This window comes from Planococcus citri, chromosome 1 (assembly GCF_950023065.1).
Source record: "Planococcus citri chromosome 1, ihPlaCitr1.1, whole genome shotgun sequence".
Lineage (NCBI taxonomy): Eukaryota > Metazoa > Arthropoda > Insecta > Hemiptera > Pseudococcidae > Planococcus > Planococcus citri.
The window spans coordinates 80,768,244-81,278,428 of record NC_088677.1 but is presented as its reverse complement, the minus strand read 5'-3'; the positions used below and the strand labels follow the sequence as shown (position 1 = coordinate 81,278,428).

At 34.8% G+C, this 510,185-nt stretch overlaps 12 protein-coding genes and 3 long non-coding RNA genes across 34 annotated transcripts; 8 read left to right on the top strand and 7 right to left on the bottom strand.

Annotated features, from left to right (window-relative positions):
* Positions 1-33,846: 33,846 nt before the first annotated feature.
* On the top strand, positions 33,847-149,833 carry LOC135837643 (zinc finger protein 37-like). 4 transcript variants are annotated; one of them, XM_065352990.1, is made up of 5 exons: positions 33,847-34,339; positions 67,875-67,931; positions 68,101-69,214; positions 111,375-111,485; positions 141,839-149,833. In XM_065352990.1, coding segments are annotated over exons 2-5 (2,502 nt in total). In that variant the 5' UTR covers positions 33,847-34,339; positions 67,875-67,929; the 3' UTR covers positions 143,114-149,833. The 4 variants fall into 4 exon arrangements, with proteins under 4 accessions (XP_065209062.1, XP_065209084.1, XP_065209078.1 ...); XM_065353012.1 differs by lacking the exon at positions 141,839-149,833 and adding an exon at positions 117,746-134,876 and having other exon boundaries at positions 33,879-34,339; XM_065353006.1 differs by lacking the exon at positions 33,847-34,339 and adding an exon at positions 34,357-34,826.
* Positions 149,834-158,283: 8,450 nt separating this feature from the next.
* Exo70 (exocyst complex component 7) lies at positions 158,284-161,745 on the top strand. The gene is made up of 14 exons (XM_065352804.1): positions 158,284-158,494; positions 158,582-158,747; positions 158,813-159,009; positions 159,077-159,194; positions 159,273-159,508; positions 159,580-159,644; positions 159,716-159,816; positions 159,889-160,076; positions 160,159-160,338; positions 160,436-160,688; positions 160,762-160,978; positions 161,071-161,173; positions 161,266-161,399; positions 161,476-161,745. The coding sequence occupies exons 1-14, from the start codon at positions 158,447-158,449 to the stop codon at positions 161,576-161,578; spliced, it is 2,109 nt and encodes a 702-aa protein (XP_065208876.1). The 5' UTR covers positions 158,284-158,446; the 3' UTR covers positions 161,579-161,745.
* Positions 161,746-161,929: 184 nt separating this feature from the next.
* Positions 161,930-169,683, top strand: LOC135837480 (uncharacterized). Of its 3 annotated transcripts, none has more exons than XM_065352775.1 (9): positions 161,930-162,089; positions 162,466-162,609; positions 163,128-163,343; positions 167,111-167,471; positions 167,558-167,895; positions 167,968-168,260; positions 168,376-168,642; positions 168,737-168,887; positions 168,974-169,683. In XM_065352775.1, exons 3-9 carry the CDS (start codon positions 163,318-163,320, stop codon positions 169,212-169,214), a joined length of 1,677 nt encoding a protein of 558 aa, XP_065208847.1. In that variant the 5' UTR covers positions 161,930-162,089; positions 162,466-162,609; positions 163,128-163,317; the 3' UTR covers positions 169,215-169,683. The 3 variants fall into 3 exon arrangements, with proteins under 3 accessions (XP_065208847.1, XP_065208863.1, XP_065208855.1); XM_065352783.1 differs by having other exon boundaries at positions 161,941-162,089; positions 162,476-162,609; XM_065352791.1 differs by lacking the exon at positions 163,128-163,343.
* Positions 169,684-171,918: 2,235 nt separating this feature from the next.
* LOC135837429 (uncharacterized) lies at positions 171,919-185,994 on the top strand. Of its 9 annotated transcripts, XM_065352735.1 has the most exons (21): positions 173,020-173,461; positions 173,669-173,788; positions 173,885-173,969; positions 174,097-174,245; positions 178,417-178,788; positions 178,882-179,216; positions 179,293-179,637; positions 179,711-180,055; positions 180,129-180,404; positions 180,481-180,648; positions 180,724-180,996; positions 181,071-181,379; positions 181,457-181,624; positions 181,702-181,869; positions 181,947-182,232; positions 182,314-182,435; positions 182,509-182,568; positions 182,639-182,772; positions 182,897-183,142; positions 183,225-183,372; positions 183,460-185,994. In XM_065352735.1, exons 5-21 carry the CDS (start codon positions 178,459-178,461, stop codon positions 183,677-183,679), a joined length of 3,933 nt encoding a protein of 1,310 aa, XP_065208807.1. In that variant the 5' UTR covers positions 173,020-173,461; positions 173,669-173,788; positions 173,885-173,969; positions 174,097-174,245; positions 178,417-178,458; the 3' UTR covers positions 183,680-185,994. The 9 variants fall into 9 exon arrangements, with proteins under 9 accessions (XP_065208786.1, XP_065208778.1, XP_065208800.1 ...); XM_065352714.1 differs by lacking the exon at positions 173,020-173,461 and adding an exon at positions 171,919-171,969 and having other exon boundaries at positions 181,947-182,435; XM_065352706.1 differs by lacking the exon at positions 173,020-173,461 and adding an exon at positions 172,307-172,932 and having other exon boundaries at positions 181,947-182,435.
* Positions 185,995-188,350: 2,356 nt separating this feature from the next.
* LOC135837375 (uncharacterized) lies at positions 188,351-330,160 on the bottom strand. 6 transcript variants are annotated; one of them, XR_010557177.1, is made up of 4 exons: positions 330,120-330,160; positions 303,041-303,101; positions 199,610-199,701; positions 188,351-188,645 (listed from the first exon to the last, which is right to left on the bottom strand). XR_010557177.1 is itself a non-coding variant. In XM_065352636.1 (4 exons), exons 1-3 carry the CDS (start codon positions 256,161-256,163, stop codon positions 199,651-199,653), a joined length of 699 nt encoding a protein of 232 aa, XP_065208708.1. In that variant the 5' UTR covers positions 256,164-256,269; the 3' UTR covers positions 188,351-188,645; positions 199,610-199,650. The 6 variants fall into 6 exon arrangements, 2 of the variants coding, with proteins under 2 accessions (XP_065208708.1, XP_065208699.1); XM_065352636.1 differs by lacking the exons at positions 303,041-303,101; positions 330,120-330,160 and adding exons at positions 254,484-255,047; positions 256,080-256,269; XR_010557181.1 differs by lacking the exons at positions 303,041-303,101; positions 330,120-330,160 and adding an exon at positions 281,174-281,202.
* LOC135837357 (uncharacterized) lies at positions 194,798-483,631 on the top strand. Its single transcript, XM_065352602.1, has 5 exons — positions 194,798-195,162; positions 234,836-235,532; positions 352,740-352,857; positions 393,455-393,579; positions 478,073-483,631. Exons 2-5 carry the CDS (start codon positions 235,298-235,300, stop codon positions 478,924-478,926), a joined length of 1,332 nt encoding a protein of 443 aa, XP_065208674.1. The 5' UTR covers positions 194,798-195,162; positions 234,836-235,297; the 3' UTR covers positions 478,927-483,631.
* On the bottom strand, positions 252,910-254,476 carry LOC135837399 (uncharacterized). The gene is made up of 2 exons (XM_065352662.1): positions 253,905-254,476; positions 252,910-253,799 (listed from the first exon to the last, which is right to left on the bottom strand). The coding sequence occupies exons 1-2, from the start codon at positions 253,974-253,976 to the stop codon at positions 253,014-253,016; spliced, it is 858 nt and encodes a 285-aa protein (XP_065208734.1). The 5' UTR covers positions 253,977-254,476; the 3' UTR covers positions 252,910-253,013.
* On the bottom strand, positions 335,471-338,331 carry LOC135837416 (uncharacterized). Its single transcript, XR_010557186.1, has 3 exons — positions 338,152-338,331; positions 336,561-338,048; positions 335,471-336,477 (listed from the first exon to the last, which is right to left on the bottom strand). It is a non-coding gene; the product is annotated as an uncharacterized LOC135837416 (long non-coding RNA).
* LOC135837271 (uncharacterized) lies at positions 341,160-344,318 on the bottom strand. The gene is made up of 3 exons (XR_010557161.1): positions 343,856-344,318; positions 342,287-343,752; positions 341,160-341,964 (listed from the first exon to the last, which is right to left on the bottom strand). It is a non-coding gene; the product is annotated as an uncharacterized LOC135837271 (long non-coding RNA).
* Positions 348,292-351,414, bottom strand: LOC135837423 (uncharacterized). Its single transcript, XR_010557187.1, has 2 exons — positions 350,383-351,414; positions 348,292-350,067 (listed from the first exon to the last, which is right to left on the bottom strand). It is a non-coding gene; the product is annotated as an uncharacterized LOC135837423 (long non-coding RNA).
* Positions 416,570-423,470, bottom strand: LOC135837327 (uncharacterized). The gene is made up of 6 exons (XM_065352561.1): positions 419,602-423,470; positions 419,003-419,470; positions 418,633-418,826; positions 418,410-418,550; positions 418,219-418,327; positions 416,570-417,663 (listed from the first exon to the last, which is right to left on the bottom strand). Exons 1-6 carry the CDS (start codon positions 423,346-423,348, stop codon positions 417,574-417,576), a joined length of 4,749 nt encoding a protein of 1,582 aa, XP_065208633.1. The 5' UTR covers positions 423,349-423,470; the 3' UTR covers positions 416,570-417,573.
* Positions 456,012-488,205, bottom strand: LOC135837334 (uncharacterized). Its single transcript, XM_065352573.1, has 12 exons — positions 486,455-488,205; positions 486,184-486,391; positions 485,868-486,106; positions 485,646-485,775; positions 485,403-485,576; positions 485,041-485,333; positions 484,749-484,974; positions 484,453-484,674; positions 484,210-484,372; positions 484,033-484,126; positions 483,779-483,934; positions 456,012-457,236 (listed from the first exon to the last, which is right to left on the bottom strand). The coding sequence occupies exons 1-11, from the start codon at positions 486,534-486,536 to the stop codon at positions 483,783-483,785; spliced, it is 1,983 nt and encodes a 660-aa protein (XP_065208645.1). The 5' UTR covers positions 486,537-488,205; the 3' UTR covers positions 456,012-457,236; positions 483,779-483,782.
* LOC135837368 (uncharacterized) lies at positions 465,334-467,181 on the top strand. Its single transcript, XM_065352613.1, has 2 exons — positions 465,334-465,574; positions 465,856-467,181. The coding sequence occupies exons 1-2, from the start codon at positions 465,481-465,483 to the stop codon at positions 466,800-466,802; spliced, it is 1,041 nt and encodes a 346-aa protein (XP_065208685.1). The 5' UTR covers positions 465,334-465,480; the 3' UTR covers positions 466,803-467,181.
* Positions 488,206-490,001: 1,796 nt separating the features above from the next.
* LOC135836452 (uncharacterized protein K02A2.6-like) lies at positions 490,002-491,072 on the top strand. Its single transcript, XM_065351298.1, has one exon. It carries the CDS (start codon positions 490,002-490,004, stop codon positions 491,070-491,072), a length of 1,071 nt encoding a protein of 356 aa, XP_065207370.1.
* A 419-nt stretch (positions 491,073-491,491) lies between these two features.
* LOC135837345 (poly(A)-specific ribonuclease PARN-like) lies at positions 491,492-495,834 on the top strand. Of its 2 annotated transcripts, none has more exons than XM_065352583.1 (15): positions 491,492-492,370; positions 492,489-492,702; positions 492,772-492,914; positions 492,985-493,123; positions 493,192-493,285; positions 493,358-493,546; positions 493,622-493,743; positions 493,819-493,937; positions 494,020-494,130; positions 494,207-494,270; positions 494,344-494,399; positions 494,539-494,625; positions 494,835-495,165; positions 495,259-495,365; positions 495,574-495,834. In XM_065352583.1, the coding sequence occupies exons 1-15, from the start codon at positions 492,352-492,354 to the stop codon at positions 495,660-495,662; spliced, it is 1,884 nt and encodes a 627-aa protein (XP_065208655.1). In that variant the 5' UTR covers positions 491,492-492,351; the 3' UTR covers positions 495,663-495,834. The 2 variants fall into 2 exon arrangements, with proteins under 2 accessions (XP_065208655.1, XP_065208665.1); XM_065352593.1 differs by having other exon boundaries at positions 495,259-495,440.
* The last annotated feature ends 14,351 nt before the right edge of the window (positions 495,835-510,185 follow it).

Sequence of the window (510,185 nt, the reverse complement as noted above, 5' to 3'; positions counted from 1 at the left end):
AATATGAAAATAAGTCTGCTCTCTCAGATCATCTCATTGCCACCAACCACACTACTTCCTTTGAAAACCTGAACCTCATACAAAAAATAGATAAACCATCTCAATTAAACATTAGGGAAGCAATAGCCATGAAGAAAAACAAAACAAATTTACTAAATAATGACTTAAAACCCTTAGAAAATATCCTACTTTCTGTTATTAAAACCAAACTTGAAGACATGACTCCTACCACATCCTCACCTACAACCACACCCTCTTCCACATGACCACACCCTTGTACTGCCACACCCTTGTACTGTTAAACTACCACACCCTTGTACACTAGTATATAAGCTTGTAGACTTGGTTATTTTGTTCAATAGTGATTTAAGCCTGATGATGAACACTTGGTGTTTGAAAAGCTTTGCACTAATAAATAGTAAAAACTGAGAAGCAAGAGTTATTTCTTCCTAATCTAACAAACTTCTCGCTAAAAGGTTCTTTTTACCTTATGCATAAAATTTGAAAAACAACGAGCAAAAAAGCGCAGCCCAAAAAAAACGCCAACAAAAAACCTCAATATTTTTTGCGGGAAATTCGAGTAGGTATGAACCGGTGTGGAAATCTCTTCGTGTACAAACATTTCCAAGTACTGAATTAATGATTATGTAACAAACTCGTAATGAGATATACAAGTATAGGTACTCAGCTGTCGTCGAATTAGATTTGCTACAACTAACTATATCCACAAAGAACTATACAGTATCAATGAACGTGAAAAAATATTCGCTAATTCGATCAATGAGGCTGCGAACAAGAATATTTCCAGCAGTCAGAATTACATTCAGGTTGGGGAGAAGTTTGATTTTACGGGGAAAATCTTCCAAATTTTTGAATTTTAGAAGCCAAAAAATTAAAAAAAAAACATTGTTTCTGATTCTCTCAGAATACAAAGGGTATTCTCGGGTAAAACAGGTGAAATGCTCCAGTCCTCGGATTTTCGAAATTTTGATGAAACATGTTAGATACCTAGACCTACCTCCAAAAAAAAAAGTGCAGGAATCAAAAAAATTCCCCTACACTACCTCACCCTCCTTGCCAACAATGGCGAGAAAACACTTTTTTTTAAGGAGGATTTGAGTTCAGCTCACACTGTAAAATTTTCAAAAATCGTCACCCCGACGCTCAAGTTTTTCCCACGGTGTTGTCGTGGGAAAATTCCAACCCACGCGCTAGCACGAGGGACTTGTTACAAAATTTTCCCACGACGACGCCGTGGGAAAAACCTGAGCATCGGGGTAGCGATTTTTGAAAATTTGAAAATTCAAAATTCTACTGTAAGAGCTAAATTTGAAACTGGCAGCTAAAATTTTAACGGTGTGGTACTTGGGCCAAGAGCTACCACTATACCACTGCCCATCTAAATCTCTGGAGGATACTTCATGATGAGGTTCCCTAGCTAGAATTACCTTCGATCTCAAGCTGAGGATTTCTCTATATTGAGTATTCTATTTAGCAGCAATAAGAACAAGAACTATCAATTCTTTCAGAATTTTCATACACATGCTCCTCAAGTTATCTCACAAACAAGGCAAAATGTCAACGCAAGACACAATTCACGACATAATTTCATTGTTTGAGAGGAAAAGTGGAGGGCATCGAATAAATTCTTATTCGAATTTTAAAAATTTTGGGTTAAAATTTTTCTAGTGGCAAACAGAAATGGAAAAAATTGAAAAAAAAAATCTGAGAAAATGAGAGAATAACTTCAAAATATTTTTGCAATCCTTTTTAACAATTTAGGCAAAAAACAGTCAAATTTTTCAAATATCATGGGGAAGGAAGGAGAGGCTTGTCAGCTTAAAACTTTTCCAAATTCAAAAAAAAAAAAATGAACATTTTGAAAAGAGGAGGGAAATAATATAAACAGAAAACAATTCAAAGTCTGATTTAAAAAATCAAAAAATAAGACTTTTTTGAAATGATGCCAAAAACTTCATGTTTTATAAACTATCAAAAAACAAGATTTTGTGATAATTTTTGCAAAAAAAAGCAATAATAAAATAATAGATATTAAAATGAAAAAATGGAGGTTCAGCAGGAAACGTTCAGAAATACCTATCTAAATGCAAAGAAGGCGGGTGAGATGGTTCACGTGAAAATTTTATCATTTCACATAACTCTTCTACTTTTGAACAGAACTAAAAAAAATTTCAAACTTCAAAATTTGATTGCTAAAATGGAAATAATCTGACAATTTTTGCAATAAAAAGTAATCTTTTTTCAGCAATTCAGACAAAATACAGAGCTTTTGGCTCGAAAAGCAATACTTCTGGTAGGTATAGTACGTAAATAAATTCTTTTAAATTTTTCAATGTCCGGAGAGATGGGAAGTGGAGCTTGTCAGGTTAAAAATTTTCCAATTTCAAAAAAAATGAAAAAAATTCAACACTTGAAAAAATAAAAAATACACCTAAATCAAACTTTTTTGTAATTTTTTTTAAAATGTCTATTAATCATTAACTTTGATAAAAAACAAGATTTTTATGGATATTTTTGCAAAAAAAAAAAAAATATTAAAACAAAAAAATGGGTGTTCAGCAAGAAGCCTTCACAAATATTCAAGTGCAGAGGAAGATTCAACGGGGGGGGGGGGATTTTTCACGTGACAATTTTTTCATTTCAATACTTTTCTACTTTCAAACAGAACTAGAAAAAAAAAACATTCAGAAAAAAAATGAAAATGAATGGAAAATTTCAAAATTTGATTGCAAGAATGGGAAAAATCGGGCTTTTTGGCAATTTTGGCCAAAAACATAATAATTAATGACCCTTTGTTGGAAGATGAGGGTGTCCCTTAGATACTGAGTGGAAACTTCTACGTACTAAAGTGTCAAATTAAGGGAGAGAGAAGGAGGTCTTATCAAAATTTAACCAAGTTGAAATTTTTCCAACTCCAAAAAAATAAAAATTAAGAACAAACGTTGAAAAAACTAAAGTTTAAAAAAAGTAAAAAAAAAACAGTTTTTTTTGTGACATCAGCACAAAATCAGAACGTTCAGGTACCTAAAGTTTTCAAGTGATCTAATGATGGGTGGAGGGGGGTGGGTCTGCCAGCCCAAAATTTGTCTACTTTCAAGAAAAACAAGGGAAAAAAATGAAAGCATCCAAAATTCTGAAAGGCAAAGAAAATGAACAGTATACAAAAGATTGAAGAAATATGAAAAAAGTTACATTTTTTTGGAATTTTGGCACAAAATCAAGACTTTTTGACAATGATAAAGGTTTCCAACAAGAATTATTGCTTGAAAAGCTTCTCGATTTTGCCAAATTTCACCCCCCCTCCCCCCTACAGAAATTCTTTCACTTTTTTCAGTATTTATGACAACTTTTTGTTTCCTTTGAAATTTTTAAAAATATGTTTGAGGAATAGATAACAAATCAAATTCCACTTTCTCATCATATAGAGGGGTGCAAAATATTGAAAAATATTTCTAATGAAAATGTACCAAATTTGAGGATTAGAAGGTAAAAAAAACGCAAAAATTTCAATTTTTTTGATTTCTTACATATGTATTTTGAGTACTGCAGGGTGGGAAAGGAGGGGTACCTGAAACGACTTATTTTCACTAACATGGTTGGAGAAATTTTTTTCTTGAAACCTGACAACTTTGTAGTGTTGACAAATATTTTTTTCACAAGTAGGTATAAAGAGCTGTTCCCTTTGATCCACATTCCACAAGTTAGTCATGGGTAGAGAGAGGGGGCTAAAGTTGGTAAGTATATAAGTTGGCGATCGCAAGGGGCCCCGAGACACCGAAGGGTGCCCGGGGTCATGTTTAATCCAAAAAATATGATATTTTCACTTTCTGTAACAACAATTTTTGCAAGCTTTTGCCCTCAATTCGCTCTGACAAGTTTTCTCTCATTTTATTTAGAAATCTAAATTTTCAATTTTAGTACATTCAAATTCTAAAATCGTGTGGTCAAAAAAATAAACTCATCAGTCACCGTAAAAACATTGTTTTTTACCTCTCAAAATACCAATTTTTGAAAATTTTCTACACTCACTTTACTTGGACCTCTACGGTTTTTTTTTCAAATTGAGATCGAACTTTTATAAAAATCTATTGGGTATTCAAATTTCTAGAAATGTTCTAACCAAAAAACTAGACAGCTAAGCAAAGCTTAGCTGCAAAGTGTGCGTCGTAGCTAGCTGCCTTTTCTACAGCTATAACCGCTATTACATAGCTAAGTAGTGCATGCCTCTAATTTTTCAGAATTCTCATTATCTTCATATAGGTATATTACATACAATAATTGAAGAGCTCTATTCCAAAGTGGGATGGATTTTTCAAAGTAAATTTTTCTACAAGTGATTGTTCTATGTTCAAAGAAAGGAAAGGTGCACCGACCTTTGGAAACAGAACAAATTTCAGTATCAAAAACTTTAAAACGCATTTTTTGGAGGAAAAAATGACTTAACCCACTTTGGAATAGAGCTCTTCAATTATTCATATCATTTTCAAGTTCACATTATCTACAACTTATAGAACTTTTAATCAATTTTTGGAATTCTCAGTGTCTCTAAATGACAAATTTTCATATTTTTTTTAGAATTTCCATTGTCTTCAAATTTATAAAATTTCAAACCAATTTTCAGAATTTGCCTTTGATTCTAAAATTATTAAATCATATAAAATATGTCAAGAATTCGCATTGCCTCTAAATAACACGAAAAAAATATGGGTAGTTTTTACAAAAAATGTTGACTACTCGTACATACAGGGTGATTCGGATAAGACCTGAAAAATTAAAACCACGTATTCTACTCATAAATAGGAGTAAAAAATGTTATACACACCATAGACCAAAACCGCTTCATTTCGGAGTTATTGACCTTTAAAGGGGGCCAGCTGTTTTCTTAAAATTGGGCGTTTCGGCGTCTCTATTGAAAATTTTTGGGGGGTAGGTGGTGGAAAAAGTGAAGTGAGATCTCAGAAATGTAGAGTATCATTCTTTTCTGTTTTGGTCCATAACTTGATGTTTTGAAGTCAGAAATGTGTTTTCTTAGATGAAAAACAATCAAAACTTGAAGTTAAATTAAATTATTTCGATTTTTATTAATGATTGCGGTAGTACTTCTCATTCGACACTCATTAAACTTTAATTTCTCTTTTTTGGTCCATTGGATGCTGAGTAATCAAATTTTTCAATTTTGACAAACTCTCCAATTTGTTAGAAACTAATGTTTTTGAAGGTTTCCTGTACTCAATTATCAATTTTAAATACTTTTATGAAAAAAAAAAATGCTATTCCTCAATAAAACATAATTTATCTCAACCAATATGCTCACTTTGGCAACATCGCAAAATTTGTCACGGTAAATTACGATTTTGTTTCCTAAAAACAATAGAAATTGCTGGTTGGTAAACGATTGCACTTCAAATCAAAGTAGGAAATCGTAACTAAGGAACACTTTTTGATAACACTCTGATTTGAGCTATGTAACAATGCGTAACACATAAGGGAAATGTAAATGCGGTGTTGCCATATTTTACACAACTTTAATTGCAAATATCTCATTAAGGGTTGGTTTTTCAAAATTTTTGCAAAGGAAATTTTTTCTCAATTCGACGAGTAGAATATGTGGTTTTAATTTTTCAGGTCTTATCCGAATCACCCTGTATTTAGCACAATAACCAGATCCCATACAAAAATACATAATATAAGTACAGGGTGACCCAACAAAGGTGCCCACATTTCTTTTTGTAATGGCGTCTGTGGTAAAACTGCTACAGTGTTGAACGCGCGCGCTATTGAAAGTACAGGTTATACGAATTTGTTCTGACATGTTATCGTTCACCGTAGACTGCTTTATTGTTAAAGAATTATGCATTTTGCTTGAAAGTGTATTTTCGCGATATAATAGGGGTGGACAAAAGCTCGAATCGCTCCTGGAGGCGAACGAAGTGTCCTAAAAAAAGTTACACCTGACCAAAATGATAGAGAATTAAATTTCGAATCGTTTGAACATCATTATTTTTTTCTAGGATGCTTCGTTTTTAATTTTTTTTACAAAAAATCAAAAACGTTTTGAAATGAGCTTTTGAAAACTTTTGGAAATTTGCAAACTTTGTTTCATAAAAGTCGGTCTGGAGGCGGAACGAAGCACTCCACGGAAAAATGAGATCGAGGAAAATTGTAGAGAATTAAATTTCCAATCGACATAATGTCGTTAGTTTTTTTCTAGGACGCTTTGTTTCGCCTCCAGATCGATTTTTATGCAATTTTTTCAAAAGTTCATTTCAAAAAGTTTGATTTTTTTCTTAAAAAAATAAAAAACTAAGCATCCTAGAAAAAACTAATGACATCCTAACAATTCGAAATTTAATTCTCTACAATTTTGGTCAGGTGTAATTTTTTTTAGGACGTTTCACTCGACTCCAGGAGCGGTAAACTGCAGACGAATTTGCGATTTTCGAGGAGCAAACTGACTTTTTAGGACTTCCGCAAAATACACTTTTAGCAAAATGCTTGTGCTTCGTCAATAAAGCAATCCATTGTAACTGATACCACACCAAAACAAATTCGTAGGCCATATATTTTTGAAAGAGCGCGCGTTCGCCACCGTAGCAGTGTTACCACTGACGTAATAACCAAAAGAAATGTGGGCACCTTTGTTGGGTCACCCTGTATGATAAAATTTGTTTTGAAAATCAGCAATTTTCAACTGTTCAGTTACAATAATAATTTTTACTGTAATCTTATAGTAAAAATCATCATTTTAATAAATTTTGCTATAACATTAGTAAAAATCATTTTGTTTTAATAATTTTTACTAAAGCATGATAATAAAAATTACATTAACCAAGTTGTGTAAACATTACTCATTTTAAAGTAATTTTTATATCATAAAAAGTAAAAATTACTCATCTCAAGGTAATTTTTGCTGTACTTACGGCGCTATAGGTATAGTAAAAAGTATTTGAATAAGTGAAATGAAAATTCATTTAGCAAAATGATATCATCATATTTCATAACTTTGTTTTTATAAATCAAAATGAGGGAGCTACAGGGTTCAAAATTCGTTTTTTTTTTGCACCAGCATCATGTACTCACTCCACAGCATTTACCTATCCAATATTTCCAACGAAAAATCCGTCACCTATACCTACCTACCTGATGGGGATTCGAACCTGGGACCCTACAATTCCTATTCCTACCTACATGCCCTAACCATTCGACTACGAGTTCACATGGTGGGTTAGGGCATTAAAAGAATATATTTGTTGGGTAAACGCCCCACCAAACCACTCCCACTTGGAACATACAGCTAACAGATGAGGGGTGTAACAGGGTACAATGAGACAGCTGATTTGAAAAGCGGAGATGGAATAGACTGGGGGTATAGCAGGGTACAATGAGCGGCAGGTGTTTTGCAAGTCCCCTTTTCCCTTTTTTAGGATTTAATGCATTAAAATAATGAACTAAAATTGCAATTACTCAGCAATTACCCATCCGAATTGAATGAAAAATAATCTATTCCCTCCGCCTTAATGATTCTCAAATGGTGTCCAATAGGTACAAAAAACGGTTGGATAGTTTAAGAGAACATTCATGTATAATGAAATTTCATTTCTCAAAGCGAAACCAATAGTGTGCTACGCACACTAAAAAACCACTTTTCACTTTAAAAAACGTTGTTTTTCTACTTCTCGAAACTAGCTTTTGCTCTCGCTCCGCTCTAGGCCTGTTTGCTTTTCATTGTCAAATTTAAAATGTTTAAAAAACAGTCATTCAGATTATAAAATTTTGAGCAAAAAAAGTGAACAAATTTTTTAAAAACATCGTTTTTTTACCTCTCAAAATACTAATTTTTAAAAGCTTTTGCCCTCACTTTGCTTGGGTTAATTTCTATCTCTTCTCTAAACCAAAAAAAAAAAATCTATTTTTGAAACTTCCATAAATTCAAAACGGAAAATAAGAATTTTTCATTAGCTCAAATGCAAATTTTATCAATTGACAAAATTGTCATTTCATCTTTTATTTCACTTTAAAAGCTCGTCATTTTATTCGGTGAAATTGGTATTTTTTTCTTATGGCAAATTTTTCGTCCACCCCCCTCCCCCTCAAAAAATCTCCTCTTTTTTGCTATATCGAATAAAAAGACAAAATTAAAAATCAATCGCACAACTTCCTGGGGAAAAACACAACGAGAAGGGAAGGGAAAAAGTTTTGGGGCCCCATTCGGTGCATCCTCCAGGAGCCCCGAACCGACCCAGTCCGCCACTAAGTATACGGATATGATCGTTGCAATTTTTCCAGATTTTGAGGTCCTGGATCCTGAATTTGGCAACTGATTATTTTCAATTTCAAGTCATGTGCGATTTGGTTTCTGTTTTCAGATCAGGTTCTGCGAAAATTTTCAATTTTGGTCCTTTGATTCTATTCAATTGAAATTTAATTCTCCGGTCTTGTATTGTGTGTCTTGATAATGTGGCCATTGTGGAGACTTTTGATCCAATTAGGGCACTAGTTCGCAGAAATTTCTTGAATGGCCTGTATGAAGATGGGAATGGTTATTCTGTTTGGTTTTCTTTCTCTTTTCTTCCCAAAACCCAAATACAAATATCTCATTGCACTTTTTTATCCCCCCCCCCAACCAGTTCTATAAACTGGTGATACATTCATCTATACGATATACCGAACCCAAAACTACCCTGACCCTGCACAGCTTATCACAGAACTTCATTTCAACTCTTCAACTCCACGTTCCGCGTATATGAGAATTTAGAATGTATTTCATCGTTCGACTTTACACGCCAGTAACACGTTCATCAACGAGTCGAATACAAAGTTGAAATAAAGATGTCAAATTTTTTTTCGGCAATGAGTTCATTTTGACGAGGGACCAGCCAAATACGTACTATATTAAGCGGTATCGTGGTACGTGCTGCTGTTACAGAATGCATACATACACATATACTCGTCTCGTCTCCTACATATGTACGAGTGAGAGAGCGACAGAGACAGAGAATTACGCAAGTGACAAAGAGCCAGAGCAGCAGGGGGCCAGGGGCATAGAGACAGAGAGATGGCGCAGATAGCGGTGTTTGTGTTTTCGCGATGAGAGTAGAGTGAGACAGTGTGAGAGTGTGTGGTGACTGGGACTGGTGATAATATGTATACAGTTTTTGCGCCTATAACCTAGCCTACTGCATGCGCGATGGCTTAGGACGGTCGCGTCGCGTCGTCGTCGTCGTGTCGGCGACTTGCACGACCGCGACCGCGACCACGACCACGGCGACTAGTAACAACAGTACGTGTACAGCCGAAAATATTATACGCTACGTACGTACATATAATACGCGTCGACCCTTGAAAATTTTTCGCGTAGGTTCAACGACTCGACGACGCGTTCGCGGTTTCTCAGCTACACTCTCCTTCGTACCCGCTTACCCTACGCTATACACGCGCTTTCCTTCTCTTCCCGTCTCCTCTCTTCGCCGCCGTCTTGCCGACATACGCCGCCTAGCCATAGCCAGACCGCTTTGCTTTGCTTTGGTCACAAACCACACTTTGAACAGTTTCGCCAATTCGCATTTCCAAGGATTAGACACCTTCACTCTATCTTTCTTTGCTTTCTGCTGCTGCTTTGCTTTTCCTCTTCATCTCCACCATCTCCTCCTACTCTTCCTCCTTCTCGACTAGCTTCGAAATTCGCATGTTTTATAGATACTTCTTTCTCGTTCTTTATTTTCTCTCGTTGGTTTCTTTTTTCGCCTGATGCTTGCGATGAACGATGAGTTGGCCAATTTTTTATTTCACTTCTCTTTCTATCTTTGTAATTTTTTTTTTTTTATCTACTCGTTCCACGATGCAACAGATGCATCGAGGCATCATCGTACAATATAATGACGCAACGCAACGGGCCAACGGCGAAAATTATCGCCGCGAGAAGGCATGCAGCTGCAGCGGCGGCAGCGGGTTTAATGTGCAGTGCAGTGCAGCTTATCTCTCGGTTAATTTGTATTATAATTATTTTTGGTAGTTTTCTTCTAACACTTATGCACGTCAAATATGATCTGAAACATGTGCAATATGAAAATTAAGTACATATAATTCGTTATTGCAAGTACGTACATTTTCGCGTAAACATTTTATCGGCGAAAAATTCTCTGCTTGACCTTCGCGTATGCATAGCGCAGAAAAAAAATGCTCGTCTGTGTTTATTTAATAATAAGCTCTGAAAAATGATGAGTTAACGTACAAATTATGTATGTGATGTTTCTTGATATGGCGAGATAGTGGGATAGAAGGAAGGGCTAGTTCAACGTCAAGTATGAAAGGGACTTATTTTGAAAAGTACTTGACTAGAAGTTCTTTGGGCTTATAATTGTATTAAGGTCAAGTCTCCTTAACTCAAGCCAACGTGGAGAGGGATGAAAGAACTCCTTCCTTTATTCCATTTTTCCCTTCCCGTAATTAAAAATTGAAAAATTCGCTGGAGAAGTTGCTCTGGATTCCATTTTGTCATGTTTTCATCGACGTTTGTCGATAGTCCCGAAAAGCCAAGGAGGCAGATAAGCAACCATGAGAGACTAGACAGGTAGGCCAATGACCTTAAGAGGCTAGACATGCAGACAGATGTTCTTGGGAGGCTGTACAGATAGGTCAACGACCTTCAGGGTTCAGGCACATGGGTCAATGACCTCAAGGTGAGGTCAGAAAGACAAATATGCAACTGTGAGATGCTTGACAGGAAGGTCAATGACCTTCAGAGGCTACACATGCAGACATATGATCTTGAGAGGCTAGACAGATCGGTCAGTGACCTTTAGGGTTCAGACACATGGGTCAATGACCTCAAGATAAGGCCATACAGGCAGATAAGGCAACTATGAGAGGCTATACAGGTAGGTCAATGTCCTTGAGAATCTGGACATATAGGTCAACGACCTTCAGCGTTCAGGCACATAGGTCAATGACCTCAATGTGAGGTCAGATGCTACACATGCAGACATATGATCTTGAGAGGCTAGACAGGTAAGTCAGTGACCTTCAGGGTTCAGACACATGGGTCAATGACCTCAAGATAAGGCTAGACAGGCAGATAAGGCAACTATGAGAGGTTAGACAGGTAGGTCAATGACCTTGAGAGGTTAGACAGGTAGGTCAATGACCTTGAGAGGCTAGACATGCAGACAGACAATCTTGGGAGGCTGTACAGATAGGTCAACGACCTTCAGGGTTCAGGCACATTGGTCAATGACCACAAGGTGAGGTCAGACGGACAAACATGCAACTATGAGATGTTGGGTAGGAAGGTCAATGACCTACAGAGGCTACACATGCAGACATATGATCTTGAGAGGCTAGACAGGTAAGTCAGTGACCTTCAGGGTTCAGACACATGGGTCAATGACCTCAAGATAAGGCCAGACAGGCAGATAAGGCAACTATGAGAGACTAGACAGGTAGGCCAATGACCTTAAGAGGCTAGACATGCAGACAGATGATCTGGGGAGGCTAGACAGATAGATCAGTGAACGTCAGGGTTCAGACACCTGGGTCAATGACCTTAATATATGATCACACTGACAGATATCCAACTATGGGTGGCTGGACAGGAAGGTCAATGACCTTACAGGCTAGAAATGCAGACTGATGATCTTGGGAGGCTAGATAGGTAAGTCAGTGACCTTCAGGGCTGAGACACATGGGTCAGTGACCTTAATATAAGGGCAGACCGACAGATATGCAACTGTGAGAGGCTAGACAGCAAGGTCAATGACCATAAGAGGCTAGACATGTAGACAGATGCTCTTGAGAGGCTGGACAGGTAAATCAGTGACCTTCAGGGTTCAGACACCTGGGTCAGTGACCTTAATATAAGGACAGACCGACAGATATGCAACTGTGAGATGTTTGACAGGAAGGTCAATGACCTTACGAGGGTAGACGTGCAGAGAGGTGATCTTGGGAGGTTAGACAGATAGGTCAGTGACATTCTGGGTTCAGACACATGGGTCAATGACCTTAAGAGAAGGACAGACTGACAGATACGCAAGTGTGAGAGGCTTGACAGGAAGGTCAATGACCTTACGATACTAGAAATGCAGACTGATGATCTTGGGAGGCTAGATAGGTAAGTCAGTGACCTGCAGGGTTCAGACACATGGGTCAATGACCTCAAGTTGAGGCCAGACAGAAAGGGATCGAGCATCAAGTCAACTTGACCAAAAAGCATATCCGTGACTAAAAATTTTCTCAAGAGAGAAGACTTTACACCTTTTTTTTACTCTTGAAAAAATAATTTTGAAAATCTCAAATTTGGAAAAAAATTTCAAAATTGTTCGCACTTGCTGGAAACTGTAGATTGGCTCAAAAATGGAATCATCGATTAGGGGGAGGGGCAAACTTTAAAATGGAAGACATTTTTTTGGAGTATCTATTTTATTGCAAAGATTTACGAATCTGGATTTTTTTTAAATTTCAAATTTCAAATTCGTGAGAAAAAAATACATTTTCTCAATCAGTTACCTCAGATTTGCGATCCACCAACCTTAATCGATGAGGAATGTCGAAATTATGACAGGATTTATTTTTCAACTGCCGAAGTTGAGTTCTGGAGCTTTTTGAAATTGCTGGAGGAAAGTCAACTTTCACTGGAGGCTCCAGATCAGCTTGAAAATGATATCAATCGATTTGAAGAGTCAAATTTAGTATATTTATGAACCAATTATCAGATTTCAGCCCAAGTCTGTTTACTTACTCAGTCTTTTTTGCAGCAAATTAATCAATGGACTATTTCTACCGTTTTCAAAAATTCATCAAAAATCGAAAAATCAACTCCGACAGCTTAAAATTTAATTTTGAGGACTGAAATACATGTTCTCTTAATGATGCAAATTTCAGCTTAATCGGGGTCAAAGGGTAGTAAAAGTTTTCTCGCGAAAATCATAACTGATGCAGGTAAATATACCCTCCCTCTTCTGACCTTCCACCGGTGAAATAATTATACCCACTGCAACCAAAAACCACCCATTTTTACTTACCTACTCATCTATAAAGAATTTGCAAACACGTACAAAGTCCGTCGAAAATTTAACTTCGCGAATTTGAATAACTTGCATAAACTAAATTTCAAGTTGCAAATTTAATTAAAATTTAAATTAGAATTAATTAATACCCTTTTTCTATCAAAATTAACTCGACTTTCTCTTCGATAGAATATACGATTAGACAAAAGGAACTTATCGTGTAGTTTAGCATTTAGATAATGCTCTTTTTTTTCAAATTTCTTCTCGTCCTTTACAGAGCATTTGGCTTCCATTCTCGGAGGTTGAAGGGTTCGGATTTTTTATCTCTATAAATATTAAAATAATTTTGAACACCCGCTCGTTTTTCTAATCTAGAATTTAAGGTTTGTTAAAATTGAATCGGTGAGAGGAGTCAGATTTTTCAATTAGAAGAAACTCCCATTTTATTAGGAAGGCTCACTGCTCTAGTTGGAAGATTTTTAAAATCGTAGCCCTGGAAGAGTCAAGCATTAGATTATGAAACAACAACTTCTTGAAATTGAAAACTAAACATACGACGAAGCAAGGGAGCACATTGGTGGGGGAGGGGGGTGTCAGAACACGGTGCATGGAGCACTCCAAAGAACCTCACACAGAATTTCCGGTGCCTCGAAAGAACCTCGTTCTCATACCTCAGTCATACACGATATATGACCACTCGTTAATGATCACCCTATACTTGTATGTACCCGACGCTCAATTATTATCGATACAGCGAGCTTTATTCCAGTTCCAGAGTTCCTTGTTCCGCCTTTACTTCATTGCCAAATAACACGAGGAGAAAGAAAAGAGCAGAGCGCAACCTTTCACTCCAACTATAACTACAAAGTATACCTATCGCATAACTCATAACATTGTACGCGTATTAAAAACCGCAAGCAACAATTTTTCGATAGAAGAGGAGGTCGGTTTGGGCATCAGACAGGTGCATAGTATAATTAGACGGCCGGCGACGACGCGACGTAGGACGTTGCACGCAGAAGATGAAAGATTTTTACAACTGCAATGACCGTGACTGAGATAGTTGGAAATTATTATTGTTGCGAAATGCAACATCGATCAACTCTGAAATCGGTATACCTACTTGTACAATAGGAAGGAATGAAAAAAAATATCGTCATCATCCATAACCTATCACAGGTTCTCTGCCAAAAAAAACCTGAACAGGATGTTCACTATTTTGAAGAATTGATTTATCCTCTGACTTTTCCCAGTTTTCTAGTTTTTCAGATCCTTCAAATATTAATTACATTTGAAAAGCGAGAGGAGACGCAAATTTTTTGAAAATTCGAGAGTGACAAATTTGATCAATCATTAATCAATTTCCGAACTTTTCCACCAGGTATATACGAAACAACAGAAGAGGTGGTGGGAGAATGGGGGAGGGGGATCCACAGGGCTCTAAATGAAGAATTAAGCTGGATAAACTCGAGAGTTTTCCATTAAAAAAAGGTAAAACTTTGGTTACAGGAATTCTCGAAGGCACTGATCTGATTTTTAATGACTCCATTTGGCCCCCAAAGTCCCAAACCCAAAATATCGAAAGGAAAAACGCAAAATTGGCATTTTCAAAATTGGTAGGAATAATATTGTGTCAAAATGTGGGTTTTAAAGGACGCAGAAATCATTTTTGAAAACCATGACCTAAACCTTGAAATTGGTCCAAAAGATTGATACAAAAATTAACAAGCTTCAAAGGGGAGGCGCAAATCACAAAATTCATAATTTTCAAAAAAAAAAAAAACAAGGATACGAAAATCTGGGTTTGTAAAGCCTCACGACTCATTTTTGGAGACCATTTTGATCCCAAACAGCAAAATTGACTCCAAAAAAAATATAAAATTGAAAATTTTCAAAAAATACAATATTTGTACTTATCATTTGGGTTTTTGTGGACGCAGAATTCATTTTTGATAACCATTTGACCTCAAACCTCAAAATGAGCTCCAAACTCCAAAAGAAAGGTACAAAATCGGTAATTTTCAACAAAATACAATATGGGTACTAAAATTTTTGCTTCTAAGGGCACAGAATTCATTTTTGAAGATCATTTGACCTCAAACGCCAAATATAGCTCCGAAGGAGAGGTACAAAATTTACAATTTTCAAAAGAATAAAATACGATTACCAAAAGTTGAGTTTTTATAAATGTCACAGAACTCAATTTTGGATACCATTTGACCCCAAATACCAAAACTGGCCTCCGAAAAAGAAATATAAATTTGAAAAATTTTTAAAAATACAATATTTGCATCAAAATTTGGGTTTTTGAGGATGCAGAATTCATTTTTGATGACTTCATGGTCTTGAACCCCAAAATAGGCTCCAAAAGGGAAGTACAAAATTAACAATTTTCAAAAAAAAAAAAAAAAATGCAACAAGGGTTTCAAAATTTGTGTTTTCAAGGACACAGAATCAATTTTTAAAGCCAATGTGACTCCGAACCCTAAACTGAGCTTCAAAGGGGAGGTACAAATTATAAAATTTATAATTTTCTCATCACCCCAAGTATCAAAATTGGCTCCAAAATTAAGGAAGTATAAAATTGAAAATTTTCAAAAAATACAATATTTATATCAAAATTTGGGGTTTTGTGGGTGCAGAATTCATTTTTGAAGGTCATTTGACCTCAAACATCAAATATAGCTCCGAAGGGGAAGAACAAAATTTACAATTTATTACCAAAATCTGGGTTTTTAAGGACACAGAACTTGTAATTTTTGGATACCATTTGATCCCAAATACTAAAACTGGCCTCTGAAAAGGAAATATAAATTTGAAAATTTTTAAAAATAGGTACAATATTTGTATCAAAATTTGTGTTTTTGAGCATGCAGAATTCATTTTTGATGACTTCATGATCTTGAACCTCAAAATAGGCTCCAAAAGAGAGGTACAAAATTAACAATTTTCAAAAAAAAAAAAAAATGCAATAAGGGTTTCAAAATCTGTGTCTTTAAGGATACAGAATCAATTTTTAAAGTCATTGTGACCCCAACCCTAAACTAAGCTTCGAAGGGGAAGTAAAAATAACAAAATTTATAATTTTCTAAAAAAATACGTACAATACGGTATCAAAATTTAAGGGTGCAGAACTCATTTCTGAAGACCATTTCACCACAAATATCAGAATTGGCTTCAAAATTAAGGAAGTATAAAATTGAAAATTTTCAAAAAATACAACGTTCGCATTCAAATTTGAGTTTTTGAGGATGTGAAATTCATTTTTGACGACTATTTAACTTCAAACATCAAAATTTACACCGAATAGGACTGGAAAGATGTACCCACATCTTGCTGAATTATCACTGGCCATGGTAGAATTATTCTCAACGATAAAATTAGAGCAAAAAGTTTGAAGATTGTTAATTTTGCTCACCTATTGAGTTGTCCGACGAATTGAATAACTTTGCAGCATCCTGTACGCAAAAAAAATTGCTGATTTAGTATTACAGCAAAAATATACAACATAATAAAATAGTAGACGAACAAAGAAAATAATATTGAATAAAAAATAGTCTAAAATTGAAATCTGTTTATCGAATTGGCGATTTCGTTACTACTGCTTCTTCAAATGATACGTAATTTTCACTCAATGAATAGGCATTTCATTCATATCAAATTTACAGATTGAATCGATGATTCATTTTTTTTTACTCATTTGACGACGGAATGTCACTGATTCGTCATCGATGAATAGAAGGTTGGGAACTGGAGGCTTAATAACTAGAAAAAAATAGACGTTACATTGAAAAAGGAGATTGCTAGGACGACTTGATAAGGCGAATCATAAAATAATTCAATATGAATGAAAAAAAGTACTATATCTGCACCTGCTCTTCAAACTTTGATCAATTCATTTTGACTGATCAATCATCAAATTTTTCTCAAACATGAGATGATGAACAAATCTGAGTACGATATGATCAATTGATCAATAAAACCGATCAATTGATGGAATGATTTTCCATGAATTTAATGTGAGTAACTCAATTTTGACTACCTACATACATATTTTGCCACTGTGAATAGTCAGAATCGCTAATTAATTTATAAAAAAGTTCGCTATCACATCCGACTTATTTTCAAAGAAATGAGAAAAAACTGCGGAGGTGTATAAAAAAATTAATTAAAAATATAAAAACACATGTACCTATGTAAAAAAAATAAATAAATGAAGAGATAAAGAAATTTAAATCACGATGAATTTTCACGAAGGAGGATTTTCCCATTTTCATTTTTCCCCGAATAAGTATGACAAATTATTTATGAAACACATATTAGTTATTATGTATTTCGTGGCCATACATTCGAGTTGGCAATTTACGTTTCGCAGAATATTTTGCACCAGGTGATGGTGATAAGGGTACATCGTTTGATAAGCTTATCCGATAAATAGTCAATGCACCGTAGGCGTATTTACGTCAATACTGTAAAATATACATGACCACACTTAAGATAAGCATTGGCGAAAAAAACATTTTTTTTTCCGAAGCCTAGATTTGTCAGTACAGCTCACAGAGTCAAAAAAGTACATAGGTACATACTATTTACACAAAGCAAATAAATTTCGGTGTCTAGGTCAGTGTTGCTACGATTTTTAGGACCATACTAACCCCTCCCCTCTACTTCCCCCGGCAAGATCTCAAAATTCGAAAAATTCGAAAATTATGTCGGTTCGTATCGGAAAAAAAATCAATTTTTTTCACTTCGGTTGATCAATTGATGCCCACTGGCCACTATCATGTTAAAATGTAAATCAGTGGTTCAATTCTAATATTTTATCATATTAAGGAAATGCGTAATTACCTATAAAATTATCATTGAAACATTTTGAGAACTCCTGAACCCAACAAAATTTAACTTAGCTAATGTCTAAAAGCGATAATATGATGCCATCTGACCTAAAAAAAAATTAAATAAAACTCGAAACATTTGAAATTTTTTAAAAATTTTTCAAACTTCAGGTACTAACGGTGGGAGGAGGAGGGGGTTCAACGTGAGCCAACAAAATTTTGAATTTTTTGGAAATCTTGTTGGGGTTTTTTGGCTACGGGTTTCTGCAAAGCTCTATCAAATTTTGAAAAAAAAAAAGACTCATCCTACTGCCCACTTTTGGAGTCTAATTGTACGAAACTCCTGAAATATGAAGAAAGTACGTTCACACCGAGTAGTTGAAAAACAAAAATTTTGAAAATTTTGAAAATTTGAAGTCGAGCTTTATTTAAAAGTTTGATTTTTAAAAACTACACAAATTTAAGAGCAATAAATCAGATATTAAAAAAAATCTCTGAGTACACAATTAGGTATCTGACATTGACAATCGTGGACATTTTGAGATGATATTTGCAGAATGATGGTTGGTAGAGGGGGGGGGGGTGCACAGAGTCCCAAAATTTTGGTCACTACTTTCAAAAAACTGTCAAAGGTCTGATACATCGTTTCATAGGGTTTTTTGGAAAGCTGCTTATTTTTTCGATAACACCTCCTCCCAAAGACTAGTACATGAGAAGGGAAGCTGAATTCCCAAAATTTTGAAAATCAACCCCCCCCCCATCAATTTTGGAACATTTTTTTACACTATACAGCGTTGTTTTTTCTGCTCTCAAACCGGGTGGGAAATTGTGAGACTTGATTCGTCTAATTAAACAAAAGTTGAGTCACGAATTAAAATACTAAATATTCTGATTTGAGACGTGAAAGACTTAAAAATGGGCCGGGGAAGGGGACTTTTCAGTGCTTTCTAATTTTTTCACAATTTTTCCGACCAATTTCCACGGTTTTCATAATTTCTAATGCGTAAGTAATAAGTATCAACTCCCTGCACTGTGCCTCTTAATGCCAAAAAATTGCTCTCTAAAAGTACGTCTTTTTTTTTTACGTATTTTGAGAAAATTGTCAGAATATACCTACGATATTAAAGAAGTCAAGGCCATTTTCTACTCTTAACTTACTTTTTTCACGTGATTTTTGACAATGACCTATCATCTCGATATTATTTTTTACGCCTATTGCGTTAAACGAAACATTTTTTACGCAACTTTATCATGTTTTCAGCGATAATTTTAATAGTTAATAGCCTATTTGTGAAGATTTTTATCTTTTGTTACACACTGTTTCAACAATAAATTATTAGTTCGATGCCTATTACCTACATACTTATTCGATAATTAACTATAATTTCGGGAAGAAAAGGTGTAAGGTCTTACAAGGACAAGAGGAAGAAGAAGAACTGTTCTTAATTTTTTCACGTATTTTAATCGCTTTTGTGCGCGTATTTGGGGAAAGCTGATTATATTATTTTTCGTTAGAAATGTTGGACCTTACTATAATGTAGACATATACGGAAATAAAAACTAGTTTACGTAAATTTTTAATTTTGTGAGAAATTTCGTTCAATTTGCTATTTTTTTAAATTTCGTATGGTGACCGTTCTTGAGATCATTTTCGTATAATTAGACCCTGCTGAGTTCAAAAATGTCATTACGTTCGAGATCCGAAAGAGAGGGGTGCTTCAAATTTGAGCTTTTTTTCTTAAAAATACCCCAAAAATCTGTTTTTCTAGACTTTCATCACTATGGTTTTCGAGGACGCAGGTTTCAAATTTGTTGACCATTTGGAATTGGAGGAAACGGGGAGGAAGGAGATGTAGGATTTTGGACAATATGAGAAATGAGACAAAATTCCCCTCGAAAATCATGATTTTGATTTGTACTTTAAACCAGACCGCTAAAAAAAAGACTGAGTATTTGACCAAATTTGATGCAGACCCTTACTTTGAGTTGAAAGTCACTCCGAAAAATTTTGGCTTTAGAGGTAGCTCAGGAGAGATCAGGGTTCTCAAATAGGGGGAATTTCAGTAGAAATTACCAGACTCTTGATGTCAAATTTTGTTGTTTTTTATTCAAAATTTGATTCAAGAGGTGGGGGGGTGCAAGGGACCTCAAATTAGTCCCATTCAAAAAACGAAGGTTATATTCGTGTTCAGCACCCCGGAAAACATAACAATTGATATACTTACTACACGCTCATATACATTTTTTTTTGGTAATTTGGACCCAAATTCAATGTGTGAGCAAGTCCCCCCCCCCCCGCTGAAAGTGACAATTTTGAAAACAGTATAAATATATTTTGAAACAGCATAAATAGTTACATCTATGTTGATTTTTATGTAATTTTGCACTTGAATGTATAAAAATTTTTGGATCATGAAATGTGTGCTGTGATACATATATTAATCCTCACCAAATTCAAGATCGAGTTAGAATATTCATTTATTTTTTGGGATCTATCTCTCTACCTCTCATTGCCCCCCTGGCTGTGTCATTCCCCCTCCTCCAACTCATCCTCTTCAATTTAAAAAAGTGCAACACTAGGAGGAGGGGAATTTTGTGGAATCTGAATCAAAATAATCTCATTTAAATTCATCTACCTACCTCAAATTAATGAGAATAGATAAATAAGCCATACTACATTTTCAAGACCCATCCCCTCACACCTTGAAGAATTAGATTGAAAGGTACTTGCAAAAAATTAAGCCAAATTAGAAAGAAAACTATCTATTTTTTGTCTCCCTGCTGCATCATCCCCCCTTCATTTGTAAAAGAGCGCCACCAGGGGGAGGGGCATTTTGTGGAATCTGAATCAAAATAATCTCATAAATAGATACTTAGGTATACATATTTAAATTCATCAACCTCAAATTAGTGAGAATAGATCAGTGATGCTACATTTTGAAGACCCATCCCCTCACGCTTTGAAGAATTGGATTAAATATAAAAGAAAACTTAATTTTGGTAGGATATGTGATTTTAATCAATAGTAATTTTCAATATCATGAAAAATGCTGCACAGTGAGATCAAAAAAAGGTCACCCATCCAACAAAACAATGTCCATCACTTTTAAACTTTTTTGAGCACTTTTTTCTAATAAGAATACCCAAAACCATCTCAGAGGGCAGATTGTTTCATTTAATTCTTTCAACCAAGCATATTGAAGAGACCCTGCCCTCTCTACTCTATGTATTACCTACTCATGAAAACGCAATTTGCAGTTCCATTCTAAAAGAGACCAAAGACTTTGGTCTATAGCTCTACTGTACATAAATTTGTTCACTCATCACATCATGCTTTCTCAAATGTTCTTTCTAGATGTGGTTTTGCTTGCTTGCAATTGCTACTCATAGAGAAATATGTACTTTGGAGTGACTAATGAGAAATATTTTCTCATGAAACAAGCTCAATTTTGCTGAGGAAATGTCTATGATTTGATATGACTCTCATAGTTTCATACCTTTGAAGGCAACTCCCTGGCTAATAATTCGTCATCATCTGCCCATCATAATGCAAACTAATGAATTTTTCTATATTAATTCGAATATGAATTGTACGGCAACCCCCTGGCTAATAATTCGTCATCTGCCGATCATAATGCGAACTAATGAATTTTTCTATATTAATTCGAATATGAATCGTACATTTGTCATGCAAAGCATAATCTGTAGAAATCTAATAAATGAACCCTCTCTAGAAATAGGAAAGCTAAAAAACTTGAGGTGCAAATTATTTCAGTTTTTTGAAATTGACTATATAAGTGAATTGGTGAGAACAAAAAGGGGCTATGTCCATTTTCACAGTTTTTAGGAATAACAAAAAACTGATTCATTTGGAAACCTAAAATTTTTGGTAAACATGCTTAAGGTCATTGAAAGAGAACCCCAAGACACAACTTTTAGCACAGTTTCAAAAAAAATATATTCATGTATACCAGCCCTGTTGCTGCCTAAACAAATGGGACTTAGACTCTTTTTGCACACAATTGCCAAAATTTCTCTTGAAATTGCTTGGGCACAAATGGGGTTTCCAAAACCTCTTGAGGTGTAAAACTTCTTGCCGAAGTTGTTAATTTTTTCGTCTTTTTTCAGTACTGTAGATGAACTTGAATTTCAAAAAATGGTCTTCTCGAAAATGTTTGTTATTTTTCAAGGAATTTAAAAAATTTAACAAAAAAGTCATCAATGCAGACCCGCCCTTTTTCTGCGCCAAAATACCACTTTCCTGGCAGTTTTGCGGAAATCTGACATCACCAGTTGATCCGGGGTATTTCAAAACCCACACATCCGTTAAATTTTTTTTTCTGAAATTGTGACTTGGTCCCTTTTTGTTCTCACAGATTCAAGTAAATAGGTAGATAATCATAAGAGACTCTCCTGACAAGTAAATGACCCTAAGGAGCCAGGTAGGAAGACAGACAACCTTCAGAGTTCAGCCACCTGAGTCAACGACCTTGAGAAGCCAGATAGTTTGACACTGATGGGCATTTTGATGACCATAGAATGCAAGACAGGAAACAAGAACACCATGAGAAGCCAGACAGGAGGTGGTTCAGTGACCTCAGGAGGCCAGATAGGAAGCTAGATAGCCATGAGAAGCCAAACAGACAATGTAAATGATGTAAAGAAGCCAGACTGGCAGTCAATGACCCTAGAAGCCCACACAAGAAGCCAGACGACCTTAAGAACCCAGGCAGGTCAGTCAATGACCTTGGGAAGAAGCTAAATGGCCTTGAAAAACCAGATAGGCGAATAAATGACTTCAGGAGGCCATACAGGAAGCCAGACAGCCATGGGATTAATCCAGATAGAAAGGCCAATGACCTAAAGAGGCCAGACAGATAGCCAGACAGCCAGGCCAACGACCTAAAGGGACCAGACAGATAGGTCAATTACCTCAGGAGCCCAGAAAGGAAACCAGCATTCTTGAGAAGCCAGACAGACGGGTCAATGACCTAAATGGACCAGACAGATAGGTCAATGACCTAAGAAGCCCAGACAGGGAACCAGATATCCTTGAGAGGCCAGACAGGCGGGTCAATGACCTCAGGCGGCTAGACTGGAAACAAGACGGCCTTGAGAATAAGCCAGACAAACAGGTCAATGACCTTGAGAGCCCAAAAAAGGTGCCAGACGGTCTTGAAAAACCAGACAGGTACGTCAATGACTTCACGAGGCCAGATATGTAGACACGATTGAAAAGCTGGAGAGGTAAGTTATAGTGACCTGACCTTAAGTGATCAAAGAGATGGTTTGATAACCTTGAAGGGTGGGGCAGAAGATCCAATGACCTTGAGAGGTCTGACGGACAAGATGACTTTGAGTGGCCAGACACGCATCGATGCGAGATCCTTCAACATACGTAATTTTCACAGATTTTGGCTGCATTCGTAAATTACCTCACAAGAACGGTCAAGTGACCAAATTTTCAAAAATTATAATTCTAACTCCTGTGCCCTTCGCATGGGGGGGGGGAGGGTGGGAGATTTGACATAAATGGCTCCCGTGTTTGAAAAATTTATTTTGGGGTCGCTGGTTATCATACAAAATGTTGTGCTCCTATGCATAAAATTCCGTTCACTAAAATAGATAAACCATATGCTTGAAAAGATAGGCAGGTAATTCATAAGCTCTATTGACGCAATTGCTGGTACAAAAAAAAATCAAAAATAGTTCTTTCTTGTTTTCCCTTCTATTCTCCTCGCTAAAATTAGAAATTTGTATTCTCTCACCAATAAAGTTGCAGTTGCTGTAATAAATAATTGATTAGCTGTCACTATTCTTGCGATGAATAGAAACATTTCAAGGTTGATTTTTAGACCGGGTGAAGAGGGCCTTTATGCGTTTGATTTTTTTTTATCCTCGTAACTCGTATCTGACAATTTCCCATGAACTGCATTCCAGCCTTCTGCCTCCCTCTCCCCACCACTATGATTTAAATTCAAATATGACGAACAAAATTGCCCAATTTGGTGAAAATGAAAACGATTTTGTTGTCCCGTTCTCTCTCTTCGACATAATGTACCCCTTTCCTTCTATGACGTTCTACACGTGTGCCTCTGCGTGCGTTCGAAAAGTCGACCTCGAACTTGGGAAGACGACAAAAAAAAAGCGAGCGAGAAAACAAAATAAATATTGGATTGCATTAGGTTGTCGATACTCGTAAGTACGTTCATGGTGCATATGCATAATAGTATGGAAACTCGTAATGAGGATAATTAGATTACAGAGGAGGAAAAAGAATCTGTAGAGTGGGACTTTGGCACGTTCACGCGTTGCCAGTAATCCCGGCTTAAATTTAAGACATCTAGAAACAAAAATTTGCCACCGCTGCTGCACCGCCGCATCCATCAAACGAGTAAAAAAAAACACACCGACTAACTACATTAACGTGAAAATCGTCGAGGAAAAAAGAGAAAGAAAATGAGGTAAAAAAAAACTGGCTAGAAAATTTTTCCAGTTGGCTCGCGTGTTTGTGTGTGCGAATGTGTGTACAGAAAATTTTACGGAGGGACGATGAGGACGTCGAGCGTCGAGAGAGGGACAGGGAGTACTAAAAGAGCAAGAGACGCGGTTATTCGTGTGTTATTAAAGCCTTCGGTACGCGGATACTTCTACGTTGCAAGTAAAATACGCCATTTTGGCATTGAAAATTTTACTACACGTGCCTCTCGTTTAATTTTTTTTTACGAGTTGGTATTTAGTCTACCGGTTGAGCAATTTTTTCTTATATTCACGTATTGCGAATGCGAATACTCGCATATATATCCGTTCCGTTCGTTCGCCGGTCCTATAATATGTACAACACTTTGAAACGTAAACGTCGGCTGCGGCGACGGTGGCGGCGGTGGCGGCGTTGATGCCGATACCGGCCCGCGGCCACTTCTTAGAGCGGAGGGTGCCCATGCCCGTTTGCCTATTTTTATCTTTTTACTTCTCACTCGCACTGTCAGCCGAGTTTACAATCGTGCCCCGCCAGCCCAATGGGGGATTGGGGGATTCTATAGGTAGGTATAGTTCTTCTCACTGTTCTTCTATACGTGTGGTTTATGTATCGGTTATGGGTACACAGACACACAGTGCGTATTGTGTTTGGTTTCAGCTGTTTTTGGAGGCTTTGTGCGATTCGGATGAGTGTTTTGTAAGACAATGGGGTCATTTTACGATTGCTCTATTTGTTTCCTTGTTTCGGAAATTCTTTTCCTGGCAAATAATCTGACATTATGGAATGTTTTTCAGTAATTTTGCCATCGTTTTGAGATAATTGAGACCTCCCTAGAAGTGTCTTGTCAATTTTTTGTTTCAATCACGTTATTTTGATAAAATTCGAACAGAAACGTGGGAAAATTTCATTTCAGAATTCATTCTGCATTCTTGCACCATGCACCTGTAGTGCTCAGTAATAATATATAAAACATGGAAATATCGTCTCTGGTTGAGAGGTGAAGTTGTGCAAAAAAACCTCAAATCCAGAAAAGTCGTAGCAGTCTGCCGCTACGTAAGAGCCAAATTTTTGTGCCAGAAACATTGAGGGCTCCTGAACTACTCGCACCCTCGCTTCAATCCTGTGCTTCGCCTGTGTTTGCGGGGACTTCGTCCCCCTGAACCCCCCCTTCCCCCTGCACCCCCTCGGGCTTCGCCCAACTCTCTTCTTCCTCCTTCACAAAATATGGTAACGAACCTGTCTTGACCCTGAAACGGGTCAAATGGGGTTGGAAAGTTGAAACCAGCAAAAGGCACTTGTGGTACATCCTCCCATTGTACTGTGAAAATTTGAACCCTCCAGGTCAATTTGGAGGGACTGTAGGCGTTCCTAAACGTCAAAAAACACATTTGACCCTGGAAAGGGGTCAAATAGGGTTGGAAGGTTCAAACCTGCAAAAGGCACTTCGGGTACATCCTCCCATTGTACTGTGAAAATTTGGACCCTCTAGGCCAATTTGAAAGGCCTGTAGGCTTTCCTAAACGTCAAAAAACACATTTGACCCTGGAAAGGGGTCAAATAGGGTTGGAAAGTTGAAACCAGCAAAAGGCATTTCTGGTACATCTTCCCATTGTACTGTGAAAATTTGGACTCTCTAGGTCAATTTAGAGGGACTGCTGTAGGCTTTCCTAAACGTCAAAATTTTCAAAAAACGTGTGAAATAGAAGGAAAATCCACTTTTTTGATCCTGGAGAGGGGTCAAATGGGGTTGGAAGGTTGAAACCTGCAAAAGGCACTTCGGGTACATTTTCTCATTATACTGTGAAAATTTGGACTCTCTAGGTCAATTTGGAGGGGCTGTAGGTTTGGCTAAACGTCAAAAAACACGCAATAATCCACTTCTTTGATCCTGGAAAGGGGTCAAATGGAGTTGGAAGGTTTAATCCTGCAAAAAGCACTCAAATGGCACACTTTCATTGTATGCTGAAAATTTCGACCCCCTGGGTCAATTTTAGGGGTGAGGGGGTCAAAAATAAGGGTAAAATGTGGTTTTTCTCGCCTAAAATAGAGTGGGGATGACCTAGGAAGCTGAAATTTGGATATGTTGATCACAATGAAGATATTGACCAATGGTATGATTTCGGACCCTTTTTGTTCATTTAAGGCCATATTATGCCCCTCCGAAGAAATGACCTTTCTGTAATTTTCAACTTTGACCCTCCCCACTGCAGGGGTCAACTCCAGCTCTCAAAAGAACCCCATTTCCCAAGTTTGACCTTGTTTTATCGATTAGAACAGGTTCCAGGTCATAAAATGTAAAAATCACCAACGTGCTGAAACTTATAAACCTATATTATGTATCTATATGAATACACGTACCTAGTACCTTGTGGTGCCCGGGTCTTTTATGGTAATTGCGGTGCCCGCTTACATAGAGGATCACATATATATGTATGATAAAGGTTTTTTGGTGCAGTTTGGATTTTTAATCATAGTTAGTCATAGTGGTGCCCGATACAAATAAACTTGGTACTTGTGGTGCCCGCCTCAAAAAATTTTTTTCACCTTAGAGTGCATTTCACTCGATTCTGCATCGTTTTATTTAAAAAGACCTTGTGGTGCCCAATTTGGGCACCACAAGCCCAAAACTGGGCACCACCATGACTACGTATACTTAAAACGGGCACCACAATGACTAAGTTAAATCTATAAATATATAAAAACTGACACACCGGGAATCGTCTAGTTTGAGGTCAAAACGTTGAGAACTATCAAAATTTTTGACCCCCGACCTTTTTATCCAAAGTTGGGCCTACCGCAATAGCCATCATTTTTTACAAAAATTATGGCTAAAAAATACGAAATGGCCAACTGAAGCTTTGTAATTTTAGACATTTATAAAGGATGCAATAAACATTTTTTCGAAAAATGTAGCCCTTCTATTCCTACTCATGCCGAAATCAGGCTTCACTGTCAGATCTCAAGTACGTAAGTCCCAGCTGATCACGAACGTCTTTCATCATTTTTACAAAGGCAGAATAATCCATAAAGGCATACAAAGGCAGAATAATCCATAAAGGCAGGCAGGTGACCCGTAGACCTCTTCGGTGATAACGCAGAATAGAGATAAAGGCGAGCCTATTGATGTACTTACAATTAGAATCGAATTAGTAGTTTTATCAAACTAGTTGAGAGGTAGTTAATTTGTGCATACGCGTATTTTTATTTTTTAACGTCGTCGTGATATCGAGTAAAAGTGTTACTTCGCGTTTAAATACGCAGTTTCGAAAGACTCGCGGTTTGTTTCTCTAAAAGGATTCTTTCACGAATGAATTAAAGTAAGTAGATACATAATTTAATCATAACTTGACATATAACACTTAATTTCCAACTAAATATCCATAAAATATATACAATCGTTCAAAAAACAAGCAGGTACAGGCAAAGACTTTCATTTTGAGTTGAAATGGGCTCCTAAAGAGGTGGTATTTTCGAAAAAATCGTGTTTTTTTCGCTCCTGTCGCTACCCAACCTGTTGTAGGAAAAATGACCCAAAGCCAATTTCTCAATCATTGCTGCCAATTTCATAAAATCGAAAAAACATCATTATTTGTTCACTCTTCTCCGTACCCCTCCCCCCACCTGGCTCACCACTTATTTTGCAGATGTCATCAGGAACAAAGTCATAGTTGTAAATATAAAAATTATGGTCCTTGGATTTTTTTTTCAAATTTTTGAACTGTAGCTCTCACATTTTTCCAGCTTCAGAAAATGTCAGCTTTTAAAAACAGCTTAACTTTGAACTTTTTAAATTTTTGGCAAATATTTTTGAAGTCACTCAGAATTATTTTATTTATTCATTTATTTTTTGGGTGCCATATACAGCTACTAAGGCTAGGGTCACCACAACATTTAAATTTGGCACAGTTACATTACAAATTATAAATTATAGATTATTTTTAAAATGCTGAAAACCAGTATTTCTCATAATTGCTTCAAATTTAAAAGTCGGTAATATTTTTTTGATGGAGGGGGGGGGGGGGTTACAACGAATGAGCGGTGCAGAGCTCAAATCTAAAAAAATAGGTTGATATTATTTGTATGCATTGCTTCCTAAAACCTAATAATCTATACGTTTTACAATTTTGTTCAATTTTCAGTCCAGATTCAAAGGCCTTATGGTGGGGGTTGAGAGAGTCAAATCGGAAAAATAGGTTTAGATTTGAATTCAGCGCCGTTAAAAACGTATACAACGATATGTCACACGATATTTCACAGTTTTTTGCATTATCTGACCAAAATTTTAAAGCTTCGCTCCCTCCCCCCCCCATAATTTTAAAAATTCCATAACAAATTGTGGTTCATAATTATAAATATCAGAGAAATTTATGAATTCTGGATTTTTTTCAAATTTTCAAATCATATGTAGTTCCAAAATTTTGCAAGCGTTTGGAAATTTTAGATTCCAAAAATTTCAATTGCTGAAGAAAAAATTAGCTCCTCCTCACCTACCCCAAAGGGAGTTTATGATTCAACGACTCTTTCTGCGAGGAATCTACAGAAAAAAGTTGAGCAAAATCGGAAGATCTACCCAAATCCAAAGCCGGATTAATTTGACATGGAATGATCTAGGGATTTGAATGTGATAAAAAAGTTCGAATTTTTTTGTTGCTAATTGTCGAGAATTGAAAATAATTTTCACAAATCTGATATAAATATTATTTTAATTGATAGAATTTCAACGTTCTCGACTCGCTGTCAGTATCACCGGCTCGGCTCGGTTAGAGCTCAAAGTTGAAAAAATTTAAAGAAATTTTCAAATAATTACCTACATGAATTTTTTTCTAGTTCAGTTGGCCTCTAATAATGTCTTAAGTATTTTCATATCATCGGTTTTAGGCCATTAAAAAATTCAAAGTTCATTTTTTGCCAAGTTCAGGAGTTCTCAAATTGTTAATTTTTTCTTTAAAATACGATAATTTGTTGCCGATAACTGCTTCTTCAAGATGGTATGTAAAATTATACCTAATCGAAAAACAGGTTTGAATTTTTATGAGTGCTGAGATAACGTAGGTACATAATAGATCACCCGAATAAAAAAATTGAAACAAATTTCTTCGATAAATACCATACTAAGTACATATAATGAATTTTCAAATAATCCACCCATAATTTTGAAAGTTCAAAATTGAACTTTTTTTGAAAATTCAAGCTTTTGTCTAAAAATCCATCATCTAAAATTCTAAATTCTACTACATATTTTGGAATAAAAAAAACAGTAAATTTTTTTTTAAAAAATGTTTTTTACCTCTCAAAACCAGAATTTTTGAAACCTTTTGCCTTTGCTTCGCTCGATCCAAATTTTGAGGGCTCCATTCGGTGCATCACCCTAGGCCCCTCAACTAACCCAGCCCACGCCTGAGATCATTTGACCCAAACACTAAAATTGACTCCAAGGAAGAAGCATAAAATTGTAAATTTTCAAAAAGTACGGTATTTGCATCAAAAATTGGATTTTTTTAAGGAAGCAAAATTCATTTTTGATGAAAGGAACGAACAAAATATAATATGGGTAGTACTAAAATTTGTGCTTTCAAGGACACAAAATTCATTTTTGAAGGGCGTTTGATCTCAAACACCAAATTAGATTCCGAAGGGGAGGTACAAAAAAATAAAATATGGATACCAAAATCTGGATTTTTCAGGACACAGAACTCATTTTTGGACACCATTTGACCCCAAATACTAAAATTGCCTCCCGATAAGGAAATATAAAATTGAAAAGTTTAAAATAAACTTACAATATTGTTATCTAAATTTGGGTTTTTGAGGGCGCATAATTTATTTTTAATGACTACTCACGACCCAAATCCTCAAAATAGGCTTCAAAAGGGAGGCACAAAATTAACAAATTTTCAAAAAAATGCAACAAGGATTCCAAAATCTGTGTTTTCAAGGGTACAGAATCAATTTTTAAAGTCAACGTGACCCCAAACCCTAAAAACTGAGCTTCGATATTTCCAAGAAAATGCAATATGGTTATCAAAATGTAAGACTGATGGACTCATTTTTTAATACTATTTCATTGCAAATACAAAAATTTGCTCCAAAATTAAGGAAGTATAAAATTGAAAATTTTCAACAAAAAAAAAACGTTCCTATCAAAATTTGAATTTTTGAGGGTGCAGAATTCATCTGTGGAGGCCTTTTGACCTCAAACACCAAATTTAGCTCCGAAGGAGAGGTACAAAATTTGCAATTTTCAAAAACATATATATGGATCCAAAATTTGGGGTTTTCAAGTACCCAGAACTTATTTTTGGAAACCATTTGACCCCAAATACCATAATTGGCTCACAAAAAGGAAAACATACTCGTACGATTGAAAATTTTCAAAAAAGCGCAATATTTGTATCAAAATTTCGGGTTTTGAGGGTGCAGAATGCATATTTGTAGACTATACATAACCTTGAATCCCAAAATTGGCTCCTAAAGGGAAATAAAAATTTTTCAATCCAATACGGGTATCAAAATCTGAGTTTTAGAAGTCTCAGAATTGATTATTGAACACCATTTGACCTCAAACTGCTAAGTGAACTCCAAAGGGACGGTAAAAATTTACAATTTTCAAAAAAATACCATACGGTGATCAGAATTTAAGGGTGAAGATCACATTTTTGAAGACAATTTGACCACAAATACCAAAATTGGCTTTAAAATTAAGGAAGTGTAAAATTGAAAAAAATTGAGTTTTTGAGGGCGCAGAATATGAGGGAAAAATTCAAAATTTACCTAATTGACCTAGAAAGCTGAAATTTGGGATATACCTTATTTTTGACCAGCCAAATCGATTGGAAACGGTTTCAAACCGTTTTGAGTAGTTCTGGAACCACCAGCAGATTTTTGAAACTTGAAATTCCCACAAAATTTCCATTTCAATAAGTATATGGAATTGGAAAGCCGAAATTTATTCTGCAAACTAGAGTCGTTTTGGAGTCTCCAATGACCTTTTAGAAAATACTGAAAACTCCGGTAGATTTTCAAAACTTCAAATGTCTACAAAATTTCATGAAAAGGTGTTTAAAATCCGAAATTTACTCTGCACAGTGCGTGCTCAAGTTAATTCGGACAGATTTTGTAGCATTTTTTAAAAAACTGAAGTTCCCAAAAAGATGTAGGAGGCTCCAAAATAGATTGGAACTGGCTGAAATCCATTTCGATATAATGCCAAAAATAGGGTGTCAACTGAATTTTATGTTTCTACCTCAAACGAAGGCGGAAGCGAGAATTTATTAAATTTTCAAATCAAACTGGAGTACACCGATTTTAAAAAAATAACGGTTTTGCGGAGTAAATTTCGGCTTTCTAACTCCATTTGATGAAATTTCGCGAAAATTTCAAGTTTCAAAAATCTGCTGGAGGCTCCAGGAATTTTCAAAAAGTTGCTGGGGTTCAGAGGGTGTTAAAATTGGAATGTAGAGTGAATTTCAGCTTTAGATCTCCATTTTTGATGAAATTTTGTGAAAATTTAAAGTTTCAAAAATCTGCCGGAGCCTCCGGTAATTTCCAAAAATTCACTGAAGGCTTCAAAACGACTTGGAAATGTCGAGCAGTCAACTACATAGCGTATTGAAATTAGTTTACAGAATGAATTTCGGCTTTTCAGTTCTGCATTAATTGATGAAATTTTGTGAGAATCTCAAGTTTCAAAAATCTGCTGGAGGCTCCAGGATTACTCAAAACGGGATGAAACAGTTTCCAATCGATTTGTCAGGTCACAATCAGGGTATATCCCAAATTTCAGATTTCTAGGTCAATTTGGTAAAATTTTGATTTTTTCCTTATTTTTGGCCTAAATTTGATTTTCAAAAATTCATCAAAAATCGAAAAATTTTCAAAATGTAGCTAGAAGCTCCAAAAAGACTAGAACCTGTGTTGAAATTGGAGTACGGAGTAAATTTTGAATTTCCAGCCCTGTTTAGCAAAATTTTATGGAAATTAGAGCATTGAAAAATCTGCTGGAGGCTCTGGTCATTTCCAAAAAGTCACTGAAAGCTTCAAAATGACTTAGAAACGTCGTACAGTCGACTTCATAGCGTATTGAGATTAGTTTACAGAATGAATTTCGGCTTTTCAACTGCATTTGATGAAATTTTGTGCGGGAATTTCAAGTTTCAAAAATCTGCTGGAGGCTCCAGAACTACTCAAAACGGTTTGAAACAGTTTCCAATCGATTTGGCTGGTCAAAAATGGGGTATATCCCAAATTTCAACTTTCTAGGTCAATTTGGTAAAATTTTGATTTTTTCCCCTAATTTTTGGTCCAAATTTAATTTTTAAAAATTCATCAAAAATCAAAAAAGGCACTTGAGCACTTGAAATTTTGACAGGTGGTGCCTTAGGATTACCTCTTCAAGAAAAAAGTTGCCTCAGAGGATCGGTGGGGGAAGGGATGACCCTGCTGAATCATCAGTCAAAAGTCCGAAGAAAATTGTACATAAATGATGACGTTTGCTCACCAACGCCTCCCAACCGACCCATTCCGCGCCTGTATTATTATTTTTTCTTCAAAAAGTATCTAAGAGCCAAAACTGATTTTTTTTTTTAATTTAAAGAAAGTAAATTTGATTACCAAAGTTTTGAAAAAGTGACCAAGTAACGAGCTCTGAAAGAATCAAGGAGCCAGGAGCCATAGAAATGAAGTTATGATTCGAAAACTTATACTTATTCAATACGTTTTTTTTTTCATTTTCATTCGCCCTAGTTTTCAACTTACTTGCGTCATCTTTCCAACCCAAACCAATTCAGCCTCCATAGTTACCAGGAACTGGAAAATTTTCAATTTCAAAACACAAGCAGAAAATAAACAAAAAACTCAGACGGTTCGACTTCGAGAAACCCTTTCCTTTTTTCGCTATAGAAATTGTTGGCTTTAGAGTTCGAGTAGGGGTGGAAAGTCTAACTATATACCTTTTTATACAGACGCTGCGTACGCAATATTAAGGTAAAATTGAAGAAAAGAAATTTCCTCCTATATAAAAGGGGCAACCAGGCTTGTAACTTTTCACCCCCTCACGATAATCTCATTTTCATCTGTGGTGGGATACTCATCAAGTCATTAGATGAACGAATCGTTTAAATACATTTTACTCTTATCCATTCCCAATTTGAATTTGGTTTATGGGTCCCAGACATCTATTTTTTTTGTTTTATCTTTACATCGAGAATTCGAGATGAGGGCAGAGACCTAGTCTATACACAAACACACTCCTCACTCCGGCTCACACACAGACGTGTTCTCTGCTAGAGACGATGGGCGTCGTAGTGAAAAAAGGCCGGCGTGAACCTTATTAAAAGAGTATAGTACACCGACGATGTCTCCGCGTCTCCGGTCTCCGGTCTGCGCTACCTCTTTGTCTACGTACCGGTACGTCTGACGCAGAGTCTACCCGTCTTCGACGTCGACGTCGCCTTCGCCTTCTCCTCAGTCCTCTGGCTGTGTATCGTCTTCGGTCTACCCATCGAACGGCATCGGGATCGGCATTCGGCAACGCACAGCACAGGCACAAGGCACAACACTCGCGCCTCGCCAAGTCTTCGAGTCCCGAGTCCGGAGTCGCGAACGCAACCAGCAGAACGCCCGTTCAGTAGGCTACACACTCCACGATCAGGCCGCCGAAAACGTCGCGTCGCGTCGCGCTCTCGCCTTCGCCTTCGTCGACGTCGTTCCTCTCTCTCTCTCTCTCTCTGTGCGGTGTGCGGCGGTCTCGGTCTCGCTCTCGCTCATTCTCGCCGCGATATTGGCTACGGCAATCAGCAGTAGTCGACCGGCAACGTCACATCGAGCCGGTGCATTTTTTGCACGCGCTATCCCATGTGCGAATTTCCCTCATACTTGTATCTGATTCGTCGTAATCGTAATAATTTTTGCGTTTGTGTTTTTTTTTTCTCTACTACAATTTTTAATACCTAAACGCCGCCGTCAAATTCGTAAAATTTTTTCAAAATCAATGTAGCCAGGTAAGCGTAAGTAAATTTTACCTGCCTAGCGAGAGAAAATCGCCTCCATGTCGACGAACGCGGCGTCGTGATGCATTGAAAAAAAAATTTCCTACAGAGTGTTCTCGATGCCGGCGAAATTTTTTTTCATAATCGGTTCGCTTCTTCGATAACGCAACAAATTCACGACTACTTATACACAATTTTTATCCGCGGCTATTATTTCGCGAATCGCGCTGGTGTATGTGCGTGTGTGATTTTTTTTGTTTTTCATATTATTATTTAATTTTTTTTCGATTTTTTTTCTCTTTTTTTTACCTATAGTTTTGTTATCGTTTTTTAATTTTTATACATATTCGTTTCGTTATTTTGTTTTTTTGTTTTATCGGTTTCAATTTCGTTTTTGTTTTTTTTTTGCATTTTTCGTCAATTTTTTTTTCGTTTTTTTTTTCAATTTTTTTTGAAGAAATTTGTAAATATTTTTTCATCGAGTTTTTTCATATGAACGGTAATTTGATTTTTTTTGCATTTCATCATCATCGGGACGTGGTCGTCGTCTTCGTCTTCGTTACTTGTACCTATCTACGTTACATAATATGCCTAGAGTTGCCTGCTTACCGTGTATGCCTACTACCTATTTACCTACCTACCCAACTAGCTAGTTGTATCGTTCAGTATGTATGAATTTATTTTGGTTGTTTTTTTAGAGCTTTTATAAGTATATTTTAGAAAATGCTTTTTAGGTTATTTTTTTTTATTCTCGCTGAGAATTTTTTTTTATTCTCACTGAGAATTTTTTTCAATTCTCACTGAGAATTTTTTTCAATTCTCACTGAGAATTTTTTTTATCTCACTGAGAATTTTTTTATTCTCACTGAGAATTTTTTTTATTCTCACTGAGAATTTTTTTCAATTCTCACTGAGAATTTTTTTCAATTCTCACTGAGAATTTTTTTCAATTCTCGCTGAGAATTTTTTTCAATTCTCGCTGAGAATTTTTTTCAATTCTCACTGAAAATTTTTTTTTATTCTCACTGTGAATTTTTTTTTATTCTCGCCGAGAATTTTTTTTTCGCACTCGACTCTCGAGTCGAAGCTATTTCACGACTAAATCGTCCTACGACGCCGGTGATGACGTCGAATAACGTGAAATTTTTCGTGGAACTGCGGATAATGTATTAAAATTATGCACGAGCCGTTCGATTCGAGGCATAATATGGCGATCGATTGTCGATTTCTGTGCTATACAGAGACGACGATAAGGAAATCGAGTAGGTGTTAAAATTGCACACATTGCTGTATATCTAAATTTGTGACCTAACTTCACCGTCTCGTGCAACGTTCGATGTTCTTTGATTGGTTCAACCATTAACACTATCGATAATTCAAATTTAACGGAATTCGATGCATGGCTGTGCGAATTTTGCAAGAGTAGGGCGAACCAAAGTCGTAGGCCTCGATTCTGCCACTAATTAGCAACGTCTAGATGCTTTTTTTCGTCAGTGTAGGGTTCAATATTGGTAATTACCATTACCTCGTACGTCAAAGAAATACAGCTAGAATGCTAGATACTTACTGGAGTTGTTCGTAGGTATAATTTCATTATATAGTGTTTCTCGACAATGGTAGTCTTATGTGCTTGATCCGGAGCCATAATACGAGGACCATCCATAGTATCAATTTACACGCCGGGCAAAATTTCACTTTTACCGCTAGCTATACGCGTATACCTACCTATATTTCTTCATCGATCTACCCACTTATTAGAGACCTATTCGCGAACGTCCTAAAGCTATTAATTTTTTCCCTGTTTGCTCGTTTTGGCCGAAAATTTACCTCTATGACGATGTAAAATGCCCTCCAAGCCCCGAGCATCGTTCTAATGCCCAAAATACTATTTTTTTATAAATCAAAATTGACTCGATGTAGGTACCTATACGCAAGCCTCTCGATATATGTATGTACATGGGGAGTAACCCCTCATCTTCTATGCCCTCTCAGCACTCGAGCTATCAAATTACACGCTCGAGTGGATAAATCCAAATTTCAAACGACTGTCGTCGTCGGCGTCGTCGTCGTCACGATAAGCTAGATTATTTGAGTCGAGCACACACTCACACACACAGTCACACACACATCAATATACTCGTAAATGGTATCGTATTCGCAAACACGAATTGAACATCAGCACACATAACAATGGTAAGAGTGAGAGAGAGAGGAACGTAAAAATATATATAAGTAAGAATACCTAAAGCATGCGACATCATACCTACAACATCGAATAGCAAAGCTCTCGAGCCTATCACTATGCCTATATCGACATTCATATCGAATGCTAAAGTTCGAGTTTAGTATGCCTATATGGTCGTGGTCGTGGTCGTGTATTAATGTATAACGATGAGACTGCATGACATAGTATCTCGCTCTGGCTATAACTTTACACTCGTATAATATAGATAACGAATCTAATTACGCATCCGTATGTCACGACACCGACGACGACGCCGGCTAAAGACGAGGATAATAAATTAATTGTACCGTAGCGTTAGTTTTTTTTTGTGTACTCGAAACGCATCTAGATGTCAAAATTTTGATACGTTGTTTTTTTTTTAATCTTCATTTGACTGAATTTACTCTTCGTGAAAGTTGAAAAATTGATTTTAAAATGCCTTTGAGATGTATTCGAGTTTTGAGAATCATTCGCGAACGACGTATAGGTAAGAGGAAAACCGAAGGAGAGAGACGTTCACTGATTGAAAATTGAGTATTTGGATGAGGCACGAGCTTATTTAAATTTTCTCTCATATTCACTCCTTCGTTCTTTTGAAACTGATTCCCTGTTCGTATGAACGAATCTTTCGCGAACGAAACGATCTTGAAATACAAGGTTCCTTTACATAGAAAGGGTATAGGAGGATAAGGTAGGTACGATTTTGGGCCCAAAAATGGATTTCGACGTGAGTCACCCCAAAGGTTACCCACGATGAGAAGATACGCTGAAAAAATTTTCAGACCCCCAGACCTTTTTTCCAGGGGGGGGGAGAGGCCAAAATGTGTTTTTTAAACTTTATTTTCCAGTTTTATTTCGTCAAATGTATAGATAAAAATTTCGCGTTTTTTTTTTTTATATCGATTCTTACGGGCGAGTGAAAGCCCCTGAAATTTTTTCAAAATTTTTTAGACCATTTTTCACCAAATTGTGGCGTTTTGAAAATTTTGAACGGCCATTTTGTCAAAAAATTGCGGAGGTACAGTCACTATTTTTTTCCCCCTAAAATACGTCATTTAGTCTAGATTATACCGTAAAAGTTTCAACGAGTTTGAGTCTGTGCAACATAGTCAAAAAAAATAAAAACTGACCTCGCGTCATATTTGCCGGGGGTTGGGCATGATAGTCCACGGTGCTATCGTGGGGAGTTACATAGCGTTCGCGCACGTTACTGTCGTTCGTGTGGCTGTCTCGTAGTCCAGTCAAATAGGGGGGGGGGATGGGTGAACCACATACTCGTTATTCCGATCAACGATTTTTTGGTGATTATTGTCAGAAATGTTAACCCCCTCCCTTCATATATACCCCTCAAAATAGGCCCAAAACCGTACCTTATCTTTCTATACACTTTAAGAAATTCGGTGATCGAAAAATATTACATTTTTCACCAATATTCGAATACAGGGTCGTTGAGAGGGAGGGCAAAGAGGGCAGTTTGCTCCGGGGTCTGGTAAAAGAAGGGCCTGAGATGAAAGAAAAGCCTGTTTTTTTACTTCTTAAAACACAAATTTTCGAAAACTTTTGCTCTCGTTTCGCTCGGGCTTGCTTGTTTTTTTTTATTTTTCAAAATTGAAATTTCTACAAAAAAATATTCAACTTTTTTTTCTTTTTCATGAAGAAAGTTAGAGGGGGGCGGGGGGTTGTCACATCTGAGTTCTCGAGGATTTTTGAAATCGTTAAAAAAAAAAAATTGAAAACAATCAGTTTTGAATCAGATTTTAGAAAATCATCTCTGAAACATTTATGGAGATTCTCAAAAAAAACCCTTCATCAACACTATTAGCGAAGGAAATATTAAAATTCAATTTTGAGCTAACAAAAAACCATTTGTTTTTTTTTGCAAACCCAAAAATTTATTTTTTTACAGGAGCTTTCGTGAAGTACAAATATTTTGAACATTCAAAAATCCGAATACATATGTATTTTTTTGGCGCCAAAGCAAAGTTTTAAATTTCGAAATAAATTAGTAGAACTTCTGTAGGACTTCGACAAAACTTTCAGCGAAACGTTTTTTTGGTTCTTTTGATTTTTTTCAAGAAGAAGAGGGGGTGGAGGGAGAGGAAGGATCGAAATTTCAAATAGAATTTTTTGAGGGGGAGGAAAGGAGGGAGGATAGGTGGACATTTCGCAATAAATTTTTCGCTTTTCCAATGTTCAAGATTTCTTTGGTGGAATCACTTCAAGACTAGCAACTAGCAATGTTGCCACTATTTCCACATAAAACTTTTTAATTAGTGAAGAAAAGAGAATAGGAGAAATATCTACCTAATATCCACTCGTCAGTTGAAAATTCAAAATCTGATTGAAAAAAATCAGGAAATTTTGATCAAAAGCAGGATAGCAAGGCACATAAGTAGGCAAAAGGCAGGACAGTTGGACACCCGATAATGAGATCTTATCCATTCAATTGAATTTTAACAACAAGCTGATCATCGAAAAAATTCAAAAATACGAGTAAATTCATCCACTGATTTTTAAACCACCACCTGAGTCCCATTTTTCAAATTCTGAATAAAAAATTGCGAAAAATTTCAGAAACGTGATGAAATATATCTTGATTTTTAGCCCACCGATTTTCGGGGTTTAGATTTTCCAGACACACTGCTTCGTTCCGAATCTCAAAATACCTCACCTCAGCATTGCCTTTGGGAATCAACATGTTTTGCACAGCATTTATACAATTTTACGTTCATTCCTTTCCAAAATATGAGAGGGGGAGGAAAGGACACTACTGCAATATCACATCTCAAAAATAAAATAAAAAATTCGAATTCAGCACCTTCAATCAAATGAGTAAAATTGACTCGTCACATCGTATTTTCCTAATTCTTTGTTTTTCCAAAATTGGCGTGAGGGCAAACGACGAGCTGCTTAACCACTTTAAATCTTTCGAGATTTTAATCAAATTTGGAGAATGTGGGAGGAGGGTTTCAGGGGAATTGGATCAATAAAAAGAATGAATATTTGAAGTCAAAACTCTCGAAAACTAAACGAACAATGAGCTGCATGTTATTTCAATTTTTTTTCTTGGATGGAATTTTGGCCACTTTTTGGATTTAAGGCAGGAGGGGAAGGGGTCAGAAGGGTTGGATCGAAAACATTAACAAATCTTTGAACTCAGCACTCTCAAGAACTAAACAAACGATGAGCTGCATGTTATTTAACATTTTTTTCTTGGAATTTTGGGCATTTTTTGGATTTAAGGCGGAAGGGGTGGGAGTCAGAAGGGTTGGATCAAAAAAATTAATAAATATTTGAAGTCAGAACTCTCAAAAACTAGACGAACAACGATGAGCTGCATGTTATTATATTTTTTTCTTGAAATCATAGCCATTTTTTGGATTTAAGGCGAGAGAGCGGGTGGGGGTGGGGGTCAGAAGGGTTGGATCGAAAAAATTAATAAATTTTCGAACTCAGCACTCTCTAAAACCGAACAAACGATAATCTGAATGTTATTTCATTTTTTTTCTTGGAAAGTTTGACAATTTTTGTTAAATTTGGGGAGGGGGAGAGATCAGAAGAGTTGAATTGGAAAAATGAATAAATATTTGAACTCAGCACCTTCGAATCAGCAACAATCGATATGTTACTTCACTTTCACTGTTTCCTTGAATATATTGTGTACCTTTCCAACCCCCTCCCCCCTTCCCAACAGAGTTTTTAGATTCCATTTGAAAAATTAGTTCGTTAAAAAGAAATTAAAAAAAAGTCTGCTTTGTACTTTTTTTTAAAAACTTTAAATGTTCGTTTCCAACTTTCGCATTCGAAATGAAAAACTGAGCTTTCACAATGAAAGTTCAACTTCGAGTTTTTCAGATTATGAATTTTCATCTATTCTCTTCAAAATACCGCGCAAATAGATGCTTCCAGTTTAATTAGCCTCATAATTTTATCTTATAAACATTTAAAGTTCAGCACTTTCGCAAAAAAAAAATCAATGCGAGAAAATTACAAGCACCTCCTCCCCCTCCCCGACCCATTCTAAATGATTGAGACAGAGATGGTGGCTGAGATTTTACTAGACCATCATAGGGAATTTGACGGAAAGAAATATAATATAGGTACCTATATAAATATGGGCAAAATCAGAAGAACTGACATCATTTATGGAATGCTTAAGCCCAAATAAAGCATTTAATGATTTGAAGAAATTAGTATCATATTCAAGACAGAAAATGAGGAATTGCAATTTTCATGGCACGTGCCTTTGTTTCGTACCTTCGGCTAGCATCGCAAAATTTGCATTTTCCAAACATTTCCTCATTTTGATTTTTTTTGTTTTATAAATGTGATTCGTTTTTCATTCCGCAAGTGCCGGAAATTGACTCTCAGCACTGTGATGGTCCACTTCCGGCCCTGCAAGATGAAAAATCAACTTCCGATGAAATATCTGTGTCAACAATATGCCCAAGTAGGGTATCTAACATGTTCTGAAGCTATGAAAATGCTGAATAAGTCATGCATTTGTCACAACAAAACTATAACAATGAAAAATGCTGAATCTAAAATTTAAAAAAAAATTATGCTGTCGTATTCGAAGTAGTTTCTGAAGGTCTTGCATTTTAAATGAACTACAATATCGAGATTCATTTAGAGGGGGAGGGGGTTCGACCTGAAATTTTCCTGATATACCCAGGGGAAAAAATACCAATTTTTCCAATTGATATCATATTTATTCATAAAATTATGAATTATAAAAATTGTCATTTTCTGTTTTGGATTTTTGGGGCCCCAAATGTGATTTTTTTTTCATTTTAAAGCAAGAAAAAAAAATGGCTCGTGCGAAGCAAAAGCGATAGTTTTTGAAAATTTGTATTTTGAGAGGCCTAAAAACGATGTTTTTGTTGAGCAGTTGATTTTTGAAAAAAAAATAGGACAGGTCAGAATGAAGCGAGGGCGAAAACTTCTGAAAATTTGCATTTTGAGAGAACTAAAAACGATGTTTTTTGTGCAGGAAGTTTATTTTTCGGTTCTTAAGATCCAATTTTTTTTTAGGATGTTAATTTTGAAAAATAAAGTATAAAAAAACAGGCCCAAGTGAGGGAGACCTTAAATAGTTGAATGATATTTTTTAAAGAAATTTCAGTTTTGAAAAATAAAATAAAACAAGCTCGAGCGAAATAAGAGCAAAATTTTTCGAAAATAAAAAAAAGGTTTTCATTTCATCACAGATCCTTCTTTTGCCAGGTCTTCCAGAAAGCGAGGGCTTGGGCGAACTGCCCCCTTTGCCCCCCCCCTTCTCGACGGTTCTGGACCAACCACTTTCCTCTGGACGTTTTTTTTTCAGTTGTCCTTGGGTACTGTAGATGCTTTATTTTAGCCTTCCAAACTTGTATCATGAAAAAAAAAAGCTGTAGACCAAAACATTCAAAATTTTTTCAAGTCTAGGGATGTCTGACGTGAGTGCGAAAGAATCCTTCAGTCTGATCAGAAGTTCTCATATTATCATGCCAATATTTTCATTGATTTACTGACATCTCCGAATAATTCTCTGGGCTTCCATACGATCACAATCCGGAGCCCCGGAGGTTTCCTCAACACATGTAAATTTCGAACTGAATCAACAAATGAGTACTTTCATACTCACTTTCTACTGAACAACGTTTCAAATGCCATCAAACCGAAAGTATAGCGATTCCTGTGGTTGTTAATCACTTTCATATCATATCAATTCAAATTCTTCTCTTCGCGATCCATTGGACCATCTATCAAATCTTTGAAGTGATACGTTTCATCTCATTTATCCACTTTGAGCATTTTACAATTTTTGAATGTCCAGTCCAAGTCCAAGACTAACCACTCCATCATTAAATTTTCACCACAACACGTAGTATGTTTCAAATCGTCAAAAATTGGCACCGAGACAAATGCTGGTTTTCTAATCAATACATCACATTTATGATTGACAGACCTGAAACCCCTCATCACTTTCCACTCCTGCCAGCCAACATTGTCTCGCAATCTGCAGACAGAATCTGCAGCGGAATCCGTCATCCGTCACAGATCCACCATCCATCATCCATCATCCAACAATACCGCGCTTGGTAGTGTAGGAAAACCAAACCAAGAGATTTCCCAAATTCCCTATTCCAATGACCTTTCGCCGTTTCGCGATGCATTCAATGAGACTGCGACTGCGACCAGCCTAGACTCACATAGGACACACGTCTGGCCCCGCACTCATCCGCCAGCCAGGCCTTCTGCATCGAAAAAAAAGCGCGTTTTCGCGGATCGATGACGACGGCGCACAAATTCGTCCGAATGACGACGATGAGGAAAGCCGTAGTCGTAGCCGTCGTACGCACTCCAAGTCGAAGAGCTGGGGGGTCCGGTGGGGGGCACAGGGCACAGGACCCAGCGTCGGGGCCGGGGGACGACGGCGGATTCGCAGACTTCACCGCTGACACCGCCATCCTGCATCGTTGACGTCGTCGTCGCTGCGCCGCCGCCACCGCCGCAGCCGCCGGCGCCGCGCCGCTCTCGCTCCATGCTGCCCTCTCCCTCTCTGACTATTCCGTCTATTCCATTTCTCTCCGGCCTCGCTTCCGCCTATCGGCTCGCGTTATGTAGTTTAGTCGGCGAATTTTATTAAGCCTATACTACAGGCCTACATCCACGAAACGAACGCCTACCCTAACTTCTATGAAGTTGGAGTTCAGCCTAGCCGATGTACGCGCGACGTGTTAAGTCGTTAAGCAACAAAGCTCACGACGAATTTTCTTTCTCCGTCTATTACTTCGCTCTCTCTTCACTTCACTTCGGTCCTCTCTTCTGCAACTATATTCTGTTCTTCGCTATCGTCGTCGTCATCGCCACCACCATAGTCCTCCGTCGCTAAATAAATGGCAACAGTGGCGGTCTCCGGTCTCCGTTGTCCGTATTACCATCGTCGTCGTAGTCGTCGCCGAAGTCGTCTCTCTTCGTCATTATCACCGCGTATAGGCATTGCTGCTGCGGCCGTCGGCGCAGCTGCCACACAGCTGTAGCCAAATTTTCAACGTAGTTCATCGACCTTGAAAGTGTTCGCATTAATTTTTTTTACTCTTTTCCTGCGATATGCATCTTTCTATTATGCCATTTTTTTGGGATAAATTTTTACCATCGCAGCGAGATGAACGAGATGCAATTCTGGTCTCAAACTTCGAGTCCTAGGAGGGAATTCTTCAAAAGGTGGCGAGACCATTCTGCAATGCTATTCGCCGCATTCGTTTTTTAAAACTTGCACCGAAATATTTCTGTTCCTAATCTGATGCAATTAACTCGAGATAAGAGAGAACTATAATGCAGTATGAACCACTTCACGAGGATTCGGTTCAGTTTTTTCATTTGGTATAATTGGCATTGCATTTCATACGTATGTAAGTTGTTGAGTTGAACCAACAAAGTCAAGCATAAGAGAGCCTTGACTAGATAAGGACTGAAGTGCGAAAAGTTTTCGATGGTATAATTTTGGTGATTTTTCAGATAACGAATACTAAAATAAGCCTTTTATACCTCCGAGTAGTGCACATAAAAGTCGGAATTGAAATTGAGTAAACGTGAAATTTTAGACAACGAAGACCCCCTTCGAGGTAAAATTAATCCCATTGGTCATTCCACGTCAATTAGACCAAGAAGTGGTAGGGGGGTTCGGCGATTTTTTTGAAATTTTCCCTATGGAAAGACCTTCTAAAGGGATGACCAATGGCGCAAATCGCAGCCCTCTAGCCCATTTTTAAGGGCAGCCAGGGGGTGTCAAAGTTTTCAGTGAACCTAAAATATGATCCATTTCAGCAGTGGATTACTCGATAACTACGATACCTATCAAAATGGAACTTTTCCCTATAGTTAGGGGGTTTGAAAGGCTTTTTGGTTATATCATAAAAATCAGTGTTGCCACTTTTTTTCGTACAAAAAATTCAAAACGTAGTTTTCATATCGTTCCGACTCTCAAAAATTCTGAAAAAAATATATTACGGACAACTGTCCATGCTGAACAACATATTAAAAAATTGGGATGGTAACTTGTCGCAAAGTCGATTTAAAAAAATTGAAAGTTTGCGAAAAAATGAGATTTTTCGATTTAAAACATGAAACGAAGTTTTGATTGTGAAAGTTGACCCATTTGACCCCTATTTTTACGTATCTGCTGAAAAAGTTGAAAAAACCCCTTCACTCGTTGAAATTAACTCATCACAAAAAATCAAAATTCGAAAAAATTCAAAAAATAATCAAACTTTAATTTTTTTGCTGTGAGTGTGATTTTTATGAACTTTTTCATGAAATACGTCAGAAAGAGGTCAAAATAAGATAACTGAATAAATTTAATTTTTTTTTTATGTTTGGAATTGAAAATTGAATTTTTTCGAATTTTGATTTTTTTGTGAGGAGTTTATTTCATCGAGTGAAATGGTTTTTTCAACTTTCTCAACAGATACGTAAAAATAGGGGTCAAATGGGTCAACTTCACCTATCAAAACTTTTTTTCATGTTTTAAATCAAAAAATCGAATTTTTTCGCAAACTTTGAATTTTTTAAAATTGACTTTGCGACAAGTTACCATCCCAATTTTTTAATATGTTGTTCAGCATGAACAGTTCTCCATAATATTATATTTTTTTCAGAATTTTTGAGAGTCGGAACGATATGAAAACTACGTTTTAAAACTTTTTGAGCTAATTTTTTGTACGAAAAAAAGTGGCAACACTGATTTTGATGATATCACCAAAAAGCCTTTCAAAACCCCTAACCATTGGGAAAAGTTCCATTTTGATAGGTATCGCGGTTATCGAGTAATCCACTGCTGAAATGGATGATATTTTAGGTTCACTGAAAATTTTGACACCCCCTGGCTGTCGTTAAAAATGGACTAGAGGGCTGCGATTTGCGCCATTGGTCATTCCTTTGGAAGGTCTTCGCACAGGAAAAATTTCAAAAAAATCGCCGAACCCCCCTACCATTTCTTGGTCCAATTGACGTGGAATGACCCAGATGCGTAAGATGTTAACCTCGCGATTTTCATCTTCTCTAAAAATGATGGAAAAACTAAAACATTTTTGCTTTACAAATTCAGGAATAAAAAACTTGTATAGGAAATTGTTAAATAAATAAATAAATAAAAAATACTGAAATGTAATGAGTTTTGCTCACCTATCAAGTTGCCCGGCGAATCGTCTTGATTCCAACAATTTTGCAGCATCCTGTAAGCAGAAAAAAATGCTGATTTAGTATTACAGAAAAAATGCAACATAATTATAACAGTATCTAGACAAATAAATAATAATAATATATCTGCACTTCAAGAAATCGCTCCCACGTATGATGGTATTTTGAAAGTACAACCAGTTAGAAGTTGGCCCATGAGGTTTAAAACTGCTGTGAAAAAATTTTCAAATCGCTAGTTCACCCTTAACCCCTCCAAAAGGACTGAAATAAAAGCTCAAAATTGATTATGCCATGTTTGATGGGTACACAAAAGTACCTACATTGCACCTTGAAAGATCTCCCTGAAAAAACAATTTTTGACGGAAAAAAGTTTCAAAAGTTGAAGCTAAAAGCTCTGCAAAAGCTCAAAACTTGATAATATGCAATGTACAATGAAGTACATAAATATTGTACCTGGTAAAAACAAATTTTGGGAATTTTCTCAAAAAGTTCAAAAAAGCTGAACTGAAAGCTCAAAAAAGCTCAATAAAGAGTCGTTTCACAAAGTCGTTTTTTTCGAATTGCTGAACCAATTTCGATGAAAAACATCTCGATAGAAAGAAAAATAACCAAACAAAAGTTTGAAAATTTTCTCTGAAATTTCAAAAAAGCTCAACTGAAAGCTCACAAAAAACTCGAAAAATCGTTTTAAAAGTCGTTTTTTCCCTAACATTGTGTACCTTGAATCAGCTTCACAAAAAGACAAATCTTGGTGAAACAAATTTTGAAAATTTTCTCTGAAAGTTCAAAAAGTTCAAAAAAGCTCAACTGAAAGCTCAAAAAAACTCAAAAAGTCGTTTTTTCCGTAACATCTTGTGCCTTGAATCAGCTTCACAAAAAGACAAATCTTGATGAAAACAAATTTTGACAATTTTCCCTGAAAGTTCAAAAAAGCTCAACTGAAAGCTCAAAAAAATCTCAAAAGAATCCTTTTTAAAGTCGTTTTTTTCGAATTGCTGAACCAATTTCGACGAACAACATCTCGATAGAAAGAAAAATCATCAAACAAAAGTTTGAAAATTTTCTCTGAAATTTCAAAAAAGCTCAACTAAAAGCTCAAAAATCACCAAATAAAGTTTGAAAATTTTCCAACTAATAGCTTAAAAAAACTCAAAAAGTCGTTTTTTTCTAATATATTGTGCCCTGAAATAGCTTCACAAAAAGACAATTCTTGGTGAAAACAATAAATTTTGAAAATTTTCTCTGAAAGTTCAACAACTTCAAAAAAGCTCAACTGAAAGCTCAAAAAAGCTCAAAAGAGTTGTTTTAAAAGTCGTTTTTGAAATTGTCATTTCAGTTAAAAAATTTCATTTTTGGCAGTTTTCAATCAAATTTTTTCAATCTTACAGTGATGCTAGATGTGAATTTTTTTTGAAACTTCCACGAACTTCGGTATATCTTCTAAATGAAATATTTCAGCTTTTCACTGTCACTTCTGGTAGCTTCTTTCAGAGACGTGATCCCAAAAAAATTTATGTAGCGTATTCCTCTTCCATGTAGGTGATAAATTTTGGCAGAATTTTTCTTTCTGAATTTTTATCATGATTTGTGCCTAATTTTGATTCTAAAAAAATTGAATTTTTCCATTTTGGGAACCCCTGAAACCCCTCCGGCCGGATGATCTACACAGCAATTTATTACGATTTTTGATCGTTTCCTGCACATTTTCATTAAAATTTGGAAAAACGTACCCCCAAAAAAGTACCTCACGGTAAAAAAAAAGGGGGTTTGAAAAAGAACGCGCGAGGAAGGTTCATCGCCATTGCAAAAAAAACTTCAAAAAAATCTCCATAATACAACTGAAAAATATCCAAAAAAAATAATTCAAAACAAAAAATTACTGATATCTACATTGCACGGAGTTGGAGAATGATTGGTGGTACCTACTTACCTGCCTACGTACCTACTTCAGAGTTCGCAAATAATGAACAAAAATTTGCCAACTTCCGCTGATCATGGATACTGGAAATGGAAGCTACCTAGTTGTCTAAAGAAGTGGGCGGAAGTTGGCAAATTTTTGTTCATTATTTGCGAACTCTGAAGTAGGTACGTAGGCAGGTAAGTAGGTACCACCAATCATTCTCCAACTCCCTGCAATGTAGATATCAGTAATTTTTTGTTTTGAATTATTTTTTTTGGATATTTTTCAGTTGTATTATGGAGATTTTTTTGAAGTTTTTTTTGCAATGGCGATGAACCTTCCTCGCGCGTTCTTTTTCAAACCCCCTTTTTTTTACCGTGAGGTACTTTTTTGGGGGATATCACCAATTTTTTCTGAAGTCTTTATGAACAAAATATTGGGTTAGATTTGCATTCACTTTTACTCAAACATGGTTTCCTTAAAAAACTTGTGGAGGCGGGGGTTCAATTCTCTTCTGAAGATTTTTTTTCTAGTGCATGTTATTCATTTATTTATTTGTCAAAATTCCAACATTCAAAAACCTGTTGGAGGCTCCAGAACTACTCAAAATGGTATGAAACTATTTCCAATTGATTTGAATTGTCTGAAATGAATTTACACACGAAATTTCAACTTTCTAACATAACATGGTAAAATTTTGATTTTTTTCATTTTTAAATTATTTTCTTTTAGATTAAAAAAAAACAGAACCAATTTTCTAGGTTGAGATTCAAGAATATAAAACGCAGTGATGACAATTTTTCAATTAAAAAATAATAATTACTTGAAAAAAAATCAACTTGAAAAAAATTTTCACCTAGGTACAGGCGGGATTCGAACCGAGGACCTCCTGCATAGTAAGCGGAAGCTTAAGTCACGCAGCCACTGAGGCTGAGTTGAAGACCGCGCATTTCAACTCCATACAACGCCGAATGCAACGTATGTTTCGAATATAACGCCATTCTGATTGATACATACGTATAAAGTTGACGTTGGTTTGAGTTAATTGAACAAAGCTACAGACTTTTAAACTCAATCATTTATAATGAAATTCGGCATATAGATTACTAAAGCTACAGAGAAGTGCCTTTTGTACGTTTTAGCTCACTTGCAAAAATACTTTCTGAATAATGAGCGTTTGAAAATTTCAAATTGGGTAAAAAAGTGGTTAGAATTCGTTTTTCAAAAAATCCCTTCGTAGCGACCTGAATTGTGTATAAATACACCATCATGCAAAATTTCATCGAATTTCACTCAGCAGATTTTCTGAAAAGTGTATTGAAGAAACTTGAGAAAAAAAAACGGTGAAAAAACGACATGTTTGAAGATCTCGTGCACTTTTGGTATTAAACGCACAACGTTCAAATTCTGGTATGTTGATAAGCTCGTCAAGATCTTCAAAATGACGTATTCAACTTGAAAATTGGTGCGATCGTTTTTGAGATCGAAAGGTACTCATTTTCGCGTTTGTTGGTCTCAGAAGAGTAGGCTTTGCGGTAGCGGCGACGTTCTTTTTCCCAACCCCCTCGCCGTGCTACCGCCCGGCCTGACCCAAAAAATCGAAGATTTCTTATTCTGTTGAAATTGTAAATCAGCCCAATTTGAACGAGACCATGATTTTCTGAAAAAATGTGAGTCTGAATTCTGAAAGCCCCCCTCTCCCATCCCCAATAACACAAATTACAAAAGCTCAAATCAATTTTTAGATTTTTGAAGAATTTTTTATAAATTTTAAATTGATTGTTTTTGTAATTCACGCTAAAAAAAAAAAAAAAAAAAAAAAAAAAAACTGTGAAAATAATACGATCCTTCAATTCTTGAATGACCACTTTCGATCATTTTGAAGCATCCAGCGCGATTTTCGATTTCTCCAGAATTTTAAAATTTCTTCTAACCACGTGAAAATTAATTCAGGCAACTAAAAATCGAGTTGTGGCTCATTATTGACCTGTTTAAGGAGCCTATCCTGCTTTAAGTCGACTTCTAGGCGGACGTCTCGAGGGTATTAGGTAAAAATTTCCCGATAAAAAACTCCTCACTCGAGATGCCCGCCTGAAAATCGACACAAAAGTGGATAAACTTGCTGAACAGGTCGAACTCGATTTTTAGCTGGGGTCCAGAATGGCTCGAAATAGTGAAATTCGGATTCGCGATGTTAGTTTTAGACAATGATGCAACCATTCATGTAAATTTTCAAAAATTCCAGCTCCTCGAATGAATTTTTAATGCTTTTTTGAGAAGTTTCAAATTCTGGAGAAATCAAAAATCACACTGGAAGCTCCAGAATGAGTTGATATTACTTACTGGGTTCATTTCCATTATTTTTAGAGAAAACTTTATTTATTTTAGAAAAAAAAAAAAAAAACACGATAGTCGAAAATTCACCAAAAATCTAATTACTATCAAATTCAGAGGAGACGTTAATTTTAAGTTGAAAGTTGGGTACTCTGAAAAAATTTCAACGTCGGAGGTCACCAGAGGAGATAATGGATCCTCAAAAATGTAGATTTAAAAAAAAATTATGGTTTTTCAGCTCCAGCCCCTACTTAATCTGAAATATTCGAGAAGAAAACTTTTCGAAATACAAATTCACCCCAAAACAGACATTTTTTGCCACTTGTTTATTTTCGGAGGGGGTACGCCAATTCTAAAAGTTGTAAGACCATAATTTTTGACCCCCCCCCCAACATCCCTCCAAGCTAACGAAAAGAATTGCTTTTCGGCTTATCTGTTTAAAAAGTCCTTTTTTTGGGGGGGGGGGTGCTAAATTTTCCCAAGTTAAAAAGTGTCGATTTTCAGTAGATAAAGTTATTCAAGAATGCCAGTTTTTGAGGAAGAATCAGAATGTCAAAAAGCGTCAATTTTTTGCGAAATGATCAAAAAGCAAAAAAAGTGCTCACTTTTGGCACAATTTTTAAGAAATACCCATTTTTGGTAAAATTGCAGTCGAAAAGACCAATTTTTGCCAAAATGGTAAAACAGTCCTGTTCTTACCAAGATTGCCTAAAAATCAAGTTTTTGTTAAAATTGTCAAAAAATTCTAGTTTTATTTTGTCAAAATTGTCAGAAAGTGTCAATGTTTGGCGAAAAGTTGTAGGTATAATGTTTTTTCGTCGAAATTCTCAAGAATTGGTTTTTGATGAAGTGGTGAAATGTTCGTAATTTTAGCCGATTGATTTTTGCCTTGCCTGTCAAAAAAGTCTTCTTTCTGTTCCAAAGTTGGCCAAACAAAAGTGCAATTTTTAAAAATACAATTGCTTAAAAGCTTTTTTTTGTCAAGTTTTATTTTTCCCTTCAATTCTTTCATTTTTTCAGTTTTTATGGCATTTTTCAATATTTTTGAAATTTTTTTGGGAGCACTTTCTCACGTGTCTCCACAAGAAAGATAATCGATTCACAAATTTTGAACCCCTCGATAGAACCATAGAAGTCGTCTAGGATTTCGATGGCAAAGGGTCAGGTCGACGCAGAATCTCAAATGCTATTTTCTGGAACTGGGTCATTTTATCCGAAGCAAATTAGGCAGGGGCTGGAACGAAAAAACCACGATTTTTTTTTTAAATGACCCCTTTTTGATGATTCATATCTTCCCTCCAGGGACCCATTGAAAGCTCAAAATTTTTCTGAGTAAATTTCAACTCAAAAAGAAGATCTCCATCTGACTCCAATTCGGAGTAGATTGCCTCAGAGGGATGAGGATGGGTTAGATTCCCTCTACCAAGTCAGGATAAGTGCACATAAAATGTGAATCATTTACTTCTTACAATCAAGGAAGAAAAACCAACCCCTTGACCCACTCCTGAAAACTCATCACTCGAGATGCATACTACAGTATTTATGCACCTAAAACTAGCCGCAAAACATCACTGTCGGGGTAAAATTGCACTTACGCGGCGCATAATCGAACATCTGCTCAGCTCGGCGCTCGCACAATCTATCCGGTGCTCTTAAGTTAAGATGACCTACATCATTACACTCGACATGCATTAAAGTACGTACCAGCACGAACACACGCACTCATATCGTGTACTGTACGTCTACGTATATGTAACTTAGGTTACCATTTATATAGGCCTAAACTCGGACGACTTGCAGCAGCATACACGTTCGATAATATTGTACATACGCGTATATGCTTCACCGTGCACCTCTGCTTCGCCATCGTCGCATGCAAAGGCCTACATACGTATAGCCCTAGCGAGAAAATTGCGCATTTTGTGCTTTTGTTTTTCGTCGTCATCATACACCCCCTCCACAACCCTTTCATCATGCCAAACTGCCGCCACCGCAGTCGTCGTTCATGTGCGCTATACCTATACCGCATTCCTGCCATATGCTGGTCTCCCCCCTCCCCGACCCCTTCCTGTCCTGATACCTCATCACATCGTTGCGTTTCGTTTCACGTTTGAAAAGCTCAACCTAAAGTGCATTTATAAGCTCCAAGTAGACGTATGTTCGTACATAAGTTTTAAGTACTTTTCGAGTACCGACACAATGTGTAAGATACCTACCTACATATATATTACCTAGTAACCACCGACCTACCTAAATACTCTGTATACGTGTACTACACATGCGACCTGCAATAGAGGTTATTTTCACGTTATACTAGAATGAAAGGGTAGGAGGGGTGAAGGGAGATGAGTAGTTGGGTCATACGAAGGAAAAACTAGGGCTACTTTTCATCACACAACACGACTTTTTTTGGTGTTTTCAAAAAAAAGTAAGGGAAGTTCGGTTATTGAAAATGAGAAGAATATTTCAACATTGATCCTCTGTTTCACCTCACCCCTCATCGAGCCCCTCCCCCGTCCACTGTAGACATCTCAATTACAAGTACATTACCTCAAAACAATACGTACATAAGAAGGGTGCACCTTTCAGACCACCCTATGGGGTCCCTCATTTTGCAAAGTTGAAATGTTTCATCTCCCACTCACCAAAGTTGTTACCTTGGATGAGAAAATAATTCCCTATTTTTTATTTCTCCCTTATCTGCATAAAAAGTGGTCTCAGTAGCCCCCTCCCATTGGAAAAAATGAAAAAAATGACACAAAAAAATCAATTAATCAAAATTATTCGTTTTTGCGTCATAATTTTTCTAAATAATCCCTTTTTTAAGGAGAAACTTTCTCTTACCCTTCAAACCATATTGGCCCCTTCCTGGTGAGGGGTCCTTCAAAATTGAAAAAATCACAAGAAAAGAGAATAAATCAAAATCAGGGAACATTTTTTGAAAACATTTCGTTTCCACATTAAAATTGTTCTACGTAACCTCTTTTTCAAGAGAAAAAATCTTCGTCGGGCCCCCAAATGATATTGGATCTCTTGTTTCAAGCCCCCAAATTTGAAAAAAATGAAAAAAAAATGAAAAATTGATGTCTATAGTTTTTTGAAAATTTTTCAAGGCAGAATAATTTTTCTAAATAAGTATGTTTTAAAGAAAAATCCTCCCTTGGACCTCCAAATGATGTTGGTCCCCTTTTATAAAACCCCCAAAGTTGAAAAATATCAAAAAAGATGCCAAATGTGATGTCTGCAGGTACAAATTATTTGGAAATTCTTTATCTCTGAGCAGAATACTTCTAAACGGGCCTTTCTTCGCTTCTTTTTTGGGGGCACGTTCTTAATCCTCGAAAGTTGTCAGTCCATAATTTTTTGTACGCCGACACCACCACACCCCCCCCCCCCCACAAATCACCAAAAATAATTGATTTTTTCTGTCAAATTTGCACAAGTCAAAAAGTGTAAAAAAGTGTCAATTTTTGAGGGTTTTTTAACCTTTTTTTTGGGGGGGGTGAGGGGTAGGGGGACGTTAATTCTCGAAAGTTGTAAGTCCATAATTTTTTGTACACCGACACCACCATCCCACCCTCTCAAACCACCAAAAACAATTGATTTTCGCTTTATTATTTGTTTAAAAAATTCTCCTTTTTGTTCCAGAAGTCCTGTTTTTTTTTTTGCCAAACTTGCTCGAAAGGTTCTGTTTTTTTTTTCAGTCAAATTTGCACAAGTCAAAAAGTGTAAAAAATTGTCAATTTTTGGCAGAATAGTCAAGAGTGTCCAATGTCCATTACTATCAAAATTATTTTTTAAAAAAAGGTCCAAAATTGATGTCTGTAGAAATGTTTTGAAAATTTTTCAATGGGCAGAATCTTCCCAAATAAACATATTTTTAAGAAAATCCCTCATTTGCTCCTCCAAATGATGGTGGTCCTTTAGTGAAAAGCCCCCAAAATTGAAAAAATCCAAAAAATGTAAAATTGAGGTCTACAGGTATCTACAAATTTTTTGAAAATTCTTCACCTCTGAGTAGAATACTTCTAAACAGGCCTTTTTTTCACCTTTTTTTAGGGGGGAGGGGGAGGGGAACGCTAATTCTCGAAAGTCGTAAGTCCATAATTTTTTGTACCCTCTCCTCGCCCCAAACCACCAAAAAGAATTGATTTCTGACTTCATCTGTTCGAAAAATCCTATTTTTGTTCCAGAAGTCCTGATTTTTACCAAACTTGCTCATAAAGATCTGTTTTTTTTCCTGCCTTTTCCCACGTAAGAATGTGCCAATTTTTGGCAAAATAGTCGAAAAGTGTTCATTTTTGGTAAAATTGTCAAAGGGGTCAATTTTTGCCAAAGTCGTCAAACAAAACTGCCTAAAAGGACATGATTGCATTTCCCAAAATTGTCAAAAAATTCCCATTCTCGTCAAAATTGCCAGAGAGAGTCAATTTTTTGGCGAGTTGTCGGAAAATTGTGATTTTTTTTTCGTCAAAATTCCCAGGAAGTATTTTTTTTTAAATAGTCAAAATGGGCGTAATTTTTGCCAAAACTAATCAAAAAATTTTGGTTTTTGGCCAAAACGTCCAAAAAGCATTGATTTTTTGCTTTGCCTGCCTGATAAGTCCTCTTTTTGTTTCAAAAGTGACTAAACAAAAGTCTTATTTTTACAAAATTGATGAAAAGGTTTCTTTATTTTGATAAATTTTATTCCCAACCGCTTCCCCCCAACTCATTCATTTTTTTTCATTTTTTTCAATTTTCTTCAGGGCAGTACCTTCAATTTTTTTTCGAGAAAACCCCCAACAATGTTGGCCATCTCCATAACGATCTCCCAAAGTTGAAAAAAATCAAAAAAATTGGACAAATTGGTATTTTTATTAATTTTTTTTTTGAATTCAATGTCTCAGATTTCTTTTAAATTACTTTTCTTCTAGGAAAAAAAACACATCAAGTACTTGTTCGATTTCAATTTTTCGGATTTGTTATACATGTATATTGAGAACTGGGGGGGGGGGGGGAGAGGGGGCTTCCTGGCACGACTTATTTTTACTAACAACAGTCATTTTTCTCACCAGAGGTAATAACTTTAGGAAGTGGGAGCAAAAAAAAAATTCACTATATATATAGGTAAATAAAGTACACCCTATAGCCCTAGTCCACCCATACCCTTTAGATAATCTCATTAGCAACAAAATCACCCCAAAATAAGACCCGGACAGACACTACCAATTACCATAAATGGTTTAAATACATAAATACACGTGTGTCAAGAGTACCTACATAAATCATACCTTCATAAACACAGTGTATACTATAGAAGATTGCTAAGGCATCGTCATTGGTCAAAGTAAAAACGAATGTGGTTATCGGTGGAAGGGGAGCAGAAGAGAGGTAGCTGACGCGTTGTGCGCTTCGTTACCTGTAATCGCGTTCAATTTCAAGTGCTTGGCCATTGTATGTACTAAGTACACATATACTAACGTATTGGTATTGGTATGGATAAGGCAGGCTAGCATGGTAGGTAGGCTATTTAGATTAGATAATTTTGTAACCACTGGTGCCTATACCTAGCCTACGACCCATGATATACACATTTATGAATATACTACGGAGTTCATAGTCTACGTCTTATTACCAATATGACCTCAGATATCATTGAAACTACCTAATTCGAAAAAAAAAACCTTTTTCATAGGTCAAATGAATTTTTTTTTTTACTTAATCTGTGAAAAATTTCGGTCGCCTATCAGTCGACCTAGCATTGTAATTTTTAAATCGATCGAATCGCAATCTTAGCCCATTTACAAACTGTTAAAAAAAATACCTATATAAAAGGAATAAAGGGACAATATAAAAAGCAATTCCGAGAATTTTTTTTCTCAAAGTCGTTTCCCTTTGATCTCGATGTAATAATTTCTTTTAAAAGGGGAAAAAATGATATTTTATTTCCTCAAATCAAGTGGAAAATCAGCTAAGAATGAAAGATATGAAAATATACAGGCCAGATATGTATTTGCTATAGGTAATAATAACTGTAACCTTTCCTTTTTGTGTCTCAAAATGCTGAAATATGAAAAGAGAGAGAAAAATTCGTAAATCGACAATTAAAATAGAGGAAATGTTTTTTATTTTTTTATTTTTTTTACTAATCAGGTTAATAGGCTAATGAAGTAAAAAAGATAATACCTGAATCATGTACTATGACTCTATGAATTTCGAGGCCTATTAGGCAATTGACCTAATGAAGGCTTTTTCGATAACAACCGAGAAATTAGACGAAAACAAGTAATAAGGAAGGGGAAACTTCGAATATTTTGAGCAGTCATACATTGAAGAATGATTGATAAACAAATTGTCTGAACTAATGTGCGAGATTCGTCGTTTCGAATTATATTGTTCGCGATAAAATAATCATTTCTTTTCTGTTCGCATGTTTTGGGTAAGTTTTTGAAAAATAGTGTAGAATTTTGAAATATTGAGGTCCTTCCTTTTGGAAAAATCTGAAAAATTGGTAAAAGTCAGGAAATTTTGAACTTTTTTCCTCCTCGAGAATTTGGTGAATATTTGAAAACAATAATTTTTTCAAAATTTGGCATCCTCGAGAAATTTTGAATTTTCTTCGTCTTCGAAAATTTTGTGAATACTTGAAAACAATAATTTTTTAAAAATTTGGCACCCTCGAGAAATTTTGAATTTTCTTCCTCTTCGAAAATTTTGTGAATACTTGAAAACAATAATTTTTTAAAAATTTGGCACCCTCGAGAAATTTTGAATTTTCTTCGTCTTAAAAAATTTTGTGAATACTTGAAAACAATAATTTTCTCAAAATTTGGCACCCTCACTAGCTTATTTTTTTCATTTTTTTTTTGAGTGAGATTTTTTTACCAAAATAAGGAAGACGAAGAAACTGAAATATATTGAAGTAGATTGAGCACATTTCTGAGTCCTGTCTGAGCTGTTTGTATTTCATAATGTGTAAATAAAAAACATCCAAGAAAAATATTCACCCCTCCAGGGGCGAAAATAAAATTTCACCAGGACTCGCAGCATCTTCAATGTTCGCCCCCCCACCCCAAAACATCGTTACAATTGAATTTAACGTAAACAAAAATTATACGAAACAAAACATTCCAACCATAATTTGATAATTAAATTCGATTGAAACATTGGCAAAGCAATATTTAACAAAAAGCGAGACCTTTTAGTACCTAACTTGTGGGGGGGGGGCAAAATTTTTTGAACTTTTGGCAAAAAGGCAACGATAATTTTAGGAAAAATGCGAGACTTTATGGCACTTCTGACAAATGACGAAACTTGAAATTTTGAACCTACTCATTTTTGGCTGAACGCGAAACTGTGACAATTTAGCAAAAGGCAAGACTTTTTCAAAACTTTTGGCCAAAAGTCGAACTTTTTGACATTTATTGACAAAAAGTGATATTTTTTGCAACTAAGTATTGTAAAAAAAACACGACATTTTCTCAACTTTTAGTAAAAAAATGAAATTTTTAAAAGTTTTTGGCAAAATAGGTGTAAGTACCTAATTTTAATTTGTTGCTAATAAAAACGACTATTTTTAATCAATGAACGAGACTTTTTGGCAAATTTTACAAAAGGCGAAACTTTTTGCAATTTTTAGCAGAAAACGAGAGGTGGACAGAACAATTTTTTTTTAAATAAAAAAAGTAATTTTACCTACCAAATCCAAAGTTTTTAACGAGAACTATCTGGCCTTGAAATTGACTTTTGGTTAGATTCTTTCCAAAAAAGAGTTGAAAAGACTGTTGAAATCTGTCTTTTTCCAAGGAGTTTGGCGTAGATTCTCTTCAGCTATGTTGAACTTTTTTTTCCTACTTATATTTTAGTATTTCAAGTACTTATAAGTAGTGCCTGCCTACGTATCTGGATATACTTTGAACTTGTTTTCCACTTTATTAAATTTCCGGCATCGGTAAACATTTTTTTTTTAATGAGGGAAACTAGCCGAAATTGTTGAGAAGACTTTGTCCAACTCTGGCTATTGCTTCGCTTGAGTGAAAATTGTTCTCTTCCCTATTAGGTAAAATACAATAATTTTGAAAGAAAAAGTTTTAATTTTTAATTTTTTAATCGAGATGTTTTTTTTAACATGGAAAAAAAGCGAATAAAATTGAAGTGATTCTGTAAATAGTTATTTTAGACCGATTGCTGATTATCATCAGTGTCTTTGGTGCGTTCATGGGGTGGAAAAAGTCAAAGGATTCGGATCAAATTCAGAGGAGGTGTTCATTTTGAGTTGAGAGTTACTCAGAAAAAGTTTTAGCTTCGGAAGTGTCCCTGGAGAGCAGATATATGGATCCTCAAGGAGAAGGTATTATTCAAAAAAATCCCCCCCCCCCCTTTTGAAGGCCCATATCTCCCCTTATGAGACTACTCCGGAACTAAAACTTTTTCTGAGTAACTTTTAACTCAACATGAAGGTCAATTTTTTTCTTGCAAAGCACCCTATTAGAGCATAGTTTTTTTTTGGCCACATCATCAGTAAATTTGATAACAATGACGTCAGCCAAGGGGAGCTCAAGGATTATCACGAGCGAATGAACGCACAATTAATTAAATTCAAAACTGGGCGGAATAATTATTAGAATATTACACAGTTTAAATTTAAAAATGCAAAAATTACCGTTTACTTTAACCGGTTAAAAGAGTAGTCATTTATGCCTAAATTTCAATTCTGCTACGATAAAACACGAAAATGAATAAATAAAAATTCAAACGATGAAATGAGGTTTTTAAAATATGCAAAATGCATTAAAATGTGAGCTTTATACAATCCCGTATACTGTTAAAATTGGTGTGCATCTAAAATTGAAAAAAATCACTGCACTGAAAATAAAAATCAGAAGTATCGCGGGTTTTACCCCAGGCTTTGAAAAAGGTTTTTATGCCAATTTATTCCTCCTCGTCAAGGGTGTTTTCTTGCACATTTTTCAAATTGAGCTACAAGTGAGAAGAACAGTGAATCTTTCGAATTAATCAAAAATTCAATTTTTCAAACTTTTTCAGCCCCCTCCCCCCTTTACAAAATTTCAGCCCATTTCCCTTCCTCACCCCCCCCCCCAGGCTTTGAAATACACAAAATTTTGGTCGAAATGTTTTTAGGAAAATTACCAATTTTCTTTCCAGTGAATTGGCTTTTAAATTTCAACGATAGTCGAAAAATGTTTTTTTTTTTTCATTTTATCATTGCAATTTTCAACTGGCAATGTCACTAAAAAAAGTATCAAGTAGGTAATTGAAAATTTTTTCTGATAGTCAGTTTTCGAACCCTAGAGCTCGCCAGCAATTCAAGGGGCTGAGATAAGAGTACTCAAAGTAGAGAGTCATTTTTGAAAAAAAATCGTTGTTTTTGTCACTTTTGAGTAGTACAAATCAGCGCAATCCTTCGGTCATCCCCCCTCTCAAAAGTTCCGATTGGAGTTTCTTAACATACTTCCCACTTTAAATTCAAAATTCAACGCCAATTTCAGCCTTCTACCAAGGGCTTGAAGATTGGCGGATCGAGAGAATTACAATTTTTTCATCATTTCGAAAGCACTTTTCCACCATTAAAAATTTTTTGGTGAAGGGAGGGGGTTCGACTTGGATTTTCTGACCAATATAGTGAAAAAAAAACAATTTTGCCAATCGATTGTATGACTCATATAAATTTTCATTTTCTGTTTTAGAATTTTGGGGACCCAAATTTGATTTTTTGTACTTTAAAACAAGAAACAACTTGGCCTGAGCAAAGCAAGGGCGAAAGTTTTTGAAAATTTGATTTCGAGAGAATTAAATCAATGTTTTTTAATGCCAAGAGTTTTTTTTTGGCTTTTAAGATTTCAGAATTAAAAATTTTTTTAAAGATGTCAATTTTGAAAAGAAAATAGAACAAGGCCAAGTGAGGGCGGAAGCTTCTGAAAATTTGTAAGTACTTCAAGAAGTAAAAAAAAAAGGCTTTCTTTCATCACATGCCCTTCTTTTTCCGGGACCTTCCAGAAAGCATAGGCCTGGGGCGAACTGCCCCTTTCTCCCTCCTTCTCAACCACCCTGAGATTACCACACTTTTCACAGTCATTTTGATCAAACTGTCCAAATTCACTTTTTTCTCTTGAATTTTTTTTTTTGCACCACTAAAACTAGTAGAAAAATATGAATTTTGAAGATTAAATCGAAATGATCCCGAAAAGTTCGTTCATCGGAGTATTTTGACCTGCTGAACACGAATCCAACGTTAGTTTTTCATAAAATAAATTTTTAATGCTGGAAAAAAAGTGCTTTCAAGTTGATAAAAAATTGTAATTTTCGCGATCCAGAAATCTTTGAATTTTGAATGTAATGAACATAAAGTTCAGAAACTCTGATCGAATTTTTTGGGCAGGGGGAGGGTGGGGGGTTGACTGAGGGATTGCACTGGTTATGCCCAAAAGTTGTAAAAAAAAAAATCATCATTTTCTATTTTGAGGACCCCGAGCTCATGCCCCCTTGAACAGCTAGAAGATTCAAAAAAAACTTTAGGTAGTCTTCCACTCAGAGTAAACTTTTTCTTCAATTTTCGTTCAACTCCAGGAGAGGATACATTTTTTGTTTGATCTACCCCATTAATAATGCAGAAGAAAATTTCGGATTTGAACAAGCACAAAAATACTTTGAAAATATGTGCCCAAATGGGTCAAATGGGTCACAAAGATGTAAAATCCGGTGGAAAATTAAAAAAATAAAAACGGGAAAAAAAGTTGTATCAAATTTAATTAAAAATATTAAATAATTTATTTCTATCAAAGATCCAAATTTTGACCAGATCAAAACTGATAGAAATTATACATATGTATTTGATCAATTTGATCAACTTTATACACAATTTATCCAAAATTTGTTACTAATGAGCTCTCATAAACTCATAAAAATGCTGAAATAGTTATCTTGCATAATTTTTTTGAACAATTGGCGTTGCAAGAAAAATTTTTTTCTAAAAAAAGTGAAAAAAATTGGCAAATTTTGCCCCAGGAAGGGTTCGAACTCGCGTATCTCTACTTCATAGCTACTTTAGTCCATCTGCCTAACCTACTCAGCCAACCTGCTTGTTGAATGAAGAGGTATTAAAAAAACACATATGCCCTTCTCAACGTTCTGGACTTGGAATTTTTCAGGAAGAAAATGTATCAAATTTGATCTGAAAAATTTTTTTTTCAACATTTTCAAAATAATTTGCTCTTGCGTGTAGAAGACGGGGAGGGGGAGGGAAAGGTGAATATTGCCTTGAAAAGCACAGGAGGAGATTGTATCAAATTGATCTGATTGTATAGAATTTCATCAAACAATTTGATATAATATAGAAAAGTTGATCAAACTCTATATGATTAATTTGATCAAATTATTCAAGACCACTTAAAAAACATCTCATAGAATTCTATACAACCTGATACAATCTTAGGTATCAAATTGATCCAATTTTATAAAACAATTTTCATAAAAAGTTGATGAAGTTTGATACAATCTTATCAAATTATGATAAAATTGATCCAATTTTGTAAAATTACTTTCATCAAAATTGATATATGTAGTTTGACACAATTCTATCAAACTATGATGAATTTGATCCAATTTTATAAAATTGTCACTCATCAAAATGGATACTTTGACACAATTCTATCAAATTATGATGAAATTGATACAATTGTATAGAATTACATTGCTCTGCCTTCTCAATGCACCATTCTAACTGCTGAATTGTATGCGATAAAATATGCTATTTTATACACTACAGACTTCTTACAAAACGAAACTGTCATCTTCTCTGACTCACTCTCTGCAATCCTATCTATAAAAAATTATAAATCAAAGAACTCTCATCCCATCTCTCAAGAAATTGTAAATTTTCTTCAGTCTACTCCTCAGCTTCAAAATTTAGTGTTATGTTGGATCCCTTCAAACTCTCAAATAGAAGGTAATGAAATTACTGACAAAACTGCTAAACAGGCTTTCAAAAATCTACCTATAGCAAACATACCAGTTCCCCTTTCTGACTTAAAATTACATGCAAAAAAGATCATGTTTGATGAGTTCCACTCCTACTGGTCCCAAATTCCTAACACAAATAAATTAAAAAGTATTAAAAACTCTGCATCATTCTGGAAAACATCTGAACAACCCAACCGTCGTTCAGAAGTAATACTAACTCGCCTTCGAACTGGACACTCTTTACTCACCCATCAATACTTATCCCTAAAACAACCTCCTCCTATGTGTTCCACTTGCAATGTTCCTCTAAATGTTCCCCACATACTCATACACTGTCCCATTTTCCAACATGCTCGCTCCCTCTTTCTAAATTCCAATCAAATAAATACTATCCTATCAGATGATCCAGTCGCAATAAATAATGTACTGAACTTTGTAAATACCACAGGACTAAGACAAAAACTATAGTTTAATAATTATACGCTTACATTATAAATTTTCTTACTTTGTAATATCTATAATTTATAATTTGCTATGTAGATAACTGTGCCAAATGTAATGATGAGGTGCCCCTAGCCATAGCAGCTGTTTATGGCACCCAATAAAATAAATAAATAAAACTTTCATTAAATTGATACAGTTTGACATAATTTTATCAAACAGTATATAGTTTGATAAAATTATATCAATTTTTTGGATCAAATTTGATACAATTTGTATCAAAGTTTATGAAACTTGATACAACTTTTTTTCCCAGGAATTAATTGTTCTGAAAATTTGGGTAAATTATGATAATTGATGAATTGGACGAATAAAAAAATCTGGATTTTGACGGAAATCGGTGAGGAAGTTCACTTTGAGTGGGGCCACTCAGAAACATTTTGAGACCCCCCTCCCCCCACAGCTCAGGGGGCTGAACCAGGAGTCTTCAAAGAGGGATGATTTTTGAAAAAAATCATAGGTACTGCTAAATTTCATTTTTCAATTTTTGACGAATTTTTGGAAAAATCAAAATTTTACCAAATTGATTTTAGATGGCTGAAATTTTGCTTGTGCATGGCTTGTTTTCAACCTTGATCGAATTGATCGACGATGGTTTCAAGCCGTCCTGAAACTTCCACCACAAAAAAAACTTTACACGAGAAATCCAATGGCAATTTGCACACAATTGAATTGAAAAATTAAAATTTACAAATAAATTCTGCTTCGATGGCATAATCTGAAAATCATTTTTCATCACCTCAATCTCTCAAAAATCCATCCAAAATCCCAATAAAAATTCCCAAACCCATCAAATAAAATTTTTAAAAAATCCAACTTCCTCACCGGTTAATTTTTTCCTTCTTTGTTCAAAATTTTCTAAGCTATCATATTATGTAGTTCGCGAAGCTCGAACACAATCACTTCGCGATAAGATTCCCTCAAATGTGTAAATTTTAACGGCCTTTATGTTTTCACGAAATTTTATGACCTCTCGGTCGCGCAATTTTAGCCTCTAAATTACGTCCTTGTCATAAATTTACACGTCAACGCTTTCTCATCGCTGCCCTCTTATAAGTACCTACTCTTACCAAGAAACAAGTCTTTCTATCGCTTTTCATTTCACTTCAACTCTATGTACATTTCTTTGTAGTTGTATGTAATGGGTTTTTTTTCAAAAAAATTGCAATTCCGGCGAGCTTCATTTGTATATGTAAGTACATACAAGTACACGACGAATGTACTTAGTAGTGTCTTATCAAGGTTTTTTTTTCACTAAACATTTTCTTCAGGTACCTAATTTTTTTTTCACGATAAGAAAATGAATCGTTAAAATATACAGTATGTATATAAGGTGGTAGTTTTAGACACGAAAAAAATTATATCGCACTGTACAATGTATCGAATGACCTTCGGAACAGTCGTACTAATAATGCAGTTTTGTAGCTCGCTATCTTCTCTCGTCGATATGCATGTGTAGTTTTCTTTCTTTCTTTTTAGTGTGCGTAGCACACTATTGGTTTCGTTCCGAAAGTTGAAAAATTCTTTGGCTCGAATGTTCTCTTAGAGGAATGGGCCGATTTTTTTGAATCTTTCGTAGGTAGGTGAGGCATAACTTGAGGGAGGGAATGTCGTAATTATAATTGCAATTACTCAATTAGCTTCTTGAGTAATTGCAATTAATTACGAAAATTTGTACCAAAAAAAGAATAAAAAAGGGAAAAGGGCCATATCAAAAGGGAAGCCGACAAAAGCGAAGCCGACTTTAAATTTTCAAAATTGAACAATGAGAAAGGTATCAAAAGGGAAGCCGACATTGGTTTTAAAATGTAACACTGCAGGGGTCCTAAAATATTCTTATCTACAGTGTTATCTTTCCCATTGTTCAATTTTAGACTAGATGCCGAAAGCAGGTGGTTACCCTTTCGGAATGAAAACCCACCAGTCATTTGTGAAACACCTGCAGGTGTTTCATTTACACACGTAGATGCTGAAAGCAGGTGGTTACCCTTTCAGAATCAAAACCTCCAAGTCATTTGTGATTTTGCTGTGCTCCCAAGAGGTTCTCTCAATCTCTCAGTACTGCAGTGCTTATGCTTTCCTGATATATCGCGTTGTGCTCCGGAGCTTTCAGAATAGCATAGCATAGTGTATTCGGAATCGCGTTGTGCTTTTTTTTTCAAAATCGTGTTGTTCTTTTTTTTTGAAATTGCGTTGTGCTTTTTTTTCAAAATCGAGTTTTTTTTTTAAAATCACGTTGTGCTTTTTTTTCAAAGTTCGCGTTGCGCTTCTTTTTTAAAATTGCGTTGTGCTTTTTTTTCAAAATCGAGTTGTTTTTTTTTAAAAATCACATTGTGCTTTTTTTCAAAGTTCATGTTGCGCTTCTTTTTTAAAATCGCGTTGTGCTTTTTTTTAAAAATTGTGTTGTGCTTTTTTTTCAAAATCTAGTGCTTTTCAATTCCTAAAATTTGCATAGTGTTTTTTTTCAAAGTTCGCGTTGTGCTTCTTTTTCTGAAATTGCGTAGTGCTTTTTTTCGAAAACGCGTTGTGCTTTTTTTCTAAAATTTGCGTTGTTTTTTTATTTTGAAGTTCGCGTTGTGCTTTTTTTTCAAAATCGCGTTGTGCTTTTTTTTCGAAATTGTGTGGTGCTTTTTTTCGAAATTGCGTTGTGATTCTTTTTGAAGTTCACGTTGTGCTTTTTTTTCAAAATCGCGTTGTGCTTTTTTTTTAAATCTCGTGTTTTTTTTCAAAATCGCGTTATGCTTTTTTTCCAAAATGGTGTGGTGCTTTTTTTCAAAATTTTGTTGTGCCTTGATTTTTGAAGTTCGCGTTGTGCTTTTTTTTCAAAGTTCGCGTTGCGCTTTTTTTTAAAAATCGCGTTGCGCTTTTTTTTAAAAATCACGTTGTGCTTTTTTTTCAAAATTCGCGTTGTGCTTTTTTTTAAAATCGCGTTGTGCTTTTTTTTTAAATCTCGTCGTGCTTTTTTTTAAAAATTGGGTTGTGCTTCTTTTTCTGAAATTGCGTGGTGCTTTTTTTTGAAGTTCGCGTTGTGCTTTTTTTTCAAAATCGCGTTGTGCTTTTTTTCGAAATTGTGTGGTGCTTTTTTTCGAAATTGCGTTGTGATTCTTTTTGAAGTTCACGTTGTGCTTTTTTTTCAAAATCGCGTTGTGCTTTTTTTTTAAATCTCGTGTTTTTTTTCAAAATCGCATTATGCTTTTTTTCCAAAATGGTGTGGTGCTTTTTTTCAAAATTTTGTTGTGCCTTGATTTTTGAAGTTCGTGTTGTGCTTTTTTTTTCAAAGTTCGCGTTGTGCTTTTTTTTTAAAATCGCGTTGTGCTTTTTTTTTAAATCGTGCTTTTTTTTAAATTGCGTTATGCTTTTTTTCCAAAATGGTGTGGTGCTTTTTTTCAAAATTTTGTTGTGCCTTTTTTTTCAAAGTTCGCGTTGCGCTTTTTTTTTAAAATCACGTGCTTTTTTTCCAAAATTTGCGTTGTGTTTTTTTTTTTTTAATCGCGTTGTGCTTTTTTTCTAAAATTTGCGCTGTGCTTTTTTTCCTAAAATTCGCGTTGTGTTCTTTTTTTTTGAAGTTCTCGTCGTGCTTTTTTTTAAAAATCGGGTTGTGCTTCTTTTTCTGAAATTGCGTGGTGCTTTTTTTTGAAATCGCGTTGTGCTTTTTTTTCAAAATCGCGTTGTGCGTTTTTTTTTCAAAATTGCGCTGTGCTTTTTTTCCAAAATTTGCTTTGTGCTTTTTTTCAAAGTTCGCGTTGTGCTTTTTAAAATGAAAATCGGTTTTTTTTTGAAATCGCATTGTGTTTTTTTCAACGTTCACATTGTGCTTTTTTTCTGAAATTGTATTGTACTTTTTTTTTCAAAATTGTGTGGTGTTTTTTTTTTCAAAATTGCGTTCAAAATCTCGTTGTGCTTTTTTTTTTGAAGTTTGCGTTGTGCTTTTTTTCGACGTTTGCATTGTGCTTTTTTTTCTGAAATAGCGTTGTGCTTTTTTTCGAAATCGCGGTGTTTTTTTCCAAAATCCGCATTGTGCTTTTTTTTCAAAGTTGGCCTTGTGCTTTTTTCAGAATTCACGTTGAGCTTTTTTTCAAAGTTTGCATTGTGCTTTTTTTTCAAAATCGTGTTGTGCTTTTTTTTCACTAAAATTCGCGTTGTGCCTTTTTTTTCAAAATCGTGTTGTGCTTTTTTTTCAAAATCGCGTTGTGCTTTTTTTTGAAATTGCGTTGTGATTTTTTTCAAAGTTCGCTTTTTTTTCAAAATCGGGTTGTGCTTTTTTCCGAAATTGTGTTGTGCTTTTTTTTCAAAATTGCGTGGTGCTTTTTTTTCAAAATCGCGTTCAAAATCGCGTTGTGCTTTTTTTTTGAATTTCGCGTTCTGTTTTTTTTTCAACATTTGCGTTGTGCTTTTTTTTCCAAAGCGCATGGTGCTTTTTTTCAAAGTTGGCCTTGTGCTTTTTTGAGAATTCGCGTTGATCATTTTTCAAAGTTCGCACTGTGCTTTTTTTCAAAATTGCGTTGTGCTTTTTTTTCAAAATTGTGTTGTGCTTTTTTTTCGAAATCGCGTTGTGCTTTTTTTAAACTAAAATTCGCGTTGTGCCTTTTTTCAAAATCGCGTTGTGCTTTTTTTAAAATCATCATTGCGTTCTGCTTTCAAAATCCCAATTGCTTTTTTCCAAAGTTGCTTTGTGCTTTCTTTTTTTGAAAATCGTATTGTGCTTTTTTTCTCGAAATCACGTTGTGCGTTTTTTTTAAAATCATGATTGCGTTCTGCTTTCAAAATCCCAATCGCTTTTTTTCAAAGTTGCATTGTGCTTTTTTTGAAAATCGTGATGTGCTTTTTTTTCATAATCATATTGTGATTTTTTTTAAAATCATGATTGCGTTCTGCTTTCAAAATTCCAATCTTTTTTTTAAAAAGTTGCGTTATGCTTTTTTTTCAAAATCATATTTTGATTTTTTTCGGAATCTTGTTCTATTTTTGAAATTTGCGTTGTGATTTTTTTCTAAATCGCATTGTGCTTATTATTTTGAAGTCGCATTGTGCTTTTTTCGAAGTTGCGCCTTTTTTTGAAATTTTGTTATGCTTCTTTTCCAAAATTGCGTTGCGCTTTCCAAACTAAAGAAGCTACGCACACTGTTACAGCTGCGCTTGGCGCAGCTGTCTAGTTTTTTTTTTATCCTTTTCAAACGCTTCCAATACGAAATACCTATCGATGGTTTTTTAGTAGCTTTGTTTGAATTGATAGCTAAAGAATCGCGTACCTGTCTAGCTCATATGTTATATAATATTTTATGCTAAAAATATCGTAGAGTGTTTCGCTTCGAGTAGTAGGCTGTCAGATCGAAGAAAGGCAGGCAACCGGGCATCTTAATTTATAGAGGATATCGATAATGATTCGCGATCATTGACAATTTGACAATATTGGAGAAGTGAAAAATATGAATTTTATGTTACAGGTACCACAGCGAGAATCACATAGGAAAACAACATCATGTGCAAGTTGTTTAAAACATGTAAGTAGGCGAGATTATTGTTATCGTATCAAATCAAGACAGGCTGTCTGCATTTACAAGTCGATTAGAGTCATTTGAGAGGGTGAAAGTACTAGCAGCAGCAGCCATCCAGAGCTGTGGTGAAGTGCATATGGGTCAGTAATGCTGGCACGTTCTGATGTGTTCGCAGGGTGATCACAGACATGGGAAGTGACCGTTATTGTTTACGCTGGAATAATCATCAAAATAACCTACTCGGAGTATTTAGTCAATTGTTGCAAGAAGAAAGTCTAGTCGACGTGACCCTCGCTTGTTCGGAGGGACATTCCATACGCGCTCACAAAGTCGTACTGTCCGCCTGCTCTTCCTATTTTCAAAGTTTATTTCTAGACCATCCGAACAGGCATCCGATCATCATCCTCAAGGACGTCTGTTTCGCCGAGCTGAGAACCTTAGTAGAGTTTATGTACCGCGGCGAAGTGAACCTAGATTATTGCCAATTGCCGACGTTCTTGAAGACAGCGAAAAGCCTACAAGTCAAAGGTCTCACCGAAATGACCCACCTACACAAAACGCCGATATCGCCGGATCGCGAACACCTCTGCTCCGATGACGGGCACACGTCTTCGCGAGACGAAATGGACGACATGCCTTCGACGGTGATCGCCACCACCGGAGGACCAAACATGGCCGTCGTCTCGGCGCACGCGCACGCGCACGAACCGTTACCATTAATACGCCGCCGTTCCAGATCTCCCAGCGACGAAGACGTCGTCACTGTCGCCGCTACAGCCAACGACAACACCACCACCAGCATCAGCAGCATCATGAGACACAACAACTCATCATCGTCATCATCAGCCACATCATCAACCGCCACAGTCGTCGTCGATACCGTTCCTCAAACCAATCCAACAGCAACCACTACCACAACCACCACCATCGGCACGCAGCAGCTGTCGCTGTCGTCGTCGTCGACGTCGCCGCCTCCGCCAAGGACATCGGCGTGCCCTTCTGCCTCGGCGTCTTCGCCGACCCGATCCGCCAGCACTGCTGGATTCGATATTTCGCAACCACATTCGCCTTCATCACGACTGCCAATGTCCGTATCGCCGCCCCATCCTGCCGACTCGTCGTCCGTCGGCGACGACCAACGCAGCATGACGCCCGATCCGGACGATGACGACGAGTCCATGCACAGTGGACCCAGCGACATGACCATCGGCAGTCACGCCTTATCGCCGCAATGCCTAAAAGTTGTTCCAGGACCCTCTAACTTTCTACCCGCGCAAGATCGACCTCTGGTGAGTGCTTAGTTTTTTCTTATCATTTGATACGTTTTATGTAGCTTTTTTTTAGTTTTATTTTTATTTTATTTTGGTCGCTTTGTTTTCGTACTTTTTATTTTCCAATGCTCGTTTTCACCATTTTCCATCATTCGTTCGCCAAATTCTCCACTAATTGATTGAAAATCAACTCTAGGGGGGAGGGGGGAGTAAAGGGGTCTGAAAAGAACTAGATTTTCCTTAGAACTCATCTTAATTTACGAAGTTGGAATTTTCCAACTCCCTCTCTCCCCCCAGTTGTTACCTTGGGTGAGGAAATAATTCCCTATGTTTCATTTTTCTCCTCTATTTGCAATAAAAGTGATGCTAGTGACATCCCCTCCTCTTGGTTGAAAAAAATCAAAATCTAAAAAAAATTCTTTGTTTTTTGGGTCACAATTTTTCTAACCAAATCCCCTTTTTGAGAAAAAACTTTCCTCAGCTCTTCAAACCATATTGGCTCCCTAGAAAGAGCTCCCCACAGTAGGAAAAAAAACAAAATAAATAAGAATAAACTAGGGGGCTTCGCCCCCTAGGTCGCTTCGCGACCCAGACCCACAACGGCTCGCGCACTCGCTTCGCTCGTGCTGCTCGCCCTGGCCCTCGCTTCGCTCAGGCCTCTCGCCCCTTCGGGGCTCGCTTTTTTGACGACTCGACTCATGCCCCTCACTTCGCTCGGGCTGCTCCTATATGTCAATAGCGAATTCTACTCTGGTTCTAAAATACAATTTTTAAAAAAAATCAAATTTTTCAAGAAAAAAAATTCAAGTTTGAACAATATTTCTATCAATTTTTAAAATGAATTAACGACATTTTTTTCTCAAAAAACTTCCGACTGTTCACTTCAGATTTATATTTGGGGTATTGAATTACTCTGGTATAACTACCTATACTGACTTGACATCATCATTTTTTAGGAGTAAAATTTCTGAAATTCTGTATACGTAAAAATTGGGTAGAAAAATGATTGAAATTCTTGTTGAGTAGGTAGGGAGTATGCTGGAATAATTCATTCCTATTAAATGAAAATCTGAGGTAAGGTAGTCAAATTTGTATCCCAAGTATAGAAACCCTACCAGTGGTGGCGTAGCTATAGGAGGGATGTGACTTGAGGCATTGCCCCCACCCCCCGCATGTGAAAATTTGAAATAATACATGCAATAATGAACTGTTTTTTTCGTTTTTTGTGGACTCATTTTTTTCAAAAAAATTTTGTTCTCACTTCACTTGAGCTGTAATTGCACCTTCATTTCCATTAAATTACCATACATTACAAAGGGTTTTCATAAAATTACCTCTAATTTCGATTTTTTATGCCTGAAAATCTGGTTTTGCCCCCTCCCTCGAGAGAATTCTGGCTACACTGTACTGAACCCTTCCTCTATCTTCACTTCAACTTTTTTACCAACATTTGTTCCAGTTCCACTAAACATTTCAATTTGTACTGTGGAAATAAAATTCTAAACCAAAAATTATCTCAACTGCAGAACGTCCTCTCCTTTTTATTTTAACAGACACCACATTCCAGTTTTAAAAAAAATGAAATATCAAGTATAGCAATGAATGCCAGTCCTATAGGAGAACCTGCTTTATTGGAACTCGCAACACAACAACAACATTCCCTCCTCAACACCCCTATGCTGTAAACACGCCCACATAGCAACGTTCTGAGTGTATTGTTGTCCGTGCGCATTGTATTCTGTAAAACGTGCATTTTATACACAATAGAGAAAGTGTTTTTTCAAATTTTTCGGCCCTTAATTTGAAAATTTCCGAATTTTTTTTCTTGATGACATATCTACACGTCAAAAGGAACGTTTTAAAAAAAATATTGTCGAAATCGGTTCAATAGAAAAGGCTGGCGGACTCTATCAAGGTTTCTATTCGAAATTCTATTGTTTAAACACAATAGAAAACGTGTTTTTTCAATTTTTTCGGCCCTTAATTTCAAAATTTTCAATTTTTTTTTCTTGATGACATATCTACACGTCAAAAGGAACGTTTTAAAAAAAAATTCGTTGAAATCGGTTCAGTAGAAGAGGCTGGCGGACTCTATCAAGGTTTTTCTACACGATTCTTTTAATATATATAGATTAAAATCAGGGAAATTTTTTTGAAAAAAATATCTCATTTCCACATCAGAATATTGTTCTACAAACCCTCTTTTTCAAGAAAAACCCTTTGATAAAGCTGTATGGAGCCCTCTCAATTTTGGGAAAAATTTAAAAAAAAATGAAAACTTGATGTTTGTGGAATTTTTTTTTAAATTTTCAGTAATGGACAGAACCTTTCCAAATAAGCACAGTTTTAACCCCCCCCCCCAACGCCTCCCAAATGATGTTGGTTTCCTTAAATGAGTAAATAACCATATTTTCAAGAAAATAATAATCACAAGAGAAAAATCGTTTGGGAATTTTGCAAAAAGAAAAAAACATGGATTTTCAACCAATTTTAATTTACAGTTATTTTTACAAAAAAAAGTAGAATTTTTTACAATTTTATAAAAACAGTAAGATTCGTAGGTAATTTTGGTAAAAAACTGATTTTTTTGCTATGTTGACAAAGAAAGCAGATTTTTATGCCACAAAAAGCACAACTTTCTGAAAATTCGGATCAAAAAAAAGTTTTTTCTGCAATTTTGGCAAAAAAACATCACTTAGCGATTTTAGTCAAAAAAATATTTTTTTCTGCAATTTTGGCAAAAAACAACTTTGGCATTTTTTGCAAGAACTGTAAAATTTTTGGGGATTTTGCTAAAAAACTATTTTTTTTAATTTTGTAAAAAAAGCAGATTTTTTTGGAAATTTTAAAACCAGGGACATTTTTTTGAAAATATCTCATTTACACATTAGAATATTTTGTTCTACAAAATCTCATTTTCAAGAAAAAACCTTTGTTGGACCTGTATGGAGCCCTCCTAATTTTTTTGGAAAATGAAAAAAGATGAAAAATTGATGTCTAGTGAAACGTTTAAAAAATGTTCCAAATATGGGCAGAATCTTTCCAAATAAGCACAGTTTTGAACCCCCCCCCCCCGGCACGTCACCCAAATGATGTTGGTTTCCTTAAACGAGTGTAAAGTCCCTCAAAGACGAAAAAAATATACAAAACAAAAAAACAAAAATGAGAAATTGATATCTGTACAAATTTTTTGAATATATATGTTTCATCTCTTTTCAAGAAAAAAAATCAGACTTTTAGACAAATTATTACAAAAGAAAATTTTTTTGAGAATTTTGCAAAAAAAAACAAAACAGATTTTCGACCAATTTTGATTTACTTACAGTTTTTACAAAAAAAGTAGGATTTTTTACAATTTTACAAAAACAGTAAGATTTGTAGGTAATTTTGGTAAAAATCTGATTTTTTTGCTATGTTGACAAAGAAAGCAGGTTTTTATGCCACAAAAAAGCACAACTTTCTGAAAATTCGGATCAAAAAAAAGTTTTTTCTGCAATTTTGGCGAAGAACGTGCATTTTTGACACTTTTTGCGATTATTTTGATGAAATTTTCTTCCCAATTTTGCCTGAAATCAGACTTTCTCTTGAGAAGTTTGGCAAAAAAAAAAAACAATGAAAAATCAGGGTTTTTGACTGTTTTGAGAAAGCGCGAGTTTGGCCAAAAAAAACTTTTTTCTGCAATTTTGGCAAAAAAGAAAACTTGAGCAGTTTATGCAAGGTGATTTTGCTAAAAAAAAAATTTTTTACGATTTTGACAAGACTTGTGATTTTGGCAAAAAACAAAACTTTGTCAAAAATTGTAAAATTTTTTATAGTAAGTACCTAATGTTGCTAAAAAGCCAATTTTTTCTTCAATTTTGAAAGAAAATCAGATTTTTTTTGGAAATTTTGACCAAAAAAAACATGAAAAAACAGGTTTTTTGACTTTTTTGAAAAGCGTGTTCTTTTGTACAATTTTTACAATGAAGTAGAATGTTTTGCAATTTTGGTTACAAGGTAAAATTTTTTTGGCAGTTTTGACAAAAATCGTATTTTTTTTGCAATAGAACAAAAAACTCTGCTTTTGACAAAAAAAAAACAATTTTTGTAAAAAAAAAATGATTTTAGGCAATATTAATGAAAAAACAGAGTTCATGACAATTTTGACAAATCGTTGGTCTTTCATATAATTTTTCCAAAGAAATAGGTACATAGAAATTTTTGAAATTTGTAAAAAATTAGATTTTTTGGCAATTTAAACAGAAAACAGAAAACATTTTTTTTGCGACAAAAAAACAAAACTCTGAAACTTTTAACCAAAAAATTGGGTTTCCTGCAATTTTTCCAAAAAAAAAGTTTTCTGGCAAATTTTGCAAAATACATAAAAGTGAAATTTTTGGAAAAACTGATTTTTGTCAATTTTGACAGAGAAACAGTTTTTTTGGGGAGGGGGGAATTTTTGCAAAAAAAAACATTTTTGGCAATTTTATTAAAAAAACAGGAATTTTGACAAACGTGGGTCATTTTTTAAATTTTTACAACGAAGTGGGATTCTTTGCAATTTTGGCAGAAAACATTTTTTTGCACCCAAAAAAAACAAGACTGGAAATTTTTATCAAAAAAAAATTTTTCTGCAATTTTGGTAAAAAATCGGACTTTTGCGACTTTGATAAAAAAGAAACATTCATTATTCTAACACCGAAACTTTTGACCAAAAAAATGGGTTTTGTACAATTTTTGCAACAAAAAAAGATTTCCTGGAAAATTTCGCAAAAAAAAGTAAAATTTTTGGAATAACTGATTTTTTTCATCAATTCTGACACAAAACAGATTTTTTTTTTGGAAATGTTGGCAAAAAAACCACTTTGGGCAATTTTTTTAAAAAAACAGGAATTTTGAAAAAATGTGGGTCTTTTTTAAAATTTTTACAATGAAGTGGTTTTTTTTTTCAATTTTGGTAAAAAAAAGTGAGATTTTTTTTAGCTATTTTGACAGAAAACATATTTTTTTGGGGACCAAAAAAAAACAAGACTGAAGATTTTTATCAAAAAAAAAGTTTTTTTGCAATTTTGGTAATAAATCAGACTTTTGCAACTTTGATAAAAAAGAAACATTCATTTAAATAATTCTAACACTGAAACTTTTGACCAAAAAAATGGGTTTTGTACAATTTTTGCAACAAAAAAAAAGGCTTCCTGGGAAATTTCGCAAAAAAAAAAGTAACATTTTTGGAAAAACTGATTTTTTTTATCAATTTTGACACAAAACAGTTTTTTTTTGGCAATTTAAAAAAAAAACAGGAATTTTGAAAAAACGTGGGGCTTTTTTATAATTTTTACAAAGAAGTGGGATTTTTTGCAATTTTGGTACAAAAAAGTGAGATTTTTTTTCAGCAATTTTGACAGAAAACATATTTTTTTGGGGACAAAAAAAACAAGACTAAAGATTTTTACCAAAAAAAACGTTCTTTTGCAATTTTGGCAAAAAATCAGACTTTTACAACCTTGATCAAAAAGAACCATTCATTTCAATAATTCTAACAATAAAACAATTTTTCTCATAGCCCAAATTGCAATGTTCAAAAATTTGCCAAAACTCGAAAAATAAATTTCAATACCTAAAATTTGGTTTTCTATTGATTTCTCTTTGTTTGGTTAAAAAAAAAATTGTGCTTTCAAGGATTCTTTCTTTGTTAGCGTGATCGGCTTCAATTTTGATGAAAATTTCAGGAATCGATTTCTCTATTTTCGATAATTTCCACGCGATTAGATACCTACTTCTTTTTTTCTGAAATATGTATACCTACACTTCTCAATTTTTTTTCCAAGTGCCCATCACTGGAAATCAAATTTCACCATTTCTGGTCAATCTGAAGCTCTTTAATTACAAAGATCACGATAGCATTGAAAATTTTCAAGTCTCAGCTAAAATAATTACACTTGTGAAAAATTTTTCTGAGATTTTTCTACTACTGATCCATCAAGTTGTCATTTTTATAATGGGAACAAAAATTCTTTAAATTTGTTAACCCCGCATAAAAATTTAATAATGCCTCCCAAAGTTGAAAAATGCAAAAAATGTAAAAATTAGAGAATTTTTCTTGGCCTAAAAAACTCTATATTTTTCAAAACACCCCCCTCCCCCCTCCCATCTGCTCACAAATTCTGTAGAAAAATCCTTCAAAACTGAGTAGTGAGTATCCCTCAAAACACCCCCTCCCCCACACTCATACACTCTGCAAAAATATCAACCCCACTCAATGAGACAATCGTCAAACCCAAACTCGTGCATAGTTCTAAAAAAATAATTTTCTCAAATTTACTTTCAATTAAAATCGGCATCTTATACCCAAACACGAATTTCTCACAATCTAATTGGTTCATTGGCGAAAAAGGTAACACGAACTTTCGTTATCTTGGCGTAGTTAAAAATTAAAATTATCAGTAGTGAACTAATAATGAATGATTAACACGCTGGCGTTTCAGGCCATACGGGGCAAACTCCAGTTTTAAGCACCAAAACAACCTAATAAACTCCTCCTCCTCCTTTACGATAAATTCTAAAAAGCTATAATGGCTTCTATTGATAGGCTGTATAAGTAAATGGAATAATACATTCAAAAGTGGTTCCTAAACTCGACTCGATAAGTAATTTAATCAAAATTTTAACGGTATAGATCGCACAAACGTAATAAGTACAATAATAAAAATATACAAGAAGGTACAACGAACGTTTTTTAAGGCCAATTTGAATAATACGAGGGACTCGTTCTTTGGTTCGAATGCCTTTAAAAAGTGAGACGAAAATCAAAGAAATATTTCGTCAAATTTTACCTTCCACCCCTTTCTCAAGTTGACGTGGAAAATTCGGTTCTCTCGATCTCGTACAATAAGCTGCTTGGTAGACTTTGAGTTAGACAAGACATTATATAGAGCAATATTATTTTCTCCAATATCTCATTTTATTTGAATTTTATTATCTTTAGTTGCACCGAATTATGATTTCAGTCGATTCGCTGTTGCTTTTTATAATTTGCTTTTGTCAGACGTTTCTACCCTTATACCCCTCCTATGTCCATAATCTGAGATCAGGCCAGCATTAAAATTCTCAAATCTCTAAAAATATCAATTCTGTGACTTAAACTGGATGAAAAACCTGGCAAAGGTGATTTTTTGAACAGTCTGTGTTCTTTCCACATACTTATTTTCCCCACTGAAAAATTTTTCCAACAACTAAACCTCCATAAAAAGACAAAATAGATTTCAAAAAAATCTCGAAAATTCTCCCAGCATATTTCGAAATCCCCCCCCCTCCTCCTGATTAATAAATTCGCCAAAAACCCCCAACTGCACGATGATTAAAAATAAACCACACGATGAAACACGAAGCTAATTTTCTCACATAAATTCACTTTGATCAATGATACGGCGTCTTGGATGGATGCAACATTGGTCGCCTATTCATGTTTAATTTCGGACACGTATTCGGCTACCGAATTTTCAACATTATCACTCGTCTTGAATCTCAAACAGTACATACATATTTTATCTACCTACCTACAAAATACATATAAACCGATACGTATACTTTCGTGTACGTACAAAAAACCATACAGTAAATGGAAATTGAGCACTTATGGTATCTTCGAGGCGAGAAACGTATCGGTAAGGAGAAGGACACGCTCTTGAATCAATCTCGACTGCTGGAAGTATTCAATTTATACCCAGGAGTGAGAAAAAATTGACAATCGAGTCGTTTTGATTGTTTTTTTTAATCAAATATGTCAAATTTACTGAAAAGTAATCGAGAATCCATCAAAGGCAGAGAAAGTGGAATCCTACAGGAGACAATTTTATGTACAAGAGCATGTCACATTCCAAGCATTCCCCTCCCCCCTTTAGCTCTTCGATTGAGCCTTCTATCGTTTCGTTTATATAATTTCGCTATTTTCGTAGATTTTTTTTCGTTCAGCAATTATTATTTTTTATTTACGCGCTTGTTTTGAATCGCTATACTCGTACCTACCCTACCTCCATTTTTAATCGATTTATCTGTTTCCGATGTACAATTTCAACGATAATATTGATTTTTCGAGATAAATTACTGGGAAAAAAACAACCACCTACTATATTACAGTATTATCAATTTTTCATTAAATTTCGTATAAGTATATTGCGATGAAATGTAACGTAACGTAACTGTCACGTCGTCGTCGAACCGAATAAAATAATGATTCGATACTCGTTGCTCGAATATATCGAATTTTCCATACCTAAGGTTACTATTTATTATACGCTCGAATAACGTAAATATTTAAAATTCTCCATTTTCGTGTTTTTTAAATACCTTAACGTAAAATTAATCACGTTTTCGAATAAATAATTCGTTCGAGAAATAATCTCGTTGATAAAGTAACGTCTACGACACTTTGCTCGATGATGATTTTGGCAAAACGGCGAACAAGAGAAGGCATACTATACGTTGCACATGCAATAGAACAAAACCTACTCTACGTAGAAAATCGGTCGATGTTTTGGCAACAACGACAACAACATCATCAACAACAACAACAACAACGTCGACGTCGAAAAATACACACACACGGTGCAGCTCGCGAAGCCCAAGCTCGACGCAGACACGCAATTTGCTCGTCGAGTGCACTCGCAAAGGCTTTGGCTGCGTGTGCGTATAATGCATTTGGCAATTTTATAGATCGACTTTATCGACTCGGCGAATGTGGCGAATTTCGGTCGGGTCTCGGGTCTCTACGTACAATAGAGTAGAATTCGAACTGCAGTCGATGCAGCGGTTCACTCCTACAGTCAGCCAGTCAGCCTTATTCTTTACTTTGTAGATATATTTTTGTTGAAAAAATAAAAATATGTTCGGTATGCGGAGACTTTACGAGTCGTCTCGTTTCACGTATACTCGTGGTTCTAAAAAAAAAAACTAGCACAAAAGAACAAAAAAAAAGAAAAAGGTGAATATTTCGCGTGCATACGTAAGTTCTTTGTATAATACACGAGGTAGTTGGTGCAGTTTTGTTCCTAAGCTACTCGATAGTCCTTAAACGGGCGCCATTCGTTCGACTAAAATGCAGAAATCCGACTCTCGTGAGCAGTGATCGCGACAGGGTGCTCTTTTTTGCGTCATTTTTACACTCCAACTACCTGGATACTGGATAGTGGATATATAGGTACTTGGGGGTTTTCGTGGAAAAAAAAGAACGTACAGAACAAAGAGACTGGATATTTTTCCTCGTTTGGTCGGTCTCGGTTTTTGAAAAAAAAAAAAAAAATACTCTATCGATTGCGAAATAACGCGTGTTTTTACGTAGAATATACTACCTCATTAACTATCTTATATTATGTAGATGATTGTTTAATAATTAATAATAAATAGGTACCTATAATATAATGTAAATGGAAATAAATATCCATGTGGTAGCGGGTAAATTTATTTATTATGTGATATTCTGCGAAAAATGCTCCTATCGCATCACCTGATGTGAACAATGTATTCTTCACTCGTCAGAGAGATCCGATGATTTTTTCTTTCTTTCACGAAAAGGGTGATTGAATCATCAATAATAGAGTAAACTTTCTACACTTCAACATCAAGTATGTGGAAGTAGATGAAATGAAATAAGGTACGCACGTGAACTTCCCACACTTCATTAGGCAGCTCACCCCCCATGGAATCTTGTAGGTGGATTCCTCTATACTGCTTTTATTTCCTCCTTAATTTAGTCCAGCTGTTTTATCTTCAGTATTTGGAATGAACCCGCAGCCTGGATTATTTTTAGCCAAAGTGAAGTTTAAACAGATCGAAAAGTGTTTGAAAAAGTTAACCCTCTTAGCAAATGAATCGCTGAAATTATCTTAAACGAGGTATTTACCAACAAATGTTTCAATTTTTGGGTGTAAAGATGGTGGGGAGGGGGGGGGTCGAAATTTATTGTAGAAAGAGTTGTTTCTCAAGTCAAAACTAAACATTATTATTCTGCATATTTTCAAATCAAACTAAACATTTCGAAAAACGAAGGGAATAAATGGAAAATTTCACAGTTTGTTTTTTTTTAAAACTGAAAAAAAAATGAAGAACACAACTGAAAATTCTGAAAGATAAGAATAATCGATTTTCAAAGTTTCACCAAGAGAAGGATAAAAGTTCTGCTTTCTGACAATTTTGGCAAAAAAGTATGACTTTTTTTGACCACAAAAGCAGGAGTTCTTTACAATTTCGGCCAGAAATGGGAATTGAGGAAAGACATTTTCAAATTATTCGGAAGGGAGGAAAAGGGGAATGATTTAAGTAATTTTTAAAGAGTAGGTACTACACAAAAATGAAGAAGCAAAATCAAGATCTTGAAAAATAAAATAGAAAAATTTCAAACTACTGTGTAGAGAAAATTGAAAAAATCTGTTTTTTTGACAAAATTTTGGCAAAAAACATCGTCTTTTTGCAATTGACTATTTTGACAAAATTCCGGGGCTTTTTTTTACAATTTGGGCAAGAAATACGACCTTGAACAGGAAATATGTCAGATTTTTCAGAAGGACGGGGGGGGAGAGGGGAAGCAGAATGGATCTAAGTCAAGATTTTTCGATGATGAAAAAAAAAAATGAAGAACAAAACTTGAAATTCTGAAAAATTATGAGAATAATAATAGAAAAATTTTAATGTTGAATATTGAGAAAATTGAAAAAAGCATTGACAAATTTCGACAAAAAAAACCAAACCAACATTTTTGGAGTCTTGACGAAAAAAATCAAAGTTTTTTTGCAATCAAACCGAAGAGCCCAAATCTTGAAAAATGTTGACAAAAAGACAGCTGAATTTTTGTCATTTGGTAAGAAACATGACTCAAGAAGAAAAATTTTCAAATTCGTGTGGAAAGAAAAGATTCTTAAATTCATTTTCAAAAAAAAAAAAAAAAAAACGCTCAAAAAGAAGTGACCAAAAAAAAACCAAGAAAAAAATGAAAAAAAATGAAAAAAATGAAAAACAAATTTAAAGTTTTGAAATAAAAAAAGAGGAACAGAAAAAAATAAGAGAAAATACTGAAAATTTGGGCAAAAAACAGGCAGAGGCGTGACGAAGCAATGTGTCGGGAGGAGGGGAGGGGGGTGAGACTAAAAATTTCTTATTTTTCAACTCCAGACCCCCCTTACTCACCTCCCTCCATTAACCAAGCTTTTTCCAACTACATATTTGGCAAGATATGGTTGAAAGGAGAAAGTTTAAGACAACAATGTTGCATACAAAATTTCATTTTTTTCAATATTACTTCGATTATTTTTTTTGGAATTTTTCGAGTTGATTTTTCCATACTTGAAAATAAATATCTACAAGAAATGTAAAATTTTAAACTTTATGCATAAAATGAAAAAAACATGAATTTTCTGGAAAGTTTGGAAAGATTTTTTACAAATTATGCCAAAAAAGTATGATTTTCTTGGAATTTTGTCAAAAAATGCTAAATTTATCGTTATTTTGACGAAAATCAGAAATTTTTTGCATTTGGCAAGAAACAGGACCTTCGAAAAGGAAATTCTTCAAATGATGGAGAGGGGAGGAAGGGGTACGTTATTCAAGTCATTTTTAAAAAGAACTGGCAAAAATGAAAAACAAATTAAAAATTTTGGAAGTTTTTTTTTTGAAATTTTGGGCAAGAAGAAGGGCTTTGGACAAGATATTTTTCAAATGTTTCAGAAGGTGAAGAACTGAAGATGTATAATCAATTCGAGTCGAAATTTTCCCATTTTCAAATTGATAACAGAAATTCCAAATTGAAAAAATCATAATGCAAATTTCAACATTTTTGAAAAAATTTTTTAAGAACTTTTTATTTTGTAAAATTTGGCAAAAACTCGAAACTTTTTTGCAAATTTTGCTAAAAACTATGTTTTTTTGCAATTTTGCCACAAAGAAGTTCAAATCTATCTTTTTTTGTTTTTTTAGAGGGGGGGGGGGGTGTTTATAATGACTTTGACAAAAATCAAGAATTTTTTACATTCGACAATAAAAAGATCTCTGAAATTTTTTTTTCAACTGTTGGGGGGGGGGGGAGGGGAGGATTATTCAAGTTATTTTTAAAAATAGAAAAAAAACTCAGAATTTCATGATGAAAAATGTATAAATTTTATGAAGAATAAAAACAGCATTATTTTTGGCAATTTTGTCCAAAACAGCCAAAATTTTGTGCAATTGTGACTAAAAAGCAGAAATTTTTCACAACATTGATGAAAAAGCTGGACTATTTGGCAACTTTATCAAGAAGTAGATCACTCAAGAAAAAGGTGGGCGAAAAAAAATGAGAAATCAATTTAAAATTGCATTTAAGTCACAAAAATTGATGAAGGATGCGTAACTGATTGATTTTAAAGGTCATTAAAAATTGATCAACTTGACGAAAGCATTGATGGGCTCAGTTTCAGTTTTGAAAACGAATTGTGGCCAGAGTAAAAACTAAAGCCTCTGATGACCAATTTGAACACCTAAATTACACTTCGAACTTCAGTCTCTTTTTCTCTGTGAAGCCCAGTTCAGTTTTGGGGGGGGGGGGGGGGTCAAATTGTTTGTAGAATCAGAATCGAGTAGACAAGTGCAGATTTGGGTTGAGGACACAAGAATTTTATCACAGTTTTCTCACATCGCCCCAAAACTTTTTTTCGAATCCTCTAAAAAAAGTTCAACGAGTCAATCATCTTAAAAACACCTCGAATCATTTAAAATTAATTATATGTAATTTGAAAAAATTATCCCTACATCTCTTTCTCAGATATTTCTTCACGTAAAAAAATCTCAAAAAAATTAATCTCACCTAAACGACAAAAAAAATCAATACCCAAACGAGAAGGCTGACCTCAAAAAAAAAATTTGAATGAATCGATCTTATCGATAATAATTATACAACGATATTGAAATTCAATAGAAAATTTTGACAAAAGCATATAACTCCTTCATTCTGTAGAACCGTTTATCACGTCGCGTCGCAAGCACAATAATCTTTTCAGGTCATTTGGTAAATTATTATCTAATGACAAATTATCGATTACAAGCACCATCTGCTCAGTAGCAGCGGACACTTTTACCAAGAAATTTTACACGCTTCAGTTATTCTTATATTCCACACGTATTTGCGAGATTAAAAAACCTCCTACAGCTGAGCTACCTACCTACAGGTACCAGTTACGTGAATTTTTTCATATACCTCTTCGCTATAGGTCACATAAGAAGGAAAAAATTTCAATTTTGTCAATACTTTTGAACATCCAACTACTGAAGAAAAATATAGAGTTTGAAAGAAAAAAAAAAACTCGAAACAATTCGCGAGGAAAACGAAAAATTAATTAAATCTTTGACAACTCAATACACAAAAATTCCATAAAAAAATCAAGGGAAAAAACGCCACCGTCGAACATCAAGCAAAGACTTTCTAAGTTAAAACTCTCGATTATATCGTGTATAAATAGGCATCCGGTAAGAATTTCTGAAATTCCAAATACCCTAAAAACTCGTTTGCCAACAAAATAAGCTTTTTCAAACCACCACTCTTTCTCTTCTTATCCTCTTAGCTTCCTATATAACATGATGATACACGACAAATTAAAACATATTTTCGACAACGCCAGCATCGCGCAGAACAAGAAGAAAAAACTAATAATAACGAAATGAAAAAAATCCTCATGTTCATTGATAAACACTCATTTCAAAAGAAATTCCTTATGGGGATTACAGGGGGAGAAAAATACCTTTGAAATGTATTTTTCTTTTTCGATAAGGTTGGTATTTTTTGAATTTTGAAGAAAAAAAGAGTCCTACCGAGGCGAAAAAAAAGTCGAATACGTAAAAAAAAAATATTTGCCAAAAGAACAGGAGTTAAAAGGACCGATATAAAAACGTGATAAGAGGGTGATGAGATGATGATGTTTTTCCTCGTCTAAAATATGGCATAGGCAGCAAAAAAAAAAAAAGGAAAAAAAGGAGGAAAATGAAACGATAATTGTGATGAAAGAAACCAATAAAATTTTACAAGGCAACCGATACAAGATTTTAATATTTCAAAGTTCAATACACCAAAATGTACCATTGAACTTAAGCTACTTATACGAAGATTTATTATACAGGATGTCCCAAATTTGTTCAAAAATCAGGCAACTAGCGATAGACATAAGTCGAATTGGACGAAAAAAAGGAGTAAATGTTACAAAAATTATAAATATGTACCTACTTACGTTATTTTTTTCAAGAAACCAAAGTTTTCTTCAACAAAAAAAAAAGAGTTGAAAATTTGGCTATTTGAATTTTCAAGACTTTATGATTGAGAAAAAGTAAAATCGAGACCACCATACACCCCCCCCCCCCCCCCGGGAAACAAATACTTGAAACGTTGACGTCGAAAATAATATTGTAAAAAAAAAATTAATTAACATCAAAAACAAAACACAACGAAAAAACTTGACGTCGACAATAATTTCGTTGAAAAAAATTAAAATTAAAATTAAAATCAACCCCCCCCCCCCACTAAAACAACTATAAATGAATATGAAAACTTGGAAATTAAAAAACCCTAAAAACAAAAACTGAAAAAACCTTATAAAATTTTTGAAAAAACAGAATGAAAAAAAAAAACAAAAACAACTTGTCATCATACCCCCTACCCCCCCCCCCAAAACTGCAGAAAAATTTGATGTCAAAAATAAAATCGTAGAAAAAAATAATTTAAAATAAAAATCAAAAACAAAACAAAAAAAACTAAAAATGAATATGAAAACTTTGAAACCAAAAAAACTGAAAAATCTTATAAAATTTTCGAAAAAACAGAATAAAAAAAATTCAAGACAAAAAATTTGCCATTATTTTCCCCTTCCAAAAAAACTACTACAAAAGTTGACGTCCAAAATAAAATTGTGAAAAAAAAAGAATTGAAAACTAAAAAAACTTGAGCTGGAGAACAAAAAATTTTATTAAATTTTCGAAAATAACAGACTGAAAAAAAATTAAAGATTTAAAAACTTGTCATTTCCCCTCCCAAAAAAAACTACATACTAAAAAACTTGATATCCAAAATAAAATCGTAGAAAAAAAGAGTAAAAATTGAAAAAAAAAACTAAAAGTTCGAACTAAATCCCAAAAAATTTGATAAAATTTTCGAAAAAACAAAATGCAAAGAAACTAAAGACTGAAAAATTTGCCATCACGCCCCCTCTCTCCCTCCCTCCTTACCAAAAAACTACTAAAAAACTTGACGTACAAAATAAAAATCATAGAAAAAACAACAAAAACTTGAACTAAAAAAAAAACAAAAAATCATAAAATTTTTGAAAAAGCAGAATGAAAAAAAAACTAAAGATTTCAAAACTTGTCATTATTTCTCCTCCCAAAAACAATAATTGAACTTGATGTCCAAAATAAAATCGTAGAAAAAAAATTAAAATAAAAACCAAGAACTCTTGAACTAAAAAGAAAAAAATTAAATAAATTTTTGAAAAAACAGAATAGAAAGAAAACTCGCCATCATATCCCCTCCCCCTCCTTCCCCCAAAATATTAGTGAAAAACTTGACGCCCAAAATGAAATCATAGAAAAAAAAACTAAAAATTCGAACTAAAACCCAAAAATTTTTATAAAATTTTCCAAAAAACTAAAGACTGGAAAACTTGTCATCATACCCCCTTTCCCCTCCTCCCCAAAAAAATATTGAAAAACTTGAAGTCCAAAATAAAATCGTAGAAAGAAAACAAAATTTTTTTAAAAAAAAACTAAAAACTTGAACTAAAAACCAAAAAAAACTATAAAATTTTTGAAAAATCAGTATGAAAAAAAAAGTTGAAGACTGAAAAACTTGCCATTAACCCCCTCTCTCTCCCCTTTCTTCTGAAAAGAACTACTGAAAAACTGACTTCCAAAAAATCGTAGAAAAAAATTAAAAACCAAAAGAAAAAAAAGAAAATTTTAAACTAAAAACCAAAAAAAATCTTGTAAAATTTTGAAAAAACAGAATGAAAAAAACTAAAGACTGGAAAACTAGCCATCATACCACCTTTCCCCATCCTCCCCAAAAAAATATTGAAAAACTTGAAGTCCAAAATAAAATCCTAGAAAGAAAACAAAAATTAAAAAAAAAAACACTGAAAACTTGAACTAAAAACCAAAAACCTTATAAAATTTTCGAAAAATCAGTATGAAAAAAAAATTAAGGACTGAAAAATTTGCCATTATCCCCCTCTCTCTCCCCTTCCTTCTCAAAAGAACTACTGAAAAACTGACGTCCAAAAAATCGTAGAAAAAAATTAAAAACCAAAAGAAAAATAATAAAATTTTGAACTAAAAACCAAAAATCCTTATAAAATTTTGAAAAAACAAAATAATGAAAAAAAAACTAAAGACTAGAAAATTTGAAAACGAAAGTCAACTTTTTTTTCACTTCTCAGGTACTGAGCTGGATCGAAAAAATACCTCACCATCCAAAATTTCAGATCCTGAAGTCAACTTTTGAATTTTGGAAAATTAAAAATAATAAAATTTGGCTCAAAGCGAAGTTAAACGAATCAAAATTTCACTCAATTGAGCTAGAAAGCTGAATGTCTCTGACTTTTCAAATCGATTAGAAGTGATTTTAAGTCATTTCGAGCAATTCTGAATCCTTCAGCAAATTTTTATCAACAGAAATTGCCACATAATGAATCTATTAACCTCAAATTCGACATTTACCATAATTTTCAACCACACAAATCGACCTGAGCTGGTTTCCAGTCAAATTTAAACTCTCTGGCACATTGCAAATGCCAATTTATCAATTACGTTCCCACATTAGTCCTAATGAACATCAGGACATCTCGGTTCTTTCCAACTCAAAAGGTAGGTACAATATTCTAAAGAATAAACTTCACTCACCCAACTCGACTTCAAATCCATCACAAGCAATTACGAATGTAAAAGTAAAACTCCATTCACGACTCAATCGATAACAAAATACCAAGATCAAAGCGACAGACAAACAGCTGATCAACGCTAAATCTATCCTCGCAGATACGCAGACACACGATGGAGATAATCGAGATATAAAAAAAATTGAAAGCGTTTAATAGGCAAATTTGTTTATCGAGTTTTACTTCCGGCCAACGCCAACTTCGTAAACGATTAAAAAAAAAACACACAGCCCAATATCACGACAGAGGCCAGAGGCGCAGAAACTTGAAATTGATAAGCAAATATCGACGAGATAAAATTCGCTACTTTGTCGAGAATCGAATATGTTTCTATTTGTGCCATTTATGGTGTACTTCGTCATTCATTTTATTCGTCTTGAATTCAATTCAATATACTGTAGAAAGATACTCGTACTCGTATTATTAAATTTCATAGGCGGAGATGATGAAGAGATACCTCGAAATATATTATTTTTTTCTAGTGTAATAATATTTTGCAAAACGTATTCGTATATGGGCTTGGGTGTGAGCACATACGACTGCGAGTGCCATTTGCTCCTAAAGAATGGGGTAAGAAGAGTGGTACACATCGCATCTACATAGGTACAATGTACGATACGTGCAAATACATACATAGCTAATATAAATGAATGGTAGGTATAAAATGTGCGTTTATACGAGTACAATTTACATAGTCTGTAACGAGATTAGTTAGTGCGTAATACGTATAGGTTATCATTTATTTTTTTTCTGTTGTGATAGGCATAGGCATAGGTGATGGGCCGTATGAAATACGAATACCCAAACCTACACGATATTGCGCATAAAGAAAATGCTTGCTAGGTATATTATAAGGTTGGTTTTCGAGTAGTCGATATTTGACCGACGGGTTATTTTTTTCAAGTTTTATCAAACGACACGTGTTGAAGAGCAGGTCATAATACACCAAGATAGACACCACAAAGACTTACAATTAGGAATAGGCTATATGTAGTATATATCGAACATAAGCCGAACTGCGTTCAATTAGTACACAATTACGCATAATTACTCATTCAAAATACACATCAAATTAGGTTGTAATCGGAATCTAAAGTACAGTACAATCAGAGCGATGATATTGAACCCGGGTTTTTTTATTTTCAAGTATCTGTAATATACCTATGTAGTAATTCGTAGTTTTATTGTAGGCACTGAGGCAAATTGCTCAACTTACGTCGATGAATTTTTTGAGAAACTCTGTGCAAAAGACTGAAGGAAGATCAAGAGACATACAACGAGGAGTAAAAAGAGGAGGGGGAGAGGGGTTAATTTGATTGATCGAAAGTCGATATTCTCAAAACCTCTGAAAATCTCTTGGTCATAATGATCATCATTATGGTCAAAATTATCGAATTTATTCGCAATTTGTTCTTGTATTTGCACCACGACCAAGTCATCATGTAGTCTGTTAATGGAGAAGGAGAGGGGATGGTTCATGCTCAATTGGATGATAATGAACTTCAATGTTTTTGGAAGCTGAAAAACTGAAAAACTAAAGCATCAGCTCGATAGAAAACATTATTCATTTCTTGAAAAAAAATCGAAATTTACAAGCTTTTAATGGCTGGAAGAATTTCAACTTGTAAGTTTCACGAAGATTGAGGTATTTGAGAGAAAAAAATTGAATTAGAGTGATCACTCATTTTAGAAATTGGAGATTTTCTTTAATTTTTTCCGAAAGATTATGTTGATTTCCAAAGTCATAAATTTACAGATGCAGACGAAAACTGAACGCCAAGTTGATGAAAATTAGCTATAAAATTTCATCATCTGAAGATTTTTCGATTTCTTATCTCAATTATTTCATAAAACCAGCAAAGGAAAATTTTAATCCAATAAGATGTAAAATGTTAGTACTTTTTTCAACCATATCGACAGCTTACGAGGAAAAATTTTCGCATTCAACAAAATAGGAACAAAAAAAGATAAAATAACGCCAGTGTTTTCGATTTTGATCGAATTCCATTTGAAATTTTAGAAAAATATCCAAACATTATTGCAAACAAAGGTTTTTTTGGTGATTATTGTCTAGGGTGGTATGCTGAACAACATACTAAAAGTCCCCGCCCAATTTCAGCTTCCTAGGTCATCCCCACTCCTTTTAAGATGACAAAAAACACGAAAATATGGGCAAAATAAGGGGATTTTCACCTTGATTCCGCTTTAAATGGGGTGGGGATGACCCAGGAAGCCGAAATTTGGATATGTTGGTCACAATGGGGGTGCTGTTCGATGGTATGATTTTGGACCCTTTTCATCGATTTGGGGTCATATTATGCCCCTCCAAAAAAATGACCTTTCTGTAATTTTCAACTTTGACCCTCCAGACTCCAGAGGTCAACTCTAGCTTGCAAAAGAATCCCATTCCCCAAGTTTGACTTCATTTTATCAATTAGAACAGATTACAAGTCCCAAGTCATAAAATGTAAAATTATTAAAATCACGTCACTTTTAGGGGTCGTAGCGCCACCCCCCCTTGAGGCTAGGGAGTTGGTCGATAGCTCATTTGATAGGTATTGGAGAGGAGATGAAATGATCACTGAGCTCATTTTACTCAAAATTCAATATTTCAGGAGTTCTTGACTGACGAAAAACTGATTTTGGAGGGCTTTGATCTAATGTTTGGGTCAAATTGCATTTTGACTGGGCTAATATGATGCAGCATCAGAGGAAAAAAATTCATTTCCGAAAACTACTGGACTTATGGATAGAAAAAATATCAATTTGAATTTTTCATCTTATTTATAATTTTTTTACAGAGTTTATTTATTTTCATTTTTTATTTTTTCAAAGTCAGTAACATCTCAATTTTTACATCGAAATGAGAAACTCAGATCTGAATTTCTTCTTCAAAATTCCAAAATGAAATTTCAACTTATTTTTAAACTCTTCACTTACGTTTTTTCTCCTTTTAAATTTTATTCGAAGCAGACATTTTTTTGAATTCAAACACATAAAAATTCTGTAACTTCTCAAAAATTTTCAAAAAATTAGCTCACAATTTTTGGAATTTTTTTTTGTTGAAATAGAACTTCCAAAATAAAGTTTTGTGTTTTGGAGAAACTCCTCAATTTCCCAAATAAGTGAACTAAAATTCATGTTTTTCCTTTCTGAGTCTTCGGTCCAACTTCTCTCATGAAAATTCTTGTAATTCAACAGTTGAACTTTTCTCAGACGTAAAAGGGCTCAAATGAAATCGAGCAACGACTCGACGAGGAACCAAAATAAAACCATCGAATAAAATAAGCAATAATAAACGTGAAAAAAGGAATAATAACCCCCCCCCCCTCTTCTAAAAAATGGAATAAAACTAGAAAAAAATAAACTTTAGGGTTTCGTTTCATTTTTCACTCCTGTCTCCAGCGATTACTTTTCTGTTCAAAAATTTAGGGAAACAAGGTGAAAGAAGGGGAGAGGAAGAGGATTGTATATGAAAAACAGCATCATTTCATCTTATTATGGAATTCACAAGGAAAAAATGTCAATTAATTCATTGTTCTTGGCCTTCAAAACACTATTTTTGTTGAATTTCTCATTACCCATTTTCGATTTTTTTTTCAGATATTATTGAAAAAATGATGATTTTTTTGTTATCATGCCCCCCTCCTTCACAGAGAGGAAACTTGAATCAGGCAAATTTTCTCAACAAATGAAAATATCCCTATAATCCATTTTTAAGTTTTTTCTTTTTGGTCTAAGCTAATTTTTTTTAGAAAAACAAAAAAAAATGATGAATACCTACGTATTGAATTGAAGCAATCAATTTCTACAATTTTTTTCTAAAATTACACCAATTCTTAAAAAAATGAGTTTGGAAATTGACCCTTTCAAATACTCTTTAAAGCGAGAAAGAAATGAGAAAAAATGTCAAAAGATCATAAAATCGTGATAAAAATATTTCAACTCGAAAAATGACTCAAAAAAATTCTTCATCCTTATTCCCTTGTTTTTTAAATTTTTTCTTTTTTTTTCAAATCACAAAATGTCCATTCGAATTGAATTCTCTCGAAAATAATTTCTCTCATTTCTGTAAAGATCGTGAACAAAATTTCAAAATAAGGAGAAGAATAAAAGTGAAAAATTGACGCAGATGATCTTCTCAGGAAAAAATATCCTTGAAATTATTTATATTCTCTTTGAATTTTCTGACGTGTTTTAGGAAATTTTCGAAGTTCTAGAGAGCTTATGTAAAAGCTATAGCAACTCCATTGGAAAATTACCTACCATTTTCATGCTAAAATGATCATCAATTAATTCATGATTTCTTCAAAAAAAGAATTCACGATCAGGAGAGTAAACCTAATTCGAATCAGAAATTCCCAACAGGTTCATAATTTAATAAATTGTCATTTGTCACATAATATTTCGGTTTGGGGGCGGGGGGCGTTGAAAGGTCATTTGCCTTGGACTCTTTGTTAATTTTAGGCAGCTTTGTTCAACTTTAAGAAGGGAATCATGTTACAAAATTGATGGATTTTTTCAAAAATTCCCAAACTGCTACCGTCCTTCAAGTCAGAAATTCTCAAATTTGTAATTTGGTGATTTTTCAGAAAAATTTTGTTTCGGAGAGAAGTTCACTTTGCTTGAGCTCATGTTTGGCTCCCTGTGACTATAGTTTGAATTGAAAAAACGAGAATCACCCAGAGATTAAAAAACCAACCGAATCCAAAAATTCCAGAAAGCTGAAAATAACATTGATTTCTCACCATCCCTTCCCCCTCCCCCCCCGCAATACCAAATTCAAAATCAATGAAGACTGGAACTGGACACACGAGAGGAAATTTTCACATGTTTTTATTTTATCAAATCATTTTTTTCATCTAAATTGCCTCAATTGAAAAAAAATTAATACATCACCGCTGATATTTCTGCGAAAAGCACAGTAATACGTGTTTTTTATTTTTCAATAAACACCTGTTGAATTGAACATCCCTTTCTAGAGTGTTTATCGTCACAGCACAACTAATCATACCCCCCCCCCCCCCAATTACCACGATTTTATTATTCAAATATTCTGGGAAATCCGACAGAAAGTCATACACTATGGTATATTTGAAGAGTGATATTCCAAAACTCGCTTTGTCCATTTTTATCAAAGTTGGGTTTTCAGTTGTACCTGGTAGATGAAGTATTAACTCACATTCCTACATCATCAACCTACCAAAATGAGGTGTTAAACTCGCCTAAATAGCCAATTCACTAAAAATTTAAAAAAAAATAATGTTCCAAAACGCGCTTTGTCCATTGTTATTGAAATTTTTTTCAGCAGTATTTAGTGGATGAAATGTATACCTACACTCCTACATCATAAATCCACCCAAATAAAGTGCTAAACTCGCCTAAAAAGCCAATTTACCCGTTTAAAGAGAAACTGTTTTTCCTCTCTCCTGAAAAGTTGTGAAAATGGACAAAGCGAGTTTTGGAATATCACTCTTCATTTGTAATCCGATTTTGACGCCTGACGGTAACGTCAACTTTTACCGACAATTTTTTAAAGCTAACTATCATCCTACGATTAGCAATCCTTGATTTTTAATTATCAAAAAAAAAAAAATCACTCGTCATTTCGTCAGTCATCATTCGTCAAAAACCATCCGTTCGGCTAAATGTTACATACAATGTAACAGATTGCGTAACTTCATCATCATCACCATTTTTATCAAACCGTTCGTTATACTGCTTATCACTTGTAGGTAATTACCACACAATTTCCATTGAAGTTGCATCGAAATAGGTACAGGTATTATGTACGTACATTTACGGTAAATACCGTAAATTACCACCAAAAATACAACGCCCATTTCTCAAAGTTATAATATTGCCAATGCCATTAATGGAGAAAAAAATCACCATTATTTTTTTTTGACGAACTGGCCAGAAAATTCATCGTACTCGTATTTTATAGAATTAGCCAATAGTCATCCACCCACCAACATCATTACAAGGAAAATGCAGACGCAGAAGTCGAAGAACAAAATCAGTAAAAATTATTAAATTTTTGTATCCAGAAAAAATGGAATCATTATTTTCCGAATTTTAATTTCAAGTGAAGTATGATTTTCCATGAAAGTCTACCCACAAAGGCTTTTTTCCCGATTGAAATATCGCTGATGACGCCAGGACTGTCGAAGAGTCAATAATTTGGCCTCATTTTCTACGAAAAAAAGACAGGATTTTCTTTCATCTCAGGACCTCAGAGCCAAACTGCCCTCTTTGCCCTCTCGCTCGACAGCCCTGAATGACACCAGTTCAACTTTTTCATGAAAAAATACTGCTTTTTTAATATTTTTCATCAAAAATATGTAGGTATTTTTCAACTCGTACACATATTCTCTGATAATTTTCGCAACTTAAAAATCGGAATTTTTAGCTCATTATTTCATAATTATATTAAAATAGACCACGCACGTAAAAATTTTTAATCATCATCGAGCAATAAAAATTATCGAAATGATGAAAATTCCCACTCCAGGAAGCCCATGAAAATGAGAACAAAAGTTGATAAATTTATCATAAAAATTGGTAAAAATGATGAAATTTCGTAATAAAAAAAATTCTAATCGCAATAATTATTTTAAAAGGAAATACGCATTAGCATTTGGTTGGAACAATCTCTTTTCGATAATGTTATTTTGCCCGTTACTGATGAATTTTTAGTCGGCAATAAATAGGCACCTATCTAAAATAATCGACGGTTTTTCGCATACCTAATTTGTGAATTTTCTCTCCTAATTTTTTTTTTTTTTTTTTTTACGATAAGCATTTTATGAGAGATTTTTAACGCAATTTATTCGACCATATAATAATTTTTTTTGATAAGTTACACTTGATTTAATGATTTTAGAAGTTTTTAAACATTTTTGAACGGGGTTCAAAGGTCGAAGGATTTTCTGAGACCCTAATTTTTGAGTTGAAAGTTACTCAGAAAAAATTTGGGCTCCTGAGGTGCCCCTGGATGGAACATGGTGGTCTCTAAAGGAGTCATTTTTGAAAAAATCATGGTTTTTTCACTTTAGCTCTTACTCAACCTGTTTTGGGAAAAATGACCCACTTCCAAAAGATGAATGTGATTCTGTGTCGACCTAGAAGCCACCGTCCTCAAAATCTAAGACCCCATTTAAAGCCCTGCTGAGCAGTTGGGCAAATCGTTTATTTTTTGGAAGTTTTTTCTTCTCAAATATTTCGGATCAATTAAGCCAAAATACTGAAAGATTTAATTTCTGAAACTGGGGAAATATTTTGGAACTCCCTGGTGTCAATTTTTTGGTTATTATTGCCAGTTTCAAAAAATGGAGAAAAGTAGCCAAAAACTTGACCAAATTTTTTCAGTTTTTTAAAATTGGCAATAAAAAATTGAAACCACCAAAATCAATTTTAGACACCACTGAACCAAAATATTCTACCATTTTCAGAAAATATGTTTTCCAGTATTTTGGCTCAATTGGTGCGAAATATTTCATCATCATCATTGAACTTTGACCCGGTGAGCTGTTCAGCCTGTCTGGGAAACTGTAGAAGAATAATTGCTTGCCGATGTATCATCAAGTTTTTTCTTCAGTTTTCCTCTGCTCATCCTGCCAGCTGGAGTGTATTCTTTGACTTTTCAAGGGGATCGTTCATCAGGCATTCTATCAACATGTTTTCGCCATTTCTTTCTGTAATCTTTCACTCGTCTAATGATTGGCTCTGCTCCTAGCTCCTTCAGGATGTCTTCGTTTCTTTTCCTATCTCGTCTTGTATGTGTATCCTGCCATGGCTCGCATGAATCTCATTTCCGCTGCGGTATCTGCTTTTTATATCCTTTCTCATCGCCCATGTTTCACTTCAATACAGCAACATTGGTCTTGCTAGCATATTGTAGATTCTTATTCGAGTTCCGGATCTGACTTTTCTTAGAGGAATTGCTCGGTTTATCGCTCCGCTTACTCTCAGGAATTTGATGATCTTGAGTTGTACATCGACTTCTCCTTTTATACGTGAAAGCTCACATCTGAGATATTCAAAGCTTTTAACTTCTCCCCACTGGCAGTCCATTTACAAAGATTTTACTGCGTATTGGCTCTTTCCCCTCGAAGGCCATCACTTTTGTTTGCAACAATGAGATTCTCATTCCATATTTTTATCAGCTATTTTCTGAAGGTTGTGCATCGCTCTCTGCAAGTCATCTTTGTTGTCAGCAAAGACCACCAGATCATCAGCAAATAGCAGGGTATTGACAGCGGTGTCTTTAATGTCTAGCCCTTTTGGCTTAGTTTTCAGACATTCTTTAATCATATTGTCAAAGTGGATGTTGAACAGACCACATGCCATTGGGCATCCCTGTCTTACTCCTCTTCCTATCTTCTTTGCTTCCCACATGTTTCCAGATCTTACTCTTATTACATTATCCAATATCCATGTATGTACGAGAGTCATTCAATAATTAAGTTTCCCATTTTTTTTTCTCGGAAACTACTAATGGAAAATTCATTCTGTTTGCGGGGGGGGGGGGATGTTTCTGAGGGTGTTTTGGCACTACTCTAAAAATTCCAGCGTGGTAGTGTCGCTAGAATGGACGCTGCAGTACTAAAACCATGAAGCTACCACTAGCACGTGCCATCGATTGTGAAGTTTGACGTACAATTCGTTTTTTGTGTGCTCTCTGAAATGACGCGAGTGATATTCATTGAGACATTGTTATGGTGTATGGGGAAGGTGCCATGAGTGTCCAGATGGTTTGCTGGTGGGTTAAATCCTTCTAGGAGGGGTGAGAAGAGGTTCACGATTTGCAGTGTTCTGGCTGGCTGTCTGACACCATCAACAAGAACTTGATCACCACTGTTCGCGGGATACTGAGGGCATTCTTCTGGAGGAATATAAATGGAAAAAGGTAAAACCATTAATTTGTTATCTTACCAGGAGACTTCAAGAAACCTCCAACGCGTGATTCAGAACAAAGGACGAGGAAAATTGCGTCAAAAAGTGCTGCTGATTCACGATAACGCCTGTCCTCACACGGCAAATGCCACTCAAGAGCTCCTTAAAACATTTAATTGGGAAGTTTTTCCACATCCCCCCATTCCCTAGACTTGGCCCCATCGGATTATCACCTGTTTTGTCACCTGAAAATCGAATTTGGAGGCGATTTCTTTGAAAACGCAGCCGATCTGAAGAGCGCCATGCACACCTACTTTGAGAATTTGGCGGCACCACGCTACCGCGCGGGGATAGAAAAGCTGCTCTACTGGTACAACAAGTGCTTAGGATGTAACGGCGATTACGTAGAGAAATAGAGAATTTCTTCAAATATATTATACTTTTTTTCCTAAATGTTTTGGTTATTTTTTCAATTTTTTCGAGTATAGGGAAACTTAATTATTGAATGACCCTCGTATATTTCTTCAATTAAGTGTACTATTTGTTCATTCACTTCGATTTCCCTCAGGATTTCAAAAACCTTCTTCCTTCTTACTCGATCATACGCCTTCTTCAGATCAACGAAGCACATGTGGGTTTCTAGGTTATATTCTCATCTCTTCTCCATCAGCAGCTTTGTTGCATATACCTCATCTATGCATGATCTTCCCTTTCAAAATCCATTTTGGCATTCCAATATTATTGGCTCTGCATGGTTCTTGATTCTTCTCACTAGCATCTCTGCAAGTATTTTGTAAGCAGCATTTAGTAGGCTAATTCCACAGTAGTTTCCCGGGTCATTTCAGTCTCCTTTTTTGAAAATGGGTATTACAATAATTGCAGTATGGAAGTCTTCTGGTATGGTAGCACCTAATAGTATTTTTTGTAGAAAGCTAGCAGTCTCTTCTCAACGGTTTGTGGCGTTCTTGAATAAGTCTGTTGGTAACTTATCGCTGCCTGGGGCTTTCTCATGTCTATCTAGCTCTTCCCAAGAGAATGGCTCATACTTGTTCTCCTCATGGTTTGCCGCTTCAACTTCATTGTCGGGATCACTCCATAGGTTCGCATAGTATTCAACCATTTTTTCACAGTCTGGTGGGGCAATGTTGGCTCTATGTACCTGATCTTCCAATGCGAAATATTTGAGAAGAAAAAATGTTCAAAACACAAATCAACCCAAAAATAAGCAATTAGCAAATTTTCAACCCCTCAGTACAACCCTAAAAGTGGTCTTGGATTTTGATAGAAATGGTCCAGGTCGATGCCAAATCTGAAATACTATCTTTTGGAAATGAGCTATTTTTCCCAAAACAGGTTGGGTAAAAGATAGAGCAAAAATATCCCAATTTTTTTGAAAATACTTCCTCTTTGAGAGTCCATATCGCACCTCCGGAGTAATAAGGTTATATCTCAAAAAAAAATTATTTTGACATTTTTGCATTTTTGGGGTTTGTACTCCCCCCCCCTCAACTAAAAATAGCACTTTGAGTTGGGTATATTATCAAGATCTTGTAAAAAACGGAAATGGCCTAACTCAAAATCCCAATAACATTGCAAGTTGTTTGGAGTTATAAGGGTACATCTCAAAAAACTCGACCTTTTTTTTTTAGCAAATTTTGTACATACAAAGTGTTAACAAACAGTTTTGATTTTTTTGAATGTTTGTCAGTTAGAAATAGTCACATGGAGTGCATTTTTTATTAGTTTGTACCAAATGCTAAATGAAGGTAGGATACCAGATCTTTAAAATGAGGTGCTAATCATTCCTCACAATTAATTATAAGTTGATGAAAATAATGAAACAAGTTTTTAAAATAAAGAAAATCACATTTCACTTTTTTGAGATGTAACCTTATTACTCCCAAGGTGCGATATTTTTTCTCCTAGGGCAACTCCGGAGCTAAAATTTTTCTGAGCCACTTTCGACTCGAAATGAAAGTATTCGCTGAATTTGGTCAAAATCCTCCAACAGTTTTTTTTCTCGATCCATCTTGATATTCAACTTTTAAACGTCTCTTTGACTGAATTCTAGCAATTTTGTTACCCCCCCCCCCCCCCCCCCGAGACTGAAGAATTGACGAAAAATACACAAAAATAAGAGGTTTTTTTGCATTTTCAATCAAATTCAGATTCAGACGGTTTTCGAATTCATCGTATGGAAATTTTCAAAAAAATTGTGTCAAATTTAATTTCACTTTGTCCTCTCTTCAATAAATACTAACCAGGCTATTGGATTTTTTTCAGGGCTCAACTCACCTTTTCGGTCGATTCATCTGTAATTTAAAATTATTTCAAACTCGCCTAAATTTCGAGACACAATAGGTAAACTTTACACAAATTTGAAACTTAATCGAACGATGGAAAACACAACAGATGCAATACATCTGCAGAAAAAAGTTCCACGAAAAGTTATCAAGTTCTACGTCTAAAAATTAATTTATCTTTCATCTTAGCACAATTTATTTCGGCGTATTAGCTCATCCGATTACAAAGGTTTTTCTGGTTTTATTGCCAAAAAATCACTAGGTAGTTGCGATTTAAAATGCAATCGAATAAGAAAAATATGACCTCTTAGGCTCTTATCCGTAGGTTAATAAGTATTCAGTACAGTTAAGATATCTTACGTCATGAACACGAGCTCTTTGCTGCTCGTGTACATATACTTCTAATGGTAGGTGATAGTTGAAAGAAAATATAATATATGTACATCGGCCTAAGGTAAACTTTAGGTTTCCTGTCGTAAAGTTATGGTAAGGTATAGGGTACGTGTGGGTACTCGAATCGATGTAGAAGCACTTGTATTTTCACATGTTACTTATCTGTTTAACTTTTAATCGAAGCGATGCATTTCTTATATCTGGCCGTTTTTAAAAGCTTCAAAGTTCAAATCTCAACCACTCCTACGTACTTCAAAACAAATAACCGCGCCGTGTACTATGTGTGTACCACCGTGAGCGCAATTCACCATTATTTTAGTACACATGAGCCTCTCTCTCTCTATCTCTCTGCAGCACCTACCTATCTTCTATACGATGATAGAATATACCTACACGATTATCTATTTTTTTTTCTTTATACCTTAGGCCATCGTATTGCGTCGATATTCTTTCTCTCTGTCTTCTTTTTCATTTTTTTTTTTTTAATTATTCGTTTTGTATTTGTAAGATAAAACTGATTAGAGTACAGAATTGATGGTTTTAATGGGTATTTTTAGGCTATATAAATTCATCTACGAATACATTAGTGCGGTTCTATAGTCTCGGATTTATCTGCTAGTTATATGCACACACAGTATTTGCATATTTCGAAGATCATTAGGTTTTTTTTTTTTCATTTTTATCGGACCGATTACTTTGTGTAACGAATTTGAATTTGATATTATCTCGATTCCGAGCGTATGCAGTTTTAAATGCGAGCGAATTTTTCGAAAAAGAGATGATAAAATTTACGAGTCGGTTGAATTATTCATCGAGATTTATTCGGACATTTTTGAAAAATGAAATTTTTAGATCATTTGACCTTGATCTAGTTGCAAAAAACAGCCAGTTATCGTTCCATTATCGATAGAAATGTCGTTCGAATGATGATAGCTACATTGTCGGGAAAGGGCCCACGTCATTCGTTTCATTTTTCGAGGGGCTTTGTCGGGTATCATTTTTCATGACGTGAAACTGGTTTTGCTCTGGATGCATTTTTATCGAACTTGCCACGCGAATGAGAAATATTTATACATCATAAATTCATAAATGCGTCAAGTGAGACTGGACAGTTACGAAGCAACCAGTGGAAGCCTTATTTTTCATCGTAAAATGGCGTATTCAAAATTTTCCCACCTCCTCTTCAATTTTCCAAGAGTTTTCTCACTAAAACGATATTTTCCCACTTTCTTCCAGAGGTACCTCTGAATCTCAAATTTTTTCTGAGCGACTTTCAACTCGAAATGAAGGTCTCTATTTGATCAAACTACTCTCGAAATTTTCTTTTGCAATCCATCATGATGAATGTATTTCTATTTGGGCAGATATCGAAAAAAAAAATGGAAGATTTTGGACAAATATCTTTATTTTGAGTTGAAAATGTTCCAGAAAGAATTTTAGCCCGGAAAATGCATTCCTGGGGGGGGGGGGGTATGAACACTCAAATGTCAAAAGAGGATATAATTTCGAAAACATTGAGGTTTTTTCACTCTAATCGCGGCCCAAACTGTTTTGGAAAAAAAATGCCCAGTTCCAAAAGATGGTAGACATTAAAGATTCTGTGTGGACCAAAAAAAAAACATCAAACAAACAAACAAAGAAGAAACTTGAAAGTGAAATGAAATTGTTGAATAATTAGAATTAAAATTAAAACCAAAGTTGACAAAAAAAAACAAACACACTAAAAATGAATGAAAAACACTAGAAAACCCTTAAAGAAAAAACTAAAACTAAAAATCAAAAACAAAACAAAAACAAAACAAAATTTTGGAAAAATTGAAAAATCCAACAAAAAACACAGCAATTGAAAATCAAAAAAATAATAAGAAAACGAGAAAATGGACTCCTTTGTCACTATAAACAGGGGTGGAGAGGAGTTGAGAAGACGATTCTCTCTCAAAGTACATCTAGAGTACCCTTCGGAAATACATGCCAAATTCTAGCCTCCTAGATCTCTTTTGAAAGGCCCCAGCGATGCCACAAAACCAAAAAAATGTTGAAAAAAGCTGGAAAATCCACTTTTCAGGAGCTGTAAAGAGACAAAAGAGAAAGAGATTGAAAATTTAAACTACCAAAAGGAATTTTCTGAGCACCCTATGGAAATACACACCAAGTTTAAGCCATCTGGATCACTTTGGAGAGGCACCAGCAATTATAAAAAATTAAGAACAGGGAACAAAGGAGATGTTGAAAAGTCAAAACTCTCAAAAGGCACATCTTCCAGGGCACCTTCTGAACATGCTTGCAAAATTTCCAGGCCTCTCCAGAGGATGGAAAGGAGTATTATCCTCCGGGCCCGACCTTTTTCCTAGGGGCTTGCAAATTTCAGCCTCCGAAGTCAATTTGAAAGAATGGAGACGAGACAAGGTTTTTCAAGGTCTAAAAAACAAGAAAAAAACGTTCACGAGGGTGATTTTTTGATAAGTTTTACTCTTACAACTTCAGTTTTCCTGTCGATTGATTTCTAGTTCGACCTTTTTGACATTTTTTATCCCCTCCACCCTCTCCTGAAAATTTAGACATCCGTGAATTATTCTGAGTCAAGGTGATTTTCAACCCCAAATATATGATATAAATTTGAGAAAATTTCCAAATATTTTTTTGTTTCAAACACACCTTCCCCCCCAATTTTTAAATCAAAGGTTTCAAACATTGAATCCTTAATTTTTCCAAAAATTGATGAAAAAAACAAAAAAAAATCTTCTTATTCATCTCATTTATGCAAAAGTGAGAACTGAAATTTTCCCAACTTTTTTTGCCACATTTTTTCAACTTTCTATCCCTGACTCCCTCCCCTACCACCTTCCAGTATTTTCCATGCTGATTGGATTGATGTAATTCAAAAAAAAAAATTTGAATAATTTTAAATGTTAAAAATGATTCTTCTATACTTGATGAAACATTTGAATTGTTCTATTCCAAGATTGGTAAGTACTGAAATTCAAAATCAAAAATTTGCAATTTTTCTGTTTTTTTAGCCTTTTGGCTTTTGAAAATCAAATTCAAAAAGATAACAGAACAATTACGATTTTGCTATTTGGTTATGTTTCTTGAATTTCTAAAATAAAAATATTTTTAAAAATAGAAAATAAAAGTCCAAGCAAAGCTAGAGCAAAAGCTTTTGAAAATTGATGAGTTTTCAAAAGAAAAACATTATTTTCAATATGAGAAGTCAGTTTTTCAACTTTCCTTCATTGGTCAGAGAAAAGAAAAAGAAATTATCTAGTCCAAGCAAAGCGATAGCGAAAGCCGTGAAAAATTGATAATTCGAAACGTAAAACAAAATCATTTTTGAATTTTTGATGATGCAAAAAGTTGGGAGGCCAGTTGGAAGTTAGATGGTTTTCTGCGCATTTCACACATTTAGGAGGTCTTCAACAATAATTCCTAGAATAGCCAAGTTCTTGGCAATTCTTGCATTGCACAATATCAGGATTCCTTCGTGGTTCAACTCGAATCAATACATGGTAAATGCTTTTTAAAGAAAAGATTTGTTTTCCATCATCATCATCTTTGGTTGTAAGAGCACAAATTGGCAGAGGTTCTTTACTTCTGTTGAAGAGGAGGTGTAAACAAATAACAGGTATAGCTTTATCAATCAATTCATTTTTGATATCTTCTATTGACAAACTGGTAGGTATATCTTTGATGACCACAGACAGATGGTTAACTTGGTTTTGAAATGTATGATATTACCAATTATTTGTTGGTATCAAAGAATTTTATTAGTGCTCGATAGTCATTGCAGGGGAAGATAAGCTAATTCTTATTCTCTTGCCAAATAATTTTGCATTGTAATCTTCTAAACCCAGCTCATCTATCTTACTGGTTAGTTCCTTAATGTTTCCATTAGCTAGAAAAATTGGAGGAACTCTAAATTTTATAGTTGTTGGTAATTCATTACTGGTATCTTTTTCTTTGAGAGGTTGTTTATTTGGTATAGATTCTTCTGGCACAGAGATACTCTTGAACTTGTTCCTGACTAGAATTAACAAAGCTGATTGAGATTGTGAAGGTTTTGGTGTTTTTTTTTTTTTTTGGCCAGCACGGGTATTTTCTTGCAGATTCAAGATCATGCTCACTTGGTTAGCATGGATGGTTTTGGCTTCTTCAGTGTCTTGAGAATTCATTACTAGGCATTTTAAATAAAGCTTAAGAGATGTACACTCTACGGTGTCTCAAAAAGAACTTTTCAAAATATGAAGAGAGCCTGAGCGAGGCGAGGGCAAATTTTCAGGACATAATTTTTATACTTTCAAAAACAACCAATTTTTGCAAAAATTAGAAATCATTATTTTGCAATATTTGGTGAAAAATAGGGCATTTTTTGATACTCGTATTTCAGCAGAAGTTGAGACTTTCTATGATTCAGGAAGTAAAAAACAATAGTTTCTGGTAATTCTTTGATTTCCCCTGCTTGCCCAATTTCTTTCCAACATTCCCAAATTTCCCAACTTTTTTCAATTCTCCAATTTATCCCAAAAAATAAAATTTTTCAACTTTTCGCCTAAATCTTTCTGTCTGAGGGGGGGGGGGGGAGACACCCCCGCGCCTCTGTTTGACAGCTTCGACTCTTTTCAAACATTGAATACTCCATTTTGAAAATTCAAAGCACCTGCTCCAAAATGAACTTCTCAATTCGACCCAGGCATTCCCTTACCCCAAAATATCATGAACTATACTAAAATGGACAAGCTGCAATATTTATTTATTATTATTATTTTTTTTTGAAAAATGCCATCAAAAATTCAAGGTACATTTTAAAAGATGAAAATTGAAAAAAAAATTACCAATTTTCAATTATATTTTTATATTTATCTTTTACTCTGTATTTTAGTTTTCAATCAAAAATTTTCAAAAAAAAATTGCAACTAGCCCATTTAAATGTTACCAACCAAATAAAATTTCCAACCCAATCAAATCACACCAGGTACAAAACATCTCAAGAGCCCACACACCTACGTGCACTTCAGCACCAGCCCAATAATCCATTCCCAATACCAACGAAATCGTTTTCCCTCCGATCACCAATTTCATCCACTACTTTTCCCAACTTCCAAACACTAAAAACAACACCATCGAGATTCGAGCTGTACACTACATAAGCCAAGTCAACCCATCGTGAACCCATATTCCATATTTGTAGACCTATTCAACCATACCCCGCCTTCACTCCTCACGCAGCAAAAAAAAGCAACGCCGCGATAGACTGGTAATTCTAGTTTACTGTCACGAACCCACCTTAATGAAAAAAAAATTAGTCTCTGTTATTTTTTTTTGCTTCGCCTTATCAATAGGCTGACCGAGAATGTGAATATATATACCTCAAGAATCTTATAATTGTACTTAAGATAACGAAGGTTTTTAAAACACCGAGAAAAGATAACGAAAAATCGACACGTGCATAATATGATAGTCTAACTACTAAACCAAACCGAATTCAGTATATACAACTACAACACCATATACCATACAGTATACACTCTACACACAGTATATGTGTATTTTAATGAAAATACGCGGCGCGGCGGCCGCGACCGCTGCCTCGTGTATATGCAATAAAAAAAATTTCGCTCATGCGAGTCTCTGTCTCTGTCTCTCTCGCTCTCTCTCTGGCTGTTTTATCGCATCGCTACTGCGCAGACTCTGGCGAGCATCGGTATAAATTATCTTGTTATAAGATTTAGGCATAGTACGCACCATAACCTACACATACATACAGTCACATATGCCAACAGTATGTACTTTTTTTTTTATGTATAGTACTTACACATTAGGTAGGTAGGGTATAAATTGGTACGCATTAAAGCTATACGATAACTTCTCTGAAACACGATACCCTACGCAGGTACATAGATACGTCTATACGTATACTATATGTATTTATAGGCATGTATCAAATCGAGAATACTAAATGAGAGAAAAAAATCCTATCTAAATTGACGCCGAGTGTGAAAAAAAAATTGCGAATTTTGTTGCCATTATCGCATGGAAACTGGACCATCGACCACATTACGCTGCGGATTTATCAGTACCCAGGCCAGATTAGTGCAATTGCACGTTATCTGTTATCATTACCCTCCTATAGTGTTCAAGGTATACGAATATCCTGTATACAGTGGTCCGAATAGCCAACGCAGATAAGCAGTCAACACCAACGGCAACAGCAGGCAACAATGTTGCATACGAGCGTACATTACATACGTATGCACATACAAAGTATATGAACTACTTTGTAACAAATATCTACTATGTACAGATAGACATACGTATAGGGCATCATTAGAGATGAACTTATGTACAGCTTGATAACACCCAGCGGTAGGTCTACATAGAGTTAAAAAAAAACTTAAGAGCCAGTGAGTGAGAACTACATCTGTCTAAATGTAAAGTGAAGTAGGTACTGCATAAGACATCCTGCAACACCAACACCACGTCACAGGTATCAATTTTTCGCACACGTAAACGAAAGTAAACGTGTTTTAAACGTAGCAAAGCTTCGAAGAAGTAATTAATCGAGAATTGGGAGTCGATTGCACATTTTTTCAGTGCACTGTGCGGCTCAGGCGCTTAGCGAGCGACGACGACGACGACAGAGTATTCATTATGTATGCGTAATAGGTTCGCATAATGTAGGAAAAAAAAAGGAGATACACTACAAATACATGTAGAAAAAAAAACTCGTTCGTAACGTGTACTTTTTTACTTTTCGCCCTTCGCCTTCGCTAAATTCGTTAGGTTGGAGGCAAAATATGCCGAGTGTGACGTTGTTGGTAAGTAACACAGCTCTGTGAAATTGCCAATTCACGATGTTTGGTCAAGGGTTATATGTACGAAGAGAGATGGTTTGATATTCTATTTGATACGTAGGTAATTTTAAGGGCAGAATTATTTCATCTGTGGTTTGGGTGTAGGGAAACTTTAGGCTACATGGACTAAAAAAAAAATAATAAAAATAATTGCATACTTTTAGATGAAAAATTTTCGATGGCCAGGGCTGTCGAGTGCCAATACGAGCCCGAGGCAAATATAATTTGGCCCCATTTCTAGGGAGGGAACCATACAGATATTTTTAGGTGATTTAAACCACTGTTAAAAAATGTAACAAAAGGAGGATTAGGTGACTATTGAAGAATTATAAACGGAGCCAAGCAAAAGACAAAGAAACAATGTTGACTATATCTTCTGGAACATTGTAGGAGGAAGTTGATGTTCGGAGAAAAAAATAAAAACCATGGATTTTCTACTATTATTTCGGCATATGGCCAAATGCAACCAGTTGATAAGAAAACTGATGAAAGAATTGAACTCGAAAACTGCACTCATGAACAACGAATGCGAGTACATACAATACATACATACTTAATAACCACAAAAAGATGAGAAGCATCCCTCTTTTTATTGTATTTTTCAACACTATTTCGACTGCGTAGATGTAGGACCACATGATGGATAACCCACAAATAAACGTGATACTTCACAATAATATGAGAAAACAAAAAAAAAAGTTTTACCAGTGCAACAATAGAGATAATTGAATTCTAATATTTTCTTCATACGTTTGTATTTAACCGTTATTTTTGGTGAAAACACAAATTTCATGGTAAGTTTACTCAAATTATAGATGGGGACCTTAGCGAAGAGCTATTTCAGAGGAGGGGGGAGGGGGCAAAATCACAAAATTCTCACCTAACTCTACAAAAAAATTCCCAAGTATATACGATTAGAAATTTTTTCAAAAATTTTCATATCAAATTACAATCAACCTCTGCCACTTGTTCATTTTTGAAATTTTTTTCTCAAGTTTTTCATGAACAAACAAAAAAAATGTTTGATTGACATTTTTTTGGAGTGTTTATAATTTGACTCGAGTCCCGAGTGAAGTGAGGGCAAAATGTTTGGAAATTTTCAACCTAAGAGACAAAAAAAACCTGATCATTCGAGAGGTAAATAATTTTCACTTTTCAGAAAAGGGAGACAATTTGGCCAAAGCAGACTTGGTGTAAAATTTTTGGAAATTTTCTCACAAAAGGTTTAACAATAAAATATCATTTCCAAAATTGATTTTTTCAAAAATTCAATTTTTCTGTAAGTTGCATGAAATTTTGAAAACTTTTGAAAAAAATGAAAATTTTTGATTCAAGAATAGCAAGGTTGCATTTTACTCCTAATTTATCGATCTGGTATTTCGTAAAATTTTCCAATTTGGGCAAAGCCAAGGATCGTAACCTTATTCAGCTCTTTCCAAAAAAAAAAAAAATCTAAAAAGCAACCAAACACGTTACAAAACGATAGCAAAAATATTTTAATGTCGAAAAAGTCACCAAAAAAAAAAGAGCATAATTATTTCAATTTAAATTGACCAGCCTGAAAAAATGATTCAGAACGAAAAAGTCACCAAAAAAACTAATATATTTCAATTTAAATTAACCTGCCTGAAAAAATGATCCAAAAAACATTCCAATTAGTTTGTCATAATATAGAGCCCCTAACCTAAAATACTGTAAATGGCTCTTAATAAATAAGTAAGTAATTGAAAAAAAAAAAAAAAAAAAAAAACATTTCAACAGTGGAGAATTGATCACAATTTTGAGAATTTAGACAAAAAGTAGAACTGCTGAAATTTATGTCAAGGCTGAGGCAATTTCGCCACTCTTCGGTAAACATTAAACTGAAACTTTTTGAGAATTAATTTTTTAGCAAAGAAGCGACAATTTCTATTTTTTATTTTTCGGATGAAACGAGAACTTACATCAATTTTGCCAAAAAGTGAAACTTTTTGCTTCTTTGGCAGCAAACAAGATACTGCCCATTTTGGCGAATGGCAGAGCTTTTTAATAATTTTTGGCAAAAAATGAAACTTTTCAACAGTTTTAGCAAAAAAGTGATTGTTTTCACACTCAAGGCATGTCAAAAAAAACCCGAGACTTTTTGAAAATCAACATTCACTAAAAAAGTGATCAGTATCAAAAAGCTAGACTTTGGACAAACTTTGAAAAAAAAACAGACTTCTTGAACCTTCTGGAGAAAAGCAACCATTTCTGGCAATTCAGAAAGAGATGAGTTTTATCAAACGGCCGAGCTTAGCAATTTTTGGCAAAAAAGTGTTTTTTTTTCACTAAGAGTATCATGTCAAAAAAGTAAGATTCTTTCGCAATTTTTTTGTAAAAAACGAAAATTTTGATCAATTTTTGGCCAAAAAAAATGGTTATTTTTCACTCTTCTTAGTCAAAAAAGTAAAACTTCCACAACTTTTTGAGAATTTCTGGTAAACACCAATATTACAGAGTACATGGAAGGGGGCAGCTATTTCCCAGCTCTCCTCAGAATTGTTCCTTATATTGCAGTGTGGGGTTTGTGATTTGACTTGTGGGTTACATGGTTGTGCATCTATGCAGTCAATACCTCATTACACTAATTGACAATGTACATACATATTACTCTAATGAGCAAAACCGCAACTACACAACAAAGTAACAAAAAACCTAAGCTCACCATTTGTCGGGAAGTGATCTGAAGGAAGGAGAGCTCCATCAATTGGAAACGCAGATATATTCCATGCGGCGCTAAAGCTCACGCATGGGGCACAGCACTACCGAACTACAACCCCCAAGAGAACAACGGTTCTCCTGACGGTATCACTGCCACTACCGAACTACAGCCCCCAAGAGAACAACGGTTCTTCTGACGGTATCACTGCCACTACCGAACTACAACCTCCAAGAGAACAACGGTCCTCCTGACGGTATCACTGCCACTACCGTACTACAACCCCTGAGAGAACAACGGTCCTCCTGACGGCATCACTACCACTACCGAACTACAACCTCCAAGAGAACAACGGTTCTCCTGACGGTATCACTTCCACTACCGAACTACAACCCCTGAGAGAACAACGGTCCTCCCAACGGCATCACTACCACTACCGAACTACAACCTCCGAGAGAACAACGGTCTTCACCCAATGGCACAGAACGCCATTTTAAAAAACGATTGACCTGCACTTCATGGCTAGCTACAGCTTTTGTATGAAGTGCACAACATCGCGACACAACACCATCTTCTGTTTCCAAGATTGAATTTACAGCATGAATTTCTTCTCCATCAGGATTCCAGAGGTGATTGGTTCTTCCACCATGAATTCCCATATAACTCAGATACACAGTATGAACAAAATCACAATACACAGCCACAGATGAACTAAGCAATTTATAATGCTACATAAAACACTGCACTTATACTAAGCAACCAATTCACTAAAATACCGCATATACTAAGCAAGAGCACTAACACTACTGTAAGCAGATGTAGAAGCAACAATACCATTACAATCATGTAAAATTCAAACTCACCAATCACAAAGAATCTCTTGGAAATCCAATGCTCATCAAGGATCTCTGGCACTCCTCTGATTTCTTCAATCTGATCAATAAACAGCTTTGTCCCAGACAAATACTCGCATTAGGTGCGATGATGATTTAGCTCTCTCATGATACATTTCAACACTACCGAACTACAACCTCCGAGAGAACAACGGTTCTCCCGACGGCACCGAACTACAGCCTCCAAGAGAACAACGGTTCTCCTGACGGCATCACTTCCACTACCGAACTACAACCTCCAAGAGAACAACGGTTCTCTCGACGGCATCACAACCACTACAAACTGCATCAAATTGGAAACACTGATATTCCATGCGGCGCTAAAGCTCACGCATAGAACACAAACCCACCAAACTTGTACCATGAGGAGCTACAGCATGTTGCTTTCAGGAACGATTTCTTCAATCAAATCAATGGAACAGCTTCATCCCAGACAAATACTTGCATTAGATGCAATGATGATTTAGCTCTCTTGTGATACATTTCAACACTACCGAACTACAACCTCCGAAAGAACAACGGTTCTTCCGACGGCACCGAACTACAACCTCCAAGAGGAGCACGGTCCTCTCGACGGCATCACTTCCACTACCGAACTACAACCTCCGAGAGAACAACGGTTCTCCCAACGGCATCACAACCACTATAACCTACTTCAATTGGAAACACAGATGTATTCCATGCGGCGCTAAAGCTCACACATAGGACACAACACTACCAAACTACAACCTCCAAGAGAACAATGGTTCTCCTGATGGTATCACTACCATATTATGTATCACAAAGAGCTACAGCACGTTGCTTTCAGGAACTACAGCAAACTGACAGGATATATGCCATGGATCTCCATAGGTACCAGTACCTCCTTCGCTTTTTTGGTGCATCAGATCGTATCCTGGGACCTCTTTTGCAGATTTGGTTATCTCCATCCCATACAAATACAGGTATACTTGGAGACACTGCAGCTCTCACATGAAATACTCGCGCAACATTGAAAACACCACCGAACTACAACCCCTGAGAGAACAACGGTTCTCCCAACGGCACCAAACTACAACCTCCAAGAGAACAACAGTTCTCCTGACGGCATCACTTCCACTACCGAACTACAACCTCCAAGAGAACAACGGTTCTCCTGATGGTATCACTGCCACTACCGAACTACAACCTCCAAGAAGAGCACGGTCTTCTCAGCGGCACACAACACCATAAAACCAACAGACCTTTTATTTCATGAGAAGCTGCAGCATCTCTTTCTTCATGAGCTGAATGACTATTCTTCTTGAAGACAAATTTTCCACGCCATGAAGTTCCTTCAGATGATACATTCTTCTGTGAAAAATTTTCCAGTACCGAAATATTGTGGTGTTGCAAAATCAGAGTGATTAACGTCACACTAAGCAATAAATACACCAAAATGGTGTCAACGACTAAGCCATAAAAATGTCAAAAAATTCTGCTAACTAAGCAATAGATGAGCTGTAACTTTGAATATGTACTAAGCCATAATTATGCTGAGATAATGCCAGTAGTGCACTAAGCAATAAATATACCAACTAAGCAACAATAATATGCCAAAAAAAACCCTGCTAACTAAGCAACAAATGAACAGCAATCCTCAACACTAAGCCATAAATATGCCACTAAAAAAATCTGCAAACTAAGCAAAAAAATTAAGCCCTAAAACTTTGATATTTTAAGCCACAAATACGCTAACACACTACTGATGTACTCAGCCACAATTATGCAGTACTCAGGAGTCAGGATTCACTTTGAATATGGACACAGGTAACAATGGAATCTGAAAAATTTCGGATGTTTCTTTTTTTTAAAAATGAGGAAACTTGGAATTGATTTTTCAGGGCTCTCTGGTAACATTGTATTGTACATAATAATTTGAATACCAAAAAAAATTATAATCTTTGATGGATTTCATTAAAATATTGGGCAAGTACTGTTGAGAATCTCCATGAACTTACAAAACAATTATCTATCTACATATCAAAAAATCCTAACTTTTGAGACATCCTGTAGCAAAATTTGCAAAAAAAAACAGTCATTCGGATTTTCAATGAAATAAAAATTGAAAAGTTTCTCAAACTTAAGATTATTTTGTGCAAGCAAACACAAAATCATGTTAAATTATTGAATGTAGCTATATTTTTCAAATCCTCAATTGATTTTATGCATCAAGTTCCCTCACCCCACCTTCTGCTGCAATAAGGACACAGCTATAGTATCCCTCAGGTGATTTTCATTCGAAGAATTGCAGTCTATTCAAGGGCAAAACTTCTAAACATTAAAAAAGTCGACATTTCCAAACTAGTTTTTCAAAAATTCTGCTATGATGAGACAATTTTCTAACACAACTTACCAAGTTACCGGTATTGAATTTCAACCACATCTTCTCGTCGTGGAACTTGAATATCCACCTGTAACAATAAACAAAAAAAAAATGATGATTAATTAATCGTCAACAATTTCCAAAAACATCCATCGTCAAATATGATAAAAATATATTGTATGCATTTTTCTAAACAATTCATCGAGTCAAAGTGAATCGCTCATCGAACTATCAAGTTCATTTTCAAGTTCTGCGACTTTGAATGACATACGAGTGTAGTAATTAGTACGCATTATATGTACATATTGCAATACACGAGGCCATGATTTTCGGAACGCCGTGTGCAAGCGACGTACCGTACTTGATGACGTATAAACGTTAACCTAACTTTATCTATTAACGCGTAGGCTATAATACTTTTTCAGACCAGATAATGCGAAAATTTTGCCTTAGTTGCGTTTGTTTGTTCGTCAATGTAATCGGGTAACGATAAAATTTACACGTCAATATGCAAACCCCGTCGGTCGGTCGCGGACAGGTGTACCTATCGTATCTAGACATTCGAACTTTACCAATACCTTCGCATTATAAAAAATATTACGCCTTGAACGAAAAAAAGTTTTCAGAAGTCGATATCTGTAGAAAAAAAAGATAAATCTAGGGCTCAACTCATAAAAACCATACAAATCGCTGTAGAAACTACAAAGTATTACTCGATAAAATCTCACCCATTCAAACACCTCTTGACAACCCCACCTCAATCCTATCCTTTCTCCATAATTATATTAGAAAATCACGCTTGAAATTGGTGAAACATAAAACTTAATTATTATCTCAGGGTATGGGGTAGGCTGAGTAATTTCCAGTGCGTTTTTATTAAACAATTTTTTTTATCATTTGCAGTCGTTATCAAAAAAAGAACCAAATGACACGACGAGTTGGATAAAAACCGAAGAAAAAAGCTCCAGCGGCAATAGTGGTTCAGATTTTAGTATAAATAGACATTTAGATCAGGTAAGACATCCCAGTACTTTCAATAATAATTATTTGTATTTTATATATTCGATATGTTTTTTTTTTACCTATTATGCTACAGTATAAATTCGTAGAGTACACGTAGAATTAGAAACACCAAAAAAACTTTAGTTCTGAGGCAGCGTTGAGAACGTGCAAATGGTAATTCTTCATTTCTTACATTTTCTTTGAATGAAATCCAATTCTGAGTTATTGAAGTTGAAAAATATGAACAGAAATGCATTTTTTTCTACCTAATTCCATTCTAATGGAATTCTTTAGTGATATATTCTTCTTCAAAACTGATTTCCTGTTTTTTCCCAATGCATGAATGTCATTTTAAAGTAGTCAATATAGATTTGTCGAAAAAATACCTATGGTTTAAAGCAAATTGGCCAATACTGTGCGAATTTACAGGATATCTGCATTTAAACTAATTCGAGACAAAAGGGATCAATTTTCAATATCAACAATCATGATTCCATCAGTGGGCAAATAGTTGAATTAAAATCAGAACTTCATCAACATGTAAGAGAGTCCAAGTCAGTATTTCAAAAAAAAAAAAAAAAAAAAAAAAACTTCCAAAAAGATTGAGATTGTGAAGTGAGATCTTCATCCAAGCTAAAAGTACCTAGGTAATGCAAAGTTCTCCGATTCAAAATTCTCTAGGGAACATATGAGTACGTACGATGCCACAATACCAGAAAGCTTTGAAGTCTGAAGGCACTTGTTCTTTGTTGGCATCATTTCAGAATATCACTGACACCAGAACTACCTAAATAATTCCTCCTGTACGTATTTGGTTAATTCAAGGTCACACTTGAAATTTTCTCTCCTTCCTACTTTGTTCATTTATTGGCTCAATTAATGCATTCGGTGAATTTAGTGGTGTGATTATGTCGAATTCGAGCCTCATGATTTTGAATTTGAGCTTGGGTATATATCGTTGAATAAATAATATTTTGTGAAATTCGCCTGTACATGACACTGACACAACATGAAATGTATAGTGGCAGGTTATTTTAGAGTGAATAATTTTCATAAGAGAAAGATAAACTTCTTGAATGCTATGCTGAACTTCACATCAGCTTATTGTGCTCGTATTTTCTTTGCACCTCATTTTATTCGAAGCATGAAACTACACAGTCGACAGTAACTTGTAGATGATAATTAATTTTATAGGTAGTATTTAGCATTAGATAATTTATTCTAGCATATAGACCTAGAAAGAAGACACAACATACCATATTGGTTGCCACTTGGAAGAGCTGTCCCTTCAAATTAATACTCTAAATGAGCTCTAATTTTCAAGTAAGTATGTGTATTTGAGAGTACGAACTACTGCTCTATTTGGGAGGAAGTTTGAAATTCAGGGAATATTCCAAGTCGTATCTATCTAGACAGCTTGTAGGTAGAATATCGTTTTTTTTTTTTTTTTAGGAAATTATGATGCAACCTACATTGCACACATGTAAAAAAGGTTGCCACTATCATCATGTGGAGGAGGCAAAAATTCAAATAATTAATTCGAACGATTTTTTTCAATTTTAAAGAATTTTTTCTCCAAATGTTTTCGAGATGGACACAGTTGAGAGTTGATAGGGAAGGAAATGCTTTTAAAATTTGGATTATAATTTCAGATTGAAAATTAGGTTATGCGACGCATCGATTGATGTGTTTTTGGATGCGATGGACTCGAATATGACCTCAAGTTTTTCGATTGGAGTGCTCTAAGGCCCCTCCATGTTCCCTAGATGGTTCTTTGTATCGAAGTTTTGCTTTTTATCGCCTCCATCCCTCTAAGAAAAAAAATCCCAATCATGTCATTTTTTCCAAGTTTGAAAAAATGTGTCGAGAGCCTTCCTCTCTTCTTTCACTTCATTGGAAAAAAAATTATTCAGAAATTTTTCACTTCCATATCAGATTTATTTCAAATGATCCTTTTTTCAACCCCCCCCCCCCCCAGCTTCCTAAGCAATTCTGGTATACCGTTGCATGTAGCATCCAATTTTGAAAAAATTGTTAAAAATAAAATAAAATCAAAGTCTGAAGTCAAAGTCACAATTTTTTTTGAAAATTTTGCACTTCTGAATCAGAATTCTTCAAAAAAAACTTTCTGGTCCAAATCTTTCCACATAAGTAACCCAAATCCCTCTCCTTTTCAAAAAAAATTCACCTTCGGCCTCTTAAATTATATTTTTGAATTTGCATTCTTTACAACTGGAAAGGAGCTCCATACAAGGTTTTCTTGAAAATCGAATTACATATTTCCTCGTCCAACGCAAAAATTGAAAATTTTTAGATGAATTAGATTTTTCTATGTTGCTTAAAAATATTTTTGTAACTAAGGGGGGAGGGAAAAGAGAGGTGTCTGACCACTCAATTTCAAGTTGTAATATCAAAGCGAAAGTGCTTATTTGATTTTCGGCGAATTTTCAAAAATCAATTGATGCAGGTCGGAAATTGAAAAAAAAAATCAAAATTTCATCAAATTGATCTAGAAAACTGAAATTTGGTACAACTCTACTCCTGGAATCGATTGTAAATAGTTTCGAATCGTTTTGAGCAGTTCTGGAGCCTCCAGGACATTTTTGAAAAAATGAAATCTCCGCCAAATTTTCCTCATTTGTATTAGGAAAGCTGGAATCAATAATATGCTGAGTCTATTGGAGGTAGTTTCAATCCGTTTTGTAGTCTTCAGTCATATTTTGTAATTCCAGATTTTCAAAAAGTGCCCTGTCTCAATCAACTTTCAGCACTTATGAACATGATTGATGCTTTTTAGAGACACACTTGATCAATAACACACTATTTTCCCGAAATCTGTTTCTGCCAAATTCTGATCCATCTTACACGCTGAATTTATAATTTGCACATTTATTTTTACAACACTTTATGAAAATCTGGAATTTCCAAAATATGGCTGAAGACCCCAGAACAACTTGAAATAATTTCCAGTCGACTCAGCATGTCGAAATCGAAGTATAAAGTGAATTGTTCATTTTTAACTTAAGCTGGGTAAAATTTGGTGGAAATTATATTTTTCAAAAATCTGCTGGAGGCTCCAGAACCGTTCAAAGTGATTCGAAAATGTTTCCAATCAATTTTAAGGGAATCAAATATTAGGATAAGAACCAAAGTTTAGTTTTCTGGGTCAACCACATTTTGATTTTCAAAAATTCACGAAAATCAAAAAATGCTTTCCAACATAGAAATTTGCATGAAATATTTTGAACTGGACAAAGCTATATCGAAAGAGCTTGCAAAAATTCATCACTAGGCAAAGTTTCAAGTGCTAAAATGCATTTTTCGATTTTTGGCGAATTTTTGAAAATCAAATTCAGGCAAAAAATGAGAAAAAGATCAAAATTTTACCAAATTGGTCTGGAAAGCTGAAATTTGGAATAAATCCCATTTCCAACCTGCCAAATCATAGCGTAAGTATTAAAATTAATTTACAGAATAATTTTCAGCTTTCCAACCACATTTGATGAAATTTTTAAGTTTTAAAAATTTACTGGAGGCTTCAAAAATTTTCAAAAATTAGCTGGAGGCACTAAAAAATTTCAAAAAATCGCTGGAGGCTCCAAAACAACTTGAAACTTACCTGCAGTCGACTTCAAAGAGTATTGAAATTAGTTTACAGAATGAATTTCGGCTTTCCAACTGTATTTGATGAAATTTTAGGTTTCAAGAATTTACTGGAAGCTCCAAGAATTTTCAAAAATTCGCTGGAGGCTCCAAAACGACTTGAAATACACCTGCAGTCGACTTCAAAGAGTATTGAAATTGGTTTACAGAATGAATTTCGGCTTTCCAACTGTATTTGATGAAATTTTAGGTTTCAAGAATTTACTGGAAGCTCCAAGAATTTTCAAAAATTCGCTGGAGGCTCCAAAACGACTTGAAATACACCTGCAGTCGACTTCAAAGAGTATTGAAATTGGTTTACAGAATGAATTTCGGCTTTCCAGCTGCATTTGATGAAATTTTGTGGCAAATTCAAAATTTCAATAATTTACTGGAGGCTCCAAGAATTTTCAAAAATTTGCTGGAGGCTCCAAAACAACTTGAAATTCACCTGCAGTCGACTTCAAAGAGTATTGAACTTGGTTTACAGAATAAATTTCGGCTTTCCAACTGTATTTGATGAAATTTTAGGTTTCAAAAATTTACTGGAGTCTCCAAGAATTTTTAAAAATTTGCTGAAGGTTCCAAAACAATTTGAAATTCACTTGCAGTCGACTTCAAAGAGTATTGAAATTAGTTTACAGAATGAATTTCGGCTTTCCAACTGCAATTGATGTAATTTTGTAGAAACTTCAAATTTCAAAAATTTACTGGAGGCTCCAAGAATTTTCAAAAATTTGCTGAAGGCTCCAAAACAATTTGAAATTTACTTGCAGTCGACTTCAAAGAGTATTGAAATTAGTTCACAGAATGAATTTCGGCTTTCCAACTGCATTCAAGCTTCAAAAACCTGCTGACGCTCCAGAACTGCTCATAATGGTTTAAAACAGTTTCCAATCGACTTGGCAGGTCAAAAATAGGGTGTATCCAAAATTTCAGCGTTCTAGGACAATTTAGTAAAATTTTGACTTTTTTCCCTCATTTTTGACCTAAAGTTGATTTTCAAAAATTCACCAAAAATCGAAAAATTCACTTCAGCACTTGAAATTTTGGTTGGTGATGAATTTTTGCATGCTCTTTCGATCTATTGGAGATAAACCTTTGATTTTGGCTGACCTGTCAATCAAGATGGCTGTCATTTTGTTGGTGGGACCAACTTTTTTTGGCAAGTTGTCTTTAAAATGTTCCTTAGGATGTGCTCTTTAAGAAAAAAGTTGTCCCAGAGGATCCGGGGGGGGGGGCAATTATTCTTTTCGTCACTTTGGAATATCCACCTGGTAAAACCATCATTTAAAGACAATTTTTAGAAAAAAGCTCGACCTCTCAACCTTTATTCGCAGATCTCCAAGTGGCATCCAACAGCTCAGAATACTACATATGTAACTTCGTAGATATACTCGTACAATATTAATTGCCAATTTTCAACATTTTCGTATTTAAGTACTTTACTTTTGATTTGCTTCCGTTGCATATTATTCTATCTTAACCTCCTATATATGAACTTTTAGCTTGGAAATCAGTATTATGGGACGCGGCTCGTATTTAAAGTACCCGTTGTTAGTATATTTGTACGTATGAGTAGTATGTGTAGCCTAGTAATGTGTACAATAGCCTATAAAAATGTAGAAGTGCGACACGACATTACCGCAAATTTTACATACTTCGGTATTGAAATTTTTTTCATTCACTTATTCCTTCTTTTATTCTTTCTACTACATAAACCAATACACCTAATAAAATACAAATAACCAAAAAAACCATATAACCTTTGTAACGTAAAATTAATCGCTTCTAAGTACATACAGGTTTGCGGTTGTGTGTTACATTAATTCTCAGTAGAGCGATAAAACAAATCACTTGCTTTCCTTTACTCTTTATTTATTTTTTGAATTGAACTAAAAAATGTGCTGGATATATTTACTCATAAATACTTCTCTCGTACCTTAATCGTAAAAATGTTTTGGTTTTTTTCTTCGTTTAAAATTTGTGTTCTCTTTCTTACGTATTTTTTACAGTATTTTGTTTGTTCGGTTATTTTATTTATAATTTTTTTCTTTTTTTTTTGCTTTCAAGAAGTTGACTTTCATTTTGGCGATTTTTTACATATTTTTTAATTATTTAGATGATTTTTTTTTCTATAATTTCTTGCTATGAAATTTTCACAGGAGTAAAAAAAAAAGTCGTAAGGCCAAAATAATTTGTATAAAAAAAACGTGAGGATAAACTAACCACTCGGTATAGTAAGCGATTTTCGAGCAAAAGTGGAACAAAAATTAACCCTTCTCATGTTCGTCGTTCTCGCTACCAAACAATAATATGATCGTCAACTTCTTGCGGGCTGCGAATTTTCATTCAAATACCTATATAATTTCATATATTTCGCGTTTAATTACTCAAAACGATGGCAAAAAAATCGTTTTTTTTATTTTTCTGAAATTTATTCAAAATTTACCTTTTTTTTTCATTTTTTTCTTACTTTCACCTTTCCTATTATTTTTTCACATGAATTTGAAACGCGCGCGCGGAAAGCCTATCTAAAGGGGCGGTAATTACGCATTATAAATTGGTGCACAGCCATGCAACAAAAGCCAAGCCAGCGAAGTTGATGATCTTTTTTTGTTTGGTTGCAGGACAGGGAAAGAGGAGATTTTGAAAGGCAGGCGGTGTACACGTGTACGTATTGCGGGGCCGCATTTCCGCATCAGAGTAAACTAACCAGGCATATATTATCGCATAGTTTGGACTCGTTGAAATATCGCGAACAAAGTCAACCTCATTTACAATACGCTCCACATCCGATGGCGGTTAGCGCCTCGTCGGCGGCGGCGCTCGGTCTGGCGGCGGCTGCCGTCGGCGAGAACGCCAGCGACGCCGAATGGAGCGGTCTGCGTACGCCTTTGATGGAGCTGGCGCACGACGCTTCGCAAACGTCCGCCGACGCATCGGCCGAATCGCCCGGAGCCGTTTGCAAATTCTGCGGAAAGGCTTTCCCAGACGTTAGCTCGCTCATCGGCCATTTACCAGCGCACACAGGCGATCGTCCGTTCAAATGCGAATACTGCGGCAAAGCGTTCAAGCTGCGACACCATATGAAAGATCATTGCCGAGTGCATACGGGCGAACGCCCATTCAGGTGTTCGCTGTGCGGCAAGACCTTCTCCAGATCGACCATACTAAAGGCTCACGAGAAAACGCACTATCCCAAATACGTACGTAAATTCCTCTCGTCGCCTAGTCCCGAAGAAGAGCACAGGCCTCCCGATCTGCCTTTACCTTGTGATCTATCCGTATCCATGTCCGAGAATAACGTCGAAGCTTCTACCAGCGCGCCGCCTATGTTTATGCATAGACCGACGCCGTCGCCGTCGCCATGACTTATGCTCTACAGTTACTACTATTACCATCATTATTTCGCCCAACTTTTTAGATGAATTTCTTACATATTTTTTTTTCTTCTCTTTTTATTATTATTATTTTTCTTTTTTGTTCGTTTCGTTTCGTTTATTTCGTTTCGTTTTTTTTTCTTTTTGTTTCGTGGCAATTTTTTTTTTTTTTCTATAAGTATCTACCCATTGTATAGTAAGAGAAAAAAAAATTTACAAATTATTATTTTTTTTTGTTTCATCATTCGATTCCTCTTGTTTTATTTTTATTTTTTATCTCTCGTCTTCTTCATATATATATTTTTTTCTTTTCTTCATTATTTTTTTTCTTTCCTTTCGCATTAAGTAAGCCATAGTGATATAAAAATTATGATTTTTGTCTCGTCTTTCTTCGCGTATGTGTTTTGTTTTGTTATTAAGTACGCTTTGTTATTGTTTACATTACCTTTTCTCTTTTTTTTTCTTTTTTTTTTTTTTTTTGTTTATTACCTATATATAAATTTAGAAAAAAAGTATTACTTATAAATATGATTTTTTTCTTCTTCGTTTTCTGTCCCCGCGTACCCGCGTCCCCGAATCCTCCCAGTTAATCGTCTCGATCAATAGTAAACTACTAGACTACCAGTTATTGTACTTATGTAATGTGCATCTTTACACATATTGATGCGGAATATTGATTTAGTATGTATTTTGATCAATGAAGTGTGCGGGTACGTACATTTTTCTTTTCCTTTTTCGCCTTTTGGAGGAATTTTTAGATGACTGATTTTCTATAATATTATGTAGGATTATTAATTAGAGTTTCTGAAAGATTTTGAGTGAGATTTCCCCTCGCTCACAAAAATATCGAAATCTTGAAAAAATACAACAAAATAAAAATGTAGTACTTTTTTTCAGCACCTTTCAGATAATTATTCTATTGACTTTGAAAAATGAGAAAGACCTTCGCACACTTTTATTACTCTGCTGATGTTGATACGTCAGTCAGGGGAAAAAAGAATCATCATATTATTCGAAGTTGCTCGAGTTTGTTTTTCAGTTTTTGACAAGTTTCATTTGGTACACATTTATGAGAGAATAAAACTTGCTAAAATTAGAAAACCTGCAAGAAAAACTGGAAAAAATAAAAGAATTATTTGAGGAAAAAATTAAATTTGACAAAAAAAAAGAAGTTCTTGAAAAATCGATCGTGCTTGAAAATCGAATAATCGAACCTCAAAAATCGATTCATTTTCGATTTTTGATTTCATTTGATCGATCATGTTGTCGGAAATTTACTTCTCGATCAACTTTAAGAATTGCTTGTGAATGACTAAAAAAATCGATTAATCAAATTGCAAAAATCGATTAATCGAATTCCAAAAATCGATTAATCGAATTCCAAAAATCGATTAATCAAATTGCAAAAATTGATTAATCGAATTCTAAAAATCGATTAATTGGATTCCAAAATGATGATTAGATTGAAAAGTTGAATAATCGAATTCCAAAAATCGATTAATCGAATTTCAAAAATCGAATAATCGAATTCCAAAATCAAAGAGGACTTTTCTGGTGAGCTTGCCAAAAATTGACAATCAATTAATCAAATTCTAAAAATCGATTAATCGGATTCCAAAAATCGAATTCTAAAAATTGATTGATCGGATTCCAAAATTGATGATTAGATTGAAAAATTGATTAATCGATTAATCGAATTCCAAAAATCGATTAATCGAATTCTAAAAATCGATTAATTGGATTCCAAAATTGATGATTAGATTGAAAAGATGATTAATCTAATTCCAAAAATCGATTAATCTAATTCCAAAATTGATTAATCGAATTCCAAAATCAAAGAGGACTTTTCTAGTAAGCTTACCAAAAATTGACAATCAATCAAATTCCAAAAATCGATTAATCGAATTCTAAAAATCGATTATTCGAATTCTAAAAATCGATTGATCGAATTCTAAAAATCAATTAATCGGGTTCCAAAATTGATGAATAGATTGAAAAATCGATTAATCAAATTCTAAAATTGATTAATCGAATTCCAAAATCAAAGAGGACTTTTCTGGTAAGCTTGCCAAAAATTGACGCTTCTGGATATTTTTTTCCTCAAGAATCAATACTTTCGGACTTGAGCAAATTTGGCAACAAAAAACCAACACACAGAACCATGTAAGCAAGTTTGCCGAAAAAAAAAAACAGGACTTTTCAAAGTTAGGCAAGACAAAATCAAAAAAAAGCTCCTCAAAGTTTTTAACAATTTTGGCAAAAATTACGACCGTTTGACTATTTTTTCAAAAAACTACTTCCTGGGAATTTTGACGAAAAAACATTACAACTTTTCGTCACTCGTCGCCAAAAATTGACCTTCTCTGACAATTTTGACAAAAAACGAAATTTTTGAAGAAATTGTTTTTTTTTGACAAGTTTACTTAACAGTGGATATTTTTTGAAACTTTTCATTAAAATGGTCACGAATTGCCAAAAATTGACGTTTTTTGAAATTTTTTTTCTTTAAAAATTGACACTATTCGACTTGGGCAAATTTGACAAAAAAAAAATCCAAACCTTATAAGCAAGTTTGCGAAAAACAGAACTACTGAAACAAAAAGAGGACTTTTCAGGCAGAAAAGGCAAAAATCATTGCTTTTTGAACATTTAGTAGGCCAAAAAAGCTCAAGTCAACAATTTTGGAAAAATGTTAATTTTATCAAAAAACTATACTTCATGAAAATTTTGATGAAAAAAAAAAATCACAACTTTTTGTCAACTCGCCAAAAATTGTCAAGCTCTGAAAATTTTGATATATAGCGGGACTTTTATTAAAATTTTGAAAAAACAGGATTTTTTGGCAATAGAAAGTTTTCAGAAAAAGCAAGCTTTTAATTTGGCAATTTTAGAACAAAAAGAGGACTTTTTGATCAGATAAGGCGAAAATCAATCATCTTTGGATCTTTGGGGTGGGGAGGGCGTACAAGAAATTACGGACTCACAACTTTTGAAAATTAGCGTGCACTCAAAAAAGAAGTGACAAAAAAAAAAAAAAATCCTGGGCCACAACAAATAGTGGAAGTCTACGTTTACAAAATGAAAGTTTTCGTTTTTTTTTCTAACCAGTTTTTTAGTTCTGTAGACCGCCCCCCCTCCTCTACACAGAAAAAACCGATCGTTCCTTTCTAAATTAGAAAAAAAAAAATAATAAGAAATAAAAAGAGAAAACAAGACATCTACTCCTAAAATTTTTTGATTTTTTTTCTTTGCAATTTCGCACCTCTCTAGACTCTCCCCGTCTCAAAAAATGACTGCTCCCCCCCCCCTCTTATAAAATTCAATCGTTCAAATTCTGAAAAATCGAATGACAAAAAATTAATACAGGTGATCTGCAAATTTTCAAAATAGAATATCTTCACCTTCTTCTTCTTCGAGATTCTTCAAATTTGGAAATTTCTCTCTCCCCTCCACCCCTCAATCTTGTCGCGTCGTCATTTCTCGAAAATATTTGATATTTTTAGTTCATTCTCTCACCTCTATAGCCTTTTTTGGGGCTTTGGCAAAAATAAAATTCGGTTTAGAATTCAGATAGTAGAAACAATAGAGGTACTTTTGAAGACCTTGAGTTTTGTCCCCTTCCCCTCGCCCGCTAGTTTGATGACACATAAAATCGCACAAATGAATTACATATTTTTTAGATAGGTTTTTCGATTTTGAGACGGTTTCTTTACTTTTGATCATTTTTGAACTTTTTCAACCTTTTTGCCATTTTTTTTTTTTTTAGCTGAAACTTGATGAAATCAATTGATGTCTGTTTAAATTATTTTGAATAAGGTTTGATGTGTTGATTAATGAACTTTCTGGTACAAATTTTCCTCCATAACACCTCAAAATTAAGCCATTGGAAGCTTCACATTGGTTAGAAAATCTTGGAAATTACGAGTAACTACGCAGACCAAGGTTTTAAAAAACAAACCATTGCTTCAACTTGAAAATTTTTCTAGAATTTGGCTATGAGGAGAGGGAGGCCTTTCGCTCAAATAAAAAGCAACAGGGGTTTTTTCGGTGCGGATTTCTAAAATCAGCCAGCTCTTTTGAGCATTGAAAAAAGATGAATGGCAAATTTCTAAAAGACACAGAAAATCAGCTTTAGATTTAGAAAAATTTTTGCAGGTAGGCTGAAAAAGGAAAAGATCGTACCCTCACATTTGTTAACATATTTTAGGCCAATTAAATATACCGAAATGAAAATAGATCATTCGTGCTGAAATCAATTATAAAATTGATGAAAAATCGGCAATCTTATAGTTCCATAGAGAAGTAGATGCCATGAAAACAATAAAAAATGCGTGTAAAATCACAAAAATAAATTTCGTCATTTTGAAATAAGCAGTCCAATAAAACAACATTCACGAATCGTTCCTTGTTCGAATAATCCCATCTCTCTTGACATGTTGGGATTTCACTTCCCTTCTCACCAGAATAAAAAAAATCAGAGTCTGGTTAAAACAAAAAAAATTCAAAAAAATTTCGAAAACTGAAAACCATCTCCTAATCACCTTTGCATTTTTTTAACCCTCATCAACAGTCATGAATAACAATCTGAACTCTTACAGCCCTCATATTTGGCTTCGATCTTCAGAAAAACTGCTTAGATTTTCTTTCTCAAGAAAAAGCTTAATTTATGTACTTGTAACTTAGAACGCATTCCTTTAATGATGTAGTTTCGCTTGGAAAATAATTTTTTAGGCTTCTTTCACGTGCTTGCTCGCTCGACAACATTGTTTCATATTTCCAATGATCAATACACTTATTTACCCACGAATTTTTAATCATGCAATCGATAGGATGACTGACTGTACGAAAAAACTCAAGGCCCATGACGATCCCAATCAAATAAATGAAAAAAAATGACAACTCGAGAATACATTCCACTCCATTCCATCAATTCTCTCGTGAAAATAACACACGAATGATTTTTTTTTTCTCGAACCGAAGACTTCATTATACGAGTATCATCAAAAAATCTCCGACCCAGTTTCGTGTCTTGGCAATTTTCAAGCTTTTTATTAAATAATTTGTCACAAAAGGAATCAATCTTCGAAAAAAAAGTATCTCAAAACAGGCCTTTGTTTTCTTTCTTTTTTTTTTTTGCAATATTCGGAGTATCTTTCCAAAACGACGTTTCAGCCTTTTGATTTGTGATTCAGAGTAGAAGATACGGTATGGATATTTTCAGTTTCGAGAATTCCATTCATCCCCCCTTCTGGCCTCACTACAACCCAGTCACTCGTAAAATACTTTTAAAAAAACACGTTTTTTTTCAATATTTATCGAATTCTCGACTTCCTGTTTCTTATATGAAAATATGAAAAAGGTCACTGTTTTCTTTTCTTCTTTTTTTTTTTTTAAGGTAATATAAATAACGAAGGCAATTTTTGCTGCTTAAGTTTCATTTCTCCCACGCTTTTCATAAATATTAAAATATTTTTCGCGATAGCTTTCAATAATAAAAATCACCCTAGTATCATTCTTCTCGAAAAAAGAACAACACATTTTTACGAAATTGACATACTTCTACAAAAAGCTACAGTCTTAGGCCTGCTAGGCCCATCATAAACATACATTTATAGTTCATATTGTGTACCTAAATGATTCACGATATTAATTTAAGTAATTAAAGATCGCATTGTAAGCTTTCGCGATGAGCAACCAGCAGCAAAAGCGACCCTAACTTTGAAATCCTTGCTTCGAGCAATAATCAATCCAATAAACCGAATAACTGAGTACATAATAATTCGTTCGTTTGCAAACAAATCTCTTCTTTTTTTTTCAAAGTACAAATTTTCGAGATTACATTCGTTCCTAGATGTTACTGAATTAGTGCCTCATTGGTTCTACTATAATTATACTATATATTATAATAAATATAATACGTTGTATAAAAGATTGTGAATGTTTGTGATATTTGAAATTGTTGTGTTTTATTCGTTGATTTAGTAGCAAAACTATATAATATTACTAATAATACGAAGTAAAATAATAAAATTAAGTAAAACAATGCGCTTTTTTCTTCATTTTCAGTTTCGATTTTTATTTTTATTCATTATTATTAGGTAGTTATTCTATGTAATTTATTATTGTAGTATTTTGTTTCAATTTTTTTTCGCGTTTGTGTGTATCGCCTTCCTAATTTGAATTTTTTTTATATAGAAAGGGCACACCGTGTCAATACGTATATACTTAGGGTGCTAGGCGACGAATAATCATTTGAATTTTTTTAACCCCTTTCTCGAACTTTTCCCACCGATCGTTACAAATATGAATTTATCTTTAAAATGACAATCCAAAGGTGGGCAGTTCTTGAAATATCAACCAAGTGCCTCATCTCTCTCGTGTATTTATAAAATAAAATTTATCATCTGTGTTGCTATATTTTTCGATCAATAAGGTAATTTCGCAATTCGTATTGAAAATATTATTATGCTTGATACAACGAAATTTTTCACGTGAATTGGTGGCTAAAGATGACCATGATTGATACGGTGTATTCGGTAGTATTTTTAAAAAATTAATCGTTGGTACAAAGTACTTTAAAAATATGGCTAGTTATACTTTAATAATTTAATCATAGAGAGGTAAAAACTGCTATGTATTATAAATGTATTCATGATAATCTAAGATTTTTAGCAGGTTTAGGTAACTCGTATATCTTGAAGTTTGCGTACAATCGATCAAAAAGTTGAAAAAGTGTGCCAGGTTTTTATAATCTAATTCAGAAATATGGGCAGAGCAAGCTTAGAGGGGGGATAGACCAACTGGATACATTTTCCTGAATAAAAATTCAATTTTCGACCAAAAAACTTCATTTCATTTCAATTTTTTAAAAAATGAACGATTTTAGCCATGCTATTCTGATGCTCAAAAAACGATCTGATGTGCCACTCTCATTTATATTCAGAATGCCGAAAATACTAGAATCAGCTAGGTCGTATCACTTTTCATACCCGAGTGTTTCTCAAATTAGTTCGCGAACGATTTCTTCACCAAGTGATTCAGTTAGGTAGTTGCTCTTTCAATGAATCACTTTTCATCATTCCACCTAAAAAACATAGATCGTTACTTGTCTCCTAAAAAATTTCTTCCAAAAAAGACCCGAAAATTTTTTTCAAAAAGTGTGCTGTATCTACTCGGTCAAATTGACTCGGTCGTTCGCGAATGATTCATGTTTACAATCATTCGTTCAAAGTTCAAAGATGATTTCAAATTCACATTACATGATGTTTGTAGTGCTCAGAATATTTTATTCGAGCTCTAATTCATTCGTTCACGAACGATTCAGTACTTTTTCAAACGAATCATTTCGAATGAATCCTGCCGGAATCAAATTGATTCAGTCGTTCGCGAATGATTCATGTTGAAAACTATTTTTCCAAAACGGAGAGATCATTTCAATAATATAAATCAGGTGTATAGTTTTTTTGGCATTCCTCTTTGTAAAAAAATGATTCAGTCGTTCGCGAACGATTCGTGTTTCAAACCATTTTTTCACAACATAAAGATCATTTCAAATTCAATTTAATTATTCGCAAACATTTCAATGTATTTTCATCAAAATAAATCATTTACAATTATTCCTTTTGAATTAAATTGATTGTGATTCAGTCGTTCGAGAACGATTCAAGTTTCGAACCGTTTTTTCAAAACCGAAAGATCATTTCAAATTCAATTTAATTCTTTGCAAACAATTCAATGTATTATCAAAATGAATCATTTAGAATGATTCCTTTCTGAATCAAAATGATACAGTCGTTCGCGAACGATTCATGTCCCAATGATTTTTTTCAGAACTACAAAAATCATTACAAATTCAAATGACAATATTATTTTCAATTTGAGAAAAATTTTGTTCAAACTTTAGATCACTCGTTCGCGAACGATTCAATACCCTTTCAAATAAATCATTCCCAATAAACTCTCTCATGATTCAAATGATTCAGTCGTTCGTGAATGATTCACGTTTCCAAACATTTTTTTTCAAAATGCAAAGATTATTTCGCGCGAAGAAAATATTGCATTGCCCAACTTCAATGTCAATCCACTCGTTCGCGAGTGATTCATTCATGTTCGCAGCAATTTTTTCAATTTTATAGATTAAAACAAAAAATTCAATATGACATGTTTCCAGAGCTAAGAAAATTTAGTTCCAGTTTTAAATTATTCGTTCGCAAACGATTTATTTCTTTTTAAAAAAATAATCATGTTGAATGATTCCTATCTGAATCGAATTGATTCGGTCGTTCGCGAACGATTCATGATCCGAAATGGAAAAATCATTTCAAATCCAATTTATTTATTCGCGAATTACCTATTCAATATCTTCTCGAATGAATCATTCAAAATGATTCATCTCAGCATCACATTAATTCGGTCGTTCGCGAACGATTCATGTTTCAAGCCACTTCTCCAAAAAAGAAAGATCATTTCTAATTCGAATTATTCATTTGTAAGCAATTCATTACCTTCTTGGATAAATCACTTGAAATGATTCTTTTCTGAATCAAACAGATTCAGTCGTTCGCGAACGATTCATGTTTCAAACCATTTTTCCAGGGTAGAAAGATGATTTAAAATTCGATTTATTCGTTTGCAAACAATTCATAATCTTTGAAAATAAATCATTTTGAATGATTCATCTCAGAATCAAATTGATTCGGTCGTTCGCGAACGATTCATGTTTCAAGCCACTTCTCCAAAAAAGAAAGCTCATTTGATTTCTAATTCGATTTATTCATTTGTAAACAATTCATTACCTTCTTGGATAAACCACTTTGAATTATTTCTTTCTGAATCAAATTGATTCAGTCGTTCGCGAACGATTCATGTTTCAAACCATTTTTCCAGAAAATAAAGATGATTTAAAATTCGATTTATTCGTTTGCAAACAATTCATAATCTTTGAAAATAAATCATTTTGAATGATTCATCTCAGAATCAAATTGATTCGGTCGTTCGCGAACGATTCATGTTTCAAGCCACTTCTCCAAAAAAGAAAGCTCATTTGATTTCTAATTCGATTTATTCATTTGTAAACAATTCATTACCTTCTTGGATAAACCACTTTGAATTATTTCTTTCTGAATCAAATTGATTCAGTCGTTCGCGAACGATTCATGTTTCAAACCATTTTTCCAGAAAATAAAGATGATTTAAAATTCGATTTATTCGTTCGCAACCAATCCAATATCTTTGAAAATGAACCATTTTGAATGCGATTCCTCTCTGAATCAAATTGATTCGGTCGTTCGCGAACGATTCATGTTTCAAGCCACTTCTCCAAAAAAGAAAGCTCATTTGATTTCTAATTCGATTTATTCATTTGTAAACAATTCGTTACCTTCTTGGATAAACCCCTTTGAATTATTTCTTTCTGAATCAAATTGATTCAGTCGTTCGCGAACGATTCATGTTTCAAACCATTTTTCCAGAAAAGAAGGATGATTTAAAATTCGATTTATTCGTTCGTAAACAATCCAATATCTTTGAAAATGAATCATTTTGAATGCGATTCCTCTCTGAATCAAATTGATTCGGTCGTTCGCGAACGATTCATATTCCAAACCAAATTTTTCAGAAAAGAAAGATAATTTCAAATTCGATTTATTCATTTGTATACAATTCACTACCTTCTCGAATAAATCACTTTGAATGATTCTTTTCTGAATCAAATTGATTCAGTCGTTCGTGAACGATTCATGTTTCAAACCTTTGCTCCAAAAAAGAAGGATGATTTAAAATTCGATTTATTCGTCCGGAAACAATTCAATATCTTTGAAAATGAATCATTTTGAATGCGATTCCTCTCTGAATCAAATTGATTCGGTCGTTCGCGAACGATTCATATTCCAAACCAAATTTTTCAGAAAAGAAAGATAATTTCAAATTCGATTTATTCATTTGTAAACAATCCATTACCTTCTCGAATAAATCACTTTGAATGATTCCTTTCTGAATCAAATTGATTCAGTCGTTCGCGAACGATTCACGTTTCAACCATTTTCCCAGAAAATAAAGGTGATTTAAAATTCGATTTATTCGTTCGCAAACAATTCAATACATTTGAAAATAAATCGTTTTGAATAATTCCTTTCTGAATCAAATTGATTCAGTCGTTCGCGAACGATTCATGTTTCAAATCACTTCTCCAAAAAAAAAAAAAAGATATTTCAAATTCGGTTTATTCATTTTTGTAAACAATTCAATACCTTCTCTGATAAATCACTTAGAATGATTCCTTTCTGAATCAAATTGATTCAGTCGTTCGCGAACGATTCACGTTTCAAACCATTTCTCCAGAAAATAAAGGTGATTTAAAATTCGATTCATTCGTTCGCAAACAATTCAATATCTTTGAAAATAAATCACTTTGAATGATTCTTGTCTGGATCGAATTGATTCAGTCGTTCGCGAACGATTCACGTTTCAACCATTTTCCCAGAAAATAAAGGTGATTTAAAATTCGATTTATTCGTTCGCATACAATTCAATACATTTGAAAATAAATCGTTTTGAATAATTCCTTTCTGAATCAAATTGATTCAGTCGTTCGCGAACGATTCATGTTTCAAATCACTTCTCCAAAAAAAAAAAAGATCATTTCAAATTCGATTTATTCATTTTTGTAAACAATTCAATACCTTCTCTGATAAATCACTTAGAATGATTCCTTTCTGAATCAAATTGATTCAGTCGTTCGCGAACGATTCACGTTTCAAACCATTTCTCCAGAAAATAAAGATGATTTAAAATTCGATTCATTCGTTCGCAAACAATTCAATATCTTTGAAAATAAATCACTTTGAATGATTCTTGTCTGGATCGAATTGATTCAGTCGTTCGCGAACGATTCAGGTTTCAAACCATTTTTTCAGAAAAGAAAGATAATTTTAAATCCGATTTATTCATTTGTGAACGATTCAATATCTTCTCAAATAAATAATTTGGAGTGATTCCTTCTCAATCAAATTGATTCAGTCGTTCGCGAACGATTCATGTTTCAAACCAGTTTTCCAGAAAATAAAGATGATTTAAAATTCGATTTATTCGTTCGCAAACAATTCAATATCTTTGAAAATGAATCATTTCGAATGATTCTCAGTCGTTCGCGAATGATTCATGTTTTCAAAGATTTTTTTTCAAAACTGAGAGATAATTTGTGATCTGTCACGAGAAAACCAGGTTAGTGTCCAAAACGTAAATTTTACAGGACGGGCATTTGAAGTTTTGAATACATGTGTTTGGGGATCTATGATTCGTAGGTCCGTGAAACTTGGACCATTTTTGACCACCAGGGATGCCAACATAACCTGACATTTTTTTTTCAAAATCAGGGTTGCCAAAGGCCGATAATCGAAATTTCCCTAAATCGATTTTTTCGTTTTTTAAAAATTTTGCACCAAAAATTTCGCGAAAACTACTAAGAATGAATTATCAACATAAAATAAGTTATTTAATGAGTTTTTCAATTTTTTCAAAAAACTTGTTCAAGGTGAAAAGAGTTGATTTTTCCAGCTTAAGCCTCATTCAAATTTCAAAAAAACGGCCTAAATCCTACAAATGTGAGCGGATAACCACAAAAATTTGCATGTTGACTCCCCCGGACATACATTTTAAGAAAATGTAAAAAAAAAATTTTTTTCATTTTTTTTGTAGTTGCTCTATTTTTTTAACCTTACATTTAGGGTCAAAAGAATCGTTCGCGAACGTTTTTACCACCACAGGCAGATTCTGCACCCTGAGTACTACCACTATCCATCAAAAAAAATATATCGATTTTTTGGACACTAACCTGGTTTTCTCCTGACAGATCACATTTCAATTTTCAAATTCCAATGACAAGATGTTTCTAATGTTGAGAAAATTTTTTTCGAACTTCAATTCAGTCGTTCGCAAACGATTCCTGATCGAAAAATGAGTAAACATCAATTGAATCAGTCGTTCCTCGTTCGTGAACGATTTTTTCCACTGGATATCTTTCTGAAGCACAAAAATGACAGATCCAAACATTTCTCTGATTAAAATTTCATGTGACCAGATAAACGATGCACAGGTCCCTTTCTCAAACAATTTCATTCCCCCCCTCCTACACCAAAACCATAAAAATATCGAAACTTGTAGCACCCTTGACCGCATAAAAAAGGTTATAAAAGCACAACAGTACCTAATACATTACAAAACAAGGAAAAAGTTGGTTATCCGAGACGATCTCTGAAACACAGTCACTTATTTTAATAAGGCTCTACACAATATTACATCTACGCGAGTAATTAGCGCAGAAGGTTTTTGTTTTCATAACACTCGCAAAACCAGAGACTCCCAAAGTGTTTGCGACTTGACAAGCACATACATATAGCTTCTTTCCAACGCGATCGTGTTAATAAATTATCGCAATCGAGTACGCTACACACTTCTTCTAATTAGATAGGTATAGTTTATATGTAGTTGGCTAAATACATAATATAATAAAATCTACAACGTTTGGCTGTGATTTTTACATATTTCGTAGTTATAGCGATGAGAAACATGGTACTGTACACAATATTATAATTTATGTAATTATAATGTATCAAAGATGTAATTCGTGTAATATACATAGATCGAGTATTACATGTAGATAGGTATTAGAGTATTATTTTACTATACCAACCTTTTATCAACGAGTCATCTTGCGTTTTATTAAGCGAATAGGCACATAAAAATAAAATGAAAAGAAAAACAAATTTTCGACTATTATTTTTCGTTGTATTTATTCTTTTTCGTGTTTTATGTTGTATTACTTGTTCGCATTTTATTCATTCGTAATTGTTTGTTTTTCTTTTTTTTTGTTTGCTTGTTTATTATTTTTTATAACGATTACGAACCGATTATTTTTAGTATTTTTTTTCCTGTGTCCTATTATTAGGTATTTTTTTGTTCTTGGCGAAAAATGAAAAAAAAAACATCAAACTGTTGAATTATTGAAATGAAAATTATTGAACAATTTTTTTCTGTTTTCGCGTTTTTTAGTTTTTTTTTCTCGAATTTTTACCTTTACTTTATATCTACATATTAAAAAGAGTCTTTATTAATTAATTTACCTAGATAGATTTATTGCAGTTTACAACGTTAAAACAAAAACATCAACAAAAGCGTGAAAAAAAAGCAAAAAACAAATCCTCTGTAATTCATTGTGTTTAGGTTTATTTATTGTTTCAGTTTTTAAGTATTACATTTTGTTTCGTTTTACTTTTTTATTTTTGTTGTTTTTTATTTGAACCAACACGTGAATTAAAACTCCAATGGATGCAGTTGGACGAAAAATAAAGAGTAAAATGATTGAACCAGTAACTAATTTTCGAACCAATCGCAAAGAAAAACGTACAAATATTGCAGGAGGTGATGATCATACATTTAGAACTTTAAAATTTGATCAGGAAGATATGTACTACATATATTGCCCAAGGTGTGTGAATTATAACCCAAGCCCAAGCTAATTTCATGCAACTTCTCCACGTTTCCTGATCACTTTCAGTTTCACTAGGTCACTATAAAATGCCTCTGAGGCTCTGATGTTATCATGATTGTTGTTATTGTTATTGATATTAGTCTACTGTTATTTATTGTTGTTATTGTGGTTGTTTGTTACTACTAGTCGAGTACCTGGGATCTGCATACTTAATTAATGCGGGTATATAACTTATCACTTTTCTTTTTCATTCTGATGGAGATTTTTATTTCTTTCAATTTTTTTTTTTTTTTTTTTTTTTTTTTTTTGTGAGTATCATATTGAAATGTTACCAATATTCTGTTACACATTGTATAAATTATATTAGGCAGTAAGATTACATATTTTCTCTATCAAATTTTGAGGAATAATGAAACTTTATAGTCAAAATGGTTGTTCGGTACTTTCCACATTCCCAATTAAGAGTTAATACTCATGTGAAAATATTTCAGCAACAGCTTTTGAAAATATCATCTCAAGTCAACCTAATTCGATCGCAACGTTGCTGGTTGCTCTAATGCCTACTTATGTTGGCAAATCATACAATAGAATATTAACGACTGCAAAGCTTTTTGCATAAGGGTGCTTCAAATTTCACTAGACGCACATTTTCGTCAACGTAGTTCACGTGCAAATTGAGTAGAATTGAGTAGAATTGAGTAGAAGTAGTGTTTTTGCTGGCCTTCTCGTCAAGATTGCTTATTGCTAGATAGATGTACGTTGGGGTGAAGCTGAATAATTTCGCGATTTTTAAATCGATATTGGAAAGAAATATTGCAGATAATTCATAATTTATTGAGCTGGACATGATTGCGATGTATTAGACTTCTAAGGATTTACAGAGACATATCAAAAAATTTCCACATGAGTCAGATGTCACATCACAAGACAAGTGAGTCATTCCATATCAAGAACGGGTCCCTCCCCCCACCCCCTCGATTTTTTATTAATTATTACAGTGCTCAAATTTACAACCCTATGAAGTGAAACTGGTTGAAATTGGAGGGAATTTGTTCACGAATGATGCAGTTCTGAAGAAGAGGTAGAAAAAAAATTCGAGATCATTTTTTTTCAAATTTCTAAAAGTTCAAGCCTGAACTTTTTTTTGAAATTGGTCGATTTTTAAAATGTGTGTCAAAATTTGGAAAAAATGGGTACGTACATTTCACAAATCATGTCCAATTTTGAGTATTTTTGAAAAATTTGAGCATAAAAGAGGCGAGGGGGGGAAAATTTTGTGACATCGATAAAGGAGTGATGGGTATGGAATTTTTTCAAATCGTTGATTTCTATGCTAGGTGGTCAGGAAAGTATATGCCAGACGAAAAGTCTGAAAAAATTCGTTCTAAAGTTGATTATTTTAACCATTTTTCTGGTTTCGAAGAAATAAAAGTGCTTTTTCAAATGAAGCAACCCCCAATCCTCTATCTTGATTGGCTGGAAAAATATAAAATATTTCAAACTTTAAAAAATCACTTTCAAAACATTTTTTTTAAAAAAAAATTCCTGCTTTAGAAAATTGGGTAAAATTCATAAAAGGTGTTGTAGGTAAATGTTTTACTCGTATACTGAGTTGTTTTATGCGTTTTGATCAATTTTTAGGGCACATTGGGGGGGGGGGGACTTTGAGCGATTTTAAAAAAATTTAATTCCTCGTATGTTTTCATTTTTCAAAGACGCTGATTCTGATCCTGAAACTTGAAAGGCCAACTTTCAGAAGGTGTTGCCTTGATTCTTCACAATCACTATTCAATTTTCAAAATTTCGGGTCCCAATTATCTTTTGAGGGTTCAGTTTTGATTTCGAGAGTAAATGGTGATCAAATCGAGGATCTTAGTACCCCTGAAAACTTGAATTTTCACACCTCCGATGCATTTTTTTCAAAATTTTGAGCTAAACCCATTTCCTATAACCTGATCTGAGGAGATCGTTTTTGATTTTAGGAACACGTTGTGGGTTTTGGCTCCAAAAATGAATTGATTCATTTCCATATTTATTTTTTTCATTTTTGCCTTCTGTTGAAAATCTATTTCTTGAGAACACTCGAAAAAAAATTAATCAAACTGCAATAAATGATCCTGAAAACCATATGTTTGAACAAACTTTCCTCTTACAACCTGGTATTTTATTTAGAGGAAACGCCAGAACGTAATTTTCTTTCAAGTTTTTATCTGGCCAGGCCCACTCCCCCCCCCTCATGCCTCAATTTTGATGAAATTTTTGAAGAAAAAATTATGTGGCCCATCATATTTGCAAGACTTAGTAGTTATCTACCGGATTTATTTTTTTTGAAAAAAATCACTACTTTTTCATTAGGTACTTAAAGAAAACTCTCCATTCAACCCCCCTCCCTTATTCACACAAAAAAAAATCAACGAAAACAAATTTTTCACAGGAAAATTTTCAAAAAAAAAAATTGAAAATTAGTATATAAAAGTATTTTTTACTTTTCAAAATAAATTTTTTTTTCAAGTGGTTTTAAGGTTTTTGATGCACTTGTGAATTTCTTCATTTCTTCACTACTAACACTACTTATTAGATACCCTGTAAGATTTTTGATAGCTCAGATCTCGAATTTCAATCAACTTTATCGATACTGGTCCCCTAGATCCCACAAGAAGCTTCAAACATTTCAAAAAATTGAAAAATTAGTGTAACTAATCGTTCGTTGGATTATCAAAATGCGGTGATTTCGAATATTGACTCGGTTTAAACTGATCTGAGCTCCTCAACTTCAACAATAAGCCCCCTCCCTTTCGGAAAAAATTGAAAAATTCCCGTAATTCTTGGTTTATTCGGTTTTTGGGAGCCCTTATTTTCAAGGCTTTTTCGTGGGAGAGTAGGGGGGGGGGGGCAAAAGAAAGTTCAAAATAATAATTATCGAAAAATTGCTGTAAAAAAAAACTATAAGTTGAAAACATTCAAAAAAATAAAAATATAATGAGTCATAGATTCTGGAGGCAAAATTTTTTTAGAATTTGAAAATTCGAAAATCCACTGGAGGCTCCAGAAAGACTCGAATTCACTGCCTATTGATTCTGGAGATCATAATATTAATATAGCTAAACTAATCGAAAAAGTGACGAATTCCATTTTTATCATTTTAAAGGCAATTTTTATCAAAATTGCAAATTCCAGTAATCTGCTGGAGGCTCCAGATGCTTCAAAATGATCACCAATCTATTTTACATGAAGAGATTCGTATTTAGACTGATTGAAAGAGCCTCAAATTCCATTTCAATTGTGTTCATGGCAAATTTTTTACAAAACTGGAAAGCATAAAAATTCGCTGGAGGGTCCAGAATGACTCGAAACCACCACCTGTACATCCTAGAGGCCTAGATTTGTGCCAAAATTGATCAAAAGAATTTTGAATTTCATTATAGCATTTTTTGATAATGGGTTTTCCTGAACTGGAGAAGTTGAATATCCACTGGAGGCTCCAGAAGAACTCTGTATAAATCACCAAAAAGTATTTTTGGATACGAGCTGTTCAAATTCCACCATAAGCTCTCTCTGCTTTGAACAAAAAATCAAAAATTTGTGTGACCTATTGTAAGTTGGCGTTTCAGAGGTGCTGATTTTGAATTCGAACTCATTTTTTTATAAAGGTCTCCAAGTTCCACTATTCGAGTACAATTTTCAAAATGATTGAAAAAAATCACGTGACCTAAAGCTTCCTTTATAGTGGCCGTGGAATTTTTCTACAGAAAAGACAAATGTGTACATTCAAATGGAAGCATTTATACTGGCTGTGGAATTTTATCAATTTTCTATGGAAAAGTCAAAATTTTTTAACTTTTCCATAGAAAAGTGATGAATGAGATGAAGATTGAAAACTTTTTATTAAAGTGAATAATCATCAGAATTTATAAGAAACGTTATTATTTTACAAGTTTAGAGGTTCAAAAGTGCTTAAAATTGAGTTTGAAAAAATTCCATGATTTTCTGTAGAAATTTTCTATTGCCAGCTTATCGCCACTATAAAGGAAGCTTAAGCCTTGCGTTCGCAGTTTTCAGAAACGTTGATTTCGAATTTCGACCAACTTTTCAGATAGGAGTCCTATGAGGCCCTGAGGTCAAAAAATTGAAAAATTCGAGTGACCTATCGTTCGTTAGGGTATTGAAGGTGCTGATTTCAAATCTTGGCTCGATTTTTTGATAGGAGCTCACCGAGTCCCACAATAACCTCTAACATTCTCAAAAATTGAAAAAATGACGTCATTCCGATTCTCCCAATAATCCCACCAGATTCACGAAAATTGGAAAACTTTCATGGTCTAAAAAAATTTTCTCTGTCAATAAAACCTCAAGTTAGATAAAATAACTCACTGGTAAAAAAATTGAAAATCTCCAAAAAAAATCGATTTTCTCTCATTTTGATTTGATCACGAAACGATGACTGATAATTTTCACATCTAAGTTATCTATCCACATTAGACACTTGTCACATTTATCTCAACCTTTCAATATCATCATTAGATCCTAACTCATCACCAGAATTATTCAACCACCCACCCCAAACACCTTCAAACCACCATCTTGCAACTTCACTTCACTTCAACCACAAACACAAACATTTACACCACAGCATCGTATCTAATGCGTAATTTGCTTCTCTCTGCGGCTATGCAATCACTCCTCCTCTATAATTTAACGCACTGTCGCCGATTTTCGCCCAGTAGCATTTGCTTAACAGCGTAGCATAAATCGTAGAATAGAATTTACTCGTATATATTCCCTTTGGAGATTTCGATGGCGCGGGCGAGGGGGCGAGGGCAGATACGTTATACCTACACAAAAGCCGGACGACGAATAGGTACTAGGTACATGCATAATTACCAAAGTCTAGTTGACAATAAGCGCACACTGTGCAAGCTTAGGTGCTAATTTAATACCTCGAATTTATGCCCAAGTAAATTATTTGCTTTATTCTCGAATTCTCGAGTCGAGATAAACACAACACGGGTAAAATTTCGTCCCTTCTTGCTCATCTACATACACGAGTACCATACAAAGGTGCTAGGTACATCTATGTAATATTTATTTGATCGGTGCGCGGCGACGACGAATTGCAGTCCATCAGCAATTAAACCTATATCTACTCTAGGTACTAGCTATTTTACTGTAGAAAATTAATAGCTTTAGTACGAATACAAATAAGTACGCCCCGAATAAGTAATCATTCGTAGCATACAGTACTATACCTATTTCGATCGATATACTAAAATGTGTATTACGTATTTTAATATTTCACCTACAATGTATACTTTGACGCGAATTGAAAATAAAATCGCTGATTTTATAAGTAAGAAAACGATCGACAAGATTTTCATTTGGCAATTTGGCATGATTTTTTTTTCCTTTCCAATTTTATTTGTTTTTTAGTTGACAAATTATATACCGGTAGGACAATCATTAGTAATTCTGATATAACTATACCTTTTAATGTAAACTATATTGTTTCATTCATTTTTTCTCTTTTTCTCTCTCTCTTTTTTCTCATTGTTAGAGTATATAAAATTTGGTGACATTTTGTTTTGTTTCGTTTTTTCCTTTGTGTTTGATCGTTTGTAATATCTTATTAGATATTATGATTTTACGTATGTTTTCTTCTTGTCTCGTTTGTTTTTTTCCCCCCATCATAATCATTTTTTCGTTTTGTTTTTCATTTTAATTCGGTTATTTTACGTTTTTTTTTCTTCTTCTTCTCAAATAAAAATATATAATTTTTAATATGTTGAGTTGTCAAGTTTCATTAATGTATATTTAATAGTCTGAGTTGAGCGGGGAAAAACTTGATTCCATGAACTTATTCTTTGATTTTTTCCAAGTTCGAAAAAAAGTTGTGCGAAGAGTTCCTCCTTCTCCTCCCCCACCCCCAACATACGAAAGTTTTCAATTTCTGCGTCAGAATTCTTTGAATTATTTTCCTTTTTCAAAAAAACCACTCCCAGATTTTCAAGTCAACCCCCTCCCCCCAAAAAAAAATTCAATTCGAATAAGTAAAGTATTTTTTTTTGTTGGAAATTTCATGTTTCTGGGAGTAGAGTTTTTCTAAATAACCCTCTTTTCAAGAAAAACCCGTACTCGGCTTCTCAAACAACGTTGGTTCCTTTAAATAGAACCCCTCAAACCCCCTCTCCTCGAAAAACTATAAAAAATGGATAAATAAAACATTGAATCCTGTAACCAAAATTTGGAAACTGTTTCTATAAAAATAGTCTTACTTTTCAAGACCCCCCCCCCCTCCTTAGCCCTCAAACTATCTTAATTCTCCTCTATAATGCCCCTCAACGTTGAAAAAAATCAAAAAAAGAAAAAAATAATAAGTCATCGATTCTGGAGGGCAACATTTTTTGGGTACTGGAAAATTCTAATAACCACTGGAGGCTCCAGAACGACTCGAATTCACTGCTAATTGATCCTGGAGATCATGATTTATAGCTAACTTATCGAAAAAGTAATGAATTCCATTTTGATCATTTTTGAGGTAATTTTTCAAAATTGCAAATTCCAAAAATCTGCTGGAGGCTCCAGATGCTTCAAAATGATCACCAATCTATTTTAAATGAAGAGATTCGTATTTAGACTGATTGAAAGACCCTCGAATTCCATTTCAATGGTGTTCATGGCAATTTTTTTACAAAACTGGAAAGCATAAAAATTCGCTGGAGGGTCCAGAATGACTCGAAACCACCACCTGTACATCCTAGAAGCCTAGATTTGTACCAAAATTGATCAAAAGAATTTTGAATTTCATTATAGCATTTTTTGATAATGACTTTTCCCGAACTGGAAAAGTTGAATATACGCTGGAGGCTCCAGAAGTACATACTCTAGATCACCAAAGACTGACTGTGATGGTCATGATTTGAACCCATAAATTGATCTAAACTATGCTGGTGCATTTCATTGCAATTTTTTCAAAACTGGAAAATCCGATAATTTACTGGAGGGTCCAAAACGACTCAAAAATTACTTCCATTTGTACCCAAGTTGACAAAAAGGGCCCTGAATTTATTTCAAATCCGTTTGTTAACAATTTTTTTAAACGGGAAAATTTCAAAATCTACACTGGAGGCTCCAGAATAGCTCAAAACTACCACCAATCAATTCTGGACGCCACGATTCGTGCCGAAATTGATGAGAAGAGCGTTGGATTCCATTTTATCGCTTTATTAGTTTTTTTTCTTTTTTGTTAGAAAATTCAGATTCTACTGAAAACTCCATAATCGTTCCAGAAAGTTGTCCCCCCCTTCTCACAGTTCTCAAAATATCAAGAAATCCGAAAAATTAAAATTTTCATGTTTTTTTTTACCTTCCAATCCTTAAATTTGGTCCATTCATTCATTAGAAATATTGTTAAATATTTTTAACTCATCTGTTGGATGAAAAAATGGAACTTGTTTCACGTCCCCTTACTCAAAAAATGAAAAAAAAAGAGAATATTTTTGCCCCCCCCCCTCCACAATTTAGGCGTTAATTGCCAAAAAGAAATCTGGGAGATGAATTCCAAAAAAATGTATTGATTTGTTCAATTTTTGTTGATTTTTTACAACTTAAGAGGTCTTTATGTAGGTGGCCAACATTGTCGAGGATTCTCTCGAAAAAAGAATTGGAGGCACGCAAAGCTCCTAAAGAAAATTTCAATTGCCATAAGAACTGAAAAAAATGAATGAATTTGGGGGGGGGAGGAGGAATAAAATTTGACAAAACAAAGAAACTTTTAAAGAAATTTTATAAAAAACAGGACTTGTTTGGTAAATTTTGTAATAAAAAGAGGAATTTTTATAAGCAAGCAAGGCAAAATAAATCAATGCTTTTTGGGAAGTTCTGGCAAAAAAGCAAAAATTCCTGATCAAGTTTGGCAAAAATGACGACAATTTGAATGTTTCATAAAAAAAAATCACTTACTGAGAATTTTGACGAAAAAACATGTAAACTTTTCCTCAAATCGCTAAAAATTGACTTCTCTGACAATTTTTGGCAAAAGCAGCGTTTGGGGGGGAGGGGGTGCAATCTTGGCAAGAGCAGGATTGTTTGACAATTTTGGCGAAAATTGGCCATCTCTGGACAATTTTCCCAAAAATGGACATATTCTGACAATTTTTACAAAAATGGATACTTCTTGACTATTACGTCAAAAACTGACGCTTTCTGGCAATAATTTTTTTCTTGGGCAAATTTGGCAGAAAAAACAGAACCTTATGAGCAAGTTTGGCAAAAAAGAGGGCTTCTTAGGCAAGCAAGGCAAAAATAAATGCTTTTTGGAAGTTTTGTTCAAAAAGCAAAAATTCCTGATCAATTGTGGCAAAAATTACGACCATTTGAATATTTTATCAAAAAATCACTTGCTGAGAATTTTGACGAAAAAACATGACAACTTTTCCTCAACTCACTAAAAATTGACTTCAAGACAAATTTAACAAATTTTGGCAAAAACAGCGTTTTTTGAGGGGGGGGGGGCAATCTTGGCAAGATTAGGACTGCTTGACAATTTTGGCAAAAACTGACCTTCTTGATTATTACGTCAAAAATTGACGCTTTCTGACCATTTTTTATTTGGGCAAATTTGGCAGAAAAAAAAACAGGGAAGAACCTTATAAGCAAGTTTGGCAAAAAACAAGACTTTTGAAACAAAAAGAGGACTTTTTCAACAGATAAGGCGAAAATAAATTCTTTTTGGTGGTTTGGGGTTGGGAGGGGAATTTACAACTTTTGAGAATTAGCATGACACCAAAAAAGAACTGAATATTAAAAGGACTGTTTAGAAGTACTCTGCTTAGAGATGAAAAATTTTTAAATAATTTGTACCTACCTACAGACATCAATTTTATATTTTTTGATATTTTTCAAGTTTGGGTGGTTCATACGAGGGAATTAACATCATTTAGAGAACCGAGCGAGGGGTTTTCTTGAAAATGTGCTTACTTATTTAGAAAAATTCCGCCCATTGAAAAATTCTCAATTTTTTTTTACAGGCATCAATTTTTTATATTTTTCAATTTTTTCCAAATGGGGGGGGGGGCGGCGAGGTGCACCATTACAAGCGAGCTAATATCATTTGAGGGCCCAACGAAGATTTTTTCAAAGGGGGGGGGGTGCTCCATACAAGAGAGCTAATATCATTTGAGGGTCCAACGAAGATTTTTTTCTTGAAAAGGCGGTTATGTAGGTAAAACAATTCTAATGTTGAAATGAGATATTTTCAAAAAATTTTCCCTGATTTTGATTCACCTATTCTCATTATGTATTTATGATTTTTTTCAACTTCCTTACTGGAGGGCCAATATGGTTTGAAGGGCGGGAGAAAGTTTTTTCTTGAAAAGAGGACTTTATTTAGAAAAATGTTGACGCAGAAACAAAGAATTTTGATAAATTGGATTTTTTTGGCATTTTTTTTCATTTTTCCAACTGGGGGAGGGGGGAGGTGTGCTACAGGCACCTCATTTTTCGCAGATAGGGAGAAAATAAAAAGCAGGGAATTATTTTCTCACCCAAGGTAAGAACTGGAAGGTGTAAAATTCCAACTAAGTATGCAAAATATGGTACATCCAAATGGTCAACAGTTTGTACACGTGATCCAGGTGGATCATTCGAATTGAATTTTCATCATATTAATTTGATATTTGCACGATCTTCAACGTCTGCCTCTCGATACGATGAATAATAAGTAAATATAGCCTACTTCGTAAGCATACTCGTTTTTTTCTGTATTCAAGTACTGGTAACATTGAATTCGCTGCATTTCTGCAGACTTTGATGATCGATCATCGACGACTAATGCAACTTGTTTTCTCTGCCAATTTCAGACGCTGTCTCCTTTAGACTTGTATCGATTACCGCAAGTGCATAATTTTTTATTGCCACCGAGCACGTCGGCTACGCCGAGTCCGACGTCTTTGGACCAGCTAAGCTCGAGCAGTCGTTCGTCGACGCCGTTCATGTTCCCGCCGTACATACTGCCGTCTCCGTTTCTCACGGGTGATAATTTGTCGTTGTATTCTATACTACAAGCCCAGGCGGGCAGCTTGTTCGGGTCTGTCGCGCCCGGCGCCTATTCTAGTCCAAACGATCTATCTCAACGTAGTAGTTTTATCAAATGCGCCATTTGCTTGGCCGGATTCCCGAACGGCTGGCTACTCGAACAACACACGTTGCTGCAGCATAGCGGCGAGCCACTCCGCCGTCCTCACAGTTCGGCGGATAGCGTCGGCGGCGGCAGTAGCAGCGGCAAGGAGGAGAAACCGTTTCAGTGCGACCAATGTGGACAGAGTTACCGATACCGTTCAGCTTATATAAAACATCGCGAACAAAACCACCGAGCTAGACTGCCGGCCGACAAGCTGTTCACTTGCGACATCTGCGGCATGCAGTTCCGATACTTGAAGTCGTTCAAGAAACACCGTCTGAACCACACGCTGGAAATGCTGCAGCCAAACATCGCCGGCATCGGCGGCCGCAGCAAGGAATCCAAACAGCAGCATCATCATCAGCAACAACAGCAACAACAACAGCAACAACAGCAGCAGCAACCAGGGGGGCAACAACAGCAATCGCAACAGCAATCCACATCCCAGCCAGCAGATGCCAGAACGGCTGATGGCAGCCAGCAACCGACGGTGGTATCGGAGAGTCAAGTATCCAGTTCGAACGAGGTCGAACCTCAGTCGAGCGGAGGTGCTTCGACAGCCACCAAAGAAGAACCGGCCGCAGATTCGCTGGCACCTTCGACCAACATCGAGCCAACACTGTTCAATCTGCTACGCTTTCCCACTTCCGAAAGGCAACGCGAACGGCAACTGTTCGCTTGCTCATTCTGCAGCAAAACCGTTCGTTCCAAAGAAAACTTGAAACTTCATGTACGCAAGCATACCGGCGAACGTCCATTCGCCTGTTTGTTCTGCGGTCGCGCCTTCGGCGGCAAGAGTGATCTCACCAGACACGTACGTATTCATACCGGCGAGCGTCCGTATCATTGCGAAATGTGCGGCAAATGCTTCGCTCGAGCTGATTACCTGTCTAAGCATTTAACTACCCATTTACATAACAGTCATAACTCCAGAGCGTCTACTACTTCCGATTAATTAAGACACGAACCTGAGGCTGGCGCTGCTGGTCAAGGTGCAGGATATCCCAGCCATCGTCGTCGGCTGCTGTTGCTGCCGAATCGTCCTTCTTTCATTAGTCTATATATTGAATTGATGTGCAGTTTTTCTTTTCACACAAGTCATCCGGATCCGGCGTGTTTCTTCTTCTTCTTTATTGTCGCTCCTGGGTTAGCAGCCATTTTTTTCTCCTGGTCTTCTTTCTTCTCTCTCTCTCTCTCTCTGTTTTCTTCTCCGTGTGTCTGTCTTGATGATGATTTACCGTACTGCGCCCTCTGATCCCTTCCTTTACATAATTGATTTGTACTATGCTACATTACAACGTGTCGTCGTTGCTTCTCTTACACTGTAGGTACTGGATACTTCTTGTTTATTTGTTAGTTGTTTATTCGTTCGTTCGTTCGTTTTGTTTTTTTTTCTCTCTTTTTACGTTTTCTTTATCAATTCATATTTAATTATTCTTTCAGTCGTTTATTATTTTTTTTACTACCCCGTTTCTTATATTTTTTTCTCTTTAAAAAATATCTTATATACCTATTTATTTTATTTCTTTACCTATTCTTCTTACCCCCAAGCTCCAACACAATGATTTATCGTAATATCTTACTTTTTTCTTTCTTTCTTTCTTATTTTATATTATTTTTTTTTCATGTATGGTATGTGTATTTCGGTGTATTCGTTCATTTTTCCGACTAACATTGAAATCCCCCCCCCATCCCTTTACTCTTCACACCATCACCATCCCTCTCAAGAAGCAAAAATCCGACAAATGGCGTTAGCAGTATCACCCCCCCCCCCCCAAAAAAGAATCATAAATTCATAATTCGCCTGCTTTGAAATTAAATCCACGAAGTAAACAGATAGGATCAGACTTCAGACTATTATATTTTGTACCTGTTGCTCGGAATGGTATCGAAAAAAAAAATGTGTATTAGCTCATTTTGAAAAACAAAAAACATTGTGATGATTTCTCTTATTAATTCGAATGCAATAATAAGTTATATTTCTAATGTACAAATTCGGAACGTGTTTGACGTCCTATTTTTTTAAAAAATCGGTTTAATTTTTTTTTTTTACTTTTTTCCCCCGATATTTTTACTGAAATTTTCGTACTTTATATACGTATTACGATTTGGCATTTACATAAATGTATTTAAGTATAGGTAAGTAATTTTTTTTGTGTGTTTTTTTTAAAGAGTATGATATCGCGTTGTTTTTATGCGTTTAGGATCTAGGTACCTTATTATTCAGAATTGCGCTAGCTCATTTTTAAATCGACGATAGGTGTGTGTGGGTATAGGATGATATTAAAAATTTCTGATTTCAAATGTTAGGGTACGAGAAGAAAGGGCACTAGAAGTATATGCGAATTAAATCATTTCACAGGATTCAGAAAATAAATTAACAGACCCCCCCTCCTCCCCATTCCCTCGAGTACCCATTAAGTACAATCAGTTTTTTTAAAAACAATTCTCATTATAGGATTTGAAAAAGAAAGTGTCCAAATTGAACGAATTCAAAATTCTGGCCAAAGTTTTTGAGACGAACTTCAAGAAAAGAAAGGTTTTTTAGTTGAAGAGAAATTATATTGTGGAGTAAGTTTTGGAGCAAAAAATGTCATCTGCTGAAATTGCTCAAAGGTGGAACCATACTCGAGTTATAGATATTTTGAGGAACCCTGAACAATTTTTAGAATCTGTTGTTTTTTTCCTTCAGAACTTAATTTTAGTTTAACAGTAAAATAACCCAAAAATTTGAATTGAGCGTCCTCAGAAACATAGATTTCGACATGTTGGACGATTTTCTCAGAAATTTTCAACTTGACACCCCCCCCCCGTCATACCCCCTTCCGGAGTCCAAATTTGAGTTTGCAAGTAAAATACCCAAAAATTTGAATTGAGCTTCCTCAGAAACACAAATTTCGACATGTTGGTCAATTTTCTTTGACATTTTGAATTTGAGCACCCCCCCCCCCTCCTACCCCTTTCGGAGTCTAAATTTGAGTTTGAAAGTAAATTACCCAAAAATTTGAATTGCGCTTCCTCAGAAACACAAATTTCAACATGTTGGTCAATTTTCTTTGACATTTTGAATTTGAGCCCCCCCCCTCCTACCCCTTTCGGAGTTCAAATTTGAGTTTAATAGTAAAATGAGCCAAAAATTTGAATTGAGCGTCCTCAGAAACATAGATTTCGACATGTTGGACGATTTTCTCAGAAATTTTCAATTTGAGCCCCCCTCTCCTACCCCTCCTTCTACAGGTCCAAATTTGAGTTTAAAAGTAAAATGATCCAAAAATTTGAATTGAGCATCCTCAGAAACATAGATTTCGACATGTTGGTCGATTTTCTCAGAAATTTTGAATTTGAGCCCCCCCCCCTCCTACCTCTTCTGGAGTCCAAATTTGAGTTCAACAGTAAAATCACCCGAAAATTTGAATTGAGCGTCCTCAGAAACATAGATTTCGACATTTGGGACGATTTTCTCAAAAATTTCGAATTTGAGCCCCCCTGGCCCCCACCTCCCCTCCCGGAGGCCAAATTCGAGTTTGAAAGTAAAGTGACCCAAAAATTGTGAATTGAACAACTTCAGAAACGTCAACTTTTTTTTCATTTTCCAAGCAGAAAAAGTGAACTTTTTTCTCATCTGTCATCATCTCTCAAACTTGAAAAAAAAAACAGAATTTTTATCTCAGTTCTAACTCTTGCGCCCCCCTCCCGTTTCTAAGAAAATTTCTATTACAAAACTATTTATTTAAAACAATTGAATTATTTTTAGAAAATTCCCAGATTTTCAGAGTTGAAATCCAGAATAAAAAAACAACAAAATTACTATCTCAAATTCAACCTTCCCCTCCCTATTTCAAAAAAATGTTCTACAAAAAACTACAAAAGTTGAATTATTTTTAGAAAAATCCCTGATTTTCAGAGTAAAAAATCCAGAATTATTTCTTTTTTTCAATTTTTCTCAAGAATTGAATATTTTGAGCTCAAGGAGGAAAGGGAAAGTGAAAATGAATTCACAGATGAGATTTGAAAGTTTGCTCCAAAAATTAAAAAATGAAGCATATTTTGTTGCTCCTGCCATAAATAACTTTTTATCTAGACAAAAATTTCATTTCATTAGAATTTTGTGAAACTTTTGAAAAATTTCAAATTTTAAGCTCCAGGGAGTGGGAGGGAGGAGGGGTAACCTCGCGACTTTGTTTTCCAGGAATGAGTTTTTTAATATGGATATGTTTTTTACACTAAGAAGAGTCTGTTGGAAATTTCAATTTTCATCAAAGATTGGAAACCGTCGAATTTACAGGAAAGGAGGGAGAGGGAGCAGAAATCATAAAAATTCCCAACAAACTCTCTAAAAATTTCAAGTTCTAAACGATTCAAATTCAATTCAATAATTTATTCAATATTTTTGGTGCAAGAAATTAAAAAAAAAAAAGGCCACAGAATATTTTATTTGCAAACATTTTTGGCTGATTTTTCAACCCCCCTCCCCCTAAAAAAACGACCCACCAAAATTTTAAATTCCAACAAACTATATTTCTTCAAAATTGCTATGTTTTTCTAACTTTTCGTGTATTTTTCAAGATGAAGGGGGGGGGGGGGTTGTCATCGATCGAAAATCTACTCAACCCCTAAACTTTGTGGCTTATTTATATGCCCATTCAAAATATTTTGTTGAAACACTTTCAGTCTCAATTTCTTTCTGGAAATGCCCAATCGTAGAATTACGAGTGCAAATGAGAATCAATCAAATAAAACTGAAAAATTGATCACAAAGAGATGGAAATTTGAGTGTGAATACTGAAAAAAAACAACTATATGGCGAAAATTGTCATTTAAAACGTTAAAAAACAAAGACCATGATGAAAGAACAAAAAATTGCCTCTTTCTCCTCCTATGTACTTCGTGAATGAAAAATATTACAAAAACTATACACTAATTTTTTTTTTAAAGAAACCTCGATACAAATTATTTTATAAGTGAAAATTTACGTACAAATTTTTCGTGATTTTCCACAATTTTGTGGCATTTTTAATTAATGCAACATTTCTCAGTTTTTTATATACCTACATTTAGATTTTAGATAGGCCTACTTTAATTGCTCCACATTCAGGGAAAATTTTTCCTCATTTTTTAAATATCTACGTATTTTTAGTATTCAATTTTTTCAATTTTTTCGCAATTCGAAGTTGATTTTTATAAATTTTTTATACGTTTTGTACTTGAATTTTAAAATCAGAGAAAACTACGTTTCATTTCAATTTTTTTTTTTTTTTTCATATAAGAATCTATGCATCAGTTCTGCAGTAATTTTTACAATTAGAAAATTTATTTAGTAAGAATTTTCAATTCAAACATTTTTTACATAATTATTTAAAATCCACACAGCAATTTTTTTTTACGAATAAATGTAAGTTTTTTTTAATTTCTTTCAAGAAATTAAAACGACGCTCACGATCGTGACCTATTTTTTCACGTATGAATATTTAGATAGGTATACCTTATCTTTCCATCTCTACATGATCGATTCTTTAAAAAAAAATCAAGTTAATCGAAGTATAAACAAATACCAACTAGTGAACCTTTCTTCTTGTCTCTTTTTAGAACATTTGAATTTAAAAAAATGAAAAGTATTCGTCCCTACGAAGTACGAATGACTCAGCATTTTTACCCATGAAATAAAAATTTACCTACGAATTTGAAAGTGCATCATCCACTCACCCGAGAACTCGAGAACGTCTTCTTGAATCCATATCTGAAAGAACAAAAAATAGATAATTAATATTTTTAAAAAAAAAGAAAAACAACAAATCCGATTCATAAGTTCCATTTCAAATTTCATTTTTGCAATCAAAAAAATGCCAAATTAAGCACTTTTGCTCCACTATTTGATAAATTTTATTACTTCCCACACAATTATGGTTAAATTATCACCCCCAGACTAATTCATCCTATACCCACCCCATCTCATACGTACATTGAAAACGAAACGATGGAAAAAAGAAGCCATTCAAAGTCCAACATATGTAATGTAACCTACCAAAAACCACCCACAATGATGAAAAAAAAAAAATTAAAAATAATATCAAGGATCCTACTTAGCTTTTTCATGAAATTTATTTACTCGTAAAACGAATCCCTTTCTATTCAGCTAATACACTTGTGTATGTATCTACGTATAATCTACTTAAAGCATCTTATTTCGTTTCTTTTTCTAAGTAAAAAAAAAATTCCCAAACGTTACGAATAGTCAAACCGTTATCTTTCTTTTCTTCTTTTACCATGTACTATGTGTAATTTTTCCTAAAACATATTGTAGGTAATTTTTCGCAATAGTTTCTTTCGTTCGTTATGTTAATTTATATACCTAATTAATTATTTAATGGAAAATTTGAAAAACAATATTCGTCATTTTTCAAACCCTTTCTATAGATGTTAGTATATGTGTACTATATATTACCTATTATTAATATTTATTATTATATCGTAATTACTTTTACGGTCTCGAGATCATGTGTAACCCTTTCCTTTCGTTTTTATTTCTTCTCGTTTGTTTGCACACTTCTTTCTTATGTAATTCGTATGTGTAGAAAGAGTAAGGTAGGTTTCAGTTATTTTCAGTTTTTATTTTCCTTTTTTTTTTCATTTTTTTTTTTTTTTACCAAGTACAACTGAGACAGTGATTATGGATTGGAACTAGTGCCATTTCAGTATGTGATCTGACAGTGATATTATATTGAATAAGATAAAGTTAGTAAGGAAACGATGTGATATTTAATAAGTATGTGGTGTTTAAAACATCGAATGAAAATTGTAAAGCTGCGTTGTAGTTGCAGAAAATTTTGCTGATTTTGTTTTCTTTTTCCTTCTTATTTCCAACCATCGTTTTGTTATTGTAAAATTTTATCTATTATCGTCGAAAGAATTTTGCATTTTTTTTCCGTTTTCCTCCCTTTCGTTCTATGTATCTATCTATCTAGCTATCTCTCTTTATTATGTATAGGTAACTTTTTTCACCAACGCCTTTTATCCTTAGACGAATAAAAGGTTGGTTGGTTGGTTTTTTTTTTCGTTTTTATTGTTTTTCGTTTACTATCATTTTTTCTTTCTTTCTTTCTTTACTTTTTTTTTTTTTTTTAAATACACTTACGCGAGTACCAAAAAGTGCTTTTGTGGAAGTGTACATAGTTTATTATATAGGACATGATGATATGCAATATGCCTACGTATATTTACCCAAGTTCTACTTTTTTTTTTCTTCTTAATAACTTTTATTTTATACGGACATTTTTAATTTGTGTTTTTTTCGTGTTTTTTTTTCTTTCTTTATTGTTCGAAAAAAATTAATTAGCATTGTTGCGAAACGACGAGGTGTTTTTTGAGACACTTTGTAAATAGGTACCTACTTGATTACATCGGGTATCGTAGTGAGTTTTTTTTCTTCAAATCATGCTTACCGAATAAGTTTTCGAAGGAAGGGAAATCTTCTTCGATACACTTTCGATGGCGAAATGTCGACAACAAGATGTCTTCTCCATAAATCTGTAAAAAAAATAGAACAAAATTAAAAAATTTTGAAACGAACGACAAACATTTTCACCAGCTAATGGTCAAAATCTAAAAAAAAAAAAAGAAAAATCGAAAAATTTTTTAATTACTTAACCAAACGTTAAACCGAGCAGAATTTTGAAAATCCTTCCAGTGCGAGGAGTTCCCTACCCCTTCTTCCCTCCACTTCAAAAAATCATACATTTTTCGATATTCAAAATTTCAAACCGAAAGATCTACAAAAATGAAATTCAATAATGAGAAGAATTGTTTAAAAATAAGCATAAGTCCATGTTTTTGTCTGCTGAAGAGGGTGGAGGGAGGGGTCAAAACATGAAAATTTACAATTTGGCTGAAAATGTCAATTTTTAAGAAGTTTTATTGCGTCCATAAAAATTGAAAAAGATGCAAATTGTCCAAAAACAGGCAAAAGGCCAACTCTTTCAACTGTAGAGTGAGAGGAGGGGGGGGAGGTCAAAACATGAAAATTTACAATTCTGTTGAAAATGTTTCTACACCCAAAAAAATTTAAAAAGATGAAAATCGTTCAAAAATAGGCAAAAGTCCAATTTTTTCTTGAATCGTGATGGAGGGGGAGGGGGAGGGGGGAGGGAGGTAAAATCATGAAAATTTACAATTTTGTTGGAAATTTCAATTTTGAACATTTTTTTACAACTCTAAAAATGGAAAAAGATGCAAATTGTCCAAAAGTAGGCAAAAGTCCAAATTTTTCAACTGTAGGGTGGGGGGAGAGGGTTCAAAACATGAAAATTGACAATTCTGTTGAAAATCTTTCTACACCCAAAAAAATTGAAAAACATGAAAATCGTTCAAAAATAGGCAAAAGTCCAATTTTTCTTGAATCGTGAATTCGTGATGGAGGAGGAGGGAGAGGGGGGAGGGAGGTAAAAACATGAAAATTTACAATTTTGTTGGAAATTTCAATTTTGAACATTTTTTTACAACTCTAAAAATGGAAAAAGATGCAAATTGTCCAAAAATAGGCAAAAGTCCAACTTTTTCAACTGTAGGGAGGGAAAGAGGGGTCAAAACATAAAAATTTACGATTCTGTTGAAAAATTTTCTGCACCCAAAAAAATTGGAAAATATGAAAATAGTTCAAAAATGGGCAAAATTCCAATTCTATCTTGAATCGTGATGGAAGGGGGAGGAGAGGGAGGTAAAAACATGAAAATTTACAATTTTGAACAATTTTTTCACACTTCTAAAAATTGAAAAAGACAAAAATCGTTCAAAAATGGGCATAAGTCCAATTTTTTTAATCAAAAGAGGGGGTGAGAGGGGGTCAAAACATACAAATTTTACAGTTCTGTTGAAAATTTCAATTTTGGATAATTTTTTCACGTCCTTAAAAAGTGAAAAAAATGCAAATCGTTCAAAAATAGTCAAAAGTCTACTTCTTTCAACTTCAAAGTTGAGGTGGAGGGGGGCTCAAAACGTAAAAATGTACAATTATGTTGAATATTTCAATTTTGAAAAATTTTTCTACACTGAAAAAATTGAAAAAAATGCAAACTGTCCAAAAATGATCAATAGTTTACTTTTTTCAACTAAAGAGAGGTGGAGGGGGCGGAGTCAAAACATTAAAATTTACAATTTTGTTGGAAATTAAATTTTGAAAGAATTGTTGACACCCTTAAAATTCAAAAAAGATGAAAATTGTTCAAAAATAGGCAAAAGTCCACCTTTTTCCTGAATCCGGGTGGGAGGGAGGGGGTGTCAAAACATAAAAATCAACAGTTTTGTTGAAAATTTCAATTTTGAAAAATTTCTCTACAGTATAAAAATTCAAAAAGATGCAAAGGGGTGAGAGGGTGTCAAAACATACAAATTTTAAAGTTCTGTTGAAAATTTCAATTTTGGAACATTTTTCCACGTCCTTAAAAATTGAAAAAGATGAAAATCGTTCAAAAATAGGCAAAAGTCTACTTTTTTCAACTTCAAAGTTGAGGGGGGGGGGCTCAAAACGTAAAAATGTACAATTTTGTTGAATATTTCAATTTTGAAAAATTTTTCTACACTGTAAAAATTGAAAAAGATGCAAATTGTCCAAAAATTGTCAATAGTCCACTTTTTTCAACTAAAGAGAGGTGGAAGGGCGGAATCAAAACATTAAAATTTACAATTTTGTTGGAAACTAAATTTTGAAAAAATTGTTGACACCCTTAAAACTTAAAAAATATGAAAATCGTTCAAAAATAGGCAAAAGCTCACCTTTTTCCTGAATTAGGGTGGGAGGGAGGGGGGTGTCAAAACATAAAAATCAACAGTTTTGTTGAAAATTTCAATTTTGAAAAATTTCTCCACATTATAAAAATTCAAAAAGATGCGTCGAATTGACCAACAATTGGCAAAAGTCCACTTTTTTCAACTAAAGAGGGGAGAAGGGGGCCAATACATTAAAATTTACACTTTTGGAAACATTTTCGACACCTTTAAAAATTTAAAAAGATGCAAATTGTTCAAAAATAGGAAAAAGTCCGATATTAACAACTGAAGAGGGGTAGGGGGTCAAAACAGTTGGAAATTTCAATTTCGAAAAATTTCTCTTCACCAATAAAAGTTGAAAAGGATGAAATGTATTTTCACAAATTTAAATACAAACCACAAAATATTAAAATAATGATATTAAAATTTATGAAAAAAATCCACTACGATACCTTCACTGACCATTGTAAAAGAATATTACATCATCAAACGAAAATATTAAAAATTCACTACCCTTCGTATTTGATACATTTTTCATCGAATCATTCGTTTTAAAAAAATAAATAAATTACATACCTAAGTCCATTCTACGTAAAAACATAAAAAATTAAAAAAATACACAAAAAATATTTTCGATGCGACAATGTTATTTTTTTCATCACTGATCTCTTTAAAGCTTTAATACTTCTTTTTGTAATTTTTTTTACCTTTTTTTTCCTTCGTTCGGTTATATAGAGAACCATATTTTCCAAATTTTTATTCGCTTTTATCCCCTTTCCCCTTTCCCTTTTATTTAAATTCGAATTCCAAGATCACTTCATCGGAAGTAGGTATGGTTATATAAGGTTGAAAAGATGAAAATATATACGAATAGGTGTTTTTTTTGTTCTTTGTAGTTTTTATAGCTTTTCGAATTATATATTTTTCTTTGTGGTAGTGAATTGATGAAGGCGTACGCGTTTTTTTTATTTATTAAAACTTTTCATCTCGTTTATATAATTTTTTTTTCTATTTGTTTGAAATAATAACAGTATCAATAATAATTTATTAAATTTTCTAAAAGTTCAAACGACAAGCGTGGCATGAGTTTTGAAAATTTTGAAAGCTTTTTCTCACTTTACTTCCCTGATTTCCTTTTTTTTTACGTTTTAATTTTTGATTTAAGCTGTTTTTTTTACATTTTATACGATTTTTAACGAATTTTTTAAATCTTTTTTTTTTTGAATTTTATTATTTTTACAGCGATCTGTGATGTTTTTATTGGACGAACTTGGTTTTAATTTTTCGTATTTGCAAATGGAAACATGAATAAAATTATTATTGTTACTGATATTATTTTGAGGTGACAACTTTTTTCAATTTTGAACGCCGTAAACAAAGTAGTTGTAATATTTTTTTGTTTTTTTCAAATTATTATATAAATTTATTATTATCTTTCATTCGTTTATAGTAACATAATTATTAAGTAAAAACAAATAGGGTTGTAGTATTTTTTAATCGTTACCTTTAGTTAAATTTTTATGTAAAATTTTTTTGTTAGGTTTTTCTTTTTTTGATTATTTTGAATTTCGTGTTTTGTTTTTGTTATATTTTTTTCGTTTTTATTTTTTTTGCAATTTTTACATTTTTTATTTTTTAATAATACTATACGATGGTTTATATTTTTGTAATATCGTTATATAAATATTACTTATATTCCTCGAAGGTGAATTTAAAATTTCTCTTATCACATCACGTACTTGATTGTAATAATTTGGATGAATTATTTGTTCAACTTGGCATAAGTGTTGATCGCCGATACTGCACGTATAATTATTTAACAATGGAATCAAAATTTATTATGAAATAGGGATGAAAATTTTAATATTCGAGTTCGACGTATAGCGTAATTTTTTTTATAAGTGATGACGAATCGAAGAGATGAACTCGGATGTTGAATTTTCGCTCACCTTGATATATGTACGTACACATTTCATTTATTTTGACAAAAAATACTGCTATGTGTAATAGGAACATTATTTTATCGTTTAATATCTCTTTATTATTTGTATTAAAGAATTTTTTTTTCTAAGAATGAACGTAAAGAAAGTACAATTTATTGGTACGTGGGCTGTGGTTATAAATGGGTGATAATATTATTGAAGTAAGTTATATTATATAGAGGTAGGTTAAGAGTGCTGAGCAGAGATGGAAATGGAGTTAGTGTGATACGATGGAGTTTTTATTTTTTATTGTAAATGGAAGAGAAAAGAGCTCGGAAGATAGGTAGGGAATGTTTGATTTTTATAAATAAATTTCCAATTGTTGGGGCTGAGATTCGAATGGGATCAATTTTAGTTTATTTGTCACTAGGATATACCTATTGTTTGTGTGAATTGAGTTGTAATTCTCGATGTCAACGAAAAACATTAGAGAGATGAGTTATTTTATATACTGTACTACGTTGCATGATTATTTAGGTTATTTATTTTATCGTAATTATTTTTCTTTCTTTTTTTGTTACATATACTACAACCTTGTTTATCATCTAAGTAAGTTTATTTTTGTCATTAATTATTTATAATATTTCTTTATTCACTTACTTCTTTACGCCATCGTTGTTGTGTGTCTTTTTTTACCATTTCTCGTAACGCAATGCATTTATGTCTGGAAATAAAAATAAAACAATTTGAATCAAAATGTTGAATTTTTTTTCATCGTGTTGTATATGTACTGTGAAAAGTGGAAATTGGGCAGGCATGGAAAACTTAACCTAATGAATGAGTATAGACACTGATTTCTTCAAAGTAAATTTCAAAATCTTCATTCTCACAAGGGAACCTCTTGAGGTGTCCGCCTACGATTTGAACGGGACCGCGATTTTTGCAAAGAGCATGTTCTAAAACCTCCACATCCAAATTTTCAGCTGCCCAAGTTCATTTTTCGATTTTTGGCGAATTTTTGAAAATCCAAAATTGACTATTTTGGTGATTTATGCTTTTTTTTAAAAAAAGTACGTACTTGATCAGTAAAAATGTTCAAAATAAGTCCTAAAACTAATATTAACCCCCCAAATCCAAATTTCGCCATTTCCAGTCATTCTGGAGCCTCCAGCGCGATTTTTAAATTTCTCCAGAATTTTGAATTTGCTCCAGAAGGCGTGAATATGAAGTTGGGCAGTTAAAAATCGAGTTGTGTGTTATACTCGATCTGTTTAACGAGTTTATCCACATTTGAGCCGATTTTGGGAGGGACACCTCAAGAGTGGTTTTTTGACCAGTTTTTCTCAAATAAAAAATCAAAAAAAAATCAAAAGTTTCCTGTTTGCGAGGTAATTTTTGAAATTTGCGCGAATCGCTGTATTTCGAACACAACAAATCCCCCGAGGCCAAATTCCGTCATTTCCATCCATTCTGGAAATTCTGGAGAAATTTAAAAATCGCGCTGGAGGCTCCAGATCGGTGGGAAATAACGGAATTCGGTCTCGGGAGGTTAGTTGTGGACGAAATACAGCGATTCGCGCTAATTTCAAAAAGTTCCTCGCAAACGGGAAAGTTTTGATTTTTTTTGAATTTTTTATTTGAAAAAAACTGGTCAAAAAACCACTTTTGAGGTGTCCCTCCCAAAATCGGCTCAAATGTGGGTAAACTCGTTGAACAGATCGAGTATAACACACAACTAGATTTTTAGCTGCCTAATTTCATAATCATGCCTTCTGGAGCGAATTGAAAATTCTGGAGTAATTTAAAATTCGCGCTGGAGGCTTCAGAATGGCTGGAAATGGCGGAACTCGGCCTCAGGGGGTTTGTTGTGTTCAAAATACAGCGATTCGCGCAAATTTCAAAAATTTCCTCGCAAACGTTAAAATTTTGATTTTTTTGGATTTCTTATTATGAAATGAAGTGGGGGCAGAGGCATTGGAGGGGTGTGGATGAGGGTAGAGTTAAATTGGACGTCATATTCGTGTTCGGTGGGTTCGGTTCATATGGAAACGACACTAATATTATGAAAATAGCTCAACTTTTAATACAGTAAAAATTGAGGGGGTAGAGGCACCGGAGGGGTGTGAATGAGGGTAACATAAAATTTGACTTCATATTCGTGTTCGGGGTGTTTGATTCATATGAGAACGACACCAATATTATTATATATAGCTCAACTTTTAATATAATAGTAAAAATTGAGGTGGGGGCAGAGGCACTGGAGGGGTGTGGTTGAGGGTAGCATAAAATTGGACGTCATATTCGTGTTCGGGGGGTTCCATTCATATGAAAACGAAACCTCGTTTACCAAAAACAATAATTTACACCAGAATCCATTTTTACCCCCTCTGTAAGTTTTTTCAATTTTTGACCACGACCCACCAAAAATTTTTTTTTGAAAAAAATATGTTTTTTAGGGGTCAAAAACATACTTGAAAATGCTATTCGCATTTTTGTGCCGAATCATGGTCATCGCTAAAACAGGCAAACAAAGCTAAGAAACGCCATTTTGAGGGGAAAATATGGGGAGAGGGGATGAAAATTTCTGTGGGGATACCTCTTACAGACGTTCACAATATACCAAAAAATTAAAAAAATCGGTTCACATGGGGCTAAGAAAAAAAATTTATATTGTAATTTCAGAAGGAGGGGGGTCTCAAAAACGGGGGGGAGTTGGGGGTCTGAAACTTTTGTGACGGAAGGTGCTCAAGGGTACCCACCTTCCATGCAAATATCAACCGTGAAGTTCCCGGGGGCAAATTCGTCATACTTATTCACCTTTCACCTATAACCTTTCAAAACCTTCATTCTCAGCAACAATAAGCAACAAAAATTTTGATTCTCGATTGAAAATTTCAAAAATTTCCAAAAAAAAATGGCATAAAATCTGTCCAAATGATCTCTTTTAACAAATTTGCATAAAAAGGTGTTCAAAACGTTTCAATACGATGTAAAACACTAAACAAAGCAATAAAAGCTCATAAAAATCAAGCAGATTCTTGTGGATTATAAAACTACCAGAATCCAGATTGGCAGATTCTCGATAATCTACCAAAATCCGTGTAAACAAACAAACAAACTGATTGAAAACGTAATTAAAAGCAAAAATCTGAACTCAAACTGATTTAGTGAATACTGAGCATGATAACTGAAGCATAAGCTAAAAACATAATCTCCTACCTACCTATTGAAAATACATCAACTGAAACTGAAAGCCAATCACTAAGTAAACCTTCGCAATTAATCGGTTTTCCATGCCTGAAGTATGAAGTTTAAGCAACACAAACTGTGTAAAATAGATTATCAATGATCTAAAAGTAAAACTAGAGATCGTAGGTAACTATACGTCTTCGAACACTAAATGATAAGCACTGCACGCTAAAACACAATTGAATTTACACTCCGGCAATTTGCATTACGAATAATAAACCTACATGATAAGCACCGGAAGCAAATGAAGCAATAAACAATCAAAAAGTAGATCTAGATAGATTGTAGATCTTTGAATTTGAATTGAGCAATTGACACGATGAATCTATTCGATACAGAAACTGGAAGCTTCTTTGGTAACACTCGTGGCCCAAGTCATTGATTGCGATCTTCGGAGCTCTTATTTCCGGTCCACCGGAATTTGTAAATCAATTAACATAATATGACAATAACATGGGTACCTATAGCTGGACAATAACATACCGTCGATAATCATCCATAGATTCCATTACAGCAATGCTGAAATCTTTAACTCAATCTCCGGTCTCTCGAAGGAATCCAATCCAAGTAATCCAACACTTTGAGTACTGCAAATAAGAGATTATCATTGTAAGTATTATCGATCAAAGTAAATCTATCAATTCGTCGGCGTCGATATGCAGTAATTTCGTATCGATGTAATAAATTAAGTATCTTCTTGATTAATTAATCAACGTGGAGTTCCTGTGATGAAAACTTCATAGTTCATTACTCACCGGTCATCGATCATCATAGGCATAAGTACATTTCAGCGAATTCCAACACCTCAGATGTCTTCTCAGTTCTCTCAGTTCTCATTTACACCAGGTAATATGATTTCTCCCATTAAAACAAAGCGAAAACTTCTTCTTAAACTTTAGAAATGAACAATCGACGAAAAAAACACCGCGAACTGAAGAGACGCGATCACAAAGGATTCCAAAATCGTCATAGATCGAAAAAGCGCACGGAGCCTATCTTTTCCAAAATTTTGGGGTGTTGAACTTTCGCTATTAAAAATTCACGTCTGTGATTGGCCGAAGCCAATTTTTTTCCTACTTAAAATGGTCCAATGCGATTCGAGTAGGTATCTTTTTTCTGAAGTGCCTTCGTAATGAATACGATGCCTCGACAAAATATTTTTTCTTTCGTGAAATTTTTTATCAAAAAAAAAATATTTTATCAACAACAACAAACTAGATGATTGTCTGAAAAGTGAAAAGTAAAATCATTTTCATTGGAAATATATTTGAATCTATCATGTAATTAAAACGAAATAAAATAATTACTCATCCATCGATCATCACGTTTCCTCTAGTAAGCTTCACATAATCAGAATAATGTCGGAAGTCACTAACTTACAGAACGTGAAACTCATCCTAGAAAAGGTACATAAGCTAATCTGTCACTTTTGAACTCCAAAATGTGATAATTTCAGGCTAATTTCTAATTAAAAACGCTCTGTATATTTTTAGGAGGATGAAAACCTCACCCTATTCAAAGAACGGTTTGAACAGAGTCAGCAAATCACTAGTAATATGATCAACATCCTAGAGATGTTCGAGAATCGGTTATCTAAACTTGAAGAAACCATTCTACCATTATACAGTGAAACTGAAAATCTTCAAAGTTGTCAAAAAAGTAATTGTAACTTGTTTCATGGTATTTTACATAGATTGATGGTTTAACTTGAGTAAATATTTCAGATATTGAGAAAACCATTTCGGCTTTGGATCACGTAATTGCATACTATAGCGTTAGTACAGAGGTAGAAAGTATTATTAGAGCTGGACCGAACGGAGCTGAAGGTTTGGATAATTTCTTGAACGCGTTGGATCGGCTGAAACAAGCTCAAATATATTTTGAAAAGAATAACCCTCAGAGTGTTGAGTTGGAGAATGTTGTAAGTATAGAAACACCTTCGTTATTTGAATCTTGATAGTTACTAATTCGGATTGAATTTGTTTCAGTCATCACTTTTTAACAGTGGTGGCGATGCTTTGAGTCGTGAGTTCAAAGAAATGATTTTAAAACACAGCAGAGCTATAGCACCGATCACTTTACTAGATCTTATTGCCAATGATGAAGGTGAACTGTCTGCTGTACTTGAGATATTATTGTTCGAATGTACTTGATGATCTTTAATTTGTTGTTTGAATTATTCAGAGGTAACGGTTGATGACTCTTCATCGGTTGGATCGTATTCTCATTTTCCTGAAAATGTAGCCGGTGATTTGATTCGTATCGCGAACTGGCTCATGAACGAATCTCGAGACGAATACATGAATGTTTACGCTCGTATTCGAGCTAATGTTCTCATGAAATCATTAAACATGCTGAAAGAGCATCAAAAAAGTGGAAGTGGTGGCAGTATTCAAGGAGTCGCTGCTTCTCCTACAATAGTAAGCTATTTTCTAAACATATCTGTGTACTTTTCCAATAGAATATTAACTAATAATGATGCTTTTTTCAGAGACCAAAGTATCAACGTGCAGACTCGTCCACTAGTCGTAAACCATCGAAACGTTTGCAAAATTTGTAAGTTGAATATTGAGTACTGAATTATTTTTACTCATATTAGAAATGATTCTACGAATAAATACTTACAGATTCGAAAAGAAAGCTAATAAAGTGGTACAAAGAGTATCGCAAACATTAGAATACTCGACCGGATTTAGTTTGGGAGCTCGTCGAAGTACTATTCATTTCGGTTCGTAATGAAATTCCATTCTGTGTATAGATTTTTCTGCCTATGGTTTTAAAATTTATTACTTTTGATTAGGTGAAAATCGTGAAGACGTTATCGACGAACAAGAGATGGAAAATTACTTAACCATCGTTATGGCTGTACAAAAACTAATGCAGAACGAGTTATCTCTGCTTTCAACTATTATACCGGTTCAGCATCAACATCAAGTATTCCAGATCATTATTCAAGATGCTTTGGATGCCGTTGTTCAAGACGGTGAAGTAAGATGCTAAAAAATTGGTTCATAGATTTTAGGCTATGTAGATTTCGCAACATTATTTTACCTTCTGTTATTTTCTATAGAATATTGCAAGTCGAGCTAAAAGATGCGTGAATAGGCACGATTTCTCAACAGCGTTGGTTATTTTTCCTATTTTGAAACATTTGTTGGATATGAAGCCGGATTTCGAGAAGATTATCGAAAGTTGCGATTTCAACGTTAGAACTCAGTTTGGAAATGTATTGAATAAGCTTCAGAACACCGTAAGTGATTTTGTTTTATTCTTTGTGTAAAAGTTGGTTTGTTCCTTCGGCCATCGTTGAACACTTCGTCGATGACGTTGATTTTTTTTGCACGCAGGGATCCAAAGTACTGGAAGATTTCGTCGAACACGTTAAAAGTGATTCGAACATGTCACTTCCTCGAGATGGTACCGTTTACCAGCTCACCAGCGATGTGTTATTCTTCTTAGAGCAGTTATTAGACTACATTGGTATCATTGGAACGGTTCTAGCTCAAGATAACATCTACACTAATGCCTTGGCTACGATCACAATCGATCCTAAACGTGGTCCTTTCGATAAAAATAAAGTTCTTTTGGGAATTTATATCAGTACGTTTGCAATATTCAATATTCTATTTCGTTCGCGTAAGATCAAATCTTTATAATAATTGTGAATTTTTAGAAAAAGTGCTATCTCAACTCAACCTGACTCTCATAAATAAGAGCGATTTGTATTGCGATGTAGCAGTAAAAGCTCTATTCCGATTGAATAATTGTAATCACGTTTTGAAAAGTCTACAAAGATGTTCGTTACTGGAATTGGTTACTTTATCAGAACCAGACTGCGAAGAAACTTATTTCAATTCCATAACTACTCATAAAAAAACTTATCAACAGTGGTGAGTATGAGTAATACTAGCTACAGATGGATATACGACGGACTTGTACTCATATCATCAAATCTAATTACTCGTTTTGTATTTATTATTAGTTGGAGTCGAGTACTGAGTTTCATTTGTGATATGGAAGATATTCAAGTATACTACGGTAAATTGAAAGACAAGGAGAAGACTACGTTGAAAGAACGATTTTCTGTAAGTTCTTGTCTACCTAGACCTACCGGTTTCATATGTATTACATTTTTTGCTAGTGTTCGTATTCTAATCACTGTGTACGTACTTTTTAGGGATTCAATAAAGAAATCGAAGAAATATCCAAACTCCAACGAGGATATTCTGTTCCTGATTTCGAACTAAGGGAAGGTCTAAAAAGAGACAATAAAGAGTACATTTTACCGAAGTATAATCTATTCTACGACAGGTACCTTTATCGAATACATTATGAATTCTGATAGTAAATATTCTAGATATCGAATTATAATGATCTGTGTTTCTAGATACGCTCATCTTCCATTCGCCAAGAATTTAGAGAAATACGTGAAATATACGCCGGAGCAAGTAGCGGCTATGATGGATAGATTTTTCGATATAGCTGCTTGAAACGATGAGTTTTATGTTCGTTGATTATTCGTAATCGTTTTATTATTCATGTTGAACGTTTATATTTTTATTGTTGTTATCGAATATTATTTTATATCATTTTATATATGTACCTTGTATCGTTTTCATTTATATCTAATTTATTAAATAATCGTTCTTCTTTTCAAGTTGTTGATTCATGAAATAATGAAACTGAAAAGTGAAAGGATAACACGAATTCCACTAGCGCTCCAACGCACAAAAATAAAAAGTTTTGAAAAAATGACAAAAATCACAGAAAAAATATTACTAACAGCCAATGAAAAACACGAAACACATCACGTGACCTCGCATTCAACCTCACATCATTTTTCATTCATTTTTGACGTTTTTTGGCGGCCATTAGTCATTTTCCGGCGGTCGTTTACCTTTTTTGTCTGTCAGTCTGTCTGGTCTTTTTAGATTTTTAATTAAAGACGCCTAATTACGTAATTATTTTATTTGAAAGCAGTTTTAAACTTCAATTGTTTTGGTAAGTTGAAGCTTCGTTTATTTATTCAATATTGTGTAGCGAAGCTACAAATCAGAGTTTTCACTCAGTTACCCGTCATGTTATTCATGCCACCATGTGAACGAAGGTTCTCTTTTTCGTTCGTACATGAGTAAATTGCAAATTTTCGATCGTATTTTTGTGAATTGTGTGATCTGAATGTGATCCACGATCTACGTAAATGGTACGTACAGTCGTACAACACGATTTGGTATTAGAGAGTTGGATTGGATGAGAAATTTTCCTAGGGTATCAATATCATAGGTGTCGATGACAATTGATTCATTTCGATTTCTATTGTTTCTGCGAAGGCTTTTTGATGTTTTGAGGTATCAGTTGAATTCTTATTTTGTTTCAGACGTATCCAGCTTGAACTTGACATTATTTCCGGATTGCCGGTGAATCGGATCCCATCGTCCAAGACGCGCTCGCCATACTAAGCTGTACACTTACTCAGCGGAATTGATGTCGAAGTCGAATTTGATATTAACGTGAAACGCGGGTAAGTTCTTGAAGTTATTCATCCTACGATGTTTTTCTATAAATCTTTAAACATGGTTCGTAAATACGACCATATTTCGTTAGGTACATCGGTGTTTGTGTTATGATTATGATTTAAGAAGTGTCTCGTTACATATCAGTATATTGACTGATGAAATGAAGTTTTATAAGATTCTGTTGTAGCTATTGTTTTACTTGTGTTTCCAAGCCTTGTATCTATTACTATGTACATTGTGAATTACGTTTTCGCTCGAAATAGGAGTAATCATCTGCAGGTACTTCAGTTCTCAGTTACTCGAGTTTGATTTCGAAGAGCAATAATGAAAGATTTTCGAAGATCGACTAAGATGAAATTTCTCCATTCACCCTTTGCGTTTATTGAATCGTTCGCTTGGTAACGTGATTGAAAAATCGATTGTTCGTTGGAAATTCTACCTGTTATATGTATTTTGTTTTTCTAAATCTTGTTGTATCTACGAGTAATTGTTGCCTTGTTAATTGCATTTTCGCTCGAAATAGGAGTAATCATTCGCAAGTACCTTACTCAGTTTGCAGCGATCCTCGAGTTGGATTTCGAGGACGAATGATGAAAGTTTTTACGGAGATCGACTGAGATAGAATTTCTCTATTCACCTACGATGTTCGTTGAATTGTTCGCTTGGTAATTTGATTGAAGGATCGATCATTCGTTGGAAATTCTACTCATAATATGCACCTAGCGTTATGTGAATTACGGTAGGTACCATTCTACAGTTTTCAGTGATCCTCGAGTTGTATTTTGAGGAAGGATATTGGAATTGTGTTTCGACGGTCGACTAAGACGAAATTTCTCCATTCACCTACGTTGTTCCTTGAATTGTTCACTTGGGTCACTTGATGGCCGGAAGGATCTATCGTTTGTTGGAAATTCTGCCTATTGTTATAAATTTTGTTGTACCTGTAATTGTTGGTTTTGTGAATAACGTTTTCGCTCGAAGTATGATGTAACCAACCGTAGGCACCTGCTTCAGTTTTCAGTCATCCTGGAGTTGGATTCCGAGGAGGGATAATGAAAGGTTCTCAAGATCGACTGATGTGATTGAATTGAATGTCTCCACTCACCCTTTGCGCTGTTCGTTGAATCGTTGACTTGGTAACGTGATCGAAGAATCGATCGTTCGTTGGAAATTCTACGTATAATATGGACCTATTGTTATTTAGTTTTCTGAATCTTATTTCCTGTTGTAAGTACTTAACCAGATTGTTGCGTTGTGAATTATGTTTTCGCTCGAAATACCTATGAATAATCTACAGCAGCAGGCAGCTTATCTACTGCAGGTTTCAGCGATCCTCCAATTTGTATATTTCAAGGAACGGTGATCCTGTAAATTTTCAAAGTTCGACTGCCTGAGATATCCGATGGCATTGGCGATTTCTCCATTCACCCTTTGCGATGATCGTCGAATCGTACCTATCTATTTAGTAGCAGATCGAAAAATCAATCGTTCGTTGGAAATCACCTATTATGTTACGAGTACGTCGTTCGTGAACGATTCCGTTCGAAGAAGATGATTTGGTTTTATTCGGTGTCATTTTTGAGTATTATGGTGTTTGATCTGATCTTCCTCTCTTTTTATTTATGGATTGAAACTGTATTACGGTAGTGTAGTGTTAGAATACCTTCAGCTGTTTCCCAGCTCATATGTATAGCTGGGGAGGGGCTGATGGAATGCTTGAACAGTTGGATATGTTTCCGATGAGCCAACTTTGAAGTAAGTATAATAACTTGGGTGTTTATTCGAATGATCATGAATTCATGATTTTGGAGTCCGATCGCCAGATGTCATCATTTTAGTTCCCATTGGTTTTCTCTCTGCTTGGGTTTGTGTATGTTTTAAGTTGTTGTGACTTCAGACTTTCTTTGTGTAGGTACCTATTTCGTATTCGAGATTATTATTGTTTCAATAGGTAATTTTAATTGTTTTCGATTGTGAAATTTCTCATATTTCGACGTACTTATACTTATTTGTTTATGCAAGTGTTACTTTTACTTTTCTTCAGTGCCTACTTGACGAGAAATAATTTTTCTAACAAATTGGTATGATTTTTTTACTGAAGTTACTATGTTTTTATTGTAATTTCATGTTCAATAGTCCGGCATATGACAATATGAGTAATTGCACCCCCCCCCCCCGGCCGATCCTTCGGGACAACTTTTTTCTTGAAGGGGACATCCTAAGGTACATTTTAAAGCAAACTGGCCCAAAACAAAGTTGGCCTTACTTACAAAATGGCGGTCATTTTGATTGACAGGTCAGCCGAAATCGAAAGATCGTGCAAAAATTTACCACCTGTCCAAATTTCAAGTGCTAAAATGTGTTTTTCGATTTTTGGTGAATTTTTGAAAATCGGATTTAGGCCAAAAATTAGGGGAAAAGTCAAAATTTTACCAAATTGACCAAGAAACCTGATATTTGCACAAAATTCCATCAAATTGGAGTTGTAAAGCTGAAATTTATTCTAAAAACTTAATTTCAATACCCTACGAAGTACTGCAGGTAAATTTCAAGTCGTTTTGGAGCCTCCGGCGACTTTTTTGAAAATTCCTGGAGCCTCCAGTAGATTTTTGAAACTTGAAATTTTGGGAAAATTTCATCAAACTGAGATAGAGAGTCGAAATTTATCCTGCAAACTAATTTTAACACAATCTGAAGGCGACTTCAGGTGTGTTCAAGTCATTTTAGAGCCTTCAGCGACTTTTTTGGAAATTACTGGAGCCTCCAGCCGGTTTTTGAAACTTAAAGTTTTCACAAAATTTCATCAAACTGAGATGGAGAGCTGAAATTTACTCTAAATTCCAATTTTAACACCCTCTGAAGACGACTTCAGGTGGGCTCAAGCCATTTTAGAGCCTCCAGCGACTTTTTTGAAAATTCCTGGAGCCTCCAGTAGGTTTTTGAAACTTGAAATTTTGAAATTTTCCCAAAATTTCATCAAACTGAGATAGAGAGTCGAAATTTATTCTGCAAACTAATTTTAACACACGCTGAAGACGATTTCAGGTGTGTTCAAGTCATTTTGGAGCCTTCAGCGACTTTTTTTGAAATTACTGGAGCCTCCAGCCGGTTTTTGAAACTTTAAGTTTTCACAAAATTTCATCAAACTGAGATGGAGAGCTGAAATTTACTTTAAACTCCAATTTTAAAACCCTCTGAAGACGACTTCAGGTGGGTTCAAGCCATTTTAGAGCCTCCAGCGACTTTTTTGAAAATGACTGGAACCGAAATTTCCCCAACATTAATTTATCAAATGAAATAGGCAAGCTGAAATTTACTTCGCAGACTACTTGGTGGTTTCAAATGGTTTTGAAGCTTCCAGCTACTTTTAGGAAATTTCAAGTTTCCAAAAAAAAAACGCCATATATAACCTTTCCTAAAGTCGCTGTAGGCTCCAAAACGACTTGAAATCCACCAGCAGTCAACTTCGTAGCGTATTGAAATTAGTTTGCAGAATGAATTTCGACTCTCCATCTCAGTTTCAAGTTTCAAAAATCTACTGGAGGCTCCAGTAATTTTCAAAAAAGTCGCTGGAGGCTCTAAAATGACTTGAACCCACCTGAAGTCGTCTTCAGAGGGTGTTGAAGTTGGGGTGTAGAGTAAATTTCAGCTTTCCATCTCCATTTCATGAAATTTTGGACAAATTTAAAGTTTCAAAAATCTGCTAGAGGCTCCAGGAATTTTCAAAAAGTCGCTGGAGGCTCCAAAACGACTTGGAATTCGCCTGCAGTACTTCGTAGCGTATTAAAATTAGTTTTCAGAATAAATTTCAGATTTACAACTTCAATTTGATGGAATTTTGTGGGAGTTTCGAGTTTCAAAAATCTGCTGGAGGCTCCAGAACTGCTCAAAACGGGTTGAAACCGTTTCCAATCGATTTGGCATGTCGAAAATAGGGTATATCCCAAATTTCAGCTTCCTTGGTCAATTTGGTAAAATTTTGATTTTTTCCCCTCATCTTTGGCCTGAATTCGATTTTCAAAAATTCACCAAAAATCGAAAAAACGCACTTTAGCACTTGAAATTTGGACAGGTGATGAATTTTTGCATGATCTTTCGATCTACCTTTGTAAAGTTTGAAAAATTTCGTGAAAGTCCTATGTTGAAACGCGAAATCTGTGATTTCGGCTGACCTGTCAATCAAAATGGCCGCCATTTTGTAAGTGAGGCCAACTTTTTTTTGGGCAAGTTTGCTTTAAAATGTTTCTTAGGATGTCCCCTTTAAGAAAAAAGTTGTCCCGGAGGATCGGCGGGGGAGGGGTGCAATTACTCATATTGTCATATGCCGGACTTCATAGCTTGTGTAAAAACCTCAACAACCTGAAACCATACCTACCTAATTCGTGTGCAGTTTTCATTGAGGTTCTCTCGTTTTTTATTGAAATTTCATTAATGTTATATGATTTATAATTTATGTATTTGTTGATACATCGAATAATTATTTGATTTCTTGTGTGTGTTCAACAGGTGTGGTGTACAGCAATCAATAATATTAGTGTGCATCATGAAAACTGCGAATAAAATGGCTACCTCGTCAACTAGTGTTGATATCGATATCAAAGTGGCTGAAATTTACACCTTATTGGTAACTAATACGTTGGATCGATTCGATGACAAATTAACTATGTACGACGTTCATAAAGCTGAAATCAATAATTGCAAGAAAATCCCGGTAGTTATCACGTACTACTCGCCTGAAAATTCAAATGTGATTCGAGCGGTTTCTCTGCAGTATCCCGTAATGTTTATATTTCGTATACAAAATACGAACGCATTCGAAACGTTTTCGCTGGATAAGCTTCGTACTTTGAAAACCGCATATAGTTACGTGAGTAACCCTTAAAGTTGAAAAAATATAACCGCATGTGAATTCGATGAATTTTTTAATAATGGCGAACTGTTTTTCATGTGCAGATGAATCTGGTTAGAAAATTACCAGTCGTGACTGAATTTTCTCTGATGGAAATTATGGCGGAGCTACACAATCAACCGTTGGGTCAATTGTGGAAGAAAAGTGCGACAGAGTTGCAATCGTTACGTGCGTTGCACGAATCTCTGGTTCGAGAGAAGGCCAACGGCGGAATTAGCCAAAATTATGTTAATATGGAGCGAGAGTTGCAGGAAACGCTAGCCAATATTCACGATGTCGATTGGGTTTCGGAAATTCCCAAGTTGAAACAAAAATTCATCTGGCAAGGTGAAATAATGCACCACGAGTACGTGATTAAAGTGTTGAAAAATGCGATGGATTCGTAAGTGTCTGAAATGATGCGTTATTCGTGAATAAAAATGTATGTATGTCACTTACAAATGAATTTTTTCAGGATACCTGATGCTTCGGTGAAAGTTGACCATGCTGTTGATCACCTAACATCAATGCAAACGAAATATGAAAACTCCTTGACCGATTTTTTTGCTAAATTTGAAGGAACAGCTCGCAAAAGGGTTCTCGTAAAACCATCAGTATCGAAAGACCTCGACGTATCGAAAGATATCGACGATATATGGTTCGATTTTTTGGCTAAATTTGAAGGAACAGCTCGTAAAAGGGTTCTCGTAAAACCATCAGTTTCAAAAGTCCTCGACGATATATCGTCCAGTAAATTACAATTGAAATGTAAGTCATTTTGTGCCTCCTAACGAGTATTCCTAATTCTTGAATTATTACTGGAATGATTGTATAATGATCATTTAACACCTAGAAGTTTCATTATGTTGTTATAATATTGCAGATGCAGAAGCGATATCGAAACCGTATCCCTGGGGTGATTTTTCATCCACTGATATAATAAGTCCGCCAATATTTAGTAAAGATGGTACTCCTCAAGAACGATACGATTTATTGGTAGGACGATTCGGAACCTCGAAGATGCGAGAAATCAAGTACGAAAATAAGACATATCGAGTAGCAATCGATAGTCGACTAAATGTGTGGAATTGTCGTACCGATCGGAAGCCTGAGCAGTTGATGAATCCTTACGATAAAACATCTTTACGTAGTGAGTATCTCTATAACTTGATGATAATTCGATGAATGATGTGGTCATGATTTACCTAGTGGAAATTTACCCGGTTATGTTTCATGTGGTTTAGATTACATTCGAAATCCTACGACAGTGAAACCTCCACCTTCGTTATCTACCGGAGCTTTTTTGATTCCGTTCAAGTATGGGCTATTGATGAGTTACGTCTGTCGCAGACCCTTATGCGGAAAAGTATGGAGAGGCCGTTCGAAACGAGATGAGTAAGTAGAATCTTCGGATATGTTATTAGATACGCGATACAGAATGAGGTTTTATCGCTTGGTGAATATCTGTTCGTAATATGTAGACATGAGAAAATAATCGAAGAAGTAGTTCGAAATGAACCTACGAGTAAACAGAATCATTATTCACACGCTAGCGTACTACATGATAGGAAAGTATTGGAATTGGGCGTCGTCTTGCCTCCGCGTGCCGATACTGATCACGCACCTGGATTTTATGATTTTGATAATATCACCGATGAAGCGAACATAGACTCTGAAGATGAGAGTAATGATAACCCATCGAAAAAACTAAAAATTCGTTGAATTTTTCTCTGGAATTCGCAGTTTTGTTGTTCGTGCTTTTTCCCCCTCGTTTGTCACACGTTTTGTTATTTTTTCGAAGTGAAGTTTCGTATTATTTTGACGATTTTGGATCGGTTTTGTTTTTTTTTCCTTTACTTTTTATTGTATTTCTCGACATTTGTAAGCCATCGTAACAGTATTGTGTCCGATTCTACTCGATTTTTCATCGCAAATTTTGGATATTTTTTTACTGTATTAACTGATTTTAACGATGTCGATTTTGAAATGTATTTTACTTACTGCCAGTTGATACTGTCGTCAAGTTGTGAGAAGTTTCACCGATTTGTATTCTAATTTCGCAGGTCGAGGTTTTTTATTTGCTTCTAAGAAGTTTTCAATTTTGTTTTTGTTCATTTTTAACTAGTTTTAATATGTTTCATTTCATTTTTACCGAAGTTGATCAAGTAAATGATTTTTTAATTTTTGTTTATTTGATTGGGTTAAAAAATTTGAATTTTTTTCCAGTCATTCCAAATGAGTTTTTTCACTCATCATTTTGATCGAAGTTTTCGCGATGATTTCGAATTGAAAAAAAATGCATTGTTTTACCTACTCTAATTTTGAATTGGTTTTTTAATTTTTCAATTTTAAATGAATTTTTCAATTTTGGCATTGCTTTGAAAATGATTTTTTTGTGGAGGACAATTCTAAATGAATTTTTCAGCGATCATTTCGAATGCATATTTCAAGGTGATTGGGAATGAATTTTTTTGTGGTGCTTTGAATTTTAAATTAGAATTTCGGTTACATTTTCGATTTCGAATGATTTTCTTTCATGGTTAGAATTTCAATTTTGATTTACCTAATTTGAAATTTTTCTGTCGAGATTTTGAATGGATTTTTTCGCGTTGCTGCAAAATGAATGTTTCAGTGATGGTGATTTCGAATGTGATTTTTTTTACGTTGATTACGAATGAGTTTTTGTTTGATTAGGGGGGGGGGGGGGGAGATAGATTTTTATTTTCGAGTTGTTTTAAAATTTTCCTATTGTGAAATCGAATGTTTTTTTTCGTGTTATTGTCGAATGTCTGTTTTGATTTCGATTTTAAATTCTTTTTGATTTTTTTTTTTTGGAGGGGGGATACGAATTTTATTTTTGGTTTGGTGTAAGTGATTTCGAATGTTTGTTTTCAGTCGAGTCGATTTCGAATGAATTGATTGTTTTCTGGTTTGCAAAATCACAATTCTTATTTGACAAAATTTTCGATAATTTTTCCAGTTTTAGGAATTTTTTGCGAGATTTTTCAAGTCTTGGTATTTTGCGATGTTCCATTAAAGCTGTTGATGAATTTCTACTCGATCTGTGCAGTTTCAATTAATTTTTGCAAAACGTATTCAATTATGCTGATTTTTTTTTTCAATTATTTATGTAAATTTTTAAGGACTTATACCTACCCGAATTTCATTAGTTTTTTGATCTATTTTTGGCATATTTCAGCAAGTAGAGTAGGTAATTGTTGGGACCATTGTGCAGTGTTTCCGCTTCTTGATTGTTAATTTTTGCTCAATTCAGATGTATTTTGATGGAGAAAATTTTACTAAAAATCTAGAAATATTTTGGTAACTTTTCGAGTTGTTTTTCAATTGATTTTGTGTCATATCAACGAAATTTACCAAAAATTACGATTTCCTTGCGTAATTTTTGCTGAAATTGTCGAAAAATTTGCGAGGTCAAGGGGGTATCGAATTCCTAGACAGTTTTTTCGAATTGCAATTCGCTGTTCGTCTTTTACGTAATAACTTGGAGTAGGCAACACATTATGCCATCGTGAGGTGGAGCAATGTCATTTGTGTTGCCTACCCGCACTTCCTTTGGTACAATGGCTTACTGGTTGTTAAAATGTAGTTTGATTTATCCAGTCACTTTGTAAGGAAGAAGTTTTAACTGATGAGTCGTTATTTACAGCACCGTTATTTGTCAAAGTCTACCACTTTGCTAAAAATGGGCAAAAAATCTCACCTCTTGTCAAAATTTTCTAATTAGTTTTCGTTTCTTGTTGAAATTTTCGTGAAAAATTTGAAAAATATTCATTTTTTCCTCATAATTGCACAACAGTTCCGCTGTTTTACTTTGAAAAATGCCAGGGAAATATCACTTTTTAATTATGTACTCATTTTCAACAAACATTGCAAAAAAAGAGTGTAATTTTTGCCCAGAATTGTCAAAAATTCCTAAAAGTTCTATTTTTTTGCCACAATGGTGTAGAAGTCTTGCTTATTGCCAAAAGGCAAAAATCATAGCTTTTTTAGCAATCGGAATGTCTCGCTTTTCGAAAAGAAATCACGAAAAAAATGTAATTTCTTTGTCAGTGATGCCCAAAAATTTCTAATTTTTCCTAAAATTGTCAAATTTTTGCGTTTTTTATATTTTTTAAAAAAAATTATCCAAAATTTTTGCTTATGTACAATGTACATATTCGTCAGTAATTTCCTAAAAGTTCTTAGTTCTGTTTTTTGCTAAAATTGTCAAAGTTTTGTTTTTTGTCGAAAAATTGAAAAAAAATCCTCGCTTTTTCACAAAATTTCTAAAAATGGTCATTTTTTGCTAAACATTCTCGAGTTACTCTTTTTTTTAAAAAAAAATTGTCCCAAGTCTCGCTATTTTGCTAGAAATTGCTAGAAAAACATTTCTTTTGTTAAAATTTCTCATCTTGTTTTATTATTATTTTTCCAGGAGTTGGCTTTTGAGTCAGAAATTGCCAAAAGTTATCAATATGTAAGTTATTTTGTTTCCATTGATTGTCTTTTTTTTTTTCAAAAATTGGAGATGGATCCGAAATGAAATGTGTTCCGAAGTAAAAATCCCCAAATTAAATGTTTCGCCCTTGTTTTTATTTCGAAAAAAATTTGGGCTTTTGCAAAAATTGTCGAATTTGGAAATTTCTTGTTGTCTATATCTAGTATTTTTCAATTCGTAGGTATCCTCATCTCGCCCTCCAATTGAAAACAAAAATTATAATCATTTTTTCGTAAACAAATAAGACCGTCAGAATTTTTTCACGGTAAATTGAATTGTAGGTATTATTGTGGTGGGATTTGTGGGAAGGAGTAAGTTGCTTCGGGAATGTTCGGGTACGCTCGGAATACTTCCGCTGTTATGAGACATTTTATTGGAGGAGCCTGCAGTGACGTAACGTCACAAAGGTTGTTGCGCGTGCGCCTGACGAATGAACCGAACCAAACCAAACCAACCTCTGAAATTCGTACAAACAACCTTGACTTGTTCATTTTAGACAGTGGCGTAGCCAAGGGGGGGGGGGCGAAGGGGGCCATGGCCCCCCCCTTGAGAGCAAAAATTTGAAAGAAAACATGCAAAAATGGACGTTTTTTCGTTGTTTGGACCCATTTTTTCCAAAATTTTCGCTCTCGCTTCGCTCGAGCAGTAATTTTGCCTTCATTTTCATAAAATCACCACACATTACAATAGATTTCCAGAAAATTACCCCTCATTTCGATTTTTATGCCTAAAAATCTGGTTTTGCCCCCTCCTTAAGAAAATCCTGGCTACGCCACTGATTTTAGAAAATTGGAATTTCGGACGCCGAGTTCGCTCCTTCAGTTTTACGATGTCTTGCGGTAATTTTTTTCACGTAAATGGTGTAAGTAGTGAATTTTTATTTCGAATTCGCGTTAACTAATGCATTTGATGGTCAAAAAGTGTTTGTTTGCTACGTGAAAGGTATGTAAATGTAATTTACTAATCATTCTCTACGCTACACGGTGTTCAGAAGGGAATGAAAGTCTGAAATTTTCCTTTACGATTGTTCTCTATAACTAAAATGTTGAAATTTGAAAGTTATGTTTATATCTACTTATCGTAAATTCATTCGTTTAATAATGATTTCGTAGCAATTTTGAATAATTAATGTGCGATATTTTCAAAGTAATGTCTCTGGTGACTCAACACTGGAGGTGAGACGGTACGATTTCGTGCACTGTGCAGGTTTTGGCATCGTTCGTTGCTCCGTTGTTGGTGACGCAAAACAAACAATAGGTCCAGCGGTACGATTCCCTTTGATTTTGGTCTTGTCGGTTCGTGATGCGAGCGCAACAATAGGTTATGCGGTAGGAATGGTATGATTTGGTTCATTTTTCGGCGTTGGCTTGTGGATTTCGCTCAGTATTTTGTGTCATCTCATAATGAAGTGAATTTTCATTGGAAAGGGGTGCTTAAGTATATACGACGCGTACTATCGTGATTTCTTACGGTAATTGTTTTTCATTTTTCTTCGAGTGAAGTTAGCAACGTGAGATATTTTGAACTAAACGTAGATGGGCGATTCGAAGTGTTTCAATTTGTGCTTTGTGCTTTCTGCTTGCTCTTGCTGTCTTTCCTCAACACTCGATACATATTCGTATGTTTAGAAAAAATGAATTTAAAGTAATTATGTACTACCTGTTGTGATTATTTACAGATCGCAATGAACGTGTTCCACCATACTCAGTAAAGTACCTTACCGGTTACAGTGAACGGAAGATTATTTTGAAGTATTATACAAACGATTTTGTGATCGAAGACGTCAATTACCTTACCGGTGAGTTACTCTTATTTGAATTTCGAATGAATATAATTACCTTAATCTTAGCTTTACTGAGTATATTTTTGTCTCTATTTCGCTTCTTTCCGGTAGTCGTTAGTCGTTACAGAATTAGTAAATGTTGGTAATAAGGCGAGTTGTGCTAAAGGATCCAAAACGTACTGTGTTGAACTATTGAGTAAGCCTTAGAAGTCAAACTCTATACTCTTTTTGCATTTTTTTCATGTAGTTTGTTCATTTTCTTCTATTTGTAAGTACCTACCTGTATCGAAAATGTTAATTTTAATGACTATTTTTATTTACAGATCGCAGTGAACATGTTCCTACACTAGTTACCTAGAACCTAGAACGGTGCAGCCGCCGGTCGGGCTCTTGGCAGCGAAAGAAACTTGATACGATTACGGAAAACGCAATATTTTATGATCGTAGACGACATTAATCTCATTCTCTTTCGGTAAGTTAATCCAATTCGAATAAGTAATTTTTGCTCGATTTCGTACTTATAATTACGATGATGATGATACCTTATTCGATTGTTTGTAATTTTCATCGTTTTCTTATACCTAGTCGAATTTCAGACATTTTTCTTGGGTTAATTTATTTCGGTACGTTTTTCGTTCGTCATTTTCTGCAAATTTCAAGCAATATTTGTGTAGAATTGTGTCCGATTTTGTGATTTTTCATTGTACTGTGGCTCGCGTAATTTTAAGGAGTTTTCATTCTTCAATTTTATACCTAAATAAGTGTTTTATATCAACGTTTTGTTCGAATTTTTAGGCATATTGTGGTGAATGACGTTGTAATTTGGTTTTGTTTTGAAATGTGTTGTATTGTAGTCAAGTTTTACGTAACTAAATTGAGTGAAATTTCATCAAGTCGTGGACATTGTCATGGGTTTTTATGTCACTTTCTCAGGTTTTATGATGCTTTGGTTAGTCATGTTGAATACTGTACGCTTGTTCAAATTTGTGATCTGTTTTACCAGCTTCCGTTAGTTTTTTATTTATATTTTTTTTTTGCATTTTAACAAGTCTGAACGTGTTCTGTGCAATTTTGTTGCTGGATTTGTTGATTTTACTATTTATCAATTTTTCGTATATTTATAATTATGTGATTTGAGAGTATTTATTTTGAACCAAGTTGAGGTACATACCTATCTATGTATCATTTTGGTTACAATAATTTTTGAGTTCAATTTTCAGTAGTTATTTTTCTTCATTTTTACGCCGGTGTTTCAATTTTCATGTTTTTTTTTTGTTTTTTTTTTTGCTGAATTTTGAATGCTTATTTGATGAGGTTTTTGAAATTTTTCTGATCACGTGAATTGTTTATGACTAAAAAATTTTGTTTTGTTCAAATTTTGCTATCTTCCATCGATAGTATTGAACAATTTGCATCTATTTTGAGGCAAATTTTGCTGATTTCTAACATTTTATGCTAATTTTTGACGATTTGTCCAAATTTTATCGTTTGTTGGAGTACTTTACGTAATTTTCGAGTTATTGCGCTGTTTTGCCGAAATTTTCGTTGGATTTTGTTTTGCTCTGATGAAATTTTATCCAGTTTTGGAAACATTCTGTCATTTTTGTGACAATTTTGTACATTTTTCATACTTTATGTAATTTTAACTCGATTTGGTTGTAGGTATTTTAATTGCGTGTGTTCGATGTCTGATTGATTTTTTTGAAATTCGGAGAAATTTTTCCAACTTTTTTTCATCATTTTCTAATCGCTTATTATGCTAATTAGTTGTACGTAATTGAACGAAAGTTGTAGATTTTATGGACGATTTTCGTCTAATTCGGACTGTGATTCGACTCAGGGTTCTAACACTCCTATTTATCCTACAAAAATCCTTTTTTTTGCCTATGACACCTTTTTGTCCTTTTAGTGTCCTTTTTTTCAACAATTTTATCCAAAAGTCCTTTTTTTTTCTAAATGACTTTTTCAAATTTTCAATTTTCCCCCTTTTTTCCGGAATTTTGAACTTGTAGAAAAGGGCTCATTTGTCGACTTTTTTAGTACTTGAATCACACATTTTTGTGAGCTTCTGCCCTCGCTTCGCTCGGGATGTTTGCTCTTCCTTTTCCACATAAGTGACTTATTGTTCAAATTCAAGAAATGTTCCAAGCTTGAATCAGAAAAATAAACTCCTCCTTCCTTGCAAATTTTTTTTACTTCTCAGCAAAACATGAAATTTTGAAAACTTTTTGCCTTGCTTCACTCGGGTTTGTTTGCTTTTCTTTTTCAAGTTTGAATTTTTTCTTTTCTTTTTTTTTTTTTGAATTGGGGTGTTGAATCATCATTGAAATTTTGAGATTTAGTAGCAAAACGTGTAGGTAATTTATTACACAAAAACATCATTTTCATACCTCTCAAAATACTGGATTGCTGAAGCTTTTGCCCTCGCTTCACTCGGGCCCGTTAGCTTTTCTTTTTTCATTTTCAATTTTTCAAAAAAAAAAAATCATTTGAATTTCAAAATATTGAAGCAAAATAATATATCTATCTACTAACCACTAAGTAACTCATCACACAAGATAACATAATTTTTTATATCTCCTCCCCCTCTTAAAAAATCCCAAGTGTTCAAAAACTGCCCTGTTAAAAGTCCTGCTAAAATTCCCTTGGCTAAAAACTTGAATGAAAATTTTGAACCTCCTACCTGAAAAAAAATTTTGACCCCCCCCCCCTCCTCAAAAAGTTTCACAAGTGATCGAAAAATGACCTGCTGAAAGTCCTTTTTAAGTCCTTTTTTTTTCATTTTGACATTTTATTAGACACCCTGTTCGTGTGTGTTGTGGATTTTCATTTATTTATGGTTCGTTCAAAAATTTTAGAAAACGTGAAACTATCGCACCGAACTGATTAAGACAATTGTGATTGCTTTCGAATGAAATTTTCTGTGTTTTGATTCAAATTATCAAGTGTCGAGTGTCAATTCTTCCTTTATGCCTTACGCCAAATGTTACCATCGTGTTAGAATTGTACGTAAATATTTCGTGTGAAATTTTCTGTTTTTTGTTGAAATTTAATCAATCAGTTTTTTTTTGGTAATATTCCCTGTAATTTTTTCAAAATAGTTTGAGGTTGAGAACGAAGATTATTACAACATGTACATAATATTGTATTATGTATTGACAGATGTCGTATGTGTTGCCTACCTCAAGAACTAGTTGGTAGTTTTGAACAGAATTTTTTTTCAAACTTTTGAATTGTTAGACACTGCGTTTGGTAAATTTATGGAATTTTTTTCAATTTTTCTGGTCTTCATTGTCATTGAGCAAGATTTTATTCAATTTCGGAAAAATACATTCAATGATGGGTGAAAAAATTCGAAGATTTTTTATTTTTTTTTTTGTTGGGTCATTTTGAATCAATTTTTTCGCGTTCATTTTGATGCAATCTTTCGAGGTGATTTCAAATGCATTAGTTTGTTTGTAGTCATTTCGGATGGATTTTTCCACGATGATTTGAAACAAATTTTTCGAGGTGATTTCAAATTACTTGATGTTTTGTGGCGTGCTTCGGAATTTTTTTTTGGGAAAATAATTATTCTAAGTAAATTTTTTGAGGTGATTTCGAATGGATTTTTCCCCTGCTGATTAGGTTTAGTGGTAGGCAGTTTTGAACATTTGAATGTCATGAAATGTGTTTTTTTTTTATACGGATTTTGGCAGATTTTCTAGAATCTGCTCGACTTTGAAAAAAAAAGCTCGAGGTTTTGAAAAATTGGTGAATGTAATCCCAAAAGGTTTTGAAAAAAAGATATTTTTAAAGATCGTCCAAAATCCAGATTTTCGAAAATCTGCCAGATAAAATCCGTGTAAAAAGAACACATCTATTGAATGGTGAGGGAGAGGGTTGATTGAATTTTTTCGTGTTGGTTGCGAGTGATTTTTTCCCCTGGTGGTAGATTAAATTTTATAAAGATAATTTGTGATTTCATTTTTAAATTTGTGAAATTTCAACTGGGTCCATGACTATGAAATTGATTTTGAGACAATTTTGCAGAATGAACTCGGATTTGGATGATATTTTCATTAGTTTATGCGAATTTTTAATGGCTCGAATGGCTCGATGTTCGAATTTCAACATTTGTTAGACAATCTACGTGATTTTCAAGTTTTAATATTGTATTTTTGTTCAGTTTTCGCTGAACTGTGCCGAAATCTTATGTAGTTTTGAGAAATTAGAGTGATTTTTATTTTCGAACCATTGTACACTTTTTATTATTCTCCTGTGAAATTTTTACTCAGCTTAGTTGTAGGTAGGTACATACTTTGATGGTGTGTATTGCACAGGTGAACACGTTCAGACTTGTTAAAATGCAATAAAAAAAAAATTACAACGTGACAATGACCACAATATGCCTCAAAATTTGAGCAAAACGTTGATATAAAACACTTATGTATGTTTTGATTTAAATTATCAAGTGCAAGTCCTCTCTCGTGGCTTAATTATGTTGATTTTTCGATAAGTTGGAACTATACCTATCTAGTTCGTATTTAATTTCCATTGAAGTTTTCTTGCTTTTATTGAAATTTCATTTGTTTTTGTCGATATATGTATTTGTTAGTACATCGAATAATTATTAATTGATTTCGTATGTGTGTGTTCAACAGGTGTGGTGTAGGTACAGCAATCAATAATAATAGTGTGGCGTCATGAACACTGCGGATGAAATGATGGTTACCTCATCAACTAATACTGTCGATATCGATATCGAAGTATCTGAAATTTACACGTTAACGGTACCGATAACTGATACGTTGGATCAATCCGATGACTGCAGCATTCGTAAAACTGGCATCAATAATTACAAGAAAATACCGGTAGTTGTAACTTACTGCTCGCCTGCAGAAAATTCTAATACAATTCGAGCGGTTTCTCTGCAGCATGCTGTAATGTTTGCATTTCGTGTACAAGATTCGAATCCATTCGAAACGTTTGTGCCGGATAAGCATGTTGATGTTTTTAAAACAGCGTTTAATTACGTGAGTAAAAAAATACTTATAAGTTACCTAAAGTTACCATATTGTGAATTCGATGAACTTTTTAAATCTGGATGAACTTTTCTTTATGTGCAGATGAAACTTGTACGAAAATTACCGGTCGTTAATGAGTTTTCATTAATGGAGATTTTGGCGCAATTGCATCGTGTACCGTTAGCTGAATTGTGGAGGAAAACCGAGCCGGAGTTGCAATCTTTACGTGCGTTACACGAATATTTGGTACGAGAAAAGGCCGGCGGCGGAATCACCGAACGTTATCAAAATATCGAACGAGAATTCGAGCAAATGCTAGCAGCCGTTAATGAAGTCGATTGGGTTTCAAATCCGAAGTTGACCCAAGAATTGATTTGGCGAGATGAAATAAGGCACCACGAGTACGCGATTGAAACGTTGAAGACTGCATTAAATTCGTAAGTGTATGAAACAATGCGCCAACTCGTGAATAGATACAAAGCTTGGTATATTATTATACATTGAATTTTTCAGAGTACCTGATACCATGGTAAAAGTTACCCCTGCTGCTCCACAGCCAGAAGCATTGGATACTACCAATGCCTCAGTAAAAGTTAGTCATGCTACACAACCGGCCAAAGCATTGGATACTACTGATGCCTCAGTAAAAGTTACTCATGCTACTCAACAGCCCAAAGCATTGGATACTGATGCCAAAGACGCCAAAGTAGAAAAATCTGTTCATGCTAAGCGACGGCTAAAAGCAATGACTGATGCCAAATTGAAAGATACTCATGCTACCAGACAGCCGAAAGCATTGGATACTGATGCATCAGTAAAAATTACTCATGCTACTCGATTGTCAAAAGCATTAGATAAGTAAGTGTCTAAAACAATGCGTAACTCGTAAATAAAAATGTAAGGTTATATCACTCACAAATGAATTTTTCAGAGTACCTGATACCTTGGTAAAAGTTACCCCTGCTGCTCCACAGCCAGAAGCATTGGATACTACTGATGCCTCAGTAAAACTCACTCATGCTACTCAACCGCCCAAAGGATTGGATACTACTGATGCCTCAGTAAAAGTTACTCATGCTACTCAATGGCCCAAAGCATTGGATACTGATGCCAAAGACACCAAAGTAGAAAAATCTGTTCATGCTAAGCGACGGCTAAAAGCAATGACTGATGCCAAACTGAAAGATACTCATGCTACTCGACAGCCCAAAGCATTGGATACTGATGCATCAGTAAAAATTACTCATGCTACTCAATTGTCAGAAGCATTAGATAAGTAAGTGTCTAAAACAATGCGTAACTCGTAAATGAAAATGTAAGGTTATATCACTCACAAATGAATTTTTCAGAGTACCTGATACCTCGGTAAAAGTTACCCCTGCTACTCAACTGCTGAAAGCATTAGATACTACTGATGCCTCAGTAAAAGTTACTCATGCTACTCAACCGCCCACAGCATTGGATATTAATGCCGAAATAGAACAATTTCATGCTTCGCAACAGCTACTAGCATTGGCTGATGCCAAATTAAAAGCTACTGATGCCACTCGACAGCCCAAAGCATTGGATACTGATGCCTCAGTAAAAATTACTCATGCTACTCGACAGCCAAAAGCATTAGATAAGTAAGTGTCCGAAACAATGCGTAACTCGTCGTCAATAAAAATGTAAGGATATATCACTCACAAATGAATTTTTCAGAGTCCCTCATATCTCGGTAAAAGTTACCCCTGCTACTCAACAGCTAAAAGCATTAAATACCGATGTCCCAATAAGAGATGCTCTTGTTACTCGACAGAGAAAAGAATTGCTCACCGATGCCTCAGTAAAAATTACTCATGCTACTGGACAGCCAACCGTGCTAGATAAGTAAGTGTATCTGAAAAAATGCATAACTCGTAAATAAAAATGTAAGGTTATATCACTCACAAATGAATTTTTCAGAGTCCATGACACCTCAGTGAAAATTACCCCCGCTACTCAACAGCTAAATGCATTAAATACTGATGCCCGGATGAGAGTTGATCTTGCTACTCAACCGCCCAAAGAATTGGATATGAATGCCAAAATAGAAAAATTTCATGTTTTGGGATGGCTACAAGCATTGCCTGATGCCAAAGTAAAAGCTACTCATGCTACTCGACAGCCCAAAGCATCGGATACTGATGCCTCAGTAAAAATTACTCATGCTACTCGACAGCCAAAAGCATTAGATAAGTAAGTGTCCGAAACAATGCGTAACTTGTAAATGAAAATGTAAGATTATATCACTTCACAAATGAATTTTTCAGAGTCCCTGATACCTCGGTAAAAGTTACCCCTGCTACTCAACTGCTGAAAGCATTGGATACTACTGATGCCTCAGTAAAAGTTACTCATGCTACTCAACTGCCCAAAGCGTTGGATATTGATGCCAAAATATTGGATATTGATGCCAAAATAGAAAAATATTATCCTTCGCATTGGCAACAGCTACAAGCATTGCGTGATGCCAAATTAAAAGCTACTCGTGCTACTCAACAGCCCAAAGCATTGGATATGGATACTGATGCTTCAGTAAAAATTACTCATGCTACTCGACAGCCAAAAGCATTAGATAAGTAAGTGTCTGAAACAATGCATAACTCACTCGTAAATAAAAATGCAAGGTTATATCACTCACAAATGAATTTTTCAGATTTCCTGATATCTCGGTAAAAGTTACCCCTGCTACTCAACAGCTAAAAGCATTAAATACCAATGTCCCAATAAGAGATACTCTTGTTACTCGACAGAGAAAAGAATTGCTCACCGATGCCTCAGTAAAAATTACTCATGCTACTCGACAGCCAACAGCATTAGATAAGTAAGTGTCTGGAACAATGCATAACTCACTCGTAAATAAAAATGCAAGGTTATATCACTCACAAATGAATTTTTCAGATTTCCTGATATCTCGGTAAAAGTCACCCCCACTACTCAACAGCTAAAAGCATTAAATACGGATGTCCCAATAAGAGATACTCTTGTTACTCGACAGATGAAAGAATTGCTCACCGATGCCTCAGTAAAAATTACTCATGCTACTCGACAGCCAACAGCGTTAGATAAGTAAGTGTCTGAAACAATGCATAACTCACTCGTAAATAAAAATCTAAGGTTATATCACTCACAAATGAATTTTTCAGAGTCCCTGATATCTCTGTAAAAGTTACCTCCGCTACTCAACAGCTGAAAGCATTAAACACTGATGCTCCGATTAGAGTTAGTCTTGCTATTCAACCGCCCAAAGCATTGGATACTACTGATGCCTCAGTAAAAGTTACTCATGCTACTCAACCACCCAAAGAATTGGATCCTGATGCCACAGTAAAAATGTTCTATGCTATGCGACGGCTACAAGCATTGGCTGATGCCAAAGTAAAAGCTACTCATGTTACTCGACAGCCCAAAGCATTGGATACTGATGCCTCAGTAATAATTACTCATACTACTCAACCGCCCAAAGCAGTGCTTACTGATACCGAAGTAAAATTAATTCATGCTATGCGACAGCTAAAGGCATTGATTGATGCCGAAGAAAAAGCTACTCGTGCTACTAGACAGCCCAAAGCATTGGATACTGATGCCTCAGTAAAAATTACTCATGCTACTCGACAGCCAACAGCATTAGATAAGTAAGTGTCCGAAACCATGCGTAACTCGTAAATAAAAATGTAAGGTTATATCACTCACAAATGAATGTTTCAGAGTCCCCGATACCTCTGTAAAAGTTACTCCCGCTACTCAACAGCCAAAAGCAATAGATTCGTGAGTGTCTGAAGTGATGCATATAACTCGTAAATGAAACTGTTACATCACTTACCTGTAAATTTTTCAGATTACTTGATCCTTTGGTGGAATTTGCCCGTGCTTATTCACTGTCACCAGCATTTAAAACGAAATATATGGAAAGATTTGGCGCATCCGCCGCTAAACAACTCTACGATTTATCCATTGAATTACAATTGAAATGTAAGTGATTTCTTGCCTCCTAAGTAATAGTATGCCTCATTATAAATTGTTACTGGAATGGTTAATCATCATTAAATACAGATGAATACCCAGAAATTTCATTATGAGCTATTGTATTTTGCAGATAAAGAAGCATTATCGAAACCGTATCCCTGGAGTGATCATTCATCTAGTGAACTATTAAGTCCTCCAATATTCTGCGGAGATCGTACTTTACAAGAGCGATACGATTTATTAACACGCCGATCTGGAAGCTCGATAGTTCAGAAAATCACCTACGAAAATAAGACATATCACTTAGCGATCGATGGTGGATTAATTGTGTGGAATTGTCGTACCGATCCGAAGCCTGCGCGGTTCATGAGATGTTGTGAGTAATCCAGTGAGCATACGATGGATGGTGTGAGTGTGATTTAGTTTAAACTTACATTGTGAAAGTTTAATGGTTTCAGTTTCCTTCCGAGATGCTACGATATCTGCACTTACTTCGTTATTTACCGGAGCTTTTTTGATTCCATTCAAATACGGCCTATGGATGAGTTACGTGTGTCGCAAACCCTTATGCGGAAAAGTATGGAGATTTGCATCAGAACGAGATGCGTAAGTGAAATTCTACAATATTGAATCGATACGTGATACAGAATAAGGGTTTAATTGCTTCGTGAATATCACGTTTGTGATTTGTAGCCATGAAATAGAAGTCGAAGAAATAGTAATTCATGGACAGAGAAGGAAAAAGTGTCATTATTCGCACGCTGAAGCGTTACAAGATTGGAAGTTATGGAGAAATGGCGACGCTACACCTCCCCATGCTGATACTTCTCACGCACCTACGTTTTATGATTTTGACGATATTACTGATGATGAAGGTAATGATGATCCACCTTTGAAACGAAGACGTTATTGAATCTTTTTGTAATTTTTGTGAAGTTATGTATCATTTTGATGATGCTGGTCTGTTTTGTTTGTTGTTGGTTTTCTTTTTTTTTTTTTAACATTTTCTTCCATCATGTTATTTTTTGACATCTGTAAGCAATTGTAGCGAAATTGTGTCCTATTTTACTTGATTTGTCATCTTAGTTTTTGAAAACCTTCAGTAACCGGTTCGTCATGTTGACTGTTAATTCAATTTTCGGTGATATTTCTTTATTTTTTGGTAGTTTTCTATAATTTTGGAGATTTTTACGCATTTTTTTCTGCTGTTTTAACCAGTTAAGGAGAAAGGGATGAACAAAGAGAGGGTTCCAAGTTTTCGATAATTTGAAACTAAACATTGAAGGAAAAAGTTTTATGGAATTACAAAATGAAATTCTTGTCAAAAAAATAGTTGATATTGCATTAAAAGTACGAGCCTCAGATTTCTGCAGTTTTTTTTATGCTTATCGAGCATTTTTGAATTTACAGTTTATTCGAATTTCAATTCTTTTTCATGTAGTATAAAAAAATATTAATTTCTCTCAAAATTATGTCAAATATTGAAACATTGTATCGCGTTGTATTGTGTTTTTGAATTTTTTTTAGCTGTATTAACTTACTGATTTTAACTATGTCGAGTTTAAACCGTCGCGTCGTCAAATTGTGAAAAGGTTCGTGGATTTTTATAATAATTTCGCAGTTCCGAGGTTTTTTGTCTGCTTCTAGAAGTTTTTAACTTGTTTTTTTGTTCATTTTATTCATTTTAACTAGTTTAAAGGTGTTTTATATAATTTTACCGATGTCGATCAGAAGTTTGATGATTTTTTATTGATTTTATTGGGTTACCGATTTTTTTTTTTGTTTTTGTTTTTTAGCATCACGATTGTAGGTGTCGCATTTTTTATTTTTTTGCAGTCATTTTAAATGTATTTTTTCACGATCGTTTTCATTTAATTTTTCGTGATGATTTTGAATGCATTTTTTTGTTTTTTTTTTTTCAATTTTAAATGGATTTTTTGAGGCGATTTCGAATTCATTTTTTATGGTGCTTCGAAAGGATTTTACTGTGGAATAAAATTCTAAATGAATTGCTTAGTGATCATTTCAGATAAATACTTAGATATTTAAAGATGATAGGGGGCTTGCTCGGCGCCTCAATATTGGTACGGGCCAGAGGTTGGTGCGTACGGACCTGTCGACCGAGCTCGGACTGCCCTTGTAGCCGTCCTAGGCGAGGTTAGGGTAGAAATCCGTGCGCCGTCTACTTGCTTACTGCTTCCCGGCGGTACACGTGCCGACCGGGGTTTCTACAGGATCGGCTTATCAAAGAGGATGTAGGCTGGCGCCTTTCAGGCGGTCTGTTATCACACTTCGTACGAGTGTAACTTGTATTCCTACGCTGCGCTGACGTCAGCGTGTTGTAAATTTTACCCTCGTACGAAGTTATAATATGACCTGTCTGCGGGGTTAGCTATATACCTTGCCTTGAGGATCAAGTTCAGCCTATCCCGCAGTGTTGGCGATTTGGTCGAATGCCATGACAGAGTCATGAACATTCTACAGCACTGCCGGTGGTGAGTGTAGGGAATTGAGATATGTTCCAGAGAGTCCGGCCCGACAAAGGGTTCGATTCGCTGGACTGTTGAGAGTGCAAGAAGAGCGGGTGTCGATCTGGATTTTTATGCTTTGTTTGAATCTAGTTAAAGGTGTAAGGTTTTTCCGTCATCGTAATGTGGGAGAGTATTTGAAAATTGATCTATTGAAATGATTAGCATCGAACTTTCTAGGAATGTGTTTTAGTCATCATTGTGGTCGGATGGGAGATGACTGGGGTTCGATTTTGGTACTGTGGGCAGAGTCAGTGGTACAAGTGAGTCGTTACTATGTTACTTATGTTTAAGTTAGTTTACACACATCGATCCAGGTGAGTGGTTTTATTTTAATTACTTATTGATTACTTTATTTTTGTCAATTTTGAGATGAAAGATAAGTGAGGAGCAAAATTGTTGATCATTCATGCTGGTTTATGATGAAGTTCGTGGAGAAATTAAAATTAGCCCCCCCTCCCGCCCCTCTTGTTTTTATGTGTATTATGTTTATGTTGTATCATTTCTGTTTTGTTTTTTTTTGTTGAAAATTTGTATCATACCACATGTTATTATTATTCGTGTATTTTTGTAATGGCCAATCATGGTTTTTCACTGTCCAGCGGCCGGCAGTGTTTTTTATTCCAGATTGGTCAACGTGTTGTAGAATTAAGTTTGTATTGATTTCTTTGCCGTTAAAAAATTGAAACGATTTTTGTTTCGTGTTGTTTTTTATTTTATTTCATTTTGCGTTTTGCAACTTGACGAATTCGTAGAAAGTAGACAAACAATGGCCATTTTTCATTTAACCTCCTTCTCAGAAGCCCATTTTTGGGGGTTTTGCCAAAATAATATCAAATTCGTACTCAGGCGTCTCTAAAACCTTAATTTTGATGTGCAATATGATATTTAGGCCCATTTTTGATTTTTAAACCTTTCCCTCTGAAGCCCATTTTGGGGTTAACGCCGAAATAATACCAAATTTGTACTCGAGAGCTTTGAAAAAGTTCATTTTGATGTGCTATGTAATATTCGAGCACTTTTCGAGTTCTGAACCTCCTCTTCAGAAGCCCCTTTTGGGGTTTCCGCCGAAATGATGAAAAATTCGTGTTTGGGAGCATTAAAAACAGACATTTCGATATGTCACGTGTTATTTAGGGCAATTTCGGAATTTGAACCTCCTCTTTGAAATCTTCTCTTAGGGTTTACTCCGAAATGATATCAAATTCGTTCTCCAGAGCCTTGGAAACATACATTTTGATATACCACTTGAAATTTTGGCCAAATTTTGACTTTTGGACCTTCTCATTAAAAGTCCATTTTGGGGCTCACGCTAAAATGATGTCAAATTCGTACTCTGGAGCTTCGAAATCATACATTTTGATGTGCCACTTGAAATTTGGGGTAATTTTTGAGTTTTGAACCTCCCCTTCAGAAGCCCATTTTGGGGTTTTGCTCAAAATGGCATCAAATTAGTATTCAGGAGCTTCAAAACTATACATTTTGATATGCCATTTGAAATTTGGGGTAATTTTTGAATTTTGAACCTCCCCTTCAAAAGCCCATTTCTGGGTTTAGCTCAAAATGGCATCAAATTAGTATTCAGGAGCTTCAAAACTATACATTTTGATATGTCATTTGAAATTTGAGTTAATTTTTGAATTTTGAACCTCCCCTTCAAAAGCCCATTTTAGGGTTTTCGCCAAAGCGGTATCAAATTCGTGTTCAGGAGTCTCAAAAACATATATTTAAATGCGCAACATGATATTTAGGCCCATTTTTGAATTTTGGACCTCTCTCACTTAAGCCCCTTTTGGGTTTAGGGCTGAAATATTATCAAAATCGTGATCAGCGGGTTCGTTAACAGATATTTTGATATCTTACATGACGAGTAAGCTCATTTTGAAATTTTGCACCCCCCCCCTCGACCTCCCTATTGACTTGATCGTCAAAATAATGTCAAATTCGAGTTCGGGAAGTTCAAAAACATACATTTCGACACCTCACACGATGATATTGCACACTAATTTTCAAATTCATTCCCCCCCCCCACCCCCCCTCCCACCCGAAGCATATTTCTTCAAAATATCCACGTAATTTATGACGGTTTTTCAGCCATAATTATTAAGCTCCTGCAGAAAAAAGTTTTAGGCGACTTGCTTCAAATGCCGAAATTTGAACATAGCTGCAAAATCAAAAAAATCATCTTCAAATTAAGTGTATGGTAAGTAACTGGTAAGTAAAAAAATACGAGATTTATAGAGTCGAAAACGGCTTCGAAATACTCGATAGGCAACTTCAATAATTGATCGATGTCGAAACATGGTGATTTTTCACCCATAACGAATGCCCCTGCAAAAATAATCGATAGGCAACTCAAATGACATTGATTTTAGCTATCGAACCAACACACAGCGCTATCTACCGGAATAAAACGAAACCAAAAATCGAGGCAGAAAAAATGACCAAATGAGAGTTAGATATGCGCGTGGCGCTATCTATCGGAATATTAGGGAACTACGTCGAATTCGAGCAATAGAAATGCGTTTTTGAGTGTTCTCTGCGAAGTAGTTCCGTAATATTCCGAGAGATAGCGCCACGCGCATATCTAGCTTTCATTTCGTCATTTTTATAACCTCGTAGTTGAAAACAGAACAAAAGTTTCGTTTTATTCCGATAGATGGCGCTTTTGATTGGTTTCAAAAAATCACGTTTCGCGAGCTGGATATGCGCGTGGCGCTATCTATCGGAATATTACGGAACTACGTCGAATTCGAGCAATAGAAATGGGTTTTCGAGTGTTCTTTGCGAAGTAGTTCCGTAATATTCCGATAGATAGCGCCACGCGCATATCTAGCTCTCATTTCGTCATTTTTCTAACCCTCGTAGTTAAAAACAGAACGAAAGCTCCGTTTTATTTTTATAGATGGCGCTGTGTGTCCGTTGGAGTTATAATTTTTTCAAGTCTGATTCGAAAGAGTTGCCTAGCGAGGTTTTCGCAGGGATATTTCGATTTATAATTTCGAGTTTTCGTCATTTTTTACACAGAATTTCCAAAAATGAAAACACAACTCGAATAAAACATTCAGATCTTATATTTTATTTTTACTTTAATACATATACATCACAGAGAATTTACACAATAAAAAATTTGGTTCTCAATAAAAGAATAAAAAATAATAGAAACTATTTATTTTACATCTCGACTCTTTTTTTTTTTAGACTAAAAAAAATTGACCGCGTGATACATCATGTTCTTGATTTGCAGTTCATCTTCGTGATTCGATTGCCTAATCAGAAAGGTTGCGGAATTCTTGCGTAAGATGGAAACAATGCGATACGAAATCTTCGGCGGTTCAACACATTTCTCACCTGTAAAATTATAAAAAAAAAAAATAAATAAAAATGTGTAAATCGTAGGTTAATAAACTACAAAAATTGACCTCTGGTTTTATAATGAAAATTACGATGAAGGCTGCGAGAGAGGGAGATGAATGGAGGCAAAAATACCTTCAAAATAATATTGAAAATCAAGAGTTCAAATCAGTCATTTTTGGACATTTTTTCTTTTTTAAAATCACCGAATTCGCCTTCAATTCTAAAACCCGAAAGTTGAAAGAAAAAGCAAACATTGCGGAATGATTTCAATCACTTGAGTGCTCGTTTAAAAGGGAGGTAGAGAGGGGGGAGGAGCTGTCACAATTTTTTAGAACGGTGAACTAGAATAAATTTTAAATGGTTTTTTTTCAAAATATTAAAACTGGTAAATTTGTGCGTTTAAGCATGAATTAACCCCTTTGCATTTATTGGACTTTTTTGATTTCCAAAATTACGACTATTTCGCCTAATACGAGTCCGATTACAAAACAAACGTCATTTTTATATTCAGCGTGTTCAAAGTAGTCAGAAAACGTCATTAAAAATGCAAAATTTCACAACTTTTTTTGGGAGTCATTTTTAATGTCAAAAAGGGCTGTTTCCGAGAGAATGGAGCACTCTGGTGAAAATCTGACGCCGGAAATGAATTCGCCATCCCAAAAAACCCCCACAGCCCAAATTTCAGCTTGATTGGCGACAAAAAGTTTTTTTGCCCAAAAAAATGTATGAACGTACCCCTTTGGATTTTTTTGATTTTCAAAAAAATCGTGTAAAGGGTCGTTTTCGACTAATTCGAGGTCGCTGAGTTCGAATCTGGTGTCCATTTTTGTCAAGGGCCTTTTCTTCGGTAAGAAATTGCGACTATTTCGCCGAATACGAGTCCGATCGCAAAACAATGGTCATTTTTGGATTCAGGGTGTTCAAATTAGTCAGAAAACGTCATTAAAAATGCAAAATTTCACAACTTTTTTTGGAGTCATTTTTAATGTCAAAAAAGGCTGTTTCCGAGAGAATGGAGCACTATGGTGAAAATCTGACACCGGAAATAAATTCGCCGTCCCAAAAAACCCCCATAGCCCAAATTTCAGCTTAATTGGCGACAAAAAGTTTTTTTGCCCAAAAAAATGTATGAACTAAACTAACCCCTTTACATTTTTTGGATTTTTTTGAATTTCAAAAAAATCGAGTAAAGGGTCGTTTTCAACTAATTCGAGGTCGCTGAGTTCGAATCTGGTGTCCATTTTTTTCTAGGGCCTTTCCTTCGGTGAGAAACTGCGACTATTTCGCCGAATACGAGGTCGATCGCAAAACAATGGTCATTTTTGGATTCAGGGTGTTCAAATTAGTCAGAAAACGTCATCAAAAATGCAAAATTTAACAACTTTTTTTGGAGTCATTTTTAATGTCAAAAAAGGCTGTTTCCGAGAGAATGGAGCACTATGGTGAAAATCTGACGCCGGAAATGAATTCGCCGTCCCAAAAAACCCCACAGCCCAAATTTCAGCTTAATTGACGACAAAAAGTTTTTTTGCCCAAAAAAATGTATCAACGTACCCCTTTGGATTTTTTTGATTTTCAAAAAAATCGAGTAAAGGGTCGTTTTTGACTAATTTGAGGACGCCGAGTCTGAATCTAGTGTCCATTTGCGTCCAGGAGCGCTACTTCACCGAGAAATTGCGACCATTTCGCCGAATATGAGTCCGATCGCAAAACAAACGTAATTTTTGGATTCAGCGTTTTCAAAGTAGTCAGAAAACGTCATTAAAAATGCAAAATTTGACAATTTTTTTTGGGTCATTTTTGATGTTAAAAAAGGCTGTTTCCGAGAGAATGGAGCACTCTGGTGAAAATCTGACGCCGGAAATGAATTCGCCGTCCCAAAAAACCCCCATACCCTAATTTCAGCTTAATTGGCGACAAAAAGTTTTTTTGCCCAAAAAAATGTATGAACGTACCCCTTTGGATTTTTTTGATTTTCAAAAAAATCGTGTAAAGGGTCGTTTTCGATTAATTTGAGGTCGCTGAGTTCGAATCTGGTGTCCATTTTTTTCTAGGGCCTTTCCTTCGTTGAGAAACTGCGACTATTTCGCCGAATACGAGTTCGATCGCAAAACAATGGTCATTTTTGGATTCAGGGTGTTCAAATTAGTCTGAAAACGTCATTAAAAATGCGAAATTTGACAACTTTTTCTCGAGTCATTTTTGATGTCAAAAAAGGCAGTTTCTGAGAGAATGGAGCACTCTGGTGAAAATCTGACGCTGGAAATGAATTCGCCATCCCAAAAAACCCCCACAGCCCAAATTTCAGCTCGATTGGCGACAAAAAGTTTTTTTGCCCAAAAAAATGTATGAACATACCTAGTACCTACTTACCCCTTTGGATTTTTTAGATTTTCAAAAAAATCGAGTAAGGGGTCGTTTTCAACTAATCCAAGGGCACCGAGTCCGAATCTGCGGTCAGATTTAATCGATCGTCTCGTCTTCGTAAAAAACGGGCGCTTATCTCGCGATTTAAACATCCAGCATCAATTTTGACGTTATATTCGAAATCAGCTGCCTCAAATTAGTCAGAATCCGTCATGAAAAATTCAAAATTCCACGACTATTTTTCACAGTATTTTTGAGCTCAAAAAAGGTGGTTTCCCGGAGAGAATGGTGCACTCATGAGAAGAACTGACACCAGAAATGAATTCGCCGTCCCAAAAAAAACCCCTTACCCAATTTTCAGCTCGATTCAAGACTAAAAGTTTTTTTGCTCAAAAAATGCATGAACTTAACCCCTGGCTAAATTAGTCATTTTTTGCCAAATTTTCAAAAATCCAACATTACGAACTGTTCGGAACACTCGACTCTCCCTTCCCCTTCCATCCGTTTCAAAGATATCAGATTTGGACTCGAAGAATTGTTACTCGATTTTTTTGGAAATCAAAATGATCCAAAAAATGCAAAGAAAAGGGGTTTCGTGCATTTTTTTGGGGCAAAAAAAAAACTTTTTAAAGCAACTTAATTGGGCCAAAACTTTAGCTAGTGAGGTTTTTTGAGACGGTGAATTCATTTCCGGGTTCAGATTTTCACCACAGCGCAGCCTTCGATCAGAAATGGACCATTTTCGAGTTAAGAAACAGAGCCAAGAAATAACGGCATAGAGGAGTCAATGACCTTGACAGACTCGATTAGCCGCCAGATGGCCTTCAGAAGTCAGACAACAACCGTCATGATCCAAAACAAAAGGTCAATGAACTTATGAGGCGTGAAATACCGCTAGACGGCGTTCAGACGCCGGACAATCAGGTCAATGACCTTAGGAGATCACACAGCCTTCAGAAGCCAGACAAACAGGTCAATGACGTTAGGATGTCAGATGATATTCATAAACTAGAAATATAGGTCATTGACCTTAAAATCCAGACAACCATTAGAACCCAGTCAGACAGGTCAATGGACTTAGGAAGCGATACAGGAAGTTAGACAATCTAAGTATGAAAACAGACAGATAGGTCAATGACCTTAAGAGCTCAGACAAAACTACAGACAGCTCTCAAGAGCCAGACAGACAAGTCAATGGCGTTAGTAGGCCAGACAGGAAGCCAGATGACCTTTCGAATCTAGACACACAGGTCAATGACCTTAGGAGCTCAGCCAGGAAGCCAGACGATATTCATAAACTAGACAGATAGGTCAATGACCTTAAGAAGCCAGACAACCATTAGAACTCAGTCAGACAGGTCAATGACCTTAGGAAGCAATACAGAAAGATGAACGATCTATAAAAACCAGACACGTAGGTCAATGACCTTAAGGTGTCTGACATAACTACAGACAGCTCTCAAAAGTCAGACAGGTCAATGACCTTAGTATGCCAGACGACTTTCAGAATCCAGTCACGCAGGTCAATGACCTTGGGTGGTCAGCCAGGAAGTCAGGCGATCTTCATAAACTAGACATATATGTCAATGACCTTAAGAAGCCAGACAACCATTAGAACTCAGTCAGACAAGTCAATGACCTTAGGAAGCAACACAGAAAGATGAATGATCTATAAAAACCAGACATGTAGGTCAATGACATTAAGATGTCTGACATAACTACAGACAGCTCTCAAAAGTCAGACAGGTCAATGACCTTAGTATGCCAGACGACCTTCAAAATCCGGACACACAGGTCAATGACCTTGGGTGGTCAGCCAGAAAGTCAGACGATCTTCATAAAACCAGACAGATAGGTCAATGAGCTCATGAGAGCAGCCAGAACGCCAGAAGGCCTTTGAAAGCCATACACACAGGTCAATGACCTTGAGAGGCCTGACAGATGGGTCAATAACAATAACAATAGTATGTTTTGAGCTGCCACTTGAATCTAAAATTGCAAGTAAAATCATTCTCAAGAAGCCTCAGATAAGAAGTGAAATCCGGAGGGGTCAAATCAAAAAATTGAGTCGATATTTGTACTCAGCACCTCCAATAACCAAACAAACCACATGTCACACGATTTTCTCAATTTTCAGCAAATTTGGGGGCCAATAAGACCGCTGGAGGGGGTCAAATCAAAAAAATGAGTCGATATTTGTATTCAGCACCCCCAAAAACCTAATAAACCACATGTCACACGATTTTTTCAATTTTCGGGGAAATAGGGGTCCAATAGGGGCACCGGAGGGCTCAATAGGGGCGCTGTAGAGGTTGAATCAAAAAAATGAGTCGATATTCGCATTCAGCGCTCTTGAAAACGTAGGAAACGATATGTCACACGATATTTAACATTATTTCACCAGCTGACCAAAATTTTGGGGCTCACCTACCCCCCTTCCCCCACTCCACCGGTTTGCGAATCGCATTAGGGACACAAAGTCCCATAGTTGCGAAAATCACACAAATGTATGCTTCATGGATTTTGGAAGTACTTTCAAAAAAATCCCCAAAAATTTCAAAAGTTCAAATTTGTAAAAAAATGGGAGGGGGGGTGCAGCCCCAAAATTTTGGTCAACATGTAAAAAAATTTCAAATATCGTGTGACATGTCGTTTCCTAGGTTTTCGAGGACGCTGAATACGAATTTCAACTCATTTTTATGATTTGGCCCCTTCAACGCACCTACTGGGCCCCCAAAATCCCCAAAAAATTGAAAAAAACCGTGTGACATATCGTTTTATAGGTTTTAGAGGGTGCTAAATACAAATATCAACTCATTTTTTCGATTCTCGACTCCTGCAACACTACAATGCCACATTCCCATTATCTGACAAAGGCGTTGGAGGCATTGGACCAATAAAACGAAATCTAGCAATTAATTTTGAGCAAAATCGGAGCTCATTATTCATTGGACATGAAACGAACCATTTTCTCACTATTCTCTAATACTAATAATTTTGAGAAATGATGCCCCATGAAATTTTTTTTATACGCCTATCTAAACAGTCATCAACAAACCCTTTAGAAATTAATTCACACAGTAGGAAAATTGGAAAGAACGACAAAAACATTTTGGCTGAAAATGTAGAAGGAGGAAGTGTTCCTGCCTTCCAAAATAAGCGTTGCAAATTTTTCTCTAAAAAACTACCGAAAAGGAAGGAGGCATCGAAAATGAGAAAACAAACAATTACACTGATTTCCATCTCATCATGTACATACGTAGACGTACTCAGTTCAGTAATAAGAAAGAAATTAAAAGGATAAAATACACACAACACGCAACGCAACGTGATGGATGCGTTGACAAAATCGCGCCATAAATTTGCATTTTTCCGCGTTTAAAAATATCCTCGCGTAGGTTCAGTTCATCGCATATTCATACATCTACCTCACTACTTCACTACCCACCTATCCATCGTTTCACATATTCAGTTTGTTTGAAAAGACACCCCCTCCTCACCCTGTACCATACCATACATACGAAAATTGACGAAGTACGGTCGTCGCCGTAGCAGAGAGCAGAGAGCAGAGCGAAAGACAAATACAAAGAGGAAATCTTGAGCAATCTTTCAAATGAATGAAAATGTACTGTGTACGATATAGTGTATATAGTACATTCACCACAGCCACAGCTGCTGGCATTTAATGAAAACATAAATGAAAATTTTTCATCCGGTCGCTTATTAGGTATATTAGGGTGGTAAAAGCGTAACGGAACAGCCAGAGAAATAATGAAAAGTCACATGTTGCGCCGTGTACTCCAGAGTGTCGTCGGCGAACACGAAATATTAGCGGTATCTCGCTATCGCGTCTGTGTATAGAATACCGTGCTTCTTCTCGCTCTATAGTCTGTATCGCAGCCTTTTCGACTTTCGTCAAAACTCAAAAAAGTAGACCTTTTCAGAGACATTTTGTTAGCCGGCTACGTTAAACGTTACGTTATCGGTGCTTCGTTCCGTTTTATTACGTACGAGTATTAAATCTTTCGTCGCGACGACGTGAAAAAAACGATACCTTTTTTGACATTTGCATCGCTTCGTGTTTTTTTTCCTCTAAGTATTTTTTGTTCGAGATTTAAAGTCGACTAGGTCATCGTCTCTAGAGGTGAGTGATTCGATTTTCTGTCAATTTTTTAATTAATTTTTTTTTGAAATTTTTGAGAGATGTAATTTTAATTGACGTAATGTATGAGTTTTGTGATCGAATTATTTCTACGTCAAATGAGGACTAAAATGTGCTGTTTTAAATTACATCAAAGGTAGAAACATCATTTCCCAATGTGCCTGTCCAACTTCGATTTGATTTTCAGGAACAGCATGTTTCAAAAACCTCGTCTAAAAATTTTAATTAAAATACCAACTCGATATTAATTTTTCGATTTTTTAAATAAATTTTTGAAAATGTCAAAATCGCCATTTTGGAACTACGATGGTAATTTTTTCAGCAAAAATATTAATATTTTTGAAGTACCTTGTGAAATTTTTTTTTGAAACACCTCCGGACTAATTAAAGTTTGACACCCCCTGTCTCTCACCCCAGAGTAGTTTCTCATATTTTCAACCATCTGGAGCCATCAGTGAAGTGTTGATTAAATTTCAAAAATTAGATTTCCCCTTAAACTTTTGACCAGCCAACAAAAAAAAAAGCTTTCTGGCAAATTTCTCAACCACGTTAAAAAAAGTCAAGAAGTGAGAAAATCAAAATTTGGTAAAATCGAAGTAAACTCTATTTTTGATCACTCAAATACAGTTTTGTGACCGTTTCCAGTCCTTCCAGAGACTCTAACGGATTTCTGGATATTCAAAATTGCTCTAAAGATGGCTAAAATGGAATCAGAATTCTTCAGATCAATTTCAGTACAAATCTAGCCCGCCAGTATCTACTGGTCGAGGAACTTCGTCGTTCTGGAGCCTCCAGCGAATTATTAGATTTTCCAGCTTTGGAAAATTTGTCATATGAATGTAGATAAAATAGAATTTGGCACTTTTCGACGAACACAGACACAAATCGATGGTCTTTTTGAGCAAACTGGAGCCTCCAGCAGATTTTTAGATTTTCCAATTTTTGAAAACTGCGATGGAAAATGATCAAAATTAGATTCAGCAGACTTTCCAACAATTTATCCACAAATCTTTACCTCCAAAATTGACTGAGGGTGATTTCGAAGCGTTCTGAATCTGGAGCCTCCAGCGAATTATTAGATAGATTTTTCAGTTTTGGAAAAATTGTCATGAAAATTGATAAACAGGAATTCGGGACTTTCCGATGAATCAAGATACAAATCTTAACCTCTGAAATGAATTTATGGTCTTTTTGAGCAAACTGGAGCCTCCAGTAGATTTTTGGATTTTGCAAGTTTTGGAAATTACGATGAAAAATGATTAAACTGGAATTCAGCAGTCTTTCTGACATTTCAGGCATAAACTTCGACCACCAAAATTGATTGATGGTGATTCCGAATTGTTCTGGAGCCTCCAGCGAATCATTAGATTTTTTAGCTTTGGAAAAATTGTCATGAAAATAGACGAAATGGAATTTGGCACTTTCTGATGAATCAAGACACAAATCTTGACCTCTGAAATAGATTGATGGACTTTTAAAGCAAACTGGAGCCTCCAGCAGATTTTTGGATTTCCCAATTTTTGGAAATTACGATGAAAAATGATTAAACTGGAATTCAGCAGTCTTTCCGACATTTCAGGCACAAACTTCGACCACCAAAATTGATTGATGGTGATTCCGAATTGTTCTGGAGCCTCCAGCGAATCAATAGATTTTTTAGCTTTGGAAAAATTGTCATGAAAATAGACGAAATGGGATTTGGCGCTTTCTGATGAATCAAGATACAAATCTTGACCTCTAAAATAGATTGATGGACTTATTGAGCAAACTGGAGCCTCCAGTAGATTTTTGGATTTCCCCATTTTTGGAAATTGCCGCACGACAAAAATGATTAAAATGAGATTTAGCAATCTTTCTAATAATTCAGGCACAAACCTTGACCTCCAAAATTGATCGATGATGATTTCGAATCGTTCTGGAGCCTCCAGCGAATAGCGAATCATTAGATTTTTCAGCTTTGGAAAAATAATTGTCATGAAAACAGAAAGAATGGAATTTGGTACTTTTCGATGAATCCAGACAAAAATCCTGTAGATTGATGGTCTTTTTGATTATCAAAAAAACACCTTTTACGATACGAAACTTTATTGAAAATAAACGCGGGTCTTTTTGAGCAAACTGGAGCCTCCAGTAGATTTTTGGATTTTGCAATTTTGGGAAATTGTGATGAAAAATGATCAAAATGGGATTTTGTAGTATTTCCAATGATACAGGGGCAAACCTTGACCTTCAAAATTAGCTGAGGGTGATTTCGAATCGTTCTGGAGCCTCCAGCGAATTATTAAATTTTTCAGCCGTGGGAGAATTGTCATGAAAACAGATGAAATGGAATTTGGCACATTTCTATGAATGTAGACACAAATCTTGACCTTTGAAATACATTTATGGTCTTTTAAAGCAAACTGGAGCCTCCAGCAGATTTTTGGATTTGGAAATTTTTGGAAATTGCGATGAAAAATGATCAAAATAGAATTCAGCATTGTTTCCAACAATTTAGGTGCAAACCTTGACCTCTAAAATTGGTTAATGGTGATTTCGAATCGTTCTGGAGCCTCCAGCAAATTATTAAATTTTCCAGCTTTGGAAAAATTATCATGCAAATACATAAATGAAATGGAATTTGACACTTTCTGATAAATCAAGACACAAATTTTCACCTCTGAAATAAATTTATGGTCTTTTTGGGCAAACTGGAGCCTCCAGCAGATTTTGGGATTTTCTAATTTTTGGAAATTGTCACGAAGAAAATGATTAAAATGGGATTCAGCAATCTTTCCAATAATTTAGGCACAAACCGTGGCCTCCAAAATCAACTGAGGGTGATTTCGAATCTTTCTTGAGCCTCCAGCGAACTACATATTAAATTTGTCAGCTGTGGGAGAATTGTCATGAAAATAGATAACATAGATTTTGGCACATTTCTATGAATGTAGACACAAATTTTCACCTCTGAAATGAATTCATGGTCTTTTTAAGCAAACTGGAGCCTCCAGCCGATGAAAAATAATCAAAATAAAATTCAGCTGCCTTTCCAACAATTTCGGCACAAACTTTGACCTCCAGAAAATAATCGTTCTGGAGCCTCCAGCAGATCTTTGGTTTTTCCATTTTTGAACAGATCAACATTTTCTATCAATTTTGGAACCAACCCTGACCTCAAAAATCAACCGAGGGTGATATCGAATCATTCTGGAGCCTCCAGCGGAATTCTGGAAGTAACTCGAGCCAAAATGGAATTCAACGCATGTTAGGTTACTGTTGGAACAATTTTTAACCTCCAGAGTCGATTTGATGGTGGTCTTAAGTTATTCTGGAGACTCCAGCAGATTTCTGCATTTTTCAAATACGAGAAAAATTGCATCAATAATGGTCGAAATAGAATTCAGCAGTCCCTTGATCAATTTTTAGGCACACATTTTGACCTCCAGAGTCGATTGGTGGGAATTTTCAGACTTTCTGGAGCCTCCAGTACAAATTTTCAGACTTCCCAGTTGATGAAAAATTGTTACAAAAATGGCTAAATCAAGTCCATACTTTTTTCGACCAATTTAAGCTCAAATCTAGGTCATCAAAATGAACACGGTGGTGATATCGAGTTGTTCTGGAGCCTCCAGCAAATTTTAGAAATTTTCAGTTTCACAAAAGTTGTACTGAAAAGCGTCAGAATAAAATTCCGCACCTTTCCTATTAATTTAGACTCCATTGGTGGTGATTTTGACAAATTCTGGAGCCTCCAGCGAATTTTCCAGTTTTCCAGTTCTATAAAAATTGTTCCGAACAGGGATAAAATGAAATCAAGCCCGTTATCAATTAATTTAAGCACGAATTTTAATCACTGGAAATCAGTTGGTGGCAGTTTAAAAATATTCTGGAGCCTCCAGCGGATTCTTGGATTCCTCAGTGTTGAAAAAATTGCAATGAAACGAGCTAAAATGGAATTAACACTATTTTGATCAATTCAGGCACAAATATTGACACGTTAAAAATCAATTGGTGGTAATTTCGAGCTATTCTGGAGCCTCCAGCAGATTTTCGGATTTTCCAGTTGTGAAAAAATTTCAATAAACAGAGTTAAAATGGAATTTTTCATCACTTCCATCAATTTAACCATAAATGTTCACCTACAGAATCGATTGGTTGTGATTTTGAGCCGTTCTGGAGCCTCCAGCAGATTTTCAGATTCTCCAGCTTCGAAAAAATTGTAATGATATGGGAAAAAAAAGGAATGCAGCACGATTTTGATCAATTTAGGGCACAAATCTTCTTATCTAAAATCGATTGATGATGGTTTCGAGCAATTTGGAGCCTCCAGTGAATTTTCATATTTTTCTGTTTTAGAGAAATTGTTACTCATAAAAAAAAACCTAAACTGGGGACTGAGCACTTCTTCAATCAATCATTGAACGAAAAAAATTGTTTAGTGAATTACCTTACTGGAGTTACTCGATGCTCGAATTCAACTAACAGCGACTACTTTGAACCCAAAATTTGATTGTACTGTACAAGAGAAATAACACATTCCTGAAACAAATACGAAAAATAAAAATTAGTAATTATTGAAATCAAAATCACACACACATAAAATACAGTTCCTGATACAAAAATGAAAAAAAGAAAATCAGTAACAGGTTAAATTATCACATTCCAAAAAAGTAAACATTCTCAACATCTCCTCTCGATAAAAAAAAACAACCTCAAACCTTTGACTATATATACATGGACTACTATCTTCATTGTTGCCGATGAAGCCGAAGTAATAGAGGTACTAGATCGGGAGCATCGGGAATTTTCATGCGCGCGCAGGAATCCCACCCACCCTCGCACCTTCCAATCACGGTGAACCACGGAGCGACGAACACCCTCCTACGTTCCAACAACCGCTACGCTCATTGCTACGAAATCTCGCGCATGCTCAGAGCCCATGTCCCGATCTAGTACCTCTATTGCTTTGGCTTCACGATTCCCATTCAACAACAATAGGAGATAGCAGTCCATGTATATATAGTCAAAGCCTCAAACAACCTCAAACAAGGTAGGTTAAAAGGGTAATAGGTATAACAGCCGAACAAGTAGGTAATGAAAACTGCCAGCTCTGTGCTTTAAAATACCAAACAACTTTATATAACTCGACGAACTCCATATTATACATTAAAAAAAAAAAGAGAAACGTCATCACTTTCGTAAATTTTCCAATTCAACTTTCCATTCATTTTACAAACTCGTAATGCAATTTGTTTTATTTTTTCAACTCGCTAAGAATATTCGTATTCGCGTTCTTCATCGTCAAGCTCACCTTGCCCCTTCATCTTACCCTTCATTTAGGCCCGCTTTGTAATCAATAGCGAGGTGACCAAGCAGCATGGAAGAAGAGAGATAAAAATGGACAGGCTGAATGTTATTAAGACCTTTTTGTTCGCAGATCTCTCTCCCCGACAAATTTTTTATTAGCTCGATGTTGTAGTAAAAGTGCCACGGCAGCGTGATGAAAGACTTTATATTTTTTGATTATTTCGCTGTGACCTTCCCCTTCCCCTCCCTTTCCTTCAACCATTCGCGGATAGCATTTTATTTAAAGCATTTCTGTATTATGTTGTTTATAGTCTTATAGAGAACATGATATTGTCGTTATGATAACGATCGTGTTTTTCTGCGTGAAAAATTTTTTATATAAATTTTTTAAAAGGATGTAATTCTCTTAATCAGCACAAAAATCTTGAGCGTTGGCCGAACGAGAAATTTAATGACGTGTTGCTTGCGCCTTTCAAGTCGTAAAATATTTAAAAAGAAAATTCTGTTTTTCACCAAAAAGCTTCGAAGGTTACAGAGTAGGTATAGTATATTTATGAAGAAAATAGAAAGAAGGACGGGAGAGAGATCAGTGGTGAAAAATTTTCCTCTTTTTGATAATTTTCTCTGACAGTAATTAGTAATGCGTTGCGTTAGGAGGGCTTTGAAGTCAGCGTGTATCTTTTTCATCAGTATCAAGACTGAAAAGCATCTAGGTACTTAAAAATATTCACGAATCGAGTCTACAATTTTAAATGAAATTCACAATTTTTCGCAACATGATTTCGACTCTTCTCAACTTCCAATGGGAATTATTCGACTTTTGAATGTCAAGTCATGATTTTTTAATCAAAACCGTTCAAGTAGATTCCAGCAAACTTGTTGCGGGTTCATTGATTGACTAAATGAGAGTTGGTCAACCCGGATCAACAATCATCCTTCTACTCTGCCTTGCACAACGATTGTCTCCATGGCATGGCATCTGCTCTTGTGACCCGTCCAAACTACATACTTGAGTATTTGGCATAGGACCACCAGAATGGGTCCTTTGGTCACACCTATTTCTCTCAGTATGGTGGCATTAGTTCTTTTTGCTGCCCAAGGGACTCAACTGCTGCCTCCAGCACCATATTTTCATTGCGTCAAATTTTTGCAGTCAACACATCCTTCAAAAATGCATTTTTCGTTTTCTTCCAAAAAAATTGCTAACTTTAATAGATCACAGGGCAATTTTGAAATTCCCAAAAATTATGACCCAATGTTAGGGAAGAATTCTTTAAAACATGCTAAAAGTCCTACTTTTTCATTTTGAAATTTTGTTAGACACCCTGACTTTGAAAAATCCGAAAAATTATGATTCAATTTCAGGTTTTTTAATTTTACAGAAATTCTCAAAAAAGAGTTTTTACATAAGTTTTTGATTTTTTCTCGTCAAATTTTCGCTCATTTTGATAGATTATGTGAAAAGCTCTCAAAAATGTTAAGCTTATTGTTAGGAATGGTTCCATGCAGAATTGGGGCAAAGCGAATAAAGAATTGAGACAGCGAAATCCAAGAACTCATACAACAGAAAAGACAAGCATTTAGAAAATTCATGAGCTCAAAAGATGAAGTTGATGGTGAAGAATATTGAAAACAGTTGGCAAAAGTCAAGAAAAAGGCTAGGAAATTACAGCGAGATAGCTGGAAAAATTGTATAACATTCCTGGAGCATGACACATACAAGTTATGGTCAAAGGTGTATAAGATCATAAGAAGAATTGACACAAATTTTAACAAAAAAAGTGGGTTTGCCAAAAATAAAAATCAATGATGCAAAGGAATATTTTGAAGAACTCTAGAGCGATGAAAATGCACAAGATACAAAAATAGAAGATGAAATCGAAGAAATAGAAGACAGAATACCACTTAAAGAGCTACAAGAAGCTCTGAAAACAGCAAAACATGCAAAAGCTCCAGAAGAAGATGGCTACCAACAGAATTGTACAAATACACAAGTAGTGACTTTAAAAGAAGACTACTGGAATTTCTAAATAGGATGTACCAAGAAGAAAGGGTACCTGAAGAATTCAAAACAGCGATTGTAATACCACTGTTCAAGAAAGGCGATATGTCAAACCTGAAAAACTACAGAGGAATAAGTCTACTCAACACCTGCTACAAGATATAGGCAAAAATACTGGCGAAATGACTGGCAGAACATACAGAAGAAAATATGTCAGAAAGTCAAAACGGATTTAGAAACACTGAAAGAAATAAACAGTAATAGTTACATTGAAACGATGCACTCAGTGCATTAAAACGCGGTGATTTTGGTATAGGAATGAAACGCATTAATCAGTACATATTTAGAGAAGTAACTATTACACAGAAGTGCAGTAACCATTCCATCACTTTTATTCAACAATATTTAAAAAGTGGGGATAGGTGATATCAATTTCACATTTCTCCGCACATCTAAATAATTCTCACTGCAACAAACTTTTCTAGACCTAATTTCCCTAATAAGAAAATTTTCCTACCTGACTGGGATTTGAACCTGCGACCTCTCGTTCCTAACTACCTACACTTAACAACATGGCCGCGATGATGTACTCAGTACATTGTTTACTGTATTCAGTAAATCACTACATGGTTCTCAGTCATGTTTAAGGAATGTAATCATTGCCAATATTTTGACAAAGTTGGATAACTAAAATTAATTTTTAAAAATCAAGTAATTAAAATTGCGGAATGTAATTCAATTTTTAATGCTCTTCTGCTATAGATAGGAATCAGTGAAAATCTGATGAAAGTAATCTCAAAAAGAATTAAATTCTCTACAATTTTGTCAACATAAAATTTTTGTAGGATGCTCTGTTTTTGAACCACACATCCGTACAGTTGAGCCTGGTCTGACTTACCCCAAATTGAGGTAAGTCCGAACACTTTATATTTTATTCCACTGAGCAAAAGCAACTGAGTCAATCACACTCAAATTTTTACCATAAGTAAATAACCTTTATGGGAACCTACACAATAAATTTGAACCATATTGGTTCATTTGTAGGAGAGTAACAGCTGGTCAAAGTTAAAATTGTGAAAACCCCATTTGGACCTTACCCTGGTGCACCTTATAGAAAAGATTGGAGAAATCATGTTGAAAGGAGGGAGGAAACAAGATCACCAAAACAGGTCCTCCAATATACAGATGCAGATGGAGACCAAGGAGGAAACTCATCGATACCTCGAGACTCATCCTCAATAAGTTCCACACTGTAGCAGACAGGCCAACAGGCCACTGTGTATAAGGAAATGACGACGACAATGATGATCCATTTTATAGGTCTCAACATTCAAAAATTCTCAAAAACAGTTTTGATGGAAATGTTTCTGAAATTTTAATTCATTTTGGAAAATCATATGCTAGTTTTAATAAAATTCCAACACAATTTTGGGCTCATAATTCAAAATTATATGTTTTTTTTCCTAAAGAAAAAAACAATCGTAGACTAAAGGTTACTAGAATAAACATATGTATCTAAATATAATTATAGCTTCACCCCAAGTCTAAGCAGGGAGGGGAGAGGAGAGAGCGAGAGAGGGAGGTGAAACTGATTGTCCGCCATGACCCAAGCCCCTAGGCAGTTGCCTAAGGCCCAGTTGTCACTTCTCAGGTTTTGTTTCCATGCATACCTGTTCCAATCACGACTGAGCCCCCAACCCGTCTCAGGGTGAAGTTTGAAGGGGGAGTAATTTTGCCTAGGGGTGATCCCAACAAGTTAGGTCACCTAGTTATTGCCAGGAGGTTTATTTGGACTTTTGTGGGGCAGTCGGTGCACTTGCTTAGGGCTTCTCACCAACTGCCCACAAGAAAAGATTGTTTTCTATATTATAAGTTTAGTATTTACAAGTATAGATAAATATTAGGGTATGATTTATCGTTATGACAAAAAAGGGGGAATGCACGACAAAAATTGAGGGGTTTAAGCGACAGAAAAAATAAATACCACGACCCACAAAAAACACGACAAAAAAATTACTTCAACGACAGGCATTTTATATTGCACGGTAAAAAAATGCATTCAACGACAAATAATTATTTTACAGGACAACTGGATAAGCGCAATTCACGACTCAATAGCATCTAGGAACGACTAATTTTATGATTAAAAAACGACAATTTATACAATTAAAAAGAGACTACACAGACTACACATTTGCAAATCGATAGAAAAAAAGTTTCATTGCATCAATAGTGCCCTTTTGGATTTTGGTGGCCTCCCACGCTTGCGTTTTTAGCCAAAGGAATTGGATTTCGCCTCGGGGGGGGGGGGTCCCAAACCCAATTCTGACAACTTTGGATTCCAAGTACATGTTTACATGTTGTTCTTTTCATGAAATAAGGCCATGAGCAAGTTGATAATTTCAAATTGTTCGATGCAATGCTGATTTTCCAAATTCCATGTTTGAGTTTGAGGAATTTGTCAAAAGTTTTCCAATGTTTGTCTGCAGATTTGAAGGTTTTGATCAATTTGGGAGTAATTGAGTGTTTGGCTGTGCTGGAGATGTTGAAAAAAAGGAAGCAGCGCTGGAATCGCCTGGAATTTGAATCACTTTTTTGTTTTGAGCAGCCCATTGATACCCAGAGATCCACTCCTTTAAAGACACATCTGGAGAAGTGGCAAAATGTAGACAGTTTTGAATTACAACTTCATCATATTCCATTGAACCAATTATGTGCAGTTCAAACACTATACCCAAGTACAGATGTAGTTGTCGCTGAAAATCATACTTTGTCGTTCTAACGCTCATATCTGTTGGGAGAAGTAGTCCGTGATTCATAAACAAAAATAGTTGTGATGACTACCTGTTTAGTCGTTTAAAAGCTTCTGTTTTTAGCACCTAATTTGTCGTTAATACCCCTCTTATTGTCGTAAGACTTGCCTGTCATTTAAACCACCTTTTTTGTCGTTTGATTAAATATTTCCCTAAAAATATTATAGTAAATTTTAGGATTATCTCAAGATCCAGGTAAGTTCGGTCCTGAGTATTTCATGTCTTGAATTTGGCTTCGGGCATAATTTGATTTACAGTTGACAATATTGGTTTTTGACATCTTGTTCACGTAGTCACGCTTTCATGTTTGGTGGGAGGGTGCAAACTCTCAGAGTCACCATAAGGCCCTTGAAGCACTCTAGGAGCGCTTGTTTAACTAGTGGCCATTCAAGTTGGTCCAAGCCACACCCTAATCCTGGTACTGCGATTTTTGATTTTTGTGATGTTAAGCTCAACGCATTTGGCTGCCAGAGCTTTCATTGTTCATACAAAGTCTCCTATTGTCGGCTTGTACTGGTGTCTTTCTTTGGTTACTGCATATAAAACGTAGTTCCCTTTGCTGTATATCTCCACCACATCACCCACTTTGGCACCCCTTGACTTTAGAGTGTCAACATTGCCAAAGGCTCGTCTGAATTTGACCGCTATGCCCTTACTCATCTCTATAGACACTGGACCTGCAGTATAAGACAACCAACTGCAGGCCGAGGGGAACGGAAATGGTAAGGAAAACTTGTGTAACGCAAATTTATCCCGCTGGGTGATCTTGGCAGCGCTGTACTTCAATTTTGCAGGCAAGAGGGAAAAGGGAGGGTTGTATAGTCTGGAAGGAACTCCTGGCTGCGCGCCAAGATCACCCAGCGGGATAAATTGGCGTTACATAGGATATTTTGCCAAGATGGCTGCCAGTTGGTTGTCTTATACGCAGGTCCAGTGTCTATACTCATCTGAAAGTCCCGGCTAACACAATGCGCCGAGGCATACTCTGGGATTTGCAGCATTAGGTCGTCTTCTAGTTCTTCTATCATAAATACTCCATTTGATCTTACTGATATACATGTATGTTCCCTAGTTGTCCCTCTGGATCTTTGCCTCGTGTTTCCTTTAGATATGTTCAAGTATACTCTTCACCTGTGCAAGTCCTATGATTGTTGGAAAGCAAAATCTGAGATGTTGGCCAACCTGTCAATCAAAATGGCCGCCGTTTTGTTGATGAGGTCAACTTTTTTAGCGAAAGTTTGCTTTGAAATGTTCCTTAGGATGTCCCCTTTAAGAAAAAGTTGCAGAGGATCACTGGGGGGGGGGGGGTGCAATAATTCCTTCAACCTTATGACAAACTATTTCTATTCAAGTGAAAATCTCAAATGAGAGACAGTCAAAAAGTAAGGTTCCCATCAGTGGCATTTGTGTGGAAATGAACGAAAATGAAAAGTTGAAAAAATGGTTCGATTCTCTGAACTTTCTAGATCATTTTGATATGTATAATCATCATTAAGATTTGAGCCCTTGCCACTTTGAAAATCAGCTTCGCAAATGATAGTCCTCGATAAAATGTCGTGGTCGTCCAAATTCGTAAATATCGATTGAACTCGTTTTTCAGGTGAGAAATAAAGTGTACCTGGCCACTGGTGCATGATAGGAGCGTTGCAGGGTGATGGAGTAGGTACAAATGACAATTCGAATTTGTCGATCAAAGCTCTGGAGATTTTGAATTTGTTGATTAAACCTCTAATGACATCACCAACGCTTTAATCGACAAATTCGAATTGCCAGTCGGACTCCATCAACCCTCACCGCTCCGAGCATGCACCAGGTGGCCAGGTACACTTTATTTACATTTACATTTATATTTTATTTATTTCATTCATACAGTACAATCTTATTAATAGATACATATTACGACCCCACCAGTACTTTTTGGTGAGCAGGGCATCGGCTCTCTCCACATTACACAGACAGAAACAAAAATAATGAAATAAAGAAACAAATAGATAGATAAGTAGATAAATAGATAATTAACCAACACTCAGCCACTAGAAAATAGAAAAACCAGAGAGCAAACAATACCCTACAATTAATAATTTCAAACAACTTGCTGTAATAGCTCGGTTCTCATCTGAAGAACAAAGTTTCCATCGAAAAATGCCAAGGTGACGAGAATGATGCTGAAAAACGAGTTCAATCGACATTCAAAGAAATTGGACGACATTTTATCGAGGACTATCATTGCGAAGCTGATTTTCAAAGTGACAAGAACTCAAATCTTAAAGACGATTATATCAAAATGATTTAGAAAGTTCAGAGAATCAAACCACTTTTTCAACTTTTCGTTTTCGTTCATTTTTACACAAATTCCAGGGGCGGGAACCTTACTTTTTGACCGTCCCCGTACGTATCAAACTCGTACTCGCGATTTTTCCACATCCTCTTTCCTCTCAGCTTTATTTCCCCATTTCCAAATCCGTATTATTCTCCCTCTCGAGAATTCACGTTAGAAATTTTCAATTTATATCGACTTCGATAAAAATTTTCCAAACATTTTCAATATTATTCTCTTTCCTCTAAATTATTCCATTATCAACATGGCTAATTTGTATGCGGCTAATACAACATTTGGCATAAATCAGAAATTTTTTTCGAATTATTTACCATAAATTATAAGGGAAGCATTTTCTGATATTTACACGAGGTATGCACATTATAAGAGTATAAATGCGAGAATCAATCGTCCTCATTTTTCTTGGTGTAGGTAGCTAGGTACATTTTTCATGCATCGAATCATACTTCCATCCGATTATCAATATTCTTTCAAAGATGGCTTATTTTAAAGATTTTTTCCACGATCATCGATTCCTCAATAATGCTTCCTATACACAAAGACGTGACTTCTGAATCCTTCACGAATCGTCACAAACACCAACACCCATGAAAATTGTACCCATATTTTTCGACACCTTCTGTACGTATTCAGATTCAAGTACTTTTTATTCTGGCCATTTTCACCATCGTCATCCTATATAGTACCTACTAAAATTAACGAATGATATTTTTGACAGCGTGAAATACTACATAAAACCAGCTATATTATATACGCAGACCATACATATACCTTCTAGTATATACAGAAACCATCGGAAACAAACGACTGAATTATTTATCAGATCGAGCCTTCTGGACGAGTCCTTTCGGCCTGTGTGCTTTTATGCCAACAAATTTTGAGGTAAACGAATAAATGAATTAGCAGATTTCACCTACACAAACGCACTTTCTATATACAAAAAAGGTCATACGTATTAAAAATTCAACGAGAGAATATCCCTCGTCTGCTCGAGCACCGTGCTATATACGACGACGACTTATATAGACTAGGAGAGAGAGAAAAAAAAACCGTCGTCCGTTTTGGAGCCAGTTGGTTATGTGACGACGATTCCTACATCAAAGGATTAAACTGTGTAGAAGATTCGCTCGACTGTCTTCGTCATTAAAAATCGACCTGTACCCTTTTTTTAATTCTCGTTTTAAAAATAATCTTAAAAATGAGAAATTCGACATAAATCCTATTCGCGTTGCGCGAGTATACTTTTAAGTACCTTGTTAACAAAAGGAACGACGAACGAGCCAGCGAAATGTACAACATCTTGATAATAACTTTCTCTCTCTGTCTCTCCTTATGTCCCAAGCGGAATGAATTTATCGCGATAAAACAAAGTTAAAATTTTAATTGGCCAAAGAATTGATAATTCTTCGAAGAGCTAAAGGGAAAAAAGATGCTCGATGCCTGCGTCAGCGTCACCATCTTCATCACCAGATTGTTTATTTTTCATTATAAATTTCAGACTGTTTTCTAGACTTTTCTCAAACACACAGAGAGGGAAAGAAAGAAAGAGGAACAGAACTTGTGTATCGGTATCATATTTAAATGGCAACTCATCCGTCTGTCTTAATAATACAGTATAAAATAATCGTGTACTTTATAGTTTCGCGAAACGAACCAACGAACGAACGAACCATCCAACCAACGAATGAAGTAAAAGCTGCAGTAAAAAAAAATATAGTGCCGGGGGCAAGTCGGATTAAAAAAGAAAACTGATAGATAAGTATTTCGGTCTAAAATAAATTCCGTATTGTATTCGAAGCGGCGTTTAATCGTCTTAAAGCGTTTATCCTGCATAAACGAGCTCGTTTTACCTTTTATTAGAAATTTTAAAAGCTATTTTATTGGAAAAGAACAAAAAACTATACTCGGCGACTTGATCCACTCCCATCTTTAACTCTCGTCTCGCTGCGAACCGAGTAAAATTTCGCTTCGCTTTCGCGCCAAACAAGGTTTTATTGGAAAGTGGCCCGAAACGGAGTCAGGGGGGTTCTGCGCCAGGAGCGTTTAAAAAAGGTGGCTAAAATACCGCGCTGTGTAACAGATACATATACCGATGGCAGGTAATTTGTACGCTTAAATTTTTCTTTCTTATATATTCCGCGACGAGGAGTATTTTAACATATTGTTATTTTAATAAATTCATCTTCTTCGTCGTCGTAGCTCGCGCGTATTATAGATTAGACGTCGGCCGGATTTTCATATTATTAACGTACCTACTACCTACCTACCTACCTATCCTGCCTCTTTGGTTTTTTTTTCTCCATTTAATTTGTCTTTCTCCTTTATTATTGTTATTATTATTTTTGTATTTATTAAATTCTTAATTAAATTTTTTCGCGTACCGCTTAAAATTAGATACTACTGACGAAGCGTTGTTTAAAATTCATTTTGTAATTTCGGGCGTTAATTAAAAAAGGAGCAAAAAAAAAAGGCCAGAAAGGAAAAAAGAACGGCACGATTTGCTCTAAGCGAGATTTAACCTAACGTTACGTTTCCAGTAGTGAGTATATAACACAAACAGAACGCCGAAAACCTTGAATAAAAGAAACGCCGGCGAAATTTAAATTTTCAGCCATATTCGTGCTTCTTATATTTGTGTGTATACGGATATATGGACAAAATCAGTCGTGTGTACATTGGACATGTCCATCTCATAAAAAATACATTGATATAACTTACTGCGTATAAATATGTACAGAATACTCGCATATTATAAAAATATATACTGTACATATATTCAGTGTGTTATAACTAACGACTAAAAAAAAAAAAAAAAAAAAAAAAAAAAAACGCCATTTTTAGCTTATGGATATGATATTGCAATACATAGTACAATATACGAAGCGCACTTACGAATGCGGTAGTGAAAATTGAATATTTTTAAATCGGCGATGAAGAGCAAAGGGGCGTAAAAACTTTTTAAATTTATAGCCATTTCTGTTTTCATTTTTTTCCCCTCAAGTAAAAAGCATATCCATATATTTTTAAAATTGTCGGGGAAAAGATCGACTTCGGATTGGAAAAGAAGTATGAAGAAAAAATTTCTAGAACGAGGATGATGGTGGAAAATATCGATGTAAATTTATATATCTTACGCGTGAATTTTAAAATGGAAACTTTTCGTCTTTTAAGATCTATGTAAAGTAGCAGAGTGATTGGGTAATTTCCTCGACGATACGATTTTAATTTTGTATATTTTTAATAATGGTAGGCCCCCTTTAATAACAAAATTATGAAAATTGAAAGTACTAGCTAGGTATTAGCAAGAAACTGGCAAAAGTGAAAAAATTCCATTTGACAAAAATAAAAAATTTAATTAAATTGCCAGAAAGTCATTTCTGAAACTTTAGACGTAATTTTAGTAATTCATTAATTTTTTGGGGGGTTCTTTGAGAAGTCAGCCTACCTGAACAGATGTTGTGAAGAAATTCAAGAATATGCTGACCACGACGAATCAAGCATACTTATAGTATTCAAAAAGATAAGACAGATCACTAGAGATTTTAAACCACAATCACGTGAAATCACAGCCAAGGATGGTACAGTTGCATGGGACTCGAATAAGATTCTACAGAACTGGAGATTGTATCATAGCAAGCTATATTGGAGTGAACCACAGAACTCAAATAACAATGAAGTACCAGAAATCAAAGTGGACAGTGTAGAAGAGCCTGATATCTTACTTGACAAAGTAAGAGATGCAGGGTTGGCAAGTATAAATAGTCTACTTTACACGTTTTGTCTACGTGTAAACAACGTTACTGTAGACAATGATAGTTTACATGTAGACATTGTAGACTATGTAAACTATGTAAACTATGTAAACTACAAGAAAAACTGTTTTCTGTTTTAGAGTAAAGCGTTTTTTACATGGATTTTGGCAGAAGATTTTTAAAATTTGAGGTTAAAATCCAAAAAGGGTTGAAAAAACGAGATTCAAAAAACGTCCAAAAAATTAGATTTTCGAGAATCCGAGTAAAAAAACATAAGTTACTTGGCAAAAAAGCAATACTTTTCATTTTTGGCAATTTTTGGCAAATCTAATTCTTGATTTAAAAAAGTAAACATTTTTAGCAATATTGTCATGCTGAAAAGCGAGAATTTGATGATTTCAGCAAAACACAGCATTTTCCTAATTTTTCTCAAAAAACCAGATTTTTTGCATTTTCTTGGGTAAAAAAAATGAAACTTTTGAACAATTTGTAGAAAAAAGTAGGCTTTTTAATGTTTTTGCAAAAAATGAAAATTTTCAGAAATTTGGCTGAAAAAACAAGAATTTTTATCAATTTTTGAAAAACAAGCAAGTACTTCATTTTTAACAACTTTTGAAAAGGAAAAAACTTGAAAAAAAGCAAAACTGACAATTTTAGCAGAAGTACATAGATATTGTCAATTATTAGTAAGAAAATTATACTTTTTCACAATCTTTGTTCAAAGTTCAAGATTTTTTTTCTTCAATTTTTCAGTTAAAAAGTGAGGGCTGAGGGCAATTTTTTGCAAAAAAAACAACAATTTTTAGCAAGAAGGGAGATTACTTGGGAATACACAACTTCGAAGTTGACATACATTACACATAGTCTACAGGAAGTCTACTTTACATGAAGTTTACATAGATTACACGATAAATCGCACCTCGGGAGTTATAAGGTCACATCTCAAAAAAAATCGATTTTGATGTTTTTGCATTTTTGGGGTTTGCATGACCCCCTGCAACTAAAAATAACACTTTGAGTCGGGTATGCTGCTTAGATCATGTAAAAAATGCGAAGGGCCTAACTCAAAATTTCTACAACATTGCAAGTTGTTTGGAGTTATAAGGTCACATCTCAAAAAACTCCTCTTTCTTTGAGTAAAATTTGCACATACAAAGTGTCAGAAACCAGTTTCGATAGTGTTGAAAGTTTTTAAGATGTAAAATAATCACAAGGAGTGTATTTTTTGTAGGTTTGTTCCAAAACAAAAAATTTTTAAAATAGAACATTTTTCAGAAAAATTAATTTGCATATATATTAAAATTTTGGTTTTTTGGGAAAAACTCAAAAACTAAGCACTCTAGAAAAAAACTAACGACATTATGTCGATTGGAAATTTAATTCTCTACAATTTTGTTGTCATGAAAATTTTTTTGGACGCTTTTTTTCGCCTCCAGATCACTTTTTATGAAAGGTTATAACTCAAAATGTTTTCCAAACATTGAAATATTTCCTCTTTAAGATTTTATTTTTCAAAATATTCTTATGCTAAATGAAGGTAGGATACCCAATCTTCAAAATGACATGCTATTCATTCCTCACAATTGATTATAAGTTGATGAAAATAATGAATCAAGTTTTAAAAAAAAAGAAAATCACTCTCCTGTAAAATTTCACTTTTTTGAGATGTGACCTTATAACTCCCGAGGTGCGAAATGTAGACTATGTAGACAAAGATAGTCTACGCGTAGAGAACAAACCCTGAAGAGGTGCCATCAAGGCGTTATGAAAACGCAAAGCGCCTGAATGTGATGGTATTGAGACTGAGATACTACAGTCCATGGGTAAGAAAGCAGAGAAGGTGATCTGGAAGATATTCAACAACATATCGCACCTGGGGAGTAATAAGGTCACATCTCAAAAAAGTGAAATTTTACAGGAGAGTGATTTTCTTTTTTTTAAAAACTTGATTCATTATTTTTATCAACTTATAATTAATTGTGAATTTGTGAGGAATGAATAGCACCTCATTTTAAAGATCTGGTATTCTACCTTCATTTAGCATAAGAACACTTTGAAAAATAAAATCTTAAAGAGGAATATTTCAATGTTTGGAAAACATTTTGAGTTAGAACCTTTCATTAAAGTTGATGTGGAGGTGAAAGGAAGCGTCCAAAAAATTTCATGTTAACAAAGTTGTAGAGAATTAAATTTCCAATTGACATAATGTCGTTAGTTTTTTTCTAGAGTGCTTAGTTTTTGAGTTTTTCTCAAAAAACTAAAATTTCATGTATGTGCAAATTCATTTTTCTGAAAAGTGATCAATTTAAAAAAATTTTCCATTTAGTACAAACCAATAAAAAATGCACTCTTTGTGACTATTTCTAACTGACAAACATTCAAAACAGTCAAAACTAATTTGTTAACACTTTGTATGTACGAAATTTGCTCAAAAAAGGTGGAGTTTTTTGAGATGTACCCTTATAACTCCAAACAACTTGCAATGTTGTTGAGATTTTGAGTTAGGCCATTTGCGTTTTTTACAAGATCTAGATAATGTACCCAACTCAAAGTGTAATCAAAAACATCAAAATCAATTTTTTTTGAGATGTGACCTTATTACTTACTCCTGAGGTGCGATATGTTGTTGAATATCTTCCAGATCACCTTCTCTGCTTTCTTACCCATGGACTTATCCAATTGACACAGTCAAAGGCCTTTACATAGTCAACGAAGCATAGTACTTCAGGGATGTTGAATTCACAGAATTTTTTGATTATTTGTCTAATGTTCAAAATCTACTCTCTTGTACCTCTTCCAGGCATAAAACCTGCCTGCTCAGGTGGAATCTGCCTATACAAGTATGCCGTGACCCTGTTGTTGATTATTTGGAGCATCACTTTACTGGCATGTGGAATCATAGCTATCCTGTGATAGTTAGCGCAATTTTTGGTATCACCTTTCTTGTGTAGTGGTATCAACACTGATTTGCACCAATCTTCTGGTCATCCTCTTTTGCACCAAAAACTAATGACATTAAGTCTATTGGAAATTTAATTCTCTACAATTTCGTTAACATGCAGTTTTTTTGGACGCTTCCTTTCACCTCCAGATCAATTTTGATGAAAGGTTATAACTCAAAATGTTTTCCAAATATTGAAATATTTCCTCTTTAAGATTTTATTTTTCAATGTGTTCTTATGCGAATGAGGTGCTATTCATTCCTCACAATTAGGTACAGTGGAAATCGCTTACAACAAGATTGAAGGGACCAGACATTTTGCTCATTGTATCCGGTCTCTCATACTAAAAGGTATTGTATTTATAACGAGTATCTTATAATAACCGGATGTAAAGAGCTTCTCGTTATAAATGATACTCATATAACACGTGTAGGAAAAAATTGTCAATTTTACTACTATTTTCGACTTGTCAAATCGATTGGTAACAATTTCAAATCATTTATTGAGCAGTTCTAGAGCCTCCAGCAGCTTTTTAGAAAGTTTTGTTTTTCTAAAAATGCCACAAAATCTGTCTGAATTTCAAAATTTCATCAAATTAATTTACAAAACTTAAATTTGGGATTTAATGAATGTTTTTTGCATGAACACTCGTTATAAGTGGAAGAAAAGACAATAAAATGAACCAAATTTCAAGAATTTTGGCTCGTACTATCCGGATTCCTCGTTATAAATGAGCTCGTTCTAACAGGTACCATATTGTACATGTTTAAATGGTGTTGTGCTCAGGACCGAGCATTTTGCTTGTTGTATCCGAAATCTCGTACTAACCGATCTCATTATAAGCGATTTCCACTGTAATATAAATTAATGAAAATAATGAATCAAGTTTTTTTAAAAAAAGAAAACCACATTCCTGTAAAATTTCACTTTTTTGAAATGTAACCTTATTACTCCTAAGCCGCAAAATGATGTTGTTTCCCCTACATAAGCCCTTCAAAATGGAAAAAATATTAAATTGAAAAAAAAAATGGATGTACAGCTGAATCCATTATGTCCATCAAAAAAAGTACAATTTTACAAATCACTGATAAGGTTCAGATTTCCTCAGAAGGGTTTGTTGAGTCCTGATTGAACATTGGTTGTGGAGATAGATTTTACCTGCACATTATGATATACATTTTATTATGCACATCTCCATGTATAGGATCGTCACATACACTAGCTACCTACTAGAGGCCTAGCAGTACCTAGCTTCTTAGAGCTTCGTGGGTACCTGGCGACTTACTTTCTCATTACCTACTTTTCGGACACTGAGTGTATTTATGTACCACAACACAGACATTCAGCTTAATGATGGCTGCCATGCAATTGCGCCAAAAGTACCCGGAATTGCGCCGAGTAAAAAAATTAGGCATACCCGGAATTGCGCCACATAAAAAAATATGTGTATGGGGAATTGCGCCAGTCAAAAGAACGAATCCTCCCATCACACTTATACTCAGACTTCGGATTGTCAGATTTATAATTTTTCTGGTGTGGTTAAAAAATTCGTTCTTACGATTAGGTACCTATAAGTATTCAGTCCAGCTCCAGCAATAGATACAGATTGTCAAAAAAAAATAATCCACATTTCTAATACACCGAGGGCGCATACGAAAAGGTAGCTTATGGCCAAAAAATTATTTTTTTTTCTTCTTCGCCCAATTTTCCTAGGGATTCTTCAAAAATCGAGTAGAACCCTCCATAGGCAAACATTTTTTTGGCCATAAGGTACCTTTTTGTATGCGCCCTCACATATATCTGGATGAGCATGTGAGAAGTAAGTTTTTAAGGTCGAATGAAAAGCCTCACACACATTCCTTGTCCTTCCCGTATGTCTATTGACGCTCATAGGTGAGGAGGAAAAGCTGAGTCTTCGGATATGTACATACATAGTACTTACTCTACCAGATAATTACAAAATAATATGTGCATACGTAGGTACTTTATGTATGAATATAGTAAAATGCACCTCTATAGGTTGGTGATTCATTATCAATTCAGATAACTGCAACTGAACGATGAACGATTCGTTCATATTTTGTTCATATTACATTTTTCTCAACTCGGCGCAATTGCCAGTATACCTTTTTTAAAACCTGGCGCAATTCTGGGTACATGATTTTAACCATTTGGCGCAATTGCAGGGCTCCCTTAATGATAATTATCTTACAAAATAAGAAATTCCTTCAGTTGTTATTTGTATCGTTTATTTATCAATTACAAAGTAACAACTTACTGAAGCTAATTATTATACTGGCCTGTACAGTATTATGTAAGGAGAGATGACATTTCATGCCTTAGGAAGTGCAAAGCACATCACCACGGGGAATGGGAACAATAAATGGATGTGGGAAGGTCCATCTATGTTACTCTTTAAGAAGAGACTTTCAAGAAGGATCAACAGTCGTTTTACGTAATAACTCCTGGATCCGAGTCCATCTGGTCAACTCAATCAGTGGAACAAATCACTTTCGAAATAGATCACTTGCAAATATCTTCACCAGTTCATATTCCGAAATATGACTGGGCTTACGCAACTTGTTTCACTACAAGATTTACGCAAACATGAAATAGATAAACTATTCATCTCCGGAATACTGATTTACCAGAGCTTACACTATGGGAGTCGCCAAATGACTGGTTTCTCTAGCGTTTCTCTTCCAACACAAAGTTGTGAGAGAATTAATCCGCTAGATGTCGTATTACAGAACTATTTCTAATGTTGACTAGAGGCAGAACGAATTTCTCTCGCTTATGCGACTGAAAATGCTGTACAATCTGTCTCTACATGGTTAGCTTCCCGCATCTTCCATGGTGCACTAGTAGGCCAACCTATTTTTGGAAAGTTTGCTTCAAAATGGTCATCAGGATGTCCCTTCAAGAGAAAAGTTGTCTCAAGTGATTGGGGGGGGGGTGTGAATATTCTTTTGTCATATGCCGGACTATAAAGGATTGTAAAATGTACCTAATTATATTGTATACGTTTGTGATTTTATCAGCGAGGAAATCTGCCAGTTTCTGACATACAGATTCAAAGAATGATGAGATTTCTAAATGAAGTCAGTCCACTTGGGATAAGGTGCACCGGGGCAAGTCAGAATGATTTTTCGCAATTTCAACTTTGACCAGCTGTTACTCCCCTTCTAATAAACCAATATGGATCAAATTTATTATGTAGGTTCCCATAAGGGTTCTTAACCTATGGTAAAAATTTGAGCGTGATTGACACAGTAGCTTTCGCTCAGTGGAATAAAATATAAACTGTCCTGACTTACCGCAATTGGGGGAAGTCAGAACAGGCTAAACTTTGCAGAGGCGTAGATCACAAACCGAGCCTCCTAGAAAAATTGCACAGAAACAAAATTGTAGAGAATTTAATTCTCTTTGAGATTACTCTCATCAGATTTTCACTAGGACGCACGGTTTGTCCGCTATATGCGAAAAACTAAGAAATAGAAAGCCTGTATTTTAGACCAAATTCAAAATAAGTTCAAAACAACAACAAAATACAATTGAACCAAAGACATCTAAAATGAACCTGAATCGCGAAAATTTTTATGCCGTGATGAAGTAGGGGTAGTACCCTCAAGTCACCTTTAGTGGCACTTCGCCAGATATAAACCTCTAGGCGCTAGAGCAAGTTTTCTAACTTACCCCGAATTCCAACTTCCCCCGGTGCACCTTACATAAAACCGGGGGCATCGCGGATCTAAAATTCTTCATCCCCTCGTTTCATAAAAGCATTATTCTTCGAACGCTTACAACAAAGCAAAATTTTGATTTACCATAGCAAAGAGTCGAGAATAGTAAATATCTCAATTTCGGTCGAATATAAAATTACCAGAACTCCTTAAGTGTTTAGAATATGGCTGAAAAGTGAACTACGGTTTATACCTACTTACTCCCACAGTGTATTATTTGATAGGCGTTAAGTGCGGTTAGAAAAGAGCGAGTTGAACGAAAATAGAAAATCTCGGTCCGTTGGCCGTTGGCCGCCGACCCTACGTTCGAGTGGATATTTATCTAGGTACCTTACCGTACCTACCTAGACCTACGTAAAATACTATAAAATCACTTTTCATCGAAGCCACGATGATGGAGGATGCTTATAGGCGACCGATTTAGGTATAGGTATTACCGTTTATCTGTATACATTTATAGATATATACCTTACTCGGCAAATAGCTCAACACCATAATGGCGAACGTGGCTGGCGTGGCGCATCGACCCGCAATAAAACAGGAGGAATTTCGCTAATGACAAAAGAAGTTTATACGCGCCAAACGCCGATATATTTCATAGGCGAGTTACAATTTGCGGTTTTCCAAAGCAAAGAAACGCCAGCTAATCGGGCCGGTCGCCATTAACTATCGGTATACTGAACTATACTAATACTGTATACTATCAGCTTGTATACGAGTATAGGTATGCGTTTAATGTGCAAGCCAAAACTTAACTTTTACCGCGTTAAGCTTTCGTATTTTCTATTAAATCGTTTGGCCGTTTTCTTCTCGGTTCTCGTTGCTCTTAATGCCTTTGCTCGCCCATCTCTCGGCTCTCGCTGCGTGTACGACTAGGTAGGTATGGTCATTCCAAGTAGCCGCGTGGCATGGCGTGGTGGTCACTATACCGGCGAAACCTTTGCCTTCTCTATCTATGTATTCGGTTCGCGCTCGTATACTATAAAATAATACCTACTAAGTGGGTTATATTACCTAGTCGTATTTTGGTCCTGGACTAATTTCGTTTTCGCACATCGCCTTCGGCCATATTAAATGAGTTACGACTTTCGCGAGGCGGTGAAAAATCGATTTTACGAGTTTATATTCGACGATCTCCCCCTCCCCCTCACCCTTGTTCGCCGGACGAGGATTTTCGACGTTTTTTACGATTCTGAATGCAGGTGTGAATTTCATGTTATGATGCTTTGTTTTTATTTTTTACGAATTATATAATCGTATACAGATGTCTTTGGGATTGTATTTAATTAATGAAAAACATGGAGGATGAGGAAGGTGAAAATGCCTTTTGGATCCAGAGAGAATGAGTTCGAAGAAACATCGAGAAATCCAATTTGTGACGCTTTTTCATAATTACCCGATAAATTAACTTCTTCAAAAATGCTCAATACAGATTTTGATGAAAATTTTAGATTTTCACACGAAATTTTAACATATTTTGATAGTTCGCATGAAACTTGTTTCTCTTCAAAAATCTCTAAAATCATGATCCAATTTTGGAATTAGAACTGTTCAAAATGTTCAAAAAGAGTTTCGATGCGAATTTTTGATTTTCTCCCAAGGTTTCTAATGTGACACCTTTTGGATAAGTCCAAAAATCATGCACTCAAAATTTTTCGAGATGACGATTTTTGATTTTCTTCCGAATTTTTAAACGTTTTGATAGGTTGTGTGACATCATTTCAAAAATCCTGAAAATCACGACCCTATTTTAATCTTAAAAGTCATCAGAAATGTTCGTAAAAAGTTTTGATGAAAATGTTCAACTATGACACTTCTTATTACCAGCAATTTCAAAAATCGTGGTCCAATTTTAGGCTGCAAATTCTTTAGAAATGGTCAAAAAAAAGTTTTGACTGGGATTTTTGATTTTTTTCCTGAAATTTTCATCCATTATGGTAGGTCACATGAAATTTTTACAAAAATCCTAATCATCGTGACCTAATTTCGAGCTTAAAAGTCTTCAGAAATGCTCATAAAAAGTAATGATGGGAGTGCTTAATTTTTCTCGAAATTTTGAGTCATTATGACAAATCCCATTCAATTTTGGCCTGAAAATTCTTCAGAAATAATCAAAAAACGTTTTGATGGGGATTTTTGATTTTTTTCCTGAAATTTTTGACCATTTTGTTATGTTAACTATACATGACATATTTTCGAAAATCTTGAAAATCAAGACCCAATTTCGAGTTCAAAAACCATCAGAAATGCTCGTTGTCAAGTTTTAATGGTAATGTTTTTTTTTTAAAATTTTGACCCATTTTGGAAAATTCCGAGACACTTTTTAAATATGTAGAATTTCAAATAATAGTGATCCAATTTTGAGCTGAAAATTACTCAGAAATGGTCAAAAAAATTGTTGATGGAGATTTTTGATTTTTTCCTTGAATTTTCACCCATTTTGATAAGTTTTATAAGTATGTATTTTCAAAAATCCTGAAAATCGTGACCCAATTTTGAGCACAGAAGTCTTCTAAAATGCTCATAAATAGTTTTTATGGGAATGCTTCATTTTTTTTGAAATTTTGAGTCAGTATGGCAAATCTCATGACACTTACCAAAAATCGTGATCCAATTTTGGGCTGGAAATTCTTCAGAATTGGTCAAAAAAAATTGTTGATGGGGATTTTTGATTTTTTCTTGAAATTTTCACCCATTTTCATAAGTTTTATGACATATTTTTAAAAATCCTGAAAATCGTGACCCAATTTCGAGCACAGAAGACTTCAGAAATGCTCATTGATGGAAATGCTTCATTTTTTTCAAAATTTTGAGTCATTGTGGCAAATGCCATGACACTTTTTTAATAACATACTCAAAATCGTGATTCAATTTTGAGCTGAAAATTCTTGAAGAATTGGTCAAAAAAATTGTTGATGAGGATTTTTGATTTTTTCCTGAAGTTTTCACCCATTTTGATATGTAGGTTGCATGACATCATTTCCAAAATACTGAACATCAAGACCCAATTTCGAGCTCTGAGTATTCAGAAATGCTATGAAAGATTTTGATGAGAATTCTTTATTTTTTCAAAATGTTGACTAATTTTTGTAATTTTCCATGACACTTTTAAAATAAAATTCCAAAAATTATAATTCAATTTTGGGCTGAAAATTCTTCAGAAATGGTCAAAAAAATTGTTGATGAGAATTTTTGGTTTTTCCTGTAATTTTTACCCATTTTGATTAGTTACTTGATGGCATGTTTTCAAAATTCTTGAAAATCAAGACCCAATTTCAAACTCAAAAATTTTGAGAAATGTTCATAGAAAATGTTGGAGGGAATGCTCTTTTTTTCGAAATTTCGACTCATTCTAGCAAATTCCATGAAACTTTTTAAATAAAATTCCAAGAATCGTGATTCAATTTTAGGCTGAAAATTCTTCAGAAATGGTCAAAAAAAAGTTTCGATGGGGATTATTAATTTTTTCCTGTAATTTTCACCCATTTCGATAGCTAGGTTACATGGCATGTTTTTAGAAACACTGAAAATCACGAAAATTTCGATATTCTTCCAAAATGATGACCTATTTTGACAAATTACGAGACATTTTTTATAAAATTCTGAATATCATAATGAAATTTTGGGCACAAGTTTTTTCAGAGCATAAAATTGGGACTTCATATTCGTGTTGGGGTTGTTCGAGTCATACGGAAACGACACCAACATTATGAAAATATCTCAACTTTCAATATAGTGAAAATTGAGTTGGGGGCAGAGGCACTGGAGGGGTGTGGATGAGGGTAGCATAAAATTGGACTTGATATTCGTGTTCGAGGTGCCTGAGAGTCATATGAAAATGACACCAACATTATGAAAATAGCTCAACTTTTAAAATAGTAAAAATTGAGGTGGGGGCAGAGGCACTGGAGGGGTGTGGTTGAGGGTAGCATTAAATTGGACGTCACCTTCCATGCAAATATCAACCCTGAAGCTCTCGGGGGCAAATTCGCCATACTTATCCACCTATAGCCTTTCACGGTCAACATCCTTCAAAATGCATTTTTCGTTTTTTTCCAAAAATTTCCAAATTTAATAGGTCGCTGGACAATTTTGAAAATCCCAAAAATTAAGACCCAATTTCAGGAACGAATTCTTTCAGAAATGTTCAAAAATATATTTGATCAGAACTTTTGATTTTTCTCCCAAAATTTTCACTCATTTTGGCAAATCATATGGCACTTTTTATTAAATTCTAAAAATCACAATCAAATTTCGGACTTGAAATTTTTCAGAAATGCTCAAAGAAGGTTTTCATACTTGGAATTTTCAAAAATCTCAGAAATAACGATACAATTTTGTGCTCCAAATGCTCAAAAATTCTCTAAAAAAAACTTTTCGTGTAAATTTTTGATCTTCTTTCAAAAATTTTACCCATTTTGATGAGTCGAAGGCCACTTTTGAAAAATCCGGAAAATTATGATTATGGCCCCAATTTTGAGAGCAACATTTTTCAGAAATACTCAAAAATGCTTGAAATAAGAATTTTTGAATTTTTTTCCCAAATTTTCACCTATTTTGCCAAATTACGAGAAACTTTTTACAAAATTCTGGAAATCGTGATCAAATTTATTCTCAATAAAGAAAGTTTCGATGGAAAGGAGGAGTATCGATAAGGCCATTTTTTGGGCCCGCACAATTATCGACTCGACCACTCTTAAAATGTTGTAATAAATATACCAAATACGAATTCGTGGTTAGTTGACCCAAAATGACCACTTTTTGGGCTCCAGGGGTTCCCAAAGTTGCGAATAAAGAGATAATTTTAGGAACCACTGAGTATTATTTTCAAAAACTTTTTTAGCGTAATATATCTGTTTGAACCTGATAAATGTCATGCGAGATGATTTTTCTATTTTTGACCCTCGGGGGCAGAAATTGGGAGGTTTTGATTTTTTGAAAATTTTGGAACCACAATTTTGGACCTACTCCTTTGAGCCCCTCTAAAAAGCTTTTTACAGTTAATTAGTATCTGAAAGACGTCCATCTTACCAAATTTTGAGCTCAATAAAATTTTGCGCTGGTACTCAAAAATTCAATTTTCCTATTTTTTGTAATTTTGATATTTTGGGAACCCCTGGAAAACTAGAAACCTGTGATTTGCACCAAACGTAACGTTTTGAGGCATATATTTAATTATCCAAATGAAAAAGTTTAATTAAGCTCCCTGCATATTCGTAATTTCGAACCCTTATTTTAGAGCCCCCCACTTTAGGCACCCCTAAAAAAAGCGTTTATGCATATGTTTTCAAATAATTTGAAGAATTTACATTTGAAACACACTAGCAAGTACTCGATAATTTTTTATTTGATTTTTCCTGTAATTTTCAAAATTGAGCTATTTGAGGTCAAATTCTGACATTTTGACCTCGTTGAAATTGTGAAAACGTTATTTTCACGTCTTTTCGAAGAGTTAAATCTCAGAATTTTACCCAAAATAGCTCAATTTTGAATGTTACAGGAAAAATCATATGAAAAACTATCGAGCACTGGCTAGTGTGTTTCAAAAATAAATTCTTCAATTTATTTGAAAAAATGTGCATAAACACATTTTTTAGGGGTGCCTAAAGTGGGGGGCTCTAAAAAGGGGGTTCAAAATTATGAATATACAGGGAGCCTAATTCAACTTTTTCATCGAGATTATCGAATATATACCTTAGAACGTTATGTTTGGCGCAAATCGCAGGTTTCTAGTTTTCCAGGGGTTCCCAAAATATCGAAATGACGAAAATTTGGAAAATTGGATTTTTGAGTACCAGTGCAAAATTTTATTGAGCTCAAAATTTGGTAAGATGGACGTCTTTCGGATACTAATTAACTGTAAAAAGCGTTTTAGCGGGGCTCAAAGGGGTAGGTCCAAAATGGTGGTTCCAAAATTTTCAAAAAATCAAAACTCCCCAATTTTTGCCCCCGTGGGTCGAAAATGGAAAAATCACTTCGTATCACGTTTATCAGGTTCAAACACATATATTACGCTGAAAAAGTTTTTGAAAATAATACTCAGTGGTTCCTAAAATTCTTTATTTATTCACAACTTTGGGAACCCCTGGAGCCCAAAAACTGGTCATTTTGGGTCAACAAACCACGGATTCGTATTTGGAACATTTATTACAACATTTTAAGAGTAGTTGAGTCGATAACTGTCCGGGCGCAAAAATGGCCTTATCGATACTTCTCCTTTCAGAAAAATCTCGAAAGCTTTGGCTAAAATTATGCCCTCGATATTCTTCAGAAACGCTCTAAAATGCTTTAGTTGGAATTTTCGATTTTCTTCCAAAAATTTAACTACATAATTTTAATGAGTCGCAGGGACACTTTTGAAAATCTTTAAAATTATTATAACCCAATTTTGAGGAAGAAATTTTTCAGAAACTTTCAAAAATATACTTGATCGGAATTTTTGATTTTCTCCCAACATTTTCACTCATTTTGGCAGGCCGCACGACATCTTTTGAAAATCTTGACCTATTTTGGCAAATTACGGGACACATTTTTATAAAACTGAAAATCATGATGAAATTTTGGGCATAATTTTTTTAAAAAATACTCTAAAAAAAAGCTTTGATTGGAATTTTTAGCTTTATTCCAAAAATTTAACCTACATACTTCGCTGAATTGCAGGACACGCTTAGAAACCCCGAAAATTATGACCCAATTTCAGGGTCAACATTTTTTAGAAATGCTCAAAAAAAGTCGTGACGAGAAATTTTGGGTTTCTCCAGAAAATTTTCCCCTTTTTGGCAGGTTGCATTACGTATATTTTCAAAACTACTGAAAATCATGACATTCACGACCCAATTTCGGGCTCAAAAGTTTCAGAAATGCTCGCAAAAGTGTCTACATACTTGAATAAATTCACTTACTTAATTCTACGTTCGTTCTCTTACGATCACGACAAAAAATTTACACTCACCTGAAACAGAAAACAAACGAAACACGTTAATTATTAATTAAAGTGAGAAGAAAAAAAATCTAATTTTATTCAAAATACTACACAATTTTCACACAACTCAACGTACGAGTACATTTGTCATAAACTGGAAAAACAACGAGACTCTCCTTTTAGAAAAAAAGTTATCGCAGAAGATCACCCGGGGGGGGGGAGAAGGAGGTACAATGCTTCCTATTGTCACGAGCCGAACTATTTCCTAAAAATAAACCTTTCGTTTCGCAGTAGGATTTTAATTTTTTTTTCGGTGAAAATTCGACCAAAAGTATTCGTGGCAGGCTGAATATTGCTAATAAATTTTATCCCGACGAAATTTGTATCTACTGATGGCGAGTGCGAATGTAATTAATGCAGTGGTATATTGTGCGAATGGCGATGGCGGTGATGATTTAGTCGCGTCCTCATTCGAGCGCCATTATCCTCGTACCCCCAACTCATCCTCTTTTTCTCACCCTGATACCATTTTCAACACATATTTACAGTTTTACGAGTAGGTGTGAGGTACGTATACTCGTATAGCAGCTACGTACGTGTGACACACTACAAAATATAGGTACAATATGGGGGTAAAGGATGCTACAGAGAGTTATACACCTTTACGCATAGGTTCGGTACATACGTGTAGTACGAGTACACTACATACGTATTATAAGGACCTATCACTTGGACTCGACGACGATGACGACGACGTGTACCATATCGACCATGGCGACCAGCTTTTTCATACATTTAGTACACTCGGTTTACTTTTCTCTCACTCTCTCACTCTCACACTCTCACTCGCTATATAAAAGTCTTTATATAACTATATATACGAGCTATAAGGGTTGAAATTTTTGCACCCCCTATTGGCGAGTGAAAAAGTTTTCCAACTGATAAAACTTGGTATAGCATACACTTCTCCTTCTCGTTATAAAATACTAGTAAATTTCAAACGTTACCGAAGGCGGTGGCGCTGGGAGACGGCAGCATTCGAAATAATTTTCTGAATGACATAATGAGCTTTGAAAAAGTTGGCGGGCGAAACTTCGCACTTTTCAAATTCAACTCGGCACGTCGCTCTCTCGCTCCTACAAATACTAAAGAGTACAGACGCATATAGCGGCGGCGGCGAACGCTGAACAGAGAAACGGAAAGAAGCGCGTGTTTCCTCTTCAAAATAGTATACAGTGCTTGGGCTTCCAAGTACATATTCAGCAGCAGTTCCAGCCGTATATAGCCCACCAACACCACCACCACTGCACCGTCTCTTCCTCTCTCTAAAGCTTGAATTTCGTCTGTGAAATTTTAATTTTGTCGCTGATTCGCTGGCGCGCCCGCGTCGCCTCTTTTTCCGGTATTAATTAAAATTCCATTACAAAAATTGTTAACTTGTCAAGCAAATTAGAATTATGGCCTCGTGGCCGTGTACATTGGCTTTTGCGCCTCTCTTTTTGTTTCTTCGTAACGCTTTTTTGATTTCAAACCTCGGCGTTTTCCTAGTACTTGACGCTTGTGAGGTTGGTGGGGAGGGGTGGGGGTTTGCTCTTCTTCTTTTTTTTTTGGTAATGGGTCGTGATTTTTTTTTACGCGCTGGCTCGCTTCAACGAGATATAGATGTTTGGAAAGATTGGAGATTTGGTCGACATGATTGATTTGTTTTGAGAGGGTAGCGTCCTTATATTCCCCTGTACGTTGAAATAAGCCGAGGATGTTTTTCAAATCGTGAGGTTTATCGAATGGGTATAATTTTTAAACGCTAAGTTTTTTTTTTTTTTTAATTCGTCACTCTCTGGCAATTTTCATAAATTTTACTTCTATTGTCGAGTTTTTACTTCTATTGTCGAGTTTTTAAATCATTTCGACATATTTTCAACATTTTTTCAAGCAATTTTTTTGTCAAATTTCAGTGACTTTAATGCTTAAAGTATACTTTCAAGTCATTTTAATAGAGTGTTTCCTGTAATTAATTATCTCAACATTTTGCCAACATTCTTCATTGTTTGGCATTTCAACCCTTTTCCAAGTAATTTAAAATGAAAATTAGTCATTTGAATTTTTTTGAATTTTCAATTTTTGAGTTTGGATTCCTCCATAAATAACCACAAATTCAAATACCTTTAAAAATTTAAGGGAAGGAGGAGAAGAAGGGGAAAATTTTGTTTTCACTGTCAGGAGGAGAGAAAGGGGAGTTGAAAATATTAAATAGTGTTTTTCAGGTAAAAATCGGAAAAATTCAAAAAATATGCACTCATTTTAAAACAAAAATGTAAAAATGGCTGATTTTTTTTCTACATATTTTCCTCATTTCTTTTCCTTGAGGAGGCCAAGATATATTATTTTATGTGTTGGGGGGGGGGGGGGTTTCCTGGGACGATCCAATTTCGAGTAAAGCATGTTTTTCATAAAAATAATAAAAACCCAACAATTACAGGAAATTGGAGTAAAAAACATTGAAAAAAAATTTCCCAAGTTTACCTACTTGGAATTTTTTTTAGCTTTTCATTTCAATACTTGGAATTTAATAATACTGCTGGTATCAGGATCTGGAATAGGAAGAAGAAAGTTAAAATGGTCTGAATGTTAAAAATTATAAATACAAAATATTCCGGAAATTTTTGGGCGTTTTTGCATCGAACTGTGACTATTCTGACCGAAGAACTACTGAGAAGCGAATCTTGAAGAATAATTTTGGACCCATTTGTAAGGATTTATGGACATCAACATTTTTGAAAACAGATAAATAATTCATTTATTCGATAATTCTTTTTGACTGACTCGTTAGACATTAAAATGGATAATCCGAAGACGGCAAAGATATTTAAAAATTTGATTTTCGGGTTTTAAAAGTCCTCTTTTGGTTCCAAAATTGCCAAACAAAGGTCCTGCTTTTTTGCCAAAAATTGCTCAAGTTGAAAATTGTTAATTTTTAGAAAAGTTGCCAAACGGTGTAAATTGTTGGGAAAGTTGTCTAAAAATTGGCAAAAAGTTGACAAATCCGTCAATTTTTTTTGGAAAAGTTGTCAAAAAGTGTCAATTTTTGGAAAAAATTGTCATAGGTGTCAATTTTAGGAAAATTTTACCGAAGGTGTCAATGTTTGGAAATGTTCAAAAATTGCCTAAAAGTTGTCAATCCGTCAATTTTTTTTGGAAAAGTTGTCAAAAAGTGTCAATTCTTGGGAAAAATTGTCAAAAAGTGTCAATTCTTGGGAAAAGTTGTTAAAAAGTGTCAATTCTTGGGAAAAGTTGTCTAAAAGTGTCAATTTTGGAAAAAGTAGTCAAAAAATGTCAATACACATTTGGAAAAGTTGTCAAAAGTGTTAATTTTTGACAAATTTGTCAAAAGTGTCAATTTTTGAAAAACTTGTCAAAAGTGTCAATTTTTGAAAAAAGTTGTCATAAGTGTCAATTTTTGGAAAAAATTGTCATAGATGTCAATTTTAGGAAAATTTTACCGAAGGTGTCAATGTTTGGAAATGTTCAAAAATTGCCTAAAAGTTGTCAATCCGTCAATTTTTTTTGGAAAAGTTGTCAAAAAGTGTCAATTTTTGGGAAAAATTGTCAAAAAGTGTCAATTCTTGGGAAAAGTTGTCAAAAAGTGTCAATTCTTGGGAAAAGTTGTTAAAAAGTGTCAATTCTTGGGAAAAGTTGTCTAAAAGTGTCAATTTTGGAAAAAGTAGTCAAAAAATGTCAATACACATTTGGAAAAGTTGTCAAAAGTGTTAATTTTTGACAAATTTGTCAAAAGTGTCAATTTTTGAAAAACTTGTCAAAAGTGTCAATTTTTGAAAAAAGTTGTCATAAGTGTCAATTTTTGGAAAACGTTTTCATAAGTCTCAATTTTAGGAAACGTTTACCAAAGGTGTCAATGTTTGGAAAAATTGTTCAAAATTGTCCAAAAGTTGTCTAAAAGTGTCAATTTTGGAAAAGTAGTCAAAAAATGCCAATATTTGTAAAAGTTGTCAAGTGTGTTAATTTTTGAAAAAATAGTCAAAAGTGTCAATTTTTGAAAAAAGTTGTCGTAAGTGTCAATTTTTGGAAAAAGTTGTCATTAGTGTCAATTTTAGGGAAAGTAGTCAAAACTGTCAATTTTTTGAACAGTTGTCAAAAAAATCAGTTTTTGGAAAAGATGTCAAACGTCTCAATTTTTGGAACCGTTGCCAAAAAGTATTAATTTTTTTGAAGAAGTTGTCAAAATGTGTCAATTTATGAAAAAAAACTGTCAATTTTTTCAACAGTTGTCTAAAAATTGTCTAAAAGTTGTCAAACCAATCAATTTTTTGGAAAAGTTGTCAAGAAGTGTCAATATTTAAAAAAGTTTCAAATGTGTCAAATTTTTGGAAAAAGTTGTCATAAGTGTCAATTTGAAGAAAAGTAGTCAAAACTGTCAATTTTTTGAACAGTTGTCAAAAAAAATAGTTTTAAAAAACGTTGTCAAAAAGTATTAATTTTTTGAAGAAGTTGTCCAAATGTGTCAATTTATGAAAAAGTTATCAAAAATGTCAATTTTTGGAAAAGTTTTCCAAATGTGTCAATGTTTGGAAAAGTTGTCTAAAAGTTGTCAAACCTATCAATTTTTTGGAAAAGTTGTCAAAAAGTGTCAATTTTGGAAAAGTAGTCCAAAAATGTTATTTTTTTGAAAAGTTGTCAAGAAGTGTCAATATTTGAAAAAGTTGTCAAATGTGTCAATTGTTGAAAAAATTGTCAAAAGTGTCAATTTTTGAAAAAAAGCATTGTCATAAGTGTCAATTTTTGGAAAAAGTTATCATAAGTGTCTATTTGAGGAAAAGTAGTCAAAACTGTAAATTTTTTGAACAGTTGTCAAAAAATATTAATTTTTTGATTAAGTTGTCAAAATGTGTCAATTCATGAAAAAGTTGTCAGAAATGTCAATTTTTGGAAAAGTTTACCAAATGTGTCAATGTTTGGAAAAGTTGTCAAAAGTGTTAATTTTTGGAACATGTTTCAAAAGTGTTAATTTTTGGAACATGTTTCAAAAGTGTCAATTTTTTGAAGGGGGTGGACCGGTGGGGGGTGCAAAAAGCGTCAATTTGGCGAAACAGTCAAGAAGATAAAAATTAGCAAAATTCAAAGATACTTACAATAATCTTAAAACAAAAATGTCAAAAGAGGAGGCCAAGTTCAATTTTTTCATGTATGGGGAGGGGGATTTCATCAAGCGAAAGGGTCCCTGGGACGATCCAATTTCAAGTTGGGCATGAACTTTTCAGGGAATGTTTTTCATAAAAATAATAAAACCCAAACAATAACAAGACTAAGAAGAGGTAAAAAAAAATTGAAAAAAAGGAAGGGGGTTTGAATGAAAATCTGTATACGTATTCTATTTTCATACATTTTGCTGTCACGTTGACCTTTTCAACATTCAAAAAGGCAGTCCCAAAAATATTCTGAAAATTTGAGAACGTTTAAACCCAAAATTTCCAATGCTCCAAATCAGAGTTCCTATTTATTTCAAATTTGGACACAAAACCCTTCCTCTAGATTTACAGCTAAAAAAGTAGAGATTTAAAACACAATTTTTTGAGCCTTTCAACGCGATTTATACATTTTTTTTGGCCATCATTTCAAAGCAATAATCGCCAATTGATTTGAATTTTTTTAATAAACGAAAATAATCGATGGGTGAATTTTGCATTAATCAAATAATCAATTCAAAATGATCAAAAAAAGTCCTTATGGCAACAAAATGGTCAACACCTTACATAATGATCCAGCGATTTAGGATTCAAAATTCAGACCTTTTCTTAAGAACTTCCGAGTTTTTGAAATTAGCTACTCTTTTCACACCAGACCTTAGTGCCCCCAATGCCACATAAAACTATAATTAAAATACTGGAAAGAGATTCTCAAAATATGTACAAAATCGATAAGCATCGAGGGAGATAGAAATACGGAAGAATCCCTAAAAACAGAAAAAAAATCCACCCATATCGAAACCCAAAAATTCGGCTCTCTCGAACAGCATTCCGGCTGCTACAAGTTTTTCCATACTTTTTATCCTCAACCAAACCAAACCGCACATACTGGTATAACGATGATGACACACCGCCCAGCCTCCTAGTCCCAGACGCGCGGTACTCTTGCGGTCTGCTGTATAGCAAAAGTCAAGCTGATATTTTTACGAACCGCGTTGTACGTCGTCGTCGTCGTTTCGGTTGCGGCGCTCGCAAAAGCAGAAAAAAAAGAGAGTAGCGGAAAGCCCTCGCGGATAAACGGCAGGGAAATGGAATTTTGATGACGGAGGAAGTATTTTATTTCGGAAGCCATAAAAATGAAAAAAAAGCGCGCGCTAGACGCCAGCCAAATGTCTTTGTTGCCACTTCGTCAGCAGAAAAACCTATTTATCGTGCCGCCGCAGCTAAAGTGTAGCTATTTTTAATTTTTAATTTTTCTCTGTGTAACCCTTAATGTGGCCGTATATTTTTAACACGCTTCGTAATTTTCGTCCGACCCGGACGAGTTGCTCTTGCTCTAGCTAGAGTCCTCATCCTATAGTCGCGTACACTTATATTATACGCGTACCAACCGACGAATATTACAAACGTCGTACTTAATCATGGCATACGCGTCGTCGAGCCCTCCTCGCTACTCTTCATCGTTGTTTACTCATCCTTGTTTGATGCGATGTGGAGGGGGGGAGGTGAAGGGGTGGAGGTAGAGGCATCTCCGGCTCTTATGTTGGCGTTGATATCGTTGGTTGTCGTGCCAGTTGTTTCATGTATACATTATGTTATCAACATAAATATATGACATGGTAGCAGAGCTATGGTTCACTTTATTATAATGATTGTGAAATTTTCAAGTGTTTTTCGCAAAAAAAAATTATAAACACTGGCGAAGTTTTGGGAGTAGGGGTATCAAATCCATTTTATTGTCCAAAAAATCATTTTGTCCACTTTGAGTCATGAAAAAATGAAAAAGTTGCCAGATGTCATTACTGACAAAAAGATCTCAATCGGACAATTCCAAGGAGTGGTCACATGACATACTTCACAACACTGCCACAAATCACATTCAATTTATTAACATGGTAGCAGAGCTGTGGTTCATTTTACTACGATTTTCCTAATTTTATTTTTTGCCAAAACATGACTAGTAATCACAAAGTTTAGAGGGAGGGGGAAATCAAATTCATTTCATCCCCCCCCCAATCATTTTAGGTACTTGATACTTGAGTCATGCCATTGAAAAAAATTGCCACACATTATAATCAAAGAAAAGTTCTCAATCAGACAACTCCAAGAAGTAGTGTCACATGACATGATTCACAACACTGCCACAAATCACATTCAATTTATCAACATGGTAGCAGAGCTGTGGTTCATTTTACTGCGACTTTGAAATTTTCCATTTTTTTTTTTGTTTTTCACCAAAACATGACCAGCAATCACAAAGTACATTGGGGGGGGGGGGGTCAAATTCATTTTATTACTCAAAAGTCAAAAAACATAATTTTGGCTACTTCCAGTCATGTCATTAAAAATGAATTGCTAGACGTTAAAGTTAACGAAAAGTTCACTGTCAGAAAAATTCCAACGAGTCGTCACATGATATACTTATTTCACAACACCATCACAAATCACACTTATTATTTCACATGGTAGCAGAGCCGTGGTTGATTATACTACAAACTGAATTTTTTTCAATTATTTTTTTCTCAATTAAAAAATGACCAAAAATTACAAAGTTTGAAGAGAGGGGGAAATCAAATTCATATTATCCCCCCTCACTCACCCCCTCCCAGAAAAACATTTTGACTACTTTCAGTCACGCCATTAAAAAGAGGTTGAGGTTGACAGTCATTATAATTATAATCAATGAAAAGCTCTCAATCAGATAATTCCAACGAGTCTTCACATTACATACTTCACAACACCCTCACAAATCACACTTCATTATTTCACATGGTAGCAGAGCCCTGATTCATTTCACCAAAACTCAAAAACTTCCTGTTTTTCAGATCATCATTTTTTTTAAAATTAAAAAACTAACCAACAATTAGGTACAAGTTTAGAGATGGGAATCAAATTGATTTTATCCCCCCCCCCACCACAAAAAAAAACATTTTGGCGACTTTTGGTCATGCCATTAAAAAGAAGTTGACAGACATTAGAATTAACAATGAAAAGCTCTCAAACAGACAATTCCAACGAGTTGTCACATGACATACTTCACAACACCATCACAAATCACACTTCATTATTCCACATGGTAGCAGAGCCGTGGTTCATTTTACTACAAATTAAAAATTTTCTGTTTATTTTTTCAATGATTTTTTTCTCCATTAAAAAATGACCAACAATCACGTTTCATTATTTCACATGGTAGCAGAGCCGTGGTTCATTTTACTACAAATTGAAAAATTTTTGTTTTTTTTTCAATTAAAAAATGAAAATGACCAACAATTACAAAAGTGTAAAGGGAGGGGGAAATCAAATTCATATTATTGCCCACTCCACCTCCCCCCCGAAACATTTTGGCTACTTTCAGTCATGCCATCAAAAAGAAGTTGACAGTCACTATAAACAATGAAAAGTTCTCAATCGGACAATTCCAACGAGTCGTCACATGACATATTTCACACCATCACAAATCACATTCCATTATATCAAATGGTAGCAGAGCTGTGGTTCATTTTACTACAAATTGAAAATTTTCTGTTTTTTTTCAATTATTTTTTTTTCTCAAGTAAAAATGACCAACGATTACAAAGTTAAAAGAGAGGGGGAAGTAAAATTCATATTAACCCTCCCCCCCCCCCACCCACCAAAAAAAAAAAAACGTTTTGGCTACTTTCAGTCATGCCATTACAAAAGAAGTTGACAGACACTATAATCAATGAAAAGCTCTCAATCAGATAATTCCAATGAGTTGTCACATGATATACTTCACAACTCCGTCACAAATCACATTTCATTATTTCACATGGTAGCAGAGCCCTGATTCATTTTACTACAACTCAAAATCTTTCTGTTTTATCTGATGACTATTTTTTTTTAATTAAAAAAATGACCAGCACTTACGAAGTTCAGAGGGGGGAATCAAATTAATTTTATCTCACCCTCCTCCTCACCCCCTCCAAAATGTTGGGTACTTTTGGTCATGCCATTGAAAAGAATTTGACAGACAATAATATGATCAATGAAAAAGCTCTCAATCAGACAATTCCAACGAGTCGTCACATGACATACTTCAAATCACAAAGTCCAAAGGGAGGAGGAAATCAAATTCATTTTAACACCCCCCCCCCTCTGATCATATTAGTTATTTTGAGTCGCCATTTAAAAAATTGTCAGTAATATGAATGAAATGTTTTCAATCAGACAATTCTAACAAGTGGTCACATGGCAATGACATACTTACTTCACAACCCTGCCACAAATCGCATTCAATTTACTCACATGGTAGCAGAGCTGTGGTTAATTTTATTGCAACTGTAAGATTTCAATATTCTCAAGCGAAAAATAACTGGAAATTGCAAAGTTCTGAAGGAAGGAAGGAGGGAGGAAGGGAGGGAGGAAGGGAGAAACAAAATTCATTTCATAACCCGAAAAAATTCATTTAGGCTACGTTCAGTCATTCCATGTGAGCCTAGTTGCCAGACATTATTATCACTAAAAAGCTCTCAACCAAACGATTCCAACGACTGGTCACACGATATACTTCAAAACCCTTCAAAAATCGCCCTCAATTTACTTACATGGTAGCAGAGCTGTGGTTATCACATGCAAAAACCCAATCAACACCTCGCTCATAATAATCAAAAAAAATACGTTTTTATGTTACAGATTGCATATCAATTGGCCAGTTTCACCACGCAGAAGAAATGCCATGAAACTTACACAGACTTCAAAAAAGAAGAAAAAAACCAAGCGCCCAAAAAATGACACTAATTCGAATACCGTAAAAACCTGAGCACTACAAACGATCCGAGCAAGCCAAAAAAAAAAAAACAAACAGCAAAAATGAAACAGAAACAAAAATAAAAATAATTTAGAAACCCTCCCAAAGTATAATACGAAACAAAGAAAAGAACTCGAGTAAAACCCAAACTCGCGAATAAGAATTACAAATCACAATAAAAATATAGGTACACGTAAGAAGAAATATGTATGTAATAAAGTAAAAAAAAAAAAGTAAAAAAGTAAAAAAAAAACTCAAAGCATCGAAAAATAAGAAAGAAAAAAAAACAAATAATATAAAGTAAAAATAACGTAAAATAAAAGGCAGCCGGATTGTAGTAGAAGGTAATGTGCTCAAGGGACAGAGAAGGCACCGCAAACGGTAGTGTAACTCTTTCCAGAGTTAGCATTTTAGTCGGTTTTATCTGCGCTTTAAGTTACTTTGGGGCATTCGTGGGCACCGGATGGGTTTACACAAAGGAGTCTTATAGACTTACCAATTTAAACCTTTATACCAGCGTAACGTTCAAGATTGGCCTGTGGAGAGCTTGCCATTCTTTTAAAAGGATTAACTCGACCATAAGTAAGTACGTTTAGAGGTTTATCGTATTAAGCTTCGAGTTATTTTTTCTCTTTTCTTTCAACGCAAAGTTACTTTGGCTTTTTGCGGTTGTAAGACGTCGTTTTATTTAAATGAAGGTAAATTTTCGACGATTTCTTGCCACAGAGCAAAGAAAGAAAAGGAAAGCAGAGAAAAAGCATTTCACGGCTCAGACGACGATGACTGCTCGTTTTCGTCTGCTCTTTACCTCTCGCCGCCGCGCCGCGCCGCGCCGTGGCAGTTTTTCTTCCACGACTTATGGTACTCGTATTGTAAATCTTTTTACATAAGGATACCAAATACAATAGTCGGTTGTTATAATCGATATATTGGTACCTTTCTTTTTCACCTTTTTCCAGTCTTTTCGTCTTCTCCTCCTCGTATCCCTTTTTTCTCCTTTTTTCAACCCTTCATCTTTTTTTCTTCCATTTGCTGTATTAGAAATGGAAACCTTTTTTTGACAATAAGAGGTATAAATTAGGTTTCGTTGATTTTCAAAATGAGAGCTATGTTCGGTGAATTATTTTCCTTCGAGCTTAACGTATTGTTAAAATTTTTGCCTCATTGTCAGTAAGAAAGGTAGCGAGATTTTTATTTAACTTATTGAATGGTTTCCAAGCACCATCATCTTTTCCCTCCCAGCACATTTACTTCGAATGATTCTATAGACATTGATCTAATCATGTTATAACCAATCACAGATGAATAAACTCAAAATTAGAGTTGAAAGAAGATTGGCATTTAGGTATCCGAAACCGGTTCAGTGGTTACCAATATGTAACTACTTATTATTAGATTTGTTGAAAGGAGAAAAGTATCAAATGGACAGGTTGAGAATACTACAGACCAATCAGACTTCAAAACTAGAATTTTTCAAACCGGTTCAATGGTTTCCAAACCGGTTGCTGAAGAGCCCCTGAAAAATCGGACAAAAAAAACAATTTCTAAGAAAGAGACCGAATTTTTACATTGATTATACTTTCAAGCCTTGATTTTCTGAAACCGGTTCAATGGTTTCTAACTGGTTGCCTACGACTACGAACCGCTAAAATACAAGCCAATTAAAGTAGTTTCAAAGAAAACGACTGCAATACCAGAGTTGACCATACTCCATTTATTGAAGTTTTTGAATTTTTAAACCGGTTCAATGATTTTTGAAATGGTTATCGACGACCCTTTGAATAATAAGGAATGGAAAATGACTTCTAACGAGGGACGCAAAATGCTACAAATTAATCACATTTCAAGTCTTGAATTTTTGAAAGTAGTTCAAGGGTTTCAAACTGGTTCCCAACGAAACACTATAAAAGTCTTAATTTCATGAAACCGGTTGAATGATTCGTACTGGTTGCGAACCAGCCTCTAAAAAAAGGAAACGACAAAAGAGCTTTACACAAAAAAAGCGAAATGATCCAACTGGTTGCTTATAAAACTAGGAAAATGAAAACAATGGTGACCTATTTTCGATTCACTATTCTTCATGTTATGAGATTCTGAAACTGGTTCAATACTTGCAAACTGGTAGCTAATAGACCTCTAGAAAAAAAGTAGAAAAAACGTAAGCAGAAAAAGAGTGAAACCTTTTCGATGGTTTCATATTATGAATTACTGAAACCAGTTCCAACAGTTTCAAACTGGTTGTCGACAAATCTCTAAAAAATAAAAAGTGAAATCTTTTTGATTTATTATTTCAATTTATTGTCATGAATTATTAAAGAAACCAGTTCAATGGTATGATTTTAAACTGGTTTGTTAGAGATTAATCGTACTCATCACACATTCTGAATTATCAGAACCGGTTTCATAACTTCAAACTGATTATCAATTGGCCTCCAAAGAAAAATTGAAAAAAAACAGGAAAAAAATTTCAAACATTGATTAGTCAACAAAGATCTAGAGTAAAATTCTACAGATTGATTGTACCTATTTCGAACCTTGAATTCCTGGAAACCAGTTCAATGGTTTCAAAATGGTTTAATGAACATTTAAAAAATAAGGAACAGCAAAACAATTGACAATTTTTGGCAAAAAGCAAGAATTTTGAACAATTTTTGAAAAAGTGAGAGATTTCGAATTTTTTTTTGTTGCAAAAAACATAATTTTTGACAAATTTTGGTAAATGCAAGACTTACAATTCCAGCAAAAAGTAGAACTGTTGCCAGGTGTCATTACTGACAAAAACATCTCAATTGGACAATTCCAAGGAGTGGTCACATGACATACTTCACAACACTGCTACAAATCACATTCCATTTATCAACATGGTAGCAGAGCTGTGGTTCATTTTACTACGACTTTCATAATTTTTTTTTGCCAAAACATGACTAGTAATCACAAAGTTTAGAGGGAGGGGTAAATAAAATTCATTTTACCCCCCCCCCCCCTCTGAAATCATTTTGGGTACTTGAGTCATCGGATTAAAAAAATTTGCCAGACATTATAATCAATGAAAAGTTCTCAATCAAACAATTCCAAGGAGTAGTCACATGACATAATTCACAACACCGCCACAAATCACATTCAATTTATTAACACGGTAGCAGAGCTGTGGTTCATTTTGCTGCAAGTATGAATTTTTCCATTTTTTTTTTTTTTTTTTTTTTTTTTTTTTTTTTACTAAAACATGACCAGCAACCACAAAGTTTATGGGGGGGGGGGGATCAAATTCATTTTATCTCCCAAAAAAAATCGTTTTGGCTACTTTCAGTCATGTCATTAAAAATAAATTGCTAGACGTTATAATCAACGAAAAGTTCTCAATCAGACAATTCCAACGAGTCGTCACATGACATACTTTACAACACCATCACAAATCACACTTCATCATTTCACATGGTAGCAGAGCCATGGTTCATTTTACTACAAATTGAATTTTTTTCCAATTATTTTTTTCTCAATTAAAAAATGACCAACAGTTACAAAGTTTGATGAGAGGGGGAAATCACAAAGTTCTCAATCAGACAATTCCAACGAGTCGTCACATGACATACTCACAACACCATCACAACACAAATCACACTTCATTATTTCACGTGGTAGCATTAAAAAATGGCCAACAATAATTACAAATTTTGAAGAGAGGGAGAAATCGAATTCATATTTTATTTACCCCTTCCTCCCCCCAGAAACATTTTGGCTACTTGCAGTCATGCCATTAAAAAGGAGTTGACAGTCATTATAAACAACGAAAAGCTCTCAATCAGACAATTCCAACCAGTCGTCGCATGACATACTTCACAACACCATCACAAATCACATTCCATTATATCACATGGTAGCAGAGCTGTGGTTCATTTTACTACAAACATTTTTAATTTTTTGTTTACCAAAACATGACTAGCAATCACAAAGTTCAAAGAGAGGGGGGAATCAAATTCATTTCATCACTCCACCCCCCCACCCCACAAAAAATCATTTTAGTTACTTTGAGTCGCCATTTAAAAAAATTGTCAGTAAAATAAATGAAAAGACATTTTTCAAAAGACTCAAAAAAAGTCAACATAGAAAATTCGTTTTTTTTTCTGAAATCATAGTTAACGTTGATCGGTTACATGACATTTTTTTTAAAACTTCTGAAAATTTTCATTCACTTTTGAGCTCAATTTTCGAAAATCCAGAAAATCATGACACAATGTTCGGCTCAAAATTCTTCAAAGTCGGTCTTAAAAATAAGCCTATTGTCGTCGAAATATTTTGAATATCACGCGAAATTTTAACCTGTTTTGATAAGTTGTACTACATTTTCTCAAAAATTCAGAAAATCATAACAGATGATTTGTGTCGGTTCACTTTTGAACCCAATTTGTGACATTATGCTTCATTTTTCCCAACATTTTTCGCCATATATTCCGAATTTTCGCCCCAGATCCCCCTCCCCTCCACCTATCAGTATTTTTCATAATCATCAGTCAGATGTGGTGTCAGACAAATTTTGGATGGAGGAGTTGGAAACAAAAATTTTGAATGGCAAAAAATTTGAATCGTTCTATTGCAAGGTTAATACTGAGATCGAAATTCAAAAAGAGAGAAGAACATTTTTGATTTTATCTGAGCCAAGCGAAAGCTAAAGCTTCAGAAAATTAAAAAAATCATTTTCAATATAACAAGTTCCAACGCCAAAATTTTGAGCGCTTTGGTATTTTAGAATGAAATTTCGCACCTTTTTTTTTAAATGTTTCATAAATTTCTGAAGTTGATTTATCATTCTAGAAAATTTTTGAAAAATTGCACAAGAGCAGAATTCAAATCTCGAAAATTTACAATTCTTCATCTTTTTTCAGGACATAATTTTCATGTTTTCAAAAACAACCAATTTTTTCAGTATTTTGGCACAAGTTGGGACTTTCAGGCGAAATTTCAAGTGAAACAACATTATTTTTGATTTCAGAAGTCAATTTTTCTACTTTTGGTCGGAGAAAGGAAAAGGAAAATGATCTCAGCCGAGAGAGGCAAGGGCGAAAATGTTTGAAAATTCATAAATTCAGGAAGTAAAAATAGGTAACCCATGATTTTTAATAATTCTTTGATTTTTCCCGCTTACGTAATTTCTTCCCAACTCTCCAAAATTTCCCAACTGTTTCCAACTCGACCAATTTTCCTAAAAAATTCTCAATATTTCGGTCAACTTTTTCTGCCAGGGGGGGGAGGGAGCCTCCAGTTCAATCACACCAGATTGAGACAAAAATACGAGTACTTATCTAGTCCAAATGATGAACTCTGCTATCCCATAAAAATTCCATTTTTTCTCCTTCATAATCGTCATAATGTTCGAACCAAAAAATGACACAAACTCGGGAGAAAAAATTTGAAACCCCCTATGCCCCTATCGTATCTACTACGTTTTAGGAAGTATTTTTCAAACGTAAGTTTTAGCCTGGTTCAACTCTATAGCATAGTACAGGGAAAACTCCACACAAATATCTTGTACAAGGCTCGCAAAAGAGAGTCTAACGCGGTTATTTAATACGTTAATAGAAAAGCCAGCGGATCCGAAAACATTAAGTGGGTAATACTTTAAAACTTTTTACCAAAACAGTGACACGATCCGGAGTAAAAATTACCTAGCTGATGGTAGCAGAAGCTGGCGGGAAAACCGCGTATACGTGCCGTATGCGATGGGAAAGGGTCCCTCTTCTCACCACAATAAACGCCACGTAATCCAATTCTCGCAGCGTCGAAATACAACTATGTACTTTTATGCGCATCGCATCGTCGTCCTTTTCTAATCTGAGCTTGACATTTGACGTTTTTTCCCGCACAACATTGATGCGGTGAAAAGGCTGAAACACGAGATGCCTCTGCAATGGCATGTGTGCTTGTGCCCTGCCCTGGGCCTGGCCTGGCCTGTGTGTGAGTGTGTGTGAGAGAGTGTATATGAGTATGAGAGTCTGCTTACGAGTATACTGTATTTGACTTTTTATTTATGTTTTATCTTACACACGGAGTACTGCGTATTATTGCCTCGACGCGTATTCCGTACGCTACTCGAGAAAAAAATCACCGCCATTTTTTATATTACCTTTTTGAAGAAAACAGTACGAGTATATACCACGCACGTTAGAAACATACCTATATACAAATTAGTCTCCAACCTATACACAAGCGTTTCGGTTTCCATTCACAAAGCACCACCACACCACCGCTACCACCGCGTATACTACGTTTGAAATATTATTAATAGTACCTTTGGAGAAAAAAACAAACACACACGCACACGCACACGCACACTGACTCACCCTCTTTTAGAAATCATTGCCCATTAAGTAGCTTATCTTTTGTAACGTGAATTTTCTGCTGTTTTCACCTTTGATAGCGTTTGTAAATTGGCACGAGAATGGCTGGACGTTGCAAACGTTCGTCCCCTCGGCTACGTTCGCCTGCCTATCTCGCCTTTTTCTTTTTCCTGTGTACCTGGACCGCTGCGCTGTGTGCGCTGCTTTATTTAAAATGCCAGCTGGCAAATCCGACAACGAAAAATTTATCCTTGTTTAAACGCGATAACGTGAGCAATAAAAAAAAAAAAAAACCGCACACGAGCTGGCCGCGTGTAATACACTCTGATGCACGTACATTACTTACATTTGCGTACCTAGAGAGCGTGTAGGACTTTCGAGTAGGTAGTTGGTGATTTGGTTTCAGAATAAAGAAAACATTCGTAAAACGTGAAAAAAAATTGTACGTATGTATATAAAAAATCAACAACTTCGTACATAAGATTTGCTGTAAACACCCAAGTTACTTATTCGCGGTCATGTCGTGATGGAAATGAAAAACAGTTCGCCCACGAAGGGTGTAATTGAGTTAAGGAGATCTGTGAATTTAGGTGCAACGTCAATGGGGATAACCCGATATTATGAAAAAAGCTGAAGCGGGTTTTCTTCAAAAAAAAATCTGATTTCTAGGCGAATCAATCGCGAACGAATTGATCAATAGTTACTGAATCATTTGCGAACGAATTGATTCATATAAGTGACTCGCTCGCGAACGAATCGATTCGTATGAATGACTCGTTCGCAAACGAATCGATTCGTATGAATGACTCGTTCGCGAACGAATCGATTCGTATAAGTGACTCGTTCGCGCACGAATCGATTCATTTACTCAATTTTTGATGGATCATTCGCGAACGAATTGATTCGTACAAGTGACTTGTTCGCGAACGAATTGATTCGTACAAGTGACTTGTTCGCGAACAAATCGATTTGTATAAGTGACTCATTCGCGAACGAATCGATTCGTCTACTTAATTTTTGAGGAATCACTCGCGAACGAATTGATTTGTACAAGCGACTCGTTTGCGAACGAATCGATTCGTATGAGTGACTCGTTCGCGAACGAATCGATTCATTTACTAAATTTTTGATAAATCATTCGCGAACGAATTGATTCGTACAAGTGACTTGTTCGCGAACAAATCTATTCGTATAAGTGACTCGTTCGCGAACGAATCAATTCATTTACTCAATTTTTGATGAATCATTCGCAAACGAATTGATTCGTACAAGTGACTCGTTCGCGATCGAATCGATTCATCTACTTAATTTTCGATGAATCATTCGCGAACGAATTGATTCGTACAGTGACTCGTTCGCGAACAAATCGATTCATTAACGCAATTTTTGATGAATCATTCACGAACGAATTGATTCGTATAAGAGACTCGTTCGCGAACGAATTGTTTCATTTACTCAATTTTTGATGAATCATTCGCAACAAATTGAATAATTTTCAGTGAATCATTCGCGAATGAATTGATTTGTATAAGTGACTCGGTCGCGAACGAATCAATTCATTTACTCAATTTTTTATGAATCATTTGTGAACGAATTGAATGATTTTTAGTGAATCATTCGCGAACGAATTGATTTATATAAGAGACTCGTTCGCAAACGAATTGATTCGTATAAGAGACTCGTTTGCGAACGAATTGATTCGTCAGGATGTCTAACAAAATTTCAAAATCAAAAAAAAGGACTTGAAAAGGATTTTTAGTAGGACTTTCAGCAGGTCATTTTTCGAGCACTTATGGAATTTCTTGATATGTAGGGGAGGGGGTGTCAAAATTTTTTTCAAGGTGGGAGGTTCAAAATTTTTATTCAAGTTTTTAACCAAAGGAATTTTAGCAGGACTTGTTAACAGGACAGTTTTTGAGCACTGCGGATTTTTCAAGAGGGGAAGAGAGTGGGCGAGATTTCTCCTTCACGTTCGGAATTTATTATTAATTAAGGAAAAGAGAAACAAACTGGCCCTGGCAAAGCGAGGGCGAAAGCTCTCAAAAATTAGAAGGTATTTTAGGAGATATAAAAAATTATGTTATGTAGTGTGATGAGTAACTAAGTACTAAGTAAGTATATTATTTTGCTTCAAAATTTTGAAATTCGAATAATTATTTTTTTTGAAAATTTGAAATCCGAAAAAGAAAAGCTAACGGACCCGAGCAAAGCGAGGGCAAAAGCCCTCTAAAATCATCATCTCGAGTTCGAGAGATACAAAATCAATGTTTGTATGTGTGTCGAGTTATTCGTGTTCTGCTTCAAAATTTTAAAATTTGAATTATGACTTTTTTTTGAAAATTGAAAACTGGAAAAAGAAAAGTTATATAATAGGCCCGAGCGAAGCGAGGGCAAAACTTTTAGAAATTCAGTATTTTGAGAGGTATGAAAACGATGTTTTTTGTGTAATAAGCTACCTATATTTTGCTACAAAATCTTGAAATTTAAATGATGATTCAACAACCCAATTCAAAAAAAAAAAGAAAAGAAAAAATTCAAACTTGAAAAATATCGTAATTTATTTTTCTGATTCAAACTTTGAACATTTCTTGAATTTGAACAATAAGTCACCTATTGGGAAAAAGAAGAGCAAATAGCCCGAGCAAAGCGAGGGCAGAAGCTCAAAAAATGTGTGATTCAAGTTCTAAAAAAGTCGACAAATAAGCCCTTTTCTACAAGTTCAAAATTCCAGAAAAAAGAAGGAAAAGTTGAAAATTTGAAAAAGTCATTTTGGAAAAAAAGGACTTTAGGATAAAATTGTTGAAAAAAGGACACTAAAAGGACAAAAAGGTGTCATAGACAAAAAAAATGACTTTTGTAGGATAAGTAGGATAAATAGGAGTATTAGACACGGGGTTCGTATAAGAAACTCGTTCGCGAACGAATTGATTCATTTACTGAATTTTTGATGAATCATTCGCGACCGAATCGATTTGTATAAGTGACTCGTTCGCGAACGAATCGATTTGTATAAGTGACTCGTTCGCGAACAAATCGATTTGTATAAGTGACTCGTTCGCGAACGAATCGATTCGTATAAGTGACTCGTTCGCGAACGAATCGATTCATTTACTCAATTTTTGATGAATCGTTCGCGAACGAACTGCTTCGTATAAGTCACTCGTTCGCGAACGAATCGATTCGTATAAGTGATTCGTTCGCGAACGATTCGATTCGTAGTCGGTAAAAATGTCTATTTGGTCGGATGTAGAAATATGAATGAAAGTTCTCGTTCAAAATAATAGTATGTACTGAAGTATCATGTTGTTGCTTGATTTTATTTCTCGCAAACTTGCATCTTACTATTTGGGCTCAGTAACTCCCACCCCACCCCTTGCCACATTGGCAACAAAAACTTTTTTTTTTCGGGAAACAAATCATACTCTAACGAGTTTTGAACTGAAAATTTTGAATTTTCCTAAAATATATGGAGGAGAGACGAATATTTTCAATTTTGAAACCACCACCATAACTCCAAACCAAATTCAATAACACAAAATTTTTTTTCTTTCGAAAATTTATCTGCATGAGTTCCTACTGTAATTATTGGTATTTTTTTCAAATTTTTCCTCCAGCTTAGGCCGTCTTCAAAAACTCAAAAAAAACTCAAAATTGGGTTTTTTGTATCACGGCACCACCAAAAAATGCGATACTCGCAATGATAGAACCCTTATTGCAATTTTGCATTCGAGCCTTCAAAAACAATGGAAAACCAACTAACTTTTTGTAACCTCAAATTCGGGGCCATGCGCACCTCCCCCCCCCCAATGTTGGGGTGAGCAAGCTCACTTTTGAATAGTTCCACAACAGTTAAACCTAACTCGAAATCGGAATTTCCATAAAAACTTTTATGGCTTAAGCACTCTTCAAGAATTTTTAGACCGAAAAATTCTTGTTCAGAAACTTGAATTTTTTTTGCAAAATTCATTTCGATACAGATCGCACGACTTGTTTATCAAAAATTTGAAAAATTATGACATAATTTTTAGGTTTGAACTACAAAAATATTTTGAAGACATTTTTGTCGAAATTTTCGAATTCAACCCATTTTGATAAGAACATTCAAAAGTTCAATAAATTACTGATTTAGAATTCACCATTTTTTCTCTCGCAAAAACACTGTAAAAAGATTCGTTCCGAGATAGATGAAATACTCAACCTTTGAATTTTGGCAATTAAGAGTCAGAAATAAGTGAAAATTACGAGGTAACCTCCCCTTCCCCTATTCTGAAAAACGCAGGTTCAACTATCAACAAGAGCACCTAATTCATAGAACTTACAAATTATTTTTGAAGTTTCATTCTCTGAGCTAATTTGAACATATTATTTTAACCACTGTCCCATACTAACCTCCCCCCCCCCCCCTCCCTTAAAGAATATTCCAAACCATCTAAAAATGATTAAATTCAAAAGACTAACGTTTTCAAAATTGCCACACAACATACTTACATAGCAACCAACAACGAGAAAACGACGACGAGAATTAGAGCTTTTCTAAATTCGCGTATTCGTATAATTTAATATTTTTACCACCTCTCCTCCTCGTCTCATCTCGACGAAAAAAACTTTCCACCAGCCAAGCGTGACACTTTGGAAAAAAAATCTACGTTAGAGTATCACCGCGTATCGTACAGCGAGGTTTGTTGACCTCGCGTAAGAATAAAAAGAGGTAAAGTTATTTAACATCGTGCGTCATTTTTTTCACTCAGTTACTCCTTTCATACTCATACTACTACTACTACAGATGGACAAATTTGCAATCCATTTGGTAAAAACTCGCTAAAGTTTTATAAAACACATTACGCATTTTTTTAAACCCAAGTTCTTCTCAAAAAGTATAGGGTACGGTAAGTATGAAAGATGCAAACTTCAGGAAACTTTTGGACCTCGCGGCTGCTTTCCACAAGAAAATGTGATAATCAATATAGAGAGAAAAATTAAAATAAACTATGAAATATTTATTAAGCAACGTGGAGGAGAAAAATTGCGGTTAGAAAATATGACGTTTTTCGTGCACATGCTTGAAAGTTGAGCAGGAAAAATTTCCCATAGGCTTTTTTATGATAAAAACTAAAGATACCTACTCTGAATTCTCAGGCAATTTTCCCCAAAACAGGCCAAAATGGGTCAAAATTTTGGGAAAAAAATCAAAAATTTATAATCAAAACTTTTTTTGAATATTTTTGAAAAATTTCCACTCGAAAGTTGGGTCATTATTTTTGAATTAAATATCACGTGACCTCTCAAAATGGGTTAAAATTTTGCAAGAAATTTAAACATTTCAATGAAACCATTTTTCGAGCCTGTTTGAAGAATTTCAAAGGTGAAATTGGGTCCAGATTTTCAGTGTACTTGTTAGAAAATGACCTAAGAACAAAGTGCAAAAAATTTATTCAAGATTCGACAGATAGGTATTCAAATGCTTTGGTAGTAATCGTGTACTTTTTCGAACGCGTCGAACTAGGTTTATATATCGTCGCCATATTGGGTATTTTAAATAGAACCGTAATACACTCCAGCATCTTATCACACGTAATTCCAAACATAGTCATTCCTTTATGGATAAGTTCAGCATTCTGAGCATTCGCATTAATCATCGGATATCGAGCATACCGATCAAACGGACTAATCTTCTGGAAAATATCTCCAATAAATGTGCAAAATACGAGGGCGTCGATCGTATTATTTAACAATGCATCGCGCATTCTGGAAGGCAAAACCTGGTCTGAGAATGCGAGGAAATGCAGCCAAATCAGAGTATGCTCGTTCGTATCATTCGGTAGCTGTTTTATTGATTCCAAACACGCAGGTGTGATTGTTTCTGGGTATTCGGAAGGAGTGTTCTTCAGATCAGCCAATATGTCTTTTGATTCTACCGGAAATATGTGTTGAGCTCTGAAAATGTCTTCCATAAATACTAGTAGGTCATTTCGTATTATGAAAACTACTTCGTACATGAGACATTGTTCTCGAGATTTTTGCAAATTTTTTTCAAGGTCTTTTTCACGCCCTTGGTGTTGTTCTTCACAGTCTTGATGTCGTTTTTCACTGTCTTGATGTCGTTTTTCACTGTCTTGATGTCGTTTTTCACTGTCTTCAAGTTCTTTTTCACGGCCTTGAAGTTGTTTCTCAAGTGATTGAATTCGTTGTTCAAGACTTTTATGTTTTGTTGCCAATACGGAACAGGCTACCATCCAATTTGTCGGATAATCTGGGTTTACGAAATAACCGATACGCCCCAAAACGGAATGGAGCCACTTTACGTTGTCCTCATGCTAAAATCAACATGAAATTTCTTCGACATTTTAGCTTATTCACCCGTATTGTTTAAAGAATGACCGATGACGTGACTTTTTTTTGATATACGACAGGATATTCAAAACAAACGGAAATGATTAACGAGACAAATGACAAATAGAATCATTCGATTAGTGAATCCATTGTCCATGATGACTAAAGGACATGAACTGACAATAAAAATGTTCATATGACGATATGTACTCAACCTCATTTGAACTGATTTCATACCAAAGCTACATAGAATAGAAAAAAACCTCCATGAAATTCAATCCATTACAAGTCGTAATATAAAAAAAAAAAATCACGCCCTGAAAATTGTATGCAAAAAGAAAAAATTACCACTCACATCAGATTTTGGTAGCGTCAAACAGGACATAACATTACAAATAACGAAAAACCAGAAAACAGCAACGTGGCTTTCCATCGAAGATCTTTGACTGAAAAACTTATGACAACAAAAATGTAGGTATCTTTCTCCTACGCCACTTGGAGATGTTCATTTCACGTCAGTACGTATACCTACTTACCAAGCATGCATGTACTTATCTCATTGCTAAGAGCTATTATTTGCCAATCAGTCAATCATCTGATACGTAATCTATGTATTTATAAGTCTGAAAGATTGAATTTCAGTATTCCATATACTTTATGTAGGTACTATACCTTCCTTTTAAAACTCTACAAACAGATATGAACTACATATGTGTAAGCTCAACCAATATTGAGATAAGAGCCTACAACGTTCGACAGTACATACTACAATTTACAAAGTGAAAATAGGTATTAGATTCACCACTTTCCGCTCGAAAGTATTGAGGACAGAAATTTCAGCGAACCATCAACGAGAACTGAAACTTGTAAAAAAACTGAGCAAAATCGGAAGACTTAATTTTACTTTTGTTGCAGTTTTTTATGGAGGTTTTGAGCAGTTCTAGAGCCTCTAGCAAATTTTTGAAACATTCAAATGAAGTTAGAAATCCGAAATTCATTCTGCAAACTAATTTCAATACGCTGTGAAGTTGACTGCAGGTGGATTTCAAGTGGTTTTGGAGCCTCCAGTAAATTTTTTAAACTTGAAATGTATACAAAATTTCATCACATGGAGTTGGAAAGCCAAAATTCACTCTGCACAGTACATGCTAAAGTTAATTTTTTGAAAATCTTGGAATTGATGTCAAAAATAAGGTGTACCCAGGCCTAAACTAGATTTTATCATGGGCCATTTTTCAAATTTTCAAAGAAGTATAATAATATATATTGTGTTTGAAGTCGTAGAATCCAAACCTGGAGTTATTTTTTTTGGCAGGGGCGGGAGGTGAGTACTGAGTGGGGATAGGGAAATTTCAAATTTTGGTGGTATTATCAAGTAATATGTCGATTGATATGTTTTCAAGGTCGTAGAGTTTTCGAATCTGGTGGAGTTGGTTTTTTGGTGAGGGTAGGGTGTAAGACATGGGGGTGGGGAACATTCATAATTTTGCTCATATTAGAGGTAGAAGTTGGCGATAACACAATCCAAGACTTATCCTGGAGCAGATGTAGCATCGGATCACCAATTGCTGGTGACTTTGATTAAATTGTGTCTTCGCAGTGGGAAAAAACGACAAACAAAAATCACAAACGCCTTACCAACCAAGAAAGGAAAAGACTTGCTGCCGGAATAAATATTGATCACGTAGATGAAGAGGACCCAAATATCTTATGGGAAGGTGGAAATCTAAAAGAAACGCGATTCGGCGATGAAGAATAGGCAGGAAGAACTCATAAAATGTAGACCATGGATGTTGGAAGAAACATTGAAGCTCATAGAAGAATGCAGAAAAGTAAAACTGGAAGGAAATGTTAACAAGTTCCAAGCCTTGAATAGGTGCATCCATAGAAATTGTAGGAAAGATGGAGAAGCCTACCTGAACAGATGTTGAGAAAAATTCAAGAATATGCTGACCACAACGAATCAAGCATACTGTTCAAGAATATAAAACAGATCACCAGAAATTTTGAACCACAATTAAGTGAAATCACAGCTAAGGATGGTAGAGTTGCATGGAACTCAAATAAGATTCTGAAGAACTGGAGATTGTATTACAGCAAGCTATATTGGAGTGAACCACAGAGCCCAAACAACAATGAAGTACCAGAAATTGAAGTGGATAGTGTAGAAGAGCTGGATATCAAAAGTAAGAGATTCCAACAAGGCATTAAGAAAATGCAAAGTGCCTGCATGTGACAGTATTAACACTGAGATACATACTACAGTCCATGGGTAAGAAAGCAGAGAAAGTGATCTGGAAGATATGCAACAACATAATAGCGCAAAAGAGAATGGCCAGAAGATTGTTGCAAATCGGTGCTAATTGCGCTACACAAGAAAAGTGATATGAAAAATTATGCTATCACACAATAGCCCTGATTCCACATGCCAGTAAAGTGATGCTCCAAATAATCAACAATAGGATCAAGGCATACTTGCATATGCAGATTCCATCTGAACAGGCAGGTTTTATGCTTGGAAGAGTACAAGAGAGCAGATTTTGAACTTCAGACAAATAATTGTGAAAAATTCTGTGAATTCAACATTCCTGAGGTACTATGCTTCATTGACTATTCAAACACCTTTGACTGTGTCAATTGGACAAAGCTACATGAGATACTATGTGAGATGGGAGTTCCAGAGAACCTAATTGAGCTGATTAAATTGCTGTATGACAAGAATGAGATGATGGTGAGAGTAGGTGGAGAAGAGTTGAATTCGTTTCATCCACAGGGACCAACAAATTGCACGTAAGAAAAATGCACGTGTGAAATTGCATGTATACAATTGAATGTGTGTGATAATTGCACGCATGTGAAAATAGAACGTCTGCAAATTTAACGTCTGAAAATGATTTAATAATGTGAGATTTTCACCAACCCAAAATACAGTTTTGAAACGTTCTGAGCAGTTCTGGAGCCTCCAGCAAATTTTTGAAAGTTGAAATTTTCGCAAAATGTTACTCAAAGAAGGTGAAAAGGTAAAATTTACTTCAACATGCTGACTCAATTGGAGATGGTTTCAAGGCGTTCTGGAACTGGAACCTCCGATTGTATTTTAGAGATTTCAGATTTTCACAAAGTTCCATAAAAACCATCTAAATCAACTTTTGAACGTTCAAAATATGGATACCAGCTCCTGAACAGGTTGAAACTGTCTGAAATTGACTGCTTGTTAAATTTACAGTATTACTTGAATTTTTTTCATTTTTTTTCTGGAATTTATGAGCAGATAAAAAATTTACATTTGAAATCGGACTCATTGAATTTTGCGACAACTCCCTAAAACGGTTGAGAGGGTGCTCAATGTGCACTGACCAAAATTATAGGGACTGAACTTCATTTTTAGCCTTTTCAGAACAATACGGATAGTTGAACATAATAATTGAACGCTGTAAACGTTCTATTATCACACACGTTCAATTGTATATGTACAATTTCACACGTGCAATTTTTCACATGCAATTTTTCACGTGCAATTTGAAACGTTCAATTTTCACCAACCCTCATCCACAATGGGGAGTTAGGCAGGGCTGCATATTCTCACCTCTACTGTTTGACATCAATGGCCAGTACATCATGCAAAAAGCTTTGGAGAACTGGGAAGGTGGTGTCATGATAGGAAGAAGAAGAATCTCCAATCTCCATTATGCTGATGATACTACTTTAATAGCTGCAAATGAAGAGGAACTGGCAGAATTGATCAGGTGGGTCAGGATGGTCAGTGAGGACCTAGGACTCCTCATAAATGTGGGGAAAACCAAAGTCATGGTTGTTAATAGAGCTGGATACTTACCAGAATCCGAAGCCCTGAATGAATTTGAAAAAGTGAACTCATTTATTTATTTGGGTTCACTTGTGGATGCTGATGGAGGATCAGCCAAGGAAATTAGAAGAAGAATAGCTCTTGGAAAAGCAGCGATGTCTCAGTTGAGAAAAGTCACTACCAACCAGAAAATCTCCATAAAAATGAGGAAGAGACTAATCAGGAAGCTAGCTTTTCCAGTTTTCTTATATGGAGCGGAGACCTGGACATTGAAGCAAGATGGTCAAAAAAGAATTGATGCCTTTGAGATGTGGGTATGGCGCAGGATGTTGAAGATATGTGCACTAAACAAATGCATCAATTGTGGAACAACTGCAAGAACCAACCAGGCGAAATAAAATATGTGAAACCAGGATAATGAGTTATTTTGGACATGTAGCCAGAAGAGGACCGTAAACATTGAATAGGGAATTCTCTTTGGCAAGGTGCCCAGAACACGAGGCAGAGGAAGATCTCCGGAAAATAGTTGGCTCAGTTGTGACTGCGGCCACACTAGCTCAAGACAGAGAGGAGTGGTGGTCGTTATTGGGGACACACTAGTCGCTTGCGACTATGACGTTGATGATGATGATGATGATGATGATGATGATGATGATGATCTCGAAATACATAGATTAGATCCGACATTTTTTTCATGAGATTTTGGTCAAACCCCAATTGGGGGGGCAAAGATCCACAATTTGGGGGAAAGCTCACCCGGCACAGAAGGGAACTCCTCGGATTTGTTTTCAGAACATCAAAATGGACCAGTATACCAAAAATTAGCTTGCCACCTCGATTTTTTTTTATGCACCACCTATTGTGGACTACAGGCTTCTTGAAACAAAACTACGAGTACATTAGGGTTGTCCACATTTACACAGCAAAACTTATTTTGTTAAATATTCACTGTCTCACCCGCTCATTTTTTTCCTTTAGGTGTAGGTAGTTCACAAAAAAAATTTCAGCCAAATCCGTGAAGATTAACCCGTGCCCCCGGGCCACTCAATGTCCTTATGGGAATTAACATAGGATTGTACCTGTAAAAAACACAAAACTTCAGTTTTGACCGAATTTCTTTGAAATTGTTGGTTTGGACCATAAAAAGCAATAGTTTAAACAACTTTAAAGTGTTTTGACGAATTTTCAACTCCGAGGGGTCCATTATTGTGGAGCCACAAACCCCCAAATATCGTGAAAACTGCGGGTTTTGGCGTTTTTTGGGGGTTTGTGGCTCCTCAATAATGGACCCCTCGGAGTTGAAAATTTGTCAAAACACTTTCAAGTTGTTTACACTATTGCTTTTTATGGTCCAAACCATCAATTTCAAAGAAATTCGGTCAAAACTGAAGTTTTGTGTTTTTTACAGGTACAATCCTATGTTAATTCCCATAAGGACATTGAGTGGCCCGGGGGCACGGGTTAATCTTCACGGATTTGGCTGAAATTTTTTTTGTGAACTACCTACACCTAAAGGAAAAAAATGAGCGGGTGAGACAGTGAATATTTAACAAAATAAGTTTTGCTGTGTAAATGTGGACAACCCTAGAGTACATATTAGGTTTTCGCTGAATTCTCATCATAATCATCTCCTTGCTCGTCGTTACGTCTATAACTCGTCATCGTCATGCTTTCAATTCTAAACAAAACTTTCACCGACTCCAATCCCCCACCTACCCGAACTCCAAACATCTTCAATCCTTCCAGGACGACTTCAGGTTCGGGATTTGAAAAACCGTCGGCGAAATCAAATCGGCCAATTCGCAAGAAAATCGCGCCCACCATTGTACAAAATTCAAACACATCCACTTTTCTATCCAACAGTTCCTTGCGGAGTCTCGTAGCCAAAATTTTATCAGAGAATGCGAGGTAATGTAGCCATATAACGGCATGCTCATTAACGGTATCACTACATAGATTACCAATTGATGTCTGGCATTCGGGAGTAATTGTATCGGTATATCTGGAGGCATTATTTTTCAACTCTTCCAACATTTTGGTTTTATCGGGTGACACGTATTGCAATCCGAAACAGTATTCGCCCATTTCCAGCTGATATGTACGCACCCACATGACCGATTTAAATTTCAGTAATTCTTTTTTAATTTCCACAGTTTCGTTTTCACATCGTTTCAGGTCGTCTTCTTTGTAATGTCGTGATTTACCCTCGTGAATTTCGTTAATGTCTCCTTCATTCTTGTCAGGTCCGTTTTCATGTCGTTCGAGTTCTTCTTTGTACGTTTTGGCTAGGACGACAAATGCCTGATGCCAATCATCTGGCTGTTTCAAGTATCCTACTGATCTCCATCCAAATTCTTCAATCGTGTCGTTGAGATTTCCAAGCTAAAAGCGAAATTAAATTTTTCAACACTTTTGCTCGCATCATCGTGGGTAATTACTTTAGAATGGGTGTACGATTTTTATTCAATTTTAAAATTGTATACTCACAGAGTCGTTAAGTGGCCCACCATTGGACGAGTGCGTAACGAAAATTAAAACAACTACTATGTTAATTTTCATTACGTAGGTAAATTTATGGTAAAATTTGTTTTAAAAATTTAGAAATGCTAGGTCATACCCAAAACGAATACCGAATAGGTTTATCTTTAACAAATCTAATTGAAATTTCGTTGATCGAATATCCATCCAATGCAATGATAATTCTGAGATAAAACTCTGAAAATCTGTTCTATGAATACCTACTAGTAGGTCAGTTCGTATTACGAGTATAAAAACTACTTCGTACATGAGACACAGTTCTCGACACTTTTGCAATTTTTTTTTCAAGCTCTTTTTCACGGCCTTGATGTCGTTCTTTTTGGTATCACGTGTAGAAAAAAATTGTAATTAACTATTGTCGGGGCCCGAGCTCGGATTCTAAATTGAGGTCATGTCTGGTATTTTAACCAATATTTTTACGTATTGCTTCATTGTCTTAGATACCTTAATCCCATACATTGTCAATCCATCTATGATAGTTTCAGGATCAAGATCCAGAGGATCTGGATCGTGAATTACTGTACTAACTTTGTCATAAATTAATCCTACAAAACGGCAAAATGCTACCACATCAATTTCTTCTTTAAGCAGTTCTAGGCGCAGTCCATTAGCCAGTACACAATCGGAGAATGCTAAAAAATGCAACCACGTCAGAGTATGGATATCTGTACTATTCCCCAGCTCCTTTATCCGGTCCAAATGTTTAGGTGTGAAAATATCTGTGTATTTGGACGATGTGTTCGTCAAATCTTCCAGTATGCCTTCTGATTTAATCGGGAATACGTGATGTGCTTTGAAAAGGTTTTCCGAATCTTCCAACAGTTCAGAACGTACTTTAAAAATTGACCGGTATTTGCGACACTTCTCTTGACATTCAATTATGTCTGCTTTGAGTTCTGCAACGCGGGTTTCATGTTTCTTGCCATCAGCTATCAATTTATTTTCCAGCGTTACGATTTCTCGTTCTTGAGATAGATACCTTATCGACAGCATGCTGCACGCTCGGATCCATTCACAAGTGTCTTTTGGTTCTTTGAAGTCGCCTAAACTCGCCAAAGCTGCGCGAATATTCTTTTTATGTCTTTCGTCGATCTGAAATTAACATGAAATCTTTCAACATTTTTTTTTTATTCACTATTCATGTTTCAAATTATTACGACAGAATTTAGAAAACAAATGCAAAAAATGAACAAGATAGACATCGCCTCGACGATTACACTAGGGACAAAGGATATAGGATAAGTATGGCGAATTTTCCCCCGAGAGCTTCAAGGTTGATATTTGCATGGAAGGTGGGGGTACCCTTGAGCACCTTCCGTCAGGAAAGTTTCAGACCCTCAGACCCCCCAATTTTTGAGAACCCTCCCCCCTTTTCTGAAATTACAATAAAACAATTTTTCTCAGCCCCATGTGAACCGATTTTTTAATTTTTTTAGTGAAAATAGCTCAACAAACTTTCAATATAGTAAATTGAGGTGGTGCCAGAGGCACTGGAGGGGTGTGATTGAGGGTAACATTAAATTGGACGTCATATTCGTGTTCGGGGGTTCGATTCATATGGAAACGACACCTCGTTTACCAAAAACAATAATTTACATCAGAATCCATTTTTTCTCCCCTCTGTGAGTTTTTTCAATTTTTGACCACGGCCCACCTCAATTTTTTTTTGAAAAAAATGTATGTTTTTTAAGGGTCAAAAACACACTTAAAAATGCTATTTTCATTTTTGTGTCGAATCATGGTCATCGCTAAAACGGGTAAACAAAGCTAAAAAACTCCATTTTGAGGGGAAAACATGGGGGGGAGGAGAGTGAAAATTTGTGTGGGGATACCTCCTATGAATGTTCACAACATACTAAAGGATTAAAAAAATCGGTTCACATGGGGCTGAGAAAAATTGTTTTATTGTAATTTCAGAAAAGGGGGGTTTCTCAGAAACGGGGGGGGGGGGGTGGGGGTCTGAAACTCTCCTGACGGAAGGTGCTCGAGGGTACCCACCTTCCATGCAAATATCAACCCTGAAGCTCTAAAATCTCCAATGAAATTCAATCCATGACATGTCGTAATACAAAAAAAAAGTCACATCCCAAGAATTGTACGCAAAAAGAAAAAATCATCACTTACGAGTACATCAGGTTTTGGTAGCGTCAAACAGGACGTAATATTACAAATAACAAAAAACCAGAAAACAGCAACGTGGCTTTCCATTTGAAGATCCCTGATAGGAAAACTTATGGCAACAAAATGTAGGTATCTTTCTTCAACACCACTTGAAGAAGTTAATTTTACATCATTATTTATATTTACCGAATATGTATGTATTTAGTTACTTATCTCTCATGGCTACGAGCTATATTTGCCAATCAGTTAATCATCTGATACGTAATCTATTTTATAATTCTGAAAGTTTGAATTTCAGTATTTCATATGCATTATTTATTTACTAAACCTACCTGTCTTTCGTAACTCCACCAACAAAAATGTTGGCGGATCATCTAAGACGAGAACACGTACAAAAACTGAGCGAAATCAGAGGACCAATTTTACTATTGCTCCAGTTTTTTTTGGTTGGTGGGAGGGAGGGAGGAAGGAAGGAAGGGAGGAGGATAAGTCTTTTTATGATTTGAAATAATTGGAAAACTGAAAACTTGAGCCAAAAACCGAAGGATTTTGAACGAAAACTGAATCTTTTAAACTGAAACCGAAACTTCTATCTGAGGTAAGGTAGAAATTAGTTCTGCAGAGTGAATTTCAGCTTTTTTAACTCCATTTGAGTCATGGTATCTATTAGAATTTTTTTAGAAAAAATCACTACCTTTTTACTACTTTTTCACTATCTTTCATCAACTAAATTTTTAGAAAGTTCTCCACTCAACGCTCTCCCCCTCCTCCACACGCACACACAAACAAATTAACAAAGTCAAATTTTATTTTTCACAGGAAAATTTTGAAAAAAATTGAAATTGGAAGAGAATTTGTACACAAAGTATTTTATAATTTGATATGAGGAAATATGCCTTCATCGCCTAAGCGATGATTAAATTAATCATCACCATAGAGATGATGAATAAAATAACTCCCTTAAACTGCAAGTTCGGTAATGTGTTAACTCCTACTACTGTGCTACTCCTACTACGTAGCTATAACGTAATCGCGCGCAGCAAACGCATAGAACGCATCCGATGCACCCAAAAATAGTATAAATAGAGCAACACGGACGCGAGCTAAACTAGTTGTATTTAAAATGGGCTAAACTTCTAAATAAGTTGAGCTTCCAAATGATCTTGGACTCGGCGATCGCGCGAAGCTGGTTCTTGGTCAGAAAGTGCATTTATGTAGATACGAGTAAGATGAGATCCCTCTACGGGGATGCTCATCTCCTTTTATTCAGTCTTCGCCCACTTTTAGTGGTTAAAATGTTTCTCGTTTCGTGATTTAAATTATCGTATACGTAATTAATCGCGTCCACACCGGATATCATCCGATTATGCTGGCCATCGGAGATAGTCCTAGAAGAATAGGTACCTCGTGTATTACATTGCTGTCGACCGGCCTAGTATTAGTGAGCCACCTTGAAAGAGACAGTAGAAGCGGACATTATGTGAACCTGGGTGAGTATATCTCACCATTTATTCCGAAATTGCATGCAATTTCTAGGGTATCTAATTACCCACCTTCAGTAATCCATTAACGCGCGTCGTAAGGTATAAGCTTGTGCATGTACCTATTATAGAACAACCCTATAGTTATTCTATACTTCTTTATCTTTGTACCCTTTTTAATATGTATTTGATTTCATTATTTCTAATTAACAATAAACATATTATCACTTTAGTGTAATTAATATGAGTTTTATTGGTAATTAGAGATTATTTCTGTGGAGAATGAGCTGCATGACTGAAACCTCTCCGATATATTGAGCTAACCAGGCGAGGCATAAATTCACTACCTTAGGGAATATTTCTTGACTTAAGCACGTAGGTAGGAATTATGATAATAACCATCTATATCAATCTTGTCAGATCTCACTCTATCATATTGGCGCCTAACTTCCGCGTAATTCTTCCGAAAATTGCAAAATTTTCAGTCCGACTTACTAAAATACCCACCCTTAAAAATTCAAATTTTTTCAAAATTTTCAAACTTTTCGATTTTTTTCAAATTCTGTCAAACTCGAATTTCAAATGGTTCTCTTAAAGAACACAATTCGAGTGAAAAAACATGATTTTCCAAGATATGTTGCATGTCAAAATTGACTAAATCACTTAGTCTGGCGCCTGACGTGGATGAACCTCTCTAGAAAAATTCATACATGCCACGCATCTTCGAAAACTCATAATATAAAAATTTAAATTTACTAAAAATTAATTTTTGAACTTTCTTGAATCCAAAAAGCTCGAAAAACGAGCATAATTCAAGATAAAAATTACGTTGCAATAGTAAGCTTTTGACCTTTGAATCTCAAAGGCCAAAATGTCTTAAAAAATTACATTTTTGAACTTTCTTGAATCCAAAAAGCTCGAAAAACGAGCATAATTCAAGCTAAAAATTACGTTTCAATGGTAAGCCTTTGACCTTTGAACTCAAAGGCCTCTATATCTTAAAAAATTAATTTTTAAACCTTCTTGAATTCAAAAAGCTCTCGAAAAATGAGCATTATTCAAGTCAAAAATTACGTTTCGAATTAATCTAAAGTATAACCTTCCAAAATTTTTGATTTTTTTTGATTTTTTTTTTGATTTTTGATTTTTTTTTTAAATTTCTTATACCCCACTAAAATTGCGTTTTTTGCCTCTAAGTCTCGTAGATAGGTCCTTAGAAAAAACGATAGCTCATATTTTAATGAGAAAAGTTTCAGTGCATAATGCTTACTAACACAATGCTAAAATAATGTAGTATATTTTTATGTACATAAAATGAATTTTTCCAAACACTCTTTCGTGCATAAATTGCGAATAGGGGCAGGGAAAAATTCTGAAATACTATTCGATTCATGATTCGTAAAAATACAAGTCCGAGTCATAATAATAAATTCTTTTAAAAAATGAAAGTGGTTATTACTCTGTGACCTACATGGTGGGTAGGTAGCTGCGGCTATATCATACTAATCGAGAAAAAACTCCCTGCTGAGCAAGGTGTAAAACCTGACTAGTCTCGAGGGAGATAATCATCTCAAGGACCATGGTAGAATCGTGATGCCCTGGTCACTGTGTATTTACAGAGAATATCATTCATAAAATAACAACCAAAATTTCATCTACGTAAAACTCTGGCTTCGTAAAAAATTAATCTCTGACTTACATGGTGGATAGGGGATCGCAGCTATATTGTGCCAATTGAGAAAAAACTCCTCATGAGCAAGGTGTAAAACCTGACTAGCCTCAAGGGAGACAATTATCTCAAGAATCACAGTAGAATTGCGGTACCCTGGTTGCTGTGTATTTTCAGAGAACATTAATCTTAAAATAATGAACAAAATTTCATCTAAATAAAATTTTGAGATCATAAAAATAACTAGTCTCTGTCTTACGTAATGGATAAAGGATCGCAGCTATATTGTGCCAATCAAGAGGGCTTCTCCCAATGAGCAAGATGTAAAATCTGACTAGCCTCATGGGCGATAGTCATCTTGAGAATCACAGTAGAATTGTGATACCTCATTCATTGTGTACTTTTGAAAATTTTTAAAATTCAAAAATTCTAAAAATTGCTATTCTCATAAGACTCTCATGAAGGATATTTTACTCACAGAGAATCATGGTACTCCCCATGAGCGATTGGTAAGTTTGTCTCCTAAAGTGAGTACTCTACCATCATGTGAGTCTATCTTTGAGAAAATGGCAACCAAAAATTTTCATAAAATAGTATAAAAACTTGAAAAACGTCTATATAATTAAAATAACAATAGTACAAATTTTTTCAAACACTCTCAAATGCAAAAATTTAGAATAGGGACTAAGAAAAAATTCTAAACAAGACCATTAGACTCGCGATTCGTAACAGTACAAGTCCGAATCGAAATAGTTTAAATATTTTTGAAATCAATATAATCACTTCTTAACCTAACTACTTCATTTGTGGTGTATTTTCGGACATTTCTGTGGAAATTACGAAGACGAAAATCTGGAAATACAACACAAATAAGGAAAAAATTCTTCCGAGGTTAATTTTGTTCCAAATGGAACAGATTAGCCACCTGACGAATTCGGACCTAAAATTAAGGCAAAATTGCTGTTTTCTGACAAGTCCGAAGATGAAAATCTGACAATTTGGCAGAAAAATGCAAAATTACCCACCAAAGGCAAAGCATAAAACTTTGATCTTTTTATGCTCATAACTAAAGTGTTCAAAATTCCGAAAACGTCTGTATAGTTAGGTTAAGAAAAAATTCACTCAAGCTCATTCCTCCCTTATGGAGTGCAATGATAACTTGGGTGAGGCCACCCAGTTTTAAAATCATCAAAATGTCATAATTTTGATGAAAATTTCTTGGCCACTCTAATTTAGTTATTTTCTATGTACCTAGTAATATTTTAACAGCTTGGTGTATGGGTAAAATAAGCAGTTCAGCTCATTTTATTCAAGTAGGTACCTAGAAACGAATTTATTTCTTGCTTTTTACAGACGAAAATCTGTAGAAAAATGGAATAAATTCAGCCTATAAATAGTTCGTTGATTTTCTTTCTGTAAAAATTTTCTCAAGTTACCAGTGAGAAAATGGTCAAATAGCCTGCATGATCTGGGTTATTTGATCGAATTTCACACTGGCTACATTTTCTGGAAAAATGTATCTATCTGCTCACTCTATTTTGACTCTGTGTAAGTTCAAAATTTCGAAAATCTAGCCCAAAAAGATCGTTGCAAAGACTCGAAATCTCCGAGGAAACTTTTTAAAAATACAAGATAAAAAATATCTAAGTTCTCAGTAGAAAAGAGCGCGATCTTTTTCCATATAAAATGCATAGGTACAATACCCATAGAGAATCTTCTTTGTATCCAGCTCATATAGCCGCATACACGTGCCATGGCCTTACAGAGCCTTTACTTTTGAATAGAATTCTTTGTTTAAAATCTCTGAGCCGAAATATTCTCACGAAATCATAGCGCCAGTAGATAGTCATAAAAATTAATAAGCAAGAGACTCGAACATTTTCGTTCAAGGCGTTGACATTTATTGCTTTAGCAATAAAAACTGTCACTATTTGGTCACTTTATTACACCTATTTAACCAAAACATACAGAATCTTCTCGGATACCTGAGAACACCTTTTTGATATAATAAAAATGTCATCATTTGATTACATTTTTTCTTACCTATTTTTTGGATATAATAAAAACGTCTAGATTCAACTACTTTATTACACCTACTTGCTGGAGTATATAGATGCCCGGCAACGAATACATAAACGACTACTGAATACAGCATAGATACACAAAGGCTGCCTTTATTTTCGTCGCATGTAAAAACTAACCATACTAATAGCCATATAATTAATTGATTTAACATTTTAATATTTTTTGCTTTTCTGTGGTGGCCACATGGGAAACCGGAGAATATTAACATGCAATAATTCAAATATTCTGCTTGACATTTTGACAGTTTTTTACAATTTATTACCATTCAATATTTTTCTGACATTTTTATTATTCTTATACCTACAAGTATAAGAAAACAAAAACAGACATAAATACAGTAGCTAAATACTCCGATTCATTTTTCAAAATCTAGTAATTCAATCATTAATCTGTCAGCCTGATTGTTCTATGCATATGTACATACTAACAGTAGTTAAATACTCCGATTAATTTTTTCTAAAATGCAATAAATCTAGCCATTAATCTGTCAGCTTCATTGTTCCATGCTTATACATACACTAACAACCCCTAAGATATTCCAATTAACTTCTCAAATTTATTGATTCTGTCAGTTCTTTCTATACTTAAATAGAAACCATGTACTAACAATAGTTAAATACTCCGATCCATTTTTTGTAATTAATTCATATTTTTTGATTGTTTTCTGACAGATTTATGTTTTTTACAATTCAGCCAACATACACATTTACAATATTTCTGTACCATAAATTGCAGATACCAGACATTAATTGATACAATTTCTGACAAAAATGCTACATCTTGACAGATTTATTGGTCAAAATAGGGATGATTCAATGTAAATCAATGAGTTTAAATGATCAAAGCCATAAATTTCATCCAAAAATGAGAAAAATGAGCTTGAAATAGACTTTTATTACTCAAAGCGGAGAAATTCAGCGTGAGAAAGCACATAGAGCTTAATTCTCACGATCTTTTGTGGGAAAAGGACTACAATGAAGTTCCCACCAAACCTCCAGATTTCCACTTCTCTTTTTTGTCAAAATAGGTATCCAAAATCACTATATAAGCTCAGACTATCCAAACAGTTCGATTATTTCCAGTGTGACTTTTGCTCAAGTTAGACTTTCGCGTTGGATTTTCGTCTATACTTTGTATTTTCGTGATTCTATGAACACTCCTCCAGCTTTGAACACACGCAGTAGGGTGAGTAGAAAACCTTGTAAATTTTTCGAATTTCGTAAACGTAATCGGAAATCGGTTTTAAATAACATCAGTGAAATGGAACAAGAAAATAGCCAAAATTCCACTCACTCTTTCTTCAGTGATCATTCTCAGGCAAATGCTAAAGAGCATGTATACGAGGATATGAGTGACCTACAAACCCCAAGTGATGAAGGGATAGGTACCCAACAGTACTTTCGCCCCTTTGAACCAGAGCTTTTTAAGGATACTACCAACGAACAAGTATTTGCAATTTTTCAAAAAACTTGGGACTGGAATGAAAAAATTGATGCCGAAGTAAAAAAGAATTTTGAAAATCAAAAAGATAAAATTCAAAATGCCACAAAGGTAGCATGCGAGGCAAAGGGAATTGGAATTTATGTCAACTCTAAACTTGCTGACCTCGCAACCCAAGCTCATAACAACCTGAAAGAAGCAGGAACCTGGGTTGATGAGTTGAAAGAAAAATTAAAATCTACTCGCGTTGCTCTGATTGAAACAAATAATGCCATGAAAGGGAACACTTTGGACTTGCAACGAATTTCTGAAACAATTGACAAAATTTGTCAAGAAACTAAAAAGCGTGACGAAGGTTGTGCTCAAATTGTCAAAGAAATTAATAACATCAAAGAAAAAATTCAATATACTCCCTCGGCAAGTGGCTCAAAAGTTAAATCTCTCGCGATTGATGCAGGATCTATAAAAAGTGCAGGTATTACTTTCACAGACGACCAACTGCACTTTCCGCATGAATTCTTAGACGAATTTGATGCGTATTTTTCGGAAACGAGTGTAGCTGAAAGACATAAGATTCTGGCATTTAAAGGGGTGATTAATACAAAAACTCGTAAATCATTTCTTGAGACTGTACGAAACGTACGAAATTACCGCGAATTGAAAAATAAATTTCTGGACTTTTACTGGGATCGCCGAGCTCAAAATGAAGCAATGAAAGCTTGCAGATATGAGTTCACCTCCGCGGAAGACCTCAAAGATATGGCGAATAAAATGGCCAGATGGGCTAAATCACTTCGAAATCACCGCCATAGAAGTGAGGATGAAATTATCGACATCCTGATAGGGAAAGCTCCAGAAAATTACCAGACTAGACTAATGGAAGAAGGACAGTCTATGGATGATTTTCTTGAAAAATTGTCCAATTTGGCTAGAATTCAATACGATCCTGAAAATGAAGTACCTGTTAGGTTTCAACGAAATTATAGACGTAAATTTGATGACCCTCCAGTACCCGCGCCTGTAAATAATTCGCGATACACTAATAAGGGCACACCTTCGAATGAGCAGTTACTGGCAATTTATAATCTTATCTCGCAGAAGGGGATTCCGAAAAATTTTAATGAAAATTTCACCAACAATCGCCAGCCAGTTCAAAATGAAAAACCATTTACGTTCTCACCTCCAACTTCGTCGAATCTTCCTGCAACGACTTATCCTCCGAAGGATAAGCCAGAACAGAAAACGATACTTCAAAACCCTAATCAAGTAAAAAACCCAAATACGACTACGTCAAATCCAACACCCAAGCCATTCGGTATTGATAAAAATGGCAATTTGACAATTAACAGATTTAGACCAAAAACTCAATCCAACGCACCTGCAGCTGCCGTACAAGCAGTAGAATTTGATCAAGATTTGGATGAATATGTTGTAGATCAACCACCCCCAGAAGATTTGAATGATCAGGTGGCGACATGCAACATGTTGAACACAATCTTCGCAGATGCGCCAGAAGAGTTAGATTTACAAACGATTACTGCTGCCTTGCAATTAATGACAACCACTCCCTCCAACGATGATGAAAGCTCTGCTTCGGGAAACGAAAGCCACTAGGTAGCCGAGGGGCAACTCCTAGTGCCTTCACAGCCCCTTCAAATTCAATTTTGGAAAAATATATTTGGGTTGGTGATGGGTTGAGCCATTACATAATGCGCGGCGAAGTAACGTTATCAAATGATTTACCCGACTATTTACGCGACCAATTAGCCCTTGAAGAATTACACCGTAGGTTGCAGAGAGCTCACTTCCCGGAAAAATCTCACTTTATAGTCTCTGCAGGTCAGTTAGAATTCAATTTTTCGCGCAAACCGTATCACATCATTGAAAAACAGCTACACAACATAACCGACTTATTATTCAACAAGGGTGCACAGAGCATAATCCTATTATTCCCTCTGGCAAAACCACGCGCACCAGATGAATTTGATATAAAATTGTCTCGTTATGTCGACTTTAAGAACATATATGTACGTGTAGCTAACAATCCTAAGATAAAATTCTTACGTATACCAGCTATGAGCTTTTTGGAAACAGAAATTATTCATAGTCAGGGTAAACAATACACCAGACCCAGAGTTGGTGCACGCAAAGAATTATTGCCAATAGAACAAAAATTCCACTATGTCTCTTCAATAAAACGATATTTTCCCTCCATCACGGAATACCGTGATGTCCGCAATTTGCTCATCTCAGAGATAGCACGAATCGAAACATTCAAAGAAAGAATGGCGACACTTCCCGCTCAAGCAGAAGTAGAATACTTGGGAAGCGACACCAATGAAAACACAACAGAAGCCCCAATCTATCAAATTTCAACGCTCAAAAACTCAAATTTAGGCAATAGACTCAAACCAGAAAGAAAAATTAAGAACGCGATTCGCAATCTCTATAACGACCATGCAATTCTATCAGATTCACCAACAGCTATGAGCTTGGGTGAACTATTAGTCGCAAAAATCAATGAACAGCGATTCCATAAAATGATAAATAAAAAGAAAAAACAAAATATCGAGTTCGTTGATGCGATAGACAACACTTCATTCAATAACAATGAGCCTGACCCAATAACCTCTTCACAACTTGTGACTCAGAAAACTAATGACCCTGCGTGTGTCATACCAGTCACAATTGGTGCAAGAAAGGTTGCGTTACAACTCGATACAGGGGCACTTCCTAATGTACTCTCTCGTTTAATGGTCAAAACATTCCTTGAAGAGGCTCCGACTTGGGTTAAGTTCATCAAACTCAAAAAACAAGTCCAACTTAGATTGGCCAATAATACGCTAATTCCATCTGCAACGCATATCATTGAACTTCAAATGATACTTGGGAATGAAAAGATAAAGGTGCCATTTTACATCATTGATGCACCAGGTCAGACATTCATTTTGGGCAGAATCTCCATGGATTACTTAAAAATGAAGTTAAATGTACCCGAACAACTCGTAAAATGTAGACCAAAATTTTGTGAAAAATTTACAATACCTTTCATGCACACTGATGAATTTCAAAGTGCATTGACGGTATTCTCATTGGTTGCTAATGAACAAGAATATGAAACATTTTCCGAAGATATGTCTGACACATACTATACAATCACTGAGCAAGAAATTTTTGAAGAGCGTAGATTGGCCCAGCGTACTTTTAAAGAAAATCTACGAGCTGATCTGAATGTGGCTCTTGAGAATGGATCAATTACATTTCAACAAGCGATCCGAGGGTTCGATAGACTACAGCATTTTGCCGATATTTTTGACCTCAACCCTGGCAAATATACTGGAGAGCAGGTTAAATTCACATTTCAAGAAGAAAACATACACCTGCAACCATGGAGAGGAGAAAAATTTCGACCTAGTAAAAAATTGTTGCCAGCCTTACGCAAAGCAATAACTAAAATGCTCGCTCTCGGTATCATCAAATATTCACACTCATGCTACATTAACACCTTCCCAGTTGACCACATGCTAGCAAAAAGCTAGCGTTTTATTCGCGTTTTGATAAGTTGCTAGCAATTTACTCGCTTTTTGTGGCCAGCAATAATTGTCTCGCTAAAAGTAAGCGATTTTCTTGCAGTTTTTCGCTAGCAAATTCAATTCTAGCAATTTTCGAGCTGTTTTCCAGCGACTCTCAGCTAGCTTTTACTTCACTTTAACTTGCTCGCCTTATGCTAGCGTATTACTGGCGGATACTTGCTCGCAATTCTATGCTAGGACAGTTCAAGCAATATTCTCGCATATCTCAGCTAGCTTTTACTTCACTTCATACATGCTCGCCTGATGCTAACGTATCACTGATGGATACTTGCTTGCAATTCTATGCCAAGAAAGTTCAAGCAATATTCTCGCATATCTCAGCTAGCTTTTGCCTCACTCTATACCTGCTCGCTTAATGCCAGCGTATCACTGACTAATATGTACCTGCTCACAGTTTTATGATAGGAAACTTCAGGTAATATTCTTGCATCTCTGACCTAGCATTTACTTAGCCATCTGGCTCTAGAAAAATGTAAGCATATCTCTAGTTTCTGCATCTGGTGACTTGGCGTTTTCTTTGTAGTCAAATGATAGGAATGTGCTACCAGATCTTACGCATTTCTCACCAATAAACCTTTTTCTGCGTTATTTATTGTAGCAAAATGCGAGCAAGTATCTTTTCCATCCCTCAGCGCGCATACAAAAATCATTAAAAATATTCCTGCATATGACAATAGGAGTAATTGCACCCCCCCTCCCCCCGCCGATCTTCCGGGGCAACTTTTTTCTTAAAGGGGACAACAAAATTTCATCAAATGGACATGGAAAGCTGTAATTGACTCTACACTCCAATTTTAACACCTTCTGAAGACGACTTCAGGTGGGTTCAAGTCATTTCAGAGCCTCCAGTAGGCTTTTGAAACTTGAAATTCCCACAACATTAATTTATCAATTGGAGCTGGCAAGCTGAAATTTACTTCGCAGGTTTCAAATGGTTTTGAAGCTTCCAGCTACTTTTAGGAAATTCCAATTTTTCAAAAAACGCCATACAACCTTCGAAAAGTCGCTGGAGGCTCCAAAACGACTTGAAATTCACCTGCAGTACTTCGTAGCGTATTGAAATTAGTTTTCAGAATAAATTTGAGCTTTACAACTTCAATTTGAGTTTCAAAAATCTGCTGGAGGCTCCAGAACTGATCAAAACAAGTTGAAACCGTTTCCCATCGATTTGGCATGTCGAAAATAGGGTATATCCCAAATTTCAGGTTTCTTGGTCAATTTGGTAAAATTTTGATTTTTTCTCTCATTTTGGCCAAAATTTGATTTTTGAAAATTCACCAAAAATCGAAAAAGGTACTTTACCACTTGAAATTTTGACAGGTGATGAATTTTTGTATGATCTTTCGATCTATGTTTGTAAGGTTTGAAAAATTTCGTGCACGTATTATGTTGAAACGCAAAATCTGCGATTTCGGCTGACCTTTCAATCAAAATGGCCGCGATTTTGTAAGTAAGGCCAATTTTTTTTTCAGCAAGTTTGCTTTAAAATGTTCCTTAGGATGTCCCCTTTAAGGAAAAAGTTGTCCCGGAGGATCGGCAGGGGGTGCAATTACTCCCATTGCCGTGGACTAAAATGTTGTTCAAATGTTTTTGAAATTTTTCATTTTCATGGTTTGTTTGATACTTCATTTTCAAATTTTAAATTTTGACAATTTTTCTATTTAAAAAAAAACTTCATTTTTTATTTAATAAAGAGATTTTTCAACCTATGCGCTAGCATAATGCTAGCGAATTGCTAGCGTCGATCTCTCTCATGGTATAGTTTGCTACTCTTAGATAAAGTGTGTCATCAAGTTGAATATAAGCTCAAGGTGGTATCTTGTTGAAAAGTAAGAAGAGTGACATCACTCTTCTTATACTATCCCAAGATCTCAGCGTTATGCTAGCTCTGAGCTGGGACAGTTGCCTAATTTTTGGAATTTCCTGGAAAACTACCACCTGTTAAAGGTAAACACCCAGAATTTTTAAAAAGTTAACTAATAGTAATTACTTTACTGATCAAAGTTTTTCTACGCTAGCAAAAAGCTAGCTTCTTGCTAGCATAATTTGCGCTAGCGTAAATGGTGCTGGAATATGAGACACTTTTTGCAAAAATTGCTAGCAAATCAGTCGCGATTTAGTCGCATGTACGTAGCAGAATGCAGAGCAAAGTGCCAACAAAATGCTAGCTTTTTGCTAGCTTTGTGCCAGCTACGTGCTAGCTATTTGTGCGCAATTCTGCTACTCTAATGCGACCTAATCGCAACTGATTTGCTAGCATTTTTTTAAAAAAGTGTCTCAAATTCCGGCACCATTTACGCTAGCACAAAATTTGCTAGCATTTGGTCAACTGGGTTAGCACCCGTAGTTAAGAAAAACGGAGATATTCGTTTATGTCTCGATGCTGACGAACTCAATAAATTCCTAGTCAATGTCTTAACTGAGCCAAATACAATCGCAAGCATGCTCTATGACAATGCTGGCGACAAGTTCTTTTGCACCCTCGACTTCACCGCGGGATTTTGGCAACTTGAACTTGATTTGGAATCACGTAAATTTACTGCTTTTCAAGTTGAGGGGCAAGTGTACGAATTCACCAGGCTACCATACGGCCTGAAAATTTCATCAGGTGAGTTTGTACACATGATTAATCAAGTCATTGAAAATGAGGACGGAATCACAAAATATGTCGACGACATAAAGATATCTGGAACAACTTTTGAGGAAACTATCAAAAGACTCGAAAAAGTCTTTCACCTCATAAGAGAGCACGGTCTGAAGCTAAATCCAACAAAAACTCAATTTTTCAAAAATTGCGCTGATCATCTTGGTTTCGTAATCTCCGATAAGGGAATTGGAAAGCAAAGTGAAAAAATTAGAAAATTAGAGGAATTTGAAAAGAAACACACTAAACGAGGAAAATTCTCTCTATCCAAAAAGAACGACATTTTGGCTTTAGTTGGCAATACCGGCCTCTACAGGGATTTTATTCCTGAATATTCCCAGATTGTAAACCCTATTTACCATCTTACGAAAGGTGATGTACCTGTAGAATGGACAGAAAAACAACAAGAAGCCTTTGAGACCTTGAAAGCTGAATTCAAGAAGGATTTCAAATTACAGCAAGCTCCAAAGGAAGGTGATCTGTTCTTAGACACTCAACTTTCTGATGACTCGATGAACGGAGTACTATTTTATATGGTCGATAATGACAAACGCATCATCATGTTCATCTCGATAGCATTCAAAGATCATCAGAAAAACTTCACCTTGTTTGACCGAGAAATTATGTGTTTGGTAAAATGTGTTCAAAAATTACAAATGTGGCTACATGGTCGACGAGTCCATGTCAGATCTAACCTTTTACCAATAATCAACCGATTTCGAGAAATTGCTCAAACCCACCGAAAGGCGGCTCACTGGGTAACCGTTCTAAATTGTTACGATATTATTTATGATATGAATTTTTCAAACAAGGCCCTTTACAAAATAAAGGCACCTGAGTTAGAAGTTCACAATGTTGAAATTCCGGATGACTCAGATCCAACAGAGCTGGAACCATTTGAACCCCAAACTGAGCCATCAGAACCTCACTCACAAGAATTTGAGACAGGAATTGCACCCCTGGAAGTCAAATTTCTTGCTGAAAATATTCCTGAACTTCATAAACGTCTCAGAAACATCTCGTCATATCAGCAGACAGACACGACGTGTAAAAAACTCATTGAAATTCTTGAGGAACGTATCCCGGCGAACAATAAAAAGCAAAGAGATGCTCAGAAAAACAAACTTTCGAAATTTGAAATATTCAAAAACGTCAGAGGGGAGAAAATTCTCATGAAAAAATTAGAAAACGGTTCAAAAGTGCCCTGTCTGCCTAATGAGCTGTTCTACGACACTGTCGATTACCTACATTGCATATATGGCCATGTAGGATCTACCAAACTTGACATAATATTTCGCAGAATATTTTATCACAACAACTCATTGGCGTATATTCGCGAAATTTGCAACGTATGTATTGTCTGTAAAGTTAATAAGAACTACGCAAATCACAAGACTATTGAATATGCACACATTGAAGCATACGCACTCGGAGATGTTCTATCAGTTGATTTGCTTGGACCTTTACCTGCAATGAAAAATGACCCAAAATACCTCCTGGTCACAAAAGATGTTTTCACAAATCGAACATGGCTACGAACACTCTACAATATCAAGAAAAAGTCAATCTGTCAACAAATGGCTACGGTGATTTTTGATATTGAAAGCCATAAGGTGAACATCAAGAAAATAATAACAGACAATGGCTCACAGTTCATCTCCAGTTCTTGGTACAATTTACTCGAAGAACACCAAATTCAAGCGGCTCACACCAGTGCATACAATCCACAATCTTCATCTGTGGAAAGGACGATGCGCTGGATTGGAGACAAACTACGAGTAAAAATCAATAAGAACCACAATCCTTACCGTTCACATCTTGGATGGCAAGATATCATCTCTGAAATTGAGGATGAATTGAACAATACACCAACTTCATTTGGATTTAAACCCAATGAAGCCTGGGGCATCGCAGATGTTATTGGATTACAAATACCCCAGACGTGTGTAAAGTTCAACTTCAGAAAAGAACTCATCAAAATTCATGAGAAAATGATCAAACGCGAAATTCCATCTGTCTCGACTGAAAAATGTCTCGAGGAAACGTTAAATCCCGATATTGACTTGATATTTGACACAGATGGTTACGTCCGTGTTACAGCGGATGGAGCCTGCTCAAAAAATGGTGACGCGAACGCAATTGCTGGAATCGGTATTTGTTTTGCGCCAGACTCAATATTAAATATCTCAGAACGCATAACGAGCACTCAATACCCAATTTCGAATAATCTCGCTGAATTAATTGCAATCCGTACGGTTTTGCAAGTGCTTAAAGAAAATGATATAAAAAAAGTGAAACTATTGAGTGACTCGAATTACGCAATAAAAGCGCTCAACAATACCTGCTCGTTATGGCAAACCAACAACTGGAAAAATTCGCGGAATAAACCAGTTCACCATGAACATCTATTCAAGGAAATTCTCGAACTTCGCAAAGAATTTGAAAAAGTTGAATTCATCCATGTTTTTGCAAGAAAACATGAATTTACCAACATTATCGCTGACTCATTGGCTAAAAAGGCTGTCTATACTATCGAGCAAGACACCCAAAAGATAAATGAAATGACCCCCCGTCAATTAGTCGAGACTTTTATTCGAGAGAAAAGAAGGCTGAAGAAAATAGAAGAAGAGTACGCCTTCAATAAAAGTCACCCCGACCCAACATTTTTCAAAAAAGGAGATTGGGTTTTAATGGCCAATCATAAACAATCATCCTTTGCCAAACAGACCTCTGGCAAGTTATATGAAAAGAAAACTGGACCATACATCGTTGTCCAAAGAAATGGCCATAACTGCTATCTTTTGGAACCAACTGACGACAATGAAATCAACAGAGTAGCAAACATTCGCCAATTGACTCTTTTTATTACAAAGGAGAACCTAGAAAAGTTGAGAAGCGAAGTTTGCCTGAAATCTAGCATTGACTCTCGCTCATTAGAGCAAAGAATCAAAGAATTTCTTACTGACTATCGAAATGAATCTGAAATCGACAGTGAAGATGATGAACTATACCTCGATTCAGATCAGGAAGATGACACTGAAATTGTAATCAGTAAGAAAGATTTTCGAAAAGCATCTCAAGTGGTCCTACAAGAAGTAGCAAAATCAGCTCGCGAAAAACGTGCTGAGGCACGGAATAAACGACCTGAAAAGGTGCAAGCTACAACACATGCTTCTCAAAATTCAACCCTCTCACAATCCCAACCTTCTACTTCAGGGGCACAGGATGGACCCCCTTTCATAATAAAAAGGGCAAGGGGTCGTCCACGTAAAAATAGGGCAATTGAATTTTCGTCTCAAGAAACCATCTCGACAATCGATGATAGCCAAGACAGTCAGGATAGCCAAGATTCTGACGATGAAATATTTTTGGATGCTCCTATGACGCTCCAAAATTCACCTGATAATGACCTCTCCAATGCGCAAAACCCATTTGACACCCCACCTGACTCTGTAATTCCAGAATCAAACGTTCCTAGGGCAGGGGCAAGTGCTCAAAGGCCTACCTCATTACCAACTAGGACACGATCTGAACGAGTTCTCACTAGATTACGGACAAAACCAGCGACACACTGGAAAAAGCAGCTCGAGACAAAATTCCTAAATTACGTATCTGATAGCGATCAAGAGCCTATTGCTCGTTTTTATGAGATGGTTCCTGATGAAAAATCAGACGATGAAGGAAACCAACCATGGAAAACCTAATGCTTTGCAAAAAATTCACCACTTTTATCGTTGTGAACTGAAAGATGTACAAAAATTCCCTTTCCATATGTCCTGTTACATCGTTCGACCGCAACAATCACCACGTATTACGACGGAGAAGTGTACAAAAAACCCAAAATCATATGTCCTGTTACACTTTGCAGTCACCATAAAAATTCAATAGATGAAAAATAATCTCACCAATAGTTAATCACCGCAATTAAAAATGCGCAAAATCACAAGATCTATGTCCTATGACATTTCTTAATTACAACATACACCCAACAAGCAAAGCATTCAGGATAAGTCAGTGTAAATATTTTTTTTTTGAGTCTTATAACCCTTTCTACTACCCTATTGTGGTATGTATACTTGTACAGCTATAAAATTACGATCCAAAATTGCTTGGAAGTACACCAAAAAATACTTTATCAGATGTCCTCGTGTATTTCTAAGCGAAAACATTCTCTTTTTCTTTTAATCAAAATTATATTCGATCATTAATTCATTTTTTTTGTCTTCGGTACCTTGTCTATAAGTAAGTATTCTAAGACACTTACCAAGATCTATATTTCGAACTCGTAATTCGGACACTAAGTAAAATACTATCTTACATCGATTGGAGATACGCTAAATACCCTATCCTATGTCCTGATGTACTTTCAAGCTATACTGCTCTTTTAACGTAAATATAAAAACCACTTGATTTTGATATTATAGTTGCATACGATAACCGATTCCTTTTTATGTTAATCGTAGTTCTAGCCCTTGGTAAAATACACCACGGATACGTAGCAGGTAGAAGAACCCGGAACCCAACTGTGTCATTTACGTACACAAACATCAACAACGCATCTTCACACCCCGAATTCGTTACTCCAAAACAGTAAGCGAGTGTGACATTGACCCTACTACATCTCGTCAACACAGAGCGCAGACACCCGCATATGACAGCTGGAGAAGAATACGCAAACGAACCCAAATGAACATGTACACAGATTGGTCTGAGATTTGCTACCCGATGACTTGGGAAAAGAATACGCTTATCAAGTAAATTAAATACGATTCACGAGTATTCCATGAAATAATTATCTTCTCAATAGCCCATATACCTATCTTCTTTTCATAAAATACGAATTCAAATACATGCAAACATACCTAGATCTAGGTCCTGGTATGTTATAGAATACTATTCGTTCTCCTAAACTTATCCATATAGCACACCCTTGTTCAAACACACCTTACAATATACCTACTTCCACTCAACCCAGAAATCATCTTTTTTTCTTTTCCTATTAAAATCTTCGACTCGTAATCGTAGGTATAATATAAGCTGTACATATATGTAACCTTAATTAAAAATCTCTCGAACACAGCATTTACTGCCCAACAACAGTAAAATGCCCTTACGTAATATTCTACACAGTGTGTTTATTGTTTCAGTATACGCCACGATATGTAAATATTATGCCACTATAGGATATTGTACCATGTCCCCTAATAAAATCAAAACGATCTTCTCTAAAAATTGATAACCGCATGGTTCCCAGCGCAGCACAGAAGACAATTTTGGTCAACGGCGCGAGTAAATAGGATTGCTAGCTGCTCATAAAAACGTCAAATAAGTTAGTACCTCGTTAAGATATCAAGTAAGGTACAAAATTCGAACAACACCGGCAGCATTACAGATGAATTAATCGTCTACAGTGCAAGCGATAAGCCTGCATTACTTCGACGATTCATAGCAATCTCTACGAATTCGCTACTTTGAAAAATTGAACTATGTGCAAAATTCCATGCATTTTATTCGTCTGGCGATCTTGATTTTTTTTGTATAGTCAGCTTTTTTCGGAAAATTCAGTTCATAGAAACTTAGAATGAAGTCCAGACGAAGCGCTACCACATCCAGAGAGACCATTCGATAAAATAGTCAAAAGCCATAAAAACTTCAACAGACGGCGATACTTGTCACTCATATTTTTCTCTCTTATATTCGATTATTTTATTTTTTGATAATTACCTCGCCTTCTTATCTACTTCTCACGCACAAGTGTTCCTACAATCATATACGCACCAAAATTTTATGGATTTGGAGGTGGGGACGATTTTTTCATCTATCTGTATCATCCAAAAAGATAGAAAACTGAAATAAAGGTGCTACCTTTTCTCGAATCTCACCTCATTATATGTAGTGCTGGGATCCACACGACACCTCTCGACTTAGCTGTGGTAAGTTTTGACTTTACTTTACCTATTCGATCCGAGTTTGCTTTATATTTCAACTTGATCTAGCTGGCTTATATTTAAGTAAGTTAGTTGGATCTTTTGCATCGAATTCGCGAGTGATTATTTGTACCTTTGCACCAAAATATTCAGTCTTATTATTTTTTACAATTTTTTCCTCAAAAATCCAGATTTTGAACACAATTTCACCTGATCAACTATTCGATCAATATTGTCAACTCCTTATTGACAATCTCTCGTTTCAATCGAATCATTCAGCGTGATTATAATTTTGTATCGGACCACTTCAACTAATCTTTGAATTTTTCGACCAATTTTGATCAGATTTTTTTCGACCATTTTTCCAAAAAATTTATTCGATTATTCGAATAGTTTCCCGAACAATTTTCAATTCTTTCAACATCACAGTTTGATTTTTCCCTAGAAATCATGTCGTATTGCGAGATCATTTGCGACCAGTGCAAGCTATCTCTAGCACTGCCCGGACCATTTGCAAGGGCAATTCATGACGATATCTACATAACAGCATGTAGGCACCTTTTTCATTTTGGATGCCTATATCGCTTGTATATAAATTCCACTACTAGAACAGAACAAGGTGCACAATGTGTCCCCTGTCCTCATCCGTCATGTAAGCAAATGATCTTAGGATCTGATTCTTTCTTTGTGGATCAATCCTTACGAATATTCCAAGTACTCAACACTGACTCTAGAGTCCAGTCTCTCGTAAATCAACTCGCATTACAACGAGATTACATCACACGTATCGAGATGGTGATGATTAACGAGAATATTGAACTAAAAAATCAGCTGGAGGAGTATCGACGAGAACACTTCAATTTAATGACTCGATACAACTTGCTCCTAGATCATCAGATAGGCAATCTATTTTCGAATATACGTCCGAAAATAAATTCCTCAAACAATCCTCAACCTTCTTCTTCTCAAACTGCATCCGTCATGCCACAATCTTCGACTTCAAATTCCGATGTACCGCAGTTTACATCCCCCCCACCACTGTGGCGACAATTTCAAAACTCAGCACAACCTCTCTTCGCAAAACCACAAACTTCTTGTGATTCTGCACTGATTCAAAGACCAGAGCCTGTAGAGACCCCAATTCCAACGATTGTCACCCCTCGACAACAAACTGTCCAAGCTGGTTCATTAACCCAGCCCATAATCTCGCAGCTCAAATATGTAGACGTAGTTGGAACACCTTCCACTTCGTCAGACAGCTCTAGAGCCTCAGGTTCCGGCATTAGTACGACTTCGGATCGCGTAGCTCCTACGACACTACGATCCAAAATTTTCCCCCCAAAGCCAAAAAAGGGCACTTCTGCTGACAAGCGCCTTTTTCATAAAAATTATAGAGCCCGGTTCGGCTCCGATTCAGCTGAAATAGAACCTTTCTATCCCATTAATTCGTACCCGCATGGCTTTACGGCAGCAGGATACGAAATTTTGGACGATGCTTATATCATCGTATTTTTGGCCTATAATATCCTAATTATGGGGGATGGACACGCTGATGGTATCGCAAGATACTTAAGTGTATCTAAACCCTATGAAAACCTGGTTGACATAGAAATGTACCGTAGAGACCTTCTAGCTTCTGAATTACTCTTATATCTCGAAACGTTCTTAAAACTCCCAAAACGAATTATGATGTCAATTGGGAATTTTGACGTACAAAGAGGTACGTCATATGGACAATTCTTCAATATATTCCAAGCTATTATTCTATTATTCAAAAAACTAAAACTGCAAGAACTCATAATCCTTCCACTTATCCCTCACAAGAAAGTCAATCAGGAACAATTTTCAGAAATTAACAGAGCTTTAAATTACGATTGGGAAAGAACTCTTGGAGCTAGAATAACTAGAATTCCACATATTTTCGAAGAATTCCATACAGATAGGGCAGGAATCGACCAATATGGCCCATTCTACCCATCCAACCAATATGCCAACGTGCTTCTAGCCCTCAGAAATGAGCTTATCCCAGACGTACTTCCCAGACACCCTACAAGCCAATCTCCCAGACCCCCTACACCTGATGTTGAAATTCCTCCAAATAATATTCTTCCTTTACTACCACTGGATCTTCGAATTCCCAGAATTTGCTTGACCCCTGTTAAAATAGATCCTCCTCCTACTACGACTTCATCTACTAAATTATCCCAAACTACAACCCTTTCCACCCCCTCTACCTCTTCTTGTTCAAGCAGAACAGATCTAGCGGTGCAAAGTGTACAAATTTCCACCGAAAAGAATGCAAACAATCTCGGAAAGAAAGGTAAACCACGTCGTGTAGAACGTCGTAAACGCGATGAGGAGGAAAGCTTAGTTCGAAATGTAAGACGACGCACCGATCCCATCGTGCGTATGGTAGAAGAAGCTATAGAGCAGGTGGAAAAAACCAGCATGCCACCAGTTAATGTGCCACGCGACCGCGCGGCTCGTATGTTTGCTTCTGATTCCAGGTCATCTTTAAATGATCAACGAACACCATCCCGAGATGATGAGATAGAGAAGGAGGAGGCTGAGAAAGAGATCAATTTGTCAGGCCAAAACCAGTAGAGCTATGGATCACTGGGATTGGATCGCAGTTGTAAAATTGAATTTTCTATATACTTATTAAACAGTTATATTTAACCCTAGATTTAAATATAAAAGTAGAACATTACTAACGTTTCAGACTCTCATCTATAAACAAACTCCAACAAGTAAGTATTTTCGAAAAACATACTAATAGTTTGCTTCCCCACAGAATTATTATGACTCGAAAACAACGCAGTCCAGAGTAATGATCCCATGATAATTGATGACTTCGAGAGATGTTTGACTCGAAGAAACTGAGATTCGTTAATAATGATACTGTTGGTGACCAAACAACTACAACTTCTCATCACACAATACCACCATTTCTTCAACAGATAATTTTCACAAATCACCATTATTCAATAGTTCATATTTTTGCATTCTTTACAATATTTGTCTTTTATATGCATTCATATTCAATTCTTGCATTATGTGTCTACTTTTATACATTTAGTTTTATGCCATATACATATATTATCCCTTTAGAATTAGACGAATATCTTAGAATTACGCAAAACAATAGAATTAAGCAAAATCTTAGAGTTAAGCAAAATTTTTTCTTTTCTCCATGAAACTTTACGCAATTTTTTCATACAACTTTTTACATTCATTCTCTGTTCTCTACAATGTTAGATTCGTGTTTTTACGCATTTATTTTCATGCCATGTACATATAGTATGCCTTTAAAATTAATCTTAGAATTACGCAAAACGGTAGAATTAAGCAAAATTTTTGAAACTGCATGCACTTTCGGAAAGATAGGGCCGCATAATGTACAAATTAGAACACACAGTGACGTTAATCAAATTTTCTTAGCTTTCGAACTTTTTTAACTTTATACTTTTGGTCGTCACATCTGAACAAAAATTAGGGAACAAAAATTTAAAATCTGCAATATGACAATAGTAAAACTCTCCATAAAAGAAGCTAGCTTTTCGTCGTCATCGTCATATATGCAAGAAATAGGAAATCGTCATAAATTTATAGGCCAAATTACCATAATGACACTTAATGACCAAGAACCACTCACGTTAGCAGAGCACATACTTCGCGTATTTATTCTATCCAGTTATAAGGAAAACCTTCAGTTCATACCCATTAAGACATTTAGGATACATTTGGCTACATAACAAAAAAAAAGAAGGGCCATTTCGGAACCCAAAAATTTTAGAATTTTCTGTAAAACACATTACCATTTTTCGATCCTGTTTGATTGGTTATAAATTTGAGCAAACGATCCCTCATTATTGACTTCAAAAATTATAGACACCTTTAGTAGTCAGGAGCATATTAACGACTTTTCCACTTGAAAAATCCCACCCTCCGACCCATCTCTTGAAAACCTGTCACCTCAAAATAGTCTGCAGATCAACGCAGCAAAGTACGGAGGGGCAGGGTGGTGGAGCCTCCCTTGTCTTGGAAGGGAGGGGAAAGCGGGGTTACGGCATATTTTTCCTCTTATTTTTCGTGATCCGTGCTTCCCCCCGTGACCTGCTGTAGGGGTCAACCCCCGGAAGGGCATATGATATGAGGAAATATGCCTTCATCGCCTAAGCGATGATTAAATTAATCATCACCATAGAGATGATGAATAAAATAACTCCCTTAAACTGCAAGTTCGGTAATGTGTTAACTCCTACTACTGTGCTACTCCTACTACGTAGCTATAACGTAATCGCGCGCAGCAAACGCATAGAACGCATCCGATGCACCCAAAAATAGTATAAATAGAGCAACACGGACGCGAGCTAAACTAGTTGTATTTAAAATGGGCTAAACTTCTAAATAAGTTGAGCTTCCAAATGATCTTGGACTCGGCGATCGCGCGAAGCTGGTTCTTGGTCAGAAAGTGCATTTATGTAGATACGAGTAAGATGAGATCCCTCTACGGGGATGCTCATCTCCTTTTATTCAGTCTTCGCCCACTTTTAGTGGTTAAAATGTTTCTCGTTTCGTGATTTAAATTATCGTATACGTAATTAATCGCGTCCACACCGGATATCATCCGATTATGCTGGCCATCGGAGATAGTCCTAGAAGAATAGGTACCTCGTGTATTACATTGCTGTCGACCGGCCTAGTATTAGTGAGCCACCTTGAAAGAGACAGTAGAAGCGGACATTATGTGAACCTGGGTGAGTATATCTCACCATTTATTCCGAAATTGCATGCAATTTCTAGGGTATCTAATTACCCACCTTCAGTAATCCATTAACGCGCGTCGTAAGGTATAAGCTTGTGCATGTACCTATTATAGAACAACCCTATAGTTATTCTATACTTCTTTATCTTTGTACCCTTTTTAATATGTATTTGATTTCATTATTTCTAATTAACAATAAACATATTATCACTTTAGTGTAATTAATATGAGTTTTATTGGTAATTAGAGATTATTTCTGTGGAGAATGAGCTGCATGACTGAAACCTCTCCGATATATTGAGCTAACCAGGCGAGGCATAAATTCACTACCTTAGGGAATATTTCTTGACTTAAGCACGTAGGTAGGAATTATGATAATAACCATCTATATCAATCTTGTCAGATCTCACTCTATCAAATTTCAATGAATTTTTTCAATAATTTGAAGGTTTTTGTTGCCCGTTTGAATTTTTTCATTTTTTCATTACCTTTTCAACTAAATTTACTACTTTTTCACCACTCTCGCTACCCCTTTTTAAAATTACCACTTTCTCATTATTCCTTCACTACCTGTTACCGGGTGACCAAGAATAAAGGATTTCAATGTTACCAAAAATGAGAGAAAATTCCCATCATGAAATTTACAAAATTAAATAATCATGTAAAAAATGGACGTTTGAATGATTGTTTCAATGAAACACGAAATACCTAATCTTTCATTTTACATCGAAACAATAATTCGAAAGCACTTTTTCTCGATTGTTATTTCATTTTCCAATTTTTACTTAGGGAAATTTTTTCCCCGTCTTGGCCAACCAAAATATATCAAAATCCATTATTCTTGGTCGCCCGGTAGATACCTTGTATTTTGATTTAAAAAAAAAAAATGAAGCTAGCTAAAGTTAATTTGGACGGTTTTTTTTTAGCATACCCGAAATTTCCAAAAGATACCCGAAGGCTTCTAGAACAGCCTGAAACCATCTCCAATCGACTCAGCATATTAAAAATGGGGTACTAAGTAAATTTCATTTCAACAACTCAATTGGGTAAAATATTGTGGAACTTTCAATATTCAAAAATCTGCTATAGGGTGCTCCAGAACCACCACTCAAAATGTTTCGAAACCGTTTCCAATCGATTTGGAGGGTCGAAAACAGGCACACACCAAATTTTAGCTCTCTCGGTCTATATGGTAAAATTTTGATTTTTTTCCTATTTTTGCCCCAAGCTTAATTTTTTAAAAATTCCTTAAAAATCAAAATCGTTTGAGAACTCAAAAATTAGATCTACTGTTTCCAAATTAGTATTTGGAAAATCAGATCACCTCGATTCAAAATTAATGGACAATTATGTCAGCTGATTTTCAAATTCAGTGATTTTAGAATTTATTTTTTGATTTGCAATTGAAAATAAAAGGTCACAGGTGTTGAAGTGACTAACATACGTACGTAACTTTTCTCATAAGTCATAAGGATTATAGAATTACTTACTCATTCTCATACGCGAGTTCATATTATTCTATCATTTTTGGAAGGCAATTTGTACTCACCTGAAACAAAGAAAAATTAAGGTGGATTAGTTAGTTATAAAATTATTGATCAATCGACAGATATATGAAATAATAATGGTCGAAGGCCAAAGTGAAAATTCTGACGATCTCGACGTTTAATAAAGAGCCAGAAATGAACATTCACAAATAAAGTATCATAAAAAGTGTAAAATTATTTGTGAAAACACTCAAAAATTTAAAAAATTGATAGACCATCAGAAAACGACAAAAATTTGAGAAAATATCTCATTGGGTAAAATTTTGCACTGCAGACTGTTTAAATTATTTGAAAAATACCAAGAATTCATCGGAAGTTCTAAAAATTGAATGATGATTTGTCAAAACTGCCAAGTTGCCCCCCCCCCCCCAAATTGAAAATTACCAGAACTGATCATGGTTAGAGCTGTGCACTTTTCAGAAAAGTAATTTTGGTGAAATGAGAAGTGAAAAGTTCATTGAAAAGTGTGAAAAGTTGTGAAAAGTAAATCGTGCGAGTCTCAAATTAATAGCTCTCTGTAAAAGCTTCAAATTTATGTATTTTTTGCCTATCTAAAACTCACAAAAAAACAAATCCTATTTTTTCACATACTTGATCGAAAAGTGGTAGTTTTGAGCCTTTCTAGAGTCTCTAAAATTTTTGGGTTTTTCTGTTTTGAAAAAAATGTTGTGAAAAATATCAAAATGCAATTCAGCGCCCATATATGGGTGCTGAATTGCGAAGGTGGGGGAGTGGAGAGAGTGAAACTAGATATTTGACTTCATCAATGAGGTCAGTGTTCTCTGGTGAGTAAATTGATTGGTCACTCGCTTTTTTTTTAGTGAAAACTGAAAAGTGAAATGAAAAGTAGGAACTTTCTTTTCAACTTTTCATTGAAAGAAAAGTACGTTTCACTTTTCACTTTTCAGACTGCACATCTCTAATCATGGTATCTGAGAAAGGATTTTTTTTTTTGTTGAAAAAAATCACTACTTTTTCACTATCTTTTTTCAACCAAAATTTCAGAAAGCTCTCCACTCAACCCCCCCCCCCCTCTACACGCAAAAAATTAACAAAATCACATTTTTTACTGGAAAATTTTCAAAAAAAAAATGTATACATAAAGCATTTTTATCAAAATTATTAAAAAAAATCAAATGATATCATCAATGATTTTTTTCATTTTTTCACTATACCTTAAACAAAATTCACTACTTTTACTACCTGTTAAATATCCTGCCTCTTTTTCTAATTGTTTCTCTTTTCTCCTATCTTAATCTACTTTCTCTATATTAAATTAATTCATCGAGTATTTCTTTCATCCTTCAACATTTTTGAGAAAAAATATAGTCTTTCAAGAAGTGAAAATCGAACATCTAGGTGACACTTTCTTTCGGCTCGTTTCTAAGCAGAGAGTAAATTCGTGCTTTTAAAAAAATCTTGTTTATGTTTCGAAAGGTTAAAGGTTATAAATTTATATCCAGCTATCGTCAATTAGATTGAATACAGTACGCAACCATATATACGTATATAGATTTAGTGGACACTCTAATCGCACACAGCGAACAAAATTGCGACCTATAACGCGTAAAAGACCAAAGAAAGCTGAAGGGAAAAAAAAGCTCAAGCTAGGCTACACAGTCATTTACTCGGAGTAAAAAAAAAAAAAAAAAAAGGTATAAGAAAAGAAAGGAACGACGAAAGAATATAAGGAAGCGTACAGAAGAAAATCAAGGATGGCGAGAGACGAGGAGCGAGTATAGAAAGCGAAGAAGAAAAAGGAGAATTAAATACAGTATACGGGATGAAGTCCGGTACCGGTCGTTTGTTGAAATTTTATTTGCAGCGCGACCACGACCACGACGTGGAGGACAAAGATGGTAGATGGCACATGAGGGGAGACGGGAGACGGTGCAAATTTATGAAATGGTCGTGTACCGTTCAAATATTTTCAACGCAACAAAGTATCATGTGAAAAACGTATAATTTATAGACTATTTTCGGCGTGAAAGGAAATTAATACAGAAAATAGAATAGACAATGTCAGAAACGAGAAAGGTTTCCCGCTGCAATATGATGTATGCGTTTTCGAGGTTAGAAATACGAGCAGCGAACAGAGAAAGAGGCTGCGTTATAACCGAGCCAACTCTCTCTCCTCTACACTCTACACAGTGTACCAAACTAACACACTAGCACATGCTTATGGTGTAGGTAGTAGGTACATATCCACGTGTATTTTTGTGTCTCGTACGCTATAGTACTGTGGCGGTTCTCCCCTCTCTGTGGACCACATCTCGCAGACTTAATATTGTACGAATGTAAATTAGACGATGCTTAATGCTTCTAAATACTGGTATTTATCATTTTTTGAAAATTTAATTCACATCGAGGTATATCATGTCGGTAGTACTATGCATACGAGCTAGGGTAAAAGTTTCCAAAGCACATGACATACTCAGCTGCTAAATTAGCTCTCTGCCTTTCGACTCGCCAGCGCCAACTCGTACAATATATAATTTGCGGTGATCGTGTATGTGGTTAAAGAGGTCTACTCATTCTATTCGTACCTCTAGGTACGTACTATGAAATAATGTGTCCTTCTCGTATACGTATATACGATGATTGCATTTTATATCTATAGTATAATACAGCCTGGCCAATTAAATACACATAAAGTAGGCACACGCAGCATAATAATTAATATGCAATTCGCCAACTTTAATGCATAAAACCCAACCGATGCATAATGCACACAGCACAGTACAGCACAGCCCATAAAGAGACACGTTTCCTGAACTCTAACCAACTCGAGACTATAACATCAAAGAGTGCATTTTTTTTGCAGCCGCATCTCTCTCTATCTCTCTCACTCTGGTAAATTCTTAAAGAAACGCTTTCACGCGATGTAATCGAATGAAAATGACTTTTTACGACGACGAAGACGCGCGAACGACTCGGCTGGTGTAAATTGTTCCTTTGGCATTAGATAGAATATAAACAAGCGAGTGTCAAACATTTTCGCCTGGCGTGGCGCGAGCTCCACAACCCATAACACAAAGAAAAATTTAATAATACTGTCGTAAGTCGCGAAATTACATCACTAACGTTTGCTAAATTGCACAACGTCGTAACGTACTCCGAGCTGGAGCTCGACGACTCGAGCTAACCTAACGTGCCGTTCAACGCACTGCACCGTGTCTGTCTATCGTGAAAATGGGCCCTATATGTTAAGTATTTTAAAAGCTTTAAAAGCTTAAAACATCTCTAATGCAATTTACTATAGGCGCGCGTTTCAAAGAAGAATAATTTCATACTCGTACGTAGGTAGTTGTTTTATCGACGTCATACTCGTATATCGTCGTCAGCAGCTCATCATGGTCTGTGGACATTGACTTGATGCATACGAGTATTACGTGCATTCTGATGCAGTAGAGCGAACACTGAGTGAAACAAATGCAGATGTGTAACTTATTGGTTGGGATTGTCCTCATTTTAAATTTTTTGAAATGTTCAGGTGCCACCCCATTATTTTTTTCATTTAGGGGTAGGTAATTCACAAAAAAAATTTCAGCCAAATTATTAGCCCAGTCAAAATAAAATACTATTTGACCCAAACATAATTGCCATCAAGGGTTTTCTTTCGAGTAGAATGAGCTTAGTGATCGTTTCATCTAATTTCAAATACCTATCAAATGAGCTATCAACCAACTCCCTAGCCCCATGGGGGTGGCGCTACGACCCCTCAAAGTAACGTGATTTTAATAAAAAAAAAAAATAAACGGATTTTTCTTTTTTTTGTTGTGAGTGTAATTTTTATCAACTTTTTCATGAAATACGTCAGAAAGAGGTCAAAATAAAACAACTGAATAAATTTAAACTTTTTTTGATGTTTGAAATTGAAAATTGAATTTTTTCGAATTTTGATTTTTTTTTTGTGAGGAGTTCGTTTCATCGAGTGAAAGGGTTTTTTCAACTTTTTCAACAGATACGTAAAAATAGGGGTCAAATGGGTCAACTTCACCAATCAAAACTTTTTTTACTGTTTTGAAACAAAAAATCGCATTTTTTGCAAACTTTGAATTTTTTTGAATCGACTTTGCAACATGGTACCATCCCAATTTTTTAATATGTTGTTCAGCATGAAAAGTTGTCCGTAATATATTATTTTCAGAATTTTTGAGAGTCAGAACGATATGAAAACTACGTTTCGAAACTTTCTGAGCTAATTTTTTGTACGAAAAAAAGTGGCAACGTTGATTTTTATAATATCACCAAAAAGCCTTTCAAATTTCAAAACCCCCAACTATGGTGAAAAGTTCCATTTTGGTATGTATCGCGGTTATCGAGTAATCCACTGCTGAAATGGATGATATTTCAAATTACCTAAAAACTTTGACACCCCCTGGCTGCCTTTAAAAATGGGCTAGAGGACGGCGATTTGCGCCATTGCTCATCCCGCAAAAGGTCTTTCCACAGGTAGAATTTCAAAAAAAAAAAAAAACCGCCGCCTCATCCTCTCCGTTACCACTTCTTGGTCGAATCGACGTGGAATGACCCAGTAAGATCATTTTTTGGAGGGGCATGATATCGCACCTCGGGAGTAATACGGTCACATCTCAAAAAAAAATTGATTTTGATGTTTTTGCATTTTTGGGGTTTGTATGACCCCCCTCAACCAAACATAACACTTTGAGTTGGGTACATTATCTAGATCTTGTAAAAAACACAAATGGCCTAACTCAAAATCTCAACAACATTGCAAGTTGTTTGGAGTTATAAGGGTACATCTCAAAAAACTCCACCTTTTTTGAGCAAATTTCATACATACAAAGTGTTAACAAACAGTTTTGATTGTTTTGAATGTTTGTCAGTTAGAAATAGTCACAAGGAGTGCATTTTTTATTGGTTTGTACCAAATGGAAATTTTTTTTAAATTGATCGCTTTTCAGAAAAATGAATTTGCACATTTATGATGAAATAGTTTTTTGAGAAAAACTCAAAAACTAAGCACTCTAGAAAAAAACTAATGACATTAAGTCGATTGGAAATTTAATTCTCTACAACTTTGTTTTCATGGAATTTTTTTGGACGCTTCCTTTCGCCTCCACATCAACTTTAATGAAAGGTTATCACTCAAAATGTTTTCCAAACATTGAAATATTTCCTCTTTAAGATTTTATTTTTCAAAGTGTTCTTATGCTAAATGAAGGTAGGATACCAGATCTTTAAAATGAGGTGCTATTCATTCCTCACAATTAATTATAAGTTGATAAAAATAATGTATCAAATTTAAAAAAAAAAAAGAAAAATCGCTCTCCTGTAAAATTTCACTTTTTTGAGATGTGACCTTATTACTCCCGAGGTGCGATATGACCCCAAGGCCCAAATGGATAAAATGAGTCCAAAATCATACGATTGGTCAGTACCACACCCATTATGATCAACATATCCAAATTTCAACTTCCTAGGACCTCGCCTCTCCTCGATCCTATGGGACAACTTTTTTCTTGATGAAGACATCCTGAGGAACATTTTAAAGCAAACTTTCCAAAAAAAGGTCGGCCTTACTGACAAAATGGCGGCCGGTTTGTTTATGGCAGGTCAGCCGAAATCGCAGATTTTGCTTTCCAACATACGACTCGCACGACATTTTTTGAACTGGACAAAGCTAGAGCGAAAGAGTATGAGAAAATTTATCATCAGTCAAAATTTCAAGCGCTAAAGAAAAATATTTTGAAAATGTTTTAGTGAAAAAAAAAAAAAACGCTCACGGATTATGCGTGAGAAGACCGACTTTTCTTTAAATAAAAATCTTTCACGAACGAATGGATTCACTTTTTTTGAAACATATTTTGTACGCACAGTAATTGATCTGTTCAAGTATAATCAAATGGAATCATTTACGAACGATGTGCGATTATATAAATTGATTGATTTCTTGGTGAATCATTCGCAAACGGATCAATTAATTTACGGCTGATTTGTATAGACATTGATCTCTTTTCAAGCGAAGTGAATCTAATCGAATCGAATCGAATCATTCACAACCAATTGGCGATTGAACAAACTGACTGATTTCTAGGTGACTCATTCGCGAACGAGTTGATCAACAGTTACTGAATCATTCGCGCGCGAACGAATCGATTCAATTTTTGATGAATCATTCGCGAACGAATTGATTCGTATAAGTGACTCGTTCACGAACGAATCGATTCATTAACTCACTTTTTTTATGAATCATTCGCGAACGAATCGATTCATTTACTCACTTTTTTTATGAATCATTCGCGAACAAATTGAATTATTTTTAGTGAATCATTCGCGAACGAGTCGATTCATTTACTCAATTTTTAACGAATCATTCGCGAACGAATCGACTAATTTACTCAATTTTTGATGAATCATTCGCGAACGAATCAATTCGTACAAGTGACTCATTCGCGAACGAATCGATTCATTTACTCAATTTTTAACGAATCATTCGCGAAAGAATCGACTAATTTACTCAATTTTTGATGAATCATTCGCGAACGAATCGATTCATTTACTCAATTTTTAATGAATCATTCACAAACGAATCGAATTATTTTTTGTGAATCATTCGCGAACGAATTGATTCGTAAAATTGACTCGTTCGCGAACGAATCGATTCATTTACTCAATGTTTAATGAATCATTCGCGAACGAACTGAATAATCTTTAGTGAATCATTCGCGAACGAATTGATTCGGATAATTGATTCGTTCGTGAACGAATCGATTCATTCACTCAACTTTTAATGAATCATTCACGAACGAATTGCATTATTTTTTGTAAATCATTCGCGAACGAATTGATTCATAAATTAAAGAATTGATCGATTCGTTGATGAATGGTTCTTTTAAAAAATTGATCAATTCGTTCACGAATGATTCACCAAAAATTGAGGGTCGTATTAGTTCTTTGTAGGAATCGTGCAGGCCTAATGAGATTTCAAGTTTCATCGAAATCGGTTCAGCCGTTTTAAAAAATGTTGAACAAAAATGTTGTCGCTCGATAAACTTGGAAGCTTTGAGCTTTTGAAACTTGACGATGATGGCGAAATGTCCGGCAAGTATCCTAGTAGTGAAATTTAAAAAAAATATAATATATGAAAATAACGTGTTGAGCATTGGATGACATACGCGACATATTATGTACATTACGTTACACCTCTGAATGAAATGACCAAAAATGCCATTTGACAGCTAAAAATGTGCATTTTACCGAGAAGATGTGCTTGAAAAAATTCCACAAAATTTCCATACATGTACATACAGCCTCTGGTGGTATCTAACACCTCTGCAAGTTTTAAAAAAAAATCGGTTAAAAACAGCAAAGTAGGAAATTTTTTACTAAAATTGCAATTTCACCCCCTTTCGAAGAGGTTAAAGGAGATTTAGCGATCTAAAAATTCCATCACAGGGGTTTGATTATTGAGCCTTACCCAAGGATACGACCAAATCACCTATTTTACCCAGCTTTTTGCTCTTTTTAAATTAAAAATTTCAATTTTTTCTCAGAAAAAAATGTCTACTCTTTACGTAATTTAGAGACAGAAATAAAATTGATGAATGTGTTACGTCTAATTCCTAAAATTTCTTCCAATACCGAGCCCAGAATTGGCTTCGACTCAAATTTTTTCCACAATTTGTCACGTGATATGATAATCCATCTTAAACGAGAAAATTTTCCAAATTCACCCGTCAAATAGCTCTTAGGCATAAAAGGATTGGGCTACATTACTTCTCTAAAATAGCATTACGTATAAGTGAAGTATGGTACTGGAGCTCGTCCTCGGTAGCAAGCTTTTCCCTTCGCTTCGTTTCCTTTCCATTTTCAAGTTCAATAATCAATACGTTTATGTTCGTTTCGTTTAAGTATCGTTTCACATACACATACACACTCGATTTGTTTAAAAATCCTATGTCTCTTGATACGAGTATAGCATCAATTTTATTCATTTACTCATCTCGTAAAATATACGTACGAGTATAAGGAGGAAATACACGCCTTGAAAAGTGCTTTTTATATAAATGATCTAATTTAAAATAATCCTATACCTTCGAAAATATAAATGAAAACACCTTCTAGAGAACGCTAATAAGCAGCGACGTAGCAGCGAGGTGAGGGAGGGGAGGGGGGCAAGGTATCGTGTTACCTACGTGAACTATAATACGAGAGTATCCGACTAATTCATCGTCGCAGTGTCCCAACTCTGCAGAGTATACCAGCAGGCAGCAACCAGCATAGAAGCGTACCTACTCGTGTATTTATTTATATAGGTATAAAAATTCATTACTCATAGGTTAGATAGGTAGGTAGGTATCTAGTACAGAAGAAAGTATAGTCTACGTGTACGTGTTGTTTATTCTGTTTGTTCGTCATTAGCCTAAAGGGGCGTATGTACAGTGCTGGTGTGTGCAAAAGGCACGTAGCTAGTTACGTGGCTCCATTTAGAACTATGCTAGCCCTTAAAAGGTCGGTCGGCTTGTTGCGAATGCGAGATATGAGAGATGCGACATCGTCGTACTATGATAAGAGCTTGCCGATAATTTAATTGCTGAGCGAATTTGGCCGTCGCCTTGGTGCTTTAATCAAAGATCCTATTACCAGATAATAAATCGAACCTACGCACATGCATGGCGACCAAACCCCTGCCCCGTCGCTGCCGGTTAAACTAATTACTACACTATATACACGTCTACCTACTTGTACCTTACCTACCTATCGCGTATCGTGTGAAATTCTACCCCCTAGAAAAAAAACCACCCCTCGATTCTCGCCTTCTGCGATAGTACAGTGTATTAGAATTTACATCACGCATGCCTATGCCAAAGTGAGCGAAAATGGATGCAAGAAGCTTTGTTTCAAAAAGTTTTCGTTTTGCAATAATTTCCAAAGAGTTTGTCCAGAATTACGAGTAGAACTAGAACAGTCGAGTTTTTAATCAGCCTTCGAACTGCCTAGCGTTAATTTCAAGTAATGGGGCGGACGTTGAAATGTACTGCGAGTATTACGGCTACGAGTATATAAGCCCTCAAACCAAACCAAACCGCTGAGCTGTGCTGGTGCAGCAAACCGTGACGTAATGGCCGGATTTTCGTTCGAATTTTTCCTCTAATTGGAATATACAGTATATACGTAGACATATATACCGCAGCATACATCCTGCGATGTATCAATTTTTAAACTTTTAGTGATTCTTATTCGCGTAGACAAACGTGCGTATGGTTTGATTCATTTTTTTTCTCCTTCAAAGTACGGTATTCGTTGCACGATTTCCAGTTACCAAGTTGAGATGATTTGGAAATTTTTTTTCATAGTGGGTCGTGTGTTCAAGCTCGAGTGAGTCCGCGCTTTCTAAATAGTTCGATGATTCGAGCTGCGAAGGTTTTGATACAAGTGTTGGATTGTTTTGAAATTTCAACGCCTGTAAAATGTTCGAGGAATTAGTTTGAATCTGAATCAGTACGCTATAAAATTGAATTTAAATCAGATTAAAAATTAAAATTATCAGATTTACGAAATTCTGAAAATTTAAAAAAAAATACTTGTCTTGATTCTAAGGGTAAAAAGTTGCCTGGTTGCCAGATTGAAAATCTGCGGATCCGAATCTCAAATTTTGGGCTTCAACCCTCACCAAAGTGTCTAAAAAAATTTCAAAAAATGAAAAAGCAGAACTTTAGCAGGACTTTTGATAGAATATTTTTCAAGCGAAAATCACTACTTTTTCACTACCATTTTAAAAAAATTTCCAGACAATTTTACCCCTCCCCTCACAATGTTTCTCCAATTTACACAAAGTTTTCTCATTAGTCCAGTGGAAAAACAACGAAAATTTTTTTAAATTCCACAAAAAACGAAAATAAATTGAAAATTTGAAATCTAATTGGTGACAAAAGGGCCAAACATTCTTCAGAATCAGTGTCTTCAAAACTTTCAGAAATATTTTATTCTGCACCCATATCACTTTTTTCTGATATGTAGCTTGATATTTCTCTCATTTTTCTCTCTCCTTTCTTCAAAATATACTCACTCAAAAAAAAAATGCCAAAGCTATTGTAATCCACTAGGTTTACCAGAAATCATTTTTCATCAGTTTTTGACGTTGATTTCTCGCAGAATGTTATAACTCTTCAATAAAGGATCGAGATGTTTCAGGGCTTACATTAACGATACCTAATCGGATGGTGTTAATAGAATTGCATACTCAGTTTGCCGTAAATACAGAGATGAGAGTATTTTTTTGTTTTTGATCAAACGAGTATTTTTAGAATTTTCATTTTTTCATGCATGAATTTTTTTTATTTTTCATTTCATTTGCGAAATTGGATTTCAATATTTTTCAGAATTTCAAGTTTTCTGTTCAAATTTCAATTTTTTATTTCATTTTTAGTACTTAGTTACCTGTTTCATTTTAATTTTCGTTTTTCATTTCATTTTAAATTTTCTATTTCGTTTTCAGATTTCAATTTCATTAGTTGAGTTTTTGATTTTTAGATGTATAGTATTTCGGAGACCCCTCTCCCCTCCTTCTCCCCTTTTCATTTTCAGAGTCATAATTTTTACTCTCAGGTTCTGATTTAATTGCTAATGTTTTCGATTTTATTTTTTATTATTTTTTTTTTTTTTCGTTCAATTTTCAGGACGATCCAATACCACCTATAGTAAAAGGCCTGAGCGCTGTTTTGTGACGTCACCACTAGTAGGGACTACTTATGTATCTAACATATTTTAATCTTAATACACTATGGAAATGAATGAAAAATGCACTGAAACAAATTAAATCCTGCAAAAATTTTATTTTTCATATTTTATTTACATGAATAATGAATTTAAGATCACGTAGGAATGATTTAAATGAAAAAAAAAAAAAAATGAAAAAATGAGGTTATAAACAATACTGTTTTTCAACATTAAAGATGAAAGTTATGCATAGACGTGACAAAATTATACCTTCTGGAGGATATTACAACACTCACTGGTGAAATAGAATGAAATAATCGTCAAATGTTTGTTAACTTGTCAAAACCCCACTAAAATAAAATTATATCAACTCTATTCCAATGTAGGTATGTATTCCATTTCCATTTTCAAGATTTCAACTACAGGTAAAAAACCACACATGACAGGTAACTGTTTAGTTTCTTCAGCATCAATGTGATTGATAAAAACAATTTCTCTGATTTTGCTTACCAACTTGAGTGATAAATTAATGACTGGAACACTTTCAGCTAATTGGTTTGAGATGTTGATGGTTTCTTGATTAGATATCCATTGTAGTTGGATGGTTGTATTCACAATGCAGATTTAAAAAGCATTGTAGATTATATGGTTCACTATTCATTTCACTGTGACATTATTCCAGTAAAACACAGGCACTAGTACACACAAGTTTTCATTTTTTAATTCACTTCACAAGGTTATGTAGATCTACACATTCAAATCACATAACAGTCACAACACAAACCGATTTTGAAAAATTCACTTTTGTACAAAAAGAAAATAAACCAACACCGCAAATAGTTGAAAACAACAATATTTCATCACTATACCCCATTTTAGAACGAGTATTAATTAAAATATCATAATTTTAATAACTTTTTTAACGAAAGTTTTACTCAATTTCACGAACTCGCCATTTAAATATACGTTAAAATTCAAATGATAAAAACGATCGGTTCCCTTCTAGGTGTGACTTCAGAAGGTGATAACAATTCTGCGCTCAGGCCTTCTACTATAGGTGGTATTGGACGATCGCAATTTTATTTCCAGTTTTTGATTTTAAGTCTTGGATTTTTGATTTTATAAGCCGATTTCAATTTAATTTTCTGCGTCATTTTCAGAATTTTCAGTTTTCAATTTTAAATGGGAAATATATATCGGCACAACAGAAAAAGTGATTCGAACGACAGGACATTTGAACGACAAAATAGGCTATTTCAACGACGATTATTAACGACAGTTCAGCACGACAAGTTAGATAATACGAACGACAATTTGATTTCATACAAACGACGAAAGAAATGTAATCCACATCCAAATAAATTATTGCCCGCCTAAAAAGTAATTGCCCGGGAAAATAAATTATTGCCCGCCAAAAAAAAAAATTCGAAAAATTTACTCTTTTTGAAAAAAAAACAACTTGTAAACATGAATTTACGAGAGTAGAGAACGTTTGTGAAACTTTCCACTTTGTCGCATCCTTATCAGTAAAACTGATAGTACATTTAGATATATAGGTTGGTAATTCTCAAAAAAAGGTAAAATTCGTGTACGTGGCAAATTTCTCAGAGATTTTAGCATGAATTTTTCTTTTTTTTTTTGGTCCATTGAAGGATCATCCCCCCCCCCACACATTTCACATTTGGTATTGAGATTTTTAGCCCCTCCTTTCATTGGTGTACATTTGGACTTGGCTGTCACACGCCATGTTTTTGAAAATAAATGTTATTAAGTGTCATGAACTTCATTTTTTGGGGAAAAAATTGACACATTCCCATTATCATAGAACACAAAGGTATATTTTGAAAACTGTCACACACTTTTTGCGCCAATTTTAGAGCAATTTTTAATTATTTTTGCTAGCTTCCCAATCTAACATTTTTTTCTGGTAAGTGGCAACACTGGTTGACTGTTCTCATAGAAATGTTACCCCGCATCATATCAAAATTGACCTTTTTTTCTAGAGAATTACCCAGGTACATACACTATACAGTTCTCTACGTGATTGATCTTGTTCTTCTGGAAGGCCAGCGAAATCGAAAAATAAATTTTTGTGACGTGCTGTTTATAATTTTCCATGTCGTTCGTTTTCCCATAAACTTGCATTTTTTTGTCGTTCATTTCTACATTTTTTTGTCGTGCACATTTTGTCGTTGAATATATTATATAGACGTGCAGTAAATTATTCTGTCGGGCAATATCTTACATCGTCGTTCAAATTCATTTACCGTCGTTTGAAAACTTTTTTCGTCGTGAAATGATTATTTTCCCGTGCAATGTCCTTTTTTGTCGTTAAAATGCCCTTTTCTCGTCGTGAAAACGCCTTTTTCTGTCGTGCCGATAAATCACACCCATTTTAAATCAGGGTTTTGTTTCATTTTCAATTTTTGGTTTCATTTTCAGAATTTCAGATTTTATTGACAAATCAGAATCAAAAGTCTCATTTTCTTGCCAGAAAATATCAGCGAGTCTTGCTTTTTCGCCAAAAATTGAAAAAAGTCTAGTTTTCTCAACAAAAATTGCAAGTAAGTATGTTTTTAGAAACATTGGAAAGTATCAAAAATACCAAAAATCATTTTTTGCCAAAAATTTCAAAAAAGGTAACATTTTTCAAATAAAATTGTGAATTTTATTTGCCAAATTATTGCCACAAAATAAAATCTTTTTACCCTGGGAGGGCACAGGTTGTTGTCTCTAGAGGTAATCTCTAGGTAGTAGCTCGGATCATCAAGAGAAGCTAGTCCCCCAGGACAGATGAGAAGGTGAAGACAACAACAGGGGTATTCTGCGCATCCACATTGTGTGGGGTGGTAACATGTTGCTGTTCAATGGACTCGGAATCGATAAACATGGCTAAAGCAGGATTCTCCAGTTGGTGGAACGATGGGGAGGAGTGGCAAGTTGAAGGCCAAGCCTCTACATAAATACAGATTACAAACAAGAATGCATAAGAGTTGCAGAACACCAACAACTCACTCGTTCCAGCCACAGGGAAGCATAAGATCTTCAGAGTGAGAAGGTGAATACCAGTGCCTAAAAACTGGCAAATTTGGCTAAGAGAGTAAACCCCGACCAAAAATCATGGTGGAAGGCAATGGAAAACCAACACCATTACACTTCCCTAGAATTATATGGACATCAATTTAGCAACAGCCTGAAGTCTCAGTCAGGTTGATCCTCATTTGCCAAGGCAGCTGGGTGGGATGCTAAGAATATGTGGAGTCAAAACAAGGTGGAACAACATCAACGTCGCAACCCAGCATGTAAGAACTTTGTATAGAATTGGAAAACTTGCTAATGTAATGGAAGCCCGGAGATTACAAATTGATATATTAGGAATAAGCGAGACCTGATAAGACTGGAAATGGTAGAAACTGGGCAGATATGTAAAGACAATGAAATAATTTACACTGGGAAAGACAAACCCGAACTAGGCATGGGTATATTAATAAATACCAGAATCAGCGATGAAATCAGTGCCATAATTCCAAAATCAGAGAGGATACTACTTGTGAGATTGCAGGTCAAGCTGAAACCAATCGTGATAATTCAAGCTTATGGCCTTATGCGCCAACAGCAGAAAGCAGTACAGGGGAAATCAACAACTTCTACAACAACCTTGAAGAAGTGATGAGCTGCTTGAAATTTGTTAAAATTATAAGAGTCTCGCTGTAATTGTCAAAAAGGCGGGTTTTGGCTAAAATTGTCAAAAAATCTCATATCTCAAAAATTATAGATTCAAATTCTCACTTTTTAAGAAAACTGTTATTTGCCAGTTTATTCGCAAAAAAATTCAGAAAGTCTCACCTTTTCCCAAAATGATCCAAAAATCTCTCTTTTTGCCAGAAATTCCCAAAAATCCCTATGTTTTGCTTTTTGTGATTTTTTCCCTGTATATTGAAATTTAATGTTTTGCTCACTGACATTTTTCCACTTTTTGCTCACTTTTTAGCGATTTTTCGAAGTTCTGCCCACAGAATAGATGAAAATTCGCTCAAAAGTACTAACATTTTCGACATTTTCTCATCTACGTCATTCTAACATCTCCTGTCGCCCTTTTTGATCTTTGCGACGTCCTACGAGCAATTTTATTATTGACTTAGTCTGTTTTATTTCCATTTACGCAGGTCGTAAAATAAAAGACGTATATACGACTTTTGCAACCTACATACCTAAGTATAATCTGCCCCATTTTCTGTATACCTACATGTATTGTATATGGTGGAGAAAACAGGTCTGAAGATTTTCTCAACCCTTAGGATACTTGGAAAAGTACCCATTTCTTCTCTTCAACCCGAAAAAGAAAGCTAAAAAGAAAGGGAAAAAAAGGTGAGAACGCGTGACTAGGTATACGAGAGTTTAAAGGGTGAGCTAGAAAATTTCACGCTGTAATGAAGCGATACGCTGTAAGTGTACGTACAGCGGCGGCAGTTTATTATGCTTTTCTTTAAAAGGCACGACGACCATTCGTATGCTACATGAGTAGGTAGTCCGGATAGGTAGGTAGTATATTCATCAGAAAACGAGTTTTTTAATTATGAAAAAGGCGCATTTTAAAAAGCAAGCGTAACTTTTTGTTTTTCATTAAGTAAAATTAATAAACTTTTTTCATTTATTACAAAACAACAAAATTGTTACTTTGGTTTTTTGTCGTCGTCGACATCGGCGTCCGCGTCCTCGACTCTTCGGCCACGACCCCCGGACCCCAGCCGCGTATCAAGTACCCAAACTTGAGAAAATACCCGCGTAAAACTATTCGTCGTTTCGTACGTTTCGCAACATGCTGCTGCGAACGGGTCAATTTACCTATTTGTATAGCACAGATCGCATAGTACGAGTACATAAAGATGGCAATGCAAACAGTACCTACAAATACGTATAAGGTGAAGTAAGCGACGAAGGGATCAAGTCCAACGTTGACGTTGTCTCGAGTGCTCGCTGCTTAGTGTACTCGACTACCTATTTGTAATTATAATTGCTAAACGAAGCTTCAAAAGTTATCTAATGTATGAAACTAAATTGAAATTTCGTATTGAATTTACGTATACCTACCTACGTATAGTTCCAGTTTCAGTCGAAGCTCAGCTACCTAGTACCTACTACGAGTAGTATGTCTGCGATGAGTTGGATTTTTTACTCTCTTTGAAACAAAATACCTTCGCTGGAGAGTTTCAAATTTTTTTCCAGCTTTTTGGCGTCGAGAGCATATGAAATTTCCCTAGAGAGGAGCGAAACTCGGAATGAAGTGAAAGGGACAAATTTTTTTGGGAAGAGAAGGAAAGGAGAAGAATTAAGTCACGTTTCACATCGAATAACATACCTATAAGGTGAACTATCAAACTGAAAAACCGAAAGTGTACAGGTATCGTATTATACATATACCTACCTATGTACATAGCTTACTCGAGTTGGTTTTAATTTGGAAAATTTTTGGTAAATAAATTGTGAAAAGGGAATTATTGTATAAAATTCGACCTTCATCAAGGCCCAGATGAATTCGAATTTCAAATAAAATATTTATTTAGTTTGGATGTATGCAAATGTGTCTACAATTTGTACGAGTCGAGCGAAGCTTTGAAATTTTCTCTCTGGTTAAAGCCAGATGTTCGAATAAAATTTCTAGTTTTTTTCCTGATCCATAATAATTTAGAAAAAAAATTGGGAAATTGTTATTAAAGCATAAACAATAGAATATTTGTTTGATCCTTTCTCAAAATTTTAACCCATTTCGAGTGATCGCGTGATTTTTTTTTCTAAAAACCTTAAAATCATGCCTCCAATTTTGGCCTTGAATTTCTAATCGAAATTTTTGACTTTTTGTTAAAATTTTGATTCATTTTGACAGGTTTGCGTGATATTTTTTTAAAAATCCGCCAACTCAAAACTCGATTTTGACCTCTTAAATGATAATTTTTGATAATTTTAGCAAAAAGTGAGACTTTTGCAATTTTATCAAGTAAGAAGGACTGTCTTTCAAGAATTGCAATTTTTTTCAAAAAATGGCAACTTTTATTGCAATTTTTGGCAAAAAACAAGTTTTTGGATTTTTTGGTAAAAAATATGTAATGAGCTGATATGCCCTGATCGCCTTAGTAGTTAATAATGTAACTCTCTCATAAGCGTAGGTTATTATACTCATTTTATGGTAGGAGCAATAGGCTACGTATAATATACTTGCAATCCGAGCCTCGTTGCAAGGATCATGAACCTAGAGAAATCACATTACGCGATTATCTGCCTCAAATTAGCAAACGTTGGATTCAAATGAAACTTGCTCTCAGGCTTTCAATCGTGCACTGCAGCTATGACTGAGAACAAATTCTTTTAAATACCAGGAACGTGCCATAAGGCAGTCAAATTGAACTTGACAAGTTGAACATTTTCTAAGCTAGCAATTTCGATCAATCCATGACAAACTGCCAGCAGCTTTGATGTATTGGTTCTTCAGAAATGGCTTGTATGTTTGAAACCATTCTTGATTGGGTGTAATGTGCTTCGTTGCACCATTATCAATCATCAAGATTGATCAAACAAAGGTGTAACCAGATTCAGTTCCTCACAATTAGCAAGTAGAGCACTTCTGAATCAACATCGAATACTTTCAGCAAACAACTAGAAGTAGGTATTAACTTGTGGGGAACAACCAGAAGTATTGTTAAAGCGAGCAGGAAAGGGTGGTTTACCATTGTTGATCCACTGTGAGCACTTTTTGAGCCAGTGCCCTTTCCCAGAACAGTATACACACTTGGTTGTTTCCTCAGTAATTCCTGGAAGCATTCCCAGATGCATTCCCTGATGTTTTAGCAACAAATTTCAAAGCACTCTTCTGACCAGATTTAGCAAACATAGCTTTGGATGAGGACAACAACAAAGGTAAACTATGTACTGGTGGGACATTATGCTTGTGCATGATAAGTGAATTGGACAGATCACTTAGAGACTTATCAGCCTGCGATTTGATAAGAAGGTAGGTAGCTTGATTTAAAAGTTTTGAAACAACTTGAAAGGATGTGTAAAACTTTAGAAACAAATAATATTCCCGACAGCTTATCAACTGTCTTGATTTTGCGATTTTCTAGATCATCTCAAAATTCTCAATGTTGATTTTTAATTCTCACAAGTCGCAACAACAGAGGGTGCATCTTCATAATCATACCACTTGGTACTGAAGAAATTAAGGCATTTGCGGAACAATTGATCTTCAGCCTTATCGTCAAATTCCTTTGTGAGCACTAAACATGCTTCATGCGTGGAGAGCCTACCAGGGATAGGACTGTGTAGCTCTTGGGAAACGGTTTGTGAAATAATTATCTTCGCTTGGTGAGAAGATTTTTGCCATGTTGCAATCAACTTCCAAATTTCAGCTGTGTCTTTGGCTTTATCCAACAATTTTGGTTCTTCTGGACAGGTTGATGTACCCTCGACGATCTCCACGGTATTAACCAAGGCGAGTACGTTGAGCACTTTATCTTTCCAGGATGGCCAATCACTGGAATTGGACAGTGGCTTTATACCCTTGATATAATCCATGATAACAATTAGGCGAATATGGATATCAACAGCTCACAACTGCGATCCACAATCTATATGTCGAATGATAACGCGCGATTAGATATCAACAGTAAACAACTGCAATCTACTTTTCAAATAATATGTACAACCACACATGAACCTTTGAATACAAATTCAGATAAAGTTATAAACGAAATACATCTTGATTAGCATATTATCTCGAAGAGGCACAGTTAAACACGTCTGGTACCCATAACCTAATGAAATATGTATCATCATAACCTGATAAAATATGATGCACAATTCAAAATAAAACGATGTATTTAACATATTTACAAACAAACAAATATGTACATTAAAATAAAATGGTAGAAAATCACCATAATACGAACATTAGCGTGATCAGAACATTAGTTGGAATATTCAAAATTCGGAATCGTGAGTATAAAAAATATTACAAAGTCATCTTTGATGTTTGTTGACTTCTTGAATACAATGTATCACGATAATAGGAAGAATTACCAGTAAAAACGCCGTAATAAATAATTACTGATAAATATGCAATTTTTACATTATTTTTAACATTCCCCCACTGCTTTGTGGTTTCTGGCTTTCTCCACTGCGTTCCTCAGCTCCCACATTTCAATTCGTGGTGCCCTCTCCTGGATGAAACTTCCATTTGAGCAGGACCTGTGTCATCTCCATACAATTCTTGTACAATAGTTGACCCAGACCTCTTCTGTTTCTTGATTGTTAACACAATACTTTCCGTCTTTTTTTGCATACACATTCCACATAGTATCAGAATAATTTTCTCCCACTACTCATGGATAGAGAATTTTTCTCACAAAAAAACTTGTTTTTTTGGCTATTCTGTCCAAGGGAGGTGGGTCGGGGGGGGTCCGCTCAAAAAAATTTTTGGAGGTATCCAACAATAATCCATCATAATTTTCTAAATCTGGGAACAGGGCCATTTCACCCATTTTACCTAGGAATACCCTTTGAATATCCTAAAACACAGCATCTCATTTCTTTATTTTTTTGTCAACTTCGACAGCTCACAAGAGAAAATTTCCACATTCCAAAATAAAACTTCAACTTGTCACATTTTATGCTTTTTTGTGAAAATTCTCAAAAGCTCGTACTCTTGATATGTATTCTAACTGTTCCAATCGCATCTTTTCTTCGTTCATTCTGCCTCTATTCCGAAATCTTTCATCTAACCTTCAACTTCTTTTCCTACAGTTTTAAAATTTACCTTCGATACACTCAAATCACCGTCGACATAACGCAGAATTCGGTTTCCTATAAGCTTATCAAAGTTTCATTCAAATCACTCACCTTCTTACTCGTATAGTACTCCCTCGCGTCATCCTTTTTACGACACCTACCTATACAACAGTTCTACACGTAATAACACTAAACACAAATTACCCACCACGTAATCCAGTACCCCTAAAAAATCCATTGCATATCTTTGTCTCACGAATCACACCCTGTACACGTAAAAATACGCCCGATAATACCGAGCTAAATAAATGCAACATTCGAAACGGCGCTGCAATCGCAGTCGCAGCTCCGAAAGAAAAAAAAAATTGCACGCGACAAGTTTTTCAATTCCACCTCATTCAGCATGGTTTGGTCCATTTAACAGATAACAACTCGAATTTCACACCCGTTTATAACACTATTATAAACTTTCGCTATATCCTGCCCTGCTGGCTGCCTGCTCTTCTTCTTCTTCTTCTTGTTGTTGTTCGTTGCCGTATACTACGTATATACTATAAGGTGACCCTTGCAAGACCCTTATAGTACGCGGTTCGGCCTGGTCTTATCCCTTTTGCGTTCGTATAAACGTGCCTCTGCCCTCCATGCCTGTGCTGTGCTGTGCTATCAGACCAAACGCAGGATTAACTGCAGTTCACAACTTAGCATCGTCTTACTCGCACCCCTACTTCCTCCGGTGGCCGGGCTGGCGGTAAGATTTATAGCTTATTATTGGGTCTGGTTGGGCTATTTGTGACGTGAGCTCAGAGCTGCTGCAGGCCTTCTCATATACGTAGTCAGCTCATATCGTATTACTCGATGTTTATAGAAAATGATGGAAACCTATACACGCGTGTATTAGTTGTAAACCTGCCAAAAATTACCATCGCGAAGCAATAACAACAACAACAATAGTCGAAGAAAAAAAAAACGAAATCGACGATAAAACTGGAGTAAAGAAGAAAAAAAGGGTGTGGAAAAAACAAGAAAATGAAAAAATACCTCCTAATACTTTCGGGTACCTCTACTCAAGGAAAAGAGAGTTCAAGAAGAGGAAAAAGAAACTCGCTTTAATTCGATAAAATAACTGACGAAAAATTCTTTTAAAAAGAGTCAAAAGACAAATCGTATTTGAAAAAAAAAAAAAAATAGAAAAAAAATACTGATATTAAGTTATATGAGTTGGAAGTAATTCGAGTGTTTCAAGTTACCGTTTTAACCCTTCAAGCTATATTAAAGTAACTCAAGAAATTCCACCCTTTCGTGTGCCGATTTGAGTGGGAAAAGAAATGGAGCGGGAATAAATTTGATAGCTACAGTGTTTCCAAAATGTTGCTCGGTTGCGATGAAGCTGCCTCAGCCTGCCTCTTCTTCTTCTTCTGCTTCTTCTTCACTCTCTCAGTTTCGCAAAAAACGTAATTTTCTAAACGTAAAAACGAAATACTTTCGCATTTTTCTTGCCCTTTTGACTCGAATCAGCAATGTGAATTGTGAAACGGTAAGAAAAACGAGGAATTTGTTTGGCGTGTGCCCATTTGCCGAGCTACACAAGGCCTCGTCGTTCTTCTCTTCTTCGTTGCTATTTTTGCTGTTGCTGTTGTTGTTGTTGTTGTTGTTTGGTACGCGGCGCGGAACTTTTCTGTTGTTTTATGTGCCTGCCTTTTTTTTTCGTATTTTACGTGATTTTTTTTTTACCAGCGCTTCCTGTTTTTTAAATACCTACGTTTGAAATATGTATAGGTGTATGTGTTTTTTTTTTAACTAAAGCTGCATATTTTTGTTGTACAGATGTACAAGTTTGAAATTAACGAGTCGTTCGGAAAATATTTTATGCGGGTGGAATATACGAGTATACTATACTGGGAAAACCCCCGTAGATGCGATGCTTAGTGAGCCGAATTTCTCTGTTGTGTAGAAAGATTTGAGATCGCAAGCCCTCTACCCCTTCCTCCCATCCTCATTATTGGGTCAAAATTTGAAAATATTGGCCAAGTCGGGCGATATGATTATCTAATGATACTTTTTGAAGATTAATCACACGAATATTCCCTTAGATTTTTGATCTATCCCTTTCAACCCCCCCCCCCTCCACGAGTATATTGCTCCAACAAAAATAACGAAGCCAAAATTCAAGTCGAGTGAAAAAGCTCAAATTTTTTTTTGAATTTTGGTAAAAATAGAAACAGGGAATTTCAATATTTGAAAATTGAGGGTTTAAAATTTTTTCATGTTCATCTCTTTCCAAGCATCTTTTGCAGACATTTTATCTTGAATGAAATATTTCAGATATTTTGACGTAAAACTTACCCAATAATCTTCTCTCTATTTAGATATTTGTAATTCTAACAATGTAAGATTCGAAAGTTACCTGAAACAAAAAAACAAAATCAAACATCGGTTAGTTGATAAATATTATAGGAGTAGAAATAATTTTGAAATGAATCTCAACGCTCCAAAGTATTTTTCATACATTATAATTAACCCCAAGGACGTCGTGGGGGGCGGAGGGGGCAGTTTGCCCCAGGCCCACGCTTACTCTGGGTGGCCCGACAAAAGAAGGGCATGTGATGAAAGATAAAACTGTTTTTTCTACTTCTCAAAACACAAGTTTTCAAAAACTTTTTCCTTTGCATCGCTCTTTGTTTCAAAATTGAAATTTCTAAAAAAAATATCATTCAATTTTCAAAGTTTTAAACTGAAAAAATTGACTTCTCGCGTAAAAAGTATCGTTTTTATGCATCTCGAAATTCGAATTTTTAAGAGCTTTTGCCCTAACTTGAGCCTGTTCTTTTCTTTTTCAAAATTAAAATTCTGAAAAAACATTGAGAAAATCTCATTTGGGTACCTAAAAATCAAAAACAGAAAGAGAAGATTTTTATAAGTCATATGAATATGATATCAATCTTCAAAATTGGTATTTTTTCCCAATATCAGCTTTTAAAGAAATTTAGTTAAAAAAAGCATGACTTTTTATTTTGGCAAGCTTTGAAACAAAAAGAACAAAAATAGGACTTTTTAGTCAAGCAAAATTATGACTATTTGACTATTTTATCAGAAAATTACTCTCTGAGAATTTTCTCAAAAAACCATCGCAATCTTTCGTCAACTTGCCAAAAATTGACTCTCTGACAATTTTGGCAAAGGCAGAGGTTTTTTGGACAATTTTGGCAAGAACAGGAAAGTTAGACAATTTTGGTAAAAATTTACCCTTTTGATTATTTCACCAAAAATAGACATTTTTTTGAAGGGGGCGAATTTGGCAACAAAAAAACGTTATAAGCAAATTTTGAGAAAAATTCTGACGCAGAAACAATCAAAGAATTTTGATAAATTGATTTTTTTAAAGATTTTTTCAACTCCACTTTTTTTGCAGATGGGGAAAAATAAAAAATAAAGAATTATTTTCTCTTCCGTGGTAAGAACTTTGGCGAGTGTGAGGCGGAAAATTCCAACTCTGGAACGCAGTGGTGCCAATTTTTTCGATCATAAAAAATCGAAAAAAATAGCCAAAAATTTATGAAATTTTTCAAGTACGAGTACCTACCTATTTCAATAAAGATGACGTTTGAGTATTTTCAAGAATTTTGAGCCCAAAATTGGATCAGATACCTATTTTAATGTCGCGCAACCTATCAAAATGGGTTGAAATTTCGCGAGAAATTCAAATATTTGAAAAAAAGTATTTTTGGAAATTTTTGAAAATGTTGAGCTCAAAATTGGGCTATGATTTGAAGAAGTATCTATCAATCTTTCAAAGCAGACGTAACTTTCGTGAAAAATCCAAATAAATTCAGACAAAAATGTTTTTAGAGCGATTTTGAACTTTTTTGAGCCCAAAATTGAGTTGTGAATTCTAGTTTGATTAAAAAATACATATAATCATGCTATACCTATCGAAATGGGTTGAAGTTTTTTTGAGAAACTCGAATATTTCGACGAAAATGTTTCTTTGATTAATTTTGGAAAATTAGGTAATAATTTTTGGAAATTTTCAATAGGTGTCACGCAACCTATCAAAATAGGTTGAAATTTTGCGAGTTATATTGTGACAAAAACGTTTTTCGAGCGATATATTGAAGAATTTTGAGTTCAAAATCGAGTCGAGATTTCCGCTTTGTTGCAGAAATTTCCACGCTTCTCATCAAAATAGGTTGAAATTTCGGCCAAAAATGCAAAACACATTTTGTGTTTGAATTGTTTTGAGCTTTTCTTATTGAGCTCGAAATTGAGTCGATTCATCGAATAAGTAGTTACAATAATTTCTAAAAATCGATCAAATTTCAAGAAAGCATAGCAATGTTATGAAAATTCCTGAGGATTGTTTCAATTTTGTGCACAAAATTCTTGAAAATCGCTGAAAAAACATATTTTTAAAAAAATATTCGAATTTCATTGCTTGGTTTCAATACTTAGATAGTTGACTTAAAAGTGGCATATGAAGGGAGAAGTGCAATGACCGGAAACGTTGTCAACATTTCTTGAACTCTGCAACTATAAAATGTCCAGTTCGTTGGAAGAACGTGTTAAATAGTTCTGGTGCCTCCAGGAATTTTTTGTAAGTTTAATTTTCGCCAAAAAAATACCATAAAATTTAATAATGATGCATTTTTTACGAAAAATTCAATTTTTGGGCATCCTTTCTCCCCCAAAGTGACCCTCAGGAGGGTCCAACTGAAAATTTAACTTCATATTCGTGTTCAGCGAGTTCAATTCATATGATAACGACACCTATATTGCCAACATTTTTTCGGCCCAAAATTGGGGCGAGGGGGTGCCAATGGCCCCAAAAATTGGGGTTTCAAGAAGTTGGTTGGTTTTCTATTGTTTTTGGAGGCTCGCATGCAAAATTGCAGAGTTATATCACAGGCAGTATCGCTTTTCTTGGAGGTCCCGTGACACAAAAAACACAATATTTTGAGTGTTTTTTGGGTTTTTGACGATAACCCACCTGGAGGATTTTTAAAAGAAATACTAATTATATCACTCATGCAGATATATTTTTTGAAGAAAAATTTCATGTGCTTGAATTAGGTTTGGAGATACCTATGGTGGTTTCAAGTATTATTTTCGTCACGAATTAAGAATCATGAACACATTCTACCAACCAGTGTTGTCATAACGTTATTCATAACGTAACGAAAAAACGAAAAAACGGAAAAAACCGGAATTTTTTCCGTTATAATAACGTAACGATAAACGAAAACGAAATTTGTTGCAGAAGAAACCGTAACGAAATTATAATGTTACAAAAAATCTTGATGCTATAACGAAACGGAAAACGAAAAAAATTCCGTTATTTTTTCGTTTTTTTTTCCGTTTTTTTTTTCGCTTTTTTCTTCAATTTTTTGGGAAAAATGATTAAAAAATGATTACTTAATCAATAAAAAATTGAAAAAGTTAGTTTGAAAATTGAAAAATACTGTACTTGAAAATGAAAATTTCGAAATTTTGAAGCTAATGGTAATATGAAATAAGTATTTACAATCAAAATTGAAGAATTTGACTTAAATTTGATTTTAAGCAAACATATGATGTGATATTCATTCATCAATTTTAAAATTGATGGTTAATTACTTAATTTTTAAAAATTCATCGTTAATAACTGCATGTTTTGTTTTTTTTTCTTGTTAAAATTGAAAAATTGGAATAAAATTTCACATTTTTTGCAAATGTTTGGTCAAGAATTTGAAGTTTGAACGTAATTTTCGACACCACTGCCTCCCCCCCAAAATTCCATAAGTGCTTGATAGATGACCTGCTGAAAGTCGTACTGAAGTCCTATTTTGTCATTTTTCAATAATTTTGTTAGACATCCTAAAAAATAGAAGTACTGACAATTGGAAAAATTTCATAAAAATAACTGCATAAAGTGGCTCAATAGTCAATTGACATAAAAGTTCACCTATTAAAAAAATGTTGCAAAAATAGAGAAAAGACTAAAAGTGCTTAAAAGTTGGAATGAAATTGCATAAAGTTACTGAGAAATGAAGGTACACTTTAGGTATACTGACCAACCTTGTACTTTTTTCAGTTTTTTTCAGAGAAACCCCCAATTTGGGCAATTTGTGCTATAACGAAAAACGAAACGAAATAACGAAATAACGGAAAAACAAAATGATGTAATAACGTTAAACGAAAAACATAACGTAACGGAATTATCTGTGCAACGAAATAACGGAAAAATAACGTAACGAAAAATTTCACAAATCTGAAACGAAACGATATAACGTAACGAAAAAAAAAATTCGTTATGACAACACTGCTACCAACACAAGAAAGATCACAAGATGACATGGAGCAATACAAGAGGACAAAGCTCAATGATCGACCATTTCATAGCCAATGAAAATGCCGCAAAGAAATTCTTGGATGTAAGAACATACAGAGGCCTAGAAACAGGCACTGACCATCATTTTGTTCAAGGAGTAATGAGAATGGAAACAACAAGAATACCAGCAAGGAAAAATGAAAAGAAGATCAACACAAGAGCCCTGGATGACCCAACCAACCAATGGCTGTACCAAAGACGGATGAACATCATTAGTCAAGAGATACCAGCAAGCCAGGACATAGAAGAAGAACGGAAAAATATCAAATCCATTGCGACAAAAGCGGCAAAAGAAAGCTTAGGAATGGTTCCTTGCAGAATTGGGGCAAAGCGAATAAAGAATTGGGACAACGAAATCCAAGAACTCATACAAAAGAAAAGACAGGCATTCAGAAAATTCATGAGCACAAAAAACGAGGTTGATGGTGAAGAATATGGAAAACAGTCGGCAAAAGTCAAGAGAAAGTCCAGGAAATTACAGAGAGAGAGCTGAGAAAATTTCATCACATTCCTGGAGCATGACACATACAAGTTATGGCCAAAGGTGTACAAGATCATAAGAAGAATTGACACAAATTTTAACGAAAGAGTGAGTTTGCCAAAGATTAAAATCAATGATGCAAAGGAATATTTTGAAGAACTCTGGAGTGATGAAAATGCACAAGTTAGATACAAAGATAGAAGATGAAATTGGAGAAACAGAAGACAGAATTTCAATTAAAGAGCTTCAAGAAGCTTTGAGAACAGCAAAAAATGCAAAAGCTCCAGGAGAAGATGGCATACCAACAGAATTGTACAAATATGCAAGTGGCAAATTTAAAAGAAGACTTCTGGAATTCCTAAATAGGATGTACCAAGAAGAAAGGGTACCTGAAGATTTCAAAACAGCAATTGTAATACCACTGTTCAAGAAAGGCGATATGTCAAACCTGAAAAACTACCGAGGAATAAGTCTACTCAACACCTGCTACAAGATATATGCGAAAATACTGGCAAAACAACTGGCAGAGCATGCAGAAGAAAAGCTGTCAGAAAGTCAAAACGGATTTAGAAAAGGAAGATCATGCACTGATGCAAGTTATACAGTAAAACTACTGATGGAAAAACGGATCGAATACAACCTAGAAACACACATGTGCTTTATAGACCTGGAAAAAGCATATGTGACGCGACGCGACAAAATCGACCTTCAAGCCGAAAATAAGTTTTTGAGTTATGGGGGGTTAAAGTTTTCAGTCCAGTTCTGCTCGTTTAGCGGAAGCGCTTGCGTTCTAATCAGGTTCTCCGGCTAAACTGAGCTAAACATAGTCTTGGATAACGTTTCTTGCCTGTCTTGTGTGAATATCACTGGGTAAAATGGTTATTTACATTGATACAGGGGGCTCAGTCGTGATTGCGCTCATTTTTTCAATTTTTTATTTCATTTTTTCATTATTTCAATTTTGAAATCGATCTGGAGGCGAAACAAAGCGTTCTACGAGAAAAATACATCGAGCAAAGTTGTAGAGAATTAAATTTCCAAAAACCTATAAGAGGTTTATTTTTCTCCTAAATGCATAGTTTTTCTGTTTTTCTCAAAAAACAAAAATTTTATGGTAATCATCATGAGGTTTTTGTTTTTTGAGAAAAACGGAAAAACTATGCATTTAGGAGAAAAATAAACCTCTTATAGGTTTTTGGAAATTTAATTCTCTACAACTTTGCTCGATGTATTTTTCTCGTAGAACGCTTTGTTTCGCCTCCAGATCGATTTAAAAGTTAAAATAATGAAAAAATCAAAAAAAAATCAAAAAAATCAAAAAAATGAGCACACTTCTGACTGGATTACCATGTATATGGAGCTATGCAAATCATAGGGACTTCTGGGTGGTTTTAAATGATTTTTGAATGTCCGAGTACCAAAAATCCGTCAAAAAGTGAAAAATAATTTTTTAGGTCCGAAGGTCGATTTTGTCACGTCACGTCACATATGATAGGGTTAATAGAAAAAAACTGTTTGAAGTCCTAAAAGATGAAGAGATAACATATAAAATGCGAAAGGTGATAAACAGCATATATAAGAACACTAGAATAAGAGTATGAATTGGAAATAAACTCTCAGAACAAGCAGAAATAAACAGAGGAGTTCGCCAGGGATGCCCACTGTCTTGTGTTTTATTCAACATGTACATGGATCACACGGTAAAAGAATGGCAGAAAATGAAGCCAAATGGAATCAAGACAGACAGAAGACAAGAAATATCAACAGTATTATTCGCAGATGATCAAGCAGTACTAGCCGAAACAGAAGATGACCTACAGAGATCAATGTATAATTTAACAAAGACATCAGAAAAGTATGATATGAGAATATCTTCAGAGAAAACAAAAACAATGGCCTTCAAAGGAAAGGAGCCAGTAAGAAGCAAGATTGTAATAAATGGAAAAATCATTGAACAGGTCAACAATTTCAAATACCTGGGAAACACGATATCATACCAGGGAGAAGTAAATGTTGGTGGAAAGATTGCAAAGTTCCTGAGAGTCACAGGACTGATAAATAGGACACTGAGAAGCAGTAAGGTGCGAAAAGAAACAAGATTGAAGGTGTACAATACCCTAGCAATACCAATGATGACGTATGGAAGCGAGGTATGGGCACTGAAGAAATCCGATAAAAGAAGAATAACGGCAGCAGAGATGAAGTTCATGAGGAGAACGGCAGGGGTGACTCTCAGAGACAGAGTCCCATCCGAGAAAATAACAGCAGATCTCGGAGTGAAGCCAGTCATGAAGAAGATAAAACAGTATAGGAAAGATTGGAGAAATCATGTCAAAAGGATGGAGGAAACAAGATCACCAAAACAGGTCCTCCAATATACACCAACGGGGAAGAGAAGCAGAGGGAGACCTAGGAGAAAACTCACGGATACCTCAGGCTCATCCTCAACAGGTTCCACACCGCAGCAGACAGGCCAATAGGCCTACCGCTTATAAGGAAACGACGACGACGACCTCTCCTCTGGTGGAGGGGGGGGGGGGGGAGGTCAAAAAATTCACGTTGCCAGACTCGTGTTTCCTCCATATATTTTGGATGAATTCAAAATTTTTAATTCAGAACTCCTTGGAGTAAGTACGAATTTTCTCCTGAAAAAAAAAACACATTTTTTTCGACATCGTGGGCCAGGTGGGAGGGACAGGGGAAATTTTCTGGCTAAAACATTTATTTTAAAAGTACCCAACATAGTTTCATCAAAATTTCAAAAATCCAAGAAGAAGGGAATATTTCACCTATTTTACCCGGGAATACCCTTAACGGACTCTGTATACCTACGAAATTGCGAAAGAAACCGTTTTTCTCGAATGTTGAACTTTTTCGTGAATTTTTCACTTCAAGTTTTTCAGTTTCCAAGGATTTCCACGAGTTAACTTCGTAGATCTTGAAAAAAATAGCTGCTTATATGAACTCGATTCGATCGTTAGGTAAATCCTTCATCAAACGAATAAATAATTTTATGCTTCGCAATTTCTCGAGAAAAAAATATCCCTTTACAGACTCCAGCACCTTATAGTAGCACTTCAAAAATCCAAAATGCCTGCCGTTTTCAATAATTAAATTCTCATCCATTGTACCTATCTACTCGTCGTTATTCAATACAGTTTTTTTTATCAACTGTAGCATTTTCTATAAAAGAGACCGTCTGCTTGAAATTTCAGCAGAGGCACACAGCGAGACAGAGAGAAACGACGACCAGATCACTTACAATCAAAAGCTCGAAGGGGCCACAGGGCATTACACCACCGTAAACAAGAACAACACTTTATTAAAAAGTAATTTATACGAGACGCCGGAGCTGGAGCTCCATTTCCCGCCATCTTACCCCTCCCTCCCTTATCCAACAATACGAGCGACGCGTTAATCAAAAGTGTAAAATTAAAAGTCACACCGTCGGGCCCAATTTCATACGCAGATCTCAGACGAATGACAAATAGTTATATTAATTTCGCGATAAAATTCTCAGGCAAATGTACCCGACGTAGCGTCACATTTTACTCGCAGCGTACGCCACAAAGAAAAGAGCTCGTCGTTGCTGCGAACGCGCCGCCGATAACTTTTTATAATAATTCATTATACGCGTACACTCGAGTTATACCATAATACTATACGTACAATAAGAATCGAGTCGAAAAAAGCGAGGCGAAAAAAAATGCTTCTCAGACCGACGACGAATGAAAAACTTATTCGTTTCTTCGTCTGAGCTGCGTCGCGTCTGTTGCTGCAGCTCTTCGCGCGATAAAAGTGAAAACGTTAAATTAACAAAGTTTTCCATTCAAATGACACTTCTCACCCCACTTTTTTTTTTATTAAAAGTCATAATTTTGAAAATGCGCCGCGTCTCGTCTTACGATACGCGCGCAATCGGCTGAAAATTTGCGAATTCAGCGACTAAATCGTACCAATTATAAAAGAATTTGACAACAGATTTTAGTACCAGTGAGAGAGTCGATATTGTTAAACGAACGCAGCGGCTGCCTTACCTGCGTGTTGTAGTACGACTATTGAACATGCACCAATCAAATCTTCGATATTAATACCATTGTAAGAGTTTTTCCTTTTAAAGCTTAACTTTCCCGGAAGCTTTCCAGTTGCCAAGTACTATCTATACTACGCTATATAAATGAAGAGCGTAAACTGGGTGTATTGTTTCTTGTTCTTTTTCTACCAGCGTTATAATGAATTTATCGAGAAGGAATTTCGCTGCAAAATTTTCAAAAAACAATTCTCGAGTTGAGTTTTTTTTTCTTTCTCATCTTACAAAGACATTAATTCTCGCGAATTTCGCCCCTCCTCCTAATCCTCGTGCCTCCTTCACCTTTTCAAAGAAACATTACTTACTCGGACATTACGTATTTCAAATCAATTTGTACGAGTGTAGATTCAGGGTCACTTTACGGTTCAATATGATGTACAACGCGAGTATTTGGGACCGAAATTCCCAAACCTAATATACGTAGGTTAATAAAAATCATCTAAAAAATGTACATTTACTTAGCACGCGCATTCATAAAGTTTGAATCTCGTACGAGTATATATATTTCAAGCCATGCCATAAAATTCGTACTACTATATGAAGGGTTTCAATAAACTATACGTTGTATACATATAAAAGCATGCTGGATGAAGTTACACAAACTATAAATTCATACGACGACGATGGCGTAAGATTTATGTACGTATAGAAGAAGTACGTCTACGAAGTGATTCATTAAGTATATTTTTCCTTCGTCGAGATAATTACGTATACTGCTTATGAGTATGTACTGCATCCGTTCAGAGTTATGAAACACAGTAAAGAAGTTTGAGGTACACACAAAAGGACAGAATAAACTTTACACAGGAGACGCGAAATCGAAAAAGTCGAGTTAGAATTTTGAAGTTTATTTAATTTCGTAACATACCAGATTAGCAAGGACGAATCATTTTCGAGGCTTTTCATTTTTATTCTGATCACCACTTCCAATTTCAGACTTAAAATAAGCTTCACAGGGACATTTCAAATGTAAAAATCTAGCAAAATTACCTATCGTAAACGAGTTGAAAACCTATGTGAAGACCAGAGACGTGACGAACTGATGTGTCGGGGGGAGGGGTTGGAGACTGAAATTTTTTCAACTTTTTTTTACCCCAGAGCCCCCTTCCACCTCTAGTATTTTTCATATTAATTAACCAGATGTAGGTAGAACAAATTTTGGAAGAGGGAGTTGCAAATAAAATTTGAATAATTGCAAATGCTATAAAAAGATGCTCCCATACTTTGACAGAAAATTGTTTTTCAGCCTCTTGACGTGTTGACCTTTGAAAATCAAATTCAAAACCAGGACAGAAAAGTTTCAATTTTTCCTTCAGAAAATTCACAATTTGTGAAGTACATACTCGTAGATGAAATTCTGCACAATTTCCTATTACACTGTTCGAAGCAATTTGTTTCCCCAAAATATGAGAACCTAGAGAACCTCTTAAAATAATATTTTCAAGAAAACCCTTCCCGTGGCCCTTCAAAATACAAATGATGTTGGTCCTTTTGCATGAAGTTCTCTAGGACAGTTGAAAAATATCGAAAAAAAAAGGAAATTGATGTCTGTAAATGCAAAGTATTTAAAATGTTTTCATCTCTAAGCAGAATACTTCTAGATAGTTCTTTATTTGAAAAAAAAGTTGGAAATACATTGTATTTTTTTCCTTGAGAAAGGGGACCATTTCCAATATTTTCATCACGCAGAAGGGTCAAAAATATTCAACAGTACCTCTAATGAGAATGAACAAAATCTACGCATTAAAAAATAACAAAACGAGAAAATGTCAATTTTTTAGATTTTTTATATATTTTGTGAAGGGGGCGGGGGTGCTTCCTGGCACGACTTATTTTTACCAATATGGTTGAAGAAATTTTTCTCATGGAACCTGACAACTTTAGGGATTCAATAAATTTTTTTTTCACAAGTGAGTATAAATAACTCAAATAAGAGCTCTTCATTCAAATCCACAGGTTAGCTATGGGTGATGAAAGGGGCGAGGATGTTCACCAAAATAAAAGAAAAATTGATATAGTGAGATATGCCTTAACCGCCTTGGCAGTTATAAATAGATCTTTTATTATATGTACTGGAAGTGTAGGTAACGTGGGAATGGGAACTATGTAGACCCCTTATGGCAAGCCATGTACCATCGCGATGCTTGCTGCAAGAAAGGATCTTCACTTAGCATTGATATCTCGAGCTCGTTGGTACTTCATCAACTATGAATAAAATTACACAGATCTATACTTATAGGCAGGAGAGTCCCCCTCTTCCTTCACTGAAAGAAATGATTTTCAAAACGCTTTATTCAGTGCCAAAATTGATGTAATGGTTATTGCATAGTACAGTAATTTTCAAATTACCTCATTTTGATGTAATGAGTACATCACCAGGATGGATTTATTGCATCACTAAGTTTCTGATGTATGAGAATGTAGTTAGCGCAGTACTCAATACATCGTTTTTGTAAATCAATTCATCAATAACTGGTAAGCATTCCCATCCCATCCCATTCCATTCCATTCCATTCCATTCCATTCCCAAACAGTGATAAACCTATAAATACTTCAAGGGCCTAAATAAAATATTCTACTTGCGGCCATGTCATTAAGTGCAGGTAGTTAGGAACAAAAGGTCGCGGGTTTGAATCCCACACTGAAAGAAATGATTTTCAAAACGCTTTATTCAGTCCCAAAATTGATGCAATGGTTACTGCACAGTACAGTAATTTTCAAATTACATCATTTTGATGTAATGATTACATAGGTTAAATCAGAGAATGCATCAAGTGATGGAATGAGTACATCACTAGGATGGATTTATTGCATCACTTTTTAAAATTCATTTCTATGTTCTCATTACATTTCTTTGGGGACTCAGTCCTGCAGACATGGTATTCAAAACATTGTTTGGTGGGTAATAAGTACATCGTATAGTAAGCAATGATTACATTCCTTAAACATGACTGAGAACCTTGTAGTGATTTACTGAATACAGTAAACGATGTACTGAGTACATCGACATACTGCAATGAAATCATTTTTTTCAAAAACCTATAAATTCTTCGAGGGCCTGAATCAAATATTCTACTCGCGGCCATGTCGTTAAGTGTAGGTAGTTAGGAACGAGAGGTCGCGGGTTCGAATCCCAGTCAGGTAGGAAAATTTTCTTAGGAAAATTAGGTCTAGAAAAATGTGATGTAGTGAGAATTATTTAGATGTGCGGAGAAACGTGAAATTGATATCACCTATCCCCACTTTTTAAATATTGTTGAATAAAAACGATGGAATGGTTACTGCACTTCTGTGTAATAGTTACTTCTCTAAATATGTACTGATTAATGCGTTTCATTCCTATACCAAAATTACCGCGTTTTAATGCACTGAGTGCATCGTTTCAATGTAACTATTACTGTTTATTTCTTTCAGTGCAGTTAGGTAGGAAAGTTTTTGTAGGGAAATTGAGTCTTGAAAAATTCATTGTAGTGAGAATTATCTAGATGTGCGAAGAAACTTGAAATTGATAGTACTTAACCCCCCCCCCCCCCCACATTTTAAATATTGTTGAATAAAGGCGATGCAATAGTTACCGCACTTCTGTGTAATAGTTACTTCTCTAAATATGTACTGATTAATGCGTTTCATTCCTATACCAAAATTACCGCGTTTTAATGCACTGAGTGCATCGTTTTAATGTAACTATTACTGTTTATTTGTTTCAGTGTGATTGACTCATTATTACAATGGTAAATTCTTGTTTATAATGTGATACTGATATTTATTAATATTTCAAGTATCACGGTAGGTACATTTGGGCATTTTATTCGGTCTTCCCAGGCATCGATAATGCTTCTTGTTGAAAAGGAGCTTCTTGTAATACATTTGTGTCATTCCGCAGGTAAAGGGCCCATTTGGTCGATATTGAGTTAGGGGGTGGGGGGGGGGGTGAAGTAGACCTCCGGAGCAATCATATGAGCTGGATAGAAGCCCAAAAAGTGCAAAAAAAAAACTCAAAAAAATCCAGAACTAAAAATTTGAAAAACTCAACTTTTGAGAAAATTGCCTTCAAAGTTTTTTTTCTGAAAAAAGCTGAAATTTCACGTAATCCGAAAACCTTCATACCTAAAATTGAAGATTATTGTTTCTGATGTCAAATATTACTACCCACCTGCAATAGCGATTATTTTTACTCAATATTTTCATGTTTATGAGTATTTTAAGCCTGAAAAACAATGATTAATAAATTTAAATTTTGCATAAAAATTCATTACTCTGTTCAAAAGCAGAAAAAAAATGATTAAATTACATTTTCTGTCAAAATTCAACTTGTAAAAATAAAAATCATGAAAAAAAATTTTCAAAAAATTTCTTCCCCAGGCGGGAATTGAACCCAGACCTCCTGCTCCGCAGTCTGTTATCAGTGTCACACGGCTAATGCTGCACCAACGTAAAACGCGTTTTTGAATGGTATACATGTTGCCACTGGCAACTAGGTGCAGTATAATTTGTAGGGTATTTTTTTGGAAGCGAATTTACTGCTAAAAAGCAAAAACGACCAAATGGGCCCTTTATAGAACTTTAGTTCCGTTTTTCTCTGCTTGGGGCGCACCTGCGGCCTTGATACTTCGACATGAGATAGTCGGATATGTTCTACATCGAAATCCATCAAAACCTCGATTTTCGATTTTTTCAACTGTTTCACTAAAAACACAATTATCTCAATAAATAGAAACAACCAAATGGGCCCTTTACCTACGGAATGACACATTTCTGTTGTTGTATTTATTATTAGGGACACATGGGAAAGAGATAAGAAAATATGGACAGTATGGGTACCTAAATGGTGAATAACATCACCATTATTAAATTAATCATTGCTCCATCAGATTGATGTAAATGTTTATGGATATTGCTCATAAGCCCTTTATTCACAAATATTATTTAAATAGGTACCAAAATATATCTGTGTGATGACCTTTGATTCACCATCCTCGATTAAAATAATAGTATCTGAATACATTGGATCACTATCATATTTCAAGTTATTAACTCGAGTCGTATAATATTGGCATGAGCCCTTATTTATTGTATAGAATGATCTAGGTTATTTTATACTATTAGCCCCCTCTTAACATGCACTTTCATGTTGAATCTAATAATAATAAATCATATTGACACGATTGAAGGTATTGATTGATTATAATGTGATTTGATATTTTGTGCATAGAGTTATTTGGAATAACTTCCCAGCTCTCCGACTAATACAACTATTCTGTCACTAGGTAATTATTCCCCACCTAGGGAATAATTAATATCTTTCTCCTATCAGATGACTTAAAATAATTTCTCCATTCCCAGTTATTAATAATCTAACTCTATCAAAATTTCGGTTATTTTTTCTTAAATTATTGATCAAGGTTAGGGTTTTGACCAACAAAAAAATAAAGACTACCATTAAAAATGAAGGTTAGAGTTTTTCCTTAATTCCTCCATTAAGAAAATGCAAAAAATTTTTATTTTTATTCATTTATTAAGAGCCATTTACAGCAACTTAGGCTAGGGGCCCTATATTAAGACAAACTTATGATTAGGGTATAATACATATCTAGAAATAAAGTTACAATCAGTAAAAAGAAAAAGAAATGGGCTACCTGAGTTTTTAAATTTTAAATTTTAAATTTTTTTATCTAATTTAGTAGAGTAAAGAAATTTGATGACATTGTCTGTATGAGTGGGATCATCAGAAAGGAGGACTTGAAGTTGGTTGGAATTTAGAAGTCTGGAGCGTTCATTTTGGTAGGAAGGACAGTCTATTAGTAGATGAGCAATGTTTAAAGGGATGTTGCATTCTGGGCATGATGGGGGAGGCTGTTTGAGGAATATGAATTGGTGAGTAAGAAGAGAGTAGCCAGTTCTGAGTCTGATGAGAAGAACTTCAGATCTACGCTGAAGTTGTTCAGAAGTTTTCCACAAAGATGTAGTGTTTTTTATTCTTTTTAGTTTATTTGAGCTTGGGATTAGAGACCATGAAGATTGAAACACTTCATGCATTAAAGTTTTTGAATGGAGCTTTAGGTCTGATAGAGGGATTGGAATGTTGGCAAGGGGGAGGTGCAGGTGTGCTTGCTTAGCTGACAAAAGCTAAAAATGACAAAAGCTATCAAAAAAATGATAAAATATGAGGGAAGCTTGCCATAATAGCATAAAAAAAATGTTGAAAACCTGTTAAATTTCGCACCTCGGGAGTTATAAGGTCACATCTCAAAAAAAATCGATTTTGATGTTTTTGCATTTTTGGGGTTTGCATGACCCCGCAACCAAAAATAACACATTGAGTTGGGTATGCTGCTTAGATCATGTAAAAAATGCAAAGGGCCTAACTCAAAATTTCTACAACATTGCAAGTTGTTTGGAGTAATAAGGTCGCATCTCAAAAAACTCCTCTTTCTTTGAGTAAAATTCGCACATACAAAGTGTCAGAAACCAGTTTCGATAGTGTTGAACGTTTTTAAGATGTAAAATAATCACAAGGAGTGTATTTTTTGTAGGTTTGTTCCAAAACAAAAAATTTTTAAAATAGAACATTTCTCAGAAAAATTAATTTGCATATATATTGAAATTTTAGTTTTTTGAGAAAAACTCAAAAACTAAGCACTCTAGAAAAAAACTAACGACATTATGTCGATTGGAAATTTAATTCTCTACAATTTTGTTATCATGAAAATTTTTTTGGACGCTTTTTTTCGCCTGCAGATCACTTTTTATGAAAGGTTATAACTCAAAATGTTTTCCAAACATTGAAATATTTCCTCTTTAAGATTTTATTTTTCAAAATATTCTTATGCTAAATGAAGGTAGGATACCCAATCTTCAAAATGACATGCTATTCATTCCTCACAATTGATTATAAGTTGATGAAAATAATGAATCAAGTTTTAAAAAAAAAGATAATCACTCTCCTGTAAAATTTCACTTTTTTGAGATGTGACCTTATAACTCCCGAGGTGCGATTTGACCAAAAAAAGAGAATTGAATGATTGATATTTAAAATTACTGAAAATTACTTCAAATTAATGAAATTTTGGTAAAATTTTCTAAAAAACAAAGCTTAGTTATTAAAAGTTTTTCAAGTTCAGTTGAATTTTTGGCTCAAACTTTCTTAGATTCGACCGAAATCAAAAATCATAAATGTTATCGCTCTTCTCAAAAAATTTCAATTTATCTTGACAGGTCAAGAGATGACTTGTTTTCCAGAATTTTGTTGAATTTTTAGTTCAAAAGTTTCAAATAAGTACACAAAGCATTGGTAATTTTGTTCCATTCGCGAAATTCAATCAATTTTGATAGGTCGCAATTGTCACAAGATGGCTTCTTGAACATTTCAAAATCTCTCTTCTGTCAACATGACCTGCGCAATTGTTGAAAATTCTCGCTTTTTTTACCCAAAATTGCGAAAAACTGTCATTTTTTTCCACAATTTGTCGGTCGGAGTCCTACTTTTTTTTACAAAAAATTGCTGATAAGTTTCGTCACTATTTTTCCAAAAATTTACTGAATAGCCTTCCTTGCTTTTTGGTTAAATCAGAAGTGCAATAAAGCAGAGCCATCGAGAGCCAAAACGGGCCAGGGGCAAATATAATTTAGCCCCATTTCTAGGGACGAAACTTTATAGAGGACTTTTAAGAGGTGTAAGGGAGGGGGCGCGGCGGGCCATTGAAAATTTTCCGACTGTTATAGGGAAAGAAATCCAATTTTGCCGATTGATATCATATTATACGACTTATAAAAAATTTTTAATTCCTGTTATGAATTTTTGGGGGCACAAATTCGTGTGATTTTTTGAATTTCAAAACAAGAAACAAATTGGCCCGAGCGAAGCAAGGTCGAAAGTTTTTGAAAATTTGATTTCGGGAGGCTTAAAAACAATGTTTTTTGGGAAGTCGATTTAAAAAAAAAAAAAAAGACGAAACGTTTAAAAATTTATATTCCGAGAGAACTAGAAATGATCTTCTTTTATGCAAAAAATTCATTTTTTAGCTTTTCAAATTTTAGAATTTGAAAAATATTTGTCTCCCCCTTCGACGTCCCTGGGTTTAATTACATAAATAATGTATAAAAACTGCTTTGGAGCATTGAGATTCATTTTGAAAATATTTCTACTCCTATATTATATCAACTAATCGATCTTTGATGTTTTTTTGTTTCAGGTAAGTTTCGAATCTTAGATACATTGTTAGAATTATCTAAACAGAGAGACAATTTTCGGTGAAGTAAGTTTTATGCTAAAATAGAATATTTCAATCCAAGTTTTTGAAAAATTGTTTTTGAGAAGTAAAAAGTACGATTTTTCTTTAATCATGGGCCCTTTTTTGTCGTGCCCTCCAGAAAGAGCGAGCTAGGGGTAAACTGTCTCCTTTGCCTCCCTCTCGACGGCCTTGCCATAAAGCTTTGGTTTTTGCTGAAAATTCGATGAAAATTCTTACTGCTTTGCAAAAAGTTCCACAATGTTTGACCTTTTCCCCAAAATTTGCCAAAAAATCTTACTTTTCTGCCAAAACGTACGTTGCAAAATAATTTCACATTTTTGACAAAAATTGTATAAATGTATCTTTTTTTATCAATAATTTTCAGAAAGCCCTGTAAGTATACTAAAATTACCAACGATTCGATCGAGTTTCATTATCAGATTTCAATTGGAATGTTTTGACTCGTAGTTTTATTTAAGTATTTTTAAGAGTTTGTTTTTTGTGATTTTTTCTGCATGAAAGTGTTCTGTTCATGTTTCCAAATTTTTTTTCTCGTACTTCTCGGTTCCCAAAATTACTTTTTTTTCATTTTGGAAAAAATCGAGTACGAGCCTCGAATTTTACATACCTTTGGTAAAAAAAATAAAGCATTTGAGAAGAAAGGGGGAGCGGGGAGGGACTACACGATATTTTTAATCACGTATATAAATAATGACCTGCACCGCTGTTTTCCTATAAGTCTGAACATGTTTCATTGCCTTTAGCTTTCTGTCAGGTGATTTGGTTCCATTTTTAAGTACATAGTGAAATACTACGTACGCACTCGTCTAGTACTCCCCTCGGACACTGGAAAGCGGGGGCGCGGCGTAGCAGTGGCCGTTTGAGTTTCATTGAAGCGTCACTTTTATTGCGGCCTTTGGAGAGAGAGAGAGTTGGAAAAAAAATGGGCGGACGTGGCAAGTCCAACTTTTTGCCGGCTTTATCTTAGTTTTTCGACGAGACGGTTAAGATTAGTATTAATTTCGTGTTAATGGTGATTAATGGCCGGCTCCCATTTACAGTCCCTTTTCGGTTGTAAAACCACTAAAATTTCAGCTTGATTCTTCAAAATCAAGATAAATAGCGCCCGTGGTCCGTTTCGTTGTTTGTTCATTAGTTGAAAAAAAAAAAAAAGGAGAAGAAAATAAAAGAAAACCTAGCAGTCTATACATGGTGCTGTGTGTAGTTCGTGCGCGAAAAATATACGAACGACGACGACGAAGTGGTTCATCTACCTACACCAACTTACCCCCCATCTTATAGGTATATACCATGTTGGTACCCTGTGTAAGTAGAAAGTACAGTATGCGATAAAATTCAACGGCAGTGTGCACAGGTCAATACGTGTAATACGAATTTTCTGCTTTAGCCCTTTTTTTTTCTGCCCCAGCTCTAAATACAACGAAATCCGATAAAAATTTTTGCAACGTGAATTACGTACTTGGGATTGTGTACGAAGGTATACGTTCTAGTTTTTGGACAAATGATACTACCTTATAGCTTCGTATCTCTACACAGCTACGTGTAATAGAGTAAAGGTTTTATGGGAGTATTTTACAGTTACCTATACCTACCTATAGGACTCGGGGCTGTTTTTAGCGAGTTTTTAATAAATACACCGAGAAAGAGACTGGGCTCACACCCTGCTCCCCTTTCTCGCCAGATATCGTAATAAGGTGGGTAAGTCTGGGCATGTACATCTTATACACTCTTATAGTGGGAGTATAGAGTGCGACTCCGGCAGTGAGGCAACTAAACGAGTAAAACGTTTTCCGTTCAGCGTCTTTGGCGCGTAATGGAAATGTAATGTTACGTCGAAAGTAATAAGTGACACGCAAAAAAACAAAAGAATCTCGTAAATTGAATTTGTAATATTTTTTCCAATTTTACTCGTTCTCTCTCCGACTCGCTGGTTGTTGCGATACTTTTTTTTCTTTTTCGCTCTCTATTCTTATCTGCTATGTCCTTTTTCATTTATTTCGTACTTTTTTTTCTCCTTCTTCTTCTTTTCTCTCTGTTGGTTTAGGTTTTTTTTTTCTTTCTTTTTTTTTCACTTCTGGTCGTCGCGTATCTCTGTATAAACTTTTACGTTTCTAATACACAAGAGACGACAGAGAGAATGAAATAAAAACCAAGAGGTATATACCGTACACACGAAATCATGCTGAAAGCTGAAACTTCATTTTAGCTACGAATTGTGATCGATCAACTGACCAGTTCAGTTCCACTCTCGCTAGAATAAAGAAACACTACATATATACGAAAAGTGAGATGAAAAAAAAATAAAGACAGAGAAAAAAACCAGCGGAGATGAGAAAGAATGTATGCATTATACTCTCTCTCGGCGTGTGTAGTCGTAGGTGGAGGAATAGGGGGACGCGAACAGGGTGAAAAGTTTTTCAAAAATAAATCTCGTCTCGATTCGTATATATATGTAGGCTTTTTCTTCTTCGTCTTCGTCTTCGTCGTCGTCGTCGGTGTTGGACATTTTCTTTATTCGAGTGTTGATCCGTTTGTTTTGGTATTTGACATGTTTTTCTCTATATAGTGTGTAGTGTATTTTTTTTCTCGCGTGTATGTTGATGCCGATGCTGTATTCGTTTTTCAAAGCTTTAGATAAGCGAGTTGCTACTGGGACGAGTTGGAATTTTTTTTCCTGAGACTGACTTGCAATCTATACATATGGATTGTGGGATTTTTAGGTATCTTTTTTTTTTATTGTGTAAAATTTTCTAGTTGCGAGAAAGTATTAAATATTGAGGCGACCAACGACCATACGTACGGACGGATAGAGGGCGATGATTTATACAGTTTTGTACGACGGATGTTTGAGGTAGCTTTGGGTTTGTGTTTAGGTTAAAGTGATACTGCATAGAGTTTCCTGCGAAAGAATATCATGTTTTTAAATGGTTATTCGCGTATTTGATATTTTTCACCTTGATGACTATTGTTCAAAATTGGACATTTTACCTCAAACAAATTAATTTCCTGCAGCAAAAAAATTAAATCTAGTCAAGTATTCGTTCATGAATATTTATTTTTTTGAAATTCAAAAATTAGAACTTTGTTTCCATTTTCAATTGTAAGATTTTCTAATCATTAAAAATATGTAATCAAAAATCACTCCAAAACATCGATATCACAGACATAAACCAACAATAATTGCGAAAAAATTTGGTTAAAATGACGCGTTATTGAATGATTAGTTAATCTAAACCTGAACCAATGTTGTGCAACGCTACTGAAGTTGAACCTGGTTCAAGATTTAAACTAAGTTCAGCTAAACCAAAATTTAAACCTGCATTGTGCTACTGGCTCTAAAAAGGCAAAATGTCGTGACTGCTAAGCAGTAAAATTTGACTGTTTCATTTCAAATTTAGAGAGGAGAATTTTGAATTGCCAAAAATTGGCTCTCACTGACAACTTAACAAAAAACTGTCCAAATTAAGTTCAGCATCATATTTTTTAAAAATTCAGGGTATCTAACAGGTAGTGAAAGTAGTGAAAAAGTAGTGATTTTAAAAATGGGTAGGTAGTGAGAGAAGTGAAAAAGTAGTGAATTTAGTCTAAAAGGTAGTGAAAAAATGAAAAAATTTGAACCTGCAACAAAAACCTTCAAATTATTGAAAAAAGAAAATATTGATTGAAATTAAAAAGTACTTTGTAGGTACCAGATTAAAACTTTTTTGGAAATTTTCCTGTAAAAAATTAGTGATTTTGTCAATTTTTTGCGTGTACATTAGGGGGGGGGGGGGGCAGTTGAGTCGAGAGCTGTCTAAAAATTTGGTTGAAGGAAGGTAGAGAGTACAGTAATGAAAAGTAGTGATTTTGTTGCAAAAAGTTCTATTAGATAATATCATCATCATCATCATCATCATCATCATCAACGTCATAGTCACAAGCGTAATGACCACCAATCCTCTCTGTCTTGAGCTAGTGTGGCTGCAGTCGCAAATGAGGCAACTATTTTCCAGACTGTATCAGTCTACCTTGTTGGAGATGCTCCTCTCCCTTGTGTTCCAAGGACCTTGCCAAAGAGAATTCATTTTTTGATGTTTTCCGGTCCACTTCTAGCTATGTGACCAAAATAACTCATTATCCTAGTTTCACATATTCAATTTAGCCTGGTTGATTCTAGCAGTTGTTCCACAATTGATGCATTTGTTTGGTGCGCAGTGTATGGTATCCTCAACATCCTGCGCCATACCCACATTCCAAATGCATGAATTTTTCTTCTTTGATCATCTTGCTTCAATGTCCAAGTCCAAGTCTCTGCTCCATATAAGAAAACTGGAAAAACTAGCATCCTAACTCTTCCTTGTTTTTATGGAGATTTTCCAGTTGGTGGTGACTTTTCTCAACCGAGACATTGCTGCTTTTTCAAGAGCTATTCCTCTTCTAATTTCCTTGGCTGGTCCTCCATCAGCATCCACAAGTGAACCCAAATGAATAAACGAGTTCACTTTTTCAAATTCATTCAGGGCTTTGGATTCTGGTAAGTATCCAGCGCTATCAACAACCATGACCTTGGTTTTTCCCATATTTATGAGGAGTCTCATGTCCTCACTGACCATCCTGACCCGCCTGATCAGTTCTGCCAGTTCCTCTTCATTTGCGGCTATTAAGATGGTATGTATCATCAGCGTAACAGAGATTGCAGATTCTTCTTCCTCCTATCTTGATGCCACATTCTCAGTTCTCCAGGGCTTTTCGCATGATGTACTCTCCATAGATGTTGAACAGCAGAGGCAAGAGTATGCAGCCCTGCCTTACTCCCCATTCTGGCTGAAACGGGTTTGACTCTTCTCCACCTACTCTCGCCATCATCTTGTTCTTGTCATACAGTGATTTGATCAGGTCAATTAGGTGCTCTGGAACTCTCATCTTGCGTAGTATCTCATATAGCTTTGTCCAATTGACACAGTCAAAAGTCTTTGCATAGTCAACAGAGCATAGTACCACAGGGATGTTGAATTCACAGAATTTTTTGATGATTTGTCTGATGTTCAAAATCTGCTCTCTTGTACCTCTTCCAGGCATAAAACCTACCTGTTTGGTAACATGAAAAAGAACGCTTGAAGAAATGTGCATATTAGAAAGAAAAAGACAGAAGCTGGTGCATTAAAAGTTTCAAATATAAATCAAAATAGTAAGTAGGTATTGGGCTACATTTTTGAAAAAGAAAATAAAAGATTGATTAGTTGCTAATTTTAGACTGATTTTCTTTTTTTAAAAAAACAGGATTCATTATTTTCATCAACTTATAATCAATTGTGAGGAATGAATAGCACCTCATTTTAAAGATCTGGTATCGCCCATGTAGCACTGACAAGATCGTCAGTGGCCTCGACAAAAGTATCAACATGATTTTACATGATTGTTGATTGAAAAAAGTCGGATCATTGTCCACAAAGGAGTTAATTTAACTACATTTAAGATAATTGATTGAAAATTGACACTATTTTCAAAAGCTATAATGAAAATGCTGATGGTCGTCATTTCTGTCTACATTTGTATCTACAGTCATGTGCAAGATTTCGATATATTGTAGATACCTTTGTAGACCCATGATCAATATCAAAATTCAGGTCATCTTGTTGATCCTAAGTTGATGTCGGCTATAAGATCAACAAAAGCATCTACAAAATTTTGATCTTGTATCGTCGTAACTTTTGTCAATCTAGTAATTTGACATTAACTTTAGCATCGGCAAGACAACCTGAATTTCGATATCGATTATAGGGTCTACAAAAGTATCTACAAAATGTCAACATCAATTAGATACTTCTGTAGATCTTGTAATCGAAGTGAACCACCTGGTTAATATTGATGAAAAAGTCTATGTCAATTACAAGATCTAGAAAATATTTTTAGAAATTTCAAAGTATTGCCGACTCATTTGTCGATGTCTGAGTCGACAATACAATAAGAAAAATGTTTCAAGTCCAGAATAAGATGGACTGGATATTCTTTCAAGTCCTCTCTACTCAACAGCGGCAATGGTCTAGTGGTTAGAGAATGTGACAGAAGTGAGTGGCAACCTAGGTTTGATCCCTACCCAGGGCAAATTTTTTTCTTTCGACAAAATTTTTGAGGGTGAAATATTTTTGAGAATAATTTTACTTGAATCAAAAAAGGAGTTTTGGGCACATTTCGCACATTTTCAATCAAAATTTGCTTCTTTTAGACTGAAAGAAATGTCACCAATGTCGAGACCTTGTGGAGGCAAAAAATGAAGGGAGACGACAGTCGATTTTGATATCAACTTCTCACTCATCGTTTATCGACATTGGTGTCAACAAATGTCGTGTCGACAAGTGATGGATTAGAGATCTTGTATTTTCCATTGACATGTACCCAACTCAAAGTGTTATTTTTGGTTGAGGGGGGTCATACTAACCCTAAAAATGCAAAAATGTCAAAATCGATTTTTTTAAGAGGTAACCTTATCACTCCCAATGTGCGATATAAAAATTGATCTGGGAGGGAGGGAGGGAGGGAGGGAGGGAGGGAGGGAGGGTCAGGGGTTAAAAATATTTTGGAAGGTAGTGAAAAAGTGGAGAAAAGGTAGTGTTTTCGATAAACAATTTCTTGTAGACACCTTCTTACTACTGAGTTAATGGCTTTGATGAATCGAATTAAGAACGGTCGTTCAACCGATTACTCGTAACATTTATTAGCAAGATAAGTTGCTAAATCATTTCATCGTAGGAACCAGACCATTAATGAACCACACCATATCACAACCTTCCAAAAGAAGAGAATCTCGTCATTTTTCAAAGAGAATATTCTTCAGTAAAACATCGTCGCGAAGATTCTCAATACTATAGTCTTACATCTTCACACGAACAGTGAAAAAACCTGAAAAGTTTTCGGTTAGCGTGAATAATACGCTGCTACTACGTAAAGCTGGTGTAAATGAGCTAACGTCGCCACGCCATTTACGAAATAGGTAGCTAGAGGTAACTACTCGTACATTTCTACACGAGCGCACATCCAAAAGCATTAGAATATGATCCAAGATGAGACCGAGACTGCACAGAGAAGAAAACTCGACGCTTATCCATGTACGAACAGCTACAGCCGAAAAACGGTTGAAAGCAAAAAAATATTGCACGTTCTCGAGACGCTTTATCATTTAAATTAAAATAACTTTCCAAACTTATCAACCATAAAAACGACGACGGCAAAACTTATAAACTAGACAATTGTTTTACTTTTTGATGGAACATCTTGACTGCGAAATGCGGCGTACGACGGCACGAGTGACAGAAGCAATGGCATCGACGTCGCACCAGACGATGAGTTTCATTTTAATACCAGTGTTTCTCGAATATCATCCTCCTCGTACTCGTATACTATACCATCGTATTCGCGTATATAGAGTATATTCGCGCATAAGAAGTATACACTTTAGTATGCTACGTTTAGTATAGTTTGCCGTTTTTGTTTTATTGCGCTGCGATATTATATTCGCGTCGGAATCGTACGCAAAAATGTTGCAAACAAGGCAATTTATTTTAACGACGTTACCCGCTGTTTAAATGCAAGTCGTGTTTTTCGTTAATGTGCTAAATATAATTAGGTAGCTTTATCCTCTATCCCATAGCATATACATGCACACTACACACACAGTACTATACACATTCACAGTATAGATATGCATTGTATGGTATGCTGTGCTGTGCTGTACATAGTAGACGGCGATATACTTGGAATACTCTGTATACACCCGACATCCCTACCTAAAGCTTTAAACGTGTTGTAAAAGCATCTTCGCCACATTGCTGCTGTACTGCTGGTACACCCTTTTCCTCTTCTTTTCCCGCCCTCATGCATGCAGAGATTATATCCTGAATCCTGCTCCTTACTATATAGGTAAGCTATACGCAGCCTATCCCCCACACGCAGCTTATCTCTTTCATTATAGATTTTTCCAACACTCGGCGGTGGATGCCGGTGCGTATTTTAAATACGTCCGAAGTTTCATACGAGTACATTGGTGAAAAAATTTGTCAATATATCACCCGCATCTACGAATACGACATCAAATAGTCGCCTTTGCCATTAGATGACGTCAGGTCTGGCGTATAGGTACGTGTTAGAGCCGAATTTCCCCACATAAGGTTACGAGTTCGGTGTAATACTGACAAAGGCTTGCATTTTTGGACGGTTTCTAGACCACTTTTTAGAAAATCTGGAATTTTCAAAATATACCCGAAGGATCCAGAACAGCCTGAAACCACCGCCATTCAATCGATTCAGCATATTAAAAATGAGATACCAAAGTGAATTTCATTTCAACAACCCAATTGGGTAAAGTGTTGTGGAAATCTCAATTTTCAAAAATCTGCAAGGGTGCTTCACAACTACCGCGCACTCAAAACGGTTTGAAACCGTTTCGAATCGATTTGGATGGTCGAAAACAAGGCATACACCAAATTTCACTTCTCTTGGTCTATTTGCTAAAATTTTGGTATTTTCCCTTTTGGGTGATTCCACGTCAATTCAACCAAGAAGTGGTTAGAACGGAGGGGGGGGTATCAGCGATTTTTTTTTGTAATTTTTTCTGTGAAAAGACCCTCTGAAGAGATGACCAATGGCGCAAATCGCAGCCGTCTAGACCTTTTTTAAATGCAGCTAGGGGGTGTCAAAGTTTTCAGTGAACTTGAAATATCATCCATTTCAGCAGTGGATTACTCGATACTCGCGATACCTACCAAAATGGAACTTTTTCCAATAGTTAGAGGTTTTGAAAGGCTTTTTGGTGATATCATAAAAATCAGTGTTGCCTGTTGCCACTTTTTTTCGTACGAAAAATTAGCTTGAAAAGTTTCAAAACGTAGTTTTCATATTGTTCCGACTCTCAAAAATTCTGAAAAAAATATATTATGGACAACTTTTTACGCTGAACAACATATTAAAAAATTGGGATGGTATTATGTCGTAAAATCGATTTAAAAAAATCGAAAGTTTTTGAGAAAACGCGATTTCTTGATTTAAAACATGAAAAAAAGTTTTAGATGGTGTAGTTGACCCATTTGACCCCAATTTTCTTTCACGTATCCGTTGAAAAAGCTGAAAACCCCCTTCACTCGATGAAATGAACTCATCACAAAAAAATCAAAATTCAAAAAAATTCTAAAAAAAAAACGAATTTTTATTTTTTTGCTGTGATAGTGTGATTTTTATCAACTTTTTCTTGAAATACGTCAGAAAGAGGTCAAAATAAGACAACAGAATGAATTTGAACTTTTTTTCATGTTTGAAATTGAAAATTGAATCTTTTCGAATGTCTTGGTCGAATTGACGTGGAATGACCCTTTTCTGACCCAAGTTCCAGTTTTTCAAAAAGTCATTAAAAATCAAAATCGTTTCGTAAACTCAGAAATTTATTCTACTGTTTTCAAATTTGTATTCGGAAAACCAGATCACCCCAATTTAAACCTGATGAACAATTGAATCGGTGAGTGCAGAAAGGGAACAAGTCCATTTTCGCAATTTTCAGGAATAACAAAAAACTGATTTATTTGAAAATCAAAAATTTTTGGTAAACATGCTTAAGGTCATTGAAAGAGGACCCCAAGACACAATTTTTAGCACTGTTTAGAAAAAAAAATATTCACGTGCGCCGGCGCTGTTGCTGCCTAAACAAATGGGACTTAGACCCTTTCTGCACCCAATCGACAAAATTTTTTTTGAAATTGCTCGGGCACGAATGGGGCTTGATTCTACATCTAAGTACATCATTTAGACTGCTATCTCGTTTAAATTGACCAAAAACTCCTTGAGTTCTAAGACTTTTTGCCGAAGTTGTTAATTTTTTCATCATTTTTCAGTTCAGAGATCAACTTAAATTTCAAAAAATGGTCTTCTCAAAAATGTTAGTTATGTTTCAAGGAATTTAAAAAATTTTACAAAAAAGTCATAAATGCGGATCCGCCCTTTTTCTGCGCCCAAATACCACTTTCCCGGCAGTTTTGCGGAAATCTGACAAAACCAGTGGATCCGCAGTACTTTGAAACCCCTATATCCGTGAAAAAAAAATTTCCAAAAATGTGACTTGTTCCCTTTCTGCACTCACCGATTCAATTATTTTAGCTGATTTTCAAAATCCGCGTTTAAAATTTTTGTTGATTTGCCATCGAAAATAAAAAGGTCACAGGTGTAGAAATGACTAACGTAACTTTTCTCATAAGGATTATAAAATTACTTACTTCTCATACGCGAATTCATATTCTATCATTTTTCGAAGGAAATTTGTACTCACCTGAAACAAAGAAAAATTAAGGTGGATTAGTTGGTTATAAATTTATTGATCAATCAGCAGATATACAAATAATTATGATAAGGTGCACCGGGGGAAGTCAGAACGTTTTTTCACAATTTCAACTTTGATCAGCTGTTAATCTCGTACTAATGAACCAATATCGCTGAAATTTGGTATGTAGGTTCCCATAAGGGTTCTTAACCTATGGTAAAAATTTCAGCGCGATTGTCACAATAGCTTTCGCACAATCGAATAAAATGTAACTTGTTCTGACTTACCCCCCTTTGGGGTAAGTCAGAAAATCTACAAAATTAATTGGTGATATTAGGATTCGACCCTGATCGATTCGCAATATGTCGAATAATATGTTTTCGAGGTCGTAGAATCCGAATCTGGAGTTATTTTTTTTTGTAGGAGTGGGGGTGAGGCGTGAGGAGAGGGAAAATTTCAAAATTTTCCTACATTATCATGTGATATGTCGAGTAATATGTTTTTGAGGTCGTAGAATCCGAATCTGGAGTCATTTTTTAGTAGGAGTGGAGGGGAGTGAGGCGTGGGGAAAGGGAAAATTTCAAATTTCTCCTACATTATTGTGTAATATGTCGAATAATATATTTTCGAGGTCGTAGAATTCGAATCTGGAGTCATAAAAAAAAATTAACTCCAGATTCGGATTCTACGACCTCGAAAACATATCAATCGACATATTACACAATAATGCAGGAAAAATTTGGAATTGCACCCTCCTCACGCCTCACCCCCCACTCCTACAAAAAAAAACTCCAGATTCGGATTCTACGACCTCGAAAACATATCATTCTACGTATTACATATAGATGAAGTCGAATCCTAATTATCAATGTTCATTTTTCTGACTTACCCCATAGCACTAATTTAGGGGGTAAGTCAGAAAAAGTGATATAAATAATGAGTAATTGAAAATTTAAAAAAATTGAATACTTGGGGTTTTACATTATTGTTTTAGGAATACTTTCACTTATAATATCACTTTTACTGATCATTTCTTCTGAGGTAAAAAGCAGTTTGAAAAACACTAGTTACAATTTGAAATCAAATTCAAAACAGCAACTAAAAAAGAACCAATCAAAAGCCTGTAAAATGAAACTGGGTCGCGAAATTTTTTATGCTGTGATGAAGTAGGGGTAGTACCCTCAAGTTACCCCAGGGTAGCGCTTCGGCAGATATAAGCCTCTAAAAGCTAGAGCAGTTTTTCTGACTTACCCCGAATTCGGACTTCCCCCGGTGCACCTTATAATAATGGCGGAACGCCGAAGTAAAAATTCAGACGATATCGACGTTCAATAAAAAGCCAGAAATGAATATCTATTCACAAATAAAGTAATAAGTACATATAATAAAAATTGTAAAATTAATATGGACCATCAGAAAACAACCAAAATTTGAGAAAATGTCTCATACAAGTTAAATTTTGCACACACTGCTTAGATTATTGAAAAATACCAAGAATTAATCAAAAATTCTCAAAATTGAATGATTTGTCAAAACTGCAGAAAGTTTCATAAAATTTATAGAACCACCCCCCCCCCCCCCCCCCGAGAAAAAGAAATTTCAAAATTACCCAAAGTTAATCGTGGAATCTAGTAACAGATTTTTATTAATCACTACTTTTTCACTACTTTTTTTTGACCAAATTTTCAGAAAACTCTCTACTTGAACCCCCCTCCCCAACACACGCAAAAAAAAATAACCAAGTCAAATTATCCACAAAAAAATTTTCAAAAAAATTTAAATTAGAAGAAAATTTGTATAGAAAATGTTTTAAATTTCAGTCAAAATTATAAAAAAAAAAATAGGCACAAATGAACGCATTAGTGAATTTTTTCACTTTTTATTTAAGTATTTATTTATTCATTCATTTATTTATTTAATGAGCTATATATAGCAACTTATCGGCAAGAGGCTCGTATTTACAAGTGAAAAGCTTAAAATTAGGTTATACACAGGAAATAAAGTTAAGTATGTACATACAATTTTAAATTTTTTAATCTAATTTTGTTGAGATTAGAAATTTAATAACTCCGTCTGTGTGAGAAGGGTTGTCAGAAAGGAGGACCTGCAGTTGGTTAGAACTTAGGTGTGTGGAGCGTTCATTCTGGTAGGAAGGACAGTCTATTAGTAAATGAGCAATGTTTAGGGAGATGTTGCATTCTGGGCATAATGGTGGAGGCTGTTTAAGGAATATGAATTGGTGAGTGAGAAGGGAGTGGCCAGTCCTGAGTCGGGTGAGAAGAACCTCAGATTTACGTTGAAGTTGTTCAGAAGTTTTCCACAAAGATGTGGTGTTTTTGATGCTTTTGAGTTTATTTGAGCTTGGGGACCTGAGACCATGAAGATTGAAATACTTCATGCATTAGTGTTTTGGAATGGAGTTTCAAATCAGATAGAGGGATTGGTATGTTGGCAAGGAGGAGGTAGAGGTGTGCCTGTTTAGTTATTTTATCTGATAGCTCATTTCCTTGAATCTGGGAGTGAGAAGGTATATCCAACATAGTTTGGGTATGCTATTTTGGAAAAGTTGAAGAAGTTCAATGATCTTAAGTGATATAGGATGTGAATACTTTGACTTATAGTTTTTTATTGATGAAAGAGCAGATAGTGAGTCAGTAAAAATTATGACATTATTTAAAGAAAAATCAAGGGAATATGAAATTGCAGATTTAATTGCATATAGTTCAGCAGTAAGGATAGTGCAAAGGGAGGGGAGAGCAATGGGGATAGATACATCGCCATGAATGATTGCACATCCAGGGAATTGTTGAGTTTTTGAACCATCAGTATATGTGACCCGCTCTGACAAAACCGACCGTTTCGACAAAAAAAAGTGTCCAAAATAATGATGTTTAAAATGAGTTTCAAGGGTTGAAAGATCAGATTTTTGAGAAAAAAACATTTTTTGAAATTTTGTCGAAATGGTCGGTTTTGTCAGAGCGGGTCACATATATATGACTGAATTCTTCATACTTGTCAAGAAGGAGAAGAAAATGTCTTTTAAGTATGATGGAGTTGGTGTGATTTTTGTTAAATTCTGTGAAGGATAGGTCAATAACATAGTTAAAAGATTGCCAAGGTGGGATAGGGTTTACTAACAAGTGGTGTACTTTAATGTTGTTTTCTTCAAATTGTTGAAGAAAAGATTGGAATTTTACAGATAGTGAATGTATAGGAATTATATATTCCAACTTTAAGTTGAAGTCAGGGTTTGATTTTATGCTCAAGTATGTTGATGTGGAAATATACTGTCTACATAAATGTCAAGTGGACATTCAGAAGCATCATTAAGAAGGCTTACAGTGGGGGTAGTTCTAAAGGCTCCAGTGGAAATTTGTACAGCTGTATTTTGAATAGTGTTTAGCCTGTGGAGGCGACTATTAGGGGTATAAGTATAGACAGAGCATCCATAATCTAAAACTGGTCTGATGAGTGTCTGGTAAAGTTTGAGTAAGGTATGACGATCAGAACCATAAGAAGTGTGTGATACTTAGTTTCTTGAGTAGATTAATTTTTTTAAAGCATTTGGATCTGATTTCTTCTATATGAGAGGACCCGGAAAGGTTGTTGTCAAAGTTGATACCTAAGTATTTAACAGTGGGAAGGGTTGGAAGTGAAGTATTATTGAAGTGCATGTTTATTTCATGGGCACATTTATTTCGTTTGCAAATATGCAGGGCAACAGATTTAGATTCACTACCTTTTTGACTAATTTCATACTTTGACTACCTGTTAGATACCCTGATAGTGGGATTTTGGCATAATTCAGCGGAAATCCTCATTCTCTGCGTATGAAAGTCCTTCATGAAAAATGTTTACTTTGAAGGTGTCTCTGGTGGAGAGATATGGCTCCACAAAGAGAGGAATTTTTCCAAAAAATTGTGCTTTTTAAGCTCTAGCTCTTAAGTAATTTGTTTTGGAAAAATGGTTCAGTTTCAAACCATAGGTAGTGTTGCGTCTGCATGGACGTAGGCCATTGCAATAAAAAACCACGACCACTTTTAGGGTTCAACTGAGTGTTTGGAAGTTTGCAAATTGCTTACTTTTGTGATAATGGGGTGTAATCGAATTTCAATATCATTTTTCGCCAGTTCAGAAGTGACTTTGTCATCTATTGAAATCAGGGGCGAAGCGTGCATGTAAGCCAGTAAGCCGGGCTTACACGAGAAAAAGAAAAAAAAGAAAAAAGAAAATATTACTTCAGTAGGTACAGAAATTGTACAGAAAATTTAAAATATCAAATTGCGAAATGAAAGAATCAAAATTATCTATCAAAATGTGGGGTTGGAGTAGGCAACTTGTTCTGCTGGAAGCCCTATTCGTTCGGCTTCAGCTGAGGCTGGTTGAGTCGTTCTGACGCATGCGCATATAGTCCTAAGCGGTAGTGAAGGGTGCAGGGAAAGAGTTGTCACTAAACGCATTGGTGAAGCCGGCTTCAAGCTCGCTTCTTTCGCATTTTTAAACACTGTAGAATTGTTCAAATTGTTTTGTACCAAAAACGTTTGGTTAAAACTTTTTTTCCCAGGTTGTTTAAAACTTTTTTTTTAACATCAGCATTTTTGTTCTTTTTTTCTGGCCTTTTCAAGAGAAAAAAACGTAATTAATTTCTCAAAATTCAATGAATTAGCTATGTTTTCTTTGCATTCTTCAAGATGAATTTTGAACATTTTAGTTCCTAGTCTGAATTTTCAACTTTTAAGGTCTGACTCAGCTCAATTTTAAATCAAAATTCAATGTAAAAACAAGCTGTGAAATCAAAAAGTTTTTTTGCAACACTGTTTTTAAATTGTAAAATGTTGTTTGGTTTGGTTTGGTTTGGTTTATAATATTGTTATAAATTGAACTATTATGGGTTATCATATTTTTAGGGGTCATTTTTTTCAAACAAAATAATTGATACTTTTAATACTTTCAATTTTGCAATTATTGATACTTCTGTAGCTTTCTAGCTTACATGACGACTTTTTCACGCTTCGCCACTGATTGAAATGCGTAACAATTTTACAAAAAATTTGCATTACCCAATTTTGCCGCCTAAATTCATTACAAATGTTCAAAAACATTTTTGTCAATATATTACTTAAATATTCATGGCATTTCTTGCGAAATTTCAACTTATTTCAATAAATTGTACTCAAGATCAATTATTTTTCAAAAAAAAAAAAAAAAAAACTACAAGCAATGGTAGAAAAAAGTTATAAAATTGTAGAAAATATTATTAAAATTCAAACCAACATTTTGAAAAAAATTATGCAAAAAGATCAACTAATATGTACTGAGAAAAATAGTATAAAAACTTGAAAATATTACAAAACTAACAAGTAATGAAAAAAATGACTGTTGAATAAAAATACTTAAGCAAGCAACACATACCCGTAGGCCGTAAAACAGAACTACATAAGTATAACAGACAACAGTCCAAAAAAATTTTCAAACGTAATTTAAAAAAAAAACAAACTGAAAACCAGAATCATCTGCTTCATTTATATGTAGGTACCTTCATGAAGCTCCTATAGTATAGGTTTCACAAGTGAAATGCTTCAATCATCAGGAAATATTGACGTCATGTCTCCAATTGCTAGCAAAATCTTCACTACCTCCGATACTGTAGAGCTCGTCATTATTCCAAAATATCCTAATCCTTCGTGAACAATTTCGGGATTGAGAACTCTTACTGAAGGATTCCAGAAATAAAGAGCACCCCCCGTGTATTTGAAAAATCTTCCCGCCCAAAAACATAATTGAAAAGCATCGACATTTGTTTCCAGAAGTTTCTTCCGGAGTCTAGTAGCCAATTTTCCTTTAGAAAATGCGACGAAATGCAGCCATTTAATGGTATGCGCATTAATATCTTCGTATTCTTCCAAATTCTCCATATTCATTGACCAGTTGTGAGAAATTGGAACAGTATATGCAGAGGCGTTACTTTGCAACTCTGCGAACATCTTATCTTCACTGGGAAAGAAGTGTTCTAAGTGGAAATACCATTCTGCATGCTCCAGTGTCAGTGTGCGGAACTTTAGGACCGATAGGCATTTCACATTTTCTCTTTCATTTTTGAGAGATTCGTTTTTATATCGTTCGATATCTTTTTTATATCAATCTTCATTCACACGACTTAGATTTTTACATTGTTCGATGTCTCCTTTATATCGTTCAATGTCTTCTGTATATTTTTTGGCTAGTGCAACAAATGCTTGATGCCAATCTTCAGGCTTTTTCAAGTATCCAATTGATCCCAATGCTAATTTTTCAATCGTGTCAAGATTTTCGTGCTAAAAACGAAATTGAATGTTTCAATACCTTTGCCCACAGAATTGGCGTGATTTCGATTCACATGCTAATTAGAGGTACTTACAGAGTTGTCAAGTGTGCCACTCCCGCTATTGGATGTGGCATACTTAACAAAAATTAAAACAACTAATAGGTTGCTTTTGCTTTTCATTATCCAGATAAAATGGTAAAAAAACAAATCCACTGGTAACTTCGTATGCCTACGCTTTCTACATTAGAAATATCTTGAACATACCCAGAATTAATACCAAATGCCTTTATCGAATCAAATTAAAATTTATTGATTAAATATCTGTCAAATGTAATGATAATTTTGAGATAAAAGTTGAATATTTCGATATCCACCTTATCTGCGATTGATTTATTATTTGATATGTTATCTCGGATCATTCACATAGGTACCTCATTTTTCTAAAATAGGAGTACATAATATATCTTTATATAGGTACATAATATTGATGAAATTATACCGAGATTTTGAATGTTGAAATCACAGCTTTTGAGTCCATAGATGAAACGATTCACTTCTTTGGGAAGATTGTAATAGCATGGTGTGGTTCATTAATGTTATGAGCAATTGGTTGAACGACCATTCTAAATTCTATTTGTTTGAAGCCATACTTCGGTAGTAAGAGGGTATCTATACAGGGAAATTTGTTGATCGAAAATCACCACTTTTTCACTACCATCCAAAATATTGTTGACTCCCCCCCCCCCCCCTTCAGATAGACTTATATTACTAGAAATAAAATAAGCAGATTATTCGAAAAGTCTAAAATTTGATGCTTCAATTATCATGATACAGTGTCGTCATGCTTCCAATTCCTAGCAAAATCTTCACTACCTCCAATACTGAAGAGCTCGCCATTCCAAAATATCCTAACGCTTCTTGAACAATTTCGGGATCGAGTTCTTCTACTGAACTATTCAAGAAATAAAGAGCACCCCCAGCGTTTGAGAAAAATCTTCCCGCCCAAAAACAAAATTCAAAAGCATCGATATTTCTTTCCATAAGTTTCTTCCGGAGTCTAGTAGCCAATTTTCCTTTAGAAAACGCGAGGAAATGCAGCCATTTAATGGTGTGCTCATTAATATGCTCGAAATTACCCAAATTCTTCATATTCATCAACCAGTTGCGAGAAATTGTAACAGTATATGCAGAGGCGTTACTTTGCAAATCTGCGAACATTTTATCTTCATTGGGAAAGACGTGTTCTAAATGGAAATACCATTCTGCATCCTCCAGCAACAGTGTGCGAAATTTTAGGACTGATAGGCATTTCACATTTTCCCTTTTGTTTATGAGAGTTTCATTTTTATATCGTTCGATGTCTTCTTTATATTGAGCTTCATTCACACAACTTTTGTTTTTGCATCGTTCGATGTCTTCTTTATATCGAGCTTCATTTGTGTGACTTTCATTTTTATAACGTTCGATGTCTTCTTTATACTTTTTAGCTAGTACAACAAACGCCTGATGCCAATCTTCAGGCGTTTTCAAGTATCCTATTGATCTCAAAGCTAATTTTTCAATCATGTCGAGATTTTCATGCTAAAAATGAAATTAAATTTTTCAACAACTCTGCTCACATAATCGTAAATTATTTTAGAACTGATGTGATTTCAGTTCAAATGTAAAAATTAGAGGTACTTACAGAGTTGTCAAGTGTCCCACTTCCACCATCGGATGTGGCATACTTAACAAAAATTAAAACAACTAATAGGTTGCTTTTCATTATGCAGGTAAATTTAAGGTAAAAAGCAAATACACAGGTAGCTTCATACACCTATGCTTTTTACATTAGAAATAATCCTGAACATACCCAGAATGAATGCCAAATGTCTTTATCAAATCAAATTAAAATTTATTGATTAAATATCTGTCAAATGTAATGATAATTTTGAGAATCCGCGATTGATTTATTACTTGATATGTTATCTAGGATCATTCACATACCTACTTTTTCCACAATATGAGTATGTAATATATCTATCAATGAAATTACACCAACATTTTGAATGATGAAATCACAGCTTTTGAGTACATAGTTGAGACATATTGAGTATGACTTTAGAATCAAGATTCGATTTTCTGCACCATAGCCAGATATCTTATTGAAAAATTCAGTCAGCTCCCTACAGCTATGGGTTTGAATTATTAGAAAAAACATATGTCTGGTTATCGACTTTTATAGGTAGACAAAGTGAGAAGGATGGTGGTGGTGGTGGTGGTGAAGCCTGATAACATCCAATTGATGATACAACTTTGGTGGCCTCATGTGTGGAGTACACATCCACAATGCCCAAGTGCCTAGAGGAAGCCGGTCTCAGTGCAAGATATGGCTTACTGATCAACAGGACAAAAACAAAAATTATGATAACTGACAGGCTAACCAACAACTCATCAGAGATCTAGGAAGTTTAGAGAATCAAAGTTGGGAAGTGGATCTGCTGCCTTGGATCCATCATTGAGAACACCTGTAAACATGAAGCTGAAATACATCACCACTGCCAGCTCACCACTGTATAGTGACTTGTTTGAAACAAATATAAAGCGATTCAGCGATAAGCTGGGCCCTTAAAATTCAACTGGTTAACATGCTAGTCTTCTCTGTGTTCCTGTGAGACTTGGACCATTTGCAAAATGGATTGGTGATGGATCAACGCAATGGAAAAGTGGAGCTGAAGGTAGCTACTGAGAGTCCCTGGGACAGCAAAAAGAACTACTGCCTCTATACTGATGGAAAATGGTGTGCAGTGGTCCTTCGCCAGATACTCAAGTACTTTGGACGAGTCACCAGAGCAGATGCCTTGAAGACAATCTTTGTGCAAGGCAGAGTACAAAGAACCAGAGCAAGAGGACAATTGTCAACCCAGTGGACTGAGTTCATTCCCAAAGCAATGGGCTACAGCAAGGGATGCCGCAGCCTTCGATATAAAATATCATGATAACAACTCTGCAAGAATTGCTAAAGTTGATGCGACGAATCTATCACTGCGCATGTCAAAACTGTGGGTGGAGCTTACTTCCAAATCACAACAATGTCCCTCCAGCTTTTAGCATGCCACCACAACAATTGTTGACCTCAACAATTTCATTGACCATGTCTTTTTCCAATATAATGATAGAAAAATGATCAATTACAGGGTGCCCAGAAATATCAAGTACCCCTAAGAAAGTTTTTCATTAAAAACATAGGTTGGCAACGTGAAATAGATCCATATGATTGGTGGAATGTCATCTCTCCAGTCCAACAACCAATCATGTGCTATCATTATTATCATTCACTGTGACCAACCAAAGTATTTTAGTAGACAACTTTTTTAGCGGTACTGGATATTTCTGGACACCCTCTAGTTATTTAGTAGGAAGTTTCTGTCTGTAAATAAGCCAAGTTGGTAAACATTTGTGGAATTTTCTCATCATTGCTGATACCTTAACATGCGATGTTGACATGTTGATGTAAAATTTGATGCTCAAAATTTACATCCACACTAATTTTTCAGAATTAAAATTTTGTTTTAGCGTTCAAAAGTTTGGTAAACATTTTAAAATATATCATCTTGTTTGAAGAGAAGAACAAATTTTTGATGGCACGTACAAAATTATTCATTTTTTCATAATTTGGAGTTGTCAATGTGAAAGTTGATGGTCCACAAATACATCAACACTAACCTCAACCAAATTTTCAAAGATTTCTCAAATTTTGAAAATGATGTTGATATTGTGGATGTATTTGTTGATGTCAAATTTCACATTGACATTAACATCAACATGTTGTGAAAATGTATTAGTTCAATACTCTTAGATAGAGTATTGCACCTTCTCAATATAAGGAGTTTATGTTCAACTTCTACTTATTTTGTACAGACTTTCTGTCTGTACCTTTCAGAAGTGGCCTCTGTGTCAATGCTGCTTTCAGCACAAGCAATTGCCACCTTTGAGATTATTTTTGGAAAAAACTTCCTTTTTTGAAATTAATTTTTCAACTTTTTTGTGGCAGGGTATTGACGAACATGTCGATGCAAATGTCGATCCATCCACATCAGTCACATTAGGATCCCACAGGTCGATGCAAATTTTGACCCTATGTCGGACCAATTGTCCGCATGAATGTCGATCAACATTGGTCACCAATTACATCGACAATTGGGTCAAAATAGGGTCAAAATTCACATCGACATGTGGTATCCAGAAGTGACGGATGCGGATGGATCGACATTTACATCAAAATTAGCATGGTCATTGTTGAATGGGTAAATTCCTTGTTGCACACTAACGATCCTTGCAGAAAATATTGCAAGTTGTTGATATTGCGATATTAAGATAATCGCAATATGTAATTGGAAAAATTAATCAATTAGCAATCGATAATATTGATGGCATTGCCAACAGCAGCTTTTCCAAATGTGTGAGAAGTGCATAGGACCGGAAGCAATTGCATGCGCTTACCAGCAGGATTACCTAACTGTAATGGTCATAATGGGGTGATAAGTATGTTTTGATGATGAGAGCATAATTAATTTCAAAGTCCCCGTCCCCTTCCCCATTTCAAACAAAAATTAACTGATGTAGAAATATTTAGCAGTGACCTTGTCATCTACATATCAAAATAGATCACCCCAAAAAAACAACTAAGTGCAATGGTGGGGAAAAATCATATCATTATAGAAAATATTATTAAAATTCAAACAAGTATTCAAAAAAAATTATGGGAAAATATCAGAATACTGAGAAAAATAGTACAAAAATGTGAAAATATTACAAAACTAAAGAGTACCTAATGAAACAATGATTGTTGAATAATAAAACAGAAGTAACTATAATCATTCAAAATTCTTAGGCATAATTTTAAAAAAATAAATGAAATCAGAATCATACATGAAGCTCCTACTTTATGGTTCCTTACTGGAATACTTCAATTATCGCAATGCATAGTTGTCATGTTTCCTTCACGATGCACAGTCGACATGTTTCCAATTTCTACCAAAATCTTCACCGACTCCAATGTTGCATGCTCCTTAATTCCAAAATACTCTAATCCCTCCAGGACAATTTCAGGACAGAGTTTCGGTACTGGACCATAGAAAACAATATTGCTGACATCATTGAAAATCTTTCCCACTAGTGAACAAAATCCAAAAACTTCAACTTTTTTTTCCAAAAGCATATTCCGTAGTCTGTTAGCCAAAGGTCCACTAGAGAATGCGAGGAAATGCAGCCATTTAACGGCATGCACATAAATCGAGTTCGGTGAATTCTTTATCTTGGTCAAACAGTCCTGAGAAATTATTTCAGTATGTGCGGAGGCATTATTTTTCAAATCTTCCAACATTTTGTCTTTATCAGGGAAGGTGTGTTCTAACTCAAAATAATATTCTGTATCCTCCAGAAACTTTGAGCGGACTTTATGTAACGCTTGGTATTTTACACAGATGGGAATCAATTTCTTTTCACTGCTGTCACTCTGAAATCAATGTGCAATTTTTCAAAATATTTTCTCATCTACTTGTAATGTTTCAATTTCTTGTTACCGATGATGAAATATTGAAAACAAATGGGGAAAAAATAAAGTGACAGTGAATTTATCATCAGACAATTACACAAAGATGATACCCCACAAAAATTGGAGAAAAATTCGACTGAGTTCAGCTTCATAACAAACCTATGATAATCACAAAAATCTGAGAAAACCCCAACTCTAAAATTTATTCCATTGCATCTCGTAATGAGAAAAAAATCATACCCTACAAGTTATAGGAATGCAAAAATAAACAATTATCACTTACATGGGGTTCTGATAGTGGCATACAACATGACATGATACCACAAATAACAAAAAATGCAGAGAATACTGCAATGTTGCTATCCATCTTGGATGTCTTTTTAACAGAAAGTTATAGGCAAGAGTATTCTACTCTCAGAGATATCCAACTAGAAGAAAATGTCCGAACCTATCTAACTGGAATCCACTGATCAAATGTTCCTCACAGTGTGGTATGATGAAAATTCATTAAAATTTCACAGTCTCGGTTGCCAATCTGTTAATCATTTTGATACCATGTTATCTAGAAATACCGGAATGTTTAAATTTCAACTTTTCATAAACACCAATTACCTGCTGATTCTAAATCTTCCACAACAAAAATCTCGATAACGATATTCTTAACAAACACGGATTCGATTAAAAGTAGAAAAACTTCTCCGAAAAAATCAGGATAAAAAAATTGCTCACAATTTTCAGGCATTTTGAAAAAAGTACAGTATAGGTATCAAAATCGGCTTAAAATATTTTCATTCCTAATATAAAAATTTTGGCAAGAAATCAAAATTGTTCATCTGAACTTTTTCTTGGGAGTTTCAACTGCTTTTGAGCTCAATCTTGAAAATCAGAATCATCACTGCTTTATTTATATGTACATTATGTACTCGTACCTTCATCATGAACTCCCAGTATAAGTTTCACAAGTGGAATTCTTCAATTATTATCATGATATATTATTGTCATGTTTCCAATTGCTAGCAAAACCTTCACTGCCTCCAATACTGTAGAGCCCTCAATTCCAAAATTTACCAATACTTCTTGAACAATTTCAGGATTGAGATCTTTTATTGGACTATATGAGTAATAAACAACACTCCTCGTGCACGAGAAAATTCTTCCCACCAATAAACAAAATTCAAATGCATCAATACTTCTTTCCAGAAGTTTATTCCGGAGCCCGGTAGCCAATCTTCTTTTAGAAAATGCGAGGAAATGCAGCCATTTAATGGTGTGCTCATTAATACACGTCTTGTAATTAGTCAAATTCTTCATTTTCATTAAACAGTCGCGAGTAATTGTATCAGTATATGTGGAGGCATTATTTTGCAAATCTGTAAACATTTCATCTTCACTGGGAAAGACGTGTTCTAAATTAAAATACCATTCTGCATCTTCCAGCAGTTGTGTACAGAACTTTAGGATCAATTGGTGTTTCATATTTTCCCTTTTATTTATATTATGAGATTCGTTTTTAAATTGTTTGTTGTCTTCTTTATAATATAGAGCTTCATTCACACAACTTTCATTTTTACATCGTTCCATGCTTTCTTTATATTGAGCTTCATTCACGTGACTTTCATTTATATAACGTTTGATGTCTTCTTTGTAGTGTTTGGCTAGTTTGACAAATGCCTGATGCCAATCTTCAGGCGTTTTCAAGTATCCTATTGATCTCCATGCTAATTTTTCAATCATATCAAGATTTTCATACTAAAAGCAGAATTAAATTTTTCAACAACTTTGCTCATTTAATTGCGAATTTTATGTTTAGAATTGGTGATTTAAATTTCAAAAGGGAATTAGAGGTACTTACAGAGTTGTCAAGTGTCCCACTCCCACCATTAGATGTGGCATATTTGACCAAAATTAAAACAACTAATAGGTTGCTTTTCATTATCCAGGTAAATTTATGGTACAAAACAAACACACAGGTAGCTTCATACACCTACACTTTTTACATTGGAAATTATCTTGAACATACCCAGAATGAATACCAAATGCCTTCATTGAATCAAATTACAATTTATTGATTAAATATCTGTCAAAGGTAATGATGATTTTGAGATGAAAACTGAACACTCAAAATTTAAATATCCACCTTATCTGTTTGATTTATTACCTATTTGATATCTTATCTAGGATCACATACTGATGTAATTTTTCCAAAATACTCGTACAAGTATATAATATTTATCTATTCATGAAATTATTTTGAGATTTCTGATGAAGAAATCACAGCCTTTGGGTTGTTGAAACATATTGAGTATGGATTTGGAATGAAGATTTGGTTTTCTTTACCATAGCCACATATCGCACCTCGGGAGTAATAAGGTCACATCTCAAAAAAAATTGATTTTGATGTTTTTGCATTTTTGGGGTTTGTATGACCCCCCTCAACCAAAAATTACACTTTGAGTTGGGTACATTATCTAGATCTTGTAAAAAACGCAAATGGCCTAACTCAAAATCTCAACAACATTGCAAGTTGTTTGGAGTTATAAGGTCACATCTCAAAAAACTCCACCTTTTTTGAGCAAATTTCGTACATACAAAGTGTTAACAAACAGTTTTGTTTGTTTTGAATGTTTGTCAGTTAGAAATAGTCACAAGGAGTGCATTTTTTATTGGTTTGTACCAAATGGAAAATTTTTTTAAATTGATCACTTTTCAGAAAAATGAATTTGCACATATCATGAAATTTTAGTTTTTTGAGAAAAACTCAAAAACTAAGCACTCTAGAAAAAAACTAACGACATTATGTCGATTGGAAATTTAATTCTCTACAACTTTGTTATCATAAAATTTTTTTTGGACGCTTCCTTTCGCCTCCACATCAACTTTAATGAAAGGTTATAACTCAAAACTTTTTCCAAACATTGACATATTTCCTCTTCAAGATTGTATTTTTCAAAGTGTTCTTATGCTAAATGAAAGTAGGATACCAGATCTTTAAAATGAGGTGCTATTCATTCCTCACAATTAAGTATAAGTTGATAAAAATAATGAATCAAGTTTTTAAAAAAAAGAAAATCACTCTCCTGTAAAATTTCACTTTTTTGAGATGTGACCTTATTACTCCCGAGGTGCGATATGTATTAGGTCAAAAAATGCAGTCAGCTTTCTATAGCTTTGGGATTGAATTATCAGAAAAAACATATTTCTGGATATCGACTTTTGTAGCTAGACAAAGGGAGAAGGATGGTTAGTGAAGCCTGAATACATTCAATTGATGACACACCTTTAGTGGCCTCATGTGTGGAGTACACGTCCACACTGCTGAAGTCCCTGGAGAAATGCAGCTCAAGATATGGTTTACTGATCAACAGGACAAAAACAAAGATAATGATATTTGTGATTCCAACAACTTACTAGAGATCTGGGAAAGTTGACAGAATCAAAGTTGAGATGTGATACCAGCACAACAATTACCGACATCGACATTTACATCGACCATGTTTTTTTCCAATATAATGATAGAAAAGGGATCAATTAGTTACTCAGTAGGAATTTTCTGTCTGTAAATAAGCCAGGTTAGAGAACATTTTTGAAATTTTTTCATTGTTTCTGATACCTCGACATGCAATGTTGACATGTTGATGTAAAATTTGATGCTTGAAATTTACATCCACAACTATGTCGACCAATTTTTCAGAATTAAAATTTTGTTTTAGCGTTTAAAAGTTCAGTAAACATTTTAAAATATAATTTTCTTTGAAGAGAAGAACAAGTTTTTGATGGCATTTACAAAATTATTCATTTTTTCATAGTTTGGAGTTGTCAATGATATGTCAGTGTGAAAGTTGATGGTCCACAAATACATCAACACCAACCTAGACCAAATTTTCAAAGATTTCTCAAATTTTGAAAATGACTTTGATATTGTGGGTGTATAATAATGTTGATGTCAAATTTCACATTGACATTAACATCAACATGTTGTTGACATGAAAATGTATTAGTTCAGTACTCTTAGATAAAGTATTGCACCTTCTCAATATAAGGAGTTCATGTTCAACTTCTTATTTTGTACAGACTTTCCATCTATACCTCTCAAAGGTGGCCTCCGCGTTGATGCTGCTTTCAGCACAAACAATGGCTACCTTTGAGAAGATCATTTTTGGAAAAAGTTTCCATTATTGAAATTAATTTTTCAACTTTTTCCTAGCAGGGTATCAATGAACATGTCGATGCAAATGTCGATCCATCCACATCCATCATATTTGGATCTCACATGTTGATGCAAATTTTGACCCTTGTAGAACCAATTGTCAACATGAATGGCAATCAACATTGCTTGACAATTACTCCTACATCGACAATTGGGTTGAAATTGGGTTGAAATTCACATCAACATGTGGTATCCAAAAGTGACGGATATGGATGGATCAACATTTACATTGAAATTAGCATGGTCATTGTTGAACGGGTAATACATCACCACTGCCAGCTCACCAGAACTGTGATGACTTGTTTGAAACGAATATGGGGTGATTCAGCATTAAGCAGGACCCTTAAAATTCAACTAGTGAATGTGTCAGTGTTCTCTGTGTTCTTGTATACATCAGAGACTTGGACCATTTGCGAAATGGATCGGTAATGGATCAACGCAATGAAAAAGTGGAACTGAAGGTAGCTACTGAGAGTCCCTTGGACAGAAAAAAGAACTACTGCCTCAATTCTGAGAGAAATTGGTGTGGCAAAATGATTATCTGCACCCGAGCAGCAATTTTCAACTGATTTACGCGTGTGTTCTGCTCTGCAGAATGCATGCAGTTCTGCAGGCGATCTGCATGCATTCTGCATGCAAAACGCCGCGTAATTCTGGAATAATTTAAGTGTTTTCTGCGTGCGTTTCTGCATGCGTTACGCATGCGTCTCCCTCATATTTACACCTGGTTTTATGCATCCTTGTTCGTAGCGTTTATGCAGGTTACACTTTTTTCACGCAAGGGATACTGAAAATTCTCCACAGAATGCCCTGCATTTACCAGTTCTCAATTATGTGATCAAAAAAAAAGCAATAATAAGGGCAGTTTTTCTATCATTCTTTCACCTCCAATGCAAATCACGTGAAGATGTTCCCTCCTCCCCCCACCTTACGTATACAGGTATCCGGTACTAGTGAATGAATAGAGCATTGTCTACATTAGGATCTTCCCTCTCACCCTTGTCCCAGACTTGAACAGCAACAGAAACCAGTTTTTGCTGTCAGACATACTGTGTATTGTGTATCCATTGTATGTATGCTGGCTGCTATGTGCGTTTAGAATGTAGATGTTGGTTGTTCTTGTTCAGTTGTTTCCTCTAACCCTCCGCTTCTGGTACTATCAGGGGATGCTGGATGACTTGTATTATAGGAGTACGCCACTGGTGCTGGTCTAGAAATGTGAATTAAATGTTGAATATATACCTAATTGATCCTTGTTTGGGAAGGTAATTTTTTTTGTTCAAATTTTGGGTTTTCTGTCTTGAAATAAATATGTGTGCCTGGGACATGGTTTTTCAATTTTTTTGAGACGTTTTCGAGCAGTGTACAACAAGTTTATCAAGGTGAAATAATTTTTTGATGAATTGGTTCATATTTTCATAGTGTGATTATCTGCACAATGTTTTTTTTTTTCATAGGCAGGAGTGTGGTGTAAAAACCAACAAGTATCCAAATTAATTCGTGGATCTTAATAAATTTAAAAACCAGTATTTTCTATTTCATTTCAATACATGACCAATTAACAATTTTGAATGTAATTTGATGGTTTTGTAACAACAACAAAAATATTCAAGTTTGATTTTAGTCCATTTTGTTTTATTTTTTTGACATAAATAATCATCAAAACCATGTAGAATTTGAAGTAATTCCAGTAAAATTTTCCAAAATCCTGTGAAACATCATTGAAACTTCCTCTCAAATCCAGGGAACTCAATAAAAACATTTTTAAATTCCAATAACTATGAAAATGTCAGTAAAATTTGACAAAAATTAGCTTGGAAATTGCTTTTTAAAAATGTTTAATGACTTGAAATGACCAAAAAAAAAAAAAAAACAACAAAATGAAGTGAGCTTGAATGTGTTGACCAAAAACTAAAAAACCAATACCTACTCACATATCGAAATACTGATTAAAAATCCAACCAAAAACCAAAAATGAAAAGTATTTCAGTTACGTCCATTATTTTTTCTTGAAGTGAAGATGATATAAATATGTACATATGATACATAATACATATTATGTTTATTTAGAAATTACTCTCAAAGTAGGTATGGGTATATTTTTTGCGAATTTTTCACTGAATTTGAATTACAAAAGCAAGTAAACACAACTCTTTGAGGGTAAAAAAACCATTACAAGTCTGTTGTACCTATACTTACTTACCTATCAGCTAGAAAGTACTGATGAAAAAATGTAGGTAAATGTTTATATTTTAATTTGACATTATTCTACCCTCTGCAAACACAATGTTATACCCATCAGTCAATCTTATGCAACGAGTTATACAGAATGATTTACAGCAGATTTCACTGGTGTACAGGGTGTAATAAATGAACCGATCATGGCGAGCAAAAAAATTGTAACTTGAAAGCTGAAAAATTGTGAAAATAATCAAAAGAGCAAATTATTTAAGACCCGAAGGCCGAAATTATTATTAAAAGTCGCACTGATTTTTGAACATCAATTACAAAGTTTAAATGCATTTCATTTATCTAATTGAAACATCCAAGTTACGATTTTTTTACTTACCATAATCGATTCATTTATACAACCAGTAGGTAATAAGCTATGCGGAAATACACTGGCAGAAACGCATGTATTTCTGCCACGAATACGCATGCGTAAATACACAGGCAGAAATGCACGCTTAAATGCTTCACATACGCATACAGAAACGCTATGCAGATACGAGGGAGAAGTCCAGATTTACGCATGGTGAGGCAGATCTGCGGGCGATCTGCGGGTGATCTGCCGCGTGAACGCGGGTGTTCACGCATGCAGAAATATTTTCGATTGCTGCTCGGGCAGTGGTCCTTGGCCAGATACTCGAGTACTTTGGATGAGTCACGAGAGCAGATGCCTTGTAGACAATCTTTGTGCAAAGCAGAGTACTAATGGCCAGAGCAAGATGATGATTGTCAACCATGTAGACTGACTCCATTTGCAAAGCAATGGGCTGCAGCAGGGTGATATGTTATGATGATGAACTGATGTAGAAATATTCATATTCAGAAGTGACTTTGTCAATGTATAAAAATAGATTACCAAAAAAAAGGAAAAAAAATATTTTTTCAATGGTAGAAAATACCTATTATTAAAATTCAAACAAGCATTCCAAAAAAAATTGTGTAAAAATATCAGAATACTGAGAAAAATGGTACAAAAACTTGAAAATGTTACAAAACTATGAGTAAAGAATGGTATGCTTTATTTATATTCATACCTACATGAAGCTCCTATATACGAGTAGTACAGTTTTCCCCATTGGAATGCTTCAATATGTTTCCAATGACCTGTTTCTGTCACGATGCACAGTTGTCATGCTTCCAATTTCTATCAAAACCTTTGCAGACTCCAATGATAAATAGTCCTTAATGTCATAACTCTTTAACCCCTCTTGGAGAACTTCAGGATTGAGATCTGGTACTGGACCATAGTAAACAGCACCGCTGATGTCATTGAAAATCTTTCCCACCAGTGCACAAAATCCAAAAACAAAAATTTTTCCTTCCAGAAGTTTATTGCGGAGTCCGTTAGCCAAAGGTCCATTTGAGAATGCGAGGAAATGTAACCATGTCGCCGTATGCACATTAGTAGAAGCTGTAAGGTTCTTTATTTTACTCATACAGTCTGGAGTAATTGTATCGCTGTATACGGAGGCATTGTTTTTCAAATCTTCCAACATTTTGTCTTTATTGGGAAAGGTGTGTTCTAACTTGAAACAATATTCTGCGTCCTCCAGGAACTGTGAGCGGACTTGAAGGACCGCGTGGTATTTTGCGCAGATGGGGATGGATTTATTTGTGCTGTTCTCATTCTGAAATGAATATGCAATTTTTTAATAATGATGTGGCATTTTCTTGTTATGACGGAATATTGAAAACAAATGGGGAAAAAAGTAAAGTGACAGTGAATTCATCATCCAGACAATTATAGTGCAGAGTGGAGACCCCACAAAAAATTTGGTAAAAAAATCAACCAAGTTTAGCCTTTTAACAAACCAGAACCTATGATAATTCCAAAAATCTGAGAAAAAATCAACACTAAAATTTATTCCATTGCATCTCATAATGAGAAAAAAAATCACACCCCACAAGTTATAGGAATGCAAAAAGAAAAAATTATCACTTACATCGGATTCTGGTAGCGCCATACAACATGACATGATACCACTAATAATAAAAAATGAGAAAACTGCAATAACGTTGCTATCCATCGAAGATGGTCTTTTTTTTGAGAAATTTATAGGAAAAAGAATAAAATGTCCGAACCAATCAAACTGAATTCCACTGATCGAAATGTTCCTTACACAAAATAGAAATTTATATTTTGTGTGGTATGATAAAAATTCATTAAAATTTCACAGTCTGAGTTGCCAATCAGTTAATCATTTGATGTGTTATCTAGATATGTCAGAAAAGTTAAATTTTAAATTTTCATAAACACTAATTACTTATCCTATGTAAATCTTCTACAACAAATCATAACGAAAATCTCGATAACAGTTTTTTCAAAAAACACAGAGTAAATCATCAAAGCTCGAATTTTAATAATTTTATTTCATAACCATTAAAGAAAAAAAAAACTAGCGAAAGCTCGAATCTGATCCAAAATCCTTTCAAAAAATTTAACACAAAAATATCAATATGGTGAAAATTTAGAAATTTTGACATGAGTATGTATTCGATGAAAAAAATTATTTAAGTGTTGAGAAAGAATAAACAATAATTGTAAAAAATTTCATAAATAAGAAGAATCATTTTAGAATGGGAAATTTATTAAAATCAAATATAAAGGTGGGGGGGGGGAGATGATCCAAATCCGGGAAAATGGTGATTTATGAAAACTATTTTGAAAATTTGAATACGAAAAATGTACCTTGTTTCAAAAAGAGAACAAAATCCTCAAATTCATGAGAAAAATATATTAAAACCTGGCCAAAAATTGACACAAGTTTTTTTTAAAAAAAAAGAATAGAAAAAATGCAACAAAATTATTGAAATTGAAAGAAAATGACCGAAACAGGAAGCAGAGGAAATATCAGAAAAAAATTAGTTAACGAATAATTTTGAAAACCATCAAAATCATAAGTTCCTAAGAATAAAGCTTAAAAGCAAAATTCAAAATGGTTAAAAAATCTCCAAAAATTAGAAAAAATCTGCTAAAATTTAAAAAGTTGAAAAAAATTACGAGGATTTTGGAATAAGAATCCGATCAAAAGGAGAAAAACTTCTCCGAAAAAATTATAGTAAAAAACACTAAAATTAAGAAAAAAACCATCGCAACAAATTGAAAAAAAAATCAAGAAAATTCAAGATACAAATAAAATTGCGGAAACTTCACAAAAATTCAGCTGAAAAAAATCATCAAAATTCAGAATGAAATCACGGAAAAATTTTTTTTAGAAAAAAATAACCAAAATTCGAGATGTTAAAATCAGTCAAAACAGGAGAAAATCCATAAAAACCATCCAGAAATTCAAAAGAAAAATCATTGTATATATATATATATAGAAAAATAAAATTCGTGACGATGAAAAAGCAGTAAGTCATAATTTTCTGCGTTTTCGAAAAGGTGTCATGCAAGCTATCAAAATGGGTTAAAACAGCAGAAAATCAAAAATTTCTGACAAAACTTTTTTAAAACAGTTTTGAAGAATTTAGAGTACCTACAGAATTGAACGATTTTCAGAAATTTTGAAAAAGGTATCACGTTTATCAAAAGGGTTTAAAATATTATCTATCATTCTCGTTGAGTAAAAATTTGACAAGCAATCAGAGTTTTTCATCAAACCTTTTTTTTTTTTGGGAGTTTCGAATCATTTTGAGTACTATATTGGGTCGTGATTGGTCACGATTTTTGGGATTTTTGAAAAAAGTGCTACGCGACCTTACAAAATGAGTTACATATTCAAGGGGGAAAAAGTAAAATCAAAAATTTCTACTAAACCCAGAAAATTGGCTCAACTTTGGGCCTAATATTCTTCGATTTCTGCACAAATTTTGACCCATTTTTAAGAAGCCACGTGACACTTTTTATCTTCTCCAAAATCGTGATTCAATTTTGATCTCAAAATTCTTCAAAAATATTTGAAAAATGACCTGGAAAATGTTTTAAAAATGGAAATGGATCAACTGTCAAAAAGAAATTACTCGTACAAGAAAAATGATGTGAAATAAGTTGCCTATTCAGTTTGCCGTAAATACGACGTATTTATCTTTTGGCAAGGGATATCCTGAGAAGAGGAGGGGGGAAATAATGCAGTTTCACGTTAATATTATTGAAAATCAGATCTGGGGGATCTTTCTCCCACTTCGTCACACTTCCCACCTGCCTCATCCATTCTTCTTTCTCTTTTTACACCAAATCCACCACCAACTAAGAAGAAGGGGTCGAGTCGAGAGAATATAATTGACTACTTTCATTTTTTGTGAACCTTCCTCCAATAAAAAAAAAACTAATCCATACGCGTATTTGATCTGATTCCAGATATATCACCATCCAGCTGCGTGACAATCAGCTACACAAACTGGAGTCAAATGGCAATTCACCCAGTATTCCTCCGTCCCGATATGGAATCAACGATAAGCGTCATGAGTAGAATAAGGTGAGCATCTCTACCTATACCTAATATCGTATAAGTACCTATAACCTGTACATGGCACACGTAGAAAGCACGTACAATCGCGATACCATTACAGTTAATTCTTCGCTTTGGAAAACGTATCTACTATAATAAGGAACCAGGGGAGTGAGAGAGACAGAGGGAGAGAAAAAAAAGGCGGAAAGAATTTCGATAATGGTGCAAATTGGTCGCATTTAAATACACCCCTCCACGATCCCTCTTTATCTATACACTTTGGGCTAAGCTACATTTTCAACGTGGCTCGTACAATAAAACTAATTCCCTTCGTTTCGCCGAGTTATTTGCGAAAATAAAACGACAAAGCAATATCGGATATCGTCTGCCCCGCTACGTTCCTCCCTCTCCATATAGCATCTTATATAGCAGTGTAATCTTATACATACAATAGGACTCCATAAGTCGATTCTATCGGAATTAATTTCAACGTACAATCTCTTCGCTCGTTTGTTTTCCAAGTCGAGGTAAAGAGGGGCTGACGCTGGGAGGGGGAAGGGGGGTAACACGCGTGGATGTTTTTTTTTCAACTTGTATTCTTTACGGGGGGAAAAAAAGAATATATAAGGGTGTTTTTTCCTCCGTTTAGTTCACGTTTTCTTTGTTTTCGCTCTCGTATATAGTATAGTAGTAGGTACCTACGTAAAACTACGTACTTTGTCCCTCCCCCTACCCCCTCGTCCTCGGTCGTCTGTATATTTGTATCTATGTATTCGTTATATACGCGTATAGCAGTACATTAACAAGAATGAATTTGATTATAACGAACAATTTATCTTCGTTTGTGCTGTACCAACTAAAAAGTATTGAAAATAACAACAACCAAAAAAAAAGAAAAAAAATGCTATTTATCGTTTTCGCCCTTTTAAAGAATTTTCTCATTTTCGTCTAAAACGTTGCTAAATTTCAAGCTGTGTGCCTTCATGGCTTGTCTGCGTCTGCGAAAGAATACAACACGAATAGTTTTCACTCGCTGTTCGCGTTTTCGTCCTACACGAATCTCAGTCTCTGTGTGAGAGATGCTGCGATGTGATTTAATTAAATAAATATTCAATTTTCTGTACTACTATACTGGCTAATGTATAAGGCTTATAATTGAAAAACAAAAGTAGGTTATAACTTCGCAGAAAGCTAAGTCAGTATTCTTGTTGTATAAAGTTGATTCGCAGTGATACTCAACGATGAATAAACCAACCGCGTTAATATCTATCTAAACGGCAGACTTTTGTGTAAATTGCATACCAGTTCTTTCTTTCGTCATTTTTTTGTACCGTTTTGTTGCTTTCGCATTTTGTATCTGCTTTTTTTCCTCGTCGAGCCAGTCTCGTTGCGAAGCGATATTACATTTTATTTGTAATTTTTTGCGAATTCGTTAAATTGCTAAAAAAAAAAAGAGAGAAAAGTGTGTCCCTTTGAAGAAATACATCTGACGTTTTAGTGTTTTACAGGGCTCTCAGAAGGTCGTTTAAATTATAAAAATGACTGAACTTTGAAGCTTTATTTTTTCTTAACTCATCGAAATTAGTTTGGAACTTTAACAGACTGTAATCAGCCCTGTAGTCTAACTGATCTGTCTCGCTTTTAATATGTTGTATTCAATCATTTCGAGATCTTTGAATTTACAAAAAAAAGGGGCATTTCGGACGTGTCGTCATCTGACACTCGAAGGAAATCATTTCAGGGTGTCCACTCATTTCTGGAAATGATTTTACCTTACTTTTCCAGGTTTTCCATACCAATTTCTTCAATTTTCTAGATTCTTGAAAAATGAATTACACATGCGATGAGGTGAGGGGGGGGGGGTGTCAAATTTTTTCGAACATCATGAGCTCCAAATATCGTTAATAGATCTACAGTTGTGCCCTTTTTTCCAAGCATGACTATGTGCTCAATAGGGTGGCCCTTATTCAAACTCAGTGGGAAATTTTTTTTGATTTTTTAGCGGGAAAATCAAGATTTTAACGTGCTGAGCTCAATCGATGGTATCAACATTTTTGAAAAGAGAGGCGTTCTGTTAAAAGAACAAAAATTGTAGGTATTAATAATTCGCATTCAAGCGTAAACACAATGGAAGAACATCATTTTTCAAAAACTTTTCAAAATTTTTATTTGAACCCTCAAACATCTTTCATTGGAACTTGAAACTAATGATGAAGTGGACAGAGTACTGAACTTAATACTGAACTTGACTAAATGCTGAACTAAATACTGAAATTTTATTTTATTTTATGTTTTTATTAATTCATTCTTTCATCCAGTCTTCCTGTCTTTCCACCCTAGTGAAAAAATACCAATGGTTTTTAAAATACCTATGGCAATTAAGTTCCGGGCAGTCATTCTGAGAGGTAGAAGATACAACACTGGTGTGCTCGCAAACACATTGTTGTATAGATTAGACCTTTCTTTAATACTGTTATAAGTTTCAAGTCAATCTGGTGAATTTTACGGGATTTACAGCTGTTTAACAACGTTTAAGGTCGCGCTGTAAAACTCTGAGGAGTGACTTGAGGAGGATCTTTGAGTCAGGGAGATCAGACTTTGAGTTAGGGGAGAGGTAAATGTCTTGAAAGGTTAAAAGTGATGTTTAAAAAAATTACCGAAATGTTTGAGGAAGATCAGGTGATCAAAACGTCACAAAAAGTAGGCCATGAGATTCTTGTTGCCAAGTGGCTGTGAGGAAATGTCCTCTGAGCTAAGTAAAAAATAATTTTCAAAGGAGATTGACCTCATAAGTTGTTAGTGTAGCCTTCCTTCAACTCAGTGCATCATATTTTTACTCAATGCTCCCACTTAGAAAACTGTTTTGCGTCTCTCAGAGGTGAATTCTTCAAAATTTGAGCGGTGGTTTTTGAGTCCTCCTCAAAAATGCAATGGGTGTTGATTCTCAGGTAAAAACCAACTGAGAATGAAGTAAAGGTCCCTAGGAATCAAATCTGGGGTGTAGAAATAGTGAGGAGACACTAAGATGTCTTGACGCTTGAGGAGGTGACCATTCCTCCAAGAAGTAATTTGCAACACTCCTTTTCACGACATCGTACAAAAAGTCACTATTGAAAAACTCGTACCAAAAAAATATGGAACAACCTACAGCATTGAAACTTTTAACAGTATTAAAAGAAGGTTTAATCTACACAACGTGTTTGCGAGTACACCAGTGGTGTATCATTTACCTCTGAGAACAACTTCCCAGAACTTCATTGCCAGACCTTGTAATAGCTGGTTTCTAGCATATGTGATAGTTTCTTTCAGGGTCTTACAGGGAGAGTTCGCCAGCAAGTCTGTTGTTAGCAGCTTCGATCATTTCCTCCCTCTTGCCGTTCTTCCTTGAACTTTCCCCTGTACCACTAGCAAGAAAATACTGTTTTCTCATATTTTATGTACTAAATACTTTAGCTTTCTGTTCTTGATATCTTCTACTACGACTTTCCGCTCAAATCCTCTCCCATTCTTGCTAATACTTCCTTGTTGGTAATGAAGTCCTTCCTTGAGATCTGTAGTAGCCTTTAATAGCACAACATCTCAAACGCAGGCACTTTCTTCTTGCATGCTGCACTCATGGTCCATGTTTCACAGGAATACTTCAGAGCAGTCCATACGTAGCATCTCATAAATCTCTTTCTCAAACCTAGACTCATCGTTCGATTACCCAGCACATTGGCGAGGTTATTGAAAGCACTTTTTGCCACTCCAATCTGTGATTTAATTTCTTTATGATCTTTACCATCGTTGTTAATCAGCCCTCCAAGGTATCTGAATTGGTTTACATTTTCAATTTCTTGAGTTCCAATGTTGATTTTGACCTCTTTATCGTCTCCTTTTGTTAATCTCATAACCTTGGTCTTGCCTGCATTTATTTTCATTCCATATTTTAATCCAGCACTGTTGATTTGGTTGATCATTTTCTGCATCTGCGCTTCTGTTTCAGCAAGGATCACTTTGTCGTCTGCGTAGCTTATTTCATTTATTCTCTTGCCGTTGATCTTGAATCCCATTTGTTTGATTCGCGCTTCTCTCATTATTTCTTCTGCGTACACGTTGAACAGCCTAGGTGAGAGGGGGCATCCTTGCCTCACACCTCTCTTTATTCCACATCCGTTCTCCGAGTACTCAGTTCCAATCTTGATGTTAGCGCTTTGCTCCCAGTACAGGTTCTTGATTATTTGCAGGTCTTTGTTATCGATATTGTATTTTTCCAGGATCTCCAACATCTTCTCATGGTTGACACGATCAAATGCTTTTTCATAATCGATGAAGCAAGCAATGATTTCCCTATTTGCATTCAGTGCTCTTTGAATGATCACTTTCAGCAGGGCAATTGCATCTCTCGTCCCTTTTTTTGCTACAAAGCCATATTGGGTTTCGCTTAGATTTTCATCTATCTTCTTTTCAATTCTGGCATTTATGACGGCGAGTAGCAGCTTCAGTGACTGGCTCATTAATGTGATGGTTCTATATTCAGAGCTGTTCTGCGAGTTGTTCATTTTTAGTATTTGTACAAAATTTACCAAGTTAAAGTCCTTAGGCAGCATACCTTCATCGTATAATATTTCATTTATCATCTTCAACAGCTCCTTTCCATACTCTGGTGTATCTACTCAAATTTAATCAATAGTTTTTTGAAATTCCAGGGATCCTACTTTTTTTTCTAAAAAAAACAGGACTTGTTTTTAAATTAAAATCTAAAAATGAAACTTAATAGAAACTTCATTAATATCAGCCAAAAGGCAGGATATTTTGGCAATTCCTTTTTCCAATTTTTGCTAAAAAAAAGTTGAACTAATGTATAGTGGGGTAATTCCGATGGCAAAATTCAAAATTTTAGCAATTTCTCATTTTTTAGGTTTATTGTACATTTTGGGGCAAAAATGATAAAACAACTTTATTCCTACATCCTTCAGCTACACAATAGGGGTGTTCGAGCGCTCTCCAGCAAGTTACAAAAACCTGCAGCAATTACAGAAAATGTTGACATTTTTTTACAGTTTTTTGTAAAATTGCATTACAGCAGTCTGTAGTCCATTTTGAGTCTATCATGAGCGCACAAAACCCCAAATTTTTTATGTTTTCTGTAAATTCTGCAGCGTTCTGTAGAGCGCTCGAACACCCCTATTGACTATATTGAAGAGTGATTTGTACAGAGGCTTCATACATAGGTATAATTGAAAAAATATTTTGGAAGGTCGAGTTACTGGAAATGAGTTTTATAAGGAAAATAATTCTCCTGGGGTAATTCCGAGCCAGTTATGTTGAAATATACAATTTATCGTACATATACATAGGTTTTTATTTCATGTAAATTGAACAGAGTTGGCGCGATTCCTGGGTTTGTCAGAATCGGATTCCTGAATTACGATTCCCATACATGGGAGAATCGCGATTCTCCAGTCTCGATTCTTTCACAAAGCGAATCCGGTTCTGAATCCGATTCTTTAGCGGTTCTCGATTCCCTCCGATTCCGATTCCCAAATGCTAATTTTTTTCAACTTCAGGACTGACAAATGAATTTGATATAGAATCAGCAATTTCCCCAACTAGGGATATGATCACTTTGCATGTTCTATTGTTTCGTTTGTGGCTGTGAGTAGGGAATCGCAGAGAATCACTAAGGCGCGATTCTCTATTAAAGAGGATCCGATTCTTACATTGCGCGATTCTTTCACTGCATAGAATCACTGATTCACAATATTTTCACACAACAGCTAACCTTTAAATAAATGTCATCAGTCCCAAACTACAAAATGCAAATGTATCACTAAAAGCCATTGAAAACAGTGCATTTTACTATTTTAACACGTGAATAACACCTGCAAGGAATCGCAGGGAATCGAGAAGGTGCGATTCTCTGTAAAAGAGAATCGGATTCCTGCATTTCCCGATTCGTTTGACTTGGAGAACCGCGATTCGAATCCGATTCGAATCGTGAGAATCGGATTCTTTCTCGATTCTTTCACACGATTCGAATCGCGCCAACTCTGAAATTGAATCATTAGAACAAAAATTACAACATTTTTACAAATATGCATTTTTGAGGCATAATTCTTGAAGACTAGACTAACTAGAGAAAAAAGCCCCCTTTTGATGTTTTTCTTTGATAATTTCAACCCCCCCCCCCAAAAATACTACATCAAAGCAGAGAACACAACATTACAGGGCAATTTTGCTAGGGCTATCAAAATTACCCCGCAGCATGAAAAATGATCGACATGTTTAACAATTCATTAGCACCAAAAAAATAATTATAAAAGCAAAATCTAAACCGGTACTGACACCTTAACACCTATCAATCAAATTTCAGCTTCTAAACAGAATTTTTCAACAAGGTTTGAACGATAAAAACAAGTTTCAAAAATGCACTGTTTTTTGCGGCAAAGGTTTTGGGCATTCAGATTTTGATCACTCCACAGACTTGACAAAATGAAGCAGATGGGCCATCTGATCATTAATGGGCGTAGGTCAGCACTAAAACTACCTACTTTCTTCATCAGTTGTGCCAAAATGTGATTTGCAACAAAACTAGGACTTGCTATCGGAATTACCCCACTTTACCTTACAAAATATTTGGCAACTTTTTGATTGAAAAAAATGGTGATTTAAGACCAAAAATTGAGAATACTTGCGATTCTCCTAGCAATGAGTATGAGACTTTTGACAATTTCAGCAAAAGAAAAGTTTTTTTTAAGCAAGTTCTGGCGAAAAAACGACACATTAGAACTATTATTGGAGAAGAGTGGGAGTTTTTGGATGCAAAAAACAAGACAAAGAAAATTCTCGACAATTTTGCTATTTTTGACAGAAAACGACACTTCCACAATAATTTCAGTAAAAGGCAGATCTTCTTAACCATTTTTATCAAAATAGCGAAACGTTTCAGCACTAAAGAGCGAGATTTATTAATGATACTCACAACTCATGAGTTGATGAAATGCAAGACTTCAACAATATTAGCAAAAAACAAGACTTTCTGGAAATTTGCAAATTTATGACAAAACCGACCGGCGAAAAAATTGCCTGAGCAAAGGTAGGTGAATTTTTTCATTATGAGAAATGGAAAAATGTGTTTGAAGTAATTTTTCACAAAATTCCCTGACTTTTCAGTAAAAAATGCTGTAAATTTCCAAAATTCCCTGACCTTTCCAGGTTTTCCAGGCTTGTGGATACCCTATTGATGTTAGATTAGACCACTACAAGCTTGGAAAAAAGTTGACGATTATGGTGGTACCTCTCAACTATCATAAACTCCATCTTCAGATTCGAAAGAAATCAGTTTTGAGCTTCCTGAATGTGAAATCCTACACCTATAGGTAGCCGGGCTACGTGAATTTGATTTTTTCAACGGATATATCGCAAGAAGTACGCAAGTACGACGCGTACAGCACATAATTGCAAATATTCAACAATAATGTCGGCGAACCGGTATTCCACCAAAATAATAGCTCGGTGGCGACTCCAGATAAGGTATGTGGTGCTACGTGGTCTGAAAACTCCAAGAAAACCAAGTGCTGCGTTAACGTCACGTATGCCGCGAATGTAATAAATTAAACCAAGATGTACCATCTTATAGCATTAGTTATACGTACTACGAGTACGATACGCGTATACTCGTGTTGTATGCATGCAGGTACTACAGTACGAGATTTTATTCGCTTAATTAACATTCCGCTGGCTTTTGCGTATTTCGTTCGCGCTCGAATGTCTGCTAAGAATTTAAGCTCGTTCGGTGTGTACTACGCACGTTAGCACTAATGTATACTTTGTATATGTGTTATACATATGATACACTACCCAGATCCCTTGTGAATGTAGTTTCAAATACGATTCTACTATAGAAGATGCTTATATTATACCTTAGCTATAAATGTAAGAGGGCTATTTGTAATGTAAAATAGCGCTTGTAAACGCTAAGAGATGGCTGACTAAGAGGATATGATCTTATTCCTATCTTAAGTTATTTTTAGGCGAGTTGAATTTATTCCAGGGCGGATATCGCGATCGTTTTTCGACTTCGGTTTTGTGATTAGTGATTTTCATTAATCGATTGGAAAAGCCGCGATTTTTTTTTTAGAGAGACAGAAATATTGAGCAACAGAAATGGGATCGGTTGTTCAGCTGCCAAGATTTTGTGCTCAAAAAGCATTTTCGTTTAAATATTCGAATTCCTCGCAAAATTTTAACCCATTTTGATAGGTCATACGATGCATTTTGAAAAATCTCAAAAATCATGACCCAATTTTGGGCTCAAAATTCATCAGAACTGCTCAAAAATCATTTTCCCCCCAAATATTCGAATTTTTAGAAAAATTTAAACTCATTTTGAAAAATATCATAGTTATTTTTAAATTATTGGAGATTTCTATCGAACCCAGAAAATTGGCTCAATTTTGGGGCCAACGGTCTTCGAAAATCTTTGGAAAACATTCTCCTGGAAATACATATTCGGAATTTATGCACAAATTTTGAGCCATTTTCAGGAAGTCACGTGACACCTTTGACCTTTCCCAAAATCTTGATTCAACTTTGAGATCAAATTTCTTCAAAAATATTCGAGAAACATTTTCGTCGAAATATTCGAATTTCTCGCAAAATGTTGACCCATTTTGATAAGTCATAGTCATACGATGCTTTTTCAAAAATTGCAAAAATCATGACTCAATTTTGGATCCAAAATTCTTTAAAATTTTCAAAAAAACATTTGTTACAAGCCTATTTCCTTAACTTCTGTCCCATGTAAATTCTAGAAAAAATGGTTATGAAACGTCTTACTTGGTATATCGATCCTACAAATTCCCTCAGTTCTTTTCAAAGTGGCTTTCGGAAAAAAAGATCTACTCTGGACCATCTCTTCAGTGTTACACAGGAAATCAATACTGCCTTTCAAAATAAAGAATTTGTACTCTCAGTCTTCTTTGATCTTGAAAAAGCTTTTGACAAAGCATGGAGATACAGAATACTTCAAAAAATACATTCTATAGGAATTTGAGGGCATTTAGCTTACTTTACATATTTAAATCTTTTTATCAAATCGTACCTTTAGAGTCACAATTGAAAATACATACTCTGAACTTTTTGATATTGAAAATGGAGTCCCTCAAGGCTCTGTGCTTAGCACCATCCTATTTATACTCCTAATTGATGATATCTGTAGTATTACTCCCCAACCTGTTTCCTTAAGAATTTTTGCAGATGATATAAACATTTCAATACGCTCTAATAACATCAAACTAGCCTCAGAAATTATCCAAAAAACTCTCAATTGTATCGAAAAATGGGCTGAATCAAATGGACTAACATTTTCTGAATCTAAAACTCACTGTATACTATTTATACTAAGAGAAATAAAACTTACCCAAAACCTATCCTTGAATTCAAAGGACATCCTTTAGTTTTTAAACCAACTACCAAATTCCTCGGACTTACTTTTGATAAAAAAAAAACTTACTTGGACTCCTCATTTTCTCAACATAATGCTCAACTTAACAAACGTCTAAATTTACTAAAAATTGTTAAAAATCCTAAGTATAACCCATCACGCCAACTATTACTCCACTTGTACATATATAGTTCTGATACGTAGTAAAATTGAATATGGAAGTCCATGCTTTACAAACCTCTCAAACAAAACTATACTAACATTCTCAAAACTGTTCAAAATTCCTCCTTGTGCATCTGCATTGGTACTCTCTATTCATCTCCAATTAATAGCATTCATTGTGAAGCTGCAGAGCTTCCTCCTGATTTTAGGAAAATTCTCATAACAAACAAATTCTCAACAACTGTTGCAAATAATCCATCTCACCCTCTTCAAAAATCACTCAATGTGTACAGTTCTCAGCATTTCCTCCATACTTCAGGTCCAATCCCAGAATATGAACAACCTACAAATTGACCCAGAAAACCTAATTCATAAACCAATATCTTATCCCCTTTGGTCTCTCAAACCTATACAGATGGAATTCTACTTAAGAAACTACCCAAAACATGATCACTCCCCATTTTTAATCAAGACTCATTACTTAGAACTGTTATCAAACTATACAGAATATAACTTATGCTTCACAGATGGTTCAAAAATTTCTGACATTTATACTGGTTATGCTTACTCAATTAATGGCAAAGTTCTCAGTTTCAAAATTCACAACTGTGCCTCAATTTTTACTGCTGAACTCACTGCCATAAAACATTGCCCAATAGATATAATTTCCATTCAATCAGAAAATAAAAAATTCTTAATCCAAAGCGACTCACTAAGTTCACTGCTATCCATTCAAAACATTTTTTCTGACCATCCCGTAGTCCAAGACATACGTAAGTCCCTTTTTAACCTCCAAAATTATGATTACTCAATTAACTTCATGTATGTTCCCAGCCACATAGGTATCACCGGAAACTAAACTGTTGATAGATTAGCAAAAACAGCCGCTGCCCCCTCCCCTCTTACCTCTCTCACTCCTGATGATATTAAATCTCTAATCACTTACAACACATTTACCAACTGGCAGAACTTTTGGTCACAACAAACTTCAAACAAACTCTTCCAACATAAAAAAACAATCCTCCCCTGGAAAAATCTTGGCCACCTGAACAGAAAAGAAGAAATCCTTATTACTAGACTAAGAATAGGCCACACAAAAATTACTCACCACCTTTTATACCAAAAAGAACCAAAACCCGCATGCCAATTTTGCAGAAACGAACCCACATCCATTCAACACATACTTTTCAACTGTCCCCAACTAAAACAAAACAGACTTACACTACAGATAAAAGAAAACCCACCTATCATTCCTGACGAACCCCCTGAAATACAAAAATTCATCTCCCTAATAAAAAATATCAACCTCACAAACCAAATCTAACCCCCCCCCCCCCCCCCTCCTTTACGGGTGTAATAATCTTGTAATAAAATTAAAAACATCCCCGAAATATTTGAATTTTTAGAAAAATTGTAACTCATTTTGAAAAATCCCACAGTCACTTTTAAAAATCAAACATTTCTGCCAAATCCGAAAAATCGGCTATATTTTGAGCCCAACATTCTTCCAAAATGCTTGGAAAACATTTTCCTGGAAATATTTGGAATTTCTGTATAAATTTTGACCTATTTTTTAAGAAGTCGTGCGACATCTTCGACCTTTCCCATATGATAACTGATAAGTCATATGATGCTTTTTCAAGAATCCCAAAAATCATGACACAATTTCGGGTGCTAAATTCTTTAAAATGCTCGAAAAAACATTTTTCCAAAATATTTGAATTTTTTGAATAATTTCATAGTCACCTTCTGAATGATGAAACCTACAACCAAACTTGGAAAATTGAGTCACTTTGGGCCCATACATTCTTCGAAAATGCTTAGAAAACTTTCTTCTGGAAATATTTGGTATCTCTGCACAAATTTTGACCTATTTTTGAGAAGTCGCACGACACTTCTGATCTTTCTCAAAATTAAAACTCAATTTTGAATTCAAATTTCTACAAAAATATTCAAAAAATTATTTTCGTTTAAATATTTGAGTTAACCGCAGAACTTTGACTCATTTTGATAAATCATACGATGCTTTTTCAAAAATTCCAAAAATTATGGCGCAATTTTGAGCTTGAAATTCTTCAAAAATGCTCAAAAAAAAACCGTTTTCATCAAAATATTCGAATTCCTCGCAAAATTTGAACTCATGGGGGGGGGGAGGAGAGGTAAAAATCTCGAAATTTTGCAAAACTACAGTATTGTTTGCTTCATTTGAATCGAAGCCCAGAATATATTTGCCAGGAAATAAGCCTATAATACACTCAGATTCAAACAGTACTCTAGGAAGTGTTTAAATTTTTCGCATTTGAAAGATCAGGTCAGGTGGTACTATCGTTTTGTCCATTGAATCACTCCCCTGGTGCACCCTCCTCTGGGTCGGGAAGAAAACCAGTGAGCTTCGGTATTTCAAAAACGATGCGTACGCAATCCAATAAACATTTATCGAACACTCCGTACATTTGGAATCCAGCTTGTGCATCCTTCACATCCAGTCCTTTGACTGAAAAATCGGGGATTTTCCCGCAGCTTACAGTGTAAACCGTATCAATAAATCGGCTTAATGTGAAAGCCGAAACCTTCCAGGTGCGCAATAACTTTCTGAGCTTTTTGGCAAAGTTTGTTTCGGCATATGTCATATAATACAACCATCTCATCCTGCGCTTAGTTTCGTAGTCTCCCAAGTTCTTTGCTTCTGACACTGCGGTTTCATCCAACTGACCTTTTTCCTTCTGCAGTTTTTTTTTCATGTCGGCGATCGTGGGAAACGCGAAGCCGCCGTAAGTCAGAGTCAAGTCACCATCATCAATGATTTTGCGGGTAAATTCTACGGATACAACCTTCAAGTATTCGTCTTTCCATTTGCCACATTCACTGCTCGGGTTGTTTTTCATCATGGTGTACTCAGTAGTCAGGTTGTTTTTCATCATGGTGTACTCAGAAGTCAGCTTGTTTTTCATCATGGTGTACTCAGCAGTCAGGTTCTTTTTCATCGTAATGTACTCACTAGATAAGAGAATGAATGCTTTTTCCCATTCTGCGGCATTGTTTGGGAGAGGGTAAAACTCTATAAGGTTTAGGGCATACTGTACGAGCTTTCCAGAAGAACAGGTCTGAAATCGGAAAAACATTTTCTAGGAAATTCCATTTTGTGGCCAATGGTTATAACGATTTAGAAATGATCCAAAATAGCGAAATACTTACAAAAGCGCCAACTTTTCTGCCCCTTAATGTCAAACAAAATATGAAAAACGAATACAGGCAAATTAGCTTGAGCTTCATTGTACTATATATATTATTAAAATGTTTCAAACCGGCAAATCTTGGTAGGTATTACTTGTACCTGCGATGATCATACACCGCAACTGAATCTTATTAAAAACGTTTTATCTCGTTCTCGATATTTCATTATCAAATATTTCACTATCTGTGCTGGTGATGCTACATTTATACATCATATTAGATACACTCAAGATCGAGTAATTCGACCCTAAATATACCTATTAAGAAATCAAGGTAGGTATACACGATCTTAGATCAAATCTTAGTAATTAAACCATTCTTCCGTGTATCTAATGATGGGTCATATCCAGCACTTGAAATAATGACCAAAATTTCGATGAAAATATTTTTGAGCATTTTAAAACAATGCTAGGCCCAAAAGAGGGTCATGATTTTTCAAATTATTTATAAAGGTGTACCAATAAACGGGGCTAACAATCGATAGGAAAATCGTTGTTTTTTCATGTTTTTGTACGTTTCAACCACTGAAATTCGAATTTGATTTTTAAATAGGTATTTTTTTTTCTGAAATCCCCATATTTGCTCTACATTTTGACGACAGAACGAAATAAAAAAGGTCACAAGTGACTTAGGTACGTAACTTTTCTCAAAAGGATTATAAAATTACTTACTCATTCTCATACGCGAGTTCATATTATTCTATAATTTTTCGAAGGAAATTTGTACTCACCTGAAACAAAGAAAAATTAAGGTGGTTTAGTAAGTTATAAAATTATTGGTCAATCAACAGATACAGATATAAAATATTAATGGTCGAAGGCCACAGTAAAAATTCTGACGATCTTTATGCTTAATAAAGATCCAGAAATAAATATTCACAAATAAAGTATCATGAAAATTGTAAAACTGATTGAGAAAATCTCTCAAAAATATCAAAAATTGATGGACCATCTGAAAACGGCCAAAATTTGAGAAAATGTCTTATTTGGATAAAATTTGCACGGACTGTTTAGATTATTGAATAATATGTACCAAGAATTAATCGGAAATTTTCAAAATTGAATTATGATTTGTCAAAACTGCAGAAAGTGTCATAGTTGGGGAGCCCACTTAAAAGTCTATTGCACCCTCTCCCCCGGCGATCCTCCAGGACAACTTTTTTCTTTAAGGGAGAGTCCTAAGGAACATTTCTAGCTCTTGTATTCAAAAAAAAGTGGCCCTACTTACAAAATAGCGGCCATTTTGATTGACAGGTGAGCCGAAATCGCAGATTTTGCGTTCCAACATATAGGATTTGCACAACATTTTTCAAACTGTACAAAGGTTGATCGAAAGATCAAGCAACAATTTATCACCTGTCAAAATTCGATTTTTGGAGAATTTTTGAAAATCAAATTTAGGCCAAAAATGAGGGGAAAAATCAAAATTTTACCAAATTGACCAAGAAAGCTGAAATTTGGGATACACCCTATTTTCGACATGCCAAATCGATTGGAAATTGTTTCAAACCGTTTTGAGCAGTTCTGGAGCCTCCAGCAGATTTTTGAAATTCGAAATTCCCACAAAATTTCATCAAAATGAAGTTGGAAAGCTGAAATTTATTCTGCAAACTAATTTCAATGCGCTACAAAGTACTGCAGGTGAATTTCAAATCATTTTGGAGCCTCCGGTGACTTTTTGAAAAATCGTGGAGCCTCCATCAGATTTTTGAAACTTGAAATTTTCACAAAATTTCATCAAATGGAGATGGAGAGCTTTAATTTACTCTACATTCCAATTTTATCACCCTCTGAAGACGACTTCAGATGGGTTCAAGTCGTTTTAGAGCCTCCAGCAACTTTTTTGAAAATTACTGGAGCCTCCAGTAGATTTTTGAAACTTTAAAATTCCCGCAACATTTTACCAAATGGAATTATCAAGCTGAAATTTACTTCGAAAACTAATTTCAATACGATATGAAGTCGACTACATGGTGGTTTCAAATGTTTTCAAATGATTTTGAAGCTTTCAGCTACCAAAAAAACACCATACGACCTCTCAAAAAGTCGCTGGAGGCTCCAAACCGACTTGAAATCCACCAGCAGACAACTTCGTAGCGTATTGAAATTAGTTTGCAGAACGAATTTTGACTTTCCATCTCCGTTTGATGAAATTTTCAGGAAAAGTCGTCTTCAAAGGGTGTTAGAATTGGAGTGTAGAGTAAATTTCAGCTTTCCATCTCCATTTGATGAGATTTTGTGAAAATTTAAAGTTTCAAAAATCTGCTGGAGGCTCCAGGAATATTGAAAAAGTTGCTGGAGGCTCCAAAACAACTTGAAATCCACCTGCAGTCGACTTCATCACATATTGAAATTAGTTTGCAGAATAAATTTCGGCTTTCCAACTCCATTTGATGAAATTTTGTGAGAATTTCGAGTTTCAAAAATCTGCTGGAGGCTCCAGAACTGCTCAAAACGGTTTGAAACAGTTTCCAGTCGATTTGGCATGTCGAAAATAGGGTGTATCCCAAATTTCAGCTTTCTTGGTCAATTTGGTAAAATTTTGATTTTTTCCCTCATTTTTTGCCTAAAATTTGATTTTCAAAAATTAGGGGGGAAGAATCAAAATTTTACTAAATTGACCTAGAATGCTGGAAGTTGGGACCTACCCTATTTTTGACCTGCCAAATCGATTGGAAACGATTTCAAACCGTTTCGAGAAGCTCTGGAGCATCCAGCAGATTTTTGAAACTGAAATTCCCACAAAGTTTCAACAGATGGAGTTCGATAGCCAAAATTCATTCTGTATAAACTAATTTGAATACGCTACCAAGTCGACTGCGGGTGAATTTCAACTCATTTTGGAGCTTCCAGCGACATTTTGAAAATTACTGGAGCCTCCAGTAGATTTCTGAAACTTCAAATGGAGATGGAAAGCCGAAATTTACTCTGCTTAACACTTTCTGAAGACAATTTCAGATGGGTTCAAGTCATTTTGGAGCCTCCAGCGACTTTGTGGAAATTACTGGAGTTTCCAGCAGATTTTTGAAATTTGAAATTTCCACAAAATTTCAACAAATGCAGTTGAAAAGCGAAAATTTGATATGAGGAAATATGCCTTCATCACGTAAGGGATGATTAATAGAAGCATCGTCATAGTGATGAGTATAAGAAGCATCGCCGTAGCGATGATTAAAATAACAACTCCCAAAGACTGCGCAAGTCTGGTAATGTGAGAACTTCTTCTAATACGTTTTGATGACAATTCAATGTCATCAATAGCCGCGCATCGAACGATGCGCCTACGACTATAAATAGAGCAACACAGCCACGAGCCAAACTAGTTGTAGTTGTGTTTTAAATAAGTTGCATTTTAATCCAGTTGTATTTTCGGATAAAGCTGCACCTACGAGGTAGTCGCAAGACTACCGAGTAGTTGCACTTAAAATGATCTGAATTTATAATCAAGTTGTACCAATTAAATGGTATGCTCGTGTATCTCGAATCCGACCGTCGCGAAGGCAGGTTCTTGGTCACAAAGTGTATTTATGTATGTTAGAAGCGGATGAGTTCCCTCTACGGGGACACTCATCCCCTATTTATTCCGTTCTCGCCCACTTCTATAGTGGTTAATATTATTTTGCTTCGTGATTAAAATTATCGATCGTAATTCTTCACGTTCTCTATTGGGTATGTCTCCGATCCTGCTAGCCATCGGAACATACTTCTCGTCTGGAAAAGCACCCTCAGTAAAAATAACCAAGACCTATCGACTGTGTCTAGTATTAGGGACACCCTGAAGAGACAGGAAAAGCGGACAGTTTGTGAACCTGATGAGTAAGTCATCAACATTAATAGCACATTTTCTAGGAAATGTGTACAGTTTCAATGGGTAAGAAATTACCAACCTCATTATCTATTAACGAATATTAATTATTACTTAATTTACTAACTCGAGTCTAAGGTAGTAAAATCATTTTATGCTCGTTTAACTTTTATAATATGTATTTTTATGTTATTTCCGAGCAACAATAAATCATATTATCTTGTATGTATGCATTTGATTGGTGATTGGGAATTATTTCTGTGAAAAGTGAGTAGTATGACTGAGACCTCTCCAATATATTGAGCTAACCAGGCGAGGCAAATATTCACTACCTTAGGGAATATTTCTTGTTTTAACTAAGTAGGTAGTAATTCTGATAAAAACCATCTATCTCAGTCGTGATTAATCTCACTATATCATATTGGCGCCTAACTTCCGCGTAATTCTCATGAAAATTGCAAAATTTTCAGTCCGACTTACTAAAAAACCCACCCTTAATAAATTCAAATTTTTCAAAATCTTTAAACTTTTCGATTTTTTCAAGTTTTGTCAAACTCGAATTCCAAATGGTTCTCGTAAAGAACACAATTCGAGTGAAAAAATATGATTTTCCAAGATATGTTGCATGTCAAAATTGACTAATCACTTAGTCTGGCGCCTGACGTGGATGAACCTCTCTAGAAAAAATCATACATGCCACAGATCTTCGAAAACTCATAACCTAAAAAATTTAAATTTACCAAAAAATTAATTTTTGAACTTTCTTGAATCCAAAAGCTCGAAAAAACGAGCATAATTCAAGCTAAAAATTACGTTTCAAACCAATCTAAATTATAACCTTCCAAAATTTTTGATTTTTTTTTGATTTTTTTTTCATTTTGATTTTTTTTTAAATTCCTATACCCCACTAAAATTACGTTTTTTACCTCGAAGTCTCGTAGGTAGATATGCAGGCAAAATTATAGCTCAAATTCTAGTGAGGAGAAGTTTCAATAAATATTGCTTACTAACACTATGCTAAAATAATGCAGTATATTTTTTTTTTAATGTACATAAAATGAATTTTTTTCAAACACTCTTTCGTGCATAAATTGCGAATAGGGGCAGGAAAAAATTCTGAAAAACTATTTGATTCATAATTATTAGAAATACAAGTCCGAGTCAAAATAATTTAATTCTGTTAAAATAAATACCTAAATTAAACTTACGTAAAATTTTGGCTTTGTAAAAAATTAATCCCTGACTTACATGGTGGGTAGGGGATCGCAGCTATATTGTGCTAATTGAGAAAAAACTCCTCATGAGCAAGGTGTAAAACCTGACTAGCCTCAAGGGAGATAATTATCTCGAGAATCACGGTAGAATTGTGGTACCCTGGTTACTGTGTATTTTCAGAGAATTTTAATCTCAAAATAATTACCAAAATTTCATCTAAATAAAACCTTGATTTCATAAGAATTGCTAGTCTCTCACTTACGTGGTGAGTAGGGGATCGCAGCTATACTGTGCCAATTGAGAAAAAAACTCCTTAATGAGCAAGGCAAAAGCCTGACTAGCCTCAAAAGGAGATAATTATCTCAAGAATCACAGTAGAATTGCGCTACCTTATTAATCATGTATTTTTGGAAAATTCTAAATTATAAAATTCTGAAATATTTGACTCATGATCTGTACTCTCATGACCTTTCGTGAAAATCATTTTACTCACAGAGAATCATGGGACTCCCCGTGAGCGATTGGTAAGCTTGTCTCCTAAAGTGAGTAATTTATCATCATGAAAGTCCATGCTTAATACAGATCAGAGTTGGATAATTTAATCAATTTTCTTGTGGTATAGTTTGCAATAATATTGACTCTCATGAAAATCATTTAACTCACAGAGAATCATGGGACTCCCTGTGAGCGATTGGTAAGCTTGTCTCCTAAAGTGAGTTCTTTATCATCATGAGAGTCTTTCGTTTTTCCTTCACTGGAAAAACTAGAAAATTGCCCACAAATACCGAATACATGAAATTCTTAAATTTTCATTAAATAATGTAAAAATTTGAAAAACGTCTATAAATTAGAACAAAAATAGAACGAATTTTTTCAGACACTCTCTTGAGCTAAAATAAATAGGGACATGTAAAAATTCAAATAGGGACCATTTTGACTCGCAAATTGTAACAACACAGGTCCGAATCAAAATAGTTTAAATACTTTTAAAATCAGTTCAATTGCTTCTTAACCTAACTAACCTCTTTGTGGTGTATTTTCGGACATTTCTGTGAAAATTACGAAGATGAAAATCTGAAAATACAACACAAACAAGGCAGAAATTCTTCCGAGGTTGATTTTGTTCCAAATGGAACAGATTAGCCATCTGATAAATTCGGACCTAAAATTAGGGTGAAATTACTGTTTTCTGCCAAGTCAGAAGATGAAAATCTGACAACTTGATAGAAAAATGCAAAACTACCCTTAAAAAGCAAAGCATAAAATTTTGATCTTTTTATGCTCATAGCCAAAGTGTTCAAAATTCCGAAAACGAGTGTAGTTAGGTTGAGAAAAAATTCACTCAAACTCATTCCTCCCCTATGGAGTACAATGACAACTTGAGTGAGGCCACCCAGTTTTAAAATCATTAAAATGTCTCATTTCGATGAACATTTTTTGGCCACTTTAATCTAGTTATTTTCTATGTACCTAGTAATATTTTAACAATTTGGTGTATGGGTAAAATAAGCAGTCAAGCTCATTTTATTCAAGTAGGTACCTAGGAACGAATTTGTTTCTTGCTTTTTACAGACGAAAATCTGTAGAATAATAGGACAAGTTCAGCTTGTAAATAGTTCGTTGAATTTTCTCTCTGTAAAAATTTTTCTCAAGTTACCAGTGAGAAAATGGTCAAATGACCTGAATAATTTAGGCCATTTGATCGAATTCCACACTGGTTACATTTCTCTATAAAAATGTACTTATCTAACCACCCTATTTTGCATCTGTATAAGTTCAAAATCTCGAAAATCTAGTCCAAAAGATCGTTGAAAAGACTTGAAATCTCCGATGAAATGTTTTTAAAATTACGAAACGAAAAATATCTAAGTTCTCATTTAGAAAAGAGCGCGATCTTTTTACGTATAGAAATCACCCCTATGAAGAATCTTCTTTGTATCCAGCTCATATAGCTGCACACACGTGCCATAATCAAACAGGATGCCTATAAAAATATCCGAGCCGAAAGATTCCTACAAAATCATAGCGGCAGTAGATAGCTAATTAGTATACAAATGACTCCAGTATTTTGGTTAAACGCATTGACATTTATTGCTTAGCAATAAAAACGCCACTTTCTGGTTACTTTATTACACCTATCTGCCGCATGTACAAAATCGTCTCGGATACCTGAGAACACCTAATTAGCAAAACTGTCTTCATTTTGATCATTATTACACCTATTTGCTGCAGTATAATAAAAATGTCACCATTTAATTTGTACTCGTGACAAAGTAATTGGGTACAAGGCACATAGATACTCAGCAACAAATACGTAAAAGACTACTGTATTAAGCATAGATACATACGGGCTTAGACTTTAATTTCATCAAATGTAAAAACTAACAATAATAATAGCTACTAATTGATTGATGTAATGTGGTAATGTTTTCTGCTCTTCTATGCTATATGGGAAACTGGAGGATACTAACACAGAACATTTCAATACTTTGCTTGACATTTTGACAGTTTTTTGACAATTTATTACCCCTCAATAGTTTTTTTTGACATCTTTATTGCTTGATTTTCTTATACTTTCGAGTATGGGAGAATGAAAACGTAAATATTCACAGCAGCTAAATGCTCCGATTAATTCTCTACAATTTAATTCAAATCATTAATCTGTCAACTTTTATTGTTCTATGTTTACTTAAAAATTAATAGATATGCACCTCTTAAATGTTGCATATTAATGTTTTCTGTTTTTCTATACTGATCACATAGGAAATTAGGGAACATTAATACCAATTATTCAACCATTTTACTTGACATTTTGACAGTTTTTCACAATTTATTACCATTCAATAGTTTTCTGACATTTTTACTGTTTGATTTTCTTGTACTTTCGAGTATGAGAAAACAAAAACGTAAATATTCTCAGCAAATAAATAGTCCGATTCACTTTCTAAAATCTATTAATTCAGGCTATTAATCCGTCAGCTTGATTGTTCTATGCTTATGCACATGCTAACAACCCTTAAAATAATCCAATTAATTTTATAAATTCAGTAATTCTATCGATAAAAACAAATAGAAATGCATATACTAATAATAGCTAAATGCTAAATAGTTCGATTCATTTTTGTGCATTTAATTGACATTTTTCCCATACCTGTTGACAGATTTATCTATCCTGCAGTAAAGCAAACTCACATATTCACAATAGTTTTACACCAATAAATTGCACATGCCAGACACTAATTATGGCAATTTCCGGCGAAAATGTCACATTTTGGCAGTTTTATTGATTGAAAATAGAAAGGACCCAATGTAAAACAATGAGCCATATGAGCAAAAGCTATAAATTTGAACTTAGACTTTTATAACCCAAAGCCGAGAAATCTAGCGTGAGAAAGCACTTAGAGCTCAATTCTCATCAAATTTCATGGGAAAATTACTACAATGGAGTTCCCACCAAACCTCTATAGTTCCACTTCAGGAGCACAGGACGGACCCCCTATTACGATAAAAAGAACGAGAGGCCGTCCACGTAAGAATAGGGCAACTGAATTTTTGTCACAAGAAACTATTTCAACCTTCGACGATAGCCAAGATAGTCAAGATAGCCAAGATTATGACGATGAAATATTTTCGGATGCTCCCATAGCACTCCAAAATTCACCCAATAATGACCTTCCCAATGTTCAAAACCCATTGGATACCCCACCTGACTCTGCAATTCCAGAATCGCAACCTAGCGAAACTTTAAACGCCCCTAGGGCAGGGGCAAGTGCTCAAAGGCCTACCTCATTACCCACTAGAACGCGATCAGAACGAGTTCTCGCTAGATTACGAGCTAAACCCGCTACTCACTGGAAAAAACAGCTCGAGACAAAATTCCTAAATTACGTATCTGACAGCGATCAAGAGCCTATCGCTCGTTTTTTCGAAATGGTTCCTGATGAAAAATCAGATGATGAAGGAAACCCATCATGGAAAACTTAATGCTTTGCAAAAAATTCACTACTCTATTGTTGCGAATTGGAAAATGTGCGAAAAATACCCTATCATATGTCCTGACACATTTCCTGAGTGCAACAATAACCACATATTACTTCTATCACAACCGACATGCGACAAGTAAAGCATTAAGAATCAGAAAGTGTAAATATTTTTCAAACCCCATAACCCCCTTCTATCACTCTACAGTGGTATGTATACTCGTATAGCTACAAAACTACGATCTAAATCGCTTGGAAATACACTGAAAACACCTCATCATATGTCCTGGTGTATTTCCAGGCAATAATGCTCCGAGTAGTATAAATTCAAAAATACACACCCCAAACTGTGTGGGAGTACACAGAAACTACCCCATCATATGTCCTTGCGTACTCCTAAGTAATCAGTAGACAAAATTATCTTATCACATGTCCTCTTATACTCTCCAGCAACTACATATCCCTTTTAATGTAACACTTAAAATTACATTCGATTAATAATTCATTTTTTGTCCCCAGTGCATTTTCTATATGTAAGTATTCTAAGATACAGACGAAGAACGATGTTTTCAACTCGTAATTTTCACCCTGGTAAAAATAGACACATAACAGGTAGACGAAACCGGAACCCCACTGTGCCATGTACGAAGACCGACATCAACAACAAGTATTCACACCCTAAGTTCGTTACTCCAGCGACACAGTAAGCGAGTGTGACATTGACCTTGCTACATCTCGTCAACACAGAGCATAGACACCCGCATATACCAGCTGGAGAAGAATACGTAAACGAACCCAAATAAATACGTACACACATTGGTCCGAGATTCGCCACCAGAAGACGTAGGAAAGGAATGCGCTTAACAAGTAATCTACACACGATTCACAAGTATTCCTTATAGTGATTTTTTCTCTCACTCAGGTAGTTAGTTCCGTTTTATAAAAATACGAATTCGAATACTCGTAAGTATACTGAGATCTAGGTCTTGGCATACTACCTGTAATTTTTTCAAAATTCATACACACATAATATCACCGTTCAACATACTGAAAGATGCACACAGCATACAATAAACCCACTCTAATCCAATTTAAAAACCACCTTTTTTCCCATCAAAAACCCTTACTCGTAATCGTATGCATAATATAACTTTAATCAACACATTACTAGGCGCATTTACAGTTCAACAACAGCAACAGCCCGTACGTAAGAATACATATAACGTGTTTAATTTTTCTGTTATAGACAATAGTAAAACGACGAGATTTAAATATTATGCTACTGTAGGATACAAAGCCACAAACCCCCATAAGAAACCCGAAATAATCATCGATACATTGTGGATAATTAAATGGTTCCCAGCGCAATAGAGAAGACTCAGGGAATGGTGCGAGTTATGTGACAGTTATAGGCAACTAGAAACACTGCCTCATTAAGATACTACGTAAGATACAAAATTCGAGCAAAACCAGCAGCAGTAGAAACAAAATAATTGCTGGCAATGCAAGTAATAAGCCTGCATTACTTCGATGATTAATAGCAATCTCTATGAATTTGCTACTCTGAAAAACTGAACTCTATGCAAATTTTCATTCAACTCGTCTGACGATTCTATTTTTTTAATATAGTCAGCACTTTTTGAAAAATTTCATTCATAAGTCCAGACAAAACGCTACCACTTCTAGAGAGACCATTGGGTAACCAGTTAAAGGCCATAAACACGTCAACGTACGAGGACATAACTGTCATTCAAATTACGTATTTTTTCTCTATCACCTATTTGATTATTTTATTTTATTTTTTTTGATAATTACCTTGTCTTCTTATCGATTCTCACGCACAAGTGCTCATTACGGTCACATACACCCAAAAATTATAAACTTGGAGGTGGGAATGATTTTTTTCATATAATCTGTATCAACTGAAGAGCTGGTAAAATCAAAATAAAAGCGCTACCTTTTTTCGAATCAAACCTTATTATATGTAGTGCTGGGATCCATGCAACACCTCTCGACTTAGCTGTGGTAAGTTTTTGACTTTGCTTTACCTATTCGTTTCCGAGTTTGCTTTTTCCATACAACGTGATCTGGTTGGCCCATATCTAAGTGAGCCAATTGGACCCCTTTTGCATCGAATTCGCGAGTGATCATTTGTGTCTTTGTACCAAACTGCTGTGCTTTTTACCATTTCTCCAAACTCATCTCAAAAATCTCGTTATCCAACCGCAAGACTTCGACAAAAGCTCCAATAGATCATTCTTTGATCGATTTTTTCCAATACCTAGCCAATTTTCAATAGAATCTGCCGGATTTTCAAATGACTTCGACTCATTCCTTTTGAGTACTCTCCAGAACTTCGTTAATTTTTTTTGGAAATAATTCTCAGAACCTTTTTTCGATTTTCTCATCATTTTAATTTTCCCTCACGATTATGTCGTACTGCGAAATAATCTGTGACCAATGCAAGCTATCATTAGCCTTACCAGGACCATTTGCAAGAGCTATTCATGACGATATTTACATAACAGCGTGTAGACACCTTTTTCATCTTGGGTGCCTATACCGACTGTATATACACTCCACTATGAGAACAGAACAAGGTGCACCTTGTGTCCCATGTCCCCATCCGTCATGTAACCAATTGATCCTAGGATCTGATTCTTTCTTTGTCGACCAATCGCTACGAATATTCGAAGTACTCAATACTGACTCTAGAGTCCAGTCCCTAGTGAACCAACTAGCATTACAACGAGATTATATTACGCGTATTGAGATGGTATTGGTTAACGACAATATTACCCTAACAAGCCAGTTAGAAGATTATCGAAAGGAATACGCCAAATTGACGACCCAGTATAATAGGCTCCTAGATCATCAAATAGGAAACTTATTTGCAAATCTACTTCCGAGAATGAATCCATTTACAGATTCCCAACCTTCCTCCTCTCAAAGGGAACCCGTCTTGCCACAACCCTCGATTTCAAACTCAGGTATACCTCAGTGCACTTCTCCCCCACCCTCGTGGCGACGAGTCCAACAATCATCACGATCCGCCTTTGCGAAACCACAAAATCTTTCTTGTGGCTCTGCACCAATTCCAAGACCAAAACCAGCAGAGACCCCGATCCCATTGATCATCAATCCTCAAAATCAAGAGATTCAAAATGATTCAGTGACCCAGCCAATAATCTCGCAACTCAATTGCGTAAATATGAATGGGCCGATTCCGTCAACCTCGTTTGACAGCTCTAGGGCCCCAGATCCCAAACTTAGTAATATTTCAGACCACGTAGATGCTACGAGGTCAAGATCGAAAATTCCCCCACCAAAACCGAAAAAGGGCACGTCTGCGGACAAAAATCTTTTTCGTAAAAATTATAAAGCACGGTTCGGCTCCGATTCAGCCGAGTTGAAACCCTTTTATCCCATTAATTCCTACCCGCACGGCTTTACTGCCGCGGGATATGAAATTTTGGAAGATACATACAACGTCGCATTTTTCGCATACAATATCTTAATCATGGGGGATGGACACGCCAACGGTATTGCAAAATACCTAGGTGTGTCTAAACCCTATGAAAACCTGATCGATAATAAGATGTACTGTAGAGACCTGCTGGCGTCCGAACTGCTCTCATACCTAGGGACGTTTAAAGAACTTCCAAAGAGAATAATGATTTCCATTGGAAATTTTGATGTGAAACGAAACACGTCATATGAACACTTCTTTTATGCATTCCAAGCAATCTGTTTGTTGTTGAAAAAATTACAAGTTCAACAACTCACAATCCTCCCCCTCATACCACATGAAGATATCAACCAAACGACTTTCTCAGAAATCAACCGAGCCCTAAATTTCGATTGGGAACGGACCCTCGGAGGAAGGGTTTTCCACACCTCAGATATATTCGAAGAATTCCATAGAAACAGGACTGGAATGGACCGAAAAGGCCCCTTCTACCCATCTAACTTATATGCCAATATAATTCAGATGATGCGAGATAAATTCATCCCCCAGGTATTAAAAAAGCAAACGATAATCCCAAATCCTAGGCCCCCTACACCTGACATAGATATTTTGTCAGAATACACTCCTCAATTACTACCACTTGATTTAAAAATCCCTAGGATTTGCTTGACCCCTGTAAGAATACCTCCCCGTTTGACCACAACTCCTTCCACACCCTTAACCTCTTCTCACCCAAATACGTCAAAGGCAGTAACAGTACAAAGCACACAAACCTCCTCCAACGAAAACAGTAATCTCGGAAAGATGGGTAAACTGTGTCGCCTAGAACGTCGCAAAAATGACGATGACGACAGCTCAGTTCGACATGTACGCCGACGCACCGACCGAATCGTGCGTATGGTAGAAGCGGCTATAGAACAGGCAGAACGAGTCAGCTTGCCGTCTATTAATTTGTCACGCGAGCGTGCGACACTGCTTTATTCTGATCCTAGGTGTTCCATTAACGATCAACAGGTACCATCGCAAGATGAAGAGATAAGCGACACGGAAGCCGACGAATAAAAACGACTACATTAACCGAAACCAGTAGAGCTCTGGATCACTGGAAGTGCCTAATAAAAGTGAAATTGAATCTTCCCTGTACATAATTAATCATTTATTTTTTTTAATTTAACTCTAGAGTTAAGTATAAAAATGAAGCATGACTAACTTTTCAGACTCCCATCTATACACAAGATACAATAAGTAAGTATTTTTCGAAAAACACACTAATAGTTTGTTTCCCCACAGAATTATTATGACTCAACAAAAACGCAGTCCTGAGTAATGATCCATATTAAATGTTGATGTCGAGAGATTTCATAACTCGAAAATCTGAGATTCGTTAATAATAATACTGTTGGCGACTAAACGACCACATCTTCCCATCACAAAATATCCGTAATTCTTCAACAATTAACTTTTTACAAATCCACATTAAATCGACAGTTCAGATTTTGTATCCTACACTTTTGTATGTTATATGTATCCGTACTCAATTTTTGCATCAATATTTCTACTCTCATGCACGTATTTTTTATGCTATGTATAGATATTACTCACTTAAAATTAAGCAAAATTCTAGAATTAAGCAAAATTTCTTTTTTACGCAATCTTTTCATATCATTTTATACATTCAGCCTCTTTTCTCCATAATGTTAGATCCATATTTTTCTGCATTTATCGTTATGCCATACATTATGATTTTAGAATTAGATAAAAATCTTAGAATTACGCAAAATTTTAGAATTAAGCTAAATTTGTTGAAACTGTATGCATTCTCTAGAGAATAGGAAGGCAGGACTACATAACATTTGCAAACCTTTGAACTTTCTCAATTTTTCTTCCTTTTTGATCGGGGGTACAAATTCAAAAATGGGGAAACAAAAACTTAAAATCTGCGATATGAACACCGCAAAATTCGTCATAAAAGATGCTGGCTTTTTGTAAATATCATATTCGCAAGAAATTTTTTCCAAATTTATAGGCCAAATTGACATAATACTACTTAGTGACCAAGAACCACTCTCGTTGGTAGAGTACATACTCCGCGTATTTATTCCATCCAAATTTATGAGGACTATCTTCGCAACGAACCCATTAGGACACATTTGGCTACAAAAAATAGAAGGGCTACTTTTAGAACTCCAAAATTTTAGAATTTTTCTTACTATTCTCACAAAAAACATTACCATTTTCGATCCTGTTGATTGACACTGCGATCTCTGATTATCAAGTAATTGGTGTCTTTGATTGCGGGGAAAAGTCAATGGCATTTTTATTCAAAATTCCCACCCTCCGACCCATCTTGTGAAAACCTGTCACCTCAAAACAGTCTGTAGATCAACGCAGCAAAGTACGGAGGGGCAGGGGTGGCGCATCCTCCCTTGTCTTGGAAGGGAGGGGAGAGCGGGGTACGGCATATTTTTCCTCTTATTTTGTGATCCGTGCTTCCCCCCGTGACCTGCTGTAAAGGGGTCAACCCCCGGAAGGGCATATGATATGAGGAAATATGCCTTCATCACGTAAGGGATGATTAATAGAAGCATCGTCATAGTGATGAGTATAAGAAGCATCGCCGTAGCGATGATTAAAATAACAACTCCCAAAGACTGCGCAAGTCTGGTAATGTGAGAACTTCTTCTAATACGTTTTGATGACAATTCAATGTCATCAATAGCCGCGCATCGAACGATGCGCCTACGACTATAAATAGAGCAACACAGCCACGAGCCAAACTAGTTGTAGTTGTGTTTTAAATAAGTTGCATTTTAATCCAGTTGTATTTTCGGATAAAGCTGCACCTACGAGGTAGTCGCAAGACTACCGAGTAGTTGCACTTAAAATGATCTGAATTTATAATCAAGTTGTACCAATTAAATGGTATGCTCGTGTATCTCGAATCCGACCGTCGCGAAGGCAGGTTCTTGGTCACAAAGTGTATTTATGTATGTTAGAAGCGGATGAGTTCCCTCTACGGGGACACTCATCCCCTATTTATTCCGTTCTCGCCCACTTCTATAGTGGTTAATATTATTTTGCTTCGTGATTAAAATTATCGATCGTAATTCTTCACGTTCTCTATTGGGTATGTCTCCGATCCTGCTAGCCATCGGAACATACTTCTCGTCTGGAAAAGCACCCTCAGTAAAAATAACCAAGACCTGTCGACTGTGTCTAGTATTAGGGACACCCTGAAGAGACAGGAAAAGCGGACAGTTTGTGAACCTGATGAGTAAGTCATCAACATTAATAGCACATTTTCTAGGAAATGTGTACAGTTTCAATGGGTAAGAAATTACCAACCTCATTATCTATTAACGAATATTAATTATTACTTAATTTACTAACTCGAGTCTAAGGTAGTAAAATCATTTTATGCTCGTTTAACTTTTATAATATGTATTTTTATGTTATTTCCGAGCAACAATAAATCATATTATCTTGTATGTATGCATTTGATTGGTGATTGGGAATTATTTCTGTGAAAAGTGAGTAGTATGACTGAGACCTCTCCAATATATTGAGCTAACCAGGCGAGGCAAATATTCACTACCTTAGGGAATATTTCTTGTTTCAACTAAGTAGGTAGTAATTCTGATAAAAACCATCTATCTCAGTCGTGATTAATCTCACTATATCAAATTCAATTTGTACACTAATCTCAATACGCTGTGAAGTCGACTGCGGGTAGACATCAATTCGTTTCGCAGCCTCCAGCAAATTTTTGGAAGTTACTGGTGCTTCCAGTAAATTAAAACTTAATGGATTTCAAAGGCCAAAATTCACTCTGCGCAGTGCGTGCTAAAGTTAATTCGTACAGATTTTGTGGCATTTTTTGAAAAACAGAAATTTCTAAAAAGTTGCTGGAGGCGCCCGAAGGAATTGAAACTGCCTGCAATCCACCTTGGAATAATGCCAAAAATTGGGTGCAAACTGAATTTCATCTTTCTACCTCTAACGGAGGCGGAAGGGTAATTTTTTAAATTTTCAAAAATGTATGAAATCGATGGACAAAAATATGTTTCAGACTGGAATACACCAATTTTGAAAAAAAAAAAAAACAACGGGTACCTTATCGGCCATGAATTGATTCAAAAAGTACATAGCTGGAAGCTTCAAAACTAGCGTATTGAAATTAGTTTATAGAGTAAATTTCTGCTTTCTAACTCCATTTGATGAAATTTGGTGGAAATTTCAAGTTTCAAAAATCTGCTGGAAGCTCCGGTAATTTCCAAAATGTCACTGGAGACTCCAAAACGATTTGAAATCGACCTGCAGTTGACTTAATGGTGTATTGAAATTAGTTTACAGAATGAATTTCGGCTTTCCCAACTGCATTTGGTGGAAATTTCAAAGGTCAAAAATTTGCTGGAGCCTCCAGTAATTTCCAAAATGTCACTGGAGACTCCAAAACGATTTGAAATCGACCTGCAGTCGACTTCATAGCGTATTTAAATCAGTTTACAGAATAAATTTTGGCTATTTGATGAAATTATGCGGAAATTTCAAGTTTCAAAAATCTGCTGGAGGTTCCAGTGATTTTCAAAATGTCACTAGAGACTTCAAAACGACTTAAAATCGACCTGCAGTCGACTTCGTGAGGCATTGAAATTAGTTTACAGAGTGACTAACGGCTTTCCCAACTGCATTTGGTGGAGATTTCAAGTTTCAAAAATTTGCTGGAGGCTCCAGTAATTTCCAAAATGTTACTGGAGACTCCAAAACGACTTAAAATTGACCTGCAGTCAACTCCATAGCGTATTTAAATCAGTTTACACAATGAATTTTGGCTATTTGATGAAATTATGTGGAAATTTCCAAGTTTCAAAAATCTGCTGGAGGTTCCAGTAATTTCCAAAATGTCACTAGAGACTCCAAAACGACTTAAAATCAACCTGCAGTCGACTCTGTGGCGTATTGAAATTAGTTTACAGAGTGAATTTCGGCTTTCTAACTCCATATTTGAGAAATTTGGTGCAGAAATTTCAAGTTTAAAAAATCTTCTGGAGGCTTCAGAACTACTCTTTCCAAAAAGTTCTGCTTTTTGCTAAAGTTGTCAATTTTTAATTTTTTTAAATACATTTTTAATTGAAATGTTTTGGCTTTTATCTCTATCTTTGTACAGTTTGAAAAATGTTGTGCAAATCCTATTAGTCCGGCATATGACAATAGGAGTAATTGCACCCCACCACCGATCCTCCGGGACAACTTTTTTCTTGAAGGGGACATCCTAAGGAACATTTTAAAGCAAAGTTGCCAAAAAAAAAGTTGGCCTTACTTATAAAATGGCGGCCATTTTGATTGACAGGTCAGCCGAAATCGCAGATTTTGCGTTTTAACATAGGACTTGCACGAACTTTTTCAAACTTTACAAAGATAGATCGAAAGATCATCCAAAAATTTATCACCTGTCAAAATTTCAAGTGCTAAAGTGCGTTTTTCGATTTTTGGTGAATTTTTGAAAATCAAATTTAGGCCAAAAATGAGGGGAAAAATCAAAATTTTACCAAATTGACCAAGAAAGCTGAAATTTGGGATACACCCTATTTTCGACATGCCAAATCGATTGGAAATTGTTTCAAACCGTTTTGAGCAGTTCTGGAGCCTCCAGCAGATTTTTGAAACTCAAAATTCCCACAAATTTCACCAAAATGGCGTTGAAAAGCTGAAATTTATTCTAAAAACTAATTTCAATACGCTACGAAGTACTGCAGGTGAATTTCAAGTCGTTTTGGAGCCTCCAGCGACTTTTGGAAAATTCCTAAAACCTCCAGCAGATTATTGAAACTTTAAATTTTCACAAAATTGAATTTCTAGTCGTTTTGGAGCCTCCAGCGACTCTTCGAAAATTCCTAAAACCTCCAGCAGATTATTGAAACTTTAAATTTTCACAAAATTTCATCAAAAATGGAGATGGAAAGCTGAAATTTACTCTATACTCCATTTTTAACAGCCTCTGAAGACGACTTCAGGTGGATTTCAAGTCATTTCAGACCCTCCAACAACTTTTTTGAAAATTACTGGAGCCTCCAGTAGAGTTTTGAAACTTTAAATTTTCATAAAATTTCATCAAATGGAGATGGAAAGCTGAAATTTAATCTACAACCCAATTTTAACACCCTCTGAAGACGACTTCAGGTGGGTTCAAGTCATTTTAGGGCCTCCAGCGATTTTTTTGAAAATTACTGGAGCCTCCAGCAGATTTTTGAAACTCAAAATTCCCACAAATTTCACCAAAATGGCGTTGAAAAGCTGAAATTTATTCTAAAAACTAATTTCAATACGCTACGAAGTACTGCAGGTGAATTTCAAGTCGTTTTGGAGCCTCCAGCGACTTTTTGAAAATTCCTAAAACCTCCAGCAGATTATTGAAACTTTAAATTTTCACAAAATTGAATTTCAAGTCGTTTTGGAGCCTCCAGCGACTCTTCGAAAATTCCTAAAACCTCCAGCAGATTATTGAAACTTTAAATTTTCACAAAATTTCATCAAAAATGGAGATGGAAAGCTGAAATTTACTCTATACTCCATTTTTAACAGCCTCTGAAGACGACTTCAGGTGGATTTCAAGTCATTTCAGACCCTCCAACAACTTTTTTGAAAATTACTGGAGCCTCCAGTAGAGTTTTGAAACTTTAAATTTTCATAAAATTTCATCAAATGGAGATGGAAAGCTGAAATTTACTCTACAACCCAATTTTAACACCCTCTGAAGACGACTTCAGGTGGGTTCAAGTCATTTTAGGGCCTCCAGCGATTTTTTTGAAAATTACTGGAGCCTCCAGTAGATTTTTTAAACTTGAAAATTCCCCAACATTAATTTATCAAATGGAGTTAGCAAGCTGAAATTTACTTCGCAGACTACATGGCGGTTTCAATAGTTTTGAAGCTTGCAGCTATTTTTGGGAAATTTCAATTTTCCAAAAAAACGTCATACAACCTTTCAAAAAGTTGCTGGAGGCTCCAAAACGACTTGAAATTCACCAGCAGTCAACTTCGTAGCGTAATGAAATTAGTTTGCAGAATTAATTTCGACTCTCCATCTTGGTTTGATAAAATTTTGGGGAAATTTCAAATTTTAAAACTCTACTGGAGGCTCCAGTAATTTTCAAAAAAGTTGTTGGAGGGTCTAAAATGACTTGAAATCCACCTGAAGTCGACTTCAGAGGGTGTTAAAAATGGAGTATAGAGTAAATTTCAGCTTTCCATCTCCATTTTGATGAAATTTTGTGAAAATTTAAAGTTTCAATAATCTGCTGGAGGTTTCAGGAATTTTCAAAAAGTCGCTGGAGGCTCCAAAACGACTTGAAATTCACCTGCAGTACTTCGTAGCGTATTGAAATTAGTTTTTAGAATAAATTTCAGCTTTACAATTCCAATTTGATGGAATTTTGTGGGAATTTCGAGTTTCAAAAATCTGCTGGAGGCTCCAGAACTGCTCAAAACGGGTTGAAACCGTTTTCAATCGATTTGGCATGTCGAAAATAGGGTATATCCCAAACTTCAGCTCTCTTGGTCAATTTGGTGAAATTTTGATTTTTCCCTCATTTTTGGCCTAAATTCGATTTTCAAAAATTCACCAAAAATCGAAAAACGCACTTTAGCACTTGAAATTTTGACAGGTGATAAATTTTTGGATGATCTTTCGATCTATCTTTGTAAAGTTTGAAAAAGTTCGTGCAAGTCCTATATTAAAACGCAAAATCTGCGATTTCGGCTGACCTGTCAATCAAAATGGCCGCCATTTTGTAAGTAAGGCCAACTTTTTTTTTGGCAACTTTGCTTTAAAATGTTCCTTAGGATGTCCCCTTTAAGAAAAAAAGTGTCCCGGAGGATCGGTGGTGGGGTGCAATTACTCCTATTGTCATATGCCGGACTATATATTGAAACGCAAAATCTGCGATTTCGGCTGACCTGTCAATCAAAATGGCCGCCTAAGCGGACTCCCCGACTATTATAAAATTTGTCGTATTGACCCCCCCCCCCAATTGAATGAGATCTGGAAACGAAATTGTTTTGAGAAAATAACTGCTGTTTTCGGCACCCTTTTTTAACCAAATTTTCAGAAAGCTTTCTACTCGACCCCCCCCCTCCCTCCTCCTACACACACAAAAAATTAACTAAATCAAATTTTTTGCAGGAAAATTTTCAAAAAAATTGAAATTTACTACTTTTTTACTACTTTTACTAGTACTTGTCAGATACCCTGATATGGTAACGCAGACAAATACAACTGACAAAAGTCAGGTGCTCGCAACCGTGGAAACGTACGAGTACATATAAAAACTCACATACGCGAATACGTATCTCTACATTGTATTCTAGATTACTAGTACTGTATATGAAAAAGGGACGGAAGTGTTGATGGTGATTGTTTTAGCTTTTTATTCGCCAACACGAACGCAGCGATGACTATATTATTAAAATACTCTCGCTTAAATATCGTTATCATATACGAGACTAAAAGAGAAGAAAAGGATAAGATATAGAATTTCGGCCAACTAGAACTTCACACGGCAAAGGATTCAGGATTGGGATTGAGATCGCGGACAGGGCAGGGCCGCCGGGGGCAAGACGAACAATACACGTACGCGTCGTTAATTCAACACTCATTCCAACCAACGTACGAGTATACGAGTACGGATGGTATAACGTCGCATTCTACCGCCTTCGTGAAGTGATAATGCTATAAAAAGTGCCGCCATGCGCCATTCCGCTCTACACTGTATGGAATGAAATCACGATAATGATTATAATAAAGATAGGAAAAGAAATAATGGCGGGGAAATGGCATAAGATGAAGTAAAAACGTTAAAATGTTAGGTACAAATTGGTTACATTATGTATAGTAAAATGGATCTCGGGGCGTTCACTCGTTGTGATAGATATTTTTGCGAGAAGAAGAAGAAAAAAACTGAACCGAAGAGAAGAGAAAAAAAAATGCGCGCTATGGGAGATGTGTAAGAGACGCTGGCAGACGTCAAGAAGGTGGGACTTTTTAAGTTATTCGTACGTGTACGCGTGTGAGTGCGAATATGTGCTAAGATAAGTGTATTGTACAAGACAGTATATAGAAATAGATAGACACAGACACACATTGCACTGCGAAGAGAGAGAGAAGAACAAGGAATAACGGCGGTGGCGGCGTTTAAATATCTATTACTTTTTGCCGGCTGAATGACGACGGCGAGAGGAATACGAAGAGGGAGACGGAATTACGTGAGAGGAGTCGTTTGTGTTCGCGTCGAGATCACGCTGTTGTATGTATGGTACTCGTAGTACGTACGTACGTACGAGTATTTTGCACGAAATTCTCAGGAGTCAGAAAATTAGAAAATCGTGCCAAAGGGGTTGTACTCGTATGAAGTCCACAGAGGGTCATACTATATATCATCAAACTAAAGGTAATAGCGAACTTTCGCTCCTAGCTTTTCTATCTGTAGTATGTACGCTGCTTTCTCTCGTGTTGCTAGTATCTTAACTGTTTTTACATTACATGGTACACCACCCGCGTACAACACGTTTCGCCCATTTCGTTATTTTCTTTGAAATTTTCACCTTTTCTTTTAGCGCGGCAGCATGGTGGGTAACTATGGGTCTGGGTTTATGAGTGTGTGTGCGTGTGAGAAGCGCGCCAATGAAAGTGAGCGTGTTATGGAAAACTCCTACGTTCATTTTGCGTACCGTCTTTTACCCGTATATTGCCTCGAGGTTATTTGATAATATGAATTTATATGAGGTTAGGCTCTTATCCAATATTACGAGATTATTACGTTACAATCTGGTTCATTCAGATGTAAGAGTACCTACTACCTATGCGATGCGAGATACATTGTGTGACGTGATTTAAGTCTGATCTCGTTAAATCCGGGAGTTTGTAACCAATACAACGAGCAATTGTAGAATTAAAAAAATCACACACAGCTCGCGAGAGAAGACCGACTTTTCGTTTTCAAAAATTCAATGTACGAGTACGCAGTCTTCTAAAATATCTACTGTGCCGAAAAGATAATGAAATTCACATGTCACATGATTTTTTATTGACGACGAATTGATGCAACTTTCAAGTGAATCATTCGCGAACGAATCGATTTATTTTCGATAAATCATTCGCGAACGAATTAAATTTTAGTGAAACATTCGCGAACGAGTTGATTCATTTTCGATGAATCATTCCCGAACGAACTGATTCATTTTTTGATGAATCATTTGCCAACGAATTGATTCATTTTCGATGAATCATTCGCGAACGAATTGAATTTTAGTGAAACATTCGTCGAACGAGTTGATTCATCTTCGATGAATCATTCGCGAACGAATTGATTCATTTTTGGAGGATCATTCGCGAACGAGTTGATTCATTTTCGATGAATCATTCGCGAACGAATTATTTCATTTTCGATGAATCATTCGCAAACGATTTCGGTGAATCATTTGCAAACGAATTGAATTTGATTCATTTTCGATGAATCATTCGCGAACGAATTGATTCATTTTTGGAGAATCATTCGCGAACGCATTGATTCATTTTTGGAGAATCATTCGCGAACGAATTGAATTTTGGTGAATCATTCGCGAACGAGTTGACGCACATTTTGGTGAATCATTCGGGAACGAATTGATTCATTTTTGGAGAATCATTCGCGAACGAATTGAATTTTAGTGAAACATTCGCGAACGAGTTTATTCATTTTCGATGAATCATTCGCGAACGAATTGATTCATTTTCCAAGAAACATTCGCGAACGAATTGATTCATTTTCGGTAAATCATTTGCAAACGAATTGGATTTGATTCATTTTTGGAGAATCATTCGCGAACGAGTTTATTAATTTTCGATGAATCATTCGCGAACAAATTGATTCATTTTTGGAGAATCATTCGCGAACGAATTGAATTTTAGTGAAACATTTGCGAACGAGTTGATTCATTTTCGATGAATCATTCGCGAACGAATTAATTCATTTTCGATGAATCATTCGCGAACGAATTGATTCATTTTCGATGAATCATTTGCAAACGAATTGAATTTGATTCATTTTCGATGAATCGTTCGCGAACAAATTGATTCATTTTTGAAGAATCATTCGCGTACAAATTGATTTATTTTTGGAGAATCATTCGCGAACGAATTCAGAGTGTCTACTAAAATCAAAAAAGCGAATTTCTCGCCTTTTTCTTGCTTTTTTCTTGCTTCCAAAAATAAAATTTCTTTCCCCTCTTCATATTTACGCATAGATAATCTTCGCTAACTCCCCTAACCCCCCCTCTCCCCAACAAAATTTCTCAAAAAGTTATTCTTCAAAGCAGAGAAGTGAATTAATTTCTCAAATGGAAAAATAGTAATAAAAACAAACGTTGAGGAAAGTCTACGTAAGTGAATTCAATTGTACATATTATGATGACAACCGTAACAAAATGAAAAGTAAACTCGAATGCGGATCGAAGTCGTGTTATTTGGGGGAGGGGGAGTATGGTGTCATTTTTCCAACAAAAAATTGTTATTTTTCCGACAAAAATCAAAATTTTAACGTGCTGAATACCAGTGACATACACAATTACAGGATCAACCCATGAAAGAGCTTAGGTATATTTTTACTCGTATTTGTGATAGAGGGGAGAGCAAAATCAGAATTTTAGACACAAAAAATCGACATTTTAGGTTGTTTTCAGAAAATCCTTCACAATGAATGATCATTTTATTGAAATGAAGTCAAAATTACTGCTCGACCGAAGCGAGAGCCAAAATTTGTTGAAAAAATTGTGAAAAACGAAAAAACGACCATTTTGTATGCTTTATTTTACATTTTCATCGGAGCACAATAATATCAACAATTCTGAAAAGTTAGTCGTTCTGTTCAGTGAATGAAAAATTTGCACTTTTAAATGGTTTGGGTATTACCTGGAAATCAAAAATTTCTTATTTAATTTTTGAATTCTCAAAAGTTTTGAAAATAACATCTTGAATGGCCCGAGCGAAGCGAGGGCAAAATTTTTGGAAAATTTTTGATTCGAAAAGTAGAACAACATCAATTTTAACAAAATAAAAACTTGAAATTTTTCTGGGAAAACTTCAATTTTTCAGAGATTTTTGATGTGAATTCTTGGAAATTTTCTTGCTTTTCGAAGGAATTTCTATACTATTTTCTAACTTTCTTGCCACCCAAGCGAATTTCTCGCCTTTTTCTAACTTTCTTGCCTTTTTCTTGCCAGTAGACACCCTGTTTCGAATTTTAGTGAAACATTCGCGAACGAGTTGATTCATTTTCGATGAATCATTCGCGAACGAATTAATTCATTTTCGATGAATCATTCGCGAACGAATTGATTCATTTTTGATGAATCATTCGCAAACGAATCGATTAATCTTTGGAGAATCATTCGCGAACGAATTGATTCATTTTTGGAGAATTATTCGCGAAAAAATTGAATTTTAATGAATCATTCGCGAACGAGTTGATGCACTTTTTAGTGAATCATTCGCGACTGAATTAATTCATTTTCGCTTAATCATTTGCAAACGAATTGAATTTGATTCATTTTCGATGAATCATTCACGAACGAACTTATTCATTCTTCATGAAACATTCGCGAACGAGTTGATTCATTTTTGATGAATCATTCGCAAACGAATTGATTCATCTTTGGAGAATCATACGCGAACGAATTGATTCATTTTTGGAGAATTATTCGCGAAAGAATTGAATTTTAATGAATCATTCGCGGACGAGTTGATGCACTTTTTAGTGAATCATTCTCGACTGAATTAATTCATTTTCAATGAATCATTCGCGAACGAATTGATTTGTATAAGTGACTCCTTCACGAACAAATTCAATCATAAATTAATGAATCAATCAATTCGTTCACGAATGATTTACTAAAAATGAATCTATTCTTTTGCAAATGATTCTTTTGATACATTTCTATTAAAAAAAAATCTTTAAAAAATATCAATTGTCAAAGTGTCCTTATGTTATTCATGTCCAATCTGAATTTTCACTTTTTCAGTGATCCACTCGTTCGCGAATGGTTATTCTCCTCCGAGCAACTCGTTCAGGTATCAAAATCTTTTTCAAATTTTTATTGATGGACTTGAAAAAAATCAAACTTTGTTACGTTCTTAATCACTGGATTTGATTGTCGTTCTCGAACGATTCGTCGATTCTGAGCTAATCGTTCATCAACGATTCGTTCACCATTTCTTAGAAGCAGATGAGATGGATTAGAGAATGTTTCATTTTATCTTGACGAGTGTCTGATTTCATTTTCAAGCGATTCGATTGTTTTCGAACAATTTATCGATTCTGAGCAAATCGTTCGCGAACGAATAAAGTCTATAGTATTTGATGATTAGATTGAGATAAAATACTGTTAAGTGAAGTTTCGTAATATCATTTGTACGTAATTGACTTTTCAAGTGATTCATTCGTTCGCGAACGATTTTTCTTTTCAGAGCAAATCGTTCAGAAATCATACATCGTTTTCTAATGTTTATTGATGGACTTGAAAAAAAAATCAAATTCTGACATGTTCTCGTTAACTGGATCTGATTTAGCAGTGATTCAGTCGTTTTCGAACGATTCATCGATTCTGAGCAAATCGTTCACGAACGAAAATTATACATATGATTGAAATATGGTTAGGTTAAAATTTCGTAATGATTTTTGAATCTACGTAACTTGATTTTTCAGCGATTCATTCGTTCGCGAACGACTTCTCTCCCCTGGGAAAATCGTTCACGACCGATTCGTTCATCATTTTATAGTAATAAATAAAATGGATTAAGTATACAATTTTTCGCATTGTCTTGAGGAATCTGATTTTATTTCCACGTGATTCAGTCGTTCTTCTGGTTTGATTTATAGGCGATTCATTAATTCACGACTGATTTTTCGCCTGAGGCCAAATCGTTCGCGAACGAATCAGGAATCATCTGAACGAGTTCTTATTGAATATTGATGGATTTCAAAAATCCATATTTTTCAATAACTTTTTCCACTGTATCTAATTTAGTAGTGATTCAGTCGTTCTCGGATGAGTTGTTGACTCTGAACAAATCATTCGCGAACGAATTGAATTGAATTTTTGATGATATGGTTGAAAGTGTCATCTCAAGTTTTGTTGTGTCATCTACACCTAAGTATTTTGATTATCAAATGATTCATTCGTTCGCGAACGACTGTTCTCATCAGAACGAGTCGTTCACGACCGAATCATTTACAAGATTCAATCGTGGTTCGTTTTTTCTATGGTTCGGTTCCCCAGTGATTCGGTCTTTTACATATGATTCTTCGTTTTTGAGTAAATCGTTTGCAAACGAATCAAGACCTTATTTTGAAGATATTTCAACAATTTTTACGCCGATTTTGTTCATTTTCTGACTAGTCCATGCTATTTTTTTCACATTGAGAAATCATGCGTAATTTTTGGCAACTTTGAACCATCTTCAGCATCAATCTGCCAATTTTCTGCCATTGTTTCCATTTCATCCAGAATGGCAAATTTCTCGAGTTCAAAAACATTAAAATTTTACCAATTGTCAGAAATTTTCAAAAATTCAATTTTTCCCCCTCGAGCATAAATTTTTCTAAAACCCAAACAGGGTAAAAACCCTATCAAAAAATCAACCTCGTACGCTCCAATCTCTCGCAACAAAATATCTTTCATCTCATCTCGACGTTGAAACGAGCTCGTGTAGTAAAATCAATTCATCACCGTACCTCGTAAGCTTAATTCTACACCTTACTCAGCGCGATGTTGCAATTCAACTTATCCTCATATTTATCTAACCTAACCCGTGAAAGAAAAATCTCGCATCTCGCAGCAAACAACTCCAATTCGCACTATTCCGGCACCTCGATAATAATTACAAATTATCTCGAGTATATACGGTGGACACACTACCTTACCTACCAACCTATCTACACATACATAACCAAAAGCACCAACACAATAACAAATGAGCATCTTATATGACAAGCACTTTCTCAAAAGACGTTTAAAGACGAAGAAGAAGAGAAAAAAGAGAAAAACCTCGTAATTCTGCGACCGTCAGTAGTGCTACATGAAAACAAATTTATCCTTATGTCATTGATTAATGACACAGGATACGTACCGGGTCAATGAATTACATAGCAGATAATTCAGGGCTTCGGCTCACAGACTTCCATTTTGATCTCGTTCCTGAGCAAAAGGAAAAAAAAACCGGCCAGCAACTGGCTGCGATATTTTGTTTCTTTATTTTAATTGATTATTTGTTCGTTATTTTCTTTTTTTTTTTTTTTTTAGATGGTGCGCTGTATTCGTTGGTTCGGGATTTGTGCTCATTTTGGTCGGATTCGTTTGCTCGGTGGCTGGACACTTTTATAAGGATAATAAGACGTTGTTAGCGAGCGCTATGTATACATTGTCGGGTAAGTGTTGGCGTACATTTATGTATGTAGTAAATGCTCGTAAAACGTGGGCAATATTTTTTTTTTACATACATCGAGTCGAATCGGTGGCAGTTTATTATACTTCATTTTATAATGCAGCAATTTAAACTACCCGAATGTAGATAAAATACCCATAAGATGAGATACGAATAGCGAAATTTACGTACCAATGTAACACTTCATTTTCTTTAAACGGGCGAGCAAATATTTCCATATTGCAGATGGATAAAATTCTCAGATATAGACTATACTTTATATATACGTAGTAGGCTTGAAAAGTCGTACCAAGTATGCCGAATGCTAAACTAATAAGTAAGTTACAAAGTTTGCGAAATCGAGTTTTTTCAGCTTTAAAAAAAATCAAATTCAGAAGGAACATTACCCTCACCTCTCGCTATCACAATAACAATTCATCATCATTATTATCTTCAAAGTTTCAAATCAAAACATCACTTGCAATCGAAATTCCCTGAACTCTCCTGATGATTATTATTTTTACGAAGTTCACACCCCCCCCCCCCCCCGCCCCGTCACAATGGGTACATGTGAATAAAAAAAATGAAAGAAAATGCACAACAAATATGAAAAACATGACTTTTTGAGCAATTTTGACATAACTTGGAAAGTTTTCAATATTTTGAAAAAAATGGAATTTTTTAAAAATTTGACGCCAAAATGAAAGTTTTTGAAAATTTTGACGAAAAAAAAAGAAGCATTTTGACAAGAAAAACAGGATTGACAAATACATGTTGATTTTGCCAAAAATTCGACTAACGTGACAATTTTGGTAAAATGGGTCATTCCGACAATTTTACCAAAAAAAACAGAACCTTTTCGAGAGAAACTTTTTGACAATTTTGTCGAAAAATGTAACTTTTTTTGTTTTCATAATTTTGAACCAGAATGAAATTTTTTGAAAATTTTGGCAGAATGCAGAAATAAAATTTTCTGAAAATTTTGGCAGAAATGAAATTTGAGACTAATAATATGGAAGGAATTGAAAATCTGATGGCGTTAGCTATAACTTGAGAGTATTTTTCGATGACATCACTGATATTTTCATCAAAATTTGGAAGAAATTGTTCCACAATTGAGTTGAAAAGAAACCAATCAGCATTTTTGTAGAGGAATTTTTCTTCAGTGGTGGGTTGTTGAGATGAATCAGCAAATTTTGTGATCAGAGGATAATGATCACTGCTATGGAGGTCATTGCAGATATACGTATTGATCAGGTAGCTGATGTTCGAACTTGTGAAGATTAAATCGATGCATGACGATGTTTGAGTTGATACATTGAAGTATGTAGATAATCCATGATTGTTTGACAGATACAATGAACAATTCTGAACAATCTTGTACAGTATATGTTGCCCATTTTATTGTTCCTTGAAGCACCCCAGGCTACGTGATGAGAATTAAAATCACCGGATAAGATGAATGGTTTTGGAAGTTGACCAATAAGATTTTTGAGATCAGAATCAGCCACTTTTGAATTTGGCGGAATATAAATTGAGCAAAATGTAATTTTGTGAGTAGTCTCAATTTGAACTGCAACAACTTGAAGGTCTGTTGCAAGAGGAAATTTTCTAAAAGAATTGGCAGAAATGAAATTTTTTGAAAATTTTGACGGAATAAAACAAAAGCATTTTGAAAATGTGGGCAAAAATTAATCTTCCTAGCAGTACTTTTTTCTGACAATTTGGATTAAACTGAAAACTTTTTAACAATTGATGTAACTTTCTACAATATTCTGAAAAAAATGACATTTTTTTAATAAAATTTGGGTATGAAATTCCTCGTCAGTTTTGACAGAATGAAACGATAGCATTTTAACCATTTCGACCAAAAAAAAACTGGTCTTTATCTGGCAATTTTAGCAAAAGAACAAGATTTTCATTTGACAATTTCGACACAAAACATGCCTTTTTAAGAAATGAAGGGCTAATTGTGAAAGTCGCCTTAGTCATTTTTTTGTTCACACAACTTTAAACATTCTTTTTTCATATTTCATCACTTTTAAAGGGAAAAATGAGTATTGTAATGCATTCTGAGATAGTTGAAGATGTTTTTTGAATACTTGACCATGAAGTTTTTACATTATCACTGAAGCAGGACAACAGCGTTTTCATTGATTTGTACAAAAATCACAGCTGACTAAGGCGACTTTCACAATTAGCCCTTCAAATGTTGACAAAAAATAAGACATTCTAACAATTTTGGCAAAAAACACAACTTTTTTCGCAACTTTGACAAAAATTGGAACAATGACAATTATGGCAAAAAACGTCACATTTTACAATTTCACAAAAAGAAAGGATTTTTTGACTTGGCAAAAATGAAATTTTTGAACAATTTTGACAACTAAAAACAGAGGAATGTTTGACAATTTTGAAAATAAAATAGGTTTTTGGACAATTTTGAAAAAAAAACAGGGGTTTTGACAATTTTAAAAAGAAAACAGGTTTTTTGACAGTTCTGAAAAAACCAGAATTTTTATTTTGCAATTTTGACATAAATTGAAACTTTTTGACAATTTTGACAAAAAGTGTGACTTTTTACAATTTCAAAGATAATTAAATTTTCCAGAATTTTGGCAAAAATGCAACTTTTTAGTTTTTGTGCGTTATTAGGATGGAGGAGGGGGGAGGACTTTTTGGATATTTTTGGCAGAACACGCGATTTTTTTTCAAGCAATTTAAGCAACAAAAAAGAACAGAATTTTTGGCATTTTTGTCAAAAAGATGAGACCTCTTTCGGACAATTTCTACAAAAAAAAAAAAAAAAAAAAAAAAAAAAAAAAAAAAAAAACAGGACCTATTTGGGAATTTAAAAAACCACTAGACTGACCTTCTCGGTGATTAGAATAAAAATCAGTAGGTACTTTCTGGATTTGGAAAGAAAGTAGGACATTCGGCCAATTTAAACAAAAGGGAAAGCAGCAAGGATGAGCAGGACTTTTGGGCACCCAAAAACAAGAAATTTGCTAAAGGATGGTTTGATCAGGTGAAAACAGATCATCATTTTGATTTGAAAATGTTGACTTTGGATGTGCCTCTGAGAGCTAGAGTAAAAAACCCATAAGATTTTTCCAAAATGAATGTCATCTCTTTGGGTGCCTAAGTATCCCCTCCAAGGGCATCTCCAAAGCTAAAATTTTTTCTCAGCGAATTTCAAACCAAAATGACGAAAATCTCTCCAAAATTTGGTCAATTTAACAAAAATATTTTTGTAAATTAAAATTTACTGTTTACCAATTTTTACACTACTTTTTCACTACTTTAGTATGTACCTATGAACAACATAGAATTTTTCAGAATTTTTTTATGTGGTGGAAGACCTTCAAAAATACCAAAAACTGATTTTTGAACGCCCCCCCCCCCCCCACAGAAGCATTACCTACGTAACGTGTAAACCATTGAATGACTACTTCAATTCATTAATTAACAGGTACGTCTTATAAATTATCGTATGAATTGTAAAAATTTACTAAATCGACTCACATCTGGTTCTCTTGGTTTGATGGAAAAATTCGTACTCACCTGAAACATAGAAACAAAATAAAATATTGATTAATGGGCTGATAAGTACCTAATCATTTCAAAAAGAACACAATTAAGAGGTAAATCGTAAGGCAATGGTGGGTTGTGAACAAGGCATAAAGTACTTGTATTCCAAGGTCGAAAAAATAATTAAACTTGAATCAATTCAATTGGCATTGAAATAAATCTTCAGGCAACGGTTCAGACTTTGGAGAATTAACTGGGAACAGTCTAAATCGACCCAATGGTACATGGGTTACCAAGAACTTTTTTTCTAGAAAGGCGAAGGTCGAAAAAAAATGTCTCAAAATTTATAAATGAAAGTTCTGGATTCAATGGAAATGATAAAATTTGATTCGGGGGAAGATAAGAGGAAGAAGAAGAGGAGACGGTGGTAGTGATTGGCAACGTCAGTTGAAAAATAAATTTTACCACGCACAGAAAATGCATACCTATTTGCTCAAAAACAACAAAGATTTTTTATAATCTTTTAAAATTCTTCACAAATAATTATAAGATCGATAAGCATCAAATCAAATCGTTTATTGCAGTGGACAGCTTTAGCTGTATTTACAATGTCAATAAACTAGGTATTATTTACAATATTAACACAGTAGGTACTGCGGGGGGGGGGGAATCGAAAATACAGATAAGTAATTAAATTACACAAAATATTAAGAAATACTCTTTAGTGAGAAAAATAAGTTTGAAATGAGAAAAAAAAAGGGGAAAATTAACACAAAACCAAAAAAAAAAAAAAAAAAGGAAAAAAACATATTATGAGATACAGCTCATGAAAAAACAGTAAAATACTCTTTTGTGAGAACAATAGAAAGTTTAAAATAAAATAGCACACACAAAAAAAAAAAAGATTAAATAACAAGAGATTATAAAAATTACAGTTGACACTTCGAACAAGAGGTAGAAGTGAGTCTCGAAAACGCCGCTTTCGCAATCACTGCGATCAATTTCTTTCAAACAGGTTCCAAGGTTCCTCTTGAAGATCCAAGAAAAAAACCACCATCATTTCCGTCCTCCTCGAATTTTTCGCACATCAATTATTTTTTTTTGCAAAACTGCCAAACTTAGACTGTTTACATCTCGAAACTAATCAAACTTCGAGCAAACATATTATTTCATAACAATGAAACCATTTTTTCGGAACTAAGTAGGTAAAATTCAATATCAAATATCCAAACTATTCGCCAAAATTTAAACTAGATGGGCCACACCACTCGAATCGTACAAATACATAATGAATTTAAAACCAGCACACTCTCATCCCTAAACCCTTCAACTTTACGTTAAAATGAGTATCCCACACTACACAGCTCTTCACAGCAGGCCAAATTGTATCCGAATGATTCTGGATTCTGCATATATAGCACCACCAGCACAGCACAGCACACGCAGTAACGTACCTCGTAACTCTATACACTTGAAATGAGAAACCATATAGCAGTTTATGAATTACATACTTATGACAAGGTACAATAGAGTATAGGGTATTAGATAATTAGGCGTGACTAGCCAGAAACCTACGCTTGGTGCGTTTTGCGAAATGAATGGGCCTACCAAACCCTACCTAACTATATACATATGTACGAGGTAGGTACATAGCATTGTAATAATTTGTGAAATAGGTAAACTATAAAATTCGCTATGCTAGTTGCTGGTACAACTACGTATGGTTAAAGCTTTCGGCTTCGCTGCTGTGTGCGGAAGCATATACACGATGGGTAAAAATACCAACCAACCGGGGGGGGGGGGGTTGGGGGTTGGAAGGCAGGAGGCGTTCGTACCTACGCTACGTGTATCGTAAAATTATAACAACTTGTGTTAGGTTCACGTTGTTTTATGAAAAGTATCGAACTTGATCGCTCCCCGGTGTATTAGAAAGTAATACTAAAGTAGCGAGAGCGAATTTTACGCTAACTCGTTATAAGGTTTTTCAAAAGTGTAAAAGAAAAGCAAAGAAGTGAGAAATGAACCGCGAGAGGAGGAGGGAGGGGGCGAGGAGGAGGGCGATGAACCGCGAAAAACGTTTATTCGTTCGGTGTAACTAGGTACCTACTCGTAGTTGTACGTAGAATTTTCCACTGCCTTGCCTCGGGTTTTCAGGTATTTTTCCCCAAAGCTCAACAGCCATTTTGTGACGTCATTTTGATTTTGATTCGTATACCTACCTACCTACTCGATTACAGTACAGTATGTTATTTTTTTCGGCCTACACTCTCGTACTCTCTGTCTCTTTCTCTCTGCATGTGCTCTTTCGCACGTCTCCTCTAATTATTAAAAAGGTAACGAAATAGGTGTACAAGTGTATAAAATGTCCAAGATGCGTATCGCAAAGTTCCATCAGAGCGGTATAAACGGCCACCTACACCTACGTAAAACGTATATCTGATCTATACTCGTATACGTGTTACGTAATAATATCATGTGTCATAGAAAGGTACACAGAAAGACAGGCAACAAAGAAGAGAGCAATACCAGCAACATAACGCACTTGGTTGCCTTTTCTTCAAATCGAAAAACCAATAAAACCCTTTTTACGTGCAGTTTTTATGCTGCTATCTTGATAGCATTTTCATATCGGTTCTATTCGCGTATATACCTTCTATGTACGTTTAGCTATCCTATCGTACTATAAGAATAGTTGCTTCATTTACACTTTTCGTTTTGAAAGTTTTCTCGTGTTTTTTCTTCGACTGTCGATTCTCGGCGTACTCGATATATCCTGTCCTGTATTCCTGCATATTCTATCCTATATAGTATACTTTCTTATATATCAATAGTGTACATATTTTTCTATTCGATTGCCTATATATTCTGCTGCCTGTGCAGCACACCCGGGCTCATTTTTCTATCCTTATCTGCTCCATATTCAGATTTCGAAAATTCTCTGTGCTGTACGTAGAGTCCTATCGTGGTGGTTTTTTTTTCATTTCAATTAATATACGAATATAAATTAGGAGGAGTGAGTATATAGAGTGTATTCTGTTGTAGACCTGCTCGATTTAAGTAAAATAGACGTAACATTTTTTATGCGAATATAAAATAGATAGTTCTCGACAAACACGTGGTTCTAAGAGTTTTTTTTTTTCTTCAGCGGATTTTCTTCTCAAGTTTAAAAATACATAAGTATAGCACGTATTGGAAAACTTTGTTGCGATTTTGAATTTATGTTCGGTTTTTATTGACAAGCGGAACTAGATTAATGCGATATTTCCCTTTCCCGAGTCAGGAGCTAGTTTCGATTTGCGGTTATTACGAATAGGAATGGTTGAAAATCTAAACCAGCGAAGATACGATGGAAAAAAATGTGATTTTAGGGCTGAAATCTTGGAAAAATAATTTGGAATTTTGACTGCTTGAAAGTTCTATTTGAAATTAATTTTGGTATTTATTTTGACTGTGAACCAGCTCTGAAATAAAACTAGAAAGGCTATAGGTGGATAAGTATGGTGAATTTGCCCCCGAGAGCTTCAGGGTTGATATTTGCATGGAAGGTTGGTACCCTTGAGCACCTTCCGTCACCAAAGTTACAGACCCCCAGACCCCCCCTTTTTTGAGAAACCCCCCCCTTTTCTAAAATTACAATAAAAATTTTTTCCTCAGCCCCATGTGAACCGATTTTTTTAATTTTTTGGTATGTTGTAAACATCCATGAGAGGCATCCCCACAAAAAATTTCAACCTCCTCCCCCCATATTTTCCCCTCAAAATGGCGTATTTTAGTTTTGTTTGCCCGTTTTAGCAATGATCATGATTCGGCACAAAAATGCGAATAGCATTTTTTTATGTATTTTTTACTCCTACAAAACATATATTTTTTTCAAAAAAAAATTTTTGGTGGGCCGTGGTCAAAAATTGAAAAAACCAACAGAGGGGGTTAAAAATGGATTCTGGTGTAAATCATTGTTTTTGGTAAACAAGGTGTCGTTTCCATATGAATCGAACCCCCCGAACACGAATATGACGCCCAATTTTATGCTACCCTCATCCACACCCCTCCAGCGCCTCTGCCCCTTCTCAATTTTTACTATATCAAAAGTTGAGCTATTTTCGTGATATTGGTGTCGTTTCCAAATGAATCGAACCCCCTGAACACGAATATGACGTCCACTTTTACGCTACCCTCATCCACACCCCTCCAGCGCCTCTGCCCCCTTCTCAATTTTTACTATACGAGTATTAAATATTGAGCTATTTTCATAATGTTGGTATCGTTTCCATATGAATCGAACACTCCGAACACGAATATGAATTCCAATTTTTTGATACCCTCATCCACACCCCTCCAGTGCCTTAGCCCCCACCTCAATTCCTACTATATTAAATATTGAGCTATTTTCATAATGTTGGTATCGTTTCCATATGAATCGAACCCTCCGAACACGAATATGAATTCCAATTTTTTGCTACCCTCATCCACACCCCACCACAGTGCGTCTGCCCCAACTCAAATTTCACTACATATATTGAAAGTTCAGATATTGTTGGTGTCGGTTCTATATGAGTCGAACACCCCGAACACGAATATGAATTCCAATTTAGCTCTACTCTCATCCATCGCTTTTCTGGCTACAGCCAGCTCGACAATTTTTATTATTTGAAATGCTAAACCTATTTTCATAATGCTGGGTGTCATTTTGGCACGAATGGAAACCTCGAAACTTGAATGTTAAAGTTTGAACCTTGCGGTGGTCATTGTTTTACGAGTTTTCAACCTTCGCGAAACATACTTTTAAAAGTAATAACAACCCGAGTAATTATTTGTAGAAGATTGATCAGAGTTGGTGAAAACATTTATGCTTTAGGTGAGGGGCGGAGCCACTGTATAGGGTTGTGGTTGAGGTTGGCATAAAATTGGACTTCATATTCGTGTTCGGAGTGTTCGATTCATATGGAAACGATACCAACATTATGAAAATAGCTCAATATTTAATATAGTAGGAATTGAGGTGGGGGCTAAGGCACTGGAGGGGTGTGGATGAGGGTAGCGTAAAAGTGGACGTCATATTCGTGTTCGGGGGGCTCGATCCATATGGAAACAATACCAACATTACGAAAATAGCTCAACTTTTAATACTCGTATAGTAAAAATTGAGAAGGGGGCAGAGGCGCTGGAGGGGTGTGGATGAGGGTAGCATAAAATTGGGCGTCATATTCGTGTTCGGGGGGTTCGATTCATATGGAAACGACACCTTGTTTACCAAAAACAATGATTTACACCAGAATCCATTTTTAACCCCCTCTGTTGGTTTTTTCAATTTTTGACCACGGCTCACCAAAAAATTTTTTTTGAAAAAAATATATGTTTTGTAGGAGTAAAAAATACATTTAAAAATGCTATTCGCATTTTTGTGCCGAATCATGATCATTGCTAAAACGGGCAAACAAAACTAAAATACGCCATTTTGAGGGGAAAATATGGGGGGAGGGGGTTGAAATTTTTTGTGGGGATGCCTCTTATGGATGTTTACAACATACCAAAAAATTAAAAAAATCGGTTCACATGGGGCTGAGGAAAAAATTTTTATTGTAATTTTAGAAAAGGGGGGGTTTCTCAAAAACGGGGGGGTCTGGGGGTCTGTAACTTTGGTGACGGAAGGTGCTCAAGGGTACCAACCTTCCATGCAAATATCAACCCTGAAGCTCTCGGGGGCAAATTCACCATACTTATCCACCTATAGCCTTTACGAGGATAAATAAGAAAGGAATTTGAGATTTCTCAACTTGACAATGAAAATGACAGATTTTTGTTCTGTTTCAAGTCTTCACGTTCTAGGTACATAGTTTAATATTCATTTTATTCCAATTATCACAAGGAAGGCATCCCAACTGGCAGCAGATTTATTCAGCGGGACAGAGCTGAATCAAAAGAGCATGCAACAACAGATTTTTAGCAAAAATTTCAAAAATTGAAGTGCATTTTTCGACTTTTGGTGAAGTTTTAAAAATCAAATTGGTGTCAGGGACGGGAAAACATCCAAATTTCATCAAACTGGCCTAAAAGTTGGTTACGTTACCTTTTTTTAAATCCCTCAAATCGATTGGAAATCGTTTCAAACCATTTTGAACTGATTTAGAACATCCATGCAGATTTATAAAAGTTGAAATTTCCACAAAATTTTACTCGAGAAGTTAGGAAAGTGAAATTTAATTTAGGTATGCACTACCTAATTTCAACATGCTGCGTCGATTGAAGGTCCAGAACCAGGGCTCGTTCTCAATTCTTTCAAAAAAAAAAAAAAAAGGAACTTTGGCAACCAAGAAAGCTTGAAAAAAGTAATAAAAAAAAAAATAACCAAAAAATGTCAAAACGAGAGCAAAACATTAAAACGCTTTAAAAATCACACAAAAAAACAAGAACATTACAAATTGCGAAATTGGGACGAATACAGTTGAATACATTTTTTTTTTTTTGGCAATCAAGGAGCATTTTAGCAATTTCTGGCAAAAAAAGCACACAATTCTTGACAAAAAGCGAGACATTGACACTTTTAGCACGAGAAGGAGGCTTCTTGACAATTTCTGATAACAAAAAATTAGACCTCTGTGCAGATTTTGGAAAAAAGTCAGATCTACTTGCAAAAAATAACCGTAATTTTGAGCATTTTACAAAAACGCAAACATTTTTGTGAATTTTTGAAGAAACGAGAAGTTTTGACAATTTATAGCAAAAAGCAAATTTCAGTGACAATTTTACCAAAAAAATAGGACTTTTTGAAAATTATTGGCAAAAAAGTGATTTTTTTGGTCAATTTTTTCAGACAAAAACGATAGATAGAATTTTGACAATTTTCAGCAAAAAGTAAACCCCTGCCACAATTTTACCAAAAAAAAAACAAGACCAATTTCTCAGACAAAAACACAACATTTTTGAGCAATTAATTTTCGGGGGAAAAAAGTGAAAATCTTCAGCAAATTTGCAAAAATGCTAAAATTCTATGTCAGAAGCAAGAATTTGACAATTTTAGCAAAAAGTGTCTATTTTTGGAGATCACTTGCTTATTGAAAAAAAAAACAACAAACTTTCTGTTGCAATATGCGTAATATTATGAAAAATTAATTTTTTCGCAATTTTTGGCAAAAAGCGAAACTTTTGGGCAAATTTTGGAAAAAAGTACCGTAACTTGCTAACAAAAAAAAACCCAAAATTTTTATCAATTACATACATCTATTCTAAAAGCCAAATATTTTTGCAAATTTTTGCAAAAACGAGAATTTTTGACAATTTTTTGGAAAAAACAAACCACTTTTGAGGTGTCCGCTTCAGAATCGGCTCAAATGTTGATAAATTCGTTAAACAGGTCGAGTATAACACACAACTCGATTTTTAGCTGCCCAACTTCATATTCACGCCTTCTGGAGCAAATTCAAAATTCTGGAAAAATTGAAAAATCGCACTGGAGGCTCCAGAATCGCTGGAAATGGTGGAACTTGGCCTCAGGGGGTTTGTTATGTTCAAAATACAGCGATTCGCGCAAATAATTCAAAAATTTCCTCGCAAACGGTAAAATTTTGATTTTTTTGGATTTCTTACCTATTATGAAAAAAGCTGGTCAAAAAACCACTCTTGAGGTATCCCTCCCAAAATCGACTCAACTGTGGATAAACTCGTTAAACAGATCGAGTATAACTCATAACTCGATTTTTAGCTGCCCAACTTCATATTCACGCCTTCTGGAGCAAATTCAAAATTCTGGAAAAATTGAAAAATAGCGCTGGAGGCTCCAGAATGGCTGGAAATGCCAAAATTTGGATTTGGAGGGGTTATTATCAGTTTTAGGACTTATTTTGAACATTTTTACTGATCAAGTACGTACTTTTAAAAAAAAAGCATAAATCACCAAAATAGTCAATTTTGGATTTTCAAAAATTCGCCAAAAATCGAAAAATGAACTTGGGCAGCTGAAAATTTGGATTTGGGGGTTTTAGAACACACTTTTTCCAAAAATCGCGGCCCCGTTCAAATTGGAGGCGGACACCTCAAGAGGTTCCCATTGTGAGTTATTTTTCCCAAAACAGGTTGTGTAGCAAACAGAAGCGAAAAGACCACGATTTTTTCGAAAATTCCCCCTCATTAAGGGCCCAAATCTCTCTTGTAGGAGCGCCTCTGGAACTAAAAAATTTCACGCATGGGAAGAGGGGAGGAGGGTTGGGTGAAATTTTTTCAGCTCTAAAATTCTTTTTTTTTTTTTGGTCCCCCAAAGATATATATTTGTACCATGTGAATGTTTTTAAAATCAGAGCCAAGGGCTGATTCACCTATCTTAACCGAGGAGATAGCCGATAGGTATAGTAGATACATACTTACCCTTTGTGGTTTTTTTTCACTTTTTCTGGAATTTGTAGCGGGGCCCGCATTACGATCTATTGCACCCCCCCTTCACCGATCCTCTGGGACAACTTTTTTCTTAAAAGAATAGTCCTAAGGAACATTTCTAGCCGTCGTCCTAAAAAAAAAGTTGGCAGGTTAGCCGAAATCACAGATTTTGCGTTCCCGCATAGTACTTGCACGAAATTTTTTAAACCGTACGAACGTAGATCGAAAGAGCAGCCAAAAATTCATCACCTGTCAAAATTTCAAGCGCTGAAGTGCCATATTCGATTTTTGGTGAATTTTTGAAAATCAGTTCAGGCCAAAAATGATGAGGGGGAAAAAATCAAAATTTTACCAAATGGCCTAGAAAGCTAAAATTTAGTATATACCGTTTCGAGCAGTTCTGGAGCCTCCAGCAGATTTTTGAAACTCGAAATTCCCACAAAATTTCATCAAATGGAAATGGAAAGCCGAAATTCATTCCTAAACCTAATTTCGATACGTTAAGAACGCCAAATCGATTGGAAACCGTTTCAAACCGTTTTAAGCAGTTCTGGAGCCTCCGGCAGATTTTTGAAACTCGAAATTCCCACAAAATTTCATCAAAAATGGAGATGGAATGCCGAACTTTATTCCTCAAACTAATTTCGATACGTCACGAAGTCGACTGCAACACACATACTATAGTCAGGTCTCAATTGGTCATCCGCTCGCTAATTCTGTCGAAAGCAATTTTATGATTGATTATTGTTCTATAGGTCAATACGAAAAAATTTAGCCCAGATGCCCTTTTTTTACCCTCCCCCTTTTCCGAGGGTCCACCCCCCTAACTTGAAAATCCGTCTATCTCTTCACCTATTAGTCGTACGAAAAAAAAGTTTGAATGAAAATTGTTCCTTAACATCTCCTCTACAACGTGGTCATCTTCAATTTCTGTTTGGAACAACCGTTGAGCTTAAAAGCTCAAAAAAGCTCTATCAAAATCCGTTTTTTTGATTTTCTGCCGAAATTTACAGATATACATCAAGAAGTATAATAACAAAAAATGTTTAGAATTGAATTTACTTTCAAAAGACCCGTATCACAACTAATTTCCTCACCTCCCCCTCGATTCCATAGGACCCACCCCCCTTCCCAAGATTCCGATATTTGATTTCAGGGACAATTGAAAATAACCTTGATAAAAATTGTTTGTTTTCATTCAATAATGCTGAAATATGCGACATATAAAAATAGTCAAAACTGTTGGCTTGTTCTGTGAAAATGAAAAGTTGATTAGCAAGTTACATGTAACTAGGTAATATTAGGAAAGATGTGGCCAATCTTCCCTATTGCCATATCCACTACTCAATTTTGAATTTTTTTCCCCGCTACAAAATTACATTTTTTTACACGAAAGGTTGAAAATAGGGTATAAACTGAATCTCACCGTTCTCATTTACATGCCTGTTCATTTCTTGATTTTTGATGAATTTTCAAAATTTCAAATTTAGCTCGTTTTCTTTGAAAAAATATCGTAAGTTTCATAAAAAAGAGAAAGTTGAAATAATTTAATTGTACCTACTCTACTCTAGATCTTTCGAGTCGATTAGTCATGATTTCGAACCATTTTTCATCCTCCAGCAATTTTTGGACTCTGGTTTTCTAAAAGATAGGTAAGTAGACCATAAATAGGGACAAAATGTAATTCGATTCAGACACATGTTTTCAAAAGCAATTTTTTTTAAAGACTTTCTTGAATCATTTTTTCATTTTAGATATCAGTGTTTCATACATTTTCATGTTCATTCAAAAGTAATCACTGGAGAAAATTTTGGTCTCAGGTTGTAAATTTGCATAAAAATTTAAAAATTTTCATCAAATTTGATCAAAGTTTTTATCACAAATTAAGAATTGATCTGTACTACTCGAAAGGTTGAAAATGTGGTATAAACCGAAGTTCACCTTTCTCATTTACATACCTGCATTCAGAGAAGCGAAGTCAGAACCATTATGTGAACAGTTTTCCATCTCAATTTTTAATGAAAAAGTCATTCTAATGAAAGGGTTGAAGTGAAAAAGAAAATATGAAACTCCACATAACAAATTACATAAAACCAAAACATATGAATTAATTTAAAAATCATGCAAAGGTCTGATTAATCCATTATGGACGATTGTAAATAATCGGTGATTATTAATCGATTATAATCGTTAGTTGCACCTATCTGTGTTTTTATTCAATAATGCTGAAATGCACTGTTTTTGATTTGTGTAAGGCATAAAAATAGTCGAAACTACACACATACAGGCCTGTTCTGTAAAAATAAAAAGATATTTGATGGAAATTTTGATCGATTTTTATGCAAATTTTTAAAATTTATTTGTACAGATTCATATCTTAAGACTAAAATTTTCTCCAGTGATTTTTTTGAATGATGGAATGATGTAAAAAATGTCTGAAAATGAAATGTTTGTCATCTAGGTGTTGATACGTATCTGCCTATTGTAATTGAACTTTACTCCATGTTTTGAAACCTACCAATTGACAACTTCTTTCCTAATATCACTTATATTATGTAATTTGCTAATCAAATTTTCGTTTTCACAGAAGAAGAGTCAACAGTTTTGACTTTTTTTATGTCTTATATTTATCAGAAACTGCATATTTCAGCATTATTGAATGAAAACAAACAATTTTTATCAAGGTTATTTTCAATTGTCCCTGAAATCAAATATCGGAATCTTGGGAAGGGGGGTGGGTCCTATGGAATCGAGGGGGAGGTGAGGAAATTAGTTGTGATACGGGTCTTTTGAAAGTAAATTCAATTCTAAACATTTTTTGTTATTATACTTCTTGATGTATATCTGTAAATTTCGGCAGAAAATCAAAAAAACGGATTTTGATAGAGCTTTTTTGAGCTTTTAAGCTCAACGGTTGTTCCAAACAGAAATTGAAGATGACCACGTTGTAGAGGAGATGTTAAGGAACAATTTTCATTCAAACTTTTTTTTCGTACGACTAATAGGTGAAGAGATAGACGGATTTTCAAGTTAGGGGGGTGGACCCTCGGAAAAGGGGGAGGGTAAAAAAAGGGCATCTGGGCTAAATTTTTTCGTATTGACCTATAGAACAATAATCAATCATAAAATTGCTTTCGACAGAATACGCGAGCGGACGTCGTTTTTTGTCAAATTGAGACCTGACTACTAACGTAGACTGAATTCATACTTCATTTTTCATCGAATCGCCGACTAATCTAAGACTAGTTTATCGCTTACGGTCGCAGTTTAAATAGATGCCTTTATATTCCCAGACTGTAATATGTACAATGGCCTGAAATAATCTTAAGTACATACGTGAGAAGGCATTGATAAGGTATAAATTAATCCAATTAGTAATTACATCATCGTCGTAGCACTAGCAAACATCTCTTTTCAGTTCCGAAAGCGATATTTCATGTTCACTTTTAAAATTAGGTATTCGTCATTCGTTTCATTTTACCATTGTGTATTAGAAATTGCTGCGATAGTCGGTTTTATGAAGCATAGTTCGTTAGTCTACATTTAGCTGTGTTGATCATCATAATGATCTCGACGTAATAAATCGGTGTTTGAACATAAATTCATCTCGTTTCGTGAGTGTAGTTCGACGACGACGCGATGGAAATTCTGTGTTTCGACGCGAGCGGTTCCACCAAGGAAATTGCCAATTATTGGAATGTGATAGTACGCCTAAGCCAATTGTTTCAATTCTACGCTCTGCTATCTTGGAGTGACAATTGCAAAAGTGTAAGCAATGTTCTGGAGAACAGAGCGTTCGGGGGAACTCACCCAACTTCGTTCATGGATTACATTGTAAGCGACTTCAATAAGGATTTCATCGAAAAAACATTCGGCTCAGATGCTGGATTGAGTTTACAAATAACGACCGATGGACAAATTGATACCGATGACATCAATCGTTGTGCTGAGTATTTACGTAAACCCAATTTTCCTCGTTTGAAAAAGGTAACCATTCATTACATAGGCATCTTAGAAAACATGAATTTCGGACTAAACGCTATTTTCGGATCGGTAACAGATCTAAGCTTTACCATAAACGATATCAATGCGGTAAAACGGGTTCCATCGGTCCAAGAATTGGAAAATTACGACAATATTTTCTCTTCGGAATTCCTCTCGTTTCTTTGTTCACGTGTGCCTGCGTTAAAAACATCGAATTACGAAGCATTTGTTCGTTTACGTGATAATCTGGTCGTTAAACTCGATAATAAATATTCCACCTTGAATAAACTCGTATCACCTAAAGAGTACTTCGACAACAAGGACGCTGCTGGTCTTGAAAACGCCATAAATGATCGACTGGTCGCCCCTAACGATACAGAGTATCGAAATTGGAGGGCAAAGATTCTCAGCTCTTTCGATGGAGTTTCCAAAATCTCGTTGGCTACTGTTCAAGCTCGACCAGAACCTAATGTCGTCGATGATTACCAAATCGAGCGTGTAGTCATTGAAGAAAATATCACTTTCCTGAACATCACCGAAGTTGCAGTCTTCGTGTTGGTGAAAATTGGCCAAACAGCTTTATTCGAACCGGATTCGAAACACGTTAGAAATCCTTTGCTGATACTCCAAGATGAAGATATTCGCTCCAAGCTGATAGAACGATTCGAACTGCATTATTTATCCATCAGCGCCGTCAAACAGCAGGTCAAAGGGAACACTATCGTGTCTCCTTTTACTGGAGATGTCTGTCGAGCGTTCATTTTAAATCCTGCCAATATGGACGAGATCAATTTCAATTCAGCTGCTTTAATTTCGCTATTCAGAAGCGTGGAAGGTGATACGATTTACGGTGACAAATTACTATGGCAATTGGTGATACTGTACTCGATGAAAATCAACCTAGATTCAATGATACAAACAAACCAGAGTGTTACTCGGCCTCAAGTAGAACTTCAACCTTCGATCAACTCCATCCTCAAGAAGTTTATTCTGAACGAGGTATTCCTTTACCATCTCACTCTGCATATTAAAATCCAGCTTCCGGTTAAACGAGTCCCACTCTACGTAGCATTATGGTATATCATCGAAGTAGCACCCAACTTCAGTGCCAATAATACCTCTCGTCGTAATATTCTTCAGTATCCTGGAGCTCCTATCTTGCTGAATTTAATCGAAGATGCCAATTTAATCGATGTAATTTCCCTCGGTAATGAAACCAGGCAAAGGTTACCTTCCAGAGTGAAATCGAGGCAACTATGGAGTGAAATGATCGGACGCAACGACATCGAACTCAAATTAACCATCATAGCAGCCTATCAAAATTACCGCATGGTGCAAGTCCTTCGATCCGGTGCTCAACCTTCAGCTCCTGCAGATATCGTATCTGGCATACCGCCTGCAATTTTGATAATCATGTTGGATTCGTTGACTCGTCAATCTGAACGTTCGAATGAAATTAACGATGAAAATGTCGTCTCGTTTCAACCTCCCGAAACAATAATCCTCACCATTAATGAATGCCAGGCTGAGCAAATCCATCAAGGGCTAATTGATCTGAACACTTTGCGTCTCACTGAGATCTCCGGAGAACTGTCCATTGAGTGGGATGGTAGTGGTACTACTTTTGATACAAGATCTGAATCTTATACCAGCATATTCTTGCTGTTTTGCGAAATATACACGAGGTATCCGGAGAGTCCAGATCAGTTAGCTGTATTGCATAATCGAATAAGTGCTGTCGATAATAATTATATCGTTAATTACATGAAATACGTGTTCGAAATTTATCAACCTGTTATGAAAACTATGAAATGCGAGGAATTTGTCAGAAAATGTAAAAAGTACGGTTTTCAAACATCGAAAGTAAAATTAACTTTCATTTCTTCGTTACGATCTTATACGTGGTTAAATTTCAGTTATTGTTTCTGGGCAATCTCGCTATTAGTTATAATAATTGTTGTTTCCATATTTACATCCAGCCTATATTATTTTTTGAAGAGATAATTTTCACTTATATTTTATTGCGTTGAAAATCTCAATTCTCATATTCCATATTATTTTATAAAACGTTATGTTTCTTACTTTTTACTTTTATACGTAGATATATTTTTTTAATACGTAAACAATACGTTCTACAGAAATATGTCGCTTGAAAAATACATTTCTGTATTAAAAATTTCCGCAAACTTGTTTCTTGTACAGAGCCGATTGGAGTGGGTAGAATATCGACAATCCTTACAGTTACACTTTCCGGGGGCATTTATGCGTTTCAAACTCGTTTACATGTTTAACTAGGGGGCTACGCCCCCTGAGCCGCTTCGCGGCTCCAACCCCCGGCTCGCGCCCTCGCTCCGCTCGGGCTGCTCGCATGATCCTCGCTTCGCTCGGTCTTTGCCCCTTCCTTTCACTCTACAGCTCGCGCCCTCGCTTCGCTCGGGTCGCTCGCCTGATCTTCACATTACTCAAGCCTCTTACTCTTGTTTTCCTACAATCATTGAATGAAAGAACCTTCAAGAAGTGAGTTTTTTGGATTTTTAACCCGGGTCCGTCATTTCAAAAAATTTGAAAAAAAATACTTTGGTTTAAGCGTAACATTTTCCCAAAAAAAATTTACATAGCAGTCATAGCACTACTTTCAGGTTTAAAGTACAAATAGCAGTTTGAAATTATTTTCTTTTGAGCTTTTTGGACAGCATACAGTCCATGAGTTTTTTTAATCTAGGGATTTACCTTCCCAAAAAAATTATAATATTATTTCCCTTGGGTTTTCCATTTTTTTTGAAATTGAAATTACGAAAAAAGTACATAGGTACCTATTAAAAAAACAATTTTTTTATTTTTTTTTTTTTAGAAAAAAGCGAGGAAACAATGAAAATCACAACTGCTGATTTTAAAATGTTGGTAAAGCCACTCAAAATCTTTTCACTTTTTCCTACATTTTTTTCACATTTTGAAAATCTTTCAACTTATGTTTTTTCCTATCTCACAAGTTCCCAGGATACTTAGGTATCCCATCACAGAATTATTCACTTATCATAACAGGGATACCCTTTAATGATTTTTTTTGCATGATAACTGAAAATCTATTTCAACATGAATAAAATTTCAAAAATTGTTTTTCCAAGTTCATCTTAAACGGCAGACAAAATATTGTAAAATCTGATTACCTAATATCTCTATTCTATCCTTTCTGTGTTTCATAACTCACCACCTCCCTCCCTAATGTAAATTCGGATTTACTGAAGCATACAATGTACCTACATATGCATGTAGGCCCATGTGATGTGGTTTTTGTAGAAATTGTGTACAATAAGGCTGTGTTTATTGTCTTATTCATAGATTTACGCACGTGTCTGGTGTTGTGGAGTGTTTTAAAAGGCAAAAAAACTATTGTATTGCAAAGTGATTTAAATGTAGGGTGAAGAGGAAGAGGCGAGTTTCTGTATTGTTGTAAGATACCACTGTCAGGTATATCGCAAAAAACGCCACAAAAGACTCGCCAACCAAACCTGTTTCAGTGCATGATGACGTGTTAAACATCCCTAAACGTACCATAACGTCGCTTCACTGGATTCGGCTACATAAGTTCTCAACTTTCAACTCGCTCTAGAAGCTTTCCTAATTAACTTTTCAAAGTTTTTAGATTTTTCCTGATAACCTGTTATCCACACCTTTCCACATCCCAAGTTTGAGCTTTCTAGCTATCATAGTTTCTCTAATAATTTCTATCACCCAGTAAGTAAGTAACATTCGGCGATATATATATTGATAGATTTTCATCAGCTTCGGTTCATCTTCAGTTTTTGGAAAATTTTAAAAATTCAAAAAAGTTATTTTGAAAACGATTTTTAGAATTAAGCACAAAACAAATCTTTAGTAAAAAGTTTTATGAAAATGTCTTTCTTATCATTTGTTTAAAACGGAGGCAAAATTTTTCCAATATGTATCACTTGCAAAATCATAGCTAGAAAAATAGTATTTCTCGTAAATTCACTGACACATTAGGGGGAGGGGGGATTTTTCACATGTCCGTCTACATATCGGTGAAATATTTCAAAAATGCAACAATATTCATTTTTTAGGCATCTGCTTTTGTTTAAAACAGCGGTGCAATTTTTTCAATATGTTTCACTCTAATTTATAGCACAAAAAATGGCATTTCTCGTCAATTCGTTGAACAATAATTGCGAGAGAGGGAAATTTTTTTCAAATGTTCGTCGTCTACATATTGGTAAAATATCTCAAAAATGTGAAAATTTTCACTTTTTAGATTTCTGATGATATTTTTGCAATAAGTGCCAAACTTGTATTTTTTTTTTAAATGAAAAAAAAATCCAGTCCAATTTTTTGATGTTATTCTACATATGTAAAAAGGACTAAAACTGAGAATTTTTTCGGAATTTTTACTCGCGGAAATCGTGGTTATATTTAAATTATAAGTTTTTAAATCGATTTTTTTTAGGTTTTTGATAGTGGCAACACTGATTTCGACATTATTCGTCGATTACCCGCTCGAAGTACTACAATTTGAAAAAAAGTTCAAAATTATATACCACGTACAACCGGAGTAATTAGCCCCACAGCTCCTTCAAAAAAAAATCAAAAAAATGTCCGGTTTCCGTCATTCGTTGTCTTTTGATGACCTCTAAACATGATCTGATTTTGAAAAGCATCGAAGGCCCCTCGAGCAAAAATCCACCAATTTGGCGTGGAATGGCACACATGTAACTTTTCTCATAAGGTCATAAAGATTATAAAATTACTCACTTATTCTCATACGCGAGTTCTAATCATTCTATCATTTTCGGAAGGAAATTTGTACTCACCTGAAACAAAGAAAAATTAAGGTGGATTAGTTAGTTATAAAATTAAATTATTGATCAATCAATAGATACATTATGAAATAATAATGGTCGAAGGCCAAAGTAAAAATCCTGACGATTTTGGCTTTTAATAAAGAGCCAGAAATGAATATTTACAAATAAAGTAGCATAAAAATTGTAAAATTATTGATTGTAGTAAAAATAACTCAAAAATATCAAAAATTGATGAACCATCAGAGAACGACAAAAATTTGAGAAAATGTCTCATTTGGGTAAACTTTCGCACAGAGTGCTTAGATTATTGAAAAATATCCAGAATTAATAGGAAATTCTCAAAATTGAATGATGATTTGTCAAAACTACAGAAAGTGTCATAAAATGCCAAATTAACACCCCTCTCCTCCACCAATTGAAAATTACCAAAAATTGATCATGGTACTAGTTAATAACGGTTTTTTTTTTATTTTTTTATTTTTTGTTGAAAAAATCACTACTTTTTTCAACCAAATTTTCAGAAATTCCTCCACTCCACCTCCCCCACCCCTTCCCCACACTCAAAAAATTTACAAAATCGAACTTTTCACAGGAAATTTTTGCTAGATACCTTGATAAAAGATAAGTACGTAGATCAGCAAATCAGCCCTTGGCTCAGATTTTGAAAAAAATTCACGAGGTATCTTTGAGGGACCAAAAAAAGAATTTTAGAGCTGACAACCTTCACCCCTCCGGATGCCTCTCCCCATGCATGCGAAAAAGTACAAATTTTCAAGCAAAAAATGCCTATTCTTTACCATGTTGACAAAAAAGTTTGCAATCCTTGTGGTCATGTTGTGTACTACGAGTACAAAGGGACGGGTGCCAATCCTTGGAATTTGTTTCAATTCAACTAACTTGTTCGAAGATTTCCCTTGGTTTTCGAGCGCATAAAATATAGGAAATAATTACAATGACTGATCTTGAGGAGTTTTTTTTTGGGTCTCCACTCCCCCACCCCCTCAACCTACATTTCTGCGTTGGTTTTCTATTCAAAAGTAGAGAACTTTACTATTTCAAATGAATCGAAATTAAAATTCCTCAATTTTGGAATTTTTTCAATTTATGTAGATTAGACAATACTGTAAGGTAGAGTGGGGTAATTGCAAAATTGTGACTTCATGCAAAAAATATCAATTTTCTGGTTGTGCCAACAAGGGGTATCGAAGCAACGACCTTTACCGACATATTCGCATGGTCACAACTCGCGGGGTTCAACTTGTTGCTCAGTAGCAAACACTTTTATCAAAGCATGTTGAAACCACTCATAAGTAAAGTGAGAAGTGTTTTTTAAAAAAATGCATGTGAAATAGAAAAAACTGTCGATTTATCTGAAATTTTCACGATTTACGGTCATGAAGGATTAAAGTTTAAGGCAAGATATCGCAATTTGAATTTTTTTTTCATTTTGGCGGTAAATTGCGTTTTTGCAATTACCCCAGAAAAAATCGACTCGGGGTAATTGCAAAAACGATTTTTTTTTTCATTTTTGCACTTACCACAAATATTTTTTTGCTCCAATTAACTTGAAAATGGTTCGAAATTACAAAAAAAATAAACTTCCACAGTCACACAATGAGTTACACATTAGAGAAGTGATTTCTATGACGAGTTTTTTTTTTACATAAAAAACATCAGAAATGATCAATAGTTGATTTTTTGTTCATTTTAGCGAGTTTAAAAAAAATAATTTTTCAACATTTTTCACTCCCCTGAAATTTTTTTTGAGAAGTAGAAAAGTTATCGAACTTTTTACCGAATCAAGACCACGAATACATCAGAAGTTGACAAATGACACGTAGAATAGAGTGAGTGTGTTGAAAATGCAAAAAAATGAAAAAATAAAAAAATTATAGCCCACTTTTGCATTTGCAAACGTCGATTTTCAAATTTTGAAAATGCAATTTTCTCCACGATTTGTAGACCAAATTGTACCAAAATTTGACCATTGATAGAGAACCCCCTGAAGTATAAGTGGTACAAATTTCAGTTTCATTCGTGCAATAGTCTTCTCACAGCGCCCTCTCAAAGTGTCACTAATCAAACAGTGCTTTGCAATTACCCCACTCTACCTTATATTGATTGTTATTGGTTTATTTAAGACACTACATACCTAAGTTTCAATACTGCCTTTATTTTTCGATGTGATTTCCTTGAAGGCATCATCTCACACGAGTGTCTTCGAAGTTTGGGCCTGATCAAATGACTAAAAACTTGAAAAGGATGACGACATGTTGTTTGTAAAATTATCGAGAGTTCTGACTTCAAACATCTATTTATATGTGAATAGGATGTTATCCAAGTGAATATACATTATGTAGGTAGGTAGGCGTATAATGATTTTGAATATTATTTACAATTATCAATTGAATACAAAATTACAGATACCTAATTCTATACACAATTCTACTGATACATTTAATTATGCGTACTGGAGATGACAAATTATACTCGTATGCACTACCACAGGACATGAATCTATTCTATACATTAGGGTTGATATAGAAAAAGAATGTCCAAAACTGTTGACCAAATTCAGTGGCGATCTTCTTTTTGAGTTGAAAGCCGTTCCCATTCAGAAAAAAATTTTAGATCCGGAAGTGCTACTGGTGGGAAGATATGAGTCTTCAAGGAGATGTATTTATGAAAAATTCATGGGTTTTCAGAAATGACTCAATTCCAAAATAGTACGTATAGTATTTGAAATTCTGCGTCGAATTATACCATTACTGTCAAAATTTAAGATCACGTTTAGGGTTATTGTTTATATTTCTGGGGGAAATTCGTGTTTTGAAATTTTTTTTTCTCAAAAATATTTCGCATTCAGGCCAAATCATCGAAAGATATCATTTCTGAAATTGAGGAAATATTTTAGAACACAGCACTGTCAATTTTTTGGTCATTATTGTCAATTTCAAAAGCCGAAATTTACCTATCAACTGTTTAGCTACTTTTCTTGATTGTTTAAAATTGACAATAACGACCAGAAAGTTGGCACCACTGCGTTCCAAAATATTTCTCAAATTTCAAAAATTATATCTTTCTATATAGGTACTAGCACAATTAAAGCCAAATATGTAGCCTATTTGAGAAAAAAGGGGACCTCCGAGGGCCCTATTTTTTCTCAACTCAAAATGAAGGTCTCCACTGAATTCGGCCGAAATCCCCAACATGGTTTGTTCTTACGTTTCTCAAGATATGTAGGTAACTAATAAGTATAACCTCGTGAATAACACTCATTGCAAAACATTGTAAATTGTTCATTCTTGTAAAAGATCTGCTAGATTTTCTACATCATTTGAACTAAACTCGGGTCTCTGCGGCCAATAAACATTACAACGCTGGAGTCCCTGCAATAAAGATGAATGAAAGTAAATCTCAAATCAATAGACGAGTACATGTAACATGAAATGAGTATTAGGTAGGTATGTAACTACATGAGCATAAAAAAGTAAACGCTGATACCATAGAATCCCTTGATTTCAATTTGTATGAAATTGTTCGAGAACCTTTGCGAGACAGATCGTCTTATCGATGAAGGGGGAGGACAGGAAGAGCTTTAAAAATTTATTATTCTTCTCTAGATTTTACCACTTTTCTCTTTCAGGTTACAAAACTTCAAAAAAATAATAAGTTCGAATTGATGCGTATGCCTATGCATCTAATGATTTGATGAAACTGTTTTTGGTATACCTAACCCCGAAGTCTTTCATTTTCTAAATCGGATTCAAAAACCAAAACCTTCTTTCGAATTCACCATAATTATATGTAGTAAAATATTGTTTCGTGGAGAAGAAAACAACAAGATAGGATAAAGAGTGAGAAAAAAGAAGAAGACAATATTCGCCAGTTCCCTTCAAGTCCTACATTGTTCTTTCAAATTCAGTACCTAATACTATGATTACCTCATCATTGGCATTCTTTGATGATATATCCTCCAAAGCATTGGCAATCATTGTGAATGAAGGACGGTCTTCCGGCACGTAACTCCAACACTTGTGCATTAGACTGTACCTGCAATTATGAATCAAAAAAAGTTTATTTGAACAAAATAGCTAAAATTACACATTTAGAAGTACAAAAAAGAGATGCATACAGCTTAACAGAGCAGTTAGGGGGTTTTTCCATTCTATAGCCTGAATGTAAAGCCTGGAATAATTTTCCTAAATCTGGGAATGAAGGATAAGGTGTTGCTCCCAACGTTAGAATCTCCCAAAGTAATACACCGTACGACCATCTGTCAAATTAGAAAAACAATTTTCAAAACCATCAAGTAAATCACTAGATTTAGAAGAAACGATTCCAAGCTTCCAAATTACACATCAGATTGCGTTGAGTAAAGACCATGGCCAAGTGCTTCAGGAGCCATCCATTTCACTGGTAATCTGCCTTTCTTTTCCTTCCGGTAGTAGTCTTTGTTACGAATATCCCTTGCGAGGCCAAAGTCCGCTATTTTTATAATGTAATTATTGGACACTAGAACATTTCGCGCAGCAAGATCGCGGTGCACACACTAAAAAAATACTTATCATTAGTGTAACATATAACTGATCATCAATTCCATTAGAATAGGTACCTATCACACTTGGTTATTATTATTAGATAAATAAAGTGGCTGACTCTGTATTAAAATTTGTGAAATGAAATAAATTTACAATTAGGTGGGTAAGTAATTAAGTATACACCTACTTTTTTGGAGGCCAAATATTCCATTCCTTTAGCTGCATGTTGAGCAAACATTAGCAGATCATTCTGAGATAAATTGCTTAATGTGTGTTTATTCTTGACAGAAAGTAAATGACCCCTAAGAAAGTCCCGTAAATTTCCATGTGGAGCAAATTCAGTAATGATAAGTAGATCACCATCTTGAGTGCAACACCCCAAGAGCTGCAGAACGTTGACATGTGCACCAATCAGTTTCATCAACTCCATTTCAGAGACTAAATCGATGGTGACAACAGTTTTCTGCAAGATTCCTAACGCCTCTGCTTGAACCACTTTGCCAAATTCACCTTCTCCTAAATCATTTCCAAGAGATAAATTCTCTCTTGGGAACTCCCATTTTCCATCAAATGGCAACAAGTATTCTGTCTCTGATGATGTTTTAGCTGTAGTTCTTGAATCTTCGGCATCAACAATTGAGATATTGGGTAATTTCTAAAATTAAAAAACAGACAAAGTATGTGTAGTGTAGGTAGATACCTTACTGATCTTGGTTTTGAAAAACGAATTAGTTACTTAACAACTAACAAGTATGATATAATACACATGGCTTCAAAATTACTTACCAATATGCTTGATACATCTTTGTCCAGCTCAATTTGTTTTTCAATGATAACTTGCTTAATGCTTTGCTTTAAAGCTATCGACTCGATGCACATTTTGTTCATACGTTGTTGCATCTCCTTCAGTGCTAGTGAATTTTTTACCGAAGTATTACGACGATAGTGAAAATGATAAATGCATAAAATTAGAGCAAATATACACAGTATTGCCATGCAAATGATTATGATAGGTAGGATGTGATTTTCAGACTGGTTATTAGGTTTCACAGGAGAAAATTGTTGCTGTTTGGGGACTATTTTTCTAAAATGATCGCCAATTAGTACTGTAATATTTTCAAGTTCAGTCAAGATGTCATGTTCATCATTAAAGTCTCCATCAAAATCCTTTACCTGGGATTTTGGTAGGGAGCAGACGACTTGACTGGAAGACAGTGATATTACAGTGCAAGTTTCATTACCAACTTCTAATTTTATGTCTGATTTTTGGCACGCCAAGTCAATATGTCGTCCTTTAATAATGACGTATGTTTTCTCATTGAATTCCACCGATGAGTTTAAAAAGTAATAGAATTCAGGATCAGGATATAAGGTGAACTTCGTAGAATTATTAGAGGTATTGGGAATAATCCGAACTTTTGCTGTCTGATGTTTTAGGGAAAATTCCAATTTAACAGGATTCTGTGAACTAAAAGAAGATCTATCTATGTCTGGAATGTATGGTGACTGACAAGTTGCTGTAGAATCATTTCGAACTACACACGAGCTATTACAATGATTTGTGTTGTTGATGTGCACTATAAAATGAAATTCTGTAATCAATGTTGTGCTTGTGAATGTTATATTACGGATTAGAATTTCAACACCTCCGGAAAGGATACCTTTTGGTGCAGTGTTATAACCATTTTCATCGCGTTCTGCATCTTTAATATAGTTATATGTGCTGTTGTTAGGCTTGCGAATGTTATTATCAAATTTCACGATTATTTCACTTTCCTTTGCAACCGCTGATGGGCCAGTGATACATTTCAGTTCATTTGCGGTGCGATAAATCAACGGACATGATGCGTTGCCAACTGAAATTTCAACTGATCTTCCAGCATCCAGATGTTCACCTATGAAGGTTACCTCAGTACCACCGTATATGAATCCTTTTTTCGGAAAAAAGTCATTGATTTTTGAGTTCACAAATTTAAACTTCTGTTGAGATTTAGAAAGACTTTTATTCATCTGTAGTTCAACTGGTCCTTCAAGATTTTCCTCTGGAGTTGATCCATTGATACGGCATACTATCATCTTTGTAGGTACATAGTTTTCTTTGAGAGGAATGCAAGGTATATCTGCAACTTTGATAATGCTGCGAGAAATATCTTCAAAAGTACACCCGAGATTTTCACCAAGAATTGTGAGATTGGTGCCACCTTCGCATGGGCCTTCTACGGGCTTGATGGATGAAATTATTGGTGGTAGTGAATTGAGACACATCTTAGTATTGATTTTACATGGATTGGTTGCATTGAATGTGCATATTTTTTCATTTGGGCACCACTGACATTCAAAGTTGGAAGATATGCAAGTTTTATATGAATTATATGAATTGCAATCGAAAAATAAGATGGATGTGTTGCAAATATTGGGGATATGGGGTAATTCGATTGTTAAATTTGCATTTATAAAATGGTTGAAGGGTGGTATTGAAAGCCTTCTGTTGAGGATGGGAGTCTCACACATTACCGTGTAATTTGTGTTTGTGTTTTTAATGACAGTAGTATTTGTGATAAAAGATGAATTCAGAGTTTCGAAGGTAAGTTTGCAATAAAATTCATCTTTTGAAAAGTCCAAGTCTGGAACAAACAGGGATAACTGTAAAGGTTTTGATCTTACATTGGGTAAGTATTTGTGATGCAATATACTGATTGAGAAATCTGTTTGGTCGATATGGATTGAAAATAACGTTCGTAATTCGAAGGTGATCCATGATAACCATAGTCTACTTGAACACTCATTTCTCAAAGAGCATTTATTTCTCTTAAGACACCATCCACAATTATAATTGGGCAGATTGCATGATGTGCATTCATCATAGGTATTGGATTCATTGCAGCTTCGAGTGTCACTGCAGCTTTGAGTGTCATGTTTGGTTTTGAGGGATGTGCTTACTGGAGGACAATTTGAATTGTTGCCAGTCACAACATTCTCATTTTCGTTCTTCCATGTCATTAGATATTTAGGCCTACATGTTTCATTTCTAATGTACCAACCACATTTGCGATTCGATGACGAGGAGACACATTCATCACAAGAGACATACGTTCTACAATCAAAAAATGTTATATTTATGCTTGCAATATTCGGAATGAAGTTAGTTTCGATTCGTAAAGTGGCGTTGAGATGATCATAATCGAGTGGCATTGTTGAAATTGTATTAGCTGACGGAGTGGGACAAATGGCAGTCGATTGATTTAACGTGAAAGATGTGGTGTAAATTTTATTCCCAATTTCAAAAGTACATTTAGATTGGTTGAAGATTGAGGGTATGTTGAAGATTGAGGGTATCTTATCAATGATCATTTCAATAATTTCATCGGAAGTTCTTTCAAATGATCTTGAATTGATATAAATAATTTTGGTGTCCTTTCGAAAATCATAATCAAGCCATACCCCATTATGGATCGGATTTTGAGTACATACAAATTTCTCCGCGCAAAAATTGAATAATGCGCACCAGCCACACAATTTGATATCCGACTGCAAGCAACTATCATAAGTTGTGAATATTAGGCAGGGTATTTCAGGTACATTGATTTTCTTGATGACACCACCTTTCATAGTATTCCTGAATACAATTGATTCGTCTGAAGAAAGCTGTGAATCAAAATATACCGAAGAATTGTTATCAATATCCCAATTTATACATAAGTAGATAAAAGATTTTGTATCATTTGTTATACACGTTTTCAAATATCCGTGACTTGTACCGATAAATATAACAGTGTGGGTTTCTTTCCTCGCACTTATGATATCTGTCGGAAGTGTAGTGAATGTGGACAGAGGAGAACTTGTAATACGATCATTTCCATCAAAACGCGAATTGGTTGCCCCTCGAATACACTCTGCAGCAATATTAACTGTTGAAATTGTTCCAACACACTTTTTTTCGCTCAATACAAAATCCAACTCAGAATTTGCCACGCTACCAAAACAATTGCGAATTTTTTCTGTAAATTTTTCGTTTATCGCGTCTAGTGAATAAATACAAATGGCACTATCATCAGTAGATTCGTTAGAATTATTCGTTTTACTTTTGGAGAAAGTTGCGAATAATACTTCGTCTTCAGGCCCAATCCTCAATGATTTCATCAACTTCAACCCAGGTTTCCCGACATGAGCAGCTTGAATTAAATTATAAGTTCCATTCTTTCCGGCACATTCGACTAATATCTCAGAGAATTCGTCTACAGTGGATTTATTGGGAGCATAACAAGCCCTTTTTATTTTTGAAATATATGGAGATTCTGGCGTCATAGATTTTCTTTCGGTGGTTAAATAGTAATTGTAGTTCCTTGAAACGAATTTGTATATATCCTTCAAATCATATTGATCCTGGTATTCGGCCGTGAACGATATGGTCCAATTTTTATATTTTCCAGCTGCCAAATTTACCTTTAGATTTTGATTTTCACTGTTACATGAGACTCCAACACATAGCATGAACGATGACCAAAAAAGTAACAATTTTTTGGAACACTTCATTTTTGCATGGATCTAAGAATGGTCAATGTATCTAGGTAATACTTTCAAATCATGCGACCTATTTTTTGTCATACTTATTGGTCCTCATTGCGTGGGCATAGGCATGTCTGAAATCAAAGTGAATAATGGAGAACATCAATTCAAATTGAGGTTCAAAGTTTTGAAACAGCTACCTACCTGGGTACTTAAATGACCAAATAATGTAATTTAGCAGCTACAAAAATAGAACTTATTCTGACCATATTATTTTGTTCTTTCCATAACCTATCAATCAGTACATTTTTAGGTCCATTCCAAACACCTTTTTGATGTTTCTGAAAGAAGCAAGGACCAAGGAGCTGGCAATTTTTCGGTAAAAAGCAATCTAAACTTTCATATAGGTACCTATTTCTTTGAAATTTTTACCAAATACGCAAAATTTTTAAAAAAATTTTGGTAAAAAAAAAAAATAAAACAAAAACGTGACTTTATACAGTAGGCGCCGCTTAATGTGATCGGGTTGGGACGGAGGGGTGCTATTCTATTAACCGAATTATTCCAATAAGCAAAAATTTAAAAAAATACGATTTATTGAAATTGTATACTGTACATATAAAAAGGTGGAAAATTTTTGGCGAATAGCAAGAATGACAATTTTAGCAAGAAGCAGAACTTTATTGGCAAAAAAATTGTACTTTTTGGCAATTTCTGGAAAATAAGCAAGGCTTAAGCAAAAATGTGGCAATTTTGGGAATTATTGGCAAAAAAATACACTTTTTCGTAATTTTTTTTGAAAAAGTGAGCATTTTTTGCATTTTTTGGCGATTTTATGTTGAAAAAAAAGCTAAAAATATGGACCTTTTTTCTTGGAAAAATCAAGACCTTTGAACAATTTTTGGAATAAAGTAGGTCTTGTTGGAACTTTTTGCAAAAAGTCGAAAATTTTGACAATTTTAGCAAAAAAGAAGACTTTTTTGCAATTTTTGTTGAGAATTGGAGATTTTTTTCAAATTTTTAGATAAAAAACGAGACTTTTTGTTTGATTGTTTGTCTGTTTTTGACAAAAAGTATTCCTATTTCATTGATTTTTGTTGCTTTTTGAAAATATTTCCATTCCATTAACCGACTTCATTTACCTTCAATTACCATATTAAGCGAAATTCTTTCAATGTAAAAAAATACAGCCGTTCCGTCCCAACGACTTTCCATTCTATTAAGCGAATTATTCTAATAAGCGCAATGATAATAAGCGGCGCTTACTGTACTTAGTAATTATTAGCAATTTTTGGCAAAAAGGTGAGACTTTTGAGCAATTTTTGAAAAAAATGTATCAATTCATACCCGGAAGTCATGAGAACATGAGAAAGTGAAAAACATTGCCTCAGATATAATAAAAAACGAACAAACTAAATTGAAATAAACCTATTTTTTTTGCTTCGAATTTTTGGAAAAATGAAAATTTACTTACCACGTATTAGTTAAAAGAAACTCAGATTACCTAGTCACCTTCAAAATTAAATCTTCAAAGTTAATCACTATCTTAATAGTGAGACTGACTACCATCAATGAACCACATTCATGGACTATGAAAATACATCAAAATAAACGCCCCATAAAATGAATTACATAGGTATCCATATGTACATATCTTTGGACTACGTATGTACTTTCCAAAATTATCTTTCTTCTTCAATATTGGTAAGAAGCATGTGAGGTGTACGATGAATACTCATATTCTAATTTTCACATCTGTAGTAAGATAAGTAAAAAAAATCTCTAAACTTACCTTGATGATGTATAGCAAGATGAAATTTTGTTAATGATGGACACAAATTTCACAGTAGTACATATATGTACTAGAAAAAATTTAAGCAAGCTTAATAAAAGTATGTTATTGTAGTAACTCACTCACGAAATGTTTTTAATAATTATTCATTATTGACGATCGAGTTTCAGTGCTTTAAATGGACAATAACTCATCACATCATAATCAAATTGTAGTTCTCACTATCGATAACACTTATAGAAATCATGATGATATCACGATTGTTTTTTTTTTTTTTTTTTTCAAATCAGATTTCATGTGAATAATTTTTTTTTATGAAAATACGTAAAGTTCACTTTTGCAACTTTCATTGAACTCTCGAACAAAAAGCTAATAAAAGTCCATAGCATGTAATAAAGTCAAGTTCAACGCACAAAGAACGTATTCTAAATGCCTCAAATTTTTGAAAATTGAGTGAAGAAAAATCTTGGAGCATCCAAAAATGTACACAGATTAAACTTCAAAGTACTGAATTTTATTTTTGATTTTATATGTGAATTTTTGAAAATTCAAACTTGGCTTATGCACCTACCTATAAGTACCTGATAACCTATTTCTCATGAAAAAAAATCAAAATTGATCAAAATAACGTAAAAAGTTGAAAATCTAATGATCGGTGGTGTGTTGTACGAGTATTTCGAAAATCTAGATATTTAAGAGATAGAAAAAGAAACAGTAAGTATGTAGAATTGGACAAAAGGAGGATTAGGCACGTGTAGAAAAAGAAAGGACCATAAATCTGCAGCGATCACTTTTTTAAAAAAAAAGGAAAAATTGCTTGTCCGTGAACACACATAGTACTATCACTAATGAACTCAGATAATTTTAATTGATGAAAAAACAAATCCCCAGAAATGTTAGACCTCCTATCCCCCCTTTTTTCTGAATTTTTAGAATTTGTATTACTTTCGTTCGTTATTTTGAAAAATTTTTCATTTTGATAAAAATGAAGAAAATTTTTCTTTCATTAGTACAGCTCAAAGAGAGGTTCTTATTAGTTTTTTTTTTTTTTTTTTTTCATCAGTAAATTTGTCAACGATTTTGAATTTTGATACTTACTTGTACAAGTATGTAGGTATAGGTAAGTAGCTAAGTACCTAGATCACGAACATAGCACCTACATGTTGATGTACCTAGTCAGGCTATCGACGTATTAGTCACCAAAAATGCCAACCTATGGAATTTTCCACTAGATCGGAAAAACTCACTTACCTACCTACTTACTAATAAAGCGAATCTCGGAGTGAACAGTCATCTATCACGACAATTTTTTCATCATGCATTGACGTAAGTAGATGCGTTGTCGAGATCGGCCCTAACAATACTGAAAACGGAACAATAAATACATAATTTCTGTGCTGCGTGGAATACTTACTTGGAATAGGAACTATTATTAGAAAAACTATGTCGGTCAATAACAATAATTAATGAGAATTAAAAAATGGCATTACTGCATTCCAAAATATTTTTTCAGTTTCAGGAATGATAGATTTCAATATTTTGGCGCAATTAATGCGTAATATTTGCGAAAAAAATTTCAAAACATTGCGAATTTACCCAAAAATAAACTATTTGTAAATTTTCAACCGTTCAATAGAACCCTAACAGTTGTCTCAGATTTTGACAGCAATAGCATATTAGATTGAATCGACGCAGAATCTCAAATACTTTTATTTGGGACTCAAGTCCATCGTAGGCTTATTGATCTGATTCTGAACACATTACGTCTCACTGAGATCTGCTCCATTACCGGAAACCTGTCGATTGAGTGGAATGGTACTATGTACTTTTGATATCAGATCTGAATCTTACGCCAGCATATTCTTGCTGTTTGGCGAAATATACATGAGGTATCCGGAGAGTCCGGATCAGTTGGTTGTATTGCATAATCGAATAAGAGCTATCGATAGCATTTCTAATAATTACATCGTTAATTATATGTACATATGAAATACGTGTTCGAAATTCATCAGTTTGTTATGAAAACTATGAAATGCAAGGAATTTGTCAGGAAATATAGAAAGTAGGGTTTTGAAAACCCGAAAGTAAAATTAACATATAAACGAAATGGGGTATTTTCTATCATTTTTTCGTTACGATCTTATACGTGGTTAAATTATTTCAGTTTCAGTTATTATTTCTGGGCGTGCTTGATATTCGTTATGTTTATTGTTTTCATATTTTTTATAGCCTATATTATTTTTTGATAGGATGATTTTTCATCATTTGTTGCGTTAAAAATTTCACCATCCATATTCTATAATGTTATTATTTTATAAAATCTTATATTTTTTCTTATTTTCATACATATACCGATACGTATATTATACTTTCGCATTGTGCTGCGGTTAATTGAAAATATATCTTTTAATACATAAACGATACTTCTTACAAAAATGTGTTGCTTGAATTTGAAAAATATTTTATTCCGTGACAAACAGAACTACCACTCAAAATACATAGTTCGAAACAATTTCTAATCGATTTGGATGATCGAAAACAGGGCACACGCCACATTTCAGCTCTCTCGGCTTACTATTTGCTGAAATTTCTAATTTTTTTCCATTTTCGAACAGAGTTTGATTTTTTTTAAATTCATTAAAATCAAAACCGTTTGTGAACTCAAGAATTTCATCTACTGAACGTTTCCAAATTCTTATTTGGAATATCAGATCACCTCGATTCAAACCTACAGGACAATTACTCGTATTATTCCAGCAAATTTTCAAATTCCGTGATTTAAAAATTTTTTTTTGATTTGCCATTGAAAATACAAGGTCACAGGTGTAGAAGTGACTTACATAACTTTTCTCACAAGGATTATAGAATTACTTACTCATTCTCATACGCGAGTTCATATTAGATATTCTATCATTTTTCGAAAGAAATTCGTACTCACCTGAAACAAAGAAACATTAAGGTGGATTAGTTATTTATAAATAAATTATTGATCAATCAATAGATACATATATGTATGAGATAATAAAGCAGAAGGCCAAAGTAAAAATTCTGACGATTTTGACTTTTAATAAAGAGCCAGAAATAAATATTTAAAAATAAAGTAACATAAAAATTGTAAAATTGATTGTAAAAATTACTCAAAAATATCAAAAATTAAAAGACCATCAGAAAACGACAAAAATTTGATAAAATGTCTCATTCGGGTAAAATTTTGCACATACTGCTTAGATTATTGAAAAATACTCAGAATTAATAGGAAATTCTCAAAATTGAATGATGATTTGTCAAAACTGCAGAAATAAGTGTCATAAAATGCCAAATTCATACCCCCCTCCATTGAAATTTACCAGAAGTTGATCATGGTACTAGTTAGTAACGGATTTTTTTTTGTTGAAAAAATCCCTACTTTTTTTCAACCAAATTTTCAGAAATTCCTCCATTCCACCTTCCCTCCTTCCCCACACACAAAAAATTTACAAAATCGAACTTTTCACAGGAAATTTTTCAAGAAAACTGAAATTGAAAGAAAATTTGAATACAAAGCATTTTTTAATTTCAATAAAAATTTAAAAAATAAAATGAACTAATCGGTGATTTTTTTCATGTTTTCACCACCCATTTTTAAAATTACTAGTTTTTAACTACTTTCACTATCTGCTAGATACCTTGATAAAGGATAAGTACGTAGATCAGCAAATCAGCCTTTGGCTCAGATTTTGAAAAAATTCACAAAAGAATTTTAGAGCTGAAAAAATTTTACCCAACCCTTCTCCCCTCTCCGGTGCTTCTCCTCATGCGAAAAAGTACAAATTTTCAAGCAAAAAATGCCTATTCTTTACCATGTTGACAGAAAAGTTTGCAATCCTTTGTGTTCATGTTGTGTACTACAAAGGGACGGGTGCCAATCCTTGAAATTTGTTTCAATTTAAGTTTTCCCTTGGTTTCCGAGCGCATAAAATATAGGAAATAATTATAATGACTGATCTTGAGGAGTTTTTTTTTTGGTCTCCACTCCCCCACCCCCTCAACCGACATTTCTGCGTTGGTTTTCTATACAAAAGTAGAGAACTTTACTATTTTGAATAAATCAAAATTAAAATTCCTCAATTTTGGAATTTTTTCAATTCATGTAGATTAGACAAATCCACTATTCAATTTTTCTTTAGTGACTCGAGTAACTGAAAAATAACAAAAAAGTGACCAAAATTTTGAGAAATGAGAGCAAAGTATATATTATGTTATCTTTTTCGATTTTCGGTGAATTTTTGAAAATAAAATTTAGGCCAAAAATGAGGGGAAAAAATCAAAATTTTACCAAATTGACCAAGAAAGCTGAAATTTGGGATATACCCTATTTTCGACTCGCCAAATCGGTTGGAAACTGTTTGAAACCGTTTTGAGCAGTTCTGGAGCTTCCAGCAGATTTTTTTAAACTCGAAATTCCCACAAAATTTCATCAAATGGAGATGGAAAGCCGAAATTCATTCCGCAAACTAATTTCGATACGTCACGAAGTCGACTGCAGGTGGATTTTAAGTCGTTTTGGAGCCTCCAGTAGATTTTTAAAACTTGAATCAAATTTCATCAAATACAGTTGGAAAGCCGAAATTCATTCTGTAAAGTAATTTCCATACGCTACAAAGTCGACTGCTGGTGGGTTGAAAGTCGTTTTGGAGCCTCCAGCGACTTTTTGAAAATTACTGGAGCCTCCAGTAGATTTTTGAAACTTGAAATTTCCACAAAATTTCATCAAATGCAGTTGGAAAGCCGAAATTCATTCTGTAAACTAATTTTCATACGCTACAAAGTCGACTGCTGGTGGGTTGAAAGTCGTTTTGGAGCCTCCAGCGACTTTTTGAAAATTACTAGAGCCTCCAGTAGAGTTTTGAAACTAAATTTCCTAAAATTTCATCAAACGGAGCTGGAAAGCCGGAATTTATTCTGTACACTAATTTCAATACGCTACGAAGTCGACTACTGGTGGCTCTAAAGTCGTTTTGGAGCCTCCAGCGACTTTTTCAAAGGTTGTATGACGTTTTTTGGAAAATTGAAATTTCCAAAAAGTAGCTGGAAGCTTCAAAACCATTTGAAAGCACCGTGCATTCGACTTCATATCGTACTGAAATCAGTTTGCGAAGTAAATTTCAACTTGGTAACTCCATTTGATAAAATGTTGTGGGAATTTCGTTGCCATTTAAAAAATTTTAAAAATGGATCCACAAAACTGAGACAGCAAAAAACACTCGGAATCAATTTCCCATGATCTTGAATTCAAGGATCAACCAACATTTCGTCAATGAATACTCCTTAATATTTTGTTATGCTCGATTTTCCATTTTTCAGCTCTATTTTCAAAACTCAAAGTTCACTCTGAACATAAAATTGACATTCTCGACTCAATTTTTCTTCATCGAAGCCCAATTGGTGGAACAGCATCGAACCACCCCCTCCCCCCATTTCCTCGATGAATGCTCCTGGTTTCATTATAGCTCAGTTTTATATTCTTCAATCTGAATCTTCAAGACTCGAAATTGACTTAATAATGCAGAAAAGTGGCAATTTCAAGTCAATTTCGTCAAAACCCTGAATTCAAGCAAATTATCCTCCATATCAAAGTCCAATTTCACTCGAATTGCCAATTTTTTGACGTTAAACGTTGTCACCTCCCCCCCTTACCCTCTTACAAATTTCATTGGGGAATGCTCCAAATTTCATCATTGCCAAATTTTTCAGGCTTCAATCAATTTCAGAACTTGGAATCAACTTTCAACACAAAATCAACATTTTCAACTGCTCATAAAAGCTAAATTAATGCAAATTATTTTCATAAAAAATGGCAAAAAAAACACAAAAATTTCATCAATGGCAGTTTTTTGTCAAAAGTTCCGAAAAAGTCGTGTTTCTTGCCATAATTATCAAAAAAGATGTTTTTTAAAAAAATTGTCAAAAATTATTGTTTTCTGCTTTAGTTGAGTAGACATGCTTTTTGCCAGTTGGTTACTCCAGTAATTTTCAAATAGTCGCTGGAGGCTCCAAAACGACTTGAAATCCACCTGCAGTCGACTTCGTGGCGTATTGAAATTAGTTCGCAGAATGAATTTCGGCTCTCCATCTCCATTTTGATGAAATTTCGGGAAATTTCGAGTTTCAAAAATCTGCTGGAGGCTCCAGAACTGCTCAGAACGGGTCAAAACAGTTTCCAATCCATTTAGTCAGTCAAAAATAGGGTGTATCCCAAACTTCTGCTTTCTTGGTCAATTCGGCAACATTTTGATTTTTTCCCTTCTTTTTGGCCTAAATTTGATTTTCAAAAATTCATCAAAAATCGAAAAAAGCACTTTAGCACTTGAAATTCTGGCAGGTGATAAATTTTTGCCTGATCTTTCGATCTACCTTTGTACGGTTTAGAAAATATCGGATCTATCCAATCACATATTCTTACATTTTTAATGTAGAACAGTTGATTCTTTTATTTTTTTTAAAATTATGATTCTGAAGGATTTTCATAAAAAATATTAATTTTTTTCCTAAAATTTTGCACTTTTTCTTTTTCACAGGACAAATCTTTTTAAAAAGTCACTTTTTTGGCCATTTTAGCCAAAATAGTGACAAAAGTGACTTGCAAGGTGACTAACAATAAGTCACTTTTTAAGCGACCGAATTTCATGTCTAATCGGATTCTAACTTTTTCTCATTTTTTAGCAAAATTGCTGAAAATCACTACTTTCATTACCTGTAGACACCCTTTAATTACATATGTTGACTTTTTTTTACGAATTTTAACCCAGCAATTCACTTTTCATATCTTCTCTTTCTGCTTCCATCTCATTCATCTCTGCAGGCGGCTACAATAATAATCGAGTGGTTTTTTCCGCTCATTAAAAAAAGATTCTTTTTTCGCCCTTCTAAAATCTTCGTTATAATTGAGATCACTCGTGTAGCACTTATAATTTAGACACACTCGAGACCATTTTCATTCACACCTCATAATTATACGTAACGTTAATTAAATTAACCGCGCTTTCGCGATGCCTCTTCTATTTATAAACCACAATTACTAGCAATTACAAGTCCACCACCACCCTTTAGTAGTAAAATTCTGACATATAAACGAACGTTGCAACTTCCAAAGCGAGAACCTCGTCATCAGCAGTCGTTTTAATACAGCAAGTAACTACATACAATATTACAACACGATGCTATCTGGTACTATAAAATTAACGCTCTCGAATTGTCACGCGTTTCGTATGGAAAATAATATCCCCTCTACCCACCCTCGACCTTCATTCAGTACCGAAAGAACGAACGCCAACGTTTCGTACTCGTATTTACGGCAAATCGACTAGGCAACTTATTCGACGCGAACACAAATCACACCCGCTCCAAGTCTACGTGGAGGGCATCAAAAGTATACCCCCCTTCCCCCCTCACCACGCTCCCAATCCTTTCTTCTCACAGCTCAGATGGGTGAAAAGATGATCGGCGGAGAGGCTGAAAGAGTATCATGCATCTATAGATGTGCAAAAAGAGAACGTTTTATACGTAGGTAGGTATAGGTAAAGCGAGAATATACTAAACAACAGGTGCTATTTCAAGTTGACAAGTGGAAGGGGAGCTCGAGCGGTACGAGTACGCGAGATAATAGCTGTGAGGAGAAAAGTTGCGAACACGACTTATCTACGTACATTAATGAGACGAGAACCCGGCTAAACAACCAACCAGCAGACGAGGGGGTGTTCGGGGGGATGGAAAAAAATGCAACACGTACGTAGCAGTAAATTTAAAAAAGCCAATGTCACACGGCAACGTGAAAAATTACGACGACGAATTAAAAAAGTTAGCTATTCTGCGGCGGTAATTGTAATTCGAGCAACGTTCGGCGCCATTTTAATGCGATTAATTTAATAGAGTTTAAAAATAATAGCTTTTAGACGTCTTTGATGGTGCCGAAGCTGGAGAAGAAGAAGAAGAAGACCTATACAGGGTAGGAAAGGTGTTCGAAAGGGCGAGAGAGTAAAGAGAAATTACGTTATAGCTGCGCGCCTTTTAGTTGGCTATATCTAGGCTGTGTGTTGTAGTTTAACGTGGCCTAGGCAGAGAGATATATACCTTCGTGTTAGCGAGTCTGCTCTGTGATAGGCATATACGACGACGAAGCTCTCGTATCAGTATATATTTTGGCAACATTAAGTTAAAATTTTCGGCAACTCGACAAGGGTGAAATTATTCCGTAGAAGCGTCGAGCTAGGCTCGTATATTCAACCGAGATAGGCTTACGCGATAAAAGCTGCGACGACGACGACGAAGACGTACCTACACTAGGTAGGTATATAAAGCAAGGTGCAGGGTTTTGGATAGGATACGCCACGGCCAACGACGAGGACGACGAATGACGAAGGGAAGGGTTAAATGGTAGCTCGGTAATAACTTTATCACCTCATCTTTTCCAGTTGTTAATGCATATACGCGGTACGCGAACTTCTCGCCTTCTACTTTCATTTACGGTTCCTTTGACACTCTTTAAAGCTTTCTTCATTTTCCAATTCTGTCGACTTCTCCACCTGCCTACCATTTCCAAGACAGGGTTGAGGGTTGGGTTGGGTTGTGTGAGGGTATCTACGCGTCGTATAGTCGTATATTTTATATGTACTATATACGCGTTTTATACTATACAGTACATAGAAGCTACTATAAGGTACACCTACCTACTGTAACTCTATGTGCATGTTTTAACGCGCCTTATATTATGTACCATATATCCTCCATCCCCCCTGCCGATACTCTCCCGGCGTCTTTTCTTTTTGGCATACACCTCTACCCTCAACCCCCCCCCCCCCCACGTATACGTATCCTATACATATTTGAGGAATCCATCGCTGCATGCTGCCTCTCGCCTGCTGACTGATTTCCATTTTTCATACGCGCTGCGTACGTTACATTTAGTTTGCAAGTCATTCTTCGCCATTTTCGCTCTCTCGATGCGATTCGCTCTGCTTTCACCCTGCTTTCCTACACATCTGTGGTTACCCTGCGTGTGCTTTTTCTTATAATATATAAAATCAACTTGACAGGTTATCCGTAGTTACTTTGGCGCGAAACAAAAATTAAATGTAGGTTTTATTCCGGCAGAGAAAAAAAAATTATAATATGGGAGAAAAAGCCGTTTTCTAAAATCAAACATCAAAGAAATAGGTAATATAAGATGATGAATGCGAAGAGAAGGAATGCGTTATTTATGAAGGATTTATTCAAATTCGTGTATCATATAGGTATATGATGTGCATTAAAATTTAGATAGCACTGCATTGAATTGAACATTTCAAAAAAATTGCCTCTGTGGTACATATGTATTAAAAACATCGTGATGTATTATGCACATTGCACGGGTGTTTAAAATTGGTCTCTCGTCAGCAATTCGTTCGCCAAGGCCAATGATTCACTAAAACTTATTCAGTCTGTTCACGAATGAATCACTAAAAACTAATTAATCTGTTCGCGAATGATTCGCCAAGAAATCAATCAATTTGTTCAAACATAATTATTTCAATCGTTCGTGAATGATTCCGAAAAATTGATTTAACTGATCAATTCGTTCGCGAATGAGTCGCTAAAAATGAATAAATTTGGTCGCAAATGATTCACCAAAAATGGTTTACATTGATCAATTCGTTCGTGAATGGTTTTACGAAAATAAATCAATTCGTTCACGAACGATTCACCTAAAATTATTAAATTTGTTCGCGAATGATTCACCAAAAATGGGTTAAACTGATCAATTCATTCGCGAATGATTCACCGAAAATAGATCAATTCGTTCGCGAGTGATTCACCAAAAATTGCTCAAATTGATCAATTCGTTCGCGAATGATTCACCAAAAATGAACCAATTCGTTTGCGATTGAATCACTAAAAATTGATTGAATTGATCAATTCGTTCGCGAATGATTCACCGAAAATAAATCAATTCGTTCGCGAATGATTCGCCAAAAATTGCTCAAATTGATCAATTCGTTCGCGAGTGGTTCACCAAAAATTGCTCAAATTGATCAATTCGTTCGCGAATGATTCACCAAAAATGAATCAATTTGTTCGCGAATGATTCGCCAGAAATGAATTAAATCGTTCGCGAATGATTCGCCAAAAATTGCTCAAATTGATCAATTCGTTCACACGTGATTCGCCAAAAATGAACCAATTTGTTTGCGATTGATTCACTAAAAATTGATTGAATTGATCAATTCGTTCGCGAAAGATTTACCAAATATGAATCGTCAATTACTTCGCGAATGTTTCGCCAAAAATTAATTAATTCGTTCGCGAATGATTCGCCAAAAATGAACCAATTCGTTTGCGATTGATTCACCAAAAATTGCTCAAATTGATCAATTCGTTCGCGAATGATTCACCAATAATGAACAAATTCGTTTGCGATTGATTCGCTAAAAATTGAGTGAATGAATCACTTTGTTCGTGAATGATTCGTCAAAGATGAATCAATTCGTTTGCGATTGATTCACCAAAAATTGATTCAATTGATCTATTCAATCGCGAACGATTCACCAAAAATTGATTAAAATTTAAATTCACCAATTTGTTCGCGAATGATTCAGTCACTGAAAATGAATCAATTCGTTCGTAAATGATTCACCAAAAATGCATCTGTTTGTTCGAGAATGATCCACCAACAATGAATCAATTCATTCGCGAGTTATTTACCAAAAATGCGTCAATTCGTTCGCGAATGATTCATGATAAATGCATCATTTCGTTCGTAAAGGATTCTCCAAAAATGCATAAATTCGTTCGTAAATTATCCACCAAAAATGCATCAATTCGTTCGCGAATGATTCACCAAAAATGAATCAATTTGTTTGCGATTGATTCACTAAAAATTGATTGAATATTGATCAATTCGTTCGCGAATGATTCGCCAAAAATGCATCAATTCGTTCGCGAATGATTCACCAAAAATAAATCAGTTTGTTCGTGAATGATTTGCCGGAAATAAAGTAATTTGTTTGTTGATGATTCACCAAAAATGTGATTGAATTGATCAAGTTATTCGCGAATGATTCGCCAATTCGTTAACGAATGACTCGCTGAAAATGGATCAATTCGTTCGCGAATGATTCGCCCAAATTTAATAGATTTGTTCGCGAATGATTCACCGAAAATGAATTAATTTGTTCGCAAATGATTGATCAAAAATTGATTGAATTGATCGATTCGTTCGCGAATGATTCCCCAAAAATGAACTAATTCGTTTGCGATTGATTCACCAAAAATTGAGTGAATTAATCAATTTGTTTGCGAATGATTCACCAAAAATGAATTAATTCGTTTGCGATTGATTCACTAAAAATTGAGTGAATTAATCAATTTGTTTGCGAATGATTCACCAAAAATGAATTAATTCGTTCGCGAATGATTCACCAATTCGTTCACAAATGACTCGCTGAAAATAAATCAATTTGTTCGCGAATGATTCGCCTAAAATGAATTAATTTGTTCATGAATGATTTGCCGGATATAAATTAATTTGTTCGTTAATGATTCACCAAAAATGTGATTGAATTGATCAAGTTATTCGCGAACGATTCGCCAATTCGTTCACGAATGACTCGCTGAAAAAGAATCAATTCGTTCGCGAATGATTCTTCAAAAATTATTGAATTCATCAATTCGTTTGCGAGTGATTCGCCAAAATTGAATACCTAAATTTTTCCGCGAATTCACCGAAAATGAATTAATTTGTTCGCAAATGATTCATCAAAAATTGATTGAATTGATCTATTTGTTTGCGAATGATTCGCCAAAAATGAATTAATTCGTTCGCGAATGATTCACCAAAAATGAACTAATTCGTTTGCGATTGATTCACTAAGATTTGAGTGAGTTAATCATTTTGTTAGCGAATGATTCACCAAAAATGAATTAATTTGTTCGCGAATGATTCATCAAAAATTGATTGAATTGGTCAATTCGTTCGCGAATGATTCACCAAGAAATCAATCAATCTGTTCAATCATCAATCGTTCGTAAATGACTCGATTTGACTCGCTTGGAAACAGATCAACTCCCACAAAAGTTTCACGGAAAGCGAATCAATTTGTGCGTAATAGATTTACCAAAACCTCTCAATTAGTTCACAAATGATTCACTTGAAAGCTGCGTCAATTCGTCGTCAATAAAAAAAATTACATGCCAATATCGGGGCATGAAACCTGAATGAAAATTGACCCCCCCTCCAAAAAAAAACATTAAAATTGCTCACAACCAGGAGCGTTATTTTCCCACAACCAAAACAAAACCATAACCAATTAACCATTTATTAAAAACTAAATCAGTTTCGGTCTTAACATTTTTCAAGCAGCTAATTAGCCTAATTACTGGGTAATGAGTACATCAATTCTGTATTTTTAGCGAAAAAAATTCCGTTTTTTGTCAAAATTGTCAGGGAGAGTCAAAACGTCCAAAAAGCATTAAAAAAACTCATAAATATGAAATCATTTTTTCAACAGATCACAATTAAATTATTTTTAGGAACTTAGGGTGGGATCAAGCTTCACTTTTTCATCGTGTAGGTAGTGGGGGAGGAAGTGTAAATAGAAAACATTAAGAACTGTTTTTCTAATGAAGATGAACCAAATCCAAGGATTGAAATTTTAAAAAATATACACATAAATTATTATTAAGGTGCACCGGGGGAAGTCAGAACGTTTTTTCACAATTTCAACTTTGATCAGCTGTTACTCTCGTACTAATGAACCAATATGGCTGAAATTTGGTATGTAGGTTCCCATAAGGGTTCTTAACCTATGGTAAAAATTTCAGCGCGATTGTCGCAGTAGCTTTCGCACAATCGAATAAAATGTAACTTGTTCTGACTTACCCCACTTTGGGGTAAGTCAGAAAATCTACAAAATTAATTGGTATTATTAGGATTCGACCCTGATCGATGCGCAATATGTCGAATAACATGTTTTCGAGGTCGTAGAATCCAAATCTGGAGCTATTTTTTTTGTAGGAGTGGGGGGTGAGGCGTGGGGAGGGGGCAATTCTAAATTTTTCGTACATTATTGTGTAATATGTCGATTGATATGTTTTCGAGGTCGTAGAATCCGAATCTGCAGTTATTTTTTTTGTAGGAGTGGGGGATGAGGTGTGGGGAGAGGGAAAATTTCGAATTTTTCGTACATTATTGTGTAATATGTCGAATAATATGTTTTCGAAATCGTAGAATCCGAATTTGGAGTAATTTTTTTGTAGGAGTGGAGGGTGAGGCGTGGGGAAAGGGAAAATTTCAAATTTCTCCTACATTATCGTGTTATATGTCGAATAATATATTTCCGAGGTCGTAGAATTCGAATCTGGAGTTATTTTTTTTGTAGGAGAGGGAAGTGAGGCGTGGGGAGAGGTAATATATCAAATTTTTCCTATACACTATCGTGTAATATGTTGAATAACATGTTCTCGAGGTCGCAGAATTCGGATCTGGAGATATTTTTTTTGTAGGGGTGGGAGGTGAGTCAAGGGGAGAGAGAGTAAATTGCAAATTTTGCTTATATTAATGTGTAATATGTCGATTGATATGTTTTTGAGGTTGTATAATTCGAATCTGGGGTTATTTTTTCGCAGGGGTATGAGGCGAGGCAAGAGGAGAGGAGAAATTTCAAATTTTGCCTATAATATTGTGTAACATGTTGGTTGATATGTGTTCAAGGTCGCAGAATTCGAATCTTGAGCTAGTTTTTAGGGTCGAGTGCTATTCAAGTATCACCGTTTGGGGAGAGGGCCCCACCCATGCGAACCTACGACTCACCTTCCACCTTCACCATAAAAAATGACTCCGGATTCGAATTCTACGACCTCCAAAATGTATTTGTTACGACTTTTGCAGTTGCAAATTCGCGAATTTTATTTTTAAATAAAAATAAAAAAAAATACGTTTTGACGCGAATTGTTAGGTAGAAATATTCGGCTGTAAAATTACAATTATTTTAGCGAATACAAGTGTATTTCGCCAAATCTTGCGATATTTACTGGCTGTGTCCAGTTCTAAAGAAAAATACGCGGCTATGTTGGAATTTAAGCGTTAAATTTTTGATTCTGTCATTGTATACGTTTAGGGTTATTACTCCTTGAATTTTTGATGCGTAAACATCGTCGTTTGTTATGTAAATACGTTATGTTCGATGAATTTATTTTTTTTTCAAATTTTTTATTTTAAATAAAATTCAATTATTCGTTATTAAAAAGTTATTCCACGATTGTTTCTTGTGACGTTACATGAATAAACGTAACATGGTAGCAGCCCGTTGGTTGTGAAAAATACGTTCCGCGCCTATTTAATTCGCAATTGAAATTATTAATTTACATAGTGTCGAAGGGCTACGAAAAACGACATGTCTTCCGCGATTTATTCACGCCGCGCCAATTCTTTTCTAAAAAGAATAATTCGAAAAACGAAAAATGTCTTGAAATTTAATTCCATTCGAGATGCCGTTGAAATAGGTTTTGATGTAACTAATGAGTTATTATACGAACGCGATAGAAACGAAATTTCGACTGATCTGTGTGATAGTCGAATTGCTGTGTGCAAAAATGCTGTGTGCAACGAAAACGAGAACGAATACGATTTTTTTGGTTACAAAACGAATGGTGATTTTTCCGAGTACGATTTATCCAATGGGGATAATTGTTAAGCGACAAGTAAGAGATTCCAACGTCGAAACGAATGGTAATTGCGGCCAAAATGATCCGGAAATTTATGCAATAATGAATGGTAAATGCAAAGAAACGAACAACGATAATTTCGACAACATATGTGGTGAAAGCTGCGAGTATAGAGTCGGCGACGGCGATTCATTTTTTGGTTTGGACTTTTGGTACTGCGAAAAAGTAAATTTTGGGTCCATCGACGATGATCCTGGTACTATCAAAACGGTGAATACGGTTAATTTTCGAAATTTTAATCGAGATACGAACGGTAATTATTTTAATCGAGATCGTAACGGAAATTTTCACGCTAAATACGAAAGTGAACTTTTAAATTTTTCGCACCCAAATGATACGTGTGAATTTTGGAAACGTTATTTTGAAATTAATTCGTTTGATAGAAATTCAAAAACTATATTTGTATTTGGTCTTTGTGACAATATTGGTAATGCTGAGTTAGTTTTTCGCGACATTTGTAAAAACGGCAATGTAGACAACGGCAGTGCAGACTGCAACGGAGTAGTTGGTAATCATTTCGGTAACATTTCGAAAACAATTTTGCGAAAAAATATCGTGAATAGAAAAATCGACACAATGGTCAAGTGTAACGCATCAGTTGACTGAGTTTTCGTTGGTTCAGGTAGGGTTAATATACCCTGCGAAATTTTTTTACAATTTTGAAAATAATAAGCGATATTTGCGTTGATGTGAGTACAGTAGGAAATGAAAATAAAAACTAATGTGAAGTAGTGAAAAGCTCCATCGAAGGGAGGGTATTTTCAAATGTTGTCGATGTCGCTTTGGGTTTAGACCTAGTTAAAAAAAACGAAAAGTTCAAATGTTGTTGATGTCGCTTTGGGTTTAGACCTAGTTAAAAAAAACGAAAAGTCTGAATATGTGGTAAGGAGAAAACCTTTTAAAAAAATCAGAAAACGACTAAGGAGAAAACCTTTTAAAAAAATCAGAAAACGACTAAGGAGAAAACCTTTTAAAAAAATCAGAAAACGACTAAGGAGAAAACCTTTTAAAAAAATCAGAAAACGATTCCTGTGTGGAAAACGATTCCTGTGTGGAAAACGATTCCTGTGTGGAAAACGATTCCTGTGTGGAAAATGATTCCTGTGTGGAAAATAACTCCTTTGAGGATAACAAAATGATTCCTGTGTGGAAAATAACTCCTTTGAGGGTAACAAAACGATTCTGGTGTAGGATAACAAAACGATTCTGGTGTGTAAAAATACGAGTACAATGTGTGCTAATTTTATATTGCACAATTACGTAAATGAATGTGAATTTCAAATTTTGGTTAACGAATTTAAAACGAGATACTTTCAATTCAGTAGAATTGAATGATGATCAATTGGTAAATCTACTGATGAGATGAAATTTTCCATTAATAATGTACCAAGTGGTACAACCAACGGGAACAATTTAAACGTTAATCCGAATGTTGTAAATTTGGAAACAGTACACAATTTAGGAACGTATTCGATTTTCGGAAATGAGCTATCAAATGATACTCATTTGTACAAACGAGAATTTGTAAACTGTAAAACGAATTTTGGTACTTATGATTTGAAACTTGAGTCAAAGGTCATTTTGAAAAATGCGATGTATTATTCAGTGAATTCGGTCCAAAATTTAAACGAAAATAATTTGCCTTTGAAATTCGATAATTACGAAAAGTTGAGCGAACGTTCGATTTGTAGTCTTGAAAGCTTTTATTCTTCTTGTGTCGATATCGTTTTGTCTGATAAAACAGAAGACAAGTTTAAATTCGAGAAATTTATTTTAAAAAAAACAGAATTGTTGAAAGTAGCGATTTTATGTACGATGCATTGTTGAACGATTCGAGAAATGATAATTGAAGTTGATTTTCATAGTTCACTTGAACTATTGATCGAATGTATTTTTGTTCAAAGTACAGGTGTATTTTTTTTTCCTGAACTAAATTGCTTTGTGCAAATTTTCTGATTACGATTTTAACGAATAAACCGATGCGAATATTTGGTGAATATTTCATAACGATGGTATGCGATATTGGTTAATAAACGTGTACGTATTTCTAAATAATTTATATTTTATTATAAACCAACGAATTTATGATCAATTGTACGTTTTCGCGATCTTTTGTAGAATTTAAAAAAAAACTGTTTGTTTATTTACGAATACGTTATCACGCTCCTCTTGTTTAGTTACGTTTTTGTATTGCCAGCTTTACATTCATGTGATTGTAAATCTGAGGGGGAGTGTTACGACTTTTGCAGTTGCAAATTCGCGAATTTTATTTTTAAATAAAAATAAAAAAAAATACGTTTTGACGCGAATTGTTAGGTAGAAATATTCGGCTGTAAAATTACAATTATTTTAGCGAATACAAGTGTATTTCGCCAAATCTTGCGATATTTACTGGCTGTGTCCAGTTCTAAAGAAAAATACGCGGCTATGTTGGAATTTAAGCGTTAAATTTTTGATTCTGTCATTGTATACGTTTAGGGTTATTACTCCTTGAATTTTTGATGCGTAAACATCGTCGTTTGTTATGTAAATACGTTATGTTCGATGAATTTATTTTTTTTTTCGAATTTTTTATTTTAAATAAAATTCAATTATTCGTTATTAAAAAGTTATTCCGCGATTGTTTCTTGTGACGTTACATGAATAAACGTAACAGTATTATTCGACATATAACATGATAATGTAGGAGAAATTTGAAATTTTCCCTTTCCCACGCCTCACCCTCCACTCCTAAAAAAAAATTACTCCAAATTCGGATTCTACGATTTCGAAAACATATTATTCGACATATTACACAATAATGTACGAAAAATTCGAAATTTTCCCTCTCCCCACGCCTCACCCCCCACTCCTACAAAAAAAATAACTTCAGATTCGGATTCTACGACCTCGAAAACATATCAATCGACATATTACACAATAATGTACGAAAAATTTAGAATTGCCCCCTCCCCACGCCTCACCCCCCACTCCTACAAAAAAAATAACTCCAGATTTGGATTCTACGACCTCGAAAACATATTATTCTACATATTACACATCGATGAAGTCGAATCCTAATTATCAATGTTCACTTTTCTGACTTACCCCATAGCACTAATTTAGGGGGTAAGTCAGAATGGGTAAGTCAGAAAAAGCGATATAAATAATGAATAATTGAAAATTAACAAAAATTGAATACTTGGGGTTTTACATTATTGTTTTAGGAATACTTTCACTTATAATATCACTTTTACTGATCATTTCTTCTGAGGTAAAAAGCAGTTTGAAAAACACTGATTACAATTTGAAATCAAATTCAAAACAGCAACTAAAAATGAACCAATGAAAAGCCTGTAAAATGAAACTGGGTCGCGAAATTTTTTATGCTGTGATGAAGTAGGGGTAGTACCCTCAAGTTACCCCTGGGTAGCGCTTCGGCAGATATAAGCCTCTAAGAGCTAGAGCAGTTTTTCTGACTTACCCCGAATTCGGACTTCCCCCGGTGCACCTTATATTCTTTTTTCTTTCATTTTTTGAGCAAGTGGGCTAGTTCCACTTTTTCATTATGTATAGGAACTTGACAGAGGTGCGCCGCGCTAGTGTCGCCTTATTTATGATTGGCTGATGAAAGGTCCCAGTGTAAACATTTGAGTGTAATGTTGTGAAAATTGAAGGAAAATTGTTGAAAATTGCTGATAACAACGGGACCTTTTGTTAGTTCCGGTGTTTTTGACTACCATTTCCTAGAGCGCGACAGTTGTCTTGTCAAATCCCTATTGTAGAGAGGTGAAAAATATTTAACAATATCGCTTATTTGGAAAAAGTGAGACTTCTTCGCGCAATTTATTTTTAAAAAATGATTTTTTTCTGGGAATTTTTGGCAAAAAGGAGAATTTTGGGCAATTTTTTAAGAAACAGAACCTTGAAATTTTTGCAAAACAAATAAGAGACAACCTTTCAAGTTCATTTTCAGAATACTTTCGATAGGAATCATAAGAATTCAACATACCATCTCAGAAAAAATTATTTAGCACATCCAGGGATGCTACTCAAATTTTTCTCAAAAAAAGTAACTTTAGTAACCAAAAAAGCTGGAAAAAGTAACCAAAAAGTAACCAAAAAAGTGACCAAAAAAATTTCCAATGCAAAAAATATAGGTGAGATGACCGAAAAACTCTGATCCATAAAAAACTACTACATTTTATTTTCAGAGGTGTGATGAAGCGATGTGTTGGAGGGGGGGGGGAGACTGAAATTCTCCCAACTTTTCACGCTAGATTTTCCCAACTTTTACTCTACCACCACACCCCCCCCACCCAACAACAAGATTTTTTCAAATAATTGGTCAGATATTGATGACTTGATGAGATTATGTTTTTGGAATTTGTCGAGTTGATTTTTCCATTTTAGGAAATGTTTGAAAATTGTAGCAGTAGAATTCTTATCTGCCCGAGCGAAGCGAGGGCGAAAGCTGCGAAAAATTTATGATTCGAAACATAAAACAACCTCATTTTTTAAGCAAGAAGTTGATTTTTGTGGCTTCAAAAGCTTCAAATTTTAATAGTTTTCAGAAAATTACATATATGTACCTAGGTACCCATTTGATAGTTGTAAAATATGAGTAAAAGCCCGAGCGAAGCGAGGGCGAAAGCTGCGAAAATTGATGATATGAGACGTAAAACAACGTCATTCCTGATGATGTAAGTAAAAAGTTGATTTTCTTGGCTTCAAAATTTTTAATTTTTCAGGAAATTATTATGTGTATATTTATAGAAATATGAAGAAAAGCCCGAGCGAAGCGAGGGCAAAAGCTTTCGAAAATTCACAATTCCTGAGAGGTAAAACAACATCATTTTTTATGAAAAGAAAAAGAGTTCTGGGTAAAATTTTGAAGAAAAAAAAGGATATTTGTGAAAAAACACGGAAAAAGTAACTTTTAGTAACCAAAATTTTTAAAAAGTAACCAAAAGTTACTATTAGTAACGTTTAGTAACTTGGTTACTTAAAAAGTAACCGCGTAGCATCCCTGCACATCAAACGTATTTTTTTTCACGCATCTATTTACGTACAATTTTCGAAAACCTATCATTCGTGACATTTTTCCCGATACGTTTTCCAATTGACAAGCTCTGTACCTACCAAAATTCTTTAATTTCGAACGGAATTTCACAAAAAAAAAAAAAAAACAAACAAACAAATAAACACGAGTATCTCAAAAGTTTCCATCGCGTTCAGCTGTAAATTCTGTACCAAAGTTGTGAAATATGATAAAAAGAGCGACTCGAAGTGGAAGCTAGTCTCGACACGACCCATATTTTATTCTCAACTGTTGAACTCCCCCTTTGCTCACCCATCCTTTTTTTTCTTCTCTAAAACATCACATTCGCTACACATTCCATAAGTTGAGAAAATTTTCAATTTAAAAATTCCGGAAATATTAAAAATGTATCGGGAAATGCGATTCGATGTGGCGCTGATTTTTCTTCAAGCTACGAATTCCCCTGTCGTCCTCCCCTCGCCTTCACTTCCGTACGTGTTTTTGTAATCCAACGAGTTCGACAGTAGCGTTTCGAGTCGAGACATTTCAGATGCGAGTAAAAAAGCACGTTGTAAATGAAATTTGAAGAAATAAAAAAAGAAAATCGTGAAACGTTTACTCGTAATTTTTACACAAGAAAGGAATCGAACTGAAAGCTGTAGAAATGTGTGTATGCTTGGACAAATTTCATAAAAGTTTCTTTATAATGTTACCACCAGTCCGGATAGTGGAAAATTTGGAAAATTTCTCATGTGTCAGTGAATTTCTGTATAAATGCATCATTTTGTCATTTTTGCTCTTACAAATAAATACTTACGTAGGAATTAAAAAAATTTAAAGCTACGAGTAAGTTTTGCTTTTTTTAAAAAAAATTTCAATACTTGGATTTGGTCCATCTTCATCAGAAAAGCACTATTTGACGGTTTCGTTTTACCCCCACCCCTCCACCTCCACGATGAAAATTTGGATCTTGATTCCTCCCTAAGTTTCTAAAAATAATTTGATCGATTGAAATTCATGTAATTTTGATTTTTCAAGTGGATAATATTATTGTATTTGAATGAGTTGAACTAGCCAAGAATATTGCTTGAGAGACCAAGAGATTAATTTCAGTTATTCAAGTAAGGCGTTTATTTCTGGAAGAAAAGAACTTTAAAAGAAATCCGAGAGATTGGATTCAGAAAAAAAAAAATTGTTCAATTTTTTTGATATTTTCAACGTTAATGGAGGTCTTTATGTAGGTGACCAACATTGTTGGAAGTTTTTTCGGGAAAAGAAGAAAAGAATTATCAAGAAAGAGACGTTGAGGCACTCAGTGTGTCTAAAAAAAATTTCAAAAATATCGAAAAATTACCATAAAAACTGAAAAACTGAAAAAATGAAAGAAAAGAGGGAGAGCGCGGGGGAATGAAATTTGACAAATCAAAGAAGATTTCTAAGAAATTTTGTAAAAAACAGAACTTTTGATTGGAAAACTCGGAAACAAAAAAAGGACTTTTTAAGCAGACAGAGCAAAAATTAATGCTTTTTGGACGTTTTGGGGAAAAATAAAAAATTTCACATCAATTTTGGCAAAAATTACGACCATTTGACTATTTTATCAAAACATTACTTCCTGAGAATTTTTACGAAAGAACATTACAATTTTTCGTCAATTCGCCAAAAATTGTCTCTCTCTGACAATTTTGACAAAAAACGAGAATTTTTTGCAAAAAATGCAGAAATATTGCATTCATTATCCGCAGTAATTAGGATTACTACCTGAACAATTTCAAAACCGAAACCGATTCAGTTTTTAATCGGTTATGGTTTTGTTTTTTGTTTTGGTTGTGGGAGAATAACCCTCCTGGTTTTGAGCAATATTTTAATCGTTCCTTTTTGGGTGGAGGGGGAGAGGGGTCGGTTTTTATTATGGTTTTTTTTATTGACGACGAATTGATGCAATTTTCAAGTGGAATGATTCGGAAACGAATAACGAATTGATTCGGTTTTAGTCAATCTTTTACGAACGAACTGATTCACTTTTTGTAAAACGTTTGCAGGAGTTGATCTGTTTATTGATTTTTTGGCGAATCATCCGCAAACCGATTAATTAGCTTTTAGTTATTCATTCGCAAACAAATTGATTAATTTGTGGCGATGCGAATCATTCGAGAACGAAAATTCGTTAAATCAATTATTAGTGAATCATTCTTCGAAAGTTCGAACGAATTGTCTCATTTTTGATGAATCATTCGCGAACGAAATGATCTGTATGAGCGACTCCTTCACGAACGAATTGATTCATGAATTATTCAATTCGTTCGCGAATGATTCACTGAAAATGAATCAATTCGTTCGCGAATGCGCCGCAAAAAATAAATAAATTTGTTCGCGAATGATTCACCAAAAATGCATTAAATTGATCAATTCGTTCGCGAATGATTCACTGAAAATAAATCAATTCGTTCGCGAATAATTCACTAAAAATGAATCAATTCGTTCGCGAATGCGCCGCAAAAAATAAATAAATTTGTTCGCGAATGATTCACCAAAAATGCATTAAATTGATCCATTCGTTCACGAATGATTCACTAAAAATGAATCAATTCGTTCGCGAAAGATTCATCAAAAATGAATCAATTCGTTCGTGAATAAACCACCAAAGATGAATCAATTCGTTCGCGAATGATTCATCAAAAACATTTAAATTCGATCGCGAATGATTCGTCAAAAACATATATATTCGTTCGCGAATGATTCACCGAAAATGAATCAATTCGTTCGCGAATGATTCACTGAAAATGAATCAATTCGTTCGCGAATGATTCATCAAACAAAATTTCAAAAATGAATCAATTCGTTCGCGAATGATTCACTAAAAATAAAACAATTCGTTCGCGAAAAATTCATCACAAATGAATCAATTTGTTCGCGAATGAATCTCCAAAGATGAATCAATTCGTTCGCGAATGATTCATCAAAAACATATAAATTCGTTCGTGAATGATTCACCAAAAATGAATCAACTCGTTCGCGAATGAATCACCAAAAGTTAATCAATTCGTTCGCGAATTATTCGTCAAAAACATATATTCGTTCGCGAATGATTCATCAAAAATGAATCGATTCGTTTGCGAATGATTCACTAAAAATGTATCAATTCGTTCGCGAATGATTCATCGAAATTTCAAAAATGAATCAATTCGTTCGCGAATGATTCACTAAAAATCAATCAATTCGTTCGCGAATGATTCACTAAAAATGAATCAATTCGATCGCGAATGAATCACCAAAAATAAAACAATTCGTTCACGAATGATTCATCAAAAACATATAAATTCGTTCGTGAATGATTCACCAAAAATGAATCAACTCGTTCGCGAATGAATCACCAAAAATGAATCAATTCGTTCGCGAATTATTCGTCAAAAACATATATTCGTTCGCGAATGATTCATCAAAATTTCAAAAATGAATCAATTCGTTCGCGAATGAATCACCAAAAATAAAACAATTCGTTCACGAGTGATTCGTCAAAAACATATATATTCGTTCGCGAATGATTCACTAAAAATCAATCAATCAATCAATTTCATTAAAAATGAATCAATTCGTTCGCGAATGATTCACTAACATAACATAACATAACATAATCCTTTATTATTAACGTGTTTGTACACAGTAGCATTATTTACAATCATTTGAGCAGAAAAAAGAGAACATGAAATCTGCCACTTTGCCAAACTCACGCTAGGCCCAAAACTGGGCAAAGGATTCTTGTAGCCTACCCCATTCGTTCCTATCTTGAGCTACCCTGTGATACAGCTTGTGCTTAAGAAATTCATCAAGGTCATCAGTCCACCTCGCCTTCTGCCTACCTTGCTTTCTAAGCTTGTGCCCTAAAAACCAGAAGGTGATCCGATATGTCCATCTATTGTCTTTCAACCTACTCACATGCCCTGACCACTTCCACTTGTTTCTTCTAACCCAGTGTTTACAGATCATGTTGTTCTTCAATTTTGATTTTATTGTTTTAATCCTTCCAAAAATGAATCAATTCGTTCGCGAATTATTCGTCAAAAACATATATTCGTTCGCGAATGATTCATCAAAATTTCAAAAATGAATCAATTCGTTCGCGAATGAATCACCAAAAATAAAACAATTCGTTCACGAGTGATTCGTCAAAAACATATATATTCGTTCGCGAATGATTCACTAAAAATCAATCAATCAATCAATTTCATTAAAAATGAATCAATTCGTTCGCGAATGATTCACTAAAAATTGATCTAAAAAATTGATTCGTTCGCGAACGAGTCGCTTATAAGAATAAAAAACTGGGCTTTTGAAACAAAGGAAGGACTTTTAAAACAGATCAAGCGAAAATCAGTTCCTTTTGGTAGTTTGGGGTGCGGGAGGTGTACAAAATATTACGGATTTGCAACTTTCAAAAATTAGTGTGCCCCCCCCCCCAAAAAAAGAGAAAAAAGGGTTTGTTTAGAAATATTCTGCTCAAAGATGAATAGTTTTCAAATAATTTGTACCCGAAGGTGCAGACATTAATTTTTCATTTTTTTTTTATTGATATTTCCTAACTCTGGGGGCTTCATACAAGGGGACCAACATCATTTGGAGGACCAAGGAAGGATTTTTATTGAAAATGTGCTTACCTATTCAGAATGATTCTGCTCATCGACAAAATTTTCAAACAATTTCTTCAGTGATTAGGGAGAGGGGAGTCCAATGAAGGTTTTCTCTTGAAAAGGGGGTTATGTAGAACAATTTTCTAATGTGGAAATTACATATTTTCCACAAATATTCCCCGATTTTTATTTATTCTCATTTTTTGTGATTTTTTCAACTTCGAGGGGCTCCTTACTATAGGGGATTAGGGGGTCAATATGGTTTGAAGATCCGAAGAAAGTTGTTTCTTGAGAAGGGGTATCATTTTAAAAGATTCTAACGCAGAAACAAAGAATTATGATGAATTGATTTTTTTTCCATTTTTCAACTTGTTGAAGGGAGGGGGACTGGATCGGCACCAATTTTTAGCAGATGGGGGGAAAATAAAAATAGGGAATTATTTTCTCACCCTAGATAACAACTTTAGTAGGTGCGAGGTGGAAATTTTGCAAAATAAGGTAAATATTCATTTTCTGTCATTTATCGTAATTCCTCATCAGATCGAGTTTGCTTTGTTCAATTTCATAAAATGCACATTTCATCACAAAACAACATCATCATCTTTGATTAAACTTTTCACCAAATTGATCCATTTTTCACCCCTTTAAACGCACCAAATCGATTCTACACGTAAAAAAACACCATCTAAAAAACCCCAAGCCCCATTCTCGATAATCTTTTCATAAACAAACTCCGCGTCACGCGGCGATACGTTCTTTAATACTTTTTTAAAAGTATGAAATACACTAAAAAAAAAGGTACCCAGAAAACAACAACACTACTGAAAAAAAAAATACGCGCACGGAAGCTAAAAATAGTAGATAGAGAGGGGCCAGCAGCGAGAAGAGGAATATGTATTATATGACAGCAAAGGCGACTTGGAAAAGCCGTGTCATTTGTCCTGTAGGGATAGTATACGTAAAGTGTGGCGTAATATTTTAACGTCTTTTCGAATATTCGTTGCCATCTCTTAAGCGTTCTTTATCGTATTTTATCATCAGAACAATGAAAAATACCTATACCTTGGGTAGACTGGTACATGTGCTCGTTAAATTGACTGCCACTATTTACCCTGCTGCGTCTGTACAGAGTAGAGTGGTGAACAAAATACGAGAATTTATTTTATATACGTAGTAGGTACAAATGGATGAAATAAAAAATGAAACATGGTCGGTATATAGAAAAATTACGTAGACGTACCCCACCTTCTTTACCTTATTTTCCAGCCAGTATACCTACAGTAGGACTATACAGGTTGGTATTATTGTACATTGTACTCGTACTTTCTCTCCTCTCGTTCACGTTAAATGCAGCTTTCGGCGATCAATTAATTTAATGTAATGTTATTTCATCGTACTATAAAACGTTTTGCCATTTTACCTTCATCGCTATTATACCCTGGTACTCGTATCTGTTGAGTTGCCGGTATGGTATTGTATTTGCAACTTGTGCGTATTTTTTTTTCGGTATCTGGAGCTTTTTCACTTCGTATAAAGTTCACTCGATCGTGATATCAGTCCGCAGTCGAGTCGATTTAGTGGTCAGAGGTGCATTCATGTGGTGAGCAATGAGTACAATTTGTGGGATATCCGATGCAGTACGATATTTGTAACTTTTAAACTGCACAAGTGCACGTGTATTAGGCAGGTAGTCGAGTAAATGTTGCAAGAGTGCAACGTCCAAGCCCACCGCATCGTACGAGTACTTGTATAGGTACCTATGGCGATAAAATCGATGGTAACTTTTCATTGGCCGTATTACAAAGTTTATCGGTTTCATGTTAAAACATTTTACTCTTCATTACCTTCGCATAACAAGCTGGTATTGTTTTAATAATCCGGTTCTCAGGCCAACTCCAGTATGCTAAAATAGTATAATATAAGCTAATAAAGCTAAGTATCGAAAGCTTCCGCGCGCGGTATTAGAAATATTGAAAATTCTACGTTAATTTCCCTCCTCTTCACTCACCTCGTCTGCCCTCCTCACTCCTTACTCTGTATTATAGGCAGCTATCGAGCACCGTGGTATCGAGTACACGTACGTATTAGGTGCTCTTGATTTTATAAAAATTTAAGCTCGATTCGTATTTATCACTTTTTTAACTATCTACCCCTTTGCTCGCGCGTTTACGACTCTTAAAAATGCGAGTTTTATGGCTTTTCTATCCGCTTCCGCCTTTTATCGAAGTGAATTGCGAATAAATGGCGTTGTTTGACTATTTGCCAGCGATTTTTTTTTCTGTGTCGCGTTTTGCTTCTCTCGTGAAGTTTTTAAATGATTGATTTTTTCCAATTACGGGCTGTAAAGTTTGTCGGTTTTTCGGTTCAACAAGTTATATCGTTCGAATTGTGCGATACGAATGATGCGATAATACGCGGTTATGCAAATTTTACGAGTAGATATATTCGTACGTAGGTATAATGTATCTGTGTTCTGCGCCAGCCTGTTTTTTCACCTGCGACGAACTCAATTTTGGAGTTCATAAGAAAATATAGCAAAATTTCGTAAATTTTTCTAATTTAATTTTCAATCATTTTACCCAAACATCAAAAAAATAATTGATTGCCAAACATGCTTAATAAGGTCATGTTTTTTTTTTTTTGGCAAATTTGCTCAAGTAAAAAAAGTCAACTTTTGAAAAAGTTGTAAAGAAGTATCAATTTTTGTAAAAGAAAAAAACACCGATTTTTGGAAAAATAGTCAAGAAATGTCCAATTTTGAGAACCTATACTTAATTGTCAAAAAAGGTCAATTTTTGTCAAAACTACTCAAAAAATACTTACTGGTTTTTGCCAAAATTGTCACAAAATCGTCGTTTTTTTGTCAGGATAATCAGAGGGGTCTATTTTTAGTAAAATTGTCTAAAAATGCAAATCTTCGACAAAACTGCCTAAAAATCTGTTTTTGCCAAAATTGTCACAAAATTGTCCTTTATTTATAAAAACTGTCAAAAAGTCGTCATTTTTGATAAAATTGTCAAAAAGGTCTAATTTTTACCAAAATTGTCAGGCAATCTTGTTCTTGGCAAGATTTCCCATAAAAATACAGTTTTTGCCAAAATTATTGAAAAATTGTTGTTTTTTTGTCAAAATAATCAAAAGAGTCCAATTTTAGTAAAATTGTCAAAAAATGTCCATTTTTGTCAAAACTGTCTAAAAAAATCCGGTTTTTGTCAAAATTGCCAAAAAATTACAATTTTTCTGTAAACACTGTCACAAAGTGTACATTTTTGACTTGTATTTCAAAAAGGTCCAATTTTTGCCCAAATTGCCAAACTGTTCTGTTCTTGCCAAAATTTCCAAAAAATCCTACTGGTTTTGTCAAAGTTATCAAAAAATCTCCGTTTTTTGTCAAAATAATCAAAAGTGTCAATTTATAGTAAAATTGTCAAAAAGGGGCAGTTTTTGTCAAAACTACCTGAAAAATACTGTTTTTTGCCAAAATTATCAAAAAATTGTCGTTTTTTGTCAAAATAATCGAAAGGGTCTATTTTTAATAAAATTGTAAAAAAGAGGCAATCTTTGTCAAAACTGTCCAAAAAATCCTGTTTTGCCCAAAATTGTCAAAAAATTGTCGTTTTTCCATAAAAACTGCCAAAAAGTCATCATTTTTGATAAAATTGTCAAAAAAGGTCCAATTTTTGCCAAAATTGCCAGGCAGATCTGTTCTTGGCAAGATTGCCAAATAATCCCCGTTTTTTTTTTGTCAAAATAATCAAAAGGGTTTAATTTTAATAAAATTGTCAAATAATACCAATTTTTGTTAAAAGTGCCTAAAAAATTCTATTTTTGTCGAAATTTCCAAAAAATTACGATTTTTTTGTAAAAGCTGTCATAGTGTTCATTTTTGATAAAAATGTCAAAAAGGTCCAATTTTGCCCAAATCATGAGACAGTTCTGTTCTAGGTAAGATTTCCCAAAAAAATACAGTATTTGCCAGATTTATCAAAAAACAGTCTTTTTTTGTCAAAATAATGAAATGGGTCTGATTTTAGCAAAATTGTCAAAAAATGCCAATGTTAGTCAAAACTGTCAAAAAAATCCTGTTTTTGTCAAAATAGCCAAAAAATTGTCAAAAATGGTTCATTTTTGATAAAAATATCAGAAAGGTCCAATTTTTTCCCAAATCGCCAAGCAGTTCTTTTCTTGCCGAAATTGCCAAAAAAAAACAGCTGTTTTTGCCAAAATCGCCAAAAAATTTGGTATCTCTGTAAAAATTGTCAAAAATGGCCAATTTTTGTCAAAGCTGCCCAAAAAGTCCTGTTTTTTTTTTGCCAAAATCGATTTTTCTGTAAAAACTGTCAAAAATTATCATTTCTCATAAAAATGTCAAAAAGGTCCACTTTTTGATAAAAATGTCAAAAAAGTCTAATTTTTGATAAAAACGTCAAAAAGGTCTAATTTTTGCCCAAATCATGAGACAGTTCTGTTCTAGGTAAGATTTCTCAAAAAAATACAGTATTTGCCACATTTATCAAAAAACAGTCGTTTTTTGACGAAATAATGAAATGGGTCAGATTTTAGTAGAATTGTCAAAAAATGCCAATGTTTGTCAAAACTGCCAAAAAAATCCTGTTTCAAAAAATTGTCAAAAATGGTTCTTGCCCAAATTGCCAAGCAGTTCTTTTCTTGTCGAAATTGTCAAAAAAACAGCTGTTTTTAACAAAATTATCAAAAAATTCCCCTTTTTTTTGTCATTGTCAAAAAGGGCTAATTTTTGTCAAAACTGTCCATAAAAAGTCCTGTTTTCTTTGCCAAAATTGCCAAAAAATTTGGTTTTTCTGTAAAAACTGTCAAAAAGTATCATTTTTCATAAAAATGTCAAAAAGGTCCAATTTTTGATGAAAATGTCAAAAAAGTCTAATTTTTGATAAAAACGTCAAGAAGGTCCAATTTTTGCCCAAATCGCCAAGCAGTTCTGTTCTTGTCAAAATTGCCAAAAAAGCAGCTATTTTTGTCAAAATGATCGAAAAATCCCAGTTTTTTTTAATCAAAAGGGTCCATTTTCAGTAAAATTGTCAAAAATGGCTAATTTTTGTCAAAACTGCCTAAAAAGTCCTGTTTTTTTGCCGAAATTGCCAAAAAAAGCAGCTATTTTTGTCAAAATGATCAAAAAATCCCAGTTTTTTTTTATCAAAATAATCAAAAGGGTCCACTTTTAGTAAAATTGTCAAAAATGGCTAATTTTTGTCAAAACTGCCTAAAAAGTCCTGTTTTTTTTGTCGAAATTGCCAAATAATTAGGTACAGTTTTTTTGTGAAAAGTAAAAACTATCAAAAAAGTGTTCATTTTTGATAAACGTGTCAAAAAGGGCCAATTTTTGCCAAAATCGCCAAGCAGTTTTGCTCTTGCCAAGATTGCCCAAGAAAATTCTGTTTTTGCCAAATTTAAAATTGTCAAAATGCCAATTTTTGGCATGTTAACGAAAAGTTGCAATGTTTTTTTTTTCCAAATTCTCAAGAAGTAGTTTTTTGAAAAAATTGTCAAATGGTCGAAATTTATTCCAAAATTGTAAGGTACAATTTTAGCAAAGCAGAACTTTTTGGCAAGTGTCCAAAAAATGACACTTTTATGCAATTTTTGTCCAAAAAGAAACACTTTTTGATTTGAAAAATTATTTTTTGATTTTTTGGCAATTTGGGGCAGCATGGTGAGAATTTTGCGATTTCTGGCAAACTTGAACGTTCAAAAATTCATAATTCTAAAAAATACCATACAGAACAAAAAAATGTAATTTTTCTAAGAATTTGATGATTCCAAAAAATTTGAAAAAAATTCGCGACAAAAATCTGCATTACAGGTTTTCAAAAATAATTTACAGCCGAGAAAAGAAAGGAAAGAGGAAAATTTTTGTATTTTGCACCTGCTAAAGACTATTTTTACACAAAATTTTTTCATCAATCCGATGGGAAAATAAACCAAATTTTATCAAAATTCTACAAAACAAGAAAACGAATTGAAAAGAAGAAGTCTGATTGGTAAAAAATCAAGACTTTTTGATAAAATTGGTGAAAAATAGTAAAACAACTCCTTAACTTGCAGGACACATCGTCAAAAAGCAGGACAAAAGCAGTGCTTGTAGGACGGTTAAGACATCCTGCATTTTTGATATCATCGTCGAGAAAAATAACTAATTAATTAATTTCCTAATTTCTTAGTTTAATTCAACACCCATATTTCTATTGTTTTTTAAAGCTAACTGCCTGAAAAATTTTAAGTATAAAATAAATAGGTATTAAAAGTGTTCCAATTTGAGGTTTGGTGATTCAAAAAAACAATGATAAACCTTCAAATCACTTTTTTGGGCTTTAAACGAGCGATATTTTCTACTAGCGTATGCATGATAGATAATATGGGGGTACACAAAACTTGAACCCTTCTTAAATGTAGAGAAATTGATAGAAAAATTATAATTTTGGTGACACTAAAAAATTCAAACATTTACCATCCTTGGAAATAATTATGTGCGCGAAGAATTATTTTTAGTATTTTTAATTTTTGAACAAAAAAAGTTCATAATTAACAATTTTCAAGAAGTTACAAGTAATATGGAGTACATTTGTAAAAATAACAATAAAATGAATTTCAAACAACGATAAAAAAAATTTAAAGTACATATTTACACATTTCACGAGCAAAACACGGTTTTTAATGATTCTTTACACTCATTTTTCGATTTTTTTTTCGAGAAAACTGTCAAAAAATTCACCGGAAAGTTGTAAGAAAAACGTTTTTCATCCACAATTCTTACACATTTCAGTTTTTCGGCCTTTTTAAGCATTTTTGCTCCGGATGAGGAATATTAAGTTGGTCAATTTGAGCCTTGACTTCTGTTTCGGAAAGCCCGAATAATTTGGCTATCTTTTTCGCAGAAAATTTTTTCTTTATACAGTTGTTTATCACTCGTTTATTCCATTCTTCCATAGCTTCTTTCCTGCCTTCTTCCTTGCCTTCTTTCTTTGCTACTTCTCCAGCGCAATCTACCACGTCGTTTAAGATCCAACGGGAATCCTCGTGTTGGACGAACTGATCAATCTCAGATTGGGTCCAGGTTGATTGATTTCTGGCTTGTGAGGCCGACATGATCCAATCATTAGTCTTCGTAAGGTTACCGAGGATCTGTACGTATGAACAATTCTCCAAATCGTTTAAGAGAAAATAAGCGAATTTTTCGAGATCTGTAACGAGTTGTTTATGAGATTTCACTCCTTTCTTCTTCAACTTATTGAGTTCCACGTACGTAAATTTCATTTCTTTGATATCTATTTCACCGGTTTTTTGATTCATCAGCGCATGTTTCGAGATGAAATGCTCCGTCTCGGGGAATAAATTGAAATTTGTGAATTCCAACGAGTATACAGGTTTTAATACATCGTACATGTTTGGTTTGAATTTCATTCCGTCTAATTGGCTGGAATATGCCTTCGACGCGAAATATACGGATCTTGCCAGGGAGCTTTTCACGGTTGACAGTTGTATCTCGATAATCACCGAACGGTTATCTGAAGTTTTGCAGTGAATGTCAAACGCAACTAGATGACCGACGGTATGTTGAGGATCGATAGTATTTTTTGTCACAGTCAAAATATCGGTGAAATTCTCCTGAAATGCAGCATTGACAACAGGTAGGAGTACATCTTTCTTATTAATTATCCTTTCAAAAACGAAGCCATTTTTTGGATCCAGCAGTTTCATATCACCTGAAAAAAAATAATCAATCAACGTTCATTTGCCAAGTTACTTATAACTTACGAGTATAAGAAGTGTAATGAAAGGTGAACAGATTTTAATCGTTTCCAAATTTTTTCATGTAAATGGGAAAGCGGTCTCGATAGGTTAAAAATATTTTTTCTGCAGTTGGTATAATAAGAGCAATAGGTAGGTAAGTGAGAACTACTATGGAAAACTTTTATAATGAAAAATTGCAGTAAATCCAAACAAAAAAAACTACTTTGATTACATATGCGATAATTATACATACGAATGGTTAAGTACTTACCAGAAGGTGTTTTTTCTTTAGTTGTCTTTTGCCCTCCGTGCGGTGCTGCTGCTTCTGAACTTGCTGCTATCAATGAACAATACCATATTGTGGTAATAAATAAAAGATTTTTACCGATGAGAGTCATTTCATCTAACGTAAAAGTACTACCAGTCACGATGGTTTTTGCACTTTGTCTGTAAGCAAGTCCTCAAAAAGTTCTTAAAAGGTTTCGTGGTTGATTAGAATTATCTTCACTTTTGATAAATTTACTTCCTTTTCTGATAGATTTCCGTTGGCGCGTGTTTTCTTCAATTTAGATGACTCTTGATCTTGAACGAAGGAAATAGGGGGAGGAGGATACTTCATGAAGCGTTTGAATATCTAACTGATAACGATTTCGAAATCCGAGATCAATTACGTGATATCTATCTCCTAGATTAAGGAGAAATTGAATGTATCGAATTTTCTTGAAATGACTAACAATTACCTATTTTAGTTGCAACGACCCATTTGGAATTTTTCATAAATCACACATCCCTACTATGGCGTAATGGTAGTAGACTTCAGAAATATTCATCCTCGTAATTTCATCTCATATTATTTATCATCCCAAAAAATCCTGAAAGTTGTACTACTTTCATAGTGAATTTTTCCACACTCCACTGATTTAAAAATTCAGATTTTTTCGACATAAATATTTGGTCATTTTTAGGAGAGAAAAAAAGAACATTTCCTCGTAAATTATTTATGAAGTCAACTCGTCAAATTTTCCCAAAGGAGGAGTTGCGATAAGGCCATTTTTTATCACCAGCTAGTTATCGACTCAACCACTCTTAAAATGTTGTAATAAATGTACGAAATACGAATCCGTGGTTATAGTTAACCCAAAATGACCATTTTTTGGGCTCCAGGGGTTCCCAAAGTTGTGAATAGCAAAATAATTTTAGGAACCACTGATTATTATTTTCAAAAACTTTGTCATCGTAAAATATCGCTTTGAACCCGATAAACGTTATGCGAGGAGATTTTTCTATTTTCGACCCTGGGGGGGGCAAAAATTGGGGGTTTTAATTTTTTGAAAATTTTGGAACCACCATTTTGGACCGACCCCTTCGAACACCGCTAAAAAGTTTTTTACAGTTTATTAGTATCTGAAAGACCTCCATCCTACCAAATTTTGAGCTCAATAAAAATTTTCGCTGGTACTCAAAAATCCAAATTTCCAATTTTTCGTAATTTCGATATTTTGGGAACCCCTGGAAAACTAGAAACCTGCGATTTGCGTCAAACGTAACGTTTTGAGGTGTATATTCGAGTATTCTGATGAAAAAGTTGAATTAAGCTCCCTGTATATTCGTAATTTTGAACCCTTTTTTTAGAGCCCCCCATTTTAGGCACCCCTAAAAATGGCGTTTGTGCATATTTTTTCAAATAAGTTGAAGAATTTATATTTGAAACACACTAGCACGTGCTCGATAATTTTTCATATGATTTTTCCTGTAACTTTCAAAATTGAGCTATTTTGGATCAAATTCTGAGATTTAACTATTCGAAAAGACGTTAAAATAACGATTTCATGATTCCAACGAAGTAAAAATGCCAGAATTTGACCTAAAATAGCTCTATTTTGAAAGTTACAGGAAAAATCAAATTATAAATTATCGAGCACTTGCTAGTGTGTTTCAAACGTAAATTATTCAATTTATTAGAAAAAATATGCACAAACGTCTTTTTTCAGGGGTGTCTAAAGTGGGAGGGGGCTCTAATATAAAAAGTTCCAAAATTACGAATATACAGTAGGCTTAATTCAACTTTTTCATCCAGATTATTGAATATATACCTCAAAACATTACGTTTGGCGCAAATCGCAGGTTTCTAGTTTTCCAGGGGTTCCCAAAATATCGAAATTATGAAAAATTGGAAATTTGGATTTTGAGTACCAGCGAAAATTTTTACTGAGCTCAAAATTTTGTAGGATGGAGGTCTTTCAAATACTAATAAACTGTAAAAAGCTTTTCAGCGAGGTTCGAAGGGGTCGGTCCAAAATTGTGGTTCCAAAATTTCCAAAAAATCAAAACCCCCCAATTTTTGTCTCCAAGGGTTGAAAATAGAAAAATCTCCTCGCATAACGTTTATCGGGTTCAAACCGATATTTTACGCTAAAAAAGCTTTTGAAAATAATACTCAGTGGTTCCTAAAACTATTTTGTTATTCACAACTTTGGGAACCCCTGGAGCCCAAAAAAAACCAGGCATTTTGGGTTAACCAACCACGGATTCGTATTTGGGACATTTATTACAACATTTTAAAAGTGGTTCAGTCGATAACTAGCTGGTGCCAAAAAATGACCTTATCGCAACTCCTCCTTTCTAAAATTTTCCAAACCCTTGAAAAATGAATTACACATACAGTCAGGTGGTGTGGGGGGGGCAAATTTTTTCAAACATCATCGTTTCTGAAATTGTTTTAAGGGGCGGGGTGGACTGTGAGTCACAATTCAATGGGCCTTTAAGGGTTAATGTCAACATTTTTCAAATTTATTCAATAATTTTTTTAAATTACAGGGCTCGTACTCATTTTTTCAGAAAAAAATTGACTTTAGTCACCTAAAAATCTCACAAGAGTAACCAAAAAAGTGAAAAAACGTGGGCAATACATTTTACTGCATAATAAGAACTTTTCGTTTTTAATCAAAATCTAAAAAAAAATGAAATTCGATAGAAACTTGGTCAATTTCAGCAAAAAGCAAAACATTTTGGTAATAACTACTGCCAAAAACAATCCTTTTCCCAATTTTTGCCAAAAAAAATTGACCTAAAAAAATTTTTCAACTTTTTGATTTAAAAAAAAAACGGTTTTTTTTTAGCAATTTCGGATCAAAAATTGAGAATTTTCGCGAGTTCTGGTAATAAAATACAATACTTTTGACCATTTCAGCAAAAAAAAGGTTTTTTTTTAGCAATTTCTGGCGGAAAAATGACACATTTGAGCGATTATTGGAGAGTGAGAGTTTTCGAGTGCGAAAAAACAACACAATTTTTAGCGATTTTTTGCACAAAAAAAATGAAAGAAAATTCTTGACAATTTAGGATAAAAGCTAGACTTTTAACTATTTTTGGCAGAATACGAGACTTTGATAATAATTTCAGAAAAAGGCGGGACTTCTTAGCCATTTTTTTTAAGCAAAAGAGCGAAACATTTTAGCAAATTTGCAAAAAATTAAGATTGTTTAATGACATAATGACACACTTATAACTTGACTTCAACAATTTTTGCAAAAAACCAACACTTTTTGGGAATTTGGAAATTTTTGACAAAAGAGACACGCGAAAAAGTAATCGAAGGTAATTTTTTTCATTATAGTCCGGCATATGAAAATAAGAGTAATTGCACCCGCCCCCCGGCCGATCCTCCGGGACAACTTTTTTCTCAAGGGGACATCTTAAGGAACATTTTAAAGCAAACTTGCCCTAAAAAAAAGTTGGCCTTACTTCAAAGTGGCGGCCATTTTGATTGACAGGTCAGCCGAAATCGCGGATTTTGCGTTTCAACATAGGACTTGCACGAAATTTTTCAAACTTTACAAGTTAAAAGGAGTAGAATTATTACGCGTGACAAGGCGAAATATTGAAAAAAACTATGACACATGTCGATTTTATTCACGCTATATTTTGAAAATTATCAATTATAACCGTACGTTTCGGCACTCTCGTTGCCTTCTTCAGCGGTAGAAACAAGACTGAAAGTATAACACAATTACGCAAGTACAGAACATAGATGAAACGCAGTACATAGATAAAAAGATGAATGAGACTAGAAAAGACAGGAAAATTCCACACCACCTCAACCTATAACCAGACGATAAATTTCGTTAAAATTAGACAAATCAGTCCTGAAATTGATCGCATTTTTGGCCTGATTGATAAAAATACATTCGAGAATTCGTCTTTTTAGGGTGTTTTTTTCAAAAGCCAAAATTTTAGTATTGTCAAAATCAAAATTATGCCCTGTCATTTTCGAATGTTCGCACAGAGCAGTAGATGTTTTTGAATTACGTACATCGTATTTGTGCCTGTAAAGACGATTCGATAGGTAGGTACCTGTCTCGCCAATATATACGCTATCACATTGACTACATTTTATAGAATAAACCACATTACTACATTTAAGTTTTTCATTGGTATCTTTGAGTTTAGAGTAAAATTTAAATTTATTACTATTGCAATTTTTGGCAGCAATTCTGGTGGAATCACTATTCACTATGTGTTTAATTCTGTTGAAGTACCTACCTATATATGGTATGGAGAAATATTTAATGCTAGGTTTATCAATAATATTGTCAACATTAGGAGTATTCTGATTAAAATTATAGTAACCATATTCGAAAAGTTGTTTAGCTACAATTTTAGGGAAATTGTTATCCTTAAGAATATTCAGAAACTGAGCCTTAATATCAGCATGAAATTTAGAAGATGTGAGTCTCAACATACGATTGAGGAGATTTTTAGCTGTGTTAAGTTTGTAATGTTTAGGTTGAAACGACAGATAAATAATCATACGATGAGATTTCGTGGGTTTTCTGTAATACTTAGTAGAAAATTTATTGTCTTCCAGGTTTTTGTAGACAGTGAAATCCAAAAAATTGATACAATTATTTTGCTCAGTTTCTACAAAAACCTGGAAGACAATAAATTTTCTACTAAGTATTACAGAAAACCCACGAAATCTCATCGTATGATTAATTATCTGTCGTTTCAACCTAAACATTACAAACTTAACACAGCTAAAAATCTCCTCAATCGTATGTTGAGACTCACATCTTCTAAATTTCATGCTGATATTAAGGCTCAGTTTCTGAATATTCTTAAGGATAACAATTTCCCTAAAATTGTAGCTAAACAACTTTTCGAATATGGTTACTATAATTTTAATCAGAATACTCCTAATGTTGACAATATTATTGATAAACCTAGCATTAAATATTTCTCCATACCATATATAGGTAGGTACTTCAACAGAATTAAACACATAGTGAATAGTGATTCCACCAGAATTGCTGCCAAAAATTGCAATAGTAATAAATTTAAATTTTACTCTAAACTCAAAGATACCAATGAAAAACTTAAATGTAGTAATGTGGTTTATTCTATAAAATGTAGTCAATGTGATAGCGTATATATTGGCGAGACAGGTACCTACCTATCGAATCGTCTTTACAGGCACAAATACGATGTACGTAATTCAAAAACATCTACTGCTCTGTGCGAACATTCGAAAATGACAGGGCATAATTTTGATTTTGACAATACTAAAATTTTGGCTTTTGAAAAAAACACCCTAAAAAGACGAATTCTCGAATGTATTTTTATCAATCAGGCCAAAAATGCGATCAATTTCAGGACTGATTTGTCTAATTTTAACGAAATTTATCGTCTGGTTATAGGTTGAGGTGGTGTGGAATTTTCCTGTCTTTTCTAGTCTCATTCATCTTTTTATCTATGTACTGCGTTTCATCTATGTTCTGTACTTGCGTAATTGTGTTATACTTTCAGTCTTGTTTCTACCGCTGAAGAAGGCAACGAGAGTGCCGAAACGTACGGTTATAATTGATAATTTTCAAAATATAGCGTGAATAAAATCGACATGTGTCATAGTTTTTTTCAAAACTTTACAAGGGTAGATCGAAAGATCATGCAAAAATTTATCACCTGTCAAAATTTCAAGTGCTAAAGTGCGTTTTTCGATTTTTGGTGAATTTTTGAAAATCGAATTTAGGCCAAAAATGAGGGGAAAAATCAAAATTTTACCAAATTGACCAAGAAAGCTGAAATTTGGGATATACCCTATTTTCGACATGCCAAATCGATTGGAAACGGTTTCAACCCGTTTTGAGCAGTTCTGGAGCATCCAGCAGGTTTTTGAAACTCGAAATTCCCACAAAATTCCATCAAATTGGAGTTGTAAAGCTGAAATTTATTCTAAAAACTAATTTCAATACGCTACGAAGTACTGCAGGTGAATTTCAAGTCATTTTGAAGCTTCCAGCGACTTTTTGAAAATTACTGGAGCCTCCAGCAGACTTTTGAAACTTTAAATTCAAATTCTCACAAAATTTTATTAAATGGAGATGGAAAGTTGAAATTTACTCTACACTCCAATTTTAACACCCTCGGAAAACGACTTCAGGTGGGTTCAAGTCATTTTCGGGCTTCTAGCGACTTTTTTGAAAATTACTGGAGCCTCCAGTAGATTTTTGATCCTTGAAATTTCCCCAAAATTTCATCAAACTGAGGTGGAGAGTCGAAATTCATTCTGCAAACTAATTTCAATACGTTACGAAGTGGACTGCTGGTGGATTTAAACTCATTTTGGAGCCTCCAGCGACTTTTTGAAAGGTTGTATGACATGTTTTTGGAAAATTGAAATTTCCTAAAGGTAGCTGGAAGCTTCAAAACTATTTGAAACCACCATGTAGTCTGCGAAGTAAATTTCAGCTTACCAACTCCATTTGATAAAGTAATGTTGGGGAAATTTCAAGTTTCAAGTTTCAAAAATCTACTGGAGGCTCCAGTAATTTTCAAAAAAGTCGCTGGAGGCTCTAAAAAGACTTGAACCCACCTGAAGTCGTCTTCAGATGGTGTTAAAATTGGAGTGTAGAGTAAATTTCAACTTTTCATCTTCATTTGATGAAATTTGTGAAAATTTAAAGTTTCAAAAATCTGCTGGAGGCTCCAGTAATTTTCAAAAAAGTCGCTAGAAGCACCAAAGCGACTTGAAATTCACCTACAGTACTTCGTGGCGTATTGAAATTAGTTTTTAGAATAAATTTCAGCTTTACAACTCCAATTTGATGGAATTTTGTGGGAATTTCGAGTTTCATAAAACCTCTGGAGGCTCCAGAACTGCTCAAAACGGGTTGAAACCGTTTCCAATCGATTTGGCATGTCGAAAATAGGGTATATCCCAAATTTCAGCTTTCTTGGTCAATTTGGTAAAATTTTGATTTTTCCCCTCATTTTTGGCCTAAATTCGATTTTCAAAAATTCACCAAAAATCGAAAAACGCACTTTAGCACTTGAAATTTTGACAGGTGATAAATTTTTGCATGATCTTTCGATCTACCCTTGTAAAGTTTGAAAAATTTCGTGCAAGTCCTATGTTGAAACGCAAAATCCGCGAATGGCCGCCACTTTGAACTAAGGCCAACTTTTTTTAGGGCAAGTTTGCTTTAAAATATTCCTTAAGATGTCCCCTTTGAGAAAAAAGTTGTCCCGGAGGATCGGCCGGGGGGGGGGGGGTGTGCAATTACTCCTATCGTCATATGCCGGACTATTAGGAGAAATGGAAAAATCTGTTTGAAGTAATCATTCACAAAATTATTCCCTGACTTTTGAGTAAAAATGCTGTAAATTCCAAAATTCCCTGACTTTTCCCCGACTTTTCCAGACCGACCAAATTCCCTGACTTTTCCAGGTTTTCGAGGCTTGAGGACACCCTGTCAGTGATTGATAGATCATTGTTGATATTTCGTGTTTATATAACACGTGCCCTGTATGCTCTTGAGAGAAGGTAAAAGAGCCAAGAATAATTTAATTTGTAATCTTCATGGTTTACAAATAAAAAGTGAAAGGAGAATGAATATTTTTGAAGTCTACTACCATTACGTCATAGGTAAGGTACCACGTGATTGATATCGGATTTCGAAATCGTAATCAATTAAATATTCAAAATTTCGAAGAACGCTTCCTAAACTATCCCCCTCACCCTATTTCCTTCTTTCAAGAGTTATCTATGTGTAAACCGAAGAAAAACACGGGCGAACGGCAATCTATCAAAAAAGGAAGTAAATTTAATAAAATGAAAGGTAATAATTCTAATAAACCACGAAATCTTTAACGGATTTGAGTATACAGACAAACTGCAAGAACCATCGTAACTGGTAGTACTTCTTACGTTAGATGAAATGACTCTCATCAATAGAAATCTTTTATTTATTACCACAATATGGTATTGCTCATGGTTAGCAGCAGACGCAGCAGCAGAAAAATTATCTTATAGTAAGTATACCTACTTGAACATCACACGTAATAATCGAGTATGTATTATGTCTTCAAAGTAGTTTTTTGTTTGGATTTACTGCAATTTTTTATAAAAAGTTCTCCACCTACGTATTGCTTTTGCTATACTAACATGCACAAAAAATATTTCCAACCTTATTGTGAACTCTTTCCCATTTACATGAAAAAATTTGGAAACGATCAAAATCAGTTCACCTTTCAGTACACTTCTTATAAGCTATAACTTGGCAAATTAAGAACATTGATTGATTTTTTTTCAGATGATATGAACGTGCGAGATCCAAAAGGCGGTTTCGTTTTTCAAAAGATAATTAATAAGAAAGATGTACTCCTACCAATTATCAATTCAGCATTTGAAGAGAATTTCAGCGATATTTTGAATGTGACACAAAATATTATCGATCCTCGATATGCCACCGGCCATATGTTCGCGTTCGACATCTACTGCAAAACTTCGGATAATCGTTCGGTGATTATCGAGATGCATCTGTCAAAAGTGAAAAGCTGCCTGTCAAGATCCGTATATTTCGCGTCAAAGGCATATTCCAGTCAATTAGACGGAATGAAATTCGAACCGAACATGTATGATGCATTAAGACCTGTATACTCGTTAGAATTCACGAATATCGATTTATTCCCTGAGAAGGAGCATTTCATCTCAAAACATGCGCTGATGGACCGAAAAACCGGTGAAATAGATATCAGTGAAATGAAATTTACGTACGTGGAACTCGATAAATTGAAGAAGAAAGGACTGAAATCTCACAAACAACTTCATACAGACCTCGAGAAATTCGCTTATTTTCTCTTACACGATTATGAGAACAGTTTATACGTACAGATCCTCGATAACCTTACGGAAACTGATGATTGGATCATGTCGGCCCTGCAAGCGAGTAATCAGTTAACCTGGACCTCGGCTGAAAATGATCAGTACGACCAACTCAGGGATTCCTGTTGGCTCTTACACGGCGAGCTAGATTTTGCTAGAGAAGAAGCTCGCGAAAAAGGCAGAGAAATAGGGATGAAAAAAGGAATGGAAATAGGGAGGAAAATAGCTAAAGAAGAAGTGTATAAAAGAGTGATAAACTGGGGTATCAAGAACGACTTTACAGCAGAAGAGATAGCCGGAATAGTTGGACTTTCTGAAGCAGAAGTTCAGGATAAAATCGACTTGAGTTACGTGCTCTACGGGAATTGGTCTTAGTGCAAAAAGTGTGTTTTGAGAAACGCGCAAAGTTTTGAAGTGTGTTTGCGCCTTCTTTTCGGATCGGTAGGCAACAGAAACGTCTCCAGTAGTTTCCTATAGGTCCCCTTTGGCTCCGTGACCGTTTCTGTAAATCAGTCATAACCGCGTGGTCCTAACGCTGCCGGGCTAGCCGTGTGGCGCAGCTGAGGGACTCGAAAAATATCCTCCAAAAAAGAGTTAATTTTATTCAAATGAATGTTTTTGAAGGGCTTGGCCAATTTTATTGTTTAATCTTAAATCTTTTACCTATGTTATCAACAATTAGCTCATCATGGAGATAAAAGATGCAAAGAAAAATCGATTGGTAACGCAGATAAATTATAGTTTTCGATTCGTTTCGTGCGTTATTTTGATTTGATAAATGTACTATTTTTTTCATTTTATTTCTTTCGTGCTGTATTCGAGTTTATATTTTTTCATGAGGGAAGAAAGAAGAGCTGAGTTTGAAAGGTAGTTAAATTTATATACGGAAAATCACACCAAGTTTTGATAAGTAGAACTTTATCGTGAGCAAGTTCATATTGACGAGTATAGAATTAGAAAGTAGCGTATAATTTAAAATCGTGTTATGAAAAAAAAAATGCAGAAATACCATTCGATGTATTCTGTGATGGATAAATGTATTGTCAAACTTGAATCCAGAATGAGAGATGGTGTGACATGAGTTTTCTTTAATTCGAAGATGAGATGAAACGAAAGTGAATATCATTCATTTTTTTCGATTCAATTTCTCAGTGTTTTTCCAAACACTAATTTTGAAATAAATGAGCGACTGGAAGGGTCGAATCCTAAAAATGTAATTCTTTCAACGCCTCTTGAAAATTTCAAATGTTAAAAACTTCGAAGTAAAATCAATTTATCAACTTATTTTTTAAATTTTTAGTTAATTTTGGTTATAGCGGTAGGTACTCGTTAGATTTTCTACACGAGGCCCATCTTGATATGTCGCTGGAGACTTTTTCATTACTGCTCGAAATATTGACTCAATATTGGGGCACAAAATTTTTCAAAAATGCACAAAGGAAGTTTTGATAGCTTTCACATGATACATTTTCAAAAATCATTTTCGTCGAAATATTTGAATTAATTTCTATTGAAATTTCAGCTCATTAGATCGCATGGTCTTTTTCAAAAAATCTAAACCCTCAAAATTATGATCCAATTTTACACACAAAATTCTTCAGAAATGCTCAAAATATATTTTGACTCGATTAATGCGAAATATTTCAGGAAAAAAAATTTTCAAGACACAAATTTACTCAAAAATGGTCGATTTGCGAATTTTCAACTGCTCAGTAGAACCCCAAAACTGGTCTTGGACTTTGATATCATGGCCTAGTTTGACGCAGGATCTCAAACACTACCTTTAATAACTGGAAAAGTTTTCCTAAATCAGGTTGAGCAGGAACTGGAGCGAAAAAACCAAGATTTTTTCGAAAATGCCCCCTCTTTGAGAACCCATTCATCTATCCCTTCATAGGCACCTTTGGATCTAATATTTTTTCTGAGTAACTTTCAACTCAAAATGAACGTCTCCACTGAATTTGGTCAAAATCCTCCGATATTTTTTCTCACGATCCGCCTTAATCTTCACAATATCAAATATATCGAGTATGTAACCCTACCTTACCTACAGATTTAATCGTAGAAATCTATGAAAATTAAATTAAATTAAGAAATTCGTGAACCACGGTTGTTAGTTTTCATTCCACAATCATTATTTCAAAAAAAAAATTTTGCCTGGACAGGGACTCGAACCCTGGACCCCTAGGTCAAGAAACGAGGATTTTCCAATGTATATGCTATAGCGCAAACTGAATAATCGTTCCTAGTGCTCTACCAACTGAGCTACCCAGACTACAATGCGAGACCGAAGTTATTCGCTTTACATCATACAATCATACATGTTAGTTCCTCTATTTATGTAGGTAGTAGGTACATTAAAACATTAGCGTCATTAAATTCAGTATGCTTTAGAATATATTACTTCTCGAAAAAAATTAAAGTAGATAAAATATTTCAGAATTTACCTATTAATTTTATCGTAAAATATAAAAAGAATGTTTCATCTTTAATTAATTGTTATTTCAATACTGGTCATATTAAAATGATAGTTGAAAGTGGATGATGCAACACTCGAAAATATTGGCTGATTACAAACACGTCTAACATAAAGTCAACACCTCCAGAAGGCCATAGCACTGGTTTGGTGACGTCACAAAAAGAGGCAATTACTGCTTCATTGTCTTCTTCTCTTCTTATAGTTAGTTTTTATTGAATAACTTTTGAATGGTTAATGCTACAGATTTGAATTAAAAACTAGCTTGTAGAGGAGAAACAGTAGATCATTCTTCATGCTTCAAACACCCATGTGCTCGATCAAAATTTCAAGATATTTTAATTTAAATGTAAAAAAATTGTGTAACCTTGAAACTTTGAACTTTTATAACTCGAGAATTTGATCGAGCACATAGGTGTTTGAAACATGAAAAACGATCTATTCTTTCTTCTCTACAACCTCGTTTTTCCGCCAAAGCTCTAGCACTATTTAATCAAAAGTTATAAAAGCTCAAAGCTTTGAACTTTCACAACTTTTGATCAAAAAGCGCTATTCATTGAGAAAGTATGTAAAAAAAGACTTTTTAGCAATTTTAGTCAATTGCTGGCAAAAAATTATACTTTTTCGAAATTTTTTGCAGAAAAGTGAGATTATTTCTCAACTTTTTGGCAATTTTTGACTTGACGTTGAAAGTGAAAATTTTTGACAATTTCTAACAAAAAAGTAAGATTTTTACAATTTTAGCAAAAGAAACTGAGCTTTTATGTAGCAGAAAAGCAACTTTTAAGAATTGAAATTTTTCGGAATTTTCACCAAAAACGCGACAATTTTCAGTAATTTTTGACCAAAAAAAAAATGAAATTTGAAATTTTTCAACAATTTTTAGCAATGGAAGTGACACTTTTTGGCAATTTTTGGCATTCCAAGGTAAAAAAGTAAGATTCAATTTTTACCTAAAAGCGAGTCTTTTTGTAACTTTCTGGCAAAAAATGATACTTTTTTGCAATTTTTGTCGAAAGAGTGAGACTTTTTGCAACTTTTTGGTAAAAAAGTAACCTTTTTTTGGAAAATGTTTTAAAAAAGCGAGAGGTTGACAGTGAAAAAATCGAAGCATTTTTTTTTGACAATTTTTCACAACTAAACGAGACTTTTGGACAATTTGTAGAAAAAAAGTGTGAAATTTCAAATTTCTTTTTGCAAAAAAGTGTCAATTTTGAGGAATTTTGACAAAATCCAAAATTGTTTGCTATTTTAGACAGAATTCGAGACTTCAAAAATGTTATCCAAAAACAGAGCTTTGTAATCGTAATGGTGAAAAGGAAAAAGCATAAAAAATTAGTATTTTTGTAAATTATTCACTTGTTGATCTTATCACCATATTTTTTTTCCTTAAGTAGGGCCCAGATTTAGAAAGACATTGAATTTTTGAAAACACAAAAAGAAAAAAAAATTATAAAATGAACATTCTCAAGGAAGACTTTCGCGGATTTCAAAAAATGTAGTACCGTTGGAAAGGGCACAAAATTCTCTACAATTTAGAGCCATAAAATAATGAGATCCTCGAGATGGTTTGAAAGTTCTGCCAACTCAAAGTGCAAAGCTGACAGAACAATGAGTTGAATTTTGCCACATTTTTCTGCGCCTTTAGTCAATTTCCTCAAGGAAGACCTTTGAGGATTTCAAAAAATTTATTACCGTTGGAAAGGGCACAAAATTCTCTACAATTTAGAGCCATAAAATAATGAGATCCTCGAGATGGTTTGAAAGTTCTGCCAACTCAAAGTGCAAAGCTGACAGAACAATGAGTTGAATTTTGCCACATTTTTCTGCGCCTTTAGTCAATTTCCTCAAGGAAGACCTTTGAGGATTTCAAAAAATTTATTACCGTTGGAAAGGGCACAAAATTCTCTACAATTTAGAGCCATAAAATAATGGGGTCCTCGAGATGGTTTAAAAATTCTGTTGCCTCAAAGTGCAAAGTGAACAGAACAATATGTTGAATTGGCTACCTTTTTCAGCTCCTTCAGTGAATTTTCTCAAGGTCAAGGAAGACTTTTGCGGATTTCAAAAAATTTAATACCGTTGGAAAGGGGACAAAATTCTCTACAATTTAGAGCCATAAAATAATAGGATGCTCAAGATGGTTTGAAAGTTTTGGCATATCAAAATGCACAGTGGACAGAACAATCACTAGCTTGAAGCCTACAGAATGTAAGGGGAATCAAGATCCGCAACCACTTATACGCTGTGTGACGTCAGAGCGTTTTGCCCTATTCTTTATTCAAAAAATACTCAAAAAACATTTTCCTTGGCATATCTGAAATTCTGGCGAAATTTCAACCCATTTTGATAGGTCGCAAGCATAGAAAATTTTTGCAAAATGAGCAATTTAAAAAAGAAAAAAAATTGGCCTACAATAGTCGATTTCAGATGGTCACATAAATATTCCAACAATTTACGATTAAAGTGGATTCTTACATGAATTGTGAATAATTGACTCACTTATCATCTTGTTATCTCAATTGGATGACAAAAATTTGCACTCACCTGAAACATAAAAGCATAAAACATTGATTAGCAAATTAATAATTAAATAATAAGTACCTAATCGTTGTAATCAATCAATACATCACATCGCACCTTGGGAGTTATAAGGTCACATCTCAAAAAAGTGAAATTTTACAGGAGAGTGATTTTCTTTTTTTTAAAAACTTGATTCATTATTTTTATCCACTTATAATTAATTGTGAGGAATGAATAGCACCTCATTTTAAAGATCTGGTATCCTACCTTCATTTAGCATAAGAACACTTTGAAAAATAAAATCTTAAAGAGGAAATATTTCAATGTTTGGAAAACATTTTGAGTTAGAACCTTTCATTAAAGTTGATGTGGAGGCGAAAGGAAGCGTCCAAAAAAAATTTCATGATAACAAAGTTGTGGAGAATTAAATTTCCAATCGACATAATGTCGTTAGTTTTTTTCTAAAGTGCTTAGTTTTTGAGAGCAAAAAACTAAAATTTCATGATATGTGCAAATTCATTTTTCTGAAAAGTGATCAATTTAAAAAAAAATTTTCATTTGGTACAAACCAATAAAAAATGCACTCCTTGTGACTATTTCTAACTGACAAACATTCAAAACAATCAAAACTATTTGTTAACACTTTGTATGTACGAAATTTGCTCAAAAAAGGTGGAGTTTTTTGAGATGTCACCTTATAACTCTAAACAACCTGCAATGTTGTTGAGATTTTGAGTTAGGCCATTTGCGTTTTTTACAAGATCTAGATGATATACCCAACTCAAAGTGTAATTTTTGGTTGAGGGGGGTCATACAAACCCCAAAAATGCAAAAACATCAAAAACAATTTTTTTGAGATGTGACCTTATTACTCCCGAGGTGCGACATGACTGAAAAATATCACAATAAAATCATCAAAACCAATATCACTCTGGAATTCTTCATTTTATGAAAAAATTAACAAAAAAAAAAACATCAAGTGCAATAAAATCATTCAACTGAGACAATTTCTCGACTATTGATGATTTCTAAACGAATTTCTTGATTTTATTTCTACCACTTCTGGGTTAAAATATGATTCAAAATACCAATTTCTATAAATCGAAGTGAAGCCGACCACTATTAGCATGAATGAAAACAGAACAGGCGAAAAAAATGAACAGACACCCATTAAGTAATATTGGAAATATCTAAAAAAAATCACAACGACCCGCAAAGTGCCATAAAATAAAGTATACTATCTTCTTCATCTCATTTTATTTAAATAAACAAATACCCCGAAATGATACCTCTCAGTCTGCGAAACAATCAATGGCAATAATTGCATTAGTTTATAGCCTAACATCTATCGCAACAAATTAAGGTTAGCTACTAATCCTATTTATATAGTATAGCGAAAGTCTGCAAAGAGCCATTGTCACGTGTACAATGCTGAACAACGTAAAATCATTTAGATAGGAGAAAAAAAAATACTCCGAGACGTCGTACCTATAAAAGAAAATGAAAACCAAAGACAGGAAGGAAAAAAAAATTAGCCACTAAAAGAAGAAAATGGTAGTTCACCTCATGGGTCTTCACAAAAGAACTAACAATACTGTAGAGAGGGAAACGCAGCCATGGAGAGAGAGCAAAAAAAGAGAAAAGAAAAACGAAAAAAAAAAAAAAAAAGAAAAAGAAAAAGAAAGAAGAAAGAAAACCTTTAGATAAAGATGTTCAAACTAAGAATTTAATCTGATTTATACGGGAGCTCTTCATTCATGTAATAATGGCTAGAGAAATAGCAAATCCGCGGGAGATTATTTTAAGTATTTGATATCGTTAAGCTTTCGAGGTTCGCAGCTCTAATACGCTGTTTCGAGCTTTAGAACTTTTCAAAAAGACAAGAAAAGAAACCGTATTTAAAAAAAAAAAAAAAAAAACGAAAAAAACGAAAAAAAAGAGGAGGAGGCGAATGAGAGGGAGATACCTAAAAAAAAAAGAGAGTAGTATAAATGAATACACGAGTAAAAATAAAAATATCCATTACACGCTGATTCAGGTGTATTTAGGTGCCTTTAAAACGGGCCAAATGGCCGACTTATTTTACAATCGAAAAGACGTTAGTTGTTGTAGTCTCCGGAGGATTTTTCTTATTGCTGATTTTTGTACTCGTAAAAGTCGTATATGATGAATATTTTATACTCGTTCAGCGTTCGCTAGACGATGATGATAGGGCGCGGGTGTACGAAAAAGAAATGTTGCGGGATATTTCGAATTTCGATTTCATCGAGATTCTTTTCTCATCTCGAACAGATAAAAATCTATGTGCTTTCGCGTAGTTTTTGAAATAATCTATAAATGGTCATTTGAACATAGTGACCTGGATCCCTGGATGGAATAATTAGGGCCATTTATGAGATTTCACGTTGTTCCAGTTCATTTTTCTTATTTTTTTTTCAAGCTTTAAAGTGAATGGTATAGGATTATTTACCTCCTACGAGACGATGCGAACGACATTATTTTTTAATGAATTAAAGTCATATCGATTGAAAGAGCATCGATTCAATTTAATTAACTCGAATGATGACTGATGGTTTTTTACAATGGCTTTTGTCGTTCGCGAACGACTTAATCATTTCCTTTGAACGAATTGTTCCATTGAGAAATATTTCATTTAGATTTTCAGAATGGAATTTACAATGGAATGGAACCAGCGCAGTGATTATTGGAATGGGAGGCTCTCAAATTTTGATCTGTTCAGAAAAATTTTTTTATGCGTATAATTTCGCCCAAATGATGCCAAAGAAACCAAAATTATTTTGCAACTTTTGCTTTTCACGAATTTTTTGGTTTGTTACGTCGAAAAGCTCGAAAAGATGCCAAAATACATACAATAAAACAATTCTAAATTTCTGGGTTCAACTCCCCCCCCCCTCCACATCCCAGTTTGTCTTCAGATAGATCCTGTTACCTCGAATGAATAAAGACCTACATAATTTACTCCACAATTTTATTGTCAAAACTTTTTTGAAATGAAAAAGTTTTCTACTGAGGAGAGAGAGACAGGGAGAGAAAATTCGAACTTTCAAATTTTCATAAATTCACACCCCTCACTTCCCTACTTTGTGTGTAAATAATATTTCATTTTTGAAAGATCACGAAAATTGATTTGCAAAAGAGGAAAAAATCAGAGAAAATAATTTCTCGAAAGACTGGATACCCTGATGAGTGACTGGCTAGAAATAGAATAGGGCTGATAACTCTTCAACTTGTAAATTTTGAAAAAATTTGGATGAAAAAATCTTGTAAAAAAAACTGCAAAATCGGCATAAAATCGCTAAAGATTGAGTATCAGAAATTACTGAAATTTCAGTGAACGAAAGAATAGAAAATTTAACGAAAATGGAATGAAAAATTACAGCATGCAACTTGACTGCAACTTTTTAAAATGAGCCAAAAACAACAAAAAGTGGCAAAAGAAGATACCCAAATAATGATTATACATATAAGATCGAAATAAAACGAAATTTTGCATCAATTGCATAAATATTGTGAAAAGCTGCAAAATTAACGATAAAACCAATGAAAAATATCAAAAATTGGCAAAAAAAGTTGAAAAAATTGAACAAAACTTGAAAAAAATTGCCTAAAATTTCGCTAAAATTTCATAAAAATATTTTTAAACGATTGAAAGTATTGCAAAAAATGCATGAAACATCAAGAATAAATTATTAAAAATTCTAAAAAATAAAGTCAAGTACCTAATATAATCAAAACGGAATAAAATTTTGAAAAATTACTTAGTGAATTTTCATAAAAAGTAAAATGTTGAAAAAATGAACAAATGAAATAATATTTAAAAACATTATCAAAAGTCATTTTTTAAACCAACCAATTATTAGGTAGGTACAATTAAACAGAATATATAATTTTTCAAAACTCACTCACCAAATAGGTTTAATTTAAATCTAGAAATCAACATAAAAAACATGAAAAATTTCAAAAAAATTGACAAAATTTATAAAAGCCAATGAAAATTACCAAAAATTGATGAAAAGGGTGAGTAAAATTATGCAAAACAGCGAAATAATTACTTGAACATCTGTTAAAATGTCATCAAAATGCTCGAAAACGACTAAAAGTCCACGAAACGTCACGAAAGTTGAGTAAAATATGGCAAAAAATGTACAAAATATCAAAAAAATGGTTGAAAATCAGAAAAATTGATAAAATTGTTTTTAAAGCATTTTAAAAACAATGGAATTAGCATAAAAATCACCAAGAATGGCCAAAAATGTTTGGAATTTCGGAAAAATGTAGCAAAAATTTATCAGAAATTTCGTAAAACTTTGTCGTCATTTTTTAAATTCATATAAAAACAACGAAAAGTTTATACTTAAAATATCACAAAATGAGAGAAAAATATTGAATTGAATTGAAAAAAATGTCCGAATCATTGAAAATGGCAAAATATCGATTTAATAGGTAGTCATTAGAACGGAATAAGGAAGAGATTTCGCACAAATTGCTTAAAATATTTCAAAATTGCAACAAAAAAAAAGCAAAAAACCGCTGAAAATTACAAAAAAATAACACAAAAGAAGTGAAATTAATATTCATGCAAAAACTTGGTCAAAATTCCTAAAAAAAATTGTCAAAATGTCAAAAAAAAAACGTTTAAAAGTTGATGAAACATTGCAAAATTTGAAAAACAAGACCAAAAATTCAACCAAAAACTGAATAAAATTTCAAAAAATGTACTTGGAAAATACCTCAAAAAAGTAGATATTGAGTTGACTTGAATTTTTTTTTTTTTTGACTTACCAAAGTTAGCAAAAATTTGAAAAATTGAACTGAGCAAAATTTGGCACAAAACATCGCAAAAAATTGTTTTAGGATTTCCGAAAAATTTGTGAAATATTTTATAAAATACATAATATACTAACTAAAAATCAAGGAAACATCGCAAAACTACAGCAAAATATTTCTTCGCATGATCTGATGAAAACTTGGCAGAAACAAAAAACTATTTTGAGGTCATGAAATGTCAGTTTGAGGCCCAAATTGAAAATCAACTCTATTTTCGAGTTTTGTGCAAAGTTTCGGTTCATTTCGATAGATTACAATAATTTATGCATCTTGAAACCGCCATAATTTACCAAAAAAAAATCACTTTTGGAGTGGGGGGGGAGATTATTCCAGTTTTAGGCTCAAATTGAAAATCAGCGCATTTTTTGGGTCCAGAGTTGAATTTAAATCCATTTTTGTAGATAACGTGAGATTACTTATACTGGTGATTTTTATCTGCCTTCTCTTTTTGATCAAAATATTTATGGATTAATAATGTAATTATGTAGTTGTAAAAATGGCTAAATTTGCTCAAAGAGGTGCATTCAAAGTGCAATAAAGTGCATTCATGTCATGGGTCCGACAGCCATGTTTGGGTGCATATTTCATCCCTTCACAACCTCATTTTAATTTCTTCTGCCTCCGCCAAATTGATTAAAATGGCAATTTTCAGGTTCCCTCCCCCCTCCGCCTCCTCCCCCTCCTCCTCAAAGAAATCAAAATTATTCTACAAGTTTTGCTTTCCATGAATTCTTTAGTTTATTGTAGTCCTGCATATGACAATGAGAATAATTGCCCCCTCCCTACCCCGATCTTCTTGGACAACTTCTTTTCTTAAAGGGGGCAATATTAAAGAGCATTTCAAAGGAAACTTGACAATAATAAATTGGTCTTGCCAACAAAATGGCGGCCATTTTGATTGACACGTGTGAGCCGAAAACGCAAATTTTGCTTTTCAGTTTTCAACGTACGATTCGCTCGAAATTTTTCGAACTGGACAAAGCTAGATCGAAGGAGTATGCAAAAATTCATCTCCAGCTAAAATTTCAAGTGCTAAGTGCATTTTTTCGATTTTTGGTCAATTTTTAAAAATCAAAAGGCCAAAAATGAGAAAAAAAAGAAATTGACCCAGAAAGCTGAAATTTGAGATACCTATACCCTGTTTTTGACCTGCGAAAATCGACTGAAAACGATTTCAAACCGTTTTGAGCAGTTCTGGAGCCTCCAGCAGATTTTTGAAACTTGAAAATCCCATCAAGTGAAGTTGGAAATCCAACATGTTTATTGCACTCCAACTTGAACACAGTATTAAATCGACTGCTGGTGGTTTTGAGTCATTTTGGATACTCCAGAGACTGTTTGAAAATTCCTGGAGGCTCCGGTAGATTTTTGAAAACAAAATTTCATCAAATGCAGTTGGAAAGCCGAAATTCATTCTGCAAACTAATTTCAATATCCTATGAAGTCGACTGCAGGTAGATTTCGAGTCGTTTTGGAGCCTCCAGCGACTTTTTAGACACTACTGGAGCCTCCAGCAGATTTTTGAAGCTTTCATTTCTGCCTCCATCAAGTTGATTAAAATCACCCCCCCCCCCCAATGAACATGGAATTCGTCTTTACCCTAACGCAACCCAGATTTATCAAAATCCAGCACCAACCCCCCCCCCAGGCCCTTCCCTTCAATGTCTATAGAATCCACTCTCCAGAACACCTTTTCGACTCGATGTGTAGATTATTTTGAAAAAATATGTATGTAATTCCTCTCTAAACTTCACAACTCGCAGCAAATTCCTAACATTTGATTATTTTGCCTCCACAGGACTATCTCTGGCAGCGGGCTTATTCGTATTCGTCTGCGTGCTGACCGATTCGTTCGCCATTCACACAGCCACATCCGAAGAGCAACCGTGGACCGAGGTAATCGACACGGGTAAAAACTACCACAACTACAAATACGGCTGGTGTTTCTTGGTAGCCGGAGCGCTGTGCATATTCGTCGAAATGGTAGCCCTTCTATGCATAGCGGTGCATCATCGTCGATGTCAAACGATCGCTCAAATAATCAAGAACATTTTACCGGTAGAAGAGCAACAGAAAGCCGCCACGACGACCGACACGAGTTATTTTTCTTCGGGCGACGTCAACTATATCGAGAAAATAGACGCTTGTAAATCGGAAAACAACAAAGTCAAACCGAACGAGGAACCATTCGCGACCTCGGAAACACCACCGGATATTTGTTCGACTTTCCTGAACGTCGAGTACGCCGAAGACACGGGCAGACCTTGCGATATCAAAGAGCATTCTGATATTTGCTCTTTGCGAATGAAAAAAGGTAATTTCGCCACGTTAAATACGAGAAATTACCGCTGCCTCAAGTATCCGTCCAGTTTGGGACGCAGGTATTCGACGATGAGCGGATGCAGTTCGCTGCAAGGTGGTGCTGGCGCTCCTGATGGACCTTCGAGTTCGTCGTCTTCGTCGTCGACTCGACCGAATACGAAATGCCATCAGAGCGCTTCGAGCTGTATTCAGAGCACTATGCCTAGAGTGAGGAATACTGCAGCCGGTGGTACTTCCAGTACTAAGTATGCTACTGTTGATAGGCAGTGTAAAAAATCTGAAATACAAGCCGAAGTACAGACTTTGGACGGAGATAATTTCGGTTTATGACGTAAAACCAACTTCATCATTCACTCGGACGAAGAGCAAGTTTAACCAACAGGGTGGATTTCCCCCACCTTTGATATACTGCAGAATCCAATCGATGTGATTTCATATCACGATTTTGAATCAATCGCACTTTGTATACAGGTCACGTTTATATAATTTACCTACGAATATTAGCATTATTATTACCGCCCCTTTGTATAAATGTTTTTTTAAAAGCCTTTTTTTTGTTTTTGTTTTGTTTCGATGTTATAAATATCAATGATATGTGCAAGGTACCTGCGCCGGTAACACTTTGTGAAGTCGTGAAGTTGATAAAGGGATATTAAAGGGGACGTAAGTGGTCTTTATTAGTAATTGGATCAGGATATCGCAGATTCGGAGTAATGGGTTAAGAATCCCCCCCCCCCCCCAATCACAAGTTCAGAAATTTCTCCTCCATCCTCCTAAACAGAAAAAATTATCTTTTCGGTAGGTAGGTATAGGTACATAACTTTTTTCCTGCTGCATCATGACACGAAACCAGCCGATTTTTAAAAAATCAATCAAGTATTTCCCTATAAAAAACACCAATACGTAATATCAATTGGGCAACTCGAAATCGAAAAAATGATCGAAATATTATTCTGGAGTAACCAATAAAATCATCTCAAAACATAATTTTTGTTGCTAAGAAGAACAAAAAATAAATTCTTCAACGCTATTATTCTGAAAATAAATCAGAAAATATTCAAAATTTTGTCACATTGACCAAAAAAGCTGAAATTTGGGATATACCTTACATTTTTGACCTGCCAAATCGATTGGAAACGGAACAGAATTGTTTTGAGCAGTTCTGGAGCCTCCAGTAGATTTTTGAAACTTGAAATTTCCACAAAAATTCATCAAACGAAGTTGAAAATCCGAAATTCACGCTGCATTACAAATTAAACACGATATGAAGTCAACTGCTGGTGAGTTTAAGTCGTTTTGGAGCATCCAGCGACGTTTTGGAGATAACTGGAGCCTCCAGTAGATTTTTGAAACTTGAAATTTTCACAATATTTCATCAAATGGATTGGAAAGCCGAAATTCATTCAGTAAACCAATTTCAATACTTTATGATGTCGATTGCAGGCAGATTTCAAGTCGTTTTGGAGCCTCCGGCGAATTTTAGGAAACTGCTGGAACCTCCAGTAGATTTTTGAAATTGAAAATTTTCACAAAATTTCATAAAATATTGTTGGTTGGAAAATCCAACGTTTTCAATTCGACTGCAGGTGGATTTCGAGTCGCTTTGGAGCCTCCAGCGAATTTTTGGAAACTACTGGAGCCTCCTCCAGTAGATGTTCAACAAATGCAAACTCTCTCTCCACAGAACGTGCTGAAGTTGACTGCAAGTAGATTTCAAGTCGTTTTGGAGCCTCCAGCAAATTTTCGAAAATGACTGGAGCCTCCAGTAGATTTTTGAAACTTGGAATTTTTACAATATTTCATCAAATGGATTGGAAAGCCGAAATTCATTCTGTAAACCAATTTCAATATGTACCTTATGATGTCGATTGCAGGTGAGTTTCAAGTCGTTTCGGAGCCTCCAGCAAATTTTGGAAAATTACTGGAGCCTCCAGTCCAGTAGATTTTTGAAATAGGAAATTTCCACAAAATTTCATCAAATATTGTTGGTTGGAAAATCCAACGTTTTCAAGTCTACTGCAGGTGGATTTCAAGTCGTTTTGGAGCCTCCAGCTAATTTTTGAAAACTACTGGAGCCTTCAGTAGATTATTGAAATTGGAGATTTCCAAAACATTTCCTCAAATATTGTTGGTTGGAAAATCTAACGTTTTCAATTCGACTGCAGGTAGATTTCGAGTCGTTTTGGAGCTTCCAGCGAATTTTTGGAAACTACTGGAGCCTCCAGTAGATTTTTGAAATTTCTACAAAATGTCAACAAATGAAAACTCACTCTCCACAGAACGTGCTGAAGTCGACTGCAAGTAGATTTCAGGTCGTTTTGGAGTCTCCAGCAAATTTTTGAAAATTACTGGAGCCTCCAGTAAGTGTTTCAAAATAGAAATTTCAACAAAACTTCATCAAATGGAGTTGAATAGCCGAAATTCGCTCCTAATTCGGATGATTTTATAGCATATTCTGAAAAACGGAACCAAAAAGTAGCTGGAAACTTTAATACGACTCGAATCCACCTGTAGTCGACTTGAAATTGAAGTGCAGAGTGAATTTTGTATTTACAACTCTGTTTAGCAAAATTTTGTGGAAATTTCAAGCATTGAAAAATCTGCTGAAGGCTCCAGTAATTTCCAAAAAGTTCTGGAGGCTCCAAAGCCACTTGAAATCCACCTGCAGTCGACTTCATAGCGTATTGAAATTAGTTCACAGAATGAATTTTGGCTTTCCAACTCCATTTGATGAAATTTTGAGGAAATTTCAATTCTCAAAAATCTACTGGATGCTCCAAGAATTTTCAAAGAGACGCTGGAGGCTCCAACATGGTGTTCAAGTCGGAGTGTAGCGTGAATTTCGAATTTCCAACGTCATTTGATGAAATTTTGTGAAAATTTCAATTTTCGAAAATCTGCTGGAAGCTCCAGAACACTGCTCAAAACGGTTTGAAATCTTTTCAGTCGATTTGGCAGGTCGAAAATAGGTTATATTCCAATTTTCAGCTTTCTAGGTCAATTAGGTAAAATTTTGATTTTTTTCTCATTTTTTGGGTTTTTGATTTTCAAAAATTCACCAAAAATCGAAAAATGCACTTCGTTGAAAGAGAAGAAAAAATGGATTAAGTCAAAATCGGTAAAAATGTTCTGAAAATTTTATATTTCTGCGTCAGAATTCTTGTAAACAACCCTGTTTCCAAGAAAACACTTTCCTTGGTCCCTCAAACAATGTTGGTCCTCTAGTCTGAGTTTCTCAAAATTAGAAAAAAATATGTGTAAATTGAAATCTGTAGAAAAATTTCGAAAAATAAAATCTTTACAGGCTTCAATTTCATTTCATATTATTCCTTTGTTCCAATATTGGAGTGCTCCATCCCACACAAGGTGCATGACCAACATTGTAAGGAGGACCCAAGAGGATTTTTTGCGAAAAAAATGTTTCAAGAAGAATTTCTGACGCGGAAATATTTTTTGATAAATGAAATTGAGGAGTTTTTTTCAAGTGTAGAGGGGAGGAGGGGAACAGGGCAGCACATTTTTTGACTTTTGGGGAAAAAATCAAATTTCACCCTTAAGAGAACTCCATTTGTGTATTTTTTCATACAGGAAAATTGAAATGACCCCACCCCCTTCTTTCCTCCTCTCATGCCATCAATACTATCTTCCGCATCAGTTCAAGATTATGTAATAAGCCCTAATATTGGTGATTCCAAACCAAATGAAAAAAAAAACACTTCTGGCTCTAAAAAACTGAATTCTGAAATTCTGATTCGTGACCTGAGTCAAAAAATAGTTTAAAATGTGAGGGAAAATCTGTCAAGGCCTTAAAATTGTTTATCATAAAATAGGCAAGAACCGAAGGAAATTTTATTCAAAAATCGTTTAAAATTATAAAAAAAAAACTATCAAAATTAATTATTTTAAATCTCGTAAAAAATCATAAAAATTGACAAATTACAGTTAGAAAATCAAAATTTTGAATAATATTACTGAAAACGAGTTCAAAATTGTAGAAAATGAGAAAAAAAAATGAAAAAACTAACTTAAAAACATCAAAAAATAGCATAAAAATGGATAAATAATTATTAAAAGTGGGTTGAACATTACAAAAAATGAATAAAAATAAAAAATGAGTCACCAAATTGAAATGAAAATGTTTGAAACGAAATAAAATGGGTTAGAATATCGCAGGAACTTTTCTTCTCATTTAAATTTTTTAGCTTATGATTTTCGACAAAAAGAAAACTATGGACCAATTTTCACAAATTTTGATACAATTTTTTTCATCTTGAAAAAAAAATCTTCAGTGTTTTAATGTTACTTTCGAAAACTGGGGGTGGGAGGGGGTGTAAGAAGGGTTGAATTGAAAAAAATAGGTAAATATTCGATCTCGGCACCCTCAAAAACCAAGCAAACGGTTTCTGAAATTTTAACCATGCTTTTCTCCATGAATGGGAAATCAATTTTTCATCAAATGAATTTTCAAATTTAAAAAAATTACAAATTTTTTTCTGCAAACGAAAAAAAAAATTAATTTTAAAAAAAGTTCAGAAATCATGCGTTGAAATTTATCCCGAACCATTCCAAACGAATACTTCGAAATTCGAATCGACGTGCACATCTGTTGTGTATTTTCTGAACTAAACTCCCTTATTCCTGAACCTTAGAAAAGCTCGACAAATAATTCGCGAAACAAGGATTAGAAAATAAGTTAACGGATTCCAGATATAAAGAAGGGATTAATTTCCAAATTGACTATCCCTACAACCGACCGAGCCACTCACCCAAAAATATATCATATCAGGCGTAGGGACCTGAGAGTTATTGTCGAATACTTTGCATATTATAAAATTATGCATCAGGTACCTATGTTTAATTATTCATTTAAGTAATACCTACGACTATACGAACAAATTTTGGAACGTTGTTCGAAAAAATGTGTTTTTAGTACTCGTAATATTTTCTTTTACATGTATTAACTCATTTGTTTGTTTTGTTGATTGTTTTCTAAATGTTGCAAACGATAATAAATTTATTCAACTTTTTCTCGAAAGACTACCTATACTTAATACATCGCACATAATTTTTTATAAGCAGCGAAACGAACGAAATAGTTTCATTGCAGCGAAGAAGGAGGAGAGGGGGGTGAAAAACATTGGTAAAAACAAAATCTAAAAAATCCAAGACCACAAAAATTTACCATATTATTTATCAGCTTCGATGGAAGACTCGGTTCGACTTTGTTCCGATTCCGAAGTACTCGTATCTTCGAGTAAAGCACCTGTCGCTGCGAATCTATGAGGATCGATTTTTTTCATTTCGACGCAAAAGTATTTTCTTTCTTTGCTGGCATCTCCTGTAAATATATTTCCTCGTAAATAAATAAAAAAATCTACACGATAGTAAAATTGAAATAAAAATCCAAACGATAAACAAAGACTATTCCTACGTTACCTTTGAATCGTTTACAATAAACGTGGAATCTGGTTTTGCTCAGATATTTGCAATACGACGAAAGACATTTTATCAAAACGTTGGTGTTTTCAGACTGTACGCAAGCGAATAAAAAAAAATCAACAGTTGAAATAAAAATCAAATGTCAAGATACTCGATGGGAATTCAATCACGTACCGATAAGTCGCTGAAATAAGGAGAATATACGAGCTCCGAAAAAGCCGAATATCTGCATAGTTTACGCCATATTCGATCTGGTAAGTCGAGGTACATTTGGACGTGTTCGTTTTTCAAGTACAGTGTGTTTGCCGGAACGTTGGCCGGACCTCTGATGAATAATCTGCGATCAAATCGGTGAAAAATGATCATTTAAAAAAAATTGAATTAATAAGCAATAAGCCAGCCGTCTTGATGATTTACCTCGCGGTAGCTGTGACTTCGTACGTAGCTTCATCGAAGTTCTTTCGGTGATTGGCGCAGAAAACATTGGGACAACGAAATCGAGCGAATATTTCATTACATAATTTACATTTGGTCGTGATGGATACTTTAGCCAGCATTTCTAGTTCCAATGTACCCCATACTCTTTCATCGTCCAAATAAGGAAATCCAAATACGCCCCAATGAGATCCTGAATCGTCTCTGTCCAAATAAAATAGAAACGTTTTAGAAAAATAAAATCAATCACGATGAATAATTTTCGTAAAAAAACGTACTTTAAAGTATTAAACACGTTCAAATGAAGTATCCTGGTCAGCGGAGTGTTGACGAAATATAAATTATTTTTTCTAGAACGTTTAATATTAACATCGGTGAAACAAACGGTGACTCCTTTAGCCAATCCGGCCGGATACTGTTCCATTTTCCAACGTTTTAGAAACACATATGTTACTCTAGCAGTTGAAACCTCTTGTAAGGTTATTTGTACGTTTATTTTGCCACCTGAAATGGAAACCATAATTAGAATGATGATACTAAGTAAAATATTCAGTACGGTTTTAGGTTTACCTCTGATACCGAATCCGGTGACTTTGCTTTTCGGAGGATCAATTTTCATTCGAGGTAAATGTATCGTGTCTTCGGTCTTGTAGCTAAATTGCGATACAAGGGAACTCCATTGATGTTTGGGAGCATCTTGAGCAGGTTTCTCAGGCGTTGAGTTGCATTCTGGGCGATCGATTTGGCCAGGAGGGTCGCACCAAGGGCAATTCATCATGTTCCAAGATTCCAGGTAATTTATATCTTTAATTACGCCGTAAACGGAGGCGAATTTCAACTTGTAGAGTCGGTCGTCTAAAATACTACACAATTACGTAAGTATTGAGGAATAATTGAACATAAACGGTGAATAGTCATCGTAGAAATCACACCTGAACCAGTCTTCGGTGGGGATTTCATCGTTTAGAGTGAAATTCGACGAGATTTGAGAATTTTCTGGTAACAAGGTAACAGCCATGGTTTTAATGAGATCTTTATGGTGGAACATTTGCCGGTGAGGTAAATCCAAGTACTTATCTGCGATCATGTGAAACGATTTGTATTTTCTGAAACCGGTCACATTCGATAAAACAATAGGTAACTAATATGGAATGAAATATGATTCGAATACTCACTTAAAATCATTTAAGCATTCGGTACTGGGTAAACTAAGAGTATAATTTCTGTTCGAGATTAGAAATTCTTTCCAGGTAACTTGTTCGTTCCTTAAAACCAACCAAACGTCGTCTTTTTTACGATCTTCATCTAAATTGAACGAAAGTACCACAGATTAATAATAAAAACCATCGTATATTTAATTACGATATTTCATTCACTTATGGATGATTAATATTTACCTTGATAAATTACGGTAGCCAAAACCAAACATATAACTTCGTTTTTCGATGTTAAAATAGCAGATGATATCTTAAGTGGAATAATATTGATCACGAAACCTTGATTTTTATCGTTAACTTTGGTCGTTTCAAGTATCGATGCAGCTACAGTAATATTTGGACCTTGATCCGGTAACTTTACAGTATCAGGTTCGAGAAACAAATGCACCAAGTCGTACTGTTTCGATTCTGTAAGCACACTGAGCAACATACTCGATCAATCAACGAATTCCTTCGTTTATTTCTTACCCATAAATGATAATTTTTACTTACTTACACTTCAACACTAAAGTGAGGATCTCGTATAATGATCGTCTGATCGCAATATGCCAAAAACTTAGATACAGCCGCCACTGGATCAACAATTATACAAGGAATAGAAGCTGTATTATCGACAATTTCGAGCCCGTAATGAGGTAACGATCGGTACTTTAGTTCAGCTGTAATCGAACTTGCTACACGTCCTTTCCACCGGTACAGATTACCTGTATGAATAGAGAAGTAACTTAGTATTCGAATACAAACAAAGAGAGTAATAAAATACGAACCTTTCTGTACAGTAATTGATGGAGAAAGCTTAGCTGCCGATACACAATCGGCGTACACTTGCTGTAAGGTTTTAGAAGACATTTCGTCGTACGAAGAATTCGAAGATAGTACCGGTAAAGTGGTAAATCGAAAGTAAAGTAACGTTAGATGAATAGAAATTAGTCACCGAAGAGATTCAAAGATGGCGGAAATGTAATAAGCGTACATTTTTTAAACGAATAATACTAAACTTTCGTTCAAAAGTTGGAATTTCGCGAACTTTTACTACTTATTCGATAAAATTATCAACAATTTCCAATGGAAAAACATTCATTCCCGCTCAAACTTGAAAAAGTTGAAAATGATTCACGCAGCCATAGCGTTACAGAAAAAACTGGATAGCGAGAAAAAACCACAGATCATCTCGGAAACCCGAAACCGAAACGTTTGTGTTTTGGTGATGTTCGTAAGATTTTTAACTCTAATTCCGCCATTTTAATTTCTGCGATTGTTTTAATTTAATTACACGATTAAATGAACAAATAAGATGAAATTTAGGAACTATTTTTCCAATAAACTCTACTCGACGAATGAAAAAAACGAAAAAAATTATTTCGTGTCTTCATAATGGTCTATTCGCGAAAAAACCCTCGCTTGGATCGCTAGTATCGCAGTCCTGAAAAGGTGATTAGTAGATGCAAATACTATCAACTAACAATACTGGCAACTCTGTTGAAAAATGATGTTTAATCCTCCTAGCGGCCAGGCAAGTAACTAAATCCTATTAGAAGCATTCTGATTGGTTGAATTGAATTTTGCGGGATAATGATGTTTTATCAGTTCGTTTTTTTAGTTTGTTGTGTGTGTTGTGTGGTACTACTGATATCCGCGAGATTTAAATCGACCAATCACAGCCCTTGACATAAATGCCTATTAATTACTGTTACTTGCCAAGTCGCTCAGATAGCGCCCTTGTTGCGACAAAAACGCCCAATGTATTTTAAATGGAGTTGCCAGTATTGTTAGTTGATAGTATTTGGTAGATGGTAATATCTTTGGTGATTCGCGAAAAACAGCAAATTTTTCGATTGTTCGCGAGTTCTGATGAACTTTTAGTTAGTCTTAAATTAAAGACAATGAAATTCCCTATCGATTGATACTAATTTTTCACCATTTAGAGGAAAATTAACGATTTAATGAATACTTTAACCGCATTTTTCATACTATATGTCAACATTAAACGAAAAATTGTCGAAATTTTCAGTAAACCTATGCTTATGTTAATATACCAAAATATTCGGAGTTTCATCCTCTTTAAGATGGATTTGTACCGAGAGCTCTATGTGCAACGGTTCAAAAGTTGTGGAAGTTTGAAGTTGCGAAAACAAGGCAAAAAGCAGCTGCGAATCGTAAGTACCAAATACTATCAACTAACAATACTGGCAACTCTGTTGAAAAATGATGTTTAATCCTCCTAGCGGCCAGGCAAGTAACTAAATCCTATCAGAAGCATTCTGATTGGTTGAATTGAATTTTGCGGTATTATGATGTTTTATCAGTTCGTTTTTTTAGTTTGTTGTGTGGTACTGATAGCCGCGAGATTTAAATCGACCAATCACAGCCCTTGACATGAATGCCTATTACTTACTGTTACTTGCCAAGCCGCTCAGATAGCGCCCTTGTTGCGACAAAAACGCCCAATGTATTTTAAATGGAGTTGCCAGTATTGTTAGTTGATAGTATTTGTAAGTACTGAACTTCAAACAAAAATTACTCGAAATTCTCAGCGGACACCTAGGTATTTTAATATAGCAAAATGTTGGTAATTTTATCCTCTTTAAAATGCTTCTTTACCGAAAGCTCTACCTTCAACCGTTCAAAAGTTTTCGAAGATAATGTCACCAAAATGTTCAAATTGCTGTTATGTATGGATAGTTCGAGAATGAGTGTAGATGATTCGAGAGTATGATAGAAGTAGAATAGTGTAGATTATTCTAGTCGTAGAGTATTCTAGATTTCTCTAGGTACAATGCCGTAGCTTATATATAGAGCTAGACGTAAGAGTTCAGTTCAGTTGTTGTTTATCATTCGAATCGAATAAATACTTCTTATCAATCGCGTTTCAATATTTAACATTTTGGCGACGAGGATAAAGAAATAGTGTCAAAGTGATCGTGTTTATTTCGCGAATACAGTGAAATAGTGCGCGAACTGTGTAGTGTATAATTAATTTATTATTTTAGTGTGTCCTAGTGTCGATTTGCGTATTTTTTTCGCGTAGTTTTTCAATTATTTTTCAGTGTCAAAGTGTGTTATATTCGCGATGAGCAATATTACGTTATCAGGTCGTCGGCTTAGTGCGGAAAGGTGCCTCGTGAAATTCGTTACTTGACACCTGTGTAAAACGGTCTTTCCACTCTGAGCACCATCTATCAGTCCAAATGTTCAAACCAAAAGTTATGTTACCTCAAGGCACCCTTCCCATCACCTAAGATGCCTTTAGATTTGAACTTGGACTGATAGATGGCGCTCAGTGTGGAAAGGCAGTTTTACACAGGTATCAAGTAACGAATTTCACGAGGCACCTTTCCGCACTTAGCCGACGAGGTGACCAATTCACCGAATTTTTAAACACAATTCGCCAGCAATTAACTACAGCAAGCGCACCTCAGCCACCGCAGGTAACCGATACCTTATATGTGTCAAAATTTGAAGCATTCAATAAGAAAGAAGAAAGCTTCACTCAATATAAAAGCCGTTTCAACAATTATATAGCCACGAAGGGCATTACAAACCCAGACCGAATCAAGCAGATATTTTTAGACAGTATTGGTGCGACTCTTTACGGTGAAGCGGAAAGCATCGTAGCTCCAGATAGCCTGAGTAGTTTAACTTATGATCAAATAGTGACAAAGATTGAAGATCGACTATGTCCAAAACCAAACTCAATTGCTGAGCAACATCGATTCTTATCAAGGTGTCAAAATGCCAATGAAACTGCCGGTGATTTCATTACAGCTCTGCGTAAATTATCGTTATCCTGTGATTTCAAATGTGAATGTGGTAAATCAGTGGCTGATCTATTCCTGAGAGCGCAATTTGTTCGTGGTGTTCGAGACGATAAAGCCAGAGAAGAAATTCTTCAAGTACGCGATATTTCTTTGAAAGATGCCATTGAGAAAGCTCAAGCAATTGAAACTTCGCGTATCTTGAGTAACGATATGAGTAAAAATTCGTCATCATCTACGGTACCTCCAGCTGTCAATCATGTGTCAAAACGCCAAAGTCGTTCAAGAGCTCGAAGTAATCAACGACCAAATGAACAACGTCACCGTTCAAGCAGCTATCGTAGCAGTTCGAGAAGAAGAAAATCTGTCAATTTCAAAGAACTGGGTATCGATAATCTATGTATTCGATGTGGCCGAAACAATCACCTAGTCAAAGACAGAAGAAAGGTATACGTTATCAAACGGTATGGTGTTCTATGGTGACCGAATTATGATTCCCAAATCGTTACAAAAAGCGATATTAGCAGAATTGCACAGTTCACATGTGGGAATTGTAAAAATGAAGCAGTTGGCTCGACGATATTGCTTTTGGCCAGGCATCGATTCGGATATTGAAAAAACTGTCAAATCCTGCGACCTATGTGCAACTCATCAACGTTCGCCTGCCAAAGTTCCTGTTCATAAATGGGAAATTCCAGATGAAAATTTCGATCGTGTTCATATCGACTTCGCCGGACCAAAAGATGGACTTCATTTTCTAATACTTGTCGATTCAAAGTCGAAGTGGCCAGAAGTTCGAGTATTCAAGAAAGACCCAACATCCGAAAGTACCATGGTAGCTTTAGAAGATATCTTTTCTACTCATGGTTATCCACGATTTCTCGTGTCAGACAATGCGACGTTATTCAAAAGTGAAAAGTTTCAAGATTATTGCAGAGTTCGAGGAATTTTCCAAATATTTACTGCGCCGGGAAAACCGAGTACAAATGGTTTAGCGGAACGTTTTGTTCAAACGTTGAAAAGTAAACTTACAAAGATGAAGAATGAAAACCTGTCGATTGAAGCGTTAATTTCAAAAGTATTGTTCAAACTTCGAAGCACACCATTAGCAGATGGTTTGAGCCCAGCTGAAAAATATTTAAAACGTCGCTTACGTATTAGATTGGATGCGATAAAGCCAATTCATCTTCAGGCGAGAACGTCAAACCCTGAACGCTCGGTTAGAAGTTTCAAGGTTGGAAATCGTGTTGTTGTCGAAAAATGTCGAGTTCTGGGAAAACCAGTATGGACGTATGGCACAATTCTTCGTCGACTGGGAAGATTACATTATATCGTTCAACTCGACGATAGTAACCAAGTGAAGAAACATATCGATCAAATTCGTTCAACGACTTTTGTGATTAAAGAACGAGTCGAAGAAAACAAAGAGAAGAAGCGTCGAGTTACATTCGAAGAGGAATTGGCTCGTCAACCGACTAATCCAGGGAATAATCAGAATATTGAGGAAATGGTAAATGTTCCTAACCAACAACCTGAAATTGTAAATGTTCCTAATCAACCTCCTCCGCAGCTCAGACCTCAACGAGAGAGGAGGCTGCCAACTCATTTGCAAGATTACGTTCTACGTTAAGTATTAATTAGATTAAGTTAGATTTTATTCAATTTTTTGTACACTTAGTCGAAATATATTTCTAGGGGGGAAGAAAGTGTTATGTATGGATAGTTCGAGAATGAGTGTAGATGATTCGAGAGTATGATAGAAGTAGAATAGTGTAGATTATTCTAGTCGTAGAGTATTCTAGATTTCTCTAGGTACAATGCCGTAGCTTATATATAGAGCTAGACGTAAGAGTTCAGTTCAGTTGTTGTTTATCATTCGAATCGAATAAATACTTCTTATCAATCTTATAATGTTCAAATTGCGTTATCACTGTTATCAATTCAAACATGTGTTGATGAATATAATTACTTTCCGCAACTTTGATCTTCGAAAACTTTTGAACAGTTGAAGGTAGAGCTTTTGGTAAAGAAGAATTTTAAAGAGGATACAATTACGAACATTTTGCTATATTAAAATACCTATGTGTCCACTGAAAATTTCGAGTAATTTTTGTTCAAAGTTCAGTACTTACGATTCGCAGCTGCTTTTTGCCTTGTTTTCGCAACTTCAAACTTCCACAACTTTTGAACCGTTGCACATAGAGCTTTCGGTAAAAAACCATTTTAAAAAGGATGAAACTCCGAACATTTTGATTATTTAAAACGCGCACATGCTCACTGAAAATTACGAGTATTTTGAGTTTGAAGTTAATGTACGTAGTATGCAAAACTCAGCAAACTAAAAGTATTCATAAAATCATTATTTTTCCACGAAATGATGAAAATTTAACATCAATCGATACGGAATTTTATTGTCTATAATTTGATACTGCACCAAAGTTCACCAAAATTCGCGAATAATCGAAAAAGTTGAATTTTTTACACGAAAAATTGCATTCACCTTTTCATCATATCACCTTTTCAGATAGTTGACGGAACAGCCGCTAGGTGTCAGCCACTTCGTTTTTTTTCGCGAATTTCTTTGAAAATTTTATCATCTCGAAGAGATGTAAACAAAAATATTTTTTTCTGTTATCTGAAAAAACAATTTTTGACCAAAAAAATCCACATTTTGTCCATAAAATTGAACCGAATATCGAAAATTTTGGTTAACAAATGATCACAAAAAGGAAAAAGAAAGATACGGAAACATTACATTGTAATCGAATGCTTCAAATGTCCAAAAATCTGTTCAGTTCGAGTTAAAATTATAACAACGTTGAAATGAAATGTGTAGTTTTATGAACTTGCAGCTTGATTGAGAAAGAAATTCTCCTCATCGTTTTATTCTCTTCGATTCACTCCGCATCATGGAAGTTACTTCAAAAAGTAAGAACCAATTCATTCAACTACTTCAATTAATCAGTCATTAGAATGTAATCAATCTTAGCTCTCTGTTGTGATTATTATCCCACAAGTCTCTCTCTAAATGCATGTTTTGTTACAGATTTTGCAACCTGTTCGCCTGAGGTCCTGAGTGCGATCGATTCAGCAGATTTTATATCAATCGACTGTGAATTTACCGGACTGCGAAACGGTGTCGAAACAACAGCTTACGATACTCCTGCCGAATATTACACGAAATTGAGAGATGGCAGTTTGAGCTTTCTGCTGGTTCAAGTTGGAATCTGTACTTATAGATATGATCAGGCTAAAAACAAGTCGGTACATACACTTGGAACGTTTCTACAACCAATTCGATCTAATTTATTGATTTAATTTGATTTCAGATACGTTTATAAAGCTTTCAATTTTTACGTATTTCCACGATCGATCAACCGGATAAATAACGACGTTAATTTTCTATGTCAAGCGTCTTCTATAAGTTTTCTATCTAATGCTGGTTTTGATTTCAATAAGTTAATCAAAGAAGGTATAATTTTTCAGTTGATTATTTTCAATTACCACGTTCATTCGACGATTAAACTGAAATATCGTTTCAGGTATACCTTATTTGACGTTAGCTGACGAAGAAACTTTACTGAATGAACTTAATCAAAAGTACCAGAATATAAACGATACCGAATCATATCCTAAAGTAGCGATACCCGATGATTTAACTGGCATCGTCAATGATATTTGGTATTTACCTCGAATAATCATTAATTTTTGATCATACTTCGGGATATTAATTTTAAAACATCTTTCAGTAACAAAATTGAAGATTTCTTATCACCTGAAAATAAAGAAAAAGAACTACAGATCGATAAATGCAATGGTTTCGTTAGAAAGCTCGTTTTTCAGGTATCACAATCATATTCTTTCATCTTAAAATTCAATTATTACTCCGTTTTAAGTCACGTGTTCTCTTTTTAGACCGCTTACGAGAAATTTTCCACCAAAAATTTCAGTCTGACTACGAAATGGGTCGATAACTCTGCATATTTAGTCGCTCAGAAAGGTAAATCGAAGATTGAGCAAGATAAAGAGAATTTTGAAAAAGACTTGAATGAATTAAAAGATGCGTTTGGATTTTCAAAAATTATTAAATACATATCAGATAGGGTGAGTTGGTAAAATTAGACCAGATCGAACAAAATATCGGTTCAAGTTTATAATTGAACAATTTTCATGTTTCAGAAAAAGCTAATCGTTGGTCATAATATGGTGCTGGATATTTGCCACATTATCAACAGGTTTTGTTTACCTTTACCTCCCAGTTATACCGAATTCAAGGAAATAGTTCATCAATTATTTCCCAAGTGAGCTTTACAAAATTCTCGTATCCATTTCAAGCCGATCGTTGAATATATACAACTTTTTGAATTTATTTTCAGAGTTATTGACACGAAATATATGTGCAGCACATCACCTTTCAAAGATCTCATTCCTTCCAGTGTAATGGATCATATGATGAAGCAGTTACGAGAACCTCCTTTTAAATTAGCTGATATAGGTTGGAATATTTATTCATTCGGTTTTCTACATTCGATTAATTACAATTTTTAAAATATATAAATAATCTATCTCGATTACAGAACCCGAAAGTTCAGAGTTCGGTTACTCTGAAACTGAAAGTAAAGCTCATGAAGCCGGATATGACGCTTACATGACCGGATTAGCTTTCATCACTCTTACTGCTCACCTTGGTAAGTATTTCAAAACAATAATCCAACTTGAAAATAGTTCAAAATCGATTAATTTTTTTTTTAATTTATTTTTCAGGTAAAAAAGCTAAACAAAATTTAGTAAAATGTGATTCTGATTTGTTGAAACCGTATGAAAACAGGTAATTTTTGGAATTTAGATTTTTTTCTGCAGAAATCTCCCACAAAATATTAAATTTTTTTCCAAATTTTCAGATTATTTTTAATGAGGATAATGGATTATTCGTATATGAATCTTAAAGGAGCCGAACGTAAGTTTTTATTCATTTTTACGAGTAATTTGTCTGAAAAGTTCGAACCAGTGTCAGTGAAAAATTACTGGCACGAGTCTGGACTCTTCTGAGCTATTTTTTTAACTCATTTTAAACTTGTTTTGTTTCATTTGTTCAGCTGTACCTAAAAGAAATCACGTTTATCATATCACGTTTCCAAAAGAATGGAAGACTAGCGATATCATGCAACTTTTCAGTCCTTATGGTAATCATTTTACGTGTCAACTCGATCTAAAAATCAAGTCAGTTGCTCCGATTTCACTCGATTCATTTCGACAGCTTCTTTCGATATCTCAGTGACAAAAAAATAGAGCAAAATTAGAAACCCTGACTTCATTCTAAGTTCGAGTTTGCAATTCAAAAATACACTCGAACTCGTTAAAAATTATATTAATTCAATTTACTCCATCTTAGGTAACATTCACGTATCCTACTGCAACCAAACGACCGCCTGGGTCACGCTTCTCAACGCCGAAAAATCCGACCAGGCTACTTCCGGTCTAACTGAATCGACTGCAAGTCCCATCAGCACAGTTCGAAAACCTTTTTCGGTTCTAACGTGGAGTACGTTCGAGAAAAACAAACGAACCAACGCGAAAATCTCGGCACCGAGTAAAGTAGCCACGTCTCGGGGTCAAAACAATGTCCAAAAAGTGGTCCATGAAGCGAGCAGTACCGTTGAAAAGAAACGTACTAGTGATATCGACGATATACCTCGTAAAAAGAAGAAAAAAGAGAATTCGGTGTAAGTTTTCGTATACTTTTGACTACTCGTATGCTTTAGAATCGTTATTATCTTAAAGATGAGGATATTAAATTGGATAAAATTATGTTATAGAATAACTCAGGATTCTCGTTCGATTAAAAACCGGAAAAAAATGGTTAAAGATCAAGATCCCTCGAAACAGGAGCATGTTCGTGAAAACTCTGTACTATCGAGCGTTTGTGAGTTTCGCACATTTGTATTCTTCGTAGCTGTGTTGATATTTCTAGCCACCAATTATTTATTAGGATAGAAAGGTGTATCGCGTTATTGTTATTTTACTAGAATTAAAATAATTATAATTAGTGATTATTCGACGTATGTAATCGACTTTAATGAGATATAAATATTATTAGTTAAATTTACACCTGAAATTCTATAATTTTACAGCTAAACCGAACATAATGCTCGATCATTTGAAAAAGGTCAACGAACCTTTAACACAGAAAACATTCGAAGAACCTTCTTCGTGGGATTGAGTCATCGATTCGGTGTTTGAACGTGTGATATTCAACGAGACGACGTAATTTTTACCTATTTACGTAATGAAGTGAACATAAACAAAAAAGTATTTTTAAATTCTCTCTCATTTTGTTAATTTAAATACAAGATGTACAAAATAATAAAAAAAATAAATAAAATCAAAACGTACATATACCTTTTGATATTTTAAGCGAAGATGTAGTAGGTGACGATGTTCATCACGTTTGGGATTTCCAAGGGCATTGCGAGTATCAACGACAAATGCCGCATGAAAACCCCAAACTTGATGTACCTATTGCGATGAATTCTCTCAATTATCGATTAAAAATATTACACAGGAGTTAAAATAAATAATTTTACCGAAATCTTGAAAGATACTCGTTCACTATACAGAAAACATTCAGATTGATTTCTACTTCACTTCTAATCGACTACTGCCAGAACCGATGTATTCACTTTGACTTGTAACGTAAAAAACCTTGTCGACGAGTGTTGAAATTTAAATATTTTATTTTTTATTACCATTTTTGATATTGTTTCGAGCGATGTATTCGGAACGAATTTCACAGTTGCGTACTTTTTAAGGTTGGATGTTTCCAAATACCAGTAGAAAAATAAGTAAACAATTAATCGTACTAGTTTAAACGTACACTATTTCGTAAATTAAGTCGCTAATCTCGGTTTGTTTACAAAATATCCTCGAGTTGCCGAATTTCGATCGTTGTTACTCGTATTACGAACAATATGGCTGGTCAATGACGTGATTGAGGTATTCGGAATGAAGATGGATCCGATTACGTTGCATTAATTTCTCATTGGACGAAACTTAGGACTTAGCAGGCCAGTAGACATTATTATTCGTCAAATCCACAGAACTGCTAAGTCTTTAGTTTGTTTCTTGAGAAGATGAGAGGTGAAAATGATCAATCTTTTTCCTTAGGTCATTGATTCGTCATTTATATCTTTGGAATATTTCGGTAGGTAAATCATTAATTTAAAACTCATCTTTAAACCTGTTGGATAAAAAAATAATGGAAATGAAAAGAAATGTCTGTTTGGATCTGACTATAAGTGTAATTAGAACTCACCCGATTAAAGTTTTGATCGCAGTAGATCTGTTCAGACTCAGAGCTGACAAGATCCAACAAGGAAATCTGATTCGATCTGATCAGACCTGTTTTTTTGATCAGATTTGAAGATCTGGAAATTCCTCGGGTCCGATTCAAATTGATTAGTTTTGATCGAAGTACCTACATATAATTATACGTACATAAACCTGATCCGATCGAAAAGGAGAAATCTAATTGGATCTGATCAGACCGGTTTCGTTAGATCTGGTCCTATTTGAACTGAGGAAATGTAATAAGATCTGATTGGATCAAATTTTGATCAGAATTAATTTGTTCAGATCTGATAAGATCTTATCATATGAGAACCTTTGATGTCCTTGATTAGATCTGATCAGATCAAATTTTGATCAGAATTATTTTTTGTCAGATCTGATAAGATCTTATCATATGAGAACCTTTGATGTCCTTGATTAGATCTGATCAGATCAAATTTTGATCAGAATTAATTGGTTCAGATCTGATGAGATCTTATCATATGAGAACCTTTGATGTCCTAGATTTAGATCTGATATGATCTGATCTAATCATTGGTCAAATTTATTCACACCTGATAACATCATCAGAGTAGATCATGTTCAGATCTGATAAGATCTAATCATATGAGAACCTGATTGGATCTGATCTGATCCAACCACTGATTGGAATACATCTGTACAAATTTGATCAGATGCAAGAAAAGAATTCTGATTGGATCTGATCAGACCTGTTAAATCAGTCTGATCAGATCAGATCAAAATTTTGATCAGAGTAGATTTACTCAGATCGGATCAGAACCGATAGAGGAAATCTGATTTATTTTCTAATCACTGATCAGACCTGATCATATCAAAATCTTGATCTATGTTCATTGTTCAGATCTCATCCCTGATTTGATTTGATCTGATCTAACTGATCTGATCAAACCAAACCTGTTTAAACAGTCTTATCATATCGAAATTTTGATCAGAGTACATTTATTTAGATCTGATAAGATCCGAAAGACAAAGAGGAAACTTGATTCAATCTTATCACTGATCATGACCTGATCATATCAAAATTTGATCAGAATAGATCATGTTCAGATCTGATAAAATCTAATCATATAAGAACCTTGAACCCTTGATTGGAGTTGATCTGATCGAATCATTGATCGGATTCGGAATAAATCTGTACAAATTTGATCAAATGCAAGAGGAGAAATCTGATTGGATTTAATCAGACGCGTTAAATCAGTCTGATCAGATCAGATCAAAATTTTGATCAGAGTAGATTTATTTACATATTCAGACTTGATAGAATACAATAGAGAAAACCTGATTTGATCTTATCACTGATCAGACAGGATCATATCAAAATTTTGATCAGAACAGATCATGCTTATCTGATCTAATTCTAATCACTGAACAAAATACACAATATCTGAACAAACTTGATCACATCTAAAGAGAGAAATCTGATCGGATCTGATTAATCAGTCTGATCAGATCAAAATTTTGAACGGAGTAGATTTATTCTGACCTGATGAAATTCAACAGAGTAAATCTGATGGGATCTGATTAGATCCAGAAAATTCTTCTGATCCCATAAATGAAACCTGAATAGATCTGATCAGGCAAATTTCAATCAGATCCGAAACTTCTCAGGATCTAATTTGACCTGACAAGATCAAAGTTTTAATCAGAGCAATCTGTGCAGAACTCATCAGATCAGATAGAGGAAACTTCATCCGATCTGATCCAATGAGAATAGATCTGAACGGACCTATTTGATCAGAAATGATCAGATCCGGATATTCTTTTGATCTGACAACATTGTCTGATTATGCAAATCAGAGTTCTGATCTGATTGGATCGGTTCAGTTTTCCCACCAAGTTTTTGTACCATTTTAAATTTTGTTACGTTTCAACGATGCTTTGAGAAATTTAAGAGATAGTTTTTCGAATTTTCAAATATTTTTTTGATATTTGGCTCAAATTTTGCAACGTTTTATGAATTCTTAGCAATTTTCAATTTTTTGGTAACATTTTAACAAAATTTTGAGCAATTTTTGCCAGATTTTGAATTTTAATAAATTTTTCTCCAATATTCGATACTTTTTGGTTGTTTTTGGGAAATTTCTTTCCATTTTGATTTTATTTGGTCACATTTCAACATTTTTATCAAATTTTTCATGTTTTTATCCTTTAAACAAAAAAAAAAAAAAAAATACACTTTGCCACGTTTCACCAACTTTTGCCAAAATTTTGCTTCATTTCACTGATTTTTCCAATTTTTGATAAGTAATTTCAGTGATTCTCATGCTGATTTCAAGCTGTGTTTTAAAAATAAACTCTTACGTAATTTTTGAACTATTTTTGCTATGTCTATTCTATTCTTAGTCATTTTCAACGGTTTTTGAGTCAATTTTAAACTTAGTTGAATTGTGCGTAGAATTTCAACGATATAAAATTGGTATTCGGTCATTTAAAATAATCCAGACAATTTTTGCGATAGTTTCTCATTCGCAAACCGTGATTTTCTTTTCAAAAATCATACCGGAGAATGAAATTTAAATCGATTGGAAGGGTCGCAAAAACTGCAATCTCGAGTTGATAAGTGCTGGATTTCATTTTGACTCTATTCAGGAAACTTTTTTCGGAAACTGGAACTTGCCTACATTTTTTTTGGCCAATATTGTCCCATTAGGTTGGTATCAATTTAAAATTGTTGCTTAAAAAGAATCCAGCATTCAGCTTTCTTTCTCTTTCTCAATTTCTCATCTAAAAAAATGTACGATATATCAAGTACCTGCCTACTCGTGCTATGGTTTACATAAGAAGGTATCTTTCATATCGTCATAGTTACGTATCCGGTGTTTTGTTCAATTTTCAAAACAGTAACACGATACCTGTATCTAACACTTATCCATTCCACACATAACCTATAAACTTTACTATATCTGCAGCAGATTTCAAACTATTCTCTTGAAAAAAAAAATTACCTACCTGGTCGAATATACCTAATCCTAATTTCACCTTAGATATTTTTTTGATACACAGCAGCCACAGCCTCTCACAATAACCAATAAATGAAAATTACTCTCATAGTATGTAAGGTACTTTTACCTAAATGTATATATTGCAGATAGGTTAGAAATACCTATATCAAAGAGTAAATTGAAATGCTGGCAATTTTGTATACGTAGGAGATGGAATGGGAAATTTTATAGCGCAGAACCCAGAACGGATATCTGCTATGATTATAAACCGTTGTAATCTCATATTACGCGTACAGCGATTTAATTTTAACTGGCCGAGGAACTTGATTTATGATAATCAATAACGAAAACAAGTTTATTAGTGAGGTAAAACACGATACAAAATCGCAGATATTCGCCGCGTACATGAACCATTAATTTTAAGCCAGATATGAATACATACAGTTAAATTTTACCTACTCTAAACCGTATCTTGTTACTGCGCTTTTAAATCAACGCATTGGTCTTTTTTTTTTTTTTGTAGGTACCTAGTACCTACCTACTCTTCTACTATGATCGTATTTGAGATTAATTTATTATAAAAAGTGCATAGCTGTGACTGCTGCATTATGGATTTGATATTTTACATTATCAAAAGCAGCACACAGATCGCAGATTGCGAAGAAATACCCGCTGTTTCGTCGATACATTTATTTTGCTTGTTTTACTTTTCAACTAGGTCTATCGTGTCGATAAATCATGTATTTTGAGAGATTTTCGAATTGGAAAAAATCAGATGTTTGGGAAAGGGTGGGCTGGATTTATTTCCAAGTGGATATACCTTCTGTTAAATAATATGTCATGAGGCTTGACAAATTAGTTGAAAGTTTAATTGGAATTTCGAGAATATTTTCGCAAATTTTTTTCTTTAGGTAGTCACTTTTGGACGCCTGATTATCTATTAAAATTCCCTCCTCCTCCTCCTCCTCTCGATTAATTTTGAGTAAATTTACTATCCCCCCTCTCCCACTCATTTTTTTCTTCCGCCATTTGATATTTAAAAGATCTAAAAAATTGGAAAAATTGGTCCAGAAAACCAAGAAATGTGGATTCTTCATTTTCAAAAAAAAATCAGAGTAAAAATGGAATTTAGCACCTATATCTAAAATTCTATCCAGCGAATATCTTGGAGAAAAAATGAAAAATTCATGGATTGCAAACAAGTAAACAAAAAAAACCTGAAATTTGATTGGTACTTACCCTATTTTTGACTCACCTTGTAAAATTCAGTGTAGAAGAGCTGGGAATCTTACTTGACGAAGTAAGAGATGCCATCAAGGCGTTGCAAAAACGCAAAGTGCCTGGATGTGACAGTATCGAGACTGAGATACTACAGTCCATGGGTAAGAAAGCAGAGAAGTAATCTGGAAGATATGCAACAACAATATGGCGCAAAAGAGAATGACCAGAAGATTGGTGCAAATCAGTGTTAATTCCGCTACACAAGAAAGGTGATACGAAAAATTGCGCTAATTATCGCACAATTACCCTGATTCCGCATGCAAGTAAAGTGATGCTCCGAATAATCAACAACAGGATCAAGGCATACTTGCATAGGCAGATTCCACCTGAACAGGCAGGTTTTATCCCTGGAAGAGGTATGTAGATGTACAAGAGAGCAGATTTTGAACATCAGACAAATAATCAAAAAATTCTGTGAATTCAATATCCCTGTGGTACTATGCTTCGTTGACTATGCAAAGGTCTTTGACTGTGTCAATTGAACAAAGCTATATGAGATACTATGCAAGATGGGAGTTCCAAAGCACCTAATCGAGCTGACCAAATCACTGTATGGCAAGAACGAGATGATGGTGAGAGTAGTGGGAGAAGAGTCAAATCAGTTTCAGTCAGAATGGGGAGTAAGGTAGGGCTGCATACTCTCGCTTCTGCTGTTCAACATCTATGGCGAGTACATCATGCAAAAAGCCTTTGAGAACTGAGAAGGTGGTATCAAGATACAAGCCCGTACCCACCCATTGAGTTACCGAGTTTATGCTCAGTGTCCTGCACTTTAAAAAATAAGAGAAAATTTGGCCGATTAATTGAGGAGCCCAAAATCAGGGCCGCTAAAATGGGATATCTCGGTGGGCCACGTGCTCTTGGGTCTGGCCCTGTCAACCTGCCAACCCCAACATGGTGACAATTGTCACAAACCAGTTTCTTCCTGCAATTGCTCCGCAGGAACGAGTGATAGGGTAGTAACAACTCCTTGTACACATGCGTACGTGTATGCTCTGCCATTCATTTGCCCTGTGGAGAAGGTTGCCTACTTTTTTATTTTAAGGGACAGAATTTTTTTAAAAACTTTTGTACAGGCCAGAAGCTTGAAATTTTTTGCTCCTTGAATAAGTTAGATTAAAAGGTTAGGCGAATTGCTGTGCACAAACAAGTTGGACATGGACACACAATTGTCAGTGAGGAGTCAAAATGATTCCACCTGTTTTTAATTTTTTTTTTTAAATTTAGAAAAATAAAGAATCAATAAATGTGGAAATTACAAATTTTTAAAAAAATGTTTGCCCCTTAAAATAAAAAAGTAGGCAAAATGCTCAACATGAGAAATTGATGGTGCAACCTCCATACACCACCTCTGGATATCCCAATGCCACACCACATTTTGTTCTGGCGCAGGAAAATTTATTAGTCAATGACATTTTTGAATGTTGGGGGAGGCGGGTCAAGATAGGAGGAAGAAGAATCTCCAATCTCCATTATGCTGATGATACCACCTCAATAGCCGCAAGTGAAGAGGAACTGGCAGAACTGATCAAGCTGGTCAGGATGGTCAGTGAGGACATGGGACTCCTCATAAATGTGGGGAAAACCAAGGTCATGGTTTTTGATAGAGCTGCATACTCACCAGAATCTGAAGCCCTGAATGAATTTGAAAAAGTGAACTCATTTATTTATTTGGGTTCACTTGCAAATGCTGATACAGGATCAACCAAGGAAATGAGAAGAATAGCTCTTGGAAAAGCAGTGATGTCTCAGTTGAGAAAAGTTACCACCAACTGGAAAATCTCCATAAAAATGAGGAAGAGTCTAATCAGGATGCTAGTTTTTCCAGTTTTCATATATGGAGTGGAGACCTGGACATTGAAGCAAGATGATCGAAGAAGAATTGATGCCTTTGAAATGTGGGTATGGCCCAGGATGTTGAAGATACTATACACTGTGCACCAAACAAATGCATCAATTGTGGAACAACTGCAAGAACCAACTAGGCTAAATAGAGGACTGGAAAACATAGAAAAAGGAAGTCTCTTTGGCAAGGTCACTGGAACACGAGGGAAAGGAAGATCTCCAACAAGGTGGACTATTAGTCTGGAAAATAGTTGGCTCAGTTGCGAATGAGGCCACACCAGCTCAAGACAAAGAGGAGTGGTGGTTGTTATTGGGGGCATATGACGTTGTTGATGATGATGATGATGATGATTCAATATATTCAGGGCTGACTCTAGTTAACAGGCCGGTATACTGAAACTTGGCAACACGTGCTGTGGGCTGACTTTTTGATTTTTCCATAAGACGATACGTTAATATAAATCGCAATTACTCAGAAGATATCCTTTTTATATAAAAATTGCAGTAGATCTTTTCTGCAGGAAATTAAAAAAGCATTCTATTCATGCAATACCTAATTTTTGAGCTTGGTATCATTTTTGGAAGAAATGTTGATTTTTGGCATTGTGGGTGTACTTTTTGATTTTGGCATAAGATGTAATGTTGATGTTCATCGCAATAAGTCGAAAAATATCATTTTTATGGAAAAAGTGTAGTAAATCTTTTTTGTAGGAAATAAAAAATGCTTTCTATTAGTTCAAAAATGTTTGGATTTGGTGTGATTTTTGCAAAAACAGCGTAGTTGCCAAACGTTACATACTGGCCTGTATATATTACATGCCTTGTCAATTTTTTACCTCGAATAAAACCTGTAGGGTTTCGTAGAAATTGTCAATTTTGGATTTTTCTAAATTTAAGATTCCCAACTTGAAAAAATACAGTTTTCAACCCTTCATCTCTTTGCCATTCACATTCTCTAATTGATTTAGCATCTGGAATTTAGGTATCACAGTATTTACCTACAATTTCAGCTGCCGAATTTGATTACAACACTTTCTAGACCAGTTGGAATTGAATTGACAATTTTGGATTTTTTTTAAATTTGAGATTTTCCAACATTAAAAAAAATATCTACAATTTTTAACCTTTTTCCTCGAATTTGCGATTCATTTTCTCTAATCGAATCGTAAAGTTGAATTTATGACGGTATTTAATTTTCAGCAACTGAAGTTGATTGCAACGCCCTCTAAAGCGATTTGAAGTGTCTAGAGAAAAGTCAATTTTTGCTGGAAGCTCCAGATAGGCTCAAAAATAGTGGGAATTGATTTCAGAAGTCGACTAGAACATACAAACCTATGTCCAGATTTCTATTTCTACGTTTATTCTTTTTTTTAAAACTTAGTATTGCCCTTGAAACATTTTTTTTTGAATTTTTAAATTTTCAAAAATTCGCCAAAAATCAACTCCGGCAAACTGAAAATTTGGTTCCAAGAGTTCTGACTCAGGAACCTTTCCAATTAGCACTCTCCAATTTAAACTAAACCAACCTAGATTGAGTAGAGCATGTCCTAAAACCCTCGAAACCAAAATTTCATTTTTTCTAGAATTTACATATTGGTCAAAAATTTACTTTTGAACTCACACTGCTGGAATTTCGGGATCAACAACTTAAAACAATCGAGATGGTGCTCAATAATTAGTATCGATCAAATTTATCGGTTTGAAAGTTCATTTTCGGCTCTTCCAGAGCGATTAAAAATTTCTGGAAAAATTCGAAAATTTACTGGAGACTTTAGAACGGCTCAAAAGCACTAGTTGTTTTTTTGTTGCCCCCTCCCCCCCCACTCAGAAAAATGAAAATTAATGTCGTTTAATTTCCGGTGGAAAAAAAGAAAGAGCAGAAACCAACTTTTCTTCCGCTTTCCATAAAAACTGGAAAAATCTATCCTGAAGCAAACAACACACATTTAAAAAAATCATCCGTTGAATTATTTTCGTCATTTTGTTTTCAAATTAGGTGCTAATAATTTCGAAGAAAAAAAAAGTGCGAATGAAAGAAAAAAAATCACGATTCGAATACACCATAAGCTCATAATTCATATCAAGAGCAGGGAGTTTTCACATCGCAGATACATACAATTTGCATCGACAATTAACAAGCAATAAAATTATCGTAGCGAAAAAAATGTACACGAAGGGCAAAAAAAGGGTTTGATGTACTCGTTGGGTAATATTGGATGAACGACTCTACTATGGGTTTTAATTTGGAAAAATATGAACTACGTTGGTATATTTTTTACGAGATTGACGGCGGTTAATTCTTTTAATTTTGTTAATTTTTCCGCGTATGTCTGCGGTCTGTTGGAAAGTAATTAAAAATAGAATATGCTTTGCCGTTTTGCTACGTTACCTATGGCTATGTACATATAAGTATAAATATGTGTATGAGAATAATTAAGGCGAATTTTCGTAATTACAAATTAACAACAGGATAGTAATACACATACACCATAGGTAGGTATATACGAGGAGATACACGGTCAACGAGCGATGCCATGCCATAGAGACTCGACTTGCATAGAATTAAACGAGCTTCGGTTCGGTCAGCTCGGTATAATGTACTCTTTGAATCCTAATTATTGTAACTGGCAAACTCGCTCGCGCTCGCGAGTCGCGACCCAAAAGTAATAAAACCAACACCCGCGCTCTCATCTCATATATATGTACCTATAGCGTTAAAGAAGCGAAAAATTCTCGCTAATTAAACGATATATACGTACGCTTAAACCTAAATAGAGACAGGTATATGTAGAAGGTATTGCTATGCACATCTAGTGCGCGACTCGGAGTCAGTGGCTTATTTTAGACGCCCGAAGGGGAAAATTTTATCAAACAGGTAGGTTACTACTGAAGTATGGAAATGCATTTTGATATAGATAGATAGGTAATACCTATAACTATGTACCTATAGGATGAGAGAAATACCAATGTGTATCTAGGTAGTTAACACGATGCATTTAGGCAATATCCTAATTATTGGTCAGAAGACTGGTCATGCGAATCGTAGCGCTAGATAACAGTGAAAATAATAACTGCCTTTAAAATGTATCTACACACACAATCTTCGTAACATGTTATAATCACTAAATCATGTTAATGTTCTGGAATCTCGCATCAGCTATAATATCTTGTCAACATTCAGTCTAACCATAGTAATCATCTCACCAATTGTCTCATGCTTCGGTTGTCGTGTTATTTTTAGCAGAATATCCTTTTACATAGGTACCTATATGGTGAAACGAAAAAAATTCTGGAGGTTTCTTCTCGTACTTATCTAATTTTCAAAAGTGATGGAATAATTATCTATAAAAAAATGTAGTAGGTATTTTTTGGAAACCAAACGTCGATTAACCTTTTGAAATCTGAGTGATTTTGAGTAAAAAAATCAAACCAAATGCACCCTCCTTCCCTGATCCTCTGGGACAACTTTTTTATTCAAGGGGACATCCCAAGGAGTATTTTAAAGCAAACTTGCCAAAAAAAAGTTAGATTTACTAACAAAATGGCGGCCATTTTGATTGACAGATCAGAGAAAACGCAAATTTTGCTTTTCAACATAGAACTTGCACGAAATTTTTTGAACTGGACAAAGCTAGATCGAAAGAACAAGCAACAATTTGTCATCAGCCGAAATTTCAAATGCTCGAGTGCATTTTTCGATTTTTGATGCATTTTTAAAAATCAAATTTAAGCCAAAAATGAGAAAAAAAAATCAAAATTTTACTAAATTGACCTAGAATGCTGGAAGTTAGGACGTACCCTATTTTTGACCTGCCAAATCGATTGGAAACGGTTTCAAACCGTTTATAGAAGCTCTGGAGCATCCAGCAGATTTTTGAAACTGAAATTCCCACAAAGTTTCAACAGATGGAGTTGTTAAGCCAAAATTCATCCTGTAAACTAATTTGAATACGCTACCAAGTCGACTGCAGGAGGATTTCAAGTCATTTTGGAGCTTCCAGCGACTTTTTGAAAATTACTGGAGCCTCCAGTAGATTTCTGAAACTTCAAATGGAGATGGAAAGCCGAAATTTACTCTGCTTAACACTTTCTGAAGACGACTTCAGATGGGTTCAAGTCATTTTGGAGCCTCCAGCGACTTTGTGGAAATTACTGGAATCTCCAGCAGATTTTTGAAACTTGAAATTTCCACAAAATTTCCTCAAATGAAGTTGAAATCCGAAATTCATGCTTCACTTCAACTTAAACCCATTACGAAGTCGACTGCTGGCAACTTTAAGTCATGTTGGAGCCTCCAGCAACTTTTTAAAAATTGTTGGAGCCTTTTCACAAAATTTCATCAAATGCGGTTGAAAACCGAAAATTCAATTTGTAAACTAATCTCAATACGCTATGAAGTCGACTGCGGGTAGATATCAATTCGTTTCGCAGCCTCCAGCAAATTTTTGTAAGTTCCTGGTGCTTCCAGTAAATTAAAACTTGTTGGATTTCAAAGGCCAAAATTCACTCTGCGCAGTGCGTGCTTAAGTTAATTCGTACAGATTTTGTGGCATTTTTTGAAAAACAGAAATTTCTAAAAAGGTGCTGGAGGCGCCAGAAGGGATTGAGACTGCCTGCAATCCACCTTGGAATAATGCCAAAAATAGGGTGTAAACTGAATTTCATCTTTCTACCTCTAACGGAGGCGGAAGGGTAATTTTTTTAATTTTCAAAAAAGTATGAAATCGATGGACAAAAATATGTTTTAGACTGGAGTACACCAATTTTGAAAAAAATAACGGGTACTTTATCGGCCACGAATTGATTCAAAAAGTACATATAGCTGGAAGCTTCAAAACTAGCGTATTGAAATTAGTTTACAGAGAAAATTTCTGATTACTAACTCCATTTGATAAAATTTGGCAGAAATTTCAAGTTTCAAAAAACTGCTGGAAGCTCCAGTAATTTCCAAAATGTCGGTGGAGACTCCAAAACGATTTGAAATCGACCTGCAGTCGACTTCATGGCGTATTGAAATTAGTTTACAGAATGACTTTCGGCTTTCCCAACTGCATTTGGTGGAAATTTCAAGTTTCAAAAATTTGTTGGAGGTTCCAGTAATTTTCAAAATGTCACTAGAGACTCCAAAACGACTTAAAATCGACCTGCAGTGAACTTCGGAGCGTATTAAAATTAGTTTACAGAACGAATTTCGGCTTTCCCAACTGCATTTGGTAAAAATTTCAAGTTTCAAAAATTTGCTGGAGGCTCCAGTAATTTCCAAAATGTTACTGGAGACTTCAAGACGACTTGAAATCGACCCGCAGTCGACTTCATAGCGTATTTAAATCAGTTTACAGAATGAATTTTGGCTATTTGATGAAATTATGTGGAAATTTCAAGTTTCAAAAATTTGCTGGAGGCTCCAGTAATTTTCAAAATGTCACTAGAGACTCCAAAACGACTTAAAATTGGCCTTCAGTCGACTTCATAGCGTATTTAAATTAGTTTACGGCAATTTGATGAAATTATGTGGAAATTTCAAGTTTCAAAAATTTGTTGGAGGCTCCAGTAATTTTCAAAATGTCACTCGAGACTCCAAAACGATTTGAAATCGACCTGAAGTCGACTCCATAGCGTATTTAAATTAGTTTACAAAATAAATTTTGGCTATTTGATGAAAATATGTGGAAATTTCAAGTTTCAAAAAATGTCTGGAGGTTCCAGTAATTTTCAAAATGTCACTAGAGACTCCAAAACGACTTAAACTCGACCTGCAGTCGACTTCGTGGCGTATTGAAATTAGTTTACAGAATGAATTTCGGCGTTCCCAACTGCATTTGGTGGAAATTTCAAGTTTCAAAAATTTGCTGGAGGCTCCAGTAATATCCAAAATGTCACTAGAGACTTCAAAACGACTTAAAATCGACCTGCAATCGACTTCATGGCGTATTTAAATCAGTTTACAGAAAGAATTTTGGCTATTTGATGAAATTATGTGGAAATTTCAAGTTTCAAAAATCTGCTGGAGGCTCCAGTAATATCCAAAATGTCACTAGAGACTTCAAAACGACTTAAAATTGTCCTGCAGTCGGCTTAGTAGCGTATTTAAATGAGTTTACAGAATGAATTTTGGCTATTTGATGAAATTAAGTGGAAATTTCAAGTTTCAAAAGTTTGCTGGAGGCTCCAGTAATTTCCAAAATGTCACTAGAGACTCCAAAATGACTTAAAATCGGCCTGCAGTCGACTTCATAGCGTATTTAAATCAGTTTACAGTGTAAATTTCGGCTTTCTAACTCCATATTTGATGAAATTTGGTGCGGAAATTTCAAGTTTCAAAAATCTTCTGGAGGCTTCAGAACTACTCAAAACAGTTGGAAACCTTTTTTAATTTCCAAAAAGTTCTGATTTTTGCTAAAATTGTCGAATTCTCAATTGAGTTTCATTATTAAATTTTAATTGAAATATTTTTTCCCCCGTTTTTTTTTTTTACATTTTAAATTAAAATGTATGGGCTTTAATGTGATTTTTTTCTGCATTAAAATGTTTTGCTCTCGTCTTGTAACTTCTTTGGTTACTTCCTGGTTAGTTTTTCAAACTTTTCAAGTGACCATTATGACCAAAGATACTTTTGTTTTTTTTTTTTTAGAAAAAAACTTAGTATGAAGGAATTATACACATTAGTTCACTTTTCTCAAAAAAAAATTGTATTTTATGAAAAAGTTTGAAAATCACCTTTAAAACAGATTTTAAAAACTTTTTACATTTTCAAAAATTCGCCAACAATCATACTACCCTTGAAAATTTGTTTAAGGGGGTTTAAGGGCATCCTCTTTCAATCTAACTTGGTTTCACTCGAATCAGAAAGTAGGTACTACCAGTACAAGTAGATTGTCAGATTATTGAAATGGTTCTCATCCTTAGCTTGGTTTAAACCCCCCCCCCCCCACCCAAAAAAGGCTCTAAAAATATCGTGAGAGGACTTAACAATCTAAAATAGATTTTTGACGTATCCAAATGAGGTAATGTAGATAGAGATACATCAAAAATAGTTCCGGATTCAAATCTTCAAAAGTTACGAGTATCTCATCGAGTTTGTAAAAAAATTAAAATGAATTTCGCAAGCTTTCGAATAATTTTTTTGATGTTGACTTAACGAAGTTATTATTAAGAATAAATAGCCCTAATTTTTTGACAACTCCATTTTCAGTTTCTCTCGTTTGGGGGGGAGGGGGTTCTGAGGCACTGAAAGTAGAACTCAGAAAATAAATAGATGCAAACTCGGTGATTTTGAATGTAAAATCGATACGTCATCGCAGATTTTC

Bases quoted from the DNA above. Each gene is read 5' to 3' on its own strand.
- LOC135837429 (XM_065352714.1), top strand. From the start codon at position 178,459: ATGAACACTGCGGATGAAATGATGGTTACCTCATCAACTAATACTGTC. The intron at 178,789-178,881 runs GTGAGTAAAAAA...CTTTATGTGCAG, and splicing joins TTAAAACAGCGTTTAATTAC to ATGAAACTTGTACGAAAATT. The intron at 180,997-181,070 runs GTAAGTGTCCGA...TGAATTTTTCAG, and splicing joins CAGCCAAAAGCATTAGATAA to AGTCCCTGATACCTCGGTAA.
- LOC135837368 (XM_065352613.1), top strand. From the start codon at position 465,481: ATGACTCTCATCAATAGAAATCTTTTATTTATTACCACAATATGGTAT. The intron at 465,575-465,855 runs GTAAGTATACCT...ATTTTTTTTCAG, and splicing joins AGCAGAAAAATTATCTTATA to ATGATATGAACGTGCGAGAT.
- LOC135837643 (XM_065352990.1), top strand. The intron at 69,215-111,374 runs GTGAGTGCTTAG...TATCATTTGCAG, and splicing joins CCGCGCAAGATCGACCTCTG to TCGTTATCAAAAAAAGAACC. The intron at 111,486-141,838 runs GTAAGACATCCC...TGCCAATTTCAG, and splicing joins TAAATAGACATTTAGATCAG to ACGCTGTCTCCTTTAGACTT.
- LOC135837334 (XM_065352573.1), bottom strand. From the start codon at position 486,536: ATGTCTTCTAAAACCTTACAGCAAGTGTACGCCGATTGTGTATCGGCA. The intron at 485,577-485,645 runs GTGAGTATTCGA...GACCGGTTTCAG, and splicing joins GAATGCTTAAATGATTTTAA to AAAATACAAATCGTTTCACA. The intron at 484,373-484,452 runs GTAAATCATCAA...ATTTGATCGCAG, and splicing joins GAAGTCACAGCTACCGCGAG to ATTATTCATCAGAGGTCCGG.
- LOC135837399 (XM_065352662.1), bottom strand. From the start codon at position 253,976: ATGAAAATTAACATAGTAGTTGTTTTAATTTTCGTTACGCACTCGTCC. The intron at 253,800-253,904 runs GTGAGTATACAA...TTTCGCTTTTAG, and splicing joins GTGGGCCACTTAACGACTCT to CTTGGAAATCTCAACGACAC.
- LOC135837375 (XM_065352627.1), bottom strand. From the start codon at position 248,045: ATGGAAAGCCACGTTGCTGTTTTCTGGTTTTTCGTTATTTGTAATGTT. The intron at 247,597-247,967 runs GTGAGTGGTAAT...TGTTGATTTTAG, and splicing joins TGACGCTACCAAAATCTGAT to CATGAGGACAACGTAAAGTG.
- LOC135837327 (XM_065352561.1), bottom strand. From the start codon at position 423,348: ATGAAGTGTTCCAAAAAATTGTTACTTTTTTGGTCATCGTTCATGCTA. The intron at 418,551-418,632 runs GTAATTTGGAAG...CTAATTTGACAG, and splicing joins TACTCAACGCAATCTGATGT to ATGGTCGTACGGTGTATTAC. The intron at 418,328-418,409 runs GTATGCATCTCT...TCATAATTGCAG, and splicing joins CCTAACTGCTCTGTTAAGCT to GTACAGTCTAATGCACAAGT.
- Exo70 (XM_065352804.1), top strand. From the start codon at position 158,447: ATGTCGGAAGTCACTAACTTACAGAACGTGAAACTCATCCTAGAAAAG. The intron at 160,689-160,761 runs GTACGTTTGCAA...GTGAATTTTTAG, and splicing joins TCTTTTGGGAATTTATATCA to AAAAAGTGCTATCTCAACTC. The intron at 161,174-161,265 runs GTAAGTTCTTGT...CGTACTTTTTAG, and splicing joins CGTTGAAAGAACGATTTTCT to GGATTCAATAAAGAAATCGA.
- LOC135837345 (XM_065352583.1), top strand. The intron at 492,703-492,771 runs GTCGGTACATAC...ATTTGATTTCAG, and splicing joins TATGATCAGGCTAAAAACAA to ATACGTTTATAAAGCTTTCA. The intron at 493,547-493,621 runs GTGAGTTGGTAA...TTCATGTTTCAG, and splicing joins TTAAATACATATCAGATAGG to AAAAAGCTAATCGTTGGTCA.
- LOC135837480 (XM_065352775.1), top strand. From the start codon at position 163,318: ATGCACCTAGCGTTATGTGAATTACG. The intron at 167,896-167,967 runs GTAAGTGTCTGA...GAATTTTTTCAG, and splicing joins TTGAAAAATGCGATGGATTC to GATACCTGATGCTTCGGTGA. The intron at 168,643-168,736 runs GTGAGTATCTCT...CATGTGGTTTAG, and splicing joins CGATAAAACATCTTTACGTA to ATTACATTCGAAATCCTACG.
- LOC135836452 (XM_065351298.1), top strand. From the start codon at position 490,002: ATGAAGCAGTTGGCTCGACGATATTGCTTTTGGCCAGGCATCGATTCG.
- LOC135837357 (XM_065352602.1), top strand. From the start codon at position 235,298: ATGTGCTCAAGGGACAGAGAAGGCACCGCAAACGGTAGTGTAACTCTT. The intron at 235,533-352,739 runs GTAAGTACGTTT...ATCTGATTCCAG, and splicing joins AAGGATTAACTCGACCATAA to ATATATCACCATCCAGCTGC. The intron at 352,858-393,454 runs GTGAGCATCTCT...TTTTTTTTTTAG, and splicing joins AGCGTCATGAGTAGAATAAG to ATGGTGCGCTGTATTCGTTG.